Source organism: Lissotriton helveticus, chromosome 7, assembly GCF_964261635.1.
Source record: "Lissotriton helveticus chromosome 7, aLisHel1.1, whole genome shotgun sequence".
NCBI lineage: Eukaryota > Metazoa > Chordata > Amphibia > Caudata > Salamandridae > Lissotriton > Lissotriton helveticus.
The window spans coordinates 590,148,819-590,725,534 of NC_136068.1; the positions used below are offsets into that span (position 1 = coordinate 590,148,819).

At 45.9% G+C, this 576,716-nt stretch overlaps 1 protein-coding gene across 3 annotated transcripts; it reads left to right on the forward strand.

Moving 5' to 3' along the window:
- Positions 1-18,924: 18,924 nt before the first annotated feature.
- Positions 18,925-428,187, forward strand: RGS14 (regulator of G protein signaling 14). 3 transcript variants are annotated; one of them, XM_078652746.1, is made up of 16 exons: positions 18,925-19,643; positions 84,425-84,553; positions 203,642-203,663; positions 284,483-284,643; positions 286,391-286,483; positions 293,465-293,608; positions 295,220-295,384; positions 306,685-306,820; positions 311,257-311,369; positions 360,227-360,442; positions 382,995-383,071; positions 383,456-383,582; positions 384,406-384,487; positions 390,902-390,954; positions 393,929-394,091; positions 425,173-428,186. In XM_078652746.1, exons 1-16 carry the CDS (start codon positions 19,620-19,622, stop codon positions 425,889-425,891), a joined length of 2,424 nt encoding a protein of 807 aa, XP_078508872.1. In that variant the 5' UTR covers positions 18,925-19,619; the 3' UTR covers positions 425,892-428,186. The 3 variants fall into 3 exon arrangements, with proteins under 3 accessions (XP_078508872.1, XP_078508874.1, XP_078508875.1); XM_078652748.1 differs by lacking the exon at positions 18,925-19,643 and adding an exon at positions 79,635-79,731 and having other exon boundaries at positions 425,173-428,187; XM_078652749.1 differs by lacking the exons at positions 18,925-19,643; positions 84,425-84,553 and adding an exon at positions 134,174-134,979.
- Positions 428,188-576,716: the final 148,529 nt, after the last annotated feature.

Here is a 576,716-nt window from a genome sequence, read left to right on the forward strand (position 1 = left end):
GGGACACCTTACTCGTTGACAAATGTGTTGTGATCCATTAGCATTTAGTCTGCATATAACATTCCCACCTTGGTTACACCCTCCTCAGTCCATTTGTGTAATTGCTTAGAGGAAATTATCCCAGTCGGCGTAGGGATCCCCATCAGAGGGATGTTTGGTGCATATAGTCGTAGTCTTTGGTATCTTGGCTAGCCTTCCTCCAGTAGACCAAAGCTATCTTTAGTAGCGGGGGTGCAGTTCGAATGGGTCTACTTTTGGGCAACAACAATGTATGCAATGCTCCCTTTTCCCACGTTGCCTGTGACATGCCTATTTCCAACAGGTGACAGCCAGCTATCCAGTAGGACAGGTATTGCAGCTGACTAGCGTAATAGTATGCCTGAAAGTCAGGAACTCCGAGGCCTCCCCATTCAGTACCTAGCTGTAGTTTTGAAAGCCCTATTCGCTTTCGCTCGTTTCCCTATATTAATTCGATTAGTAGTGTATTAAGTGTTTTGAATATATGTGACGGGACTAAGAGATACCCATTTAATGGCTGAATTGCAAAGTGAGGAACTAGAAAATCTAGGACCAATCCCGGCTTCCCCGCTAGACCAAACTGTGTGATCCTGTACAAATGCTTTATTTCACTAACCTCCAGTTTGTTCATTATAAAACATCAGAGCACATTCAACTATGGCATGTTTAGCACCTTTTTGACTAGGACTGGTGAATATATCAAGCATTGGCAAAGCCAATAGATCTCCCCTATGCAAACGCTAATGTGTTTTAGCCATGTACTACACCAAAATGTTCAGCAGGGCAAAAACCTAGTGGCATAGAGGAGAATGCATGGAGTGTCATAAAATAGAGCGGGACAGGGTGTCCTGGAGGGTTGTGGAGTGGCGTTCAGTGGAGTGGATTGTCGTTAGGTGTCATAGAGTAGAGTGTCGTGTAGTGGAGTGGAGTATCATAGAGTGAAGGGTCATGGAGTATCGTAGAGTAAAGAGAAGTGTTGTGGAGTAGAGTGGTGTGAGTGGAGTAGTGTGGTGTAGAGTGGAGTAGATTTGAATGGTGTGGATTGGAGAAGTGTAGACTGGAGGGACTTAGAGTGGAGGGGTGTAAAGCAGAGGGGCGTAGAGTGGAGGGGCACAGAGTGGATGGGTGTAGAGTGGAGAAGCATAGGGTGGATGGAGGTAGAGTTTAGGAGCGTAGAGTGGAATAGAGTGGCAGGGAGTGGAGTGGAGTAGAATGCCATAGAGTAATGCAGAGTGGTGTGTCGTAGAGTGGAGAGTCATAGAGTTGAATGGTGAAGAGCAGAATGTTATCGAGTGGAACGTCAGAGAGCGAAGGGGTATGGAATGGAGCACCATAGAGTGGAGGGGTGTAGAGTGGAGTGCCATACATCGGAGTGGTGTAGAGTCAAGTGGGATAGCATGGAGTGTCATGGAGAGTCGTAGGAGTGGCATAGAGTGGAGTAGAGTGAAGTGGCATAGCATAGAGTGGAGTAAAGTGTGATAGAGTGGAGTAAAGTGTAATGGGGAGGAGACTAGAGGGGCATAGAGTGAAGTGGTGTGGAGGGGGTAGAGTAGAGAGGTGTAGATAAGAGTGGAGTGGCATACAGTGGAGTGGTGTACAGTGTAATGGCTTTGAGTATAGTAGAGTACAGTACAGTAGGTGTGGAGTGCAGTGGCATAGAGTGGAGTGGCATAGAGTAGAGTAGAGGGGGTAAGTAGAGGGATATAGAGTGGAGGGGTGTAGAGTGGCATAGAGTGCAATAGCGTGTCATAAAGTGGTGTTGTAGAGTGTTGGGGCATAGAGTGTCAGGGCGGAGGGTCAGAGGGGCGTAGAGCAGAGGGGCATAAAGCAGAGAGGCATAGAGTAGAGGGGCATAGAGTGGAGGAGTGTAGAGTGGAGGAAAATATTGTAGCATAGAGTGGAGTAGCGTAGTGTAGAGCGGAAGGGTCGTGGAGTAGAATAGAGTCATGTAGAGTGGCATAGAGTGGCATAGAGTGGGGTGTCATAGAGTGAAGTGTCGTAGAGTGGAATAGAGTGCTATAGTGTGGAGTAGAGTGGCATAGAGTGGTGTAAAGTGTGAGTATAGTAGAGTAAAGTGGCATAGAGTGGAGTAGAGTGGCATAGATTGGAGTAGAGCAGAGTGAAGTAGAGTGATATAAAGCGGGATAGAGTGTTATAGAGTGGAGTGGAGTAAAGTGACAGAGTAGAGTAGAGTAACACAGAGTGGTGTGGAGTAGGGGAGAGTGTCGTAGAGTGTCGTAGAGTGTAAGAGTGTAGTATAGTGGAGTATACTGTTGTAGCATGAAGTGACAGAGTGGAGTAGAGTAGCACAGAGTGGTGTGGAGTAGGGGAGAGTGTCGTAGAGTGTCGTAGAGTGTAAGAGTGTAGTATAGTGGAGTATACTGTTGTAGCATGAAGTGACAGAGTGGATTAGAGAGGCAAAGAGTGGCATAGAGGGGAGTGGGATAGAGTACAGTAGAGTGGAGTGGATTGGAGGGAAGTGGAGTGAAGTGGAGTGGCGTAGAGTGGAGTGGCAAAAAGTGGAGTAGAGTAGAGAAGAGGGGCATATAGTGGAGTGGCGTAGGGGGATTAGAGTGGAGTAGAGTGTTGAGAGTGGAGTGCCGTAGAGTGGGTGGGCATAGAGTGGAGTGTCATGGAGTAGAATGCTCCAGAATGGAGGGCCAAAGAGTGGAGTAGAGTGATGTAGAATGGAGTATGCTTGGTGTGGTAGTGCACTGCCATTACAGACAACACATTTTCAATTGAAATGACCATTACATTTACACAGACATACACGTTTACTGATAAAACTACACAGCGCACAAACCAGTGGTGTAACACAGGCCCCCGCAGCCCCCTCAATGCAGGGGGCCCCCCAGCACAGTACTCAAGCCTGAGAGCTTTGGATTAAATCTGGAGCGGGGGCCCCTCTATGTACCTTGCAGGGGAAGGGGGGGGATCAAGTTTCATTGTGCCACTGGCACAAACGATAATGTGTGGAAATGGCATCACCTAGTGTATGGATTTATTATGATCATGTTAATCATGCTAAAATGTTTGTTCCACCACACTTCAGAATTACAAAACAACTGCTTCATTTGTGCTTTCCTAATTCTGACATATTCTGAAATATTTGAATAGTTCATTTGCAGACATTTAAATTTTGTTGTGTGCTAAAAAACAGCTTTCCTTTCACACCCTAGATTGTCAGATAAATCCTTTCTCTTTGAAGTCAGAGAAAGAAAAGTAAACACTAAGCAAGCTCCTTTGGACCCCTGTCTTTGATTGTACAGCGAACCTGAAAAAATAAGAACAACATTTAAAGTCATGGTTGCAGACAGCGAGCACTTGAGCTAAAATACAGTAAACTGGCTATGCTTCTAAAGGAGGGAATAACTCAAGCTGGACAGCCTAAAACATATAAAGCCAGCAGATAGAAAGCAAGCAAGTAATAAAACACATAGCCAATTGTAAGCAATGGGTGGAATACATTCACAGGGAAGCTTTGAGAATGTCTCTTAGAAGTCTTTAGGCTGCCTATCTGGTAGGCTTTGACCTAAAAAGTGTCTTGGCCTGGCCTCATGACCTGAGCAATTAGTGTGAGGAAGAAGCCAGCAATGAGTCGACAATCACCACTGGCCTAGACACTACCCCTTGTGCCACTGGAATTATGCAATTGTGCGGTCACAGCGTTTTTGCATTAATATAATCTACCATATTTGCCACATAATTAATCTGCTGCATAATCTGCAGATTTTAACCCCAAGAAAATGTGTTTCGAGCTCAAACGGTTCAAAAGTTACTAAAACACAGCAACACGCGCTGCTGCGCACTGGATGGCCTGTTTCAAAGGTTAACTGGTCATTTTTCTGTTGCTTATTGATATATGTAGGTGTTAAACTGGTACTAATGAGGTGCAACCAATGTCTAGACAGCGTTAACAAGTGTAAAAATGACAAATATGACTATCACAGAATGTACAGCATTCTGCCGCATGATTGGCCTTTTCTTGCTGTTAATTTACCCAACCCTGGCCTTCCTCTGCCACATATTTCCAATGACCCTGCATATCACTTACTGACGGTGCTGCAGAGGAGCTAATAAAAATGTCTGGAAAGTGGCGTAATCTGACTTCTTCAATTAAAAAGGCAGTGCATCAACCAGGTTTCAGAGTCACATGAAGGACGCTAGACTCCATATTGAAGAAATTGCAGAAAGTAGAAAAATCCATTGAAGTGCTGGAGGCTAAATTCAGCTACGGTGAAAAGCCTGGAGTCTGCGACATCCTTGTTTAAGCGCAGTGTAGATGCCTTGGAATCCCGACTGGAGAGGGTAGATAAGCATGCAAAAGACTTTGAGTGCACAGTAAAGGAAGAGTTGTGCATCTTGGACAATTAACTAAAGGTCAGAAAGAACGACGGGAGCAGGGCACGAGCCGGGCGTCCCCTCACTTCTTTCACAGGGTGGATGCCGTCCACCCTGCCAAGAAGTTGGACCCCACTAAAAAAAGATGCTGAATTCGTCCCGGTGTTATTTCCAAACACCGGGACACTTTCAGCAGCACCTGCACGTTATTGTCTGCTTTCGATCACAACAACGTGCAGTCGGGCACGGGGCTCTCTTATTTTTTTTTTTTTAGTTCAAAATGATTTTATTGAAGTTTTGTTGAACAAAAGAATAAACAGGTACAATACAAAAAGAATAAATCTTACATGCGTAAATGATTAAGTGATGAGTATGAAATGCAATAATCCAAAAATGAAGAGGAAGGGAAAAGGGAGAAAAGGGAGGGGAGGGCGGAAGAGTGAACATATCATAGAATCATAAAATCATAAAATATAGAGTTACCAGTAAATTGAATACAAAAAAGATGGCAAATAAGGGGAAATTAATCACCAAGATACATAAAAGCATACTAAACATATCATTGCAGAACATACAAATCAATAGGAGACCAAAAGGATTGAAATGACTGTGAATTGTGAGTAACGCCTTTAAGGGACAGCTGAGATCCTCTTCTTGTAAAGGTAATCCAAGACCACCAAGCATGAACTGAAAGAGAAGAAGCGTCCTTCCAACAAAAAGTAATGGATTTTAAAGCAGCTGTAATTAAAAAATTAAATAACTTTGTCTCTGATTCATTAAAAGGATGAGAAAGGGCAACCGATTTGCATATTAACACAGCATAAGAAATATCATCATGTAAAGGCAAGATTTTCAGAATGACATTCCAAACATCCAACCAAAATTCCATAATAATTGGACATTCAAATAACATATGACGAAGTGATCCAGAACTTGAATTGCAGTGCCAACAAACATCAGATGGTATTAATTTTGCATGACTTAATCGAGATGGGGTCCATAGAGCGTTAAATAAAATATAAGCATCAGTCTGATAAAGGGACACCGGAAGCCAACCGGAGATACTGCTGAGCCATATTAAGGACCATGAGTCATCTGATAGGGAAATGGAAAGTTCATTATTCCAAAAAGATGAGATTGCACCAACATTGGAGCCCTGGAAAGTGTTTTTTTTAAATAAAAAACAGAGACAGCTTTGGAGGATGATGTAACAGCCTTATTGTAAATCAAAAGGTCATTAGTGGTGGAAGAGGGAATACCATCGGGAAAGGAATCCAAAATAGAGTTACATAAAGATTGGTATTTTGAAAAATCAGAAGCCGGGATATCAAACTAACTGTAGTTGCTCAAAAGGAATAAAGGCATTGCCATAAAATACATCTTTAAGATATAAAATTCCTTTAGAAATCCATGAGGACCAAAAGTTAATGTTTCTGTTTAGTTTAAGTAGAGCACTATGCCATAAAGACAAGTGGACTGTAGAGAGTAAGGGTAATTCAAAATTAGAGTCTAAATCATTAAGTATTAATCTAGAGGATTTAATTATAGATGACCTATGAACAACCTTGGAAGCAGAGGACATTGACATCCAAAGAGAGCAATGTAAAGGGACGTACAATTGAGGATTCAATATCTAACCAAATTGGAGGTTTGACCACATGTGAATTTGTAAACCACAAGGAGCTTTGTTTTAAGATATAAGCTTTATGGTAGAGGTAAAAGTCCGGAAGGGCAAATCCCGCCTGGGGCTTGGGGAGTTTTAATTTTCTGTAAGCAATACGAGGAACTTTGTTGGACCGAAGGAATTTAGATAGCAGTTTATCAATATCTTTATAGAATTTGAGGGGAAATTGAGTGGGAATCATAGCCAAAGAGTAAAAGATTTTTGGTGCAATATTCATTTTTACAGCCTCCATTCTCCCCCACCAGGTGAGATAAAGGGAAGACCATTTGGACGTTTTGTCTTTGATGTAATCAAGTATAAAATCCTTATTCAGTTTTAATGTAGCAGGCAATGAGGAGGCAAATAGGATACCCAAGTACTTAAGCTTAATGTTTTGCCAAAGAATATCTGTGCTTGGTAGCATATCCAGAGTACAAAAAGCATTTAAAGGTAAAAATTCAGTCTTACTTACATTTAATTTGTAACCTGAAACTAGAGAATAATTTGTAATAATGCCTAAGAGGGAGGGAACAGAGGAAAGAGGATTGCTAAGAAACAATAACACATCATCTGCGTAAGCTAAAGTTTTAACAGTGACATCATTTATCACAACACCTTCAATAGTATCACAGCAGCGGACATAATTAAGAAAAGGTTCAATTCCTAATAAAAATAACAGTGGGGAAAGGGGTCAACCCTGGCTAGTACCTCTAAAGAGTGGACATTGAGTAGAAATGTGACCATTAATAAACAAACGAGCAGTAGGGACAAAATATAAAGCAGAAATCATACGAATAAAATGGGTACCAAAATTAAAAGACAATAAAGTTTTAAATAAAAATTGCCAATGAATTTTGTCAAATGCTTTTTCTGCATCTAGAGCCATCACTCCCGCAGGAGAAGTAAGGTGAGAGCTCTGTTCAATAACGTGTAAAAGCGTTCTGGTATTATTTGCAGAGTATCTATTTTTCATGAAACCAGATTGATCTGGATGAATGATGGAGTGAAGGATAGGAGCCAATCTAGTGGCAAGGATTTTAGCATAAAGCTTACAGTCCTGTTTATTAGGGATATGGGACGATAAATAGAAACCAGGGTAGGGTCCTCATCAGGTTTGGGCAAAACAATGATTAAAGCATCCGTAAAGGAGCCCGAAATAGTACCAGAGGAACCAAAATGGGAAAAAAGTGCACTTAAATAAGGTAAAAGGTGAGAATTAAACTCTTTATAAAATTCAGCCGGGATACCATCCGGGCCTGGGGATTTATTCTTAGGAAGTGATTTAATAGCAAGTAAGATCTCATCACAAGTAATTGGGGAATCTAAAGCTAGTCTATCAGATGGAGAAACTTGAGGCAAATTACATTTATTTAAAAAGGAATCAATTAAAGAATCATCACAGGGATCAGGTTTATTATATAAGGTAGAGTAAAAAGTTAAAAATTCTTGGACAATATCATTATGGGAAATAGCAACTTGGCCATGAGCACCACGTATCGAGGTTATTTGAGTCTTATCCTTCTTAATCTGTAAATAGTTTGCAAGGAGTTTCCCAGACCTGTTGGCATTAAAGCGAAATTTAGCATTGGATTTTGCAAGTTGAATCCCAGCTCTAGTACTAAGTAGAGCATTAAATTCGTAACAAAGCTTTTGTAGTTTAAATTTGTGTTGAGGGTCATTAGAAGAAATAAATAAACGTTCATATTTAGCAATTTGTTTATTTAAGAGTTTAACCTTAGAGTTAAATTGCTTGTTTTCATGGGCCATAATAGAACTTGTGGTACCTCTAATGTAGGTCTTAAATGCATCCCATCTATTGACAATTGAAGTTGAACCTTCAGGGTTAAATAAAAAATAGTCCTGAATAGCTTGTAATAGTTTAGGTTTATGCGTATCATTAAGTACAATATTCGTGTTCATACGCCACCTATTTTGTTTGGTAAAAGTAGAGGAAATATTTAAAACAAAGGAAATTAAGGCATGGTCCGAGATGTCAATATTACCTACAACAGGATTGGCAGCTGATTGGAGTAAAGAAGGCGAAAGCAAAAAATAATCAATCCTTGAATGAGAATTATGGGAATTAGAGAAAAAGGAAAACCATTTATCAGTAGAAAAGTGTATTCTCCAAATATCAGCCAACTTGGTGGAGCGAAGAAAAGATTTAAAGGCATAAAAAACTTTAGGAGGTCGGAATTTTGTAGAGGAAAGCCTATCTAATAACGGATCAATAATCACATTGAAATCCCCCCCCAACAATCAAAGGAACTTGTCCCAACTTCAGAACTTCAGTAGTTATAGTAGACCAGAACGAAAGGTCATCAGCCGTAGGGCCATAAATATTAAGCAAATAGAAGGTTGAGTCATAAATGTTCACCTTAACCACAATATATCTACCTTCTGTGTCATTAAACTTACTAAGAATCTGACAGTGTAACCTTTTTGCAAAGAAAATTGCAACACCATTTTTCTTCCCCAACGCAGGCGAGGAAACAATATTATCAACCCACCTTTTCCTCATATATTGTAAAATTTTATCATCAACATGCGTTTCTTGAAGAAAACAAATGTCAGCTTTGCACGCACCCAGGTAGTCCAAGATTTTCGTGCGTTTCACTGGATGCCGCAGGCCCTTGACATTAAGTGAAACAAGTTTAACAGTATGAGTATTAGCCATTAAGAATTAGAAGGAAGAGGATAGAAAAAGATTCAAAGGAAGAGGAAATGAAAAACAGCCACGGAGAAAGAGTAACTCTTCGTAGAGAGCAAGAAAAGGAAGGACACAAAAGGGAGAAACACAAAAGGAAGGAAAAAGAACAAACAAGAAACATGAACATAAATAAGAACATATAGACTCACACACGTTCCTCAAGCATGGCCATAGAAACCGTTGGAGCCCGTGAAGAGAGAGAGATATAGATGTCAGGAGAAATCAGAGTAGACGCCTTCAAGTAACAGGATCATGAGTGTCCATTGACAGTGAAGCTTGTTGATCCAGAAAGAGTCTCAAATCTTCAGGACGATGAAAAGATTTAGAAAAGGTGTCTTTCCAGATTCTCATCGTAGAGGGATCAAATAGACCATACTTAAAACCAAGGCTTCGCAATTGTGGACGAAAAGAGGAAAATTCCTTGCGAATAGCAACCGTTTCCGTAGCAAAATCTTGATGGATAAAGATTTTACAACCATCTACTAAGAGTGAGGGAATGTCTCTTGCTGCTTTCCTGATAAGGACCAAATGATGGTGTCGCAGAACCTTAAAAATCATTTGCCTGGGTTTAGTGTGACGAGGATTCCTATGTGAGGGAATTCTGTGAGCCTTATCTACTTCAAATTTTTCAGGAAATTTGATATTTAGGAGGCCAGGAAGCAAGGACTCTAGATATAAGCGACAATCAGATCCCTCAACCTCTTCAGGAAGATTGAAAATACGTAGATTGTATTGTCTATTACGGTTTTCCAATTCCAGCAGTTGAGTATGCATTGGTACTATTTGATTCACCAAAGGAGTAAAAGCATCCAATTTATTTTTATTGTCCTGAATTTTGATAGAATTATCAGACACTTTCATGGAGATAGAAGCCATATCTTTGCGCACATTTTTCACTTCAGTGGCAATAGTATTGTATTCAGATGCAGCGCTTGAATTTCCTCCAAAATTAGAGCAAGGGAAGGTTCAGAAGATTCAACAACCTTAGACTTAGTTGGAGGAGGTGAAATCGGCTGTTTCCTTTTATTAGTAGGCAAATTTTTATTTTCCATCGTGAGGTGAAAAAACAACCTTTTGCGTCAGAAAAATGCAAAAAAAGAAAAACCACCTCAAAATGTAATAAATATGAGGGGAAAAGGATGTGAAATTCCCCAAAAGTTCTTCAAAAGGACTGGTGCAGCAGCTAAACTGGGTCGTGGGTGTGGCCAGGCCAAAGCCAGGCCCTTTCTTCGTGAGCTCTCCGCCCCCTAAGCAGAGCAAGCCGGCAGAAGCTGGAGCAGAGGCAGGGGAGAGGACCGAGGAGCCAGCAGGAGCACTTCCCCCCCAAGAAATCGCTCAGAAATCGAGCAGAAGGTAGGAGATATTGAAAAATAACAAGCGCTGCTTTAATATTGCGTTTCCTGACTGAAAAATCGTCGTTTTCCGGCTAATTGGGCCGGGAGACTTACGGAGCTCCGGCGGTGGCGGCCATCTTGGTCGACGGGCTCGCGCGACTCCGGGGCTCTCTTATTTCTGACTCCTGCTGGGATACTCGGCCATAACAAAGGCCGAATTTCAGGGGTCATCAGGCCTCCTTTTGTTGGAGTTTCCTGGCTGGCAGCAGTCAGGAGCCTCACACCTGATGCAAATGCAGCAGAGGGGAAACAAAGGCTCGCACCTTGTTAGCACTTCACACATACTTAAGAGAGGCAGCTTTTCACTTTGTTCAGGCTCTGTTTAGGAGATTTGCATGCACTGTTAGAATATCAGATGTGTTGATCTTTCCCAGTATTTGCCCAAAATAAATTGCATTGATATACACTTATTACCCTTGAGGGGGAGTTGCAATTATTTAAATATCACTATTTCTTTTAAAGCAGTATGGCTATAGAAAGCTTAACGCTGACATAAGGTAACATTGTTGTATATGTAGCGTACAAAAGTGTGAATCTTCTGTCTAAATCAAGAGGGTTTGCAAGTATACTCGAAATGTGCTCAAATGTACTCATGATACACCTACTAAACATATATGTGAGGGCTTAAGATCTGATATTACTTCTTGTGATGCCTGTTCCTGTGATGTTTGGCAACCTATTTAAATAAGAAGTCGCTGCTCTAGCGCAACTTATCCGTCACAAAAGAGCCTCTTATAACAGGGTTGGGTTGGAATGCAAAATACGCCCCGGGCACCCTAAAAAACAAGTGGCCCACGTTTGCGGATTGTGCCTTTTCGCAAAACACTGCTTCAGTGTTTAAAGTATTATGAAAAGAAGGGGGCGTGTTGTCTAATAGAGGCATGTTTCCTTAACTTTACTGCAAATGTTGTGTGGACTCTTTGTGCACAGATTAGTTCACAATGGTGAACCACACCTCAATATACGTGAGGCCGCTTCTGCTCAGGCCACGCTGCTCAATCTGCGCTCATTAATGGGCGGGCCCAGTGAGAGACAGAGAATAACACCTCTGCCCAGTTGGTAAAAGTGGTACAAAAGGGGTGGTGATGGACGGAGCATCTGAACCAATCAAACACTCACACCCAGTCAACAGATCTGGGTTTAATCCATCACCGTTCTTTAGCCCACTCTGCCACCCCACTTCAGACATGGCCATATGCAAATCAGTCTGACCCTGTGCCTCATCGGAACAGTCCAGCCCGAACTGCCAAGCCATGCCTTCCCTGGACCGGAAACAAGCTTTCGAATGCCGGTTTCTGGCATTTCAGCCGTCTTCAGCCCGGCTTGCTTGAATCCAGTGGCAAAGTGAGCAAGGGACTCAAGTCTGAGCATACCCTGCCAACTTATGGCGAACAAAGTGGTACAAAAGGGGGTGGTGGTGGACGGAGCATCTGAACCAATCAAACACTCACACCCAGTCAACAAATCTGGGTTTAATCCATCACTGTTCTTTAGGCCACTCTGCCACCCCAGTTCAGACATGGCCATATGCAAATCAGTCTGACCCTGTGCCTCATGGGAACAGTCCAGCCCGAACTGCCAAGCCATGCCTTCCCTGGACCGGAAACAAGCTTCCGAGGACCGGTTTCTGGCATTCCAGCCGTCTTCAGCCCGGCTTGCTTGAATCCAGTGGCAAAGTGAGCAAGGGACTCACGTCTGAGCATACCCTGCCAACTTATGGCGAACAAAGTGGTACAAAAGGGGGTGGTGATGGACGGAGCATCTGAACCAATCAAACACTCACACCCAGTCAACAGATCTGGGTTTAATCCATCACCGTTCTTTAGCCCACTCTGCCACCCCAGTTCAGACATGGCCATATGCAAATCAGTCTGATCCTGTGCCTCATGGGAACAGTCCAGCCCGAACTGCCAAGCCATGCCTTCCCTGGACCGGAAACAAGCTTCCGAGGACCGGTTTCTGGCCTTTCAGCCGATTGCCTTTTTGAATGGGTGGATGCTATATCTCATGCTGCAGGTTTAGAACAAAATGTTCCTCTATGAAACCAGTAGTTGCCATAAATGTAGTTTGGAAGAGGACTGGTTACACATATTTTGGTCCTGCAGCACTTTAAAGACACTGTGGGATGATGTGTTCCAGGCTGCGAGTACATTGATACAGAAAGTTATTTCGGCCCCGCGAAAGCCACCCTCCTTGTTCTGATAGATAAACTTAGTCCAGAAGCTCAAGATGTAAAACAATATATATTTATAGCTATGCCCATTCGCTAATCACTACTTAATGGAAATCCTGGCTAGTCTTAGATTAGAGGAATGGGCAACTAAAATGCAGAGACCTCAAGAACTACCGTCCCATCTCGCTCCTCCCTTTTCCTACCAAGGTCATCGAGAAGACCGTCAACAGTCAGCTGGCCGCCTTCCTCGAGACGAACGGATCCCTCGACCACTCGCATTCCGGCTTCCGTGTCAACCACAGCACCGAGTCCGCCCTCATCGCAGCCACAGACGACATCAGATCCCTGCTCAACAACGGGGAAACAGCGGCCCTCATCCTCCTGGACCTCTCCGCAGCATTCGACACGGTCTGCCACCGCACCCTAGTGCAGCGCCTCAACAACATCGGAATCCAAGAGATGGCACTGGAATGGATCATCCCCTTCCTCACCGGAAGAACCCAGAGGGTCCGTCTGCCCCCGTTCAGATCCGAGGCCACCAAAGTAATCTGCGGCGGACCACAAGGATCATCACTCAGCCCCACCCTCTTCAATGTCTACATGAGCCCCCTCGCAGCCATCGCACGCCAACACAACCTCAACATCATCTCCTACGCCGACGACACCCAGCTGATCCTCTCCCTCACAAACAACCCCGCCACCGCCAGAACCAACCTACACGAAGGGATGAAAGACGTCGCCGAATGGATGAAGAACAGCCGCCTGAAACTGAACTCAGACAAGACGGAAGTTCTCATCCTGGGATCATCGCCCTCCGCCTGGGACGACTCCTGGTGGCCGCCTGCCCTGGGCACCGCCCCCAAGCCAACGGACCACGCACGTAACCTGGGCTTCATCCTGGACTCCTCCCTCTCGATGACCAGACAAGTCAACGCTGTCTCGTCGTCATGCTTCAACACCCTGCGTATGCTCCGAAAGATCTTCAGGTGGATCCCCACCGAAACCAGGAAGACGGTCACCCAGGCACTCGTCACCAGCAGACTGGACTACGGGAACACCCTCTACGCCGGAACCACAGCCAAACTTCAGAAAAGACTCCAACGCATCCAGAATGCCTCCGCACGACTCATCCTGGACATCCCCCGACACAGCCACATCTCCGGACACCTGAGAGACCTGCACTGGCTCCCCGTCAGCAAGAGGTTCACATTCAGACTCCTCACCCACGCACACAAGGCTCTCCACGACCTGGGACCCAGGTACCTCAACAACCGCCTGACCTTCTACACTCCCACCCGCCAGCTACGTTCCACCAGCCTCGCCCTCGCCGCCGTTCCACGCATCCGCAGAGCCACTACCGGAGGAAGATCCTTCTCCTACCTGGCAGCCAAGACATGGAACTCCCTCCCCCTCCACCTCCGACTGACCCAGGACCATCTTTCCTTCAGGAAGCAACTCAAGACCTGGCTCTTCGAGCAGTAGCAGCCCCCCCCCAAGCGCCTTGATACCCCTCCGGGTGAGTAGCGCGCTATACAAATGCTATGATTGATTGATTGATTGAGTCAGCCAGGAGGGATCTTAGTATCTTGCTAGGCTGAATCAATTATCCATATATTTATAGAATTAGAGAGATTGGGCATGCTAGAAGTAGGCTTGGCTGATTTTTAGTAGAGGGACTTTGGGCCAGATGTAGGAGCCCAAATACCGGTCGGTAACGGCCGAATTCGGCCGTTACCGACCGGTATTTGGTGATTGAGATGTAGGGGCATCATTTTACAGATTCGGTAAATTTACCGAATCGGTAAATTTACCGAATCTGTAAAATACCGAATCGGTATTTTTACCGATTCGGTAATTTCCAGATGTAGGTGGGACTCTTCTGAGTCCCAAAGGCCTTTCAGAATCGGTATTTTACCACCCTAAAATACCGAATCCAGGTGTGCATGCACATGTGTGCATGCACACCTATGCCATGTGACAGACAGACATGCCCTTAGGGCATGTCTGTGTGCCACATGGCACACATGCCTGTATTTAGGGTGCTAGAGGGTGTCAAAGTGACACCCCCTGCACCCTTGCTGAAATCGGTATTTACCGATTCTGTAAATACCGATTCGGTAATGCCCATTGATTCCTATGGGCTTCAATGTCCATAGGAATCAATGGGCATTACCGATTTGGTATTTACAGAATCGGTAAATACCGAATCTTAACGATTCGGTATTTACCGAGTCTGTATTACCTACACCCCCCCCTCTATTTTACCACTTCTTAAATACAGAATCGGTATGATTCGGTATTTAAGAAGTGGTAAAATAGAATTACCTACATCTGGCCCGATCCGCCCTAATCAAGATGGTGGTTCTCTCACGCTGCCTATACTCAATGCAGGGGTTCTTTTATGAGTTGCCGCACTGGACTTTTCGGGAATTGGATTCCCTCTTAGCCCTGCTTTTATGGAACGGGAAAAGATGTAGGGTGAGTCTGGAGACCCTGAAGCGTCGATGGGGCTCGGGTGGACTAGAAGTCCCCGACCTAGAGCTGTACTACTTTGCGTCACAGCTCCAGCATGCCGTTGCATGGTTGGACACGGATCCCTCCTGGGAAAGGTCCCTGCTGGCAGGGGCCTATGGGATGGAACAACTGGGAACACTGCTTTGGCAGAAGAGGGGACGACGGGATCACGTTCCCCCGCTGGTTCGGTTGGGGGCCGCAATCTGGGGCCGAGTGACGCGACGCCACCTTGGCGGCACGCCGTTTGCCCCCGATATGGATCTTTGGTTGATGCCGCCCTTTGCCCGGATTGCGCAGGTCATGTCTGTAGACAAATGGATGGAGGGTGGTTGCCTGATGTTAGCCGACCTGTACCCAAATGATAAATTCATCACTTACCAAGAGGCGGTCGCTAACTTCGAGGTGGGTCCGGGACAGTTTCTTCATTACGCTAAACTAGCGGCGACTGCAAGGCAGTTATGGCCCTCGTTCCCGGAGGCTCCGGCACACACCCATACCTTAGTCACAATGTTAGCAATGGCGGGGTGCCGGAAGTTAGTGACCCACCTCTACAGGGCTTTGCGGGAGGATAAGAGACTACAGTCCTTGGTGATAGAAGACAAATGGCAGCAGGCGTGTCCGCAGGACATCACCCCCCGTGATTGGGAAAAGATACATGAAAGTGTGCGGAAGGTGTCGGTGAGCAATCGCTTTAAACAAATTCAATATAATATAATACACATGACCTATCTCTCCCCTAGACGACTCCAGGCTATTGATAACACCAGGGATTCCCAATGCCTGAGGTGCCGCAGTCCCATGGCGGACTTTGTCCACATGGTGTGGGCGTGCCCTAACCTCCAGCCCTACTGGAAATCAGTTTTGGAGATCTTGGTGAAGGTCTCAGGGTGGGTGATAGACCCGGACCTGCGCCCTTGCCTCCTGGGCTTAATCCCCAGAGACCCCAAACGGAAAGTGAGCAGGCGGTTCCTCATGCTGGGCCTGGTCACAGCCCGACGTCGTATAGCGATTCACTGGCTGTCCCCACAGGGCCCAATATTGCAGAAATGGAGGGCGGATCTACGGGAGTGGGCACTGGCGGAAGAAGCGCACATACGACACACAAGGAGAGACGGGAAGCTACCGGAGGTCCTGCAGGCTTGGGGTGTTCCAAGAGCTAGTGGGATTGGATGCCCCTCAGTCTCAAAGTAGCTCAGATTCCACGAACGTGAGACAGTGGGAGACCCAGACACCGGGTGTCACGTTACATGATGACCCACCATAGGGAAGGGATGGCATAGATCCGATTTTTTGTTTACACTTTCTCCTTCGTTTCCAGACCCGGCAGCGAGAGGGGGGGGGGAGTTGGGGGAGGGGTTGGGGGTAGGGAGGGGGGGAGGGACGGGTGAGTTCTTGGGTTGGCAAATATTGGTTTTCGCTTTCTTCTGAGCACAAGGTTATCGGGCGAGTGGTGGATAGAATGCACTTCATTATCCTCGCCTTGATTAGGAAGCTGGCCAAATCTCAGCCGTGACCGGCGGACTTTAATATATACCGTGATTGTGATACATGTTGTCGGACTCAATTGTGTGCATATCTAGGGCCCTTTGCATTGGTATCTGTATGTACTCTTGCTCTGCACTTTTGTTTAATAAAGGTTTTTGAAAACAAAAAAAAAAAAAGTATGGTTACAAGGATTTGCGTGCTTTCAGTTGTTACACTTAAGTAGCATGCAATCTTGAATACAGACATGTATATGCTGGGGCAGCTGGTTTAAACTCTGTATCTATAAGCATCAACATGATTTTTAATATTTGCCTAAGTGCGAAAAAGTGTTTGAAAATTGTAATGGTTGAATGGATAATTTTGAGCATCCTTGCATCAATTTTAGGGTTGTCACCTATCATAGTGATCAGAAGACATTTTTGAAATTTGGAATGTACTACACATACTGAATAGTTTGTGTCGTGTTTTAAGGTAAATTGATGTGGTTTTTTCTAGAATATATTTCTGTGTTCATTTCTATATGACGATATGGTGGTGACTAGTTTTATTGGATTGCAGTGAACTCTCTAACAAAAGTGGGATAATAATTGAAAGTGCTTCTTTGTGGATATCTGCACTATAAGGATTGATGCCTTACAGATTCTTGAAGGTATTTATGAATTGGTAGTCAGTTGTAATTGAAAAGGGCTGGTAATCTTTTGATACATGATACGGTCATATCATTGATATTTTATATGTCATTTTTTATGTCAGTATTGTGATATAATGATCCTGGGACCGCAGTGAGCAGTATAAAGATTTGTGCGTTGTGAAAGTTGGTGAGGATTTAATTCAGTTATATTTCTGAGGTTATAAGTGGCTGGCACTTCTTGGTGTTTTGTTCTCATATCAGTTTGTTGGCTTTAGAGCAGTAACTTTGGCATGATAATTATGGTTCTTTTTTATTTTAGGATTACATTGGTTTGATCATGACCAATTGTGGGTTTTATTGTTGGGCTTTCCTTTTCTTGAGTCTTTCAAGAACACACTGGGTGTTATTCTTACTTTACTGTTTTTCTTTTATCTGGGCTCTATCTTGGTTTCTATTATATGTAGAGACATGCTTTGTCTATAGGTATAATTATTGCACTATGAAACACTAATGAAAGTGTAACACTGAGAGATTCACTCTTATGTCTGTGTTTGTGCACTTTTGTTTATTGCGAGGGTTACAACAAAAATATGTGACTATATATTATATTGTGCTTGCAGCCCTGAGGAAGCCCCATCTGGGGCGAAACACGTTGGCTGTATTATTCCATCATTTTACGCCACGAGTGGTCCAAGAATTTATTAAAGGATCACCTCTGAAATCACTGAAGAGTCCGGATTGATTTATGTTCTGTGCATTTGTGCTCTAAAATATTCTTGTTGCCTCTTTGTGCATTTTGTACTGTTGTATAATTGTTGGGCCTTTTGGCAGTGGACTGAGGAGGTGGGCAACGTAAGTTAGGAGTGTATTTATGACTTGTGTATAGCGAGGTGGTCCGGCTCTAAAGTATCCCTTACTGCCGTTTCTCTTTTTTCCGGTTGCTTGTAGATGACAGGGAGCCCTCCTCCTAGCTTGCAAAGGCAGTTCTTTTGCGCGATCTTGTATCCCGCTGGCGTTGCCATTTCAATGTTGGGAGACCAAGAGGGATTGAGCCAGGTCTCTGTGAAGAAGAGGATGTTGGGTGCTTCGCTGCTCAGCAGGTCCCATATTTCGGTTGTGATAGTGTGTTAAGTAGCATGCATGCGTGTGGGTGTTGGTGTGTGGGTTTGCTATGGAGTGTGGCATAGGGTGGAGGTGTAGGTATTCTTAGTGCTTGTGGGGTGTGTATTTTGAGAGGGTTGTTATCATTTGTGTGGGAGATGTGAGTGGGTGGCTACTGGAGAACCGGAAGTGGGTGTAGGTGAAAGCTCCTATCGTGGTACACTGGCGTAATGAAAAGTGAGGGGCCTCCCTGCACGGTACTTAGAGGGGCCCCCTCCGGGCTCAATCAGGAGCTCTTCGGCCAGAGTGCAGTGCAGAGGGGGCCCCGTTGAGCTAGAGGCCCCCCGCACCGTAGGTGCTGCGGGGGCCTGTGTTACACCCCTGTCGTGGTGAATGCTCTTTTGAATGTCTGTATCACACATTTAACTTAAACTTTAATTTATCTAAAATTGTCTGATTCTTATCTTATGAACTCTTATGTAAATCCATAGATGACCAAGAAGAGTAGGTGTCAAAATCTTTTTTATTTCCATTATATCACAAATAAAAACACGGCCATTCGTTTTATTTACCCCTTCTATGAACACTTTCAGGACTGTAACAATATGAAAACATTAACTTACTTTAAAAGCCAACGTATACATATATACACGCACAAATCTACAATCTTAAAAAACACAAAAAGATTATACTACTCTTGGTTTCATCTTTATTTATGATAATAGATTTGCCACTGATATGCAACCAATAAATAGCTTGATCTATTCATTTACTAAGGGAAATCAATTGTATTACCTTACTATATGAATGTCGAGCATTTGCCCCTAAAAGTTTTATCAACAACCCAGATAATGACCCTCTGGCATGCATGGTCAATAACTTTACTCTACTTCTTATACTGAGGAGATGGCACGGTACTATTTGAATATTTTTACATTCACTTAGTATTGCTTACAGCTCTTTTTCAAGAAATCATGTTCTTGCATACACAATAATGAGTTACTTAATTAAACAATTGAGTCCCTGGATCTTGCTTTCCAACAATATCTCTCTCAAGTAAAATATTTCTGATCACTGAGTCTTAACTGAGCAAACACTTTTAGTGGTTCCACCTGCGCTTTAGTAATTATAAACTATCAAGCACTTCAAAGTTCTGAAATAGCCACATTTACATATAATCCAGTTTATATGGGCTATTCTGGACATGGGCCCTTGGAAGCGTTTCCTCCACAGGAACGGTTACCTAGTAACTGTACGCATGTGTGTTTACTGGTCCTCGTGCTCCCTGCCTCGCGCAGAGGCCTCCACGCTGGCCTCTCTCCCCATCATCTCTTCAGCGCAGACCGGAAGTCCAAGGCTCGGTTTCCCTGCACACCTGTTTGATCACAGCTTGTTTACTCTCCTCGTGAGGCAGATGGTGCCCCCGTTGGACTTCCGAACGTCGTGCATCGAGCCGTGCGCGCAGCCTGCGGGGGGTCAGCTCTCGAGACTCCGTGCTTCGTGAAGGTTCTGCTGTCCCCGCTGTGCGCACCTGCTGTAACTCTGCCCGCCTGCTCCACCTCTGCCCCTCAGACTCTGTCGCTGGGATGTTTTCAGAACCGGAGCGGAAGGTAAGATGTTACGAGCACTCGGAGGGCTGCGTGGGCGAACATTCTAGTTTCCAATGGCTAGGACTGAGTACCTCATTGAGCCCTGGCTTTTGCTGTGCATTCTGGAACTTTTAGTCCTACCATATCACGTTACAAAATCAGAATTACGAGTACCTGGAGTGCAAAGCAAAAACCTGCATTGAAATGATTTACTCACTCATTGACACTGGAAAATTGAGAAAGTGGGTTACTTAGCCAAATTCTCAAATAGTTCAAAAGTAGATATATAGCCATTGTTCTTTGCTGCTGCAATTGTGGCCAGTGGCTCTCAAAAGCTGGAAGTGGTCCAGTGCTCTCCGGACATCTGAAAATAATTTAAACTGACAGCGCCACATTAGGGCTCTTTAGCGTCTTAGGCACAATATATTTGTTCCACCCCTTAAGATAGATTTAACAACTCACAGTGGGAGGAAGTCTAAAGAGATACATGGCAATGGAAACACGATTCAGTGAGATGTATTTTTGCTAAGATGATAGATGTGTATATATTTTTTCTAAACTTTACTCCTAATAATGGTGTGGGCCCATTTGAATGATTCTACCTCAATTCAACCACCATCTTTTATAAGTTTTCGCTGAGTGCTGACTACAATCCATGAAATGCATTGTGGGCAATAACTCCAACCTCCTAGTGGACCCTCCCCTCCTGCGTGCTTTCTTCTGTAGGCTAGGGAGTTTGGCGGAAGCACATGAGGCGGTTAGACAGGCATACCATGAGTGCAGTCTGTGGATAGGATTTTAAGTTTTGCATACAACGGTTCACTGATAAAACTGGTAGGGTCATGTACATCATGAACAGTTTGTGCGCTGCACATCCACATACATGTTTGTATGTGTAATTTTACATATACATATATATATATATATATATTCACTGAAAAAACAAAAGGTTAAAGTTAGATAAATGTCAGTGACTACATTAATGTCTTAAAGTAAAAAAATACCCACCCAGAAGTTCACCAGATACGTTCCAAAAAGAGCATGAACACCACCTTCAGTGCCATGCATACAGGCCCATCCAAAGTGCTTCAGTGAAAAGTTCTTTATTCAAAGGCAAAATTCACAGCATAACGTATTTTGACTACCACATGTCTTAATCATATGCATTAGAAAAGAGCGGGTAAAGGTCATGAATTAATAAAATAGAAGGCATTGAAGGATTGGGACATTGGATGACAGCAAAAACAAAGCATTATGGTAGTTGTGGTAGTGATGATTGCAAATAATGTGCAAAGTGGACTCTGTGCTTGAAAACGGAGAATGTGAAGTGTGTATTTTCAGTGGAATGACCAGCGCATGAAATATAAAAGTGCACACTGTGTTCACGTAGTATTTTAACAGAACTGTGTAACAAGTGACCCACTGCCACTTTAAATATCACTGTAGAAAAACATTGGTCCTTCCTCACTGTTTGAAGCTACACTTACATACGATCAAATGACTGTCCGCCCTTTTCTATTGCATATGATTAAGACTTGAGGTAGTTGAAACGCGTTATGCTATGAACTGTGCCTTTGAAGGAAGTGAGAAAGGGCCCTAGAGCCCTTTTCAGGTCTCGCCTAGCGAACGCAGCACATGCACTGTTTCGCCTTGGCAAGACTATTGTTGTTGGTTTGGTGCGCGAAGGGAGACAAACCATGTGCGCGCACGGACAGGCGATGTGTACGCGCATGGCGTCTTCTCTGCCTCACACGCTCCGACCACGCGCTCACATGCTCCCACCGCGCACTTGTTTTTTCTTCTTTGGACATGGACAACTAGTCGTGTAACAGCGCTACCTACCGGCCGCATGTCATCCCACCACCCAAAAGACAACAGCCTTGCCCACAATGCCAGACGCCTCCCCATGGGACCCCCACATTGCCCACCATATGCCTGCTCTAACAACACTGTGCCCTGACCCCCCCCCGCATTCCGCCACCTCCAAAGTGCGCTCCAGCAGTCCAGAGTGTGCATGACTGTTTCCTCTCTGGTCAATACCCAGGGGAACACAGCGCGCACTCTTGAAGGTACATAGAGCCGAACTGCTTCTTTCAGAGCCATCCCCGGGGAGCAGTCACCTCGCCCGCTTTTTTGGCTCGGCTTGTTTATCAATGGCTGACAGTTAACTCCTAAGTGCCGGGTGGGGTGAATTTGAATGCAAATCAATGGCCTATTTAGCATAATCTGAGACTCCGATTTAAATTACAAGGATCCGTCCTTCTCCTGAAGTTTGTAACTGAAAGACCTGTGTGTTTTTTCGGCATGTGAAGGGGCGGCTGCTTTGCATAGCCGTCCACTTTAAAACTAGTGCTTTGAGATGCAGGGAAGTTAAAAAGAATCGTAATTAAGGAGAAGGGGAGTGCAAGTTTGAATAAAACAAAAAATGACTCGAGTTTGCAAGGTGGAAACCTGCTCCGGGGTCTATATTTTAGATTAAACCGGAGTAGTAATTAAGGCGGGCAATAACATCGACATTACCTGTTGCATGTGTCTGAAAAGTAAATCCGTCTACAGGGATCTGACATGTAAAACACCTTGGTACGTTTTTTTTGTGTACTGGTACTGTGGAAGACACAAAAAATAGAATACGCCATTTTAGAAGGAACAAATTTCAGGTCATTTTAGACACAAACACTTCAATACTCAACAATAAGGTTTAGGCAGTCTCCGCAGGGATTTAGATTGGAGTCCATCGATTTAAAAGGGTCCTTTCAGATGTTTTCTAATGCAATTGTGACAGTGTAGTAATACTAAACTCGTGTGTCTTGGAATGGAGTTGTCGCGAACCCGTGGTTGTGAGTTGTCCTAAATCAGGGTTTATTTGAACCTAAATGCTGTTTACGTGCTGTATGCTTAGGGCATGACCGATGTCTGCAGTGTACTTCATACATGTAAATACATGGGTTCATCTTAGTTTGTAATTGTTGCTTTTTTCTGCGCAGTGAAGCAATGTGGGTGTGTCTGTCTGAGGTAGTGAAAGGTGGCGGCTATCGGATGCGCATAACGGGTGTTTTTGACTGTGGCATACAAATAAGTGATAGAGTTCATTCGTAATGCAAACAATAAAGATCACAGGTTTAGTGTGTGTGTGGGGGGATTTATGCAGGCAGGGTAGATGCTGGCTCCAGTATTATTTTCCGCTGACATCACATGCTCACGGCCCAACAGTTCCCACGACTCTAGGGCCCAGTAGTAATGCCACCACGTTTGTTTCATTGTTGGACATTAGACCAGAAAGATGTAAGAAAGCTATATATATACCAATATGCTATCATGAAAGATCCCCGATTTAATATTCTGACATTTTGTTATGCTCCTAAAACTGTGACATCATAAACAGAGTGGGCGTGGCGTTCTAGAGATCAGCCATCCATTCACATTTTGGAAATCTATAGGCTTCTTGCTTTACTTTCTCCAAAATCAGAAGTATGGCCGGCTCTCTAGTGTTGTATGATATACTCTTTTATGCAACAGCCAATCATATGAACGCTTGTTAGGATTTCTGTGTTTATTCCTACTTCGCTGTAGATTTGTAGCATGTTCGACGACTTTAAACCAAGTTTCAGATGGAGAGGCACAGGAGCGGGCAAGGACTTCCGACTCGTTTGCTCTCCCAAGCGCGCCCACACGTCCCGGCCACTCGCTCCGCCCTCTCCGTCTCCTTTTTTTGCTCACGCTTCTCTCGCACATCTTGTTCTAAACATTCACCAGTTTTCCACCCTTGTTGGATATATTTTATGAATGAACAAGGAATCCTTTAATACTTTTAAGTCAAGCTCTCGACTATCTTTTTTGATGTCTCTTGCTCAAAGCGACCGTCACTCTGTTTAGCGCCTTTTTTTTTTTTTTTACGCTTCCTCCGTGGGCGCTACTTTATTTGCTCAACCACATCAGCACCCACTCAAGTATACCAGTCTTTCTCTATTTCCATTCTTGCTATGGGCCGAATATTTTATTATATATGTGCACTACCTTACCAGTGTGCTTGAGTACTTCTGAGCACTTTCTATTACGACAAAAAGGAGAAGTCTTTCCACACACAGCCTTTAACCCTCCATTAGTGATCTCCGGGGACGTTCATCTGGCCGGGACTGAGAAATTCTCCAAATGAAGTCCCTTCCATGGAAAAACAGATGTCGCCTTTGACCCTGCCATACAGCCAAACTCCTCAACGTCTTACTACTTTCTACCCATGATGGGCTGTCCTATTCACGTCCCAGGATGTGTACTTCAACAGCCGAGCCTTCCTCCTCCAGGCCAAGGTAAATACAGTTCCTCCCCTCTTTTCATCATCAGGGATCCCATTCCTTTAAAAAAAAAATAAGAACGTCAGCCTGTGAGCACTACAGTCAGTCTCTACTGTATAGAGTTTTGTCCACCCACCCCCCATTTCAAATCTCGTCACCCCTGCCTATTTTCTACCCTGCAGAAAGACTTGACCTAGTCAATTAAGAGATCTCAGAGACTTTGCATAAAGGTGTAAATAAAAGGCATTGTCATTTACAATGCCAATAGCTTAAACTCTCGTAAATACGGGGCCTATTGCATTGCAAATGCTTATTTTCAATGTTGTGGCAATAAATACTTATAAATCAATGCTCCTGGTGTGCACCTTGTTTATGGTTAAAGGAACGTAACTGCAAGTTTGACAAGTATACGTGCATTCTCCAGCATGGAAGGTTGCACCCGTGTCAAATGGTGCAGCAACTTTGGCGAAGACAGAAATGGATGTGTGTATGTATATATGTATGTATATATGTATGTATATATGTGTGTGTGTGTATATATGTATATATATATATATATATATATATATATATATATATATATATATATATATATATATATATATATATATATATAGTTAGGGCCATGTTTCCATAGGAAAAACCTTTTTTTGACTTGTCTATATCTTTGGCGCAGTTTGATGAATCTTCATGAAATTTGTTTTAAAAAAGTGCCACAGTGAATCTTGTGCATGGAAAGTGTCAGGGTGAACCGTCAAGTGGGAGCTGAAAAAATGGGGGGGGGTCAAAAAAGTGTGTTTCCTATGTTAATTCCCATAGAAGCTTTAGACACGACTACAGCCTGAACTGCTGGACGGAATTACACCGAATTCGGCAGAAAGGTAGATTTTGGTTCACAGGTCACTCTTTCAGGTATATGGTGTATATTTGTTCAGTAGTTGTTGAGAAATATAAGCAAATCCAAATTTGAATATCTGAAATCACAGCTAATTTGCGAATAATAACAAGCTTGTGCAGAGAACTGCAGAGCTCCTTTTGGCTGCTAACACTTCAACCAGGAAGTGCTGACAGTCATCTTGGGACTCTGCTTCAGCTGAGTCCCCTCAAACAAACGTGAATAAAAGAAAAGGCGCAAAGTAGGAATACCCTGACCCCCCCCTCCCCAAGCCTTAGTCTTGGGGTCCCAGAGGGAGCCCAGCAGGTCAAAAACGCGTTTAAAAAATAAAAAAATTGAAGCCAATTCATGCAATTCACGAATTCATGGCAAATATTTTTTTTTTAAACAAGTTTGTTTTTAAAAAAAGCCCCTGGATGGGCCAGATCCTGGGAGAATTTTGTAAAAAGAAAAAAAAAGGATGAGGGTGCATGGCCCCCCTCCTGAGATTCTTTAATCCCCGGAGACCACCACCTCTCTGGGGCTTTATTTTAATTAATGGAGGGGGCCTCGCGGACCCTGATCCAGGAGATCAAATGAGCCCTGGGGACCACCATCTCCCCGGGGCTACTTCAACACTTGCAAGGGCCACACAAACCCCTGTTCTCAACGACCACCACCACACCGGAGCCAAAATAAAATTGTAAAGTGGAAGGGGGGCTGCACGGCTCTCTTCCTTGGTCATATACTGCCTCATAGATCACAACCTCCCCGGGGCTGGCTGGTGCAGATCCTCCTGGTGCCATATATGGCCCTCTGGACTGCCACCCCCTGGGCCTGCTCCTACTATGTTCCAGGGTGCCCACACTTGAGACATAGCTGCTTGCTTTTGCTTGGTGGGAGCTGACATCTCCTTCCAAGCAAAAGCAAACACTCCACTTCCCGCAAGCGGAAGCTGCACACAGTTCCCGCTTGCTAGAAGCGGAGGTTTCATCTTTTTACCTGCCCACAGACATGTGGGCAGGGAGCTGCATTTCCATCAGCTCCCTTGATGTAAGAGCAATGCCGGCTCCTGCAGGAGGCGGGGAGCCAGCTGGGACCGCGGGCCTTGTGGTTCCCCCGCAGTTCCGGGGGGGGAAAGAGCAGCAAGAGGCAAAATAAAGGTGAGAAACCAGCAAAAAGAGGCATAATAAAGGTAATCAACGAGCAGAAAAGAGCAAGATAAAGATGATAAATGAGCAGAAAGAGGCAGAATAAAGGTAAGAAACAAGCAGAAAGAGGTAAAATAAAGGTCGGAAGGGAGCAGAAAGAGGGAGAATAAAGGTATGAAACGAGCAGGAAGAGGCTAAATAGAGGTCAGCAACCAGCAGCAAGAGGCAGAATAAAGGTCAGAAATTAGCAGAAAGAGGCAAAATAACGGGCAGGTTGAGCAGAAAGAAGCAACATAGAGGTGAGAAATGAGCAGCAAGAGGCAAAATGGAGGTCAGAAACAAGCAGAAAGAGGCTAAATAAAGGTCAAGATTGAGCAGAAAGAAGCAAAATAATGGTCAGAACGAGCAGAAAGAGGCAACATAGAAGACAGTAGCGAACAGAGAAGAGGCACAAAACCGAAGGCAGCAGACTGCAGGCAAGCTGGAGAGCAGGAGCGTCACAGGAGGAGCTGCTTCTGTGTGCTCTCTATATATTTGTGTGCACCCACTAACAGACCCACTCATATACTCATGTGCCCACTCACAGACCCACTCACCCACCCACTCACAGACACACTGAGAACTACGCACCCACTCACAGACACACGCAGGCACTCTTGCACCGACTCACAAATACACTGAAAGATGCACACAGACCCACTCAGACTCACATAAGTACTCACAGACCATCAAAGACCTCATGCACCCACTCACAGACCAACTTAGACACTTACGCATTCAGTCACAAACCCACTCAGACACTCATGCACCAACTCACAGAACCACACAGGTACTCTTACACCCACTTACACAGCCATGTACACACCCATACAGTCATTCACATAACCACTCTCACACACCCACTGAGACCCACTCTCACACACCCAGTCAGAGACCCATACAGCCACTCACATACCCACTCAACTACCTATACAGCCACTCACACACCCACTCACCTACCTATACAGCCACTCACACACCCCCTCTCAAAAGTTGCAGGAAACAAAATAAAAAAAAAAACTTTAACATTCACTGAAAAAAACAAAGGTCACAGGGACATTATAGTTAGGAAATAGAATTAAAAAAACCTTATAAATTCACAAAAAACAAAGTTTACAGGGACATTATAGTTAGACTCAGATTTCACTCGTACAAAACCATTGAAATTCAGCAGTTATAGTTACCTGAGCTAATGATGACTCGCGCCACCGCAATGCACTGCTTATGATCTCCCATATTACATCACTCATGACATGGTCAGTGACATGTAACCATGACATCATTGATAACATCTCAAATACATCACTGATAACATCACTGATTACATCATCCACAGAACCGCTCACACCCCCATACAACCTCTCATCACCCACTCGCATATCCACACAACCATTCACATAATCATACAGCTACGCACACACCAACTTACACTCATATAGCAACTCATACACACTCACACCCATACAACCACTCACATAACCATTCACATATCCACACAGCCACTCTCACAACCACTCACTCGTCCATTCAGCCACCTACTCACCATACAGCTACTAACAGAGCTACTCACTCACCCATTAAGCCACTCGCACATCCATTCACTCATCCACAAAATCACTTACATACTCATTCACACATCAATACAATCACCCATACGCCCACCCACACCTCTATACAGCTACTCACACAAATACTTGCTGTTCAAAATAGCCACTCACACACCCACTCAATTATCCATACACCCAGTCAAACAGCCACTCACTTACCCATACATCCACTTACACACCCAGTCACTCACCCATAGAGCCATACACACAGCCACTCTGTCACCCATACAGCCACTCACACACACAATCATCCACCCAGAGAGCAACTCCCACAGCCACCACAGTCACCAATACAGTCACTCACACACACACACTCACCCACCCACCCATAGAGCCACTTACAGTCACTCACTCACCCATACAGCTACTCACACACCCACTTATTCATTGATACAGCCACTCACAAACCCGCTCACACATCTATACTGCCACTCAGATGCCCAGTCCATCACTGATACAGTCACAGTGACACTCAGATGACATATATTAGAAAAATATTACTCATTAGTAGTACAAAAAGAATAGAAATGTAACGTATACAGTAGCTTAGTATATATCTTCAACTCTCAGAAACTTTTATGAAACATTTATACTCACTGGATGATGTCATCGGTGATGTAATTTGAGATGTCATCAGTGATGTCACTGACATTGTCATGAGTGATGTCATGAGTGATGTAATATGTGATGTCATAAGCAGTGCATTGCGGGGAATAAGTTATAGTTTGCTCAGGTAACTATATATAAATGCTGAATTTCAATGCTTTTGTGAAGTCTGAGCCAAACTATAACATTCCCCTATTCCTGTAACCTTTTATATTTTCAGTATATATGTATATATGTTTGTATGTGTGTATATATATATATATATATATATATATCTCAGAAACAAGAAGAAGCCACACTGCCGTCCCGGGTCCCCAGGAAAAACAGAAGACTCCACGATTCCAGTATCAGGCAAAGATTATTTATTAAGCAGCGCTTAACAAAAGCGTGAAAACTGACGCGTTTCGGGCGGATGCCCTTGATCACAGTCAATTATAAACCCCTCACACCTGAACTTTTAAACTGCTTGTGCATACCATGTGACACCTATAAACACTGAAAACATACTTTCATTACGTATAAAATGGCATGAGTTCGGGATAAGGGGAAAAAAAGACACATAATAATAACGTGACTTAAGCTTCCCTGACACAAATAAATAACTGAATAAATTCATGTAAATTTGTGGCAAAAATCTGTCCGCATAAATGCTTGGTGACACATATTTACAAATATTGCAAGGGCAAGAATGATAGTGATCTTCATCTGTACATATATTTGATAAATGAGTTGATTACGTGATATACAGACTGTGTTATCGTCACATACTGAGCATACTCTAAATAATGCATAAACACAAAATATAGTGATCACATATATATAAATATAATTATAAATATAAATGTCACTCATGTATATACATATTATTACTGTCTATTTGCTATGGACATATGTTCAAGAGATCATATATCATGTATAGATATGTTGGAGATACTATATTCAGTAGATACCAATTTCATACTCAATAAATACTATACAAATATACAAAAATACAAAAAATCAATTTTTACCCTGTTTGTATGTTGGTGGGGACATCTTTATATGGTGATGGCAACCCCACCTGGGTGCACTCAATATATATATATTACAGCTTCAAAGTTTCTCCCCATTACAAGGAAAAAGACAGCACTCGCAGGATACTTTGACAAAGCAGCGTTCTTTATTCCACTGACAAAAACAGACGCGTTTCGGTAATTCCCTTCTTCTGTGTCTACCCGTGCAATGCAACGGAGCGCCATTTGTAACTCAGATTGTGAAAACAAACAAAGGACTGTCAGCAACCCACAAAATTGCGGGCGCCATCTTGGAACGTTATTTTAGTTCATTCTTTATACATTGTTAACACATTTGTATGGCTTTAAATCGTCAATACATTGTAAATGCCATTACATCTGTCAAATGTGTTTCTATACCGCCATATAGGCAGATCTATATATATATCTATTTACATTTCATGTGGCTGAATCTTTTGACCGTGTAAATTGGTCATACTTACAAAAAGTTATTCAACATAACAACTTAGGCCAAACCTTCTCTAGGGCAGTGGTGAATATTTACTCTGCTCCAATGGGGAAAATACTCATTAACGGCAGTATATCAAATCGTTTTCAAATTAAGAGAGGCACCAGGCAGGGGTGTCCTCTCTCCCCCCATCTTTTTAACTTGTATATAGAGCCGTTAGCAAATGTGATTAGGGCCTCCAAAGAAATCACCCCATTTAGGTTCAATAGTTGGGAGCTAAAAGTGGCCCTATATGCCGATGATTTAATGATTTATTCAAGCAAGTTAAATGAAACTTTCAATAGCATAAACAGCTTACTAACAGATTTTGGGGGGATCTCAGGCTACCAAATAAATAAGCAAAAAACGGAGGTAATGCACTGGAATATATCTACTCCATGTCTTGAATCAAAAGAAATAATTAGATATCTCGGTATTCAAGTCTCAAGGAACATCGAGGACATCGCCCAGGTAAATTTGGAACTAAAAGCTAAGGAGACGAGGAAACTATTGAAGTCATGGAGTTGTCTATCGCTCACATTTATGGGGAGAGCAAATGTAATAAAAATGGTCATCCTACCAAAATTCACTTTTGTCTTTAATACAATCCCCTTGGAGTTTAAGTTACAGTATATTAAAAAGATACAGAGTGAACTGAATACTTTTATTTGGTCATCCAAAATGGCCAGGATAGCTGGGAAAAAACTTAGCCAGAAAAATCATCGAGGAGGGATAGCTAGTCTGGATCTCCTGCTGTATTATAAAGCCTTCCATTTCAAGAATATAAGGCATCTGTTTCTGGACTATGAGTAATACCCCGCCTATTGGAATGCAGTAACAAAACATAATCACTGCCTTTATAAGTTTGGCCACCAAAAGTGCTTCAAAAAAGTCAAACTAAAGGTGCCAAAATCTGCTTTTAAGCTATGGTCAGATATAAGGAAAATAAGGCAATTCCCATACTATAGCCCACAAGCACCGACCGATATGGAACTCTCCAGGAGCTCCCGAATGTTTGAAAGATTCACTAGCAGCACCTCTGAAAAGAGCTAGAATATCCAAGTGGGGAGATCTTTTGGAAAACGGCCACTTAAAAGCATGGGATGAGCTAACGGAAATAACAAAGAATGAAATATCAAGATTTAAATTTTGCCAGTTGCTTCGCTGGTCTAAAGAACAAGCAACTTGGCCGGACTTTGCCGTAAACTTGGAGAGTGAATTTCATAAAGTTGCTGGGAAGAAAGAAGTATTGGTATTTGGTGGAGAAGAAGGATGCTGACGATGACACCCCAGACCTTAAATGGAAGAAGATTTTCCCAGCTCAAGACTTGCAACAAGCTTGGCAAGTATCCTGTACTTACTTATGGCACATTATAATGTCTGCCCCTCTTAGGAAAAATCATTTGTTTACTTTGCACAGATCTTACTGGACCCCTGAAAGGCTGTCAAAAATGAGCTCCCAGGTGACGAGAAAATGCCCAAAATGCAGTGAGAAGGATGTAAATGATATTCACATGTTTTACTCGTATCATCACCTTGATTTATTTTGGAGCGGAATTGGTAAGATTATTGATGAGTCTAAATATGATTGTAAAGGTAAGAGCTTTTACTATTATTTTTGGTATTCTGGATCCTGAAGATTCCATTTATGTTTTAACGAAAAAACTGAAATACCTTTTGTTTACATTCATACTTCTTGCTAGAAGCGAGAATTTCATAAACTGGATTCTTCCTAGTTCTCCTATGGTTGATGATTGGGTCCGATCAATAGAAAAATTTAGAAATCTGGATAGAGCCCGAGGGGAATGTAAGCGCACAAAACACTGGGAATTATGGGATAATTATAGGTGGTAGGATAGGAAGGGATGTCCAATGATTTCAACAAGCGCAATCGCAACTTTAAGAGTTATAGTGGCTGGAACAGTGATATATAATTCATGGAAAGTGTTTGTTTTAAGATTTGGCTCTCACCTCAAATCTCGAGGGCGCACAAGATGAGGTGACCCTGTTGCTTAACCGCATGCGCGCTAGCGGTTTTCCCGCTGCGCGCTGCGATTCGCAAAAACCCTCGTTGCGTGACAAGGTCAGCTCGTCACACGCGCAGCGCAGGTAATGCCCATGACGAGCTGACCTTGTCACGCGCGTCGAAGGGGTTAAACAATAAAGATCACATAAATGAGGACAAAAAAAAAAGGACAGGAAAAGCATTGTTTGGTTTTCTTATTACTTTGGTGCAGTTTGACTAATCTCCATACAACTTTCCTCCAAAAATGTTTTCCTCCTCAGCTCCATCCTGGAAATATTCAGGGTGTTCTGTCAAACTGGGGCTGAGAGAAAGAGGGGTTCCAAAATGCATTTTCCTCATTCATTTTTCCATAGGAACTTTAGACACGGCTACAATCCAAGCGTCTGAATGGATTTACACTAAATTTGGCAGAAAGCCAGATCTTATTCCAGAAAGAGTGCTTTTTAGGTTTCGACCTGGCGAGGGGCACAGCCCCTCCCAGATCGAAAACTTTTGTTTTCAGTAGGGATGTTTGGACCGCCTCTGTTTCCAATTGGCTAGCTCCATAAATGGAGACTAGCCATTGGGAGACAGAGGCTGTCAATCGCGCTTTCTCTTGAAAACGCGATTCGGGGGCGTTTCTGGTGCTTTTTTTAAGCCCCGCCCCTTTGTCCCGGGCCGCGCTGCGATTGGCTGCAGGCCCGGGACACCCCAGTGACGTCATTTCCCGGGCCGCGCTGTGATTGGCTGCCGGCCCGGGACACCCCCGTGACGTCAGCCAATCACAGCGCGGCCCGGGACCTGACTTGTTCTTACTTTTAAACTACAAATAATTTACGGTCAGAATGTGTGTATCACTTCAAGCTTTTGGCTCGGCTTGTGCGTGCATGCACACCCTGCAGTCTTTCGTGCCTGACTGCTGCCGAGTTAATGCATTTAAAAAAAGAACATGCTGATATATCTGAAAAGAAATACCTCTTTGCGAGAACGCACGCTAATTGCCGGCTGTGGTAGAGAGCTGGCGCGTGTGACAAGACGAGCTCCCATTTGACTGGATGTCCTTAGTTTAAGAGGCTTGGATGGGAATGTTCACTTCATCAGATTTACCCCCCGACCCTCGTCTATTTTTGACCCAATTAAATCCCCAGGAGCGGAGTCTGAGCAGCGCGTGGTAGGAGCCATGCGCTGATCCGTCCCCGCGGGCCAGCTGCACACATCCAGCTCCTTCCCTGCTGGCGCTGGGGCAGCAAAGGTTTGTGCTGAAAGCCCTTCTCCGGAGTCAAGGTTTTTGGCAGAGCTGGGCGAGCGGGAATGTTTGTGGGGAGAGCCGAGCCGGGTGTCTGGCTTTGCTCAAAGCCAAAGCATGAGTTGAGCACCACCCCCTCTGAATTTGTTTTTCCACAATGTTTTTCCACAATGTAACGTCTAACCCTGCTTATCGTCTAATATTGACGTATTTCTGGCTTTTGCTCACACCGGTTATTCCAAGTTAGAAGACTCCTCCGGCGGAATCAAAACCTCCCCCAGGCCCCTGCAAAGGTAGCGGGTTACAGCGACCACTGGCGGCGGAAAGAAGTCAAACTGCAGAATCCCGGACCTTATGTGAGAGGTGAAATTTGGGCAGAGTTGTCGATGCGCCTCGCCCGGCCGGACTGCAGCTCTGGCTGCCCCTGCCCTGTGTTGGGTATTGATCACCAGCGCGTCCCGTGCCCTCTGTGCCCGTAGGCGGGGCAGTGGGGGCACAGACAGCCTGCAGTGGGGCGCAACCCTGGAGCTCACGTGCCCCGTCACTCAGGGGTGCCTCAGGGCGCTGTCTCTGAAGCTGGCTTGTATTTTAGACCGTGTCATGCGCTATGTTTATTTCTACCTGCTATTACACAAAGACTTCCTGTCCCTTTACACGTGAGTCAGTGTGACTCAGTCGCCACGAGCCAGCTCTGTGTCGCTGGTTATTCTTCCAATATCGCCGAGCTGCATAATTTGGACTGGGAAATAATTCAACTTTCACTCGTTGGCTGGGAAAAGGTGCAGTTGAATCTGTCTGAAAGCCCTGAGGCCCTGGTTGTGCTCGCCTGGGGCTCACAAGTAGTGAAATGTCCGTGCTTGCTTCTGCGCAGCATCTTCCGTGACGTCACTGTGGGTACAGCATCCTGTGTTCAGGCTGTCGTTGAATCGGTGAGCAAACTTCGAAAAGCGCAGGACTGCAAAGCCCATTCCTTCTAGGCGTCCGCATGATTTTTTTGGGCATTTAGTTACTTTTCTTCATTTTTCTTCCGTGTCTGCACTGTCCAGGGTGTGGGCACTCTCCACACCTTGGGCGTTCTAAAGTGATTGCTGCCTCTGTGGTCTCCTGTGCGAGCTGCGTCTCTTCCTGTGTTTGTACACACACTGAGCCTTAGTGTTCTACTCTATTTTTAGGAACATATGAGACACTTTTTAAGGTCGTAAAAATGTCACACGTGTAAGAATAGCACCGTCCCACCTATATCTGTACCCCCCTTACTTACAAAAATTCGACACCCCCATGTCCAATTCAACCCTGTAAGCTTAACAGCTGTGTAGGCAGCCTAGAGCCTTGACGACAGTGAATGTGTACCCTCGCAGTACAGCCCTTGCGATCGTTATGCAGTTGGCATGATTTTTTTTACTGTTGCTGCTCATGCACTGTGTGCTTGCACTTTAGCTGTTCATGAGGTGTGCGCCCCCTTCCTACCTGCGGGTGAAATTTCACAAACGATGTTTACATGCACACAGACAATGCAAACCCACAAAAGGCGAAACCATTGCATTTTAAATGCTTGTTTTGATTTGGTGTTAATCTGTTCAGTAGCTTTTGTGTAATTAAGGCTTGAAAATGTGTATATAATCCAGCAGATGGCTCTGTGGAACCAACAATTCTCATGGTAACATATGATTGGCTGCCCCACATTAACAAGGATGTAGTAACAGCCATCTTAGGACTCAGTCCTGAATCCTGCAAAAAAAAGGTTACAAAAAAAAGAGACATATAGAGCAGGGTAGGGATAGCCTCCAACCCTAAGGCCTGGTGGGAGGGCGGGTTCACAGAATGACCTCACCTGGGGCAAAAAATATGTTTAAAAAAAATATTGCTACGAATTTCCGGAGGATCCACACAACCACTGGCAAATTTAATTAAAAAAGCATTAGCTTCCGCACTACCATAAAACATGCCACTGGCAAGGGCTAGGCCCAGGGGGTGGGGCAAAGCAATATTTAGGGTAGGGGGTATGATGCCCCACCCCGAGGCTCTCAGAGACCTACCAGGGAATTGGGTGCCTGGAGCAGAGTTTTGTTTCCCTGTGCGCACTCTTGCGAGTAGGGAAACTCACATTGCTCCCATCCATCTGGTGCAAACAAAAAAATACAGATCCTCCTGCCAGGTGTGAGCAATCCCGGCTCATGCAGTCCCCAAGATGGGTACATCCGGGGAGCCGGCGGGGGCCCTGGGACTCCACCCACAACCCCCCTCTGTTAAAATTTTTAGATGCGTTGGGTGGGATTGGAGCACCCAATTTTTTAATTCCTCACAAAATGTGACTTCTTGCAGTTAGCCGGAGGGGCTGTGGGATCCTTGGGGTATCTCTTGCAGCCCCCAACAGATAAAAGCTGTAGGTTTCCCGGCTAGGAACAGAACACTCACCAAAAAACATAACAAAAAAAAAATAACAATGAGAATAAGAAATGAGCGGATCAAGACTAATAAATGAATAGCGTGAGCTGCTAGTTTATAATTCGGAGCTCCCGGGAAGGAGTGTCATATAATGCCCTTCATAAACTAACTTAGATTGATTTTGCTGAATGGTGGTGCCCCAATCTGGACAGGAGCACCACCAGCATATTTTTTTGTGTTATGGGGGCTACAAGGAGGGCACTACAGCTTTGGAATAATGGGACCCCTAGAAAGACTCTAACACTTGTTTAATGTTTTGATTACAAATATTTTATATAAATGCATTTTGACAGACATTGCAATGACCCCATGACAAATCAAATGGCTCTCTTATATACATTGACGGTGACTTCTATTTGAAATCACTGCAAAAACACACGCACATTTATAAATACACCTCCTCCAGGTCGTGTGGTGGTGTTTAGGTATTTATATAGTGGAAATATGACATCGGAAGCTGCGCGACCATAGGCAAAAAACAGTATAAAACCAGAAAGCATTTCCAGGGATGAGGGGCTCCTGAGTTCATTAAGGGGAAAGGCATGATGTATTGTGGGATGAAGTGTTCTTTGAAGAACTGTGTTTTGATATCTTTCCTGCACCATGGGTTTTGTGAACAATGATGTCCCAGAGAGTAAACAGAGGAGCAAATTCACAAAAGAATCTGAAATCCAGCAGAGTTGGGAACACGCCAGGATTTGCAAAGATTCAAAATTATTTTAAAATTCTCAAAAACCTGTCAGACCTACTTTCGGGCGTACCCCTGTTACCACCAACCCTCTGTTTATCTGTACGAGTGGCGCACATGATTTGCGCGTTTTTCTTTTTTATTAGAAGTTTCACATGGAAAGCAAATTTCCCTGTGAATAAATACTTCCACCAACTCAGAAACAAATGCCAGCGTGCGCAGCACTTTCTCATGCACTTGCTCAACTTTAAAGTGTACGATTAGCTGTGAAATTAGAGTTGAAAAATAATTGCATATGTTAGAGAACTCTCACAAAGTGATGTATTTTCAGTTTCCCCTGCTTGGACGAGGGCACCCCCTCCTTTCCTGATGATCAGTTAAGACAGCGGAAAAGTCCTCCAATTTGACAAATCTTCTGGAGACGTTCGTCGATCCTGATTCCGCCAACGGGGGTCTCGGAATTCCCGGGGCAAGAATTCGTTTTGCGAGATGCTTCCAGGGTGTGCACTGCAGTGCGTTGTTTTGATTCGCCCGCACGCGCTCTCTCAAAGCGCTAATCTATTTCTGTCCTGGCTGCCTCTGGTCCTCGTGGTGAGCGGATTTACACCGGACCGTCTCCGGGTGACGGGCAACATCTCGGGCATCACATCCTGAGAGGATTTCATCGCCATGGCAACCGAGCGCTGAGTAAATACTGGCAACCTAAGGATACAGGTGACGCGCAGGCACTAGAACAAGGATTCTAACTCTTGTACATAAGGGGAAATATTCACCCACGGATGCATTAGTATAGGGATCTAGTCACTGACGCACAAGACCTCCGACCAATCAAAACATTCACTGGCAGGGCTGCTATGGTACAGATGTACACACTAGTGAATTAGTTCCAAGCCTGGCCCATTAACCAAAAGTCTCGCTCACCCGCTAACTTGTGCGTATATTCCCTCGCCTTAGCACTAAAGTGAACCTTTACACATCGGTCTACTACTGGAAGGTTCACACTATAGCATTTCAAATGCGTTAATTTACGCCCACACATTAGTGCAATTATTCAAACAGTAGCATATTCATGACAGTATTTACACCCCAAACTTTTACACAAGGAATCACATACTAACAAACTAATTAAAAGTTTCAGAAAGCATCAGTCTGAACCAAGGCACCACCACACACCAGCATGCAAATACTGGTACATTAGTGCAAGGATTCACACATCAGTGTGTTGTGTTTTAGTGTCAGCGCTGTTACAGTGAGGTAATAGTCAGCCATTGTTAGATGCAGTTATGTATCTCATTATTATGCAGGTGTGTAAATTGAGCGCCAGTGTGCTGTTGTCTGAATCCTTTCACTACACTACAGTTTAAACTGGCGTCCTTGCCTGTGAAGCGTTGAACTATTTGTTATACCTTGATTTCTACAAGTGCTTCTCCTCCTTAGCTGCTCTGCCAGAATGAATGTGATGACTGTGTGGAATGTTAGTATGCCTGATGACAGAGAGAGTGGAATGTTAGTGTGACTGCTTGTGTGGTAAGAATGACAGTTGAAGAGACTTGGGCTGAGCAGCAACCACGTTCCTTCATACACCAAAAACTGTGATATTTCAGTGACTCTTTAATTATTATTTAAAGCAGGCCGTTCCACTCATCGGCATTTAAATATGTGCAATCCAACAACAAAAGAGTGATCAAAAGTGTGCTATATCAATTCTTTAGCAGTAGCGACTCCTCCATGGGCTGAGCACACAAATTGATACCAAAATGGGAGGGAAGGTGGAGAAAGGTTAGTGAAGGGGGGGGGGGAGGGGATATACCAGGTTAGTAAGAAGATCCCTCACTCACTGACCTGGTCGGTGACTTGCTTCATCATGGGGTTCCCACCGGGTAGACCGAATGTCTGCCCGGTGTGCGTCAACGCCTGTTGTTACAGCGGAGCTGGTTTATTGTGATTTTGAGCGGTGCAAAAAAGGGGGGAGTGGTTGTGTGATGTTAAAAGAAAACAGTCAGTGTCTCGAAAAACGTTAAATTTTAGACTAGACTGCGTTCGTTAAAAACAGTGTAGCGGACGCCAAATGGTTGTAAGTTTGAACCATTAGTGTCCTTGATGTGTGTAGAAAATGGTCGGCATGTTTCTGCTCATTATTGGCTTAGGTCAGCCGAGCTTTCATCAGGACCAGTGTGCACCCCTGGCGGTATACACACGCTAAGGTGTATCCTAACCTAGGGGTGTGTAAAATCAGTGTACCAAAACTCACGGTTACCATGGACTGTCCTGGAATTTCCCCGCGTCCAAACCCGTGTCAAAGCGTAAGTTCCCGCTTCCGTGGGCTCACAGCGGGGATATGTTTCTTCACGCCAAGTGAAGAGTTCTTACTTGGCGGCTCCCCTCGTATCAACCTAACTCCGGCTGCATCCGTGGGCCAAATTTAAATATGTGCTGCGAGCCTTGGTACTTTTTTTTTTTTTTAAATATATTTATTACGTTTTTCCAGAAAATTTTTCCACATATTCCAGCATATGTTTACAGCACATTCCAGTTTCACAGGTGATTATATACATTACAGTACAGTATGGCGTAAAGAATTCATCAAACAGACATACGTGTGGTACATGCTACCCATTTTAACACAACAACCAAAAATAACTATAAAGAAAGAGACATGCAGCTGCAGTGGTTTTATAACGATCTTTCTTACGCTATTCCGGGTTTATCCTACTGTTTTTCCACCTCATAATGGGTTGCCATATTCTTTTACCTAGTACCTTAGCCCTCCTACCTTTCCTCTCATATATTGCCTTTTCTAGATTGTATATAGAGAGAAGGCTTGCAATCCATTCTTGAAATGGGGGAGGAGCCTTGTTCAGCCAATTTCTTGCTATGCAAATGCGGTACACTGCGATTGAAACAAAAATAAACTCTACTGGCATAGCTTCTGCCGTGTCTGCCACCCCCAAAATAATTAATTCGTCTATAAGTTTAATCTTGATCCTAAGTGATTTATCAAAAAATTCTTCAATGGCAATTTTCAAAGTAAACAATTGTGGGCACTGCGAAAACATATGTACAATATCTGCCACGTTTGAGTTGCAGCGGGGGCATGTTATTCCCGCCGTACCGCCCCACTGGGCGATTCTGGCCGGGGTATGGTAAAGTGAGAACACTGTCTTAAAATGCTGTGATTGGAGGGTTGCAGAGCATAGCACTGTTCTGCCCAAATCCAAGGATAACTGAAAGGTTTCTAACCCTGACCCCAGTTTTTCTAGCCATTTTTGTGAATATTTCGCCCTCTCATCTACTTTGTTGTCTTTCAGTTCCGCATATAGTTGTCTTATCGTGCATTTATCGGTAATTTCTATATATTCCATAATTTTACATTGCCCCATCCCTGCCGGGCCGCCTTGTTTTTGTGCTAGGAAACTCCTGATTTGAAGATATTTATAGAAACTATTGCGCTCTAGCCCAAATTTCATTTTTAGCGACTCAAACTGTAACATGTTGCCCTGACTATCCAGCAAATTCCCTATTTTCACTATACCCTTATTATACCAATCTCTCATAGTGACATCCTTAAAAATCTCCCTTGGTAGTGAACAATTTGTGTACAGCCTCGTATAATTGTTAAATCTCCCCAGACCAAATTTTTTTGCCACTACTTTCCATACCCTATATGCTGCCTTTAAGGTCTTAAATCTTGTATGTTTAAAATAGGTAAATTCAGTTGTATTTAAAAACCCATTCTCAGCCTCCTCACCCAATAGTGTAGCATAGACATTAGGTAATCCTATCTCAGTTTCCATTATATGATCTGTACCTCCCCCACCTATTAACCCCCTACTATATTGCAATACAGCAGCCCAATAATAGAGCCTAAAATCCGGTGCCCCCCAGCCCCCTTTTCCTCTATCTACTGTTAGGTGTCTGTAGGCTCTCCTTGTCTTCCCTTTGACCCAAATAAATTTGTTCAAAATCGCTTCCAGTTTGTTAAACCATATGTTGTCAAAAAATAAAGGGATAGATCTAAATAAATACAAAACTTTTGGGAATGTTACCATCTTAATTACATTAATTCGACCCATCAAGGTCAGGTGTAGATTATTCATTCTTTCTGTATTTGTTTTTATTTTTGCCAGTAGGGGGCTCATATTAATTTCAACTAGCCTATCTAGATCAGCTGTGATCTTCACCCCTAAGTATGTAACTTCAGGTGCTACTCTTATGTCCTGAAAGTTCACCCAATTGTTTTGTATTATTTGTGTTTTTCCTTTATTCAGTGAGTAGCCTGCAATTGCACCAAAGAGTACAGCCTCATGTTCTATTTCTGAAATGGCCGACCCTGGTTCTGGGGTGACCACCGCCACATCATCCGCGTATGCAAGTGTCTTATACTCATGTGCATATAATCTAATCGGGAGAATATTTGGATTCCCTTCTAATCTTCGCAATAGAGGGTCAAGATATAAGGCAAATAGCAGTGGTGAAGCCGGGCAGCCCTGTCTTGTACCGCGTTTTATACGTATTCCCTCAGTATACCCTCTGTTTATCTTCACCTTAGCTATGGGTTTTAGGTATAATGCCTTTATAGCCTTTATATAGCCTGTGCCTATCCCAAACCACTCCAAAATCTTCCACAGGTAGCCCCAGGAGACCCTGTCAAAAGCCTTCTCTGCATCCAAGAAGATGGCCGAGGCAGGGTCTCCTGCAGCACCTGCAGCGTCCAATATGGTAACCATCCTCCTTGTATGCTGAGTGGTCCCCTTACCAGGTATAAATCCATGCTGTGTTGTATATACCAGCCCCTCAATTACCCTACTTAATCTTTGTGAGAGAGCTTTGGAATAGATTTTTGCATCTGCATTCATGAGCGTAATAGGCCTGTATGAGCCGGGATCCAAATGCGGTTTATTCTTCTTCAAGATCACAATAATATTTGCTCCGGCCCATGATTGTGGTATATTTTCCCCCCTCTGTGCATAACTTAAGATTTCCAGCATATCAATCCCCAAAGTGTCCCAAAAAGTCCTATAAAATTCCGCCGGAATTTGGTCAGGCCCCGCGGCCTTCCCCGAGGGGAGTTTCATTACTGCATTGTGTACTTCTCCCAATGTTAGTGGTAGTTCCAGTGCCTCTTTATCCTCCTCATTCAATTCCTTATGAGGAATGTCTGCTAAGTAGTCCTCTATCTCATCTTCCCCAGCTCTCAAGTCTTGATCATATAACTCTGAGTAGAACTCCCTAAACACCTCCCTCACATCTTCTACCTTCGTCACAACATTCCCCCCTTTATTCTTAATTTCTTTAATTTCTCCTGCTGCCAAGTCTTGTCTAATGCGGACTGCTAGCATATGACCTACCCGCTCATTAAATTCATAGCATTTTTCCTTTTTTGTTAAATAATTGCTCGCCGCTTTATTTGCCAATTTTTCACTGGTCTCTGCCCTTTTCAACTCTATCTCTAATAGGATCTCCTCGAGGGGTTCTTGGTTTATGACTGACTGTATAAGCTGTTGTTCTAGCTTCATTAGATCCTTTAGCCTATTGGTTAATTCCAGTTTTTCTTTCTTGCTCCTATGTAAGGTATAAGCCAATGTTTCCCCCCTTATCCCTGCCTTGAATGTATCCCAGACCACTCCTGTAGATGCCGTCCCTCTATTTACCTCCCAGAATTGTCTAATCCATGCCTTCATTCTATTGACATAGTCATCTTCTTTAAGTAGCCCTCTTTCAAATGTCCAATTATATTCTTTGTAAATAGAATTACAGTTCTGAGGAATAGTCAGTACCAGTGGATTGTGGTCTGAAAACACCCGCGGTAACTTTTCTATTTTCAAGTCTGGTACTAAAGGGCTAGAGACTAAGAAGTAATCCAGTCTGGCTATAGCTTTGTGGGGAGCAGAGTAAAAGGTACTGCCTGTTCCCATGGGATTATGTGCTGACCAAGCATCTACCAGCGCGTTGTTAGCCATTAAATTAGAAATAGCCCTTCGTGTTTTCCTCTTGCGGTCTCCCTTCATCCCCCCTCCCAACATACCCAACCCTGATAACCCATTGATATTAAGGTCCCCACATAGGATTACTGGTTCTGACCATAGTGCCAACTCGACATCTAGAAACTCAAATAGATCAGGTTCATCTTCATTAGAGCCGTATACAGAAACAATTGTGTATCGACCTCCAGCAATTTCCCCTTCCACCACCACCCATCTCCCTTCATCGTCTTCCCTCTTTCTCTTTACTGTCATAAATCCTTTTTTTGCAAATATGGCCACTCCTTTCGTTTTTACATCTTGCTGCGTATGTGCTAAGACTTCATACCCTAACTGATCCATAAGGTATTTATCTTTCCCTCTCACATGTGTCTCCTGAAGGCATATAATATCCAGTTTTAATAGTCTACACATAGCCGCAACTTTCTGCCTTTTCCCACCGTCATTCAGACCACAAATATTTATGGTAGCAAGTCTTATCGCCATCTGCCCTTTGAAAATGAGCCCGCAATCATTTTCCTCAAAATATTTACTGTCACCTGATTATTCCTAGACACCTTCATAACTTGTGCTGTGCATTCACTTAATTCTTCACCGTCCCCGTCTCCTTCCCGCCCCCCCCCTCCCCCAACCCCCCCTTGTCCCCCCCCTTGCTAACCCCCCCCTGTTACAGGCAAATAGGTCAATCTTGACCTATGTGTGGCTGCTCACTGCTGTAGTGTCGCCTCCTTCTCCCGCCCACCCATCCTACCCGTGTATTACCATACTCAATACTTCCTTAGCTTTTCAATATAGATCTTATGCTGGTACAGAATCCTTACTCCTTTTTGCCTTTTTGCATCTCTGTAATTTCTGTGAGATATTCACCTGCCTTTATCTCCGAGAAAAACATTCTGATGCGTCCCCCTGTAATAACTTTCAACTTTGATGGATACATCAAATAGGCTTCAGAGCCCTGGCGTTGGAACGGAGTAATTAGCTGCCTGAGTTTCCATCTCCTTTCCACAGTCGTGTGGCAGAAATCTGGCCTAGTAAAGAATGTAATCCCTTCAACTGACCTTTTTTTATCTGGTCTAGCAGTCTCCATAACTTCCTGCCTAGCCAGGAAATTTCCAAAGAAAACTAACATCGCCCTAGGTAAGACATTCTGATTAGCGCCTCTTGTTCTCTTCTGCGTCAGTGGGAATCTGTGCGCTCTCTGAATTTCATGCTCCCACTGCCACTGCGCCTCTGGGTATGCACCTTTCAGCAATTTAATCATAAAGCCCCTTGGGTCCTTCCCTTCCACTCCTTCCTCTAGGCCCAAAAATCGCAGGTTGTTCCGCCGCTGGCGATTCTCGAAATCCTCCAGCTTCCACTGTAAGTCCTCGATCACCTTTCCTTGTTCCATTTTAGAGGTCTGCCAGTCTGTAACCTCGTCCTCCAGTCTCCCAGTTCTCTCTTCGACCTGTTCCACCCTACCTTCCACCTCTTCATATTTTCTGTTCATTTTCCTAATGCTTGCTTGTATTTTTTTAGTGTCTTGTCTAGCTCTCCTGCTCTCTATGCGAGCCTCCAAATGCATTTGCCTTGGTACTTCAGTGAGAGCTGCGAATATACTCTTCCCTGGGAGTTCGTGAGCTGCAAGTGTAAGGTATTTCAGTGGATACAAATTGAGAACTTTGTGGAAACTTTATTTGAACACCAGCGTTCAACTGCATATCTCAACTAGTGGCATTTGTTACACTTGAAAGTGTGCCTGATAGACGCTTGAGAAAATCAGTCGGTGTGAGACTTCTATACCGCCATCTGCACAGTTTTATTGGGACTTTGAGTTTGTATGGATTTGCCGTTATCGTGTGCATTGTTTGAACAGAGAGGCCCAAGCTGCCACATTTGAATGTATGCCTCTAGCTCAGAACAAGCACCAGCGCGCACATCTTACAGAGCTCCTTGTGTCCAGTCCCATTGTCTCTGCTTTCTGCGAACTGCCTCACACTGTTGCCATGCTCAATGTCATTGAGGAGCGTGCATTTGCCGTGAGCCACCCAGCACGGTGTCATTAAACGTGCCGCCATATTGTGTTTCGATCAGAGTCATCCACTTCAGCCACTCAGTCTTCCGGTGTACACTCTGTGGTGCTGCTTCGATCAACCACGTTTGTTTTCTTTTGAATGACAATAAAGTAGTTTTTTTCCCCAACAACACCATGACATCGTATCCTGCTAATTCTTCAAGTGCCTGCCTGATCTGATGCTTTTTTGGAAATCAAGTGGCACATCTCAATAAACAGACATTTTGAACTGGAGCAAAAAACATTTGGGACTAACTGACAACAGTTGCTGAGAAGTATCCTTGAAATGGAACTACGGTGACAACTTTACTTATTTTAGTTTATTGTGTTGCAATGGACAGAATTTCTTGACATGTGTTTTGCACTGTGTTTACACTATCCTCTACTTTACTCATGTTGTAATTGGGTGTTTTGCTTACGTGGTATGCATTTAGTTTGATCTTTATTTGTTTTAGATTTGGCCAATCTAGACATTTTCAGGGCACTAAGTTTTATCTTTTTCTTTAGGGTAGTTGTGAATAGGAGCTGGTCTCCATACACTTGTTATATTCTTCAGTGCAGGTGCTGCGCACACCCTCTTCACTGTCTCTACCCTACACAGTTTTTTTTGTTGTGGCTAGCATCAGTGTTACACTTGCATCACTCTTTACTTATGTTCATCCAGCAGTGCGAGTGTTTTTTCTTCTTACTTTTGTAGTGTTTACACATCAGTTGTGCCTTTGTGAGATGGGTTATGTACCCTACACTTGTATGCCTTTGTGCGATGGGTTATTTACCTTATACTTTGTGCCTTTGTGCGATGGGTTATGTACCCTATACTTTTATGCCTTTGTGCGATGGGTTATTTACCCTATACCTTTGTGCCTTTCCCTTTGTGCGATGGTTTATTTACCCTCTACTTTTATGCCTTTGTGCGATGGGTTATATATCCTATACTTTTGTGCCTTTGTGCCATGGGTTATTTACCCTATACTTTTGTGCCTTTGTGCAGTGGGTTGCCTACCCTATACAGTTACTGAGGTGTGCAGAATAGAGTGAGTGCCTGGGTATCTCCATCTCCTTGTTGTCCTTCACTCTCTCAGCCCTGCACTATTTCCTCCTATACCTTTTGGGTGTTGTACCTTTTGGGTGTTGTACCTTTTGGGTGTTGTACCTTTTGGGTGTTGTACCTTTTGGGTGTTGTACCTTTTGGGTGTTGTACCTTTTGGGTGTTGTACCTTTTGGGTGTTGTACCTTTTGGGTGTTGTACCTTTTGGGTGTTGTACCTTTTGGGTGTTATATCCTTTGGGTGTATACCTTTTGGTGTCTCTTTTTCTCAGCCTTGAGTTACGCTACTGCCTTGCACCTTATTCTCACATTATATTTTCTGTTTCTATTCTGTTTCCCTTCTTCCTTCACTCTTATTATGCCATACTAGAATGTTTAACATGCAACGTTTCAATTATTGCTATTGTTTTTTTCCCAAGGAAAGGGGATGTGCTATCTTGTCTGTTTGCACTGTTTCACCCTCCCTTCACTCTAGTCACTTTCCACTACATCTTCATTTCTTTCTTCCCTGTCACTGTACTTTCATTCTTCCTCTGATATTTATTGTGTGTAATGTTGCAAGTATCATAATTTTTACGTTCTTTTTGCAATGTTGTAAATTATTGTGGTTTATTGTGTCCAAGGGAAGGGGATGTGTTATACCTTGATTCCTACAAGTGCATCTCCTCCTTAGCTGCCCAGCCAGAATGAATGTATTGACTGTGTGGAATGTTAGTATGCCTGATGACAGAGAGAGTGGAATGTTAGTGTGCCTGCTTGTGTGGTAAGAATGACAGTTGAAAAGAGTGGGCTGAGCAGCAACCATGCTGCTCCTGGTGAGACCTCTATGAAACCTGTAACATACCACTGAACCATCCAATAAACCTTCTACTTGAAATATACCTCTGGTCATCTTTGAAATTTACCTTACAACACTATTGCAGGGCACAAGTCCTAAAAAAAGAAGTTGGGGGACTGACCTAGTTTGGCAGTATGCAAGTGACATCACGGTGCTGGACATACGGCGCACGACATCACACATGGCATCACAAAAATTGACAACATTTGAAGTAGCATCACAAGCCACGACTTTACAGGAAGTGGCATCACAAAAAGTGACATCAGATCTAAAGCCCTCACATATATGTTTAGCAGGTCTATTGTGTGTACTTTTGAGTACATTGCGAGGACAATAGCACAGTGAGTTATGGAAGATGATATGTGGCTTCTACACCTTGCAATCCCCCAGTTTTATGTAGCACATCCTGTACATTAATTTACAAATGTATATAATTTATTGTACATGTAATATGCACGTGTTTATGTAAAGAGCTCTGACACCCTGCATTGGAATGAGTAGGGCTATACAAGAAACTATAGTAGTACTTACATTATTTCAACACCTCCTCAAGGAATGTAAGCTCTATATAAATGCAATTTGCTTTGTGTAAATACTGGGAAAGACCAACACATCTGATATTCTTACAATGCTAGCATATCTCCTAAACAGAGACTGAACAAAGTGAAACGCTGCATCTCTTAACTATGTGTGAAGTGCTAACAAAGTGTGAGCCTTTGTTTCCCCTCTGCTTCATTTGCATCAGGTGTGAGGCTCCTGACTGCTCCCAGCCAAGAGACTGAACAAAAGGAGGCCTGATGACCTCTCAAATTCGGCGTTTGTTATGGGCCCAGCAGGAGTCTAAAATAAGAAAGCCCATTCCCCACCTGCACGCTGTTGCTTATTGCAGATGGAAACCAGACAACGTGCAGGCGCTGCTGAAAGTGTCCCGGTGTTTGGAAATGACACCGGGACGAGTTCAGCACATTTTTCAATGGGGCCCAAATTCTTGGCAGGGAGGACGGTGTTCACCGCTGTCTACTCGTGTGTACCCCGACTCGTGCCCTGCACTATTGTGTGGATTTGTGAATTATTGCACTGTTCTTCACTGCAGCCTTATGAATCATTGCTGCTGTATAAATCCTTTCAATAGTCTGCCCAAATGTGAATTATATCCCTTGGACACTGTTAACTGAGTTCTTGCACACATGTGTCTGTGTGTAAATTCTTTCATTGTGTATATTAGCTTAAACCCTTGCACTAGGTCTTGTTTCAACGCTTGCAGTGGTGAGCCAGCATACCTTGGAACAATGGATTTAGTGGTAACCAAGTCACCATAGTTACAGGAAGTGCCAAGTCATGTCCCTCGCTTGAACCTAAGAGCCACAGCACGAGCCGAGCCAACAAACGACCCATTATGTCAGCCAGACATGTTTTCTCTTCATGTTTCTCATTTAAAACGCACTTCCATATTTTATTAATGTTTACACTGTATTACTGAAGCTCTCTTTCATTATGGTCTACTCTGCTCAGTGGCGTCTCTAGAAGCAAAAGTGAATTTTAGGGGATACAAACTTTGGAACAGAGTTAATACTGGTGGGGCCACCGACAAATTAATATATTCTCACTGCAAATAATCGAACGTTAAAGTGACATTATAGTTGGTTAACTATATCCATATATGTGTGTATATACATAAAGACATTTACTAACAGACATACAAAGCCCATTGGAAGGGAAGCGAACAACACTGCTTTGTAATGAAAGATGGTTGGGCAAATCGATGTGTGTGGCAGTGTGCAGTGCCTGTTGTATCTGTGCCACCTCCTGGCACATTTAATAGCTGTTGTGATGAGGCACAAGCGGGAGGGGAAAGACAGTATGGGTAGGTACTGCATGGCCCTGCCTACCCTTCTTACCCTGACTGATAATTAATGTAAACAAAGACAGAAAACGCATGGTAAGAATGAACACAGACAAGTCATATAAAGTTCTACTCATCCATGTTCTGGCCTTGGCAGAATCATAAAATGTGAACAGATGGCCAGCATTTTTCTCTGTGAAAGGTGGCAACCCTAACTTCAATTGCTTAATGTAATGAAGATGGCCTGGAAACGTGAAAAATAAACAAAGTTGCGCTTCCAGGCCTTCTTCATTTGCAAATGCTTACTGAGGCAATTGTGCCCCCCTGAGAATCATGCCACGGACCCCCCGTGGGTCACCTACCACATGTTGGAAGTCCTCTGACCTACCGCTACTGGGGGTAGTAACATCATTCTCTGTAGACTTATTTTATTTCATCTGACCATAAGAAGGAGCAGTACACCCGGTAGCGACTAAGGAGGGCGCGGGCAGGGAGGGGGGGGATGCAAAAAAATTACTAGGTGAACCTGACGTCCTCTGCTCTGGACCTCCACAAGAACTGAAAGCTGGAGCCTGCAACTCCCTTGACCAATCTGGGTGCTGCTCGCTCTCATGCTGTGAGAGCAGTGCCTTGATTGGAGGTAGCGGCCCTCGCTCAGCACTCCACAGCACCCTGGAGACCTGCACTGACTCTAACCCAGAAGTGTGCATGTGTGGCTCGCCGTCTCAAGGTGGGAGGCCAAAAAGAAATGCGCGCTTTAAACATAAGTCCATAGACCACCTACCCTCCTCCCTGCTGATGTCACTCAGCAGTGTCCCCGCCCGTCCTGACGCTTTGCTTGGGATGAAAAATAAAATGGTAGTAAATTACCATTTTATTTTTCATGGGGTTTCAGGGTGGTTTTAAGGGGGGTGGGGTGACGCTCATCCATTCCAATGGAGGAGCCGCCCCTGACTACACCATAAAGTGATGATCAGATTCAACCCCTGACCTCCTGAAAAAATAGCACTGACCACAACTGGCTGAGAATTTGAATGGCCCTAGTATCACCCCTAACATCTTTCCTGACAATTACTGTGCCCAAAAGGTCTGAATAGAAGACATCAAAGGTCTAATCCAGGCATTTACATCAATCTGATCTCAAAACATACAGGTATTAGAGACCTCACTCCAGTGGAACATCCTATCATACTCTTTACATCAATTTCTCCGTACTCATCATTAGCTCAGAGAATCCTGTTTTGTAGTAAGACAACTGAGGGTCCAACCTGGCAGGGGCGGCTCCTCCGTTAAAGTGGAGGAGCATAGCCCCACTGCTCTCAGAGCAGTGAAAAAAGGAAAAATAAAATGATAATAACATTGTTATCATTTTATTGTGTTTACTTGCCGCGGGGCTTGTGTCACTCTAAGTGCACATGACAGTTTGGCCGTCCGTCTTGGGCGGGCTAAACAGTCATGCTCACTTTGCATGTTCTCCACCGGGCTGTAATACACAGCCTGGGTAGAGACGATGCACAGACTCCCAGTCCCCATTGAGTGCCGAACCACATCACTCTGACTAATTACAACGCTGCATTGCAGTGTTGTGATTGGCTTAGGGGAGCCTGTGTGCTTCCTGCTTTAGGGACTCGCCAGGAAGAGAATCAACGACGGAGGAGAGACGGTCATGAAAAGCTAAGTGTTTTATTTATTTATTTAGTTTTTTCAAACCGCTCCACCCTGCCACCCCTGTTCCTTGCCTGCCACCACTGCAACTCGAGGGACTTTACTGTTAGCACAGTCTGAACTATGTAAAACCTTTAATCCAATTAGACGGAGGCTCCTCAATCTTAGATTTTTTTCACTTATAAGGACATTCCATACTATGTTTCTCCTTCTCTTCTCATCCACTGGTGTTTCCACAATGAGATCAAATATTTCAACAAATGCTCTCCAGATTTTTTTCTCTCAATTCCACTGACAAAAGAGACCCCCGTTGGTTTTTGGGGGTGCATGACAGAACTAGGTAGTTGGTCTGCCTGCTCAACTTTTTTGTACTACATAACTGTGTAGTTGGTCTGCCTGCTTACCTTTTTTGCACGATCAGTTTTACCATCATAGTTTTCTGTTTCAGGAGGGAGAGTGACTTGAGAAGGAGGGGAGACAATTGAACTGACCATGGAGACCTACCCCGGAAGCTTTGTTCATAACCCCCTGTGTTACCCGAAACTCAAATTGGAAGGTTCTGAGAAGCAAATTAGGCCCCAGTAATTTGTTGACCTACAGCACTGTTGGGAAGCTCACAATCACCAAGTAGCGCCAACATTTTTAACAACCTCTTCGCTTCACAGCGGTCTTAGTGAAATGGTTAACCATACCAGCCCTTGCCTTGAGCAAGAACACTGACCTCTTGGCTCTAACCAGACTATCCTCCGTGGAGTTGCTTTAAACAAGACCTGTACATACCGTGGAAGAGAGCCCTCACATCATAGTCAACCAAGGCAGCACGTTAGCTAGACTAGACACCTGAGAAGCCTAAACTGGCTGGGCACTCTCCAGCCATGCAGAGTCCCATAGTGAAACTGCTGAAATATCTAGGGCACTGTATCCCCTCACTATGAAGCCCCCTGTAGGAAATTCACCTTCTCAGCTTGGTCAACCCATATTTTTCACCTTTTGCTGGACCCTATATTTTTGCTGGCTTTAGCACTGTGTGCACTTTACCCCTGCAAACCAGTAGTAAAGTACCTGCGCTCCCCTTTAACCATGTTTAAATTGGCATATTCCCAATTGGCACATTTAACTTGCCTGTAAGTCCCTAGAATATGGTGTAAAAAGTGCAACATGGTTTTAAGCTTAACCTGTGTAGCCTGACAGTGCAGTGTAAACATAACAGTGCATCTCATAGAAATAACCCTTTTAAATATTCGTAAGTAATCAATGTGTGTACCTAGTAGCCCTCAAGGCAGGGTGCATAGTATTTAAACGTGGAACATGTCGAAAATTAATGTCACCATAACCCTACAGTGGCAAATCTCTAAAATGTATTTTCACTCTGTCAAGCCTAGCTGTCCTATGCAGAAAAAGTTATGTCATCACGGTGATTTACAGTCTCCTCCTCCTCCTCCCAAAACGTAGAGTAGAAGTACAAGCAGAAAAGGTGAAACGGAGGGTAGACGTACAAGTAGAAAAGGTGAAACGGAAGGTAGAAGTACAAGCAGAAAAGACAAAAACAGCAGAAGAAGGCAAAACAAGACAGAAAGAAAGCATAAAAGGCAAAATGGAGGGCAGAAAAATTAGCAGAAAAGTCAAAACAGCGCAAGAAAGAAGCAGAGGAGGCACAAACAGAGGGCAGCAGGTAGACCTGCAGGAGACTGTATCGGACAGCGGGGAAGCTGGACAGGAGAACTGTCACAGGGAGAGCTGGCACAAGATCTTTTGAGTTACATTTTTACCCAAAATTGTTACCGGGACAGAGTGTGAGATGCATTTCCAGTGTTTACACATAATTTTGCATAATTTCGCTACAGCGAATTATGTGATTTTCATATACTCCTACTCCTACTCTTGTGATAGATTGGGACTTAAAGGACTTAAGTCACAAAGTAACATTTTTGACCAGGATGAACCTGGTTGGTGTATCAGACTTGCACGCTATTGTGTCAAAATCAAATTTCTGCACCAGTGACCATCATTGGAGCTTTGTGTTTTTTGGTGTTATTTCTACTTAAAGGTTTACAAATTCATAACTCCAGTTTCCCTAATTAGATGTTTGTCATTTTGGTGTCCTCTTGTTTATTACCTTTTATCCTATTTTTCTAATTTTGTTCAGGATTTTTATTATTCTACATGTTAACATCATTACTGTCTTGGTATCGCATACATATTTTATACACTGCCCTAAATTAAGCCTGTCTGTTTTGTGCCATAGCTACCAGGGTGTTGAGCTTGGATTAATTTGGTAATTCTGAGCGTTTATAATGACAAGATGTTAGACCTGTCAGCCCTTGGGTGATCTTACCCTGTTTTTTTTGCCCTTTCGCCTTATTTTTGCCACCGTCTTTTGTTGGACCTAGGTCTCTGGGCGCCTTACCACTGCCAAACCGTGCTGAGGTGCAGGTGCTCTCTCCCAACAACATGGCTGCCACAGGCCCCTGCTACTGTGGACTGGCCATTGTATACACACACTAGTAGTTAGGAGCAGGCTGGGGCATCCTGATACTGTATCTTTGCCATCCCGCCTTTTTGTTCCATAGCCCAACATGTGGAAGCTCCTTGAACCTTTGAGCCCTGGGAGGGGTTATGCTTTGCCGCCTTTACAGGAGGGTCACCTGACCTAGGGGTATAAGAGGAAAGGAGGGAAACTGAACTAGTCAGATGGGCCACCACTGGACCAGGGGGAACCTCTGCTGGAGTGTAGGCTGTTGGGCCTAGGGGAGGAACTTACACTACTGGGACTGACTGAGCTTAGGCCCTGCTGTACCCAAGTTAGATGAGGGACTCTGCCAGCCTGCTGATCTTACCCAGCGAGGGGAAAACCCAGGGAACCATCTCCAGTGTGCTGTAGGGAACCATCCTGCCTCTGAAGCCTGTCAACTCAACCCCCTTCTTCCCCCCAAGAACCTGCACTGAGACCTGCTATGTAATCTTCCCCCCGAGACAAGCGCTGAACTGAAGTAGTGGACTGCCTGCTGTGAGCACTGCTGGGGGATCAACCAGGTAATCAGCGCTGTACCACCTAGACGCTTTATTGAGAGCGCTGTGCCCCTGAAGTGCTGTGCCCCTGAAGCGCTACTTTGCCAAGGACTTTTAAAGACTGCTGCTGCCAAAACTGTGCCCCCTGTGCTGTGCTACTTGAGCTCTGTGACCTTAAAGCGCTATCTGCCAATCACCGCTTCAGCCCGGGCGCCGTGGGACTTGAAGCGCTGCCTGCGCCTCCCGCGTGTGTGCTGGTGTCGGGCGCTGTGCGAATTGCGCCTTGGGGCCTGGAAGTCACTGCCGCGGCCCTGGCGCCTTTTGCCAAGAGGGATTAGCTTCTTTAGAAGTCACCGCCGCGGCCCCCAAGGCATGGAGATGGCCGCCACGGTGTTGGTGAGGCCCGCACTGGGCCGGAGAAACCAGCGCGTCCTGCGTCACGTGACAGGGCGCCGGCCGCGTCATGTGCCACGCCTGCGCTGTACAGCCATTGGTGGAGGCTGCAGCGCCCCCAGCGAGCCGCACTGGGATTGGCGGTTGCGGGCGCGCCTCCCGAGGACCGTGCCCTGATTGGTCCTGAGGCAAAGACAGGAAGCCCAAGGCCGGTCCAGGCCTCGGCGTGGAGGCTCCGAGAGGAGCTTGAGCCCCCTGCCTCGCCCAGATCGACCGCGTGTGTGGAGAGCACGAGGAGGACCTGCGCGGGCTCCCGCTTGAAGACAAAGTCCCGAATAAGGGCAGAGGCCGGCAGCATCAGGTAGACGCCCCCTGGGGGAGGGCAGAGAGTCTGAGGGGATAGCGGGGCTGCCGAGGAGCCTCAGAACATCAGAGAGGCAGCCCCGTGACCGCCCCTCCCCTCAGGAGACTGCAGCTGGGCCCTGTAGGCCCTAGTTAACCCTGCAATGGCCCTGTGGGCCCTGGAGGCCTAAAGTAAAAGGGAGAGTGTGTAGAGGCCTTCTGAAGTGGGCACAAGACTGCTCTGATGATGGATGTACTGTGCTTGCAATAACCCCTTGCCAGGGGTCTGTTCCTTTCAGCGTGCCCCTGTTTAGGCGATGCTGTATATGTTTCTGTTGTGCCATTCATGCATATGTTGGGTTATTTAAATGATCCCCATGTCACTGTGTTTGCTGCCGCCCGTGAACTACTGCACGCTGTGCAACCAAGCCCCCTCTCATCACCTGAGCCAGCGCGGACCCGCCCGCCCATCTCCCGCTGCCCGGCTGCTCTTTAACATCCTGAGCAGGGGCCGCCGAGCGGAGACCGGTGAGGGGCGGATTTCAATGTCCAGAGGCCCTTGCGGCGAACCGCGTCACTGGGGAGCGCCAGGAGGCGCTTAAAATCACCATCAGCCCCGTCTCGCGGGACGCCGGGCAAAGCCCGGGCCAAGGGCGGGCCCGTTTTAGCCCGTTCTAGACTGTTCCAGGCTGGGCTGGGCCATTTCCCGTGGTTCTTATACAAGGCTTTACTCGACCTAACGATCCAGGTATTCCTGTTTAGTCACTACTCGCTACAGTCACTAGATTAAACGTAACCTATCAAGCAGAGTCCCAGGTCTAATCATCATGACCAGGGAGACTAGAAGCAAGACGGCCATGACTAACGCTCTGCCCACCGGCCCTATTGACCGTTTCATTACGAGAACTAACGAAGTCATCAATCAAAGTATATCCCTTCTAGAGCGAAGGGTGTCACAAGACCTCGCAACAGCCAGAAGGTCATCACTGGGCCCTTTAGCCTTGGCCCGATCCCCGCCCAAATCTCCCCTAGACATACCAGTACTAATTCAATCATTGCAATCACAAACAAATGTTCTAGTAGAAATTCATTCAATTCCGAAATCTACTGATCTTTCTGTCTCGAATCTATCACTAGACTTAGACTCTTAGGTAATCTAGAAAATACACCAGACCTTCAGTTATTACAGTCTCAAGACCCAGACGCATGCTCTCAGCATATATCGGGCTGAAGGAGGGAGCGGTCCCCAAGCAGAAAAAAGATAAGAAAAAAGATAAGAAAAAAGATTCCAGAAATTCGAAAGCTGTCACAATTACCAAAGAAAGATCTGACCCCCAAATAGCACAGGGTGTCCTAAACGACCCTACCATACAATCTATCAACCTTACAGATCCTCCTGTAAATTTAATTATTCCAACCACAGCAAACGCGGGGGAGCCCTGCAGCCTATGCAGTACAAATACCCAGCTTTTGGCAGGTTTCAGGGAAATTCTAAAGCACCATCTTCAACCCCTAGAACGTAGTATAATGGCTATTGAAATACAACTCGCAAAACTGACCCAAAAACCGCCTTGCCACCATAGTGTGGGTCAATTGAATAAGAATATAGGGGACAGTAAGGGGACTCCCACAAGTTCTAGCGCTAAAGGCGGCCAAAAAACCAGTGAGCCCAAACCTCTAAAGACGACAATACCTCAAACTATTCAACTAAACGTCAAGAAGCCACTCACCCCGGTTCCCCCAACTCCAGGTAGTGGGACCGTAGATAAGTCCTCGAGTATTATTTCCACCCAGTTAGCCCCCCTGCAATCTGTTCCAACTCAGCCTACTCCTGACAAGGGTCTTGTTCAGCCACTAACCCAGAGACCAATCCCGCCCATAATACCCCGGTACCCCACGTTAAATGCACCAGGTGATGGGAAAAGGGGGATTAAGTCTAGGCGCCCGATCCATCTTCCACGTGAAGCATCCCCCTTTACTGTCATTCTTACCGGGGTCCCGGAGCTTCCGGAAAGTACAAAGGAACCATCCTGGTCCCTTCAAAATAAAGTTCTACAATGGCTCAACATCCATAGGCCAACTCAATCCGCACATACTAGTAGAATCTCTACTGTGCGTAGAGTATCGTGGATAGGCACTGAACCCAAAAGTATACAGGGAGATTGTATTGTAGTTAACTGTGAAGATTCGGCCACTGTCGACCATATCTGCTCATGGCCAGCTCTAGCTAAGAGCGGGGGGATTGATGCTTATCATCTTTTTTTTTTTTTTTTTTTTTTTTTTTTACCCTCCAAAATATAGCAACCAATACTCAATGGCTCCAAATTGGGTGTATCCCCTAGAGAGGCCTTGGGATTACGAGGCTCCTTGGTTTACTGAGAGAAATAGCAGCAGAGCCTGACAACCCCGACCTTGGCATCCCAGTAGTAAACAGGCCCCTTCGGTGGGATGGCAAGGATTTCCAACTAGAAATAGATACGTCTGTCTAGAAACGGTCGATTGACCGTCAGCCACTTCACACAGCAATAACCAGCTCCAGAGGACATTCAGTTCTCCACCAACTCCAAAGAGAGTTTCGGTGATTTTATTGTCAAATACCAACCTGTCACCATCGCCACCTACCCGTGGCCATCCCTCCTTATCCTCTCCACTTCTCTGTGTCCTCACAGGACACGTCGGGGACGATTCTGAATCTTTCCTCGGCCAAATGTCTCCAGTGATTGAGGGATCTAAACCTCCCTCCCCAACCGAGATTCGGATTAGCCCCCTTCTAACAACTATGACCAATAACGCAACCATAGCTACTCCACACAGCCAAATATGTGCCTCCCTTCCATCTAACGTGACGATTCTATCCGTCCTATTTTGGAACATTGCTGGTCTACGTTCCAAGATCAATTTGCAATCGTGGGCGGATATGATTAACGAGAACCACATCCTATGTCTCCAGGAGACTTGGCTAACTGTCCCCATCCATTTGGCGGGTTATAAAACCTTCTTTATACCAGCAACACAGGGTTTTTTCAGAAGACCTAAGGGTGGTCTAGTAGTCTACGTAACAAACACTCTCCCCCTTACAAAAATTACCAGCTTAAAAGAAGAGGTTTGCTATCAAATCCTAAGTATCCATGTTGAAAATAGATGCACCTACCTCCTGGTAAACCTATATAACAATCTTACCTTCCGAGTGTGTGCAGACAATAAATGAAGTCACCATCTTTTTAAGGTCACAGCTGAATAAGCCATCGTCTCTCCCTGCTTACATCATCTGGGGAGGCGATTTTAACATCCCCCTATGCTCTAATCATAGAAATGGGATCTGCGGACTGTCCGATGAGACTGACTGTCCTCTGGCCCATTTTGCACATAGTTCTAACGGAAATTCTATGAACGAGATCCTCTTTACGCTAGAGCTGGACTATGCAAATCAGTTAGTCCACCCACAAGTCGACTTCTCCCCAACATTTCAAGGTAGGGGTTTGTCAAGCACAATCGATTTTATCCTCTGCTCTCAGAACCGGGGCCAATTGACAACATTTTCGACAGGGTCAGACAGTTGTAGTGACCATTTCCCTAACAGAATCTTAATTCAATTAAAATCTGTATCACTACACTTAAATGCCAGAAGCCTGCTAACACAAGAGTCGTTAAAAATGGACAAACTGAATGGGTTCTCAGTGAAATGGGCAAAAATAGATCCTGACGTTGTAACAGAGAAAGTCCTCAAAAAAGCCATCCTTTCTGTCAACAACTGTCTAGATCCCTGCTCATCACCCCAAACAGTCTTGGCCAGCTTTGACAGGATTTTGGGTATCATAAAAGAGGAATTAACTCGCTCCATTGCACGAAAACCATCGGCCGAGGGCTGGTTCAACCCTGGGTGCCGGAAAGCACTTTCTAATCTCAAGGCAGCTCTACAGACTACCCCGAGAAACCCCCAGGTGATAGCAGAATTAAGAAAACTTTATAAGGCCGAAAGATTAAAACGAACTAAAGACATTAAAGCAAATTTATGGTTACAACTTCATGACAGCTGTCGATCTAGGGATAGTGGACACTTTTGGCGAGTTGTAAAATCCCCCTTCTTATCAAACCGGTCGTCATCTCAACATCTCGACGTCGCAGTAACTGCAGAAGAATGGGTCGCCCATTTTTCGAGAATCTTTGGTGGTCCCCAAATAAATCTGACAGAGGGAAGCCCTACCACTGTTTCAGCAGTGGCCCCAAATATTTTCCCATTAAATATCCGTTTTGAGCACGGGGAGGTGGTTAGGGCCCTAAAAATGTCAAAACCAGGTAAGGCCCCCGGTCCAGATGGGGTGCCGGTGGATATCTTCACACATAACATCGAGCTCTGGTCCCCACTTCTTACCCAGGTTCTGACTGCGGTAACAACTTCGGGCCTTATTGACTCTTGGTCCTCATCCATCCTTCTGCCTATTTTTAAAAAGGGCGACCGGAATGATCCGGTTTGCTACAGACCCATTTCCCTCCTGGACTCCCTGGGTAAGGTAGCGGGACGCTTGCTGTTGGAACGTCTCCGGGAGTGGGCAGCAACAAATTCCATCTTAACCGACCTTCAATACGGGTTCCAGGCGGGTCGTGGGACCGTAGAACAGGCCTTGAACCTCGCCCTTCTGATCGGGAAATACGTGAACGCAAAAAAGGGTCATCTATTTCTCGTATACGTCGACCTCAGTGCAGCGTTCGACTGTGTACAGCATGCAAAACTCTGGTCTTTGCTCTGGGAAATGGGCGTTGATCCTGCTCTTTTAGCATTCTTGCGCGAACTTTATTCAGACGCCACAGCAAGAGTAAGGTACGGGATCAGTGGAGAACTCGCCTCCCCCTTTCAAATAACAAAAGGAGTAAGACAGGGCTGTGTACTGGCTCCCTTCCTGTTCAACTTGTACACCAATGGACTTGAAGCAGCCATGCTAAAAGGGAGCCAGGACCTTCCGCAAATTAAACACCGCCCCATACCAACATTGTTATATGCGGACGACTCCGTCATCTTCGCCAGGACGTTGACCCAACTTCAAGTACAGCTCAACAAGTACTGCTCCTATATGGACTCTCTCGGCCTTAAGGTTAATATAAAAAAGACATTCGTAATGCACCTTGGCCCTAAAATAAAAAGACCTAAACCCATTTTTGTTGACAAGATCAAGCTTGAAAGAACTCGCACCTATCCCTATTTGGGCATCCTGGTGGATGATTCCTTGAGTTGGCGACAGTCAGTGGCAAGTAAAAAACTGCTCTTTTTAAGAGCCACTGCAGCCTTAACATTCTTTTCAAGGAAACTAGGGAAACCGGCTCCCCCGGAACTACTTACCATATATTATGCTAAGTGTCACAGTGTGGCAACGTATGGCGCAGGGGTCTGGGGCTACGGACCGATAAGTCCACTCCAAATGATCGAGAACGACTTTGCTAAATACTTATTGGCCCTACCACGCAGTGCCCCAACCTATGCCTCGCTAGCTGAACTAGGCATGGATTATATCACGGACACCATTCGATGCCAACCCATGCTATTGTGGCACCGTATATGGACCAACGAGGAGTGCCATTTAACACGCTCCTTAATCTTGGACTGTATAGCTCTTGACAATTGGGAAAATATACCCTGGCTAGTATACATAAAGAACTTCAGCCAGGACATGGTCCGTACTAACTTTTTCAACGACCCCCCGAGCATGACCGACATATCGAGGAAGGAAAGAACTTAAAAAACTATGTCTGTCGCATTTAAGAGACCTTCGATGCTCGGTGGAACTGGTAAAACCCACAAACTCTCAAATCATCGCTGTGCAGACCCATGTGGGCATCCAACCATATCTGACCTTCCTTTTGAACAATTTTGAAAAGTATCTTCTAACAAGGTTTCGTTTCAATTCTTTTTTCCGGCTCGTAACCTTTCCAAATGTACAAAACTGGTCCCCCATCATCATTTCCTGTCCCTGTGACAATGTTTCTTCCCAATCAACTATACACATTCTTTTTTTCTGTACATTTTATTCTTTTCCCAGGAAGGTTTGGATCTTGCCTTTGTTAAGATTAATAGGCCTAAGAACCTGTCGCCCAGCATACCTATCTTTGCAATGTCTGAACTCCAGTTTCACAGCGAAATATGTAGCAAATTTTTTAAAAGCCTGTATCAAATATCGACGTAATTATGAGTAAATTCTCATTTTTATTTTTTACACTTTTGTTTACAATACGATAGATTTGCTCCTAAAAACGTCTTTTTAACAATGCATAATTTTAATGTTTTTATTTGTACTTTTTATGGTTGCAATAATATGTGGCATTCGAATAAAAGTTTATGAAACTGAAACTGAAACAAGAGATGTTTTGATGCTGAAACCAGATCTATGAAATGTTACATTTAATGATCCTGCTGATAAGAAATGTGGTTGCCTAGAATGCCCCTAAATAACAGCGAGTTACTTGCATTAAGCTAGTATTTGAAAGATGTTGACCCCATTTGCCTGTTACAAGAACAGTTACTCACCTGCACTAAAGAGTCTAGATAAAGAGTCTTGATTCAAACAGCAACCTGGTGTGGTGTCATTTTATTGCGGGCGTATTATTAAGTCAGCGTGTGTGTGTGCTGCACTTCTGCTGTACACATTGCCTTTGGGTGCCTGCCTGCCTCGCGCCAAGCTACCATGTCGGAATTGGTGACCCCAGTTGTAACATTGGTGGCAGCGGCGGGATAAGGACCTGTGATTGTGTAGCACCCTCCAGTTATTCAGTGTGTGCCGCAATTGGACACCTATTGTATCGCAAGCCTAACCATTTGCCCTTCACTGTCCGATTGATTGTATAGGCTCCTGTGTTAGCCCTGTTACCTACGTCCTAGTGTGTTTTTCCCTTAAGTTGTCTGGGGCCCCACCTGTCAGGATGGAGTTCGAGCTGGCCAACCTAGAGGAGTATACGGTGGTGCAGCTGAAGGAGTTCTCTCAGGGGATGGGGGTGTCCGTCAAGCAAGGCGCCAAGAGAGAGGAGCTTTAGAAGGCCTTGAGGACATGGGTAGAGGCCCCTCCGGAGGGGAGAGTGGATGAGGGGCAGGGGGAGGCACGCACTTCCGGAGAGTTAGACCTACTGCAGATAGACGTTAGTGACAATGTGATGCCAGGAAGATGTTCCGGGGCAGGCAGTACTGTGTCAAGGAAGAGTGCATTGCCGGAGGAGTATGAGGACAGGAGGGAGGAGAGGCAGTTGAGATTAGAGCTTGATAAAATGGAGATGGAGAGAGAGGAAAAGAGGCTAGCCATGGAAGAGAAGAAGCTTGCGCATGAGCTTAGCCTAAAGGAATTGGAGCTACAAGCATTGCAAATATGGGCGCAAGGCAATAGGAATGGTGGCAGCTTATCCGCTGAGGTTCCACGAGAGCCTAGGGTTTATCTACCTAAGGAGATGGTAGCCAGTTTCAGTGTAGGGGATGACATTGATAAGTTGCTGGCAGCGTATGAGGTCTCTTTGGTAGCCCATGAGGTGCCCGAGAGTTACTCTGGTGTGGCCTGTATCGGTACATACCTCCAATAGTAAGGGACACCCTCTTGACTCTAGAAAAGGAAGATCAAACCAATTACCCTGTCATGTAGGAGTCGCTGCTTAGGAAGTTTGGCCTCACCCCAGAGAAGTATCGCCAGAGGTTCGGCAACAGCCATAAGCTTCACACACAGAACTGGGTGGATTTTTTTGACTATGAACGTAAGGCCTTAGAGGGTTGGGTGCGTGGCAGTGAAGTGAGTGACTATGAAGGGCTGAACAATTTGTTTTTGAGGGAGCACCTTCTCGATAAATGTTTTCCGGAGCTGCGCCAACACCTGGTGGGCCGCAAGCTGACTGACCCTTGGGAACTTGCGGAGGAGGCGGATACCTGGGTTAGCACCTTGGTGTCCCAAGAGGGAGCCGGGGGAGATACCCCAAAAGGTGGACGGGGTTTTCCCCAGAAGATAGAGGGGGGAGATAAAAAGAAGTTCTTTAGAGGCCCACAAAATAGACCGCTTGGAAAAGGGGTAGGTTCCCCACCCCAATCTGGATTCTAGAAACCCACTTACCCTGACAAGAGTCAGCAGACCAGAAATGTCTGGTGCTACGAGTGTGGGGTCGTTGGACACTACAAGGGGGATCCCCAGTGTCGCAAAAGGACCCCAGCCCCCACAGGAGGTAAGAGCCCCAGGGTGGCTAATGTAACGCTGGGGGAGGAGTTGTCCCTAGATGAGGAGGGCGAGTGGACAGGCTTGACCCGGTTTTCACTGGGGGATAGAGAGATGGTCTCAGTGACGCAGTTACCCTCGAACACGGCCAAGTACCGGCAGAGGGTACGGGTTAACGGGCAGGAGGTGGAGGCTCTGAGGGACACTGGTGCCAGCATGACGATGGTATTGAGACAGCTGGTGTCCCCGGAGCAAGTGATCCCAGATGAACTACACCCGGCTGCGTTGGCTGATGGCAAAGTGGGTCACTATCCTGTGGCTCAGGTTCCCTTTGAGTGGGGAGGGGTCTCGGGCCAGTTGAGAGTCGCCGTAAGCCCTTCCTTGCCAGTTGAGTGTCTGCTTGGAAACGATCTGGAGTATAATGCCTGGAAGGAGGTGGAGTTCCAAGTCCACACTGAAATGCTGGGGTTATCAGGATGGACCTGCATGGTCATGAGGTCCAAGGCTGCCCAGCAAGGATCTCGACCCGGGTTGGAGCCTGGAACAATGGCCCAGCCCAATGCTGAACAAGAAGACTTTGTGGAGGACACACCTCGCAGGATGGATGGGGAGCCCACGGAGGTGACCCCGGAGGTGGATGTTGTTTCCGTGGGGGACTTGCCGACCCCTGCAGAGTGGTACAAAAGGGGGTGGTGATGGACGGAGCATCTGAATCAATCAAACACTCGCACCCAGTCAAAAGATCTGGGTTTAATCCATCACCGTTCTTTAGCCCACTCTGCCACCCCAGTTCAGACATGGCTATATACAAATCAGTCTGACCCTGTGCCTCATGGGAACAGTCCAGCCCGAACTGCCAAGCCATGTCTTCCCTGGACCGGAAGCAAGCTTCCGAGGACCGGTTTCTGGCATTCCAACCGTCTTCAGCCCGGCTTGCTTGAATCCAGTGGCAAAGTGAGCAAGGGACTCACGTCTGAGCATACCCTGCCACACTTATGGCGGCCAAAAGTGGTACAAAAGGGGGTGGTGATGGACGGAGCATCTGAATCAATCAAACACTCACACCCAGTCAAAAGATCTGGTTTTAATCCATCACCGTTCTTTAGCCCACTCTGCCACCCCAGTTCAGACATGGCTATATGCAAAGCAGTCTGACCCTGTGCCTCATGGGAACAGTCCAGCCCAAACTGCCAAGCCATGTCTTCCCTGGACCAGAAGTAAGCTTCCGAGGACCGGTTTCTGGCATTCCAGCCGTCTTCAGCCCGGCTTGCTTGAGTCCAGTGGCAAAGTGAGCAAGGGACTCATGTCTGAGCATACCCTGCCACACTTATGGCGGCCAAAAGTGGTACAGAAGGGGGTGGTGATGGACGGAGCATCTGAATCAATCAAACACTCACACCCAGTCAAAAGATATGGGTTTAATCCATCACCGTTCTTTAGCCCACTCTGCCACCCCAGTTCAGACATGGCTATATGCAAATCAGTCTGACCCTGTGCCTCATGGGAACATTCCAGCCCGAACTGCCAAGCCATGTCTTCCCTGGACCGGAAGCAAGCTTCCGAGGACCGGTTTCTGGCATTCCAGCCGTCTTCAGCCCGGCCTGCTTGAATCCAGTGGCAAAGTGAGCAAGGGACTCACGTCTGAGCATACCCTGCCACACTTATGGCGGCCAAAAGTGGTACAAAAGGGGGTGGTGATGGACGGAGCATCTGAATCAATCAAACACTCACACCCAGTCAAAAGATCTGGGTTTAATCCATAACCGTTCTTTAGCCCACTCTGCCACCCCAGTTCAGACATGGCTATATGCAAATCAGTCTGACCCTGTGCCTCATGGGAACAGTCCAGCCTGAACTGCCAAGCCATGTCTTCCCTGGACCAGAAGCAAGCTTCCGAGGACCAGTTTCTGGCATTCCTTGCTCACTTTGCCACTGGATTCAAGCAAGTCGGGCTGAAGACGGCTGTAATGCCAGAAACCGGTCCTCGGAAGCTTGTTTCCGGTCCAGGGAAGGCATGGCTTGGCAGTTCGGGCTTTACTGTTCCCATGAGGCACAGGGTCAGACTGATTTGCATATAGCTATGTCTGAACTGGGGTGGCAGAGTGGGCTAAAGAACGGTGATGGATCAAACCTAGATCTTTTGACTGGGTGTGAGTGTTTGATTGGCTCAGATGCTCCGTCCATCACCACCCCTTTTGTACCGCTTTGACCCCTGCAGAGTGGCAGGTGGAAGGAGGGCCTACCCGGGAGGAATTCTGACGGGCGCAGAGAGAGTGTCCCACGCTTGAAGGCATGCGGTGGCAGGCCGAAGCCCAAGCAACTAACAAAGAGACCGGCAATTACCACATTTACTGGGAGGATGGCCTCCTCTACTGTAAGCCTAAGGCTCCATTGCATGGGTCATCAAGGGCCTTAGTGGTCCCCTAATGCTACCGAGCCTTCCTGCTGGAATTGGCACACGAGATACCACTAGCCGGACATCTGGGCCTGGACAAAACCTTTGCTCAGTTGGTTCCACATTTTTACTGGCCCAGAATTTGAGTGGCCTCTGACACCTTTTGCAAGACCTGTAAGACTTGTCAAGCGAGTGGCAAGATGGGGACTATGTTGAGGGTCCCTCTGGAACTGCTCCCGGTTGCCGGTACCCCTTTCGAGCGGGAAGGCATTGATATTGTCGGGCCAATGGACCCGCCGACTTCTTCGGGACACCGGTTCATCTTTCTGTTGGTGGACCACGCCACCCGGTACCCGGAGGCAATCACTCTGAGGACCATCACTGCACCTGCGGTGGCGCGGGCCTTGATGAGGATTTTTACCCGTGTGGGATTCCCCAAGGTCGTGGTGTCAGATAGGGACACAAATTTCATGTCGGCCTACATGCAGGCCATGTGGAAGGAGTTCGGAATGACTTACCGGTTCTTCACTCCTTACCACCCCCCAACTAACGGGCTCGTAGAGCGCTTCAATAAGACCCTGAAGGGAATGATCCGGAGCCTGCTAGAGGATTTGAGATGTAAGTGGGACGTCATCTTACCCTGTCTGCTATTTTCCTACCAAGAGGTGCCACAGAAGGGAGTCGGGTTCAGCCCCTTTGACCTGCTCTATGGCCACCCCGTTAGGGGGACCCTCAGCCTTGTGAAAGAGGGTGGGAGAAGACTTCTAAGAAGCTTCCCCGTGACGTGGTCAGCTACATGCTGGCATTCTGCAGCCAGATGGCCAAGCTGTGGAAGGAAGCCTCAGACAACCTGGAGGCTAGTCAAGGAGTGGTACGACCGCACCGCTCTGACGGTGGAGTTGGATGTTGGACAGAAGGTGTGGGTCATGTAGCCCGGAGAGCTTAGCGCCCTCCAGGACCGGTGGACTGGACCAAATGAGATTTTGGAGAAACGAGGCCAGACCACTTATGTAGTAGACCTCAAGAGCCCCCGACAACTCCATAGGGTGTTCCACATCAACTGCCTGAAGCTGCACCATGAGTGATCAGAGCTTGCTCTCCTTATGGTGATGGATGGGAGTGAAGAGGAAGAGAGCGAGCCTTTTCCGGACCTTCTGGCGGCCCAAGAGAAGGATGGACCAGTGGAGGGAGTGGTCCTCTCCCCATCCTTGACCCCTGAGCAACAGAGGGACTGCCGCCAGGTATTGGAGCAGTACTCCTCGTTGTTCTCCCTCACTCCTGGGATCACGCATCTGTGTACCCATGACGTGGACATAGGGGAAAGCCCACCCGTGAAAACCAAGTCTTACTGGCTGTCCGACAAGATCAAGACCAGCATCCAGAGTGAGGTGGCCAAGATGTTGGAGCTGGGCGTGATTGAGCCAACCAGCAGCCCTTGGGCTAGTCCGGTGGTGTTGGTGCCGAAAGCGGCCCCACCGGGCACAACGCCAGAACTTCGGTTCTGTGTGGACTACCGTGGCTTGAACTCCGTGACCAAGACGGATGCTCACCCGATCCCTAGGGCAGATGAGCTGATTGACCGACTGGGAGCAGCTAGGTATCTGAGTACCATCGACCTGACGTCAAGATATTGGCAGATTGCCATGGCGAACGGAGCAAAGGAGAAGACTGCATTCCCCACCCCCGAGGGCCATTTTCAATTCCGTGTGATGCCCTTTGGGCTAAAGAATGCTCCGGCCACTTTGCAGCGGTTGGTCAACCAGGTGCTTTCTGGCCTGGAGGCCTTCCCAGCTGCCTACCTGGACGACATAGCTGTCTTCAGCAGCAGCTGGGAGGACCATCTGGAGCATCTCCAGGAGGTGCTAAAGGCTCTACAGTGGGCTGGACTAGCCATCAAGGCTAGCAAGCGCCAGATTGGACAGGGATCTGTCGTCTACCTGGGACACCTTGTGGGCGGGGGTAAGGTGCAACCACTCCAGGCCAAAATTGAGACCATCCTGGCCTGGGAGCCCCCAAAAACCCAAATGGAGGTCTGGGCTTTCCTCGGCCTCACGGGTTATTACCGCCGGTTTGTCAAGGGGTATGGAGCCATCGTAGCCCCCCTGACTGAATTGACGTCTAATAAGCAGCCACGTAAAGTCGTCTGGACGGCTGCCTGTCAAGAGGCATTTGACACCCTTAAGCACGTGAAATGCACCACTCCGGTGCTTAGAACTCCAGACTTCACCAAGGAATTCATCATGCAGACAGACACCTCTGAACATGGCATGTGAGCCGTGCTCTCTTAGCTGAACGAGGAAGGCCAAAAGCAGCCCGTGGCCTTTATCTCCCGAAGGCTACTCCCCAGGCAACAACGGTGGAGTACTATAGAGCCTTCGCTGTGGTTTGTGCCCTGAAGAAGCTGAGTCCATACCTTTTTGGCTCTCACTTCCTCATTCAGACCGACCACCGACCCCTTCGCTGGCTCATGTAAATGAGAGGCGAATACCCCAAATTGTTGAGGTGGTCCATTTCCCTCCAGGTATGGACTTTCGGGTGGAACATCGGCCCAGAGTAGACCATGCCAACGTTGATGGTCTCTCCCAGCTTTTCCCTAGAGGTTGGGTAGCTCTCCCCACTTTTGGCTAAGGGGGACGCATGTTAGACCTGTCAGCCCTAGGGTGGTCTTACCCTGTTTTTTTGCCCTTTCGCCTTATTTTTGCCACTGCCTTTTGTTGGACCTAGGTCTCTGGGCACCTTACCACTGCCAAACAGTGCTGAGGTGCAGGTGCTCTCTCCCAACAACATGGCTGCCACAGGCCCCTGCTACTGCGGAGTGGCCATTGTATACACGCACTAGTAGTTAGGAGCAGGCTGGGACATCCTGATACTGTATCTTTGTCATCCCAACTTTTTGTTCCATAGCCCAATATGTGGAAGCTCCTGGAACCTTTCAGCCCTGGGTGGGGTTATGTTTTGCTGCCTTTACAGGAGGGTCACCTGTCCTAGGGGTATAAGAGGAAAGGAGGGAAACTGAACTAGTCGGTTGGAGCACCCCTGGACCTGGGGGATCCTTTGCCGGAGTGTAGTCCATGCTGTGAGCACTGCTGGGGGATCAACCAGGTAATCAGCGCTGTACCACCGGGGCGCTTTACTGAGAGCACTATGCCCCTGAAGCCCTACTTTGCCCAGGACTTTTAAAGACTGCTGCTGCCAGAACTGTGCCCCCTGCGCTGTGACCTTAAAGCGCTATCTGCCCATCACCGCCTGGTACCTGTGTGCTAGCGTTGTGACCTTAAAGTGCTTGTCTGCCAATCACTGCTGCAGCCAGGGCGCCGCGGGATCAGAAGCGCTGCCTGCATCTCCCGCGTGTGTGCTGGTGTCGCGCGCTGTGCGAATTGCGCCTTGGGGCCTGGAATTCACCGCCGCGGCCCCGGCGCCTGCTGCCAAGAGGGATAAGCTGCTTTAGAAGTCACTGCCGCTGCCCCTGAGGCCTGGAGAGGGCCGCTGCGGTGTTGGTGAGGCCTGCACTGGACCGGAGAAGCTAGTGCGTCCTGCGTCACGTGAAGGGGGTGCCGGCCGCGTCATCAGCCGCACCTCCATTAGCACCGCGCAGCCATTTGTGGAGGCTGCAGTTCCCCCCAGCATGCCGCGCTGGGATTGGCGGTTGCGGGTGCGCCTCCCGAGGATCGTGCCCTGATTGGTCCTGAGGCGAAGACGAAGCCGGGAAGCCCAAGGCCGGTCCAGGCCTCGGTGTCGGGGCCCGAGAGGAGCGGGAGCCCCCTGCCTCGCCCAGATCGACCGCCCGTGTGGAGAGCGCGTGGAGGAGCTGCGCCGGCTCCCGCTTGAAGATGAAGTCCCAAATAAGGGCTGAGGCCGGCAGCATCAGGTAAACCCCCCCCCCCCTGGGGGAGGGCGAAGAGTCTACGGGGATAGCGGGGCTGCTGAGGAGCCTCAGAACATCAGAGAGGCAGCCCCTTGACCGGACTCCCCTCAGGAGACTGCAGCTGGGCCCTGTAGGCCCTAGTTAACCCTGCAATGGCCCTATGGGCCCTGGGGCCTAAAGTAAAAGGGAGAGTGTGTAGAGGCCTTCTGAACTGGGCACAAGACTGCTCTGATGATGGATGTACTGTGCTTGCATTAACCCCTTGACAGGGGACTGTTCCTTTCAGCGTGCCCCTGTTTAGGAAATGCTGAATATGTTTCTGTTGTGCCATTCATGCATATGTTGGGTTATTTCAATGATCCCCTTGCACAAGAGATGTTTTGATGCTGAAACCAGAACTATGAAATGTTACAATTAATGATCCTGCTGATAAGAAATGTGGTTGCCTAGAATGCCCCTAAATAACAGCGAGTTACTTGCATTAAGTTAGTATTTGAAAGATGTTGACCCCATTTGCCTGATACAAGAAGAGTTACTCACCTGCACTAAAGAGTCTAGATAAAGAGTCTTGATTCAAACAGCAACCTGGTGTGGTGTCATTTTATTGCGGGCGTAATATTAAGTCAGCGTGAGTGTGTGCTGCACTTCTGCTTTACACATTGCCTTCGGGTGCCTTCCTGCCTTGCGCCAAGCTACCGTGTCGGAATTGGTGACCCCAGTTCTAACACAAGAGTTGTGAATGTTTCTTAAGGTGGGAAGCCGCCCATGTAATAATCCAATTTCATACACCCTCTGACTTGAGGGGGTGGGGTTGGCCATCCATTAATAGGGGTTGTCGCCCATGATGATGCAGGAGCTAGCGTTCCAAGTTGGTGAACCCTGGAAGGAACCATATTTACTGGTTGGAGATCTGTACCACTCGTTGAGGCCCCTCCAAAGGAAGGGGAGAAAGCTGAAACCTCTTGCCCTACTACCCCTAAACCCCCAGAATTTATGAAAGGACAAGCTCTCCTCCCGGGCCCAGCTTTTCTAATCTTCTTGGGTAAAGGGAAAATTGAAGAACAGTGAAAATGGCAACAGGATGCAAGCCCTTCACCTTCAGACCGAGATGCCTTTGACTGTCCCCTTAAAACCACAAGAAACCATGAAGCAACAAATAAAACACAAAGTCCCATACAAAGGAAAGAAAGTCCCTTTACACCTGCTTACCATAGCATGCTCCAAGGCATATCCGACTAGCGGACCCCCGCAGAAATCTCCCCAGGAGCACACAACCAGGGGTCAACGTGCCCGGCCAATACCTACACCCTCCCTTCGTGACACCCTCTACTGCCGAAGAGGGCAAGGAGGGGAGGGGTGCAAATAGAACAACCAACTAGGAGAATAAAGGGGGTGGTGGCCATACATGGCAACATTTTAGAAGAGCAAAGAGAGAGATTTATATTCTTGAGAATGTATTTCCCCCATTGGTTTCTATTGAAGTAGAGGCAAGTTCAGGCGGGGGTCAGCCAAAATAATGCAGTTTTGTTCTTAAAAAATCATGAGATTCCCACCTGAATTGGGCCTATTGGCAGACAATGAAGTGAGGAGGAGGCAGTCAGGGCTGCTTTTAGCAATTCCATTAACTTTGTTAGCAAGAGGGTGTTGATTAGTTCTTTCTGAATACTGCTATTTGGTAGGTAATGGGGATGAAGGGTGTGACTGTAATTTCTGTTGTTTATAGGGAGGAAGTGTCTTGGCCTGGCCTACCCTTTTACTGGCTTGGCAGTTCGGGCTGGACTGTTCCCATGAGGCACAGGGTCAAGACTGATTTGCATATAGCTGGTCTGAACTGGGGTGGTGAAGTGAGCTAAAGAACGATGATGGATCCAACCCAGATCTCTGACTGGGGGTGAGTGTCTGAAGAGTTTCAGCGCTCCGTCCATCATCTTTGTTTTTGCTGACGCTTTTACTGTCTTTACTTGCTGTTTGAGAAAGATTATTGACAACCAGGTGCAGAGATATCAGAATTCAATGTGCCCATTTCCCCCCCCAGAGTTTTATATAGCGTGAACTTGAGCCAAAGGTATCGGAGCTCTTTACATGAGGACCAGTTGCGTTACAGACGGACACATTCATTATTTTATTTGTATTTTGTTAGGCATGGGGAGATTAACTGATTTTCCCAGAATCGCAGCATGTTGAGCGTCTCTGCCGAGACTTGAACCTGGTTCCCCAGCGTCGATGTCGACCACTCTAGCCGTAAGGCCAATTCCTCTTCAATATTATGGGTACTCTTGCTTGGAGCAAGACCCAGTTCTATCTCCTGTGAGAAGCAGCACTTTACACAAAGGCAGGGTGCATAGGAAGGACATCTGAAAAAGGGGCAAGCCAGTTCTTTGTACATGTGGCATACCCTAACAAAGCACAAATGAATGAGCACATTTTTTAAGTTGAAGTAGCTGCTCCAAAGGGCATCCCAGCATTAGCCATATAACCCATGACATCTAGGGTGACCAGGCGTCCCAGATTTCCATGGACAGTCACGGTTTTCAGAGAACTGTCCCAGCCTTCTGCATTTTCCATACATGGCCCAGTTTTTGGGACAAAGGTCAAGTCATTCTGCAAAGAAGAATTTAAACTATGCCGCTAAATGCCCTGGTGTTTTTCTTCTCTAAATCTGGCCGCCCAAATTAAAAACATTTCACAGAGAAGCCTTTCAGACCTCTCCACCAATGTGCCTGTCTGGTTTCAGGCTCTGTGAGCAGCTGCTCCTGCTTTCGAACTGCAAGGCAAATAGATCAGGGTTCTTTTGTCAGAGCTCAATAACATCTGTAACACAGTCTGTCGGCTTATGAGGGCATGCTTCTAACAAAGGCAGACAGAACAATAGAGAGCTCCGACCTTGCTGGGCGAAAGGCCGAGAAAAGTCCAATACATGGCACACAGGCCTAAAAGATTACTGACTGTGAGCTAGCAGTAGTGTCCTTTAAGAGATCGTGCTCTCATCTGACTGACCCTACCCCCACCGACCCCCTTTCAGCAGGGATGTTTTGGGTCTTACACCCCCTAATAAATAGATTCCCTGTGTAAAGTAGACACACGGTATACTTGAAGGTGTTACTTTATTTGTTGTAAATACGACACACCGGGCAACGCTCCGGTCACCAGCTCAATCTCATTGACAGCTGCAACTGTCCTTATCAACTAGACTAACTGTCAGATAAGGCAACACGCCATCTGACGTAATGTATGCTAATAGGGTCGCACGGCAGGGACGGGAACATGCAAGGGACAATAGCCAAAGGGAAAGGTACCTACGTCACTCGCATGCAAATGCGGGGTCGCGCGGCAGGGACGGGGACAAGGAAGGATAAATGCGAGAGGGGAAAAGTGCCAACGTAACACATCTCCTTCCGTAGGAAGAGAAGGAAGAAAAATAGAAACACATATAACAGTTGTAACCTGAGGTTCTTGTACTACAAGAGTCTGTTCATAAAGCGTCCATGTCGTCACGGATAAATGGTTACATTCCACGTAGTCACAATGTGCGTTTAGTCCAAACACAAACGTATAGTTCTCACCAATTCCCAATTCACAAGTAGTTGTTACTGTAAACGGGGTTCGTTTGTTCCGTGTGGGCCAATACCAAGTTTAGTTCATTTACCAACGTGGATGAATGAACTTCACAAAAGGATGCGGTTGAGTCAACTGATAACCTGAACTTGTGCTCACGCGCAATTCCAAAATGCAACAAGTCACTCCCTAAGTATCCTTCATGGTGTGGGCATTGTATGGGTTTGGATGCCTTCTTATTCTCTTCCTCTAATCCCTCAGAGTGCCACTAGCCACTGCAATCCGTTTCACTATTGTGCTCTAGTCCACAATTACTTGTACCACTTCTCCACCCAGGTGTGTGGCAACAGCCTTAGGATCCTTTTTTCTTGGGAAATTTCCTGGACCATGTTATGCTGCGTCTACACCTACTCATACGACCGGTTCCCTTCTCATCATCATGATCAGCGTTGGGTCTAACATCAGTTCTCTTGTTGTACTCTGTACCAGAGCCACTTGTAAATCCTTCGGTACGTTCCTCATCAAGGACCAGTCTTTCTTCCGATTCCTTCAAGCGAGTTCTACTAGAGAATGTGGTTGAGTCTTCTGTGTCTCTGAACACATATTCTCTCCTGCCTTCTATAAGCAACCTGTTCCTTCCTAACAGAACTTTGAAATGCAAACATCGTACGTTATTGTGCGCCTCCTCACTTTCCATATCAGACACTTCGCTATATCACCAGTCCAAGTACTCTGCTTGCTTGTTACACTTTGATTTAACCCCTTCGACGCTCATGACGAGCTCAGCTCGTCATGGAGTTTCCATTGATTTCAATGGAAAATACATTGAGGAGCAGCATCAGCCTTAGCATCCAAGTGGTTAATCAGACTCTGACCATCTACTCCTACTAGGTCAATGTCATCAGCACATTTCTCCCTTGTCATAGGTTTGAACTCGGCCAGTGCAGTAGAGCGCCACGCTTCCTCATCTTTGAGGCGGGTAGACTTTCAAAGGTCCTCCTCTGCCCTCGTGGTTAGTGTTTCCACACATGTTCTCTTATAAACCAGTTCTTTTTTTTCCACAACATCATCCTCACTGATCTTTTCACCGAAACTTTTACTTATATTTTCTTCAACATCTTTTCCCAAGGATGTTTTTTGATTTCTTTTGAATTTGTCAACTGCTGCTTCTCTTATCCACTCATTCCTCCAAACAGCCCTTGTCCATCCGACATAGACCATAGATGGTGGTGTTCTCGCCCTTAACATCTCCAACTTTATAATTTGTCTACTGTTGTCTATTGTCAGCCTACTCATGGGGTCTGTACTTTTGGGATTTTGCGTTAATCTTAATTTCATTTGTTCGTCCCATCCTAGTACAGATAACTCTTCTTCTGAAATATAAACTTTACTCCATGTACTTCTCTTCATGTAACTCAATTTCATCTCTCTACATCCAATAAAGATAATATTTTCACCAGTGTATGTTTCCAGGGACGTGTCTGCTTCTTCTAATACTTCCCCTAGAGTTACTGCCAATTTACTCTTCCATATTCTTTTGCTTACTACTGTACAATGTGACCCTGAGTCAACGTTAATGTCAATATCTACTCCTACAATATTGATGGTATACTCATGTTTAGTTTCACTTTTGTTCACTACCATTTTGATATCTCCACCTTCTCTGTAAATTCTGTTCCTTTGTGCATCGCCATTCATTACTTGCTTATAATGTTCATCTAAAACATGCATGACATTCTCAAATACATTCCTGTAACTGTGTAACAATATTTCTACCTTTTCCTCTGGTTTTAATGGTTCTTCCTCCTCGTCAAAAATGGATATATAATTGTAAAAATATTGTTTCCACTCTTCCCATTCTGCAATATTAGCACCATCTCCTTTCATAAATGGCTCAGGTGGCGGTAAATCATGCATTATGTTTTTATCCATGTTAATCGCAAACAATCTCAACTAATATAATAAATTTTTTTTTTACTTTATTTAACAGTACAGTTATTTCTTGCTGTTTTATATATGTTCGACTTAAAGGATACAGTCTTTGTACTCTTCCTGTAGAATCTGCTCCAAAAAGAATTTTTTTTTTTCTGTGTGACACGCTATGGATGAAGCGCTTAGTTCAGTTGTCCCTTCTCAGGCTATGAAGCACAGTTCACATTCTTCTCACATAGCCCATTTAGTTTATTTTCCTAAAATTTTTTACTTAGAAGTGGGTGTCCACTGTCCAGACTTTTCACTAAACTTGGGTGTATTTTTCTTAAAGTCTCCTTCTATCTGCCAATTTTGTGTACAAAGTACTTTTCCCAAAACATTTTTTCCTTAAGTGCTGCTCGTAAATTCCACCAAAGGGGTACCTCTCTTATTCACTTTTTTATTTTCTCTAAATACGCTTTAAATGGAACTTCTTTGCTGTACCACTAGACTTAATTATTGCCAGGAATTCTTGTGTGAAGATGCATTTGCGGCATTCAACAGTAAGGTGGCGCCACTACGTGATGTGCGTCGCTCTCCCTTTCGCGCCACAACGCTGAGGGAAGTACTACGCTTGTTGTGCGCCGCCGGAAACTGCCAGCCGTATCTACCTCACGTTCCTGAACCTGCTGCCTCAAGGTAAGCTAATCATTTCTTTTGAATCATTCAGTAGAAGTGTTACAAGGACAGTAGACACTCGCTGATGCTGATTTACTACTATGGTGTAGTTAAGTTTCTTCGCTTCGCGCTGAGGAGAATCACACCTCTTTCATTCAGGCAGTTTATACAACCGAGGGATTCCGTCGCTCTAAATGCGCCTCACTTTAACTTAAAACACGGCTAAATTGTCATGCGCAGCTCCATTCTTAGAGATACATAAATTCAAGCATCGACGCTGTGGAGAATTTCACTTTACTCACTAATGTCCCAAAATCAGCACAACTGAGGTAACGCTGTTTCAAATATTCGTCAAATCACCACATTCATCTCGCCGATTTCTTTTCACTGCTCAATCTTTTTAGTTGCTCATTCTTTATTTTCCTCTTCACTTCAAAATGTATACAAATATTTGTTATCGCTGCCACGTTTTATTCCTCCGCTTGCTGTTCAATTTTAAATAAGTCTTTTATCTCTCCTTAACGGAGTATTTTCATGTGGGTTAGTGGTCAAAACGGCCGCAAGGCGGCAGTACGTTATCACGTTTGCTCTTGGGTTTGCGCTGTAGATATGAGGAGAATCACACTTCACAAGCTTTGCGCGCAGCTTAAATCAATATCAAACGCTGTCTCAGAGATTTTTTAACTTGTTCTCTGCTCCGCTCACATCTCCTCCACCCAGCCACCAAGGCTCACCTCATGAACTTACGCAGATTCCAGTGTCCACCTACTTCGGGTCTTACTTTTCTTTAATATTTCATTTACACGAGAACGCCCAAAGTTCAATCAGTATTCACCGGTCAAAATTAATCCGCTGATAGTCCAAGGCTCAATTTATCAATTTCACTCATAAATTAAACTTGCCGGTATACACGGATGCTGCTCAGTTTCCTTATCTCAATATTTCTTCGTGTATGAAGATACACGCTTCACGATGACATTACACTCCTTGTCTCATCGTCTTAAAATAGTCCTCAATTTGTGGGTTCTCCGGTGTGCCGTCCTCGTCGCCAAAATTGTAAAGTAGACACACGGTATACTTGAAGGTGTTACTTTATTTGTTGTAAATACGACACACCGGGCAGCGCTCCGGTCACCAGCTCAATCTCATTGACAGCTGCAACTGTCCTTATCAACTAGACTAACTGTCAGATAAGGCAACACGCCATCTGACGTAATGTATGCTAATAGGGTCGCGCGGCAGGGACGGGAACATGCAAGGGACAATAGCAAGAGGGAAGGGTACCTACGTCACTCGCATGCAAATGCGGGGACGCACGGCAGGGATGGGGACAAGGAAGGATAAATGCGAGAGGGGGAAAGTGCCAAAGTAACACTCTGGTAAATAGTTATGTACCAGTGTTTTAAGTTTGGTATGGTGAAGTGTTTGTCGACTTTCACTTGGGATTGTTACATACACACACACTCGTCTCTGTTTTAAAGGTCTTAAAAAATAGTTCTTTTGCAAAATATTGAGTTATAAGTATCCCTCACAATTCGCACTCCTCTCTCTTGCTACTACTCCTTAAGGCCCCTGTTGCAAAGTAGAGACGCACACTGTAATTATAGAAGTCTTCTTTATTGCATCTATACACCATCACAGGTTCCAGTCAGCTGGCGTCAGCTGTGGAATGTTCATGCATTCTTGCCTGGCGTGTACCAAGGGGAAGGAGGGCAGGGGGTGAAAGGCGGGGCGTACCAAGTGTGAATTACAACACATCTCCTTACATAGGGAAAGGAAAGGGGCAGGGGGTAGAAAGGTAACCAGTAGAAAACAAGGCTTCTTTAAGGGTATAACAGTGAAACAAGCATGAATGACAGTAAGTTCCAACCATGTTACATTGCAGTACCAACAATAGAAGAACTATGTGAAACAATAACTGGGCGCAGTTGTAGGTCTTACAGATCTCCTATGAACTACATTGGCATTACCCCCCATTGGAGCGTTGACCTGGGAGATTGGTGTCTCCCTGTGAGGGACAATTCTGTCCATGCGCCAAGTTTGCCCATTGGTAAGCATAACTACATTTCTTCCCACTTTGATTACTTTCATGGGTTCTGAGAATCTTGTGGCCTCCCGCATACGTTGTTTAGGAAGATCTATACGGACCCAATCCCCTTCTTTGACCGTGAGACTTCACGTGTTTAGTTGTGTCATATCTGACCTTGTACTTGGCTTGATGACTGGCAACATGTTCCCTGATCTCGTCACGATTCACGTCATAGGTGTGCTGAGTTTTTAGAGGAAGGGAGAGTCTGGTTTTGGGAACCCTACCCTTAAGTGAACTGAAGTGGGACACTCCTGTGACCAAGTTCGAGGTTGTACGATAGGCCCAAAATGTGTCTTGCAAGGGGACCTCTGCCGAGATGCCTAATTTTTCAGCACGCTGTAAGCATTCTTTTACCATGCAATTCATGCGTTCTACTAGTCCGTTGGCCCGGGGACAATAGAGGACCGTCTTGTGGTGGGTAATGCCCATTTCAGAGAGGAATTCAGACATGTTTTCTGAGGTAAACTGTACCCCATTATCAGTTACCAAAGTGTCTGGGATCCCCTCCTCAAAGAAAACGCCCCTCAGAAATGTTATCATTATTTTCATCTCAATCTGGTGCACGCACTTGTAGACAACCCACCTGGTGTGGTAGTCAAACATGACTAATAGGAAACGTTCCTTTCCTTCAAAGACTTAAGGTTGAGGGGACCAATAATGTCCAGTGCTAATTTGGACCACGGTTTATCTGGCACGGTGACAGGGGATAGGGGAGGTTTCCTTGTCTGTTGAATTTTGTCTGAACGGCTACATTCAAAGCAGTCCCTCACAGTTCTCTCCGCCATGGTATCCATCCCTGGCCACCAGTAGTACAATCTTATTTTTTTTTGTGAGACTGCGCCCCAGGTGACCAATATGGGCTTGGTCCACAATTTTCTGTCTCAGTGCTACGGGTGGAACAATTTTCTCTCCCCTGCATACCGTCCCCTCTTGGATGTTTAGTTCCAGTTTTACATCCCAGAACCCGCTCAATGAAGTGGCAACTTTACATTTCTCATTGGGCCACCCTTTGACGATATAGCCTTTAAGGATCTTCATTTCATCATCATTGCATACACACTCTTCCCATTCTTTTTTTAAGGCAAGATACCTTCAAGATTACCTCATCAGTTTCAACTTGAGATGGATTGTCATCAACATCCATAGGTGCGCGAGAGAGAAAATCCGCCACCACATTTTTTGAACCCGGCATATACTTAACATTGTAAGTGTACCCTTCCAGCCCCAAGATCCACCGTGCTATCCTCGATGTGGTCTTTTCAGATCCTTTAGTTGTGAATGCATACATGAGGGGTTTATGGTCTGTTTTCAGAGTGAAGGGAATGCCCCACAAAAAGAGGCGGAAGTGTTTGATGGCCCATGCACATGCAAGCGCATCTTTTTTTACTACAGAGTAATTTGCTTCTGCTCCTTTAAGGGCGCGAGAAGCAAACGCAACCACTTGTTCTTTACAGTTGACGATCTGGGTGAGACTGGCACCCAATCCTCTTTTGCTCGAATCAGTGTACAGGACCGTAGGCTTAGTGGGGTCAAATCTGCCCAACGATGGGGCGGTGGTAATACTCTCCTTCACTGTGAAGAACGCCGCTTGGCAGTCTTTGCTCCACACGAAAGGGGTCCTTGCTTTGAGTAAAGCTCTTAGTGGTTCTACAATACTTGCATAATTCCTGACAAACTTAGCATAGTATTCTGACAACCCCAAGAACGACTTCAAGTCCTCCTCACACCCTGGAGCAGCTGTCCCCTGAATGGCTTCTACTAGGTTAATCTTTGGTTTATTTCCATCTTGGGAAATGGTATGGCCTAGGTACTCAACAGAACCTACCCCAATGTGACACTTGTCTCTCTTTAAGGTTAAGCCAGCTGCTTCCAGTTTGGTCAGTACCACCCTCAAAATGGTATTGGGTTCCTCCAGGTCTTTACCGTAAATGAGGATGTCATCCTGGAAACACATGGTACACTGGATGTCCTTTAGTATGTGTTGCATGATCCTTTGCAAGGCAGCGGCTGCTGAGGCCAACCAAAAGGGCATGCACTTGTACTGGAACGCTCCTAGCGGGGTTATGAAGGAGGTTAAGTGGCTTGAGTCGGGGTATAGCTCTACCTGGTGGTAGGCGGAGGGGAGGTCTAGCAGACTGAAACAGCTCACGTCCTTAATTAAGGTTAGGACCTCATGAATGCGTGGCATGGGGTTCCTATCCACCCATATGTTACTGATAAGGTCCCTCAGGTCCACACATAGCCTGATCTCTTTGCTGGACGCTTTTGTTGGGGGACAACCACTGCGAGCTTTCTATGGGCTCAATGACCCCTTGTGACGGGACTTTGTCTAATTCTGCTCTGAGGGGTGCTTGCATCATATGTGGTATGGGCCTAACCTTGTGGGCTACCGGTCTTGTCTTTGCTTTAAGCTTGATAGAGTGTTGATAGTTCCTCAGTAGGCCCAGTTTGTCTGTGAAAACCTCAGGAAAGTCATTGCAAACCTCTATTCCCCCCACTGACGGGTCTACTAAGAGGACTTGGTCAGGGCTATTGGGGTCTTATTTGATGCCCTGATCCCTCTGGTTTTTCCACCCCAACAAGTTGGATCCCTTCTGTGTAATGTAGACTTTGCCCACCGTACTCCTCCCTTTGAACCCTATGTTCATTCTGCTCTGAGGGGTGCTTGCATCATATGTGGTATGGGCCTAACCTTGTGGGCTACCGGTCTTGTCTTTGCTTTAAGCTTGATAGAGTGTTGATAGTTCCTCAGTAGGCCCAGTTTGTCTGTGAAAACCTCAGGAAAGTCATTGCAAACCTCTATTCCCCCCACTGACGGGTCTACTAAGAGGACTTGGTCAGGGCTATTGGGGTCTTATTTGATGCCCTGATCCCTCTGGTTTTTCCACCCCAACAAGTTGGATCCCTTCTGTGTAATGTAGACTTTGCCCACCGTACTCCTCCCTTTGAACCCTATGTTCATGGTTGTCCTGCCTATCAAGGGTATTGTAACCCCCTGGATGTATGTCTGGAGGTTGCATACCTTGTTGCCATGAGGGGAACAACTTAGTAAATGCCTCGGCTTCCACTAGTGTATAGGGTGAGCAAGAATCAGCAAAGACCGTCACCTCTCTTTTGTCTAAGGTGATCGTGCAAGACAGAAAGTTATTTGTCTTTTAGTTGGAAAACAAGTTTATTATCTTGTGGAGATTCCTGCTCTACGGCCAAAACGGATTTGGGTTGGTGATCTTTACACATCCTGGCCAAGTTACCTCTTCTTCCGCACTTGTGACAGGTAACGGATCTGGCTTGACACCCTGTAAAATTGACTAGATGTGTAGGGCTACCGCACCTAGAACATTTGAGTTTGGTGCCTGTAGGGAAAAAACTGGGACTTTTATTCCTGTTACCTTAGTGTGAAAGGGCGCCATCCCCTACCTCCTTGAAACGGCATCCTCCGATAAGATCCCTGGCCTCGGGGCCCGACACTGAGAAACCTCTAACAGCCTGGCCTCCTCCCCTCTGTCCTTCCTTACAGGATCCAATCGGAAAGGATAGAAAACCGGAAGTGTTCTCCCGTGACCCCGGAAGGCCCGCTCACACGCCCTGGAGCCGGAACACGGAAAAGCAGGAAGTAAGGAGAGAAGAGCGTTCAATGCGGCGGACTCGTGGCAGGAGACAGCGTGCGGAGAACCTGAGAAGGCGTCCGAAGGAGTGGAAGAAGACGGAGAACCCGAGAAGGGGACCGAAGGAGAAGAAGAGGACGTTTGGAGTGAGGACTTGTGGAGTCCCCAGGAGGTGGCTGGAGAGCGGCCGCAACTCGCGGAAGAGTTGCGGCGGGGCATGTGAGTACCCTTTCTCCAATATCACCACAGGGGATAGTAAATAGTTGTGTAAATAGTCCTGTACATAGGCCCATAAAACCAAATCTCCCTCACTTCTGGGTTCGCTTCTCGCACTGTACATAATCATTGTACAGCAGAATTGGGTCACACGGTCACTGTTGTAATTATCCCTTCACCTACCCTCCCCAACACACCTGTACTTTTTCTTCGCCTCCCAACCATTACCCGATTCCCTTACTCCCTCACAGTCTCTTTAACCTCCCTCACACCCCTGGTGTTGGTAGAAGGACTCGATCAAGTCCCGGTCAGGTGGAATAACAGCCCTCTTTTCTCTCTCATTTCCTATACCTCCGTGGACCACACCGGGAACCACCCAAAGCGAGGACCCCACCGCCCGGCTCAAGTTGACCGAAGACCCGGAGGCCCTTCCCTTCCTGCATCCTCCTTGTTTTCAATGTTACCAATCATAAAAATACTGTGTAAAACAATAAAACAAGCGAAGTCATCGCCCAATATATACGGCCTCCCCGCCTGTTATTCCGGTCCGCCACCACCCCATGATCACACTTAGTGACTTCCTGTTTGCTTATGACATTCACTTCTGTATATTTATCTCCATCCCCTTTCATTGCTGCCATACAATCAGCAGTGTGCTCAATCCCACTGCTATGTCTATGCATTGTTTGAGGTCAGGATTAGCGACTAATAGCCTTTCTTGGATCTTGGTGTTGTTGGTGCACCTTACCAACTGATCTCCTATGAGTGAGTCTTGCTGGGTTTCGAATTTGCATGTGTTGGCTAGACCTTTAAGGGCAGCAATGTACGTTTAGACTTTCTCATTCTTCCCCTGTACCCTTGAAAAGAATTTATGCCTTTCCAACACCACATTTATAGTTTTACCAAAATGTTTTTCAAGTCTAACTGCCGCTAGATACACATTCTCATCATCATTACTGTCCTCCTCTGCTTCTGCTGAGATATTCAATTCCTAGGTTATGAAGTAGAGTATGTAACTTTCGTAAGGCTGAAAACGTTCCCCCTCCTATTGCTATCAAGTAGGATTCTAGCAGTCCAAACCATTGCTTCCACGGTAGCAGTGGTTCTCCCACTTCGTTTAGGAATGGGGCTGGTTGCGACATGTTAGTGCTTGCCATGTCACAAAAGGATGCTCAGTGAAACCCCCCACCACTCAGCTGCCAGCTAATGGTAGGTGCCCCCCCACCCTTGTTGGACTATACCCCCAGAAAGATAAGGCAACAGCTTGGGCAAAGGGCTAGGGTGATGTCAATGAGTAGGACTACCAGGTGTGCCTGTCAGCGTGACAAAATTGTGACAGGGGTATTGCGGTGCATCAACTTTCTAATCAGCTGTGCCTGTCAGCGTTGACACGTAGGACAGGCTGAGAGGCTCCAATCTCTAGTCCACTGAGTCTGTATACGTTGAAAAGGTAACGCGCATTAGCTGGTGACAGGCATGGTGAGATTGGTTGATTACTAGTCAGCTGTGCCTGTCAGCGTGGGAAAGTAAAGCAGGCTGAGAGAAAAGACACTTTAAGCGTGTGGAAACACAGTCTACTGGTTATGCAGAAGAAAGCAAATGGAACCGCATAACACTTGACTACTGACTGGGAAGGGGTGGGAGGGAAGAAAGGGTTAACTCTAACCTCCTCACCAGTGATCACTGTGACGCCTCCTAATAATTTCCACCTGCTGCTCCGCCTCACATAGGCAGGTCGCGGAAGCTGGAAGCTGAGGCTGACTGAAGAGAAATCCCTCCCTGAGGCTGATCACGAAGACGCTTGTGTTTCAAGCATCGGCTCACCGAAACCTTGCTGGATTGACAGAAGCTCGGCGTCTCCTCATGGTTTCTCTTAATTGGGCTTCCCCCTTTGATCCGCACTCGCAGCCAAAAAACGCCTGCACCACCTTCACTCGCGTCACTCTCTCCTTACGCCCTGTCAGGCAGCTCTAGCCGAAGGATGAACGCCTGGTCCGCCTCCTTCTTTTCTCGCTGTGGCGCTAAGACGTTGGCTTTGTCCCTGCACCCAGGTCCTTACTCCTCTGCTATTCCCAGCTCGGACCTCACACAGCGGTGTCCTTGTACCAGCCACGACAATGGTGGGTAGAAGGCAGCGCTGCACACCTGCGGAGATTGTTATTAACAGGGGGTAACCCAATTGGAGTCAAAGGACCTGGGTATCAAGTATTATAGACAAAAATGGTCCTAGACATTGATTCAACACATACAGTGTAAAAATATATCAAATATTCTTTTTACTTCTGATCACCATCCGATTGAATCCGTTATGGTTGATACAAGTCAAAACACAACAAATATATTAGCCTGAAATATTAATTGATGCAAGAAGAACACACTTAGAGCAAACAACTGTGTCTCACCAAGGTCCGAGAGACTCTCTTATTTAATATATGCTTAGAAAAATAACAGATCTACTTCCACAACGTAAAAAATACAGTTATTTACACATGTCAAGTGATGTGAACAGAAAAGAGTGATAGTAAGTGCTCGTGTAGGTAAAGTGACCAAGAAGGTCTGTTAGAGAATATAGGTTAATATATAGTAAGATTTTTTTTAAAGAAACTAAGGTTTAGTCCTTAGTGTGAAACATGCATGAGCCTGCCCTTGATGTTTAAGTCGCAAAAAATTTAACTCTTTCTTGCTGGCACGTGATTGAATAGTCCTCCGTATTCTAAATAGCACAAGGGAAAAGGGGGCGTTGGAAGAATACAGGTACAGGCTCAGGGGAGAAGAAAGTTATCGACGTTTCGACCCAACAGCAAACAGGGTGGCTGATTTCCTCAGGGACGGGTCTTCATCAGGACGGGAAGAGGGTGGGGACTCAATATGCACGGAAACAAAGCAACCCCAAAGTCAGTGGGCACCCTTCACTGGGGTGCCACTTGTGCGACATCAATCAGCACCCAAAAGCTATGGTATAACTCAAGCTGTTCCAATGTGCTTGTCAGCACCACGATTTGTTCCACGTGAAAAATCCAAAGAGTTGATTTAAGACGTAACTTAATTAGCATCAAAAGACCACGAATCGTCAGCCTGGCTCCGTCCGCACACGCTGCAACTGAAGCCGTGACTCCCACTTCCGCGTTCCTTCCGGGAGTCACGGCTTCAGTTGCAGCGTGTGCGGACGGAGCCAGGCTCATGATTCGTGGTCTCTTGGTACCAAGTGTGAATTACAACAGTCCCCATCTTGCCCTGCTTTCCATATAAAGTATTTTATACAGCGTGATTGTTGGGAAATCTGAAGCTCACACTCCCATCCTTACTGACCAAGCTACGCTCCTGCCTTTCAGAGGGAGTATGCCATGATATGGCGAACTCTTCTCCTGCCACTGTGCTCATATGCACCAGTAGAACATAAGACTCATTGTTCATCAGCCTTCCTGCTTTCCTCAGGCATTAACCTGAAATGTGGCTGACTCTAATCCATCCCTGCCTGCCAGCCCTGCATAGGCACCAGCCATGCCCACCAAATCCCCACTGTTCTTTCCAGTGGGGAGCCTGACATATGACATACGAGGGGGGGGATGCTTTCCCCAGTCTTCTTGAGTGTGAAAACCTACTCTTTGTGCCAGAAAGGGGATATATGAATGCTTGCACTACTTTGACGCTAGGTCGGTCTGTGCCTTGGATTTTTACATGCACACACAGACAAAAACACACACACACACACACACACTCCTCTCTGTTTTGAAGTTCTTAAAACTTTTGGTTATTTTACAAAACATTGTCTTTTAAGTAACCCTAACACTCCGCACTGCTGTTCCTTCCCACTGCCCCTTAAGTCCCCTCCTACTCTCAGTGCTTAATTTGAGCCTGTGATTTCCGATGCTCGGCACCGGCACTTAATAGTCAACACCGCACTTGTGACAGCTGCCAACTCTTTATGTAATTTAGAGATGAGTGAGACAACATTTGTTTAATAATTGCAAAGAATTAATGGATGTCACCAATACCATTCTTCGAGTTTTGGGGGACAACCCTAACTGTTCGAATTGCCTCAGGTGTAGCAGTGTGATGGTTAGTAGTTGTGTAGGTACTGTCATTGGCAGCATTAGCAGGTGCTGTGGGTGGTGGGAGCTGCAGAGACCTACTGACAAGGGCCTGGCATTTAATCTTTTTTTACAAATTAAGCACTTCCTGCTCTGCTTCTCAAATAATGTATTTTACCATGATATGCCAGTTTGATTGTTGGGAAGTGTGAAGATCAAACCCCCCCCCTCCACCACCCACACCTGCTCCCAATCTTACTTTAGGAGGGTGAATGTTTGCACTGATGCTGGGCTCAGGGCCGGACTATAAACCGAAACCGGCCCTGGCAAACTGCTCAACTGGCCCCCCTTGAAGGGGGGGGGGCTGAGCTGTTTGCTAGGGCCGGTTTTGGACGATTTTGTTACAGCGGGCCGATATTGCCGGTAACAAAAACGGCCCACTAGGGCCCCAAAACCGGCCCTATTCTGGCAGCCCACTGTGGTAAAGCCCTGTGCCCGCTACAGCCAGTCTGGCCCTGGCTGTGATGCGTGAAGCTTTTGTTAACGTGTCGGGGAAAGGGGAGTGAATGCTCTCACTAATTTGCTGGTGAGAGAAACATTTCACTACTAGTGTACGCATGCGCCAGAAAACAGTACTATCTGACACGGCTCCTTTCTCTTCCCAGGGCTCACTCCCGCTCATGGACTTCTCCTTCTGGGAGTTGTCTGGCACCAGGAGCCGGCTTCGCAGCCTGAAGAAGAAGCTGAGTCTCTCCGGAACCTTCTCGGTGACCCGCCCGCTGGAGGCCAGCCAGGTGAGGTGGCAGCAGGTGGCCCAGACTTTGCTGGCACCAACTGTTGTGCAATCTACCACCTACCATTGGCCATGCCCTGTGGCCAGCACAAATGTTGTACAGAAAACATGGGTACTCAGGGGAGCACAGCATGGTTGTGGATCTTGCTCCGTGCATAGCTGCCGGCCTTACCTCTCGAGGACTGGGAGCAGGGTGGGTACTGGGTGCAGCCCAGGCTGCGTACCCAGTGCCCATTCACCATAGCTGTGCCCAGACATTACTGTCAGTAGAGGTATTTAAGCTAAAGGGTCTGTCTGAAATGCACGAGCTCTGAATTGATTGGCGCTATAGTCCACATATGGTAGCTATCATTTTTTGTATCATGATTGTCCTTTCAGCAGTGGTTGCAAAACCCATGTGTCAAAGGACTAAGGTCATACAGCTGAAGTTGTTTTTTTAATCATTAGAAGCTACGACATCCACAGTGATTAACAGTTTACAACCAATAAGAAGGCTAGAAATTGGTAGTGTGGTATACAACAGAATACCTTACTATCAAGTAGTGCCGTTTTCAGTAGGTATGTTTACATGTCAAAAACATGCAATATAAAAATACATAGTATATAACATGTTATGGAGTCCTGGTGGCATAGAATAACCAATCTATCGCATGGCTTCTTTAATGTTACGATAATTCCACATTGACATCATAGAAGTAGGGGAGTGAAAATGATATACTTTGCCCAACGTGTGAGGGGAGTTACGCAGCTCACTACAGGCAATAAGCCAGCCAATTAAAGTGCATTTTGTTACACAACATACTGTACGCTTAGACTAATGAATGTACATTTACGAAAATTCATTTACACTCCCACAGTCCACAAAACATTACTATTACAGGATGGAAATTAACATGTATTTAGTGATTGCTCCTGGATGAAGCCTTATTCAATTGGAAAATATTACATTACGGACACGGGAAGACTACATATATAGCTGAACAATGGTGTGTTGTGCACTAAATACCGTTGCTTATTCTCTGTCATTTCCTTAAGGCATGTTTTCAACAGGAATTCTGATTACATTTATTGTATTTGTCTAGGATTGATAATCCCTCAAGAACGTTATTTTTTCTGAAGGATTCACTCTGTGTTATGCAGCTGATAGTGTTCATACATCCCATTGACCAGGGCCGGCTTTAGGGCTGGTGGCGCCCGGTGCGACAATGTTTGTTGGTGCCCCCCAATGACCACCTCCACCACGGATTCCCTCACCACCACCCGTTAACAGTGCCCAAGTCTCCATAACCACTCTCTCTCAGATGGATATATAGCACTCCCTGTGAGATGCAAATATAGTGCCACTCATAGCAGTGTAGGGTGTCAGAACACTTTGGATCGCACATACATTACACAGAGACAATCAATCATACATGTGTAACTCAGCATATAGGAAATGTTCCATAAGACAGAGGACTACAAGGTGTAGGTGTCATCAACAATGTTAGGCAGTATAGTTTAATAGTGTTTGGTCTAGAGAAGCACAAACTCAGAATTTAAAAAGGAACACCATAGTTGGGTGTTCTCTTTAATAATGAGCAAAATTAATCCTTTTTCCAACATTAATCTTTGCTCAAATTAATACTTTGCAGCGTGCATGCAGTTCTTTAATACATGTTAATATTTCAGTACAATTACAAAGTCCAAGAATGTAAATTGGTCAATGGGTTACTGCTCTTAAAAGGGACATCAATTTGTTACTTACAATTTATATGCTCAAATCCTATATTAGGATTTTACCTTATAAATTGCAAGTAACAAAATTATGTTTCTTTTAAAACTAGTAACCCACTGACCTATTTACATTCTTGGACTTTGTAATTGTACTGAAATATTAACATGTATTAAAGAACTGCATGCACGCTGCAAAGTATTAATTGCAGAGTGCAGTGAGGTAGGGACCGAGTGGCATTAAATCAACACGCACCACATTAACCAAGTAAGTGTGCTAAAAAGTGTGCAGCATATAAATGAGTAATGAGAGCAAGTGTGGAAGATAATCACAACATATGACATCTCTCCTTGTAGATAAACCTGTCCACGTCGGGAACCCTGGCCAGGTACCCCACTCTGACAAACAAGAGGTACGAAACAGAGGTTGTAGAATATTGGAATAGGCAGCTTCTCCCATTAATGATTCCTCACCTAAGAAAGTTTCCTTTCTTTCTTTACAGACAACGGTCCTGATGAGAACTCGCATATAACACGAGTTTGAAACGCGTAGACCTTTCAATAAGCCCAAATTACAAAAGTGGTTTCCAAAAGATTGTGGAACTTTTATCTCCTTTAGAGATTATTAATTATCTAGGGCTCTACTGTGAATATTCTGATTCCGGTATCTGTTTAAAAATAGATTGTTATTGTTGTTTGTGTTGGTATGTCTGATGAATGAATGGTGGTTCGATTGATTAATATTTTTCTTAAGTGTATATTGAAACTAATTTGTTGTTTTTGTAAATATGAATGTATTTTTTGTACATATAAGGTTGTAAAAATGTGAATTTGGCAAACTAAGAGACCAAAAACAAAGGTAACATATAAATACAATTGAAAATTTAATAAAAATGAAGTGATAAATCACACAAAACATGTTCTAGTTCATATGTTTTGAGGATAAATAATCCAGGTCAAGTCGAGTACGGCACGTGCATTTCTGTTGTTTATTACTATTTACATTCTGTGCACTTTGTAATCTACTCGGTATTTGTTTTCTGCAACAGGCGCATTAACCCTCTGCACTACTTTATAGTGATTCAAAACTCCAATTAAACAAAATTCCGATCTCTTTTCAAGAAGAACATTAATCACAGCAGCAGCAGATGCTTTAAAATAATCATAAACTTGCAAACACAGCGCCTCACGGAAGACCGCACCCGGTGCTGTGGCACCGGTCGCACCGCCCTAGAGCCGGCCCTGCCATAGACAAGCGGTCTCCAACCTGTTTTGTAATTAGAGCTACTTATGTTCAATGCAAATCATTCCAGGCTACTAATATTATTAGTGTTGTAATAGTGACCACACCATTCAAGAATATAATAATGGCCACCCCATGCAATATTATCAGTGATCACTACAGTGCATCAGACACAGTTGTGGGCAGTCCTATAAAGAATGCTTTATCAATTTGGAAAGCCATCTCTACATGGTTAATACATGACAGCCATAGCGGCAATGCCTCTGGCATTAAATAATATTGTTAGTAATAAGTTTCCACAGCACCTCATGATTTATCACTGAAATATCACATTTAAATGTATTTCAGAAATCCAACCATTTTTCTCCAAACATCAGTGTATGAGTTCTGAAAATAGACACACTTTAATCTTGAATACATGCTTTTCAATTTTGGGATACATATGCTAATTCAAACAAGAAAAACTTCTAAATTAGTAGGCTGGTATGCACACAGAAGAGCTACTTACATATAGCTGGAGAGTTACCAGTAGCTCGCGACTACTCGGTGGCAAAGCATGTTATAGATTATAGTGTTTTTTTTAAAGTTGTTCAGTTCTAAATTTGTGTTTTAAAAATAATATGCAAGATGAACTTTAACGTGAATATTTTGGGATTTTATTGTAATTTTTCACTTATATGAGTCAACTGATAATATCCAAATACGTCTGTTAAAGTGCTTCGAAAAAACCCTCCTAGTGGTGCTGTGTAAATCAATATTTAATTCTGGATGATGACCAGTACCCCATGACTTGAATCCTGCTTGATTCAGGAGCATTTAAGGTATTTGTAAAAAAATAAATTAAAGCCTCCTTAACTAACATACTGCAGTATCTTCAAGACTTTCTTCTTTGTATGTCAGGAATGGCACATTGGTAAGCACCACAGGCTATAAACCTTTGTCGGACATCAAGGCTCCGTTATCAGGATGGGTTCAGTTTCCTTCTCAATTATATTTCTTTCAAAAATGCAGTGGAAAAACGAGCATTCTCACAGCAGCAAGCCTGGTGTTTTTAAAGTTTGGTTTCTGGTAACAAAAGCTTTACAAGGTCTTGGGGAGAGCTTGAGATAGCCTAACAATCTCACAGGTTCTATCTATGTACTATCTTCGCCTAATTTCCTCCTAATTGAAGATTTTAATTATAATGCTAAACTAGCATCTGACCCGACGTCGATAACCTGCTGTCTAACCTTAAAATGCTCGACCTCCATTTGATAAAAAAACAGGCCCCACACACATTGCTGGCCATCCCTTGGACCGTTTATTTTCCAATTCCCAGTGTATACATACTGACAAACCTGAACCTCTCACTTGGACAGATCACTATTTAATTAAATTTAATATCTTTGTTGAACATTCCCCTTCAATATCTGGAATAGGAAAAAAGGTTAAAACTAGATGCTGGATACAGCTATCTGCATCTAGCTTTCAAGCGGTGTTTAAAACCCCAGACATGGCTAATACACCAAACATTAATGTTGCTTGGGAGAAGTTCTCAGGGTCTTTTGCCGAGGCTCTTGATACAGTCGTCCCCTATAAAACCTATACATCCAAATCGTCCAGATCCAACGCCCCTTGGTACACTTCAGAAATAAAAATTGTCAAATCAAACTGTAGGAAACTAGAACGTATATTGAGGTTTTCGAGAGATACCCTCCACAGACACCAATACAAAAAAGCATTGGGGTCTTCCCCCGCAAAAATCAAATCAGCCAGAAGACACTATACTATAGGCCGAATTGAACTAGCTGAGAACTCTGCAAAACAGCTGTTTTAAGTCGTAAAGGAGCACTCTAACCCCCTTGCCTGCAGTTCAGTTAATATAGCCTCCCAAAACTCTGTGATTCCCGGCTTCACTATTTGAAACAAAAATGGATAATATCTATCCCAACTTTCACAATGACTTGTTGGTGCCAACATATGTAGAATTTGATAATTCTTCAGCAAGCAACTCTGAGGCTATATTAGAAAGATTTGAATTGATCACACACGCTCAAGTATTGGATCTTCTGACAAAACAAAATCTGTTTCTCCAGCAGATCTTTGTCCCCGCACATCACAACCATGCAATCCAACTCTTTTGCACCAGTGGTTACTTCTTTATGTAACCTATCCTGGTACTCAGCAACACTGCAGAAGGATTGTAAAACTGCTTTCGTCACACCTATTTGTTTAAAAACCATCGGCCAATCCCATGGACGTATCAAGCTACCGTCGTATTTCCCAGTTGCCCTCGATGAGCAAGCTGTTAGAATCTCATGTCAACAGACAACTTTCCTCATATTTAGAAAAACACCATTTGCTTGATTACTCTCAATCGGGTTTTTGTCCGGCTCATAGCACAGAAACCACTCTTATAGTGGTAGTTGACTTGCTTAGCTTTTCCTTGTATGCAGGCACACCTGCGATGCTGGTCCTTCTCGACCTGTCAGCAGCATTCGAACTGTGTCTCATCCCATTACCCTATGCAGAGTTTTGTGTATCTTGCGCCAATATGTGGTGATGTGTTCACATTCCCAGATGATGTGCATAAAGGTACCTGTAAAACCACATTTCTGTCTACATAACCCCATATCTGACAGTCCCATGCGCACCAGTCGGGGTCCCGTGAAGTAGACCCTATGCAGAATCTTAAGTTGAACCAGTCTCAGACGAGCTGGGATGGCGAGCTCCCTTGGGGATGACACTGCTGTCTGCCAATCTTCGTCATCTAGCTCTATACCATCCTGCACCCATTTGTCTCTTAGCGCCTCAAGGGGATCAGCTCTATGATTGATTAGTTTTTTATATATCAAGGAGATCGTTTTTTCAGGAAGGTGACCGTCCGGAATTCTATCCTCCAGAGGTGAAGCCTCTGGGGGTTCCGCATGCCCGTGCAGGGCCAAGAGAAGCGAATGTCGGACCTGTGCATAGCGGAAATATTCTGCATTTGTTAGATCATATTCCGCCTGCATTTCCACAAACGATTTAATCCTCCCCTTCCCCCAGATATCCTTGACCGTGGAGATCCCTATAAGGTCCCACTTATCAAAACCTTCTGTTCTCCAGAGCTTACCTAGCTTTTCGGAGACTCAGAGCGAGGTGGCCATGGTCAGTTTATCTCTCCAACCCAAGGAACTCGTGGCGTCATGCCAGATCTGAACTGTATGTTTGGTTGGCCCTGTCAAAGTCAGTTTCTTTGGCCTGGAGTACAAGGCCCTGCTATACCTGCCCCCGAGAAGAAGCCATCTATCCATGGCATATCCAGGGTCGTCAACTTGACCATATGTGCCGTGGTTAATCGCAGCCAACTGGGAGGCCCAATAATATCTTTTGATATCCGGGAGGACGATGCCTCCGTCGTACCAGGGAAGTGTTAGTTTGTTCAGGGCGATGCGGGGCCTGCCCTCCCATAGTAGACTATGCTGCAGGCTCTCGATCTCACGGAAATTACCAGATGGCACAATATCCAAGGTATTCTGCAGGGCATAGAGAAAACGAGGCAGAGCCATCATTTTAAAGAGGGCTACCCTACACAACAATGAAAGAGGAAGCTTCCTCCAATTGGCAATATCACTCTTGAGCCTCTGCAAAAGGGGGAGGAGATTTCGGGCATATCTAACCGAGGGATCCAGGGAGATAGATTCCCAAATACTTGAAACCTTCTGTATTAACCTGTATGGGACAGTTTCGCGGAGGGACAGGGGGGGTCCCCCTCAATACAAACAACAAGGATTTCCCCCAGTTGATTGAGAGTCTTCAATTTCTCCTGAAGGAAGCCAGGACATCGAAGACCACAATAAGGGACTTACGGGGAGAGGTCAGGTAGAGCAGAATATCATCTGCATATAAAGATATGCGATCCTCCCATTCAGGGGACCACCGTATGCCCCTAATCGATGGTTCCCAACGTATCCAGGTGGCAAGAGGCTCCAAGGCCAGTGAGAAAAGAAGGGGGGACAGCGGGCAGCCCTGACAGGTGCCCCGAACGAACGAAAATGGTGCTGAAACTCTGTTATTTACCACTATTTGGGCAAGCCGTTTCGTATACAGCAGACGTACCCATCTGATGAATTCAGGGCTGAATCCAAATTTGACCAAGACCCCCCACAAATAGGGCCATTCAATCATGTTAAAGGCCATGGTTGCGTCAAGCGACGCAATTACAGCTGGCTCCCGTAGAGTGTGGACTCTGGCTATCACCCCGTGCAATCTGTGCAGGTTTAGGGCGGTATTCCGATGGGGCATGAAGCCTGACTGGTCAGGGTGAACCAGACCACTGATGACTTTTACTTGTCTATTTGCCAGGAGCTTGGTCAGGATCTTCGGTTCAGTGTTTAACTGAGAGATAGGCCTGTATGAGGCACAGTTCATTTTAATCTTGCCCTCCTTATGAATTACGACCACCGTAGCCACTCTCTGATCCCTAGGCAGAACCCCTTTGTCTCTAGATTCAACAAACATGTCTTTCAAATAAGGTGCCAGTTTATCCGGTTTGAGTTTATAGAGTTCGATAGGGAGCCAGTTGGGGCCCAGTGCCTTACCAGAGTTCAAGAACGGATGGCTTGGGCGATCTCGTCCGCTGCTACTCTTGGTCCTTTCCAATGCAAGACTCTGTCCCTAGGAAGGGGTGAGCCTCTGGGCTCAGCACTGAGCTTCACACTCTTTAATGTCCATGTTTCCCCTGTGGCTCAATTGGTGAAGCCTTTCGGCTTGGAAGTACTCTCATATGCTGATGACACACAACTGATGACTGCCCTTGGACCAGAGTTAGAGAATTTCGAAACCTGTTTCACTACATGTATGAAAAACATTGCCACGTGGATGTCCCTAAACTGCCTTCAATTGAACGTGGAGAAGACTGAGATTTTACTGTTTGGAAAGGCACAGTCCCTCTGGTCAACGACTGGTGGCCCACGGAACTCAGCCCTGCGCCCCTCCCTAAAAATACAGTAAGAAATCTAGGAATTTTGATAGATGACAAACTATTGATGAAAGAGCAAGGTATAGCCACTTGTGGCTCATGGCTTGGGGTGAAGCGCTTCCTTAAGAAAGTATATCAGTGGCTCCCGATGTCCTCCCGAAAGACCCTAGTTCAGGTACTTATAATCAGTCACCTGTACTATGGAAATGCACTACTCTCAGCATCCAATGAATCCCTTACATCAAAACTACAGGTAATGCAAAACACGGCCGCCCGGCTACTGAATAAACAGAGACCAGGCACTCTGTCTATTCCCCTGCTCAGGACCCTTCACTGGTTGCCTGTAAAGAAAAGAGAAATTTTTAAAGTACTCTGTCTGACCTTCAAAGCGAGGTCAGGTAAAGGACCAAGATATCTGCAGGATAAACTAGTCACTACCTTCCTCAAAGAAACCTCAGATCAAGCAACCAGCTTCTTCTTCAACCACAATGTATTCAAACTTTAAAATACAGTGACCACTCCTTTTCATACCTTACCCCCAACCCTGGAATCAGCTCCCCTTTCACATTAGGGCTGGCACCTCGTTTTCTGGCTTCAAAAGACATCTGAAGACCTGGCTCTTTTAACGGCATAGGGCCATCTGACCTGCTATGCAAGCGCTGAGATGCCCGTCCGAGGATTGTTGCGCTATATTAAATTAACATAACATGACAGGTAAACAAATCCTTCAGGTGTTTCAGGCATGTTAGACAAATTACTTCAATGGAGGCAAAACAAGACAACCACACCAGAATGCATTAGGCTATCAGACGAAAATCCATGACTGGAAATAGTGTCCATAATAACCTGGAGGAAGGGAGGCATTCTATGTAAATTTGAAAATATTTCTGCAAGAACACTCAAATTCCAGAGAGTTGGCAAAACAAGGGTGCAGATTCAGGAGGATGGAGCAGGCAACGTTCAACCTGTATTCTACCAGCACATGTGCATTCTTTCTAAAAACTCTGCAGATCATCCAATGTTTTCCAATCATATGCAGAAACAGCACCCTGAGACAGGTAATCTTAAATGTAATAGGAGAAGCAAAAGAAATTAAAACCAGATTAGCTATGTGGTGACCCTCAACCTCAAAAAAAATGGACAAATAAAAACTATTGAATAAAGCTGGTTTGGGCCTATTTTATTGGTCACAACAAACTTCGTTTTACACATTTTGCCCAATGTTCTACTTTCAGTGAAGCTGAATGCCCCAGTCTGCTGAAGTCAATATCTTTTTTGTGTCTGGTGTAAAATCATAAGGCATGTCTAACCTGAACACCAAATACCCCAAAAATGAATACAATGAGGCGCTGGGAAGCAACACATAACTGTTACTGTACTAGGCAGCAATCTGTACTAGGTGCTGTTTGCATTGCACATGTGTACATTATTCGTATTTACAATTTGAAGTGCACAGCAGTTTCCCTACAATCATGCGACATGTTGTCACATGCTGAAGCTGGGACAGGCACCCACGTTTGCACAGTTGAATGCCATAAGTACTTTATTTAAATGCTAACAACAAAAGCTGCTTCGTAAATTGGGAAGTGGGCCTTTTAATTCTGTAGGCATTAGGAGAATGCGCCTTTCAGCATTTTACAGGATGGGTTCTTAGACAAAAAATAAAACACACACTTTCTAATGTGTGTAATGTGGCCTAACCGCTAGAGCGGTCTACCTCGAAGCTTGGGAATGGGGTATGAGTCTCGGCAGGGACACTCAACATCCTGTGATTCTGGGCAAATAACTTAATTTCCCAGTGCCTAAAAAAATATGTCAGTCGGTGACTGTTGCAAAGCCATTCTGACCCCCCCCCCCCAACTTTTTGCTGACTGATGCTGGTGGTAACTGATTTTGACAGACCCTGGGCTCTGCCTAACCAGGCCCAGGGCCAGTGCTAAGCTGAAAGGAACACATTAGAATACAGTTGAACCACCCAACATACACTAGCGTACACTATGGTATGGTGGGGTACCTCTTGAATTAGCATGACCTACCCCATAGGCCCCTAGTATATAATAGGGCAGGGGATTGATACTACCTAGAAGTCCCCAGTACGCTGAGGCATGGCAGTTTAGACGCCAGCAGATTTTTCTGCACTAGCATGTGTGCACTGCGGAGGCCTGGGGTCAGTTTAAAAACCGCACTGGGTGCCACTACTGCTTTTAAACAGTAAATTGTGCCCAAACTCGACTTTGGTGGTAGGGGCACTTACAAATGGAAAACCTACAATGTTTTGGCATATTAGGGACCCCCAGGGTCTCCCCAAGGTATGTCAGGGGTGGGGGGTCAGTTATCTATAAGGTACACCCTTATAAAATGAGTTTGTATATGCCTGGGTAAAGTGAAATTTCACATTTCACTCCCCACATTGTGTTAAAGTGCCGCTCAAATTCGACTTTGATGCTAGGAGCACTGGGTAAAGAGGATCTGCAATATTCCTGCAGATTCAGAACCCCTAAAGTCTCCCCTAGTTGCGCAGGGGGTGGGGGTCCTGTAGAAAGTAGGGAAATACTTATAAAATATGTTTTTATAAGCCCTGGTGCTAGAAAACTGGCCCAAGTCATTTTCCCCTTTGCAAATCCCATGGCCTATAGGTTAACATGGTAGAGAGTTATTCATTAATAACTGTTGATAGGAGAGGACTAGCCGGACCATTCAGTGACTTCCCAGAATGGTAATAGTAAATCCAACAATATCATATTGTTGAATTTCTCCTAAAGTGTACATATACAAAGTTATAAGACTTTCTTGTTTGTAAGTCCAAATTCGGCCTTCCAGTGGTATGCCCTGATTAGTCAGAGTTAAGTGGATTAGCCAGGCTGCTTTGAAGAGGTGACGAAGAACCCCTAGGGTTAACAACTCTGCTGGGAGGGCAGTGTGCTGGTCTATAGGAATGCCAGGCCAAGGACTGGAGTCATAAACCATGCTCTTCAAAGGCAGAGGGGAGGCCTGGGTTTCAGTTTCAATTTTACACTCTTGACCCAGAGTCAGGGCTAGGCTTAAGGAAGGAATGTGCAGGTGGTAGGAGGAGAGTCATGGAACTAAGCCATCCCAGGGGGTGTGTTTAGCCAGCTCTTACCTCCTTGCTGGAAAATCAGCCATTGTGGATTTGAAAGATATGATGCACTCTGGGACAAAATAATGCCACACTCTACAGGATGTGGTCATAACAATGAGGAGTTACCCTGCTCTCATTGGTCAGAAGTGACCTGTTGCTTGACCCAGAGAATTTTGAAAAAGTATCTGAGAGGGGCAGAGCCCTCCAGATATGCTGCTTGAAACTTACTGAAGCAAGAATTGCCCTGCTGAGAAGTTTTGCTGTGCAAAGATTTACAAGGTCTGACCTCTGAAGACTGCACAAAGTGAAACTGCAGCCCGGTGGATCACCTTAATGCAAAAGGACTAAAGAGTGGACTCCCTGCAAGCTACAGGTTAACAGAGCACACCTGGACATCCCCACAAAGAATTCTCAGCCTGGAGTACCAGTGGGTTTGTCAGGGTTTTGTTCAAGTGGATTGCGGAATTAAAGTTTCACACTTTCAAGGACCCTCATGGAGATTCCAGAACCTTGGATTGTGTTTTGGACACTTTGGGACCCGCAAGCAGAACTTCAGGAAGGAGTTCTAACTGGACCCCGCCTGCTGGGGACGGTGGCACATTTGGTGAGATTCTCCTGAACCATTTTTAAGGGTGTCCCTGTCAGAGAAAAAGAAATGACTAAAAGGGGCACTGGTCGTTTCTAAGCACTAGAAAGTGACTAATCTTTAAAAATTCATATCTCTGGTTCCCTACAGTGGATTATTTTTGTTTTGGTGTAATTTAAAAGATAAAAATATTACCTATGTTTATAAATGGTGTTGGATTCTTATTTTGTGTTGTGTCTTAATTATTTACTGAAATTGTGTTTTTAAATGCTTTACATACCTGTCTTTGAAGTTAAGCTTGTCTGCTCGCAGTCACGTTACCAAGAGTTGAGCATAGGAAAATATTTCTAAGACCTATGCTGGGTCCTATCGTGCGTTAGTGGCCTTATTGCCAGTGGCAGACCTACGTTTGCTCCTACTAATATCCCACTTTCCAACAGTGACGCAACTGTTGCTTGCATAAAGCGCTCGGATACCTTTGGGTCAAGTACGCACTATGTAAATCTCAGACACTGGCAAACCCAACTCATTCTCCAGTTCTGCAGTGTTGTATGCCACAGTGAAGGCACATCACAGCAGTATGGAACAGTTCAACCCTTTATACAGAATGGAGTTCCATCGCACGAATAAGTGTCAGAGCCCGATGCCAACACCCCCCTCTTGACCCCGCAACACAAGCAGTCGCCAACAATATTATGCATACTGGCAGTGCTTTAAATGGGCTGGTACACACTGAGTTCCGGCACTGAAGAGGAGAGTTCCGGTACTCATGAAAAGGTAGGTTCATATGCTGTGAGTGCGGGTGAGCCAGAGTGGAACGTGTATCTGGCAGCCAAGGCGCCAGTTCTGGCGCCCTGATCTGAGCCCCTGCTGAGCTATTCATCAGGGCTCATTTGAATAAGGTCCGGGTGTTCACCAGCACACTGTGTTTGACAGAGCATGGTCCATTCAGGCCCTGTGCTGTCAATCACATTCACACTATCCTGTGCCTTTGTGCAAACACAGGAATCTTGGCAGTGGCAATTAAAAAAGCCATGATAGGTGAAGAGTATAAGTGGCTTTTATTATACTTGAGTCTTTTGTGTGTCTGCTTATGTTTGTGTGTTTGCCTGCATTTGTATGCCTGTTTTTTGTAAGAAAAAAGCAGAGAAAGAGAGAGCAAATCAAGACCCTCGCAGGAGGTATTTTAAAGAAAATGGATGGCACTTGTACATGTCTGCTCGTTGACAAAGGTTCTTACGTAACGTAAAAGGGAGGGTTGGTGGGTGAGTGAGTGAAAGGTTACATGGATGTGTTAGTGAAAGGGTGGATGCATAGATGGATGGATGAATGGATGAGTGAAAGAATGGATGGATGGGTGAAAGAGGGTGAATGATTGGATAAAAAGGAGGATGATGGGTGGATAAGTGAAAGATTGGATGGCTGAATGAAAGGGAGGGAGGATGGTTGAAAGGGTGAATGATGGATGAGTGAAAAAAAGGGATGGAGTGAAAGGGTGGATGGAATGAAGGAGTGAAAGGGTTGATGTATAGATGAGCGAAACAATTGATGGATGAGTGAAAGGTGGATAAAGAGATGGATGAGTGAAAAGATGGATAGGTTTGAAGATGGATGGATAGCTTTGGATATGGAAGGGTGGAAAGTCGGAATGGTGAAAAAGTGAATGATGTATGAAAGACTGAATAGCCAACAGAATGTAAAGGTTAAATGGTGGACATCAGCAGGTAAATGGTAAGATGAAAGGATGAATGGATAGACCGATGGAAGAGAGACAAGAGATATCTTCTGGGGAGGGTCCTGATGAGTTGCTACATTTGCTTGGTGCCATAAGAACTTTGGTGTGAAGTGGGACTATTTTCAGTTTCTTCCTACTCACAAGCTCAAACATATATAGTATTGTGCCAAACAGCAATTAACAGTATCTCATTAAGAAGGTGCAACTATCGCAAAAAAAGTAAATGTTAACATATTATTGCATTTGTTTTTCATTTTGTGTGTAATGCGTTAACCTGCTTTGTTTATATAAACACATTTCCCATGTGTTTTGGTATGTGCTACAACTATTGTAGAAGTTGTAAAGTATCATGTCTTGCCCTTAGCCCCACCCCTAGTCCCGCCCACTCACTACACCTCTAGCTTATTTTAATGAGTACCTGCAATTATTTTTCCCATTTAAAGCACTGTATACTGGGATTTTTGAACACATGGTTACGGTTCAAATCTTTTTTTATTATTATTTTGAGTAACACATACTCTCACCTACATCTAATTCCCGGTGAGGTGCAGCCGTGAAGGGTAAGGGACTGTCATTGTTCTGACGAGGCAGGAACGCGTTTGCAAAAGCACACAACCCTGATTCCCGTCCCATTCTCAAATTCATGAATGAATGATAGCAAGAATGAATGTAAGTAACCACAAGCCCTACAGACCACCATTCAGGTAGCGCACCAGTGCAGCGGAAGGGAGGAGCTTGTACTACAAAAGCCGCTCCCATTCCTCAAACCAGTGCTTGTCAATCTACTGTCCAGTCATGTTTGTACTTCCCTTTGGTTGTTCGTTCCTTAATGATGGTGAAGTATTCGAAGGGCAGCCTGGCGAACCAAATACTATTTTTGGTTTGTGCATTCAAGCCGTGTACAGAGCCTTGCAGCTGTTCAGCGGTGAAAATCATTGATGCGCAGCGTCTCCACATCTCTTGGAAAGCCAACGTAGTTTGGGAAGCGGTGAGTCGCCTTGAGGTGGTGACGGTCCGCTTATATAGTTCGGCTAGGCAGAACCACAAAGGAAGGTATCACGCATCGCCTGGTGTTTCCGTGACCTTCCCGCGGGCATCGTTGGTACACCCCCAGTTACTGTGAACAATGCCATTATTTCTTTTTTCTGCTCCTCCTCATGGTTGCAGTAGGGGCACAGTGAACGGAAGAAGAATGACCCATTTCCTGTGGGTGATTCAACTTGTGTGCCTGTAACAAGACATTCCTGGATGTATGAATGAATAGAGTGCTGTGAATAAACAGCACTATGTACTTGGTCCCACAATATAATTTCATGACTTTTCATTGTTTGTGCTCTGTTATAGCTTGGTGCCATATTAGTTGTGCTCCAACTGCTATCCCCTGTCCAGATTTGGGGGGTTCCTCCTCTAGTGGACACTTTTGGGAATTGCTATGCGCAGTGTTTCTGAAGAGATCAAATGTGAATAAGTACAGGGAAGGAGTGAACGCACTACTGTGGTTATTGCCTATATCCACATGTTTGCCTGAGTAATCGCCCTTTCTTGCTCCTATTTCTCACCACCACAGATCCCAGTGACAAGGCTTGCACACCAGAGTACTCTGGGAGGAGAGGTATTCTCTTTCATTTATTATTTTGTCCCATTTTCCCCTTTCCCCTTTGGGCGACCTAGCGGTGGGAGTTATATACTCTCTCTCTCTCTCTCTCTGCTGGTCTGCGCAGGAGGGATTGGAGAAACTAGTCATCGCCCCTGCTGGATTGTTCCAGAAGGTTAGTGGCTTACCTCATCTCCTAACCTAACAGGACAGGCAGTTGAAGAGGAAGGTGGTTGGGGGACAAGGTGTTTATGTCAACTTGGAAGGAGGAGAGGTGGGAACAGATCCATCCGTTGAAGCGTGATCTTTCATTAAGTGTTTAAAATGGCGGGATCGGTCAATAGGGTCAATCTAGGCACTAACAGTCAGGATCAGTGTAGTGGTGTAATTCAATCCTCTCCTCCTGCTACGCTGAGTACACGGGTATAGTGAGGACATGTAAGTTCCCGGAAGACCCCAATCACGATTCATATGCAGGGGCCCCATATTTTTCAGAAGTGGCAATGAGTGTTCTATGGAGACTTGGAGGTTCTTTATTGTGACAATAGCCCACAGTTTCTGTAGCCAGTCTAAATGGACAGGAATGACGTCTGAGCCCCACTTGGATGTGATGACTTGTTTGGCTACACAAACAGCCATTGTTGTTGCCTTTCATCTGACCGAGAAGAGTGGGCAGGCCAGTGGGTACGGGTGCTCCAGTAGGACATAGCTAGTGAAGCTGTGATCTCTGTAGCAAAATGCCATTGATATCTTTTAACACCACCTTCCAGTAGCATTTTGCTTTCGGGCATCACTTGCTGGCGAAACTGCTTGGCTGCAGTTTTGCCAGCTAGTGTCCTGGCTGTTGGATTACCGTTTTGCCAGTCTAGCTGGAGAGTAGTACCAGTAGTGGGTGATTTTAGGCAGAGATTCTGTTCATGAGGCACTGAACGAGGAGGTGCGGATTCTGTGAAGGATATCGGTTTATTCTTTGGGCTTGATCTTGTGTTCCAGTTCAGAATTCCTTTGTCTCTGGGCTGGAGATTTGCTGGACTCCTTGGGTTTGTTTAAGTAGTTGTATATGTCAGAAAGTGAGCTTCTATTATCTTTCTTGGTGATTAGACATTCTTCAAATTTCGTGAGTGGTCTACAAACAAGTGGGCGAATCACTGACTGAGTGACTCAATCTTTGATGGCTGTGTACCGCCTGTGTTCACTGGTGGGAATGCCGTAATTAAGTTGGATTTTCAGAAAGTCTTGTATACCTGTACGATCAACAAAGTCTCTAATTTGTTTGCAGTTAGCAATTTGCCATGTGTGTAACTCTGAGCCTGATCGAGAAGGTGGAAATGCAGGGTTGCCTACAAAAGGAATGAAAAGGGAGATAAATGTGGATAGGCCCTTTGCTATTAGGGTTCTATTCCAGGCCTGGATTGTCGCCCGTGTGACAGTGGAAATGTATACCCGGGGGGGGGGATGGGGGGGGGCGCGGGTTGTTTTTTTTATAGGGAGTTTTTTTTATAGGTATAAAATGTACCAGCGCCTTTAAGTTTAATGTCACTAGTGGACTGCAGCATCTGTGGTGCCATCCACTACTGTGACAGTGTAAAACATGGCTTTAGGTCTACCATTGTAGCATGACTGTGGCAGTTTAAACACTGCAGATTGACTTGTCGTAATAATCCTTTTGATGGGCCAAAATCTCCCATTTAAATATTAAAAAGTCACCCTTATTTAGCCCTTGTCACCCACAAGAAATGGTGCATAGTATTTAAAAATAGGATATGTAGAAATGTAATGTTAACATGTTGTTACAGTGACCAGCACCCACAAGCTATTATTGGCAGGGCTATGTTCCCTATGTAGAAAACCAAAGTATAGATTAAAAATCCTAATAATCTCAGGACTAGAACAATCTTGAAAAATAGTTAAACAGCTACTTTAATAGTTATCAGAATCCAATTGAATGGTACAATAAGATATTTTAATAAATATTAAGGAAGAGAAACTTTAAGAATGTTACCTTTTTCTTCTTAAAGGTCCTGGAAACTAAATTTGCATTTGCTCTCTCACTTCTGCCAGCTAGAAATTAGTATATGAATTGGTGTGAAAAAGTTGTGAAGTGCCTCCCAGGACCAACAATAGACCGACCTGAATGGGCAGAGATGACTCATCGGAACCTCCCAGAATGTGCAGGGCCGGGCTGTGAGCATCCTTTTTGACATTACATCATCAAACCCTGCTTGATAGGCCCACAAGTTTTTACATGCAACACTGGGGGCACAGAAGGGAAAAGCAACAGGATGGCAACAAATTCATAAGCACCAATTGTCTGGTTGCTGAAAGATTTGCTTGGTCCCACCAGACTTCTCGCTCCGTGTTTTTACATATACCAGTGGGGCTGGACTTCAAAGGAAGGGAAACAAGATGCCAAAACATTTTTGGGTGTGTTTACTGTCTGGTAGCTGAAAAAGCCTGCTTTGTTCTACCCTATCTCTGGATTTGTTTTTTGGAGGGGGGTTACTGTGACTGCTTCAAACTGGATTTTGGTGTTAAATGTGGGAAGACACTGGGATCACTCCCCACACACATATCCAGCCCTAGAGCCCCAGTTTAATGTGGCAGAAGACGTTCACCATCTTGAAAAAGCCCAAAGTGGGTAGGGTTGGCCCCAGAAACATTTGCCCTATTTGGTTAGGGAGTGTTCAGGAGTTATTTCTATCCATAGCTCATGCCAGGCATAACTGTGGCTACAGGCACCCACATTGCTAGAGGATTAAATCAGAAGGAAAAATCTTTGACCAAGGAGAAAATAGTTGATGTATCTGACTCACGGTCCATCATGTAGTAACACAAAGATCATGGCCAGACTTAAATAGTGCCTAGGTCCTGGTCCTCCATGACCATTGGCTATAATTGGTGCCTTTTGATGCTATTTATACTTACATTAAAAAAATATATATATTTCCTGATCCTCTTAATGGATTTTTATCATTTAGGTGTCATTTTGTTTATTAAATGTTACTCTATTATTCCAATTCAGGATCGGATGATTATTGTTTTGCATTTTGACTTTATTACGGTTTTGATACTGCCTAAATACTTTATACATTGCCCTAAATTAAGCCTGTCTGATCTGTGCCATAGCTCCCAGGGGGTTGACCTCAGGTTAATTTAGTGATTTTCAGGATCCACCTTGAGATGGGTTGTAAATATTTCTTGAGGTGGGTAGTCACCCACCCCAAATAATGCTCCAATTCTTTACATCAGTATCAGCGGTGGGATCCAGGGATTGTGTTTTGCAGTACCACTCAGTGATTTATGTTAAAATCAAAACCCTTTATATAATTAGACACCAAAAGCAATTTTTTATTTTATATAACAACTATGAATTAAATGCCACTAGTGGACTTTAGCCCTTATTGTGCCATGCACTACTGTGGCAGTATAAATCATGGTTCAGGCCTACCATTGCAGCACAATTCTGTCTGTTCAAATATTGCAAATAGACATGGTAAAATAAACACTTTTGACAGGTCAAAACCTCCCTTTTAATTATTAATGAGTAGCCCCTATGTAGGCCTAGACGCCAACAAGACAGAGTGCCTGGCATTTAAAAGTAAGACTCATAGAAATGTAATGTTAACATATCCTTACAGTGACTAGCACCCAAAAGCTATTTTTCATTGTGACCGGCCTTGCTGTGCTATGTAGAAATTCAAAGAACAGAAAAAAATACCGTATCATGCAAATAGGACTAGCTAGAAAAATAATTTAAATGTTTTAATATTTATTAAAAATCCAAATCAAATGGTGAAGTCAGATTTTTAATACATATTAAGGAAAAGTAACTTGTAGAATGTTCGCTAATCACTGCCTGAAGTTCCTGGAGGTTAAATTTGCACTTGATCTCTCACTTCTGACAGGCAGTAATTAGCATTTGAATACATGTGAAAAAGTTGTGAAGTACTTCCCAGGAGCAACCTGAACGGACAGAAATGACTCACTTGAATCTCCCGGAATGTGCAGACTTAGGCGGCTGCCAGCATCCCTCTTGACTAGGGGTGGGTGGAATTTGTGTAATCGCGTTACGCAAATCTCCGCGAAACAGTAAAAAAATCTCTGCGAACACGCAGCAATTCCGCGAACACGCGGAATTGCTTGTTCGCGATGCTTTTTTACTGTTTGCAGTCGCTGTTTGCGTGCTCGGGGGAAATATCTCGCGAACACGCATTTGAGAACGCGAACAAGCAAAAAATTTCACAGCAAAGGCGGAACGCAAAATTACCCAAATTACACAAATTTCGCAAACGGAACGGAATTTACCGCCAGGCCTACTCTTGACATTGTAGTGTCAAATCCTGCTTGACAGGTCTGGTGGGTTTTTGCATATAACATTTGGGCCGCATTTGAAAGGAAAGGAAACTGGATGACAGAACAATTCTTTTGTATCCACTGTCTGGTTGCGGATGGAACTGCTTTGTCGCATCAGACTTCTGTCTCTGGATTTTTGCATATAACGAATGTGTGTGTCTGCGCGGTGATAAATGCCCGTCTATGTGTTATCATAGTAGGCCACTGTAGGGTCATGGCACATGTGAGGAAGCATGCACATTTGTGTTTTTTTTGTCTGCAAAACACATTCTTTCCTTTTTATTGCCAATGCATGCTTCACAGCATTGGCAAATCCAATAGGTCTCCATTGGTAGCCAAAAGGTCTGAAGTATTGGCTATGCCAATGCTTGTTCTTAATGCAATCTGAAAATGCTTGGATCCCTTCTTCGTGAGGAGGCAGACATTGCTCTGCTCCCTCCTCTACTTCCCCACACTACTGCACCAGCATGCACATCTCTGAATGACATGAGGTACGAAGAGGGAGGATCTAAAGCAAATACCTCAGTGGAGAGGTGTGGCTCACTGGTTAGAGGCGGTAGACCTGTAAGCAGAGGACGGCCCGGGACCAGGGTTCAATTCCCGACGCGGCAGGGTCTTGGACCAGGGTCAATGGACTCGATAATTCTCGCCTCAGTGCCTACTCTAACCAGGGAACACACTCGGTAACTCTGGGCATTAAGCTTTCCTCATCTCTACAATGGCCCCCCACAGATGCCGGGGATGCCTGGTTTCACCCTGGAGATACCCAGAAAGGGACCATCTCACAAGGAAAACCAGGACGGGTTCCCCAGCGGTCTACAGCGCCAGGACACTCGGGTAGAGTAACAGTGCGCTTTACAAGTATCCCACATTTACATTTACAATGTACCAATCTACAGCTCCTGCTTACGTGTGCTAGGGGAAACTGTCCTACTTTATAACTCCATTCAGAAGGCCCAAGTGCAACAAACTTCCTACCTCCTTGGCCTACACTGGGCCTTTTTACTTTAGATCTGTTTGGTTTGCTCTTGGCTGCTGCCAGCTGTTTATGTGGCAGGCTCCAGGATATTAGGCATTTGGTTCAATAAAACCAGGGGTTCTGGTTCAATATGTGCACCCCTGGGTAGTACAAACCTGACGTGTACAGGACTTATGTTGCCCACATGGGCTCAGTACCTGTGTAGAGGAGTGAGGCTGTATAGTGCTACCGGTATGCTGTGTGCCAGTGGCGGCCGGTATGACTTGTGGGTGGTCAGGCGGGTACAGGGTGAGGGGGGCGCGGGGTAGCGCAATGGAAAAAGAAAACAAATTATACACTTACCTTGCCGCCGGGTCTCGCGTCCCTGCCCATTGCTCCTGCCCTTCTCATGGGACTCGAGGAACAGGAAGCCAGGAAGAAGAGCCAGGCACCACTGACCTATCACAATGCTGCAATGCAGCGTTGTCATTGGTAAGCACCCAGGCTCCCCTGACCAATCACAACGCTGCAATGCAGTGTTGTGATTGGTTTGGAGCGTCTTGGTTTGACGCTCATCGAGGGAATGGGGGCTGGGGCTTGTTCTCCACGCAGGCTGTAATGCAGCCTACATTGAAAACAGGGAAGGTGCGCATGACTGGTTTGGGCGGCCCGAAAGGGCCGACCAAAAAGTCATCGCGCACTTAGGAGTGGGCAAACCACTCTTCCCCTGCCCTGCTCCGAGAGCAGAGCAGCCTCGCCCACAAAGGAAACATAAAAAGATAATAACTCAAAGTTATTATCATTTTTGGTGGACGGATTGGAAAGCACGATGGTGGCGGCATAAGTCTTCGCGGCGGAGCCTCTACCCCGTCTTCCCACACGCACTGTTCGCTGCAGAGAAGAGATGCTTCTGAGGGGCTAATCTTACCTGCCTGATGCTGCTGACACTAGGGGAGACCATCTGGCCCCCCTGGGGCTGCAGAGTCCCCGAAAGCTCTTGCTGCTTGCGTGCACCTTCTAACTCCGCGAAGCGGAGTGGTTTACTGTGGTTTGCCGGAAGAGGGAGCATTGAGAAGCGGTGCGGCTGCGAAAGATTGTACGTCATACAGCTGGCGGGTGTGGGCTGAGCTTCTGGCAGCTGTGAGTGGCGGAATCGTTCGGAAGGCGCAGAGAGCCTCTACCAGCTGGATTTCTATTTTGGTATAATGCCATCCAAATCGGCGCGACAACAGCGGGAGCAAAAACAAATGGCTGGGACTAATTCTGCCTCACTGTCCCCCACAAATATGGAGGCACCAGCAGGTAAGCCCCAAGAGAGTCGAACTGTTACAAAACAACTAGATGCAGGGACTGTGAAGCGGAAAGCTCTCCTTGAAAAAAAACAAGCTGCAGGCAAAAAAGGTGGTATGCCAATAGCCATAGAAGAAGGAGGGGGTACAAGAGGGCAGCAATTTAAACACTACTCCAATACAACCCCAGCCGGCTATAACTGCATTTTTAAAACCTGGGATGGAGTGACAAGCGCAGACCTGAATTTGGATAATCCACAGCCCAAGTATGTGGACTCAATATTCCAGTTCCAACACAGCTATTTCTACACGCTGAGGCACAGGACTCGCATTCTTAATATAACAGGGTAGGCGGTCAGTCACAGGATGGTCCAGGCTATGGCATTGTTGCATACAAGACAATTGTAACTGATGCTATATCTGATGCTGCTTCAGGCGGTCCTGATAAATGTTATTCCCTGACGGAGGAGTAACAGTCACGGACTTCGGACTCGGATGTAGCATATAGTGATTCTGATCAGGTTGACACTACATCAGGGTCTAGTACCGTTGAAGCCCCTGGAACGATTCGTAAATGTCATAAAAATTCCCGGAGGACTTCAAAAGGGTCGACGGGCCTCAAGGAGACTCGTAAAAAAAAACTATGGTGTCTCTGGTTTGAAATGGGATTATTCAGATTCTCGGATTATTAGCTCTCTGGGTCAAGCCTCGGTCTTGGGTGGGACTTCCTCCTTCCCTGATCATCTTGGGGAGCCCGCAATAAATGGGAAATCGATGGCGAGCCACATTTTGGAGACTATTAAAGATCATCAAGCAGAGACTAGAGCTGATGGGAAAAAGTCAAGACAGGGCACAAAAAAACTGGAAGGAGCTATCCGGAAAGTAGAGTGCACGTGCGGCGAAATCTGCGAAAGACTGGATGCTATGTAACTAAGTACCGTCGCTGTCGAGAAAGACTTGATTGCTGCGAGAGAGCAAACAAAGACCCACGAAGCTCAATTGTCCGACGTAATGTGGAACTGGAGGATTTAGAAAACAGCTAGAGAAGAAACAATCTTTGAGTCCTTGGGATTAAGGAAGGCTTGGAGGGGGAGGACATTCGGGGCTTTATGCTAGACCTTTTCAAGGAGTCCTTTCCGGAGCTTATTGGGTGGGACTAGGATAGGGAGATCCAGAGGATACATAGGTTCCCCTTTATTCGCCATAACCTACCTAACAGAGTTTCTAGTCAGCCAAGGGCAATTCTGGTATTCTTCGGCTATTTTTCTTTGAGACGGCTATTTTTGAGAAAATCAATAATATTTAACCCAGCACACGTAAGTTTAAAAGATCTTTTCAGAAGTTATTAACACTCAAGACAATAGGTCAATCGGTCGATTTTTCTTCTTTTTAATCGGTCTTCATGTTGCCAGTAGCACAAATTTTCCCAAGCCAACACGTGTTTCGTCGCCTCAGTAAGTTTGTACATGCGACTTGTTCACGGCTGAACGTTTTCACAGTATTGCAGTTTTTAATGCGGCGATAATTCCAGGCCACATGTATTCCCATGGCGTGAGGCGAAATCCAAAAGTAAGAGTCGAATAGTCTGGCAAATGTAAATACGTTTTTTCCGCTTAAAAGTTTCCTGAATTTGAAACCGTGTAGTAAGCCGCCGTTCCGCGTACTCGTGCCCCACGCCGGTCCGCTCGGGTGCGTGTTAATAACTTTTGGAAAGATCTTTTAAACTTACGTGTGCTGGGGTACATTATTGATTTTATCTTGTTGGTTGTACCACAGAAACTTAGGGAGGCAGGTGGTTCTCCTTAACCCTTCAGCGCCGTCACTAATCTAAAACCCTTCCTAATAATACTGAGTGGAATTCTCCTAAGGCACCTATACCCTATCACTTATACCAACGGCCACGCTTGAGACTATTTTTGAGAAAGCCCGCCCGGAAGCTAGACGACAGTTTAAAGGGGCTTCCTTTTTTGGCCGCCCTGACTTCTGCCATATAACTGTGGAGCGTAGATGGTGTCTACGGCAGTTAATCAAGCCATATCAGGATGCTGGGTTTGAGGCCTTTTTGTTGGCTCCAGCAAGGTTAAAAACAATTGTAAAAGGGGCTGTTAGATTCTTCACTTCAGAGATTCAGACTAAAGAATATTTGGAACAAGCTCAGGGAGAGAAGAGAAAGGCATAGGATTTTTTTTTATATGCAGGCGGCTTTGAGCAGCACAGGTTTTTTTTTGCGTTTGGTTAAGTAAAAAAGAAGCGAAATCTTAAATAGTATACATAGTGTGGGGGAAGGTGGAGGTGGCGTGGCGCTTTGCGCTCACTCTCTCACTCAGACCTGGGAGGTCTGGCTGCTTTCACAGGGTGGGGGTGGGGGGAGGGGTGCAGGGGTCGAGGGAGGGGGGTAGGGGTGGTTGGGGCGGATTTGTTTTTTTTGATGATGAAAGCAAACCACAGATAAAAAATGCGATGAGTTATCATTGTATGGTTTGTGGTATCAGAAAGCAATGTGGAAAAAATGTGAAAAACACAAAAGAGAGAAACGGAAAAAAAAAGAGGTAAGGAAGGAAAAAAAAGAAAACGATGTATAATGTTAACGGCGAATTCATGCAGATACTTTTTGTTTGTGATTAAAAATGTGCATACAAACTGGTTGATAATATTGAGGAGAGGTGCAATAATGAATTCTGGCTAAATTAGGTATCGCAACTATAAATATCTGTGGTCTCAATGATGGGGTTAAGCGAAGAAGGATCCAAGAAGATCTTAGTCTTACACGCAGACTTGGTTTGTCTTCAAGAGACTCATATAGCCTGTTATAATTACAAGAGTCTGGATAACTTAGGTTTTAATTTAACGGCCTATGCAACGCAGGATGTTAAGACTAAAGTGGTGGCAGTTTTGATAAAAAGTAAAAATATTATGGGCGTCAGAAAAACTGTGGATAAACATGGCAGAGTGATAATTATGGAAGTCAGAGGAGGAACTGGCCTGTTTACTCTGTGTTCAATTTATGCCCCTGTCTTAGAGAATCCTTCTGTGCTGAACTTCTTAGCTATGGAGCTTCCTTCTTGGCCTGAGCCTTATATAATCTGTGGCGACTTCAATATTAACGGATCAAAGTCTATGACTGATAAACTTGTGGGTGTAAGTAAGAATCATAAATCCCAATCGTCCAAGGCACTTAAAAACCTGATTAAAGGTTTAGTTGACGTTTGGCCTAGTTTGAGAAGATCAGAGAAAGAATACACTTATTTTTCTGCGCCTAATCATAAATTTGCAAGATTAGGTTATTTTCTGGTATCCCCCTCTCTCTTGAAGGATGCTAGGATTGAGATATTTCTGATGGTAATGTCCGATCACAATCCTTTGGTTTTTGAATTTCCTGTGGCAGGAGTAAGAACTGTACAGAATAAGTAGACTTTTGAGAGACCATTACTCACTGACCAAGACTATGTGGGCTATATGAAAGGCTGGATTATCGAGTTTTTCAGTTTTAATAAAGATAGTGCACCCCCTGGAATGATTTGGGATGCATTTAAAGCTTCCGTGAGAGGGGAGACCCTGCAATATAGTTTGATTAAGCAAATAAAAAGCTCTGAACAAATTAAAAGCTACTATCAGAAAATTGCCCTCTTGGAGACTGAACTAATCGAGATGGTTAATAAAGGAGGGGACCTCTCTATGGTTACAGATTTAATAATGGTGACTAAAGCTGCTCTGAATGATTTTTACTTGGACAAGACTGCTGGGCAGTATCTCGCTAAAAAGCAACAGTGTTATGAATATAGGAGAGACAACAGGCAGCTTTAGGACACATTAAGCAAATTAGGAACCTCAATGGAGATTTAGTTACGGATCCTACAGAAATTAGGACAGCTTTTAAAGAGTACTATGTGGAATTATATACAGCGGTAGCTATGCCAGAAGAGATAGGGATGACGTATGAGCGCAATTTTCAACCTAAAATAAAACTATCTCAGGAGGAAGCTTTATCTTTGGGCACTGAAATCTCGCCGGAGGATCTCTAATTGTCTCTGCAAGATCTTTCATCAGGCAAGGCTACCGGTACAGATGGGTTACCATTAGAATTTTATAAGATCTTTATTAGAGAGGTGGGCTCGAGGTTTTGGAGTTATTTAAGAAGGTCAGAAATGGGGAAGTACCACCAACTTCATGGGGGACCGCCAATATTATTATTTTTGTAAAGAAGGGGAAGGACCCTCTGAACTTGGGCTCTTATAGACCTACCACACTGCTAAATAGTGATACAAAGATATACTCAAAGATATTTGCATCCCGTCTTAATAAGGTTTTGCCACATTTAGTGACAGGTTGGCAACATGGTTTTATTCAAGGGAGGGGGACGGATGATCATATTACGCGGCTCATTGCACTATTTGATGAGGCAGATGCTTTAAGGAAACCCATAGCTGCTGCTTTTCTAGATGCTGAGAAAGCTTTCGATCGCGTGTCATGGAAATTTCTTTGGAAGTGTTTGGAAGCTAATGGGTTGGGTTCAGGTTTTATTACAGCCATTCAGGTATTATATGCTGAACCTACAGCTCGTTTACAAATGATGGGAGGGGAGTCTGAACCCTTCTCTATTGAAAGAGGAACTAGGCAAGGCTGTGCTTCTTCCCCCTTGCTGTTTGCTCTATATATAGACCATTTTCTGCGTTGTCTTGAGTCTTCTCCCAATATCACTTCAGTTACGCTGCATGGCTGGGAGGTAAAAATGATGGTGTACACAGACGATGTAGCGATAATCACATCTGAACCCGATAGAGCTATGGCCGAAGTTGAACTACTGGCGGATCACTTTGGCTCTCTTTCAGGCTGTCGGCTGAACAGAGCTAAAACTCAGATTTTAGCAAACGGATACACCACCGTTGTAGACAGCAGGTTGGTTGATGAGGTCACATATTTAGGTGTACGGATAAAAGCTAAGGTCGGGGATATTATTGATATAAATCTCACCCCTATAATTGGTAAAATCAAAAATCATATGTGTCGATGGGACAATTTAAAGCTATCAATAATTGGCAGATGTAACTTGATTAAAATGATTATTCTGCCTAAACTATTATATATTTTTCGCACCATCCTGCTTGAAATTTTTAATGATTGGTTTAAACAGATCTAGAGGGAGGATTCCAGCTTTATATGGTCGTATAAGCGCACACGGAGATCAAATACTTTCTTATCCCTTCCCAGAGAAAGGGGGGGGGGGTCTTGGATTGCCTAATTTAACATATTACTAATTAGCAGCCTCTCTGCAATATTTTTGGCCTTTTTGTGGTGTAAAAAGGGAGGAAGTAACCGATTCTAACTATGTACCATTAATCTTTGAGTACTTAATTGGCTCACGCGCCAATGGTTGTCTTTTAAAAATATATGAACCTAGTTATTACAAAAAAGCCCATTTTAAGACCTTGATAGCGGCATTTCGAAATTGGTCTGGGATCAGGAAAAAAATAGGGATTGGTAGAAATAATAGGTACACGCCATTGATTGAAAATGAGCAGATTCCGGATGCATTATCAGATGGGATAAAGCAGGGGTTCATAGGATAGGTGATCTTTTATCAGGTGAACATATTGCCTCTTTTGAGGAATTTAGGATTACATTCAATATTGATCGCCAAGAATTTTTTAAGTTCTTACAAATAAGAGATTTTCTTTTTTAAAAAGCTGGTGGTGCAATGGGATTTTCAGTAATACCATTGTTGGAAGCTTTACGCCATAAATCCAAACTTTCAATCTCTTCTCGTTATAGCTTATTGCTGGAAGAAGCAACGGATGACCTTGATAAACATGCATTGAAATGGCAGGCCAGGGTTGATGTAACAGATTCATGCTTTCTGAAGTCTATAGAAATGGGCAATCTGGTACTATGCACTGCCAATTTGCGGGTACAACATTTTAAGACTCTGTTCAACTGGTATATCACGCCCACAAAAATTGTTAAATGGGGGTATAGAGGGAACTCAATGCTTTAGGTGTAAGGTTTACGATGCTGACTTAACCCATATCTTTGCAACATGCCCCATTTTGGATTTCTTAAGATAAGAAATGTATGCTTTTTTGCAAACTGTGTTGAAAAAAGAAACCCTTCTTTCTCCTCAGTTAATGTTACTTGGGTTAATGATACAAGACAGTCACAACAGTGAGTTCCTATTTATAGCCATGTATGTGCTTAGACTATGTATTGCTTCAGCATGGCTTGACCCCCCCCCCCCCCAATTTTTTTGCAATGGAAAGCACGGTTGGTTCATATATTTAATCTTGAAAGAGCACTTTATGCACAAAAAGGCAAAAAAGGTAGAGTATTAGGTATGAAGATTTGGAATCCATTAAACGATTGGGTTAACGGAGTAACCCAGGAGTGACTCAGGAGAGGCAATAACTTTATAATGGTGTATTCTATGTATTTTATTATTTGGCCTGTTTTATTTTTCTGTTTCTTTTTCGAAGATGTTTAATCTGTTTAGATTAGGATTGCAATGTCATGTGAATTTAACTTGTGCTTTGCTTTCAGCACATTTGTTTCTGTAAAAAGAAAAAGAAAACATTATTAATAAAAAAATTAGAAAAACAAATATTATCATTTTATATTTCCTTTACTTCACACTGCTCAAAAGCAGTGGGGCGACGCTCCTCAGCCTTAGCGGAGAGCCACCACTGCTGTGTCCACCCTCAGCAAGTAGAGCACCAAAATCTCCTTCAGCACCACAAAGAGCTCTAACCTTCAAATACCAAAATGTCTGAGCTCCTCTAGCTGCCACCCCCAGAGGCGGCTGCCATAAACAAAGGGTGGTGGAGCGGGTGTGGTCACGCGAGAGGCTAGGGGGGAACGGGATGGGTTGAAAAATTTACCTTTTGCCGCCACCGCCTCCAGCATCATAGCGCGGAGATTGGTCTGAGCAGGCAGGAATGACACCCTGCTCAGAACAGAGAGTCTATGGGGTTTCTCCAGCTCGGCTGCTCAATGCAGCCGGGCTGGAGAAAACCTATGTGTGCATGTGTGTTTTGGTCAGCCTGATCCAGCACTTAGGGAGTGAGGTGCGCTAGCACTTCTCCTCCCCCCTCCCATTCCTCAGCCCTCCCCCTCCAAACACCACTGGCTCAGAGCCAGCAAATGTAAAATGAAACGATTCTAGAACATAGTTTTATTTTACATTTGCTGGATCAGAGCCAGGCAGAGGGACGACGCTCCCCCGCCATTGTGGAGGAGCCGCCACTGCCCAATCCAGATCCCTTTTATACGTAACTGCACAATTATATTTTTTGATTAATTGCGGGCATTTTACATTTATATTTAAATGTGCTTGGGCACACTATTGTTTAATCTCTTTTTAAACTGGTTATTTGTATTTGCAGCTTATAGGAGGATTCAATCCTACCTATCTACTTGACAATAGTTGTCAGCTACCGTCTTCGCTTCCCCGGTCTGCCAAGGCAGAGCCGATTGAGCGGAGGGAAGCGAACACACCCTCTTTCTCTGTCTGACCTCCTGACTTCCGGCGGAACCGCATGGATTGAAGCACACATTTCGTCGGCCAGCTATAAAAACGTAACCTGGACCGGACAGACAGCAGACGCGCGCAGCGGGTGCACTGCCTGTGGCCTTTGCCGTGCCAAAAGCAAGCCTGTCTGCGCCCGTCTGCACTAAGATCACGCCGGAGATGCTGCCCGTTTCCCACAGACTACTGTAAATAAGAATAAAGTAGTCAGGTGGGTCTCTTCTATCTTTTAATAAATCCAATGGAGGCTCACCTTTAATGGATTTGACCCAGGATTACCCTAGCTTACTATGCTATAAGTGTGGTTTTAAGACCACTTATCTTGAATCTTTCTCCAATTGTCAAATGGGTGGCAGTAAAAATATTAAACATCCTCCCTCCTGTAAATATCATCTGGCCTTAATCAATGCACGGTCTTTGGTAAAGCATGCCTTTGAAGTAGCGGAGCTTATTGTGAATGAACATCTTGATGTTCTTTTTATTACTGAAACTTGGACTAACGAGCATTCCAGTCCCAATCTACTGATAGCTACTCCACAAGGGTATTCAATGATAAGAGGAGATAGAGGGGGAAATAGGGGTGGCAGTTTAGGTATAATTTAGACAAACAAGTTCAAAATTAAAATTTACCTCCTACCAAACGCAGATTGCGAACTGCTATCTTTTAAGATTGACATAACCAACAAGTATGCCCTGAATGGCCTGCTTATCTACCGCCCTCCAGGTACTAGATATAATTTTCTCCAATCTGTTCATTCACTAGTAGTGGGGGGAGCGTGTAAGAACGGCTATACAGTACTTGTAGATATTATTTCCACTTAGATTGTAATGAGGATAAAGATACAGAAACTATTTTGGAGATTATGAATTCTTTCAATTTCCCCCAACTTGTTCATCAGCCAACTCATAATGGAGGACACACGTTGGATGCGATTTTTTTCGAACAGTTATTCTATTTCGGTTAGCCCCTTGGCTGCGGGGCCGATTCCCCCCCCCACTGTGCTGGGGGAGGGGGCGCGCGCACAGCGCCCCGGTGCTCATGACGAGCTCAGCTCGTCATGAGCCACGTTTCTTGTGTGCTCATGACGAGCTGAGCTCGTCATGACCACACCCGTTCATTAGAACGCCCATAACAGGAGGGGAATTAGCCCCGCACCTGAGCGTTCTAAAGGTCCACGAGAACCGTGACTCATGACGAGCTGAGCTCGTCATGAGCATGGGAGGGGTTAAAGATATATTTCTTCTCACATGATCTGGCCCTAAAGTAGTATTATTCAAACTAGCAGTACCCCTTCCCTTTCAAAATAGGGAGCGTGACACTAGTCAGCTACCTTCCTATCAGTGGTCTAAAACCAACTTTGACACCTTAGAACACCATCTTGGACAAGCCACTCTGCGGCCCGACCCAAATTAAGCCACAGAGCCGTACACTAATTGGCTTAAATCGGCCATTTCAAAAGCGGTTCCAAAAAAAGGTACCAATAAAAATAAACTAAAAAAATCTGCACCTTGGCACTCGGATGCTCTCCGACTCCAAAAACAAAGTTCTAGGAAACTGGAAAGGACTTGGAGACTAAACTACAGTCTCATTGATAAAATAACATATACAAATGCCCTGGCCAATTACAAAGCAGCTATCATCCGAAATGAGTCATCTTTTTTCACTCAGCAAATAGAAGCATCAAAAAACTCGGCTAAAGAACTTTTTTGGTCATAAATAAATTGACTAAACTTCTCGAGACGAAAAGTAAGAACATCAGTCAATCTTTTTGTGAAGAAATTGCCTAACATTTTTGTCACAAAGTGGAACTAATATATAATACATTTTCTACCACCATTGACCTTCCAATTAGCAAAGGTTCCACAAGTGCTCTTGATGCAGATAATACTAGTTCTTTTACTAACCTTAAACAATTCACAGTCACCACCTCGAATGAAGTCTCAAAGTTAATCAATTCCACTAAGTTAGGATCCCCGTTTGACCCATGCCCTCCTTCTGTATTAAAACCGTTTCCAGTTTCAATCGTAACACCTTTAGCATACATCTTTAATGGGTTGTTCAGCACAGGTATCTTTCCTGTTATTTGGAAAAGGACTTCTATCTTACCACTCTTAAAGAAATCAAACTTAGACTTGGATAACCCAGCCAATTACCGCCCCATCTCCAGGTTACTTTTTCCAGCCAAATTTGTGGAAAAACTGATTAACACACTACTATCAAAGTTTATTCAGGATAATCATCTGTTGGATCCTTCTCAGTTCGGTTTTAGGGCCGAATATAGTACTGAGACGGCACTAATAAACAAGCATTTGCAATGCAATAGGTCTCGCATTAGGAAAGTTTGAGCTATTGATTTATGTGTTAGTTTTGAAAATAGCGAAATTAATTGCTTTGTCATTTACAATGCCAATAGTTTTAACTTTCGCAAATGTGACACCTATAGCATTTGTAATGCAATATGTGTTGTATTTACGTGACTTAGATGTATTGATATTAAAAATAACAATGGCTTTTATTTTTTTTTAAATAATTAATACTTAAATAAAAGTTCTTGTAATTTATAATAGCAATAGCTTAAACTTTTGTAAATCACTTTTGTGGAGATTATGTTTAGTGTATTTTATTGTGACGAAAAGCCAAGAACAGTAGTGAAATATTAACATATTTTTGTGACATCTATACTAATATTATAAAGAGAGAGCCCAAACCTTTGAGACGCGTAATCTCAGGAACCACAGCACCAATCACAACACCCAATACAGCATTGGAAAGGGCAGTTGCAGCAGAAGGACATAGGCTATACAGATGCCCACCATATACATTTGAAAGGTAAAAGAACCTTACCAGCAAAGTAGTCCCTTGTGGGCGTGGGCGTGGTCGGGGCGCGGCATGACGACAAAAAAAAAGCGGTCCTTGTGCTGGGGCGTGTGCTGGGGGCGTGAACAAGGCCAATGGGCGCGGCGCGACAACTGGCAACAATCGCGTGGCACATCCCAAAAAAAAAGTGTGCCTTGAGGGCGTGTGGAAAACAAACGTGTGCGTTGGGTGGGGGCGGGGCCAAGGCCAATGGGTGCGGCAATTGCCGGGGCTTAGGCAGGGGCAGACGCGACTGATCGTGCCTGCGGGGACAATAACTGCGCAGTATCCTGCGCGCTGTCAGCCACTCAACTCTCTGCGTAAAGGACCGTGCCTGTGGGGACACTAACTGCAGCGTCTCCTGCGTGCTGTCACACACTCAACTCTCTGCATAAACGAATTGACACCAGGCGCACAACATCAACCAGGGCTGGAGCCGGGCTCAGGCTGCGGATGACACACCTAAGCGCGCCTGCTAGGACACTAACCTTTGAACTGACTACCCTTTCCCACATGTGCAGCATCTCCAGCTCATGCTGTGACCCACTCAACTCTCTGCATCAACGACTTTACACCACAAGCACAATATCAAACAAATCTGGAGCCGGGCCTCAAGCGGGGGATGACGCGATTCAGCGTGCCTGCGGGGACACGAAATTTACAACTGAATGCACTTTCACACACGCTTACCTACAGAATTGGAGTACATACACACTTGAGACACCTGCTAATACTTCTTACTCCGAGGTACACACAGTATCTGCACACACACATGCCTAACTATTGTGACACTTCATGGTAAAAATGTTTTCTACCGCGAGATTTTAAAATAAATTTCCCTTGCCTATTACACTGTAAAGGGGGGTCAGGAATGGACTGGACACGAGGTCTTGGTAACGAGGGTTTTATTTTGACATAAAGTTTCTTTTTGCGTAAAGTGAGTCTTTCTCTTGCAAAACCGGCAGGATCCGTGGTGCTGACTGTGGAGGGGTGTTCTTTCCTCTATAGCGTCTCAGGTCAGGATAGCGCTTCTTCCCGAGGCACCTCTCGCGCCAGTGGTACCGGAAACAAAAACACAGAAAAGGACCAATTACTGCCACGTCCTATACTTTCTTATCTGGGGTACCGGGGAGTGAGGGACACCTTCCGGTGGTCTGGTTGTTAACTTCGGCTAAGTGACAGGCGTGAGGGAGGGTATTTTACCACGGGGAGGGTAGTGCAGGATACTAAAGGGTAGAGGTTCTTTTTACCGCGGGTGCATGTCCCCGCCTTCCCACCCAGTTCGAGAATCGATCCCGTACCTGTCGTAGCCACACTCCTCCCTCGGGAGTGCGGCACGGCGCTGCGCGGTCTCGTTGGCCTCCTGGCACGTCTTCTTCTGACAGAGCCTCTTCTCTCCCAGCCTCGTCTGCTTCTCGTCCTGGCGTCGCGTTCTCCTTCCCTCTCCGGCGTTCTTCCTCCTCGCGGTCACCTCCCGAGTCGGTGACGTCACACGCCGACCTCCATGTTTCCGGGGCTTTATCCAATGCCAAGAAGGACACGTCACGATGGGCAGTCCCGGCGTCCTGTTCCGTCGGCCAGTTAAAGGGGCCGTGTTGTATTTCTTGCGACGGTCTTCCCCAGGCGAAAGGATCGTCCTGTGAAGAAGGAGCAACCATATCCTCGTCATGTACAGACCACCAGGAAACTTCACTGCCGCCCTTACTGTGGGGAACTGTCCCGGTCACCTCGCTACATACACACATTCTATTTCATACCCGGACAACGTCGGGACGGGCTGCTAGTTTGTAATAAAGCTTGAAACATTGAGAGAACATAGTTGAACCAGTTGTTGTTGAATGGTTGCACAGATTGATGCTGTGGCGGCGCATAGTGATGTTGTGGTGCCCCTGAGTGATGCTGTGGTGATGCTGAGTGATGCTGTGGTGATGCTGAGTGATGCTGTGGTGGTGCTGAGTGATGCTGTGGTGATGCGATAGATAGAGTGAGTGCGATAGATAGATAGATAGAGTGAGGGCGATCGATAGAGGGAGGGCGATAGATAGATAGAGTGAGGGCGATCGATAGAGTGAGTGCGATAGATAGATAGATAGATAGATAGAGTGAGTGAGGGTGATAGATAGAGTGAGTGCTATAGATAGATAGAGTGAGGGTGATAGATAGATAAATAGATAGAGTGAGGGTGATAGATTTGAGTAGGTAAATTCCATATTTTCCATGGGAATAGGATCATGAAAAGGAGGGGTGGTTGTTCTACAATGTACACTGTTTGCATAGGAATTGTTGGCCTGCTTCATTTAATTAGTATTTTAGGGACGTTGGTTTAACAAAGATGCCAAGGCTTTTATAAGTAGATGCATTTCACTTTCTGCATTTGTTTTGGATCCTTTCAGAGTGGTTATTTCAATTTGGAACAGAGGTGTCGAAAGCAATGTTCTGGCGTTGAAAGGTTCGACGTGTCTCATGATTAAGCGGTATGTGAGAGAGGGAAAGAAGCAGGGTGGATTAACAACTCAGTCTAAGAACGGCTCAGTGCAAGATGTACTCCTTGGAAAAGGGCAAAAAGCAGTCACACACAGTGAAGTTAGCCAATTGCTGCTGAGGTCTGACATGACCCACTGCAACATGCCCCATGCTATAATGGGCAGAAGAGACATCTAACTGAAACAACAACAGGATTAGTAGTGAATCAGTAGAGGGAGATATGAAATTAATTTAAGCGGTGGAAATGTGAATCTGTGGGAGGGATAGAAGATAGAAGTTCTTGAAAGTGTTATTTTTGTATCGCAGCAGTAAAAGATGGTTTGGGGTGAGTAATGGGGATGTGGGGGGGTGTACCATATTAGGCTAAGTCACTGTACACTGTCAGAGAGCCTAGACACACCATCAGAGAGAGAGGTATTCAGAAATGAACTGAATTTGCTTTTACAGAGGAGTTTCACTGCAAAACCTATATAAAAAATAATAAAAAGACATGCTTGAAAAGTCAGTCAATACAGCGCCATCTCTGCACTGCCCCCACCCTCACCCCCTGTCAGCAGGACAAGATAGCCATCAGGAGCGAGATCAGAGAGGAGGGGTCATCATCCTCGCAGAGCTGAGTTTCTAAAAGAAAACAAAGGTCGAGATTCTTATCCTGAATAACGCCTCTAACCTGAAGGGAATGTCTGACAACAGAGTGCGTGGCTTAATTCAGAACAGGGCCCAGGGGAGGGAGGAGGGCTGTTTCACAAGCCTGATGAGATAAAGGAATAATATCTTTCCTCAGTTATCAAAGTGTGTTTTGTTGAGTACTGGTACTGTGAGAAGACACCTTGATGCCACGCAGGACGTTTTAATACAGTACTGATAGTTCCTGTTAGACTTCTAGACCTATAAAGAAGAGCCACGTGAATCAAGCAAGACAAGGTCTGTGTGGGCAGGATGGGGGCGAAATACATCTATTTGTGGATGCAAGCCATGGCAGGGGGTGTCTTTGTCCTGCTACAGCGAATTGATGACTATAAAAAAAAATAGCCCGGGCACGGAGTTGGCATTCCTTTGTGAAACAGCAATGGGACAGTTGGAATTGGAGCTCCAGTGCCCTGAGAGAAGTCGCCAGGCCCTGGGCAGGGCTCGCCCCAGGGAGTCCAGGAAAGGTGGGGGCCCGGTCCTGTGAAAATACCTGGTCTCTGTCCAACAACGTCTGTCATTAAGGGCCCTGGAGTCCGGGTAATTGGGGAAGTAAAGTGAGCTCTGAGGCGAAGTATTCGGCCTGAAAGAAAGTTATCTGAAAGCCAAGCGCATGCAAGGAGTGGGTCAGAAGCATGTTTACTTGGAATGCCCCTAATGGCACCTAGACGGGAGGCCTGCTGCCACAAACGCAGCAACCCTCGAGATGGCCGCGCGAGACACGATGATAGAGTGACTCCAAAATGTTCTTAAGACAAACACCGCTTCATGCTAGTGGCGATTACATCAGGGTCCCGAGCAGTGATTGGCGAAAGCTGTGAGGTGCCTTTCAACAGCAAAATCATGTGGCACGCTCACTTGTATGCAACCATAAAAACAAGTTGCGGGACTTGCAGACAAAATGTGAGATTTGTGGTGTGATGGTGGAATGAAGCATTGGCCGGGCCGCAGAGAACAAACGCGAGAAAAACAAGCTCTGGCATTGTGCTGAGGGGGGCGGGGAGCGGCTTCCTTTGAAGTCTGATTGGGGGGGTGGCTTCCTTTTGAAGTCTGATGCCCAGGCATGATGTGGGATGTGGCTGGCATTGTGCACGCGCCTGCCTCACATGAACTGTACCTAATCCGCAGTTTGGAGAGACCATGTCACTCTTGTCAACCGTCTCTGTAAATTGGGCTTTGCAGACAAAGCCTTGGCTCCACTCCAATCATTTCTGACAAACAGAAATCCTTCAGTTATGTTGGAGAACTTTTCTTCTGATTCCTATTCACTCCCATGTGGGTTCCCACAGGGATCTTCATTGAGTCCTCTGCTTTTTAATGTGTGTTTCAGAACTGGCCCTTCTGATTAGATCTTTTAGTTTTCCCCCTACGTCTTATGCAGACAACACCCAAATTGTGGTGGCAGCTTCGAAAAACACAGAAGTAACTACCTCTCAGTTTCAAAACTGTATGAGAGCAGTCAGTGGCTGGATGGTAAAGTATAGTCTCAAGCTAAATGCAGAGAAAACCGAGGTGATACTCTTTGGTAATAACTCTTCTTTTTGGAGCCCGGCATGCTGGCCAACAGAGATGGGAACTCTCCCCACTCCTGTACAAAAAGCAAGAAATTTGGGCATAATAATAGACGACAAACTAAGCTTTAATAAACACATTAGCTCTGTTGTCTCGGCCAGGTTCAATACCCTAAGGATTATCAGAAAGATTCTTTCTTTTATCCCTTTAACCACCAGAAAAACAGTTGTCTCTTTATTAATGTTATCGAAATTGGACTACTGTAATGATATTTTTGCCAAACTTCAAAAACAACATATGAAGAAACTTCAGAGTGTGCAGAATGCGGCAGCCAGGCTTCTCTTCAACCTGCCTAAATTCCACCCAGTTTCATCGGCCATCAAAGAATTGGTTGACGGTACCTAACCGTATAAATTCAAGGCATTATGCCTTATTTACAAAGTCTTGCACAAAGTAGGTCCCTGTTATTTAAAAAAATCTCTCTCATGGTATGTTCCAAATAGAGAACTTCGATCCAAAAATACCTTCACAGTGCCTTGTCCCAGGTTTAAGAGATTAAAATGGGGAGGCAGTTGTTTTACCACTGAAGCCCCTGTCCTGTGGAATGGTTTACCTATAAACATCAAGCCAGCTCCAACATTGCTGGGTTTCAGGAAGCTAATAAAAACTTGGCTTTTCTACTTTTAGGTGCCTAGTTATTTCTAAGCACCTAATACCCTCACCTGATTGATATTCAAATAGCGACAAGACACCCATGGGTATTCGAGCACTTTAGACACCTTTTAACCCCTTCCATGCTCATGACGAGCTCAGCTCGTCATGCAGCACAGTGCTCGTGTGCTTATGACGAGCTGAGCTTGTCATGACCACACCCGTTTTTATTGCTGTCCAGCACAGCAGGGGAAACTCTCTAGCATCGATGAGGTTAACATAACATGACATTATATATCTATATCTATACTAATATAATAAAGAGAGAGCCCAAACCTTTGAGGCGGGTAATCTCAGGAACCACAGCACCAATCACAACACCCAATACAGCGTTGGAAAGGGCAGTTGCAGCAGAAGGACATAGGCTATGCAGACGACCGCCATATACATTTAAAAGGTAAAAGAACCGTGCCAGCAAAGTAGGCCCTTGTGGGTGATCCAGCGCTCCTATTGGAAAACTGTCTCAAAAACGCTACCTATCATCTCCATACTCACCATTAATCATGAAACACATATAAAGGCCCATACTACCAATGAGACAATTTTTGAGCGTATGAATCAGGTGGTAAGATTAGCTAAACTACTCACATATTTTTTACATAATTATATACAACAGCTGTTTATCTTTTCTTACCATGGTTTTATCATTTATTAATCAGACCACCAAGGCGATTGAATCAACTGATGGTAACTAGATCATGAATAAACAAGACCAGCTTGTCTTTTCAAATCTAATTTTATTAACTTTATTTTTCATAAAGAAAAAGCATTTACGTTTTAGAATCTTTATTTTATAAGCAATCAAGAAAGCAGCATTTTATTAAGGAAATGAATTAATAAACTGACATTTTTAAAGCAAGCTTGGAAATATGAAATATTAGCAGAATAACAGTTTCCATTCCCTAAATCTATTTCCCTGTCTATTTCTTACTTCACCTAGAAAGGAAAAATCATTTAAAGTCTGCTGTCCTTACGTGCGCAAAAAGTCCAACAGCATGTCACGTCATTGAGGAATCGGAAAGAAGAGAGTTTTTTTCCCTGCTCCTGGTGTCAGGTTTTATACCTTTCTTTCTAGCTAAACTTTCTACATTTTACATTCTTTTGAGTAAATCCAAGCTTTTCATTGGCTGTCCTGTGTCAGTCCATGATAAAACATTAGGTCATCTCCGTTTCTTGACCAAGTTCAGGCTTCACATAAGCCCTATTGTCTCTTCATTTATACATCTCTCAGCTTCCTCAGGAAAGTTACTTTTCCTCGAGTTTCAAACATTTACTTCCTAGCCTTGGCAGACACTTTAAATTTCTGTCCTTGAGCCTTTTCTCCGTGAGCACGTTCAACTCAGTCAAAGAACTGCTTTTTCAATTAATGATGACTGTGCTGTAAAAATCTTCACAGCTACGCATGTGCAAGGCTTCACTCTGGACAAGCTTTCGTGTCTGCAGCTCTGTCAGCCATGTTTTCTGAACCACCTTAAGGCCTCACTTTGGAAACTATTATTAAACAAACACAAGACATCAATTAGTTAAAGAATTAAGACCCATTCTGTTACCCACCCCCTTTACTAATTAATCCTGTTAATTATGTTACCTAGCAGAAGCACAAACAAGCAGCATTATATTTACTTCTCCTTTGGGAACTGCACGAACTCCTTGAGTTTTTGTCACAGAAAGACATAACATAAGCACACAAATTAAGCACATGCCATTAGTTAAACAGCCGCATTAAATACTGACAAAGACAATAGACAAGGTTAACTTATTATTTTTCTCTTTGCGTTTGCAACATAAAGCACATTAGTTTATCCCACGTGTACTGATGAATGTTTCCTTAAACTAAGTTGATTAGTTATTTCACCACAAGCTTATTAATTCAGTTACTATTATGGGAGATTAACTTCACAAGTTTGAACAAAATGTTGTTCTTCACCTTGCTTCATCATGGGCGTGTCTGCGTTGTGCTGTGGGAGTGTGCTGGGGGCGTGTGGTGCATTCCGCCCTTCATGCCATGTCTCATATCGTGTGCTGGGGCGTGGGTGTGTGCGGGGCGCGGGATTACGGGGAAAAAATCCCAATATCTCATTGTTTTTTCTTCCCAGGTTCTGTACATTCCAGCTCCGGGTGTCCACCTGCTCCCTTTAAATATCCCTGCACCCCATAATCATAACCCACCCTTACTCCTTAAAATACCCCAACACCCTTAAACACTAACCCATCTTAACCCTATAAATATACCCTGTACCCCAAAACCCAAACCTATCCCTAAACCCTAAAAATACCCCTGTACCCCAAAACTCAAACCTAGCCCTGAATCCTATAAATACCCCTGTACCTCAAAACCCAAACCTAGCCCTGAACCCTAAAAATACCCCTGTACCCCAAAACCCAAACCTAGCCCTGAACCCTAAAAATACCCCTGTACCCCAAAACCCAAACCTACCCCTGAACCCTAAAATACCCATGTACCCCAAAACCCAACCTAGCCCTGAACCCTTAACATACCCCTGTACCCCAAAACCCAAACCTACCCCTGAACCCTATAAATACCCCTGTACCCAAACCTACCCCTGAACCCTAAAATACCCCTGTACGCCAAAACCCAAACCTACCCCTGAACCCTAAAATACCCATGTACCCCAAAACCCAACCTAGCCCTGAACCCTTAACATACCCCTGTACCCCAAAACCCAAACCTACCCCTGAACCATAAAAATAACCCTGTACCCCAAAACACAAACCTACCCCTGAACCCTAAAATACCCCTGTACGCCAAAACCCAAACCTAGCCCTGAACTCTTAAAATACCCCTATACCCCAAAACCCAAATCTAGCCCTGAACCCTAAAAATACCCCTGTACCCCAAAACCCATACTTATCACTAAATCCTAAAACTACCCCTGTACCCCATAACCCAAAACTATATCTGAACCCTTAAAATACCCAAACACCCCAAAACATGTACCTCAGTACCCCAAAACATATATCCATATACCCATACTTACCTTATCCAAACATTAAAAAAAAACATGCTTTTACCATTCATGCATTTACAACGAATTTCGTTGTAAATGTATGCGTGGTAAAAGCATATAAAATGTAATGCCATGCGTTATAATGGCATTGCGGAGTCATGGTACTTTCGTAATGAAAGTATGCGGAGTGATGGTATGCGGAAAGAAAGTTGCGGAATAATGGGTGTTTACCCTCCTCCGGTAAGTACATTGGTGGCACGGCGGCCCACATCTCCAGCAACATACTCATACTTTTTCACCACCGATTTGAAAAATGCACAGGTCTCTCTCATTGATGGCCAGCACCGACATACACTTTTAGACACACCTCCCGCCACAAGTTCTAGAATTGCGAACTTTAGAGCTGGGGAGCTACGTTCGAATCTCGGCATCAGCTCAACATCCTGTGATTCCAGGCAAATCGCGTTGTCTCCCCGTGCCTACCACAAATGAATGTGTTCTTCTGTAATGTAAATTGTGCTCATGCCATGTTGTCGAGTCTGCGCTATATAATATTGCAAGGAAAAATAAAGTAGGGAAACTCGAGTTCACACACTACTGAACGCGCACTCTTAAGTGCATCAGCAGTGCACTGTGAATTGGAGCGTTTCACAGGCCTGTCACAGATAAGAAATGCTATCAAAACAAAATCCTACAAAAAAATATACTACTGGCCGGCAGCAATTCATACCCGGACAACGTCGGGACGGGCTGCTAGTATTTAATAAATCTGCAGGTTTGGGGCAGGGTTCCTGGAACCGCCATTTTGACAGAACAGTACTAAAATAAACCTCCCACGCCCATTTACTGTGGTGGTAAGAGTGCAGCAGAGCTTATGGTTTCAGCTCCCACGATTGGAGGAACCGAAGAGAGAGCCCAGGGTAACTTGGTCACACTGTCCAGGCAATACTTTTTAAAGCTATTTTTTTCTTTCAGTTGCACCACTCCATACGAGTGCATGTGGTTGCAGTGCTGGTCATGTCATAGATCTGATTTTCTCTAACTTTTAGCTTGTCCTCTCTAACCCTCCCTTCCCTCTTAGTGATGCTGCTTGTTCCATCCCACCACCCCATCCCTCTCCATGGTGTTTCATGGCCCTGCATCCCAGTGCTTGATCCCGAATGACCTACGCTGTTTACTAATGGCACTGCAACACAACATGGCTAAAAGACATTGACAAAGTCAATAGTCCTCGTAGACGAGACCGTTTGACATTATCAATGCTTGTTTTCTCTGTCAACCCGGAGTTTCTTTTCGATTCTTTTAGTGGCATGAGGGTGACTATTATACATCAAATGCCCCTCGCCCATGAACCCTTCTTTCTTCCCCTCAGAGCTGCAAATCCACCTAAGAGTGGAAGTAACAGCAGTGCTTAATTTATGCCGGTGCTTCTGGTGTGCACCCATCGAAAGAGTGAAGAAGGTTGTAAAGGAAGAAAGGAGGAGGAGAAAGATAGGAAATCATTGACAAATGGAAAAAGACGATATGAAAAAGAACCTGCAAGAGTAAGGGGGAGAACGGAAGTGTAGGGTAGATGAAGAAAGAAGCAAGAGATGGGGTAAGTAGCTTTAGTATTCAGCAAGCCCGCCATTCAAAAGCACAGATGGCGGGCTCCTAAGAAAAAAACGGTAGCTACCACAATTATTCATTGCCCTGTGTATTCCTAGACTTTCATAGCTCGATGTGCCAGTGGGTATGAGACGAATAATACATGGTATTAAATATTACTGCTGAACTGATATTTTATACTAGATTTGAAGTCCTTTTTACCTGCATTGACCTGTGAAATTTAGTGTATGTCACATGAAAGCCTTTAAACAGACACTCGCCACATATCCCATATACTGTGGGGTCTTCCACGCATCGGCTTTGTTTCTTTGAGCGGAAAGCTAAGTTCCAGGAGATGCACGTACTAACACCAGCTCAGAATGGGAGCCCGCCGACGTAAAGTTACTTGAAGAAGTCATCGTACCAGAGGCTTTTTCCAATTCTGTTTTTTTCTTTTAACATCCCAATTATTTCTGGGTGTTGTAGTTTAAACTCAACCCGAGTTTTACACTAAAGTGACTTGCTCTTGGTAAAAACCGGGTTTACTATGGTGTCGCTGTTCGGCTGTTAACTTGGAGTCAGTGGAAGCTTTGCGGCCTGCTACGTTCGACGGATGCGGCCTCCTCCTCTCAGTGCTGCTGCGCACGTGCCACGAGGCGGCCTCAAGGGTCCCCGTCTCGTGCCGAAGTGAGGTCTGCAGGGAAGCCTGGCTGGTATGTGACGCTTGGTTAGCGTTGAAACCCACAGAGTCGGAAGTGACTTCAACGCATTTGCAAGCGCGATGTCACCGCAGATAGGGACGCCAGGGACTCTCTCTGCCCTGTCCATTTCCGCACTTCCCCTAACGGATCCTCATGGGTGTTACATAGCTGCCAAGGTTTCAGATTGCTATGTGTGACATTTTCATAATTTCTTTGTAATTATGAGTGACATTTCAACGACTATGAGTGACACTTTCTCGTGAGCAAAATCAAGCAATGGAGACCAGGTAAACATATCAATATAAGAAATGACAACCATTTGAGCAACGACAAACTCTCAGAAGATCTTGAAACTGCTGTAAACCACCAGAAATTAAAAGGTAATAACAATTGACACATAGTTTGTCCAGGCTGTGCCACATGTAAGACCTGACCAAGCAGGCTGAGAGGCCCCAGTGAGGATCTCAGCTGCTTATTATAATTAATGTATTCAGTCACTGTGTTACAGGGTTAGTCAAGCTGTAATAATATTTTAGACCTTTAGTACTAATAAATATTACAAATTAATTCATGGACTGCACTCACTGTGTCAGCTGCGTGGAGGGCTGGGGCAGTGCGTCCTGAGAGCAGTGAGCTACAGGCAGTCGGGCAGAGCAGTGACGCTGTAATTAAATAAAATATACTCTTTGTTCGAAAGTTGGACTTCACCTGACCAGAATTAAACAAACAGCAGGATTTGACTGATTCGTACGTATATATCAATCAAATGAGACAATATTAATTTCATTTAATGATCATTGAGATCTGGATTGTGTTCAGAGCACACTCGTCCCAGGGCGATGTGGCTCTTTCTCATCTTGGAAGGTGTTACACATTTACTCCCGACAAGGGCAGTAGTAAGTCATCTCCCAAAGTCGTAACTGGAATACAAGACCCTGAAAACAGTCGACTGTTGGGGTGTAGAAGAGAGCATTCCTCTTGTCCTAAAGTTGCTCTCTTTGGTGAAAACTAAAGAAGTTGGGAAGTGCAGTTCCGTTCATGAGAGACCCGCGCTGATTAGTCACTGCGTGTTCCCTGGCTTTGCATCAGTGGGACAGGGAAGTGTAAATGTTTTCCAAGAATACTCCTCCAAGTCTGAATCTGCGAATGTCACCGTTTTCCGAGTGCACTTTCAGAACTTTTGTGAGTTCCAGAATTTCGCAGGCTTACTCCAAACTTTGGAGGAAACAATGCAGGAGTAAATTGCATGTGTTACTTGCAGTACAGCTATGCCGGCCTCTATACAAACATTCACAGCCTGAGCTCTTGCAGTAATAATATCCTTTTAAAAACGAACCTTTATTGTGTAACAACAGATGAGGGGCTAAAACCCCAAAGTTTCTGTTCCAAAGACACATTGGACAGCTCTCTGTTCATGGCATCTCTTCCACGTCCCCCACTGAAAATATTCGAGCCAGCGCTGCGTGGGGGCTGAAACTTTACTTACTACTGTTGACCACCTGCTGCTGCCCAGCCACGATGTGCAGCAGTGACTGCCACTACTTCCAGGGCACTGCCTGTCTTCTGCTTGCTGCTGCCTCCACTCGTCGTCCTCCTGGTCAGACCAGCTGACTTTCGCCTGCTGCTGCAGCCTCAGGTTTGCGGGATGCAGGCGGCCGCCCCGCCCGGAATCGGTTTGCGGCCCCCTGCGGCCATCATGGCATGAGAGAGCAGGCTGTGGCAGGGCACTCTCAGATTTAAATCCCCCACCGCCGGCTTTACTGTCTTCCGGGCCGCCGGACGTGACGGCAGACTGTACCGCCGTACATCCGGATTAATTATTCCCGGCCCCCCTGGTGACACGGTCGTCGGTGATTGGCTGCAGTATCACCGGTCGGGCCGAGAGCAGGGCACTGGCAGCCCGGCCCCTGTGTCATGAGCCGCAGGCAGCCGCACCATTAAAATTCATGTGTCGCAGACGCATTTTGTTTCCACAGGGCAACATTGCAGCGCTCTCAGAGCTGAGAGCTGCAGGACAGTGTGTGAGTGTTTAGGAACACGACGGGCGGCGCACCTCTCTCGGAGGGAGCAGCAGAGAGAGCCCGGCCGGGCACAGTGACAGGCGCCGCTGGTATGCGTGACAATTTATTTCAGTGCGGTGATGCGGATCACCGCACTGAAATGCGTGAGCGTCACGCCTATTGCGTGACGCTTGGCAGGACTGGGGGCCGGGCTGCCAGTGCCCTGCTCTCGGCCCGACCGGTGATACTGCAGCCAATCACCGACGACCGTGTCACCAGGGGGGCCGGGAATAATTAATCCGGATGTACGGCGGTACAGTCTGCCGTCACGTCCGGCGGCCCGGAAGACAGTAAAGCCGGCGGTGGGGGATTTAAATCTGAGAGTGCCCTGCCACAGCCTGCTCTCTCATGCCATGATGGCCGCAGGGGGCCGCAAACCGATTCCGGGCGGGGCGGCCGCCTGCATCCCGCAAACCTGAGGCTGCAGCAGCAGGCGAAAGTCAGCTGGTCTGACCAGGAGGACGACGAGTGGAGGCAGCAGCAAGCAGAAGACAGGCAGTGCCCTGGCAGTAGTGGCAGTCACTGCTGCACATCGTGGCTGGGCAGCAGCAGGTGGTCAACAGTAGTAAGTAAAGTTTCAGCCCCCACGCAGCGCTGGCTCGAATATTTTCAGTGAGGGGACGTGGAAGAGATGCCATGAACAGAGAGCTGTCCAATGTGTCTTTGGAACAGAAACTTTGGGGTTTTAGCCCCTCATCTGTTGTTACACAATAAAGGTTCGTTTTTAAAAGGATATTATTACTGCAAGAGCTCAGGCTGTGAATGTTTGTATAGAGGCCGGCATAGCTGTACTGCAAGTAACACAGGCAATTTACTCCTGCATTGTTTCCTCCAAAGTTTGGAGTAAGCCTGCGAAATTCTGGAACTCACAAAAGTTCTGAAAGTGCACTCGGAAAACGGTGACATTCGCAGATTCAGACTTGGAGGAGTATTCTTGGAAAACATTTACACTTCCCTGTCCCACTGATGCAAAGCCAGGGAACACGCAGTGACTAATCAGCGCGGGTCTCTCATGAACGGAACTGCACTTCCCAACTTCTTTAGTTTTCACCAAAGAGAGCAACTTTAGGACAAGAGGAACGCTCTCTTCTACACCCCAACAGTCAACTGTTTTCAGGGTCTTGTATTCCAGTTACGACTTTGGGAGATGACTTACTACTGCCCTTGTCGGGAGTAAATGTGTAACACCTTCCAAGATGAGAAAGAGCCACATCACCCTGGGACGAGTGTGCTCTGAACACAATCCAGATCTCAATGATCATTAAATGAAATTAATATTGTCTCATTTGATTGATATATACGTACGAATCAGTCAAATCCTGCTGTTTGTTTAATTCTGGTCAGGTGAAGTCCAACTTTCGAACAAAGAGTATATTTTATTTAATTACAGCGTCACTGCTCTGCCCGACTGCCTGTAGCTCACTGCTCTCAGGACGCACTGCCCCAGCCCTCCACGCAGCTGACACAGTGAGTGCAGTCCATGAATTAATTTGTAATATTTATTAGTACTAAAGGTCTAAAATATTATTACAGCTTGACTAACCCTGTAACACAGTGACTGAATACATTAATTATAATAAGCAGCTGAGATCCTCACTGGGGCCTCTCAGCCTGCTTGGTCAGGTCTTACATGTGGCACAGCCTGGACAAACTATGTGTCAATTGTTATTACCTTTTAATTTCTGGTGGTTTACAGCAGTTTCAAGATCTTCTGAGAGTTTGTCGTTGCTCAAATGGTTGTCATTTCTTATATTGATATGTTTACCTGGTCTCCATTGCTTGATTTTGCTCACGAGAAAGTGTCACTCATAGTCGTTGAAATGTCACTCATAATCACAAAGAAATTATGAAAATGTCACACATAGCAATCTGAAACCTTGGCAGCTATGGGCCCCTGTGTCATGAGCCGCAGGCAGCCGCACCATTAAAATTCATGTGTCGCAGACGCATTTCGTTTCCACAGGGCAACATTGCAGCACTCTCAGAGCTGAGAGCTGCAGGACAGTGTGTGAGTGTTTAGGAACACGACGGGCGGCGCACCTCTCTCGGAGGGAGCAGCAGAGAGAGCCCGGCCGGGCACAGTGACAGGCGCCGCTGGTATGCGTGACAATTTATTTCAGTGCGGTGATGCGGATCACCGCACTGAAATGCGTGAGCGTCACGCCTATTGCGTGACGCTTGGCAGGACTGGTGTTATAATGCGACACCCTGTTCGTGTCTCTCTTACGTGTCTCCGCAGTCTTCCTGCAGAGCATGGCTCACTCAAGCCCCTGTCACTGCACTCTAAGGCAGTGCCGGATTAAACCCGGTGAAGGGTCCCTTCCTACGCAGTCTAAATTTCGCCTCCCCGCCCCCCGCAAATTATCTCCTAATCCGCAATGCAACAGATTTTTTTGTTACAAATTGACAGCTGTCAGAAGATGAGCTTTAAAGAGATAAACTGTTGTGTGAATCTGATGTCTCTGGTTTATGTACTTGTTAATGGGTACATTCTTTACATATACAGTATTTTCTTTATAGTCTTTAATATAAGGTTTTCGGTTTTTCTGATAGATTCATTTTTTTCTATCTTTTTGAAATAATATTTAAGAAAGACTGATTGTAATTTTCTTTCAAGATCAAATCAATATAATTTTGATCCATTGTCGCAGGGCCCCTAAAAGGAGGGGGGCCATAGGCCGGTGTCTACTTTGCCTATTTGATAATCTGGAACTGCTCTAAGGTGGCTGCAACTCGGGAACCTTACTGCTGTGGAGAGCGCCCTCTTTAAAAGCGGAGACTTCACAGTTCAAGAGTCCATGGAGTGAATTTCTTGGGGTTTAATCCAACATTATGATTCCTAATGGTGAGGCTTTATTTTCGCTCGCCATTTGGTTGAGACTGATCAAGAGACTGACAGTGCTCCATGATATGGAACCATCACCCAATGAATGAGACTGCGCTACAACAATAACACTGAAATACAATAAACAACGCTGGGCTCTGAGGGGCAAGACGTGCAGCCAGTGAGTGACATTATGCTTCTATGTTTGAGATTCGCAATTGATCTTCCAATTAAAGCACTAGGCTACCACCTCCGCCCCACAGTGAATGAATGTGACTGTCCTTCATGGAATCATGCTGAGACCAAATGAGAGACTGACTGTGTCCTTTATTTATTTTTATTTTATTTTATTTTATTTAAAAGGTTTTATATAGCGCTGGCTAGACCCGGAGGTATCAGAGCGCTTTACATGAGTATCAGATCATAGTTGCAGTGTACATCGTTATAAAGGTTACACAGTTGTTCGAGCATGGCAACATAGTTACATGTAAGGTCGAGATAGACAATAAGGACATATACGTAAGAGAAGAAACAGGCAAGGGGAGAGATTCAGGGGCGGGGGTAGGAGCAGGGAAAGTAGACCGAGAGTGAAGGAGGGAAAGAGGAGTGGAAGGTGAGAGAGACAGCATGGAAAGAGGGGCGGGTGACCGGGACTCAACCCGGTGGACGTGTCGAAGCTCCGTCCAAAGTCCAGTAAGTTGTGATCCCCGGGCAAATGGTATCATTTCAGCATCTCTGTTGCGAGAGGTTCCCTTTACGCAGTGGACTCTCTCAGAGGGGTCTCTGAGACTCCTAGGTCTACATATTGGATCCTTCCCCAAAAATGGGAGAGGGAGTGCTTTGGCAAGGGGTGCCATACAGAGCTAAAGGGAACTATCCCAGACCTCCGCTAAGTGAAGAATCCCTTAACACTGTGGACTCTCTCAGAAGGGTATCTGAGATTCCAGGACAGGAATGCTAGGATCCTTCCCCAACAAGGGGAGAGGGAGTGCTTTGGCAAGGGGCACATTCAAGGAGGCCAATTAAGGCCTATTTCCTGTATGTGTGAGATCCCGAATACAGTGGACTCTCTCAGAGGGAACTCTGAGACTCCGAGGCAATAATGCTGGAACCCTCCCCAACAAGGGGAGAGGGAGTGCTTTGGCAAGGGGTACAATCATGGAGGCCGATAAGGGACAGTTGGGCTGTGGGGGGCGGGGGGGGTGGGGAGGGGGCCTGTACAGCGCACAGGGGAGGAGTGCTATACATAAGGTTCAACATAAATAACAAAATTACATCAGTTACACAATTACATCAAATACTAGGAGAACATTTCAAGAGAATAGAAGATGAAGTAAAAGGATCTAAGAAAGGTAAGAGGATATAGATAAATATATGCGACACATTGAAGAACGAGAAGGGGAGAGACATAGAGCTGATAGGGGCAAAGGGGGATTGAGAAGGGAGAGGAAGAGGGGGTAGACGGTATGAAGAGAGGAAGGAAAATCTGATCAATGGTTGACTGGGTAGGTGACGGTCGAGGAGGGAATAACAGCCAGTCTCCCCTTTAGCTCACAGTGTAGCTCCATCAGGCATAATTCAGTTGGCTAGGTCTCTAGGTTAAATCAGGTACGGGTTACATTGGTTGTTCGAAACATTTAACTGGCATATAAGAGAAGATTAAAGGCGTGAGGGAGGTTAGGGAGAGTAAGGGTAAATGGGGAACGAGGAGTGAGATACGGCGGGTGGCAGAAGGAAATTGACTGTCAAATGTCCAGGGGGTAGGTGACGGTTGAGGGTGAGGTCCATAGTCCATCTCCTCTGCATCAATTGAGGTAGCTCCATCAGCCAAAGTGCTTGGTCTCCACTATCCGTGGCAAGTTCACAGATTAAATGGGGGCCAGAGCACAGACTTGGTGTCAGGGATTTTGATGAACAGTGCGCAGTAGGGACGGGCGCAGCGCTGAGAGGATTCGGGTCAAGAGGTCCAGATGTAGGATTATCGTCTCTGCGGTAGCGTCTCGATTGCCAAGTGTTCCAGAGTGGTTTCCCGGGGGCCCACTCCAGAGCTCGCCCGCTCAATCACCAGGCGCCATCTTGAGGCGTGATCACCTGGGGATAACAAAGCTGATAACACGGCAATGCAGCAGCCGGGTGCGACGGCGGCCACAGCGGCAGACACTCACAATCATCCGATGACTGGAATTGGCCCTTTCAGTTGGTTTTGTGGGGAATGAAGCACTGCGCTAGGTTGTTGAGCGCGAGGCTTCCAGGCAGCATAAGCTCCAAGCAGCCATGATGGAGCTGGCTCCTCCCCTCCATCTGTCCGAGGCTCGAGGGTTGGAAGTTGTGTTTCGGGACCCTCAGATGAATAATAAAGTCATGCTTGATGACACCATCTAGCCAAGGAAAACTAATAATCAAAATTTTGGTATTAAAATGTGGCCAACCTTAACGTGGATTTGGGGCCAACCTTAAAGTGGATTATATGGATTATATCAGCCTCTTGGCATTCAGAAAAAAAACACTTTTCAATCACTGTGTTAGTTTGCCTAATGCTATACTCCCAGAAGGACCTCAAAGCAATTAAGTAGTGCAGTGTGCACTTTATAAATCAGAAACTTATAAATCAGAAACACGGGTGTGAGGCTCACACTACATGAGTGAAGCGTTGGGAGCCTTCATAGTATATGTGCATTTCAGCATTGTTTTGTTAAAACCACAAGTGATGAGGAAGAGGCTTGGTGCTTTCCCCCTCCCTCAGCCCCTGCTTCCTGCCACAGTTTTCGTTCTTTGCTAACACTTCCTGTCATGGTGAGCGAAGTGTGCGATGACGACTGTAGTAATTGCACGACAGCTGAGCCGGATGGCACATCCAGTACTGCAGCATCAATCGCTCTCACACCACAGTATACGTTGCTGCTGAACAATTACTAACTGATCACAGTAGACACTGAGACTGGACAGTGAAAAGAGAACTGCTGAATTCTGGGCTTCATGGAGTTCCTGGAAATCCCGGTCTCTCGAAGGGTAAGTGATTGGTTGGTAAGAATCAAGCCGTGCTTTGAGTAATGGTGGGTGTCAACAGCTGATATGCTATGGCAGATTGTGTTCATGGGTGTCCCCTGCAGAGTGAATGTGTATTGGGGCAATAGATTCATTGCCTGGCAGGTTCATCTGCTTCAGCCTGTGATTATTTGGGTGTTAGTAGAAGTGTGTACATGATGCCTCTTGTCATGCTGTTATTCCTGCAGGACCGTAGCCACATGCAGACATTGCTGAATACCAAGGCTGCCTAGCTTTCATTCCACTTCATGCCTCTTTCTTCCACCACCCTGCACTTTCTATCTCTTTATCCCACTCTTTCAGAATCCTTTTCATCCTTGCTTTATCCCCTTTTCACTCTTTCTGTACCTTTCTCATTCTCCTCCTTTCTCTCTTTGATGGCTTTCACGCTCTTCTTCTGGGTCAAAGTCTGAAAATTAATAATACGTCTTGGTCCTCTTGATTGAGTGCCAGTGCACACCAGCTGCAGCCACTCACAGCACCAATTATGCACTCACTAAAGTGGCCTTCTGGATGAATGATCATTGGCTGGTGTTGAGACCAGAAGGCCAGATTGCTCGTTGAAGAGCTCTCACTTGCATGGTGAAACAGTTAAACCAGCACTGCTTTTCCCTTCACACTTTTGGATTTGCTTTCGTATCTCCACTGTAAATAGAGGACTACGGGTCCCAAAAAAAGAGACCTAGTTGAGCTACTCACACATGGCAATGGGGCAGATCAGTGGTTAACTTGTAAAAACTAAGTGTTGGGGCGCTCGTCGGGAGGCAGCTTGCACCGCCCCCTAAGACAGAACCAACTACTAACCATGAAAAGGGGGAGAGGATGTGGTGTTCTGGCCAGAACTGCCGACTTCGGAGCTGGGGAACCAGGATCGAGTCTTCGGCGGCTCCACATATTGTGATTCTAGGCAAATCACTTAATCTACAGTGAATAAACAAATATTAATAATATTAAGGACAAAGGATAAATATTATTAATAAATACATATAACTAACTGCTGCTTACTGGTGCTAATGAAAAGCACCAGTGTTGATGATTAAGTGCCAGTGCTGAGCACCGAAAACCACCAGCTCAAATTAAGCATGGGGCAGATGGAAATTGTGGAAGAGGGTTCTGATAGGTGCATGATAATATACTAAAGGAGATGGCAGGTGTTAGCTGTCACTGTTTAATGGCATGTCTCCAGTCTGTTATCCAGTCGGCACACTCGCTGTCCCCTTCAAACACAGCCTGGATATCCTGGCTCAAGCGATGCCACTTCTACAGTGGCGTTTTCCTATCTTTATTTTGTGACTTATTGAATGTGGTCAGAGTGTGTCAAGTAGCAGCAATTTGTTTACAAGGCTTAACCAAAAAGTCAAAACAGTAATAAGCTATATTATTTTATGTTATGGTTTGTATAGACCCTTTCATTACAATTACAGATGACTCCTGTTCCTAGGATTCATTCACACTGTTCCACCAAGAGCAGACCAAATGTGTTATATTCACTTTTTTTCAAATATGATTAATTTTTCCTATCGATTTGTAAATTTATATAATTGAATGTGGAGAAAAAATTATAACTATTTGATAAAATAGCATACACTGTCATATAGTGATGCATGTTTTCCCACACTATAACTATTGTTGTTTAGTAATTGTTTACAGTTGTATATGTGTATTTAAACACCTAAATGTCACCCGCCTAGCATAGTGGGAGAGGAAAGAGGATCAGTGTGTGTGATGATTCACATCCTGGTACTCTCTGTATAAGGACCAATGTCCAGAGCCCCATCAAATATAGTTACACATTTCCTTCTCTCTCAAAGCTTCCTTTGTTTTGCAGTGTTTTCCAGCTGAGGATCTCAGTCTGAGAGTCCAAAAAGGTGCCATTTCCCCAGTGGGACCAGGCAGTGGCACTCCATCTGGTTGAGGAGCACCAAGTGCTTTCACCCTGAGTAAGCAACGTTACTAAGAGCTACCTGGTTGGTGGAAGTTTAACTGAAAGTTGCCCCAATAGACTGTATTGACCCCATTGAGTAATATTGGATTGTTTGTTGTCACATCACCTCAGTAATATGAGATAGGGTCTTTGGATTTTCACCACAACACTTTGGACATCATTAGATTTGGCCTGGTTATGACATCTGTTGGGACAGACAGGTCCCCTGCATAGTGACAGAAGTGCACTGCTGCCCTGAGTGCCACAACTGAATGTATATCTGGACCCCTGGTACTGATTTCTGGTCATGAGCAAACACGGATCATGCTTGTTCTTCATGACCTAGGCCTGTCTCATGGTAATGTGGTCTTCTTAGACTGGGAGGAGTGCCCCAAGCCCTATACATGTAATCGTAGAGGGCTAAGCCCTTGCCAGGACTTGCGTGACAAGGGCACTGTGGCCGAAGCATTCTCGTTTTCTGTTTTATAATAACCAGGATGAACAGGCCTGTTAACTGTGTCATGGAAGTGCTGCCTACTGGCCCCCTCATGTATAGTTCTGCAGCTGTGAACTTAACTCACCCATGGCCTCCATGATGTCTGTGTAGCGCTGTACAGTGTGTGATGCTTGCATGTGCATGCTGGGATGTATGTGTGTTTGTGGATGGTGCCCGACATGAAGTCCAGTGGGTTTCATTCCGGAAGCCCAGAGCCTGGAAAGGCTAGTTGGAGGTGAGGGCGGCAACCCCCAGACAAAAAATGTACATTGCTAACTTTCTAAAGGGCTGGAACTACACAGACTGGAGGAAGGGGTACAGTGCTTTCATTGTGCACCTCAAAGGTCTCTTGATTCAAAGAAGAGTTACTGGTCAGTGGGGCCTGGGCTCATTATTAGGCAAGATGGTGGATCTGATAAGCTTGGAACAGTAGTACCAGTGTTTATTTATTTAAACTTTATTGTTCAGTTAATTAAAACCATAACCAATTTCCTTTGCACTTCTGAAACAATGTTTAGATATAAAATTAATTAAAAATATATATTTAAAATTTGCAACAGGGAAAAATCCAACTCAAGTGAAACTTAAAAGGGACAAAGGAAATAAAAATATCAGAATAATACAATGCGGTTTTAAGGTTTTAGTTTGCTTTCAGACGTTTTTCAAAAGCAAGCAGGAACTTTACAATCTTACAGTTAATTTGTGAGTCCATGGAGTCCAAGCAGCCAATAATCGCTGTCCTACAGTAGTACCAGTGAATCATGATAGAAGTGAGGGCTTAGGTCTTTGAACCTTTGTGAGGCTTATCTCAGTGGAGGCTGACAGCTAGGTGTGATGCCCAGTTACTCCTTAGCCTGTGTGGTGGGTCAGTTGGAACTGTAGACGCTTTTGTTGTGGCAGACTGTACATTTGAAAAAGGACAGGGACAACAGTGCTTCAAAGGAGTCAATACCCACAACACAATTTTCAAAGAACCAGACACTAAATCCATGCCTGGATATGGACTATAAAGATGGGAGTTCACAAAGGAATCAACAGCACTGTGCAGCAGTGTGGAAAGAAGATCACCAAGACTTCTAGCTGCTGCAACCAGGACTAGGGACTAACGCCTGCTAGTCTCCCTCTAGGTGAGGGGTCATCACCTAGAAAGTCAAGACCACTTGCCCTGAGCCTAGTGCACCAGTCTTCTGTCTGCCTCCCAAGACCTGCATACCCTGTGAGGAGGGCGAGGAGAGTGCATGGAGGGAGCAAGGACCAGCGGTGATCTGGTCAATTCGATCCCAATGAGAGAAGTGTCATTTGCTCAGCCCAGTCAGAGCCTTTACGAGAGTGAGGGCTGTCCAACCCATCGAGTTGAAGTTGTCAACCTCAGTATTTCAGGTGGGGGCCACCTTGAAGTTATGGCAGTCGCCCTAGCTGTGTAAAGTTTATGACCCTCGTATGCGGGGTTGGGTGGCCAGAATGAATTTAGGGCTGTCACCCTTACTGTGTAAAGTCGGCGAACTCCATCTGCCAGGTGGGTCGCCCTGGAATGTCATGCCTATAGGATCCATGCCAGTGGGTCAGCCACACGGGATCGGCCCTAGAAAACCACTGCCATGGTAACACTTACAGACAGCAGAGGGAGCTGTGGAGAAGATGTCTGACAGTGACATGGGCCATCCAGAGACTGTGGCAATCTGACACATCATTGTGAAAGGCCACAAGAGGGCCTCCAGCATGCATGGGAGGATCCCTCGAAGGTGCACCCTAGTCGTCCTGGACTCGCCGCCAAGTAGAATCTTAAGGCCAAACTCAGACTTTGTTGCAGTGTGACTTGCATAGGTCACATCTGAAATTTGCCTCTTTTATCGAATGGGGAATAACCAGCCCCACTTGAAGGGAAAGAAGGATTTGGGAATACCTCCCCGGATTATGCTAGAGTGCTGACATTAAGAGACTCTGGATATTATTTAGTGTTTTGTTTTTATGCTTTGTGTGTTCATATCAAACACTAATTTTATCACACAAGCCAGTATTTGACTGGGCAATCAGTTATTGTGATTACTGTGTGTATTTTGAGTCTTGTGCCTGTGTATGACTTACACCTACCTCCCCAAAGAGCCTTGGACTTCTCAACCCACGCTACCACTGTGAGTGACATGCTTAGGGGTAGTACTTGGCGGTACAAAAGGGGGTGGTGATGGACAGAGAATCTGAACCAATTAAACACTCACACCCAGTCAACGGATCTAGGTTTAATCCATCAATGTTCTTTAGCCCACTCTGCCACCCGAGTTCAGACATGGCCATATGCAATTCAGTCTGACCCTGTGCCTCATGGGAACAGTCCAGCCCGAACTGCCAAGCCATGCCTTCCCTGGACCGGAATCAAGCTACCTAGGACTGGTTTCTGGCATTACAGCCGTCTTCCGCCTGGCTTGCTTGAATCCAGTGGCAAAGTGAGCAAGGGACTCGCGTCTGAGCATACCCTGGATGGCTGGAATGCCAGAAACCGGTCCTAGGAAGCTTTATTCCGGTCTAGGGAAGGTATGGCTTGGCAGTTCCGGCTGGACTGTTCCCATGAGGCACAGGGTCAGACTGATTTGCATATGGCCATGTCTGAACTGGGGTGGCATTATGTTTGAGGTGTGTGGTGTTGCAAGTAAATTGTGTGTGCTTTGAACAAAGTATTGTCTGTATTTTTTATAATATGTGCGTTCATGTTTTAGGATGCTGCCTGCAGTGTGGTATTTCGACTGCACCTCGTGATTGCTGTGTGCAGTGAGTGCTGTATGTGTTGTGTATTACTCCGACAACGTTGTTTGCTGTATGTTGTATTCTATGTGGCATACTGTTTCATGAACAGGCTGTGTAGATGGTATTGTGGGTGCACACACAGCTGTTCATCAGTGTGGTACGAGCCTGCCTGTGTGTTAAAAAACTGATTGTACTGCGTTGTGTGCTGGGTTTTGTATCTTTTGTGTGATGCATGAACTTCACACACCTACTTTGCGCATTTTCCATGCAGCACACCATAGGACAGATGTGCAAAGCATTTTTCCCGTTGTTAACACTCAGATTAGCTGAATTGGGCCGTTTGCGCCCGGATAAAAAGCTTTTTAAATGTGCAAAATGGAAAATGTTATTTGGTAACTTGTTCCAGAGTCGCATTTTGCATTTGCTATTCAGTATTTGGAAGGGGCATGTTTAGGGCGTCCCTTTCAAATTCCGAATTGGTATGGTATGTGTTACAGTTTTGCAACTGAATTCCAGTCGTAAAACAGTAATACTGTACCACCAGAAAGGACCCTTACCCTTTGGGAATGTAAATACAAATATTTTTTAAGAGCAGGCAGTAGTCCCACAGACCACTTCCCACTCTTAAAAATGAAATTGCAATGTTTCATTTTTTATTTTTAAATGCATCCCCGTAAGAAAACGGAATGCATTTAAAAATAAAATAAAAAAATGTTTGATTTATCAAAAAGCAATCACAGACATGGTGGTCTGTTGACCTCACATCCCTGTGGTTGCTGCGATTCCTAATGGGTCACAAAATGCAACTTACCATATTAATATGCATGAGGTAGGTCTAGTTGCGACCCCCTAGGAATCGCTAACGAAACTCAAGAGTTTGATACATTAGGAATACCAATTTCCTAATTACGATTCGGAGAGAATCGCAATAAGGAAATCGGTATTCCTAATGTTAGTACATGTAGCTGTGCGTGTGTGTGTGTGTGTGTGTGTGTGTGTCTGTCTCAGTACGTGGTAATCCTCTGCGGCCTAGTGCTGACCCTGCAGCTCCAGGGGGTGGGGCCGGCCACAGGTGCATCTGTCCTTACCAGCCTAGCCTGAAATAATCCCAGGAGATCCCTGTCCCTGCGAGCGCAGGCCCAGCAGCGCTTCGGGTCACTGGAAGGTGGAGGGTTCCTTCTCAGTGAAAGGGACGCGGAAGGTAACGAGCTAGGACGCCAAATTCAGAGAGCATGTGTGGTATACATGACAGGGCTTTAGAGGACACTGCCTGTGTGTGAGGAAATCCGTGACACTGGGAGAAGCGGTCAGTGCGTCAGGACACGTGGACCCTGGGAGGACGGATTCTGCTGTGTGCTATGTGAAAGCCCTGGCCCTGTAAGAGGAAGTCTGCACCCCACTCCCCAGCCCTAAAAGACAGCCTCTGGCTCCTCCCATTTTTGAGACGCCGAGCCATAGCTACACCAAATAATTAACAAGTGTCTAATATGCGAATCTTTTTCTGCTTGAGACCTGGTCTAAATAGCCCACCTGCCCATCTTCTAGGGTGCCCCGTATCCAAGGGCTTCTCGACACTGAGGAAAAGTTCTGCGTAAGCGAGGGCTGAGGGACAAGGGCTCTGTGTGGGTCATCGCCTGCTCACTGGAGGTGTTCTGTGTGCAAAACTTCTGGTATACTTAGCAAGAGGTCTGTGGCCACTCCAGGCACAGAAGTGGTTTGTGTGTGTGAAGATTCTCGAACACTGGGAGGAGGGTGGGTCTGTGTATTAGGATGCCGGGCCACTGAAAGGAAGGGGTCTGTATTTCAGGGTCCATGGCTCTTGGTTACTGGATGAGGGAGTGTGTGTGTAAGGGCTCCTGGACATAGGACAAAGTGCGTGTGAGAAGGCCAGAAAAGGTATGAATGAAGAAAGTGCTAAATTGAAGAAGTGGGCGTCCTGAATAAGGTCATTTAAGGGGAAATGGATAATTCCCCTCCCCTGGGGTTCATGAGCACCCATCAAAGCCTTTGCTAGAGCCGCGTGTCCCAGGACAATGGTAGTGCTGCATATAGAAGCGTCCTTCCTGCAGTTGTATCTATTCTAGGCCTGCACACGGGGAGGCCACACCACCGCTCTGAGACTTTACCAGAACCTGGAGGGCACCCCCGCAATACCACATTACCATGGTGGACTCCGGTGAAGAGGGGGAGGTCACGCTGTGGATGGAAGATGGCTCGGAGGAGGATGAGGTGAGCCCTGCCATTTTGTTGGAGCTCTGAGGGGCAAGAAGGTGTAAGGTTCTTCTGGAGGCCTGGGGTGCTTGGCGTGGATTCTACCATTTTCATTTGAAGGTGTGAAATATAACGTTGTATGATATTGGGATGGTTAGGGGAAGTGTTCTGTGGTGTACTGTTGTGTGAAGTGATTGGGTGTTGAATTGGTTGTTATAAATGGTGGTGTAACTTTGTACTATTTGGGGCTAGTCTTGTGGGGCGATGTTCTAAGTTTTGTACATGGGATGTGCTGTAGTTTGGTGTGTGCTGTAGTGGGTGGTGTAATGTAATGTTTTATTGTGAGGTGATGTGGTATTGCTCAAAGCAGTATAATGTGAATTATAGTTCAGTGTGTTGTATGGTGTGAAGTTTATCAGTATTATTAACCCGTTGCGTGCTAATGACAAGCTCAGTTCATCATGAGGCACGGTTGAGCTGCACTCATGACGAGCTGAGCTCGTCACGGCCGTTGGAACGTTCGCACGTGGGGATAATTTCCCCGCTGTGCTAAACGTTCGAAAAACGGGTGTGGCCGTGACGAGCTGAGCTCGTCATGAGTGCAGCTCCGTTGTGCCTCATGACGAGCTGAGCTCGTGACCAGCACGGCGGCGCCGCGTGCGCCCCCCCCCCCTGCACAGGAGGTGAAAAACCCCCGCAGGGAAGAGGTTAAAAGTAGTACTGCATGGAGAGAAGCAGAGTGATGGATTCTGGGATGTGGTGAATTCTGATGTGATCTGATCTATTGGGACTGTAAGATATGTTGTAGAAAATTGATGTGGGATGCGGTGTGGAGTGAGGTGCAGTTATTTTAGGGCGTCATTTAGAGTACAGCAGAAGGGTACTCCTTCACAAACCTGACGGATATCCCCACCGTGTTACTACAAGGGCCGTAGGATAGAATATACTTGAGTTTGTGATGGAGTAACCAGTCTGCTGAATTCTACATCAGACCGTTCGTTTGGTGTGTTGTGATGGAGTGCATCTTAGGGTGCTTTTTGTGGAATTAATTGGTATGATTTTAGGCAGCTGGGTAAGGTGTGAGGATGTATTGGAATTCTGTCACGCTGTTACAGGTATCTGTTGGGCCTTGCAGCATTAGTAGGATGTCTGGATGTACACTGTCTTTTTCTGAGCTCTCTGGAGCGAATGTGCAATGTTGTGTGCTTGGGGGATGTTCAGTGGTGGGATGCTGCTGGCTTTGGAAGGCTTGTAAACCATTCTCATAACGTTTTCATGGCTCAGGTAGTGCTTTGGCAGTGAATATTTTTGTTGTTTTCTTTCCCCAGTTTTATATAGCTGATTTTAAAAAGCCAATCAAGAATAAAGTGCTTTCAGGCTTCAACATTTGTAAGTAACAGAGGGCTGGAGGGGCTTGAGTAAAATTCTGTACTTTAAAAAGGGGTTTTAAAAAAGACTTCCGTGATATCTCATAAAAGGGGCATACAAATAAAAAGTGTACCATGTCCTGCGGAGACACATTGTCGCAGCTGCAGAACGGTAATACTTGGCCCCTGTGACAGACACTTGGAACAGCTAGTAAAAGGTGGTAACAGTCTAGCCGAAACCTGGTTAACAGAAATCGCTCATAGCCCGATATTGACCATGTAAGGTAAGGCTCCAAACAGGGAGTGTTTTTCAACATGATATATTTGCGTACGCTAGGTTTAAGCAATTCAACCTCGTCACGGTTCGAGTGCTTTAGGGAGATAAAGGTTTTCTTCACAAAGTCCACATCAGTATGTGCAATCGAGTCTGGATTCATAAAGAGGTCCGGGCGCCCCAATGCAAAAAAGCAGTCTTTTAGATATTTTAGCCATGGGATTTTGAGCATAGGGTCCATGGTCAAAACATCTTTTAAAAACAAATGATTAAGGGCCAGATGTTTATTGAGCCAGCACTTAAGCCAGAAAACTAATGGCCGAAGTGCTATGGTGTCATTAATGTACGGGGTACCAGTTTCCTCATGGACTATTTGGTTAGGGGTTTCTGTTGGTACACACAGAAGCTGTTTTAGAAAGTTATTCTCTACAACACCTATACCACCAGCCACCACGTACCCCCACAGTTTGCTTCATAACTGCCTATTGCAACACTTTTTGCATTGTAGAGTTTTAAAAGGGCCTCAACCGGGCGCCTGCCCATTTTCTTGACAAAGTTGAAGATAGCAGCGTTTGCCCTTATGATTTCTCCCCTTTTCCTCTTTAACAGTGGTCCCCAGTTTAACAGGTCATCGAATAGGACTCCCAGTTAAGAAAATGTCTTGGTCCTAGGAACCTTCTCTCTGTTGAACGTGAATTGATACTGTTTCATGGTGTGTAGAAAGGTCACGGGCAGCCATGAAGCTATGAAAAGTAGTTAATAGGGACTGTAGACCTCTAGCAGTTCTGGCCAGGAGGACGGCATTGTCCGCGTATAGCAGAACTGGTAGGCCCCTTCCGCCGACATAAGGGTAATCAATTCCAGTGCTGATCAGGCACTCTTCTAAATCGTTGATGTATAGATTGAAAAGAAAGGGGGCCAAGATGCACCCCTGTCTTACACCTCTATGTACACCAAAGTCCCTGGATACTTTAAGATCTTTTGAGTATCTTACATTGCCCTTGTGTCCCGGTGTAGGTCTCTCAGGAAGTTAACCAGTGCCGGTTCGACGCCCATGGGCTCCCACAGCTTTGCCCGGTTGACACAGTCGAATGCAGATGAGAGATCCATGAACGCCATGTATACGGTGCCCTGCCTGGCTATGGTGTACTTCCCCAGGACTGTGTACAAGTTGATGCATTGAGCCATAGTAGAGTGTCCTGGCCGAAACCCATACTGTATGCTAGAGATTACCCTGTTTGCATCAGCCCATGATGTTAGTCTATTCAAGATTACTCCACCCACAACCTTGACAGTGGAGTCGATAAGGGATATCGGCCTGTAACAGGTTGTACTATTACGATCTCCTTTCTTGAATATTGGCACGATTGTTGAGGTGCCCCAGGACTTTGGACAGCCACATTCGGCAGCAGCGTTAAGCACTGCGGTCAGAACCGGCGTCCATAATGAGACTTTAGATTTAAAGAGATCCGGGGGCATACCATCGGGTTCGGGGGCTTTGTTGCTTGTCAGCCCTATGATACCTTTCTCTATCTCATTTGGTGAAAAGTGGAGTAGGGCTTGGACCTGGCCATCACTTTGACTTTCTGACTGTGGGGTGTTACTGCTAAACATAGAGGTAAAATGGGACACCCAGTCATCTTCGGTAATGTTAGTGTCTACTGCCAGCTCCCCTTCTCTAACAAATAATGGTCTATTGATGATTCCCCAGAAGCGCTCACTATTGCCCAATACATTTAGATCGAGAAGTTCTTGCCAGACTTTATTCTTTAGATCTATTTTTCGCTTCGCCAAAACCTTTTTATAGCTATGGCATAATGTCCGAATCAACTGCGGATCCCTAGGGCGAGTCTTCAAGGCCGCCTTTAAAGCTTGGGCAGCTTTTGAGCAGGTCTGGTCAAACCATTTAGTGTCACAAAACAAATTCCCCAACACCGGGATAGTTAGCATGAAGCCTACTTTGGTAGTAATCCCCTCAAAGGCTAGCAGAATTTCAGATGACCGGGATAAGGGAGACATACACAGTGTCAACTCGTGGTCACAGATTCTGTGTATCCCATCACATAATTGGACAGAGTTAACGTTCAACCATTTAAGACGGCGTCTTCCGTCTATGCTTTTCAGTGCTCCCCCGGTTACCAACTTCGTAAGTTTAAAAGAGTGCCTTCAAAGAGGATACAGACTGGTTTGTGATCGCTGTAGGAGCTGTCTTCAATTTTAAAACCTGATATAATAGACTGAAAACCATTGGAAAACAGAATATGGTCAATAAAGGACCTCCCGAAGCGCCCTTTAAAAGTTGGGGCATGCTGGGTACTGCGTGGGTCCACCACTGATAAAGCAGAGACCAGGTCAAATTCATTAAGTAGATGGTTCATCATATCACCCCTACATGAGTGCTCGAAATGGACCCCTCCATCCTATGGCAACCCAGAGCTCCCATGGCTGTAAGCATTGGATTCCCACATGGGTGCACATTAAAATCCCCCATGATCAAAAGCCGGTGGGAATCCCCAGCGAAATTTAATCTGATGAAATTACTCAATTCATTAATCCTGCAAACGTCTCTTGTGCTTACAGCACCATAAAAATTGATTAGGAGTACCTTTACATTACCTTTTTTTATGGTCACTGCTTGGATGTTAGTGTTGTCTGAAGTTATTAGTTTGACAGCACATTTCAGGGCCATATCAATGTATATCACCATACCCCCTTTAGCTCTGCCACTGCTAGAACGTTGTGCCAGAACAAAAAAAGTTTTATAACCTTCCAGGAATGAATCATTTTCCACCATCCAGGTCTCTTGGAGACAAATCACCGCTAAGGTTCTTATAAACTCTACCCATTTTGGGTCTTCAACCTTCCCTGCCAACCCAGCTATATTCCATGATATTATGTTCTCCAGTATTAGGGGTGTCTTTCATAGATTCACATGCTTGAATATTCCCCGTCGTCGAAGTGGGAGTCCCACGGTAAATAAAATAGCAATAATGCTAAATATATATAAACATAATACAAGATAAAGAAAGGAAATACAACTGCAAACCTCTAAAAACGATTCCTACATAGGAATGCAAGGTAAAGAGAAAAACTATTTGTAACACATTAGTGTCATTATGTTAGTCCAAATTACAGCCAATCAGGCGCCAGCACCCTCTAGAACCTTCTCCTCAGAAGCTCAAGCCCTCAGATTTTCTACCGCACGTCATGTGAAGGGAGTCTCCCTGAGCTCTGCTCAGTTTTCAACTCTACTCATCTAGTTTCCAGTGTTTATCTCAACATGTCAAGTAAGAAGTCTTTATTCAGACCTTGCTCTTCTTGTGGGAAGCTGCGCCTTTTTGAAAAGGACCCCCACCAGAAGTGTATCTACTGTTTATACCCTGATTATTAGGCTGCCAGCTGCAAGTTCTGTAGAACCTTTTCTACTAAGACTCTTAAAGACCGAGAAGGCCGTCTTCTCCTTTGGCTGCAACGTCTTAAGGACAAGGATTCTGCACTGTCTGATGCAGAAAGTTTACAATCTGGTCTTTCTACAGCAGCCTCTAAGCGTGGTAGTGTTCAGGAGTTTCCATCTCCTTTCCTCAAAAAGCCTAAATTGGCCTTGTCTCTGGCTCCTGTGGTGTCTTCTGCCACTCCTACCACTTCTACGCCCACGAGACCTGGCTCTCAGGCGTCTTCTGCTGCCTCTCGAGGTGTTTCCACGCCTCTCAAAGTTCCGCCGTCGACGGCAGCGTCGACGAGCGTTCCGGCGACGAGAACAGCATTGCCTGCATCTTCGGCGATGACGCTGACTACCACTTCAGCCTTCTCGTCGTCGTCGACGATATCGTCGACAGCCTACACGTCGACGAGGGTTTTGTTGCTGTCTAAACCTGTTCCGTCGATGATTCCCATCTCCTCGTCGGCGAAGAAGAGAGAATCCTCGTCGACGGCAGACCTGAAGAAATCGTCGTCGTCGTCGACCAAGGTCTCGTCGACGAAGACACCGTCGACCAAGGTCTCGTCGACGAAGACACCGTCGACCAAAGCCCCGTCGACGAAGACTCCGTCTACGGAGGCTCTACCAGCTTCGACGACGGCCCCGTCGTCGACGGCCCCGTCGACGACTTCGTCTACAGTGGATCGCCCGTCGACGACTCCGTCGACGACCGCACCGTCGACGAAGACTACTCCAAAATTACCTTTGTCGACAGCAAAGTCAGTCTCGTCGACGTTAACGACAACTGCACCGTCGACGGCGGCACCGATTTCGTTTGCCTCTTTGCCGTTAGTGCCGTTGAAGACTTCTGAATCTTCACATCGTCGCACTACAGTTCCCTGCCAACAGATCTCTGATCCGGAGCCACAACCACCTTCTCCGATGTTTGCAACTACATCTGAGCATGACACAGACTCGAAGCATGAAGGGGACACGTTTGGGGCGGCACTTAGTCCCTCTGATTTGATAATTGAATGTCAAGACTCTGTTTCTGACGACGATGGCGGAGACCAAGAGTCTCCGCAAGAGGAGCAGTTGGTACAAGTTCCTATGGCTACCATTCCATTGACCTTGATCTCTAATCTCCAACATATGCTGGATGATTACAACCGCTGTTTTCCTGCAACACCGCAGACCACACCTGTACAATCTCCTGCTCCTGTGGCTCTACCTCCACCTTCTTTGCCGCCTGTCTTACCACCTACAACTTCGTCTCAGGTTCAGACGTCAATTAGGATCCACACCACTGTTTACCCGCAGGATGCGGATGATGAGGCTGTCCCAGAACGTGAGGCCGGAGAGGTCCCTGAATGCTCCTAACTCCTTACCTGCTCAGATACCGCGCCTTGAGAAAAAGTACAAGGCCCCAACTGGTTCTCCAGCTTGCCTGATTTCTCACCCCAAGCCGGACTCTGTAGTAACTCAGGCCACACAGCGTAGAGCACGGAATCCAGCGTCCCAGATCACAGCCCCTCCGGATAGAGAGGGTTGACGCTTAGATGCTATTGGCCGCAAGTTCTCAACGATGGCTTCAACATCTGTCCGGGCAGCCAATGCCTTAGCCATCTTGGGACGTTATGATCGGCAGATGTGGTCAGACATTTCAGATTTCATGGCACTCATACCTGATGCTTTCAAGGCTGATGCTCAACATATTCTTCGCGAGGGTCAGAGGGCATCGGAAGAAATGATCGACTGTGCAGTCGATATTGCTAACACAGGTTTACGTCTTCTTGCAAGTGCGGCTGCACTCCGACGACAAGGCTGGCTGAAGTCCACCTCCTTCCGGCAGGAAGTACAATCCAAAATACTGGATATGCCATATGATGGGGAATCGCTATTCGGATCCCATATCGATGACGCCCTTGAGTCCATCAAGAAGGACACCGATACGGCAAAGTCTTTGGGCACGTTACAATTTCGGAAGCAGTCCTTTCGAGGTGTGCGCGGACGCGACACTTCTTCCAACGTTCGAGGTGGGAAACAATACTGCTCCTACAATCAGAGCGGCCAACGTTACATGCCCAATCAGCAATCTCGTCAACAGCCCTCCAGACCATACAGAGGAAAGTCTTCCTATCATGGATCCAATACAAAACGCCAATGACTTTTGTCACCCTCAAAGTGTTGGAGGACGAATCTCTCTGTTTTATTCTCAGTGGTCCTCGATCACCTCGGACCGCTGGGTTTTGGACATTGTCAAACGGGGTCATACCCTGGAGTTTGTAGAGATTCCTCCTTGCACGTCACCTCGTGGCCTGCCTCCTCCACATCTCGAGGAGCTTTACCATCGGGTCCGTCTTCTTGTTTTAAAAGGTGCAGTCGAAGTGGTCCCGAAACATCTAAGAGGGAAGGGTTTTTACTCTCGATTCTTCCTCATACTCAAGAAGACCGGAGCTTGGCGGCCCATTCTGGATTTGAGGGCTCTCAACTAGTTCCTAAAGTCACAATCGTTCCGCATGCTGACGTTACTGGAAATCCTGCGTCTTCTATCCAGCGAGAATTTCATGACCACCATAGACCTTCAAGACGCATACTTTCATGTCCCAATAATCCAACAACATCGCCAGTACCTGCGTTTCAAGGTGGGACCAATGCATTTTAAGTTCAAAGTTCTGCCCTTCGGACTGCGATCAGCTCCTCGTGTGTTCACGAAGGTACTGGCCCCTGTGGTGGCTCACCTGCGTCTACAAGGAGTGCAAATCTTTCCAAATCTAGACGATTGCCTGCTCAAATCTCAATGCCACCATCAGCTGGGTCAGGACACTCGCCTTTGCCAGCAAGTGTTTCAGTCTCTGGGGTTGACCATCAACGTCGAAAAGTCACAGTTTGCGCCTCTGCAAACCAGAACCTTCCTGGGAGCGATCCTAGACACGCAGCTCTCAAAAGCGTTCGTCTCGAACGAACGACGTCAGAAGATCCTTCGTCTGGTCTCCCTCATTCGAAGAAAACGATCCGTTTCTGTTCGGACGTTAAAGTCATTCTTGGGAATGGCTTCATCTTGTATCGCACTGATCCCAAATTGCAGGTTGCGCACCCTTCCCATTCAGGAGGAACTGGACTCAGGTCTCCGGGTCCTTCAACGACCTAGTTGCAGTCACAGCTCGCATGAGAGAGTCTGCTTTGGTGGGCGCAGCCCACAAATCTGGAAATGGGAATGTCCTTCCTCGTTCATGCTCCAGATCTTACGCTGACGACGGACCTCTCCCTGGAGGGGTGGGGTGCTCATCTCCAGGGCTTATCCATCAAAGGCAAGTGGACGCCGACGCAACGCACGTGGCATATTAACAGGCTAGAATTGATGGCGATCTTCCTAGCGCTCAAGTCCTTCCTCCCGGTTGTTCACGGGGAGTCAGTGCTGATTCAGACAGACAATACCACCAGTATGCACTACGTGAACAAACACATCTTGTGTTTTGCCAGTGGGGTCACCCAGATCTAGACCTCTTTGCGAAACCGGAGAATCAGAAATGCCCGTCTTATGCAAGTTGGCATCCCCACCCCGGCTCCTGCGGGAAATGCCCTTTTGATCGACTAGTGCGATCTATTCACTTACCCTTTTCCGCCGCTCCCATTAATACCGCGGGTACTGTGGAAAATGCGGAGGCAGCCCTGCCACATCCTGTTGATCGCACCTCGTTGGCCCAGGCAGGCATGGTTTTCAGAACTGCTTCTGCTGTCCCAGTGCGAGCCCATTCCTCTGCGTCCCCGTCCAGACCTCCTAACGATGGACAGGGGCCAAGTGTGCCATCCGGACCCCTCCACGCTACAATTGTGGGCATGGAACCTGAGCACCTTGAGTTCGCTGACTTGAACATATCCCAGGAATGCAGAGACATCCTAGCTCATGCCAGGGCTCCGTCTACCGTCAAAACTTACAAACTCAAGTGGAAGCGATTCTGTCATTGGTGCGCAACAGCCAATATCCATCCCATCCATTCCACTCCTGAGCAGCTTCTTCCATTCTTCTTGAGCCTCGCTCAGTCAGGGCTCTCTCATGCTACTCTGAGAGTTTTCTTAGCTGCAATATCTCGTTTCCGACATGATGGCTCTTCTTCCCTCTGTTCATCACGGATCATACGTCAATTCTTCAAAGGGCTCTTCCGCAAGTTCCCACCTGTTCGGCACCCTCCTCCATCTTGGCACCTCAATGTGGTACTATCTCAGCTTATGAAGTCACCATTTGAGCCTATCCATAAAGCGGACATCAAATTCCTCACCTGGAAGGCTGAGCGACCTTCACGCTTTCACTATCAGGCCGCCTTATCTTCAGTTCAAACTTAACGGGGTGGCGCTCCGCACTAACCCCTCCTTCCTACCTAAGTACCTACGGATTTTCATTTGAATGAACCTGTGTTCCTCAAGACTTTCTTTCCGGACCCAAAGTCTCCGGCGGAGCAGCGCTTGCATTCTTTGGACATCAAACGATGCCTTAAATTTTACATTGCCAGAACTGCCCCCTTCCGCAAGTCCGACCAACTGTTAATTGCCTACGGACGACTGCGCAAGGGACATCCAGTTTCAAAACCAACTATTGCCCGGTGGCTTTCTTCAGCCATTGCCTTCTGCCACCAACAAGCGGGCAAACCATTGCAGTCTTCAGTGAGGGCTCATTCTACGAGGGCGATGTCTTCATCCACCGCCTTGTTTGCTGGTGTGCCACTTCATCAGATCTGCAGTGCAGCGACATGGTCCAGCAGGCATACCTTCACCAAACATTACTGTTTGGATGACATCAATGAAGCGGATGCCGCAGTGCGACAGGCAGTGCTTCGCCATCTTTTTCAATAAGGTGAGCCTCTGTTCCCTCCTCCTTGTGTTTTCCTGTGATTGCTATGATGTGTTATATGACTGTATTATTATTAGTACTGTCTTGATTTCTTCTTTATATTCTTAGCAATCTCAGTTCTCGGAGGTTACTGCTTTCTATTCTATTCAAGCATGTGAATCTATGAAAGACACCCCTAATACTGGAGAAGAACAATTGTTACTTACCTGTAAACAGGTGGTTCTCCAGTATTGGTGTCTTTCATAGATTCACATGTGACCCACCCTCATCCCCTCAGAGGCTCTCTTCTCCTCATACACTCTTGGTTACTTTGTGCTACGAAAATCTGAGGGCTTGAGCTTCTGAGGAGAAGGTTCTAGAGGGTGCTGGCGCCTGATTGGCTGTAATTTGGACTAACATAATGACACTAATGTGTTACAAATAGTTTTTCTCTTTACCTTGCATTCCTATGTAGGAATCGTTTTTAGAGGTTTTCCGTTGTATTTCCTTTCTTTATCTTGTATTATGTTAATATATATTAATATATATTTAGCATTATTGCTATTTTATTTACCGTGGGACTCCCACTTCGACGACGGGGAATATTCAAGCATGTGAATCTATGAAAGACACCAATACTGGAGAACCACTTGTTTACAGGTAAGTAACAATTGTTCTTATGGGTCGTTGGACTAGCATTAGCCACAAGGCAGTTATCTACTGGTCCTTTGTTACAAGTGATCGTGTTACCTCTAACTATGGTCTGATCCATCAGTCCTGCCCCCATAGGGTTCTTTTCAGTAGGTGATGGCAAGTCATTAGGGTCTGTGATTGGCTTTAGTCAATCGCAGTCTTCTAGTGAGGACAGGGCTGAAAATCTATTGGTCGATGGCAAAATTGGTGGACCGTGTAAAGCCTCCCAGGTATTATCCGGTGTCATGTGGGCAGACCGATTGAAAAACATTTTTTTGAACCTTGGTCAGGTCTAAAGCCCTGCATACGCCTAGGAGCTTGTGGGCCAGAGCTGGAGTTGATCGAGGGAATAGGTTGGTAAAAAAAAAAACAAAGGGAGCATCTGTATCCCGGTTCTAGTGTTGGACTTTCTTGTATAATTTTCGCGAAATAGTTTCTCAATGATCAAATGGTCGTTGAAATTCACGATTATACAGTCGCCACCTCCTTGCTTCCTCGAATTTCCGACCCAACCCACACGTCGCACCACTATGATATTACGTCCCACTTCAGAGCCCATTGAGAAGTTACCAGATAGCCAATGCATTACCTTGTTCCTGAGTTGGTATAAGGCCTCTGTCGAGCCTTGCGGAAGTGGTGGCACGTTGCCTAAAATAACCACCAGAGGTGTAGTTTGGGGGGGGCAGATCGATTACCTCGGGATTTCGCACGCTATTAATAACCTCACCATGGACTTCACCACTAACACCCCGTGTGCCCTGTGAAAAATTAATTTCCCTTGTCTTTGTGGTCTGCCTTTGTTCTGTTATGCCCTCCGTGACACATCTTGGCACTCGCTCCTGTGGCCCAATACCAGTACACCTCCCCTGAAAGTTGTTATTACTTGTTTCTGGGGTAGTTTTGGGGTTATGAGGGTCTTGCACGGGACCTACTTCAGGGTTGAGTTGAGATGTTAGGGTTTGTGAGTTACTTGCACCAGCCAAGTTGCATAGAGGGGACTGTTTCATGGCCTCAAGCCTGGTACACCCCCTGCTACTGAAATGGGGGCCTGCTTTCGTTGAGTTTTATTTTTTTTGCTTGGCCGTTGATGCCTTGCATTTTCTTTTAAGGCCACCAACACGGCGGCCAGTCCCGTTAGCCAATGGGGATGGGGGCAAGCAGTGATCATTTGGGTCTTCAGGGGATAGTACAGGACTCTTCCCTCCTCTCCCCGGATTATCAGCTGATACAGGGCCCTCTTTACTAGCAATAATTATTGCAGGGTACAAAGAATGTGGTACCACCTCCCCCGTTGCTTTGGATAAAACTTCGGGTAGGTCAAGTCCCACTAGACCCCCGCTAGCCCCCCCATTATGTGAACCAATAGGTGGTGCGTTGAATTGCTCATCTAGGTTAGATTTTTCCCTGAGGTGTTGGAGACAGCCCACCGGAGATCTAGAGAGAAGCCTATTCACCAGCTCGATCTCCTTGTCAATAGCAGATGCTGCCCTGTTTAGATAGGCTTCCATAATTGTAACTGTTGACTTTATGACTGGAAGCACCCCTGGTGGAACAGTCTGTACCTTCTTGCGGACCATTATAGAAGAACTGAGTCAGTGCTAAAGGGACACACCTAATTATCACAATAACACCCTCGCTGCGGTAAATAAACAATTAAAACAAAGCTTTGGCAACTCAGTACAGGCTATAGGAGGGAAAACATACCTCAAAGTTAATGTAACCGTGAGCCAATACGAGGCAGAGGTATACATAAAGTGATCTGCCCCAGCCACCTCTAACCCCTGGCTTGGATTGAACAGATGACCAGGTGTATCAATGAATATTTCTATAACAGTACCTTTTTGTTAATGAGTCCACTAGGTTAAAAGTTGGGGGGGTGGCCCAGCCCGGCCTCTACCGGCCCCGGAAAACCACAGACAGCCCGCCCTTTGCCCGGGCTCAGCCCGCGCGCGGTCTCGCGTCGCGGGGGCTGTCCTTCGATTAAATGCGCCTCCGGGCACGGAAGTATCATCGGCGGCTTCCGTCGCAATGCAGCCTGGGATCGGTAGTCCCCACCTCCGCTCAGCGGCCGCGAGGACTGGGACTGCGGCAGCGGGAGAGGGGACCGAGAGCACCAGCGACCCCACCAGAAGAGCGTCCGCACCAAGGAGCAGGTAAGTTCAGTAACAAAAGCCCCCGAAGAATGTTCTTGACCACCAGTTAAATTAGACAAATTCCTATCCATTTTTATTTTTTGACACTGGGAGATTGTGATTGCCCAGAATCACAGAATTTTGAGCCGGCTCCGAGACTCGAACCTGGTTCCCCAGTTCTAAAACTGACAGCTCTGGCTGTAACGCCACACCTTCCCCTCTGAATAGTGTTGTTGAGTGACCTGTTGACAGCTGTACAGTAAAGTGGTATGTTGATTGCATGAGAATGCAAACAACATCCATGGATTTGATGTGTTTTTGTGAATGTATTTGCTATGAGGAGTAATATGGAGGTCATGTGTATGGCCTTTGTCACTGTGTTGGGTGCACCGGATGGTGGTATTAGTCTATCACATCTATTCTGATGCAGAATGGTGGGGTGTTCAAGTTCAGGTAGAGTTGAGCGCTGGGTCAGTTTGGTGCTGAGGTATATTTTTAGAACTGCATGCTCGCCCTTGTGTGTGTGTGCAGGAGACTTTCAGGATGTCTTTAGTACTGTTGAAAATTGCCACCTTACTCGTGGCCATGTGTTAGCTGCACACCAATGTGGTATTTGTTTGTTGTGTGCAGTGTGTGCTCTGCTGTCTTGGCGGCGAAGGGTCATGATATTTATGGTTTATTGTTCATATTCTGGATGAGTTATGTACTTGCGTGTCCATTGCTAGGTGATGTTTAAAGTGCTACATTCTTCTCTTCGGTCTGTGTTGCAACAGTCGAGGCTTTTCTGATGTGTGTTTTCTGATGTTAGTATTACCATTCCTATGATTCAGAGGCTTTGGAATTGGGGTTTTTGTCCAGAACTTATTTCTCAGAGGCAAGTCGAGTGACAAGTTATAGAGTTACCCAGTAACCCAAAAGGGAACTACTGCATTGTGAACACATAAACAAAACAAAGTTCCACTAAGAAAAAGGCTCATTAGATGAATAAATAATTCAAAATTCTATGATTAAGAGAAACTATCCAAGAGAAAGGCCAAAATACAAAAAAAATAGTACTTAATACCTTCTTACATTTCAACGAAGGTGGTGTCAATGTACAAAAAAGGATCTCAAATGTACAATGAACAAGAGCAGATAAGCAAAAAGTACGGGTGTACAAAATGTATTCAATTAAAAGCTCTGAATCATATTTATATTGAAGAGCCATATTGTTGTACATGAATGTATTGAGTCTAGACTTCAAACAATCTGTGAGCAACTTATTGATGTTTCAACCCCTAAGCCAAAACACATGGGATTTAATTCTGGGCAAAGAACTATTTATAGGAGTCACCTACACAGTTCAGTAAGGAAACCTCTTGACTAAAAGAGAACTGAAGTTCTAGTAAGTAATAGCAGTTAACCACAGCCTAAGGAATTGAAAGGAACAATCTGAGACTGGCAGATGGAAGTCAACAGATGACCTACACCCCCACTGCACGAAGATTGAGGAAAGCACGCAGAGTGTGCCTGGAATGAGTGACCGGGGGCATTTCATCAGGCACTGGAGAGCAGGGGTGCGTTGCAGAGAGGTTTTCCTCCAAGCCTGGAATGAGTCACTTTGAGGCCTTACTCCAGGTTCTGAGTGAGTAGCTGTAACACTTTCCCCCAGGCACTATGTGGCTGTGGGTTGGGTTACAGTGAGATTTGTCTGTTGGCACAGGAGCTCTGGGGTAGGTAACAGGATTTCTCATAGGCTCTGTGGTGAGTCACATGAGGCTTTTCAGCAGGCAGCAGTCCTCGAGTGAGTAGCGTTGGATGGCACGAGTCCCATATTTACTGGGAAAGTCGTGATTTTTCAAACGTCTGTCCAAGGGTGGCTGGTGTTAATGGGCAAAAGGGACGTTGCCCTGCCATTCTGAGGGGAGAAGCAAGAAAAGAATTTAAAAAGCCAAGCAACGGAAAATAAATTATTACTTGCTGGCTGCTCTATTACTTTCAATGCTGCAGCTGTAATAAACTGCAGACGTCCTGCTGCGCATGCGCCTGCCAGGGCGAGGTCATCTTTCGACCTGCAGGCACAAGCTACAGTAGTGACTTCATGACGGGGGTGTGGCGACTCGCGAGTGAGAATGCCGAGGAAAAATCTGCTTTTCGGGGCTTTACAAAATGGCCTAGGAAGGAGTTTTCAGAACTCCATATGTTTCAATGGCAGAGGGCAGGGCAGGCTGAGAGGCAGAATGAGTAGTGGGTGGCAACAATTAATTCTCCAGTATTACATCTTTCATAGATTCACATGCTTGTATCTTCCCCGTCGTCATGGTGGGAGTCTCACGGTAACAGAATGACCAAAGCAGGATCATAGAGAAGCAAACTGCATAGAAAAACCCATAGGGACTGTATTATTTGGTAACCAGACCTCCTCATTGTTTGGTCCAAAAGTCAGCCAATCAGCATTGCTGCCCTGCCCTCACACTCCCCAGCAGAACCTTCCTGCCTCAGATTTCCAATCGCCTTCGTGTGAGAAAGGAGTCTCCCTGAGCTCTGCTCAGTTTGCTGTTCCTGTGTGAACTATTGACCTTTGTTTTTCAACTGTCTTATCTTCTGGATTAAGGTATTGCGAGTACCTATTTCTTTTATGATGGCTGAAAGCTCTAAAAAGAGGCTTTTCAGGCCTTGCAGATCCCGTGGAAAGGCTAGGCTTTTCTCTGAAGACCCTCACAAGGACTGCTTATATTGTCTTCATCCAAAACATGTGGCCAAGGATTGTAAATATTGTAGAACCTTCTCTGCTAAAACTCTGAGGGACAGAGAGGCTAGGCTGCTGTTGTGGCTTCAAAAGAAAAAGGCCACATCTGACTCAGATTCTGGTGAGGAGTCTACTAGCTTAACACCTAAAAAGAGAAAGGCCTCACATTTTGAGGAAATGGTGGAGCCTAAGAAGGTTAAATCTAGGGGGAAGGAGGCCTCATCTCTCCCTCCTACTCCCATCAAGAAGCAGTCAGGTCAGAAGGGGGCAGGATCTGCTCCGTCGACCAGCTCCCTGGTTTCTACTGTAAAATCTGTGGCAAAGACTTCAGTTCCGTCGACGACTTCACCGTTGACGACGACTGTTTCGACGACGGCAGCTGCGTCGACGACGGGAACTAAGACAGTGTCGACGACGACTACGTCGATGAGCTTGATCATACCGTCGACGAGGAAACCGTCGACGACGACATAGTCGACGATGAGATCAGTGACGAAGTCGTTGACGACTCCGTCACCGGAGACCCCGTCGACGACGGTTCCGTCGACGATGGCTTTAGTGACGACGGCTCCGTCGACGATGACTATGTCGACGACGACTCCGTCGACGAAGAGTGTAATTTCAACGGCAAAGGCATTTAAATCACCACAATCGAAGACTTTGATCTCCATTCGCTCATTTCAGTCGTCGAGGGGTTCGGCGACTATAAGCAGATCTGCAGAATTCACGTTGTGGTCGCAGATTTCGCCTCTACCCCCATCTTCTTTGCTGGAGCAGGATTCAGAAGGGGAGGAGTCGTCTGGAGTGGTCTACAGTCCTTCACAACTTAGGATAAAGAGCCAGGACACAAATGATGAGGAGGTGTTTTCCTTTAAGGAGAGAGCTCAGTCTCAGTCTGCAAGACACGAATCTTTCCAGGAGACTTGCGACTATGATGAGGAAGATGAGCATCAAGAAGAGTCGCGAGAAGAGTCAGTCTCCATACCTGTAGATTTAGTATTGACCTGAGGTTCATGATTAACGACTATTATCGTTGTTTTCCAGAGGCGAATAAGCCTCCACCATCGATGCCAGCATCTGCAACACAGCCTCCGAGAACCCATTCTACTCCTCACACGCAGTCTGTGAGATCACCTCCAGTAATCACAATCAGGGACGATCTAACGAACACTGATGATGATGAGCAACCTGAGGAAGGTGAAATTATACAAGATTCTATGGGAGGTCAGGAATGGAATGAGTACATTTTGCCGTCGGCCCCTTCACCTACTCCGCCGCCAACCACTTCTCCTCCTCAGGATATTGGAGGTTTCCATGACATTATGGAAAAAGCAGCCAAAAGAGATTTGATCTGGAAATGGAGGTTAAAGAAACTGAATGTTTCTTATTTGATTTCAAGGATGACGCCAGAAAGTCTGCTCGCTCAATCCCGATTATTCCTCACCTTTGGGAGGAGGGACTAAAAATTTTGAAGACACCGGCCTCCATCGCGGTTTCGGTTCCTTGAATCGAAAAGAAATATAGAGCACCAGAGACTTCTCCAGCCTGTCTGATAGGACACCCGAGACCGGAGTCGGTGGTAACGCAAGCTGCTCAGAGGAATTCCAAGAATCCGGTTTCTACTTCGATGGTGCCGCCAGACAAAGATGGACGGAGGATGGATGGAGCCGGGAAGAGGTTTGCGGTCATGGCAGCCTCTACTATTAAAGCAGCCAATGTGATGGCCCTAATTAGCCGTTTTAACAGGCAAATGTGGTCGGATTTGGCACCCCTTATGGCTGCGCTCCCGGAGGATAAGAAAGAGGAGGCAGCTGCTATCATCCGTGATGGGGCAAAGTCGGCCTCGGAATCCATTGACGTTGCCATGGATGTCTCCTCTATGGCCTTCAGGCAGATGGCAGGAGCGGTTTCACTTCGGAGACAGGGTTGGCTGAAGGCTACATCCTTTCGTCCGGAGGTGCAGGTGAAGATTGTCGACATGGCATTCGATGGCGAAAATCTTTTTGGCAAACATATAGACGAGGTGCTGCAAGGCATCAAGTCAGATACGGACACGGCTAGGGCGCTAGGATCCCTTCAGCAAGGAAGGTTCCAGTCCTTTTGTAAAAGAGGTGCAAGGGGTCAATTTAATCGGAGATCTTCATATCCATCCAACAGATATCAGCCTTATAACCAGCAGGGATATAGGCAATACAATACAGGCAAACAATATAGGCGTTCCAATTCCTCTTTCCAGCAGCAATCCAGGGGCAAGTCCTCCAATAGAGGAAAGAATCAACAATCTAACAGACGACAATGATTTCATGCCGGCGCTCCCCACACAGCAGATCCCGGAAAACGATCACTATCTGTCTCTCTTCTTCGACAATTGGATGTCCATAACATCGGACAAATGGGTTTTGGACGTAATAAGCAGAGGCCATACCCTAGAGTTTGTACAAATGCCACAAGATCATCCCCCGGTGCTCAGACATCATCAACATCGTCAGGAGCTGCAAAAGGAAGTCCATTCACTCTTGCAGAAGGGGGCTATAGAGGAAGTATCTCGACAACACAGAGGGAAAGGCTTCTATTTGCATTTCTTCCTCATCAAGAAGAAGCAAACTACGAAGTGGAGACAGGTATTGGATTTGAGGGATCTAAATCCATACATAAAGAAAATTCCCTTTCGAATGCTCTCGTTACAAGAGATCCTCCTAATGCTAAAAAGGAAAGACTTCATGGCTTAGTTGGATCTCATGGATGCATACTTCCATATTCCAATCCATCGGAAGCACAGGAAATATTTGAGATTTGCCGTGGAGAGTCGCCATTTCCAATTCAAAGTGTTGCCATTTGGCCTCAAATCGGCCCGAGGGTGTTTACCAAATGCATGGCCCCGGTGGCAGCCCACTTAAGGTTAAAGGGGCATTGCATTTACCCATATCTCGACGATTGGCTGGTGACAGGACCATCGTTCACAAGAGCCAGGGACAATTCGAAATGCGATCAGTTTGCGTTCAGGTACCCTCAGCGGGATTCCAAAGGAAATGTGTTTCACATGGACTGGACGGGAATGGTCGCTTACGCGTTCCCACCAATTCCTTTAATACCGCGAGTGATTCGCAAGATGAGATCAGAACCATGTCATGTCATTCTGATAGCACCAGCTTGGCCGAGACAAGCATGGTTTTCAGATCTGCTACAGATGTCAAAAGGCAACAAAATACAATTCCCGACATTCCAGAGCCTCATATCGATGAGCAACGGCCAAATTCTGCATCCGGACTTAGCATCGCTAAAATTATCCGCATGGAACCTCATGAGCGGGAATTCCAAGCCATGAGCATTCCGCAGGACTGCAGACAAATACTATCGCAATCTAGGGCTATGTCGACAAGACATACAAAGCAAAATGGACACGCTCCTGTCACTGGTGTGCCAGTCGAAGTCTACATCCGTTGAGGGTACCCCCAGAAGGTATTCTGACTTACCTGTTGTCGTTATCAAAAGCAGGTCTGTCACATACCTCGTTCAAAGTGCATTTGGCGGCAATATCAAGATTCAGGAGAATGCCGGATGAGCCATCTCTCTGGTCTCACAGACTGATAAAGGAGTTTGTCAGAGGGCTCTTTAGAGCTTTTCCACCCATCCAACGGCCGCCAATACCCTGGCATCTCAATACAGTTTTGGCGCAACTTATGAGGCCACCATTCGAGCCTATACACAAGACAGACTTACAATTCCTTTCATGGAAGACAGCCCTGCTGTTAGCTCTCACCTCAGCGAGGAGAGTTAGCGAAATTCAAGCTTTTTCAGTGGAAGAGCCTTTTCTTCAATTTCGGAAAGACAGAGTTATACTACGGACAAATCCTACATTTATACCCAAAGTTCCTACTTCTTTTCACCTTAACGAACCAATTATTTTGCCTACTTTCTTCAGCAATCCCTCATCTGAAGCAGAAAGGGCTTTACATTCTTTGGACATCGATAGATGTTTGAAATTCTACATTGAGCAAACAAGAACATTCCGCAAATCTCTACAGTTATTTATTGCATTTGAAGGACAGAGGAAAGGCCTCCCTCTGTCAAGACTGAGTATTGCCAGATGGATATCATCAGCTATCATTAAATGTCATGAAAAAGCTGGAAAGCTGCTTCATTCCAGAGTGAATGCTCATTCCACAAGAAAGATGGCGACATCGATGGCCTTGTTTGCAGGAGTGTCTCTACCTGACTTCTGCAGAGCGGCGACGTGGAAGAATGTGCATTCTTTTACCAAGCACTACTTTCTGAACACTGCGTGGAAGGAGGACACGGCAGTGGAACAAGCTGTTCTGAGGTGTATTTTTCAATAAGGTATTCTTTTGTTCTCTGTTAATACTTTATACAGTATATATATATATATATATATATATATATATATATATATATATATATATATATATATATATATATATATATATATATATATATATATATATATATATATATATATATATATATATATATATATATATATATATATATATATATATATATATATATATATATATATATATATATATATATATATATATATATATATATATATATATATATATATATATATATATATATATATATATATATATATATATATATATATATATATATATATATATATATATATATATATATATATATATATATATATATATATATATATATATATATATATATATATATATATATATATATATATATATATATATATATATATATATATATATATATATATATATATATATATATATATATATATATATATATATATATATATATATATATATATATATATATATGTAGATCCCTGACTATGGTTGCCCCCAACTTTTTGCCTGGTGTTTTGCTGGTTTTCTGACTTAGTTGACCTGGGGCCCTGCTATTCAGGACCCCAGGCCTACTGCTCTCTCTGTAAAATGGATTCCATGTACCTTAGGTACATATCTAAATTGGATACTGAGTCACCTTATCAGTCCCTGTACAGTGTACCTTAGGTACCCAGGGCATAGGTGTACCCAGGGCCTACCAGGGGCTGCAGCATGTATTATGCCACCCCTGGCTGGCCATCCAAATCTGACACAACTGGCTGCTTGACAGCTGGGGCAAGGTGGTGTAATCACCCTTTGCTTTAGATATAGTATACCTATATCTAACCCTAAAAATGGACACACAGATCTCCTATCAGTCACTCCTATGGCAGGCCTTAACAATCCTGAAGGCAGAGTGCTTGGAATCGTGTGAGATGGTGCTCTGGCATGAGCTGAGCCTGTCTGCGGCTTTCGGGATCCATCCCTTAGCCGTTTCCATGATATCGCATACCATATACTCTTAAGTGCATTATAATCCTCGCGGTTATATGCCAACTCTGGTATCGCTTTATCAAAACATGTCGAGTAAGGTGTCATACGAATTGGAATACTAACCCCTCGCCAATTCTGGCGACGGGGTTAGCATTCCACCCCTCTAGAGGGACACGACATGTATGTAACCCCGGTTAAAGTCAGACAGAGCCTTAGCATCCACAAAATGGATGCTGCCACCGAGACACAAGTCTGCCCTCCTGCTGCCGGGAGTCCTCCCAGAGCAGGAGGCAAGGACAAAGGGTTTCCTGCCAGGGGCGGTGCCAGCACCGTCCCAGACAGGGTTTGTGTATTACAGGTAGGCAGGGCTACAGAGGAAGGTGACTGCAAGTGGCACCCCGGTGCTCACTGTGCATAGGCTGGCTTGAACCAGTTCCAGGGACACTCCAGACCCTGTGCTGGGGAAAAGCCCGCCAAGGAAGTGGGTGTAACCACCCCCCTCCTGGTCCCACCCCTAGGGCAGGACTTAGTCGCGTGCCAGCCCCCTTTTCCCAGATAAAGGTAGGGACTGGCCCCCTTCCAAATGAGATCATCTTTGAATCCTGAAACTACTTTCCACGAAAGGAACTCAAGACTTCTTCCTAAGATTTCTCCCTTGTGACTAAGGAGTAGTCACCCTGCATCCGCAGGCACCATCTTAAGAACACTGCGGTCTGCTGCAAGTCTCTCCTCCGGATCAAGACTGCCCAGCTCGACGAGAACCGGCTTCCCTGGCACCTCTGACCTCTACCTACATCATCAGTCACGCTGAGATTCGTGGGTGTGACGAGACCTCGAGGGACCGGCCATCTTCAAGACTGCACGACTTCTGCACAGCAAGCCCGCCGAGTAATTTCCTGGTGAGTGCTTTGGGGTCCGAGAAGCCCCGACCCTGAGCAGCTCCAGCACCGAAGTGCAGCCTCCCAGCATCTCCACGATCTGCGTGGGGCTCTTCTGCTTTTTGCTGCTCACCGCGTTGTTTGGCTACTAGCCCGCTGGCTTGTGGCCTTCTGAACGACGCCCGACGACATCACTGCTGCTAGTCTGGTTGCTCCAGACTGGCCCTTGCTTCCCTCCATCGGAGAAGTACCCTGGACCCTCCTGGTCCGGCTAAGACGCCATTTTAGGTCCACCGCGTGGGCCTTGCATTTGCCAAGACTTGTTGCCCAATCCTGGGTCCAGCGACGTCGACAGCAAGAACCTTCGTGGGACAGCTCGCACCTCCATCCTGGTCGCCGACAACGCCTCCTGGTCCGAGAGACTGCAGAGCCCAGCAGCGCCCACTCACCTGACTGCGGTGACTTCGCCCCGGTGCCATCCTGGTGCCCACTTAATCACTGGCTAGTGATTCAAGAACTTGGTCCCCTCTGCTTTCAGGTTTTCTTCTTCCTTGATCCAGGCTTGGATCCATCGAACTTTTCTTCACTGGTCGCCTGCCAGCAACTTCCTTCTTCCAGGCTCCTGGTCCGGCAACGAGATTCCCGACGTCTTTTCAGACCTATGCAGCTGCAGCCCCTGGGCTAGGTAACTTCGGCACTTTGGTGTCCCAGCATAGCCTCACTATCCTAGGGTCAGGATCCACTGTCGTTTTCTCCCTACCAGGTCGGGTTCGCCCGTGAACACTAACTTTGCCTTTACTAGCTTCCATAGACTTTGTCCCGCATCCCGCGTGAGAGTGCACACACTGCACCCGAGTCCCCTAGGCCTCCTAGAAGTAATCTAACGATTCTATAGTCAAGTCCTAGCGATTCCAAAGCCTATTAGTACTGTACTTACCTGCTAGTAATTTCGCATTCCACTTTTAGAGTATATGGTTTTTCGTGCCCCTCGGGCATTTGTGTATAACGTGCTAACTTAAGTATTTTCGTAAGAGTTTTGTTGTGTGCCTAGCACCCTGTCCTCATAAAGAGTACAGGGTTGTTGTGATTCTAATAAATACACTGTTTATTTTCATAACACTTGTGTGGTGTCCTTTCACTGGGTGTTCAAGGGGTAATGTGATGGTAAAGCAGCTGGCTTAACACGCCCTCTAGAGTCTTAGCCTTAGACTGCTCGTATCCATGCTACTAGGATAGCTGGTCTATAAGGTTGACTTACAACCAATCATCAATAAGGGTTGTTTGGACTGATATATAGTGATCACTAGAATAGTGAACACTGCACATCAGGCCAACTTCTCACATTGGTGGCAGCGGTGGGATTTGAGCTTGCTGTTGTTTTACCACACATGCCCTAAGAATATCTTGTGAGAGATCACATAAGTACTAAAGGTACATATAACTTAGCTTAGAATACTCTGAGTTCTACTGAACCAGCTGTTGTAGCTCCTAGGGCCTAGCACACCCTAAACTACAACTATAGCAAGGGATCAGTAGGCAAACATATAGTGTAGGTAAGTGCACCACTTACACCTCACTAGAAAAGCATGTCTACCCAGGGAGAATCTACTGAGACTCCCCTGGTCAGTGTTGACCCTCCACAGGTCACTTCAAGATATGCAGCTCTCAGTTTCCAGGAGATGAGACAAATCTGTGTCTCCAGAAAACTGAAGCAGGGGTCTAACCCCACCATTCCCTTTCTGATAGGTCTCTTAGAGACATATGATGCCAGAAAGCTTTCTCAGTTACATGAGAACATGCCAGCCTTAGAGGGAACCTCTGGGGATCCAGACCTCCCCAACACTGCTACTGCAGTTGAGGAGGAGGAGGATCAGGAGGAACTCTCTGGGGATGAGGTAGACAAAGGTCTTGAGGTAGTCAGAAGGCTAACCAGGGCCAACTTAGACTTACTTGGGCTAGGATCTGGGGGACCCCCAGTACTAACCCGAAGTGGGCCTAACCTTGGAGTTAGGAGAGATAGATCTCTTTCTAGGGACTCCAATAGATCTCTGCACTCTAATGCCTCTTCTCAGGGGAGAAGGAATCCTCCACAGAGGAGATGTACTTCCCCTCAGAGAAGGGAGCATGAAGCTAGGATGAGACAAGCTGAACTGAGGATTGAAAGGGAAGAAATTGCCCTGGCCAAAGAGAAGCTTGCCCTGGCAAGAGAGCAGCAGATGAGTGGGTTAGCTCCCACTGGTGGCAGCAATCTCCCAAGAGATAGAGAGAAGGGTTTAGATACTAAACACCTGACTAAGATAGTGCCCCCCTTTAAACAAGGGGATGACATCCAGAAATGGATGGCTGCTTTGGAGAGGGCCTGCACTGTGCAGTGCATTCCCCAGAGTCAGAGGGCAGCTATACTGTGGCTCTCCTTTGATGGCAAAGGTAGAGATAAGCTCCTCACTACTAGAGTTGAGGATGCTAACAATTACCAGGTCCTGAAGAATACACTGGTTGATGGGTTTGGTTTAACCACTGAACAGTACAGGTTGCTGTTCAGAGACACCCAGAAAACTCAGTCTCAGGACTGGTCTGACTTTGTTGATTGTGCCACTAAGGCTTTGGAAGGCTGGCTACTGGGTAGCAAGGTTACTGACTTCACAGGATTGTATAATCTTATTATGAGAGAGCAAGTCTTAAATAATTGTCAGAACCAGTTATTACACCAGCACCTGGTAGACTCTGATCTGACCTCTCCACAAGAATTGGGTAAGAGGGCAGACAAATGGGTCAGAACCAGGATTAGGCCCAAGAACCAAGGTGGTGACCAGAAAAAGGAATCAACCAACCCTCAAGAGAAGGGTGGGAATAAATCTCCAGATCAAACCACGTCAAGGCCCCAAAAATCCTCTGAGGGGGGTGGGTCCCAGAATCCTTCCAATAACCAGAAGAAGCCTTACTGTTATCCCTGTAAACAGGTGGGTCATTTGAAAACTGACAGCAGTTGCCCAAAGAATAACAATAAGGAGAACATACCCCCAAGTAACATTCCCAAACCTCCTGTTACTACTAGTAGTAATCCCCCAGGTGGTGGGAGTGCCCCCAAGAACTTGGGTGCATTTACTTTGGGTGTTCCTGGGGACTCTGGCCTAACCAGGTCCCCAAACTCAGATACTCTTGTCTGTGAGACTGGCATGGGGTTTGCCAACTTCACAACTTGTCCCAACACTTTGGACAAGTACAGACAGGAGCCCCTCATCAATGGAATGAAAGTTGAGGCCTATAGAGATACAGGGGCTAGCATCACCATGGTGACTGAGAGTCTAGTCCCCTCAAGGCAACTTTTACCTGGTGCCACATACCAGGTGGTAAACATTGATGGAGTGAAGAAAACTCATCCCATGGCAGTAGTAAATCTCAGCTGGGGAAGTGTCACTGGCCCCAAGAGAGTGGCAGTGTCATCCAACTTGCCTGTAGATTGCCTACTGGGGAATGATTTAGAGACCTCAGCCTGGGCTGAGGTAGAGCAAGAAACCCATTCTAGAATGGTAAACCCCCATGGTAAGGTTAGTGGGGCAGTGTTAGCCACAGCCCCAGTCCAAGATGTCCTCCCTGAACAGGTCAGGAGGGTTGTGCCAGTCACAACCCAATCTCAGACAACTTCCTTCCCAGAACAGGTTGTCAAGGCTGTGATGGTCACAGCCCATACCCAAACTGAGCCCCCTCCTGAAAAGGTTGGGAGAGTTGTGATGGCCACAGCTCAAACTCAGACAGATGATAGTGTTGTGAAGCCTGAAACTATGGATCACTCCACTCAGACAGAGAGCATTGAGGAGGAAGAGAAATCTCCCTCCCACCAGACTTTAGGAAAGGGTCAGCCTCCTCAGGGAACTGATCTGACCCCTTGTGAAGAAACTGCCACAGAGGTAGTCAGGCCTAGCCTGGCAGAACCCCTGATGTCAGTGGACCCTTCCAAGGTGGGACCCAGGCTGGAGCAGGTAACCTGCCCCTCTCTACCCTGCCTCAGTCAGCCCAGGGCTGTAGAGGTCAGGGAGGCCAGTGTTGGACCCCAAAGGGCCCCCTGTCCAAAAGAACCCCCCAATCAGCAGATTAAGGGCACTGAAGCTAGTAGTCCTAGCCAAGTGAAAATAAAACAAACTCCTGAGGGATCCCCCTTAAATTTTGTTAGGGACCTCCCACAGATGGACACTGTTGGACACAGCCAAACTTGGGACCTGAGGGCCCCAGACCTGACCTGTCCCTCCAGTAAGCCAAACAGAGGGACCCAACCTCCAGCTGTAGGTAGCCAGAGGTTGACCCTGAGAGCCCAAAACAACTCAGTCTTGGAAAGAAAGGCCTCTATGGTGGATAGTGATTGGAGGAAGCTGAGCCCAAAATTAGTGGAGCCTCACTTCAGTACTCCATTTCAGCACCAGCCTTTTACTTTGCCAAAACACACCACAGGTAGAGATTCCCTATGGTGGAGACCCTCAGACACCCTTAGGGTGAGGGATTGCTTAGTGGACCATGAGATAGGGGGTAACCATGCCAGTGCTGGTACTTCCTTATATGGCCACTCAGGCAATATAGGCTTACCTGGCAAGGCTAGCCTTATCTCCTTTCGTTTGGGGGGGGGGGGTTATGTAGGAAGGTAGATCCCTGACTATGGTTGCCCCCAACTTTTTGCCTGGTGTTTTGCTGGTTTTCTGACTTAGTTGACCTGGGGCCCTGCTATTCAGGACCCCAGGCCTACTGCTCTCTCTGTAAAATGGATTCCATGTACCTTAGGTACATATCTAAATTGGATACTGAGTCACCTTATCAGTCCCTGTACAGTGTACCTTAGGTACCCAGGGCATAGGTGTACCCAGGGCCTACCAGGGGCTGCAGCATGTATTATGCCACCCCTGGCTGGCCATCCAAATCTGACACAACTGGCTGCTTGACAGCTGGGGCAAGGTGGTGTAATCACCCTTTGCTTTAGATATAGTATACCTATATCTAACCCTAAAAATGGACACACAGATCTCCTATCAGTCACTCCTATGGCAGGCCTTAACAATCCTGAAGGCAGAGTGCTTGGAATCGTGTGAGATGGTGCTCTGGCATGAGCTGAGCCTGTCTGCGGCTTTCGGGATCCATCCTTTAGCCGTTTCCATGATATCGCATACCATATACTCTTAAGTGCATTATAATCCTCGCGGTTATATGCCAACTCTGGTATCGCTTTATCAAAACATGTCGAGTAAGGTGTCATACGAATTGGAATACTAACCCCTCGCCAATTCTGGCGACGGGGTTAGCATTCCACCCCTCTAGAGGGACACGACATGTATGTAACCCCTAACCCCGGTTAAAGTCAGACAGAGCCTTAGCATCCACAAAATGGATGCTGCCACCGAGACACAAGTCTGCCCTCCTGCTGCCGGGAGTCCTCCCAGAGCAGGAGGCAAGGACAAAGGGTTTCCTGCCAGGGGCGGTGCCAGCACCGTCCCAGACAGGGTTTGTGTATTCCAGGTAGGCAGGGCTACAGAGGAAGGTGACTGCAAGTGGCACCCCGGTGCTCACTGTGCATAGGCTGGCTTGAACCAGTTCCAGGGACACTCCAGACCCTGTGCTGGGGAAAAGCCCGCCAAGGAAGTGGGTGTAACCACCCCCCTCCTGGTCCCACCCCTAGGGCAGGACTTAGTCGCGTGCCAGCCCCCTTTTCCCAGATAAAGGTAGGGACTGGCCCCCTTCCAAATGAGATCATCTTTGAATCCTGAAACTACTTTCCACGAAAGGAACTCAAGACTTCTTCCTAAGATTTCTCCCTTGTGACTAAGGAGTAGTCACCCTGCATCCGCAGGCACCATCTTAAGAACACTGCGGTCTGCTGCAAGTCTCTCCTCCGGATCAAGACTGCCCAGCTCGACGAGAACCGGCTTCCCTGGCACCTCTGACCTCTACCTACATCATCAGTCACGCTGAGATTCGTGGGTGTGACGAGACCTCGAGGGACCGGCCATCTTCAAGACTGCACGACTTCTGCACAGCAAGCCCGCCGAGTAATTTCCTGGTGAGTGCTTTGGGGTCCGAGAAGCCCCGACCCTGAGCAGCTCCAGCACCGAAGTGCAGCCTCCCAGCATCTCCACGATCTGCGTGGGGCCCTTCTGCTTTTTGCTGCTCACCGCGTTGTTTGGCTACTAGCCCGCTGGCTTGTGGCCTTCTGAACGACGCCCGACGACATCACTGCTGCTAGTCTGGTTGCTCCAGACTGGCCCTTGCTTCCCTCCATCGGAGAAGTACCCTGGACCCTCCTGGTCCGGCTAAGACGCCATTTTAGGTCCACCGCGTGGGCCTTGCATTTGCCAAGACTTGTTGCCCAATCCTGGGTCCAGCAACGTCGACAGCAAGAACCTTCGTGGGACAGCTCGCACCTCCATCCTGGTCGCCGACAACGCCTCCTGGTCCGAGAGACTGCAGAGCCCAGCAGCGCCCACTCACCTGACTGCGGTGACTTCGCCCCGGTGCCATCCTGGTGCCCACTTAATCACTGGCTAGTGATTCAAGAACTTGGTCCCCTCTGCTTTCAGGTTTTCTTCTTCCTTGATCCAGGCTTGGATCCATCGAACTTTTCTTCACTGGTCGCCTGCCAGCAACTTCCTTCTTCCAGGCTCCTGGTCCGGCAACGAGATTCCCGACGTCTTTTCAGACCTATGCAGCTGCAGCTCCTGGGCTAGGTAACTTCGGCACTTCGGTGTCCCAGCATAGCCTCACTATCCTAGGGTCAGGATCCACTGTCGTTTTCTCCCTACCAGGTCGGGTTCGCCCGTGAACACTAACTTTGCCTTTACTAGCTTCCATAGACTTTGTCCCGCATCCCGCGTGAGAGTGCACACTCTGCACCCGAGTCCCCTAGGCCTCCTAGAAGTAATCTAACGATTCTATAGTCAAGTCCTAGCGATTCCAAAGCCTATTAGTACTGTACTTACCTGCTAGTAATTTCGCATTCCACTTTTAGAGTATATGGTTTTTCGTGCCCCTCGGGCATTTGTGTATAACGTGCTAACTTAAGTATTTTCGTAAGAGTTTTGTTGTGTGCCTAGCACCCTGTCCTCACAGGGTTGTTGTGATTCTAATAAATACACTGTTTATTTTCATAACACTTGTGTGGTGTCCTTTCACTGGGTGTTCAAGGGGTAATGTGATGGTAAAGCAGCTGGCTTAACACGCCCTCTAGAGTCTTAGCCTTAGACTGCTCGTATCCATGCTACTAGGATAGCTGGTCTATAAGGTTGACTTACAACCAATCATCAATAAGGGTTGTTTGGACTGATATATAGTGATCACTAGAATAGTGAACACTGCACATCAGGCCAACTTCTCACAATATATATATATATATATATATATATATATATATATATATATATATATATATATATATATACATACAGTCTGTTGTTGTTATAGATGGTTTAATAAGTTTCTTTCAAGAGTTGCACTGTATGCTATAAGGGGTATTTGGTTTCTTGTTACTATCTGCCCTGTGTATTTTCAGATCATGGACTAACGATATTTCAGCTGCAGAACTTCCTCTGGGTTCTAGCCTGGAAACGCTGCAGGCTTTGTGGGTACTACTTACTACTCTGATACAAGCATGTGAATCTATGAAAGATGTAATACTGGAGAAGGAATTAGTTACTTACTGTGACCGTGGGCGGTCGGCGGACTGGTAAGTCAGGCGAGGAGGCCGGATATAGTGGGCGATAGTGTTTTATTGAGTTATTATACAGCGGGTTACGGGGACAAGAGGAGAGTTCAGGTTCAACACTCAGTGAAAGGTGTTCTTCTTCTTTAGTCGTCCTGTTCTTTTGAAGGTCCGACGGGTGTCCGGGTCTTGGGTGTAGCTGCCTCGGTAGAGTCGGAGAACACCTCGGAGGGCAACAAGAGAGAGAGGGAGCCGTTAGTCGTACTTGGACTAAAGATCCGATCCCGTCACCGTTACCCGGTAGTGTGAGGAAAGGAAAGGGGAGTGCTGGGGTCGGGTACGGGCAGAGGAGGGTATGGGTAAGAGTCGAGGAAGGGGAAGTAAAGAAGACGTGCACAAGGTGGTGGGGAGAGGGGTGCTCTTTATACAGTGTCCAGTGTGTATTTACAAGATGCCTAGTGCCTACAGGTGACGTATTTACAAGATGCCTAATGCCTACAGGTGACGTGCCTAGGATAGCGGGAACAATTATACAAGGGGAGGGGTTTTTACTGCTATGTACACAGTGCACCTAATGTGCGCAAGAAGGGAACTGGTACTCACACGCTCCGCCGTAACTCTCCTCCGAGTTACGGCCGCTCTTCAGCCACCTCCGTGGGACTCCACCACTCTTCGGACCACTCCTCGCTGTCTCCGTTCCCGACCTCTCCGTCCGTCACCGCTCCAGCCGAATGCTCCTGCCACGATCCTTCGACTCCGAATGTCTCTTCTCCTCGGTCTTTTCTGTATCCGGCCGTCCGTAGGGAGGCGGGACTTCCGGGGTCGCGGGGTAGCCCTTCCGGTCCTTCGCTACACCCGATTGGACCCTGCAAAGGAGAGAGGGGCGGGATTCCGGTCGTCATGGACGCTGTTGTTGGGGATGCCTCGCGTCTACCCGGACATGCTGTGGGGCGATAGGGCAACAGAGGTGAGGGGGTGTCTCGGGGTCGGGTGTCCCGTGGGGCCGGATCACATTCCCTTCCCCTAGCTGTCTTTCTTGTACCCGGTGGGGACACAGGGTATCGAGACAGATAATCGGCATTCCCTTGTTCTAAGCCTTTCCTGTGGACTGTTGTGAAGTGGTAGGGTTGAAGGGCCAAGAACCAGCGGAGGACTCGATCGTTGTGTCCTTTGTTCCGAGCCATCCACTCCAAGGGGGCATGATCGGTGTAGATGGTGAATTGTCTCCCCTCTAGATAATAACGGAGGCTTTCCACCGCCCACTTGATGGCCAGGGCTTCCTTTTCCACCACGGCGTAGCTTTTTTCACGTGGGAACAATTTCCTGCTGAGGAAGAGAATAGGTTTCTCGTCTCCCTGGGGGGTTATTTGTGATAGGACAGCCCCGAGTCCCTGTTCCGAGGCGTCTGTCTGTAACACGAAGGGTTGAGAGTAATTAGGGCTGACTAACACAGGATGGGAGGTCAGAGCGGTCTTCAGACTGGAAAAAGCCTGTAACAACTCGGCCGTGGGGGTCCTAAGGAGGGTGTCCGTTTTCATGGATTTCTTCAAGAGGTCTGTAAGGGGGGCCGCTCTTTGGGAGAAGTTCGGTACGAAGCGTCGGTAGTACCCCAGGAGTCCCAGGAAAGCACGAAGGTCTCTTTTGGTTTGCGGGAAAGGGAGGGCCTGGATGGCTTCAATTTTACTTTCCTGTGGTCTTATCAACCCCTCACCCAGGAGGTAGCCTAGATATTTTACCGTCTGTGCTGCTAGGGTAGTTTTGGCGGGATTTATGGTAAAACCATAAGTCCCCAGGGAGGTGATCACCTTGTGTAGGTGTTCTAGGTGCTGTGTCCAGTTGTCACTATAAATAACGATATCGTCAAGATACGCGCCTGCATATAGTGAGTGAGGCCGTAGTATTTTATTCATGGCCCGCTGGAACGTGGCTGGGGCGCCATGAAGACCGAAAGGGAGGACTAGAAATTGATACAACCCATCAGGGGTGGAGAAGGCTGTCTTTTTCCTGTCTTCTTTTCTGAGTGGGATTTGCCAATACCCCTTACAGAGGTCTAGCGTTGAGATGTATTGGGCCTTCCCTATGCGTTCGACCATTTCGTCGACGCGGGGTAACGGATATGTGTCGAAGGAGGATATTTTGTTGACCTCCCTGAAATCAATACAAAACCGGACCGACCCGTCCGGTTTGGGCACAAGGACTATCGGGGAGTTCCATTCGCTTACCGATGGTTCGATGATACCCATCTTTAGCATCTGCTCTGTCTCGTTCCGTATCACCTCCCTGCGGGCCTCGGGGACTCTATAGGGCCTTTGTCGGATTACCTTCCCGGGAACCGTCTGTATTGTGTGCTCAGTGATAGTGGTGTGTCCCGGGGAAGAGGAAAAAACCCGTCGCAACGGAAAAAGGACGGTCTCGAGTTCCTGTCGCTGTTGGGGAGTGATATCGTGATCAATACAGGGGGTAAAGGAGAGGGGACCCGAGTTAAGCGATCCGGTTAAAACCGGACGAGGGCCTTCCCATTTTTTTAAATGATTGACATGATATATTTGGGTTACACCACGGATGGGATCCATGTCTAACTCGTACGTGACTGGGGTCACATGACGCAGGATGGAAAAAGGGCCCTGCCATTGACCCAGGAGTTTTTGATCGGAGGAGGGTAACATCAGTAACACGAGATCGCCTGCCAGGAAGGTTCTGGGTTTGGTGCCTTTATTATACTGTCCCTTTTGCTTGTTTTGGGCATTCTCAAGGTTCTGGCGCACTATGTCTCTTATGCTTGCCAGGTGGGTCTTCAGGTTCTCTATGTATTCGGGAAGGGGCCGAGTACGGTCTGGGTCTGCTTCCCATGCTTCTTGGGCCATGTCCAGCAGGGTGCGGGGGGGTCGCCCGTATAACAACTCATAGGGGGAGTACCCGGTGCTGCTCTGGCTGGCGCAGCGGATGGCAAACAGGGCAAGGGGTAGCATATCCTCCCACCGTTTGGCTTCCAAACCCAGCAGTTTCTTAAGGGTCTGTTTCAGGGTGGCATTGTACCTCTCGACGAGCCCGTCGGTCTGGGGGTGGTATGCTGAGGTCCGGATTTGTTTGATTCCTAGGCGGGAGCATACCTGTTTCATCAGTGCGGAGACAAACGGAGTGCCCTGATCGGTCAGGATTTCCCGGGGAAACCCCACCCGAGTGAATACTGAAATGAGGGCCTTAGCAATGTTCTGGGTGGTGGGCTGTTGTAAAGGAAGGGCTTCAGGGAAGCGGGTGGCATAGTCCACAATCACCAGGGCGTAGCGACACCCGCTGCGGGAAGGTAACAGGGGTCCTATTATATCCATCCCCACTCGGCTAAAAGGGACGTCGATGATGGGAAGGGGATGCAGCGGAGCCCTAGGGGGTCGGTATCTGCTGTGCAATTGGCATACCGAACACTCTTTACAATATTTCTTAATGTGCTGGTAGATCCCAGGCCAATAGAATTTGTCCAATACTGTTTGACTGGTCTTTTCTTCCCCAAAGTGGCCTCCCAGAAGGTGACTATGGGCTAGGAAGAGTACTTTCTCCTGAAAGGGACCGGGGATCAGGAGTTGGGGCTTCTGTTGGTTCCCACCCATGCGATACAATAGCCCGTTTTTCTTGAGGAAGTATGGACCTACGGTAAGGGGATCCTCTTGGTCCACAGCCCTTCCCCAGGCTTCCTGTAATAGAGGGTCTTCCTGTTGTGCTGCCCGGAATTCCCGGTCCGTTTCCCAGGGGTGTTCATCCGGGATCACTGGATATGCGCCTGTGTATTCTCTTTTCTCCTTCTTCTTCTGGGCTTTGGTTTTGGGTGGTTTGCGTGCCGGCATGGGAGAAGATAAACCTTTTGGGAAAGGCGCGTCTTCCCACCAGTGGGTCAGGGAGTCAGTGGTATCCCGTAACAATCCTGGTAATCCGGGGTAGTCGCTCCCTAGTATCGCCTGTTCCGGAAGGCGGGGTATCAGTCCCACAGTGAGAGCGGTTCCGGAATCCTTGGCATGTTGGACCTTTACCTGGGTGGTGGGATACCTCTTTGTATCCCCATGAACACACTGAATGGCCACCGTGTCGGAAGAGGGCTTCACAGGATGCGACAAGTCCTGAGGTCTGAGGACGCTCTGTCGACACCCGGTGTCCGTTAGGGCCATGAGGGTTTGTCCATCAAAAGTCACAGGACATCGAAAGGGTGGTGGTGGGGCCCCGGGGACTGAACACACATAGTTACGTGCCAGCCCCACTTCCATCGGCTCGTCTTTGTGCGGGCATATCCTGGCGATGTGGCCGAATCCGCCACAGCTGTAGCACTGTGGTCCGGGGTTCACAGGACGTTGTATCACCGGGGTGGGGAACAAAAGAGGAGGGTCAGGTCTTCGTGGAGCAGGGGGACGAGTACGTAGCCCGGCAGGGGGTTGAGGTTTGTGGGGGTGATCTTCTTTACCTCTCTGGGCCTCCTGGGCCCTGCTATAGGCACTCGCTATTTCTATTGCCGTGTCCAGGGTCAGGTGGGCATGCTGGCGCACCCATCTTTGCGTGCCTGGGAGCAAGGAGGATAGGAATTGTTCCAAGTAGATCTTTTCTAGGATATTATCTTTAGTAGAGACTTCGGGTTTCAGCCAACGGTTGGCCAGGTCCTTGATCCGGTAGGAGAGGGCCCTGGGGGTCTCCTGGGGTCCTTCCTTTACCTGACGTAGTCGTACTCGGTAGGTCTCCTCATCGATACCCAGCCTTTCAAGGATGCATCTTTTTACGTCTGCATATGGGGTGTCTCCCCGAACGTTCGCTTGCTGGTAGGCAGCCTGCAGGTCCCCCGTTAGCAGGGGGCCTAGATAATGAGCCCACCGGTCCACAGGCCAGGCGGTCGCCTGGGCTAGCCGCTCAAAATTAGTAAAAAAGAAGTCAGGGTCCTCTCCCGGCACATATTTCTGAAGAACCACTGAAGGGAGGGAGGACATCGGTCTCGGATGTCCCAGGACATCGGTCAGTTTCCCCATGGCCTGTTCATGGGAGGTACCCTGTCCTTTTAACACATCATGGAGCTGACCCCGGTCATCTTCTGCTGTCTTTAGGAACTGCTCCATTATCTTTCCCAGCTGCTCCTGGGAGTCTGCCATCCTCTTCATCACGGCCTCCATTCCTCCAGTTAATCCCACTTCTGACACCAGATGTGACCGTGGGCGGTCGGCGGACTGGTAAGTCAGGCGAGGAGGCCGGATATAGTGGGCGATAGTGTTTTATTGAGTTATTATACAGCGGGTTACGGGGACAAGAGGAGAGTTCAGGTTCAACACTCAGTGAAAGGTGTTCTTCTTCTTTAGTCGTCCTGTTCTTTTGAAGGTCCGACGGGTGTCCGGGTCTTGGGTGTAGCTGCCTCGGTAGAGTCGGAGAACACCTCGGAGGGCAACAAGAGAGAGAGGGAGCCGTTAGTCGTACTTGGACTAAAGATCCGATCCCGTCACCGTTACCCGGTAGTGTGAGGAAAGGAAAGGGGAGTGCTGGGGTCGGGTACGGGCAGAGGAGGGTATGGGTAAGAGTCGAGGAAGGGGAAGTAAAGAAGACGTGCACAAGGTGGTGGGGAGAGGGGTGCTCTTTATACAGTGTCCAGTGTGTATTTACAAGATGCCTAGTGCCTACAGGTGACGTATTTACAAGATGCCTAATGCCTACAGGTGACGTGCCTAGGATAGCGGGAACAATTATACAAGGGGAGGGGTTTTTACTGCTATGTACACAGTGCACCTAATGTGCGCAAGAAGGGAACTGGTACTCACACGCTCCGCCGTAACTCTCCTCCGAGTTACGGCCGCTCTTCAGCCACCTCCGTGGGACTCCACCACTCTTCGGACCACTCCTCGCTGTCTCCGTTCCCGACCTCTCCGTCCGTCACCGCTCCAGCCGAATGCTCCTGCCACGATCCTTCGACTCCGAATGTCTCTTCTCCTCGGTCTTTTCTGTATCCGGCCGTCCGTAGGGAGGCGGGACTTCCGGGGTCGCGGGGTAGCCCTTCCGGTCCTTCGCTACACCCGATTGGACCCTGCAAAGGAGAGAGGGGCGGGATTCCGGTCGTCATGGACGCTGTTGTTGGGGATGCCTCGCGTCTACCCGGACATGCTGTGGGGCGATAGGGCAACAGAGGTGAGGGGGTGTCTCGGGGTCGGGTGTCCCGTGGGGCCGGATCACATTTACCTGTACACTATAGTTCTCCAGTATTATCTTTCATAGATTCACATGCGCCCGCCCACCTCCCCGTTTCTGAGGCAGAACCTGTTTTCTCGATATTTATCCATGTCTCCCACTTGGGGCCGGAAATCTGAGGCAGGAAGGTTCTGCTGGGGAGTGTGAGGGCAGGGCAGCAATGCTGATTGGCTGACTTTTTGACCAAACAATGAGGAGGTCTGGTTACCAAATAATACAGTCCCTATGGGTTTTTGTATGCAGTTTTCTTCTCTATGATACTGCTTTGGTCATTCTGTTACCGTGAGACTCCCACCATGACGACGGGGAAGATACAAGCATGTGAATCTATGAAAGATAATACTGGAGAACTATAGTGTACAGGTAAGTAACTAATTCCTTACTAGTCATCATAAGAGGGGGCGGGCTGTAGGAGGTGTGCAGCTGTCTGCACTCTTCCTTTCTTTCCTCATGTGTGGTGTGCTTTCACTTTTGAAAGCGTTATGCAGACGAACGTGAGCAATGTTTCATTGGGATTGTTACAGCGCAGGCCAAAAGAATACAGGCTGGTAGGTGCCTATTTTCCCTTTAAGCTAAGCTGTAATTTATATACATAACTATTTATAGATTGATGAGTGAGTGATCAGCCATGTTCACGCAGCAGAGATTGTAGTTAGCAAACTGGACCCAAAGACAGTGGCGCACATTACATGAGCACCCGGGACCCGGGCTACATTATTCAAGGTAATATTTTTTTAAGGCACCAGTAGTGTGATTTGCCCAGAATCACTAGATCTACTCTACATAGCAGTGTCACGAAAGGAGCGCTCCTCATGTGCAATTAAGGTAGCTGGCCTCCCACTGGTCATGTTTCTTAAATGTGGCGTGCAGTCACAATGCTTTTCACCTTTTACCCTAATGCACAGCGCCAGTTACAGTACTGTGCATGAGGAGAGTGGAGAAGAGCTATCGCCGTCCTCTAAGTACGTGCTAATAGGCCTGAAGCGTGTTTGCGTCGATCCAGGCCTGTGCTCAGGACTCGGGGCCGGGCACCACTGCATTGTATTGAAACTGGCCTCCGTCACACCTCATGCTTCACAGTGAGTTAAAAGTAAAATGTATTGATAAATCGGTTGTTTTTATTTAGAAGAATTCCCTCCCTGCTAGTCTGCTTTAATGGTTTTGGTTTGTCATACTTGTATGAAAGTGACTCCGGAATCTCGAACTGTCTGTGAGTCAGGGTACAGAAATCATGTCATAAACTCATAGATAAGTATCTAACTGGCCCAACTGGACTAGGGATTTGAGCTCTTTCTAGTTGCTTGGCTTGTGTACTTGCTCCGCAGTGAAAGCGTTTAGCTACTGAAAACTCCATGCATTGACTTAGGTCGATTAAACAAATAGTTCCTTTCCCATAAAAAGGTCCCATTTTGTGAATGATGTAGGCCGGTTCTGATGGCTCATGAAACCTATTGTTGTAGTGCCCAGCCTTAAAGTACCAATGCAGGGGCATTAAATTAACTCATCTGCAGTTAAAAGGCATGGAAATTCAAGACCTGCTGAGATGCATTGACAGAAGGGCAGTGATAAAGTGGCAGACCTGGAATTGGTGAGCTAAACTGCAAAGGAGATGTGTGCTGCAGATGGATCGTATAGTGTTGCAGGAGGAAACTGGGTTGTGTTGAAGGAAGAAACTAGTGATTTGTTAAGTGAGGGAAATAGGATGGTATTACAGTTAGAGAGTGTGCTGAAATGTAATGCTTTGCTGAAGAGGGATGGAAGGCCAGGCATAGTAAAAGATACCAATCTACTTGCTGAATTGCACAGTGCCATCAATCCCAATACTAGTTCCCTGCTTGACTAAATCGTGTGATCCTAAGCAAATACATTATTTCACTGACCTCCTTTTTTGTTTATTATCACAAGTGCAGTTTCAAAGACTTGAGTTAAGGCTGTGCAGTGTGCTCAAAAGCTGTCTTGTGTTTTATTTAAAAGCCTATAACGTTGCTCCTTCTACAATACAAATCTAAGACACATAAACTGTATACATGACCGCCGACTTGCCTCTTATTTAACTAATATCTTTGTCATAAGGGGAGGGGCAGGACTCTTTCTCAGGTTTAAAATAATCTGCTGTGCTGAAGTGAAAGGCTACTACGTGTAGATAAAAATAAATTTCAGTGAATTCTGAAGCCAATTTATTTTACATCTATAAATGTTGGCCATATTTAATGCACTAAGATACGAGATGATATTTAATGTTTTTTAATATTTTGAGATCACACGTTTATAATTGCTTTCTAAACTTTCTTGCGTTTTCACAAAGTTCTTTGTTAAAATTAATTTTAAAAATGTGGTATTTCCTTCTCTTGTTTTTGCAGTTGAACTCCCCACTTCCGCCCAAACACACTTATAATAGTCAGGCTTGTTTACTTTGCTCGCTTGCTATGTCAAAGCCATGGCCAACTTTTACGCCTCGCCACTTAAAAATCTCACCAGCCACCACTGCGTCTGTCGTGGGAAATTTTAGTTAATTCCCCTGTGCCGTTTTTGAGAGACTGGACTTGTGTGTTTCAGTGCTGAATCAGTTAGCAGTCCTTAGCAGAAAACAATTAAACAGCATGGATAATGCCACGTATAAAGTTGCATGCCTACAGGTATAACCACCGAACTGAAATCCCTCGCTGTGCACTTTGGCTTTTTGACCGCGTTACATAGTGAAACTATCTTTGTTTCCTGGGAGTTCACAACCTTAATAATGCAGTCGATGCTCGACATTTCAGCTGAGTTGCAGCCTTGAACCTGGCCTAGTGCATATTTCACACCCGGATGGTTGTTTACAGGCGTCCAATCTCACCGGGGAATGTGATTATTGGTTAGTCACTGCAGGAGCCAGGGAGCCTGGCGGTGTTTCATTTGTAACAGTAATTGCAGAGGACTATGTGTGTTTTTTAGGAGTCCACCACCATGCTGCGAATACCAAGGCTGCCTAATGTTGTTTCCGTCACATACCCTTTTCTTCCACCACCCCATACTTCCTGCCTCTTTATCGCTTTGTAGGCTATTATTTATTTCTCCTTTGATCACGTTTTTTTTATATTTCACTCCTTTCGTCCTGCTGCCTTCTCCTGCCCGGGTAAAAGTCTGACATAAAAAAATAAACCCAGGCGCCCCAAAAAACGTGGAGGTGCCTGTAATGTCGGGTCGCACCCCAACCAAGAAGCCACGGACACAGTAGGGACTTTGTATGTTCCTTTATTCTTGGAAGGAGAGCGCAGGGCGTACGCCTTTTTCCGTGCTTTGTCTGCAATGGCCGCTGCCTTTCTCATAAGGCATTGCGCCCATCATGTGGTGGTTGGGCAGCTAGACCGCAACACCACATATCTTCCCCCTTTAACAACACCAAATAAGTTGCATAGCTATGTGTATACAAAAGTACAATATAAGTGGCGCCTAAACAATAGTTGCGCAAGAACAACAGATAACCATATTTTCACAGCGAAGGGGGAAATGGAAGGTGGGGGGGGGGGGGGGCAAGGGAAAAGGAGAGAATCAGATCATCGTAGTGTGAATGTCATTAGGTAAATAAGCTGTAACATATCAAATTCGCTATATCTCTTAGGAAATATAACCGCTCTACCCGTGTTGGTGCGTGTGAGGGGTACCCATGACTCATGAGCTTCTCTTGTGTGGAAACTGGCATCCCCAGTACTCCCTTCCAGGACCCCTGTCATGGGAGGTGGGAGTGCCCTGTGTGGTGCCTGGGTTGCAGCTGTTATTGGTATCTTGGGATGTAGTGTGTTATGTAACCCCAGAGTTACTCTTTTCCCCTGTGGTCCCAACGTCACTCCCCATCTCCCTGATCGTGCCAGTTCTTGGTGTGTTTGTGGCCAATCCATCTTCATCATTTTCAAGCTCCCATCCAATATGTCCAGTGCTTGTAGTGGAATCATCCGTGTTCCATCTGATCACTTTGTTGCACTTGGCCATCCTACTCTGTCACCATACTTTGCCGACACTGCACAGGGCGGAGCGTGAGTAAGTTTCCCTGACTTGTAAAGGCTTGCTAAACTTGCTGTCTCCCTTCTTGCCTGGGTGGCCTAACTTCACCCATCCCCCGTTGCTAAGGAGACTTCTCCCTCTCCATGCTTCTTGTTATTTTTACTTTGTAATACTTTATTCGATATAAATATCATAAAGTAACATACATACATTTTAATAGCAAATAGAAAGTTTAGAAGGGCAATTAATAACCAGTTCTTAATAAAATGAGATTTAAAAACAATAAAAAGATATCTATGTTCGCATTAAAAACAGATGTTTTGACAATCTCACATTCAATATCAGCAATACAAAAACAGCGATTCTGCTCCCACAGACTCTAAACATTGTCGCTATTTAACAACTTGGAGCGGGTAAGCCAGGAGCTTGATAAATATTTAGCAACTCCGCATACAACAACCAGAGATGTAGTGTCAGTTGACAGGATGCGCAGCGCGACCCTAAAATCTCTAATACCCAAAACCTTGCATACTGGTTTCAACCATCTTGCTCTCGCCTTCTTATAAGCCTTACATCCAAACAAAAAGTGCGATAGGGATTCAGTCATACAAGGACAGCTTGGGCAGGTACCATTTTGAGCCCGCCTTCCTTTCCATCCCTCCACGAATTTGTTCAGCGGGAGAATCCCATACCTCATTTTTTGAAAGAGTTCTATCTATTGGTTTTTGGATGAAGTCTCTAAGGAGTTCGAACCTCCCCAATGGCTTGTGCTCTAAGAATTGAGCAGTTAAGGCTCCCCATTTTGTGCTCCTGAGTTCCTCAGCCTGGACCCACTCCCAATAGATTTTCTTGATCATTTGCTTTGAAGGAGGGGACTGCGTTGTCCAGGAATCGGCCAGACCCAGCTTTATGACCATCTGGCTCAATTTGGTTAACCACTGGATCTTATTAGCACCATTCAATGTAATTAGTTCGTCCAACACCAGTGCATAATTTGTCAGTTCAGGGGTCCTCCTCAGGCGCACCCAGAACAGCAAGGGGCGGAGACGGACTATATCTGATATTGAGCGCTTACCCATATCATGGAAGAGAGGCTTCAATGGGGTTGAGACAGGGAGGGTAACTAGATCCCTTAAAAACTTGTTCTCAGCTCTTACCAGATCTGACACGTTTTCACTGCCCCATAATTCAGATCCGTAGACTGCAGAAGCCAGCGCCTTCCCTTCATATACTGCAAGCGCTGGAGCTATTGGCCTACTAGCAGACATGCGCTGGCTCCTCAGAATAGCGCCAGACACTCTCTTTAAATTTATCAGCATCTTAGCAATATGGGAATCCAATTTAATTTTACTATTAAGTCTAATTCCCAAATAATCAAATTTTTCCACCACTTCAGAGGGGTTCCGTCAAGGGTGATAAAACATTTCTTTGGCTTCTTTGGGGGTGGAAAGACCATGAGTTTAGTTTTAGATGTATTTATGGTAAGGCCATGGTTATTACAGAATAAACTGAAACTATTCAGCAGTTTCTGGAGACCGGTAGGTGTTTTAGACAGCAGAAGCGTATCATCTGCAAAGAGGAGTGTGGGGGGTTTTTCTCCCGCCAGGACCGGGGCATCGGCACCGTCCTCCCTCAAATGATCTACCACCCCATTAACAAAGAGGGAGAACAATGTCGGAGCCATCACGCAGCCCTGGCGTACTCCTCTGTTCACAGATACCTTCCCTGTTAGCTGGCCCTGCGTACCCCATCTGATCCTAGCGTCGTTGTCTTGATGAAGTTTGACTATAATCTCAAGTAGGTACCGTGGGAACCCCATATCCAACAGCACCCTCCAGAGTTTGTCACGAGGCACCAGGTCGAAAGTGCTTTTTAGATCAATGAAAGCCAGATATAGGGTCCCCTTCCTGATTGTTACAGTTTTCCAGTATGTGGCCCAAAACCTGAAAACCTGGTCCATTGTGCCCACGTTCTTTCTGAATCCCGCCTGGAAATGGGAAAGAATGTTCCCTCCCTCTAGCCACGTGTTTGTTCTGTTTATGATGACCTTGCCAACTATTTTTTTAATCACATCAATTAGGCTGATGGGCCTATAGTTTGCAGGGTCCTCTCTGTCACCTTTCTTATAGATTGTTATGACTTCAGCCCCCCTCCAAGAGTCAGGCACAGGGTGGCCACGCAAAATTGAGTTCATTAATGGGGCAATGTAATCAGACCACAATTTAGGGTCATGGAGATACAAGTCACCCGGTAGACCATCAGGGCCAGCAGCTTTGGAAGGGACAATAGTCTTCATTGCGTCAGAGACTTCCTGAGCTTGGAAAGGCTCCGTGAGTGCTATCTCCTCGATAGAGAGGTCTTCCATTGGTTCGCTCTGGTGTTGGCAACTCTCAACTTCAACGCAATATAAGCTTGAAAAGTGGGAATGCCATTTGGACTCAGTTATATGATTTGGTACAGGGTCGGCTCCTTTCCTGTCATATTTATTTATCAGGGACCAAAACTGATTGGAATTCTTTAAATGTGCAGCGTCCTTTAGCTGCTGCCAGTAGTCTTCCTCCCATTCCTTCTTAGCATTTAAAATGCACGCCTTATATTCCCTTCTGGCCGCCCTTAGCAATGGCCCTTCTCTTTGTTCTGCATCCAGCAGTGTACCATGGCGTACCTGTTTTTAATGGGTTCTTTTTATTGGCCACTCTAGTATCATCCAATGTGAAAAAGGAGCCAATTTTCTCCATTAGATTTATATAATTTTCCATAAAATAAGTGCTCTTTTCTACAGAGCATGGCAGGTCACAAGATGTAATGTCAATGGTTCCTGCTTCTACTAGTTCCTTGATGCGAGTAAGACTCTCTTCTTGACATCTCACCCTGTTCCATTTTAATCTGCGCTTACAGTTTGACAGGACAACGTTTTTTGTGATCATTAGGGGGCCAATTATTGCTGCCTTTTCATTACCCCATTTAAATTCCATACAAAGGGGGTTATGATCACTATCCTGTGTCTGCATAACCTCCATATCGACTAACCCGCTCCATGAACCTGTGTCGAGCATGATCTAGTCAATACGGGATGGGCAACTAAGTTTGTTGTATGTCATCGCGCCATTAGGATCTGAGATGGTTCTACCATTAAGGGCACGAAGATTATGTTCTAGAGTCATGGCGTTTAGTTGAATCACTCTAGGTGTCCATTTTTTATTTGGTGGTAAGGATAAAGGCGGAATTGCTTGCCTAGAGTCCTCTTCGTTGGATCCTGAGAGGTCTTCCTCGCTAAGGGGTTCGTATGTACAATTAAAATCTCCCCCGACGATAACTCCAGACATTGGGGGGATAGCTGCCAATTCCGCATCCAATAAGGCTATAGTAGATGACATCTGGCCTCCCGGGCACCCTCTGACATGCACATTAAATAATTCCATTGAGCCTCCCCTTAAAGGAGCCTCAACAGTAAGGTGAAGTAAGTCCTGAGATGGCAAGGTATGCATAATCACTTTCCAATTCAGGGCCACATTAACCCATACCAGCAATCTACCTGATGGCCGGCCCCTCCCCACGGTAGAAGCAGGGATAAAATAGGTAGAGTAACCGCTTTTATACAGAGGGGACATGCTCCAAGTTTCCTGGAACATGCAGATGTCAAACTTGTCTATAAAGGCATTCCGTTCTGGATTTATCAAATTCTTTTGGGGCCCCGCTATGTTCCAGGAAAATAATGTAATGGTGTTGGTTTTTATATTGGTTTTTATATTAGCAGCCCTCTCTGTGTTAGCCACTCTGAGTCCTGAACTTCCTGCTACTATTGGGTCATCACTCGGAGTTATGACCATTTCCACTGTGTTTTCTTCGGAAGAAGGGGCCACCTCATCATTGGGTATCCTAGCCACAATGTCAGAGGGGCTTATAGTAGCGATGGTCTTATGCTTGCATTTGTCATAAATATGTGTTTGCAGAGGATCAACCCGGTTAATATCAGTTGCCAGTCAATCTATATTATTAAGACCTGATGTTTCATCAGACCTGGGTTTAGACCAACAGGGTGTATATCTAATCTGAATATTAGAATACTTTAGGGGCGAAGTCCTAAACTCCAGGACTGCTAAGCTTTCAGCAATTTCCTTATTAACAAACTGCAATTCTATGTAGTCAGTAGTTGAGTTAAATAAGGAAAGTCTTTTAGCATTAATCAGGTCCTCTCTAATCACTGACCTGCATCCTCTAACGTTGCGAAGCCAGTGAATGGCCTTGTTGCGTATAGACTCTCTATTCTCATGAGGATTGTCTGCCCCAAGTTTTGGCACTCATGTCATATAGACAGTACCATGGGAGGATGTGTGTGATGTTTTTGTATGATACTCACTCCAGTTCGGTCTTCTAGCCAAGCCATTTACCCCTTCTGCGTCCCTGCGCTGTGGTGTTGGCCTACTCCCTTTAGCTATATCAGCATAAGAGCCTAAACTAGTTTGCCTTACAGGCAATTTGGGTGCAGTGTGATTGGCCATAGTTTTGGGTTGAGGTTCTCCAGTAGCTTTAGTTGCCCCCAGTGGGGTTAATAGGGTATTATGTTAAGGGACAGCCTCTCCTCCTAAATGTTTCCGTGCGAATATTTGCGTGGGGGGAGCTTTTGTCAGTGCTGGAGTGACATATGGAGATTTTGTTTTGGGCACTTCCTCCCGTTTTAAAAGATCCATTGTAGTTTTTTTTTATAAAAGCTATATCCCTTTCCAAACTTTCTAATTTTTTCATAAGAAGAACATTAAAATTCAAACAAGCAGGACAATTCTCTGAACTATTCATCCTAGCCTCTAGATCCTTCCCCAGACCTTGTGATGATAGGACCTCTGCTATTTCTCTTGTTTCCCCTTGTAACACAGAAAAGCGATTTGAGCAGGTAATGCCTGCTTCATGAACCGGCTCCTTGTGAGGCCGGTCAGCTTCCTCCATTGGTGTTGCCAACAGATCATTACTTACACATGTGTTAGCCCCCCTATGGACCTCTATAATTTTTACCTCAATGGGGTTTATCGGGATAGCAGGGTTGCTAATCTTTTCCTCTATACTGGACTGAAATTTTCATTTACTGGAGAAGATGGCGGGGATGACTTTAACCTTACTCTTCGGTGCACCGTCATCAGGAGGATCAAGGTGCTCTATGCCTCCTGGTGAAGGTGCAGACAATAAAATACTTTCACAATCAGCAACAATGTTTTCGATATTTGTCATCGTGCAATTAACAGCAGCATGCAATGGTTTTTTCGACTTCTTCCTCTTTTTGCTTATAATGGCGGGGACTCCCCCACCCTCCATTGCTTTCCTCTTGGCCATTGTACTCTTCAAGGGTTCGTTTGCAAATAGAGTGTAACAAGTTGATTGGAAAGGACCTTGCAAATCAATAAGCCAAGGATCGGTCAAACGACTATCTACACAGTACCTTATTTGTGACGATGTCAGTATAGTCCAGCGTTGGAGGGGTGGCCCAGCCCAGCCTCGGTCGGCCGCAGACGGCCGTAGACAGCCCGCCCTTTGCCCGGGCTTCGCCCGGCACGTCCCGCGCAGCGCTGATTGGTGATGTAATATAGGGCTTGTGGGCTTAGCACAGGTGATGCAATGCACGGACTCCTGGGCACTGGAGTCCCGTGCGGTGTGCTCGGCTTTCCCCCACAGCAGGCCCCTGATGTTCAGCCCCTCCTGGGGCGGCGAAGCTCCGGTGTCCGATGGCCCTGGGAAACGAAGCGGGACCCACGCCAGAGGGTTCCGCGAGAAGTTTTAACGGCTTGAGGGCTTGTGGGCCGGCCTTAGCACAGGTGATGTGATGCAATGCACGGACTCCTGGGCACTGGAGTCCCGTGCGGTGTACTCGGCTTTCCCCCACAGCAGGCCCCTGATGTTCAGCCCCTCCTGGGGCAGCGAAGCTCCGGTGTCCGATGGCCCCGGGAAACGAAGCGGGACCCGCGCCAGCGGGTTCCGCGAGAAGTTTTAACGGCTTGAGGGCTTGTGTGCCGGCCTTAGCACAGGTGATGCAGTGCACGGACTCCTGGGCACTGGAGTCCCGTGCGGTGTGCTCGGCTTTCCCCCACAGCAGGCCCCTGATGTTCAGCCCCTCCTGGGGCGGCGAAGCTCCGGTGTCCGATGGCCCTGGGAAACGAAGCGGGACTTCTTGTTATAGTTGTCTGTGTAGATTCTCTGTGCCTTCTCCAAGTTGCTTCTGACCACTGCTGGGGACCATTTGGTCTGTAGTTTGAGGTTCAGCCAAACAGTGTTGTCCCATGTGAATGGTTCCCGGCCTCGTAGGATCTTGAATGTGCTGTAGCCAGTCATGGTGGGTGTGATGCGGTATGCCCATACCGTGTTTCTGATTTCTGTCTCCCAGTTCTTACCCGCACTGATGGCTGCTTGAACGGAACCCATGAGCACTCAGTTGAACCGTTCTGCTACGCTGTTACCTGCAGGGTGGTACAATGGAGTGTGTTTGGTCGTGACTCTGTTTCTTTTGATGAAGGCGTTCCATTTCTCTGACATAAACTGGGTACCATTGTTACACGTAATGACTCTCGGAATCCCTTCTCTCAAAAAGGCTGTGGTGAGAAAGGCAATAACTGCGTCCGTGCCCACTTTCTCGCATACTTCTACCTCCGGCCACTTGGAGTATCTGTCGATAAGGACAATGGCGTATTTGGGTACCCCCCCATGAGTCCAGAAAGGGGCCCAAGATGTTGATAGACAACTCCTCCCAGGGGTTGTCCTGGGTGGTGAATTTCACCAGAGGTGGTCTTAGCAAGGTCATTGACTTGTCCTCATTGCTGCAATGCTCACATGCTCTCACATACTTCTCCACTTGGTTATCAATGGCAGGCCACCAGTAAGACTGTTTAATTTGTCTCTTAAACTTCACAAGTGGCCTTCATGCATGATGTTGAGTAGGCGATCTGTTAACTGTCGTGGAGGAATGAATTTATCTCCTCGTAGCAAAAATATGGCTTTATCGCTAATGGGGAGTTTGTCCCACACTTCCCTGAATTTCCTGAGGTCGTCGTTCACGTGCCTCTTCTCAGGCCATCCTTATGTGACTAACGTTTTGACGCAGGAAAGTTGGGGGTCTGTGTCGTATACCGTCTCCTAGTCTTGTGCACTAATCAAGTTCTCTTGGTCCATTGTAAATGCTTTAGTGTACTCATCCCATTCCGTGTGTATCTGTGCCCTCTCCATGGCAGCTGACCGGCTGAAATAATCCGCCACCTTGTTCTTTCTTTCTGGTAAGTACTCTACATCGTAGACAAAGTCCAGCAGTCTGAAGTTCATCTTCGTGATGCGCGGGGTGGCACTGGCATGGCCACTGGACATGGGGACTTTAACCAGTGGCTTGTGGTCTGTTCTGAGGGTAAACTGGGATCCACAGAGATACTGTTGAAATTTCTCCATGGCCCATATGACTGCCAGCATCTCCATCTCTATGACGCTGAACTTCTCTTCATTGGGGGCGAGGGAATGGTAGGCGAAACTAATGGTGGTTGCCGTGCCATCTGTGGCCATCAGCGACAGGACAGCTCCTAAGCCTTTTTCACTGGCATCCGTGGTCAATATGCTGGGCGCGGAGCTGTCGAATCCATGCAGGGGAACAGCGTTGCAGATATCCCGCTTGACCTGCTCGAATTCTTCATTAGACTCGGGCGACCAGCTGAAAGCATTCTTCTCCTTCAAGATTTGACATAGATGGTGCATCTTGGTGGCAAAGTTGCAGACAAATTTGCTGTAGAACTCAGCCAATCCTAGGACTGAGCGGACCTCTTCCTTGTTCTGAGTCGTGGGTGCGGATTGGATAGCTTCTATGTTGGCTTGCTTTGGAGAAATCCCACAGTCACTTATTTCATGCCCCAAGTATGTGACGGAGCGTAATCCAAACCTACAGTTCTCCAATTCTGCCGTGAGGCCTTTGGATGACAGTGTCCGTAGCACCACTGTCAGCTTTGTGTCATGGTCTGCTTTAGTTTCCCCCATGACGAGCATGTCATCTTGAAAATACAAGACTCCGCTGATGTCTATAAACAGTTTGTGCATCAATTTTTGAAAAAACAGCGTCTGCAGACGCCAGACCAAATGGCATCCGCTGAAATCTGTAGCATCTGAATAGAGTGATGAAGGAAGTTAATTTTCTGCAGGAGGGATGAAGCGATATCTGGTGGTACGCCGCTGTGAGGTCTATCGTGGAGAACCATTTTATCCCCTTGGTCTGAGCTAACATTTCACTGATTTTTGGTAACAGAAAATTTTCCACGATTACATTTTTGTTCAATTCCCTGAGGTCTATACAGAGAATCAGCTTCCCACTTGGTTTGCTCGCCACCACCAAGGGCGCCAGCCATTCTGCGCTGTGGATGGGGTCGATTATGCCGTTGTCTTCCAGGCGCTTCAGTTCCATCTGCACAGCTTCTCTGCAGTTGAACAGGATATTACGGACTTTGTAGCAGACCGGTGCGGCGCCGTCCATCAGGAGGATTCTGTGCGTGAATTTGGATAGTTTGCCAATGGTTCCGCCGAAGACTGAGAGGATATTTCTTTTTTAAGTTTGGCTTCCACCGATGCTGGTGGGTTGTTTGTCATGAGTACTTATGTCTCGCAGCCAGGGTTGAGCTGGATTCATAACGCCCCTTGATCGGCCCACCCCAGGACGGAGGGCCCCTTTTCAGCAAAGTACAGTTTACCTACGGAGTTCCTCCCTTTGAATTCAAATGTGAATTGACGGAAGCCTACCATGGGAGTTTTCTCTCCCGTGAAGGTGACTGGGTGTACATAGGTAGGGTGTAGGTGACTCCCTATGGTGGAACTAAAGCCTCTTTCTCAGATACTACGTTGAATTATGGTGTATGGGGACCCTGAGTCTGCTACCATGGATACCTGGACACCCCCTATGGTCAACATACAAGAGGGCTATTGCAATCGATCCCCATGATTTGGTCATCAATGCATAAAATACAGTCATCATCAGCATCGCCCTCCGCCCCCTCAGTTTCAGAATCGTACATAACACATTTGACCATAGCATTGCTGGGTTTCCGCCTGCAGACTTTACCAAAATGACCCATGACCCCACAAAAGGATACTTGACTCGAAAGGCAGGACACCACCTGTTATTGGCCATATGCATTTGACTCCCACATCTGTAGCAACTGCCTTTTTGGTCACTGGGGAATTTGTTGGGTCCAGTATATTTCTTCATCGGCTTCCTGCTGTTTCTGGTCCCAGAATGGGCGGAGGTTTGTCGTTAGTCACTTTTGTGTCGCTCACTCTGCACACTGTGAGTTTGCTCTCACCGTCTTTCTTTGCCGCTACTGTGCATCTTTTGGACAGTTCTGCCTTCTTTACAATCGCAGTAATCTCATTGACGGGGCATCCCCACTAACCCACAACTTCTCCTGTACATTCGTGTTGACTGTGCGCATTATTATCTGGTCTCGCACTAGATCATCATGAAGGTGGCCAAATTTGCAATTAACTGCCAGTCTTTTTAGCGCAGCCACATAGTCTTCCACCGTCTCCGTCTCATTTTGCTTCCTTTGAAAGAAATTGTAGCGGTCTATGGCAGTGCACACAACTGGTTGATAATGACAGTCCAAATCTTCCAACACGTGCTGGAATACATCAGTATCATTGGGACCCCTAGTCTTTTTTACCATACTCTCGTAGACTCGCAACCCTTCTGGCCCTAGATTATGTAACAGAATTTTCTTCCTGCGTTTACTCAAAAAGGCCTCCTCCCCTTCATCCTCCAGGGCAGACAGATAGTTTAGGAAGTAGGCCTTCCAATCAGCCCATTTCATGGCTGGTTCACCTGGCTTTGGCAGGAACAGGACGGGGTTGGTGAGCGAGAAGGTCTGTGCACACATATTGGCTGACCGGAGGAAGTCGGACTGAGGCTCCCCATAGATGGAAGGAGTAGCGGTGGTCGGATTGCCCTCTCGGACAGGGGTGGCACTGTGCGAGTGTGAGTAGTAGTGGTCCCAGCTTACCCCTTAACTTAGTGTAGCAGGGTAGGTACCTGCGTGTTCCAGGATGTCCCACACAGCAAACCGGGGCAACTTGGCATTGAGGGCCGTGGTGCTGCAGAGTGTGTGTATGACATGGTAAGTATTGCCAGGCCCGCTGCAATAAGCCAGTACATGACGCAGCCTCTCAGGGAAGCAAGGTGTGGGTGCTTGACCGTGTTTTGTGTCCTTGTGGGTGTTGGAGAGAGTTTTACTGCCTTGTGCTGGCGCAGGGACGCATTGCAGGCACTTACTGCTTAAACGCTGACACGTGGTGCTCTCTCTAAAGGGGCCTCGGAATTGGGTGTGCACGTGCACCGGAGCATGCGGCAGGCAGTGAGGCCTGTTTGTACATGCAGGAGGGATTTTGGAGACGCAACCCACTGCCTGGCGTCGCACTGTTGCACTCCCCCTCCGATGGCCGTGACACGAGTCTGTGGTGGTGCGTGGCAGCTCGGTGTACACGAGTAAGTTCAGAGCGTCGGTGGCTGCAGATCGAGATACGCCCGCCTCGTCGCCACTTTGTAATGTCGGGTCACACCCCAACCAAGAAGCCACAGACACAGTAGGTACTTTGTATGTTCCTTTATTCTTGGAGAGAGAGCTTGGGGGCGTTTGCCTTTCTCTGTGCCCTGTATGCAATGGCCACTGCCTAACCCATCAGGCATTGCGCCCATCACGTGGTGGTTGGGCAGCTAGACCGCAACACCACAGTGCCCTCCAACTTAATGCACCGGCACAAATTAAGCACCGAGCTGGTGCATCGACCAGGACACAGGGACGCCTTCTCGATGCTGTTCAGATTGAGCTTGGGTTGGCTCTTACACCAGCTTTCTCTGTATCACCTCGTGAGCTCTAGAAGCTGGAAATTAGTTTATTTTATCTGTATCATACAGCGCCAAGGAGCTTCAATGCGCTTTGTGGAAAAATTCTGTTTGCAAATACAAAGTCAAAGTCAAAGTCAAAAAGCTTTATTTCGATAAAAATTCATTATCATAAAAGCAAAACAATAATAATAATTTTTACAATTTACATTATTACATTTAAAAAAAAGAAAATTCTATATTCCTGGCCCGATTTAGAGAAAAGAGTTTGCTCAATAACACATAGCCAGTTGATAACAAGAGTTTAAGACATTAGCAGAATAAATATTCTTTAAAAAAGAATTAAACAGAGTGTTTTAGCTTTCTGGCTCGAATAGCCCAAGCCCAGAATAAAAATTTGGCTAGGGCACACACATAGGGTACATAGCTGTCCGAAACAAGTATCCTAATTGCCACATCATGTCTCCTAGTTCCCAGCTGACGGCATAGGTTCTTCAACCACACCCTTCTTGGATTAGCGTATTCCTTACAAACAAATAAGAAATGGGCTAGTGTCTCTGGATAAGCTAGGCATGATGGACATAAATCGGTTTGGCCTATACAAGATTTCCATGTTTTGGTAAAAGTATTCAGTGGCAAAGTACCTGTTCTAAATCTAAAATACAAAGACCGGGCAAAAGGTTTCCCGATTATATCCAAATAGGGTTCTCGCCTGGGACAGTCTTTAAACATCAAAAAGTCCTCTGTAAGCCTACCAAGGGACGTGCTAGAGTGTCTTTGGGAGCAAATCCAATCCCGATAGAGCTTTTTGAGTGTTTGTTTTGGGGGTGACGTTCTGCTTAGCCAAGAATCAAGTAGGCCCAATTTGGACAATAGATTTTTCATGTCTTTTAACCATTTGATTTTGGCCCAGCTAGGTGATGCCATTATTTCTTCGAGACCTCTGGCGTAGCCACTAAGTTCTTCTACCCGCCAAATACGGGCCCATAATAGGAGAGGGCGGAATTTCGCAAATTCGCCGATCTGGGTGCAGCCAAGGTCCATGAATAAAGGTAAAAGTGGGGTACTTTGAGGGAGGGACATTATTTGTCTGCAGAAATTATTCTCAGATCTTTGCAGAGCTTCAGTAGATGCAAAGCCCCAAAGTTCCGCCCCATAAAGGGCAGAGCTGACACCTTTGGCAGCGTAGATCTCAAGGACTGTTCCTATTGGTTTGAATGTACTGGAACGTTGCTCCCTTAAGAGGGCACCTGTAACCCTTTTGTGGCTCAGCAGCATCTTATCTAGATGGGGCGTCCAATCCATTTTGTCTGAAAGGCGTATCCCTAGGTAATCAAATACCTTTACCCTTTCCAGGGGCTCAGAGTTTAAAATAGGGGGACGCACCTGTTGTTTGGGGGGATTAAGGACCAGGTACTTTGTTTTATTAGTATTAATTACCAGGCCCCGATCAGTGCAAAAGAATTGGAAATTGTCCAAGAGTTTCTGTAGTCCCATAGGAGTTTTGGAGATTAAGAGCGTATCATCCGCGAAGAGGAGGGTCGGTATGCGTTCACCAGCCAGGGATGGTTCGTCAGATGGAAATTTAAGTAGGTGCTCAACCACCCCATTAATGTACAAAGAAAAAAGGGTGGGAGCCAGAACACATCCCTGGCGGACCCCTCTCTCGACCGGAATACAGCCCGTTTTCTCCCCTCCAGAACCCCACCTAATTTGGGCAAAGCTGTCCTGATGGAGCCTGACCAGTAAGGATAATAAATACTGTGGCAGCCCCATGTTAGCCAGAACCTTCCATAATGAGTCCCTAGGGACAAGGTCAAAGGCAGTCTTTAAATCGATGAATGCGAGATAAAGACTGCCCTTGCCTATCACTACCACCTTCCAATATATCATCATAAGCCTAAATGCTTGCTCTATCGTTCCAGTACCTACTCTGAAACCAGCCTGGAAATCGGTGAGAATTTTGTTTTCTTCCGCCCAGTTAAGTATCCTGAGTAAAAGAACTTTACCGACAACTTTTTGGCTGACATCTAGCAAGCTAATCGGCCTATAGTTGGATGGATCATCCCTTGGGCCTTTCTTGTGAATGGGGACCACCTCCGCCCCCTTCCATGATGAAGGGATGGGGGCGCCCCTACAGATAGCAACAAGGAGGGAGTGGATAAGTTTGCCCCATTTAACACTATCAGATTTTAGCAGGTCCCCGGGAATACCATCTGGTCCAGCAGCTTTTTGTGGAATGATAGAGTTTATGGCATATTCCACTTCCTTTAACGTAAAGTCAAGGTCGCTAGATAGAGGCATATGATTAATGTGAGGAGAGGATTGAACAGACCCTCTCTCATTGGGACCACTATGACAGGAATAAAGTTTGGAGAAATGGGCCTCCCATACCTGTCCCGAAATGCTGCAAGTTATAAGGTCACTGTCTGGTCTATTTCGTGCCCTTATAGTGTCCCAGAAACATTTGGAATCATTTTTCATACTTGCTTCCTTAAGGATTAGCCAGTAGGCATCATCCCACTCCCTTTTAGCTAGCTGCAGGGCCTTTTTATGTTCTCTCCTGGCAGTTTGAATTAGTATAGGGGACTTCCCTTTGACTGCCTCTATTAGGCGGGATTTGGCCTTCCTGCATGTAGCCGAATACCAGTCGTGCTTGCCTTTGGGTTTAGATGGAAGTTTCTGTTTCCCTAAAGACAATTGTACCCAAAAGAGGTCCCCTATGGTTTTTATGGCAGCTTCAAAAATAGTAGTGGCCTTAACTGCTGATTTAATTAAATCAATAGAGCCAATTTCGGCTTGAGTGCCTTTGACCACTTCCTCTATGGTGGATAATTTATCGGTATTACACATGATCTTGCTCCACTTTAGACGCCTGCCACAAGAGGAAACAGTAATCCCCTGTGGGCAACTTAATGGGACTGGCAACGTTTTGGTGGGCCAAAGGTTTTTTAAGGATAAGGAAAGTGAGTTATGGTCACTCTCTACGGTAGTGACAACAACCATGTCAATAACAAAGCTCCAGAGACCCCTGTCCAACAGGATGTAATCAATCCGTGTAGAGTGACCAACTCTGTTGAATGTGGGGACACCCAACAGATCAGATCGAGTACGGCCATTGGCTGCTCTTAAACCAAACTCTAGTGTGAGTGCGTTTAAATGGATTGCACTGCGAGTCCAGCGCTTGATGGATGGGATAGAGAGGGTAGGGATACCCCATCTACTATCCTCTTCTCCTAAATCAGGTATTCCTTCTAGGGGGAGTGGCTCGTATGTGCAGTTGAAGTCCCCTGCTACTAAAATATGACCAAGTCCACTCTGCTCCCCTAGTTGGGCCTCAAGCTCCATCATTGTAGGTGAAATACGCCCATTTGTTGTTCCTCTGATGTAAACATTATAGAGGTCAACAGTTATTCCTCCCTGTAAGCCCAGTAGGGAAATACCAAGGATATCAGGTGTTCCTGCCTTCTTGACAGTTAATCTGCAGTTAAGCAGGATGCTTATCCAAATAATAAGCCCCCCCGATGGCCGCCCCTTCCCTGCCTTGGGTTTCACTGCAGGTGTAAAAAAAGTAACAAACCCAACCCGGTGCAGTGGTTCAGTAGCCCATGTCTCTTGGAATATACAAATTTTATGAGCATCAACCAGGGCATTCCACTCTGGGGGACCTAATTTCCTAGAGATCCCGGCAAGATTCCAACTAAGGATTTTTAACTCGCCATATGATGGGACACCTTCTGGGATCACAGCAATTTGGGGGTTAGATGAATCTGCACTGTCCCTAATTGGTGTAGGTGGTAACACCTCTGGGTATGTGAGAAGAGATGTATCCAATACTGCATCCCTCGTAGTGTTATTACTGTGAGGGAAATTAGTATCTAGGGCTCCCTTAAGGGGAAGTCAATCAACCTCATCTAGTACACAGTACCTGTTTGGATGGGCAAACTGTGAGTAAGAGGGGTTAGAGGACGAAAACGGGTCCTGCCATGGCTGCTGCCATTGATTATTGGCTGAGAGTAATGGCTGAGGGAGTTGTTGCCACTGCTGGGCAGGTTGAAAAAAGGGTGGTAGGGGATGAAGAGGTTGTTGCCACTGGACGCCAGCATGGTGCGGAAACAAAGATGGAAGATTAGGCGGCTGCTGCCAGTGGTTAAGGGCATAATGTGGGGGATGTGCAGGCCCTTGATTGCTTGGAATAATTGGCCGATGGAAGTTGGATCTTGACGAGTTGGGGAGGAAGTAAGACATGGGGAGAGGTTTGATTTGGGTGGCAGGGCCACTGTTAGGTGAATTGCAAATGAAGCTCGCTGCCCCTACATCCCTAAAATTGACAGTAATTACATCCCCTGATATTGTTTTCTTACTCCTACCCACCCAATCCCCTCTGCGCACAGCAAGGATTTCCCCACTCATGTTATTGGGTAGGGGTTTGTGTAGTTGGAGCCACTGAGCACATTTGTTTCTTAACTCTACATAGGTTTCTTTGGCTCCTTCCTTCAGTGGGGGGACAGCAGTCAACACAACCACAAAAGGAGAGACTTCTGGTGGCAGGCTAATGGATTTGTAACGAGCCTGCCTAGGCTTAGGGGCTTCAGAGATATTTGTAGAGTGAGAAACTGGGGTGTTTGTGGATTTTCCTTTAGATTCCTTCGCTTGGGAGGTGGTAGATTTAGTACCAGCGGGTGGTTGTTGCAAGGACGAGGCATCGCTCACTGCCTTTGGGGTAGGGATAAGTGGGGGTTGAACAAAATTGTTTCCTGTATTGGGCAAGTGTAATGCAGGTGGTTCCTTGGTAGATGGGGGTGTTTTCGCCTTTTCAGTTGTATTCTTGGTGGCCTTAACTGGAGGTTGAGGATTGGGGGGTGGTTCTCTATACCCTTGCTGCTGGACAGACCCAGGCTCATTGATCTTGTTGGACCATTTTGTATTAATAAGCGACGTTAGTCTGTCAAGTTTAGAAATCAGGGGTTTTATTTGGGCTGCTATTGTGGCCTCAAGATCATGCTTGAGGCCTGTGACCATATTTTCGATCCAACAAGGAATACCAGACGCTAAGTGTGGTGTTGGTGATACCAAATTGTGGTTCATGGCTTTAGCTTTAGGCTTCTCCTTGGGTTTAGACTTAGGCACTGCATTTATAGGTATAGTAATAACCTTACCCCTGGAATCGCTAGGCACGAAAGGGGTCGACTTAGCAGTTAACCCATCCAGGCCCGGCTCCGTCTCTCTAGGTGTCTGGCAAGCTTCTAGATCTGGGGTCTCCTCCAGATCCACAAAGGACGGATCCGAGTCCGAACGAGTAACTGACAAGTCAACAGCGCTCGGTACTGTAGCAGTGCCTATGGTAGATGAGGGCAAGGACAAGGAGCGATTGTTCAAGGCTCGCTGAGACGGTGAGTTTGCATTTGCAATGGAGCCCAGAGAGGAGCGCTTGGCGTTCATAAGGTCCAAGGAAACTCTTTTCTCCAGCAGTACAATGCTCTTGTCAATTGTCTCGTTTACCCGTGAGATGAAAAGGTCAATGGGACCAGTCACTTGTGCTACCTCTGTAGCTTTTTTAGTACAGCTTCTGGTTTTGTGTCGCATAATTGACTTGGTAAGACGGTATCAGATGTTAAATAGATATAGCCTAAACAAAGGAGTAAGCGACAAAACGGCCTACCAGAATGGTGGTTTCAGGGCGATGTAACAGGGGTTCAGGGCCTGGCCGTCCTCTGCCGTCCTTGAACGGCCTTAAACGGCCCGCTCTTTGCCCGGTCTTCGCCCCGGCCGTTGCCCCGCGCGCGTCCCGCGTGCGCGTTACTGCCACAGCTTATCTAGAAAAGGATCTGGTAAAGGGGGCGGGAAGAGGACCAGCTGCGGCCATTCCACGCCGCTAGGCACGCTGGTCCTCGCAGTCCCGCCTCTGCCCTTGGTGGTCAGCTGCTAGGTCCTGGTAACGCGTTGGTGCTCACTGCACGTTGGTGGACAAAAGGCTGAGTCCACAAGTATCAGAGTCTGTGCCTACGAGCGGCTCCCGCGGAGCGGGGGCCGCGAGGCGTGGCGAAGTGGCCGGATAGGAAGCAAAGCAGGACGAACAACACTCCAGCAGGAAAGGACCCAGGGCGCGCTCACTCCGTTCTGATTTTAAAGGGAGGAGGGGGCGGGAAGAGGACCAGCTGCGGCCAATCCACGCCGCTAGGCACGCTGGTCCTCGCAGTCCCGCCTCTGCCCTTGGTGGTCAGCTGCTAGGTCCTGGTAACGCGTTGGTGCTCACTGCACGTTGGTGGACAAAAGGCTGAGTCCACAAGTATCAGAGTCTGTGCCTACGAGCGGCTCCCGCGGAGCGGGGGCCGCGAGGCGTGGCGAAGTGGCCGGATAGGAAGCAAAGCAGGACGAACAACACTCCAGCAGGAAAGGACCCAGGGCGCGCTCACTCCGTTCTGATTTTAAAGGGAGGAGGGGGCGGGAAGAGGACCAGCTGCGGCCAATCCACGCCGCTAGGCACGCTGGTCCTCGCAGTCCCGCCTCTGCCCTTGGTGGTCAGCTGCTAGGTCCTGGTAACGCGTTGGTGCTCACTGCACGTTGGTGGACAAAAGGCTGGGTCCACAAGTATCAGAGTCTGTGCCTACGAGCGGCTCCCGCGGAGCGGGGGCCGCGAGGCGTGGCGAAGTGGCCGGATAGGAAGCAAAGCAGGACGAACAACACTCCAGCAGGAAAATACAGTTTTTCCTTAGTGGCACACTCAACTGTGCATTTTAAATCTAATGGGAACAACGGGGCATTAGACCCCCATCATTGGTGTCTCGGAGGCTGACACCTAGAGTGGGTGTTATCTGATGTTAATCCATGACTGCTCTGTACTCTACTTAATGGTGATGTGCCTGTGCACGCACCCCTGGCATTTCTTAGTGGGGAGTTGTGTACTTCTGTTGTGCTCGTGTATGGCATAGTGTTTGCTTTACACTTTTGTCGAGACAGTGTGCCTCTGCTGTGGCTGTGTTGCTGCTGTGCACAACTGCAGTCGTTGCAGATGGAGCTGGTCGAAATGTTTTTTTTATTCTGCACTATGTAGATGTGAGTTCAGCTAAAATACAATATACCTGGAGAGGTGTGGTGCAGCGGCCAGGGCAGCTGGCATTGTAGCGCTGGGTTCACGGTTCGATCCCTGGCCATGGCGGCAGCTCAGCTCAGCACCATGTGACTCTGGGCAATAGCTCACTTAATTTACACGACGGCCCTCAGGGCCTTGAGACCCGTAAGGGTGAGTAGTTTGCTCTTTAAAAAGATAGATTTATTATTTTCCGTTTTCACTTAAGACAGAAGAAAACACTGCCCACCCACAAACTGAGAACTGTCATGGTTGGGCAGTATGTGTGGTTTTGTGGAGGTCATGGAGAAATTTCTACTCCGTTGGCGTTATCGTGCTAAATTTTGTGAATTTCTTAGCTTTAGGGGTTTTTTGGGGGTGCTACACCCACCCCCCAATAAATGTATTGTCTAGTAAACATTTATGTAAAGGTGCTTTCAGCCAGATATAGTGAGGTGTCTGATTGCACCTGGGATATTGACATACACACATACAAATAAAAAACAACACATTCTCTCTTGTCTTTGTTTTGAAGGTTGAAAAATGTTTGAGTATTTAACAAAATATTAGTTTTAAAGTACCTCTAACAATCCACACTCCTCTTCCTTTCTGTGCCCCTTATATTCCCCTCCTGGCCAGCTTGGCACATATTGTATTTTAACATGATATTCCAGCGTGATGGATGGAAAATCTGAAGCCCCCCCCTCCAATCTTACTAGCCAAGCTATGTCCCTTGCAGGAGGCCAGAAACAATGCGAATGACACAAAACTGAGTGCCTATTGTCCCACGCCTGTGATTTTCTGTTCTTTGGGTTTATTTTTTTACAGTGAAATGTGTCCTTATGTCCAAAAGGGACACAATGATGCATTCCGGCTAAAAATATTGTGCTTAGTGTTGCTTTTGCATTTCGTAAAATATCACATCATTTTTGCAGAATTTCATGTATCCTCGCAAACGCAAATTATGCATATTTCGCACACTCCAAGTGTTCTCTAAAAAAACCAGGTCCAGTGAGCGACACACACACCACATGGCTTTGGGGATGTTCCTATGGTCCTCCCTGGACTTCTCTGTGCTAAGGCGAAGCACGCTAGGGCCACAATCTGCCAAACCACCCTTTTCTCAGCTTCATCTGCGAAGCGATTTTGGATGAATTTGGTACCACAATTTCACTCCACTTTATGTGCTGAGGATGGTGTTTGTATACCTCTCCGTAACTTTTTTGAGTTTAGCAATTCCATCTTGGCCGTGTGTCCAAAATATTGGGTTCTTAGAGAAGATGGATGCCAGGGCAAGCCCTTTTCGGAACCAAAGGCAAAAGAAAGTACATGCAATGCGCATTTGCGCCTAGTGGTGGTTGCCAGCCCCGCCATTGTTTAAAAAAACACACAGGGATGGATATTCATGGCCCACTTACAAGTTTTTAAATTAAATCAAGTGACATTTTTGGCCGTGGTTCGAAAATGAGCCGCATTCCAAAAGGAGGGGATATGCTGTCTCTCTCTGGAGTCACAATTGAATGAAACTCTGAAGTGCACTGCGTTTTAAGGTAACAACCACTAAGGCTCCTAGGTCCTCATACCTCCCCGGGTGCGATTGCTGGTCTTTTTTTTTTTTAATTTTCAAAACTTTAACTCTGATTATATCTAATACTGATCCCAACCTGTAAATTGATGAAAACAGATTAATTGGAAATTTGTGTTAAGGTGAACTATATTTTAATTATTTTTCATGCTGGCATGTACTTATTGAATTTGCGAGGTGTGAATTGTTGTGGATTAAGTATGATTTTTTTTAAAGTTATACAAATTGAAAAAAAATTGTTAAAAGAACCAAACAAACAATAGTTTTGAATTTAAATGACATGACTCACTCATAGATGTATCCTGGAAGTTGATGCAATTATCTCAGGTCTGGTAACTGCAAAGCCCACCTCTTTAGACACAATTCTAGGGCACCGGAGCATCTGTATGTGCTTGTTTGATGACTTAAAAGTTGGTGGTCTCCCCAAGGCTGGTTTAGGGTCTACTATAGATGAAGAGACTGGGGATGTGGCAAAGGCTTCTACTGTGTGTAATGTCATCTGCCGGGGTATGTATTGTCTGCTGCAAAGAAGGGGATCCTATGTCCCATCTTGGGGTCGGCTGCAGAAAGGACTCTTCTGGGGCTCGTTCTTGAGTCTGTTGCACAAGACAATCTAATCCCTACTTTGAATCTAATAGAATCAATATGATAAGTCTACTTCAGTCTATGAAGTCAATTTGCTAATACTGGCAAACGCAAAGGCTGTTAACCAGTGCTTACAACTATAAACTGACAAATTAACTGAAAATCAACCTAAACAAAACAGAAGTCATTGTATTTGAAAAGTCTAACAAAATCTTAATTTGGATTATTGATAATTCCAGTATATAGCAGGCTAACGTCAAAACAACACCGCAAAACAACAGTAATCCACCTGCATATTGACTACAAAATATTGTGGAGCCAAAAAATCGAGGACCAAAATATCATGGTGGTAGGTGTTTATAGGTAAGTATATGTTTACTATAATTAACTTCACATATATGTACCAATATCTCTATCTTCAAGGTACCTAGACGTGGGGTTAAGAATAATAAACCTTCATAGTATGTTGGTCCTTGATATTTAGGCCTCGGTATTTTGGCCCCATAACGTTTTTGCCATTGACATTGTGACTTAAACCTGAAAAATATCTCGAGGACCTTTCCCAAAGAACGCAGAAAACTGATCATCTGCTACAAATGCAGTCAGAAGACTGCCACACCCGTATAATGTCACACTACAAAATCAAATCGTCTAGAGCTGGGGTTGATTAGCCAAGTGGCTTTAACTGACCATGATTAATTTGTTATATGAGGCACTATGCATTGGCAAATTGGAATACCTTAAACACATAATGCGGATAGCCTTAGATAATGCAACATTTTATCAATTTAATAGTCTTTTTGGAGCATTTCTTGGAAACTCTTATGCTTACCAAGAATTACCAGAATGAGGGGGCTAATTAAAAGTCTCTCCCCCCACATTTAAAGGAATAATTACATAAAATATTAAAAAGAAAGCATAAGCAACAGACATAATAAACATGGAATCAAAGCTTGATATAGGGTTCTTGATAGCATCATATCATGTTAGGTAACACAGTTATATAGTCTCAAACCTTACTGCTAGAGTTAAGATCTGCTTCCTATAGTTCCTTCACGTTGCATCTATTGGTATTTGTAGAGCCTGAGCCTATAGCTCGATAGCAGGGGTTTTTGTACTCCTCGCTGCTACAGTTTACTTGAACATGGACATTCATTAGAATAATAACTTGAAATGCCTTTTTTATGGTTAATTTCAAGAAACAATTGATCATATTCTTCCTGTACGCCTTGCACTCCTAAGAGAAAGAAACTGTTAAAGCCAGCCTTTAAAGAGGCCAGGAGCCACACTTTTGATTACAGAGGCTGTAAATTGACCAAGGTCCTACTCATACACCAATCAGTCGACTGGCCAAATTCATGTCTCTTGGGGGAAAAGAAAAAAGCCACTTAGCAAATTAACTGGCTGATTTTACCACATATTCTATTTCTTCTGGAGGTACTTGCAGTTTACTTTTTAAAAGGCATAATATATCGTGACTAAGTAAATTTTAATTTCTATATTAACATGGTCGATTTGGTGCCCCAATCTTATTCTTAGTTTATAACATTTTAAAAATATTTGAATGCACTGATAAATGTATCAATATTCCTATGTAGATATTTTAGATAAACACATTTATTACCACTAATATTGGTAACCAAAAGACTCACTGGTATTGTATTTTCTCTTTCAGAAATTGGCTGCATCCGATGGAGGTAAGTCAAGGCCTGGTATGATCCAGACACTCGTACCCTCTTGGAGGGAATGTGTGTGCATGTGTGGTATACTGTGGAAAAGCATGTGGTAGATCGTAGATGGGTGTGCGCAATGGAAATAGTGAACTTCACAAACCCATGCAACCGCCAATAGTTCTTTTTGACTTTGTGCCCAATTTGCCTTTGGCAAGTCCTCTCCTAAAATTCACCATGGGCCTGCCCTTTTGTGGGCTATACATCTTCGGGACTCTCCATCTGACCAGAGAAGCTGCACTTGAGCGTCAAAGCAATCCATTGATTGATTCCTAAAATAACTCCACCAGCCAGAGAAAATACAGAGTAGCAGAGAGGATGATAGGCAACCAAATTGCAGAGCGTCAGATTCTGTTCAATAAATTTACATGGACGACACACAGATACATTTTCTGAGCACCACATCAGCAACAAAAAGAAACACATTAGCACCCCTGTCAGACAGTTAGAGGATCAGCACCAGGAAAATGACACTGCAACTTCAAAAAGCCATTAGGTCTATGGCTCAGTAAGTTTCCTAATGATAAGTACATTGGGTAAAAAGTTATCATATGACAATTCATCATTGCCACAAAACGGATTACCACAATATTGTGAGTGAAAACAAACGACAGACAAACTCCTAAGGTGGCAAATGATAGGGCCTGCTGAAGTCCTACACATTCCCTCTAACCCCATAACAGGAGAACTGTAAACTCAAAACCTAAAGCGCAGCTATGAGAGGCTATGTTGAAAGGTCTTACCTTAGGGTCCCTCTAAAGCTGCCCCCTGCTAATCTCAAGGCAGTCTCCAGCCCATGCCAGACAACAGCAACCCCGGAGCCTTTGTCCAGCGCACAACAGTTGCGTCAAGAAGCCCCCACAAACGTGCTCTCCATACCACTTATCACTGGAGCCATTCGTTCCTCCTAGACAAGATTCCTTTAGAGACCCTGACAGGCCCACCCACGTAACCTCTAAATTCAGTCTGCCCCACCCGCTCTTTATGGGCCAACACTCAAACGGCCTCCAAATAATCACACACACACTTAACCTAGAAGGCCAGTCTAGATCACTCCCTCGCTCACACTTACCTAGAGGCCCTTACTAAGTAGGATGACCGGGTGGCTCCATGTCAGCAAGACGAAACATTTTCTAGAGATTTCTGCAGGGCGCTCTTAATCTGTTAACCTCAGAGCCCCCCCCCCCCGCCACATCTGTTACACTGGCTCGACTGATCCAAGATACCTTTTACAGTCGCCTCTCCTCCTTTCATTGCAGTAACTGTTTTCAGACCCGCTCCACCCACCCACTCCAGAGACCCTTTTCAGGTCCAAGCCAAGATGACTACCTCCCAATTCCTGCAAACCCACAGACCCAGGTGCTCTCAGTAGCCATCCACATGCCTGCTGACCTTGACATACCTTACCTTGTCCAGTTGACCCTTTCAACGTCAACGCACCTGCTGATCCCAATAGAAGACATGTGTCTTCCAGCCACAAGAGGTTCTCCTCAACTTCTCTTGAGCGCAAAGGCTTTTACCAGAAGCCTCTCTGCCTCACCTTGTGGGCAGTGGTGGCTGGCATGTACAGAGGGTGGGGTGGGCAGTGGTCACAACAACAAAAATATTAATCTAATAAACTTACCTTGTTCCTTTCTTCTCAGCGGTATGTCCTCCTCCCTCTGGCGTTTTCTGGAAGCCCCAGAAGCAGGAAACTGCACTACCCAATCCTGGCGCTGCTTTCACAGCATGAAAGCAGCACCAGGATTGGATAGAGTGGCCTCTCTCAGCGCTCCTAAGAGCACTGGAAGCCTGCGCTTTCTTTAACACAGATGTCCAAGACAGCTGGGTTAGAGAATTTTAGAATGTGCATGTCTGGCCGGTCAGAGAGACATGTGCATTTTAAAGCGCATAGCTCGCTGCTGCTGCCACTCGGCAGGCTGGCCCCACCCGTCCAGACACTTCGTTCAGGACAGATTGCGGAAAAATAAAACGGTAATAAATTAACTATCTTACAGTTTTATTTTTCAGCTCCAGGGCTTGTAGGGCGATGCTCCTTCGCTCAAGTGGAGGAGCTGCCCTTGCTTGTAGGTAGAAGAGAAACTCATCCTCTGTACTCAACCCACTGCCAATTGAGGTCATTCAAGACATCCATTCCTTGTGTGTAATGCTGCTCATCTTCAGTACAAATAATTTTTAGATTAGCAAATTCCCCACATCAGTAAAAAAGAAAAAAGTAAGCAATAATTATGTCCCCAGTAGACCGCTCACATTGAATCCTGCAAACTCACTTGCTTTTGAATCCTTTGACCATATTCAACGGAGTGGACGTTCAGAAGTTAGTTTTGCTGGTTATAACGGTTGAAGTATATTTGAGTCTCCTGGGGGGTATTCATTTTCCAAGCTTCCTTTGGAAATCACCTCAGGCCACCTCACCCCCATGGGCACTTGGCGCTGAAATAAAAATTGAGGTAGGGATATATCAAAGCCAGAATATTGACAGATCAAAATATCATGAACAGAATATTGAGGGACAAAATTTGGAAGAGCTAAGTGCACAGAGGGAGGTATGGATTTACTATTCTCAAATCCAAATGTACGTACATTGAATATCTAGATCACCAAGGTACGTATATATGGAGTTGGATAAAGAAAATCTCAACAAATTTATCTTTAGATATTTTGCCCCTCAATTTTCTGGTCACGCTATTGTGACCTGTCGATATTCTGACTTCAGTACTCCTAACCCACACCTGAAATAACAGCTGCTTATTGTTGCCCAACTCGATGGTACACTCTTCATCAACCTGAGAAGCATGAAAGGCTTAGTGGACCCGTGAGGTTTCAAACCTATGACCTTGAGGTCAAACACAGATTACTAGAGTGAATGCATTAGTTAACTCAACCACCGAACTGGCAAGTGCTCTGAACTATTATGTTCAGCTAGACCAAAGGTTTCTTCCACATTTAAAAGTGGAAGTTAGTATTCCACTACTCAACTAGAAGGAACCAGAGGCCCTTGGCACATATCATTTGCCTTCCAACACTACCTAACCTCTTCTATAAGTCTTGGACAGAGGTAGTCTATTCTCTTCTCCATTTTACAGTCTCTGTGTCTTGCTTCATTACACTTTCCCCAGATGGTTTCTATCACTAAAGCCAGTATTATATCAGCTTTGTTTTCTATGTCATATACATCTCCCTTCCAGGCATTTCTTTTACTCACTCCTCAGAAAAGTCTCCTCACTGAAGAAACGCAGAAGATCCGACAGCACATTGAGAACACCAAGCCTGCTTCATCTCTCATGCTTATCTCTTTGTGTATAATCTGGCAATGGTCACCCTTCAAAACCCTCTCTAGTGCAAATTTTTCCAACTTACTCTACTCCCTCAAGGCCACCACTTATGAAGATGATGATGCCTTACCCTCATCCTAAATCAATACGGTCACTTTTACCCATACTCACCATTGTCAATGCCTGCCTCACCCTCAGGCCTGATCCCGCCACTCCTAAAGAAACCTATACTAGACCCTGATGACCTTACCAACTAAGGATGCACCACTCACTTACATTTGTTGACAAGATCATTGGAAAAGCAGTTTATGTTTAACAGCAAAATCACATTAATACTCCCCATCTCCTGCACGACTGTCAGTTTGGCTTCAGATCGCACTGCAGCATGGAGACCTCTCCCATACACACTGTAGATGATTTCCTTGTGACCACAGATTAAGATGCTCCCCTAACACCAGTTTGTTCACATCGGTTCCTCCAGGTCCAAAAATATCTTTGTCCTCTGTGAAGTCCCTCAGGGTTCTAGACTGCCCCTAGTCATCTTCAGCCTCTACATGGACCCGCTTCGTGCTCTACTCAAAGATATCAGTATCCATCAATGCATGATGATACACAACTCCACTTGAAAGTCTCTGCTTCACACATCGAACCCCTCAAAAACGACCTGCAAATCATCCAGACCTGGATGCCCAGTGCCGAACTGGAGCTCAACCCAAAACAGAATTCCTGTTATTTGCCAAGAACAACAAACAATAAACTGCACAAACCAGGCTCAATGGCCTGAACTTTGACTGCCTCAAACCCCAACTTGCCCCAATGAAAGTCACTGGGATTCACCCTGGACACCGATGGCACCCTCAAGGAACACATTGCTGAAAAAAAACAAAGACCATCTGGTACCAGCTTTCCCTGCTAAAGAAAGTGAAACAGTCTCTTCCAGAACTTTTTGAAACCCTTTTAAATTTGCTGCTGGATGGCGACAATGCCCCGCTGCAAGACCTCCCAGACTCCACGCTGACACACCTTTATTAGTATCCAGTATGCCAGAGCATATCTCATCCTGGGCCTGAAATATGACCTTTTCAACCCCATTCTGGTGGAAATACATTGGCTCCCCTTTCCGGCTCGCACCAGCCTCCATATCAGCTGTATCATGTATAAAGTCAACATGAACAGCATCAGTGCTTACCTTGTAGACAAGCTCACCATCTCTTGTGGCTCTCAGCACAACCGCAGCCAGGACAGCATCAGACTGGAGGTTAGGAAGTATAAAAAAAGAAAAACCATGGCAGCATCTATGCAGCATGAATCGGGAACGAAATCTCCATATCCATCATAGCTGCCCCAACACTGCTCCAGTTTAGGAAGGAGCTGACAAGACACCTACATCACAATGTCCTAACTGTCCACAAACCAGCTACCTCTCTTATCTCTCTTTTAATGTATGCTTGTCTTCGACACTGCACAGAGCTCCCCTGCCTTTTTTCTAGTTTGGTGCAAAATAAACATCTGATATATACCTATTTCATTCCTGTCAGTACCACAGGCTGAACCATCTTGACTGTGCTGATTCTTTATGGAAGCTGCCCCGATGCTCTCTTATTCACTTACAAAAGTTAGCCTGATCTGCTAGTTCAGGAGAAGCCACCATTAAAAATGAACATGGAGGCCTCCATGATTCATCGAACATAAAAAACAGGGTACTGTTTATTTCATCAAGATGCTGTGAGAAGAACAATGAGTTTCCAAGTCAATGCAGTCCCACGATGTCTCCTGACATGGGAGGTCCATTTCTCTTCTGGTGACTTCCTATTCATGTATCCAACTATGCTGTAATATACTTAGAAAGACACAATACCACCTGGAGTGTCATGCTAATAAAAAACTGTAATTAGAAACCTCCATTCTGAAACATCCCATATGACCTTCCACACAAGCTTAAAAACCATCTCTTTGGCATTGTCGTGCTTCATGAGGGATGTCACAAGCACAAGTACCAAGACTAGGTCCAGTCCAAGATTAAATGGACCATATCAAATAGTCAAACTCACTTCCTTACTGCTTTGTTTCTGATTCATGCCCAGGCACACCCCATATCTGTTGACCATAGAGGCTAGCCTTAACCCCTCGCACCTCCTGATCAAGAGGACAATCCGGGGACTGCACTTCTTCTAGCCACAGATGTAGGGACACCTCATGACCATATTTGAATGAGACAATTCAGGTTTACTGTGATTTGTTCTCAGATGAGAAGGAACACATGTATTAGAGGGACCAATGTTGTGTTTTAGTCTCGATAAATATTTGTTTGAGTCAGAATGATCGTTTGTTTGTTTGAGCCTAGAGACTTGTAATGCCTGGTGGAAGGTTGTCTGGATAAGCAAAAGGTGGCAACCCTCTCAAGGCCCTCTCAAGGTCATCCATTACCAGTTAACTAGGGCGGTCTGCGCATGTACCCACCTCACACCACTGACCACAGAAGGTTTGGTTACCAGGTGACACTATGTTACGAGCACTTCCCATTTCCATTACTGTTTTTAGGTCTCACCTGCAAGCAGATCGCTTGCAAGGGGTATTGTTTACTATAAAGGGCATAAAACCTATTATTGCTTACCATTCGCTGGCATCATTGGCGCTCCTCTTTGATGCCTCTTAATTGGCCAGCGCTTGCCAGGCTTCACTTCCTTTTGTTTGTGTGGAGCATGGCTCGAGCACAGATTGACTTATCGTGTCCGTCTGCTCAGGCCCGGACTGGCCGTTGCGGGCACCGGGCAATCCCCCGGTGCGCCGCAAGGGTGGGGGCCGCTTTTGGGCCCAGGGGGCCGTTTTTGTTACAGGGCCGTTTTTGCAGCTTAGCTGCAAAAGCGGCCCTGTAACAAAATTGGCCGAAAACCGGCCCCGGCAAAGAGCTCAGTCGCAGCCCCAGGGGGCCAGCCGAGCACTTTGCCAGGGTCGGTTTTGGTTCTCAGTCCGGCCTGCGTCTGCTGCTCGCGCTGTGATTGAGGTACTATTTCTTTCACTGTCACCACTTCATCTCCTTCATTCCCAATCAGCATGATATATGTTGCTCCCTTACCCTCTAGCCCCTCCCGGTGTAAAATTCATTTATTTGTAAACTGCAACTCCACACCAGGAGACCTGGATCTTACCACCATTTTCACTATTGTGCTTGATCTTTAAAAAAAAAAAAACAAGCTCCTGCTTTGGATCAAAGATATCAGCTGTTTAGTTAGATTGTAGGTTGAGATTATTGGTAACATATTGGATTACAGTTGCATTTATATCGCACTAGGCATTTTAGCACTAAAGGGCAATTCAATGGCAACTCGACCAACTTTTCATACTACACAATACCAGTCCACACCACACAATTCAACTCCACTTCACTCTATGCCATACAATTCCATTCCACTCAATCATGCCACACAATTCCACTCCATGCAATACCACACCACATAACTCCATGCCACACAATTCCACTCCACACCATACTACACAATTCGATGCCACACAATTTCACTTAATGCCGCACAACCCCACTCAACACAATTCTAGCCCCTGCCGCACAATTCCACTCAACACCACACAATTCCATGCCACACAATTCCACTCCACAGAATTCCACACTCCACACAGCTCCACTCAGTTCCACTTTACTCCACGCCACACAATTTCACTTAATTCCACACAGTTCCACTGCATGAAACACAATTTCCCTCCACTCAATTCCACTTCATGCCACTCCACTCAGTTCCACTGTGCTCCACAGAGTTCCACTTCACAACACACAATTCCACTCTACTCCACGCCACACAATCCCACTCCCTTGCATACACTTCAACGCCACACAGTTTTGCACAATCCAAACTGCGCAATTCCACTACCCTCCATGCCATACACTTCCACTCTACACAATTTCATGCCAAGTACGCCATTCATGCCACACATCCCCTCCATGTTACACAATTTCACTCTCAACACCACACAATTTCACTCCAAACAATTCCATTCCAAACACAATTCCACTCCACACCACACAGTTCCATTTCACTCCACACAAATTATACTTTGCACAATTCCTTTCCACATCGCACAATTCCACTCCATACCACGTAATCCCACTTCAATCCACGTCACAAACTTCCATTCCATTCAGTTCCACTCCACAAAATTCCAGCCCATGCCACACAATTCAACTCCAATCAGTTCCGTTCCATGCCCCAACATGCCTCACAATTCCACTCTTCGCTACACAATCTCACTGCACACGATTGCACTCCATTCCACACAATTCCATTTCTCTTTATTTCACACAATTCCATTCCATGCCTCTCCATCTGACACAATTCCACTCCATGCCACACAGTTCCACTTCATGCCACAATATTCCACTCAATGCTACACAATGCACAAAATACGCCCCAGCCCACAGAATTCCAGTCTATGCCACACAATTCCATGCCACTGGACTCCAAGCCACATAATTCCACTATATGCCATACAATTCCCTCCATGCCACACAATTCCACTCTGCTCCACATAATTCTGATCCAAGCCACTCCACACAATTCCACTCAAAGCTACACAATGCCATTCCAGGCTACAAAATTTCACTCCAAGCCACGCAATTCGACTCCCTGCAATTCAACTCCAATCAATTCCAAGCCACTCCACGGCACTTCAGGCCACATAATTCTACTACATGCCACACAATTCCACGCCACACAGTTCCACTCAACACAGTCACGCCACACAATCCACAGCTCTCCACACAATTCCATGCCAATTAACTCCACTCCATGGCACACAATTATGTGCCACACAATTGCACTCTTCACTACACAGTTCAACATCACACTATTCTGATCAGCACCTCACATCGCCACTCCACACAATTTCACTCCGCACCATTCCCCTCTGCACCACGTAATTTGACTCCACACCATGCATTTCCACTCCACACAATTCCACTCAATGCCCCACACTTCCATGCCACACAATTCAATGCCATACCTCACAATTCCATTCCACACAATTCCACTCCAGACCACACAATTGTACTCAACTACACACAATTCCACTTCACGCCACACGATTCCAAACCACTCTCTACAATTCCACTTCCTGCAACTCCACTCAATTCCACCACACTTGATATAGTTCCACTCCACTCCACAACACACTATTCGACTCAACTCCAAGCCACAAAGTTTCTCTCCACACAATTCCTCCCCACTCTACGCCGCACAATGCCACTCCACTCATTTCTACTTCAAACACTTCCATGCCGCACTATTCCACGCCACGCATTTCCACTCCACTTCATGACATGCCACTCAATTCCACACCACACAATTCCACTCTACGCCACATAGTTCTACTCCACTCCACACAATCCCATTCTATGCCATTACAATCCACACCACACATTTCTATTCAACAGAATGGCACACAGTTCCACACCTCATAATTGTACCATAAGCCACATAGTTCAATTCCATGCAATTCCACACAGTTCCACTCCATGCCATTCAATTCCACACCACACAATTCCACTCCACTCAGCTCCACACACACTCCATTACACTCCACTCACACAATTCAACTCTACACCACACAATTCCACTTCATTCCACATCACACAATTCCACTCAATGCAGTTCCATCCCACGCCAAACACTTCCACTCTACACAAGTCCATATCACACAATTCCACTTCACACCTCTCAATTCCACTCCATTGCACTCCAAGCCACATAATTATACTACACTGCACACAATTCCACTCCACACTACACAATTCCACTCCATGCCACATAATTCCACTCCACAGCACATAATCCCACTCCATGCATTTCCACACCACTCAATTCCACTACATTCCACATTACACAATTCCACTCCACATCACATAGTTCCACTCCATGCCACCCAGTGTCACTCCACACCACACAGAGCCATTCCACACCACACAGTGCCACTGTACTCTACACAATGCAACTCAGCACAATGCCACTCCCCTCTACTCCACTCCACACAATGGCACTTCACTCCACGCTACACAATGCCACGCCACTTCATGCTTCTCCACTCTGTGTCACTCCACTCAGTGCCACTCCAACCCACACAATGCAACTCCACTCCATTCCACATAATGCCACTCCACCATCCTCACTACATTCAGTGCCACTTCACTCTACTCCACACCACTCTACTCCATTTTAAGTGCATTTATTTAGTGCTTACTACGCCTGATGAGACGTTAAAGTGCTTTCCTGCATGCCACTCCACTCAATACCACTCCACTTTACGCTGCACAATGACACTCCACACCACGCGTCACTGCACGCCTCAGAGTGATACTCTACTCCACACAATGCCACTCCACATAAAGTTACTCCACGTCACACAAAGCCACTCCAGGCCACGCAATACCTCTCCACGCCCACAAAGCCACTTCACACCACACAATGCCACTTCACACCACACAATGCCACTTCACTCCAGCAAAGCCTAGAGATCTCGCATAGGTGATACCTGTTGGCTTTACCAATGATTGTTTTCTAGAGAATTGTTGCTAGATGATTTTCCCAATTGGGGACACTAAACACGTTCATTCCAATATGCATTAGATACAAAAATCCCTGGACTTCAAATATGGCGTCGCGATGAAATGGATTAATCGAGTCACTGTGCCAGTAAGTTCCCACAGTGCACCCCTACCGGCAATTCGGTTCATCCTTAAAGACCCCTAAACACCCACCACTGAGTTTCTTTCTCCTTAAGCCACTTGCTTTTTCTGACCACTCTCTCCAAGTCAGACCTGAGCAGTCCATCAACCTGCTACGTGCTCTCAGAACCGAACGCCCCGGAGGGCGCAGCCCGGCAGGCTGTTCTCAGAGACCTACACAGAAACGTATCCAACCCAAACACAGAATTGGTCACCAAGGGAGGTTTGTTTCCTCTGGTCAGATACCCCGAGCCTGAAATGGCAACAGAGGCTCTCCCCTGAGAGCCCGCTGGGCCTGGACAGAGGAATCCGCCCCGACCAGCCTGCTGTCTGACACCTATTGTGTGCTCCTGCGCTGTTTTGGAGATGGGTGAAGATACTGCACCCCCTCCACCACCTCCTACCTCGCTGCCGTCCTTTCTGTCCAGCTTCTCGGAGGCTGAGGCCGCCTCTTCTACGGCTCCATCAAATCTTTCTCTGCCACTATTCGTCCCCCCTCTTTTCTTCATCTCTTATTTTAATCTCTGTTATTCTCTCACAATCTGTTTACATCACGTGTTCCTTTTTTCCTCGCCTTCTCGCTTACTGTATCCCTCCTTGGCCTTCATCCTTTCCCTGTCTCTACCTTCCGCACTCATCCTCTTTCCATCTCCCTTTCTTCCCTTCTCAGCTTTTCTGCCTCTAACTCTGTCGTTCTCTTCGCCTCTGCCTCTCTTTTTCTCTCCCAGTCCTCGCCCTCAATCCAGGGCCGCCATTGGACTGCCCTGTGCTCCGACTATGAGGGGTCCCTGCCCCAGAGGCCAGTCCCAGAAGATGCCCCCCTCTTCCCTGCTCCACCTCTCCAGCCTCATGTGCTTCGGGTTCCCGAAGCCTCGACGGAGCACCGAGGGTGAGTACCGAAGGGCAGAGAGGATGGGCAAAGTGAGCTCTGGCCCATGGCCCCAGCCTTTCAGGGGGCCCCTGATATAGCCCACTGTGCTCTGCAGAGAGTCTGGCCCTGATGACCTTGAATAATTCTTAAGCAGATTGTTTTCAATACCGTTTTCTTTTCATTGTAATGTGGGTGATGTTTAACAGTCTATTACATACATTTTGTAGAGAAATGTGTTTGTTTCATGCAGCATCCAAAAAAAAGTCTCTTTTAGGTGAAAACATGACCTAAGGTACTATAAAAGGGAGGGTATCACAGAGATTATGTGCAGTATTATTAGTGAATTGGTGTTTGATAAAATATTGAAAACGCTGATTACTAACCCTGAATATTAGATGTAAACACAACTAGAGTTTGGACTAGTCTACCTCTGCACATTCAGTAACCTAACCAGAGAGGGCATCTAACAGCTGAAATTGGATCATAAATTCTAAATCGTTCCAAACATGGGGCCCTAAAATCCGTTTGGCCCAGGGCCTCTGAAATCCTTAATGTCCCTGCCAAAGGGGCCTCCGCCTCGTGGGGTGAATGCAGAAAGGACAGTTGGGTGTAAAAGTCGGAGCGTGTACCTTCCTACTTCCCTTGGTGGGGGCAGGGAGGGCCCTGCCTTTCTCTGGGAGCCCAGGAAATGAATGCTGCCTCCTTTGAGGCTCTACCTCAGTGGTTGGGGTTGGCTTTACTATTAAGAATATATTTCTACCCTTTTTAGCAGCATTTGGATAATGAAAAACTGGGGAAAAATAATGTTCCCAACCTATAGCATGCAGTTTTCCTGCAGCTCTTTGATGACAGTTTATTGATTGTTGCGCTATATTACGATTGTAATTTAGGAACTGCTGGTTACAAAAACATCTCTGTGGCAAAATCAGTAACCCACTGAGCTATGCACATAAAATACAGTTATGTGATTTGCTTGGTACATGCTGTTTGCAGCAGACATATTAACCCTTTGTGCTACTTTATGAAGAATCAAAACTGTCACTAGCCCAAACTCTGATCTCTACAGCAGGAATATTAACCACCAGAGTTAACTTGGCATTTTTATTGTTGCCTGAAAACTGCTGGACACACTACACAGAAGGTACTTTGCAGCAGGTGCTATTAAACCCATAAGTTATTTCTTTACACAGTGCCCCCAGGTCAGCATCAGGTGCGGCTGCCCCATCAGTCCTCCCCAAAGAGGTTGGTACCTACCTGATTGTCTGGTAATTGCACTTACCAGCAGAAAGGGAAAGCAAATGAATCCCCAGATGATGAGCATAGCCGGTCGCACTCCTATATTTAATGCGGCATAACGACGCAATTGATGTGAACTATAGGTTCCTGCGGTGCACATCAATTGCATCGCTATGCTGCATTAAATATGCGGGTACGAGGACAACAATCTGATGCCTGGTATGTGAGGGATGATTTGACATCTTTAACACTTCGGATCGTAATATCGGATTCGGTCAGTTATATGTGTACGGGTAAATATTTTCAATTTCTAAAGTTTTGTAAAGTGAAGGAGTTATTCATTATCCTGTTTGAGAGAGATACAGCGCGCAAAGCTTTTTAGGGATAGTTTCACATTGAAAAGATACCAGGATGTGATATTTCCCTGCCGGGTGTGATTATTTAAAGTTTGCTTATCAGTTGTAACAGTTCTGTCAACTGTCACCCAATTACGCTTGCTCCTTTGGGTCTCTTTCCGGCAGCGGTATGAAGTGTTATAGATATTTTGTTAAAAAAAGGGTAATACCAGCCATTTCAGCCCAACTGAACATAAAATTGTATGTATTTGCAGTGGTTTGCCTGTATCATTGTGCCCCCTTGATCATCACAGGGTCTCTCTGGTGACATGACTCACCGATCGGGCCTGGTCGGGTCAGTGGGTCACGAGTTGTTGTTGTGGCCAGGTGGTGCCGAAAGTTAAAGTGCCGGCCTGCCCTGCCCAGTAATTTAATAGTGCGTGCGCAGGCAACAGGGACTCCAAGGAGGGTGACTGTGGCCGCACCCTTGGGAGGGGGATGATGATGATGGGGGGAGAAGAGGGGTGTGCCAGTGGCCAGGACAGTGTAACAAAACTTCTGTTCGGCCCCCCTGCAAAGCGCTCCTCAGGCTCTCGCATTCACTAACTGGCCTGGAGTGGCACTGGCAATCATGGTCGCAGAACCGGGCCCAAAGCCTGTATTAATTTTCAAATTACCGTCTAGGCCCTAGAAGGTAATTAGTAAATTAAAACAGGCCCCGGCCGGTTCTGCGTTGCTCAGAGCACAGAACAGCACAGTGTGCTCTGCGCAACAGTGGAGAGTAGACAACAGTCTTCAACCGGCCCCGGACGGGGCGGCAGCCAGCCTCATCAGGCCTGCCCAATGCATCATGCATAGTCACTTCAGGGCCACAGGACCCCCGCCCCAACATATACAACATCCCGCAAATAACACACAGACACAAGTGTTAAGATTGGGAAAATTTGCTGCAGGTTTATTATTACATACAACATTATGTAATCACGGTGGGTTATCTTACGGACGATCCAAGGGCAGGCCGCATTCTCGCCACCTGCCCGCCTGTTGAGCCAATCAGCACAGTGGCGAACCACCCAACTGCTGCACCATTATGGTAATATAACTACACACGCCCCTTGCGGGGCATATCTAGGCAAACCCCCGGTTGCACAGGCCCACAACCTCCCGAAGGACTACTGGGGCGCCGACACGAGTTCCTGGACCTCCCACGAGGTTCCAGGTTAGGCTCTGGCACCCCTATGTGCCCGCTGAAGTACATTGTTGCACCTCTCTGCTTCCGGATCGCCCTGTAACTCCGCCTGCAACGAAAAAGGAACACATTAAAACTCCCTTGTGAGCGCCTCCCCCAAGCTGACACTCTGGGTTAGAGGTAGGGAGGGAAAAGAGTGTCCCCGACGTGGAGCGCACGACGTCCGGAGCGGCAAAGAGGCCTGAGCAATGGCGAGGGGGAGAGATATACCCCCTTCTCCCTGCCTGCCGCCCCGGACGCGCGTCACCTGACCCGCCCACATCCCACAGGGCAACGCCTGCCCTGGGGAGGAGTGGCTGACCACATTACTGGACGGGGGCAGCCCTCCGCGACTAAGGGCCTGTCCTCCTGATGGCCACAGGGTGGCCTCGGGCAGGCGCATAGTCACTTCAGGGCCACAGGACCCCCCGCCCCAACATATACAACATCCCGCAAATAACACACAGACACAAGTGTTAAGATTGGGAAAATTTGCTGCAGGTTTATTATTACATACAACATTATGTAATCACGGTGGGTTATCTTACGGACGATCCAAGGGCAGGCCGCATTCTCGCCACCTGCCCGCCTGTTGAGCCAATCAGCACAGTCGCGAACCACCCAACTGCTGCACCATTATGGTAATATAACTACACACGCCCCTTGTGGGGCGTATCTAGGCAACCCCCGGTTGCACAGGCCCACAACCGCCCAAAGGACTACTGGGGCGCCGACACGAGTTCCTGGACCTCCCATGAGGTTCCAGGTTAGGCTCTGGCACCCCTATGTGCCCGCTGAAGTACATTGTTGCACCTCTCTGCTTCCGGATCGCCCTGTAACTCCGCCACAGCCCGGCCGGCGGCCACCGTCGCCGTCCGGGCCCCCCACCACTTCGCTTTTTAGGGAAACCTGCAACCCTTGCTCTGCAGAGCATTTTGTCGGTCCAAGGAACAAGACCAAAACGACAGGTGAGCGGTGGACCCTTTCCACCTCGAAGAGACCTGATCCTGACATGAACCCTACATGCCTGAAGAAACCCAGGCCCCTCTGCCCCTAATCTGCAGATTCCCCGGGTCTTTTTATTGCTTTACAACCATAGTGTAACCATACCCGGTTACATGAAGTCATACTTCCAGGTAAAAGACAAAGTGATGAGGAGGGGCCCCTACTGCTGAAGGTGCTTCGTATCGAACAATAGGCGTTCCAGCACATGCCCTGAAACTCAACCACACCCTTCACAACAAGCGTCAGCAGGCTATACCCACCTAAGTTACAACACCTGCTGTAACGCCGTTCTCCGCATAACATGGAGAAAGTGTGCTTACAATGAACGCTTGTGCAGCTATACTCAAAAGAGCACAGGGGCATTGAAGGGATAAATACATATTATACTATATAACTTGGGCGATGACTTTGCATATGCCAATACAGGATTGCACAGGTATTACCAGCAGACATCACCTGCCCTCTCGGGTTTAGTCTGGAAACAGCTTAGGCCATTCTACCTATAGATGGCTTGTCTGTAAGGGGGACTTACGACTACCACCAAGGGATTGCTGGGACTGAAACCAAGTGCCCCCTTAAGATCCCGACCTGCATCCTGACACACCCGCTGAAACCAAAAGCCCCTCTGAAACTAGTCAGCATATACCCCCGGGAAAAAATCCCTCTACAGCAATAGTGTAGACTATCCCAGGTTCGCGAGGTCATACCCCTGGAAAGAGCCAAGAGATGAGGGGGCCTCCCTGCTGATATCGCTCCCTAATAAAACAATAGGAGAACCAGCGCATGACACTGAGACCCACCACACCTGCACACAAAGCAACAGCAGACTACACCCAGTAATGCATAACTTCTGCCGGAGTGTAGTTCTAAAATCCAACTGTAAACTGAGCTTATGTGAACGCTTGTGCAACTGTACTTAAGCAAAGTACAGAGGGATAATTCAGTGCACAATGCATAATTAGTAAAACTTGCGGGTGGACTTACATTTTATATACAGGATTGCAAAGGTAAACCGCTGGTATCACATGCCCCCTAGTAGCCTGGAGGCTGCTAGACCATGCTATCAGAATAGCTTGTCTAAAAGTTGACTTACGACCCCCGCCATAAGGAATTAATAAGCTGAACCCAGGTACTCCCAACACAAAGCTGTTTAAACACAAGCCAGGGGAGCCCAACCACACTAACCCTAAAAGAAAGCCGTGCGTCAAATCCTGAAAGGAGCCCATCGTGCAAAGCCACCACCCATAGTGAAAACGGACAAAAGGGTGTTAGAGTGCCAGATAGACATTCTGAGTTTCCATAACAACTGTTACTTCACTTCTTGAGCAATTCTATAATGAGAGTCTTCTAAGGGGCCACTCATTTAAGTATTATTGGCAGTCCAGGCTCAGGCAGTGGTTGCACAGTTGCCCCACTAGTACGTGAAATGAGTGTAACACTACAGGCTGAAAAACCCTACCAACTACTGAAAGGCAGCAGGAGCTCCCGATCTGATGGCTCAGCGGATAGGCTGTCTTCCAGGAACCAGAGCCTTGGAAGCACAGGCAGCCAACAACAGTATTATGGAAGAGGAAATTGACTATTGTCATGTGACCTTATCTACTCATGGTTGAGCTACAAACAGTGCAGGTCCCAGGAAAGTTCACGAACAAGACTAACTATGCCTCTAGGAAAGGCCCCAGGGGATCGATATGCGTAAGGGATATATGGACCAATTAGCCTCGGGCTAGACCTAGAATTAGCTAAATATCCTAAATTTAGCACATCCTGGACGGACTACCTTACAGTCATACCTTGTCATGACAGTACAGTAAAATAATACCCAAAAGTGAGGACCCCTCCCAATAGAGCGACACAGGAGTAAGCACCGCAGCAAATCTGCCATATGTATGATATTAAGGTGCCAATATAAATTTCACACAGCCATTAAAGAGTCACAACCCGGCTCGGGGCTCCCCCTAGCACACTTAGATGTATCATTCTACGGAGTGCCTGCTCTACTCTATTAGAACAAACCCAAAAGACGCCAAATACATGAAAAAGTGACTTGGAATTAACACCTTTGGCACACTGATTCCGCACTGTTGTGGTCCACGTACATCTGTTCTGACAGTCGCACTATCTTGTTTTGAGTTAATGATGGATGGAGTCCAGTAAACGCTCAAAATGGCCTTACAAATGCGCAAGAGCAGGCGTCCATTCACATACATGTACACTGAGCGCACAACTACGCGCCTCTCCTGGGCCGAGCAGTCATTCCTAAGTCTGCTGTGCACACATGACCCCTAGCTCGGCACCACTCCTGCGGGTGACAGGCGCTCATTCACAAGTACACTGTGCGCACCACACACCGTGTCTGTTCCATGCCACTACACTGCATGAGATGTGCACCCGCAATAGGTTGTGTGTACATAATGTCCACACTATGCAGTAGCATTTGCTTGGCTGGTGTAACGCATATGTCCTAGCACTGGATACTCTGACACCTGTACATGCTGATCACCTCGTGCCTAGTAGGCTTACTGTGTGTCTGGAATAACACAAATCTCTAACATGGGCACACAGATACACGTACACATGAGTCACCTGATACAGTTCTAGCTTGCTGCATGCCTGATGTAACACCTCTTGCACAGGGGCACCCGGTCACACGTACACATTAGCGGCCCTCATGCAGAGTGCACTAGCTGATGGCCTGGTGTACCGCACACCCCACATGGAGCGCACAACGTCCGGAGCGGCAAAGAGGCCTGAGCAATGGCGAGGGGGAGAGATATACCCCCTTCTCCCTGCCTGCCGCCCCGGCCGCGCGTCACCTGACCCGCCCACATCCCACAGGGCAACGCCTGCCCTGGGGAGGAGTGGCTGACCACATTACGGGACGGGGGCAGACCTCCGCGACTAAGGGCCCGCCCTCCTGATGGCCACAGGGTGGCCTCGGGCAGGCGCAGTTCCGGGCTGGGGGCGGCTGACTGTAACTGTTGCGCTGCTCGCACCGTCGGGGTCGCGTGGCTGCAATAAATCCAAACTTTTAATCATGATGATTGTCACGGTGACAATGATCAAGATTAAAATATTTGATTTATCATACACCACGCCGGCCCGCGCAGTGCGCAAGCCACCTCGCTCCGCTGCACTGAGGACGCTCATATGTGGGAACAGCCTCTCACAAACTGGAGGAGCAAATACATGTATGTAATCTCATCCAGGCAGAACGGGGCCGGGGCCTATTATGGTTAAATTAGCTTTTAATCCAATTCCCGGCCGCCGGTCGCCTGCCCCCTCCTGACTGTGCCCAGCCCAGGATTACTGCCCACCCCGAGTGGACCTGTGAGTGACGGACGGCACGAGGCACCTGAGTGACCACACACTCACCTGCGGGCTTTAGACAGACGCAGAACTGCCTGGACGAGGTGGGTAATTCGCAAGCTAAACGCTAACTATTCATTTTGCGAGGCTCGCCCTCGATGCGCATGACAGGGTCACCAGGCAGCCCCAGCCCCACCCTAAAGACCGCGTGCGCAGATGCTGATGCAGAGACATTTGTGCGCTGCGCAATGGCATGGCAGTGGGTAGGGCACGCACATTAATATATCACTGAGGGACCTGACCTGGCCTGCCATATATTAATGCCATGATCCCAGGCCTGATCAATGAGCAGGCCTGACCAGTGCTTTAAATGGAAAAAAATAAGTGCAGGTACTCCCCAAAAGGAGCAGTGGGTGGTGTTAAGGGCGGTGTTAAGGTGGGACAAGGGGCGGAGCTAGCTTTTTGACTTTGCCAAGGTTGTATGCACAAAATCTGCATGCATTGTTAGAATGTCGGTAAACAAAAGTCACAACCCCAACAACTGTGACTTTTGTTTACATGTTCAAAATTGTGCATTTTTTAATAATGATAATTTTTAACCAGAATTGTATTTGTAATTTGGTACTATAATTATGCTATCGCACATTGTTTTTATTGATTTATAATAAATTAAACCGGTTTTTAATACACCCAACACATTGTTCTGTTATTCATAATTTGTATACTATATGTTTTTATTGTTTAACACTGTACATTTCTGTATTTCGTTGATATCTTGAGTTATAGGGAAAATACACCAAAGGGTTTCTCAATAGTTGAGTGTTGTGGGACTCTTCTAGGTCTTTACTTTAATTGTATGTGTGCATGTTGTATGTGTGTGTCTACCGATGGAATGTGTGTGCTGTGTGTCCGTGCTTGTGGTTTTCGCAAGTGTTTGCATGTGTGTGCTTGGGCATGAATCTTTGGTGCATGTACATCTGTGCAGTATGTACTCATCCGTGTCTGTGCATTATGGTTTGTGTGCATGTATCCGTTAATGTGTTGTGTGCGTTTGCCTACGGTGCTTGTCTATTTGTGGAGTGTGTGTTTTATTTGGGCAACAGTGAAATCAAGCATTTCATGAACATTTGTTTAAAAAAAAAAATGTTAGTAAAATTGAAGGCTATCGAAGAGTGTTTTCTTCCGAATGAGCTGCGTTCATTCCTGCGACTCATTCTGAAACAGCAGCCAGAGTTCGGTGCCTTCCTCCAGCTTGTTTTCTCAACCACGTACATAAACACTTGGCACTTATCCATTATAAAGAAACACGTTTCAAAACAAGATAGAGCTTTACGAAATATAGACCAAGTTGTATTGGCAGCCAAAGTGCTTAATAAGTGCTGAAGAACGGTGCCCCCCCCACCATACACCCAGGGCAGGCCAGTAAGTGAGGCATGTAGTCGGAAGGGGTCCGAGGCCGACAGGGGCAGGCCAGCTGGCGCCTGTCCCCAGGTGCGCTTAATGTGCCACCGTTAGTTAACACTCAGTGGACATCACTCTCAGAGCCATAAACCCACTTTTAAATCTGTTCTGTTCAGTGCGTCCCGCCGCCACCCATTAGATTTTGCAGCCCCCTCTCGGCCCCACTGTGAAAGAACAATGGATCCGATGAGCACTATGCAGACCCCCTCCCTCCCCGCTCTGAAGAATTCCAAACTTGTCCAGTATTGGAGTGTCTTTCATAGATTCACATGCTTGAATATTCCCCGTCATCGGAGTGGGAGTCCCACGGTAAATAAAATAGCAATAATATGCTAAATATATATATAAACATATATACATATATATATAATCAGAAGAAAAAACCTGAAATATGTATTAGAAAAGGCATAAACTGCCTACCCAAAATTCTACATAGGAATGCATGGGGAAGGAAAAGACCATATGCAGCCTATCCTTGTCATTATGTTAGTCCAAACTGCAGCCAATCAGGCGACAGCAGCCCTCTAGAACCTTCTCCTCAGAGCTCAGCACCTCAGATTTTCTACCACACGTCGTGTGTAAGGGAGACTCCCTGAGCTCTGCTCAGTTTTCTCTACTCTTCTGCTTTTTGCCTGGTGTTTCATCATGTCTTCAAGTAAGAAGTCCCTCTTCAGAGCTTGTTCTTCATGTGGAAAGCTTAGACTTTATTCAGAGGATCCACACAGTAAGTGTATTTACTGTTTATACCCGGACCATGAAGTGGGAAGTTGTAAGTTCTGTAGAACTTTCTCCACTAAGACTTTGAAAGATAGGGAAGGCCGTTTACTCCTCTGGCTTCAGAGACGTAAAGATAAAGAGCATGTTCTTTCTGATGCTGAAAGCCTCAAGTCTGGCCATTCCCACGCAGCCTCAAAAAGTAGTGTGCAGGAGTTGCCTTCTCCATTCTTAAAAAAGAAGAAAATGACTCTTTCTATGGCCCCTGCGGTGTCTTCACCTCTTCCTCCTACTTGTGGGCCCACAAGACCTGGCTCTCAGGCTTCTGCTGTAATTTCCACAGGTTTTTCTGTGAAGAAAACTGTTGCTCCGTCGACGACAGTGTCGACGACTGTCCCGTCGACGAGATTGGCTGTCTCTAGTACCTTGACGACGACGGTCACGACGACGCTGGCTTCTGTGTCCTCTACAGCTTTTCCGTCGACGTCGTCGACGATGAAGGTGATCCTCAGTTCTAAGACTGTGTCGTCAGTCATTCCTATTTCGTCGTCGTCGACGAAGAAAATTCCGTCGACGGGTAAATCATCGTCGACGAAGAGTGTGAAGATGATAGCTTCGTCGACGCCCTCGACGACGAGTTTTCCGTCGACGAGTGTTCCGTCGACTGCGGCCCCGTCGACGAAGAAGAAGCCTTTACCGTCGACAAAGGTCCAGTCGACGGCTACGTCAACGAAGGTCCCGTCGACGGCTACGTCGACGAAAGTTCCGTCGACAACTCCATTAACGTTGACGACGTCACCGTCGACGGCCGCATTGTCGACGAATTCACCGTCGACGACGTTTTCGACGACGACCAAATCCAAGAAGTCTTCCTCGTCATCGATGCTGACTACGGCGGGATCAATGCCGTCGACGATGGAGTCTCCAGCTGTGCAAACAGTGACTTCGATGCCATCTGCATTTGCCTCTCTTCCCTTGCTACCACTGTCTTCCACCGCAATAGAGAGTCTTAAGGTTCTAAGTGCACAACTCGCACTTCCTGGTGATACACTGCCTCCCTCACCTTTGTTTGCTACAGACTCAGACCAGGAGTCTGAAGTGGATGTGCATGAGTCTTTCACTGACGCTCAAAGTCCATCGGATTTAATTATTAAATGCGAAGAATTCAGCAATGATGAGGAGGAACAATATGGCCAAGACGAACAGATGCCTGTTCAAATTCCTACTGCGACGTTGCCTTTGTCGCTAATCTCTAACCTACAGAACATGTTAGACGACTATAACAGACGTTTCCCTCCATCGCCACAAGTATCTGCTGTTCCTTCCGTCTTAACGCCTACGGCGGAACCGTCAGCTGCTCCATTCGTGTCTCAGTCACCTGAAGTTACTCAGAGGCATACATCCATTCAAATACACACTACTTTGTATTAGGATGAGGAGGAGGAGAAACCCACCTGATCGAGAAGATGGGGAGGTAACGGATGTGGATGCTGATGATAATATGGCGGACTGGGATGACTATTGGGCTCAGACACCGTCCCCATCTCAAGTGCCGCAAGGGGATTCTCCTCCAGTTGATATTGCAAGTTTCCATCAGCTCATGGACAGAGCGGCTCAACGTTTTAAACTGCCACGAGTCCAAAGAGAGGAGGATTGTTTCCTCTATGATTTTAAAAGTGAGCCATTCATGCAGATTCATCCTGTGCCTATTATTGATTTCATCTGGGCTGAAGGTGAAAAATTGATGAAAACACCACATTCCTTGCCTGTCCAATTGCCAAGATTGGAAAAGAAATATAAGGCGCCTGTAGGAACACCAGCTTGCCTCATTGGGCAACCGAAACCGGATTCGGTTGTTACACAGGCAGCCCAGCGAGGATCCCGGAATCCTGCATCCACGATCACAGCGCCAGACCGTGAAGGCCGTCGCCTTGATGCGATAGGCCGCAAGTTCTCCACGATGTCATCCACCACAGTGAGGGCGGCTAATGCCATGCCATTTTGGGTAGTTACGACCGCCAGATATGGGCAGACATAGCACCTTATGTGGCTATGCTTCCGGATGCTTCCAAGACGGAGGCGTTGCAACTTCTCCAGGAAGGCGAAAGAACATCCGAAGAACTGATTGATTGTGCAGTTGATGTGGCCTGCACTGGGTTCCGACAGCTTGCGGGAGCTGCTGTCTTACAAAGACCAGGCTGGTTGCGCTCCACCTCCTTCCGTCAGGAAGTTCAAGCAAAGATTCTTGATATGCCGTATGATGGTGAATCACTTTTTGGGGCACACATTGATGAGGCACTGCAGTCCATTAAAAAGGACACGGAAACAGCACGTGCCTTGGGAACTCTGCAATTTAAGAAGCAGCCCTTTCGGGGTGCTCGAGGACGAGGCACCAACTCTAATTTTCGTGGAGGAAGCAATCAGTATCGCCCCCTATAATCAAAACACCCAACGTTACTCCTATAATCGACAACAGTCGTCTCGCCAACAACCAACCAAGAACTACAGAGGGAAGTCCGCCTATAGAGGATCTTCCAATAAGAGACAATGACTTGCCTTTGACCCTACCAATTGGAGGTTGAATCTCTCTGTTTGGTTCTCAATGGTCCTCCATCACCACGGACCGTTGGGTTCTCGACATTGTAAAAAACGGCCATGCCTTAGAATTCGTCGAAATCCCTCCTCCGACTCCACCTTCCGGACCACCTCCTCCGCACCTCACGGAACTTTTCCATGAGGTTCGCCTTCTGATTCAAAAGGGTGCAGTAGAGGTAGTGCCAAAGTCTCAAAGGGGGAAGGGGTTTTATTCCCGTTTTTTCCTCATCGTCAAGAAGAACGTAGAATGGTGACCAATTTTGGACTTGAGAGAGCTCAATCAATATCTCAAGAATCAATCCTTCCGCATGCTAACGCTTACAGACATCTTGCGTTTGCTCTCAGTCGGAGATTTCATGGCTACGGTCGACCTCAGGGACGCCTACTTTCATGTCCCAATACTTCCAAGTCATCGGAGGTTCCTACGATTCCAGGTGGGGCAACAACATTTACAGTTCAAAGTACTGCCATTTGGCCTCCGCTTCGCCCCTCGAGTCTTTACCAAAATATTGGCTCCGATCATGGCTTTTCTTTGCCTCCAAGGCGTCCAGATATTCCCATATCTCGACGATTGCCTTCTGAAGTCGCAGTCCCGCTCACAACTGCTGCGCCATACCTCCCTGTGTCAGAGGGTGTTTCGCTCCTTGGGTCTGTCTCTCAACCTGGAAAAATCCCAATTGCGCCCTGCCACTTGCAAGGGTTTCCTAGGGGCCACGTTAGACACCACGCTAGCGAAGGCATTTGTATCCCTGGAACGTCAACAAAGGATCCTTCGTCTAGTGTTTCTTTTACTGTCAAAACAGTGGGTTTCAGTTCGACTGCTGAAGTCATTTCTAGGGATGGCATCATCGTGCATCGCACTCATCCCACATTGCAGACTACGGACACGTCCTATTCAAGAGGAATTAGACAGGCAGTGGCGTCAAGTCACCGGATCCTTCAACGATCTGATTTCTATCACGACCCGCATGAGAGCAGCGCTCCAATGGTGGACACAGCCATTGCATCTTGCAGCAGGGATGTCGTTCCTTTCAGACACTCCAGATCTTACGCTCACAACAGATGCATCTCTGGAGGGATGGGGTGCGCACCTCCAGGACCTGTCCATAAAGGGAAAGTAGTCGGTACATCAGAAAACCTGGCACATCAACAAATTGGAGCTCATGGCCATTTTCCTAGCGCTTAAGTCTTTTCACCCCGTGCTGCAAGGAGAGTCTGTCCTTATACAAACAGACAACACAACCTGCATGCACTACATAAACAAGCAGGGCGGAACGAAATCTCCAGCACTGTCTCGCCTGGCACAGGCAATTTGGGACTGGTCGCTCAAGCACCAAATCACGATCACCGCAGTTCATCTCCCAGGGTTGTCCAACCTCCTGGCGGATTCCCTGAGCAGATCCCGATCATCAACCCACGAGTGGGAATTATATCAACCAACTATCGACATGATGTTTCGCCGCTGGGGTCGCCCAACACTAGATCTCTTTGCAACACCGGAGAACCGGAAATGCCCAGCTTACGCAAGTTGGCATCCCCACAAAGGGTCACAAGGCAATGCCCTTTTGATGAACTGGTCAAATCTGTTCGCTTACGCCTTTCCTCCAATCCCTCTAGTGCCTCGGGTGCTTTGGAAGATACGGAGAGAACCCTGCCACATCCTTCTCATTGCTCCCAGGTGGCCACGACAGGCATGGTTCTCCGAGTTGCTCCTTCTGTCTCAGTGCGAACCCATCCTTCTACATCCTCGGACCGATCTTCTTACCATGGACAGGGGTCTAGTTTACCATCCGGACCCCTCTTCTCTGAGCTTATCAGCCTGGAACCTGAACACAGTGAATTTGCGCATCTGACCATTCCTCAAGAATGTCGAGACATCCTTGCTCAAGCCAGAGCTCCGTCAACTATAAAAACGTACAAGTTGAAATGGAAGCGCTTCTGCCATTGGTGTGCTGCTGCCGGTGTTCATCCATTGCGTGCGATGCCTGCTCAGCTCCTCCCTTTCTTCTACCAATTGGCTCAGTCAGGATTGTCTCATGCGACTTTAAGAGTTTTTCTGGCGGCGATTTCACGCTTTCGCCACGATGGCTCCACCTCTCTCTGTTCATCTAGGATCATACGCCAATTTTTCAAAGGACTATTTCGTAAATTTCCACCAATTAGGTGCCCTCCTCCTGCATGGCGCCTTAACAATGTGTTGGCACTAAAAATGACTGCACCGTTTGAACCAATACATAGAGCTGACCTCAAGTACGTCACCTGGAAGGTGGCTCTTCTTGCTTTGACGTCGTCGCGTCGAGTAATATATATATATATATATATATATATATATATATATATATATATATATATATATATATATATATGCCCCATACACATACATTTTCAGTCTTTTTGTTATGCATTATGATTATGGAAACTTTCCTTGGTACTGACTGCTATCTATTCTATATTCAAGCATGTGAATCTATGAAAGACACCCCAATACTGGAGAAGAACAATTGTTACTTACCTGTAAACAGGTGGTTCTCCAGTATTGGTGTCTTTCATAGATTCACATGCGACCCTCCCTCCTCCCCTCAGAGGCTCTCTTCTCCTCATAGACTCTTTGGTTACTCTTGTGCTACGAAAATCTGAGGTGCTGAGCTCTGAGGAGAAGGTTCTAGAGGGCTGCTGTCGCCTGATTGGCTGCAGTTTGGACTAACATAATGACAAGCATAGGCTGCATATGGTCTTTTCCTTCCCCATGCATTTGTATGTAGAATTTTGGGTAGGCAGTTTATGCCTTTTCTAATACATATTTCAGGTTTTTCCTTCTGATTATATATATATATATATATATATGTATATATGTTTATATATATATTTAGCATATTATTGCTATTTTATTTACCGTGGGACTCCTACTCCGACGACAGGGAATATTCAAGCATGTGAATCTATGAAAGACACCAATACTGGAGAACCACCTCTTTACAGGTAAGTAACAATTGTTCTTCTAAAGGTGACAAGCACTCCGGTGGTTAATTCCCTGCAGTGCTTGTCAAAGGAGCTGCAGAGATAGTGGAGCTGATAAAGGAAGCGCTGCCTGGGCTGAAGTCAGGTCAGAACAGAGGCAAGAAAACGGCACAGACAAGAGCACAGACAGCATTGGGGGAGGGGGAAAAGAGCAAAGAGGGGGGTATACCTGTAGCAACGAAGGAGGGGCACAACTGGCCGCCCAGGGCCCTTGCATAGAGCAAAAGATGGCGAACGGGGGGGGGGGGCGAGGGGGGTGCATCGCCTGTAGCGGGGGGGAAATGACGTCACGGGGGTCTCCCGGGCCGGCAGATTCGGGGGCGTGTTTTTCGTGCTCTCCCCTTCCCATTGGCTGGAAGGCAAAATTCCAGCCAATGGGAAGAGGAGAGGGCGGGACTTAAAAAAAGACACGGAAACGCCCCCGAATCGCGTTTTCACGGGGAAAGCGTGATTGACAGCCAATCTCTTCCAATGGCTAGCCTCCATTTATGGAGCTAGCCAATGGAAGACAGAGGCGGAACCAAAGCCCCATATCTAGGACATAAGATTTCGCCCTGGGCGGAGCAACTGCTACGCAGTTGCTACGGCCAGGGCGAAACCTAAAAAGGCACACAGTGTCCCATAGTGACCACAGTAATGGAAGTTGAAGTGCAGCAGCTGTGACGCGAGATCCACGCTGATCAAATCGGACACCGGGCAATCCCCCGGTATGCCGGATGGTGAGGGGGGCCGGTTTCATCAGAGGGGGCCAGTTTTGCTCGGGCCGGGCCCTGACTCCGTGAGTCAGTGACCTTACTGCGGGGCAAAAAAGCAAAACTGGCAGTATTTCTTTGACCAGGGTCAGGCCCAGTGCTTTAAATGGGCCGGTACGGAGTACCGGCACTTTTTCCTTTTCTCCCCTTGAGTACCGGCACTTTTCCTAGAACGAAGAGAGTACTCTCTTCGTTCTAGGAAAAGTGCCGGTACTCAAGGGGAGAAAAGGAAAAAGTGCCGGTACTCCGTACCGGCCCATTTAAAGCACTGGGCCTGACCCTGGTCAAAGAAATACTGCCAGTTTTGCTTTTTTGCCCCGCAGTAAGGTCACTGACTCACGGAGTCAGGGCCCGGCCCGAGCAAAACTGGCCCCCTCTGATGAAACCGCCCCCCCTCACCATCCGGCATACCGGGGGATTGCCCGGTGTCCGATTTGATCAGCGTGGATCTCGCGTCACAGCTGCTGCACTTCAACTTCCATTACTGTGGTCACTATGGGACACTGTGTGCCTTTTTAGGTTTCGCCCTGGCCGTAGCAACTGCGTAGCAGTTGCTCCGCCCAGGGCGAAATCTTATGTCCTAGATATGGGGCTTTGGTTCCGCCTCTGTCTTCCATTGGCTAGCTCCATAAATGGAGGCTAGCCATTGGAAGAGATTGGCTGTCAATCACGCTTTCCCCGTGAAAACGCGATTCGGGGGCGTTTCCGTGTCTTTTTTTAAGTCCCGCCCTCTCCTCTTCCCATTGGCTGGAATTTTGCCTTCCAGCCAATGGGAAGGGGAGAGCACGAAAAACACGCCCCCGAATCTGCCGGCCCGGGAGACCCCCGTGACGTCATTTCCCCCCCGCTACAGGCGATGCACCCCCCTCGCCCCCCCCCCCCGTTCGCCATCTTTTGCTCTATGCAAGGGCCCTGGGCGGCCAGTTGTGCCCCTCCTTCGTTGCTACAGGTATACCCCCCTCTTTGCTCTTTTCCCCCTCCCCCAATGCTGTCTGTGCTCTTGTCTGTGCCGTTTTCTTGCCTCTGTTCCGTGATTGCTTTTCTGCCCTCCCTTCCCTCATTGTGCATGCTTTTCTGCCCCCCTTCCCTCGTTGTGCATGCATTTCTGCCCCCCCTTCCCTCGTTTTGCACGCTGTTCCCTGCTTGTGACCCTGGTGCTTTGTTGGGTGGGGCTAGGGGGAGGGTGGTGGGAGGAGTCCGCTGGTGGGCAGGTGTGTGTGTGTGTGTGTGTGTGTGAGGGTGCCTATGGTCTGGAGAGCACACACCAACCACGGGGCAAGAACTTGGAGCAAGAAGAAACCACAGTGACGCCCACCCTCAGCACCACTGCTCTCACCCCAGCACCCGCGCATTTCCACTTGCTGTTTCCCAAGTTTAACCAGTGCGTTTGCCAGAAGGGCTCTATTCTGAGCCCCGTGTCCATCTGCTCCACCCCCTACTGTGCCCTCAGCTCTGACCGGTGCCCGGCTCCGACATAGCGCTCTTACCCCTTGGTCATCAACTCTTGCCCTGTACTGCCCTCTGACCTCAAGCAGGGCATTCGTCCCTTGCCGCGTTGCTCTCTGCCCTCGCAGGTGCCCTCAGCTCTGAATCCTCTGCCATCTGATCTCACCCCGGGCCCTCACTCACTTCTTACCCCTGTACTCTCAGCTCTTACCCCTCTGCCCTCAGCTCTTCCTAGGCCCTCACTTCTGGCACCTGTGCCCTCTGACCTCAACCCAGGCCTCCGGCCCTCACCACGCTGCCCTCACCTGTGCCCTCACTGACTTCTGTGCCCTCAGCTCTTCCCCCTGTGCCCTCAGCTCTTCCCCCTGTGCCCTCAGCTCTTCCCCTGTGCCCGCAACTCTTACCTGTGCCCGCAGCTCTTACCCCTGTGCCCGCAACTCTTACCCCTGTGCCCTCAGCTCTTACCCCTGTGCCCTCAGCTCTTACCCCTGTGCCCTCAGCTCTTACCCCTGTGCCCTCAGCTCTTACCCCTGTGCCCTCAGCTCTTACCCCTGTGCCCTCAGCTCTTACCCCTGTGCCCTCAGCTCTTACCCCTGTGCCCTCAGCTCTCACCCCTCTGCCCTCAGCTCTTACCTGTGCCCTCAGCTCTCACCCCTCTGCCCTCAGCTCTCACCCCTCTGCCCTCAGCTCTTACCCCTGTGCCCTCTGCCCTCACCCGTGCCCTCAGCTCTGACACCTGTGCCCTGTGACCCTCGCCGGGGACCATGGCCAGCATGGCGGGGGAGATCGTGGCCTTCCTGCTGGCCCTGTCTGGCTGGGTGCTGGTCTGCTCCACGCTGCCCACCGACTACTGGAAGTGTGTGGCTCTGTGTGTGTGTGTGTGGCTCTGCGTGTGGCTCTGTAGGTATGTATGTGTGTGGGACTCTGTGTGGGTCTGTGTGTTTGTGTGTGGTATTTGTGAGAGATTAAGCTATTGGCATTGTAAATGACAGTGCCATGTATTTATCTATTTTCAAAACCAACACAAATAAAAATGTTGTCATTTACAATGCCAATAGCTCTAACTTTTTCAAAGGGCGAGACCGTTGCATTGTAAATGCTTGTTCAATTTAATTCTGCATGTTGGCAACAATAGACGCCCACAAACGTGTATGTGACAAGCAAAAACCACTTCACAAATGAAGACACACGATTTCGACTGTGAAAAATAAGAGGAATTTTCTAGGTGTTAATGCTCATGTGGCCTGCATAGGTTTTTTTTAACACGTTTGGGATCTTCAGCAACAAAAAAAACAGTGCAGAGGTTGAGTTGAGGTCAGAAGACAAAATGTACAACTTTCTTTTTAAACAAAAGCTGCGCACTTTATTGAAAACAATGCTTTTTTTTGCATCACAATCTGAATGAACATATTACACTCAGTGCGATACATGCTGTTCACGGCTGCTCAAAAACAACCTAGATTTCGGTCCTAAATCCTAAATCTCACATTTCTAAAGTCCACAACGTCCACTTGATCAGAGCATAGAATGTAGAATGTCTCTCTCTCGCTCTCTTTCTCTCTCTCTCTTCAATTCTCAGATGAATACGCGTTTTCTATTTTACATAGTACCTTTGCCCTAATTTATGTGGCATGCATAGGTTACACATTTTTTGCTTTTAAACCATTTATGCAGAAGAAATTCAATACAGAGATGCTGTTGCAGCCGCCATAAGGATCCACCTTTTTTCCCCTTACAAACTACAGTTTGAGGATTGTTAGCGGAATGCAACAGTATTTTACTGACTCACACTAGACTGCTAAATTTAAAAATCTCAGCTTTACTGACTCTACTCCTCAAAATTGTAAGCGCCCCACATGCTTCACTGAACATGCACTTCATGTTGAATGAGTTATTTATCCTCTTCATTATGTCTGCTTTGGGAGGAAGTGTGCCTTTTTTAATCTTGTTTTTGTTGTTGTCTCTAAGTATTACAGACTACAAATCATTAGAGGATATGTTATGTGACGTCGCACAAGGTAATTAAGTTTATGGCTTCATGCCTTACAAAAACCCAAATGCAGCTCGTAACTGCGATAGCAATCTTTCCTGGCATGCTAATGTTTTGCTTAGTATATTCATGCAGGTCCGTTGCAAAACAAAAATGCATGTACTCTTCTTTCTTCGGCCATCTCTGGCTTCCATCCTGGTGCTGCTTCAGACAAAAGGTTTGCGTCAGTGACAAGCTTTCACTTTGCTTAAAAGTTGTCCAAAGGCTACATTCACACTATAGTGTTCTACAAATACTTGTACCAAATCTTTAACCACTTTTTTACTTCAGACTGGTCTAGTCGGTAATTCCATATTCTTACTCCTCTAGACTGTGCTGCTAGCTGCTTCTATGGTTCCGTTGGTAACTCCTCCATTCTAAATCCTCTAGGCAGTGCTGCATCTGTGTCATTGTTCCCAGTGGTAGTTCCAAAGTCAAAGTCAAAAAGCTTTATTTCGATAAAAGTAATTATCATAAAAGCAGCTCAGTATCTAAAAATTTACAGTTAAAAACAACAACAATAAATTAAAAAAGTTTTGTGTCTGTGTACAAAACATTTAGAAAAGACAATAATTTCAATAAAAAAATGCTTGTACAATCTTAAACTAGCCAATTAATTGATTGAGTTTTTACAGATCAAGCAAGTATGGCAGTATTTTCAGTTAAAGCATTTCTCTAAAAGTAGAATTAAACAGATTGTTTAAGCTTTTTGGCTCGAATAGCCCAAGCCCAGGATAGAAATTTGGCTAGGGCACAAGCATAGGGTACGCTACTGTCCGAAATGAGTATCCTGATTGCCACGTCATGGCTCCTAGTCCCCAGCTGACGGCAAAGGTTTTTAAGCCAAACCCTCCTTGGAGTCGCGTACTCGCCGCACACGAACAAAAAATGTGCCAGTGTTTCCGGTTTAGAGAGACATGCTGGGCATAGCTCAGGCATTTCCATACAGGATTTCCATCTTTTAGTAAAAGTGTTAAGTGGGAGGGTTCCCACTCTGAACCTGAAGTACAAGGCCCTATCAAAGGGTTTTCCAATTGCATCCAGGTACAATTCACGTCTAGGGCAGTCTTTAAACCTCAAAAAGTCCTCTGTAAGCCTGCCCAAGGAGGTACTAGAGTTTCTTTGTGAACTAACCCAGTCCCAGTAGAGTTTTTTGAGTGTTTGCTTTGGGGGTGAAGTTCTGTTCAGCCATGATTCAAGTTGACCCAACTCAGTTAATAGACTCTTCATGTCTTTTAGCCATTTGATTTTATGCCAGCTTGGCGATGACATGATTTCCTTAAGGCCTCTGGCATATCCGCTTAGTTCTTCCACCCGCCAGATGCGTGCCCATAGTAATAATGGGCGGAATTTTGCAATTTCACCAATCTGGGTGCAGCCAAGGTCCATAAATAAAGGAAGTGTGGGTGTACCTTGTGGGAGGGACATTATTGCTCTGCAGAATTTGTTTTCAGATCTCTGCAGCGCATCGGTAGTCGAAGAGCCCCAAAGTTCGGCCCCGTAGAGGGCTTTGCTAACACCTTTAGCTGAATAGATCTCAAGGACTGTACCTATGGGCCTTATTGTACTGGAACGTTGCTCTCTCAAAAGGGCACCTGTAATCCTTTTGTGGGTCAACAGCATTTTATCTAGGTGTGGCGTCCAGTCCATTTTATCCGATAGGCGTATCCCAAGGTAATCGAAGACTTTTACCCTTTCCAGAAGCTCAGCATTTAGGGTGGGAGAACGCACATGTTGCTTCGGTGGATTGAGGACAAGGTACTTAGTTTTGTTTGTATTTATTACCAGGCCTCGTTTGGTACAAAAGGATTGGAAATTGTCCAAAAGTCTCTGGAGTCCCATTGGGGTTTTGGAGATTAAAAGCGTATCATCCGCGAAGAGGAGGGTCGGTATGCGTTCGCCAGCCAGGGATGGCTCGTCAGAGGGATGTTTGAGGAGATGCTCAACCACCCCATTGATGTAAAGAGAGAAAAGGGTGGGAGCCAGAACACATCCCTGGCGGACTCCTCTCTCAACCGGAATACTACCCGTTTTCTCCCCTCCAGGGCCCCACCTGACTTGGGCAAAGCTGTCCTGATGTAATCTAACTAATAAAGACAGCAAATAATGGGGCAGCCCCATGTCAGCAAGTACTTCCCATAATGAGTCCCTAGGTACAAGGTCAAAGGCAGTCTTTAAGTCGATAAACGCGAGATAAAGACTGCCCTTGCCTATAACCACTACCTTCCAGTATACCATCATGAGCCTGAATGTTTGCTCAATCGTTCCAGTACCCACTCTAAAGCCCGCCTGGAAGTCAGAAAGAATTTTATTTTCTTCTACCCAATTCAGAATTCTAACTAACAGGACTTTGCCGACAACTTTTTGGCTAATATCTAACAAGCTGATCGGCCTGTAATTAGATGGGTCGTCCCTCGAACCTTTCTTGTGAATAGGGACCACCTCGGCCCCTTTCCACGATAAGGGAATGGGGGCACCTTTACAAATGGCAACAAGGAGGGAGTAAATCAATTTACCCCAGTTAGCACTGTCGGATTTTAGCAGGTCTCCGGGAATCCCATCAGGACTGGCCGCTTTTTGTGGAATGATAGTGCTTATTGCGTATTCCACTTCCTTTATCGTAAAATCAGGGTCAATGGGGCAATTTGCATAATTTATGGTGGGCAAAGGTGTAGCAAGCCCTCCCTCATCATGACAGGTATACAGTTTGGAAAAGTGATCCGCCCACGCCTGGCTTGGGATATTGCAGGTTAACAAATCGCTGTCTGGTCTATTGTGTGCCCTTATAGTGTCCCAAAACCATTTTGAGTCTTTTTTCAAGCTGGCTTCTCTGAGGGTTGACCAGTAGGCGTCTTCCCACTCCCTTTTCGCTAGCCGTAATACTCTTTTGTGTTCCATCCTAGCTATTTGTATTGATAATTGGGACTTCCCTTTGACTGCCTCAATTAGGTGTGTCTTGGCTTTCCTGCATGATGCAGAGTACCAATCGTGTCTACCTTTGGATTTGGTTAGAGGCATAGTTTTCCCTGCAGTCCCTTTTACCCAAAAAAGGTCCCCTATTGTTTTTAAGGCTACTTCATAGATAGGTGTTACCTTATCTGCTGCCATAAGTAGGTCTATGGAGCTGATTTCTTTTTGTGAGCCTTTAATCACCTCTTCAATAGTGGACAGTTTATTGGCATTGGATGAGATTTTATTCCACTTAAGGCGTCTCCCACAAGAGGAGACAGTAATCTCCTGAGGACAATTCGATGGTACTATCGGCACTCCGGGGGACCAGGAATTCATTAGGGTTAGAGAAAGTGAATTGTGGTCACTCTCTATGGTAGGAATAACAACCATATCGATGACCGAGCTCCAAAGCCCCCGGTCCAACAGAATATAGTCTATCCTCGTGGAGTGACCAACTCTGTTGAACGTTGGGGCACCCATCTGATCAGAAGGTGTGCGGCCATTGGCTGCTCTTAGTCCGAACTCTAAAGTAAGTGCATTAAGCTGTATTGCACTACGAGTCCAGCGCTTAATGGGGGTAATAGAAAGCATGGGAATACCCCACCTGGTATCCTCTTCTCCTAGGTCAGGTATTCCTTCTAGGGGGAGTGGCTCATATGTGCAGTTAAAATCTCCTGCTATTATAATGTGGCCAGGTTCGCTATGGTCCCCTAGTTGGGCCTCAAGCTCAGATATTGTTGGTGAGATACACCCATTTTTGGAGCCTCTAGCGTAGATATCGTAAAGATCTAGAGGTAGTCCCCCACGTTGGCCCGAAAGAGAGATACCAAGGATATCTGGATTACCTGTCTGCTTTATAGATATTCGGCAGTTAAGCGAAATGCTTACCCAAATGATAAGCCCCCCTGATGGCCGCCCCTTCCCTGTCTTAGATCTTACAGCTGGTGTAAAGAAGGTGACAAACCCAACACGATACAGTGGCTCGGTGCTCCAGGTCTCCTGGAATGCACAGATCTTGTGGGCGTCAATCAGGACATTCCACTCCGGCAGGGCTAGTTTCCTAAAGATCCCCGCAAGGTTCCAGCTAAGAATTTTTATCTTGCCATGTTTCGGATCGCCATCAAGAATGGTGGTAGTTTTGGGGTTAGATGGATCTACACTATCCCTAGTTGGTACATGGGAGAGTGGTATAGCAAGTGCCAATGTTGGAGTTTCGGGACAAATAAGAAAAGGGGTAGCTAGGGGAACATCCTCCATATCATTATTAGTAATAGTAAGATTTGGATCTGGAGCTTCCATACGGTTGAGTCAATCTACCTCATCTAGCACACAAAATCTATTGGGGTGAGTGAACTGTGAGTGCAAAGTGTCAAAGGGAGGGGGCAAGTCTTGCCATGGCTGTTGCCACTGATGGTTAGCGGGTTGTGAGGACTGATGAGGTTGCTGCCACTACTGAGCAGGCTGGTAAAGAGGTGGTAAGGGTTGGAAAGGTTGTTGCCACTGGAAACTGGTATGGTGTGGGAGTAGAGATGGGAAATGTGATGATTGCTGCCAGGGTTTGGTAGTATGTTGCGGGGGATACACAAACCCTCTGTTATTTGAAAAAGTGGGCCGATGAGGATTTAGTCTTGGCAGCGTGGGAAGAAAGTAAGACAAAGGGAGTGGATTAATTTGGGTAGCAGGTCCACTATTGGGTGTACTGCATATGTAACTTGCTGCCCCTATGTCCCTGAAGTTAACTGTAATTACATCCCCTGCTATTGTTTTCTTATTCCTGCCCACCCAGTCCCCTCTACGCACAGTAAGAATTTCACCACTCATATGGCTGGGCAAAGGTTTGTGTAACTGGAGCCACTGAGCACATTTATTTCTTAGCTCTACAAAGGTTTCTTTTACTCCCTCCTTCAGCGGTGGAACAGCTGTTAGCACGACCACGAAAGGAGAAACTTCCGGTGGCAGGCTGATTGTCTTAAAACGTACATATTTTGTCTTGGAACCTTCGGGCTTGTTTGTGGAGAGAGGAACTGTTGGGTTTGTGGACTTCCCATTTAGATCTTTTGCTTGTAGGATGGTGGTTTTATTCCCACCAGCAGGTGATTGCAATGCCTGAATAGGATCCACCACCTTCGAGGTAGATAAAGATAAGGGTTGAGCAAAGTTGTTCCCTGTTTGGGACAGATGTAGTGTAGCTGAATCCTTGGTAGCTAATAGTATTTTAGCCTTGTTGGATGTGTCTTTAGGAAACTTAGCGCAAGGTGCAGACTTGGGAAGTGTTTCTTCAATCCCTTGCGGCTGAGTAGGCCCAGACCCACTCATCTTATTAGGCCATTTCGAGTTCAACAGTGACGTAAGTCTGTCGAGTTTGGAAATTAAGGGCTTGATTTGCGCTGCTATTGTGGCCTCAAGGTCCAGTTTGAGATCTATTACCATATTTTCTACCCAGCAGGGTATGCCAGATGCAGAATGCGGGGTAGGCGATATCAGGTTGTGGTTCCTGGCTTTAACTTTGGGTTTTTCCTTAGGCTTGGACTTGGGCGCAACCTTTATAGGAGCAGTGACTCTTCCCCCTGAGTCGATAGATACAGGAGCTGTTCCTTTATCAAGTAGCCCATCTGCACTCAGATCTGTCCTGTCAGATAGCTGGCAGGCTTCTAGGTCTGGGGTAGCCTCAAGATCGACATAAGACGGATCAGAGTCAGATTGGGTAACTGACAAGTCTACAGCATTCGGTACTGTGCATACGCCAGCGGAGGTTAAGGGTAGGGATAGGGAACAATTGTTCAAAGCTTGCTGGGGAGGGGACTTTACAGTTGCAAGAGAACCCAAGGACGAGCGCTTGGCGTTCATGAGATCCAAGGAGACTCTTTTTTCCAGCAATATAATACTTTTATCGATGGTTTCATTCACCCTTGAAATAAAAAGATCTATAGGTCCAGTCACCTGTGCTACGGCCATGGCTTTTTTAGTGCAGCTTCTGGTTCTATTGCGCATGGTTGACATCTATAGAGACAACCTCATAGAACGGTAAGTGTTGAGACTATGAGGCGGCCACAAGGTATTTGAAGAAAGGATGGAAATCACAATGCCGCCTACCTTGCCAATGGATTGTGGGCGAAGAAGCAGGGGTTCAGGGCCAGGGCCGCCCTCTGCCGTCCTTGAACGGCCTTAAACGGCCCGCTTTTTGCCCGGTCTTCGCCCCGGCCGTTGCCCCGCGCGCGTCCCGCGTGCGCGTTACTGGCACAGCTTATCTAAGGAGAGAGCAAGTGAAGGGGGCGGGAAGAGGACCAGCTGCGGCCGATCCGCGCCGCTGGGCACGCTGGTCCTCGCAGTCCCGCCTCTAACCTTGGTGATCAGCTGTTGGAATCCAGGAGGCGCGTTGGTGCTCAAATGCACGTGGAGGAAACAAGAGGCAGAATCCACAGCAAAAGTTTTTGCCTGCGAGCGGCACCCGCGAAGCAGGGGCCGCGAGGCGTGGCGAAGTGGCCGGAGAACAACGGAGAGCAGGAACAGCACTCCAAACAGTAAGGAACCCAAGGCACACTCACTCCGCGCAGGTTTTAATGGGAGGAGGGGGCGGGAAGAGGACCAGCTGCGGCCGATCCGCGCCGCTGGGCACGCTGGTCCTCGCAGTCCCGCCTCTAACCTTGGTGATCAGCTGTTGGAATCCAGGAGGCGCGTTGGTGCTCAAATGCACGTGGAGGAAACAAGAGGCAGAAACCACAGCAAAAGTCTTTGCCTGCGAGCGGCACCCGCGAAGCGGGGGCCGTGAGGCGTGGCGAAGTGGCCGGAGAACAACGGAGAGCAGGAACAGCACTCCAAACAGTAAGGAACCCCAGTGGTAGTTCCTCATTCCTTGGCCTAGAGGCAGTGCTACTAGCTGTGTCTCTGGTCACAATGGTAATTCCCCATTCTAAATCCTCTAAGCAGTGCTGCAACTGTATTTCTGTTCTCAGTTGTAATTCCTCATTCCTAGTCCTAGAGGCAGTGCTGCTAGCTGCTTCTCTGGTCCAGTTGGTAACCTCTCCATTCTAAGTCATCTAGGCAGTACTGCGATTTGCTTCTCTGGTAGAGTAACTCCTCCATTCTAATTCCTCTAGGCAGTGTTGCAGCTGTGTCTCTGTTCCCAGTAGTAATTCCACATTCTTACTCCTCTAGCCAGTGCTGCAGCTGTGTTTCTGCTCCTAGTGGTAATTGCTCATTCTTAGACCTCGAGATAGTGCTGCTAGCTGCTTCTCTGGCCCTGTCTTTAATTCTTCATTGTAAGTCCTCTAGACAGCTGTTAGCTGCTTCTCTCGTCCAGTCTGTAATTCTTTATTCTAAGTCCTCTAGACAGTGCTGCTAGCTGCTTCTCTGGTCCCATGGGTAATTCCCACATTTTTAGTCCTCTAGGCAGTGTTGCAGCTGTGTCTGTTTCCAGTGGTAATTCCCCATTCTTACTCCTCTAGACAGTGTGGCAGCTGCATTCTCTTTTCCCAGTGGTACTTACATATTCTAAGTCTTCTAGACAGTGCATTTTTGCAAATTGGGAGGAAACAGAGATTAAGACTCCGACCCCGGTGCCATGGTCTGATCATTACCTGGTTCAATTCTCTATACCAGGACGGTCTAAAAACCCCATGATAGGTAGACCGAGAGCGCAGAAACGGAGGTAATGGGGGAAATTCAATCAGGCGGAGCTAGAGCGTGCACTAAGGTTAGGATGCCCCCCGTTGAGAGATAATCTTGATGAGGCATGGAGAGAATATGAGAAATAGCTGAATGGAGCTCTTGATAGGGCCGCGCCGTGGACTAATAAGGCCCCAGCAAGGTGCACTAAGACGGCACTATGGTTTAATGCCAAGTTAAGAGCTGCAAAATCTGCTTGTAAGGGCCTAGAACGCATGTGACGCAAGAAATATGATGAGTCAGCCAAACAGGAGTATAAGAGTAGTATAAAACAATACCATCGTCTGATAAGGAAAACTAAAAGAGAATTTTTAAAAGAGAGAATTGAGCTGGCGGAAAATTCTTCCAAGGAGCTCTTCGCCATCTACAGGGATCTTACATCACCTAATAGGACTTTGGCACCAGACACTTATTCTCGGGAGATCTGTGAGGCTCTCGCCGACTTTTTTGTTCAAAAGGTCGAAACCATATATAGGTCGTTCCCTATGGGAGCAGAGTAGGGACTCCTGGCACAAATTAGAGAGGTTAAACCTAGGGGGCACAATCGCCTTGCTCAATTCGTTGTCCCTGATAACGGCGAACTGTTGAAGATAGTCCGTAGTATCCAGTCAGGTTCCCCAACTGATGCAGCTCAACCTAAGATCCTCAAGAACTCACTGGAAATTGTTAATAACCATATAAGACGTCTGGCTGAGCTGTCCTTTCAAGTAAGCTACGTTCCCCAGGACTGGAAAACCGCTCAGGTTATCCCTATTAAAAAGAAGGACAATCTTGGCCTGGCCCATTTGGATAATTTTCTCCCCATCTCATTATTACCCTTCTGTGCTAAAGTGGTAGAGAAAATGGCCAATACCCAGTTGGTTAAATACATAGAAGAGTGTCCGCTTCTTCACCCTACTTAGTCGGGGTTTCGGGCTAACCACTCTAAGGAGTCGGCGCTGCTTTTCTCCACGGAACTGCTGCGTGGGAAAGTGGATGAGGGGCGGACGGCCGCTCTGCTGTTACTTGATTTAAGTGCAGCGTTCGATACCGTCTCCCATCCCCTTCTACTTTCCTGCCTTACGGAGGCAGGTGTGGTAGGGCCGGCTCATGAGTGGATAGGCTCTTTCCTCGCAGACCGTAGGTTTCAGGTCCACTGCCCCCCCTTTAAATCGGAGGCACGAGCATTAAGGCAGGGGGTTCCACAGGGCTCAATTTTGAGCCCTACTTTATTTAATCTGTATATGGAACCCCTGGCTAAACTGGTGGAAGCCTATGGGGTAGATATAGTGTCCTACGCGGATGATACACAATTAATAGTGACACTATCCCAGGCCCCGGAAGAGGCGGCCGTGAACTTCTCTGCCTGTCTGGGGGACCTAGCGAATTGGATGAATAACAACTGTCTGCGCCTTAACGCGAGTAAAACCGAGCTTTTAGTAGTGGGGAAGGCACCATCTATATGGTCTTCAGCATGGGGGCCTCCCGCATTGGGACCTACCCCCACCCTTGCGGAGCAGGTGAAAAACTTGGGAGTTCATCTGGACGTCAATCTATCCTTTGAATACCACTCTAGAGGGGTAGCAGGTAAATGCTATGTCATTTTAAAAAGTCTGCGCAAAACCTTAGACTTAAACCCCGCTGCTGGTAGGAAAACGCTGATTCATACGTTGGTTACTCCCCACCTAGACTATGGGAATGTACTGTATGTTGGTCTGAGTAAAAAAGGCCTGCATTGGCTGCAAAGTGTGCAGAATGCAGTGGCTAGACTGGCTCTAAACCTCCCCCGGAAGTCATCCGAAAGTCGTGCCCTAGCTACTCTGCACTGGCTCCCTGTCCGTGAGCGTATTATGTTCAAAACTATGTGTTTGGCCCAGCGTATCGCTCAGGGGAAGGGTCCCATCTTTCTCCAAAAATAATTGATGGTGTTTCAGCCCAGGCGGTCTTTGAGATCGCTAGGGACTATGCTCTTTCAAGTGCCACGAATCAACAGGGCATGGAGGGGGGGTCAATCCTTTAGATACCTGGCCAGCAAGCATTGGAATACTCTACCGATTGGGCTTCTCATGGAACCATTGGTGATGAGGTTCCGCCAGAAACTGAAGACTTACCTGTTCCCCAAAAAGTAGGGCTCGGTTCTGCCGGTTGCCCCGGAGCTTTCTGCTTGATTAGCTGGTGCAACCTGTTTTTGGTTCTTCGTCTTCACAGCGCGGGGACTCACTGTTCCTAGTGAAACCAGGCGCTTTATAAAATGTATTATTATTATTAGACAGTGCTGCTAGCTGCTTCTCTAGTATCATTGATAATTCCTCATTCTAAGTCCTCTAGACAGTACTGCTGCTGCTTCTCTGGTCCCTTCAGTAATTCCCACGTTTTAAGTCCTCTAGGGAAGTTCTGCAGCTGCTTCTTTGGTCCTGTCAGTAATTCTTAATTCTAAATCCTCTAAATAGTGCTGCTAACTGCTTCTCTGATCCCATCGGTAATTCTTCCTTTTAAGTCATCTTGACACTGCTTTTACCTGCTTCATTGGTCTCATCGGTAATTCCTTATTTTAAGTCCTTTAAACAGTGCTGCAGCTGCTTCTCTGGTGGTAATTCCTCATTCTAAGCCTCTAGGCAGTGCTGTTAGCTCCTTCTCTGTTCTCCGTGGTAATTCCTCATTCTAAGTCCTCTAGACAGTGCTGCTAGCAGCTTCTCTAGTCCCCGTGGTTTTTCCTCATTCTAAGTCCTCTAGACAGTGCTGCTAGCTGGATCACTGAATTAATATCGAGGGACAGAATATCGACCAACAAAAATATCGTTGACAAAATATCGAGAGACAAAATATCGAGTTTCTATCTACAAACAGGTAAGTACAAAAATATCGAGTTAAAAATATCGTTTACAAAAATATAGTTGTAAAAAATATCGACTTTAATAAAAACAATGTTTAATTACATTAATATAAAAAATTAATTACTAAAATATACTTAACAATACTTAAAATAACTTTTAATAATTAAATAATTAATGAAAGTAAAAAAATAATATTTTTTAATCATATTTCTTAAAACATATATATATATATATATATATATATATATATATATATATAGTAACAAAATTTAATTAAATAATAGCCAATATTATTAACGTACAAATACAAAAGAGTAAAAATTACTATTCCCACTCCAGTGGGTGCAACAGTAGGGAAAGCGTTGGATAGCGTAGGGGTTAAAATTACTATTCCCACTCCAAGGAGTGCAACAGTGGATATATGACGTTACAACGCAACTTTCACAACGCACTACCATTACAACGTAAGTATTGGTAAGTATATAATAATTTTTATAATTTAAATTATTTAAAATTAATTTAATATAATTTAATTTAATTTAATTTCATGAAATTAAATTAATGTAAATTTAATTTTACTTTATTTTTACACTGTACCCCCTGTACCCCAAAAACCCCAAACTGACCCTGAACCCTAAAAAAACCCTTTACCAAAAACCCCAAAACTGACCCTGAACCCTAAAAATACCCCTTTACCCAAAAACTAAAAACTGACCCTGAACCCTAAAAATACCCCTTTACCCAAAAACTAAAAACTGACCCTGAACCCTAAAAATACCCCTTTACCCAAAAACTAAAAACTGACCCTGAACCATAAAAATACCCCTTTACCCAAAAACTAAAAACTGACCCTGAACCCTAAAAATACCCCTTTACCCAAAAACACAAAACTGACCCTGAACCCTAAAAATACCCCTTTACCCAAAAACTAAAAACTGACCCTGAACCCAAAAAATACCCCTTTACCCAAAAACTAAAAACTGACCCTGAACCCTAAAAATACCCCTTTACCCAAAAACTGACCCTGAACCCTAAAAATACCCCTTTAATTTAACATAATTAGCAATTAATCAATTAAATTAAATTAATTACCAATTACATTTTAATTAATTAACAAATATTTTTTAATTAACAATTAATTAAATATTTATACCAATTATTAAATTTACATATGTAATTAATTATAATTAAATGACTTCCCACCCTATTCCCCTATAAACCCACAACCCGCTACAGGAAATAAATTATTTTAATTTACATAATTAGCAATTAATCAATTAAATTAAAATAATTACCAATTAAATTTTAAATTAACAAATATTATTTAATTACCAATTAATTAATTACTACCAATTAAAAAATTTACATATTTAATTAATTATAATTAAATTACTTCCCACCCTATTCCCCTATAAACCCACAACCCGCTACAGAATAAAATTACACAATAATTTAAAAAAAATCATTAATTAAAAATAATTATAACATAAAATGACACTTTTCACACATATTATAACATAAAAACACTATAAATAATTAAATATTATTTAAAAAACGATATTTTTTACTATCTAGATTATATACTTGTATATTTTCACTTTCTATATTATTTACAGTCGATATTACTTCACTTACCTTAAAAACGATATTTTGACTGTCGATATTCTGTCCTGTCGATATTTTGTCCAAACGATATTTAAAACTCGATATTCTGTCCAAACGATATTTTGGAGTCAATATTATGTCTGTGCACCCTGCTAGCTGCTACTCTTGTCCTGTCGGTAATTCCTCAATTTAAAAATTCCAGATCATTCTGCTAGCTGCTACTCTGGTCCCTTCGGTAATTCCTCAGTCTAAGTCTTCTAGACAGTGCTTCTACTCTGGTCCCAGCAGTAATTCCCCATTCTAAGTCTTTTAGACAGTGCTCCTACTCTGGTCTTGTTGGTAATTATTCATTCAAAGTCCTCAAGACTGCTAGCTGCTTCTCTGATCTCATTAGTAATTCCTCATTCTAAGTACTCTACACAGTGCTGCTAACTGCTTATCTGGTCCCGTCGGTAATTCCTCATTCTGAGTAATTTAGATAGTGCTCCTACCTGCTTCTCTGGTCGGTAATTGCTTATTCTAAGTCCTCTAAACAGTGCTGCAGCTGCTTCTCTGGTCCCAGTGGTAATTCCTCATTCTGAGTCCCAGTCGCGGCCCGTGGAGGGAGTTCTGTGGGGTGGTGGGGAGGGGCAGGGTGGGGGGTAGTAAACACCAGAATATGAATGAACGGAGGTAAGTAAACATTTAAATAAATTTTAAAAAATTCAGCTGCATCGCAAAATGCGATGCAGCGCGCGCAACGAAATTCGTTTTATTTATTTAAATGTTTACTTACCTCCATTCATCCATATTTCGGTGTTCACTAACCCCCATCCTGCCTCTCCCCCACCCCGCCTCACCGCCACTCGGAACTCCCTCCACGGGCCTCTACTGCTAAGTCCACTAGGCAGTGCTGCTAGCTGCTTCTCTGGTCCCAGTGGTAATTTCTCATTCTAAAAATTACAGACCGTGCTGCTAGCTGCTACCCTGGTCCCGTCGGTAATCCCTCATTTCAAGTCTTCTAGACAGTGCTCCTACTCCGTTCTTGTAAGTAATTCCTCATTCTAAGTCCTCAAGACAGTGCTGCTATCTGCTTCTCTGGTCTCATTAGTAATTCTTCATTCTAAGTCCTCAAGACAGTGCTGCTATCTGCTTCTCTGGTCTCATTAGTAATTCCTCATTCTAAGTCCTCTACACAGTGCTGCTAACTACTTCTTTGGTCCCATCAGTAAATCCCCATTCTAAGTCATTTAGACAGTGCTTCTACCTTCTTCTCCGGTCCGTATTTCCTTATTCTAAGTCCTCTAAATAGTGCTGCAGCTGCTTCTCTCGTCCCAGTGGTAATTTCTCATTCCAAGTATACAAGACAGTGCTGCTAGCTGCTTCTCTGGTCCCAGTCGTAATACCTCATTCTATGTCCTCCAGACAGTGCTGCTACTCTGGTTCTGTCGGTAATTCCTTATTCTAAAAAATTCAGACCATGCTGCTAGCTCCTACTCTGGTCCCGTCAGTAATTCGTCATTCTAAGTCTTCTAGACAGTTCTTCTACTCTGGTCTTATGGGAAATTCCTCGTTCTAAGTCCTCAAGACAGTGCTTTGGCTGTTTCTCTGGTCTAATTGGTAATTCCTCATTCTAAGTCCTCTAGCCAATGCTGCAGCGGTGTCTCTGGTCCCAGTGGTTATTCCTCATTCTAAGTCCTCTAGGCAGTGCTGCTAGCCGTTTCTCTGGTCCCGTCGGTAATTACTCATTCTAAATCCTCTAGGCAGTACTGCTAGCTGCGTCTCTGGTCCTAGTAGTAATTCCTCATTCTAAGCCCTCCAGACTGTGCAGCAGGTGTGTCTCTGGTTCCAGTGGTAATTACTCATTCTAAGTCCTCTAAACAGTCCTGCTAGCTACTTTGCTTGTCCCGTCATTAACTCCCCCATTTTAAGTCCGAGGCAGTGCTGCGGCTGTGTCTCTGGTGACGGTGGTGATTCGTCATTCTATGTCCTCTAGACAGTACTGCTGCTGCTTCTCTGGTCTTGTCATTAACTCCCTTGGTCTTGTTGGTAACTCCCCCATTCTAAGTCCTCTAGAAAGTGCTGCAGCTGTGTCTCTGGTCACAGTGGTAATTCCTCATTGTAAGTCCTCTAGTCAATGCAGCAGCTGCTTCTCTGGTCCCCGTGGTAATTCCTCATTGTAAGTCCTCTAGACAGTGCTGCAGCTGCATCTCTGTTCATAAATCCACTATACTCCAAACCAAAACACTTAGGTAAAATACATTGTCATTTACAATGCCAATAGCAGGAACTCTAAAAAATGCAAGACCTATTGCATTGCAAATGCATGTTTACCTGTCTGATTCGCTAATAGGACTACTTTTATTTCAGTGTTATGGCCTATTTTGTGCGCCAGTCCTACCTCAACAGTCACTGAGATGTGGAGGGAGCTGAGGTGGCAGGTAGTTGGCCACAGAGGCGGGGAATGAGGCTGCAGGTTAAGAAGTCGTTCAGTGAAAGTGGCAGTGATGGGTTAACTGAACTTGTAGGTGCAGAAGCAAAGTAGGGTCTGAGACCTCTCTGTCCTTTATATGCATGAAGGTGTTGGACATGGCCCTTCTTTGAGGGGTTTCCCTAAAACGTTTTGCTTTTTGTCTGCCTGGTGTTTGGCAACTCTCTTTTCCTGAACTTCGGACTCTGGGCACTTCCTCACTGTGTTGCAGCGGGGAAGTGTGCCCCCTCCCTTTCTGCATGGCACGTCAGGATAGGGTGTCTACTTGATTGGGTTAAGTGTCCTACCTGGGAGTGCCCTGTAAAAAGGTACACCACGTACCCAGGGCGGGTGCTGCACTGACTACTAGGGGAAGCCGAACTGATTGAGCCACCACCTTTCAAAAATGTCTCATCCTAAGGGCGGCTAGTCCCACTCTGTTGCAGACCCTGAGGGGGCCGTTCACTACCATCAAACTGGGGTAGGTTAGTGGGCGTGTAGGTACATTTGTGTGTGCACTGCCCAGGTAGGGATGAACCCCCGTATACATGCCCGGCCTGCCATTGCAGGCTGGTATACTCTGTGTACTGATGGGGCTCTTAAAGACATGTCCAGCATGCTATTGCAGGCTGGTGCGTGCTTTGCACTGATGGTGTTCTTAAAGACGTGTCCAGCCTTCCTTTGCAAGCTGATGCACAAAGTTGCATGTTTACTCGGTCTGGCCTATGTAAGTCACTAGCCATCCTGAGAGGACCTTTCACCTCCACCCGAGTTCCCCGAGGGTACGTCTTAAGAAGTGAAGCAAGTGGAAAGTGAAAGGCAGGGCACGTACACATACACATATGTGTCCCCTGCCCAGGTAGGGAATACCCATGCATGTTTTCATTGCCTATGAGGTTTGCTCTCCCCATAGGCTAACATGGGGAAAGGGTTGCACTCACTTCAGACTGCAATGGCGGACTACAGTGGAGCAGCCTCATGATGTTTCATATCATTGGATTCGCAGCAACAACCCCTTGCCAGTTGCAAAGGTGGCTTTTGTCGTAAGTTGCGCAGAAATTACACTACTAGAAAGTGGGCATTTCTGTGCTCTAAACTCTGTGTAGCTTGGTGCCTGCCTGGAAGTTGGGGGAGCACATCTGGGCATTCCCCAGTGACAGCTATAAACCACTGGGTATGCAACTGGAACAATAGACCTCTGCCATTTGTGGGCTGGCTAGAGAGATTGGACGAAGCAGTTATGACACTGCGTCTCTGGAGCCAGATCATGGCCCCACTAAGGAGAAAGATCTACATTCCACAGTCTCATGGCAGACAGGACTGAAATCTAGGGGAGACATCCGTGTTTCAAAGGGAGACCCTTTGAACCACCCCAAACTTCAAAGGCACACTTCAGTATAACGACTGGTGCCATACTTCAACACGGGTTAAGATATGCTTATTGAGATTAAGAACCAGAGGACCTGGACTACGTGGTGCACATTGCCAGAAGACTCTGTTGTGCACAAGGAGGATTACTGCTATTGAAAGGGACCCAATGCCCTTCCTGAATAGTGGCTGGCCTGCTGCTGTGTGGCACCCTGAAGTGTACTCTCCAAGGGCTAGTTGAGCTTGCCTCCTGTTCTTTCAGTGGTCTCCAGGACATCAAAGATCTCCTAAGAGGGACCTATACTGTCTACCTGTGACACCTGAAGCGTGGTGCCCTCTCAAGTGCACATATCGTCTGCTGGATTCCACCTGGTAGCACGGTGCGGGCGTAGAACTAAGACATTTGTTCTTTCAGTGGTCTCCAGGACATCAAAGATCTCCTAAGAGGGACCTATACTGTCTACCTGTGACACCTGAAGCGTGGTGCCCTCTCAAGTGCACATATCGTCTGCTGAATTCCACCTGGTAGCAGGGTGCGGGCGTAGAACTAAGACATTTGCCTGGAGACCGGATTGCTTTGTGTGGAGCCCAAAGTCTGGCCTGCATCTAAGCAGTGTGACCCTTTGATTATGGGGACCTTGGCACGCATAAATGTAAATGCCAGCATTTGTATAGCGCACAGCTACCTCCAGAGAGGTGTCCCGGCACTGAGGGCCATTGTGAAGATTAAGCAAGCTACTGACCAGAGTCACATGGTGCTGGGCTAACCTCATGCCGGAGCTGGAGGTTGAACCGTGAACCCTGTGGTCCGGAGTCAGGCACCCTGGCCGCTGCACCACACCTCTTCCACTGCATAAGCATCTAGTGGGTGGTGAATGGATTCACCAGTTGCGGGACCCAAGTGGCCTGCTTCGTCGATCAGGCCTCATCTCTCTTGTGCGCCATGCAGATTGCAGATCATTGTGTGCGGTGTCCAATTCACAGGTTGCGGCCCTCAGAGGTGGGGTCGTAACCGTGGTAGAGCCTCATTCTACCTTGTAAAGCATTGCTGAACTTGCGTCTGTGCGTGAGACCAGAACTGTCTGGTGTGACCAATATTGATGTGCACTGGACGTTGTGCCTCATTTCCAGGGTGGCACAGAATTTAAAACTCTTCTTTATGTGTGTGACCGGAGCTGTCTGGTGCGGCCAACACGCATGCGCCGAACATTATGTCTCATTTCCAAGGATGTACGGAATTTGCAACTCTTTGTTGTGTGTGACCAGAATGGACTGGTGTGACCCGTATCATCGCACATCCGACAGTGTTTCCGGATTGCCTGGGTGTGACTCTGATCAACGTGTACCTGATGGGTGACCTCCTCCTTCCGAGACGTTCCCCTGACTTTATTCTCCATTCATCTACTGTTCCCTTACTTGACCCTCAGCACGGCAGGCCATCTGCTCTCTCTTCACCTGGCCTTCCCCGGCGACATCGTGTTGCCAGGTAGTAATTACCGGCTCAGGCCTGGGTGGTGAGAGTGACTGATTGGGCTGGAGGAGTACTTTTGAGCACGATCAGAAGTGGGTCAAGTGACCGCGTGACTGGTGTCGGAAGGCCCTTGGGAATTCCTTTCACGTGACAGTCTATTGTCCTCGGTCCATGTCTGCTCCGCATCCTGTGGGTGAACTACTCGAGGGGTTGCCAAACCCCTTTTGCCGACTGCCTTCTAATTGACCTTGCTGCCAACCCCCGTTTCCTGGGACCCTGACTAAGAGTGACTACAGCCGCGTGCAGTTTAGGGCAGAGGGAGGCTTGGAGCCACAGGGTCTGTAGTGTGTAACCAGCTTACCTGCTGGGTATCAGTGCACCGCTTTAGGGTGCTGAGTGTGTATGTGTGCGAGCACCTCTGTAAGGACTTGTCTGATATGCGTGGCATCGTAAAGTGGAGTAGTGAGTGTGTGTGTGGGAGGGACAGTGGGGAACCACTGGTGCTTCACAACACTGGACGGTGGTTTGCTCGATACGTTGATTCCTTTCCAGAGTAGTATTACGTGTGACAATGGTTTAAACCACATGGCCTCGGCCTGCTGTGCTGCTAAAAAGTGTTATCATTTGTGGTATGCTCATTTTTTTTTAAAAACAGATTTTATTTTATTTTATTTGATGGATTGCACACATAGTGCAGCGCCCCTTACTCCGGAGTTCACTGCCAATAATATACATGCTTTCAGTGAATTAGCAATCTTTACATCATTTTTTGCCGGCAATAGTATCAAATTTGAACAATGCTGGTCCCCCCCACCCCTCCCAAACCTCCCAACTCCCCCCCCGATCCCACCCCACCCGGTCACACGACTGTCTCCTCTATTCTACAAATCAGTGCTAAATCTAGAGTAACTATACCTTTCATTATAGCTCTTTATACAGTCTCCAGAGTAGCCTCCTGCCCCAACGGAGGTTCTAGCCATAGGCCCCGATAATCGGCCCATCTCTTCCATATCCTATAATGCTTACGCGGACAGCCGCGGGCCTCGAAGATTGGCTGCTCCAGCCCCATACATAAATCTAGTCCCTTCTTCCACACCGAGACTGAAGGAGCTCTGGGGTCTTTCTATGCTTTAGCTACATCTCTCTTGGCAGTGGTCAGGCCCAGTAGCAATAGATGTCTCCTATATCTGTTCCCCCCGCCACCCCATCCATCACGTGTAACAGACCTAAGCGCGATGTGCGTGGGAGTTGGTATGCTCATATTTCTGATATCTATATGTGATATGTGAATGCATCCTATAACTGTGTGGTATTGAAATATAAGGTTTGATAAGGTGGGCCTGGTGTGGACAAAATATTGCACCCATAAGGGTGCTGGGTGGGGTGTAGATTAGAATTGTTACCTAATGTGCATATTACTGATGTTTGAACATGCTGGTCCTAGTACAGCCAGTAATAATTCCCAATGTGATTTATGCTCGGAAATACATGATTCTTATATTGGGTGGATTATTGTGTGGGTTGAATACAGATGTTATTTACATACATCCCATGTGAAGTCTCCTTTGTGATGCTGAAGGTATTTATTGCGTGTGCCTGCTGTGGCTTTGCTTTACACATTGCTCTGTGGTAAGCCTGACAGCTCAGTGCCAAGCTACCCAAGGGTGAGCGCAGGTTATGCCAGGTTCTGCCTGGCTGTGAAACTGCCTCAGCCAACCAGAAAGTGCCAGTTTCAACAGAAGGTATACATGATGAGCCTATCTTCAACGTCCGGTATTTAAGCCGTTGACCAAGTGGTCAAAAACATATTTCAAAAGTGATTGCAGTTGCCAAATAGTTGTGCCTGTTGTGTGAAATCAGCAGTACTGGTGATGAGAGGCATGCAGACATTTCTATGAAAAGATTATTTATTATTATTATTTTTAGTTTTTAACTAGACCCAAAGGTATCAGAGCGCATTGCATGTTATGTGATAACGTTTACAATAGGTACATGAGGGGATTCATAAGAATCATAGTTGAACAATACAGCATTAAAGACTGGCTCTGCTACCGTGGCTTGAGGTCTCTCCCAGGTCCTGCTGCACCTCGAAGCAGGGAGAACCTCTGGCCTACCTCCCATGGGCATCTTTGAACCAGGTCAGGTCAGGCCAGTGCTCTCATCACTTCCTGCTGAATCACTGTGGGATCTGGGACCATTTGACTGGTCTGGCATGTACGTACCCAAATTTAGATTTCCGCAAATAGAAATAGGAGCCTTGATGTGACCCGTGGAATGGAGGTAACATTTACACATATATGTTTCCTTCAAATGAATTCTGGTACTGGTAGAATGTTGAATATTAAATGCAAATAGCAGAATGCAAAGGGAAAATTTGGATGAGAGATACCCCATTGTGCACCATGCGTTAGAATGTGTGAAACATAAACAATTGTCATTCAAATTTAATGGTCTGGAAACTGTACCCACTGACTGTAGGGGAGGTAATCGGGAATTGAAAGTATGTCAGGCTGAATCACGTTGGATTCTCAAGCTACATGCTTGACTTGACATTACTGTTGATATTGTTGTCTTTTGGTCCATGTACTAACAGATGTCCATATGCCTACAAGTTATATATGACATTTACTGTGGGGTCTTTGACGTGTCTTAGATTATCCCTGTCATGCTGTTATATTGTGCCTGTATACCGAATTTATGTAAATAGGAGAAGCTGTTAACCTTAATGGAACATTTCAGCTGTTGTCTTGAAAATGTTTTGCAGATTTAAATGTTGTAGTCGATCAAATTAGTGGTTATGATTTGGGACAAAAATGTAGCTTTCTGTTCTCTCTTCGCCTTGCAATAACACTAATTTTCCCCTATTACATTAATGCTTTATAATTTTTAATCTGGGTGATGGTTATTTCCGCTATCAACTTAGTGCTGATATATGTATGTGATGGATATTATGATACTTAGAACCGCCCTTTCTTTCTTTCCTGTTTTTATCGTATTTGTCAGATGACATCTGTCATGCTGACAATTGTGCCCTCCCATCTGGGTTCCGGGTATTGTGTGGGTAGGAGTCCCCTTTTTTTTTCTTACATATTATACTAATTCTTTTTGTTCACGCGTATATCTTCAATGCTAATGCACTTGATAATATTGAGATCGCCTTATACCATAAGTAGACCATTTGATTGCTAATATTTTGCAACCCTTTTTAGGTTTCGCCCTGCGAATCGCTCGCGAAGCGATCGTCGCTGCGAAACTCTATTGCAATCGTTTCTGCTTTCAAGGAGTCATGGGAGACAGGAGACAAGTGATGTGCACGCGCAACCTTGCGAACTGGGATCAGGTCGCGCGCGCTTCCTGTCTCCCATGGCTCCTTGGAAGCACACACACACACACACGCACACACGCACATACAGCCCCCCCCCCCGCCGCGCATACACACACTCACACACACACACACATAGAGAAGGGGTCAGTTGAGCCACTAAATTATATACACGTAACCGTTTTATTTGATTTACAGTATCTTTAGTTTCTTAAAACAAACTAAAGAAGCGACACTCTTACAGGGACCTTTTGTGAAAACAAAAGTTCATAAATAACATATTGCTTGCCAGACACCGTTTTGCTAGTTGTATTACAATGAAAACTGTACTTGTCAAGATTTCTGTCACAAACGAATTAGGCCCCTTAACTGTAATATTATGGGGCTGCATTTTCCTCTTCTTAATTATACCGTGTAGCCTTTTAAAGTGGCCGCCATGTTCAGTGACGGCTCTAATAATTCAGAAGTAAGTCCTTTCTTTAATGTTTTTCAAGGAGTGTGCGAATTTGAAACGTCACATCAGGGTAAGGGTACAGAAGAGGCGATGTTGCTCATTTATGGAGTGTTTCCCAAATATGATTGCCGGGTTGCATTGTGCCAAGTTAAAAAATATATATATTGTTACTGTTTTCTCTAGCGCGCACTCAACCCGAAAGCATTGGGGTGTTTCAGGTGAACGCCAGCATTACACAAGGTCACATTTTTTAATGCATGTGGAAATTCAGTGATTTTTCCGAGAATCACAGGATGTTAAGAAGACGTCGAGACTCGAATATGGTTCAGTAGTTGCCAAGTCAGAAGTTCTAGCCGCGCCGCCACATGCTATTTGTATAAGAACTCGAACGTTGGTGGCAAAAAAGGGGTCGAGGTTATGATCTAATTATATAAAGCTGCATCAAGATGAGGAAGAAACCAGCCTTTATCGTGTTTAATTTGCAGCATTTGTAACAATTTTTATTGCCTTTTCTTTTTTTCTTCTTTCTTTGTTTCTTTCATTCTCTTTCCTTTTTTTCTTTCAATCATTCTTTTAGTCCTTTACATTTTTTACATACGTCAGTCCGTGTCGTTTTCTTAACTTTTTTCTTTTATGCTTTCTTTCCTTTCTTGCTTTCTTTTTTCTTCCATTCAGTCTTTTTTCTTTCAATTCTTTTGTTCCTGCTTTCTTTCTCTTGCCTAATTTCTTTCCTTCTTTCTTTCTCTTTTCTTTCTTGGTTCCCTTCTTTCTTTCTTAGTTTCTTTCTTATCTTCTTCCATTTTCTCTACTTTCTTTTTTCCTTCTTTCTTGCCCTGTCTGTTCCTTTCTTTCTTTCTTCCTCGCTCGTTTTCTTCTTTTGCTTTCCATTTGCTCTTTCTTTCTTCCTTCCTCTTTTTCTTTCTTCTGCTTTCCATTTTTAGGTTTCGCACTGCGAACCGATCGCAAAGCGATCGTCGCTGCAAAACTCTATTGTAATCGTTACTGCTTTCAAGGAGTCAAGGGAGACAGGAGACAAGTGATGTGCACGCGCAACCTTGCGAACTGGGATCATGTCGCACGCGCTTCCTGTCTCCCATGGCTCCTTGGAAGCACACACACACACACACGCACGCACACGTACAGACCCCCCCCCCCGCATACACACACATACACATATAGAGAACCCCCGCGCATGTCTAGGTGGGGGGGTCGGTCGGTCGGGCGAGCTGAGAGCTCCGTGCCGACCCCCATGAATACTCCTGCAACATTGAGCCAAAAATACTGCTGGAGCCCAGGGAACGGGCAAACTAGCCTGGAGAGTGGCTGGAGCAGACGCGGGCCAAACTTGGAGCTCGTCAGACAACAAGGGGCCGAGCGGCGCGACAAACCCGAGCTGGAAGGTATCCAAGATGGCAACCAGGGGCTTCTGAGGACTCTGGTGATCGAGTCGGAGCACCGGAAACCTGGATGGTGCCGTGAAGTGGGAACAGCCGTGATCGCCCGGTACCGCGACTGGAGTGGCAGCAGTGGGAGGCTCCAGGACAGGATCAGCGGCAGCCGGTGACCTTGAAGACCTGCCTGACAATCGCGGAAATTAGCAGCGAGGCTGAAAGTGGAAGCCCGCCGCTGTAGGGAGAGGAGGTGAGCGGCAGCCAAGACCGACCCGATTAAGAGGGAGGGGAGCCCTACCAGGCTGGAGGGGCCCCCCTCCCCCCCTGCAGGGGTGTTAGAAGCGGAGCTGTGCAGCGGTCACTGGGGTGCAGACCAGCCTGGAAGGGAGTGTCTGATTCTAGTGTTGGGGTCGCGGCGCCCACAGACAAACGTAAACGGATTATTTGTCTTTCACAATAACCTGCGCTAACTATGTGCACGTTTATTTATTTCTTCCTGTGATCCGTTCCATTACCTTTACAGCCTTTTTCTCGACTTGACAGAGGCTCCAGTGAATAGCTGGCGTGCAACATTCACTACTACATGTTTTGGGGGAGATTTACAAACTCCTTGCGCCACTTTTGCGTCACTTTCAACATGGGAAAAGTGACGCAAAAGTGGTGCAAGGGCCTTGTAAATCTCCCCCTTTATGCCTACTTCTCCTCGTTTATTAATGTAATGTAGATACAGAGACAAACCCCAGAATCTGGTCACCTCCTAAAACAGGGCGGGAACGGGTAATTTGTCTGACAATCGGAGCACTTGAGCACCGGGAGCAGAGCTGGAGAGGAGAGGCTGCCTGCCACAACCCGTTGTCTGCCTGTACAGGTTAGCCCAGAACCTTCTCCAGTGCTTACAGAGAGGACAGCCCGAGGGGGGATGGGAAGCCTTCGTTTTAATACAAGAAGCAAACAGGTTTATGATAAAAATTACAGACACATGGCATTAATGCAATTAAAGGGACTGAGTGGAGGTTATGTCTAGAGATGGGGTGGAGCTGGGGGTGATTCCTGGGATAGCCTTCTTTTGTCACGCTCTATGTTGCATGCAAACTTTGTCTGGACGAGGGCGGAAAACGGGTGCATCTCTCACACCAAAGCCACATGTGCATACACCGACCAGGCAACACATTTTTGGCGACTTCCTTCACAAGTCAAGGAGGCAACGAAACAACAACCCGTAAAATAGGGTGTTCCTTTAGTGGCACCAACTAGGCCCCATTTTTGTGTCTCAGGCAGCCTTCTTTACCTGTAATTATAGCACGCTGCTTAGATGACAGTGTTCACTTAACCCCCAAAACTTAAACTCTCTTCCTCATCTCTGTTCATCTAAATTTCTTTCTCTCTCGCTCTCTCCCTCTCTTCCTACTTACTGTCTCTTGCCCTCCCTCAGGGTGTTCCCCCTCTAACAAAAACAAAATAGCCATGAAATTCACAAGCTAAAGGACTACTTTGACTATTTCGCCAACCTCGCACGACTCCCCTATCCACAACTTCCATAATATAGTATATAGCGAGTGACGGTCAGACTAGTTTGGTTTTAGAGTGTGAGAGGCCGTGTTTACCAAGAGGTGGAGCCTCTCAAGGGATGGCCATGGGACGGTCAAGGCATGCTGACGTCTGTGTGAATTGTGAAACTGTTTCTCGGAAGCACAAGGGGTTAAGCCTGTATGGAGAGACCAGACCTCATTATTAGATAGCCCTTGTTATCGTGGGATCCCTCAAGATCCTTTGTCCGTTGGTTGTAACATGGAATCTAGAAGCAGCCATTTTCAAGTTAGTTATTCTTTGCTATGGAAAGAACTCGGGCTTGCTGCTCCCAATTCCACATCACTGCACTGTAAATATCTGGCTACAAGAAGTACGGCCTTTTCCAGGGGTATAAATAGTTTTTGGCACAGATTTGAGTGTTGGGAGTCGCAGCGCACTGTGTGGACAATTGGTTAGAATTCTTCTCTTCATAATGTGAAGTTTCTGTTAAGAAACTCTCTTAGACTCCTATTTATTATTAAATTTCAGATTGAAATGTTTTACTTACTGTGGTTTAATGATCTACATTAGTAATTGAATGTTTCAAAATGATTGTGCATATAAAATTGTCAATGGAAAAATCATATTTCATAAAGCATCAATATTCACCTAACACATGCTACCTCCTACCTTCCTATACCTTCTCAGGCTGTGCACTGCTCCACCTCTCCATCCTCCACTCCCTTCATGTCCCCCTCAACTTCTCCAGCTATATCTCTCTCTGTTGTACTCTGTCTCATCCATCTCTCTCTCTCTCTCATGCACTATTCCTGCCTCACTAATATAATTAACTTCAGGTCTTCACCCACAGTTTCTTTTACGTACCATTTCAAAGTTTACTTCCCTCAAACACATGTTATCATCCTCTTCTTAAGGATGTCAAACGCATACACAAAAGCTCTGTTTTTATGCGTCTGTGGCCTGCTCACCCATTCTTTCTCTCATTCTCAGAATCAATAATCACTACCTGCACAAGCTACCTATCCTTGTAATTCTTCCTTTCTGCCTATTCTCTACAGCTCTCAGCACTACCTATTTACCCTGCCACATAATTCTACTACACAAATACACTAAAGAACACACATTTCCACACCACACAAAAGAACAACTAACAATTCCAATACAACATACATAATACACTACACACTACATGCATTCACTACACTACAAAATAAAACACATAAGTAAAAAACATTATCATTTACAACACCATTAACTCTAAATCTCACAAATGCGAAACCTATTGCATTGCAAATGCTTGTTTTATATGTTATGTTATGCTAAGCTGATTTATAAAGCGCACGGTTGCCTCAGCAAAGGGGCGTTCCGGCGCTGAAACCAGATTAGCGCAGCTAGTAGCAACTGAACAGCTTATAGCAGAAGGAACAAAAATGTTTTGATAGCTTTACGGAAGGGCAGATAAAGCTTTATGCTGCGGAGGGAAATAGGAAGGGAATTCCAAAGTCTAGAAGCCAACACCCGAAAGGAGCGGCCACCAGCACGAGCCCTCCTCACCCTAGGGACAACCACAAAATTCTGTCCCATAGAGCGGAGTTGGCAGGAGGGAGTTTAGAAAAAGAGCAGGTTGGACAGAATACTTGGCGATGAAGAGTTGAGGATTTTAAAGGTAATGCAGAGGGCCTTAAATTCCACACGCCTGGCAACAGGCAGCCAATGAAGGTGGCGTATTGCATTTGAGATAGAACACCGCCTTGGCAAGACAAGGAGTGCTCGGGCTGCTGCATTCTGGACCCTTTGTAGTCTGACAATCTCAGCCTGATTAGCCTCGATGTAAAGGGAGCTGGCATAGTCCATTCTGGACAGAATCAAGGCCTAGACGACAACCTGCCTGACTGAGGGGTCAAAGAAGCCCAGCAGGGGTTTAAGCCCTCGCAGTAGGCCAAAGCACGTGCCTGCCACCTTCTTAGTTTGAGTTCTGAAGTTGAGGGCAGAGCCAAACCAGACCCCTGGGTTTTTTACCACCTATTTATGAGCGGGTGCTGACCCCAGTGCGGCGGGCCACCATTACTCACACCACAACTCTGAATCCCTACTATTAACAGAACCTCAGACTTACTAGCATTGAGGTGTAAGGAGTTGACAGTCAGCCACCCGGAGACAGCCTCGAGATCGCTGCGAAACTTACATACATACCGACTAGTGTCATCGGTGAGAGTGAGTATCAACTGGGTATCATCTGCATACGACAACACTGTGAGTACTTTTTTTTTTTGCCACCGTAGTCAGTGGTTGCACATACAGTTTGAACAGGGTAGGGTTCAGAGCCGAGCCCTGAGGAACCCCCTGCTTGATGGCATAGACTCTGGACAAAAAAGGAGGAGGGGTCCACTGGAAGGTCCTCCTAGAAAGAAAGGAGGCAAACCAATCCAGGGCGGCATCCGCTATGCCGCCTCCTCCAAGCGCCTGAGAAAAATCTGGTGGGAGACCGCCTCGAACGCGGCACTGAGATTGAGCAAAATCAGTGCCGACGTACGACCGGCGTCTAAGGCCCATCTCAGATGTACGTAACAGCAAGAAGAGCAGATTCCGTGCTGTGTCCAGGAGGGAATCCATTCTGAGATGGGTCTAGAAGATTGTTTGCCTCCAAATACTCTGTCAAGATAGTATTGCCGTAAACCTCAGACATTTTCGAGGCCCTAGGCCGGAGAGAGATTGGGCGGAAACTCTCCAGCTTAGTAACATCCAGGTTAGGTTTCTTAAGTAAGGGAACCACTTTAGCATGCTTCCAAGTGCATGGCACAGTCGCCGTAGAAAGGGAAAGATTGATCATACGGCACAAAGGGGGGATGAGCACAGGTAGAATTCTCATAGCATAGGCCGACTTCAGTGGGTGAGACGGAGAGCCGAACTTGACCTTCCTGTATCTCACCGGTAATTTCTCCTGAGAGTAGTCAGCGTGTACGAAGTTGGGAACTGGGCCATGGGGGCGGAAACGGATGCAACCTGGGGGAAGGATTGATAGATCTTCTCCACCTTCTCCACAAAGAAGGAGGCCAGGTCATCACATTGATCATCAGATAACAACGGGGTGGCAGCCAGGACTGTAGAAGATTGCAGCACTTTCAGTATCGAGAAGATGCTTTTAGATGGATTGGTGCTGCTCTTAATCTCCTCCGCATAAGTAGTGGCACGTTCCTTCTGGACAGACCCATGGTATTGCTTAATAGCTACACCATAAGGCTTTTTCAAGTTAGGGTCATAGTTCCTTCTCCATGCTCTCTCCAGCCTCTTACACTCTTTGCGCATGGAAGCAAGCTTGGTGTTATACCAGGGACTAGACCTAGTGCTACGGCCATTCGACCATTTAGCTGGGACAAGGGAATCAAGCACATCAGAAATCCAGACAGACACAGATTTATCAGCCAAGTCACAGTCTGCTGGAAGACTAGGTAGAGTAGAGGAGAGAAGTTCTTGAAGATGCGCCACATCAAGTTTGTACCAGGGGCGCCTAAGTACAGGCTTATGAAGCAACCTACCCGTTGATAACACCCAAGAGTGTCATCATTATAAGATAATGATCCGACCAATACAACGGGGAGGGGGGGTGGACCGTCAGAAGGGCCAGGTTGGTAAAGACAGGATCCAGCAGATGGCCTGCAGAATGTGTGGGCCCCTGCACCAGTTGGAATAGCTGGTAGGCCTCAGGATCAGCCAGAAAGTTGCCTATGTCAACATCATGAGGATTATCGAGATGCAAATTCAGATCCCCCAGAACGCTGAAGTTGGCAGCCCTCATGGCTAAAGGCCATATAGCGTTATAAGTATTGGCACTCTAGTTACTGCTGGGGTGACCTTATGGCTTTATTTGATTTTATAGATCTAAGATGGCTCCAGTTTATCGAAAATGGAAGAAGACTTGCTCCGGACCTGTGAGTTTTACGTTAGACCGTATTTAGTTTCTACATGTTTAGAATATATAAATAGGCACTTAAAGATGGCGCTTGAGCTACACGCCGCGAAGGACACGAGGAATACTTTCCGATAGTTGCTAAACTGAATTCAGGTATTCAGCCCATAATAGATATTTTCAGAGATGGACCGAGTTTTCTAGGCTAGTAGTTGTGTGATTTGTTTGGGTTAATACAGTTACTTTGATTGATACTATTGAAGCTTTTGTGTTTTTTTGTGTGTATATATATATATATATATATATATGTGTATATATATATAATATATATTGTTATCGGTGATGACTAGAAACGACGTAGTGCTAATATTAGACCTCGTCCTTTTGTTCCTCTATTAGGATGTATGTTCTACTGTGACCTTCTTTTTAACTCATGTTTCCATTACTGACAAAACTCTACAATTGGATTAATATTCCGAAATGCTCTAGGATTTTAAGGTACGACTTGCCCTTATATATTTTGTGATTAAAAGTTGAAACTTCGCAGATGTGCACGAAGGTCCTTTCTTGTTCATTGTTATGTGTTACTCTCATTACCCTACAATATCAGAACTATAACGAAGGGACTTCTACTTCCTGCCGTTTTTTAGGTCGAGCTAGACGTAAGCAATGCGAAGCATTGCTGACGTCAGCGAAGACATCTATTGTCACCCGTTTCTGGGAATGTGGACACAAGAGGGTGCACGAGCGCAGATTTGCTCAGATTTGACCTCGTGAGCGCGCACGGCGCCGTGCCCCTCTTGTGCCACATTCCCTTGAGCAAACACACTCCACACTCACGCATGCGCACATACACAGGCATACACAGGCACACACACACTGCATACACACACGCAGACCCACGCGCACACAGACACACTGCATACACACACGCAGACCCACGCGCGCGCACACACTGCATACACACACCCACGCCCCCCCCCCCTTACCTCACCAGGCTCTTTTCTTGCGGGCTCCTTCTGCCTGGCTCCCAGTGGATGGGCGGGTGCGATGCGGCCAGGGGCTCCAGTGCTGCTACGGCGGGCGGGGACGACGCGGCAAGGAACGGCCAGGGACTCCAGTCACCTCTTGTACGCCATTAGCAGGCGGCGCCGGAGACGCGGCCAAGAAAACTCTGTGCCTACGCAGAAGTGCGTGCGCCCGCCTGACGTCACTTGTCGGAGCCGGAGACGCGGCCAAGAACACTCTGCGCTTGCGCAGAAGTGCGTGCGCCCGCCTGCCGTCACTTGTTAAGTTTTGTAATGCGTCGGCGTTGCAAGCCGCCTTTGGGACACTTCAGCGCGATGACGCTAGCAGGCAGTTAGAAATGTGAAAATGAAGACAAGGGCTGGCACGGGTGCAAACATGCGCGGCACTTGCAGTGCAAAGGCAGCCGAGTGAACTCAGTATCGTACGTGCCCGTAACTCCACCAGTTGGCATCACGGCAGCTTTCCTTCCAAAGCCCAAGTCCAGGAAGGGTTGTGCAAGCGCTAAGAGTATGGGCAGGTGGTACCTTTAGTGTAGTAGTCTGGATAGGTGCTGCTACGAATGAAGAAAAGGCCAGGTCGGCGCCAGATGAGAGATTCGTGATAAATGTTATAGTAAGCAGCGATAATGCTCCCCTCGGAGCAGTAGGACACAGAGACGAGGGAAGAGCGCCCACTGGAAGAGACCCATTCCCTCTGAGAAGAAACGCTCGGGGGCGCTGAGAAGTGGAATACCTGTGGGGTAGGTGTCCGGAGTCCAGGCGGAAAAACGAACCGTATTCAAACAGCTTGTGTTGTTGCGAGCTGGGGTGGGTGGAGGAGGTGGGGGCTGGAGTGCATTGAATGAGTTTCAAGGCACTATGTCAGGTAATATTAGTTTAATGTAATAATGTTCATCGTAGGTGTACTCTACTTGCGTCACATTGTATCATTAGGCGTACACACTCCACTCACCCCCTCACGTCCCCATCCAAACCCCTTCACTGCTCGCTCCGGGGATTCAGCCCCGTAACTTTCCAGAAGCACAATGGGTTAAAGTTCAGGAACTACTCTTGGCTGAAAGTTAAGCGCGACGGTTCTGGTTACGGTTTTGTGGCTGAGACAAACTTAGCATAGCCATGGGAAGTGTTCCTGTGCCTGAGTGTCTAGCACTTATTGCAGTATTATACCTCAAATTATACTCTGTTTTCTCTTGTAACTGCACACTTGTCACTTTCATTTCCTCTTGTGCACTTTTCACTACCTCATGTATTTTGGTTGCTCACATTTTTTACTCAAGTATTTTGTTTGCTCACGATTGTCACTATTACCTTTACTACCTCATGTATTTTTGGTTGCTCACAGTTTTTACTACCTCATGTATTTTCTTTGCTCACAATTGTCACTATTACCTTATGTAAGTAACGTATGTTTTTGCAATCTGTTCTTTTGTAATGTTTCTCATTATGTTTCATTTCTGTTCCTAATGTGAAGCGCTCTGACGCCTTCGGGTAAAGTCCGCGCTATATAAAAATGCATAAATAAATAAATAAAAAGTGACCACTGCGGAGGGGTCGATCACATGACCCTTCACTGACCTGTCCCTTCAGCCGCGAGGTGGGGGGCGAATCTGGTACCCCGGCAAACGTCCCTCTGGGGCGCGAGGGAGGCTCCATAGCGATGCATCCCTGGGGGAGAGAGGGGGGGGCCACACGAAGCCCCTATCATGGTGGGCGCGTGTCATAGGCAGTGGAGCTGAGAGAGCGCCAGTGCCCAGGGTGTCGCTGTGGGGGGTCTGCATGGAGGTCCGAGTGGGAGAACAGCTACGAAGCGCTTTATTAACTTCCAAGCGCATCAGTCTGCCGTTTCAAAGCCCGGCTGCTTATGTCTCCCAGTTTTAATGGTGATCGCTTTACTGGTCCCGGAAGGATAAAAGGGTGAGTCAGCCTTGCACGGACCGTGAGATCAACGGTTGTGTTCTAGGCACTGAGCGCTTGTGTTTTTTGCGGGCACCTTGCCGCGCGGGTTGTGTCCTATGCGTGCATGTCCTGGGGCTCAGGGGCGTAACACAGGCCCCTGCTGCCCCCGCGGTGCAGGGGTCCCTCACCCTCCAGGGGGCCCCATGTCACTGTCGCTTCAGAGCTGCGCCCAGAGGCCGGCACTTTCGAGGCATGGAGCCCTTGCAGTGCTGGCGTGTTCCCTGGCACTTCGAAGCCCCGCTTCTGTCCGCTATCTGCTGCTATCGACGGATTCCAGTCGCCACAGAGGCGGCCGCCATATCTCTCGCCTTGATACAGAAATATGAATTTATCAGGTGCAACAAATAGCGCCAAATACTTTTGTAACCCAAAATGAGTCCTAACACGCATAGTAGGGTTCTTTCCACACCAAAAACCGCAGGGCTTACATTTGCAGGTTAGTTCTTCCCTGCTAAGGTTCCTAAGGCCTGGCCTGCCGATGTTTACTGGGGTAACTGCGGGAAGTTCTTACTGCACACATTGTCGTTATTCGATGTGTAGTGTACCATAACTGGAGTTATTGCACGTGTCATGGAAATAACACAGCCTTCCATAACCAGGGCCTACACGCCTTAAACTTCTATAAATGAATCGACCTCAGTCCAGCACTCCTTTGTTTTCCTATAACAAGAACCTCTTGTTTTACTTTATAGTGCACTTAACTCGTCTTCAGCCCACACAGCCCCTGGCGGCTCTCAAGCCCTCCTTCCCACCCCCACATAGCCTTCAGTGCGCTATGACAGCCCAAGCACAGACTGCTGCCATGCGCCCACCTTCAACTTGGGGCTTCCAAGGAATAGACCTACGTTCTTTGCAAATTCACAAGCAGTCTCGCGGTGTTATGCTTCGTTACTTTAGCATTTGTGAAGCGCAGTGTTTGGCTTCTTGACGCTTTCCTTGGCTTTTGGTCGGAAGTGAATATGGGCTACATTGTAGTGCTTCTACTGGCTTTGCTAGTCTGGCGGTGGTGAGGAGCTGCAGCTAGGCAATGGTCAGGTCTTCTAATGTCTTTATTTGTTTCGCAGCTATTTCCAAGTATATCACCCTGTCAGCCAAAACTGGCAGAATCTCACTTATTTTACAATAACAAGCAATGTATTCTTGAAAATTCTAGTGTAAAATAATATATCTGCGACTGGCCCTGTTTGGAATGTCACAGCGTGAACCAGTAGCAAGTGTTTTCTCTTGCAGAGTTGGCACACCACGCACACTTGGGGATTGCTTGGCCACAACCCAGCATATTGTTCCATGTTGTGCTGTCTTGCAACCCTTGCCAAGTGCCAGGGACTGGCATCTGTGCCCTGCAGCCAGGGTGTGGCTGTTAGCTAGGCTTGTGAGAATCATACAGTGCCCAATGCAGTGACCGCTGGGTGCATACGGTGCCCAATGCAGTGACCGCTGGGTGCATACGGTGCCCAATGCAGTGTTCCGCTGGGTGCATACAGTGCCAAATGCAGTGACCGCTGGGTGCATGCTGTACCCAATGCAGTGACCGCTGGGTGCATACGGTGCCCAATGCAGTGACCGCTGGGTGCATACGGTGCCCAATGCAGTGACCGCTGGGTGCATGCTGTACCCAATGCAGTGACCGTTGGGTGCATACGGTGCCCAATGCAGTGACCGCTGGGTGCATACGGTGCCCAATGCAGTGACCGCTGGGTGCATACGGTGCCCAATGCAGTGACCGCTCGGTGCATGCTGTACCCAATGCAGTGACCGCTGGGTGCATGCTGTACCCAATGCAGTGACCGCTGGGTGCATGCTGTACCCAATGCAGTGACCGCTGGGTGCATGCTGTACCCAATGCAGTGACCGCTGGGTGCATGCTGTACCCAATGCAGTGACCGCTGGGTGCATACGGTGCCCAATGCAGTGACCGCTGGGTGCATACGGTGCCCAATGCAGTGACCGCTGGGTGCATACGGTGCCCAATGCAGTGACCGCTGGGTGCATACGGTGCCCAATGCAGTGACCGCTGGGTGCATACGGTGCCCAATGCAGTGACCGCTGGGTGCATACGGTGCCCAATGCAGTGACCGCTGGGTGCATACAGTGCCAAATGCAGTGACCGCTGGGTGCATGCTGTACCCAATGCAGTGACCGCTGGGTGCATACGGTGACCAATGCAGTGACCGCTGGGTGCATACGGTGCCCAATGCAGTGACCGCTGGGTGCATGCTGTACCCAATGCAGTGACCGCTGGGTGCATGCTGTACCCAATGCAGTGACCGTTGGGTGCATACGGTGCCCAATGCAGTGACCGCTGGGTGCATACGGTGCCCAATGCAGTGACCGCTGGGTGCATACGGTGCCCAATGCAGTGACCGCTGGGTGCATACGGTGCCCAATGCAGTGACCGCTGGGTGCATACGGTGCCCAATGCAGTGACCGCTGGGTGCATACGGTGCCCAATGCAGTGACCGCTGGGTGCATGCTGTACCCAATGCAGTGACCGCTGGGTGCATGCTGTACCCAATGCAGTGACCGCTGGGTGCATGCTGTACCCAATGCAGTGACCGCTGGGTGCATGCTGTACCCAATGCAGTGACCACTGGGTGCATGCTGTACCCAATGCAGTGACCGCTGGGTGCATACGGTGCCCAATGCAGTGACCGCTGGGTGCATACGGTGCCCAATGAAGTGACCGCTGGGTGCATACGGTGCTCAATGCAGTGACTGCTGGGTGCATACGGTGCCCAATGCAGTGACCGCTAGGTGCATATGGTGCTCTGGACATTTTTGCTCACTTTGTAAAACAGGTGCAGCATAGCCCGCCATCTATCGCCCTCACTCTATCTATCGCCCTCACTCTATCTATCGCCCTCACTCTATCTATCGCTGTCTATCGCTGTCTATCTACAGCCCTCACTTTATCGCACTCACTCACTCTATCTATCACACTCACTCTATCTATCACACTCACTCTATCTATCACACTCACTCTATCGCCCTCACTCTATCTATCGCACTCACTCTATCTATCGCCCTCACTTTATCGCACTCACTCACTCTATCTATCACACTCACTCTATCTATCACACTCACTCTATCTATCACACTCACTCTATCTATCACACTCACTCACTCTATCTATCACACTCACTCTATCTATCACACTCACTCTATCTATCACACTCACTCTATCTATCACACTCACTCTATCTATCACGCTCACTCTATCTATCACACTCACTCTATCTATCACACTCACTCTATCGCCCTCACTCTATCTATCGCACTCACTCACTCTATCTATCGCATCACCACAGCATCAGTCAGGGTCACCACAGTATCAATCTGTGCAAACATTCAACAACAACTGGTTCAAATATATTCTCTCAATGTTTCAAGCTTTATTACAAATGTAACAAAAAGATGTTAATGTTTCACTTCTATTCTTGGATTTTCGTCACAATAAAATACACTGAACATAATCTTCACAAAAGTTATTTACAAAAGTTTAAGCTATTGCCATTATAAATTACAATCACTTTTATTTAAGTATTAATTATTTAAAAAAAATTCAAAACCATTGTTATTTGTAATATCAATACATCTAAGTCACGTAAATCCAACATATTGCATTACAAATGCTATAGGTGTCACATTTGAGAAAGTTAAAACTATTGGCATTGTAATTGACAAAGCTATACATTTTGCTATTTTCAAAACCAACACATAAATAAAAAATCTGTCATTTACAAGACCAATAGCTCAAACTTTCCTAATGCGAGACCTATTGCATTGCAAATGCTTGTTAACATAGGTTAGCTAGCGGCTCTAGTTTTACATGCTGGTTTGATACAGTGGCATTGGTTGTATTATAATAGTTGGCCATATTAATACTCATGCTAAATCTTGCTTGTCAATACTTACTTTTGACACTAGATTTTGTTTTTACAAGTAGATTAGGCGGACTTGACTAGATTGTGCGCTATATGTTCCTTGTTGCTATGAATTGTCTCCTGTCAACTGTTCTAAGACGTGAAGAATTTGTGTTTTTTTGCTTCCTCAGGACATTTCTGGATACTAGTAAATCTACTGTTTACGAGTATGACGATTTTTTTCTTTTAGTAAGTGTATGTAGCACTTGTTACGAGCACAATGTTGTGTGGGGATTCTGGACTCTATCCATTTGTTATGGATTAACATTTTTATAACTACTCTAAATGTTTCAAGTTTATATGAGCATGTGTTCACTGAAGTGGTGAATCTCTTTAGACTCTTTATTTTCCTTTTTCCTCATTTAATGAGTCATACAGAATTAGTAAGTTGCCTCTTTTTTTGATTTGACTCATTACATCTCTTAGGTTTGGTTATCATTGGCAGAGACACTATGGATGAAGGATGTAATTTACTCTTAATGCAAGAGATGGATTGCCTATATGTAACCTGGTTACTTTGCTCTTGTTCTAGCCCTGATGAAGTCTGTGGTTTACAGCCGTATAGACAAAACACGTGTTGGCATGGTTTGTGGCTTGGACAATAAGTGTTAAGAAGATGGAAAACATGAATGTACACCTCAAAAGCTTGGACAAAAGCAAGAAGAAAATACTAAGGATTGACATTTGGACTTTATTTGTTGCTTCTACTTTTGTGTTTTTTGCTCATGTTGCCAACTGTTATTCATTTTAGGATATGTGGACTTGTGTCTGCATCTCTACGACGTGGGGTGGTCGTTGTATGGTGACCTTGAGGCATTAGCACTGATTGAGATATTTGAATTGGAAATACTCTATACACTACCCTGCGCAGATTTCCCCCACTACCTTTCTTGTTAAAGCTTAGCAGTAGATCACACTGGCATCTTTGATGAGGACACTGCAGTTGGGTATAAAGGGTTGCATTTATTTACAAAACCAAACAGCAGTACGTTTGGCTACTATAATGATTCTGATGGGGAAAGTACTTATTAAATGCTAATTGTGATAAAAACACTAATGGGCATAGCAGTAACAGACCATCCTCGGCAACTGCCTAGCTCAGAAGCAACCCACACAAGCTTAGCTCAGCTCAGAGCAAGAAACTAGGAATACCAACACACACCGGCCGAGCAACCGATGCAAACATTGAGAGGTAAAAACCCAAGTGCGTTAGGGTCATGCCGTTTGTGGTGATTTTGAGCATCAGGTGTTTATCCCGGGCTGTAAAATCATTGCGAACTACACTATGTGCAGCACAAGAGGGTGCAGCCTGCTTTCTGCTGCTCGACTAGATTTTTTACCCGAGTGGCAGCTTTCTCAACGTGAACAGGTTTCTCAATGTGAGTGATCACAACCTGCCGCGACAACTCGCAAAGAGAAATCTCGCCAGGAAGTTCTTTTTCCTCACTCGCGCTTGCCAAATAGACCTTGGCGAGCGGGAGGAAGGAAAAATCTTGCCAGGTGGTGGATTTTCCTTGCTTGCGCTTGTCAACTTGATATGTGCGAGTGCAGAAACAAACTCTTCTCTGCTTTGTGGAGCGGAGTATTTGGAAACTCTGTGTGCTCCTCGGAGTGCGGAAAACTCTGCAAACTCCGCAAACAGAGCGAAATTCACCACCCAGGGTTAGTGAACTCCAGAATGCCAACCCATGGATGTCATTTAGGGGTCACAGCTGCAACCCCTGTCTTGCCCTTTGCTACCCCTAGCACTGCCTTTGCGACCCTTTTCCTCAGAGGTAGAAAATTCAGTACCAAGAACACAGGGGCTCCAATCTTTATTTTCTGTCATTTTTTTATTACACCGATAGTAAATAAATAAAATGTATTCACTGATAGTGTAATAAAAATGGTGTAAAGTAAGCTGGAATATGCCCTCCCATGGCAGCTGAAGTAAGTAAATAGTGCTTTTAAATGGCAAACAACCCTAACCACGAAACCGCCACCCCGCATGTTGTTACAACGCGGTCGTTACAACGACCGCGTTGTAGCAACGCATACCATTACCCCGCAAGTCGTAACAAGGACCTACTGTCCGCACAGACTGAAGTTGGAATCGTAAATTTTACTGTTCCAACATCCAGCACCCTCCTCCGCAAGTCGTTGTAACGACTTGCGGGGTAATGGTATGCGTTGTTACAACGCGGCCGTTGTAACGACCATGTTGGAACAACATGCGGGGTAATTGGCAGTGGAAATAAGCGGCATATTCCTTTTAAATGTATGTTGTGTGCGTGCTTGTGGGGTAGTGTGTTTGTGTGGGAGAGGGTATATGAGTAAATTTGTGTGAATGTGTGAGTGAAAGTGGAGGTCAAAGGGCGTGTGATGTCACTTCTGCTACTCTTGGGATTTCGGTGAATTCACAACCATGTGTCAACCCTGCGCTGCTCTGACCAATCTCCTCTCACGTAACCATGGGCAAAATAACCATTCTGGTCAAAGGCGTAGCTAGCCCTTGTGCCGCCCGTGGTGGCCACTGCTTTTGCCACTGGCGGTAGGCGCATGAAAGGAGGTGGGGGGCCTGCTGCAGGTTTCTGCTTTGGAGGCCGCATGAAAGAGGGGAGAGGAGGTGGTTGTCGCCATCCCCAAAACTCGTGACACCCGGGCCTACGCCACTTATTCTGGTAACACAAATAAAGCGGAAGAATTCATATTGAAAGCACTCTGCACGCAGGCAAAACTCAGCTCAGCATCTGAATGCACACCACAGCTTTACAAATTCACTGGTCCATCACACATATCATACACAGTCGGTGGGTGGGTCAAAGAGTATCTAAGGGCAGTAGAGGATACCTAAATCCTATGCCCTAGGCTCCCGCCATACCATACCATCTAGAATGAAGGACACCCGGGCACTCCTCCCTCAGAGGGCATTCCCAGTGCCCGCTAGAACTGACCACAAAGAGGTTGGGGTGGTGGGAGTTGTGGCTTGAAAGGAAGGTTTTCACCATCGAACATTGTTATAGATAAACCCTCAGTCAAGTAGTAGAAGTAAGTCATGGGTTTATTACTACAGCCCCACACCTCCGGCGGTGCGTAGGTCAGTTAGCCGGATCAATCAACTCACAGTTGGGCGGTTGGAGAGGGGACAGGGGTAGGGTGGAATGTTGGGGAACCAATCGGGATGGAGGGAAACAATGGGTGCTCTCGCGCAGGAGAGTTGGTAGATACTACTTGCCCAAGCCTAAGGGGGAATACAAACTAGGTTACAACACATCTTCCTCTCATGCGAGTTTTAACAGATGAGCTACAGGTTGTGGCAAAAAGAAACAGTGGAGCTGAATTAACAAATCAGCTTTTTAGTCACACACAAAGTCTTCATAACGTTTAGGTTTGTGTATTGTTCGCCCGAATTTTCCCTTGGCAACAAGGGCGTCAGGAACACTTTCTGTGTCAGAGTGAGACTCATTACAGGTTCTACCAAACCTACCGCTGAAGCTGTGACCGCCAGACATGGCTTCAGAATCAGAGTGGGAATCACCATAACAACTCCGATTGGAGATCGGAGAGTGGGGATTGAACCCCTCAGACTGGTCTGATGACTGACGGTCAGCTGAGTCAGTGGCAGGTGGGAGACTATGTGAACTAACATTTCTGAGATTGGAACCCTGTCCTACACCAGATCTATCAACATCAATCCACAAGTCTTTGCAATGTGTAGCATGTTGCAGTTGGTTGGAAACATTGGCTCCCTGATGGTATCTGGCCAATCTATTCATGTGCCAGACCTTCCCATCACTGAGTCTGGCCGCGTTGTTGAACAGTTCATTTATTTGCAATGGAGCAGTGAATCTGCTTTCTCCTTTCCTCACTTTTTTCTCCAAACGAACTTTAACAAAATCACCAACTTTTAATGAATGTTCTTTTGCACCATGTTTGGAATCATACCATTCTTTGTAATATTTTTTAGCTTTAATTATGTTATTCCTGATTACATCAGGTGACCATGCAACTTGTTTTGAATTAGGCATCCAACCAAGGTCAATACTCAGGGGCTGTCTGCTTCTCATGAGCACAAAGGGTGCCTCATGTGTGCTGGCACAGGGAGATATTCTGAAAGCCCAAATTAGTTTGAACACTTCTTCCTCCCAGTTCAGATTTGCGTTTCTTGACAGCTGTATGTGTCCTTTCAGGACACGGTTGAAACGTTCGGTGAGGCCATTACCTTCAGGATGGTACAGCGAAGTGGTATGATGAGTGATGCAGTTCCTCTTTAGAAATGCTTTGAACGCTTCAGAACAAAATTGTGGACCATTGTCAGTGAGCACAAATTTTGGTAGACCTTCACTAATGAACAGTTTGTCCAAGAACGATATAATTGTGGAGCTATCTATTTCCGTAACAATCCTTATTTCTGGCCACTTAGAGAAGTGATCTACAGCCACTAGAATATACTTGATCTCTCCGTCATGTCCTTCGATGGGCCCCGCGATGTCAACACCAATTTTCTCCCAGGCCATCAGGGGGGGTTGAAGTGGAGAGAGAGTGACTTTAGATGTCTTGAGGGTTTTGTCTGAATCACTGCACTCCACACAATTCCTTATGAGTATTTCGATTTGCTTGTCAATGCCTGGCCACCAGTAACTGGCTCTGACTCTTTGCTTAGTTTTGGAGATGCCCAGATGACCAATGTGGCAGAGTTTAAGTATTCTGTCTCTGAGTGTGATGGGGGCTATTGCTTTGCCAATTCTGTATAACACTCCCTTTTCCAAACTGAGTTCATTTCTTCTTTCCCAGTACGTTTTCACATTGTCACTAAGATGGCGTTTCTCAGGCCACTTAGTGTTCACACATTTGCAGACATCCTGGAGGGTAGAATCGCGAGTCATGTGTTGTTCCCATTCCCCCCCAGATATCCCATCCAATTCTGTATTGAAGAGTAGAGCTACTTTTTCGTCTTCCACTGTAGTATCAGAGCTCTCATTACTAAGTGGGAGTGGTAGTCTACTGAGGAAGTCAGCAATTTTATTCTTGACTCCTGGCCAATATTCAGCAGAATAGCAATAGTCCAGTAATTTGATTGACATTTTGCTAAGTCGTGGGGAAGCATTCTGCAAACCGGAGGCAGACAGTATTTTGATTAGGGGTTTGTGGTCAGTACGAAGATGAATGTTGTAACCCCATATATATGCTCTGAAGTAATTGAGCGCCCATGAACAGGCTAACATTTCGCGCTCGATTACTGAGTATTTCTCCTCAGCAGGGGTGAGTGACCTTGAGGCAAATGCAACAACCCATTCTTGTTTTGATGAATCCTTCTGTGCTAACACTGCACCAATACCTTTGTTGCTTGCATCGGTGGTCACAAAGATTTCAGCTTCTGGATCAAATCCTTTGAGAAAAGGAGCATTGCTTATTTCTTTCTTAATGGTTTCAAAGGTGTTTTGGCAATCCGTGGACCATTCAAATTTTGTCTTATTTTTTAACAATTGTCTAATGCTGTATGTTTTCTCAGAAAAGTTTTTAATGAATTTCGAGTAATACTCGGTAAGACCAAGAAAAGCTCTGACATCATCTTTGCTCGATGGGCAAGGAGCGTTGAGAATGGCGTCCACTAATCCTTGTTTAGGTTTGATGCCCTCTTGGCTAATGGTGTGCCCTAGGTACACCACTTTGTCTTGAGAAATTTTACACTTGTCCAATTCAACAGTCAGACCATGCATTTTAAGTCTATTAAAAACTTGCCTAAGATGTGTGTCATGTTCAGATTGGTTGCTACCCATGACCAGGATATCATCTTGGAAAAACCTGATACCGTTGACGCCTTCAAAAATGGTAGTCATGACCCTTTGAAAAAGCGCCCCGGCCGAGGCTAAACCGAAAGGCACCCTGGTGAATCGATAACAACCAAATGGAGTAATAAATGTGGTGTCTTTTTTACTGTCCGCATGTAGGGGAATCTGGTGGTATGCGGATTTTAAATCAATTATGGAAAATATACACATACCATTGGTGGCATTAAACATTTCACATATGCGTGGCAGGGGATATTGATCAACAATAATATTCTTATTCAGGTCCCTGAGATCGATGCAGAGTCTAATTTTACCGTTGGGACGCTTGACCACCACCAAGGGAGAAACCCACTCCGCGGACTCAACTTCTTCAATTATTCCATCTTTGATATGTCTATTCAGTTCGACTTGAACATCACTTCTCACTGACACTGGTAAATGTCTTACCTTGTGGATGCATGGGATGGCAGAGTCTTTAAGTTCAATTTTATGTTGGAAACTGTTGAGAAGACCAACCTTGCCAGAGAATACTTCAGGAAAGTCATTTTGGATGGTGCGTTTGCTGGACTCATCGACAGACATAACTGGTTCATCGCTGTTCGGGTTGAGGATAATGCCCAGATCAGCTTGGTCGCTCCAACCAAGGACCGAAGGACCCTTCTTAGCCACAAAAAGCTTGCAAATTGCCTTTCTGTTTTTGAATTCGAATTCAAGATCTCGGGTCCCTAAGAATTCTATGTTGTTTCCAGTGTAACTTCTAGCAATCACTTTTGATTTCTCCAAAGAAGAGCCGATTTTGTCATTAAATTGTTTCCACACATTCTCATTAATGATTGTGAACGGAGACCCTGAATCAGCCATGAGATTCACTGTGACACCACCTAATTTCACATCACACATGGGTTTCTTTTTTCTTGTGGGTGTGAGTTCCAGTACATCATATTCAATTGAGAATACATAGCTGATGCTGTCAGAATCTGAATACTCTGAGTTTACTTCATCTGAGTCACTGTCCTCTTGAATTTGTTTGACATGTTTACCTTGTTTTGACGATCTCCTATTACAAGCTTTGGAAATGTGTCCTGTCAAACCACAAGATGTGCATTTTTGATATCTCGCAGGACATTTTTTTGAATCAGCTAGGTGGGAGGGAGAACCACATCGATAGCATTTAAGTTCAGTGAAATCGTTCTTTCTTGTACTGCAACGTTTATCTTTGCTATATTTGAATCCTTGTTGTTCACTTTTCTTATGATGGTCATGTTCAACATCTCTCATGTTCGCATTAAGTCTCAGCTTGCCAGCATTTGAGGATTTAATTGCTTTGACTACAACTGGTTCTTCTAGAACGGCCTTGGCACATCTGCCTGTAAGTTCAGCTTTTTTAACCAAAGCAACAACTTCCTTCAAAGAAGCTTCACCATTAACCCAGAGTTTGTCCTGGATATTAGGGTTGCTGGCATGCATAATAATTTGATCACGCACCAACTCTTCTTGTAGTTGACTAAATCTGCAAGTCAATGCCAAATTATTCAAGGCAGCAACATAGTCATCAATGCTCTCCTCTTTACCTTGCTTTCTTCTTGAAAATTTGTAACGGTCAACAGCTACACAAACTATAGGTGAGAAGTGGGCATCAAGATCATCCAACGCATTCTGATAAACATCACCACCTTCTCTCGTTTTTTTTTCAATGTTGTTGTAAGTCTTTACACCCCCAGGACCTAAACAGTATAGCAGCACTTTCTTCTTCTTCTCTGCTGTGAAGTCCTCATCTTCTACTGTTTCGATATAATTAGTAAAGTACTCTTTCCATTCCTTCCAAGGCATGCAAGGAGCACCTTTTATAGGCAAGAACGCTTGGGGTTGCGTAAGATTCAGTGAGCTAAGAGCACACATTACGAAAAATGAATGAAGTAGATTTATATAAGGATGAGCTGTGCTTGCTGAGGTGCAGAACTACGTAGCTTTAATGGTTTAATACAGTGAAAGTAAACACCATAAATTACTTTACTTTTTTATGTGCCAAAATTGGTTGTACACGACCTTCTGGAGCAAGCAAGGCTGTTTACAAATTACAAATATTAACCTGTATAAACTCCCAATGATAACCTGAGAATGCTGTGGGAAGCTGAATGGTTCAAATTTTCTTTCTTTTGATTGCCTTTATTTTTCTGTGTAGAAAAATGCTTCTTAGCAATGTCTTTTATTATTTCCTTGCTTTTTTTTTTAGTCAAATTCGAGTCATGAAATTTATATGTACATCACGGTGAGAATGCCTACAGGCGATTCGAACTTCTAACACCGATCCTTTATCCCCGCACTGAATGTCCAAGATGGCGCCTAACGCTGCGTTTCACTGACGTAGCTGCGTTCCACAGACATGCGCAGACAGTGAGGGGTCGATGGCGCGAAAATCCCCTGACAGGATTTCCCTTGCCGGATCAGCGCTGGGTTTCGCACGTTCAGAAGAAGAAATGGAACGCCGCCGCAGATCAGTACCTTAAGGCAAGCTGCAGACACCACACGCAGCCTCGCCGAGAAGGTCAATAGAATTAGTCCGCGTCGGGCTCACGTTTTCACGCTGAACAGCATACACGCAGAAGGATGCTGAAGCAGAAGAATCGGCAGGAATCGGCAAAAGCGCCCCAGGAAGGATCAAGGTGAGAAGCCAGTCCTTCCTCGGCTCAGCTACAGCACCGAGATATTTTTAAGTTACTTCCTTATTTTTGCTGGAAAGCGGTGGGTCCGCGGTGAGGGGCTGAGGTCCTCGTCACCACTTGTTATAGATAAACCCTCAGTCAAGTAGTAGAAGTAAGTCATGGGTTTATTACTACAGCCCCACACCTCCGGCGGTGCGTAGGTCAGTTAGCCGGATCAATCAACTCACAGTTGGGCGGTTGGAGAGGGGACAGGGGTAGGGTGGAATGTTGGGGAACCAATCGGGATGGAGGGAAACAATGGGTGCTCTCGCGCAGGAGAGTTGGTAGATACTACTTGCCCAAGGCTAAGGGGGAATACAAACTAGGTTACAACAAACATGAAACTTGGCCAGTGGTTTTGTGAAATTTGTGAAAGTGATTTTATCCAAGCTGCTAGTTAGTATTCGATCCAACTTAAAATAGCGAAATACCACTGACTCCAGGAACAAATTAATCAATACATTCTTAACCTGCTCGTTTGATAAAATCATTTATTTTACTTTTGTAACGCTTTTTATTAACAATGCTATAAAGATATTGGTTGATTGAGCACTGAGTGAGAATCTGGGGATTGGTCAATTGGATGTGTACCCCACGAGCCTGCATGGTACATTCCATCCTTCGTACAGAACTATAACAAGCATTTGACATGCAATAGGTCTCTTATTTGCGAGAGTTAGAGCTATTGGCGTTGTAAATGGCAATGTCTTATTTATACCCATGTGTTTTTGTTTGGAGTGTAGTGGACGCATAAAAATGATGAAGACTGTTCCCCAACCTGAGCCTGGTAATAAGAGTCAGCCTTGTCCATGACTTTAGGATCTTTAAGAATAGACTAGTAGGCCGAGTACAACACCAGGCAAAGCCATATTTACATCTTTATAGTTGTGACTAGCTGGTGGAGTGGCATGCACACAAGTGAATGTGAGTCACAGAGCCATAAAGAGCATTTTGGCATAACAGCTAGTCGAGCAGATGCTTTTAGGGTGCTAAATGATGAGCCATTAGAACACTTGTGGCTCAGGGGATCCCACTTTCACGCAGTAGAGCATACCTCTCAATTTGTTGGCTCGCGAATGAGCATGCAGCCGATATTTAAAGTGGTGGTTCCATGTAAGTAAATGAAGGAACATTTTAATAGGGCGATATGGGATGGAAGAGGGTGACCCTCCCAAAGCCTAAGGAAGCACATTGCTATAAGATGAGCCAATTTTATTGAAAAGACGTACACCCTTCAAGCGAATGTGTGATGACAGGTATGAAAAGTTACACCTGGTCATGATGAGATAACTCTCTGCATGTTCTCTTTACTGTCCCTAGGTGGCAGGGTCCTGTGTATATACAGAGGAGCTTCAAAATAGCATGACCTGAGGACTCTCTGTAGTGAATTCTGGCCAAATCATTTAATCTCCCCATGCCTAAAAAATTAATGAATGAATGAGAGAGTGAAAAACTTTGTGTAATGTAACTGGCAGCTGCTCATGTAAAGTGCTATAGTACCTACTGTAATATTGGAAAGTGTTAATGCAGTATATGGTGGAATGACTCCTCTAATTTTTTTTACAGTAGGGCCTACGCACAAGTGACTGCCCCGAGTCCCTCCCCAGCACTGGGGCACTGTGTTTAATTGACTGAAAATCCAGCACAGCTGTCCTGTTTGAGGACTTCACTATTACTTTGGGTCCAATTCATCTCCAGGCCACGCTGCATATATACCTTTTTCGAAATGCAAGTCTATAAGTAAAGTATACAGTACTGTCAGACACCTGTTGCGGCCATGCATATTAATACTGGACTGACCTAATACTCAACCCGGTTGGGCAGAGACCAGGCCTGTGGCAGAAACTGGTATGGCATGCAAAAACAAACGCGTCATATGCCCAATCCTGGTGTCATTGCTGCGTCCTTCGCTTACAGTCACTGCTATTAGTATGTTTGTGTTTCCCTGCAATGTTGCCAGTCCAGACACATTTGCTTTTAGCACCTGTTTAACCACACCAGCCACACACATTAATGTTAGCATGGCTTCGATCAGGGCCTTGATAAAATCACAGAAACATGACAACTTGTATAAATTAACTTAACCCACGCCATAAATATAAAGTGTTAAACTGAGTTAAGCAGGCCATGCTCTGGCTTGCGCCGCCCCATCTATTAGAACTAACACAGTGTACTCAATTGCGTGTAGATTTGAAGATTTAACAAACTGTATGAAAGTAAAGGCACAACTAAATAACATCACAGTTATAAAATTGACCTGCATGGAACTATACTACCACAAACTAAATTTGAAGGTGAACATAAAGACTAAAGAAGTGTAAATTACCCTACAACTTCTAGTAACGTGACAAATCCAGTGGGTAGTCAAGAATTCAGTAACCCGTTTTTCCATAAAGGGCAAAAGAAAATATATTTGTGAAAAAGGGTATTGTGTTACAGCAGTTACTGTGTCCACTTGAAAAAGATACTTAAATGACACACATATTAGTGAATCGTGACCCTTCATATGTATTAACATAACCTTGAATCAAGAACGCCTAGGAAACATGCAGACTGAGTACAAAGTCCTCAGGCGAGAGCATTTAAAAGTCATAAGTTACCTCAGAGACGAGCACCAACACATTCCATAAGGCGCCATTGTCGCCGAGCCACGTGGCCCTTGATCAAAATGCAAACCACTCCGCCACACAAACTCTCAAAAAGGTTCTGCATTTATGTCCTCTTTTAAAATTCACATGATGCTAAATTTAAAGAAAAAGCAAACCTAGTTGCTACTGCTTTGTATCCTCTAGCACTGAAATGCCTCACCTTCCAAGAGGCAGCGGCTGCGTTGGTGCTGGAACCTGGCATCTCGCTATCCTGAGGTGCGGCCTTGCTGGGCTCAAAGCGAGCATAACGTCGAAGCTTGGGAGACCAAGATGACTTCAAAATTCTGTGGTTTCTTTAAGGGGCACATGAGCTAATGCCCCTTCTCCGCACGACATCCCCAGGAGACAAACAGAGAGCGGGACATAGAAGTGCGAGAGACGCACAGGGAAAGTTCTTATGTACGCACGCTCTCATAAGGCGGAGAACCTCACACCACAGAAACTATGCACAAATACGCGTGTGCCAGCGAGGTAGCCAGATGAACCGCTTACAGGGGGCCACTCTGCTTGAGGACATCCCGAGCTGAGCCTGCGTACACATTAACAAAGTGAAACTGCATAAGGCTTGCGACGACATCGGGCAAACTTGCCTGGGACGTGGGCGGGGCATGGAGTGCGCTGCCGGAAGTGTCCGGGGCTCCTGTGAGCTGAGGTAGCCCGGCGTGTTGCAGCCCGCTTGTAGGAGAAGCGAGGCGGGAGCCCACCCCGCAGAGGGAAGTCCGGCGGGAACCCACCCCGCCTTCGTGAATGCCGCATGGTGTGGCCGGAGCAGGATTTCAGGGGGGGCTCCTGTGAGCAAGACGGAGCCCTATGTGTTGCTGCACCATGCGCCGCAAAGAGTGACCGGGTGAAGAGGCGAGTCCCCCCTGCCATTGAGGAGACCAGCCGGGGAGCAGCGCAGAGTCCCCACAAGAGCCGGTGAGTGGGGTTGAGCGGGAGCCTGCAGGTGGTTGAAGAGACATGCTGTACATGGCCATTGGCTGGCTGATGATGCATGCAGCTGACAAAGCGCGCCGCACCTGGACAGGAGATGTGCGCACGTATGGTGCGAGCAGGAGTTGTGATAACGCCGCGAGCCATACACGTGCACATCTCCTGTTTGTTAAGCTTCGGCACAGACTGTCAATGTGCACGCGTACGGATTCCGGCGTTATTACAACTTTCACTCCCATCATATGCGTGCACATCTCCTATCCAGGCCTTGCCGTACGCGTGCACATGTCCTGTCCCCCTTCACAAAGCAAGTCAGCAACAATAGATCTCGCATAGGCGATCAGCGCATGGCGCTGCATCGCTAGGTGAGAACTGTAGGAAGGTGGATACCTGACTATGGTTACCCCAGATTTTTGGCCTTGTGTTTAGCTGGTTTTTTACTTAGTTGGCCTGGGATCCTGCTAATCAGGGCCCCAGGCTATCTGCAATCTCTATAAAATGGACTCCATGTACCTTAGGTACATAACTAATTGGATATTGGGTCACCTTATGAGCCCCTGTATAGTGTCTATAGGTACCCAGGGCATAGGTGCATCCAAGGCCTACCAGGGGCTGCAGCATATCTTTTGCCACCCCTGGCTGGCCATCCAAACTGACACAACTGGCTGATCACTCAGCTGGGGCAAGGTTGTGTAATCACCACTTGCTTAGATATAGTATACCTATGTCTAAACTTATATCTAGACACATATACACATACACATACACTAGACTAGACACATATACACATATAAGTCACTCCTATGGTAGGCCTTAACAATCCTGAAGGCAGAGTGCTTGGTTTTATGTGAGATGGTGCTCTAGCATGAGCTGAGCCTGTCTGCAGCTTTCGGAACCATGTCCTTATAGCTGTTCTAGGATATTGCCATACCATATACTCTTAAGTGCATTATGTACCTCGCGGTCAGATGCTAACTTTGGTTTGGCTTTATCAAAACATACGCATTGGAATACTACCCCCTCGGCAGTCCTGGTGACGGGGGTAGCATTCCACCCTTCTAGAGGGAGAAGACATGTTAATTCCATTAATCCCGGTTAAAGTTAACCAGAGCCTCAGCATCACAAAATGGATGCTGCTGCCACAGACACAAGTCTGACCTCCTGCTGCTGGGAGTCCTTACAGCGAGGGAGGCTTGGACAATAGGTTTCCTGTCACAGGGAGGTGCTAGCACCACCCCAGAAAGGCTATAGTGTATTGGGGCAGGGAGGGCTGAATGAAATGAGACACTGCCTGGGCCACACAAGGTGTCCCATGCATAGTCCAGTTCAAACCGGTGCTGGGGCACCCCAGCCCCAGCTCTGGCGTGAAACTGGACAAAGGGAAAGGGGTGTAACCACCCCCTTCCTGGGTCCCACCCATAGGAGGGACATAGCAGGTAATCCAGCCCCTAGATTTGGTATATAGGTAGGAGTTGAGTCCCAAGACTTTAGATTTATCCTGACTGAAACTCTGATACGAAACTCTGGACCTTCGACATCCTACTCGACGTAGAAGACTGAAGAATCTCCCTTGTGGTCAAGGAGTGACCACCCTGCACAAGCAGGCACCATCAAGCGCTCAACGGTTTGCTTTGTCGTTGCTCCCGCCGGAGCCCGAACACAGAGCCTGACAAGACCCGGACTTCCAGACATCCAACAGCCCGATCCACAGCTACAGCAAAGCTGAGACCCATGGAGGCGACGAGAGACGTGGGACTGGCTATCTTGGAAAGCCAGCGAATTGCTTTCCGTGCAACTTTTGAGGCACCCTCAAAGTTGTGCATTGGGGATTGAGAAGCCCCAGCCCCGAGCACCAACTGCACCGAAGATCAGCCCTCCACACTCCACGAGTTCTGCGTGGGGCCCTTCTGCATTTTCCTGCTCAATGCGTCTGTCCGGTCACTTGCCCGTTGGCTAGTGGCCTCTGTGATGACGAAATCCAAAATCTACACTGCTGGTCTGGTTGCTCCAGACTGGCCCTTGCTTCCCTACGAAGGAGAAGCCCCTCAGTCCTTACTGGCCTGAGTAAGAAGCCCTCTTTGAATTCTGCGTGGGTTGCCTTTGCCAAGGCTTGTTGACTCCAATCCGGAAGCCAACACCGCCGACAGCGAGAGCCTTCGTGGTACAGTCTGTGCCCAGCTCCTGGTCGTCGTCGACACCTCCTGGTCCTCGTGGCAGCAGAGACAAGCTTCACGACATCGCCTGATTGCTTCCCGACATCGCCTGGTTCCTTCCTGGTTCCATCCTGGTCACTGGCTAGTGACCCAGACTCTGTCCCCTCTGCTTGCAGGTACTCCTCTTCCTCGATGCGCCCTTGGATCCAACCGGACTCTTCTCTCCTGGTTGCCTGCAGCATCTTTTCTCCAAGGCTCCATACAACTCCACGACGAAACCCGACACACTTTGGGACCTATGCACCCGCTTCCTGTGGGTGAGGTAACGCGAGTACTGCTGTGCTCCTGTGAAGATTAACTCTCCTAGTGTCCTAGTTTCAAGTGGTTCGCTTCTAGTCCAGTCGGAAGACTCCTAAATCTTTAACTTTCTAACTTTACGCACCCATTGACTTCTATGTGTGCACGCGTGTGCATTTAGACTCTGCACCCGCATCCCGTGGGCCTCCTGCTTCCTAACTACTGTTAGTCCAGTATAGCCCCAGCGATTCCCTAGGCCCTAGGCCTTTCAACTGTTTGTGACGTGGTTCTTATGCCACTATTTTAGTATATGGTTTAGCGGGCGACCAGGGCCTTTCCATATTTGTGCAACTTATGGTATGTTATATTGAGTTAATTGTTATGCGCTTGTGCCTCTGCCCTCATAAAGAGTTCAGAGGATTGATTTAGAAATAAATACATATATTTTGAATACATAACCTGTGTGAGGTCCTTTCATTTGGTATTAAAGGGATTGCATATGGTAAAACAGCTGGCTTCACATGCCCTCTTGAGTTTAGCCTAAGACTGCTTTTGTCCATGCTACCACTAGGATAGCTGGTCTAGAAGGTTGACTTTACAACCATAATCATAAGGGTTGTTTGGACTGATACAGGGTGCTCACTAGAATAGTGGACATCACATATCAGCCCAACTTCTCACAAGAACTAAAAAGGGTCACACAATACCAGGCAATGGGTGTGTGGGTCGAAGCCTCTGAAGATAGGCCTGTCCTTCATCCCTCATAAAGGACAGGGAGCTGACAGACTACTTTGCTTCTGCACCCACAAGCACAGTTAACCCATCACTGGCCCTTTCACTTCCCTCTGTGGCCAGGTACCTGCCACCTCAGCCCTTCCACATCTCAGTAACAGTCATCGAGGTCGGACTGCGACGGAATCCGGGCACCAAACTACAAGTGGACCCATTAGCGAATCAGCACCTGAATAGTGTCCCTAATTTGCAAATTGCTGCAGTTTTGAACTTAAGACACGCTGTGTAGGTGTTTTGCACGGTATGGAAGACTGCGTGGATGTGAGCTTCTGCTGGCAATGTTTGAGGTAATGTCAGAAAAATCAACAGTAAAAACTGGCCCAGTGAACCACACAGGCATTCATTCTTCAGAGGTCGATACATTCGGTCACGTTGAGTTTCGTAACACCAAGCATTTCATATTCAGCTCCAATTTGTGGTGAACGTGCGCAGTACAAATACCACATTAGATTATGTTAGGAATGGAAGCACCACAATTATTTCTGATGTGCTCTTAATTGACCTCCGATGACGAGCCCCAGCAAACACCTGCTCAAATGATGTACTCATATTCTGGCTGTGTATTCGAACACCCTGACCTACCCTCTCTTTTTGACTGGGCTCAGTTGGGTGCAGTGTGCCTCCCTTAGTAACGTCCCCTCTCTCCCTTCAGAGTTAAGCAGCCCCGACTTCGAGGGACGGGGGAGCAACCAAAGCCTGACCAGCCTGCCGAGCGACCGGCGCGAGGGATCCTCCAGTGCGCGCGCAGTGGCCAGCTGGGCCGTGTCCTTTGAGCGCCTCCTGCAGGACCAGCTGGGGGTGGCATACTTCACGGTAAGTGGAGCGGGAGACCAGGGGCTTCTCTGTGAGGTGTAGGGCGGCTGGCTTGGATGGCATATTGGGAATATCCCCTGGTGACTGGGTGCCCCGTTCTGATAGTTCGCCCTCTACTGGTCGGGTCTGCACTACTGACCTTACCACAGCTGTCAATTGCACCCCTTTTGTACTTTCTTCTACCCCTTCTTCCCTTTGTATACAGTTCACACATCTTTCCAACAGTGCTGATATCGCATTTTGCCAATCGTGCCCCTCTAAATGGGTCTGTCATGCAAACTGCACCCCTTTCTGGGTCTGCCGTCCCATATGTCGCCATTCTCGAATAGCTGGGCTCCCCCAACTGCCTGTGACGCTACATTTGCTGTCCAGGTCGACACAGCATCCTCCCTCTTGATTTTGGCGCCTTCTCTTTTCGCCCCTTGATGGTCATGCAGCCTACCCTCTCATGCTTACTGTGGTCCATCACCTGTCCTCTACCTGTATCCAAAGCTTTTCACATGTCTCTCATGCAGCTTCACCCAGTCGGTCACGATCACATTGTTTGTTCTCCTTGGAATTTGCGCTTTTGCTGTTTATTAATTGCCACTGATCATTGGTTTGTGCTGTAAATGGGGGAAAACATATCATTTAATCAATTGAGCCTTTTGTACATGTTCTCTTTTACCTTTGATTCATAATCCCATCTTTTCATTGCACATTATCCGGACATCCGCCTGCAGATTTTCTCATTTTGCTTAATTGATTTGGGAATATTTTCTGCTGTTTCCATATTTTCTTTTATTCTCTACTTCCCCATTTCCCTCTGCTTGTTTTCCTAGTATATTTCTGTGCTGACTTACTGATGCTATTACTTGTACACTTGATATGTTGCCTTAGGGCTCGTCCAAGTTATGTCACCACAGGTACCGCCTGTATGACTCCGGGGCTGGTGACCCAACAGTACAAGAGCACAGCTTTATCACTGTCTGCAGTTTAAACTGATAAAGTATAGAATTCAATGTATGTGCATTCTCTTATGTGAGTATTAATGTGCCTCTGCTATTCATATACTCAGTACTTATCAAATCCTGGCTCTGAACGGATATAATGTTAGAAACCTGCATGGAAGCATCTTAAAAAGGCTTGAAAATAAATGTGCTGATGAAGCCTTTGACGCTATAGAGTAGTGGCAAAACAAGTTGACATCTCAACTTTTTGCAAAAAATGCTTTAACTCAGAAAATCTACAAGCTATTCAGTGTTTGCGGTGTTAAGAATCCGGATAATGATTTTTTAAAATTTATTGCGAATAAAGCTTACCATTTTTCCATTACAAAAGTACACTGTTTAGTAAAGCAGTTCTTAAATCAACTGATATTGTGATGTGTTACTGTGATCTGGATATAAACGTGATTATTATTTGCATTTTTGGGTTATATAATATAGTATGTTTTAAATTTAATCTGAAAAGACACATTAATCTTTCTTCCTTCCTTTTTTGTTTTATTGGCCACCCCCGTACATTATCTCATCATTCCTGTTCCTCCTGCCCTTCTCCCTCATTCCTACCTCTGTCCTCCTGACTATTTTTTTTCTCCGCGTTATCCCCCATTGCTTACTTCCCCTCATTCCTGCTTCACATTCTTCCTTTTCTCCAATTTCCCTATTCACCAACCAATTTTCTTTCCTTTCTTCTTTTTCCCTTTTCATCCTTCCTTTATTCCTCCTGCTCTCCTTTACGCTCTCTTGGCCCCTACCGTCTGTAGGAGTTCCTTAAGAAGGAGTTCAGTGCTGAGAATATTTTCTTCTGGGAGGCATGTGAGAAGTTTCAACACATTCCCGCTGAGGACAGTGCACAGGTAAGAGGCAAGGTTGGGAGTGAGAAAGAGGGGAACATGTTTACAACTTGACTTCTAAATTCACACAAAAGTGACATCTGCAAGGCATGACCATGTCTCCACCAGTGCAGCTCCCTTTCTTCTTGGTAGTAAGGAGCAGAAGCCTTGAGCATTCTGTCCTCATCCTGGAAATGGATTCCTACATTGATGATGGCTTACACAGGTCAAAGGAACCAGGACCTTAAGGTCACTGTTAGTGTTTGAGCATCACTTTCATTGGACTGGAAACTGTGTCAAACCACAGACTGTGATTATTATGTAGGAAAAACAGATATGTGAGAGGCCATGGTTGAGAGCGCCACATTACCATCCTTGGCGCTTCTGCTTGCAGACCTAATTCTAGCCAGCTTTCCATTTATTCTTTAAACTACTCACAACTCCCACCCTAAATACAGTCCATCCTTGTGGTGCACCGGCTCTCCCATCATTTCTTCTCATGTCTTCACTTCTTTCAGTCGGAGTCCCTAAGGTATTCTTGACCTCCCAGTTGTCAGAGTTGCTTGGCCCTATTATATTCTCACCTCCTGGTTGGGGTCTCAGTTCTAAACTCCCTTATCTCCCCTATAGCTAGGCTTGTCAGTCTTCTTTTAATATCACTTTACATTTATTTGACAAAGTTTATAAATTGAGCGACTTTTTATCAGCTTTCCTACTTAGTCTGATCCTTAACGGCAAAGTTACCAAATTTACACGATACTTCCACAATAACACTATTCACCAACCTATCTCCAAAATGGACCATTAATAGGACATTTCCCAATCATACCCGCTGTCATGGGACATAGGTCGGTATGGGAGGCAGCTGGTGCAAAGCAGAACCCAGATCACAACGCAGCCTACACTTCAAGCCATGAAAACCAAATTATTCTTGTGCCAATCCAGGTCCTATGAACAACTACACCAAGTCCAGCTGTCATGCAAGGCTGATGAGATAGCCTGTCTCATGGTCCTGCATTCAGTGGAAAAGATCCTCCACAGACACCTAAACCATGCATAAACAACCCAATCATTTATTCTTTTTGGCCAGTTCGAACCAATCTACGTCATACTCCAAAGCTGCCCTCTCTTCAACCCCAACAGTCATTTGCAATGCAAAAGGTCTCACATTTCTCAAACTTAGAGCTATTGGACTTGTGAATGACAATGGTTTGCTCTTATCTATTTTTGTTCGTGGGGTTAGGGGGAACGAAATAAGTTGAGCCAGCCGCACAAAAGAAAAGAAAGGCGCGGCCGCCATAGTTGGCGATCAGGAGTGGCGTGCCGCGCTGCTTAAAATAAATTAGAATGATTAAAAAATTGAGTTGGGTGAGCTGTGCGGCCTCTGTTGTTGAAGATTAAGGGCAGCGTGCCACGCTACTTAAAAATAAAGTTGTGCGAGCCTCACAGAAGTAAAGAAAGGCGCGGCTGCCATTGTTAATAATGAAGCGTGGCATGCCCGTTAAAATAAACCACTTTCTACCATCGGCACATGTCAATTAAAACACCACACACACACTTTTACGATACTAAGCACCTGTGAATGACAAAAAAAAGTTTTTCCAACAGTCACCTGCAGTTCAAGAGTTAACAGACATAACTCATGGCATGCATGTTCAATGTATAATGCTTACGAGTCAGCAAAAATATTTTACTTTCCAACCAGAGTGCCCAAATCAATGCATAAATGCATTTGCTTCCATTACCCTCAACATACCTATTCGGGTGTGCCTCCAGGATCCTGCTGTAGCTGCTGAAGAAGTTCTAGATGTTCTTCTCCCGGGCCTGGTATCTTAACTGCCAATGTACCCTTGTTGCCTGGCATGCGGAGGCGGGAGAAAAGGAAGTTGGGCGAGCTGCGCAGAAGAAAAGAAAGGCGTGACCGCCATTGTGGGAAATTAGGAGCAGAGTGCCATGCTACCTAAAAAAAAGTAAAATGATGAAAAAAAGAGTTGGCCAACCGCACGGCCGCCATTGTTGAAGATTAAGGGTGCCGTGCCGCGATCATTAAAGAAATGGAATATTAAAAAATAGAGTTTGGCGAACCGCGCAGAAGAAAAGAAAGGCGCGCCCGCCATTGTTAAGATAATGTTTTGTGTGCAGCGTCACCGTGCAGTTAAACTGCAGGGAGGGCTGCGGGAGAGCGTGTTCTACCTGCAACAGCAGCTAGGAGAAAAGTCATTAATAAAATAATGCTCAGAAACTGTAATTGCAACATACAGAGAAACAAAACATCTAACAGGGAAAGTCTTCATGGGAGGTTACAACAGAAGAAAGGCGGTACTAATGAGGGACTAATAAGCCTATTAGCAAATCAAAAGCTAACATTTATGAAGACAGTAACAGGATCCAAATGAAAAGACGGGCAGAAAATGGGTGGAACTTAAAGTCCATACCTGAATACAGCATGTCTCGAAGAGACAGCGCAACCGCTGCCTAGGGGAGACCTAAAAATGGAACAAGCCCTAGATAACTGTTGGAGTTCTAACGATCATGTGAAATGAAATTACATTATCACAAGAAATGATGTACCAACTCTATCCTACCCTTCCGTTTAAAGGGAGTGGGTCTATTTTCCAGTCAAAGCTGAGGTACACATTATGCTATATAAATATAGATGTACATAAGTCTATGTTTAGTACACAATTAAATGTATGTATTTGTTTATTCATATGACTGGGCAATCTAGTATTGCTGCACCCAGAAAGTATTGGGGCATTTTACATTTAATGACATATACATCTAATAGCAACAATAGATCGCTAAGATAAGAAAATATTTGTGATTAGGGAAAGACTGGCAGGAATACAATATCTGAGGGATAGCTGATATAAGTGCTTTTTTAGGGACCAACTGAATAATGTAAGAGAAGCTTTGGTTCTTACATTTGTGGAAGAGAGTACCACAAAGTGGTTGCCACGCCCAAAAAAGTGTTGTTGGCCTTGGAAATTATGAGTTTAGGCACTTCTAAGTACAGTGTCACTGCTTCTTTGACCTCATTGTCCGCCCAGTAGATTGACCAAATATGATGCTGAATCGGGGGCAGGGCTTTGTAGGTTTGGGTCTCATTTTAAATTTGACTGTTGTTTCAATTGACAGCAATGGTGAGGGTTAGGGCGATCAGGGGCGTAACAGGCCCCCGCAGCCCCGCGGGCTGCCTCGGCACAGTACTCAGGCCTGATAGCGTGGGATTAAATCCGGAGCAGAGGCCCCTCTGTGTATCTTGCAGGGGGACCCCTCCAACTTTCACTACGCCACTGAGGGCAATATGGTCTAACTTACTTTTTGTTTAAAGAGCAGAGTCAGGCCGTTGACTATAAGACATCTTAAGTGGTCTGAGTGAGGATTGGAGGACTTAAAAATAGTTCTCCCTTTACACTGGTCCCCCCTCATGCCCTGCTTCTCATATAATGCATTTTATCAAGATATGCCAGCGTGATGGTTGGAAAACCTGCACATGCAAAAACAACATTTTGTAACAGTGGGCAAAACAGATGTTGATTCTGGTGTAAAATTACCCTGCACCAGTGCAAGACTCCCTGACAATAGTGCAATAAATGTGATCTGGCCCATGTTGTGAATTGTTTTCACACCAGACCGCGAGTGATTAGGTTTGAATGTCAGGGCAGTGGTCTATGATGACAGAAGCGTACTGTCAACAATCCTAGAATCATGAGGCTGAGGCAAACACACACTCAACAGGAATTTCCTCATACAGACTATGTGTTTTACCCACACACTTTTTTCCAACTCCTCCATATCTGCCTTTACATCGGGATCAACATCAGAACCCCTCCACTGAGTGCCCACTGCTGCCACTGGATAAGACATGCACCTCTGTCCCCCAGCTCAGGCAATGTGTAAGGGCAAAGCCTGATGCCAACAACCCTGAACATTCAGATCAAGTAAAAGTTGACTGTGATGATGGTAGAAAACTATACAGCTCGATAGTTAAGTCAAAAAACTTTCAAAAACTCTCTTTGCAATTTTGTTCAGGTCTCTTAAGTTATGGGACAGGACTCTCTGAAGGACTGGACCAGGAGACGCGGAGTGGGCTAGTCAGAAAGGTAAACTTACACATGAGTAAATCTACATGTGTAAGTTTACTCCTGCACCTCGTAGGAAATGTACTACTTTAGACTACAGACCATTTAAGAGTGTACATTTACTACAAAGCGTTGGCTTGCCTGATGGGTGGAGCCTAATTTACAAGTGTGAGGTTGCTACTTGTAACTTTTCATATGTAGGTAGAGACCTGAAGTATAACATTTATATTTATTTATTATGTAGTGCAAATGATTAAGTTGTGTATAGAATTCATTTAAATACATTTACGTTTTAAAAATGTCTTTTTACATTAAAAAGGTAATTACTGTAGTTTATATTAAACTAATAATTGTATTACTTACATATAATTTTTAACATTACATTAAATGCATTTATATTTTTAGAAAGTTAAAATAAATTTAATTTAATTTGGTTCCTATGGGCTTTTATTTTAAGTCCCTGCCTTCATTATTTTCCATGGGAGGGTGTTTCAGTACCAGTAGTTGGCCTTTTGTGGTGTTGGACTTTCTCCAGCTCTGAGCTGGAGTACATGTACCACTGTTGTGGGTCCCTTTTTGCTTCAGTAACTATAGAAATGAAGTGCAGTTTCTGAACAGCAGTGGGCTTACTCCTCCATTGGTAGGTGCGTGTCCCTCCGTTAACCATTCCATAACCCTCCCCAAACCCCTCCTTAATCCTCCATTAACCACTCCTAGTGAGTTGAAGGTATTAAATCTAGTATTGCTGCTCAAACTTTACCTGCTCACTCCCCAACCTCTGAGCCCTCTAAATACTCCAACTCTCTCACTCTTACTGCTATTCCCCCTATCGTGATGGCTACTTTTCTTTCACTCCTGCACAAAATTTCTTCTGGCTCTCCTCGTGACTGCTGTCCTCCCTCGGTTCTTCGAGCAGCTTTCATCTCCTGTCCTGAGCCCCCCCTGGCCCTCATAAATAGCTCTTTGGTCACCGGGGCTGTCCCCTGCTCTTTCAAACAAGCCGAGGTGGTTGCCATTTTAAAAAAACCTTCAGCAGACCCCTCCATTCTGAGCAACTACCGCCCTATATCCCTTCTCCCTTTCCTTAGCAAAGTTTTGGAATCGCACGTGACCCACACACTTAGTTCCTTCATTGAGGACTCGTGTGTCTTAGATTCTAAGCAGGCAGGGTTTAGACCTGCGCATTCAACGGAGGCTGTCATTCTCTCCGTGATGGATGAATTGCGCAGAGGGGCTGATGTTAACACCCGACAAGCCCTGGTCCTTCTGGACTTATCGGCCGCCTTCGACACGGTCGACCATGGGATCCTGGTCGACCGTGTCGAGGAGGCCGGCATCCGAGGGACCGCCCTTGACTGGGTTCAGTCTTTTTTGACGGGACGACAACTAGCTGTCAGGCTGTCTCAGTTCTCTGCCACTCAGGTTGAGCTGTCCTGTGGTGTTCCTCAGGGCTCTTCATTATCCCCTCTTCTTTTTAATTTGTATTTGGCCCCGTTACTCCGTGCTCTCCGCGGGTTGAACGTTATCGCGTTCAACTACGCGGATGATATCCAATTGATTTTTGATATTGATTCTTCTGAGGATTCCATCTCTATTTTTCAAAATACACTCTGCTTCATCAGTGACTGGATGAGCTTAAATCACCTGAAGCTCAACCCCGACAAGACTGAACTAATTCTTGTCGGGGGAGCTTCCAACCCATGGCAACCTTCCATCTGGCCTGCCAGTCTTGGAAGCCCTCCCTCTCCAGTCCATTCTGCCAAAAGTCTGGGTGTCATTATCAGCAATGATCTTTCAATGACTCCCCAGATCAGTGCAGTGGTGTCCGCCAGCCACTTTCAACTCAGGAAACTCCGGAAAATATCTCGCCTTCTTACCACCGAAGCGCTCACGTTAGCACTCCTGGCGTTAGTGATCAGTCGACTCGACTATGCCAACGCGCTATACGTCGGTATTCCTGAGTACCAACAGAGAAGACTCCAGCTGATACAAAATCAGGCTGCTCGCCTGATTTTTCACCAGCCTAGAGATCAGCATGTTCGTCCACTCTTAAAGAGTCTCCATTGGCTGCCGGTTTCCGCCCGCTGCCAAGTTAGGTTGCACCATTTATAAGTCTCTCTCTGGTTTAGGTCCCTCTTTTATCTCCTCTCTTCTTCACTCTTACACTCCGTCCCGTACCTTACGCTCATCCCAAATGGCCCTGCTATCCGTCCCTAGGTTCAAGAGGAAAAAACACGGGGGCCTGAGGTTTTCTCTTTTGGCCCCATCCTTCTGGAACTCCCTTCCCCTCTCCCTCAGACTGGCACCTTCATATTCTGGCTTTAGATCACTTCTTAAAACCTTCCTTTTCACTATCTCGTATCCTTAGAATCTGTTTCCTTTTTATTTTCACCACGCCCCAGCACAGCGCCAAGAAACCTAATGGTGTTAGCCGCGCTCAATAAATTTTTTTCAAATCAAATCAAAATCAAATTCCCAATTTTGCAACCACTCCCCCTGTCCCTCCCACATTTACTATTAAAACGTATGCCTACATATGCCGAGACCTCTGCAGTCAGGGTGGAGCTCTGCACACTTAAGATAGGAGAGGCGTAGGAAAAGACCTCTGCAAGTAGGTTAGTCAATAGCATTTTGCAGTACGTTTGTAGTACAATTGTAGTGCTACTAAACATACAACAACCTGCAGTTTGTGAGTAGGCCACTGACTATCCAATCAAGGACTACAAGAGTCCTTGTCCAGGACTCCCTGGGGTTCAGGTGCGGCGCAAGTAGGCTTTTTGTTCAACCATCACCACTGCATGCTGTTCAGTTTGTGCATGTCTCTGATAACATTTCTGAATTTGTCTCCTCCTATAACACTCCCCACCTCCATCCCTGTCCCTCCTCCATCCATCTATCCCACCACACGCCATGTCCTCAGCTTTCACAGGAGTCCAGGCGGATATATGACGAATACCTATCGAGCAGCTCCCTCAACCCCGTCAACATCGATCACCAGGCCTGGCTTGGAGAAGAAATGCTGGAAAAGCCCAAGCCCGACATGTTCCAAGTGCAGCAGATGCAGGTGACAAAGAGCTTTCACCTTACCTATAATGTAAAAACAAAACAACATTGTGTTTTCCTTGCGAGATATACATGTACATGTGTAACCTCCCACTAAAGAGGTACAATGGGAGTCGTTACACAATCCTAAAGGGTCCCTGGGGTATGATTGTAGATAGATGTCCCTCCAGGGAGTTTCACAGACCATAACCTGCATCCTTTTCTCTTGAGTCCCGTGAATTCTCTTGTGGCCTTGTCCTGCTTTGAGAGCCCCTGTGTGTAATCTTGTCCTGCTGTCAGGGCCACTTCTGACCTCCGTGAGTGTCTGTGTGACGTTGCCTTTCCCCCGGGGTCCATGTGTGTCTCATCCTATGTTATTTTATGGTATTTGACATTTGTATAGGTCCCAGCTTCCACTAGTTTGGGATTGTGGTACTGTGACTGCCCGTAGTATCTTTGGTTGGAGAGGTGTGTGGTCGTAGTATGACTAATCTGGGAAGATTTGTATGAGGTACTGGAGATCCTTACATGTAGCCTGGTTGTGACATAGCAAACGTGCTCTAGTTTGAATGCAATGCTCACTGAGGTGCGGGAGAGAAAATAGGGAGCGCTTCATGCAACATTTAATCCACATTCCTGATCAAAGGGCAATAGCCTGTTCGATGTGCTGTTCCGTTTGCGTTGCTCATCCCACAGAGAGTAAATCAATGCAATAAAATATCTGTCTGTGTGAGTTTAGCCAAAAGTGGTAAAGGAAACCACCAGCATTACCCACCCCAAACTCAACAGACATCCACAGACATTAAGGTAATAGGGCCATGGGGTTCACCCAGACCCTCTGAAGACGCAGCCAATATCTGTGGGTAAGATTTTGGAGCCTAGAGTGCACGTGACCTGTGGAAATAATTTAGGTAGACAATGGAAAAGGATGGTGTGGAGGTGCAGAGGTTCCACGCAGGGCTAATGTGGGAGAAGGGCATGGGTTCTAACACAAAGCTCTTTCTAGGCTCTCTAAGGCCCAAACAGGAAGACACTTTAAACCTTTGTGCCCCTAACCTAGATGAGCTGGAGATGGAAGATGGAGAATAGTGGGTGATGGGGGTGGGGGAGTAGCGAGAGGGAGAAACAGTCAGCACAAGATGTCGTTTTGCGGGTTGAAAGCAGGGCATTGGGTAGAAGTTATGAGATGGGGAAGGGCTGTGTGAAGCAGAAAGCCAGTGGGCTCCGTGATTGGTGGAGTGGAGGCGAAAAGCCTGATGTACCTTTCAGGGCAAAAGGGAAACAAAACAAAAAAAAAACGAGGGATGTCCTAAAAATGGAAATGTATTTGTCAATGACAGCAATGCAGTACAACAATTGCAAGTGCCCTCAAATGGAGGAGGAGGTCTGTTCCAAATAATCACTTTAAGGCAGACGCATTCCAAATCAGTATTGTGCATATACCAGAGCATGGGCTGTAAAAATACCATTTATGTCCCAGAAAATCAAATCCCCCCACTAGTTCATGTTTACAATGAAAAACACCATGATCCCTTTGAAAATCCAAGCTTACCTCACCATCTTCTGGTATCTCCTGGATGACCTTGGCGTGTTGACAGGCCTCGTCTCAAACTGATACTCTCTTGTGCCACAGATTTTCAACTTGATGAAGTTTGACAGCTATGCACGGTTCGTGAGGTCCCCCATGTACCAGGAGTGCATGCTTGCTGAAGTGGAAGGACGCTCCCTCCCGGACCTGGGTTCTACATCGCAGAACCTCATGTCCAGCAACAGCACCACTTCCTTGGATCTCCAGAAGGTATGTACCTTGGCTTTTGATGGGCTCGTGGTGGGTTGAAGGGAGAGACCATTCCTAGAGCCTACATCTGTGACAATAGGCACTAGTTGACCTCTTCTCTCTAAAGTGTCACATGTTTCAGTTGTCTCTTTGGGATGTTTTTATCGAGTTAAGGGAGTAGTCTTAGAGAATCGAATCATAGTCATCCTGATTGGACCGTACAGATTTCAATATATTAATATCCACGGGTGGCCTTTGTTATTGATCAGGATAGCAGTACCCCGACGTATATTAGCGCTGGTTCTGCTCAAGGATAAGCGCAATATACCTTGTATCCCTGTAATTGAATCGAACTGTCAAAGCCATAGGTCCTGTGTCTTGAAACCCCGCATAATTCTTGTATCACACATTGCGATAACACACACCATTATGTATTCACCAGGTTGCCTAAAGTGCAAAAAAGAGCTTTTCCCCTCCTCAGACAAGCTACTTTCTCAAGTTAGAGGGGGTTATTTTGGTAGGATAGGCTATATTTGGTGCCCTAGTGGGTACTGGGGCACGAAAAGGTGCTGATCCTCTGTTCACTGCTGTTGATGATTAACTTAGAGAGCTTTAGAGGATGTGAATGCTCTCAGTGGTAGCCGAAACCATTCCAGTGGATTTTTGTGGGTGGTTTCCTATCCCATATACTGAGCTAGTTTAATGTGCCTCACCTCGATGTTCGGAAATCCTGAAGTGAATGGGCAGCTGTGGTTGTATATCGCGCTATTATTTTCAAAAATATTGTCCAGCCTAAATATGGTGTCTTCAATATAATTTACAACAATATTGTCCCATTGTGTGTAGATGTTATGTTAGTACCTCAAATTGGTTGATATTTTTTAGATATTTAGGATGCAATATTTATGTTAGAAGATATGCTGACAACAGTAGTCTGGTACCATGCCATCATGTAGTACACCTGGAGGTATGGTAAACAAATTCAGACACTCGTGCAAATTAAAAACAATGTCGGTGTTGGCACTGCTACAATGAACATCCTGTAGAGAAAGTGTTAGCAAACAGATTTTTATTGATTAGACCTGCAATACAAATGGCAACCAAGACAACAACAGAACTCACAAATGAATCACCAGCCACTAAAGCATAAACATAGCTCAAAAAATACAAGCCAAGCAAAGAATTAAGCTATACATGGACGCCAGGTGTGGCACAAAAGACACTTTGGAACAAGACTAGGTGTTAGTGGAACAAAAGCAAGAAAGAAGACTGACACCTAAATGGAGGACAATTTAAGTCATTACTAGCAAGGGAAGCGGAAGAGCATGTAGCCTAACGGTTAGAACGGTCGACCTCGAAGCTGGGGAACCAGCTACAAGTCTCGGCAGGAGACGCTCAACATCCTGTGAGCCTGGGCAAATCACTTAATCTACCTGTGCCTAGGAAAATGAATGTGTCCATCTGTATTGCAACTGGTGCTAATGTAAAGCGCTCTTATACCTTCAGGTCAAGTTCTCGCTATATAAAACTCAGGCAAAAAAGAAAAAAGCATATTAACAGGCTCCAACATGGAAAGCATAATCATCATCAATCAATCTTTATTCAGCCACTTTTTGGTCCTAAAAGACACAAAGCAATCTGACATTGGACAACATTTGTATAAAGTGCAAGGCTTCAAATAAAATAGGTAAAACGTGTTAATACCATGATAAAAAGCGTAAAATACAGAATTTTAAAAAGTGACAAACCGATAAATATTGTTCCAAGAGAGCAGGCCCTCAATGGGTTTCCTAGTTCTAAATGCAGCTTTTAGAAAAGAACATACCCCGAAGCAAATAGCTAGTGTGTTCAATAGTTGCAATTGGAACAAAGCCTTTATATTTAAGTATAATCTCTAGAAATTAGTCACACTTCAAATGTACTCACGAGTAATGTGGAATTACGTTGATAATAATGGTCTTGAGTCACTGGAAGTTCAATACGGCTTGGGAGAACTAGTGGTGGGCGACCCGATATGCTTAAACCCTCAAGATTTACTGAGTATCGTCGGTAACTTACTGAAGAAATGTGGATCGCCTGCTTCCAAAAGAGACATGACGCACAGCTAAGGTCTGGTTGGTGTTCTAATGTAAAAACATACAAGGTGTCCTGTAGCAAGAGGACAAGAGGATTCTGAAGGTCATTGAGGCAGTAGAGTGGTCACTTCCTGGGAGACCGCATTGGCAGAAAGTGGTTGTTGTAGGTTGGGCCTAAGCAGGGTACGCATGATGAGAGGTATGATGCTAGAAAGAGAAAACATGTGTACTGAGAGGTCAAAGTGCGAGATCATCTATCACCATTGCCTGTTATGTACCAGGATATCCTGACTAGTCGAACACCAGGTGTCTGTTAGCACCATTATGGAAATGCAACAGACGGACATTGCACCAATCCGTGGAGCATGAGAACAAAACTATTTTAGTGAGCGTGGAATGTGTAGAATTCTAGATGGGTAGTTATCAATAACTAAGTTATTAGCTATCAACAACTAAGGGCTCCAATTGGCAGCCCACGCAATGGCACCAGGTAGGTACATGAGATGAAAAACTTCTGGTGTTGATAATTGCCCATCGATAAACAAAAAGGTATGTTGTACATGTCATCTGACGCCCACCCACTGTTGGCTGATCCTGTGAATTGCTGCGCATAAGGAGAGGGCAATGAGCGTGCTATACACAAAAACCTTCCTCGTCTTCTATCTCCCTCAGTGTCTTTCCCCTTCTCATGTACCTCGCATTTTAACCTACCTTCCCCCAGTTATGAAATAAAAATATCCAGCACCCTACTATATTCAGCCACTGCCATATGGTTGTTCCTTCCCACCCGTGACTGCTGGTCTGTGCTGAACCGCAAGAGGCAAAGGCCATGGTAGTAGCAGGGGGAAACCTATGTACAATGTGCATTTATATAGAAGGAACCGTGGTACTTTCACAATGAGCAGTTACTTAACCAGCCTCCTGTGCTTTCGCAATATCTTTATGCTGATGCAGATAGAACTGACAAAGCATTTGACAGCCCTGGAGTCTTTCAAAATGTTAAAGAAAAATGTTGGCTGGCTTCTGCAAAAGGCAGTGCAGTTTCCCCTCAGCAGGGAAGCTTATCTGACCGGACTACTATCATTTTGTGTTTTTACCGCACAAAGTTATTGCCTGGGCAACTTGCACAGTCAATTTCAGAAGTATATTGGGGAACTTCACAGAGGCACGCTGTGGCTTTTCAGAAAAGTACCGGAACCCCTGAACTCCCTATATGAAAGGCACTGCCAGACAAGGAGCGGAAGAGGAAGTAGATACTCTGGCCAGGCTTCCTCAGCACTGCAGATCAAGCTGCTTAGAGGCAAGGTTGGCCAAAAGGCTTCTTTGGTGCCTTTTGGTTGGAATTTTAGGTAGTTGGGCGAGCTCAAGAAATGGGACAGATGTGCTGGGGGCGAGTACAAGAACCAGCAGACACAATGTGACACAGTTGAGCTAGCAGGCCAGAGGATGGAAGGCGTTTGCTGTTGCAAGGCCGGTGTGCTCAAAAGTGTAGGTTTTCAGAGTACAAAAATCACAATCATTGCTTTGCGACTGGCAATTTTCACCCTGCGAGTACTTGAGAATCATTAGGGGGTGAGAAAGAGGTGTCCCCCTGACTTTGTGCCGTGCCAGGTGGATATGTATGAGTGCTTTCTATGGTCACAAACCACTGGTGGAATAGCATATTTTGAAAGCAGGTGGTATCCATTTGCAAAGAACCTGTGAGAGACAGAGTCCTGCTTCCACCTTTCTCCGGCATCCTCTTACGATTGTGCATGTGAGTATGAGGGCTGCCGTTGCACGCAAGCCTACATCCTCGCGCAAGGATGTGCAGAAGGAATGTACGCGAGACTAAGAGGAGTGGCCATTTTGCACTATACTGAATAGCTGCATAGAATGCAGCGCAACGAAGGATTAAGACACATTACACTACCCTGCAAAAACAGATCTGTGACCTGATCCTTCATACATATGGCCAAAATAGTTTTATGACAAGACTTAGGAAGCTAGAAGAGTAGTCAAAAAGTGTTAGCCAAATTAATTAGAAAGTTAAAGTGAGTGAAATCAAAATACAAAAGAAAGTCTTGTAATGAAATTAGTGGAAATAAATACACCTAAAAAATATTAATATATATCGAATAAATCAATAATAAGCATAAAGCATTAAAGTAAGCAGGCAAAAGGGCAAGGAGAAAAACTAATGAGAAAACCGAAGTCTGCACGGCAGGTTGTCACTGAGAGTGAGTCCTCACACGGATCAGTGTGGCTGAGAGAGCTGGACTGGAAGTACAAACCTGTACCTACCCTTCAGAAGGCAGCCACTAGAATGTGGTCATGTGGACCTTCATGGCTTCGTCATGTCTCCACATCCTTCTTTGAAAGCAGTCCGGTCCTGGGTGCTGGGCGGTCTCTGCTAAGCAGACAGGTTGGTGGGACTGAATCTAAGTCAGCCTTAGCATGGGCGTTAACGGATAAAGACCGGTCCTTCTGTGCCGATGGAACCACAAAATTACTTTTTTTTATGCTTGTGTCCCTTGCTGCCAACATGGGTTGGTGATTCCTAAGGTACACCAGGGACTACTCCAGCAGACGCCTGCAGGCAGAGCTTAGTCACATCCTACAGCACTTATTCCATTTTCAGGCCTCCATGTAGATCTGGCATGACTCTTTGCAGGGTTCCCTCACACTGCTCCCGAGGCTTGTCAACAATCTGCGTTGGAGGGAGGCTGCCTTCAAAGCAGGAATACAGCTCCTCAAGAGAAGCCCTGGCCATTATACAAAACAGTCCAGCTTCAAGGGCTCTCGACAGGACCCACAGACTTGGAGATCTGTAGCTGCGCCCAGTATGGCTCCTCAATCCAAGGCTTGGAAAGATTTCAGCAGAACGACTTCCCGGCTTCAAACAAATATTCCATTCCCTCAGTTCTGAAAGGCCCTTACAATTCTGGAGCCTTTCCAGTTCTTTTAAACATCTGCCGCATTATGCCGCATAATATGCCTTTTGTTGCTGCATAATTTAGTCAATTTTGTTACATAACTCAGGTGTCCCTGCCTTCAGCTAACCCAGCACATGGTACGCACCCCTTGTTCTACAGTGTGGACATCAATAAATTGCACAGGTTTTCTTTTCTGGCCCATTAGTTTCATACTTTCCATGTTATGACTGCAAGATGGTTTATTGAGAGAATGGCTTCTATTCATTTCAACCCCCATATAGATTACTTCAAAATAACTGATATATGAAAGCCATGGAATAGACATAAGGTTCACTGTTTTGTCGGGCCTGCAAAGTCAATGCAGCAGTTTGCCAGTCACACAATCAATCGTCTCAACTCATTCTACCCACTAAAAAATGCACTTCCCCCCTGAGTGAATACTATGTGTGGCCTCAAGGAGGAATTTAAGATGTTAAAAAGGCGGCATTCCATTATATTTCTTCTGGATTGCACTGAGTCCCATACCTCATTAGTTCTGAAAAGTGTTACATGATGCTGCTACACTGAACTTTATTTTATAAACAAAAGTTTATAAAAAGCTCAGAATACATTTTGGCTTGCTAAAATTCTATTTGCCTGAATTCCAAGAAAGATTCAGGCAGAGACTGTCAGAAAGTTGTTACAAAAACACAAGACTTGTTTCAAAAGCATGGCCTCACTTATAGTTTCAGAGTTGCTAACTGTATGGAGACAACCCCCCTGAAGTGAAAACTCATGATGGTTGCGTGACCGTACATGTGAAGTAATTGGTCGAATATGGCCTAAACGACCTCATGCAATAATCGTGTGCGAGAACACATAACGCAAGGACCCATTGTGGAACTGGTGCCTCTACTGGCACATGCACTGATACTGGCACAAACCCGTACACTACCACACACTGCCACCTTCCCTCTTTCCATTCACATTGATACCACATTGACACCTGCACTCTGTGGTATTTGAACTTCTCACGCAGTGAATGACACTAGTACTAGCACCAGCACCAGAACCCTCAGTTTCCTGCACTCTCAGCTGCACCTGAATTAGCACCTTAACAATGCCTCATTGTAATGGAAATTATTCCATGATAAACCCTCACAGATATGAAATCACTGTTATGGCATCCAATCTTGAGGATGTAAAATTGGTTTACTGTAAGTAGAGTGCTTTTGTTAGGGCCTTTGTGTTGCAAGGTCAAAATCAAGAGGCTTGTTAAGACCCTTCATGTCCTTTGTCGTTGACATGTCTCTGCCAATTGGTAGCCACGAGGGTCTGTGGCATTCTCTGAATCCCCAAGATTGGGTGTTATTAATGTGGACAGTGAGGTCCTGATCTTTACCACGGCTTACGTGTTCAGACTGTTGGAAGGATGGAACTTTATGATGAAACAGGCTACCTGGGGGGTGGGAGTGACCGCACAACATTGTTTTTACTCAAACTCTTTAATGATTAAGACACAACCACCGGGTATCAGGCCTTGCACTCATTGTGTTGCGTGGTGTGTTTAGGGAGGATGCATTGATACCCTTAGATTGCTTTTCTTCTCCCTCCTCCTTTATTGTATTGAGGGCATGAAGACACTAGGGCAGGGAGGCATGATCTCTGGAAAAACACTGGATCATTAACACACTGACAAATTAAATGCACTGATACCGATATGGAAAGTACATGTCACAGGGAATGCACTGATAGGGAGAGAGATGACACACAGACTCTGAGATGAAAGAATACACTGACTCATTGATAGGTAGGCATTGCCTTTGAGATAATGAATGCATTTACATTGGGGCAGGGACGACACTGACATTGCACCTACACAGGGGATTTGGAGAAATTCACACCAGGAAAAGATGACATTCTCACTTTCACCAAATATCAAGTCACTTTGATTCACCTTTGCTGCCCTCAAGGGACACATTGCCAAAAAAACACAACCTTAGCCTGGTACCAGCTCTGTCTTCCAAAGAAACTGACATAATTTCTTCCAGAAAGCAACTTCAGAATTGCTTCTCAAGCCCTCATACTCTTGCATGTGGATGGTGATAACACCCTGCTCCATTGCCTCCAATACTCCACTCTGGCACCCTTTAAGGGTATCCCCAATGCAGTAGCATGTCTCATGACGGGCTAGACAGAATATGAAATCACCTTGGCATCCATGGCTAAGTAGCTTAGATATCAGCCTGGATTCCTGCGTTGGGGACCACAACATGTCAGGTTTGTAGACCAACAGCTATTTCAACCATAAAAAGATGGAAAGCCCAGCTCAAGGACAGGATGTCCAGGGATGCATTCTCATGCGGTGAAAAGCCCATCCATGGCTGAGTTAGATGGAGCAGTACGTGCATTTGGAGGGGGAGGCCCACCTTTTGTTTGGGTGGCTGGTTGTGTGGGTTGGAAGTGTTTGGTCAATTGATGGCCAGCTCAGGTTGTAATATAGTTTGTCTAAAGATGGGTTGAATGTAGTTCCAGTCAAGGCTATGGTGGAGCAAAGCACCATTTAAAGGGAGAAGGCACTTCCATAGGGACCATTGCTGTTGGGAAGTGTGAGGCCGGGAGGTGGAAGGCCTATCTAGGATAGTTGGGTGGGTGCAATATTAAATGAATAAATGATGCAACCTGATTTATTACAATACATTTCAAACAAATAGTAGATTGTTCCTCTGGTTATTCTTCAGTCAGAATCCAACAGGCAGAACATTTTTACACACGGATATGAAGTTTACGAGTTTTTGGATGCTACTGTTCCTTTCTTCAAGAAGGTGTATTTATTATAAAGTGTAAGAATCAACAAATGTACTAATCACAACTGAAACATAAAATTCAGGGTAATGTTCTTGATAAATGACCCAAGCAAAAAATAGTAAATCCTACCGCAAGGCTCCACTGTATAGATTTATATCAGCTGCTATCCAGCAATGGTTTGAATCGTGAGTTGGACCACGTCTTTCGTAGGATTTTTTAATTTCTAAAGAAATGCGCTCTAAATTAACCAACCCACTCCGCTCTGTGCTCTTGTTGTAACACAACCCCATCCAGAGAGACCTACCATGCTGGGTCCTCAGTTTCTCAGAGTTGCCCCCTAAAACCTACCCACACTGGTGTGGTCTCTGACTGGCTGTAGGCTGCCAGCCACCACCAGACATGTTTCTGGTTCCCTGGGTAGAGAGCCTCTGCTCTTTGGGACCAGAAACAATGCACATCCTAGGAGATGTCACACCTCCTCCCCCAGGATGGGGCAGTGCTCGAAGGGGAAGTTTCAAAGAACTGCCGCCTTTGTAATGCAACCCCCAGCCTCTTCTGCTAGCGACAGATGGCAGCCCCCGGTTTACACCCCCACTTTTTGTGGGAAAACCAACTGCAAAACTTAGGGAACTAAGAAGTGTGCCCACCTCTGGCAACTCCACCCCTAAGGTGAGTGAAGCAAGGTGAAGCACATCTTTCAGTCCCATGAACTTGAAGATGGCGGGGACCCCTCCGATCAGGGCTAGGTCCATGGGCCCTCCCACAGGAGGGCGTGGTAACCCCAGGTAAGGTGCAGATGGCCCTATCTGCCACTTCTGAAAAACACCCCTGAATCTAGTATTTAGGTGGCCCTCCCCAGACCTAGGACCTAGATCTGCGAAGACCTAAGAAGGAAGAAGACATCCCTGCAGAGAAGAATGAAGATGAAGACTGTCTTGGCCCCAGCTCGACCGGTCTGTCTCCAGCTTCTGAGAACTGGTGACCTGTCTTGCAACCAGTGACCTCTGAAAACCCTGAAAGGACTGCTGCCTTCGAAAAAGACTCCAGTCTCCAATGGACAGCAGGCCTGTCAGGAAGAAACCAACTCCAAGCACTTTGGATCCAGGCAGATCCGCGTCTCCTGCCCACTCTACACCCAATGCCCCTGACCTGAGTGGCTCACCTGAGCAGCAACGTCTCCCCAGCATTCCTAACCTCCTGTCCAGCGTTGGCTGACATCTCCTGATTTCAATGACGGTGCCTGCAGTGTGAATCCAGAGGCTCACCCTGACTGCGACCGGCTCTGGTAAGAAGACTTCGACGTTGAAAGGCACCCCTGCACCCGAAACCCCTGGGCCTTGGTGAGCTGATCTGATGGTGCCACTACAACCCCCTACATCGCAACTTACCTCTGCTTTCTTTGGTCTCTTCAACCTCCGGTGCCATGCCTGCAGCCTATTTGACAAAAGATGAAACCCCCTTGAAAAGCATTGGGCTCGCAATGCCAATTTTGCATCCAGCACCCGGCTGTCCCTGTGCCACTGGTGGTGCATGCTCGGTGCTGCTTTGTGGCCCCCCTGTGCTTGTGCTAACCCCCAAAACCTGGCCCCTGCAGCCGATCTACTTCCAAGCAGTGTGCCTCTAGGCACCCCCAGTCTCCATTGAAAAGCATTGGGCTGAAATCTGATTTTGACCTCTGCACCTGGCTGCCTCTGGCCTGCTGGTGTTGCAGTCTTGGTACTCAACCTGACTCTTGCCCCTTGCTGACTTTTGGTCCTGAAGACTGCCCTCCCCAGTCCTGAAGACTAGGGAGGAGCACCTAAATACTAGATTCAGGGGTGTTTTTTTTCCGGAAGTGGCAGATAGGGCCAATCTGCACCTTACCTGGGGTTACCATGCCCTCCTGTGGGAGGGGCCATAGACCTAGCCCTGATCGGAGGGATCGTCTCCATCTTCAAGTTCATGGGACTGAAAGATGTGCTTCACCTTGCTTCACTCACCTTAGGGGTGGAGTTGGCAGAGGTGGGCACACTTCTTAGTTCCCTAAGTTTTGCTGTTGGTTTTCCCGCAAAAAGTGGGGGTGTAAACCGGGGGCTGCCACCTGTCGCTAGCAGAAGAGGCTGGGAGTTGCATTACAAAGGCAGCAGGTCTTGGAAACTTCCCCTTTGAGCACTGGCCCATCCTGGGGGATGAGGTGTGACATCTCCTAGGATGTGCATTGTTTCTGGTCCCAAAGAGCAGAGGCTCTCTACCCAGGGAACCAGAAACATGTCTGGTGGTGGCTGGCAGCCTACAGCCAGTCAGAGACCACACCAGTGTGGGTAGGTTTCAGGGGGCAACTCTGAGAAACTGAGGACCCAGCATGGTAGGTCTCTCGGGATGGAGTTGTGTTACAACAAGAGCACAGAGCTGAGTGGGTTGGTTGATTTAGAGCGCATGTCTTTAGAAATTAAAATAAAAATACTACGAAAGACGTGGTCCAACACACGATTCAAACCATTGCTGGATAGCAGCCAATATAAATCTATACAGTGGAGCCTTGCAGTAGGATTTACTATTTTTTGCTTGGGTCATTTATCAAGAACATTACCCTAAATTTTATGTTTCAGTTGTGATTAGTACATTTGTTGATTCTTACACTTTACAATAAATACACCTTCTTGAAGAAAGGAACAGTAGCATCCAAAAACACGTAGACTTCATCTCCATGTGTAAAAATGTTCTGCCTGTTGGATTTTGACTGAAGAATAACCAGAGGAACAATCTACAATTTGTTTGAAATTTATTGTATTAAATCTGTTTAACCGCATTATTGTTTCCCCCACAAGATAACATTGAACTGTTCTGAAAAGTTTCTATTTTTCAAAGTGAAAAGTATTTTCATTTAAAAACATACTTACAGTATTGCAAATTTTTCTGTCTTAAAATAAAATACATGCAAAGTATATTTTTCGAAAATTGGTCTGGATCTCCTTGAGTTGTGTGTCCATTATTGGGCAATGTTGTGCAAAAAATGTCTAACACTCCTCTGTGTTAGGCCTAAGGCTGCTCGCCCACACTAGATCACTTAGGTTTTACATTGAGCTCTGAACACTTTTGGGGAATCCCTGGACTCTGTGTATGGTGTACCCAGCTAGTAGCAATGCCATATACAGAGCCAGCTTCCTACATACAGGCTCATGGAAAACCCAGAAACTAGTGGCCATCTGTTTGAAGGGGAACATCCTTTTCGACGCGAATTTTACACCGCAGTACTTTTAGAACGCGTCCTTTACAACGCAAGTCGTAACCACGACTTGCGCTGGAGGGCGCTAGAGGATAAAGAATAATAAATTTACTATTCCAACACCTTCCCTAGTATCCAAGGGGACTGGTGTTGGAATAGTAAATTATATTATTTACTATCCGCGCCCCCAACGCAAGTCGTGGTTACGACTTGCGTTGTAAAAGACGCGTTGTAAAAGCACGCATTGTGACAGTACGCGTCGTACCGTCATACATCCCTTCAGGCCTGGCCTGTTCAAAGATGTCTGTCTCACCATGAGGATGTTTGTTTCATTCCCAGAAGAAGAGGCTGAAGTCTGGGAAGTCACTGCCCCTGGGTGTGGAAGTGGCAGGTGCTGAGATCCCGAGCCGTTCTTTCTCTGAAAGATGCACAAGGAGGTCATTCAAGAAGAAGGACCAGAAAGAGATTTGGGGAGGTGAGACTGCTTGGATGGTAAATGATAGATCATCCCTTGGATGGGAGTTTCAAGAGCAGAGAAGTCACTTGGCAATACAAGTGGCACTGGGAGGTGAAGACATCAATTAGGAGGGGAAATGATATTTAGAGAGATTTCCCAGAGTTGGAGCAAATTGCTGGATAATTGAAGGCACAATTACATTCATTGCCTGTGGTACACACCATCCCCACATTGTAAAACACTACTTCCCTTCTGTAGCAAACCACCTCCATCTGCAGCATTCTACCCCTGCTATGCTACTCCATCTCCTGCGTACCACTCCACCTTCTTCTGTACCACTCCACCTTCTTCTGTACCACTCCACCTTCTTCAGTACCACTCCACCTTCTTCTGTACCACTCCACCTTCTTCTGTACCACTCCACCTTCTTCTGTACCACTCCACCTTCTGCTGTACCACTCCACCTTCTTCTGTACTACTCCATCTTCTTCTGTACCACTCCACTTTCTTCTGTACCACTCCACTTTCTCCTGTACCACTCCACTTTCTCCTGTACCACTCCACTTTCTCCTGTACCACTCCACTTTCTCCTGTACCACTGCACTTTCTCCTGTACCACTCCACCTTCTGCTGTACCACCCCACCTTCTTCTGTACCACTCCACTTTCTCCTGTACCACTCCACTTTCTCCTGTACCACTCCACTTTCTCCTGTACCACTCCACCTTCTCCTGTACCACTCCACCTTCTTCTGTACCACTCCACCTTCTGCTGTAGCACTCCACCTTCTTTTGTACCACTCCACCTTCTTTTGTACCACTCCACCTTCTTCTGTACCACTCCACTTTCTGCTTTACCACTCCACTTTCTGCTTTACCACTCCACCCTCTGCTGTACCACTCCACCCTCTGCTGTACCACTCCACCCTCTGCTGTACCACTCCACCCTCTGCTGTACCACTCCACCCTCTGCTGTACCACTCCACCTTCTGCTGTGCCACTTCACCTTCTGCTGTACCACTCCATCTTCTGCTGTACCACTCCACTTTCTGCTCTACTACCTTCACCTTCTGCTGTACCACTCCACCTTCTGCTGTACCACTCCACCTTCTTTTGTACCACTCCACCTTCTTTTGTACCACTCCACGTTCTTCTGTACTGCTTCACCTTCTTCTGTACCACTCCACATTTTGCTGTACCACTCCACTTTTTGCTGTACCACTTCACTTTCTGCTGAACCACTCCACTTTCTGCTTTACCACTCCACTTTCTGCTTTACCACTCCACCTTCTGCTGTACCACTCCACCTTCTGCTGTACCACTCCACCTTCTGCTGTACCACTCCACCTCCTGCTGTACCACTCCACCTTCTGCTGTACCACTCCACCTCCTGCTGTACCACTCCACCTTCTGCTGTACCACTCCACCTTCTGCTGTACCACTCCACCTTCTGCTGTACCACTCCCCCTTCTGCTGTACCGCTCCCCCTTCTGCTGTACCGCTCCACCTTCTTCTGTACCGCTCCACCTTCTTCTGTACCGCTCCACCTTCTTCTGTACCGCTCCACTTTCTTCTGTACCGCTCCACCTTCTTCTGTACCGCTCCACCTTCTGCTCTACCACTCCACCTTCTGCTCTACCACTCCACCTTCTGCTCTACCACTCCACCGTCTGCTCTACCGCTCCACCTTCTTCTGTACCGCTCCACCTTCTGCTCTACCACTCCACCTTCTGCTCTACCACTCCACCTTCTAATCTACCACTCCACTTTCTTCTCTACCACTCCACCTTCTTCTGTACCACTTCACCTTCTTCTGTACCACTCCACTGTTTGTGGTACCAATCCACTTTCTGCTGTACCACTCCGCCTTCTGCTGTACCACTCCACCTTCTGCTGTACCACTCCACCTTCTGCTGTACCACTCCACCTTCTGCTGTACCTCTCCACCTTCTGCTGTACCTCTCCGACTTCTGCTGTACCACTCCACCTTCTGCTGTACCACTCCACCTTCTGCTGTACCACTCCACCTTCTTCTCTACCACTCCACCTTCTGCTGTACCACTCCACCTTCTGCTGTACCACTCCACCTTCTGCTGTACCACTCCACCTTCTGCTGTACCACTCCACCTTCTTTTGCACCATTCCACCTTCTTTTATACCACTCCCCCTTCTTTTATACCACTCCCCCTTCTGCTGTACCACTCCACCTTCTTCTGTACCGCTCCACCTTCTTCTGTACCACTTCACCTTCTGCTGTACCACTCCACTTTTTGCGGTACCACTCCACTTTTTGCGGTACCACTCCACTTTCTTCTGTACCACTCCACTTTCTTCTGTACCACTCCACCTTCTTCTGTACCACTCCACCTTCTTCTGTACCACTCCACCATCTTCTCTACCACTCCACCTTCTGCTCTACCACTTCACCTTCTGCTCTACCACTCCACCTTCTGCTCTACCACTCCACCTTCTGCTGTACCACTCCACTTTCTTCTCTACCACTCCACCTTCTTCTCTACCACTCCACCTTCTTCTCTACCACTCCACCTTCTTCTCAACCACTTCACCTTCTGCTGTACCGCTCCACCTTCTGCTGTACCACTCCACCTTCTTCTCTACCACTCCACCTTGTTCTGTACCACTTCACCTTCTTCTGTACCACTACACCTTCTTCTGTACCACTCCACCATCTGCTGACCACTCCACCGTCTGCTGTACCACTCCACCTTCTTCTGTACCACTCCACCTTCTTCTGTACCACTCCACCTTCTTCTGTACCACTCCACCTTCTGCTGTACCGCTCCACCTTCTGCTGTACCGCTCCACCTTCTGCTGTACCGCTCCACCTTCTGCTGTACCGCTCCACCTTCTGCTGTACCGCTCCACCTTCTGCTGTACCGCTCCACCTTCTGCTGTACCGCTCCACCTTCTGCTGTACCGCTCCACCTTCTGCTGTACCGCTCCACCTTCTGCTGTACCGCTCCACCTTCTGCTGTACCGCTCCACCTTCTGCTGTACCGCTCCACCTTCTGCTGTACCGCTCCACCTTCTTCTGTACCGCTCCACCTTCTTCTGTACCACTCCACCTTCTTCTGTACCACTCCACGTTCTTCTGTACCACTCCACCGTCTGCTGTACCACTCCACCGTCTGCTGTACCACTCCACCTTCTTCTGTACCACTCCACCTTCTTCTGTACCACTCCACCATCTGATGTACCACTCTACCTTCTGATGTACCGCTCCACCTTCTGCTGTACCGCTCCACCTTCTGCTGTACCATTCCACTTTCTTCTGTACAACTCCACCTTCTGCTGTACCAGTTCACCTTCTTCTGTACCACTCCACCTTCTTCTGTACCACTCCACTTTCTTCTGTACCACTCCACCATCTGCTGACCGCTCCACCGTCTGCTGTACCACTCCACCGTCTGCTGTACCACTCCACCGTCTGCTGTACCACTCCACCGTCTGCTGTACCACTCCACCTTCTGCTGTACATCTCCACTTTCCTCTGTACCACTCCACTTTCCTCTGTACCACTCCACTTTCCTCTGTACCACTCCACCTTCTGCTGTACCACTCCACCTTCTTCTGTACAATTCCACTTTCTGCTGTACCACTCCACTTTCTGCTCTACCACTCCACCTTCTGCTAAGTAACACACAGCCTGAGTGCCACAACACTCTGTAACTATAACTGGGTTTTTGCTGAACAATACTATGTCCTGCACCTTCTTTTGCTGCACCATGTCACCACCTGCTCAACAACACTACCTCTCACTGTACCACTTAATCTTCGCTGTACAGCATATCCCCCTGTGACAGCGCCACACAGATTCTTACAGCACATCATCACCTGCTCCCCCACTTCACCTCCCACTGTAACTCACTTTCTCGTACTGTACCCTTATGATGTCTTGCTGCACTCTATCTCTCGCTGCTGTGGCACCCCTGCTCATGCTATCCCACATGCCCTCCTGAGTCTCACTATTGAACAAACTGCCTTTTGCTGTACATCGAAACCTCTTATTGCCCAAATCCCGCCAGACTATTCAAGCAATGCTTCTGTGGCACTCTTCCGCCTTGGCGTAACCTCCAAGATCTTTGTCTTAATCCACTAGAGAGTTCTACCTCTGGTCTCCATCTGCCAATGATAGCTGTTGAACTGACTGCTAGGCTCAGTCTGTGATACGTCTGAAGCTGTACGCTAGGCACTAGTCTCTAGCTCTGATTTCTTGGTAGTTTGGCATTGCACTTTATCACCTAGATCTTTTAGCCCTCACTTGGCACCTGATATTTCTGTATCTGGGCACTGTTCCTGATTTCTATGTACCTAGTCACTGGGACATGCTCCTGAACGCTCTACCTGGATTCCTTCCTGATCTATTTAGGGCTGGACTCAATCAGAAGAAGTATGGCTGGTTTCTGATACTTCTCTCTGTATCTGCCTCTTGCAGACCTTTCAGATTCTGACATCGCCTCTTCACTGCGTCGGCGCTCCCAAGGTTCTCTCAATTCCACCGGCAGCCTGGACTTAGGTTTCCTCTCGTCTCCCAAACCGAAATCTGAGGTGAGTATGGAGAATTTCTGATGCTGTATAGAAAATAGTCATCCTTGCGCTAGCCCAGCAGTACCAGACTCCCTGTGACAACCCTGTAGGTAACATGCCAACAGTGCCAACTCTCTGTTACCACCCCACTAATGTCAGCTCTCCAGTCGCAAACCACCAGTGCCTACCAGTACTAGCCAAAGGTCTCAGCCAACCAGTACCAGTCCACTGATCCACATCAATCAGTGCCAATCTTGTGGCACCAAGCCATCTGTATAGATCACCATCATTAGCTCACCAGAGTTAGTCTACTACTATCAAGACACCATTGCCGGTCTGCTAATGCCATCCTGTCATTAATAATTTTAAACCAGCCACTTGTCCAAGCCTTCTAGTACTAGCCCACCAGTGCCACTATAAACCAGATAGACCTACCAGCTGGTACCAGCTCACACGAGCTGATACCAGGTTGCACAAGTTGATTCTAGGTTGCACGAGTTGAGACCAGCTCACAAGAGCTCACCTTCTAAGGCAGGCATTTTATGTACTAGTTCACTCCTGAAAACCCAGCCTTAGTGCTGTTCCACGTCAGCTCTAACAGCTACTACTCATAGTGTCAGCCCCCATTGCTTGTCCACCAGTCCCTCACCCCCCAGTGCTGGTCTTATGTAGCATCCCATTTCTATTGGTTCACCAGCAGTAGCATAGTGGGACAACGCTGGAGGCCAGCCAACCAGTAAAAGACCTGCAACACCATTTGATGAAGTAATTGGTAATTTCACCTGCAATGTCGTCAGTTAAGTAATTTGAGATGTTATAAGTGATGTCATTGATCATATCATTTCAGATGTCATTAGTCATGTGATGGGTGAGGTCATAAGTCATGTGATGTGGGAGCCCACACAATTCTTATGAAAAGAAATCAGACTATATTAAATAATGTCTTGCTGAGGGCAAAGAGTATGTTGCTGAATAAGTGAAATAGTCTGGGTGGGAATATCATCTTCAGGACAGCGAAATGTCCCACTAGTGCGATCTGGAGTGTAGTCCAGCGCTCTGCTTGAAGTTTTATTGTTTTTGAACTCAAGGGTCATAGTTTGCCTGGATCCCTAAAATTATTATAAAAACGAATTATTAAATTCATTACAATACCAAACAATTTATTGTTATATGCAGTTGATTTGCAAAATAAGGATACAACCAAAATAATAATTTTAGAAGAAATAGTTTATCTCAATACATTTTATGCAGCATACAAGGCAACAAGTAAAGTATATACAATAACTGCTCAGTGTATCAAGTGAACACGCACACAACAAGTATTACAATTGCACACAGGTGATCAAGAGCAAAGAAATCGGGGGAAAAAGGAAAAACAATTTATTTTTAGAACACAGATGTTTTCCAATGAGAAAAGTTAATGGATGTTTGGAAATTGATATTCTGTATAGAATCAATCACTATTTGACTTTTCTAATGAATGACTGTCGACAGCGTTGCAAGCCTCATCAATTTAACAGTTCATCATCAGGACGCAATATTGAATGATTAAACACAAGCGATGTAAAAGCTGTTTATTCAATTAATAGGAACTGATTAAATCAAGGTGAACGAAAAATGATGAAGTGCTGTTCCAGGACGACTGGTGCAAAATGTAGAATGTTGGTCCAAGACAAACCGAAAGTGCAGTAGAAAACCAACATTCGCTGTAGATAGCGTAGACTCACGTAGAAGTAACAAACAACCGCTGTACGGATCTGTCAAGGTCCTCGAGGGCATAAAGGGGAGCCCAAAGTGCTCACAATCATGTGGTTAAGAAATGGTTTTCCACATGGGAGGGTAATCAAGGCCCAGTTGATTTAAATGCTGGCATGGCTTCTGCAAGAATCTAGAGCCGCTGGATTACTTGAGTTCAAATTTGTTGTGTCCTGATAATGACTTGTTAAATTGAGAAGGTTCAATATTCCATACAATAATACATTGTTAGGTATTGTACTGAATTTAATTATTTGCTTTTATAATGATCCCTATATGAACCTTGTCCCTTTGAAACATTAGGTACCCCGTCCATGTGGGTCTACGGGTTGCTCCTGTAGTATTTATACAGATATCTTGTTCGAGTATCGCACCATAATAAGGGAAATCCAGCAGTGGGTTTATGTGTTCCTGGTGTCATCTGGAATTTATTCCAGATCATTTGGAGCCAACAGTATCTACCAAATCTTATTGTTTTTCTCATAATGGGGCAGATATTGTGGGCAGGTTCCTTGAGGTAGTGTACAAAATCATCGGCATACAGGGAAATGAGATATCTCTTCCCTGCAATATATGAGCCATAATGAGGGTGTTTTTCTTTTAGTTTGCTAATGGGTTCTTCATAATTGCAAATAGCAACAGTAAAAGGGTGCCTCCTGCCACGTACCACATGCCACTGGAATAGGAGAGAAAATGCAGGCATTGATACGGAGCCTAGCCGTAGGTTGAGTGTACAGCCCTTGTATCCACTCTGAGCCCTTCACCTATCTCCACGTGATTAGGTGTTCCAAACATGTATGCCCAGGATAAAGAGTGAAGTGCTTCCGGGGCCCCAGAAGTCCTCATGTCATGGGAAGCCCAGGGTCTATCTGTTGAGAAAGTGCAGAAGATTTGCTGATATTATCTAACCTCAATCTGCCAGGTATGATGCTCTCATATAAAGATGGATTATTTTAGCTATAATTTTGCCTACATTTTTAGTCTCGAGATTAATTCCCCCTTAAATTTACCCTTAAACTCCGTGTCTTGGAGCAAGCACTCCACTTCTGCAAAGCTTTCCAGACCTGGCTGTTCAGGGAGTAACTACACCCCAGAGCTGTTCTTCAGTGGCTATGAAATGGCTGGGAGGGCCATGGGTAGCCATGAGCTACACAAATAGTGCAGAATAGAATAGAATTTTAAAAAATGGACAGTAAGATGAGCAATCATCAGCCGGGTTTTCCTGCTTCAATATTATTATATAAAACTGCCCGTCCTAGGAATGGGGAAAGCCTATCCAACTCATGGTCTTCACCATAAACATCTAGGAGCTTGGGCACTAAATGGATAAATATTCTTCATAAAATTCAGTGATCAGTCCATACGAACATGATGCCACCCCTCCAGAAACTGATTTATTTGCTTCACTCACTTCTACGACTGTGATAGGCATATTAAGAGGTTCCCTCTCATGTGCTACACACCAAGCAAGGGTGGCATCAGGAAGTACTGTGCTTGGTAAAGAGGTGCATTGTATGAAGAAGAGGTGGCCATAATATCTTCTGTCAACGTTTGCCTCATCCATCAGCACTTTGCACATTCAAGGTATCGCAAGGGCTCTGTAACCAAGCAAGGATACGGTCAGTGCATTCACCCTCCTCATTGCATCTGGCAATAGCAAACATACCCAGTAATGTCACTTCTTGTTCTGGCTCATCCCTGAACTTGAGAAGTGTAGCTTGAATTTGAAAAATGATATGTGTAGACTTCTTCTAGCCCTTTCATTTCCCACTCAAGAATGTGACGTGTATTATGAACTGCATGCATTAAACCGGATTGTTTAGAGATGCAAAGGCCTCTAATATAAACCCTCAAAGCCGCCCAGAGTGTAGCAGTGCTGTCAACGAAGCCCTCTTTGAGCACAAAGTAGTACAATATACCCTGCTGGATCTCCTCCTTAAAGACATGTCTGATAGTGCATTAGAAGAATACACAGGGATGATAAGTGCCCAAGGAGGGATTTATGTTCAAGGTGAGTCAAACCAGATAATAGTCCTTGGAAGGATAAGTGTCTCAGTACAACTCCTGCAAAAATCCGTAGTCACTAGCTAAAAGTCAATACGCGTGTGCACCTTATATACTGTAGAATAATATGAGTAGTCTCCGTTGAAGGGATGCTTATGGCACCAAACATCAAAAAGGCAGTGGTTGCGCATTAATTCTTGTATTGTTTGGGAAGTGCCTTTGGAGGAAGCTGGAGGTGGCGGGTGATCTGTCTATGTGATTATCTAGGATGGTGTTGACATCTCCACATCCCAATATAGTAGAATTGAGCAAAGTGAGACGCTGTGGGTACCAGTGTTAAGTCCATACGTGTTAACAAGTGTAACTTGCCTATGTCCAGTACTCTGTGCCCTGAGCATGCAAATTATGTCCCTACACATCTGGAATGGTAATCTCATGCCTAAAGGGAAGTGAGGACCAAGTAGTATGGCCGCCCCCTGGGAATGTATACTAAGAGACAAAGGATTTATCGGTACTTCATTCACTGGCAAAGTGAGTTTCCATCTCCTGAGTAGAGGAGTTTCTTACAGAGACCCTTTGTGCATCAAAACATATGCCAGTATCTGCCTGGCTTTTTTAGGATCATTGAATCCTCTAACATTCTATGTAATTAATTTCATCCCTGGGAAGAAAGATGCATAGGTCGTTGGGGAGAATTGCAGGCACTTCTCCGGTGTATCCCCTTCATGGCATAGTCCCATCTCAATTCATATTGTGAAATGTCACATGCCTGCCTGCCATTTGATCCTTTGAAGCCTAAATTGCTGAGGGGTAGGTTTAGAAAGCAATGTCAAAGTAACCTCATCCAATCCACACTGTAAACCCCAGTGAACAGTGTAGTCATCTCAACATAACAGTATTTAAACCAACACATAACTTCAAAGAAAAATTCTAACACCCTCAATGCAGAATCCGTTTAGGGATTCTAAAGGTCAACCAATGAATGTGGCTGCAGCAAGAGACTCTCCTATATGGAACAGTGCGTTCTATCTATTGTACTAGTTAACATCAGATTGAATGAAAATTGATCCGCATAGTGAGTGACCTAACCTTCGACACGAGTAACTGGAAACCGCATCAAATCATCTATGTTTAGACAATAATATAATCATTTCTGGTTTCAGTATTAGGAGACAACCTTACTCCATGTCTGAACCTCATACACCAAAAGGAAAATATTTTGCTCAATTGTAATGTCTGGTGATGGAGCCCAAGTTAGTTGTTGTGACTGTGTTTTCGGAGACTTCTCTTTTTGTCGGTCATTGTATTTGCTTGGGAGCATCAGGGGCATTCATTTTTCAAGTAGGATAATTTAGCTTTAGGATCTGTGAAAAAGATTTTCGCTATTACGTTTGATGTGTAACTTGGCAGGGTAAGGAATAGCCTATTTAATTCCTAGTTTCTGCATACATTTCTTGGCAGGAATAGAGGCCCACCATACCTCATGGATGGTTTTGTGTGTCTGGAAAAAAGGAAATGTTGGGTCCTTCATAAGCTAGATCACTAATCTCACAGGCCAGTCTAAGGACAGTGTCCCGATGTCTGTAATTCAGTATTATTGCTATGACAGGTTTAAGAGGAGCCCTCAGAGGTGGACATCCACCCAGTGACCTGTGTGCTCACTCCAACAGAAACATAGGGCAGAGGGCTTCTTCCCCACACAGACTTGTGAGCACACAGTTCCAGCCTGCCCACATTAGTGGTCTTGGCTATTCCTAGGATGCACAGATTGTTGCAATGAGAGAACACCTCCAAGTCTTCATTTTTGAGACAAGTTATATCAACCAATTTTTCTAGCTGTCGCAGTGCCTTAGAAAGTATAACTGACCCTTCTTCTATCTCAGAGGTGCACTGTTCAGCGTCATCTATATGCTCCACGAATTGGTCCAGGTGGTGTTGCATCAAGTCTATCCTAGAATGTTAGTGATTCTATTTTTATGTCAATTGTTTGAAGGTTTCCTTTGCATTTCCAGTAGCAAAGTTCTGATATCTGGCGAATTGAGAGTTACCCCATCTGTAGATTCTGGAAGTTCCACTCCTTCTTCTTCTCACGCACATCCTTTTGTTGTTTTTGGTCTCGAAGGTGATCTTGGCTTTTTTATTTTCAGTTTTCTTCATTTTGTCACCTTGAGATCTGCTGTACATTTCTGAAGATTGCCATTTCATTCGAAGTGCAATCTAGCAGGAGATCAGAATAGTTGCAGTTGAAGTGAATACACAAAAAAGGTCTTTACAAGGTGTTGTTGCAGTGTCCCCATAGTGTCAGTATTGCTTAATTCACTTGGTGCTGGATAGTACAGGCTCAATTTAACAGTTTCATGTTTAATGATGATATGTAAGCTGGGGCCTTCACATGTAATTTGTCCACTTTGCTGGCGAAGGTGATGGGATAATGTGTCCCCAGTGGTGTCGACCGAAGTCGCCAGTCTCCCACTCCTACCCCCCAGGAGGGTCATGCCGATTTCCCGCCCCACTTTTGTTAGCAGGTTTACCTGGCTCTCACCTAGAGTCACGATGGTCAGGATGCGGAGGTTCCGCCCTCATGTGGGTACGCTGGTAGCATTCCAACCAGTACGCTTGGCGGCACTTGTAGCAGAGGCCCCAGCTTGACTCAGGGTCAGCCATTTTGACATCTCACTGTCACAAGCCGCCCGATCTTGAAATATTTCTTGCCGCAAACAAAACCCTGGCTTTTAATCTGAACTTTAGCTATTGAAGCTCAAATAATGGAGATCTCAAAGGCAATTGAGTCATAACTACAGCGAGGAAATAAAAAATAACTTCCCTCACAGCCTTTAACACTTCTAATCTTCAGACTTCACAGCACTAATCACAACAAAATAACTCTTTAAAATGCTAAAACAAATGTCAGCACCTTTAGCACAACTTATCCAAGTTGAGCCCTCACAAGAACTTTGCAACAAACAAGCAAAGTTTTTCACACTCAGAAGTGAACAAATTCAAACCCAGATTGTTGCTGATAAAGTCTTTATTTACTACTATGTATCCTACCACCCTCCAGGGCTGCCTCAAAAATGATGAATCCACTTTTCAGAAATAGCTCCTCTTAAATGTGTGCGGATTTTATCCACCTTTGAAATTATCAGGCTCACCTCCTGATGTACGACCAGCACACACAATGAAACAGTTGGGCACCCAATAAACTCTGATACTGTCTTTTTATTCAACCTTCATTAAATCGGGACACTACCGCTTTAGTAGAAAACTGCCTCAGTGAAACCCTTACTAAACAAACCCTCCCTCTCATGCTGTGATCATAATAACTACCAGTCCCTTACATTTCTGTGCTACCTGGCAAAAACACGAAAGAGTATTGTTTTCAAGCAACAACACACCTTTTTTCCACACAAGCAACTTTTTACACCCACTGAAAACTGGTTTTCACTCAGAACAAAGTACAGAGTTGGAGATCACATTGGTCCTTGATGATCGATGAATATTAATTTCTCTAGGGTGACATTGGCACCCTCGTTCTGTTGGATCTTTTGGTAGCATTCAACACCATCAACAATGCTCTGTTGGTGGACCGACTGAAGAACATTTGCGCAGATGAGCTTGCTTTGAATTGTGTCAACTCTTTTCTGTCTGACCGCTCTCAGATAGCTTTTCTAACCCCATTGAAATCACATCCAGTAGAGTCGCCTTTGGGATCTCTAAAGGATCCACTCTTTTACCCTTACTTTTTAATGTCCTCATGCTTCCTCCGACCTTATTGCTAAGTTACAAGGGCATTAAATGTGACATCAGCACTAATGATACACAGATCTTGTTCACTCTAACTAATCTTCTCATTTCCACTGGATCACCTGTGCAAATTCCTGAAGTACTGGCCAAGAGCCTAACTGTCTTCTGCCACTGAATGGCATCTTCAACTAAATACAACCAAAACTGTGCTCTGCATCACCACATGCTCTTCTGTTACCTACAGTCTTACCATTTAGCCTGAAATTATGTGTCCACCTCCTATTATTGATTTGGCTGTCCGAAATCTTGGAATCTGTCAATTCCAAACTTTCTCTTGAGCCTCTAATTTCAAAACTCATTAGCTCTTGCTTCTGACAAATGAAGCATCTGAGAAAAATCTTTTCATCGCCCCTGAACTCCATGTTATAGTAGTCATAGCCTTGAGTCAATCCCACCTTAATTATGGAAACTCTATTTACTTAGGTCTCCCGGACTGCCACATGTCTTTAGCTGATACAAAATGTGGCAAACTGCCTTTTGACTCGAGTCAATCGAATGGATCGTGTTACCACTGTTCTCAGAAGTCTTCCAGCGAAGAAATGAATGATCTTTAAATCTTTAGTACTACAGAAATTATTACATACCATAATATAGCCATTAAGAAAGTCTAAATTCAGTGTAAAAAACATCAGTTGAGTTGATATTGGACAACTGTGGCTTCATGACAAAACGTAAAAATAAATTACACTCACTGATAGTAAGGTAGTAGGCGCTGATCCGCAAATACTAAAGTTAGGGGAGTGGAGACAGGGCTTTTTTTTAGTTAATCCAAGGTACTGTTGTTAGCAAGGAGCTCAAGACTGTTGTGAAAGGTGAAGAACCATTTAGGTGTGGCCTGCCTTTTCATCTTTCCCTAATTACTCCTTCAGTTGGACTCATGGCAGGCAGGTTCAAAAACCTCACACCTCTGTACCTCTATGATCCTACAATTAGAAACATCACTCTACACAAAGACGGTGTCTGGAGATCAGCCTTCAAAGGACATTTGAAAGAAGGATCACTTAAGACCGATTGCACAGTTTCAGACATTAAATCCTCATCTCCTGTCTGTCAGCTGTCTATAAAAGTGGGATACCAATTACCATATTTCACTCCAATTTTAAGTCCTCTATGACCATAGAACGGAGTGTTCCATACAGTTCTTGGAAGGCTACTGTACAGCCAAGGCTGGTGTCTGACAGCCTAGATCCTATTGGTGAGGGTACAGCATCTGGGTTGCTTGTTGGAGGAGCCGTGTACCTGTCCTGAAGCATCTAAATGCCAGTTTGCAAGCTGGAGGAGGAAAGGAACTGGCCTACCCTGCAGGAGGAGAGGCTGTCTAGGAAGGAACAAGCCCAGTGCATCATTAGTGTCTGTGAGGCGACCAGAAGAAGCAGATGACTGAAGACCAATCTGGGTGGACCTGGTTGACAAGGCCTCCCCGCCCCCCCCCCCCCCAATTCGACTCTTCTAATGCTTCCAGGTGATAACCGTAACTCTGAATCAATGAAATTGCTGAGACTCCAGTTGTCGCTGTGATTGAGTGTTTGCTGTTCGACTTGAGCGAGGCTGCACCTACAGAATTCCTGATTAGTGCATGTGGGTCTACATCTGCCGAATCCATGATTGGCCAATGTTGGGCTGTATTTACTCAAGTGTCAAAGGCCCTTCTGTGGGTTGCACCTGTGGTGTGCTGCATCTGCCAACTGTGTGGACCCTGAGGGACTACATTTACCAACTGTCTGGCCTGAGATGCAATATTGCAGGATGGACGATCTTCAGATTATCAGGAAGAAAAATCTCAGTGGGCCCAATGTCGAGTGCAGCTCTGTGTCTAGGTCCAAGAAATACCACAAGAGCCTGCTGATGCAGCGTTGCTTTCTCAAGTGTGTGGGCATACCTTCTGAGCAGTGGGCAGAGTGAAATCTACCCTTAGAGGTCTGAATCATCACATGAAGTGGTAAGTGGATTGAGAAAGGGCACACATATTTATCGGGGTGAAGGGACTGCATCTGTGTTAAATTAAACACTACTGTTTATCCATTGATAGAAAGAGAAGGGAACCCAAAACAGGGGAGAGCACTGGGGACTGAAGGACAGAGTGGGATGGGATGGGCGCAGGACCTGCAAACATTGCACCCAGAGGCACTAAAATGTTTTGATTATTGGGGAGTGCATTATTGAATAGAACTCTGTGATTAAAGTACTTTCTTTCTTGCAAAGGTAAGCACTGGGCTGGACATTCATTGTATTGGGTCTGTAGAGTTCTGAACTTGAGCACCCACACACTACCTTCCTGGAAATCCTGTGATTATTTACCCTCACTACCTTGAGAGTCAATTGCCGAAATGGTTGTACTTGGCTCAGTAGGTCAGGCAACGGTACATCAGAGGGAAGTGATCTGAACCCCACCCCCTGCTTGCCCCGTGGCTCCCTGAATGGGATCTAATTTATATTTTTGTGAATTCCTGTAAATGGCTATCTTTTACTGATTTGTTCTATAATTCAAATGTATGTAAATGGAGTTCATTATCGGAGTGAAATGAGATATCATAAATTAAATATGTCAAGTTGGTGTGCAGTTCCTTGGTGAGAGTGAGAGTGTTCAGGTCTGAGAAAAGTGCCCTCACACACCCTGAAGGATGTCATGCTTCATCATATGGGCCTGCTCCTCTTTGGGCCGGCGCTGAAATGCCCGACGGGTCCCCGCAAAGGGGCTCTTTGGAAGAGATCTTTTTGGTGAAGCTGTTTGGTGCGCGGGGGTGTGTGGAATGAGTAGTGTAGTGGGTACAGAATGGTGCATTAAAATAGGTTCAGGGAGGCCCTACTGCATAAATATTTTATTCCTGGGACTCGCTAAGCTAACTAATAACAGTGTAGCCCTAACCGGATACAATGGTCCTATAGGGCGTGTGTGGTGCTAAAGGTTGACATGTTTTTTGTCTTTCTTAGCCCCTAACAGGTCTCGTGGCAATTTATCAGGACCGATAGATTTAGGGAAAAACATTTTTTAATAGTCTTACACTACTGTAAGGCTAGTGCTTAGGGTATAAGGAATGCATTATTTACCAGCTTTGCGACTCCATACCTAGCCCAATTGACGTAGTATTGTGCGACCTGAAAGAGAGAGCAATAACAAGCAACCAATTTAAAATTCAGCGTGACAAAAAGACTCGGAGGAGCATGATTATATATCATAATGTGGTCCCAATCATTGTTGAAGTAGCAGTGCAGCATTCATTATCCTGAGGGGATCCCGGTTAGTATCTCACTTGTAATGCAACAATGTGCCCCAGTGGGATATCAGGAGTTCATTGTCAAGAACAGGACTATCCCCAAAGTTCGAGTAGGGTCTCGGTAATTGTAGCATTAACAGCAGATGCTGAATTAGATCTACTTAGAGTTACAAAAAACACACGAGCACATAGGTAAGTGCGGCACATCGTGCTCTCATACGTGTCTGAGGTGCAGGTGGTGTCTCAATCATCATCCCATTAAAAACGGAGGCTGGGTTATTTAAAACTCACAGATAAAGATAACAAAGCAAACGAACACATAGTAGAGTGCTGCACATCATGCTGTCATATGTGCCTAGCTCATACATGCCAACATTTCAACTTCGATAAGAGGGAGAAATATGCGTGGGTGCAAAGACCTGAATAGCGCGTAACACGAAGCGGGTCAGGCGTAACACAAAATGGATCGCAGGAGTAACTGGGAGAGATGTTTTTTTACCATCTTCAAGAAATAACTTCTGTTTTATAGAAATAGGTCATACATACACCTGTAAGTAGAATGTAGCATGCTCTCTTCCAGGAAGAGAGTCATATGTATTAATTTCATCAATGCATGAAAAGTCTGCTGAAAGTACACTACCATCCATTACACAGGAGACAGGCACTGCAGAATGTGTGTGATCACACGTTATACAGAAGACATGCACTGCCAGAAGTGCATTACAACACATTATGCAGCAGGCAGACATTGCCAAAGGTGCACTACCACACATTATGCAGCAGACAGACATTGCCAAAAGTGCACTACTACCACACATTATGCAGCAGTCAGTAATGAGGGTAGCATCAGTTCTTTGCATTGGGTTGCTGAAGAGAACCACTACGTCTCCTGGATACTCGGCATTATCTGAGGGGCCCCAGACTGATCTTGTCGGTAGGGATCAACCCACGGACTCTTCTACAAGATGGTCGGAACAGTACCAGTGTTGCGCTGAAACACCCCCAATAAAACCACCTATCCCAGCACAGTAGCATTTCTGTAGTTGATGCCCTTCCGAGCAGGTAGAGTACGCTAGCAGAAGGAAAAACAGTAAAGTCCCGAAGAACTGTTATTTTCTGTAATCAGGGCCAATGTCTGTAGTAACTTTTCTTTTACCGTGTTTTCCGTGATTGAAAGTTTCACCTGCATGCCCCAATGATTGTTTGAGAGGGAATGTTGCGACAGACTGCTTTGGGGCATGGGAAGGAAACAAATGTAGCTGCATCCTTTGTGCATAAGGAGCCCTATTTTTGTAAGGTACAAATGCGCCATTCCCAGTTTATCGCACAATCTGCATATTTAAGAAAAATCTACTCCTCGCTACTACTTTGTTTGTTTGTGCGCAGGTGTGTTCTTTTTGTGCGTTACCCAGGCTGGGGCAAAAAGCACCCACCTGAAGTGCTGTGACTCATCTCTCCGGTGTAATATTCGGAGGTGGTAGACTGGAAGAGCTACCAATGAGTCAACACAATGTTCACACGATCGTTCATTGACGTCAGAGTGACAACCACTGGTAAAATCCTACAAAAAACAGAAACAATACTAGGGCTGTGAACGTGCTACTTGTAATATTTTTCTGTTGGAAACATGGTATTTGTAATATTGTTTATAAGTTTTTTTTATTTCTCTGTTATTACTTAGCTCACATCTTATAATGTATCATTGGCACTTTATGTTAATATAAAGGTTTTTGATTGGTTATCATTATTAGTTTAACTTTGAAAGATGTAAAAAAGAGTTACAATTGTCAGGTTTGTTAACGATGCACCCTCATTTGTGAAGGAGGCCGCAGCCTGCAAGGGGTTAACCAGAGCCGGTACACAGCGGCCTGCCCTCGCCTCCCGTGCAACATCGGAAAACACAGAAACCTCCGCCGTAGCCTTCACACACTTCTCAATTAACAACATGAAGCAGGGGACGCCGCCGAGCCTTTTAGGACTCGGAGGCTGCAGGAAAATACATTTGTTTCTGGAGTTCTGAACCCTGGGCCCGCCCAAGCTCACTTCTATACCAATAGCTTTTGGCCTGGCTCAGGCAAGAATATATTCACAACTACGGGATGTGGGGAGGAAAACAAATGTGGAGAGCCAACGTAACTTTGAGCTCTCCGTTTAGCTCAACTTTGAGTTATATTAAGCACCAGAAGCAGTTCATTGTGTAATTCCTGTGGAATCGGGTTTCTGGATGCTTAAATCGGGAGGCGGGAGACTAGCCTTGAAATCGGTAGTCTCCCTCTTGAATCGGGAGGGTTGGCATGTCTGGGCCCTAGCTACAACCAGGAGTGGGTAAAATAGTGGGTAAATTAGACGCTACAGAGTGGAGCAAAACACCGTGCATATTGTCCGATCAGGGACATGTGACAAACACTCACCCGCGTTGTTGAGGTCTGAGCTGACGGGAGCGTTTAACAGAGCGCATGTTAATCACGACCTGTATGTGGGGAGACAGTACAAGACAAGAGAGGCATTTATGTCTTTAACAGGCTTCATCTTACCCGGAGTGGCAGGCATTCTTCAAGGTAACATACTCATAGAGAGGCGGCGTGGCAACTAGCCCTTCTTCTCCTACCCTGGCTCTGGTACCCGTAATGGAACGCGCTGGAGGCCAGGTTTAAGTACGTGTTTCCTGTTACTGGGGAAAACCACAAGAGTGAAAAAGCGGGCGGCCATCTTAGGAGGGTTGCTTGACTGCGGTGGTATACAGTGTGAGTGCAGAGGTCAGGAATTCTTACTTCTTACGGCAAGTGTGAATAAACATTTCTAATGTCTGTACTGGACTGATAGTATTGCCAAATAAATGCTCCTATAATTATGTGTTGTGAAATGCAGTCCGAGACTTGGATTGCTAATAGCAACAACTGGCAGTCCTTCGGGTTAACGTCACTGTGGAGCTTGTTCAGCTTAAGTAGTGTCCAGTCTCTTAGGGGTGTGAGAAGTAATCCCAGCCCTCAAGTAAATGAGCGGCCATGTGACATGAGCGTACAATTGTTAGAAATGCTACCACAGAAATGCTCGCTGTCTATAGATTGTGACAGTCATTCTTGTGCTTGTGGTGGTTATTATATGTACCCAGAGTTGAGCTCTTGTAACCTAATGTAGTGATGTTATGTCCAGGGCTTGTAAGGGAGTACGTGGAGGTGCCTTGCCGACAGATGAGGTAGTATGGATTTTTCTAGAAAAGCCTGGTTACGTGATGATCTAGAACCAATGACATATGTGTGACCCCTGAAGAAGCCGTGTAGTTAGGTTAGTAGGACACATGTGGACTACAAATGCTGATATGGGGCTTAAATATCCTGTTTGGTCTAGCTCTCCCCAAGGAATGTCGTCATTAACTCCTATAATATGAGAAGAGAGCCTGAAAACCCAGTTTTGCTCTGTCCTAAAGAGGGCTTCTTTGCATATTTGAGGGTGGGATTCCAGGATGCTCCAGTGTAGGTCATTGACTGTGTGGTTCATTGATGTAAAATGGGCACACTTATTAATATTTGTTTTTTTTGCATCTAATGTTACTCTGGTGTTCCGTTATCCTGGTTTTTAGAGGACGAGTTGTCATACCCACATATTTGAGTTGGCATGGGCAGGTGATGAGATAGATGCAAATGACTGTATTGCAGTTGGTATGCTTAGTCTGTCTCTATGCAAAAGTATCAGTTAGTGTCACCATTTTGGTTGTAATGGTCTTAAACTAACCTATTCCTGATTATCCAGTTTGGTAGTTTAAACATTGTAGATTGTTTGGGTATTAATTGTTCGAAAAAAAACGTTTATTTTTAAATGTATGCCAAACTAAAATCCAGAATATAAGTGTATTATAAAATTCCTTAAAAATGACTCCATATGGGGGCGTGGCTTGGACGGTGATGAGGACGGGTGCCTGAGTCCATTACCTCCGCCACCCCGAGAGATATAACGGCGAGCAAAGCATCCTGCAGGCAGAGGAAGCGGGGCAGAACAGACGGAGCGGATGTGCGAAGACATAGAGCACAGTTTGGACGTAGCGGGCTCAAAGCAAAGAACCAGCTAAAGGAGAAATCAGTAGATATCGGAACGCAGAGAGGAGCGGGGAGGAAAAGCCCAAGATGGCGGCACACGAGTGAATCGCAACGAAACGAGACCCCCAGAACGCACGCACAGAAAGTAAGGAGAGAGGGAGCGGGCAGCTGGCAGCGCACAACAATAAGCGGTGCATACCTCAGCCAAAATAGCGGCGGCAGAATAAAGGAACCAAATAACTGAAATAAATCGTACTAAACCGAAACCAACACATGCAGACTGCGATAGCGGCCATCTTGCGCCCAGCCCCTCCCCATCTCCCATCCACAACACAAGCACTGCCGAACACAACCAAGCGCGCGATCGGCCTTAACGAAAAGGGACAGGAACGCGCCCAAGACCAACAAAAAGCAGCGCAAGAGGAGGAACGGTCCCGGGTCGAAGACCTGGAAAACGGAAAGCGAGAGGCCACTCGCACGGCTAAACGAGCGCGCATGAACGAAACCGAAACCGCACCACAAGCGGGCGGCCATCTTGCGCTCCTCAGGTACTGCGCACACAGCAACGACGCAGAAAGGAAGAAGACCCCAAGCAAGACAGACACAAGTCGAGGCGGCATAGCGAGGGCCAGCCACCAAGCAATCGGCCCCACAACGCCCCACTACGCCCACTACGCCCACAGCCTCAACACTTCACCTGTCCCATGGGGGAAGGGGAAAGGCACCAGACAGCGGCGGCACATCCAATGGAGCGAGAGGGGAAGAGTATAACAGCAGAAAGACGCTGTCCCGCTTTAAACAAGGCCAGGCGCTGGAGCAACACCGCAGCCAATAAGCGGCCCTCAAGGTCAACAGCTGTATTAAGTGTACTACAAGTGTGGATCGCGCCCAAGTACGCAGCCACCCGGGTCTGAACACAAGACCACCGGAAGGCCAGAGGAAAAGGCCAACAGACTGACCGTAAGGGCCCAGATCACTGCAATACTTACGAACAATCACCCACAAGTGGCGCTGGCGGGAGCCAAGACAAGAACAAGGACAATCAGAGAGCCCTGCAGGTTCCGACTTTAAGGACAAGGCGTTAAACAACAAAGGGTCGACAGGCTCCATACATACCTAGCCAGAAGGGGGGTCACAGAGATGGCAGGACAAGATGGCAAACCCTCCAACGACACCAAAAAGGTGCGGAAAGATACACTGGAATCCCCGTCAAAGCTCAAGATCAATCAGAACAGCGAAACTACGCTAGACACACTCCTTAAAAAAATAACCGAAGGAAATGAGCTCGCTAAAGCCACGAAGAAGACAATAGACAATATGCAGCTGGAATTAGCGGCCATAAGAGCAGATCAAAGTAAAGCTAACGATAGGCTGACAGCAGCAGAAGAAAGGGTCAGCAAACTGGAGGATAACAACGGGCAAACACGCAGAGAGCTGACACAGGTAGCAAAGACCACAGACCACCTCTAAAAAATGATGGCGGAGCAGGACGACAGTAGCAGGAGGGGAAACATACGCCTTTTGGGCATCCCGGAAGGAGAGGAGGACCGGACCGGATCCTGCGTGGCACTACTAGAGACACAACTCCCACAACTAACAGGAGTTAAGTTTGACAGGCAGTTTGAAGTCGATAAGGCTTACAGAATACCAGCCCACAAACCCCAGCATGGCCGAGGACCGTGCCCAATCATCTGTAAACCGCTACGAAGCCACCACACAGAAGCAATTTTCGCCATCGCAAGGAAGAACCAAAATCTGACATGGAATGGTAATAAAATCATAATTACACAGGACTTCTCCAAACTAACAGTGGAAACCAGGAAGGACTTTCTGGCCCTAAGAGACAAGATGAGAAGAGAAGGCATAACCTTCAGCTTCGCAGGCCCGTCGAGAATGAAAATCATCGACAGGAAGGGCACCACGCTGTTCGACGACCCGGGGGAACTCAGGAGATATCTGCAAGGCCCCACTACGGAGAAAATGGAGGCCCAAAGCCAAAGCCCTGGCACAGGAAGGAGACGGGCCCCATCGGACAACGGCAAAGAAGACAACAACGCCATATGACCACGAACAACTCCACTAGCTAAAACTCAAGCCGAAACTACCTCGAGGCCTTGCACCACACTCTAAAATAAGACATTCTCAGGAAGATGCATCTACCTCAAGACTGTTTCAGCTCCTCACTGAGCGAACAAGGAAGCCACACGCGCACACAGCCAAAATACCTACCTCTGCACTGAAAATGAACAGACCTACCTCAAGATTGCTCCATACCAGGGACAGTCCCAAGGGGGAAAAAAAGACTAGGATCCCCTGCCCCCGGACGAGGGATGCAGGGACATATATCCTTTTTTTTATATGCTAAGCAATCACCGCAGCTGCTCATTATCGGAACAATCAAGGGGTAGAGGCTCCGAACAAATGTACAATTTGCCGAGCGGGACCATCGCTCAAGCCTAACTCTCGGGGGAGGTGGGAGGGGGGGGATCATCACTGTCGCACGCCTACAGTACGAAGCACGGGGGCGGGGGGAGGGTGAGGGTGGGGGGGCGGCAGGGGAGGGGGGTTCTACGAGTACGGTGGTATGCCACTACCAATTTCTATGCCTATTTTCTCTTTTTCTTCCTTTCTCCTACCCAAGACTTTCTATCCTTACACCACTCATCTCAGAGACAGAATTAATAACGCAGCGACGTGGCCCAAGAACAGGGGGCACAGACCTAGAACGCTGAAACCAGGGACAAATAAATTGAGGGGACACAAGCACGACTGACAAACAGGATACACACAACCAGACCGCGATAAACACTCAATTACATGGCAACAATGACACAAACACCTAGCAAGCTGACCTCAGCCATCAAGGTAGTGTCCCTAAATGTCAAAGGCCCTAACCATCCCGTCAAGCGTAGGAAAACACTAGAATACCTGGCAAAGCTCAAAGCGGACGTGTACGTCCTCCAGGAGACTAAACTCTCAGAAGAAGATGCGCCGCGCCTCAGGGCGAGCTGGATAAGCGGCACCTTCTGCTCACCAGCAGTACGAAAAAAAAGGAGTTATCACACTGATTCATAAGAAAAGTAACTTAGCCATACACAAATGCCACAATGATGCAGACGGCAGGCTGCTGATAACGAGCCTTAAAAAAGGGGATGAGACCATACATATAGCCAATGTCTACGGCCTAACGCTGAAAACAAGGAGTTCTGGACTGACATAGAGAGCAGATTAGACAAACTACCCCACGATGACCTGATATTACTGGCCGGAGACATGAATGAGATACTAGACCAAGCCATAGACAGACACCCAACCAGGCAAAGCCACAGAACTCAAGAGCAGAGCACCCTGCAAAACCTATGCGCAAAGCTCCACCTTAGAGATCCCTGGAGGTTACAACACCCGGGCGCGAGAGAATACACCTTCTACTCACACCCCCACAACTCATACAGCAGAATAGACTACATATTCATGTCAGCTACACACACGCACCTCATTGACCACACAGACATAGCACCCATAACAATCTCAACCACGCACACATCAGTCTCTTCCCTCAGTGGCAAGCACAACGAACGCCCAAGCCGCAGATGGAGACTAAACAATGACATACTGCTGAACCCCACACATGCCACAGAGATTAAGGAAGCGATTAAGGAGTACATGTCCTTCAATGACAATGCAGAGGTGGATAAAGGTGTCATGTGGGACGCCCTCAAAGCCACCCTTAGAGGGAAGTTCCTAAATATAAAGGCCAAGATGAATAGAGAAAGGAACAAAAAGATCAAAGACCTCGAGAGCGAAATCAGGGTCCTAGAGACAGACCATTGCGCAAACCTCGCAGACGCAAACACGTTGACTGCCCTCACGAAAAAGAAATACGAACTAAACAGAATCCTGAGTGAGAGGGCAGGCACGTGGATAAATAAATACAAAGCAATTAACTTATGTACGGCCAACAAAGCAGGGAAAGCACTGGCGTCTTATCTAAAAGCAAAACAGAGGCAGCACTCCATAGTCGCAATCACAGACAGGGCGAAAAAGACCCACACGGCCATCAAAGACATTTTGGAGGCATTCAAAGACTTCTATGGCAACCTGTACAAGGCAGACAATAACCTAACAGCAGACGGGGGGCAGACCTACTAAGTATGCTAGACCTACCCATGCTAACACATCACGAAAGGTCGCTACTAGGCCAAAACAGAACGGGCTGAGATTGAAAAAGCAGTAGAGTCCCTCAAAGTCAACAGGGCACCAGGGCCAGATGGATACACACAGAGCTTCTACAAGCTCTACCTCCAACAGCTGAAACCCACCCTGGTAGAAGTATTCACACACTGTGTGCAGAAGGGACAAATGACAGACACCATGGCGGAGGCCAATATTATAGTTATAGCAAAGGATGGCAAAGACCCACAAAACTATAGACCAATCTCGCTGATTAATCTAGACTGCAATATCTACGCTAAAATTCTAGCAAGCCGACTGAATAACTATCTCCCCCACCTCATACACAACTCCCAAGTAGGCTACATCAAAAATAGACTCTCCCAGGACAACACAAGACTTCTCTGCCATCTGATCAACCGCACGGCCACCAGTACAGACCCAGCGGTCATGATAGCACTGGACGCTGAAAAGGCCTTTGACAGAGTGTCGTGGCCATTCCTAGAACAATGCATGAAGAAATTTGGACTAGGGGAGGCCTACAGAGGGATGGTGATGGCCCTATACAACAAACCCAACGCAAGAGTGGTAGTCAATGGGGGAACATCGGAGCAATTAGTACTAGAGAGGGGAACGAGGCAAGGCTACCCTCTATCACCAGCCCTCTTCTTACTGGCAATAGAACCACTCCTCAGCATGATCAGGAACAACCCTGACATTGCAGGGATAGAGGCACACGGAATGACAGTAAAACTGGCTGCATACGCTGACGACGTCTTGATAATAACTAAGAAGCCAACTGAATCTATTGCAGCACTAATGGGAACCATTGAGACTTACGCAAAAGTCTCGGGGTATAGACTCAATAGGGACAAGTCTCAATGTAAACCTATGAACATCCATACAACGAGGGAGGTCCTGGGAGACTCGGGTCTAGCATGGCAAAGGAAGCTCCTTAAATATCTAGGTCTACACTTGGGGAGGGACCTCAGAGACACCTTAGAAAACAATGAGAGCACCACCCTAAAAAAGGTCAAAGATAAGCTTACCGCCTGGTCCCCCAAATACATTAGCTGGTGGGGAAGAGTAGAATCCATCAAGATGATGATAACACCACTAATAAACTACCTGGTAGGAATGCTTCCACTTATGCTCACAATAGACTTCCACAAACAGCTAGACGCCATGATCAACAAACTCCTATGGAAGGATAAAAAGCCCAGGATTAGCCTGCACAAACTAAGGCTGAGCAAAAACTTAGGTGGACTCAACATAACCAACTTCAGGACATACCAAGCCGCATGCTTAGCCAGACAAGGGACCCAGTGGCTAGCCCCTGATGAGAATTACACGCCAGTATGGTTAGAGCTAGAGAGAGCCATGCTAGGGGGCCTGGACCCCATAGCATTGCTTACGGCGAAAAAGCACCCAGAGGCCGACAACACTATCCTTAAAAACACTAAAAGAGCCATACTAGAGGGGGCGTGGCTAGCAGCCAACGATGGCGGCCGCAACTTAGGGAGGCTCCTGGGCAGAGGCGGCTTTCCGCGATAATCCGCAACACAATCCTGTTCTTTGCTGGCGGAAAGGGGCGGACCGGACCCGTTGTCCGTACGGCGAGCAGCGCTGAAATTTCTGGGAACGGCGGCGGCCGGAACGGGCATGTTCTCACTGTCGTGAGGCGGAGGAGGAGTTGGGCCCGACTGCAGCCGTGACGCCACGGAGTGACGGTGCGACTGAATCCGGCCGGAAGTGGCCTAGAGGCGGGGGTGAGTGGCAGGAAGCGTCGGTCTTCCGAGAGCATCACCCCGAAAAAGCCGCGAAACTCCCCTCGCCTCAACCCAAGCACCCGGGCAAACAACGAAACGACACGGCCAGGCAGCGCTCCCCGGTCCAGCACGCATCCACCAATAGCGCGACGGGAGCTGCGCAAGTGCATCCCCGTGCCGCCATTACCCGGCCACACTGACGGAATACGCCAGGCCCCAGCAGCGGCCAACAAAGCCACACAGCGGCCGGCGGCGCCACTCGGCGACCTCTGCGGTCGACGGGTAGTAGGCATTGCGGGCTTCCCACCTGGAGCACCGGGAGCCTTGCGCAAGGGGAGCCGCCAGAGGGGCAGACACCTGGGCAGCGCCTATTGCAGGGGGACACTGAAGAGGACAACCGCGACAGCCCCTCCCGGTGTGGGTCGCAACTTACAACGCACCGCCGGACTCCCCTTTGAGCCCCTTGCTGGGGGGCGACTCGGCGCCTGGCCTGCACGCTATCGCTAGGGGAGTGTTACACCACTGCATGCCTAAGGGGAGACGCCACCCCCTACTGTAGTGGCCACGTACGCAGAGAGGCAGCCCTGCGCAACCCACAGACGACCGTTCTGACCATCTGGCACTCGAATTCACGGCGGCACCATGTCCCAAAGGGGCCCCAAACACAACACAACCCAGGCCAAGTTGGACAAATTTGCATATGAGCGGCACTCGCCGCCCCAAGACCAACGCAAGGCCACCGGAAAGACGGCTGAACCCGAGGGGGCGAGGAAGGCCACGCTTGATGATGTCCTAGCAGCACTGGCCCAAGTACAAACGACGGTGGGCGCCACGGCAACGGAAGTCACCTTGATAAGGGCGGATCTCCAAAAAATGAACGAGAGGGTCAAGCAGGTCGAGGTGGTCACTAAATCACTGGTCGAAGACGTGTCCGAATTGCAAACCGCAGTGGAACGTCTGCAAACCGATAACAAACTGCTTAGGGACAAACTGGATGACCAGGAAGGGCGCTCCCGACGCAATAATATCCGAATTTTGGGTGTGCCGGAATCAGAAGACACGGGGGCGTTGGACCTTTACGTGGAGGACTTGGTCAAAACGCGGCTCCAGCCCAAGGGACTCTCAAACTTCTTCTCCGTCGAAAGGGCGCACCGCGTTCCTGGAGGTAAACCCAAGTCGGGGGCCACGCCGCGACCGATACTGGCTAGAATGTTCAATTTCCGAGATCGGGACGCCATTCTACAGGCCGCTAGAGTGGCACCGGCCATCCAAGCCCAGAACTCGAGGATTGCTTTCTTCCCGGACTATACGGCGGAGGTGTCTAGGAGAAGAAGAACGTTCCTGGAAGTAAAAAAGACCTTGCGAGAAAAAGAACTGCCGTACTCAATGCTCTTCCCGGCTAAACTGCGGGTGGTAGCGGACAGGAAAGTGTGGATCTTCGACTCTCCTGGTGCAGCCCGGGACTGGCTGGAGGGTTGGCAAACCGTTGGGAGACAGCGCAAAACACACAGACCGGATCGAGACCGTGGAGAAGGCAGTAGAACTGGCTCACAAACATCAGGTCGAGTGGAGGGCGCGGGTCACTCACCCTCACACGGATTTGACGGGGGAGGCGGGGAGGAGTGATTCCGACCGCGGACTCTACACACTAAGCATTCGCCGACCGCCGAACTGCCTTATCCTTTTCACCGCTGCACGTAGATGATGGCATGGCTGCCCCGAACGCCTTCTGGGAAGCCGCCTGCCTGGAGACACACTCTCCCCCCCCTACAAGCAAGTACTCTGGTTTTGGGATGGGTAAAGCACTCTGCTCAGTTGGGGTGGCGGGCAGTTCGAGGTCCGTTAAGCAGGGGTGCAGGGAGGGGGGTTTGTTTTAAACTGTTTATGTTAGGAATGTGCATGAAGGGTCGAGGACAATGTTTCAGTGCTTATGGGCATCAGGATACCTTGCTGGGTACGGACAGTGACATTATGCCCCCATGATGCCTCTGAACGCTTTGCTGTACGACGACGCGGCCGATGAACCGGTTGCATTATTGAGGCAATGCATCATGTACCTACTACCCCCCGATGGCTAACAGTCCCGTACCGACGGAGGGGGTGAATCACTCTGACACACAATGCCCACCTATGACCTTGCTGTCCTGGAATGTGAGAGGTTTGGGGGATAAGGTTAAACGGGGATTGGTACTAACTGCTATTAAGCGCCTGCGGCCTACGGTAGCCCTGTTGCAAGAGACACACCTGGTGGGGGGAGCTACGAAGGCCTTGGATAGGCGAGGCTACAAAATGTGGGCCCACTCTGCTTTCACGTCAGGCTCCAGGGGGTCCGGTGTTCTAGTACAGAAGAACTCACGTTTCATGCCCCTATCTATAAAAACTGATGATCAGGGCTGCTTCGCGGCCGTGCAGGGACAGTGGGAGGGGAAACTCTTTAACTTGGTATCAGTGTATATTCCACCGGCTTTGCATTCGGTCCACCTCCCAAGACTGGGGGACTTCCTTTTGACACTCCCCGAAGGTGAAACCATTCTAGGGGGGGACTTTAACGCGGTCATAGACCCGCAACTAGATAGATACCCCTCCCCCACCCAGACAGGGGGGGAAACATACTTTCGACGATTTATCACGGCCATGGGCATGACAGACATCTGGAGACACTTGCACCCGGGCATGCAACAGTACACATTTCACTCCACGGTGCATGGCAGCCTGTCTCGCATCGATTATTTCCTGTCGCTGGGGGGGCCCTCTGTCAGGTGGATACCCTGGTGATTCACCCTCGTGGTATTTCGGACCACTCACCGCTCACATTGACGCTTTCACTACAGACGAGAGCACGTAAGCGCATTTACCCCATGCACGCATCATATTTTAAAATTCCACGGGTTCGCAAAGACCTCAAACTTGCCACGAAACACTACTTTCTTGAAAATACCCATTCAGTGCGTTCCCCAGCAATGCTCTGGGAGGCCTATAAAACGGTTCTGCAGGGCCAAGCCATTAACACCATAACCGGACATAAGAAACAACAATCACAGGAACTGGCCGATCTAGAGATTACGTTGAGGGAGCGGACCGCGGCACATGAGTCTCACCCTTCTCCCACTGCCCTGCACGCACTCACTCTCCAGCAACAGCTGTACAATGATCACCTACGGTTGGTAGTCAAGGGTCTCATAACCGATACGCAGAACAGGATTTATGAGGTGGGGGACAAAGCAGGGAAAATGCTAGCATGGCTCGATAGACGTGAGGGTGGCTCCAGGGGGGTCCAACGTCTAAAGGATGAGCAAGGAGTGCAACACACTGATCCGAGGCGCATAACTGAACTGCTTGCGACCCATTTTGAACAAGTATACACTCCGGCTCGCAATATTACACCTGAGAGTGCCAGGGCGCTCTTGGCACCAATCGAAGTTCGGACCCTCACGACGGAGGCGTCGAGCGAGCTGGAGGCTGACATCACTGCCGATGAAATTCAGCTGGCCATTAAGGCACTAAACCCGGGTAAGGCATTGGGACCTAATGGGATACCCGTGGAATGGTATCAAGTGATGCCGGACACCCTCAGCACGCATCTGCTGGGGATGTTCAAGGACTGTTTGGAGAGGGGTTCCCTTCCCCCGGACCAGCGTGCGGCTACTATAATACCAATCCCCAAGCCGGGTAAACCCCCAGAGGATTGCTCCTCCTATCGACCCATTTCCTTATTAAACGCAGAAGTAAAGATCTTGGCCAAGCTTCTGGCACAGAGAATCCTACCCCATCTGTCTGCAATTATACACCCGGATCAGTCCGGGTTTATGCCGCACAGGAACACAGCGCTAAATTTGCGGCGACTGCATGATATCCTGGCCAGAGCTGACACCATCACCACGCCGGCAGTAATCCTGGCACTTGATGCCAAAATGGCATTTGACCTGGTGGAGTGGGAGTACCTTTTCGAAACGATGTCGCGTATGGGGTTCGGGCCTCGGTTTTTAGCATGGGTCAAACTGCTGTACACAGCCCCTGTGGCCCATGTGGTGGCGAACGGCCACATTTCCCGCACTTTCCCGCTGGGACGGGGCACGCGACAGGGATGCCCTCTGTCACCCCTGTTGTTTGCCATCTCATTGGAGCCCCTTGCGACTCTCCTACGAGCCACCCCCCTCCTCAAGGGTATACCGGGGACCGGGGGTTGGGAAGACCGTCTGTCCTTGTACGCAGACGACATGCTGCTGTATCTAACAGACCCCGAGGAGGGAATACCGGCCTTGTTGCGTATTTGTGACACGTACGGCAGGATCTCCGGCTACACGCTAAATTGGTCCAAGTCTGAGATATATGTCTTACGAGGCCCGGCTCCGGATCTCGGAGATACTTGCCCGCTGCGACTGGCGGGATCCTCTTTTAAATATCTAGGCATGCACGTTACTAAGGACCCGACTGAATTCATAGATAAGAATCTGAAGCCGCCCTTAGATAGACTCAAGCGGGATGTGGAGTTCTGGTCCGGCCTGCCGTTAACGCTCCTCGGCAGAGCAGCGCTTTACAAGATGATGGCGTTACCACGCTTCTTGTATGTCCTTGACAATTCCCCCTATCCTGTGCCACCCAGGTTCTTCCAGAAAGTAGCGGCTCTGGTATCCAACCTACTTTGGGGAAACCTCCCGGCGCGAGTGGCGCAGTCCAAGTTACACAGAGACTGGTATAGCGGAGGCATTGCGCTACCGAATTAAAAACTGTACTATTGGGCTGCGCAGCTCAAGCCCATCAATCAGTGGATACACGCACCACATACCGAGCCAGCGTTTCGCTCGGATAGGGTGCAGTTGGGCGCTGATTGTCTATTGGGTCCACTGTATGATCATCGCAAGGTGCGCACTCTGGTCGGCCCCACTAAATTAACAGTGCAGATATGGCACGCAGCTACGGCAGCTCTGGGCTGGAAGGGGAGGGTCACGGGGATGACTCCGCTGTGGGACTCACGCACACTGGGCAACCTGAGGAACACCAAGGGGTTCGCACAATGGGACACGATAGGCATCTCTGCGGTGGGTGACCTGTGGGAGAGGAATGAAGTGGTCCCCTTCGCCCGACTGAAGGAACTCTATGAGCTCAATGACAGGGAACTCTACAGATACATTCAGGTCCGTCACGCGCTGCTGGCAGTCATTCCGGCAGGCACACCGCTCCCTGAGTCCTCACCTTTGGAAGATCGCCTCCTCACCGATTACATGTTAGAACGGGCGACATCCCTCACTTACCGTAAGCTACTCAATAACAGCCCTGACCCCACGTCGCACCTGAAAGAGAAATGGGAGGGTGAGATTGGCGACATGGATGAACCTGAATGGCACGAAGCACTTGGGTCCCCTAGAGAGGTAGGCATCTCGGCACGCATGCGGCTAGTGCAATTTAAGATTTTACACAGGGTTTACTATACCAGGACGATGCTGCATCACATACACAGGGCGCCTCATCCCTACTGTCTGCGGGGGTGTGGGGAGGAAGGCACGTTCTTCCATACTATATGGGACTGCTCCAAGATCCAGGATTACTGGAAACAAGTGCTCCGCACACTTTCGCAGACATTGGATCACTCCATACTGCCTGACCCGAGGAGGTGCTTGCTAAATATATGGGAGCCTACCGACTTAACCAGATACGAACGACTTTGGGTCATGGCGGGACTAATGGTAGCGAAACGAGACATAGCACAGCGCTGGGGGGCTGCAGAACTGCCAACCAAGTCCATGTGGTGCTTGAACATGGATCGAGTAATGTTGACCGAGCGAGCAGTGTACATCAACCGAGCCTGTCCCGGGAAATGGAATAAGATATGGCTGAAATGGAATGAATACAGGGGGGACATCTGCGAACCTTTGCGCGAAGATGATCAGGATGAGTCAGACGAGGAGGGAGAGGAGGGCTAAACCTAGGCGGGTGGAGGGGACGGGGTGGAGGCCCAGGCTGCTGCAGGGGATTTCCTCTTAGAGCTTAGGCAGGTGAGCCGAGGGGTCGGGGGCGGGTGAGGTGCGTGGAGGCATGCGCGCATGGTGTAGGGCTGTTAGGTTCCCATACTCCCAAGAGACACTAGAAACTTGAAATTCTTTGATTTGTGTTGGACCACACTGTCATTCCTAACTGTTGTTGTTATGTGTTTGTTATTTTTCGAGCATCGATCGAAAACCAAAAAAGTGAAAAATCCATCAAAACCTCAATTTCTGCCTTGAATAATTGCTCAACCGGCGCTTTTATTTTTTCAGTATACTCCATCTCGAATTTATTGTAACTGTAATTTTGTTATCCTTTTTGCTGAAAATCACTGTATACAACGTTCCTCTGATAGCGGCCAGCCCACAGGGTTGTGGACATTCCGCTGTGTACTATGCAAAGTGCAATAAAGGTTTTGAGAAAAAAAAAAAAAAGAGCCATACTAACGGTAGACAAAAAAATGGATCAGAGCATACGCTACACAAAATGTGAGTCCATATGGCACAACCCTAAAATTACCAACAAGGGGAAACCCCTAGACAACACCACCTGGGCTGGGAAGGGCATATCCACCCCTCAACAGCTGGAAAAGAATGACACTCCCCTGACCTTTGAGGCCCTTAAAAACATCTACAACCTAAGGGAGATAGACTTCTATGAGTTCCTCAAAATAAAAGCTGCCATCACGAAAGCCAAGCTGAACAAGAATACACCCTCAATCATACAATACATGAAGAACCTGAATAAGCTAGGACACCACACCTCCCACCTTTACAAACTACTTAGCCCTACAACGTCAAAACTCAACAACAAGACAATAGGATTCTGGGAAGAGCTCCTCGGGAGACAACTAAACGAGAGAGAAAAGAAGCGCCTGTGTCTGTCCACATCCCAAAACGAAATATCACCCAAACTCGCACAGACAAAGTACTGGCTGATACACAAAGCCTACTGGATGCCAGCCAGACTCGCAGAGGTAGGAGTCAGGGAAACGGACACCTTCTGGAACTGCAAGAGAGAGAAGGGAGACCTTTCACAACTAATCTTCCACTGCACCCGTGTCAGAACCTTTTGGGCCAGAATCACCGATTTCATTACAGAAGTGGTAGGAAGGGACATACAGCCAGGCTTCGTAGGACTAGCTACGGCCTTCATGGCCCCAGACATCCAATCAAAGGAGGACGGTGACCTGATAGACCTCCTCCTCACGACAGCAGTCAAAACTATACTGGCTAATTGGAAGAACACAGGGAAAGCCACTTTCAAGGGTTGGGTCAACTGGATTACCTTCCTGAGGGGGGCAGACAACATAGCGGCAGCACACGCCCACAACCACACAGCGAGAGACGAAATGTGGGCACCCCTTGACAGACACCTGGGAACTTACGAACCCCCGTAAAGAGGGCCAGATCCCACCGCCGACCACCTATGTTTGTGGCACAGCAAAACCAAGCGACAAACTGTCTCTACCTCCACCCCTTTCCTTTCCTTTCACCCTATTCTTTTCATCTCTTCATCTCCATGTACAAGGGTGCAACGTCTCACAGCGTGCATATACATTTGAGCCCGCCAAGCCCGTTGCAACCCCTACGGAGCCCGCGAGGCAACGTTACCACTGTACTGTATGTATATATGAAAATTTGCTAATAAAATCTGTTGAAATAAAAAAAAAAAAAAAAAAATGACTCCATATACTTAGTTCTTTATTCTAAAATTTGAAGCTGTTCTAATTTCATCTATAAGGAAATGTGACCACAGTGGAACTGACCTGTGATTTAACACTACGAATGAACACTGTGTAAGAATTCCGTCATCGCTGTATTCCACTGGTACAGTTTTTTTTAACTTTTTTTCCAAAGACAAAACAAACCCTAATACCTCAAATTGAGTATCTGTCTCACTTTTCAATTAGCAGTGGTGGACTCTCTCTGACCTTACAAATGTTGTTACACTTCAAAAATACTCATCTGTAGTGATTTTTGCATTTTATGAAGTATAGAGGTATTATTAGTCTTGGGGTGATCTGCAGATAACGCAAAAGATATGATGGTCCGAACAGCACTCCTTAGACTTTGGGCAAGGTTGGAAGGGATAAATGGAGTAGAGGGTATCTGGAACAACAACCATCCATGGCCAACAGGCAACCGCAGGGTGGATTATTGTACTGCACCTAATCTTGCAAGTAGAATGGATTAAACACAAGCCATTTTTGAAAAAAATCTGAATGAAATGCGAAATTGCCATTTTCAATTCACAATACTTTAACCAATGTGAAATAACCTGCAAGACTCTGTCATCTGTTCAGCGTTTTGGAGTGCTGTGTATGAAGACCATAGAATTTAACTGCTTCTTCCTGGACATCGATTCACCGAAATGCCAAAGGTAGCAGAAATGACATCCTACACCTTTTGACCACAATGACATCATATGAAATAGCGTTTTAGGACCTTTGACACTGAATCCCAGGAAGGGGTTCAATATGCCTCTATCTTGATGCGATCACAATACTGAAGCCTAGTGTATAACTCCAAGAGAAAATAAATTGCTAAATCACAGAGACATTTAAAAAGGAGATTAAAAAAAATAGTGGTCCAGGGCCACCGTTAATAATCCATATGGGACATATATTGAATATGGACTATGGCTTGAGTTACTCCATACCATTGTTAACACGTTTTGATTTCTGGTAACTTGTAAGGAACTATCACACTAGCGAAGTATAGATGTGACTGTTTTGTTCATATATCTTTAGATGTGGCCTCGAGACAGTTTTAGCTATTTGCCACCCTCACATAAAAAAAATCTCACACACACACATATATATGAATTTAGCAAAAACGCTCTTGCGCTTCGAGAGGGCACACCACGAGGTTTCAGCTATCCAGCTTGTTTGGCCTCATTACAGCTTTCCTGCCCCCTCTCCATCAATTTGATGCCATTTCCGATGCGTTTTGAGGCCTCTATGCCTCTTCATCATGGAATTTGTAACAGCGAGGCATCCACAACTTTCCTTCGAATTCAAGCATAATTTAATGAATTCTCCGCCCTGAGTGGGCGTTTCTCACCAATGTAATCAGGAGTACCTAACACAGGAGCAGAACACAAGGAAGTACGTAAATCAGTGAAACTTTTCTGACATTCCGCTGTCCAAGGGAGAGGGCGGGGTGTATCTTTGAGAGTGAGTGCCCACAAAGGTTTTGCTAGCAGAGAAAAATTTGGGATCCACTGTCTACAAAAAGAGGTAATGCCCAAAAAGGTAAGCACCTCCCTTTGTGTACATGGTATAGACATTTGAGCAATTGCTTGGATACGTTCTGGGGTCAATCACCGTCCATCCTTCGACAAGAGATGACCTAAATAGGTAACCTCCTGGCGACAATATTGCAATTTAGAGGGTGAAACCTTGTGATGAAGGTCAGACAAGTGACGTAACAGTGAAATAGTAACCTGTTTACAAATGTCCTCAGAATCAGCAGCAACCAACAGGTCATCTACGTATTGAATGAGGGTGGCACCTGGGGGCAAGGAGAGAGTATCGAGCTGCGTTTTCAAAGCTTGACTGTAAATGGAAGGACTCCCGCAATAGCCTTGAGGAGCACGCTTGAACCGGAAGCTTCGGCCTCCTAAAGAGAAGCCGAAAATATCCCTACTTTCCTCAGCAATGGGAATGCTGAAGAAAGCGTTCTTAAGGTCGATAACAGAAAACCATGCGGCCGAAGCAGGTATCATTGTCAATAGGGCAGTGATATCTGGGACGACAGGGAATTGGGGTACAACAATCTTGTTGACTTCCCGGAGGTCAATCACAAAGCGATAAACAGGTGGCTGGGAAGAGTCAGTACGTTTAAGAACAGATAAAACAGGACTATTTAATACATTTCTCCTTGTCTCTTCAACCACGCCTTTCTGAACCAAATCATAAATAATAGCCAAGAGAGCTCTTTCACCATCACTGGAGATCTTATACTGGGGAATGCGGGGTAACTTAACATTGGATTTGAGGGTGACGATGTAGGGCGGGATCTGCAGGAGGCCAACATCATTAGGGCCTGTAGCCCAGAGGGTGGCAGGAAGGGAGCGCAATTCAGGGGGGGGTTTGGTCTTTAGACAAATACGCCGGGGAAATCAATTTCTTACCGAAAGTGAGGTGTACACCAGAAGGGGAACAATGCAGCGTTGCGTACAGTCTTTTTAATAAATCCAAACCTAACAAATTTTCACCATAACCAGTTGTTAAAATAAGTGGAGCCTCCAAATCATAAGGACCTATTGAAATGGGCAGGGGGCAAGAAACTGGGTTATGAACTGGGGCGCCAGAAAATCCTATGGAAACATTTGTTAAGCCAGACAAAGGTGCCCCAGGGAGTTTAGAGTGGATGATAGAACTCTTCGCTGCACCAGTGTCCAATAGAAATGGCTCTGAAACACCTAGTGCAACTACTTCAACATAAGGCCCTTTCTGGTCCACTGGAACTCATATGACTCCCTCACTTTGACTATGGCTGTCCTAGCTAGTATGAAAACCTTGACTCTCATCCTTGGTATAATAATCATCATTGTAATAATGGGCAGACTGGGCATTTTGCTGGTCGAAATAGTTCATGGAGGTTTGAGGGGGAAAAGAGTGCTGGTCATGAGATGATTTACCTCGCCCCCTACCCCTGGGTGTTGACTGGTAGCCACCTCGGCCTCCCGGCCCAGGCATATCACCAGCACGCTGCAACAAAACCGGGCAATTATTCTCGAAGTGACCTTCCTCCTTACAATAATCGCATTGATTTGGACCTAGTGGAGGCCGTGGAACAAAGGGCTCAGGTTTCTGCAACAGCTTCTGGAATTGGGGAAGCGGCTGAAACTGGCGCCGAGCAGGGCAAGGGGGATAAGACTGTTGCAAAAGAACTTTCGTTTTTAAGTCCTTAGTCTTTTTATCAAGTTTGTCCTTTTCCTCTTTATCCCTATTTTCATAATACTGAGCAGTAGCCAATATCTGGGCAGAAGAGGAAACGGCCCACGAACTTTCGGAATCCTTCAATTTATTGCAAAGTTCAGGGAGCAAATTAAACACAAATTTATCTACAAACAATCGTTGCCCTCCTTCCGTGCTCATATCCTGACCACTGTGTTCAAGATTCAGAAAAGGGGGTGGTGATGAACAGAGTGCCTGAATTAAGCAGACCACTCTTACCCAGTCCAAAGATCAGGGCTTGATCCATCACCGTTTTTTAGCTCACTGCACCATCCCAGCTCAGAACTTGGCTATATGCAAATTAGTGTGTTCCTGTCCCAGTGCATGATGGGAACAGGGCAAACCAAACTACCAAGCCAATTCTTGTACTGGGAAGGAAACAAGCTTCCGGGGACCGGTTTCTGCCATTTCAGGCGTCGTCGGCCCGGCTTGCTTGAATCCTGATGGTGCAATGAGCAAGGGACTCACATCTGAGTATACCCTTCCCCGCTTATGGTGGACAAAATGATTCAGAAAAGGGGGTGGTGATGAACAGAGTGCCTGAATTAAGCAGACCACTCTTACCCAGTCCAAAGATCAGGGCTTGATCCATCACCGTTTTTTAGCTCACTGCACCATCCCAGCTCAGAACTTGGCTATATGCAAATTAGTGTGTTCCTGTCCCAGTGCATGATGGGAACAGGGCAAACCAAACTACCAAGCCAATTCTTGTACTGGGAAGGAAACAAGCTTCCGGGGACCGGTTTCTGCCATTTCAGGCGTCGTCGGCCCGGCTTGCTTGAATCCTGATGGTGCAATGAGCAAGGGACTCGCATCTGATTATACCCTTCCACGCTTATGGTGGACAAAATGATTCAGAAAAGGGGGTGGTGATGAACAGAGTGCCTGAATTAAGCAGACCACTCTTAGCGTGGAAGGGTATACTCAGACATGAGTCCCTTGCCCACTGCTCCATCAGGATTCAAGCAAGCCGGGCCGACGACGCCTGAAATGGCAGAAACCGGTCCCCGGAAGCTTGTCTCCTTTCTGGTGAAGAATTGGCTTGGTAGTTTGGTCTGCCCTGTTCCCATGATGCACTGGGCCAGGGACAGACTAATTTGCATATAGCCAGGTTCTGAGCTGGGATGGGGCAGTGAGCTAAATAACGGTGATGGATCAAGCCCTGATCTTTGGACTGGGTAAGAGTGGTCTGCTTAATTCAGACACTCTGTTCATCACCACCCCCTTTTCTGAATCATTTTGTCCACCATAAGCGTGGAAGGGTATACTCAGACATGAGTCCCTTGCTCACTGCTCCATCAGGATTCAAGCAAGCCGGGCCGACGACGCCTGAAATGGCAGAAACCGGTCCCCGGAAGCTTGTCTCCTTTCTGGTGAAGAATTGGCTTGGTAGTTTGGTCTGCCCAGTTCCCATGATGCACTGGGCCAGGGACAGACTAATTTGCATATAGCCAGGTTCTGAGCTGGGATGGGGCAGTGAGCTAAATAACGGTGATGGATCAAGCCCTGATCTTTGGACTGGGTAAGAGTGGTCTGCTTAATTCAGACACTCTGTTCATCACCACCCCCTTTTCTGAATCATTTTGTCCACCATAAGCGTGGAAGGGTATACTCAGACATGAGTCCCTTGCTCACTGCTCCATCAGGATTCAAGCAAGCCGGGCCGACGACGCCTGAAATGGCAGAAACCGGTCCCCGGAAGCTTGTCTCCTTTCTGGTGAAGAATTGGCTTGGTAGTTTGGTCTGCCCTGTTCCCATGATGCACTGGGCCAGGGACAGACTAATTTGCATATAGCCAGGTTCTGAGCTGGGATGGGGCAGTGAGCTAAATAACGGTGATGGATCAAGCCCTGATCTTTGGACTGGGTAAGAGTGGTCTGCTTAATTCAGACACTCTGTTCATCACCACCCCCTTTTCTGAATCATTTTGTCCACCATAAGCGTGGAAGGGTATACTCAGACATGAGTCCCTTGCTCACTGCTCCATCAGGATTCAAGCAAGCCGGGCCGACGACGCCTGAAATGGCAGAAACCGGTCCCCGGAAGCTTGTCCCCTTTCTGGTGAAGAATTGGCTTGGTAGTTTGGTCTGCCCTGTTCCCATGATGCACTGGGCCAGGGACAGACTAATTTGCATATAGCCAGGTTCTGAGCTGGGATGGGGCAGTGAGCTAAATAACGGTGATGGATCAAGCCCTGATCTTTGAACTGGGTAAGAGTGGTCTGCTTAATTCAGACACTCTGTTCATCACCACCCCCTTTTCTGAATCATTTTGTCCACCATAAGCGTGGAAGGGTATACTCAGACATGAGTCCCTTGCTCACTGCTCCATCAGGATTCAAGCAAGCCGGGCCGACGACGCCTGAAATGGCAGAAACCGGTCCCCGGAAGCTTGTCTCCTTTCTGGTGAAGAATTGGCTTGGTAGTTTGGTCTGCCCTGTTCCCATGATGCACTGGGCCAGGGACAGACTAATTTGCATATAGCCAGGTTCTGAGCTGGGATGGGGCAGTGAGCTAAATAACGGTGATGGATCAAGCCCTGATCTTTGGACTGGGTAAGAGTGGTCTGCTTAATTCAGACACTCTGTTCATCACCACCCCCTTTTCTGAATCATTTTGTCCACCATAAGCGTGGAAGGGTATACTCAGACATGAGTCCCTTGCTCACTGCTCCATCAGGATTCAAGCAAGCCGGGCCGACGACGCCTGAAATGGCAGAAACCGGTCCCCGGAAGCTTGTCTCCTTTCTGGTGAAGAATTGGCTTGGTAGTTTGGTCTGCCCTGTTCCCATGATGCACTTGGCCAGGGACAGACTAATTTGCATATAGCCAGGTTCTGAGCTGGGATGGGGCAGTGAGCTAAATAACGGTGATGGATCAAGCCCTGATCTTTGGACTGGGTAAGAGTGGTCTGCTTAATTCAGACACTCTGTTCATCACCACCCCCTTTTCTGAATCATTTTGTCCACCATAAGCGTGGAAGGGTATACTCAGACATGAGTCCCTTGCTCACTGCTCCATCAGGATTCAAGCAAGCCGGGCCGACGACGCCTGAAATGGCAGAAACCGGTCCCCGGAAGCTTGTCTCCTTTCTGGTGAAGAATTGGCTTGGTAGTTTGGTCTGCCCTGTTCCCATGATGCACTGGGCCAGGGACAGACTAATTTGCATATAGCCAGGTTCTGAGCTGGGATGGGGCAGTGAGCTAAATAACGGTGATGGATCAAGCCCTGATCTTTGGACTGGGTAAGAGTGGTCTGCTTAATTCAGACACTCTGTTCATCACCACCCCCTTTTCTGAATCATTTTGTCCACCATAAGCGTGGAAGGGTATACTCAGACATGAGTCCCTTGCTCACTGCTCCATCAGGATTCAAGCAAGCCGGGCCGACGACGCCTGAAATGGCAGAAACCGGTCCCCGGAAGCTTGTCTCCTTTCTGGTGAAGAATTGGCTTGGTAGTTTGGTCTGCCCTGTTCCCATGATGCACTGGGCCAGGGACAGACTAATTTGCATATAGCCAGGTTCTGAGCTGGGATGGGGCAGTGAGCTAAATAACGGTGATGGATCAAGCCCTGATCTTTGGACTGGGTAAGAGTGGTCTGCTTAATTCAGACACTCTGTTCATCACCATCCCCTTTTCTGAATCATTTTGTCCACCATAAGCGTGGAAGGGTATACTCAGACATGAGTCCCTTGCTCACTGCTCCATCAGGATTCAAGCAAGCCGGGCCGACGACGCCTGAAATGGCAGAAACCGGTCCCCGGAAGCTTGTCTCCTTTCTGGTGAAGAATTGGCTTGGTAGTTTGGTCTGCCCTGTTCCCATGATGCACTGGGCCAGGGACAGACTAATTTGCATATAGCCAGGTTCTGAGCTGGGATGGGGCAGTGAGCTAAATAACGGTGATGGATCAAGCCCTGATCTTTGGACTGGGTAAGAGTGGTCTGCTTAATTCAGACACTCTGTTCATCACCACCCCCTTTTCTGAATCATTTTGTCCACCATAAGCGTGGAAGGGTATACTCAGACATGAGTCCCTTGCTCACTGCTCCATCAGGATTCAAGGAAGCCGGGCCGACGACGCCTGAAATGGCAGAAACCGGTCCCCGGAAGCTTGTCTCCTTTCTGGTGAAGAATTGGCTTGGTAGTTTGGTCTGCCCTGTTCCCATGATGCACTGGGCCAGGGACAGACTAATTTGCATATAGCCAGGTTCTGAGCTGGGATGGGGCAGTGAGCTAAATAACGGTGATGGATCAAGCCCTGATCTTTGGACTGGGTAAGAGTGGTCTGCTTAATTCAGACACTCTGTTCATCACCACCCCCTTTTCTGAATCATTTTGTCCACCATAAGCGTGGAAGGGTATACTCAGACATGAGTCCCTTGCTCACTGCTCCATCAGGATTCAAGCAAGCCGGGCCGACGACGCCTGAAATGGCAGAAACCGGTCCCCGGAAGCTTGTCTCCTTTCTGGTGAAGAATTGGCTTGGTAGTTTGGTCTGCCCTGTTCCCATGATGCACTGGGCCAGGGACAGACTAATTTGCATATAGCCAGGTTCTGAGCTGGGATGGGGCAGTGAGCTAAATAACGGTGATGGATCAAGCCCTGATCTTTGGACTGGGTAAGAGTGGTCTGCTTAATTCAGACACTCTGTTCATCACCACCCCCTTTTCTGAATCATTTTGTCCACCATAAGCGTGGAAGGGTATACTCAGACATGAGTCCCTTGCTCACTGCTCCATCAGGATTCAAGCAAGCCGGGCCGACGACACCTGAAATGGCAGAAACCGGTCCCCGGAAGCTTGTCTCCTTTCTGGTGAAGAATTGGCTTGGTAGTTTGGTCTGCCCTGTTCCCATGATGCACTGGGCCAGGGACAGACTAATTTGCATATAGCCAGGTTCTGAGCTGGGATGGGGCAGTGAGCTAAATAACGGTGATGGATCAAGCCCTGATCTTTGGACTGGGTAAGAGTGGTCTGCTTAATTCAGACACTCTGTTCATCACCACCCCCTTTTCTGGATCATTTTGTCCACCATAAGCGTGGAAGGGTATACTCAGACTGAGTCCCTTGCTCACTGCTCCATCAGGATTCAAGCAAGCCGGGCCGACGACGCCTGAAATGGCAGAAACCGGTCCCCGGAAGCTTGTCTCCTTTCTGGTGAAGAATTGGCTTGGTAGTTTGGTCTGCCCTGTTCCCATGATGCACTGGGCCAGGGACAGACTAATTTGCATATAGCCAGGTTCTGAGCTGGGATGGGGCAGTGAGCTAAATAACGGTGATGGATCAAGCCCTGATCTTTGGACTGGGTAAGAGTGGTCTGCTTAATTCAGACACTCTGTTCATCACCACCCCCTTTTCTGAATCATTTTGTCCACCATAAGCGTGGAAGGGTATACTCAGACATGAGTCCCTTGCTCACTGCTCCATCAGGATTCAAGCAAGCCGGGCCGACGACGCCTGAAATGGCAGAAACCGGTCCCCGGAAGCTTGTCTCCTTTCTGGTGAAGAATTGGCTTGGTAGTTTGGTCTGCCCTGTTCCCATGATGCACTGGGCCAGGGACAGACTAATTTGCATATAGCCAGGTTCTGAGCTGGGATGGGGCAGTGAGCTAAATAACGGTGATGGATCAAGCCCTGATCTTTGGACTGGGTAAGAGTGGTCTGCTTAATTCAGACACTCTGTTCATCACCACCCCCTTTTCTGAATCACTGTGTTCAAGAAACGTCTCCTCAAATCGAGTAAAAAAGTCGGAGACGCTTTCATCTTTCTTTTGCTTACAGGCAGCTTGCTTATCCCAGTTAACTCGCAGAGGGGGCATCATAGTTTTCATGAAAGCAATGATCCTAACGGGAAGGTCTGCAATTAAAGCATCAGGTTTAGCACCACCCACTTGGAGTCCATCTGCGGCAAGTATAGCAGCCCAATCACCTCCCAATTCTTGGGCATGGTCCTCTTTCCGAATCTTAGCCCACAAGGGTTGTGCGACCACATTTCCCATTAGCATGTCTCTATCAGCCAAATTCATAATACATGCATCAACAGTCTGGGACAGCTCTTTGTAATAACCAGCAGGATTTTTACGGGGGTCTGGTAAGGATTGTTTGAGGGCCAGAACCTCAGATCTTTTCCAAGGAACATGTACCCATACACGTTTAAAGTGAGCGGGTATAGGGGGATTAGCGCCCTGGGCTGCAACCGCATCTCTCTACACCGGGGGAACCTCTCTCATAGGATAGTGTTTGAGTTTCCTTCGAACAGAAGGATTGTGTTCAGGCAGGGATCGGCAGGTGAACATCGTTCTAAAGGTGACAAGCGTCCTTACAGCATCCTCAACCTCAGCGCCCACAATTATCCTGTTAAAAGGTATAGAAATCTCCAGAGACCAAGATAGGAGTAACAGGTCTGTTTATTAATCATCCACTCTCCTCACTGGAGAGCTTCTCAACATTTCATGGCAAGCTCTAAGGCCGGCCATACCAACAGGGTCAGTGGGGTAGGGGTGATGGAATAAACCAACAAGGAGAATAAATTACAACACATCTCCCTTCGATGGGGTGACACAGAATAAAACTGGGCCCACCGCGGTGGGATAGCATATATCATAAGATTATAAAGAGAACGAAAAGTTACAGGGCATGCTATACACTTTTACAAATCTTGTCAAAGCTCCACCTTTGACCATTCTCAAGTTGAACAACATTCTTGAGCACTTTGGCAATTTTGCATGGCAAGTGGTATTTACTTTGGGTGGCTCCCACTTTGGTGTTCTTCCTGACTTGAACCCTGTCACCTACTTCCCACTTAGGATCCTTCACCCCATGCTTAGTGTCATACCACAACTTGTACTTGTCTTGGTGAAGTCGAACCTTCTCTGCCCTTGCCTCTTGATCCACTACTCTGGGCTCACCCCCACTCAGCCAACTAGGATTAAACTTGGTGCATGGTTCGCGACCACGCAATGCCACAAAAGGTGAGATGCCTGTGACATTATTAGGAGAGGTGTGGTAAGCCCATAGACACTTCCTAATAGACTCTTCTACATCATGTCCATTGGTTGCAGCTAATTGGATGTGTTCCTTGATGATTCTGTTAGCTCGCTCCACCAGCCCATTGGCCTTAGGACAGTTTAAAGCGGTGGTTTCATGCTTGATGTTCAAACCCTTTAGGAAAGTACGCATTTCATCTGAGCAAAACTGCACCCCATTGTCAGTGACCAGAGTCACTGGTATGCCTTCCTCAACGAATACACCATTTAAGAACTCTATCACTGTCTTCGTCGTGACAGAATGGACAATTTTTTGCTTGATCCAATGGGTCGTGTAATCAATTAAAACCAGCATGAATTTCCTCCTTTCTCCTAATTCAAGCATGGGGCCGATAATGTCCATAGCCAGCTTGCTCCACGGCTTGTTTGGCACTTCTACAGGAGATAATGGAGCTTTCTGAATTGTCTTAATTTATCACTTTTTGCGCATGCCCCGCAATCCTTAACAGCTTGTTCGGCCATGGCATCCATCCTGGGGAACCAGTAGCTGGATCTGACTCTGGCTTTGGTAAGGCTACGCCCTAGATGGCCTTCATGCGCCAATTCGATGACTTTCTTCCTGAGGCCCTTCGGTGGAACTGCTCTCTGGTAGCGATAGATTCTTCCGTTGATGAGGCTTAGTTCATTCCTCACTTCCCAAAATTCTTCTATAATGGGTTCAAGTTCGCTCTTCCTGCTCGGCCATCCTTTCTCCATGTATTCCTTCAGGGCATTTATTTCCTTGTCTTCCTTAGTCTCCGTTTCCCACTCTTCTTCTGTGATGGCAGACGTCTCCATCATAAGTACCGGACTGTCTAGAGCTTCTTCTTTTTCTCCCACCTCCGGTAACGGTGATCTTGAAAGGAAATCAGCAATCTTATTCTCCTTACCTGGCACGTACTCCACGTTGAAATTATAATGCTCCAGGCCCAAAATCCATCTGCTGATGCGAGGAGTACAATTCTCTAATCCCTTCACAGAAAATATGAATGTGAGGGGTTTGTGATCTGTCCGGATGGTGAACCTTAAACCCCATAAGAAAAACTTGAAATGTCTTACAGCCCAGAAACAGGCCAGGGCCTCCCTTTCGATTACGGAGTAGTTCTTTTCCGGATTAGTGAGACTCCTGGAAGCAAACGCAATGATTTTCTCCTCTTTACCATCCTTTTGTATTAAAGTTGCTCCCAGGCCTTTGTTGGAAGCATCAGTGGCAAGTATGGTTTTCTTTGAAGCATCAAAAGTTCCTAATGCTGGGGAGGTTAACAATTCCTCTTTCAACGATTTTACCGCAGCATCATGCTCCTTGTTCCACAGGAAATCCTTGTCCTTCATCAACTCTCTCATAGGCTCCCACTTGGCTGAAAAGTTGTTTACGTACTTTGACATATACTCTAAAAGCCCTTGTGGCCGTTTGGGTGGGAATAGGCAAGAGGCGAGTCTTGGTAGGGTTCGAACAAGGTTTTAATGAAAGAAACAGTCTGTCCGTACAAGTGGGGCGCACACGTAATGGCTGAGGGGACCGGCTTCTTTCCTTTCTTGTTTTGATGTTTCCTTCCTGCTCCCGGCGTCGGGTCGGGCTCCGCCTCCCAGGCACGTCGGGCTCCGTCTTGCCCCAGGCTCCACCGAGGGGGGAACAAGAAAAACAGAGGAGGTATAAGTAACCGGTAAGATCCTACAGATAGTAAAGGGAAAGGGGGTGAGGGACAACTCTGTGATGCAATCCTGTTTCGATCAGTGAGGGGAGTGCAGGGGGTCTCGTTATACTACGGGACAGCCGGTCTTCCTTTCCCAAATCTCAACCACCCTGTGACCCGACCCCGTACCTCTGTTAGCCACGCCCCTCCGGGGGAGTGGCTGGGCGAAGCGTGTGTCCGGTGCCCTCCTGGGTTCGTCGCTGCCGCTGGTCTCCTCAGCACGTCTTGCAGTCGGCTCCTCGGGTCTTCCTCCTCTCCGCAGGCTGCTCCTCCTCTGGCCGCGCCGCCGCCCTCTCGCTCTCCTGAGCCCTCCGGTGAAGTCTTGGTCCCGGCTCGGTTCAAAGTCCCAGCTGATCCACTGAACAGCTCTGCTCCCGCTCTCCAAGGAAATCCTCGGTTCCGGTCTTCTCCTCCGCTCCCTGTCTCTTCCTCTCTCCGCTCCGCTCTCCGCTCGATTCCGCTGCTCCCCGCCTCTCCTCCACTCTGTTCCTCTCTGACCACTCCTCCGGTGTATAGACACACCTGGTCTGGGTTTTGGGCGTCTTTTAAAGGAAAGAGCAGCCCCTCCTCCTCTTCACCTGCGCTGGGCCAGTTAAAGGGGTCGTGCTCCAGGTCATCCTCATCGCAGCTATACTGGACCGCCCCAGGGGCCCAATGCGGGGTCTCCGCCACCTGTTGAGAGAAGAGGGGGGGGTCACAGATTAAAGGCGCACTCCGGGGTGTAGGGGGGGTTGCCCCCCTTCCCGGTTACAGCCCTAAAAAGGATTTCAGTTCTTCCTTGTTCTTGGGGCTAGGTGCTTCCTTCACCGCTCGGATTAAACTGCTCTTCGGCCTGAAACCTTCTTCAGTGATCTTGTGGCCTAGATACTCAACCTCCTTCACTTTTATTTTACATTTTTCCTTTTTTAGAGTCAGGCCTGCTTCCATAAGTCTGCTGAACACTTGTTTCACGACTCCATCATGTTCTTCCTCAGTCTGGCCATATACTAGGATGTCGTCTTGGAAACACATGGTGTTCTCCACTCCTTCCAGTATTTTCTGCATTGCCTTCTGGAAAATAGCTGCTGCAGACGCCAGGCCAAATGGCATTCGTTTGAACATGAATGCTCCCATTGGGGTGATGAACGCCGTGAGGGGCCTAGATTCCGGATGGAGTTCTATTTGGTGATATGCCATGGACAGGTCGATCACACTGAAGTACTTAGCTGGTCCCATGGTACTCAGCATTTCATTGATTATGGGTAATGGATGTCTTTCCACCCATATACTGTCATTTAGGCTGCGCAAATCCACACAGAGACGAATACCCTCTCCATTGGCCTTGGCCGCGATGACAATAGGAGCCAACCACTCTGTGCAGGTTACAGGTTGTATTATCTCTAATTCACACAGCTTGCGCAATTCTTCTTCTAGAGGTGCCTTCAACTTGAGGGGTACAGGGCGAAGTTTATGTACAACTGGTTTTGCATTATACTTCAATTTAATTCTGTGCTGGAACATGTGCAAGCACCCAAGCTCATTTCTAAATAGTTGCCCAAATTCCTCACAAATGTTTCCAGATCCCTGGTACTTGTCAGTGAGTAACACCTGTTCTGCACTATTAGGATCTAGAATGATTCCCAGCTCTTTTTGGTGAACCCAACCTAACAAATTGGATCCTGATTCTACAACATACACTGGACCAAAAGTTTCTCTGTCCTTAAAGCATATTTGAACATTTTTCATGCCCACCAAAGGTATTTTCCCCTTGTTATACCCTGTGGGAGAAATATCAGGCATCTTTAATTGTTTAACATTGCAATTTTCCATGCAGACAAAATCATCTCTGTTAAGTAAAGTATAAGGAGAGCAAGAATCTGCATACATTTCTACAAGTTGGCCATCAAGAAAAACATCACATTTAGGATAAATAGCATTTACTGTTCCTTCAATATCCTTTACCTGCAAAATAATTTTCTCTAATCTTTGTCCTATGCACTTTACCTCTCTGGCTGTATTTTTCTCAGTACTCTTACCCTCACTTCTGGAATATTGTTCACCATCCCTACATACTCTCGCAAAATGCCCTCTCCTATTACATTTTTGCATGTGACAAACCTGGCAGGGCACTGGTAAAAAGTAGCAAAATGATTATTACTTCCACACCTATAGCATTTAGGTCCTCTCTCTTTGGTTTCTCCTCTGATATGACTGTCTTTAGATCTTATCTTACATATTTCACTGACCTCCTCCTCATCTTTTATAGAAGCTACCTCCTCCCCATTAGTTTTCATCTCCTTAATGCATCTGGCTGTGTGTTCGACAGATTTAGCAATTTCAATAGCTTCCTTCAACCCTGGGTTCTTCGCTAGTAACTTCTCCTGGATACGGGGGTTATTGGTACATCTCACGAGTTGATCCCTAATAAGTGAATCTGTGAGACTACCAAACTCACATAACTGCGTTAAACCCCACAAAGCAGCAATAAAATTCTGTACAGACTCTTGCTTCCCCTGATTCCTTTTGAAAAACTTATGGCGTTCCAACACCACATTGACCTTATCTCCAAAGTGTTTCTCTAGCTTTTCCATGGTTTGCTCATACTCATCCGCTACTGTCTCATCCTGTCCTTCCTGATCTATCGCAGGTAAAGAATCATATACCTTGCGCCCATGCCTACCTAAATTGTGTAGTAAAATATGTTTTTTCCTTTCTGCCCTATATTTTTCTCCTTCTACTGCTATCAAATACGACTCAAATAATTTCACCCACTCCTTCCAACTTATTTCAGGTTCCCCTAACTCATTCAGGAAAGGCGGGGGTTGACTCATACTTGCCGCTGCCATAATGAATCTTATGCACAGTACACTTTGAGAACGTAAAAGAAAATAAACAGGGAAAATGTACAGTAATGAATTCCACTGTGAGCACTCTTAGGAAGAAAAAAAAACACTCTAACATTACATTAGCTTCAACATTTTGTAGAATACCGTAAATGGCAATTTCCTAGATTTCAGGGTCAGTGTAATATCCCTCAATCGCCACGCAAAGGCAGTCAGGTGGCACGGCGATTTTTAAACAGAGGAAACCCTCGGAGATGTGGTCATTTAGCAGTCACGAAACTGTGGCAGCAAGGAGTTAACTTTCCAAGCAGAATAGCCGGCCCTTAGTTACTGGCGCGCCGGGAACGTCCCTGCTATCCGGTTACTAAGAATCCTGACGTGACTGAAGTCTCCGGCTCCACAACTCTTCCGCACCCGATGGCTCTGGAGAACAGCTGCCCACGTCCGCGAAACACACCAGGAACAGCAGACAGGGGGTGTCTGCACTGACAAGATGACGGAAAGCCTTCCACAGCTCCGCACACGCACACCAGTCGAACGCCTCAGAACCACAAAATCGAACGACAGCAGCAGCGGGAAGCTTTGTCCAGGCGACACCTCAAGTCAACAACGCAGGCACAGGACAGGCTCACCACACAACGGTAAGATTTCTCCCTTATGCTTTTACTTCCTTAAGGTTGCTAGGCATAATAGACATAGCCCGATTTCATCACGAATATAAGAATGGCAGCCAATAGGATGGTGGCAGCAGCCCAAAAGTTAAACTCTTGTGGATAGGCGCTTGGCTCCAATATTTTTCTCTGAAGCTGCTAACACCCAGAGTCACACGTATGCATTCTCTCACCTCCTCAGAATGGAGAACTCGAATCGATAGCAGTAGCCAGTAGCATGAAAACAAGATGAGGATCAACCGCTTACATCCCTTTCAGCTGAATAAATTCCCAACACGAATCCTCTAGGACGATTCTTCTTTTACTTCTTCCAATTGTGTGGAGAGAGCACACAAAGGGGAAATGATTAATTACTGCCCCCTGCGCAGTTCCGTCGCCAGTGTTAAAAGGTATAGAAATCTCCAGAGACCAAGATAGGAGTAACAGGTCTGTTTATTAATCATCCACTCTCCTCACTGGAGAGCTTCTCAACATTCCATGGCAAGCTCTAAGGCCGGCCATACCAACAGGGTCAGTGGGGTAGGGGTGATGGAATAAACCAACAAGGAGAATAAATTACAACATATCCTTTGCCGAATTCAACCTGAACATCTAGCAGACCCTGGGGGGCTGGTCCTAATCCCGTATCCTCCCACTCTTGAACAAGAATAACACACGTGGCATTAAAAACATGTCATTGCGTTGGCGCATACCACTGCTGAAAAGTGTCCATGATGTCTTGTACACCATACTGGGGGCATTCGTAATCGCGCTGCGGACAAGGAGGTCTAGCTTGTCTTGTTCTTCGGGACCTGGAAGCGGACTACGGGTCTGCCTATGAGGAAGAACAGGAGTCCTGTTTAACGACCCAAAGAAAGGGGACAAAAAGCCAGAGACAGTGTCAACCATCCACTTACGAAATGAGGGGGAATCTGTCATAAGGACAGGGGACACAGTATTAGGCGGGGCAGAAGAGGGGGTGACCGGTATAAAGGGAGTCTGAGGCAAAGGAGGTGGCGGGATTGGCATTATCGAAAGGGGCTGTGGCGAAGGTGCAGGGACCGGTTGTGGAACAACAGGTGGCTGAGCGGGTGGCAATAGTAGGGGTGCATTGGCACCCGGTGCATAGGGCGGGGGTAATCGCAAAAGGTGGGAAATTAAAGGATCCTTTTCGGGGTCATCATCCTTGTATGCAGGGCTTTAGTTGACAGCGCTGGATAACACTTATCCACCGCCATACGATGTTGTCTATCCAAAGCCTCAATCGCATGATCGGTCTCATTGTCTTTGAACTGCTGGGCAGCCTGTATAACAGACATGCCCTTTTCCTTCCTATCCCTTTTTGCTTGTTTAATTTCTTTCTGTTTGGCTTCCTTGCGCCAAAGGCGAAAGGAGTCAAACATAGCCGGCCGGGCTTTTCTCTTAAACAATATAGCTTCCAAATTATCTAATATATCAGGCTCGAAACTACCATTCTGTGGCCACTGCAAAACACCATATTTTTTCGTGTAGCGGACCCATGCCTCATTAAAGGCGATGGGGCCGACACCATGTTTAGAATAGAGTTCATAGGTGGGAGTTCCGGCCGGAGGAATTGGACAAGAATCCTCCAGTCGGGAATCCCTATCACAACAACACCACCACCATCTTTTGAACTTACTGAAACCAGGCATCGTTATTTCACTGGCCTCCTTACAAACATCAAGGGGTTAATCAATCAACACAGCACAAAATGTACTCACCCCTCGGCTTTGGCTTTTGCAAAAGCCGAATCAAAGAAAAATCAAAAACAACAAAAAAGAGTGGGAGCTACCCACTATTACTTAACCAAATGTTCTCTCACGCCAACAGAGGTCCGTCTAACGTCTCGCAATGCCAGTCATTACCAAAGGGGACCAAGGCAGGGCGGCAGTCAGGGCAGCAGTCACTAGCAGCAGTTGGAAAGGAGAAGCCGCGCTGCAAAGACCTTTGGTCCACTTTCGACATGCAGGGGTCGATCGCGTGGTGCGCTTCCTCCGGAATTTCCTCGCGGGGCTCCTCACGACCCTCGGGCTTGACCGCGACCTCTGAAGTCGCCCCACGTTGGGCGTCAGTTGAAGAACCGGGCCTTTATGGGCCTGGCGGGGCAGGGCACGCCTGAGATCTCCGAGTTCACCTGCCTTGTTGTACAGAGACACGGAACACTCTGTTAGCGTAGAAAACTGAATTTATTAGCTGCAGCTATGCACAGTTATCCTAGAAGTACATTAATGGTAGGTTCTCAGGAGACTGCCACTTCACTCCGTGGCTCACAGTCTTTTATAACCATATACACCCACATAAGAACACTCCCAATGCACAAAATATAAGCCAATAGAAAAATATTCTTTTGGTCAAAACAAGGCACCACGTAATCAAATCGTCCTTCCCTTGTGTCATGTTCTTGCCCAACCCCACAAGTCAATCAATAATAGCACCCCTAAGTCAATCAATAATGGCAGGACGTGTTTGTGTACTACAAAGGACAACTTGCAAAATAGGACGAGGCGGGAAAAGAACAATGAAGGCCAACAGATAGTTAGGACAAGGATTAGTCAGTCGGGGAAAGAATACTGAAAGCCAACAGATAGTTGGAACACGGATTAGTCAATCAGACTGGTTCCTGGTATCGACTTCACCACAAGGATAAGGGGGGGGGTTATTTGACACGTAGCAGTACAAATGGCAACGAAATACAAAATGGAGTCGCAACTGAATTTCCTCAGGACTACGTTAACCAGCATGCTGGCTGACGAACTTGGTGAGCCACGCCCACTCAGGGCAGAGAATTCATTAAATGGTGCTTGAATTCGAAGGAAAGTTGTGGATGCCTCTCTGTTACAAATTCCATGATGAAGAGGTGTAGAGGCCTTGAAACGCGTCGGAAATGGCATCAAATTGATGGAGAGGGGGCAGGAAAGCTGTAATAAGGCCAAACAAGCTGGATAGCTGAATCGTGGTGTGCCCTCTCGAAGCGCAAGAGCGTTTTTGCTAAATACACACATATATAGATATATATATTTTTAAATGAAAAAAGCAACAGTTAAAGTTTAGTCGTAGTTAGGAAAACTTTATTGATTCTTTCTAAACAAACCAAACTTAAACTACACAAACATTAGCAATTCTCAAGTTATAGTTATTTCCTAAATTTATGATTTATGCACCACCTTTAAATTGCTATACCTTTATTCTTTATTTCTATACAAACCAAACTTAAATTACAAAAAGATTATAATTTCTAAAGTTACAGTTATACCTTAAATTTAGAATGTATGCACCAGCTTCTCAATATTATAAGTAGTGCATCTCCATACACACTGCTTGCAGCTGGCAGAACACACAGCCATAACTAAAACTAGCCACTCTACCATACACAGTGTTCTAACAAAAGATGTGATTTGAGATGTGGTAAGTGTTGTTATTAGTGTTATGATTTCATATTGTATAACTGATGCATCATAAAAGGGTATAAGTAAGATCACTTCTTCTGTTGGTCTTTCAACAGGTATATATTGGCTGTATGTGTTGTGAGTGGCAGTATTTTGTCAGATCACATATGCACATCTGTATAATAGAAGTGCACATCCATTCCAGTGATGGTGGAAAATACTTTACCCTTCTGATGCTCCCTTATGTCAATTATTATTACTTTTTTTTAATTTTTGTTATTTATATCTGGTTAAGCTATGCCTTCAGGTTACAGTAATTCAGGTCAAAAAACACATGCCAGTCACCACATTTTTAAATATTTACATCACCATACAAAGGAAATTGTAAACGGTGCAAAAAAGATTCAAAAATATATTTTTGTTTAAATTGTGGTGACATCCATGTGTAAAAACGGTTTTAGCTTTAAGTAAAGGCAAAAAAAGGGTTGGTGACTACCTCATTATGGAAAAAAAAGAGGAGTATATGGCATTTACAAGTTATGAATCCTTACCTCCGTTTGAAATTGTTTGGCCTAAAAAGAGGTGCCTTGTAAACCAGGTCTTTATGTTTTTTGGTCGATTGTCGAGTGGAGGGCGACCTGGTTTTTCTTCCCTCTAAGTATGCATACAGTAATTCAGGGCCAATGGTACCTTTGTTTTGCACCGATAATAATCGTATTTGCCTGTGATGTGCATTGAAACCAAAATAGGTTTCTATACCTGTTCTAGGTATGCTTGCCTCCTATGAAGCACCCATACGGTGCTTTTAAAATTGCGATTGCTATTTATTTTTTTGATTTACAATTGTTATTGCAGGTATCTGGTTCCACGTTTAAGCAGCCTGTTTTTGTTGTTATTATTTTTGTGACATATCCTTGAAATAATAAAAATATCTCCCAGATTTTCCAAAGCCAGACCTATTGGCTTTGCCAGTACTTGTTTTTCATGTATTTAAAATAATGAAGCATCATTCACAACAAGTTTAGAAATGGAAATTTTAACATTTGCCTCATTTTATGATGTATTCTAGTGAGTTCTGCGGAATGCATTTATTTTAATGGATGTAAAGTGGGCTTTCCCCGTGGGAGCTGCAGAAAGTAAATAGTTCTTACCGGGCACTGTTTACCTTGTGTTCTTGCCACTGTTTCTATCATCTCTATGTTAGGGGTTGCAAGAGGCAAACTCAAGGGGTTGAAGCTGTGACCCCTGGTGAGTCCTTAAAGACATCCATGAATGTGTAGAAGGAATTTTTCTAGCAATACATTTAGATTCGGGGTGATTGAGATACTTCACTGGGAGTCCTCAGCACTTTACATTAAACCCTTCCTGAAGGCATGGTCACATACTGCTCCCTTCCTGAAGGCATGGTCACATACTGCTCCCTTCCTGAAGGCATGGTCACATACTGCTCCCTTCCTGAAGGCATGGTCACATACTGCTCCCTTCCTGAAGGCATGCTCACATACTGCTCCCTTCCTTAAGGCATGGTCACATACTGCTCCCTTCCTTAAGGCATGGTCACATACTGCTGTTCTTCTTTCAGAACCATGGCGGAAATGTCAGCAGCACCGAAGCCAATCCCGAGGCCAAGCCAGACTCGGGCCCAGTGAAGTACTGCTGCGTGTACCTCCCGGACGGCACGGCCTCACTCACCGCCGTGCGGCAGGGCCTCTCTATCCGCGAGATGCTCTCTGGCATCTGCCAGAAGCGTGGCCTCTGTCTGTCTGATGTGAAGCTCTACCTCCCGGGAAGCAAGCAGGTATGTGATAGGGTGAATGAACGTGTTCATAAACATGGAATCTACCGCTAGGAATGCTGGGTATGTGGCTAGCTGGGGCCATAGGCACTGCAGGTAGCCAGAGGACTTAAGACAGCTGGGTCAGAGCAAGTGCAGGGCTCCAGTATCCCTGGGAACGGTGAGTATGGACGCTCCCTCCAATCAGGGCACTGCTCTCACAACATGAGAGCAGCGGCAGGATTGGAGCCTGCACTGCAGCATCCGGTTGCAGCTGAGAGACGGTCCTGAGCTGAGGTCGGAAGATGTCAGTTCAGTCCTGAGTCAGTTAAGGTAAGTTATTTGTATTTTATTTCAAAAGTTTGCGCGCTCTCCCGCCCACTCCCCGTAGATGCCAGCCACTACTGCAAGCAAGGTGCTTTTTTCATGAAAATACTGCATTATGTAGTAATGCTGCTTAGCAATAAATCGATGACCCAGATGTGTGGTATTACGCTTCTTTATTTATACAATCGTGCTTATCTGAAGAGCGCCGAGCCGGCGCTGTACCTATGTCGGATGTCGCGCCCTTCACTCCAGTTGCGCGCGCATCATCTAAAATGGCCGCCGCACGTCACGTCATGACGTGACGTGCATAAACTAGTAAGCGCCACTACATATCTCCCCTTTTTTCCACACAACAACAAAGTCACTTACAGTTCACTGTTCATCTCGTAGTCTCGAAACCTGGAGGGCCTCACCACAGACCTACCACTCCTGGTCACCCTGGTGGGGTTCTCCGGGGGGCCTTGGCTCTGCGCCTCGTCACTTCTTTCCTCTCTCGGCCCAGCTGCGGTCTCTTCTGGGCTCCTCCTTTGTAAGTCCGCATCGGTTTCTTGGTGATCATTCACTCTCCTCTCCTCTACCAGTTCATCTCTGGCACTACCTCCTCCTTGCTGCTCACCAGCGTCTTGTTCCATCTCAGCGTTCAGTTCATCCCTGTCTTCCCAGTCAGTTCCAATTTGCTTCCAATGCAGAATCTTGTTACACCTGGCCATGCGGTCTTGGGACCACACATTCCCATCACTCAGCAGGGCCGCCCGGTCATATACTTCCTTGACTTGCATGGGCCTGCTGTATTTACTGTCTCCTTTCTTCTGTAACGTCGCCAACTTTACTCTTACCCACTCGCCCTTTTCCAACCTTGCTCCTTTCACATTCTTCCGTTTGTTGTAGTGGTTGGTATAAATGGACTGTGCCTTTTCCAGGTTGGCACGCACCACCGCGGGAGACCACTCACTGGTGATGACCTTCTCCTTCCAAACCTGGTTGTCATGGGTGAAGGGTTCACGCCCTCTCAATATCTGGAATGGGCTGTATCCAGTTCCAGTTGGAGTTATCCTGTAGGCCCATACCATGTTCTCTATGGCTTTCTCCCAATCCTTGTTTCCGGAAATCGCAGCTTGTACGGCACCCATCACCACCCTGTTAAAACGTTCCACCATGCCATTCCCAGCTGGGTGGTAGATAGCTGTGTGTCTGACCGTGATGCCGTTCCTCTGCATGAATTGGTTCCACCTTTCGGACGTGAATTGGGGGCCATTGTCACTGAGGATGGCCTTGGGGATACCCTCCCTCACAAACGTGTCCGACAAAAATCTTAGAATGTTCTCGGTGTCCATGGTCTCATCCACCTTCACCTCCGGCCACTTAGAGTATCGATCCATGAGGACACATACATATTTCTGAGTGCCCTGGTCATCAAGAATGGGTCCCAGTATGTCTATGGATAATTCCTCCCACGGGTTCTGCGGAATTTCGAACTGTCCTAGTGCAGGACGCAGGGGTTTGAGCGTCTTGTCAGCTCCTTGGCACTGTGGACACTCTCTGACATGCCTCTCTGCTCTTATGTCCATGCCGGGCCACCAGTAGTTTTGTTTTGCCGTTAACTTCAATTTCCCGATGCCAAGGTGGCCCTCGTGTAACATGTCCAGTAACTTGGTGATGAGGTTCCTTGGAGGGATCACTTTGTCTCCTCTATATATAAACACTCCTCTGTCCCCTACCGACAATTCTTCTCTCACTTCATAGTATGGCTTGATCTGTTCACTCGCGTGTCTCTTATCTGGCCAGCCCTTGACAATGTACATTTTTACTTCTTTCATGACGCTGTCCTCCTCGTATTCCTCTGTCCACTCCTGGTAGCTGATGATCTTCTCCTGATCCTCCACTAGGGCTACCAATTCCCTTTGGTCTGTAGGGTCTTCTTCACCTGGCTCCATGGCCGCCGCCCTGCTCAGGTAGTCTGCTACTCGGTTCCGATTTCCTGGAATGTACTCCACATCATACCTGAATTCGAGTAGTTTCAATGTCATTTTTGATATTCTGGGAGTAGCGTTGGCGTGTCCACTAGATGTTAGCACCTTCACCAAGGGCTTATGGTCTGTCCTAAGCAGGAATCGGGTTCCCCATAGGAACTGCCGAAATCTCGATGTGGCCCACACCACGGCCAACATCTCCTTCTCTATTACACTGTATTTGCTTTCAGTGGTCGTTAGTGCCCGGGATGCAAAACTGATCGTCTCCATCTGTCCCTGTCCACGATCTTGCATGAGCACTGCACCCAAGCCCTTGTCGCTGGCGTCGGTTGTGAGCACCGTGGCGCCCTGTGGATCATATCCTTTCAGCGGCACTGCTCCAGTGACGTCCTTCTTGATTGTGTCGAACTCACTTTGTGCCTCCGGCGTCCATTGGAAACTGGTGCTCTCCCTGGTCAGCATCCTCATATGGTGTGTCTTTGAAGCAAAGTGTACCACAAATTTACTGTAGTACTCCGCCATACCCAAAAATGATCTAACCTCCTCCTTGTTGGTGGGGGGCGGAGCTTCAGCGATTGCCTTTACATTTTCTGCTTTTGGAGTGATGCCTTGTACCCCAATTTCATGGCCTAGATAAGTCACTGACTCCAGGCCCAGTCGGCATTTTGTCCACTCGGCTGTGAGGCCTTTGATTTCCAGGGTTTTTAGCACTTTTCCCAGTTTCTGATCATGGTCCATTTTGTCTCGCCCCATCACCAGAATGTCATCCTGGAAATATTGGATGCCTGTCATGTCCCTAAACAGCTGGTGCATTAGCTTCTGGAACACGGCTGCTGCCGAGGCCAGTCCAAATGGCATGCGGCGGAACTGGTAGCAGCCGAATGGGGTGATGAATGATGTGAGTTTCCTGCTATCCGGGTGCAATTCTATTTGGTGGTAAGCGGAGGTCAAATCGATGGTGGAGTACCATTTGACCCCCTGGTTTTCGCCAACATTTCATCTATTCTTGGGAGGGGGAATTTCTCCACGACAATGTTCTTATTCAGCTCGCTCAAGTCCACACAAAGCCTGACCTTCCCGTTGGGCTTCATGACTACCACCAACGGTGCGAGCCATTCCGCACAGGTAATGGGTTCAATTATCCCTTTATTTTCCAAGTCTTGAAGCTCTGTTTGAACTGCCTCTCTTACCGCTATCGGTACGTTCCTTACTTTGTGGGCGACGGGACTGGCGTCATTCTTGAGTACGATCTTGTGTTGGAATCTCTCCAGTTTTCCCACTGTGCCTCCAAACACCTTTGGGTAGTCCTCTTTCCACTTAGTCAGATTGGGCCACGTTTCCGGTTCCGTGAGCAGGATCTGTTCTTTTCCTCCTGGGTCTAATTTTATTCCCAGGTCGCCCTGATCCAGCCATCCCAGTACAGACGGTCCCCTCTCTGAGACGTACAGTTTACATAGCGCTGATCGGCCTCTAAACTCGAATTTTAGGAGCCGGAAACCCACCATAGGGATGCGGTCGCCATTATATGTGACTGGTCGGATGTCCAGTTTCTCCAACTCTGGTCCTAGCTTAGGTCTGAAGGTGTCGTCCCACACCGCTCTTTGAACAATAGTGTAGGGGGAGCCTGTATCCGCCACTACACTGATGGTTATTCCGCCCATCTTCATTTCTAGTACTGGTTTGGTTGTCCTTGTTCCATCCACGCTCAATACCTGGTCATATATGCATAAGACCGTGACTACTTCTTCTTCTTTGGACCCGTCCTGGTTCTCCTCTTCTTGGTCGATGTATTTCACCACGTTTTTTGACATTTTCTTCCGGCACACCTTCTCGTAATGGCCGATGATGCCGCAGTGCATGCACTTGGCCCTGAATGCGGGACATCTTCTATCGTGTGCTTCGTGGGACCAACTTCCACACCTGTAGCACGTTTTCTTGGTGTCGTTGCCAGCTTGTTTTCCTTGCTGCCCCATGCTGCCTTGCCATTTGTTGTGTCCCTTTTGTGCGGGGCTCTTGTACTTCTGGTCCCTGCGAGATTCCTCTTCATATACTTTGTTTACCATGGCACTGGCTGCTGTGTCTTTCTTGGTAGCGTCGGCGCACCTGCGTGCGAGTTCTGCCCTCTTGACGATGACCATCACATCTTTGAGTGTGGTGTCCCCACTCGCCCACAGCTTGTCCTGAACGTTCGTGCTGGAGGTGTGCATCACTATCTGGTCTTTGATAAACTCCTCCTCCCACTCTCTGTACCTGCACGTGGCCGCTAGTTTCTTCAGGGCCGCTACGTATTCCTCAATCGACTCTCCAACTCGTTGTTTCCTCTGCTGAAAATTGAATCTGTCGACTGATACGCATACAGTGGGTCGATAATGTTCGTTTAGGTCGTCGATGGCGTGGGCATATACATCATCGTCCGTGCTATCTCTTTGTTTGGGCACCAGGCTCTTGTATATCCTGAGTCCTTCTGGCCCCAAGTTTAGTAGTAGAATGCGTTTCTTCCTTTTGGAGTTGAAGTTCTCTTCATTTTCATCTTCCAGGACCCCTATAAAGTTGTCTATATATTCTCGCCAGTCCTCCCACTTCATCAGTGGTTCCCCTGGTTTCGGTAGGAACTGGACCGGCGCTATGGCGTATCCCGCTGATGTACTCATCTCCTCTTCCTTGACTGTGGGTGCCCTGTCTCCTTTGCTGGTGGGGCTGCCGGGGGTGCTGTCCGCTTCTTCTTTGCAGGGTTGCGCCTGGGGACTCTTGGTGTCAGCCCTCTCCCCCTGCTTAGTGGCTGCCAGCTCGCTGTCTCTAGTGTACGTGGGCGGTTTGGATTTGGCGCGCTTTTCTAGTCTGCACGCAGTCTCTGCGCCGCCTCCCTGCTGGCTTCTCTGTTCGGGCAGTTATGGGCTCTGCCACGCTCTTCAGTTTCTTTTTTTTCTATAAGTGAACTTATCTTTTGCATAAGTCCTGGTTGTGGTCCGTTGGCGCTGCTAGTATCCTGTGGTCTCTCCGATTCTTACTGCAGCAGGGTCTGTGTAGGCTGGAGCTCTCGTGACTCTCCCTGCGTTCCCTCGTTGATTCTGGTCCTGTCCCGACCTCGTCGCCACTGTAGTAATGCTGCTTAGCAATAAATCGATGACCCAGATGTGTGGTATTACGCTTCTTTATTTATACAATCGTGCTTATCTGAAGAGCGCCGAGCCGGCGCTGTACCTATGTCGGATGTCGCGCCCTTCACTCCGGTTGCGCGCGCATCATCTAAAATGGCCACCGCACGTCACGTCATGACGTGACGTGCATAAACTAGTAAGCGCCACTACACATTATTCTAGAAATCAAACCCAGAATGTAATGGTTCCAACCAGTGATGTGTAGTACTGTGATGCTTTATAGGGCAGCAGGGCTTCACTGTTCATGAATACTCGTGCAGGTGGAGAATGTACAACACAACCATTTGTATACATTGACTCTCATGTAGGAACAGCACATCAATACCATCTAGGTGGAAGTGTGGGGTACTGTTAACAGCTCTAAACCTAATTTAGTTTTTATTACAGAAACGTGGCTTAACAGCTATTCTATGCCTGAGCTAGCATTGGTGGTGCCTGTTGGGTATAAGGTGCTAATAAGCATTCGGGAAGGTAGACAGGGGGTGGCGTTGAAATCCTTTTTAGAGATATTTACGAGTGCAGGGAGGTGAGCAAACCCACAGTGGGGGACTGCAAGATTATATGTTATTAGCTCTCCCTCAATTCTACAATTATCTTGGACGGAGCTATTCTTTATAGACCCCTGGCTATAATTCACAGCTGGCAGCCAAGCTCTCTGCACTACTGTCTTCATTTACGGTATGAGCAGTTTTTGATGATTGGAGATTTCAGTCTTCATTTTTACTTGTGTTAAAATGTTTTATTAGCCTTTTATAAATACAATACAGAAGCGCCTTAGAACAATAAATAACTGAAATAATATATTAGTAAATGTATAGAGCATAGATACATTACTTAATTAGACCAAAAATAACATTATATTTGATAATGTGATTGATGAATCAAACAAATTTTGAGGTGAAACGAATTCCTTGAGTAGGAATCTAGAGAACGAGAAGCAAATATTACAATTGAACCAATGGATTATGGATGCGAAGCATTAAGCAGGACATACTCTTGCCTTGGTGATTTCTAATTTGTGCACCTTTACAATACAATCCACTGATTCCATCCTGTGTTCGGATCATTTTGTGATCAAATTCTCCTTCCCTGCACTAAGTAGACCCCCTGTTAATTATGAAGCCACTTCGTTTATTATAAGACCATGGAGGAGAGTTAATCTTGAGCCTTTTACAAAAAAAAACCTTTGTTGAATGGGGACCAAACTCTAAAAACAAATGTTAGCGTACTCGAAAAAGGTTTGGTTAAGGCACTAGATGTCTGTGCACCCCAGAAATTAAGGACTTCGACCAGATTTTCACCATCTGAGAAGTGGTATTCTAATGATTTGAGGAAAGGGAAAAGATGCTGTAAAGCCCTAGAGCGCCGTTGGCGGCGCTCTAAAGGACCAGAGAAGCGAATGGCCTTCAGAACCACATTAAATACCTATGACAAACCGCTAAGGCAAGCAAAGAAACAGCATTTTGCGAGGAGACTGGAGTAGAATAATGGCTATTCAAAATAGTTAAGGAACTGTCCCTCGCTGTTTCTTTAAATCAAACAGCCATAGCCTCAGTTTAGCATTGTGAGGAGCTGGCCACATTATTTAACAAGAAAATCAATATGATTTATTTAACCTTTGTGATTCATTTCCTGGTGGAAGAGATAATCCTCAGAGATGCCAGTCTGCACCCTGGGGTTTCAGTACATTGGGGCGGGTTTTTGGATCTCACCGCAGAGATGGTGGAAAAAACTATGATGAAGGTGAATCTGTTTAATCTCTGGACCCCCTGCCCCCATTTTATCTTCTCATGGCTGGCCCCCATATTAAGTCCATATTTTACATGATTTTCCAATTATTAGCTGACAAATGCAAAATTTCCATCCATCCAGAAGCATGCCCTGGTGTTGCCACTGGCGAAGAAAGCCGGAGTGGATACGACTATTATATCTAATTATCGCCCTATTTTGCTTTTACTGTATATGGCTAAAGTGCTGGAAAGTCGAGTTAACAATCAACTATCTCACTTTCTTTTGGTTGCCACCCAAAGAGGATTTAGAGCCAATAACAGCACAGAATCCACCTTGTCAGATCAGAAGCAGATCAAGATAAGGCAGTAGCCTTAATCTCACTAGATCTGTCCACGGCTTTCGATATGGCGTTGAATTCCCTATTAATACAGAGGCTGGCCGGCTGCATGAGGCCGATGTGCATTCTGCTACTTTGCAGTGGTTTGGATTTTTTTGGGAGCAAAAGGCCCCATTCCAGAAAACTGTCCCCTTTCATTTTCACCCCTGCCTGCCCAACTGCAGGGTCCATTAATGGCCATCTCTTAGCCCTTCCTTGTTTAACATTTATATCTCTTCTCTGGTGGGCATTGTTAAGACCTGGGGCCTTAATATCCTCTCGTACGCTGATGACACCCAGCTTATTATTTCTATCGACAAGAGACACAGAAAGACACAAGGTAACTGATTAGGCTCCATATCTGATGTGGCCAAAGGATGAAAATGCAGTGTCTGAAACTCAATGCAGACAAAACCAAAATATTGCTCTTTGGAGGGGTAAACAAAGTGTGGAATGACAAATTGTAGCCTTTTACTTTTGGTCCTGCCCGTAAGACGAAAAGAGTAGCTAAGAACTTGGGATTTCTGATAGATGATTCACTCTCTATGCAGGATCAAGTGAATGCAGTGTGTTGGAGATGTTTTGGATTCCTAAGTATGCGGAGGAAGCTTTTTCGATGGATCCCGGTAGTTTGGTGCAGGAATGTTGTTCAGGCGCTAATCATGAGCAGGCTAGACTGTGGCAATGCTTTGTATCTAGTATCGAATATTTCTTTAATTGCTTTCAACTAATCCAAAGTAAGGCAGCCAGATACTTACTTTGGATTGTCTCAACTCGCTTCACTGGCTTCTGGTGTGCAAGGGAGCCAAGTTCAAGCTATTATGTTTTGTACAGAAGGCACTCCAGGACACCACACCAACAATTCTGCATAACCGAGTGTCTTTTGACAAAGCAGTACGAGCGCTTCGATCTATAAATCAAGCTCTGGTGTGCAGCAGACGAATTTGGAAGTCTAGAATGGGTGGCAGCTCTTTTAGTCATCTAGCAGCACTCTACTGGAATTCTCTCCCTCTGGGAATTCGACTAATTGGAGATTTCTTCACTTTATGGAAGTGGTTGAAGACTTGGCTATTTCCCGTGTAGTGGTGGCTAATATATTTAGTGTGGTGTTATTGGCTCAATACCACTATATCCCTTAGGGGATAATGGAACGCTTTATAAATACTTTTAATAATAATAGTCCCAGAAGTTTAAATGGTCTGATAGTCATATGCGCTATTAAACCTTTGATTCTAGCATTGAATCTGGTGGTTCTGTTTTTCTTGTCCGTCACTTATGTCATTACACATGTTGCGAGCCACTGTTTTTAGTAAGTGTTTGGATTGCAACTATACAGCCATCATTCTTTCTGTGTTCGAGTACTGACAATCATTTTTGATTTTCTTGTGTTATTTAAGGACATCGTGCACCTTCCTCTTTTTATTTTGAATTGTGAAATAGAGCACATATAACTGATCAAATCACAGCTGCAAGTAAACAAATACCCTTTTCCCAGTACATCAGGAACAGTGCATAAAGATAACATAGCAGATTTAGTCATCTAGAAGTGCGTGTTTGATATTACCCCAAAGGGAATTCTATTGTACCTCTCACAAAGGAAGTACTAATAAGGGTACACGTTTCAGTAGAGTAATGGAAGTTATTAGGTGATGGTAAAATATTCTGGGCAGACTTGGTGTTTTCCTCATGTTGTATCTGTACTAATACCTTTGGAGATTGTGGGCATTATATTTCTCAAGTATGTCAAAAAGCATCTACATTTCTGCAAAAATATTGGCAATTCTATTTTCTGCGATTCTCGATTTACTTTAAAACGAGTGATGTTTCTCTACTAATTAAGAATGTATAGAACTGAAAATCATTTTAGTTAAACGATTAGTAGGGTTTGCACTTTGTCAGCTTTCTACTGAAGATGGAAAGTCTGGGTACATCTAGTTATTCCTGTGTTAGTAGGTAACCGGTCAGATGAAAGTACAAATCTGCACTGTGCTGTTTTTGTTTTAAGTTTGAGCATATCAGACAGAGCAAGGTTGCAAAATACCTATTGTGCACTTATCAAGAGCTTACAGGGGCTTACAGCCCGCCCATTGCTACCATTATTTTGGTTTTATTGTCACATTCATTTGCTTGCTAGTTATTGAATGGCTTTTCTTGTCCATCGTGTTTGTCCCTCCCCTGGACATAGCCTCTTTACCATCCTTCTGAATGGCTGGCGTATGTCCTTCAAACGCACAAAATGAGGAATGCTAGTAATTTGTCTAACCACTGACTATCATTTGGGGTAGCATTCCAACCCATCGTTCTTTTGCCCTCCATGCCACCTAATATTGGACCCAGCCATATGAAAATCAACCTTGACCCGGCTCCAGTAAGAACAGTCCAGCCCGAATGGCCCGGTCAGGTACCCACTAAACTGGAACACAAGCAACCTAAGACCATTTTTGCCCTGATTTGGGCTTGTGAGTTGGGTGCAGCATGGTTCAGGTGGCACAGTGAGCAAGCTACCCATGTCTGGGCATACTCTTGGCCACGTAGGGTGTTACATCAAACACACAAAAGGTGATGGGAAGAATGTTTGCAGTTTGTCTAATGTCAAAGTCAAAGTCAAAGTCAAAAAGGCTTTATTTCGACATATAACAATATCTTAAAAAGCATACATACAGTAAGAAAAAATACTTTTCAGTACATTTAAAATAAACCGTAACTTTCTGCTATCAGAAAATGGTTCTGTAGGTTTTAAAATAAGCATTTTAGTTTAAAACAGACCATAGTAAAAAGTGTAATTAAACAATTTGCCTAAGTCTTTTTGACCGGATTCGCCATGCCCACCCAAGGTACTTCGAGGTGGCACATGCGTAAAAAGTGCGGGTGTCCGAATAGAGAATCCTTAAGGCCACGTTGCAATGCCTAGTGCCCAGAGTACGACACATAGGCTTAAGCCATTTTGACCGTGGAACTATATATGCAGGACACTCAAATAAAAAGTGGGGGACAGATTCTCTGCGCTGTGGGCAGAAGGGACACCACGGAGCAGTCTGGTATGGGATTTTCCAATGACAAGTAAATTCCATTACAGGGAGAAGACCAGTTCTAAATTTAAAATACAAGGACCTTTCCCAAGGGGCTGAGATGGTGTCCAGATACAGTTCTCTATAGGGGGTATCTTTGGACTCCATGAAGTTTCTAGTCGACTTGCATATCGAGGTGGAGGAATTCCTTCTGTTTGTTACCCAATTCCAATAAAGTTGTTTAATTGTGGATTTGGGAGGGGCAGACTGTTGATGCCATGCTTCTTCCAGCCCCAAATTGGTAAGTAAGGCTTTAATGTCCGTTAGCCACTTTATTTTCGCCCACCCTGTCGATCTTAGTATCTCCCGTAGACCATCCGCATAACTTGAGAGTTCAGGAACTCTCCAGATGCGAGCCCACAGAAGCAAAGGGCGTAACTTCGCTAGGTCTTCTATGGCCCGACAGCCCATGTCCAATTGCAGAGGCAAGATGGGGACAGACGGGCCAAGGGACATCAGGCTTCTCAAGAAGGAATTCTCAGCTCGAGTAAGGTCTTTCAAGTTCGACATTCCCCATAATTCCGCCCCATACAAGGCAGCACTTACTCCTCTGGCCGCGTAGATGTCCAATACTGCAGCTATGGGTTTAGTTGAGGCTGCTCTCTGCTCTTTTAGCAGGGTCCCGGTTATTCTTTTTAGATTTAACAACATTTTAAGCAGATGCTGGTCCCATTTCATGGAATCCACCAACCTGATGCCCAGATAATCGAAGGTTTTTGTCCTGTCCAATGCCACAGAGCCCAATGTTGGCGGGGGGCCCAGTTTTTGCGGAGGGTTCAAAATAAGGTACTTTGTTTTGTCTGTATTTATACAGAGACCTCTTTGTTTACAAAAATCGTCAAAGCCTGAGAGAAGCTTTTGTAGGCCCATTGGCGATTTTGACAGGAGCAAAGTATCGTCCGCAAAAAGCAGGGTGGGAATAAAGCGACCTGCCAGACGAGGGGCATCTGCTGGAATCCTTAACAAGTGGTCCACCACCCCATTAACATAGAGCGAAAAGAGTGTTGGGGCAAGGACACACCCTTGCCGCACTCCTCTGTTCACATCTATTCTTCGGGTTTTTTGGCCATTGGGACCCCAGCGAATTTGGGCGTAGTTGCTTTCATGAAACTTCATGACCAGGTGGAGCAGGTAAGGTGGCAGGCCAAGATCATTAAGAACCTTCCATAGATTATTTCTGGGGACCACATCGAAGGCCGTCCGGAGGTCGATGAAGGCCAAGTATAATGTACCCTTCCCAATTGTGACGACCTTCCAGTGGATCATAAGAAGCCTTAGTGATTGTTCAATTGTTCCAGTGCCAGCACGGAACCCTGCCTGAAAATCCGAGAGGATCCTGTTCTCATCTGCCCATTGTTGTATTCTTGTTAAAAGAACCTTGCCTGCGACTTTTTGTGAACAGTCGATCAGGCTGATTGGCCTGTAGTTCCCTGGGTCATCTCTCGAACCTTTTTTGTGCAGGGGAACCACTTCAGCGGCCATCCAAGAGGCAGGCAGAGGTGCGCTTTCCAAAGCAGCATTCAAAACCGAGGAGATCAGTGTGCTCCAATCATCTATATCCGCTCGGAGCAAGTCACCCGGAAGACCATCGGGGCCAGCCGCCTTGCGTGGAGCCAGAGATTTTATTGCACTTTCCGCTTCTATCTTAGTGAACAGTCTTTCCTCGAATCTTTCCATCACTCTGAGGGGCTGAGGTAAAACGAAATCCAACGCTTCAACTGCGGTTGCCGTATACAATTTCGAAAAATGTGTAAACCATAAGTCCTCGGTTATATTACAGGTGATAACTGTATCAAGGGGTCTGTTCTTCTTGTGAACTAAGTCCCAGAAAGCTTTTGCGTTTTTTCCGCCACTGGCAGTTCGGAGATCCTGCCAGAACTTGTCTTCCCAGTCTCTCTTTGCTGTTTTAAGCTCCGATTTATAGCCCTTCCGTTCAGTGGATATTAGGATAGCATTTCCACTTTTCACCGCCAATATCAGGGCTCTCTTCTTGGCACGACACTCCTTCGTGTACCATCCTGACTTGCCTTTTTGGTTATTACGATTAGGGTTCCCATTTTTTACTTTGGCCTTAAAAAGGTCCCCAATTGAGAGTGCGACCTCACAGAACAATGCTGTAATCTGATTAGGGCAAATAGGTTGACTTTTTAAAATGGCACTGGCTGTGGAAGTAACAGTTCTGATACATGCCATTTTCTCCTCATCTATTGCCACTTTGTCCCATTTCAAGCGTCTTAAGCAGTTTGTTGGGACCACTCCTCCCAGTGGCCCTGTTGCAAAAGCATCATGGTTTCCACTTCCAAGGAAGTTCTCTTTCCACCAGATTGATAAGGTCAAAGAAAGGGCGTTATGATCGCTGTCCAGGGAGGGAAGAACTACCATATCCTTCATATGAGCCCACAAAGAAAAATTTAGAAGGATATAATCGATCCGGGAAGAATGACCGACCCTGTTATATGTATGAGCCCCCACTAGGTCTGATGGTGTCCTCCCATTGGCTGCCCTTAGGCCATGCTCTAAAGTGAGGGAATTTAGTTGGATGATTCTGGGAGTCCAGCTATTTATGATGGGCAAGTCAAGTGACGGGACACCTCTCCTAGAATCTTCATCATTTAGATCCAAGGATTCATCGGGTAACAAAGGCTCAAATGTACAATTGAAATCCCCCATGACCAAAATTAGGGAATCGCTACAGCACTCACCCAGGGCTGCCTCCAGGTCCAAGAGCGTTGGTGACAAAGCTCTCCCGGAGGCCCCTCGTGTATAAATATTGATAATCTCCAGTTTTTCTGCTCTCCTCGGGCAAGTTACAGTGAGGTGCATCAAATCTGGAGTTTTTTGGGGGTGATGGTGTACCCTCCATCCCAAAGTAATGTCTATCCAAACCAAGAGACCTCCGAAGGGGCGACCTCTTCCCGAAGCTGGAATTTCCGCCGGGACAAAAAAGGTGGCATTTCCTACTCGGTGCCTTGGTTCTACGCACCATGTCTCTTGAAATGCGCAAACTGAGTGGGGTTCAATGAGCGCCACCCAGTCTGGGACATCTAGCTTACTGCTTAAGCCTGCCACATTCCAACTAATGATTTTCAAAGGGGCATGATGCTGGGGCTCATTATAACCGCTATTCCCACCCTGAGGACCCAAAATTTGAGGTCCAGCCACTAGTTCAAGATTATCTGTCCCATCGCCTGAAGGAATGGGTAAGATTGGGATAGGCGAGGGATGGGGCACAACAATATTGGTCAGCGCAACCTCCCCTGCCAGAGAAGTTGTGTTAGCCCTTTGGGGGGAGACATTTATTACCTCTAAGGTGTTAAGTCACCAGCCCCAACCCTGTGGAGTGGTTGGTTGGGAAGGGGTCCATACACTTGCTCTAGGATCCAAGGTTGGATAATGAGGGAACCATACACCTCTACCCCCATCTTGGAAAAAATTATTATTATTATTATTGTTATTTATATTGAGCCCCATTAAGGGGGGGGGGTGATAAAAATACCCCAAATCCCTAGTTTGTATGTCGCAAAAGTTGTGCTGCGACTGTTGGCTACAAATCATGCCAGCAGCTCTGGGATCATTAAAATTAATCAACACACAATCCCCGGTAATAGCCTTGCGTCTGTTACCGATCCAACCCACCCGTCGGACAAAGGCTACTCTGCCATCAATGTGCCCTGGGAGGGGTCTATTAGCTTTTAGCCAAGAGAGCGTCTTGTGTTTGAGTTCGGAATAGGACTCACGAGAGCCCTCTTCAAGCTCGGGTACCCCTGTTAAGATAACCACATAGGGCTTACAGCCAGGCGGAAGACTAGCATTTGGCATACGCCGTTTTATCCTGTCTTTGGCTAGGAATTTTGTTGTGGTTTTTACTGGGGGTTTGGGCGCTACATGCGAAGCAGAAGTAGGAGGGGATGCGATTATGATTGCCGCGCCATTACTTACAGTCACTGTATCTCCAGTTGCCTTAGTTTTGGAAGTGGCAGGCTTGGGATTTGCAGCAAATTTGACCTTGGGTGCCTTTGGTACATGGGTGCTAGATTTATTCATTGGGCGTGCCAAACTAGACTCAGGGGTTGGGGTCGATGAGAGGGGTATGGTTCCAGTGATAGGTTTGGGAGCCTTAGCCAAGGCAGGCGTTTTTAAACTAGGTGAGGGATCGGGGAGGGCTGTCGGGATAAACGGAACTGTTGGGGCAGGACCACTCCTTAGCCCACCATTCTCTTCAGCCTGGGTTTTAGCGTGAAATTTAACTAACGATTTCACAGCATAAAAGTTGTCCAGCATTGACTGCTCAAGCGAGGCTAGTTTGCGTGTGAGGCCATCGATCTTATCTACAAGTGGCATCACCACAGACTTAATAATGCTCTCGACTTGGGGGAAAATGCTAGCATCTATAGGGGCCAATTGCCCAGGAGTGCCCTCGACAGCAGCGTCTCCAATGTGGGACGCTTGGGGTTTTGAGTGGGGAACCTGATTCGGGGTAATACCCCCTTTTGGTATGATGTTCCTAATAACCTTACTGTGAGGTTTTAGAGAGCCTCCCCTACGGGGACTAATGGGACGCTTTCTCTTCTTTTGAGGGACGGAGCCTAGGATTAGATTCCCTACAGGTACAGTTTCAGGGACTACCACTCTAGGAGTGTTAATATCAGAGTGACCTGCAGTGGATGGGGAGTTCACAGCTATATTTACAAGCACATGGGGGCTCGAATCATCAGGGGTATTGGGAGTACCATCTGGAATCTGCCTCTCTGGTGATGGAGTACTGAAAAGAGAGGAAGTGGAGTGTGTCGGGTCGAGCACAATACTTGGAGCTGTGGTGGTTACCCTTTCAAGGCTAGCCCTAATCCGACTCACTCTCTCGTCAATGGTGGGGGAATCAACTATTACTAAAGGAGTTGGTGGGATATAACCAGGGCTATCAGCTAGGGCAATGGCGCCCAAAGAAGAGCGCTTATTAGACGTGCTAAAGGAGTCCCGGGACAACCTTCGCTCAGCCAAGATTATCTCCTTCTCAACTATGGAGACAGCACGGGTTATGAACTGGTCCATAGTGCCTAAAACAACGTCTCCAGCAGATTTCTTTGTCTTGCAAGAACGGGTTCCTGAAGCCATAGTCCTGGTGGCTGGATGTCGGCTTTAAGGGGCCAAGGGATGTGGCCCATCCCGGCCTCCTCCGGCCCCTGACGGCCACAGACGGTCCCGCCCTTGTCCCGGGCTTCTCCCGGCGTGCTCCCGCTCGCTCCCGCGTAGCGGTGGAGCAAGCGTTTGTATATAGATGGTGTGATTGGTGAAGGGGCGGGGCTTGCAGGGAGAGCGGCCCAGGTGATTGCAGGCGGGCTATCAGGGACTCCTGGGATATGGAGTCCCTGACCACGCTGCTCGCAGCCCTGCAAGGCTTACCGGCACCCTTGGCGTCTGCACGCACTCCCGAAGCTCCTCTGCTCCCAGACACAAAGCGGGACCCGCGGAGCGGGTCCGGCGAGAAGTAGCCTGGGTCCACAAGAAGGAAGCTGTTCCACCAGCAAACAGGCAGCAGGTACGCACAAAGAGAGTCCCAAAGAGGTAGTGGGAGCGGTGGCTTTTAGCTCCGTAGGTGAAGGGGCGGGGCTTGCAGGGAGAGCGGCCCAGGTGATTGCAGGCGGGCTATCAGGGACTCCTGGGATATGGAGTCCCTGACCACGCTGCTCGCAGCCCTGCAAGGCTTACCGGCACCCTTGGCGTCTGCACGCACTCCCGAAGCTCCTCTGCTCCCAGACACGAAGCGGGACCCGCGGAGCGGGTCCGGCGAGGAGTAGCCTGGGTCCACAAGAAGGAAGCTGTTCCACCAGCAAACAGGCAGCAGGTACGCACAAAGAGAGTGCCTAATGACTGCCTATATCTCGGGTAGCATTTCAACACATCATTCTTTTGCCCATGTCACCTCAAATTTTACACACTCGTATGCAAATCAGTCTTGACCCAGCTCTAATAGGAACGGTCTAGGCTGAACTAACTTGTGTCCTTCCACTACTCACTTTTAGGAAAGAAAATTACATCTGCCTCATTCTATGGGCACATCTTTTTTTGTCAGTACTAAACAACACTGGCAAAAACATTGCTTTTTTACCGCTGTCGTTCAGTATTGTCTACGAAGTGTTGGCAAAGGCAGGTGGTCGGGTCCTAAAGACGAGACCCATTGACTTTGTTAATGCTTGTAAATATATATATATTTATTTATCGCGATTTTATATAGCGCAAACTGTATCCGAAGGTGTCAGAGCGCTTTACAAAAGGACCACTTACATTACATAAAGACTTCAGAGTACATGAGCTACATAAAAGATGCAAACAGAAAAACTCTAAATTCACATAGAATCGTAGTTAGTACAAAAGTCTACTACAGATACCAGTAGTTAGAGTTACATATATTCAAGATGCAAAATCACTCAAGATTACATTTTAATAAGCGATTAGGGTTGTACAATTATATATTCCATATTTACAGGGCATGCACTACCAAACAGTGAAGTGTGTGCATATTTTCCTTGCTAGCACTGGGACCTATAGAAACCTTGCTGAGCCGCTGCTGTCGCCATCATGGCAGGTGAACTCCTTCCTCGTCAGGGGTAGCGCGCGATAAAAATACTAATACAACACAATTCATTCTAACACAAAGTGACTCTTTGGAAGCTCATCCCTCTCTATCGAGGGTGAGTGAAGAAAGAGGATAGGGTTTCCTTAGAGTACACGCTATTACCCAGTAGATGGCACTCTTTCCTCACAGATTGTGTCCTGTTGCACTTCTGCAACACTGGGTACTGGCTCTAGGGCTTGTAAATAATCAGTCAAGTTTATTGATTGATGACTGTTTATGAAAAGAAAGACATCGATTTGTATGTGTATAGGGAAAACGAGGTATTACTCTGTGATGAACAAGGGAGTAGGTAGAAGAATAAAATTCCTCCCATTTTAAACCATATGGCTCCAACTGCGCGGTGAGCAAAGCGTGTGATCCTGCCTGTTTTTAAAAAGTTTTTCATTACTTCTTTTCATTTTACTTTTCTATTTAATTACATTTTCTTCTTTTCATTTTACTCTACTTTATTCCAATTTTGTTTCCATCCTTGCAACATTCTTTCCCTTCGCCTGTCTGACCTATCTTTCTTTCTTTGCTTTCTTCTTTCGCTCTCTCACTTCAATTGCCGCTCATATTTTGTTGTGATTTTTATTTCTCTTTCTCCTTGTATCCTTCTTTGGTTCTTTTCCCACTCCTTGGCCCCAACCCTTAAATTACGTCTTCCTATTATTTATTAGTTTCTGCTTCTGTTTTGTGACAGAGGAGTAACAGTTCACAATTAATAGTAGTCATAAAAACTAATGTCATCCCTCCACTGACACCCCTGTTCCAGCTGGGACAGCGGGTGCTTTCCTACGCCCTGGGCGACGAACATAGCTCTTAGGCTCCCGTACAATTGCTTAGTACAATTGAGTTCTTTGTTTTCGTTTCAGGCGCCGCCATCTTATGAAATTTTATTACCGTTTGATTCGCATGCACTCGTTTTAACGTCCTAGTTTGGATGGGATTTATAATGTTATTGTTTTTGGAAACTGTAATATTGTACCTAATTATAATTACGTCGAATATTAAGCCAACTGACCTGAATTATACGAGGAAACCTATATGTTGATAATTTTGCATTTGTTGGCCTATTTGTGAGAATTAAAAAAAAAAAATCACCCAGCATATCAAGGGCTTTTCCTCAACTGCTGGGGACGTTCGACAGTTTTGGAACTGCGGCAGTACTGGGGCAGGGTGGCGTCCCTGGGAAAGAGACGTCCCCTAAATGAAAAACAAGGGCCCTGCGCGCACACATTCAGATTGAGCCGTACATAGCCCCAACCTTTACGAACGTATCCTCTCAACCTGTGCCTAATTTGTAAAAATAAAAAAAATAAAAAAGTGAGAGGGCCCTCGTCAGGGGGCCATTACAGCTTGCACCACCCATTACCACTGCCAATGACATTAGCTATACAACTACTAACCATCACACTGCTACAAGTGCGACAATTCTGACCATCCCAGGTCCCCAAACCTATGAGAATGGCTTGTGCGGCTGGTATTAGTCATTGTTTAATGTATATTGAATTAATAAACTGTTGTTCTGTTAATCTTTTGATAGCACAAACCGCGCCACCATGAGGCAGCTGTTACAAGTGCCTGTGCCAAGTACTGGAAACGACTGGTTCAAATTAAGCACTGCTTTTCAGCACAGATAATGAAGAGTAGAGCCACAGCTAGTCATCCTGTGCCCTGGCACAGACACAAATAGCTCCCTGGCCAGAGCAGGACAGTTCGGCATATTGATGTCGGTTCCCTCTGCGAATCAGCTTTGTTATCACTTCCAAGGCTAGACCCGAACCTAGATGTTAACAAACTCACCTCCCAATGCCTCACAGTCCTTGCAGTCAAAATCAATAACATCGCTCCTCTCCAAAGCAAAAAGATAAGGCCCACTCCCTCAGCACCTTGGTTCAACAAATCCCTCTATGAAGAAAGGAAGCAGCTAAGATTCCTGGAGAAACAATGGAGGCAAGCGCCCTCGACCGATAATTTAGCCACGCTTCGTTCAGCAAGATCCAAGTACCACAAGCACATCTTCCTTGGGAAAGCGTCGCACTTCAGAACCCTCCTTGATTCAGCCAAAAATAGACCCAAAAAACTAGTCGATCTCATCAAGATTCCTAAGTGCTCTCCCCCAACCTCCAAGTTGAAGGATTCTACAAAGAAAGCAGCGGATTTCGCTATATTCTTTGACGAAAAAGTGAAATCCCTTGTGGATCAGGTCGCTCATCCTACCCCTCCAGAGGAGCACACATCCTTAGCCATTTGGCAGAACTTTGGCCCCATCTCTGAAGATGCCCTTCTCAATTGCATCCTTGAAATAAAGCCCTCCAACCATTCTCTGGACCCCATCCCCAGTGCCATTGCCAATGACTTCTATACCCATTCTCTTATTGGACCACTCTGGTCAACCTCTCCCTCTGTCAAGGCTCCCTTCCTGTCTCCTTCAAAACTGGGCAAGTCAACGCTCTGCTTAAAAAACCCACTGCTGATGCGAATGACCTCAACAACTTCCACCCCATCACTAATCTACCCTTTCTTGCGAAGATCACAGAAAGATGTGTAGCGAACCAACTCGCTCGTCATATCAAGGACCATGATCTTCTTAACAATTGTCAGTCCAGCTTCATCCAAAACTGCAGCACTGAAACAGCCCTACTGCAAGTGGTTGATGACGCGCTGAGGATACTCGATTCGGGGGGTCCTGTCTTCTAATTCTCCTTGACCTTTCTGCAGCCTTTGACACTGTCAATCACAACACTCTCCTCAACACTCTGCAACAGAGAATGGGCATGGAGGGCACTGTGCTTAAATGGCTTGCTCCCTTCCTCACTGATAGATCCCAAATGATCAAAATAGCGAACAGTCTTTCATCTCCTTTGGCGGTAAGTCAAGGTGTTCCTCAAGGCTCTATACTTGCACCCATATTGTTCAATCTCTATTTAGAACCACTGGGAAATCTCCTAAGTAAATCCGGGATCCACTATCATCTCTAGGCAGATGACACTCAAATCTACCTCAAGGTTGCCTCCACTCACCATCCTAAGCTCTACTCTTGACTCCATTCAAAACTGGATGTCAACTCATCAACTGATTCTGAATCCCTCCAAAACTGAATTCCTCCTCCTCTCCTCCTCACTCTCTCCTCCCCCGGTTCAATCATGGATGGATCAGATGAATCTACTTAACAATAAACCCATCATTGTCGACAGCGCAAAATCCCTTGGTGTCTTACTCGACAAAAAACTCAATCTAATCTCCCAAATCAGTTCCATTGCAAAGTCTGCTTGATACCAACTGCGCCTTCTTTGGGGAATTCGCCGCTTTTTCCCGGAGCAAGACCTTAAAACCCTGGTGCAATTGCTGCTCCTCTCCAGACTGGACTAGTGCAATTCTCTTCTTACTGGCCTCCCCAAATCCCACCTGTCCCCCCTTAAGTATGTTCTCCATTCAGCGGCTCGTTTCATTTATGGGGCCAAAAGAAGCGACCACATCACACCAATGTTATCCACCCTCCACTGGCTTCCCATCGAGGCTAGAGCTATCTACAAGACTGTCTGTATCACCCACAAAGCCTTGCACTCCTCCTCTCCTCACTACCTGGCAAATAAACTGAAACTCTCTGGAGGCTCTAGACCATCTCGTAATGCGGAAAATGTACTGCTTGAACCTCCCACTTTCAAGAAGGAAAGATCGATGGCCCAATCCTTTTCAGGCAACGCAGTGTGAATCTGGAACTCACTTCTGCCTCGGCTCCGTACCACCACCTCCTCCCAGGCCTTCAAAAAGGACCTCAAAGTTCTCCTACTCCAAAGACACCTCCAAATTTAATTCACACCCTCTCTATTATCTGAAGGAAGACCTCCCATTATTGAAAATTCTATTCTCCATGACTATGGAAGTGCCTTCCCAGTGTGCTCTTGTGGTTGGAGTGTTTGCCATTCATTGCAGTATTATCCTTGTACCTGTGTTTGGTACTCTTTTGTAACATGCACTCGCCACTTTTCTCTTGTAACACACTGGTTGCTACCTCTCACATTTTGTTAGCTTTAGATACTTGCACAAGTGCCACCATTGCCTACGTAACGTTTGTTCTTGTGCTTGAGTGTCTGCCATATATTGCAGTATTATACCTCTAATTGTACTTTTTCTCTTGTAAACATGTCACTTTTTCCTCCTGTATTGCACAGTTTGATACCTCATGTATTTTGTTTGCTCACAATTGTCCCTTTTGCATCATGTAACTTAACGTTTGCTTTTGTAACTTGCTCACTTGTCATTTTCTCCTCATGTATCATTACTGTTCCTATTGTGAAGCGCTTTGACGCCTTCCGGTAAAGTCCGTGCTATATAAAAACGCATAAATAAATAAATAAATAAAAATCACATGCATTCATGCTGCCATCGGCTGTTGGCCAGTTTTATCGACTGGAACCTACTTACATAAACACACATCTTCAAAACATTTTAAATGTTGACTGCTCTACCTTCAACAAGGACGATGCTCTCACCAATAGTCAAAACAAATCTGACAAAATAGATATAAAAAAAAGTAATCTTGGCAGCTCGGAGGGAGATGGGGTTCACTTACTCTGCCTTCTTCGAACTCCTCAATTATACTCGATGCCCACCTTTCTTTTCTCTCCTGACATCTTTTACTCCCTGGAGCACATGTCTCACGGAGTCATACTCCATCTGTCACTTTCCTCACCTCCTCTCTTTTCTTTCTCTTTTCTCACTCTATTCCCCGTGCCTTCACCCCATCTCGCCATCATCCGCTATTTCCCTCCCTCTCTTCCGTATGTGCCCTTTCTCTCTACCCAGCTCCCCTTCAATGCCGCTCCTCCTTCTGGCTCTGCCGGTCTCCTTGCCCTCTAGAGATGTTTTGACATAGTTGCCCCGCCCATCTCTCTCTCTCTCTCTCTCTCTCTCTCTCTCTCTCTCTCTCTCTCTCTCTCGCTCTCTCTCGCTCTCTCTCTCTCTCTCTCTCTCGCTCTCTCGCTCTCTCTCTCTCTCTCTCACTCCACCTCACGCCATTGTACCTTCCTGATCTCACACCCCTTCCCTTTCTTTCCAATTTCCTTCCCTTCCCTTCCTCCACTACAATTCTGTGCTGCTTGCTGACCCTGGTTCCTACCTTAATTGTACATTTGAGCGCCTCACCTCCACGACATTAGATGTGACTGAGGAGTGGGACAACTTTTGGAAAATCCCACAGCCAGAACTCCCAACTGTTAGATGGACAAAGAGAGGAGGACATGTGTTAGCCCTTGCGCTACAGCATGGCCTGAGGGCCACAAATGGCATCTCCGTGTCTCAGAATTTTTTTTTTTCTTTTCTTCTAGAAGACTCTGGTTCTGGACCAGGACAGCATGGTTCTCAGTGACCAGGAAGTGATGCTGGAGAACAGGATCAGCTTTGAGTGAGTCATTGTGCCTCTTCCAACACAGAGACAGATGAGAGGGGCTGCGCTGAGAAGGATGGTGGCAAACTTGAAGGCTGGTCATGCAGTGAGCCATGCACATGGTTGAATTTCAGTTACCGTGGTAGGGCAACACCACGTTGGTTCAGTGATGGGTCGGTCCCGTGCACGTTTGGGTCTGCTCTGGGTTTGGAAGCCTGCCTCCAGAAATGGTTCGGTCTGCACTAATGAGACCTAAATCAGCTGGCTCTCTTCCAGGTTGTTCGGAAGGGCTGGGTTAGGTCTAGACCTCTCAGCGCTTTTCTCATTTGAGGGCTGAACACACAGGATCTACTGCACTGAGCAATGTTGGCTATGAATTTGTCTTTCTGGATTTTTCATTAGGCTTGAAATTCCCATCATCAAGAAAACAGTTCGAATCTCTGCTAAATCTGCCAAGACGGTTAGTGAAGCCCTGCAGCCAATAGCCGAGAAGTACGGAGTGAGCCTTCAGCAGGTGGTGCTGCGCCTGGTAAGACCCTCCTCTGGGGCACCTAGCAGGTGCTAGCATGAATAGTAAGACACTTTCCTGCCCTCACCAGCAGGTGCTGCTGCACCCGTTATGATGCTTTTTATGTGCCTGTGGTACGGTAGAACTGTGACTGACTAGATCGCGCCTCTAGTAGGTGCTCCTCAGGCCTAGTAATGCTACCCCATGCGCCTCCAGCATACCGCTCTGCACCTTCCTCAACCCGGTCCCGGCGACTCCAGCAGTTGTTGCTGTGATTGGTTAGAGGCACTTCTCACACCACCAGAAGGTTGCCTGAGGTGCCCCCTTGGCTGCTGTGACCGTTCCTGGGACAATATCTACATCATCATAGACTCAGACCTTCCCCCCTTTTCCCCAACTGTTCCCTTCAAGTGTCTGCCTTCTTTCTCCATAACCAGCCCCTTCAGCATGTATCCTCTGCTCTTAATTCCTTACTTCCTGTGGTTCCTCTGTCAGACCTACAGACCTAGGAGTATCTGGTGGGTGTCAGGCTGTGTTTCATCCCTACAGCACCTTCTCCCTTCCCCTTCCTCTTCTTATCACGTCATGCCATGTTTTAATATTAGTATTTATGTTGGTGCTCTTATGCCATATTTCTGGCCCCTTAGCACTTTGACGGTCTGGACTCCCTTTTCATATGATACTGGTACTGTTATGGCTTGTTGTGTTTAGTTAGCGGAGATTGGTTTGTCCAATGCATTGTTTAACAATAATATCTGAGGCGTCCCAATGTTCTCATTCCACTCCCGTCTCCTGCGCCACCTTCTCTCCGAGGTCAACCATTGAAGCTTTTATTTTTTCCTAGAGCGGGGAATCGGAGGTGCTTGATCTGAACAGGCCAGTGACCGCTGTAGCTGGACAAAGGCTGGTGTTAGCAATGGTCTCAGGTGAGCCTAAATGCTTTAATAATGATTGTATCAGTCCGCTTTGACTGTGAGTGCACCAGGAGCCCTGCTGCCATTTTTCTATAAGGGCACAGTGGTTCTTACCTGAAGCCCCCTGCAGTACTGTGACCTCTACCCCACTCCATGAGACTCCTTCTGACACTTGTAGGTGATGTTGCCAGATCTGCAGTATGTCACCAGGAAGCAATGTTTGCAGTCCTCAGCTTTCCGTTGAGAACCTAATCCTTTCTGAGCCTTGCTGTTCACTTCAGGTGAACCAATTGCTCTAAAACACCTCAAGCCTGATTATTAGTGCAAAGGCCAACACATGGAAAAATAAATTCGGCTAACATGAACTTATTTGACAATCCTACCTAAAGAAGGAATGTGACCTCCTAATAGTCTTGCAGGGCAACCAGCTACCCTGTGATTGGCTCTTAAACCAATTCAGGTCCTCTGCTTCCCCATAAAACCCCAGAGCAGATGGCAGTCTTGTGGGACCCCGAGACATGTGTCTATCGACAAACCCCTTACTAACCTTGATCAACTGCACACCACACGTTTTAATGCCACTAAAACTATTTTATGAACCCACACAAAGTTGTTAAAGTGAAAGCAGAAAGTGCAGTTAAAGGACTGAAACACCTACATCATAAAATCAAAACACTACAACATGCTGCGGTTACCTTGTATTTGCCCTCATCAAGATGAATGGGGGGGGGGGGGTTTGAGAATCAATTGCCATGTCTCATTGCTCCACCATTTACAAGATAGCTGCCTCCTCTCTGACTGGTTATGGAATGGAACACTGACAGAGATTTCAAGTCACCTCCTTCGGGGTATAATTTGTTCAGTTCTGCATTTTTTGTTGGGCACTCTAGTACAGATACCACACCTGTCAGAAGAGCAATTGGGGGTTTCTCCCACCAATTTTTGGGAGATTTCCTGCCATTCCTGGGCAATCAGTAATTTTGAAGAACATTGGGCCGCAACATTTGTCACAAGTGAAGTGGATGAAAGCATCATCACAGCAGCCCTCCTCCAGAGGCTATTTGGCTTCCTCTTTCGAGCACATCTTCCACCTTATAACAGAGAGCAACACCCTCTGCTACAAACACAAAGTCCAACAATCTGAAGAATATGAAGGTAGTCTGCACTGAATAAAACGGCCTGTGTTTCTCTACTGATTGCACATCTAAATTAAATGTATTTTGTCCATGTTATGCTTTTATACTAGCTGAAATTATGGTCGAAGGTCTAGGCCTCCTTTCATCACAGCGTCTCCGCTTCACACTGATGTGATTCCTTACTAATAATGAAAGTGGAAGCTGTGTGGAGAATATTCTAGAAAAGGACTAATTCTCCTCTGGTAAAACTAAAAAGAGCTATGATCTCGGGGATTAATAAAAAGTTTGTCTTGCATGGAGGGATAAAGATAGAAGGGTAACTCCTGAATGGCCGATTTGTTCTAATGCTGTCAGTTCAGAAACTGGCCAAGCTCTTCGTCTCTCATCCTGGCATGTCAGGACCCAATCCGACTAGGGTCTAAACCTTGGAACTGACTGGGAGTCACCCACCTTTGAGAGCCTTCGGGGGCTTGAAAGGAGCTTGGGGCTGAAATATGGACCTTTAAAGATTGCTTTGTTTCATCCCCGGTTGCCAAGCTTGATTTCACTTCCTCGTCTTTCCTTGTTCAAGAGGTGTATTTGTACAGGAGTAAGCAGTATTCCTGATTCTAAAAAAGATGCAGCCCCTAAAGTCATGATAAGAAAACCGCTTTGATAACTCACACATAAGATTAGCATATTCCCACTAGGGATTATAACCAATACAACACAGCAAAGTACTCACTCTCCTATGGTGTAGCATGCTAACCATCTAAAACTGATGTGGCGCCCTATATAGTGGTTTTGCATCATTCTATAAATCCTACAGTACAATATACCCAATAATATTTGCACATTATTCAGGTACAAAAGAGAACAGGTCAAAAAGTATAGTATGTTTTCCCACACACGGAGAAGTACAGCAATCTCTGCAGTAGTGCTAGCATCTTTTATACACATGCGGTGCTCGACACAGTGAAAGCTTTCCTACTAAACTTAGAACAGTTACATTATAGCGGTGGCAACTAATGCTTTAGTCGTGCTCTGGATACAACAAGCCAACATATCCATGTGTGCTTTCCCGTTTGCATGCTGCCATGCACTGGGGGGATGCCACCTGAATTTTTCAAAGCTGACTCAGCCTGTGCATATGCAGTTGCCCCAACACGGTGTACTCCAGCAGTACTATTGGACTCTCAACAGTAGTGCTGGTGTGCTGGCGTGGACAACAGCTAGTCTGCAGGGGCTACAGTGTTGGGAACCACAGGCACAGAAGGAGGTTTGCAGACAACTAACTTGAGCCTCACACGCTCACCCACTAGCGGTTGTGCAAGACCCCACAACCTCAGAGTCAAGGTCAAAACTCTCTTTATTCGAATGTCAAAGACAATCATAAAAGATAAACATAAAATAATTCATAAATACATATAACAATCTTTAGCAGCAATGTGAAAATACATTAACGAGTTCAGGACTTTTCCGGTAAAACACATCTGCCTTAAGAAAACTGCTCACTGTAAAACAGTCATCAGTACTTGGCAATGACTGTAGAAACCTGAGGGCGACTCTACATTGTTTACAATGGTGAGATTTAAAAAGAGGTAATAAATAACGTATCCAAAAGGTTTATACAATGTACAAAGTATCATAAAATGCAATAAAGATTGGATGGAGACTCTGTCGCAGGCACATTTCTTATCAGTTAAACTGCCATAATGACCCTGCGGAAAACACAACATATGACACCACTACCTATTCTCAGGGCAACCAGGGAGCTGTTCATTTCCCACGAGTGACCACAGAGACGTCACAACTTGATTGTGATCCCTGACCCTAACACATCACCTCACGACTCCAAGAGCTCATTGTCATGCTGCCCATTGCTGCTTCAGCAATTCCGCCTTTTGAAATGCTCCCCTCCACTGCTGCTTATTGGCAGTCTTGGGTCGCAAGATTTGAAACTTAACTTGCTTCAATGAAAGAAACTGATGCTACAATGAAACGCACCCTCCTCTACTTCACCCGAGATGAAGTCCACAAGATGTTTCTCAGCCTGCCTGACCGGCAGAAATAATGACTGTGATGCAACTCTTTAAACAATTAACAGTCCGTTCTGTTCCCAAATGGATACACATTATGAATGCTTCATATTGTGCCATGCCAAACAAGGCCCAAAAAAGCCATTGACATTTCTACACCCACCTCTGTGTGATTGTCAGCATGTGTGGGTTCAAGGACTCAGAAGAAGAGATCAGGGTAAACATCATTTAGAGGCGCTACTCGGATCAACTCTAAAGAAACATCTTAAGGTAAAACAAAATGGCACTGACATAGTGTTAGCACTTGCTAGATCGTATGAACTATCTGAAGTACGAACGGTTTACATCAAAGCATTGCTGCCCACCAAGTCCATCAAAGCCAAACCCCCTAACACACCTACCGAACCTAGTGGGGCATTGAAAAAGATCTCTGCAAGAAAAGTCAGTAAAACCTCCAGTGACTGTGGCAACTCTACCACCAAGACAGTCCTTGCCCTGCCAAAGGAAATTCCTGTGCAACCTGTGCCAAATCTAAATATTTTGCCAAGGCCTGCCACACCAGCAAAAACCCCAAGCACCAGCTAAATCAAATGCAGAAAAAAGCTGTGGATGACATTGTGGCCAAAGCAAATTAATCCAAGTGGTTCTCCAAAATTGATCTTGGGTCCATCTGCCACCGCTGAATATCCACAGAGTATCACACTATATCACAACCTTCTCCATGAATGTGGGACTTAGACATTACTGACGCCTCAACTTTGGGATATTCAGTGCAACTAAAGTCTTCCAATACTGCATTTGGGAGGTTTTAGCTGGACTGCCGGTGGTGCTCATCGTGAGCGATTACATTCTCCTGCAGGCCACACGTATAGAAGAACACAACCGTCGCCTGAGGGCCCTTTTGACCAGAATCGAAGACAGTGGTTTGACCTTGCACTGAGACAAGTGTGAGTTCCAGAAACAGAGCACCGAATTCTTTGGCTACTGCTTGGCAGCTGAGGGAATAGCCTCTGACCCGAAGAAAGTGCAAGATGTCAAAGCAGCAACTGCCCCTCAAGATCGTCACGGAGATACAGAACTTCCTAGCCATGGTGAGGTACTGTGGACAGATAATTCCCAACCTTACCACCCTCGCCAAGCCATTACAAGACTTCCAGAATGCAGAAACACCTTGGGCCTGGATACCTGAATAAGAAGAGGCCTTCCCTAACACAAAGGAAGCTTTGTCTGCGAGTACCACAATGAGGTGCAATGAACCCAAACATCTCCACTGAGCTTCTCGTTGATGCCAGTCCTACTATGCTTGGTGTTCTATTGATACAGTGAGCCGAGGGCATGGTAGCTTATAACAGCCAGGTTCTAACCAATGGAAATTATGCCACCCAGCATGGACCTCAGAACCCTAGTGTCAAGGGGAGAAGGAAACAAATAGATCATTGGGTCAGCCGTCAAAGAAAGTCCAAGAACAGAGACATAAAGGTTGGTGACCATGAGTTTCTGAGAGACGTAAAATGGGTATCAGGTTCAAGCCTCCTAGAGCACAAAACTTAGCATTATTCTAGGTTGCCACCACAGGGCTCTGTATTTAGGGCTTGAAGTAGTGGGATGTCTTTCCGTACCCTTCACCACCACACTGATTTGAGGAGCAGAGCTGAGATCTGCACCGAAGTCCTTTACGTACTGAGATCTTGTTTGCGGCACTCCCGACTATGAAGGCCATTTGATTAGATTATATCCAGGTGTAGTGACAATCATCACCGTTCTCGGCTGTTAGTTGCAGTGTCACCTTAATAACTCATGTAGCATTTGATAGAGATGGTTAAGGCATCCGGTTATGTTTGTCTGACTACCAGGGTGCTTCTCCAGGTGTGTGTTATTCTAGGTATCATTTACATGCATAGACGATGTACACTGACGGGAATGGAAAGATGCACTGTGGTACTTTAAAAATTGCAGTACAAGAGGATGAAAACGGAGATCTAATCTAATCTGTTGGCTAATGTCAGTAAGGCAAGAATGGAACCTATTTAAAGTAGTTTCTCTGCCTCGCTCCGATATTTCACCATTTCAAGGAGAATGGTTTGATCTAAGGTGATGTAGGCCCCTGAGAGACCCACAAGTATAAGAGTCACCTGCTTGCCTTTATGACACTTGGAGAGGAGTTCCTCACTAATATCTGCTAACATGGCTTCAGTTCCACTTCTGAGTCAATTGTGACTGTTAACATTAAGACTGGGTTTTTCTTTCAAGTATTTTTGAAAGTGCCCTCATCCCAAAATGCACAATATTTCTTTTATAGTTCTTTCTGAGATTAGCTGGTATTTTATCAAGATTTGAGTGTCTGTAATGTGTTTCTTCAAAACGTATATGACGATTGCATGTTTGAGTAGGGTGGGAACAACACCAGGTAAGCATTCACTGTCAATCTTCTCCAGGGGCACTTAGGAAATAATGTGAATAATGTAATAAGGTGATTGCTTCTCCCCCACCCGAGTTACCTCAGGTGTGCTCTCCAGGTCCTCCAAGGGCACCAAGAAGAGAATGACTAGGCATGGCAAGTCATAAAATGTCAGAGTACAGGCAGTACTCCACTACTGAGGGCACATCTTTGCATGCAGAGGAATACAAATCATAGTCTTCGAGCACATCTGAGCTTCCTCTATGCCCACAGAACACTTATTATGTTAGGAAACCATGCTGATGATCAAAGGACAAGCTGTCCAGGTACCGCCGCATGCAGTCAGTTTACCGCCTAACCTGGTATCCTAGCCCCCGCCTGCTAAGCTCACTCTCTGCCCTGCCGATGCAAGCAGCTGACATACCACCCCACTTCTTGGATGCCTTCAGAGGAGTAGCAATCTCTCACATATCTCTCGAGCATTTTGGCATTAACTGACAGTTAGGGTGGAAACCACAAAAAAACAAAAAGAAAAACTGCCTTTAGAGAACTCAAACCAAAGTATAGCAAAGTAAACAAAAAAACGATGGGGACGAATATCGAATCACCTGCAAGTGCACGGTGAACCCACCCCCACATCTTCATATGCATCATGATGTGGGTCTGGCCAATTCAAGGTTCACAGTAGGACGAGACCAACCTTTGTAAGAGCCCCAATTAATACTTGCAACTTGAGCCCATTGTCACCAGATTGGGACACCAGCCCTTTAGAGGCGCACACCCACTTTGGCACAAGTGGAAACCAAAAAGTGCTGGTGCCCCGGTCCATGGTGATGCTCTGTCATTAATTTTGTTTCTTTTTATTTTCTTACAGAAGCGGATGTAAGGGCTCTCGGGGAGGCAGTTGACGCCCAAGCACAGCCGAAGGTGAGATAAAAAACAACCTTCTTTTTTCATTGGTCCATCATTCTGATTTGCTGGATAGGTGTTTACTCAGGTGATCCTGATGTTTTCGATAGCCTCCCTAGTCTATGCTTGTGATCAGTATAGATGATGCCCTTGTCTGTGCCGAAGTTCGTGATAGCATCATTATCGATCTGTGCTGAAGTTCCACATAAAATCTTCCTTGGTCTCTCCTTATATGCTTAGTAAAAGCTTTACCAGTCTGTGTAGATGCGGTGGATAAGAAGCTCCCTTAGCCTGTGTTTATACACGGAATAATGGTCTGCTCTTGCTTGGATGGCCTATTTTCAAGGCAATGCAATCCCTTGATTGTTATATTGTGCCATGTGTTGTACCCATTAAGTTTTGGTGATGGGCCTTTTGTTAGACTGCAGATGCATTATGAGGTGTAAAGTACGCCTTTTTCATTTGTGTTTTATGCTTTTTGTTTTAGGAAGTGCATTCTATTTGGATGCTTTAGCCTGCCATAAAGATGCAGTGCTGCTCACTATTTCCTCTTGCATGTACATTTGTTTGACTTTCATATTATAATAGCATATTGTTGATTTTCTAGACAGCTTTTTGGTTCATAATGTACTTTCTTAATGATGTGTCAAAAATACAGTCCCTTTTTCAAAAGTATCTACTATGCAGTATTTTCTGTGTAAGCTTTTAAGTTCCACTTACATTGCACACTTCTTATCGTAACACATCTTCGAGTGTTCAGTTTAACTCTGTCTTGTAATCTGTTCTGTAGAGGTCCGTACTCCCACCTTCCAAACTATTGTAGCCCAAAATATTGCTTCCTTATGAGATTTTCTTTTTAGGACAGCTAGGGGTATCTTACAAAAAGTCACCCAACTATTACTAAACACATACTCATGCAAAAAGCCAATGCTTGTTATTTACCCGAGAATAGGGCGAGGTATACCTGTCCACAGCTCAAGGACAGATAGAAGTCCTACAGCCTGCGATATTAATGCCTTAGAATTGTCATTATAATTGCACATTTATAACCAGGTACAAGAACTGTGTAACCCTTTCACTGACTAGCCTGCCCTTCTCAATGACCCCTAAAACAAACCAGATCTTCGTTCTAAAATTTCTAGACTTTGTCTATCAGCCAATATATCAGCGTGGAGCAGTACTGAAACCCTTTACAGCAAAGGAAACTAGCATTTGAGGTCATATTTGTTGAGGTTCCTGCACTTTTTATCACAGTGTTTTTGGTCGGTAATGTGAGTTAGGATTGCTGTTGCAATATATATATATATATATATATATATATATATATATATATATATATATATATATATATATATATATATATATATATATATTTATATATATATATTTATATCTGTCGATAGATAAACCCAAGTCTAATACAAACACACCTAGCATGCAATACACAAAGTAATGGGGCAAAAGGCCATTATATAATCTATTTGGCACATTTCATTTCCATATTAGCATATTTATGCTGTTTGATTGACTTGTAGTCATTTTATTTACTAATTTCTAGTAGCAATAGGTGATTTGTTACGGTTGTTTAGAACTCCTGCAGTGAAAGGCTAGCTTAAATTGGCAACTGCTACCATATTATGCCTGACTGATTAATCTAGTGTATGCCTTGATGCATGTGTTTGAACTGCGTCAAGTAGGTTTAATTCAGATACCTAACAGGTCTCTTGTCACATTTGTCCAGACACAAGTTGATGTTGCCGGTTATAAGCAGATTTTTACATTTATGGAGTGCAAATACAAGTCTGGCCTTTGGAGATTTTCCAGAATTTTGGATTCCTAGCTTGGCGGACTACAGTTACAGTACCACTGTTTGAGCTATGCGTAGATCTTGTGATCAGACAGTCGAAGGGAAAGGAGCATTTAACTGGCTTTTCCTCCTAGGCCAGATGCGCAATGCTGGGCCCGACTGGCTACCGGGCGTTTTGGCATGCTGCCAAGCTGGGGGCTGATGTCACTGCGGTGGGGGCTAATTTCGTTGATGGAGACCTGCGTGTGCTTCGAAATAAACAAAGCAAAACGAATTTGGTTCTGCACACTCAGGTCCCCATCAACAAAATCAGCCCTCCGCTCGGCAGCATGCCAAAACACCCGGTAGCCAGTCCGGCGCTGGTGCCATGTGGCTCAAAGCCTTTCCACTAACATTCGGTCTTCTTTATTTTTGTAGAATCTTATAAATTGAGATTGTGCAGAAAGAAAAAGCATTTCCCTGATTGGCATAGGGCCACTTTTAGTTTCTCTGTGATATCACTGTCGTGGGCAGGGAGTGCTGATAGTACCAATGTCAGTGACAGCTCTATTTCCTGTAATGCCCCTTTGCCAGAGTGATGTTACTCACAACCTTCTCAGACTGCTCACTGATGTCTTGCGCCGTTTCCAAGACACAGGTTGACAAAGACATCATCAGCAGAGGTGGGGCACTTGCTTCACAAATGATTAGTTCCTGGCAATTTTGAGAAAGAAGCACTTTTCTGATTTGTTAGGTTGTGGGGGCAGACGTGCCAGACACATCAGTAGTCACTTGCAGTGGACCAGCCTCTCCTATGGTGGATACTTTGCAGGCCATCATTTTTGAGACACATAGCTCCCCTTCCACATAGTAAAGACTATGTTTCTTCCTGTGGCGAAGCTTGTGCACCTTTGTGTGTTGGAGCCAGTGAACCATTCCCCTGCACATCTTCCTATAGTGAAACCTTTGCACCTTCCTATGGTGACCCAGTGAATCCCATTCTTGCTGTGGATTGCACATCTTCAATAGTGGGGACTCAGGACCCTTCCCATGGTGATTCGTTTGTACTGTTGCCCTGATTAGGTATTTTAAACCCCTCTAGTTGAGTTATGCGTCTGCCTCACCTAGTCTAGTTTCTTACCTTCTGCAAAGATGACCTATCCTATATTTAAAGCTGAACAATATCTATCTTGTCTCTGGAAACAGGGCACCTCTTCTCCTATGACTGTTGGCTCGAAGCATCAATGTTCATCGGCACCAGTGAAAGAGAGGACGGGGAATGCCTCACCTTTTGTATCACCTGTTACCCGGCATCGAGATTCTCCTGCTGCAAAGAATCCTTTAAATCGGCGCACATATGATATTGAAGGTCAGTATTATCTTTGCACCTTATTCAGGGGACTCACAATATGAGGTATCTGTGCCCCATCCAAACCACAATTTTAGCTGTGTAATACCGAGACCATCATCACTTGAGTTATTTTCAGCAGAGCCCTGTCCACATCTTTGTTTGAAGCTGCCCCATATATATCCCAGATCCTTGAAGTTCTGGCTTAGCAGGGTCAGACTCATACCCAAATCAAATGGAGGGCAGTGCTTAGCAGTATCCCATACATACTTTAAACACTCATTGGGGATCCACAGTGCCCATTCCATATGTCGTGGGATGGAAGTGTTAAATCAATATCCGATCCATACCTTTATTAGTGTTAGGAGTCAGAGGTGTCCCGTTCATATCTCAGCCCTTGAGGGTCAAGTGTCAGCAGTTCTCCGATCATACCTTATCAGCCAAGAGCCTTCCTAATCTTTTGGGTCAGATGAACCCTTCCCAAACCCCTCTACCTCGGAATTGAGGATAAATGATACCCATACATATCAGGGTTTAGCAGTGACCGTCCACGCTTTACCCTCTTGTGGTTGAGGGTGAACAGTGACCATTTAGTTCCTTATAGGCCCAGCAGTTTCCTAGCCTTAGTTCATTCTTTTTGGCATCTGAGGTTAGTACTGTCACATCAAGTCATGATCCCCTTGAGTTTAGAGTTCAGCCGTGTCCCATTCATGCCTCACACTTTTGTTGCTCAGGATTCCCCAGTGATGGCGCATTTTGGGGAGTTCAGCCCGTCCGACACACACCTCAGATTCTTAGAGTGAGGGTTCTACATGCCCCACCTGTCCCTTGGTCCCAATGATCATCAGCGTCCCAGATTTCATGGTATCTGAAGAGCCACTTGTGCAATGTGGAGGGGAGAAAGAAGACATGCAAGATGTATTTAAAAATATCTTGAAGGAAATATCTTCTCCATTATTGCTGGTCTGCACAGGATATTGGTCACCACTTGTCTCTTCTGGGTAGATGGATATGTGATGTGTCTCTTTATTTCTCTCTTCTGATCCACTCTAAGCCGTTGGCTCCATCCTGAAGTCTGTGGGAAGGACATCAGAGCCCTTAAGAAGCTGTTGGGAGGGCAGGTTGGGTCACTGTACCATGGTCGAAATACCTTCCTACCGCACTATCAAGTCCACATATCCATTACCACTTTATTGTCAATTCAATTCAATCAAGCTCTATTCGGTAGATAATGTTCAACCATAGAAGCATTTTAAAAAATAACATCGGTATTAGTCACAAAAATATTTCTAAAACTGTTTATTACATATTGACACTCAGTTTTTAATTTGCCATATAGATTACTACTCCAATTTCAATCACAGTTAATAAGTAATTATAAAGTACACTTATTAGAAAACAAAACAGATTGCTGCTCCAATGTTAATCACAATGAATATATAGGCATTAGTATACTAATAATTGAATTAAAAGTATAAACCCATCATTACACTAAAAAGCATAATTTATAAAATCTTTGACTCACAATCCGGGAACAGTGCATAATAATTAATGTATCTAGGTTCATGTCTATAATGCTTAGGTAAACAAAAGTGCTAAAGTGATAAGGTGCATAAGTGTAGGACAATGGCTAATTTCAGTCTGAAGTTTATAAAGCCTTAAGCTATTTCAGTGGTTTACTAGTTTTTCATACGTTAAGGCTTCCAAATATGAGTTATCCTTTCTTCTCCTGATTGCCATTTGTATAAAAACAATGACTGTGTTGCAAATGTTGTTAAAAGCATATTTGTAAGAATACAGTTTATTGGCTAAAAATAAAGGTTTTAGAACAGATTTCCTATTGTCCTGATAGAAACTGCAAAAAATGCTTACAGCGTAGTCTGTAGAGACTTTCCGTCACCGGGGCAGTTTGGGAGATTATGACTCCACTTTTCTATTCTGTGGAAGGCTATTTGATAGAGTGAGGAACCCATCCTTAACCTTGGTAAATAGAATCTAGGCTGGATGTTTCTTACCGAGATAAGGTACTGTTGGATGCAAATCAGAAGTGGGCCTTCACAGTAAGATTTAACACGCTGTTTTAAACCAGCTACCGCATCTCTTGAAGATTCCCTAGAAGTTGCTAGCCTTATTTTTAAATCCTTTTTTGCTATAATCCTGGATGGACAATGGATCAAAAGGATCAAAGTCCACCTTACAGTCTTTTAGGACATTAAACATATGCTCTAACCAGGGGATTTTTTTTTCTATGTTCGAGGGCAAGGCAATCCCTTATTATATCCTTAGTGAACTTGGTCTCATCTGTAGTCCAAATTCCATGCCTGAGTGTATGGGATGCCATGCTAATAAAATCGCTAATATAAGGTACGCACAGCTTTTTGTGAACTATATATGAGGCAGTAGAATTTGGAACGGCTAAGACCCTTTTAAAAAATGTATTTTCCTGGGTTTGTAAAAGGGATGTATTAGCCCTCCCCTATACGGCTGCTCCATAGCATGAGCCTGTAATACACTTACTCCTATACAGTGTAAGGATTTCCATCTCTGTTTATTACCTATGTTTGAAGAAAATCTAAAGATGCCCTCACTTGATCACAGGAATTTCAGCTTGCTTAGATTATTATGTGTGCCCCAAGTAACTTTCCTATTGAAAAGAATACCCAATTAAGTAAAAGATGATATTATTTCAATTCGGACACTTCTTGCATGATGTTGCCTGTTCTTCAATCTACTTTTCCCACAAATCATGACAAAAGTTTTACTAAAGTTCAACTGTAAATCATTTTCGGTCATGAATTGCCTGAATTTTTCTATTAGGACTTGTAAGCCATTAACAGTCCTTGACAATAGGACTGCGTCATCTGCATATAGGAGTACTGGGGTTACGCGTGTACCAACTCTGGGGACATCAGCACTCCGGTTTTGTAAGAACAGGTCAACATTATTAATATATAGGGAGAATAAAAGGGGGGCTAAAACACATCCTTGTCGTATCCCCCGGGTGTCTCTAAAATCGGGCGTACATTCACCTTTTGTGCCAAACCGCACTCTCGAAGTTAAAGTGTATATTTGTGATAAATAATAATGTCATTTGGAGTGCCCAGCCCTTTCAATGTTTGCCATAATTTAGCGTGGTTGACCAGGTTGAAAGCACTGGTAAGTTTGACAAAACAAAGGTGAACTGACCTTCCTTAGCTAGGGTATATTTGCCTATTAATAGCTGGAGGTTTACGCATTGTTCTACCGTCCCAATTCCCCATCTAAATCCATACTGGGCCTCAATTAGGATATTATTCTCGTTTACCCAAATTTTCAATCTTCCCAGCATAATTCTGCTCATCAATTTAGATGTGGAATCGAGGAGAGATATGGGCGGTAGCACTTTACATTCGCTCTGCCACCTTTTTTAAAGATAGGTACTATTATGCTTTCTACCCACGTTGCAGGTAACACTCCTCCTATAGTAGCATTAAAAACACTTAGTAAAATCGGTGACCAAAAGACTATATTAGATTTAAAAACGTTAGTGGGTACCCCACTTGGTCCTGCTGCTTTGCCATTTGCACTTTTGTTTAAGGCATTTTTAATTTCATCCAGGGTAATAGATGCTATCTTAACGGTGTCCACTAATATAAAATTACTATTACCCTCTCTCATAGCGATCTCATCAACCGGATTAAAAATATGCTCAAAGTGCATCATCCATTCATCAGGTGTTACCAGGGTTTCTATTTTTGTCACTGATGTGCCCTTGAAAAAGGGATGGTCTAAAGTTTTTCAAAATAAAATGGAGTCAGGTGTCTCAGCAGCTTGGATCAATGTTTCCTATGCCCTCTCAAATTTCTGTTTTTCTTGTATGTAGGGTATATTTGTAGTTTTCCCGTAATATACAGATCTTTTTGCTATCCCTAGGTCTAACTTTTTGGGCTGCTTTCAGTTCCTTATTTATCTTTGAGCACTGCTGATCGAACCATCTAGGGTTATGGACACTCTTTTTTTTTATTTTTAAGTCACTGGAGATTTCAGCTGTGATGTTATGAAAGGCACTTACAATATCTGTGTTTAGGGAAGATCTATCCAGGCAAGTGTTAATGTCTTTTTGATTTTTCCCTATTACATTTTCCATAAATGTCGTAGGGTTAACACCCGACCATTTAATAGAAACATTGTTTCCTCCTTGTGTTTTAATGTCAACATTAGCTACCCACCCACTTTCATTTTGGGGAAGACTTAGCTTCAGAATCAGGAATGGTTCGCTGAAAGAGCTTGCCTGAATAAACAAAATCTTCCACTAAACCCTTACAGTTCCACAATACTATGGCATGATCAATATTCAAATAGAATCTCGCTCCTTCATATGTTTGAGTAATAGTCTCTCCATCATGTTCACCCAGCTCCATGATTTCTAGATTATATTTATATATTACAGAATTTATAGCTTCACCATATGTGTTTTGTGGAAAATGAAGGATTGGGTCATTGTATTGATCACTATGACCCCACTATTCACTCGTTAAAATGTTACACTGTTCACAATTGAAATCACCGTCCAAATAAGTAAATAATCTCCCCATACTCCCTTTAAAAAGTCATCTAACTCTTCTAATGTCACAATTACCCTGCGTCTTGTGCTATCAAAGACATTGTTATAAAAGTTTATTACTATGATATACTGTTTCCCCTTGTAGCGAAAACATAGAAAAACTGAAAAAACTGTGTTGTGGTATGGACTTTCCCTAAGGTTAGTGGTGAGGTTACTGAGATTAAGGCAGCTAAGCCGCCTTTAGCTCTCCCCGCCTTTGAAGGGATTGCTAGTGTGTAGAGATAGTTTAAAACCCATTGTTATAAAAGGGTTCTGTATGCCAGGTTTCTTGTAACAAAATTAAGGCACAGTCCTGTATCGTTTTTAGCCATTCCCTGTCATTTAACTTGTTTTTTAAGCCTGCGACATTCCATGACATGATAGTTAGAAACCCAAGTGATGGTAGACTACTACTAATATTTTTTGAGGTGCTACTGAAATATGATCATCGTTACCATCTAATGGTCACACTGCATTCTCCCTCTGTATTCGAGTGGGACAGCAGTTAGGGTCTCGTCCAGATAGTTGGGAAGCTCAATATATTTATTTAAAAGTTCATCAATCAAGGACCCCACCATCTCCCTACTTCCGAAATTCACAACCACGCAATCTCCCTGTCATGATTTCCTAGTACTACCCACCCAGCAAACTCTTCTTAACATTTTAATGTTCTGATATAGTACATTGGTGCCAAAATTAGTGTTTGAACCAAACCAGTGGACAACCTGATTTTTTAAAGTCCCCATGGCTCTATGTTATTGTCTCCGATTTTCGGGACATTATTCAGGACAATGACATAGAGAGTTGCCTGAGGTGGTAGATGGATTAAAGCCTCACCGAGCTTCGTAGGACGTAAGTTCCCATTCATTTTGTTCACTTGATTAGCGCCCTAAGGCCTTAAGTGGTAATATTACTAGCCTTATAGTCCCTTGATTCCGCCACAGGTTGTATGCTAAGGCGTTCCTTTATTGGTAGTGTCAACTTCGGATAGATGTTACCAGTTGTGTCTGGGGGGCTTTCCCTTACTTTTGGCCTCTCATCTGGTTGTCTTGTGGATGTTACCTTATGCGTGGATTTTAGGAGTAATAATTCAGTAACCAAGTCAGTTAAATGGGTGACATCTTTTTACACTGATTTGATTTCTGACATCAAGCGACGCTCAATGTTATTTATTTTATCGTGCAGTTTTTAAAAAAGCGTTTTGAAAGTTTTGCACATGATTCATTGTTTCGCAGGTCCCTGATCCATTTGCCACTTCTGTTTTTTTCCCTTTCTTTGGCTTGGCATTCACATTTTCTAACTGTTTTGAAAGTAGTACAATAGATTTCAGTAGTGGTGGTTTCATCTTTTTAGCTGGTGGAGAGACCAAGTCAGACTTATTGATAGAACAGATATCTCCAGTGGGGACGTTGATATACAAGGGTTAGCCATTTTCAAAACATTATCCTCCTTGCTCACACAAATTCCATGCACCTCTGAAGCGGATTCCATTTCGAGCCCTGTTTCTGCCAATACTGGTAAATCTGACCCAGTCTCCACCCCATATTCTTTTAAGGCAGTGTCCAGTGCCCTTTTACTGGCCGCTAGTCGTTCCTATACTTGGATAATTTCATTGTTTATCAGCCCCATAGCACTTTTCAAATAGTAATGGGTACGTTTTTCGCGATCTGCTTCCCAGTAATAGTTGGTAATGTCCTTTTACCCATTATCCCACGTTATGCTTGATTAATAAGACGGGTAAGAGAAGGGTGTTTTCTTACTGGTTCTTTACCACTCCCGTAAAATCAAGGGGGGGCCCTGCCCAGTCTTGTCCTGCTGCAGACGCGCGCAGACAGACCTGCCCTTGGCCCGGGCGCGGCCCGAGGAGCCCGCACGGGTCTTTGAAGCACCTCCCTGCGCTAGCGATGGCATGGGCTGCGGCAGGCTGCTTGCATGTCTGGATCTTGTGGTCCCATGCTATGTTGCAGAAAAGTGGTGTAGCAAACAAAAACGGGCTTCCAGCGCTGCTGGGGCCCTCACTGGTCTTTGAAGCACCTCCTGGTGCTAGCGATGACGTGGGCGGCGGCAGGCCACTTGCAGGTCTGGATCTTGTGGTCCCATGCTGTGGCAGCAAAGTGGTGCCGGAAACAAAAACGGGCTTGACTATATTGTCAAGGTTAGAAGATGTAGAGTTGAGAAAAGTACATGTATACTTCTCTCAAAATACTTAATTTATGTTCTCCAGTATTAGGGGTGTCTTTCATAGATTCACATGCTTGAATATTCCCCGTCGTCGAAGTGGGAGTCCCACGGTACATAAAATAGCAATAAATGCTAAAAAATATATGTATGTGAGAACATAACAGAAGAAGAAATAGAAGTAAATACATAACTGAAAACCTCTAAAACAATTCCTCCATAGAAAGGCATGATAGAGAGAGAAAACACTTGTAACATATCACTGTCATTATGTTAGTCCAAACTACAGCCAATCAGGCGCCATCACCCTCTAGAACCTTCTCAGAAGCTCAAGCCCTCAGATTTTCTACCGCACGTCGTGTGAAGGGAGTCTCCCTGAGCTCTGTTCAGTTTTTGCCTCAACAACTTCTTTTTTTTATCCTGGACTTTCATCATGTCAAGTAAGAAGTCTTTATTCCGACCTTGCTCTTCTTGTGGGAAGTTGCATCTTTTTAAAGAGGACCCCCACAAGAAATGCATTTATTGTCTCTACCTTGACCATGAAGATGGCAGCTGTAAGTTTTGTAGAACCTTTTCTAACAAGACTCTAAAGGACAGGGAAGGCCGTCTCCTCCTTTGGCTCCAACGTGTTAAAGACAAGGATTCAGCTCTGTCTGATGCTGAGAGTTTTCACTCTGGACCCTCCTCTGCAGCCTCTAAGCGTGGTAGTGTGCAGGATATGCCTTCTCCTTTTCTAAAAAGGAAGAAACTGGCCCTGCCTTTGGCCTCTGAGGTGTCCCCACCAGCTCCTACTACTGCTGCGCCCACGAGACCTGGCTCTAAGGCGTCTTCTGCTGCCTCTCAGCATGTCTCCACACCTAAACATGCTTCATCATCGACGGGAGCGTCTACGAGCGTTCCGACGACGAAATCTGCAGTGTCTACATCGTCGTCAACGACGACACTGACGACGACGTCAGCTTCCACCTCGTCGACGACGGTCTCGTCGTCGGCTTTTACATCGACAAGAGTTAAATTGGCCTTGCAGACTGTCTCTTCGACGATTCCTATCACCTCGTCGACAAACCAGCAACGTCGCCGAAAACCATCAAGAAGTCTTCGTCGTCGACAAAGACTCCGTCGACTAAAGCCTCGTCGACGAGGGCTCCGTCGACAGGGGTGTCTCCTGCGTCGACGACTTCGTCGGCGGCTTTGCCATCTACAATACTTCCGTCGACGACGACTCCGTCGACGATGGATTCAACGAAGTCATCTTCGTCGGTGGCCATTTCAGCACCGTCAACGATATCGTCGACGGCACCGTCGACGGTGGCACCATCTTCCTTTGCCTCGTTGCCTCTGGTGCCTTTACCTTCTTCAGGTTCTGCATTTGTTGCCCCCAATCTTTCACACCATCCCCAACAAAAGCCTTACCACCAGCTGTCCGCTCCAGATCCGCAGCCTCCTTCACCTATGTTTGCCACTAACTCTGAGCACGACTCGGACTCTGGTGATGATGTGGATGACACTTTCGGGGCGGCCCACAGTCCGTCTGATCTAATCATCAAATACCAAGATTCCGGCAGTGACGACAACGGCGGCGACCAGGAGTCTCAAGCTGCGGAACAGTGTATCCAAGTTCCAATGGCTACTTTGCCTTTGTCTTTGATTTCAAATCTCCAGCATATGCTGGACGACTACAACCGATGTTTTCCACCAACGCCACAAGGTACTCCTCGACCATTACCTGATGCGACAGCTCCGCCTTCTGTTCCGCCAACTTTGCCACCGACGCCTTTTGCCCAGGTTCAAACGTCGGTCAAGATTCACACAACTGTGTATCCACAGGATGCGGATGATGAGGTGATTCCAGAACGAGAGGACGGAGAGGTCTATGATGATACGGATAATGATGATACCGCAACCGGCATGGCAGAGTGGGATGACTACCAAATGCAGACGCCCTCCCCTCCGCCAGGAGAATCTGGGGATTCCCTTCCAGTAGATATTGCCAGTTTTCATCTGTTGATGGATAGAGCGGCTCAGCGCTTTAAATTACCAAGGACACAGACAGAGGAGGACTGTTTCCTCTACGATTTCAAGAACCAGCCTTTCAAACAAGTCCACACAATTCCAATAATCGATTTTATTTGGAAGGAGGGAATTAAGCTCATGCAGGCTCCGAATTCTTTACCTGCCCAATGCCACGCCTTGAAAAGAAATATAAGGCCCCAACTGGTTCACCAGCATGCCTTGTCTCTCACCCTAAGCCAGATTCGGTTGTCACTCAGGCAGCACAGCGTCGGGCCTGTAATCCAGCGTCTCCAATCACCGCACCTCCAGATAGAGAAGGTCGGCGCCTAGACGCCATTGGAAGGAAATTCTCCAGCATGGCTTCCACTACAGTACGGGTGGCAAATGCCTTAGCCATCTTGGGCCGTTACGACCGGCAGATGTGGTTGAACATATCGGCCCTAGTCAACCTCATCCCTGACGCTTCCAAAGGGGACGCTTTGCAAATCCTCCAAGACTGACAGAGCATCTGAAGAGATGATTGACTGCGCAGTCGATATTGCGGGTACTGGCTTCCGCCAGCTTGCTAGTGCGGCTGCCTTACGACGCCAGGGTTGGTTGAAGGCCACCTCCTTCCGGCAGGAAGTTCAATCCAAGATCCTTGATATGCCATATGATGGTGAATCGCTGTTTGGGTCACACATTGACGAAGCTCTAGAGTCTATTAAAAAGGACACTGATACGGCTAAATCACTTGGCACTTTGCAATTGCGGAAGCAGCCATTTCGAGGTGCACGTGGATGCGGCACTTCTTCCACTTTTCGAGGAGGACAATCTCAATATCGCTCCTACAATCAGAGCGGCCAACGTTACTCTTCCAACCAGCAGCAGCCACATCGACAACAGTCCTCAAGGCCCTACAGGGGAAAGTCATCCTAATGGGGATCCACTCCCAAACGCCAATGACTTTTGTCTTCCCCAAAGTGTTGGAGGTCGAATCTCTCTGTTTTATTCTCAGTGGTCTTCCATCACCTCGGACCGCTGGGTGTTGGACATTGTGCTGAAAGGTCACACCTTAGAGTTCATCCAGATTCCTCCTCATACTCCACCGTCTGGCCCGCCTCCTCCCCATCTCAAGGAGCTTTACCATCAAGTCTGTCTTCTTGTTCAAAAAGGTGCAATCGAAGTGGTTCCAGTGTCTCAGAGAGGAGAGGGGTTTTACTCTCGTTTCTTCCTCATACTCAAGAAGACGGGAGATTGGCAACTGTGAGAAGTTGGCCTGATGTGCAGTGCTCACTATTCTAGTGATCACTATATATCAGTCCAAACAACCCTTATTGATGATTGGTTGTAAGTCAACCTTATAGACCAGCTATCCTAGTAGCATGGATACGAGCAGTCTAAGGCTAAGACTCTAGAGGGCGTGTTAAGCCAGCTGTTTTACCATCACATTACCCCTTGAACACCCAGTGAAAGGACACCACACAAGTGTTATGAAAATAAACAGTGTATTTATTAGAATCACAACAACCCTGTACTCTTTATGAGGACAGGGTGCTAGGCACACAACAAAACTCTTACGAAAATACTTAAGTTAGCACGTTATACACAAATGCCCGAGGGGCACGAAAAACCATATACTTTAAAAGTGGAATGCGAATTACTAGCAGGTAAGTAACAGTTCTAATAGGCTTTGGAATCGCTAGGACTGGACTAGGGAATCGTTAGATTACTACTAGGAGACCCAGGGGACTCGGGTGCAGAGTGTGCACTCTCACGCGGGATGCGGGACAAAGTCTATGGAGGCTAGTAAAGGCAAAGTTAGTGTTCACGGGCGAACCCGACCTGTTAGGAAGAAAACGACAGTGGATCCTGACCCTAGGATAGTGAGGCTATGCTGGGACACCGAAGTGCCGAAGTTACCTAGCCCAGGGGCTGCAGCTGCATAGGTCTGAAAAGACGTCGGGGATCTCGTTGCCGGACCAGGAGCCTGGAAGGAAGAAGTTGCTGGCAGGCGACCAGTGAAGAAAAGTTCGATGGATCCAAGCCTGGATCAAGGAAGAAGAAAACCTGAAAGCAGAGGGGACCAAGTTCTTGAATCACTAGCCAGTGATTAAGTGGGCACCAGGATGGCACCGGGCGAAGTCACCGCAGTCAGGTGAGTGGGCGCTGCTGGGCTCTGCAGTCTCTCGGACCAGGAGGCGTTGTCGGCGACCAGGATGGAGGTGCGAGCTGTCCCACGAAGGTTCTTGCTGTCGACGTCGCTGGACCCAGGATTGGGCAACAAGTCTTGGCAAATGCAAGGCCCACGCGGTGGACCTAAAATGGCGTCTTGAGTGGACCAGGAGGGTCCAGGGTACTTCTCCGCTGGAGGGAAGCAAGGGCCAGTCTGGAGCAACCAGACTAGCAGCAGAAATGTCGTCGGGCGTCGTCAGGAAGGCCACAAGCCAGCGGGCTAGTAGCCAAACAACGCGGTGAGCAGTAAAAAGCAGAAGGGCCCCACGCAGATCGTGGAGATGCTGGGGGGCTGCTCTTCGGTGCTGGAGCTGCTCAGGGTGGGGGCTTCTCGGACCCCAAAGCACTCACCAGGAATTCACTCGGCGGGCTTGCTGGAAAGAAGTCGTGCAGTCTTGCAGATGGCCGGTCCCTTGAGGTCTCGTCGCACCCACGGTTCTCAGCTGGGCTGTAGAGGTGGGTAGAGGTCAGAGGTGCCAGGGAAGCCGGTTCTCGTCGAGCTGGGCAGTCGGATTCCGGAGGAAGGACTTGCAGCAGACCGCAGTGTTCTTAGATGGTGCCTGCGGATGCAGGGTGACTACTCCTTAGTCACAAGGGAGAAATCTTAGGAAGAAGTCTTGAGTTCCTTTCGCAGAAAGTAGTTTCAGGATTCAAAGATGATCTGATTTGGAAGGGGGCCAGTCTCTACCTTTATCCTGTAAAAGGGGGCTGGCACGCGACTAAGTCCTGCCCTATGGGTGGGACTAGGAGGGGGGTGGTTACACCCACTTCCTTGGCGGGCTTTTCCCCAGCACAGGGTCTGGAGTGACCCTGGAACTGGTTCCAGCCAGCCTATGCACAGTGAGCACCGGGGTGCCACGTGCAGTCACCTTCCTCTAAAGCCCTGCCTACCTACAATACACAAAACCCTGTCTGGGACGGTGCTGGCACCGCCCCTGGCAGGAAACCCTTTGTCCTTATCTCCTGCTCTGGGAGGACTCCCAGCAGCAGGAGGGCAGACTTGTGTCTCGGTGGCAGCATCCATTTTGTGGATGCTAAGGCTCTGTCTGACTTTTAACCGGGTTATAGGTTACATGCATGTCGTGTCCCTCTAGAAGGGTGGAATGCTAACCCCGTCGCCAGAATTGGCGAGGGGTTAGTATTCCAATTCGTATGACACCTTACTCGACATGTTTTGATAAAGCGATACCAGAGTTGGCACATAACCGCGAGGATTATAATGCACTTAAGAGTATATGGTATGCGATATCATGGAAACGGCTAAGGGATGGATCCCGAAAGCCGCAGACAGGCTCAGCTCATGCCAGAGCACTATCTCACACGATTCCAAGCACTCTGCCTTCAGGATTGTTAAGGCCTGCCATAGGAGTGACTGATAGGAGATCTGTGTGTCCATTTTAGGGTTAGATATAGGTATACCATATCTAAAGCAAAGGGTGAGTACACCACCTTGCCCCAGCTGTCGTGCAGCCAGTTGTGTCAGTTTTAGTTAGTCAATCCAGGGGTGGCACAATACATGTTTCAGCCCCTGGGAGACTTCTGGGTGCACCTCAGCCCTGGGTACAGGGACTTGGAGAGGGCCCAGTGCCAATTCAGTACCTAAGTACAATTTGGATAGAGAGAACAGCTAGGCTGTGGGTCTGATTAGCAGGCCCACAGCCAGGGAAAGTCGTAAACCAGTGCAGCAAAAAGCAAAAATCTGGGTGATCATAGGATTGCAGACCCTACTCTCCTACATGACCCCCCCCCCAAACTTTGGGACAATAAACTAACCTTGACCAGGTGAGTCTTCTTGCTCTAAGTGGAAATACCTGGAGAGCCCATCAGCATTGCTGTGATCAGTACCAGGTCTATGCTCCACTGTAAAATCCATCCCCTGTAGGGAAATGGACCACCTAAGCAGTTTGGGGTTTTCACCCTTCATCTGATTTAGCCACAAGAGGGGCTTATGGTCTGTCTGAATGGTGAAGTGAGTGCCAAACAAGTAGGCCCTCAGCTTCTTCAGGGCCCAGACCACAGCAAAGGCCTCCCTCTCAATAGCTGACCAATTTTTCTCTCTGGGTGTCAACCTCCTACTAATGAAAGCAATAGGCTGATCATTACCATCAAAATTCAGTTGAGACAGAACAGCCCCCACACCCAACTCAGAAGCATCTGTTTGGACAATGAATGGCTTGGAGTAATCTGGACTCTTGAGGATAGGTGCTGTGCACATGGCCTGCTTTGGGTCATTGAATGCTTTCTGACAGCTTGCTGTCCACTGAACTTTCTTTGGCATCTTCTTGCTTGTCAGGTCATTAAGGGGTGTCACTATGGACCCATAATTTCTGACAAACTTCCTATAGTACCCAGTCAGGCCCAAGAAAGCTCGAACCTGAGTCTGGGTGATTGGAGGAGTCCAGTCCTTGATGGCCTGTATCTTACTCTCCAGTGGCTGAACCTGGCCTCCACCTACAAGGTGGCCCAGGTATACAACCTGTGACTGCCCTATCTGGCACTTTGTGGCCTTGATAGTGAGGCCTGCCTTTTGCAGGGCCTCTAACACTTTCCTCAGGTGGACCAGGTGATCCTCCCAGGTGGAGCTAAAGACAGCAATATCGTCAAGATAAGCTGCACAGAAGTCATCCAGCCCAGTGAGGACTTGATTCACCAACCTTTGGAAGGTGGCAGGTGCATTTTTCAGTCCAAAGGGCATTACCACAAATTGATAATGCCCTCCAGGGGTAGAAAATGCTGTCTTAGGTTTGGCTTCCTCAGCTAACCTGATTTGCCAATACCCAGCTGTCAAATCAAATGTGCTTAAGAAGTTGGCAGAAGCCAATCTATCTATAAGCTCATCTGCTCTTGGTATTGGGTGGGCATCAGTCTTAGTGACTGCATTGAGGCCTCTGTAGTCTACGCAAAACCTCATCTCTCTCTTACCACCCTGGGTGTGAGGCTTTGGCACTAGAACTACTGGGCTAGCCCAAGGGCTATCTGAGGGCTCAATGACTCCCAGCTCCAACATTTTCTGCACTTCAGTTTTGATGCAGTCTCTAACATGATCAGGCTGTCTGTAGATTTTACTCTTGACAGGCAGACTGTCTCCAGTGTCAACATCATGGGTACACCAATCAGTTTGGCTGGGTGTCAGAGAGAACATATGTCTGAAGGATTGCAAGACTTGCCTGCAATCCTGTTGCTGATGTTCAGTGAGGCTGCCACAAAAGACAACACCATCAACTGATCCATCATCAGGATTCTGAGTGAGCAGGTCTGGGAGAGGGTCACTCTCTTCCTCCTGTCCCTCATCTGTGGCCATGAGCAAGCTCATGTCCTTCCTGTCAACATATGCCTTGAGCCTGTTAACATGGAGCACTCTGAGAGGGCTCCTGGGAGTTCCAAGGTCCACCAAGTAGGTAACCTCTCCCTTTTGCTCAATGATGGTGTGGGGCCCAGACCATTTGTCTTTCAGAGCTGCTGGGGCCACTGGCTCCAGCACCCACACCTTCTGCCCTGGCTGGTACACAGTCAGTACAGCCTTTTGGTCATGCCAAGCTTTTTGAAGTTCCTGGCTGGCCTCAAGGTTTTTAGATGCCTTCTCCATATACTCAGCCATCCTGGAGCGGAGACCAAGTACATAGTCCACTATGTTGGTTGCAGGCTTTTTGAGAGGTCTCTCCCATCCTTCCTTCACCAAACACAGGGGTCCTCTTACAGGATGCCCATACAGAAGCTCAAAAGGGCTGTAGCCAACCCCCTTCTGTGGGACCTCTCTGTAAGCAAACAAAAGGCAGGGGATCAGGACATCCCATCTTCTCCTAAGAGGTTCAGGTAGTCCATGAATCATCCCTTTCAGGGTCCTGTTGAATCTCTCAACAAGCCCATTGCATTGTGGATGATAGGGTGTGGTGAACTTGTAGTTCACACCACACTCTTTCCACATAGCAGTCAGATATCCTGACATGAAGTTTGTACCTCTGTCAGAAACGACCTCCTTAGGGAAACCCACTCTGGAGAACACTCCAACTAGGGCTCTTGCCACTACAGGGGCTGTAGTGGTCCTAAGGGGAATAGCCTCAGGATACCTGGTGGCATGGTCCACCACCACCAGTATAAACTTGTGTCCTGATGCTGTCTGGGGTTCCATTGGACCAACAATGTCAATCCCCACTCTTTCAAAGGGAACCCCCACCACAGGTAGTGGTATGAGGGGGGCCTTTGTTGTGCCACCTGACTTACCACTGGCTTGGCAAGTGACACATGAGCGACAAAACTCCTTGGTATTCTCATTCATATGGGGCCAGTGAAAGTGTGAGACAAGCCTGTCCCAAGTCTTTGTCTGACCTAAATGACCTGCAAGGGGAATCTCATGGGCCAAGGTGAGAAGGAAACCTCTCAGAGACAAGGGGATGACCAGCCTCCTGGTTGCACCAGGCTTGGGGTCTCTTGACTCAGAGTACAGGAGTCCATCTTCCCAGTATACCCTGTGGGCACCTGTGGCATTCCCTGCAGCCTCAGCAGCAGCCTGCTGTCTGAGGGGTTCAAGGGAAGGGCAGCTCAACTGTTCCTTCCCCAGGTCTGCTCTGGAGGGTCCCCCTGAGCCCAGAAACTCAACTTGATCAAGTTCAAGCCCTTTAGGCTCAGTTTCCCTCAGCTCTTCTAGATCAGCCTCCTCAGAGACTTGATCCTCAACCTGGGGCAAGGGGGAAGGCAAAGCCTTACCCTTACTGCTCTTCTTCTTGGGAGGTGTCTGGTCCATAATTTCAGGATCCAGCACCTGTTCAGTGGGGCATCTTCTGGCCTGTGACCTAGTCACAGCAAGCACATGTGCTGGCAAGCCTAACATCTCCATGTGAGTCCTCTGCTCCACTTCTGACCATTGTGATGACTCCAAATCATTGCCCAACAAACAATCAACTGGGAGGTCTGAACTGACTACAACTTTCTTTTTTCCCTTCACTCCACCCCAGGAGAAAGCCACAATTGCCACACTATGACTAGTAGTGACATTGCTGGCATTGGTCACCAGGAAATCAGTACCTGGCATGATCTGTCCAGGGTCCACAAAGTTAGGTGTCACCATGGTGACACTGGCACAAGTGTCCCTATAGGCCTGAGCCATTTTGCCATTAATCAAAGGTGTCTGCCTGTATTTGCCCAAAGTATTGGGACTTATTTCAGGGGACATATCCATATCCCCTGTACAGACAAGGACAGCCTGAGTGAGTGTGCCAACTAAGTTGTCAGACCCCTCAGTACCCAAGGTTAACCCAACTAATGCCTTGGGAGTGACACTACCACTACTGACTGTACTAGGGGGTGCAGTTGCTTTAGGAGCTGTAGTGGCAGGAGTTTGTCCTCCTCTTTTGGTGCACTCACTAAACCAGTGAGATTTACTTTTGCAGTACTGGCACCACCTTTTTGACTGGCCTTCTTGAGTCTTCTTCTTCTGGGAAGCCTGACCCCCACCCTCTTTGGCTTGTTGGGGACCTGGTGAAGACTTCTGGTCATTTTGCTCATTCTTAACATTACCCTTCTGGTCTGCTTTCTTCTGACCACCCTGGTTCTGGTTCTGGTTCTGCTTGATCCTTGTCCTGACCCATTTGTCTGCCTTCTTTCCCAATTCTTGGGGAGAGGTCAGATCTGAATCAACAAGGTGCTGGTGCAGCAACTGGTTCTGACAATTGTTCAAAATGTGTTCTCTCATCATTAGATTATACAATCCTGTGTAATCTGTAACCTTGCTACCCAGCAACCAGCCCTCCAAAGCCTTAGTGGCACAATCCACAAAATCAGACCAGTCCTGAGACTGAGTTTTCTGGGTGTCTCTGAACAGCAACCTGTACTGCTCAGTGGTTAAACCAAACCCATCAACCAGTGTATTCTTCAGGACCTGGTAATTGTTAGCATCCTCTACTCTTGTAGTGAGGAGCTTATCTCTACCTTTACCATCAAAGGAGAGCCACAGTATAGCTGCCCACTGACTCTGGGGAATGCCCTGCACAGTGCAGGCCCTCTCCAGAGCAGCCATCCATTTCTGGATATCATCCCCTTGCTTAAAGGGGGGCACTATTTTAGTCAGGTGTTTAGTATCTAAACCCTTCTCTCTATCTCTTGGGAGATTGCTGCCACCAGTGGGAGCTAGCCCACTCATCTGCTGCTCTCTAGCAAAGGCAAGCTTTTCTTTGGCCAGGACAAGTTCTTCCCTTTCAATCCTCAGTTCAGCTTGTCTCATTCTAGCTTCATGCTCTTTTCTCTGAGGGGAAGTAAATCTCCTCTGTGGAGGATTCCTTCTCCCCTGAGAAGAGGCATTAGAGTGCAGAGATCTATTGGAGTCCCTAGAAAGAGATCTATCTCTCCTAACTCCAAGGTTAGGCCCACTTCGGGTTAGTACTGGGGGTCCCCCAGATCCTAGCCCAAGTAAGTCTAAGTTGGTCCTAGTTAGCCTTCTGACTACCTCAAGACCCTTGTCTACCTCATCCCCAGAGAGTACCTCCTGATCCTCCTCCTCAACTGCTGAATCAGTGTTGGGGAGGTCTGGATCCCCAGAGGTTCCCTCTAAGGCTGGCATGCTCTCATGTAACTGAGAGAGCTTTCTGGCATCATATGTCTCTAAGAGACCTATCAGAAAGGGAATGGTGGGGTTAGACCCCTGCTTCAGTTTCCTGGAGACACAGATTTGTCTCATCTCCTGAAAACTGAGAGCTGCATATCTTGAAGTGACCTGTGGAGGGTCAACACTGACCAGGGGAGTCTCAGTAGAGTCCCCCTGAGTCGACATGCTTCTCTAGTGAGGTGTAAGTGGTGCACTTACCTACACTATATGTTTGCCTACTGATCCCTTGCTAGAGTTGTAGTTTAGGGTGTGCTAGGCCCTAGGAGCTACAACAGCTGGTTCAGTAGAACTCAGAGTATTTTAAGCTAAGTTATATGTACCTTTAGTACTTATGTGATCTTTCACAAGATATTCTTAGGGCATGTGTGGTAAAACAACAGCAAGCTCAAATCCCACCGCTGCCACCAATGTGAGAAGTTGGCCTGATGTGCAGTGCTCACTATTCTAGTGATCACTATATATCAGTCCAAACAACCCTTATTGATGATTGGTTGTAAGTCAACCTTATAGACCAGCTATCCTAGTAGCATGGATACGAGCAGTCTAAGGCTAAGACTCTAGAGGGCGTGTTAAGCCAGCTGTTTTACCATCACATTACCCCTTGAACACCCAGTGAAAGGACACCACACAAGTGTTATGAAAATAAACAGTGTATTTATTAGAATCACAACAACCCTGTACTCTTTATGAGGACAGGGTGCTAGGCACACAACAAAACTCTTACGAAAATACTTAAGTTAGCACGTTATACACAAATGCCCGAGGGGCACGAAAAACCATATACTTTAAAAGTGGAATGCGAATTACTAGCAGGTAAGTAACAGTTCTAATAGGCTTTGGAATCGCTAGGACTGGACTAGGGAATCGTTAGATTACTACTAGGAGACCCAGGGGACTCGGGTGCAGAGTGTGCACTCTCACGCGGGATGCGGGACAAAGTCTATGGAGGCTAGTAAAGGCAAAGTTAGTGTTCACGGGCGAACCCGACCTGGTAGGAAGAAAACGACAGTGGATCCTGACCCTAGGATAGTGAGGCTATGCTGGGACACCGAAGTGCCGAAGTTACCTAGCCCAGGGGCTGCAGCTGCATAGGTCTGAAAAGACGTCGGGGATCTCGTTGCCGGACCAGGAGCCTGGAAGGAAGAAGTTGCTGGCAGGCGACCAGTGAAGAAAAGTTCGATGGATCCAAGCCTGGATCAAGGAAGAAGAAAACCTGAAAGCAGAGGGGACCAAGTTCTTGAATCACTAGCCAGTGATTAAGTGGGCACCAGGATGGCACCGGGCGAAGTCACCGCAGTCAGGTGAGTGGGCGCTGCTGGGCTCTGCAGTCTCTCGGACCAGGAGGCGTTGTCGGCGACCAGGATGGAGGTGCGAGCTGTCCCACGAAGGTTCTTGCTGTCGACGTCGCTGGACCCAGGATTGGGCAACAAGTCTTGGCAAATGCAAGGCCCACGCGGTGGACCTAAAATGGCGTCTTGAGTGGACCAGGAGGGTCCAGGGTACTTCTCCGCTGGAGGGAAGCAAGGGCCAGTCTGGAGCAACCAGACTAGCAGCAGAAATGTCGTCGGGCGTCGTCAGGAAGGCCACAAGCCAGCGGGCTAGTAGCCAAACAACGCGGTGAGCAGTAAAAAGCAGAAGGGCCCCACGCAGATCGTGGAGATGCTGGGGGGCTGCTCTTCGGTGCTGGAGCTGCTCAGGGTGGGGGCTTCTCGGACCCAAAGCACTCACCAGGAATTCACTCGGCGGGCTTGCTGGAAAGAAGTCGTGCAGTCTTGCAGATGGCCGGTCCCTTGAGGTCTCGTCGCACCCACGGTTCTCAGCTGGGCTGTAGAGGTGGGTAGAGGTCAGAGGTGCCAGGGAAGCCGGTTCTCGTCGAGCTGGGCAGTCGGATTCCGGAGGAAGGACTTGCAGCAGACCGCAGTGTTCTTAGATGGTGCCTGCGGATGCAGGGTGACTACTCCTTAGTCACAAGGGAGAAATCTTAGGAAGAAGTCTTGAGTTCCTTTCGCAGAAAGTAGTTTCAGGATTCAAAGATGATCTGATTTGGAAGGGGGCCAGTCTCTACCTTTATCCTGTAAAAGGGGGCTGGCACGCGACTAAGTCCTGCCCTATGGGTGGGACTAGGAGGGGGGTGGTTACACCCACTTCCTTGGCGGGCTTTTCCCCAGCACAGGGTCTGGAGTGACCCTGGAACTGGTTCCAGCCAGCCTATGCACAGTGAGCACCGGGGTGCCACGTGCAGTCACCTTCCTCTAAAGCCCTGCCTACCTACAATACACAAAACCCTGTCTGGGACGGTGCTGGCACCGCCCCTGGCAGGAAACCCTTTGTCCTTATCTCCTGCTCTGGGAGGACTCCCAGCAGCAGGAGGGCAGACTTGTGTCTCGGTGGCAGCATCCATTTTGTGGATGCTAAGGCTCTGTCTGACTTTTAACCGGGTTATAGGTTACATGCATGTCGTGTCCCTCTAGAAGGGTGGAATGCTAACCCCGTCGCCAGAATTGGCGAGGGGTTAGTATTCCAATTCGTATGACACCTTACTCGACATGTTTTGATAAAGCGATACCAGAGTTGGCACATAACCGCGAGGATTATAATGCACTTAAGAGTATATGGTATGCGATATCATGGAAACGGCTAAGGGATGGATCCCGAAAGCCGCAGACAGGCTCAGCTCATGCCAGAGCACTATCTCACACGATTCCAAGCACTCTGCCTTCAGGATTGTTAAGGCCTGCCATAGGAGTGACTGATAGGAGATCTGTGTGTCCATTTTAGGGTTAGATATAGGTATACCATATCTAAAGCAAAGGGTGAGTACACCACCTTGCCCCAGCTGTCGTGCAGCCAGTTGTGTCAGTTTTAGTTAGTCAATCCAGGGGTGGCACAATACATGCTTCAGCCCCTGGGAGACTTCTGGGTGCACCTCAGCCCTGGGTACAGGGACTTGGAGAGGGCCCAGTGCCAATTCAGTACCTAAGTACAATTTGGATAGAGAGAACAGCTAGGCTGTGGGTCTGATTAGCAGGCCCACAGCCAGGGAAAGTCGTAAACCAGTGCAGCAAAAAGCAAAAATCTGGGTGATCATAGGATTGCAGACCCTACTCTCCTACAGCAACCAATTCTGGATTTGAGGGCTCTCAACAGATACCTAAAGAGACAATCTTTCTGAATGCTGACACTGCTGAAGATACTGCGTCTTCTGGCCAGTGACCACCATAGACCATCAAGATGCATACTTTCATGTCCCAATTCTCCAACAGCATCGAAAGTACCTGCGCTTCAGGGTGGGGCAGACACATTATCAGTTCAAGGTGTGGCCTTTCGGGCTCCGATCCGCCCCCACGAAGGTGTTGGCTCCTGTGGTGGCTCACCTACGCCTCCGAGGCGTCCACATTTTTCCATATTTGGACGATTGCCTCCTCAAGTCTCAATCACGCCATCAACTGAGCCACGACACTCGTCTTTGTCAAAATGTGTTTCAATCCCTCGGCTTGGCCATTAATGTCGACAAGTCACAGTTTGCACCAGCGCAAACCAGGAATTTCTTGGGAGCGTTCTTAGACACAATGCTTTCAAAGGCGTTCGTTTCACACGAACGACAACAGAAAATCCTCCGCCTGGTGTCTCTCATTCGATCAAGGCAGTCCGTTTCTGTACGGACATTAAAGTCATTTCTGGGGATGGCATCATCTTGTATTGCACTGATCCCACATTGCAGACTGCGGATCCGTCCCATTCAAGAGGAACTGGACGTACAGTGGCGTCAGCGCTCCGGATCTTTCAACGACCTGGTGGCCGTTACAGCTCGTATGAGAATGGGTCTGTGCTGGTGGGCACAGCCGACCAACCTGGCGACTGGAACATCCTTCCTCGTCAACGCGCCAGATCTCACGCTCACAACGGACGCCTCTCTGGACGGCTGGGGTGCTCATCTTCAAGGCCTCTCCATCAAGGGCAAATGGTCTCCACCCCAACGCTCTTGGCATATCAACAGGCTAGAGTTGATGGCGATCTTCTGGCACTAAAGTCGTTCCTTCCTGTAGTTCAAGGGGAGTCAGTGCTTATTCAAACGGACAATACCACCAGCATGCATTATGTGAACAAACAGGGAGGGACCAAGTCTCAACGCTTGTCTCGACTGGCTCAGTCGATTTGGGATTGGGCTCTCCGTCATCAGATAACCTTGACGGCGGTGCACCTGCCGGACGTTTCAAACATCCTGGCAGACTCCCTCAGCAGGTCCACATCGTCGACACATGAATGGGAGCTGCATCAACTGACTCTGGATCTTGTGTTTCTCCGATGGGGTCGCCCCTTTCTCTAGACCTCTTTGCGACATCAGAGAATCGGAAATGCCCGTCCTACGCAAGTTGGCATCCCCACCCCGGATCGTGCGGGAATGCCCTTTTGATCGATTAGTGCGATCTATTCGCTTACGCCTTTCCGCCGAACCCGTTAGTGCCACGGGTGCTGTGGAAGATGCGGAGGTAGCCCTGCCACATCCTATTGATCGCTCCTCGATGGCCCAGACAGGCGTGGTTCTCGGAGTTGCTCCTTCTGTCCCAGTGCGAGCCCATTCCTCTTCATCCTCGTCCAGACCTTCTAACGATGGACGGGGGCCAGGTTTACCACCCGGATCCATCCACTCTACAATTGTCGGCATGGAACCTGAGTACCTTGAGTTCGCAAACTTAAATATCTCGCAAGACTGCAGAGAGATCCTCGCTCATGCTAGGGCTCTGTCTACCATCAAAACTTACAAACTCAAGTAGAAGAGATTTTGTCATTGGTGCATGGCAGCAAATGTCCATCCAATCCATTCTACTCCGGAGCAGCTACTTCCGTTCTTTTTGAGTCTAGCTCAATCTGGACTCTCGCATGCTACCTTGAGAGTTTTCCTAGCTGCAATCTCTCGCTTCTGTCAAGATGGCTCTTCCTCCCTCTCCTCGTCCAGAATTATCCGCCAGTTTTTCAAAGGGCTTTTCCGGAAGTTCCCACCTATTCGGCGCCCTCCTCCACCGTGGCATCTCAATGTTGTCTTGTCGCAACTTATGAAATCACCATTTGAGCCCATCCACAGGGCGGACATTAAGTTCCTCACCTGGAAGGCGGTTCTTCTTCTTGCTCTGACCTCATCTCGTCGTGTGAGTGACCTCCACGCCTTTACTATCAAACCACCTTATCTTCAATTCAGACCTGACGGCGTGGTGCTTCGCACCAACCCATCTTTCCTACCTAAGGTGCCTACTGACTTCCATCTAAATGAACCTGTGTTCTTGAAAACTTTCTTTGCTGAGCCACAGTCTCCGGCTGAGCAGCGATTGCATTCTTTGGACATCAAACGATGCCTTAAATTTTACATTAGCAGAACTGCCTCCTACCGCAGGTCCGACCAACTGTTGATTGCTTATGGACGACTGCGTAAGGGGCATCCAGTTACCAAACCAACGATTGCCCGTTGGATCTCTTGGGCCATTGGCTTCTGGCCATCTACAGGCAGGCAAGCCTTTGCAGTCTTCGGTAAGGGCTCATTCTACGAGGGCTATGTCTTCATCCACCGCCCTGTTTGTTGGTGTGCCACTTCATCAGATCTGCCGTACAGCGACATGGTCCAGCAGGCACACCTTCACCAAGCATTACTGCTTGGACGCCATAAATGAGGCGGATACCGCAGTGGGACAGGCAGTGCTTCGTCATCTTTTCAAATAAGGTGAGCCTCTGTTCCCTCCTCCTTTATGTTTTTCTGTGATTGCTATCAATGCTTCCATGCCTGTATTATTACTATCGTTGAGCTTTTCCATGCTGTGCTTAGCAATCTCAGCTATTCGGAGGTTGCTGCTCTCTACTCTATTCAAGCAGGTGAATCTATGAAAGACACCCCTAATACTGGAGAAGAACAATTTTTATCCAGTATTGGGGTATCTTTCATAGATTCACATGCCTGAATCATTCCCCGTCGTCGAGGCGGGAGTACCACGGTAAAAATATATACAATAGCAGTGCCTAAAAAATTCTTGTAGTAGGCTGGAAAAGCCTAAAGGCCTAACTAGGCCTCAAAACTTAGCAGCCTATCTACATCATTATGTAAAAAGACCTGAAATAGTAGCCTCAGCCAATCAGCTGTCCTCACCCTCTAGAACCTTCCCAGCCCAGGCAGTTCTCCTCAGATTTTCACCGCACTTCGTGTGTAAGGGAGTTTCCCTGAGTGCCTACTCAGTTCTTTGGCTTTTTTGGCTTTTTTCCTCAGGAAAATGTCTGAAAAGAAGGCTCTTTTCAAGGCTTGTAGAACCTGCTTTAAAAAGAGGGTCCATGTGGATGACCAGCACTCTGACTGCATTTATTGTCTGCACCCATCACATGTTGTGAAGGACTGTAGAATTTGCCGTACCTTCCCTTCAAAAACAATCAGGGATAGGGAAGCAAGGGTTCTTTTGTGGTTGAAGTCTTCTTCCACTGATGATGAGGACAAGGCCTCTACCTCCAGCAAGAGAGCCAGATCCAAGGAAAGCTCTTCTCCTGAGAGAAAGAAGAAACTTACATCCTCTCAGAGAGCCTCAGAACCCTCAAAGAGTGCATCTTCCCCTCGGACGACAACTGTGAGTACAGCCCAGGCTAAAACTGTTTCTCTGGTGTCTGCTCATACTACTACTTTGACTTCTACTTCTACAACTACTTCTACGTTCACCACTTCAGCTATTACCTCACCTCTGATGTCTACTAAAATTTTGTCATCATCTGTGAAGTCTTCGACGATGAAAACTAAGTTTCCAACTGTCCCGTCGTCGACGTCTCCGTCGACGACGGCCCCGTCTACCAAGACTTCCGGTCCATCGACGACAATCCCGTCGACGAAACCATCATCGTCGTGGATGAAGATCTCGTCGACGAAGTCACCAACGACGCTCTCGTCGACGAAGGACCCATCCACGAAGATGCCATCGACGGCCTCGTCGACGAAGGGCCCGTCGACGAAGACACCATCGACGGCCTCGTCGACGAAAGACCCGTCGACGAAGACACCATCGACGGCCTCGTCGACGAAGGACTCGTCGACGAAGACACCATCGACGGCCTCGTCGACGAAGGACTCGTCGACGAAGACACCATCGACGGCCTCGTCGACGAAGGACTCGTCGACAAAGACACCGTCGACGAAGACACCATCGACGGCCTCGTTGACGAAGGGTTCGTTGACGAAGGGTTCGTCGACGAAGACACCATTAACTACGGACAAGCCATCGACGGTTCCGTCGACGGACAATCCGATTACAATGGCTTCATCGTCATCGACGACAGCAGTGGCATCTGCTCATCCGTTGCCCAGTTCTACCCCTAAAAAAGTCCAGTATACACATTTTCAAATGAAAACGTATCAGTGAGATTATTACCACATTTCTCCGCTTTTACCATCACATATTTTGGAGACATATATGGAGGTAGATTCAGATGACGGTGAGGAGGATGAGGGTCCTTTTGGGGTTGCCCGTCACCCGTCTCAATTAAATATCAAATATCAGGAGGACGATGAAGATGATGACCATGGTCATTATGAGCATGAGGATTTCTCGACGCCATATCAGTCACCCCATGCCAGACCTCACCAATTGGAGACCACTACTCAATTGCCATCTACTTTAATTCAGGATTTACAAGCAATGTTGGCCGACTATCGCCAGAGATTTCCTCCAACTCCGGTTGCACCTGTAGTGCCGGCTACCCCAGTTAACTTGCCAAGGCCTTCGTCACCGCGGACATCATTGTCTCCAAGACAAGATACTGGTCCAGCACCTCAACATGACACGGATACTTCTTCTCATGATGACGATGATGACAGGGAAGAGGGCAAATTGCAAGATAATACACCTATAGATCCATGTGAGGATTATGTCATTCCTATGCCTTCACCGCCTGTGCCCCGCCCTTCAGATTCTCCACCTGAGGATATCGGCGGTTTTCATAATATTATGTAACGTGCGGCAAGTAGATTTGAGTTGACCGTCACAGTGGAGCAGTCTGACTGCTTTTTGCATGACTTTAAAGAGGGATATCGCAGAGTTACCAGAGCTATCCCCATTATTGAATATATATGGAAGGAAGGCCTCAACATCATGAAAACGCCTGCTTCCATTCCTGCCATCCTTCCACGAATAGAGAAAAAGTATCGAGCACCATCGGATACTCCATCTTGTTTAATAGGTCACCCTCGACCAGACTCTGTCATATCCCAGGCTGCACAGCAGAAGTCCAAGAATCCTTCTGTTCCCATTTCCACACCACCTGACAAGGAAGGCAGGAGACTGGATGCCATTGGAAAGAAGTTCTCTGCAAATGCAGCAGCCTCCAATAAAGCTGCTAATTCGTTAGCTATCTTGGCCCGTTACGATAGGCAGATGTGGTCCGATCTGTCTGAATACCTTGAGTTGATCCCTGAGGATCAGCAACAAGAGGTGCGCAGGATCGTACTGGAGGGAGAAAGGGCAGCTTCGGAAATCATTGATTGCGCCCTTGATATTTCTAACACCAACTTCAGACAATTGGCAGGTGCAGCAGTACTTAGGCGTCAAGGTTGGCTCCGGGCTACCACCTTCAGGCCTGAGGTCCAAACAAAAATCTTGGACATGGCATATGATGGAGATTCACTTTTTGGTAAACACATCGATGACGCTTTGCTGGCAATAAAGACAGAAACAGCTAAATCCCTTGGTACCCTACAATACAAGAGGGGATCCTTTAGAGGAGCAAGAGGCCGTGGTTACTCCTCCAGGGGGAACTATTCCAACCAGCAAAATCGCCAATACCAATCTCACTACAAACAACCTTACTATCAAAGCTCTTACAGACAGCCTGCCTCTGGATCTTTCTCTCGTCAGGGAGGGAAACGACGCTCAAACAATCAAGGGCGTGATTCCAACAAGCGTCAATGAGCTTTGCCGGACGTCAGCCATTCATCCTTCCCGTGGGCGCCAAAATTTCCGCCTTTTACCAACAATGGCGGACAATAACTTCGGATCAGTGGGTCCTGGATCTTGTCAGGAACGGACACACTCTGGAGTTTTTACAGAAGCCACCAACAACGCCGCCCAGGGGTCCCCCTCCCCCTCGTCTTCACTTACTCTTCAAAGAAGCCTTAAAGATGCTACACAAGAATGCGATAGAACGAGTTCCTCCTTCTCAGAGAGGGAAAGGATTTTATTCTCGCTTCTTCCTCGTGGAGAAAACTTCAGAAGAGTGGCGTCCAATACTAGATCTGCGCAAACTCAACAAATATCTAAAGAAACAGAGTTTTCGCATGGTAACGCTGACGGACATTCTGAATTGTCTCAACAAAGGGGACTTTATGGCTTCTCTGGATCTGCAAGACACCGACTTCCACATCCCTATTCACCCAAAACACCACAAATACCTAAGGTTTCAGGTGGCTGGCGTCCACTTCCAGTTCAAAGTACTTCCATTTGGCCTCAAATCGGCCCCCAGGATCTTCACCAAATGTTTAGCCCCAGTGGCAGCAATGTTGAGGTCACAGGGAATACAAGTCTTCCCATACCTCGACGACTGGCTGTTGAAAGGACCATCGAGAAACTCCACAATGGAAGCGGTCAGGAGTTCCCTCTCCCTCTTTTCGAATCTGGGTCTGACTCTCAATTCGAGCAAATCTCAGCTTCAACCTCGTCAGGAGTTGACTTTTCTGGGAGCGGTCTTGAATACACGCCAGTGCAAGTTATTCTTGACTCAGGAGCGGCAGAACAAACTGTTGAAACTAGCAAAACAAATCTTTGCAAGAAGGTCACTTTCAGTTCGGACATTTGCTTCCCTTCTAGGGATGTGCTCCTCTGCAATCAGCCTCATCCCTATGGCGAGACTCAGAATGAGACCATTACAGGAGGAGTTACTTCGTCAGTGGAGGCAAGTCGACGGATCGTTCGACGACCGCATCAAAGTAACTACCAAAATGAAGCACGCCCTTCTTTGGTGGTCGAAGGCGCCCAATTTGTCACCAGGCCTCACCTTTCTACAAGACATTCCAGAGTTCACCCTGACTACGGACGCTTCTATGGAAGGTTGGGGAGGTCACCTTCAGGACCTTCAGATCCAGGGACGATGGCCTCGTCGGTACCGACGGAAACACATCAACAGCCTAGAGCTGAGGGCCATTTTTCTGTCCCTGCAAGCCTTCCTTCCCAGGATTGCGAATTCGTCCGTGCTGGTGCGTACGGACAATACCACCAGCATGTACTATATCAACAAACAGGGAGGAACAAAATCTCTCACCCTGTCGCTAGAGGCTCAGGAGATGTGGGAATGGGCCATACGCCACGGCATATCCCTCAGAGCAGAACATGTGCAAGGCGTCCAGAACTCTCTAGCCGACAACCTCAGCAGAGCTTTCACGGGCTGTCACGAATGGGAGCTCGAACAACATCAAGTAGAAAGGATCTTTCAAACTTGGGGAACACCAATGCTGGATTTGTTCGCCACGCAGCAGAACAGCAAATGCCTGTTTTATGCCAGCAGGTTTCCTCAACCGAGGTCCAGGGGAAATGCCCTTTTGATGAGATGGTCCGGAATCTTTGCGTACGCTTATCCTCCGATTCCGCTCATTCCGAAGGTACTGCAAAAGATGAAGAGGGAACATTGCACTCTCATCCTCATTGCTCCCCATTGGCCACGGCAGTTTTGGTTTCAGGAGCTCCTTCTACTATCTCAGCAGCCTCCACTTCGTCTCAAACCGACAGTGTCGATGTTAACAAGGGAGGGAGGCCAGATCCAACATCCGGATCCTCAATCACTGCACTTGCACGCTTGGCTCCTGACTTCCTAGAGTTCAAGGATCTTAACATCTCCTCAGACTGCAGGGCGATCTTATCGCAAGCCCGTGCTCAAAGTACCATCAAGACCTATCGTTTTAAGTGGAAACGATTCTGCTCATGGTGTGAAGAGAATAATGTTCATCCACTTCAAGCTCCTCCGGAAGCCATCCTTCCATATCTGCTCTCTTTAGCTAGGGCTGGCCTGGTTTTTTCGTCCATTAAGGTGCATCTGGCGGCTATATCCAGGTTCAGGAGGAGTTCCAACAAACCATCCTTATGTTCCTCATCTTTGATCAAACAATTCCTTAAGGGGCTATTCCGAGCTTTTCCACCAGTTCGTCCTCCTCCTCCTGAGTGGGATCTTAATATTGTTCTTACTCAACTTCTAAAAAGACCTTTTGAACCTATTCATAAGGCGGATCTGAAGTTTCTAACTTGGAAAGTGGCTATCTTACTGGCTCTCACTTCAGCCCGCAGAGTCAGTGAGATACAGGCCTTCACTGTTACACAGCCTTTCTTACAATTCTCTAAAGACTTTGTGACACTTCGGACTAACCCAAGATTCATTCCAAAAGTACCAACTCAATTTCACATCAATCAACCGGTCAAACTCAAAACTTTTTTCCCGGATCCTAAGACTTCAGCGGAGAAAGTTTTACATTCTCTGGATGTGAAACGGTGCCTGAAGTTTTATCTACAAAAAACAAAGGACATCCGCAAATCTACTCAACTTTTTGTTGCTTGTGGCCAAGCCACCTTGGGTCAAGCTGTGACGAAGGCAACTATAGCTAGATGGTTGTCTTCCACGATTGTCTTCTGTCATGACAAAGCCAACAAACCTTTAACAAGAAAGGTCAAAGCGCATTCTACCAGAACAATGTCAGCGTCAACGGCCCTTTTCGCTGGAGTGACGCTGGAGAACATTTGCCGAGCTGCTACGTGGAAAAGTGTGCACACTTTTACCAAACATTACTGTTTGCAGTCGGCCGTTCATGATGATGCAGCGGTTGGAGAAGCGGTGCTGCAGCATCTTCTTCACTAAGGTTAGACTTTTTTACAGTCTTTTCTTCTTCATTTGCCTATTTTAAGCATAGGTTTCATTATGATGTTTTAGCGTTTTTAAAATGCTGTAATGTATATAATGTACTTATGAAGGTTTTGATGCATATGTTATGTCAACAAGTTTGTGCTCTATTACCTTCCTGGTTGTGTGGGGATGTATATGGTTTCTTTTGTCTCCCACCTTCCTCTAACGACAGACATGATGTCACTGCTTGCTACTCTGATTCAGGCATGTGAATCTATGAAAGATACCCCAATACTGGATAAGAAAACAAGTTACTTACCTGTAACTACGGTTATCCAGTATTGGTATCTTTCATAGATTCACATGCACCCACCCTCCTCCCCGGCACGGCAGTTCTGTTTTATGGATACTCATTCTCACTTGTGCTGGGAAAATCTGAGGAGAACTGCCTGGGCTGGGAAGGTTCTAGAGGGTGAGGACAGCTGATTGGCTGAGGCTACTATTTCAGGTCTTTTTACATAATGATGTAGATAGGCTACTAAGTTTTGAGGCCTAGTTAGGCCTTTAGGCTTTTCCAGCCTACTACAAGAATTTTTTAGGCACTGCTATTGTATATATTTTTACCGTGGGACTCCCGCCTCGACGACGGGGAATGATTCAGGCATGTGAATCTATGAAAGATACCAATACTGGATAACCGTAGTTACAGGTAAGTAACTTGTTTTCTTACTTACCTGTAAACAGGTGGTTCTCCAGTATTGGTGTCTTTCATTGATTCACATGCGACCCACCCTCCTCCCCTCAGAGGCTCTCTTCTCCTCATGCTCACTTTGGTGCTATGAAAATCTGAGGGCTTGAGCTTCTGAGGAGAAGGTTCTAGAGGGTGCTGGCGCCTGATTGGCTGTAGTTTGGACTAACATAATGACAGTGATATGTTACAAGTGTTTTCTCTCTCTATCATGCATTCCTATGGAGGAATTGTTTTAGAGGTTTTCAGTTATGTATTTACTTCTATTTCTTCTGTTATGTTCTCACATACATATGTTTTAGCATTTATTGCTATTTTATGTACCGTGGGACTCCCACTTCGACGACGGGGAATATTCAAGCATGTGAATCTATGAAAGACACCAATACTGGAGAACCACCTGTTTACAGGTAAGTAACAATTGTTCATATAGTGGTGCATCACAATCTCACAATAAGATGTTAAACTAAGACTTGCAACCTCATGTTAACCAAACACGAGTGACTTACAGGAGAGGAATGACCTTGCAAAATTATTGATGTTAGTAGTTTGTTTTTGCATTTAGAGCTGGTGGCAGTGACCTAATGGGGGTATTTGATCTTGTGTTGGAACAACTTTATTGGGATGTCACTGTACTTGGATTAATGTATTTTGTTATGTTGAGCAGCAAACAGACAGTATGACATGAAGGCATTTGGAATGTGTGCTTATCAGTGGAATAGGAATGCCGCAATGGGTCTTTATCGGTGGGGGTTCCCAACTGTGTTTACTCAGATTTATTACAAGAAAGGATATTTGTGTGTTCTCTAAATAAAAATGTTTAAATGTCCTGATGTGTAGTTATTGCAGGCAGAGTGTGGCCTCACAATGTTGCAGTTGCCAAACCTGTCTTGGGAGTATTAATGCTGTTGTCCCTCTTCACTTCACATAGGGTTGGTGGAGCTGCTGAACCGAGTGCAGGGCTGTCGAGCTGATGACCAGCGAGGCCTGCTCTGTAAGAAGGACCTGGTTCTCCCAGACTTTCTGCAGCTTCCTCCAAAGGACGAGGGGGATCCCCAGGGCCACAGCCCAGGGGCTATTGACACAGACTGCATTTCTGAGGGCTCGGGAGTAAGGACATCCAATTTACAAAGCAGACCTGAAGATTCCTCGCCAAGGTTAACTGATCTGGACTGTAATCCTAACAGCCCAAACCCAAGGACAACCAATTCAGACTGTGATCTTGCTGATCCTGGGTCAATGACAACAAATTTGGACTGCAGTCCAGATCTGAATGCACCACATTGCACCTCGGTGTGTGTGGATCCAGAAGGCCCTGGGATACTGTCTGCTAGCCCAGACCATGAACACAAGAGCTTGGACCGTAAGATCTCAGATACGAAGCATGAATCTGAGAGTTCAGGGTCTAATGCACTTGGGTCTGAAAGCAGGCAAGCACTTGTAAATCAGGAATTGCTCCCGGTGAATGCGCTCTGCCATGGTGATGCCCTGCCTGATGTAAACCATGAATGCACAGCCCAAAGAACATGTGACATGAGCTCTTCCTTGCAGACATTGCCTGAAGATGGACCTCTGCCTGGCTTGGAGGGGAATTCTCTAAGCAAAGCCTCCCAATCTCAGGAGCCCGATCCTGATCAGCGTGCATCCTGAAGACACCAAAGAAATGTTAATTTTTAAATGTGGCTTTTGAGAACCACCTTAGTTTGGGTACATTCAACAGACAGAGGAACTAAGACACAGATACTGGGATACCCCCTGCAGATCGGGAGAGACAGAAAAGACCTGCTAGATCCCATAGGCGTGCATCATCTGCCATGTACCGTTCTCTGATATTCTTGCTCCTTGTTGTGAGAGTGGTGGTAACGCCTGGTAGAGCACAAGGATTGCTCTTCATTGACTAGTGTGGGTTCCTTTTGGGGTAGTGTTTACCCTCTTATTTTGATATCTCTGATAGTTAACATGGATACATTTCTACACTCTGGACAAGTTGAAGAACAGATACTTATAAGCCTGTCTTCTCTGGTTTTGTTGATTTAATGAAAGCCCTGATGTTGGTTGTGTTCTTACCCCATCAAGCCAGTGTGACAATGGGGATGCCTAAAAAAATACACAAGCTGTGTTTTTGTGACCTGTATTTGTCCAGTGATGGGCTCCAGCTGCTACCTAGACCAGATCAAGCCTTTTAAGCGAATGGGCAACGAGGGCGGTAGATAATTGCACGGTAATTATACCCCTCAGCCATCAGCAGCCACAGGGAAATTGATGCATGTCTCTTGAGAATCTGCATGACAATTCCACCGCTGAGCTGCTGGTCTCCTATATATTTATGTTTGTGTAGGTAATCCTATTTATTTTAACAGACTTTAGTAGTGTTCAGTCAATTGTGCATTTAATTTGTGTTACTTTAAATTTAGAGGCTAGTTCGTTGTCACAAAGCTTGGAGTACGTGGTAAAGCCCCTCTTTATACTCACCTGACAGGGTGACTTCACTGCCAGCTCTGGAAGTATGGAGGGTACTCGCATCTAACTAATCTCTTATCGATGAGACTGGGCCAAAACTCACCAATAAGAAGCTGGGAATATATTGCACTTGAACTACTCGTAGTAAATAGAGAGGAAGTTGCTCGTGGTGAGAAGGCAGTGTCTTCAAAATGTTCAGTTTGGCCTATAAGAAAAGTACAGCACACCTTAAAGATTTCTTGGTACCGGTATGTGCCATAAAAATATCTTCACACACGTGTATGTTTGAGGTGTTTCAGGAAGTGAGCTCTGCTGAGAGTTTAAAATAAAACAACTTTTCCAAACCCTTTGATGATGGAAGAGATCACTTAGCTGGCCCAGAGGTCTGCTGAAAAGACGGTATGTTGTATCCTGGGTCTTGTTGTCCGACATGGACACATGCCGCAGGGCGTCAAAATGGACCATTCAAAAATGTTAAATCGCATAAAATTTGTAATATGATTTAATTGATTTCTAAATAGCTATATGTTCAATAAAGTGTTTTATGTGACTACTTTCTTAACTTTTAAAGTGAATAGAAAAGTGTATCTGTCTTGTTAGTTCTTGCACTTCCGAAGTGAGATGGATTTTACACCATGTACAGTTTATAGTGAATGCCTATGAATAAGATATTTTTTCCCTGGAACCTTTTTCTAAATAAATTCTACTGGATCCCAATCTCCTGCAAAGGTGTCCAACTATTGTTATACAATGTGCGTGAGGCACAACGCTGCAGGAGTAGAAAATGGAGGCTCAGCTGGAAGTTCAGTAGAAGACTTTAGATGGAATATAATTGAAAAGGTGACTCCAAGTGTCAGGTCATCAGGGACATTCCACCTATTTTCAAGTTTCAAAGCAGCTCCCCTTCAAAAAAGGCGCTGTGGATGCTCCAGGTGATCATGCCACAGCCAAAGGACCTTGGACTCCAAGAAGGTTGATTGCTCCAATATACATGCCCTGGACCAGCCGGTAAAGATAAAGAACACACCTGTAAGAGTACTTGGGCAATATTTGATGCGTGGCTACAGGAGCTTCTACTGATATCAGGTTCACATAATAAGTTAGCGGCTGGTATGAATAAGGATGAAAAGAGAACTTGTTGATGGTCAATTAGGAAAAGTTTGATCCAGGTTAGAGCTATTCCTTCAATTTAAATTTCTAATATTCTGGTTAGAAGGATGTTGTGATCAATGGTGTCAAGGGCAGCAGAGAGTTCCAAGAGTACATGGACTTCTGAGCCTCTGGCATCCATCAGTCTGCACAGATAATCAAGAAGTGAGACCACCACAAGTTCAGTACTGCGGCTGAGTGAAAAAACTGCATTTTGTGGAGCTAGTAAAAATTTGGCGTCTATATGTCCTTGCAATTATTAAAAACGGACGGAAGGGTTATGGAAATATTGGGCAAGAACTGTTAGTATCCATACAGTCAAGATGAATTTATTTTAGTGGGAGCTCAAGTACAGCTTTTTTACACAAACTTGGCCACAATCCTGTTTTTAGAGAACAATTAAAACTTGTTAAAATGTCTTTGCTAAGAAAAAGAGCTTCATTTTGCTTTTATTTTGGTAGACAAATATCCCTGGGTGATACACAGGTGTGTTTGTGATTTGTCAACTGACGGAAAAGTGATTCAAAAACTGAATAGTATTTATTAAAAGAAGTGCTAGTACTCTTCCTTGGTGTAAAAGTAGTGGTGTAGGAGGGTTGTAGAACTGTTTAAGCCTCTATATTCTCTCTAATTTTAAACATTTCCTCAGAGTCAAATGTGGCTAGACTTTCACGCAACATGGATGAAGGAATAGTTTTAGTCTGGTTTGCCTTGGGCTCTTGCTACTCTTACACAATTTTGAAGAGTCCTTTTGACATATAAGGAGCTTTCACAAAAAGCTTTGAAAAGTTTAGCCAGCTTAATCTATTGATGACATTGTCTAGAACTGACAGAGGATTTTACTTTGAAATATTTGGCATACGAGCTGTATCACTGTTGTTCCAAGTGGCGTAATTCTAGTTTGCTAGAGGCAAGACTGGCAGTAAACCGAGGATTATTTTTCTTGTGGGTAGTTTTTATTTTATGTTGCAAAGGTAAAACGTTGTAAAGGGACTGAATAACAGAGTTATTTATTGTTGTAAGAGCAGGCCACATGCTTCTCCCACCAGCCCACGAAAAGGTTCGCGTAGCTGGGGGCGAAGCACGCGCCCATGGTGGTCCCACGCAATTGACGGTACAATTGTCCTGCAAATGTAAAGATGTTATTATTAAGGCAGAAGGTGATCCTGTGTAAAAGCATTTCCTTGTGTTTCAAAATTTCAACGGCCTTTTGTTTAGAAACCATTTAGCAGCTGTCATCCCATCATGATGGTTTATACAAGTATAAAGACTGGTAATGTCCAGGGTGATGAGCATATCTTGTTCCCAGATGACACCCTCAATTAGTCTCAGAAAGTCCTGGGTATCCCTGGTGTATGAAGCCAAGTCCCTGACCAGAGGTGCTAAAAAGGAATCAATGTATGTAGATGTATTCTCAAGGAGGCTATTGAAGGATGCCACAATGGGTCTGCCTGGGGGGTTGACCAAGTCTTTGTGTACCTTCGGAAGGTGATAAAACGTCGGTATTTCACAGTCCAAAATTAAAAATTCGTCTTGGTTCAATAGGCCACCGTTTTTCCAAAGCTGTAATAGATCATGGTACACAATGATACATTCCAGGTAGTCCCTTCTTTGTATTGGTACATAGCACTCCCTTTCATTCAGTTGCCGCATTGCTTCTTTTTTGAAGATGACCATATTACCCCCTTTGTCAGAGGGTTTGATCTCGATGGTCTGGTCTTTTTCCAAGGATTTCATTGCCTCCCATATTGTTTTCTAGGGATATTATATTGGTGATTATTGAAGTCCTTACAATTGGCCAGTTTTTTAAGATCGAGAAAAAAAATAATTATATATATATATATATATATATATATCTCCATCCATCCATCCTTCCTTCCTACCGGCGGTTGCCAGTAGGTAGTTCTAGTTAGCACCTAGTTTTCATAGGAAGAGCTGTTTTTAATTTGCCAATAACTTTGACGTTGTTTCAAAACTTGGATGACGCTTACTTCAGCTGCTGTCTTGAAAGTTACATGGTGATCTGTCTAGAAAGGGGGGTCCCAAAACACGTTTTTCCCATGTTAATTCCCATAGGAACTTTAGACAATGCTACAGCCTGAACTGTTGAACGTAATTACTAGGCCTGGGCAAAGCACTACCCTACACTCGCGTAGTTTGCGCAACTTCGCACTATGCAAACTGCACGTAGCACACTGCCAACAAGTTGGCGACCGCAAGCAAGCTAAATGACATCCTGGCGAGACTTTTTCCTCATTCGCGCTCAGCAACATCAAGTTGCCGATCGCGAGCATGGAAAATAAACCTCCCTGCGAGATTCTCAACGCGGGGAGGTCTGGTTTCTCATTGCGAGTGGTCGTGTATGCTCGCGATCGCGCGCGATGAGAAACTACTAGTCCGCGTTCAGAAAGCTGCCGCTCGAGTAAAAATCTCCTCGAGTGGCAGAAAACAGCTTGCACTGTACAAGATGCCACTTTCAATGATTGCACAGTGCCGGATGCTTGTCCGCACTGTGCAATCATTGAAAACGGCATCTTGCACAGTGCGAACATGCTACTACGCAGTTCGCGTAGTTCTACGCGTAGCTCGCGTAGTGCGAAGTGCACTTCGTGTAGCTTGGCAAAGCGCTACTTCGCAAACTAAGCCCAGCCCTAGTAATTACACCAAATTTGGAAAAAAATGTAGATATTGGTCCAGGGATGTGCCTTCTTCCTATTTGGTGTAAATCCGTTCAGGAGTTGCGGGGTGATTAAAATAAATTCGAATTTGTATATATAGGGACGCAGATCCTCAGAGGACGCGACAGTCCCTGTGCTCAAATCTGATTGGCTGCCAACACTTCATACCAAGAAGTGTTGGAAGCCATCTTGGGACGTGGCTTCAGCCAAGTCCCAAAACAAAATGTAAAAAAAGAGATGTGGGAGGGTAGGAATACCCTGATCCCCTATGCCTCTCGGGTGGGTCCAGGAGGGACCGCGCCAGGGCAAAAAACATTTTTGGAAAACTATTTCACAGCTCCAACAGAAAAAAAAGAAGTGCTGGCTCTCTTTATTTTTTATATTATTAAGCCCCTGGGTGGGCCAGGTCCCGCGGGCATGCAGTGATAATTGTAGAAAACAAATGGGAGTTCTCGCCGATACCCCCGTATCCTGGGGACCACCACCTCCCTAGGGCTATTGCAATATAAATCGGCGGGCCTCTATGACCCCCCCCCCCATTACCCAAGGACCACCACCTCCCCAAGGCTATTTAATGTGTAATGGGGGGTCTCACAAATCCCCCAGGGACCCCCACCTCCCCGGGGCCAAATTCTATTTTTAAAATTGGGTGAGGGGGCCCCACAGCCGGTTCTCAGCCCCAGAGACCACCACCTCCTCTGGGGTACGCCCTACTACAAACGAGGAGAGGGCCCATGCGGCCCCCCACCTGGAGTCGTATATGTCCCTGGGGCCCCTAAACCCCAGGGCTGGCTCCTGCTATCTCCCGGAGTGCCCACCCACAGGACATAGCTGTTTTCTGTGGCTTGGAGGGAGTTTTAACCGCTCCTGCCAAGTCACAGCAAACACTCGGCTTCCGGCAAGCGAGAGCAGTGAAAATGCTCTAGTTTGCTGGAAGCGGAGCATTCGTCTGTTTCCCTCTCCGCTGTCAAACAAGCAGAGAAACGGACAAATTGCTTTCAGGCACAGGGAGCTGCAAATTTAGCAACTCCCTAGGCCTGATAACAATGCCGGCTATCGCAGGAGGCGGGGAGCTGGCAGGGACTGCTGGCTTACTACTGGTTGGGGATAAAGTCCCTTTAGATTCTGAGGGGCCTGGGGGCCAAGAACCCCTCATGTCACCTCCAGTAAGTTCCACACAGCGGGATTGCTGAGAGATCATCTGAGGCCCTGCCCCTTTCTCCACCACTCTGCAAATGCGCATCCTGGTGCACTACTAGTTGGGGGAAGAAGTACCCTTGGATGCTGACAATCCTTTTGGGGTCAAGAACTCGTCTGGTCATCTCCAGTAAGTCTCCCACAGTGGAATTGCTGAGAGCTTGTGGGTGGCCCTATCCCCCTTTCTCCACCACATCTCAAACACACCTCCTGGCATGCTACTGGTTGGGGGATTAAGTCCCATTGGCTGCTGAGGAACCTTGGGGGCCAAGAACTCCTCATGTTACCTCCAGCAAGTCCCACACAATGGGATTGCTGAGAGATCATCAGAGGCCCACCCCCTTTATCCACCGTTCTGCAAATGCACCTCCTGGTGCACTACTGTTGAGGGATGAAGTCCCTTTGGATGCTGAGGGTCCTTTGGGACAAGAAGTCCTCTTGTTATCAGCAGTAAGTCCCACACAGCGGGATTGGTGAGAGCTGGTTGGAGGCACCATCCCCTTTCTCCATCACTCTGTAAACGTGCCTAGTCGTTAAAAAAACGTTAAAAAAAACTTAAAAAAATAAATGTTACAGGGATTTTATAATTAAATAGAATTTAAGAAACCTTAGAAATTCACTGAAACAAATAAAGGTTACAGGGGTGTTATAGTTAGGAAACCGAATTTAAATAAACCTAGAAATTCACTGAAGAAAACCAAAGGTTACAGGGGCCTTAGAGTTAGGCTCAGATTTCACTCGTACAAAACCATTGAAATTCTGGAGCTATAGCTACCTGAGCAACTATAACTTAAGCCCCCACAATGCACTGCTTATGACCTATCATCTTTCCTACTATAGATGGCAGCCCCGCCATTGTTACGAGTGCCAGATCACTAGGCATCACTCTTGATAATCGTCTCAATCTTCACAGCCACATACCAGCACTGACCAACGCCGTGACCAACACCGCACAACACAAACTTAGGCAACTTTGAGGCATCAGACAATTGATTCCGAACAAAACCTCAAAACAGTGGTGGTGTCTCTCGTTCTCTCTAGACTAAACTATTGAATTGCCCTTCTCTCAGGCATTCCCAAAGTTCACCTTGGCCCACTGAGAGCAACACTGCATGCTGCAGCATGCTTCGTCTTCGGTCTCAAGCAAATTTGAACATATTTCCCCTGCCCTGCCAACCCTTCAATGGCTCCCCATTGAAGTGCGGGCCCAATTCAAAATCACTTCCATTACCCACAGAGCACTGAAGTCCTCCTCACACTCCTATTTAAATGAAAAACTAAAAATCCCTGGAACTAATAGGGATTCCAGAGATGCCCAATCCCTGCTTCTGGAGACCCCCACCTTCAGTCTTTTTCTGAATGCGCCACCAGAATCTGGAACACTCTTGCCTCTCTCACTCTGTCTAACCATCTGCCTAGCAACCTTAAAAAAGGACCTCAAGCTCCTCCTGTATGACAGACATATTGGATACTTCACTCTCTACCAGATTTAAGTACTCTCTCCACTGCACCCTGATATGCCTTCCTTTAACTGTCTATGTTCTCTGCCCAATTGTTGTAACTGTCTTCTTGTGGTAACTCCTGTACACATTCACCGATGTAACTGTCAGAGTTTAACTATTACTGTAACCCTGTATCCTGTGTTTTGCCTTCGGGCAATGTCTGCACAATATAAATTTAAATAAATAAATAAATACCAATGCAGCCCATACCTTCCGGCTACATTATGGTAAGTCTTCACTTCGAGGACTAAGCTTTAAAAGAATGACAGAAAATGTGCTAACACCTGTCAATGCAATTAGTTGATCTCATGTTGAAATGCTTGTATCACATAAACATCTACATTTACCATAATGCAGCAGGAAGGTATTGGCTGCAATGGTATAAACGTAGTAACAAGTGAAGGATGACCAGCCGTGATCAAGACTGAATAGGCAAAATGTGTTGAGTTAGTAGACTGTTAAAAAACCTCTTTGTAGTGCTGCATTTCCTTGTTTATAAAGATTATAGAGGTGGTCTGACCCCACAGAGAAGTGGAGAAGTGTGGCTCAGGGGTTAGAGGCAGCAGACCCGGAAGCTGAGATCGGTCCTGGACCAGGGTTCAATTCCCCGCCTCGGCGGGTCTTGCGCTAAAAATTCCACGGACTCGATAATTCTCGCCCCGGTGCCTCCTCGACTCACGGGTTCACACTCTGCGACTCAGGGCAATAGCTTGCTTAATCTCCACAACGGCCCCTCGCGGCGGGATGCCTGACTTTCACCTTGTGGATACCCTGCTATCTCACAGGGGAATACCAGGAAGGGTTCCCTAAGCAAGCGCCGGGAAACCCACTGCGGGTAGCTGTGCGCTATATAAGCTCAACTACATTTACATTTACATTTACATTTACAATGCACTGCTTATGACCTCACATATTACATCTAGGCATTTTAAAAATAACTCTATCCGCCATGGACAGTTGGAAAGGAGCCTAGGTTTGCCGTCCCCCTGGATCCAAGGCTGCCCTCAGTCAACGACTGGTGGAAGAAATTGCCCCCCATGTCTTAGCTGCCAAAACATATCTTCTCCTGGGTGACTTTAATTACCATGGGGAAGATCATACCAACACAGACACGGCGAAGTTAACAGCAGACCTGAAAATGCTTGGTCTGTCTCAACAAATTTGTGGCCCTACTCATATAGCAGGTCTCTTGCTGAATCTACTATTTACTAATTCTGAACATATTATATGTGAGGTTCCTATGCCTCTAACCTCGACCGACAATTTTTTAATTCCCTTCTATGCTCAGTCATCTCAATCACTCAACACGAACTAAAACAGTAATAAGGCCAAAAACGCAAGCAGACCTTGGCACTTGGTCTCTCCCGAAGTCTTTAATGACTCATTTCACTTCAGCTTGCCTGACAAGTACTCGGAGGTCAGTAACGCTCTGTGTATGTTTTACTCTACCTTATCGCAGGCCCTGGACTCAACAGTACCCCACAAAAAATGTTGTTCCACCAAACGACGTCCTTCAGCGCCTAGGTTTATCACTGAGCTAAAACGGGAAAAATCGGAGAGTTAGAATTTAAAGAGGCGGTGGCGCAGAACTAAAAATCCTTATGATAAGGATCTCCAGTGGCGGATCCTCCATGGGGGCGTTTGGGCGCCGCCCCACTGCTTTCTCGCCGTGCGGAAAGGCAGAAACAAATAGTAGAGAACTACCATTTGTTTCCGCCTTCTCGCACGGCGAGAAAGCAGAAGTTCCTGCTTGAGAGAGTGGGAGGGGTTACTCGAGGGTAGGGGGGAGTGGCTTTCCCCACTGTTGTTAATGCTGTCTGTTTGGGCAGCCTGAGAGGCTGTCCAAACAGACAGTATTAACTGCATTAAGAACAGTGGGCAAGCCGCTCCCCCCTGCCCTCAAGTAACCCCTCCCACTCTCCCTGCTCTCTGTATGCTGCAGCATACAGAGAGAAATGATGTGGTTGGGGCAGCCGGCCGAACCAATCACAGCGCTGTGCTGTGGTGGAGGGGAGGGAGGCTGCCTGCAGCCTTCCTGCACTGGTGACGACGAGCACGGAATTCAAAAGAAAAGGACGGCGCCGGCGGGAGTCGGAGGTCTGGTGGAGTCTTGGACTCGGAACTTGAAGGCGGGAAGAAGGTAAGTTTGACTTTTATTTTATTTATACCTGCTTCTATATTTCTTCCACAACTTGATCCTTAAATTCTATCCCTTTATATCCCTTTCTAGTTCTGTCCCCTTTTACCTTTTTTTTTTCCTCATCAGTCCTATTTGACTTGTCACTCCTACGGGGCCAGAATGATTTTCTGTGTGCCGTTAGTTCTAAGCTCATAAGAAGATCTTTGTACAGTGAGTGCTGGTCCAGAGCAGTGCACGAGGCCAGTGCAAGCAAAGGGCTGCGGACCTGAAGGGTAGGACAGGTCACAAGGCTGGTCACCATTAATATTTATCCACATTGTCCAGTGACTAATCCGTTTAAATTCCACATTTAAGAGGAGTCTTGATGCTCAAATATTTCCAGTTGTAAGCCATAGTCCCCCCCCCCCTCCCCCGAGGCGTGTTCTAGATCATTCTCAGAGCCGAGATCAGACATTTTGGACCGTCTTGAGTCGTGTTTCCAGGTAGGGCGAACGAATAGCATAATAATGAAAAAAAGCGATAAATGCACTTATGGTTATGATACATTGAGTTTCCCTCATGAATAATACACGTGCCATTCATGGAAAATCAATGTAGTTTAGGATAGACTGAGGGCTTGGAAGGCTTCGCTAAAATATTATGCGGGAAGGAGAGGCACAAATGTTATATAGCAAGGAAGGACTCAAGTCCTGAGGGTTTGGGTGCTCTCAGCTCTCTTAATCGCGCAAAATAGTTTTATGGTGTTGTGACAAGGCTCTGCACATGTTCAGGAGGAGAGGGACCCTTGTATTTCTGGAGGGGCTGCCTGGTTTGTGGCGGATCCTCCATGGGGGGGTTTCGGGCATGCGCGCTATCCAACCACTTTCAAATGTCACCAGCCGCCACTGAGGATCTCTATAAACAAGCACTATCTTGATATCATTTAAATATCAAAAGTTCAAGACAAACTTTTATCATTAACCAAATAGAACAGGCAGACTATTCCCTGCAAATGCTTTTTAAAATTGTGCAAGACTTTGCTTCTCCTCGGGCATGTGCTCAACTCTCCATAGGGTCCCAGGAACTCCGTGATTCACTATCCAATTTCTTTCAGGAGAATATTTCTAATATTTATTTCAAATTTAACACTTCATTCTCCATTAAAGCTAGCAATACCAGCAGCAAAGCTGATTTGATAACAGATAAGACCTACGCTTTAGATAGGTTTGAACCCTTTATCTTACAAGAAATTAGTAGAGCCCTGCCCCAGGACATCTGCCCTCCTAAAGTTCTGGTATCGCTATCCAACTGTCTTGCCCTGGCTATCTTAGATATATTTAATTCCGTAGTGGAAACATGCACTATCCCTTTTGAATGGAAGGCTGCTTGTGTACTACCTATTTTGGAAACACCCACACCGGACCAAAAGGCATTGGCAAACTACTGCCCTATAACCCTACTACCTCTCTTGCTTAAACTGCTTTAACACTTAATTAATAAACAATTAACAGCCTACCAAGAAACAAATCAAATTCTGGACTCTTCGCAATCCGGCTTTTGATCACGCCATAGCACAGAAACTGCACTACTGGCAATGACTGACTCTCTGCGACTTGACGCAGGCAGTCTTACCATGCCGTGCTATTAGAACTCTCAGCGGCATTCAACACGATCTCCCATGTTAGGATGATGGAGAGGCTGCGCGAGATAGGGATACGAGGCCTTGCGCTTAAACAAACTGATTGTTATTCATTGGCATAAACTCAGTTGACACTGCATACATCGTCAATACTTGCAACATAAAAAATGTCTCCATTGACAGTCTGCATTTTCTGTTCCTCCCCCCTCCCCTTTTAATCGGATATCTCATCTGTCTGCGACCTAGGTGGTTCACAAATGTAACATCTGAATTTATTCCACGCTCCCCATACCCTCCCCCATTTTTGGGGACATCCTCGGTTTACATATGCCACTTTCTCTGCCACCATAGCTTCATCCTCGTCTTTACACCAATCCTTGAGTGTAGATGACTCACCTGAACCCCACTTTCTGGCAATATGCCGCTTAGCAAACATTATCCCAGCGTTGCCCATTCCTGCGCGGGTTGGCTAAGATCATTTGGTTTTCACATGTTTAGCAGGCACTTTCTTGGCTCTGGTACCAATGATATCGCCACAGTTTGTGATATGGTTCTCATTATCTTAACCCAATATGTTACAATCTTCGGGCATTGCCATATGGTGTGATAGAATGTGCACTCCTCCCCACACTCCCTCAGGCAGAACTGATGTGTAGCTGTCCCTATTTTGTAGAGGGTCAATCTGGTGTAATACGTGCAATGAAGTATCTTAAATTGCACTAATCTTAACCTTGAAGGTATTGCAACTTCGCGTGGGGACGGCCATGCCTCCTGCCAATCTGCATCATCAAGTTCCCCCAGATCCAAGGACCATTGTTGTCTTAGGGCTACCATTGGGTCAGGTAAGTTGTTAACTAATTTACGATAGGTGAGGGAAGTGGCCTTTTTGTGCATGTACTCAATTAACAACCTATCCTCTAGGGGAGTAGCCTCCGGTACAGAGGTGCCGGGTGTTAGGTTTATTCCCCCATAACAGACTGGAGACTTCTGCCGCTATTGCTTTAAAATAGCTCGGTGGTACAGGAAACGGGGCGTTTTCGAAGGCATATAAAAATTGGGGGAGTGCCATCATTTTAAAAAGCGCTGCTTTTACCAGCAGTGTCAGTGGCAAAGTGTGCCAATATGTCGTATCCTTTCTCAACCACTCAAGGGGGGCATCAGATTTTTTTTTTTTAATTGTCGGGATTCGGTGTACGTAAATACCTAAGTATTTAAAGGTACCTTCAGCGATCTGTAGTGGACAATCTTTAGGAAACTGGGATAGCGGGCCATAAAGTATGAATATGATCGATTTGGACCAGGTAATGGTATAACCAGACACCCAACCAAAAATGTCGCAAATATTTAGGAGCACCAAAATGGATCGTTTAGAGGATGTCAGATATAACAATACATCATCTGCATATAAGGAAATGCGGTCCTCCCAACTCGGCGTCCACTTGAGCCCTCGGATCATCAGCTTCCATCTAATCCACACTGCCAGCGGTTCCAGCACAAGGGCGAACAGCAACGGGGATAATGGACACCCCTGCCGTGTTCCGGTTTCAGTGGGAAGTCTCTTGATATATGACCGTTGGCCGTAACATGCGCTAGGGTTTTTTTGAGTGCAACAGGTGTATCCATGCACAGAATTTAGGACCAAAGCCTAAATGTTTAAGTACCGTGAAAAGAAAGGACCACTCCACCATGTCGAACGCCATTCGGGCATCTAACGAGAGGATAACAGCCAGTTCTTGGATGTATGGCATACGGGTCAACATTCCATGCAGCCACCTCAGGTTAAGAGGCGTGTTCCTGCCTGGCATAAACCCCGACTGATCTGGTTGTATTAGGGTCAGGAGGTGTGGGGTTAATCTTGTTGCAAGGAGTTTAGCAAGGACTTTGGCTTCAGCATTGATTAATTATATTGGGCGATATGAGGTGCATTCCTCAGGGGTTTTTCCGGGTTTCTGGATCGTTACTATGTTGGCCATCTGATGATCTCGTGGCAGCTCCCCCGCCTCCAGACTCTCAGGATAAATATGTAAAAGATGCGGGGCAATCATACCAGCAGTTTTTTGCTCCACCATTTTTTGAAAGGCAGATACCAAACTGTCATCCTAGGCCCATATATGTCTCTCAAAATGTGATTAGACAGGGGTGTCCCACAGGGCTATTGTTTGAGCCCCACTCTGTTTAATATCTATTTTTCCCCCCTTGCTAAGATCATAGAGCCTTTTGTCTTTGAGATAATCTCTTATGCGGATGATACCCAGCTGATGTTTACTTTTGAGTCAGATTTGGCCACTACTAAAAAGCATTTTGCTTTGGGTATGCTAGCCATCTCCAATTGGATAAATGATAATTATCTCCAACTAAATGTAGACAAGACGGAGATCATGCTATTGGGCAAGGGCTGCTTTGTATGTCACATGAGTAGTAGCCTTCCCAGCTGGGGCCTATCCCTATCCCAAACAATCTATTAAGAACCTTTGGATGAAAATTCACTAGTCTCTTACAATGAAAGATCACATTCTTCCCACGTCCGGACTATGCTACCAAAACATGCGTCTTCTGCACAAGATATTTCTGTACCTTCCTACATCTGCCAGAAGAACGTTAGTTAAACCCCTAGTAGTAAGCAGATTAGACTAAGGCAATGCTCTTTTTGCATCAGCAAAAGAGACACTGGTAGCCAAATTGCAGGCAGGCCAAAACACGACAGCCAGGCTGACCTTCAATCTCCCTGATGTTAAAGGAGCTGCACTGGCTGACAGTGAAAAAAGGTGCATTTTCAAGCTTTCCTCTCTTACTTATAATGTACTAAGAGGCAAAGGACCCAGATATCTCCAACAAAAAATCATACCATACATACCTAGCAGTAGCTTACGATTACGTGATAAGGCTCTATTGTGTGTTCCCTGCATGCACTTAACAAGTTGTGGGGATAGAGCTTTTTCTTACCATGCCCCCTTTTATTGGAAAAAGCTTCCGCTACACGTTCACACATGTGCAAACTATTGTAAATTCAGGCAATTGTTGAAAGCCTACCTATTCTAATTCCTTTTAACAACTTCCTACTGATACTTGTTAAATTGGCTACTGCGCAGAGATGCCCATGGGTGAGTCACCCTCTATATTAATTTTAGATAACATAACATTAAATAATATAACTCATGACACGGTCAGTGACATCACTGATGACATCTCAAATTACATCACTCATGACAATACTGATGACAACATCATCCAGTGAGTGTTTTTGAACACTTACTGAGTGTTAAAGAAATATACTAAGGTAAGTGACTGTGGGAGTACCTGTATGGGTGAGTAGGTGTGTAAGTGGTGTATATAAGGGTGAGTGGGTATGTGAGAGACTGCATGCATGAGTGGGTGGATGTGTGAGTTTTTGTATGGGTGAGCGAGTGGGTGTGTCAGTGGGTATATGAGTAACTGTGTGGCTGTGTGAGTATCTGTATGGGTGAGTGTGTGTAAGTATCTGTAATGGTGAATGAGAGGGTGAATGAGTGGCTGTATGAGTGAGAATGTGGGTGTGCCAGTGTCTGTAAATGGTAAATGAGAGGTGCGTGAGTGGCTGAATGGGTGATGTGCAGGTACATAAATGTCTGTATGTGTGAGTGACAGAGTACCTGAGTGGATGTATTGGTAAATGAATGGGTGCATAGGTGGGTGTATGGGTGAGTGAGTGAGTGGGTGGGTGTGTCAGTGGTTGTATGGGTGAGTGAATGCATTTGTGAGTGGCTGTATGGGTGAGTTATTGAGTGTGAGTGAGGTTGTAGGTCAGTATATGCTTTTCTCAGAGACTGTATAGGTGAGTGCATGTGTTATATATCTATGAGAAAGTGGGTGGGTGTATAACTGTATTAGTGAGTAAGTGGCTCTGTGAGTGACTGTATGGGTGAGTGAGTAGGTGTGTGAGTACCTGTATGGGTGAGTGGTTGAGTGGCTGTATGGGTATAATGAGTGGGTATGTACTATGTAAGTGTCTATATGTCCGTATAATTGGATATGTGAGTGGCTGCATTGGTCAGTGAGTAGGTGCATGCGTGACTCTATCTGAGTTAGTGATTACATAAGTGGCTGTGTAAGTGAGTTGATATGTGAGTGGCTCTATGGATCAGTGAGGTGTGAGACTCTTTGTATGGGCTGCAAATGGACATTTCAGTTGTGTGAGAGTGGGTGTATGAGATGTTGTATGAGGATGTAATTGGGTGTGAGAGTGGTTCTCTGGATGATGTAATCAGTGATGTCATATTTGACGTGTAATCAGTGTTCTCACTGACCATGTCATGTGATGTAATATGTGAGGTCTTTAAAAAAACAAACACATTTTGGCTTCACGTCTTCTTGATTTCTACGGAGATGAAGCGAAAACGGCGTGGTTAGACACAGTATAAAATGCATATATACACACATTTTACAGTATGTTCGACAATAGGGGTTTACTAGTATAATGTTTAAACTTTTGTTTTTGTAGTTATTTTATATAAAATACCATCATTGGGCGTGTATTTTCTGTTTTCGCAGTGACATTGGATATTATGATGACATTGGTAATCGTGATGCCAGCGCCTTTTTCAAAAAGTGTAAAGTACAGTACATGTATACACACATTCTACATTATGATCAACAGTAGGGATTTACTAGTATAATATTTAAACTTGTGTTTTTGTACTTATTTTTATATAAAAACCATCTTTGCAGTGTATTTTCCGTTTTCGAGGCGATGCTTGACGTCGCGATGTTGTCGGAAATCGCGACAACCACGTCTTTTTCAAAAAATATAAAACAAATAAATATACACACATCCTACAGTGTTTTGACAATAGGGGTTCACTACTATAATAATTACACTTGTGTTTTTCTACTTATTTTATATAAAACTAATTTTGCATTTTATTTTACGATTTTGTGGTGGTGCCAGTCCTTGTGATGACATTGGTAATCGCGATGGCCGTGTCTTTTTTAAAAAGTGCAAAAAACATATATACAGATATTGTATAGTATGCTTGACAGTAGGTGCTTATTCACATGATGCTTAAACTTATCTTTGTGTATTTACTTTAACTAAAACTACTTTTATATTCTATTTCCGGTGTTTGCGATGATGTTCATGTTCACTTAGATCGTGTGATCTGGAAAGAAAGTGATATGATTGGATAAGACACTTTTCAAGTATCTTAATAGGAAGTCCCCACCCATTTTTTTATTCTGAATGTTCCATTCATTGTAGGATCATTCTGACCAGGTGCGTCTGCAGTGCTGTAGTCTGCTTAGAGTTTAGCTGTTTTGGTTTTTTGGGAGAAAAATGGCAAGAGGCGGTGCACATGACGATCAGGTGCAACAGGAGGCAGAGCAGGACATTCAGGAGGTGGAATATGAAGATGAAGAACCTCAACAAAAAAGCAAGTATTGCTTGGGAATTCTTCAGCATACTGTCTGGAGAGTGAAAGACTTTTCCAAAATTAGTTAAGTGCTCTCTTTGAGGAAACACTCTATCAAGAGGTATCAAGAGGGTCCAACAAAAAGTACTCTTGCGGTACAACTTCTATGTTGTACCATCTCGAAACTTATCACTCCAATGACTCGAAGAGAGCAAATAAGGACAAAGAAGGACTATTGTCTTCCTCGGCTGCACCACCTGTACCAGGGCAAAGAGTTCCCTCACAAGTTGAGATCCGTCATGTACTGCATGGAATGCACAACTATAGTTACTGCTGGAGAACAGTCAGTGCAGCTATCCGAGATGCACCAAAGCAGCACAAATGTTAATTTGGATTTTCAAAACCTAGTTTTTGCAGCTTGTTTATGGTGCTTGTTTTAATTTTTCCTTCCATTCTTCCCATTTTCTCCAGAAATATATATTTTTAAACACACAAAAAAAGTTATTAACAAAAATTAAAAAAGATTCTTGTTAGAACCGTCTTTTAGGGTTAAAAAAAGATCAAGTATGCTGTGTGGGTAAATGACTATTTTATTTATTTATTTATTTTTTACATTTATATGGCGCACAGCTACCCAAAAAGGGTTTCCCGGCACCGATGACTCGTCGATGGACAGTAGCAAGCGGTGAAGGGCACTCTACTTATTTCTGGAAGAGCCAGGTCTTTATGTTCTTTCTGAATTTGGCGTAATTTTCTTCCTTGCGAATATGGGGAGGGAGTTTGTTCCACAGGGAAGGCCCTAGGACAGAGAAGGATCTACCTCCCATTCTTGTTAATTTGAATCTCGGGGTCGAGAAGTTTGCTGCAGTCTGAGAGCACCGTTCTCTACCCGGGATGTAAGGGGTCGCTAGAGATTGTAGATACTTTGGTGCGGTACCGGATTTTATCCTAAACATGTAGCTCAGGGCTTTGAATCTAATGCGGTTTTCTACCCTGAGCCAATGTAGGTCATGCAGATGTTTTGTTACACTGGCCGTTTTTGGAATTTGGCACAGTAGTCTTGCCGCTGAGTTTTGGACCAGTTGTAAACGTTTGATGACTGCTTGATTTGAGCCCAAATAGAGAATGTTGCCGTAGTCAAGCCGGGATGTAATGAGTGCGTTGACTACGGTCTTTTGCGTTACAAGGGGCAGCATCCATAGGCTTTTTTTCAGCCATTTCAAGATGGTGAAAAAAAGGCCTGCCACTTTATTTGCTTGTTGTTTCATCGAGAGGGCATTGTCGATGATAACCCCCAGATTTCTTACATGGGTAGCAGGGGTGGGAATACTGCCAAGCTCAGAGGGCCAATGAGCGGTGGTCCATAGATCTTTATTTTTTCCCAGAACGAGGATTTCGGTTTTGTCACCGTTTAACTTCAGTTGGTTTTTGGACATCCAGCTGAAGATATTTTTGAGCCCTTGTTTGAGAATGGACGGGGCCATGGGATTAGACTCTGGCAGTGAGAAAATGATTTGAGAATCATCTGCGTAAGTCATGAGGGTAAGTCCCGACCTATCAGCTAAATCAGCCAAAGGTCTGAGGTAGAGATTAAAAAACAAAGGGCTCAAAATGGAGCCCTGTGGTACACCGTGTGGAGTTCTAATTGTGTCAGAACAGGCAATAGATGATGTAATCTGGAATGTTCTTTGGGACAAAAAAGACTCGATCCATTTAAGTGCTTTTCCTCGTATACCATTTCTCCCAAGTGTGGCCACTCCCAGAAGAGCTGTTTCGGTGGAGAAACCTGCTCTGAAACCAGACTGTGACGGTGGAGGAGGGAATTTGCTTCAGTGAAAAGAGTGAGAGCGGAGTGGATGTGTCTTTCCAGTACTTTTGAAAAGAGCGGAAGAAGAGATATAGGACGATAATTTGCAGGGAGTTCGGGGTTGGCTGTAGGTTTTTTCAAGAGCGGACATACCATGGCGTGTTTCCAGAGTGATGGGACTGTGGAAAGCCGAAGTGAGGAGTTGAGAGTTTCAGCCATGATGGTCAGGGAGGGGTCGTCAATCTGTCTGAAGACGGTAGCTGGTAATGGGTCGCATGGGGAGCCAGATTTGATTGTCTTAAGGGTGGATTTAAGTGATTCCAGGGTAATGGGAGGCCAGTGTTCAAGGATGTTAATGTCGTTTGACCACGGGTTACTACCTCTCCAAGGTCAGGTGCAGGGGTGTTACTAGTGATATCTGAGATGATTTTTTCAATTTTGTCATTAAAGAAGGACGCTAGGTCTTGGCTTTTTTTCCTATCCAAAGGGCGAGCTGTGGCAGTCGTGTTTGCGCCTGCCAGGTCTTTAACTATGTTGAAAAGTGTTTTTGCCTTGTTTAGCGCCATGTCAATTGTATTAGCCACATAAAAGGCACAAGCTTTGGTGCAGGCAGAGTGGTATGCATTTCTGGCTTTGTGGTAGGTCACTTTATTTTCGTGGGTATAGTCCTTGCGCCATTTTCTTTCTAGAGATTTGCATTTAGCTTTTTCGATCTTCAGGGTCTCAGTAAACCAAGGGGCAGGGGGGCGATGGGTGTTACTTTTTTGCCGGGATAGGGGGAGGCAGTCATCAACAGCATTTTCAAGCCATGCATGTGTGGCCATGGCAATACTCTCTATATCCGAGCCAGGGGCTGGGGGGTTCATGGCTAGAGTTTTATTGAGTTTTTCAACATCAAGTAATTTCCAATTTCTCATGGAGGATATGGGCCAAGTGTTGTTTGATTTAGAAGGTGTTGGCAGTTTTAGACAAAATTGAATGAGATGGTGGTCGGACCAACATGTGGGGGTCGTGTTGAGCCATTTCATTTCAGGAATGTTAGAGAAAATGGGATCTAGCAGGTGTCCTGCCCGATGGGTAGGGCCGGAGTTAAGTAGCATTAAGTTCATTGCAGCTAAATCATCTAGTAAGTTAGTGCTTGCCGCATTAGTGGGGTCGTCGAAATGCATATTCAAGTCTCCTAAAAGAGAAACGTTTTTAGAGGAGAGATGAAAGGGTGTAATGTAGTTATCCAAATTTGCGGCCCAAATGTTGCCGTTCCCAGGAGGCCTGTATATTAGAATGCCAGAGGCAGTAAAATTGGGGTTAAGAGTGATTTAAAAAAATGCTGCTTCACAGTCAGGGATGCTGACGGGTTCAAGAATGCATGTGAGCTCTCTATTATAAATAATAGCGATTCCCCCGCCCATTTGACCCTTGCGATCTCTTCTAACTATAGCATAGTTAGAGGGAAGAGCCATGGCTATATCAGGACCCGCGCTTTCGTGCAGCCAGGTTTCAGTTAAGAATAATGCGCTGGGATTGTTGTCAAGTAGAAGATTAAAGATGTCTAATTTATGCTGGGGTAGAGATCTACAGTTAATGCTATAAAATGAGAAATAGTGGGCCACATGTTTTGGTTGTTGTTTTGACGTTAGATTACGGAGTATGGACTCAGGGTAGGGCTGATAGTTTGAGAGGGTAAAATGACAGTTACAGCAGGTGTTGGTAACAATCTGTGAAGGAGATAGTATAGTGCAATTTTTGTGTTTTTCGGGCGTAAGTTCATTAAAAAGCCGGTGCTCATACCTGGTTTTTCCAGAATAGAAGAGGCAGAGCCCCGTGCCCCATGCCCCGTACTGTCCCGGACGGGCACAGACGGGCAGGTCTTAGGCTTGTCTTTGGCACGGCTCTGGCGCGGTCGCAGCGCGTATTCGCTGCGCGTCATAGAGGGCGTCGGGCTTATGTAGATGACGGGCTGTTAATCAGCTCCGCCTCTACGTGCTGGGCCAATCCGTGCCTGCCTCGGCCATGAAGCCGGAAGAAGGTGCCTCCCTGCGCCCTCCACACAAACAAGCCTAGCGCTTGCGGTGGACCGGGGCAGCAGGAGTGAATAATGTCACAGGTGAGTCAGAATAAAAGTAACAACAACAAAGTACACAGTGCAGATTATAATCAATCGGCGCAGTGCGTTTTAAAAATTACTCGTGCTACCTAAACATAAATCGTTTAGTGCGCGTAGGTTTTAAAAGCTGGCAGTGACATCAAATATTAAGCAGTGTAAATCGAAAACTCATTCACACGGCCAAAGTTTGTATAACTCCGTACAGCTTCATCATTTGCATTCAATACATGCGCTTGTCATGACTTGTTATCTGAATAACTGTATAGGTGACTAAGTGGTGCGTGAGTAGTTGTGTGAATGAGGGAATGGCTGTGTGCTTAACTGTATAGGTGAATGGTGCATGGATGTTCGAATGAGTGCAGCATGGATGTTTGAATGAGTGCATCACAGGTGTATGGATGTTTGAATGAGTGCATCAGTGGTGTATGGATGAATGAATGGTTGCATTAGAGGTACATGCATAATTCAATGACTACATGAGTTGTACATGGGTGATTGAATGAGTGCATGCAATGTGAATGGATGTAAGAATGAGTGCATGAGTGGTGCATGGATGTTAGAATGAGTGCATGAATAGTGTATGGATGATTCAATGTGTTCATGAATGGAGCATGGATGATTGAATGAGTGAGAGGCGCATGGGTGCTAGAATGAGTGAATGAGGGATGTATGGATGTTCAAATGAGTAGTGTATGGAGGATTGAATGAGTGAATGAGAGGTGCACGGATGTTAGAATGAGTGTATGAGTGGTACATGGATGATTGATTAAGTGCATGAGAGGTGAATAGATGTTTGAATGAGTGCATCAGTGGTGCATGGATGATTGAGTGAGTGCATGAGAGTTGCATGTATGTTAGAATTAGTGCATGAGTAGTTTATGGATGATTAAATGAGTACATGCCTGGTGCATGGAAGATTGAATGAGGGTGTGAGAGGTGCATGGATGTTATAGTGAGTGCATGAGAGGTGCATGAATGTTAGAATGAGTACACGAGCAGTGCATGGATGATTCAAAGAGTGCATGAGTGGTGTATGGATCCTAGAATGAGTGAATGCATAGTGTATGGATAATTGAATGTCTGCATAACTGGTGCATGGATGATTGAATGAGTGCATGAGAGGATCATGGTTGTTAGAATGAGTGCATGAGTGGTGCATGGATGGTTGATTGAATGTATAAGTGGTGCATGGATGATGGAATGAGTGAATGAGAGGTGAATGGATGTTACAACGAGTGCATGAGTGGTGCATGGGGGTTTGAATGAGTGCATGATTAGTGTATAGATGATTGAATGAGTGCATGAGAGATGTTAGACTGAGTGCATGACTGGTACATGGATAGTTGAATGAGTGCATCAGCCGTGCATGGATGATTAAATGAGTGCATGAGAGGTCCATGCATAATTGAATGACTACAAGAGTGGTACATGGGTGATTGAATGAGTGCATGGATGGTGCACGGATGTTAGAATGAGTGCATTACTGGTGCATGGATAATTGAATGAGTGCATCCGTGGTGCGTGGATGATTGAATGAGTGCATAACAGGTGTATGCATACTTCAATGACTACATGAGTGCTGCATGGGTGATTGAATGAGTGCTGCTCGAGAGAGACTCGTCAGCTGGGAATTGTGCAGCACGCTACAGGAGTAGCTTTTCCAGTTCCTACCTTGCCAGGAGCCTTGGGCGGAGTGACAGTGTCCCCGGAGGTTGGCCGCAGTGGAGGTGAGAGGCAAGGCGAGCAGGACTGCGAGGACCAGCATTCTTGCTGAACATCGTCAGCTGGTTCCTCTTCCCGCCCGCGCCGCGCCCCCTCCCAGTGCCACGCCCCCCGCCTGAGCGTACTTCACCTCTCGCGGCCCCCGCTTCGCGGGTGCCGCTCGAGAGAGACTCGTCAGCTGGGAATTGTGCAGCACGCTACAGGAGTAGCTTTTCCAGTTCCTACCTTGCCAGGAGCCTTGGGCGGAGTGACAGTGTCCCCGGAGGTTGGCCGCAGTGGAGGTGAGAGGCACGGCGAGCAGGACTGCGAGGACCAGCATTCTTGCTGAACATCGTCAGCTGGTTCCTCTTCCCGCCCGCGCCGCGCCCCCTCCCAGTGCCACGCCCCCCGCCTGAGCGTACTTCACCTCTCGCGGCCCCCGCTTCGCGGGGGCCGCTCGAGAGAGACTCGTCAGCTGGGAATTGTGCAGCACGCTACAGGAGTAGCTTTTCCAGTTCCTACCTTGCCAGGAGCCTTGGGCGGAGTGACAGTGTCCCCGGAGGTTGGCCGCAGTGGAGGTGAGAGGCACGGCGAGCAGGACTGCGAGGACCAGCATTCTTGCTGAACATCGTCAGCTGGTTCCTCTTCCCGCCCGCGCCGCGCCCCCTCCCAGTGCCACGCCCCCCTGCTATTCATAAGAGCCCCTGGTCACGCGCATCGCGGGACGCGCGCGGGGCGGTCCCCGGGGCGAAGACCGGGCAAAGAGCGGGCCGTTTTAGGCCGTTAGAGGCCGGCAGAGACCGGACCGGGCCTCCCCTTCAACGTTGTGCCTGTCCCAAGTCTCTACCCCTGTCATCATTAGCCTGCTGTTCCCGACTGTTCTCTCGCCATGACTACCAGAGCATCCAGGAGCAAGGCTGCTCAACAGTGCTCTAGTACACTGGAAAAATTCTTTCCCAAGGCCAGTGCTGCGGTCAACAAAGGTCACACAGTGCCAGACACTCTCTCTGAGGTGATCATTGAAAATGTGTCTGTGGGCCCCTCGGATTCCTCTTCAATTGACACTAGTACTCCAATACCCCTTGACGCTACCCATCTATCACTTCTGGATAGTATTGACCAGACAATCGAGTCAGTCCTCCAACAACTTAGGACCCCGTCAAACTTACCAAGGGATAGTGAGTCCTTGCGTCTCTCTGGGGTGGTGGAGACCACTCCCTATGTGAATTGTGCGGAAATGACCAAGTCGCAGGATGGGGGCCAAGCTGTAGTGCTAACAGAACCCGTTGGCAACAGAGTGGACCATCCTCCGAAAAGGAAAAGGTCAAGGGAGCTAACAGGGGCAAAAAGGGCTAAAGTGGACATAACCAATCCAATACTGGATGACAGCACGGATATTTCGGCCTCTCCCGAGTTCATTTCCCCGGGTATTGGGTCTGGTCAATCAGGCTCGCCATTTGTCACAGTTGTACCAGGGTGTTCTGGACCATTTATATTTGGTGGAACTCCACCTAATATCACAGATGCTCTAATTAGTTCACTTACGGACATCCTTAAGAACCTATTGGAACCCTTATCTGTAAAACTGGACTCTATAGATGCTAGACTCATAGTTATAGAAAACGCATACAATAGAAATAGTCCTAGTGGGGGGTTGGGCCTAAGCGCACAGACAGCTCCTCGGGAACCTGTGGGGAATAGACCTCCTACTGCTGGAACATGCACACAGGCCAACACTGGGGCACAACACAGTATTACAGGTAGTCATGTCCCCCACTGGTTGCCCCTTATATTTGCAACTGGCTGGTAAGGCCGGATAAGTCCAACATAGATTTAGTATCCCTCTCACACTTCTACCCAAATGTCTCTAATCTAGTTGTGGGGAGGGAACAGAGCTGGACTAGAGTGGGCTTCGCAATAGATGGTTCACGGTATAGACCCAAGCATAACACACTTCTCGCTCAGGGCAATTTCATTCACCAGAACAGATTTTCCTGCCTGGACCAAGTAGACTGACCACAAAGGGGAGATATACTACAACACTCAGAAAAATCTGCCCTGGGGGTCCCAGACAAGGGGGAGGGTATACCTCATCCCGCAACTGACAAAAAGATCCAGGTCTCTCTCAAAGAGGGGGGGACCTCCTTGCGAAGTATCCCAGTACAAGTTGAGGAATCATCAAGCACACGCATTCCTTCTACATTGCAATCAGCGGAGCTTGTTGTATTACCCACCCCGTCGCCCACCATATCCGCTTTGGGTGATCCGGGCAAGCCTGCACACGACATCTCGCCCGTATTAAGTGAAGCAGGTTCGCAACCTCAAGGTTCAGGGCTGAGTATCCTCTCCTGGAATGTGGCAGGCATCACAAATAAGGTGGGCACCCCGGAGTGGGAAACCCTGGTTAACAAAAGTGATATCCTTCTTTTCCAGGAGACGTGGGCAAGGGGACCACAGTCTAGGAGGGGGTATGATATTTCTGAAATCCCGGCAAAGTGGAATGGGAGGGGGAGACCCTCGGGTGGTCTAGCAATCTGGGTGGCGAGCTACATCGGGTGCCAGGTGGAAAGGATGGATACATTCTCACAGGACATTCAGTGTGTGCTCCTCAAATGGCCCGGTAAAAGAACATGGGCCATTGTTAACGTTTACTCACGACCAGTCGCTGTGGGCAATGAATCCCCCACCCTAGTCGAACTCTCATCTTTTCTAGGACAACTGCCAGGTGACCTGAAAATATTGATGGGAGGGGACTTCAACTGCCACTTCGAACCCCTGGAGGGTCTAATGGAGGGTGCCTTCACTGCCGAGGATGATCACTGGGGAGTTCCACCTTCCTCTTCACCTCACCCCAAAGCCTGGTCTCCGTTGGTAATACAACTTACTTCCCTCACTCTGAACTTTGCACAGAGGGCGTGCAATGGACGCACCCCTTCTGACACTCCTTCGGTGTGCACATTCAATAGAAAAGGCCATGAGTCAAGGCTGGACTACATATTCATAGACATCTCCCTGTGGTCTAAAGTTCAAGATTTTAGAGTGGTTCCGAGGACAGATAGTGACCACAATTCTCTTCTGTTGGAGATCCAGCATCCAGCCCCTGCAGCAGGGCTGACAACTATTGACACCGGAGTCGACCAGGGGGATATACTCCTTACTACAAGTAGGCGTCGGGTGAAATGGGGGAAGTTGGTTGATAAAGAAGATGCTTTTAACAAGTTATATGGCATAGCACTCCCCAGGTTCCAGGAGGTGGATGCTCTCATTAACCAACTAAGACCCTCTGATTATAATGAGAGACTATTTGGCATCCACCAGGCCCTAGTGAGGGACCTTGCAGATGTTTTCAACCCGGTGGTGCCCTCAAGAAGGAAAAAGACTCGCACCTCGACCCTACACACTACTTGCAGGAAAAACAAATCTGAGTTACTTTCCGCCATTAAAGAAGGTAGTGACAAGGCGAGGGTTGTAGCCCTTAGGAGGGAGTATAAGTTAGCACTGGCTAATGCAAGGGCAGAGTGGGATTGGAACCACTGGCACGAACTGATTGAAGCCCTTAAATCCAAAGATTCTAGTAAATTCTGGGCCCTGGTAAATAATGGAACAGGGGATCTTATATCCGCAGCTGAACCTAATATTGCCCCCTCTATTTGGGAGGCCCACTTCGGAGCATTATATCAAGAAACCACTCTATGGCCCGAAGGGACGGCGGCGGAGTTCCCCTGTCCTCCAGATATGGCCCTAGAATTTTCCTTAGGTGAGGTGAAGATAGCACTGGAGCGCTTGGCGCAGGGGAAGGCACCGGGGCTGGACAAGCTACCCGGTGATCTTTTTGGACACCATCCCGACATCTGGGGCCCGTACCTTCTTATCCTTTTTAATGCTATATTAGGAGGTATGGCCGTCCCTTCCTCCTGGTTAGGGGCTGAAATAGTGCCGATCCATAAGAAAGGGTCCCCCTTGAGTCCGGCAAACTATAGGCCAATTAGCCTTAAAGATGTCCCCCAAAAGCTTTTTGCGCGTCTTATTCTGAACCATCTATTAGACTGGGTAGAGGATAACGACATCATGAGTCCCTTGCAGGCTGGCTTCAGGAAAAACACGTCGACCATGGACCAGATCTTCCGCCTCGTCCTCCTCTACTGGAAGACGGTGAGGATCGAGGGGGGAAGATTGTACATGGTCTTCGTGGATCTGAGGTCAGCCTTTGACCTAGTCCCGCGCAGGAAACTGTGGGAGGTGCTGGAAAAGCTAGGAGTTCCCCCCCAGCTACTTAACATCTTAGCCAGGCTGCATGAGAACAACTATGCGCAGGTCAGGTGTGGGAGAGATGGCAATTTATCATCCAGGTTCCCCGTCCGTCGAGGGGTGAGGCAGGGTTGCGTCTTGGCACCGACCCTGTTTTGCTTATTCATCAATAATGTTATCTCACACCTGGAAAATGTCAAGAACAACGACACCCCATGTTTGGCAGGTAGGAGGGTACCGGCAATTATGTTTGCCGATGACACCCTCCTCCTTTCCAAAACCCCTATGGGGATCCAGAGGATCCTGGATGGATTTGGTCTTTTCTGTCGTCAGCACGGGTTGGAGGTGAACACAGAGAAGACCAAGTTTATGATCTTTAATCCACCTACCAAAACTAGGCCCAATCCCACCCTGGGGTCTGCCAGCCTTGAGAGGGTGTCTACTTTCATATATCTGGGGGTAACATTGCAGGAAAATTTATCATGGGACCGCCAGATAGTACGATCTAGGGTCAAACTGTCCCAACTGTCGGGCGCAATTCTGAAGGTGGCCAATACTTCTTCCTTCAAGCCCATAAGTCCGGCCCTTGAAACTTACAGGACCCAGGCCAAGGCAGCGGCCATGTATGGCAGTGAGCTATGGGGGCATAAAGCGGTGAAGGACTTATCAACAGTTGAAAATAGCTTCTTAAGGCGCCTATTAGCTCTCCCACGTGCCACGCCACTTCAGCCTCTGAGAATGGACATGGGTCTCCCCCCTATTGCAGAGGAGCTTGTGTCAAAGCCAGTGAAGTTCTGGCACAGGCTCTGGTCTACGAATGAACTTCATCACTATAGGGAGGATCTTACCCACGTCATGAGCTTGAACTGTAATGGCAAAATCCCCTGGCTTGCCTTTGTGAAAAACGAACTGGCTGCCATGAATCTCCGCGACCTCTGGGAGGACCCTGCGCGAGGCTGTCAAACAATCTCGCGCAAAGCTCTGTCACAAATCTATAAAGATAGGTCCCTTGCACACTTGATGGACGCTCAAAACAGCGGCACCCTTACTTTGCGATTTTTAGAATCCAAAAATTCTTATGTTTTTGAACCTTTTATGGATTTTATCTTCCCCATCCTGGTGAGGAAACTGTTTGTTCAATGGAGGCTTGGCACACTCCCTATTAATTCATACACCTGCAAGTGGACCAACGGGGTCGATAAAACATGTCCCTGCTGTAATAGCCATTTGGAAGACGACCTCCACATTTTGTTTGTGTGCCCCGCATATCAAAGGCCCAGGAAACATTGGATAGCGCCGTTATGCAAGAACCTAGGGTTCAGAGAGTATGCACAGGCATGCAGGATCCTGAAAACCAGTACCCTGGGCCACATTGTGTTCGCTGTTTCCAAATTTCTTATGGCTACATGGTTGATTAGAAAGAAAAAATCCTCTGAAGCCCCCTGAACTTTCTAGTGTTTTAATTCTTTCCTCGCTGGGAGAGTGAACTTTATTTCATGTATTTTTTTTTAAAAAAATGAATTTTATTGTATGTAATGTCTTGCATTGCATCTTTTATGGTCTATATGGCCGAAATAAAGAATTTTTGGATTGGATTGGATTGGATTGGATTAATTATTTGACTGCGAGGTGCATGGATGTTTGAATGAGTGCATCAGTGGTGTATGGATTGTTTGAATGAGTGCATGAGTGCTGCATGGCTGTTGGAATGAGTGCATGAGCAGTGCATGGATGATTGAATGACTCATGAGTGGTGCATGGATGATTTAATGAGTGCAAGAGAGTTGCACAGTTGTTAGAAGTAGTGCATATCTGTGGTACATGGGTGACTGGATGAATGCATGGGAGGTGCATGGATGTTAGAATGAGTGGATGAGTGATGTATAGATCTTAGAATGAGACCATGCGTAGTGCATGCATGGTAAAAAGAGTGCATTAGAGGTATATGGATGACTGAATTAGTGCATAAGTGATGCATGGACGATTGAATGAGTGCATGAGTGGTATATGGATGATTCAATAGGTGCATGACTCGTGTATCAATGTTAAAATGAGTGTAAGAGTGGTGAATGGATATTAGATTGAGTGCATCCTTGGTGCATGGATGATCTTTCGCGGAACGAGGTTGGATTACAACGCCTGTTGGATGTTTTTAAGAATTTTATGGGCTCCTTGGACCTTAAAATCAACGCTAAGAAGTCCCAGATCATGATCATGAGAAAGTGTTCTAGGAAGAAGTACTCCAAAACATTCACCTGTGGAAAAGAAGAACTCTGCAGAGTTACTACATTCCCCTATTTGGGGATAACGTTTGATGAAAGAGGGAACTGGGGACCGCAGTTAAAAAATAGAAACATCTCCCTCGCAAGAACTACTTCTGCTCTCCAGGGTTTTTCTAAACGATTGGGGGCAAGGCCCATAGTAGCTCTAATGAAAATTTATAAAGCTAAATGCCTTGCAGTGGCCACTTATGGCAGTTCAATCTGGGGATATCGTTCCCCGGACTGTCTGCAGGCTACTGAAAATAAATGTTTAAGATCTGTCCTCTCAGTGCCACAGTCTGCTCCCTCATATACTATTCATTCCGAACTTGGGGAAGGTTTTATTTAAGACAGGATAAAAATGGCCCCTCTAATATCTTGGATGAAGACCTGGTTAAATCAGGAGATTCCCCTGAATCACATTATCCTGAAAGACTGTCTACTCTTAGACAATAATATTAAGATTCAGTGGTTCTTATATTAAAAACAGTTTTGTCAAACTAGGGAGACCAGAGCTCTTTTTTTCTCCGGAGACAATAACATCAAAGGACATTGCACTAATTAAGGGTGCAATGGGACACATGTTAATTTTGGAAAGGGAAGAACTGGAAATGAAAAAACCTACTGTGAGGGCTAATCTCATCATTTCTGGTCGACCAGGACCTGAAACCTATCTTAAAATAGTGAATCGCCAATATCATAAGTTTCTTTTAACCCGATTCCGTTTCAATATGATCCATTTGAACCTTGGACATTTCCCTAACTGGAGTCCCCCAGAAAATGCAATTCCGTGTTCCTGTAACGATTTTTCTACCCAGAACACAATTCATTTCCTGATGTTCTGTGGTCATTATACGGAACTAAGGTTAACATTTTTGGTCCCTATTTTAAAGGAGGCAGGGTTTCTGCAGGTTAAGTCTGCCCTTTTGTATTTGCAATTACTACAAACCCCCAGGATTATTTTCCATGTTGCTAGTTTTTTAATGGGGGTAGTCAGGATTAGAAACAAGAACAAAAACGAAAACCCGTAAACGTATGGAAATGAACTGAGCTGAAATCTGGGTTTACTATTCACAATATGACATAGCATTTAAGGATAACTATTATGAAAGATCCATTTTAAATAATTGAAAGAGTCTTTTAAATTTTTCACATTATGATCTCATTGTAGGAAATTTTATGAAACTTTTTATGAATTTTACGGAGATTTTAAATGGTTGATATTCTTTTGTGTAAAATCAATTTTGTATAAATTAATTCTGTTTTTAGCATGCACAATTATTGTAACTGTGTTTTATGTTAATTCTGTATAGTACCATTGTCTTTTTATGATATTAATTTATCGAAATAAAGTATTCTGACTGACTGACTGACTGACTGATTGAATGAGTGCATAAGTGGTATATGGATGATTCAATAAGTGCATGACTCGTGTATCAATGTTAAAATGAGTGTATGAGTGGTGAATGGATATTAGATTGAGTGCATCCTTGGTGCATGGATGATTGAATAAGCCCATAAGGGATCCATGGAGGATTGAATGAGTAGTGCATGGGTGTTAAAATGAGTGCATGACTGGTGAATGGATGATTGAATGAGTGCATACGAGATGCATGGATGTTAGAATTAGTGCATGAGTGGTATATAAATGATTGAATGAGTGTATTTTCAGATAGATCTCAATAAACACCAGTAAGATTGTCACACAAGCCCTTGTAACCAGCTGCTTCGGCTATGGCAACGTGCTCTCCACTGGTATCCCAACCATGCTCGTCAGAAGAAAATACAGACCATGACAGCCGGGCTTATCCTGGGCCTCCCCAAGCGTACCCATATCTCTCCCCACCTCAGAAACCTCCGGTGGCTCCCTGTCCAGAAAAGATGCCAGTTCAAGATGCTCACACATGCCTACAAATCCCTCCACAAACAAAGACCTTCCTACATCAACCACTGGCTGAACTTCCACCTTCCCTCGAGATACCTGTGCTCCACTTCACTTGCTCTCGAACATGTCCCCCACATCCTTCGCAGCACACAGCAGGGGCCGCACATTCTCCTACATCACTGCAAAAGCCTGGACTGACCTTCCCCTATACCTCTGAACAGCACCCTCCCTAGCAGTCTCCAGAAAGCAACTCAAGACCTTGCATTTAGATACAGACGCAGCAACCTCAATGCCCAGATACCCCTGGCGGGGGGATATTGGTGCACTTTAGAGTGATGTATGGATGATTGAATGAGCATATCAGTGGTGCATGTATGATTGAATGAGTGTATGAGTGGTGCCTGGATGAATGAGTAAATGCAAGAGTTGAGTATGCATTATTCAATGAGTGCATGAGTGGCATATGGATGATTGAATAAGTGTATCAATGTTACATGGGTTACTCAATCACTGTGCATGGGTGATTGAGTGGGTATATGAGGATCCATACAAAAAAGTGACTGCTTGTTTGAGAGGTAGTATGGGTGAGTCAATGGTTATATAAGTGACTGTTTGAGAGACTCAGTGACCGTGTGACTGGCTGTATGAGCAAATAAATCCTAGTGTAAGTGGCTGTATGAGTGAATGAGAGCGAGAGAAAGTGGCTTTAGCGCTGTGTTAGTGGCTGTGTAAATGGCTGTATGGCTGAGAGAGTGGCTGCGTCAGTGTGTCACTGGCTGTTTTAGTGAATGAGTGGAGATGTGATCTAGTCTATAAGTGAAATAGCAGGTATATCAGTGCCTGTATCTCTGGGTCACTGGTTCTGTCACACACTGTATAGGTAAGTGATTGGATGTTTTAATGCGTGCATAAATAAATGCTTGAATAATTCAGCAAGTTGTTGCGTGACTACCTAGAAATGTGCTGCATTGATTGCACTGTAACTTTTAAATAGGAAACTGGGACATAAAACTAATAGGAAAGTATAGCAAATACATTTTGTTTAACCCCTTAACTGCGGGGGTAATTCCCCTCCTGTGCGGCGCCGCGGTGCTCATGACGAGCCCAGCTCGTCATGAGGCACAGTGGAGCTGTGCTCATGCCGAGCTGGGCTCGTCATGACTCCCCCCACTACCCTAGAACGCCCACACAGGTGTGGAATTCACCGTGCGGGGGAGTGGCGCAGCTGTTATGACGAGCCCAGCTCGTCATGAGCACAGCTCCACTGTGCCTGATGGCGAGCTGGGCTCGTCATCAGCAGGCACGGGGTTAAATACATTCTCTGTATATATGAGGGCACAATATGTGTGTGCTAGAAGAACTTTTTTGAGACATCTAACGTCGTTCAACTGCAGTCACTATTGAAAAAGAAGATTAAGATATGCTAGTATTTAATCTTCAAAATTACACAAACATAACAATACACATTGTTTATACTGTAAGACTACATTACAATTTAGTAAAAATATAATTTTCCCTTTTTTACGGTCCTCAGCTTTCATACTTCTTCACCCTAAACAATGATTTGTATGAAGCATAATCCTCAAACAGTGGGGAAAAAACAATCAATGGATTGTAGAAAAACACAAAGCTGCACAGCAGATCACTACAATTATGTGATACTCTGCATTTCACTCACTACAAATTATTAATTAGTGGCTTTGTCTACAGTTAGTACAGCAATCTGAGTAAATGTATGTTAAAAATATTTCACATATTATTGTTTCTGGTACAATATAACAAATAAATGTGAAATACTCTTCAATTGTGGAGATCCTTTTAAAAACATCACCCCTGGTAGGCTAAATGATGTGCAAACTACTGATGATCCAAGCAGACAAAGTAGTTTTTTGCCAGAAATGGGACATACACGTTTGGTTGCAGGAACAAAAGAGGATAATGATTTACTTTTTAAGGCTGTTTTGGTTTCATCTTAAGGCTGTAGTAACTGGAGTATGTCCATCCTCTTTCCTGCTTTATAGTGTTGTTTAGTTGTTATATTTACTTCTTTTGCCACTATAAAAAGACTCTTGATTTGCAAAGATCTTTTTGAAAACATTACCCTCAGTACGCTGAACAATCCCACACGGTAGTATGAGGAAGTTGTTGTTGGAGAAACACAGGGTGTCTTTTTTTTTTTTTTTTTTTTTAAACAATTTTTTGTTCAAACTTAATGCTGGAGAATATCCATTCAGTTTTTAACTGTACTTACAGAATGTAGTGTTTAGATGTTATATAAACTCCTTTGTTGACGGTAAAAGGAATCTTGCATTTTGAACAACTTTTTGAAAACATTACCCCCAATTGGCCGAATATTGTCTAATAAACAGATAAACCACGTAATAAAAAATGCACCATATACCACTTTTTTATCCACAAATTGTCCTCAGAACTTTGGTTGAAGTAAGACGAGATATGAGTTTGGCAATTTCTTAGGTAGTCTTGCTTTGGATTTTAGATTATAGTCATTGCATTCTGTCCATCCAGATTGGCATCTTAAATAGACAGTGTAGTGTCCAGATGTTGTATTAACTCCTTCATGAAAGGTGATAGGTAAAGTAGTAGAAGTCCTTCCTGAAATTGGTCTTTGTCCACCTATGAAGTTTGTAATTTCAATTTCCAATTTTGAACCATCTGCTCTGCATAGATGTAGCATCAGTATAAGGTATTTCCCAGTTGTTTGTAGAAACATAACATTTTTTTTATTTATTTTATTTTGAGAGGTTTTTAGCTTACAACAATGCATGCTGCAGGTCTTACGCATGATATTGCGTAATACATAACTTAGATCTAGGCATACAATAACAGTGAACCTTCCCTCCCCCTCTCCCCCTCCCCTCCCAACCTTCTGAGGATCATCCACCATCTACTACAAAGAACAGCCCAGAAGAGTGTAAGACCAATCGAAGAGTCCATAGTTGAGTCCAGTTTGCATAGTCCAAAATCGTGTTCACCATGAAAAGCATTGTCTCTGGATCAGGTGTAAAGAGCCAATATTGAACCTTAAAGCTAGATCCACCCCCCCTCCGCCCGCTCGCCCCCCCTCTTCCCTTTAAACCGCATAGGTTCGTCTCAACCACAACCGCACTTCAAATTCACACCCCTTCCGCAACTTCATCCCCATTGTTGACCGTGTCACCATCCGCTTGCTGACTCAGCAGGTAGGCTATGAGGGGTCCCCATATGTCCCTGGGCCGGGATTTCAGTGGCAATTGTTCTGCATACGTTTGGAGATGTTCCTGCCAGATTGACATATCATGTATCCATGTCTTAAATGTGGGCGCCCTGCCCCTCCCCCATCTGCACACTACCTGTCGCCGGGCCAGGAGTATAGCCATTACTAGAAATTTGCGGTGCGGCGTAACTACATCAGTGACCAACTCCAGGAAGGCCCTGACAGGGGTCAGCTCAATGGGGACACTCAGCATCGCAGGCAATCCTTCAAAGACCTCTCCCCAGTACCTGGCCACCTGGGGGCAACCCCCATGCCAGGTGCAGAAAGTCAGCCGGCCCCTGGCCACAGCGGGAGCATCTCTCATCGTCTCTGTGGTGGAGTCTGTGTAACCTCGCTGGTGAGTGATATAGCCGATGCAGGAACTTAAAATGGAGCAAGCGCAACCTGCTACTGCCAGTAACCGCTTCTGTCTGAAGGTATGCCAATTCCCACTGGTCATCAGTAAGTCGTTCGTAAAGGTCTGCGTCCCACTCCCTCCTAGCCCTCACTAGTGATCGTGGAGGAGCTGTGCGAACTCTCGCATCCAACCGGGATATTACGTGCGTGGGGGTTTCTGTCTGTAGCATTAAGTGGGGGGACACAAATGTGTCCGGTTCTTTCGGAAAGTCCGGTGTCTTAGCGCAGATACTTTGTTTAAGCCTAGTGTACAGAAAGAGGTCCGTAAATGAGTACAAACCATTCCCAAAGAATTGTTCTTCTGTCCGAAACTCGCCCCCTATGTACAAGTCACCCCAGGTCGTGTAGTTCAGTCTGTCTAACAGATTGTGGCATATCCTTTCAGTCGTGACAGGTAGTAAAGGGTAGCTGCGCAATGATATTTTAGGTGAGTACATCTGGGTCACCCCTTAGAAACATGACATTTGATCTGACGTTTGGGCAGGTCATATTTTGGTTGGCCTTTTTCAACAATTTCTCAAAAGGCATGGTTTTAATATCTGGTAATGTCAAGTAGAGGAATCATTCACAATTAATTACAGTCCTGAAGGTGAATCCACATTCTTCGCAATCATGAATCCATTTGTAACTCAATCCAAATAACTCATTAATATTTACTTCTTTCTGCCTAACACTCCTAGCATTACTATAATAAATTCTTGTGCATCTTGTTGAATATTTAGAGAAAACAATACTGATGCGGTAGATATATCTATAAGATCTCCGATTCCTGAAACCGAATGTATTGCACTTCTGTCACTCAGTAAACAGGAAGCGTACAAATTCTCCATCATTTAGCAGTTTTCTCTTCTTTAATCCTTCAGGATTCTCCTTGTGCGCTTTCTTTTCTTGAGCATCCATCCACTGTTTTGTAATCTTCCGCTTTGGACAGATTAACCGTTTTTCATAAACAGGGTATTGGGTATTGGCATAAATGAGGAGCAGATAGACGTCTTAACTGATTGTATTCCCGTGCACAGCTAGCATCAACACTAACTTTCTACTCCTCAACGTCAATCAAAAACAAACCGGCCAATGGTCTAGTTTGTGACAATGCTACATATGATGTTCCTTCGTTGATTACATTAGTTCCAAAATGAACAAAAGCTGCATCTACACTTAAACCTTGCTATTTGTGAAGGGATACAGCATACACTAGAGACCGTGGGAACTGCTTTCGCTGGATGTATAAGTCTTTGACTTGAAAACAACTTGCAACGCATCGACTAATCAGCTTGCACCATCAACCTCATCAAATTTTATGATCAAGTATTTAACCTCATCTCTGTTTGGGTAATTAATTAAATTGATAATTTTACCCATTGCACCATTTACTAACCATGCTTCAACATTTAAATTCCGATGCAAAATTATACGTTTTTGCAGACACTTAACTGCTTCTCTTACTCTTAGTTTTCGATACAGACTTTTCCAGATGAATACAATTTTGTTTGTAGTGTATCTGTGAATATTATTGTCAATCCCTAATGTTCCATTTTATCAGGAGCTGTAATTTCCTAAATATTCTTTTTCCAGTTGCAGTAATTCTTCGTTGAATTTGAAACACTCTTGATATGTTGGCAATAAGCACACTGTAGACTTCTCTTCTTTAATGAAATTATACATTAGTTCTGCTGCTGTATTATTAGATGGAAGTAGTTTTTTGATAAGGCGAGTTTCCAAAGCATGTTTCCCTATTTTTGTGAGGATTCTTGCTCAAATGTCCTTCCTTATACCTCCATATTCCACATTGGATGCTTGATGCATATTTCTCACTAATTCTTTGTATTCAAAGTTTTGCCAAATATTCACCTTCCCAATACTTCCTAGAGAATGTCTTGTTTCAATATGTGTCTCTCCATGTTACACCTCAAAGTGTAAGTTCTTTAGCAGGTATCTGAATGTGTGTCTCAGTTCCTATCTGGGGCTGTGATTGCATGTGACGAAATCAGGACAGTACTAGACCAAAGTGGTGCTGCTGTTGTAGTGCTGCTAGATCTATCAGCAGCCTTTGACACTGTTGATCAGGCTACACTCATCAACCATGTCTCAACCACCAGCATCAAACATAGGGCTAAAGATCTACTGGCCTCTTTTCTTTCTAAACGTAATACAACTAGTGAGTCTCAGTGACTTTAAGTCCTCCCCATTTGCCCTCCTGTGGGGTGTGCCGCAAGGATCATCTTTGAGCCCAACCTTATTTAACATATATGTGTCGGACTTGGCCTGGGTCATCAAAACCACAGGATGAGTCTTACATCTTACGCCGATGACACACAATTGGTGCTTGCAATCCTCAATGACGGAGGAGCAATTGCAGCCAGCTTCCAAGACGGAATGTTGGCCATTAGCACCTGGATGGCCAACAACTGCCTAAAGTTAAACTCTGATGAAACAGAGGTATTGCTTTTGGTAATCTCTTTCCTGTATGGTCCCCTACGTGGTGGCCAGCCAATTTGGGACCACCACCGCCCCCTCTATCGAAAGTTAGAAATGTAGGTGTCTTGTTCGACAACAAGCTATCTTTCACATTTCATGTCAACGCAGTTGTCTCCTCATCTTTCTATACCCTTAGGATGATAAAAAAACTTTTACCATTCCTTCCATCCAGTGCCGGAAAAAACCTCATTAGCACCCTAGTAATGTCAAAAATTGACTATTGTAATGGCCTCTTCCTCAATGCCCAGCAAAAGGTAATCAATAGACTACAGATGGTGCAGAACTTGGCCGCTAGAATGCTAACAGGCACCCCCAAGTATCAACCAATTTCAAAGGTAGATTGAAAACTCCACTGGCTACCTAAAGGAAACCGAATCAAATTCAAAGAAATTTGCATCACATTCAAAGCCATCCACAATATAGGACCTGAGTTCTTGAAGAAGGCTTTATGTGTCTACATGCCCAACAGACCCTTGCGTTCATCAGTAGCCAACCTCCTGAAGGTCCCTCAAACTAAAAAAGTCTCATGGGGTGACAGAAGATTCACTGTCGCCACTGCCAAATTCTGGAACACCCTCCCTCTTCATATTAAAACCTGCCCGACTCTGCTTGACTTTAGGAAACTGGTAAAGACATGACTTTTTAACCAATAACCACCTGTTCCTGGTTTGGTCTTCTATACAGTCCGCAGTGCCGAGACACCCTAGGGTATTTGCGCGCTCTACAAATTGCTTAAATGAATAAATAAATAAATATGTAAATAAGTTTGTTACTGAATCACTGCCTCTCTTTGTGACATGTATGCTTCACTAGATGTGTCTATAAGGGGCTGCATGGATTGCCTCCTGGATATGTTAGTGAGTATTAAGTTATTTAAGTGTTTGTCCAACTGTCTCCCTTAGCACCAGATACAAGTCAATTCTGCTTGTCTGCGTGATTGAATGTGTAGGTGCTTCTGTCACAGTCTTCATGGGTGTTTTAGTGTCTTTTCTACTTAAGTATGTCAGATTAGAGGCTGTGTGACAGAATGGATTTATAATTGGGCAAATGGGTCTCTAGGAGTGCATATAGCTCACTGAAACTTCAGAGTACGTGTTACCTTTTAAGCACATAGCACCCTGCCCTATGGCCTAGCTGCAGCCTACCTCATTGGTGAATTATATGTGGTAAAATAGAGCAGGTTATGCCCTCTAAAGGACTTTTAAATGTGAAAGTTAGCCTAGTAGTACAACTGCATGCATGGGCTCAAGTATGGCAGGCCCCAGACATAATCGAAGGACTACTTCTGTCCAAGGTATAGCTATAAGTGTCAGCTCTTTAGCAGATATCTGAATGAGTGTCTCGGTTTCCTATGTGGGGCTGTGATTGCATGTGTATGTAAGTTTCTCTTTTTTCACATTCTCACTCTCTCCACAGCGCGGGGACACGCCGGGAGGCGTCACCAGGCGCTTTACAAGCTCCTTTAAACTAAACTAAACTAAGTTTGTTAGTAAATCACAGCCTCTCTTTGTGCCATGTATGCTTCTCTAAATGAGTCTGTAAAGGGCTGCATGGATTGCCTCCTGGGTGTATTAGTGAGTACTGGATTATTTAAGTGTGCGTGCAACTGCCCCGATTAGCTCTAGATACATATCAGTTCTGCCTGTCTGTGTGAGTGAATGTTTAACGTGCTTCTCTTACTATCTCACTGGGTGTTTTTGTGTCTGTCTGCTTTTCTACTTAGGTATGTCAGATTGAAGTTTGGGTGGCAGGGTGGATATTTAATTGGTCTCGTGGCTCTCTACAGGTGCATATAGCTCACTTAATCTTCAGAGTATGTGTTACTTTTTAACCATATCGCACCCTGCCTTATAGTCTAGCTGCAGGACTACCTTAGTGGTGACTTATACATGGTAGAAGAACCGTTTAAACCTTGACTAGGACTTTTAAATGATAAGAGAGCAGAAGCACTAAAACTACATACATAGGCTCACGTGTAGCAGGCCCGAAACATGATGCAAGGGCTAGTTCTCTGTATGGTAGAATTGAAAGGGTCAGTTCTTCAGCAGATATCTAAATCAGTGTCTCAGTCCCAATTTGGGAGTGTGTTTCCATATGTATGTAACTTTGTTGGTATATGACTGCCTCTCTTTGAGACATCTATGATTCTCTAAATGTGTCTAAGGAAATTCACGGATAGCCTCCTGGCTGTGTTAGTCAGTATTGTTTTTTTTTAAGTCTGTGTGCAACTGCCTCCATTAACGGCATATAGGTATATATATATATATATCTATATATCACTTGTGCTTCTCTGTGTGAGTGAATGTTTAAGTTCTCCTGTCAGTATTTCACTGTTTTAGTGTCTATCTGCTTTTCTACCTAGATATGTGAGATAGAAGGGTAGGTGACAGATGGATCTCTAGGAGTGGATATAGCACAGTGAATCTTCAGAGTACAGGTGTTGCCTTTTAAACACATAAAACATTTCCCTATGGCCTAAGTAGCACTCTCATGATATGCTTAAGTAAATGTTGCCAGTATTGTTTTGAAAGCTCTATAACTCTCTAAAGTTGTATATATAAATATATATATATATATATATATATATATATATATATATATATATATATATATAATTATCTCACTATCTGTATTAGCAAGTAAAAAGGTATATATGTGTCTCTAGAACTGCCTTGCAGACTGCTGGATATATAACTAGTTTGTGCGCAAGGTAGTGAATGTATAACTGCATCTGTTGGCCTGTCAGTGCTGAGAGAGAGCATGTATGCTTTGTAGACATCTATTTTTTCTGCATTATAGGTGCTAAAGTGTATTTAGTGCTTGCAATAAACCTGACCCATGTTTAAACAGTGCAAGGTTAACCATGCCTAGCAGCCTCATACTACACATGTGACCTAGTATAAGCTTATAGACCGTGCTTAATTTGTCAAATATTAAGTGCCAGGGCTCTGACCAGGAGGCCACTGCAGCTTGCACCAGCCATTGCCCTTGTCATCGCTACCAAAACCACAACTAACCATTTGTCTTGCATGTAAATGCGACAGCTCAGATTATTCCATGTCCCCAAAGCTAAAGGAATGGCTGGGGAGGCAGGTATTAGCAATGATTTAATGTATATTTTACTCATAAACAACTGTTGTTCTGCTCATCTCTAAATTAGATGAGCAGCACCACCATTTGGGCGACTGTTCTAAGCATGGTGTTGACAATTAGGTGCCCGTGCCAAGCTCCGGAAACCAATTAAGTGCCGGTGCTGAGCACCGGAAAGCACCGGCTCAAATTAAGCACTGCTTATAGAACAAATGTCGCCATGTAAGCTTATACAAACCTGCCCTATAATTTAGAAAGACCTACGCTACAGTCAGATTTCGGTGATTTGCAGAAAAATTGAGAATTTAGCCCTTTTCCATAAATGCCATGCTTTTTACAAAAGTGCCCAACAATTCTGGGCCTGCCGCATCCCCGTACTGTTGTTAATGCACTTTGGCCACTGCTTGGGACACGGAGCATGGAGTGAAGCAAGCACCACCTACATAATTGTCAGAACACATTCACTCTCTGTAGGTATAGAGCTTGTTTTGCTCTAAAACCAAAAATGGAGGCGAGTCTGAAAGCTGAGAAAATGAAAATAATAACCTCAGCCACAATGGACGTCTTAGCACACCAAGAACTCAGACGCTGAGCTAGAGATGCTCCTTGATTGGAAGAAGAACAGCGCGCAATAACAGAGCTGCGCTTGTGTATGGCAGCCCCAGCTGGACACACACTACGCTAAAAAGCTTTGTGCCGCCTGGGGAAAAAGCCTCCTGAAAGGTCACACAAAACAAATGTGATGACAATTACGAAGCGTGCTATCACACAGGATAGCAAAATAATGACTTCTGAGCAAAATAGTAACATGCCAGTAAAGTAAGTAAGGAATTGAGAAGTTACTTAACTGCATGCCAGCAGCAAGAAAGAGGAAATGGTGGGCTTTGGGTGGCAGCGGGGGTCTATTTATAGTGCTATAATGCCGCACCTGTGTAGCATACTTTGTAGTCCAGCACCAGGGTCTGCTGGGTATTGTAGTTTTAAAAAAAATGTATTATTATGTTACTATCACTATCTGGCTGCTATACACATGCATGGGCGTAGGAAGCGTGGAGTACGCGGGGGATATATCCCCCCCAGATTTTGGAGTGGGGGGGACACGGGGGACAAGGGTGGGGGAACGAGGCGACAAAAGACTTTCCCCTCTGCCTTCTGTTATTCACAGGGCCATTAGCACGTGTAAGTGCTACCTAATGGCCCTGCACTTGACCTGCCTGGAGTCAAAGTCTTCAAAGAGGCCACCCGCCCTCTGCCCTTTGTTATGCTGCATGAAGGCTCTACGGTCTGGGAAGGGCAGAGAAGGAAAAAAAAACTCTGTCTCTTTTCCGTCATGCCCAGGGAAGGCAAGGACAGTGCCCACTCCGGATCTGCCTCTGGCAGCTTCCCTCCGCCCCCCTCCCTCTCTTTATTCCTCCATCTCTTTCTGTCTCGGTCTCCCTCCTCCTTCAGTTCGGATTTCTAGAGACCGCTCTTAAGTACTCTCTCTTGCTTCACCTTTTCCTTATTTGTTTCCCTGTGAAATGGATCCAAAAATGAGCAGACCACTTTGGCTGGAAATGTCCGCATTTGCTGACTGTTGTATAATTCCTAAGAAAAACCTCAGACAGAGAGAAAAAAATTATTAAATATCTAAAGAAAGCGTCAGAGAGTGGTCAGTAGACAGGCCAGATTGTTATTTACACCAACACACATTATCGTCACTTTACAGAGTTTGCCAGTGAAAGCGCTACTTTCTTTTTTCTTTCTTCTTTCTTTGAGCAACATTGTTTTTTCAGGGTGGGTAAGTGCACCATTCCTAAAGGGACTGCAATACCCGGTTGATGGGTGGAGTGGAAATGTTTAATATGATCGTTTTCAACTATTTTAATTATTTTAGCTTATAAAATGTGTACTGCGGCTCTGTGTCCGAGGATGTGGTCCTTTTTAAACCAAACTGCTTACATTTTGAAAGGATTTAAGCAATGGACATTGAAATGGGTCCCTTCCAAATCCTGTAGTCCTGTCCTGAATTTTTCAAGCAAAATCACTTACTGATTTCTGAATAATGAGTTTAAAACTGTTAAGGTAACCATGTTGTTCCTGAATACATTTCACATGCTTTGCTTCTTCTAGCATTCCTTATGAGTGTTTACTTTTTCCAGGGTGATTCATTTTTTTCAGGCAGCATTTTACTGTTGTCTAGTGCATAATTTGGATTTAGTCGCAGCACAATTGAGTTGTAGCTGAAGGCAGTGCAAATTTCTCTCAGTGGGGCAATATGGTGTTCAGTGTGGGAGAGGATGTGGCACTCTGGCCAGAGCTGCTGAATTTGGAACTGGCGCACCATTTTCAGCCTTCATGACTAGTCCACCAGACCGCACTCCTGACAGAACTGATTCTGATGCTACACCTTAGAAGGCCCAATAGACCTTAGAAGCCCTGGTGTCTTAGCAGCCGCAGGTGGACCCTAACGGTGGCAAGTGTGAGTTAACCTTGAAGGCCTGTCTACCACATTCCATACTGCAGTTCACCTCCAGTCTTGTGAGCAGGTATACGAAGAAGCACACCCTAGAACGACAGTGACACTGAGGTCACAAGATCCTTGAGGCCAGTCCACCGCACCCATTGGTACCTCCATTAGCCTTTTTCAGCAGTAGTAGTGCAACTCACCAGGAAACGACAATGAAGGATTTACATGCACACCAAACTTAGGGGGTGATTATAATGGAGGTGGGACCGCCATGTCACCCCGTCAGTGGTGTCCCCACCGCCATCGGTGACTGCATCACCACCAGCCATTTTACAATGGTGGGTGGTTCCCTGGCGGTCGAAAAGACCAACCGCCACGCACCAGACTGGCTCCTTGGGCCCTCCAGTGCGGCGGAGGGGTTCGTGGTTCCTTCAATGCTAGTGGTGCCTACCAGGCACCGCACTAGGGATTACGATACCTCTTACCCGCAAGCCTATCCATGGCGGTTCACCCGCCATGGAAAAGTTGGCGGAAAGGGACGTTGGGAGCTCATAGCAGGCCCCTTTCCCCAGGCATAGGACCATGGGGAACTAAGATGCCCCCCCTACATATCACTGAACCATGTGGCAGGCACCGCATTGTGCCTGTCACGTAGTGCAGTGATATATGTAAAATGTCAGTTTTTACATTGCAGCGGATGATGCAGCCAGCAGCACCTGCTGCAATGTAAAAGATAGGCACTGCAAACGCCATGATGGCGGTCGCATTGTAATTACTATCGTGGGGCCGCCACCTTGAAGGCCAGCGGTTCCATTCCCCGATTTGATGGCGGACGGACTGAAGTCAGCCCCTAATTTTGCAAACTTCATGCATGGCCTCTGCTTCATTCACAAACATTTTAACATGTGCAGTCTGCTTTCGCGCCACTGGAGTTATGCAGTAATGGAGGCCAAAAATATGTCGCAGTGTTGACTACATTATGCAACAATAAAAAGGCTGCAGCGTAATGTGGTGCATTTTATGATACTTTATTATTTTGATATATTTATACATACTAACAGCCTCTGCAAAGCTTTTGCATCATTAGTACCTGTGTAACATACATAGGACCCGGATCCCCCCAGCATGGCCCCGCCCCCCCCTAGTTGACATACTAACCCACAATTGAATCCTTCAAAGCATTGAGTGGGTTATAAAAAGGCCATGTTTAATTTCAACATATCATAAACATGACAAAAGCAAAGTAACATGCATAATCATCATCATCACAGACACTTTTAATATTCATCTTCATAACTGCAAAAATCATAAATGCAAATTCTCTCATCGCCCCCCAGCACCAAGGGGCCTTCTGGCTCGCATCTCGCACTGAGCCTACCACGCCAGGTGCACCGCGCCTGCGTCAAAGAGAAGTGGGCCCCACCCTCTGATCCTTGTCCGCCAATTCCAGGGCCCACTCCCCGACCACCGGACTGCCCAGGGACCCAGGAGGCTCGTGATCTGTCGCCCTAGCCTCCCCAGCCGGTGGTCACATCTTCCCAGCGAAGAGCTTACCGTCTCCCCCCTCAGTGCTGGCCTATGGAGTCCGTAAGGCAGTCCCTTGTGTTAGTCAATGTCACTGATCGCAGGTCTCTCTTCCGCCAAAAAAAAAAAACCACCCCCTCCAACTCTTAAGCAACAGGGATGGTGGGTGGGAATTTAAATTACAAGTAAAAAGGTAGGGGGTGGAAAAAGGAGTCGCCCGGCGAGGTCGTCAGCTGGGGTGGCAGAGGGCAAAGAGAGACAGAAGCCAGGGTTCCTGACCCTAAATAGGGCAAAGGTCTCCGCCCCCTGCCCCCCCAGCCGGACATACGTGTGCCTGACCCGGAAGTACTTGGGCGACCGAGTGCCGATTGGGCGACCGGTCGCCCCAGATCACGTGACCGGGGGCGTGGCCCGGGGTGCCCGGGTCCTAAGGGCGCGCTTCATGATATTCGCGCTTGGCATAGGACCCGGATCCCCCCAGCATGGCCCCGCCCCCCCCTAGTTGACATACTAACCCACAATTGAATCCTTCAAAGCATTGAGTGGGTTATAAAAAGGCCATGTTTAATTTCAACATATCATAAACATGACAAAAGCAAAGTAACATGCATAATCATCATCATCACAGACACTTTTAATATTCATCTTCATAACTGCAAAAATCATAAATGCAAATTCTCTCATCGCCCCCCAGCACCAAGGGGCCTTCTGGCTCGCATCTCGCACTGAGCCTACCACGCCAGGTGCACCGCGCCTGCGTCAAAGAGAAGTGGGCCCCACCCTCTGATCCTTGTCCGCCAATTCCAGGGCCCACTCCCCGACCACCGGACTGCCCAGGGACCCAGGAGGCTCGTGATCTGTCGCCCTAGCCTCCCCAGCCGGTGGTCACATCTTCCCAGCGAAGAGCTTACCGTCTCCCCCCTCAGTGCTGGCCTATGGAGTCCGTAAGGCAGTCCCTTGTGTTAGTCAATGTCACTGATCGCAGGTCTCTCTTCCGCCACAAGGGTGGCCAAGGCCCTCAGGTCTGCCACCCTCCCCACCTGCGCTCTGTATAAATGACCAAAGTCCTTTTATCCATGTGTCTGTGCCCAAGTCCGACAAATGCACCCCGTCGTTGTGGTACATAGCCTCTCCCGAGATCATCCGGTGCGGAATGTGACACAAGCGGCCCTTGACTGAGCACAACCTTGCCATCTCCCCGTTGAGTCGCCTTACTGACACGTTCAAGGACCTTGCGCGGACTCCTGGGCCCCATGTCCTGCGCGTTATCATTGCTGACCAAGCAATCCTGGCCAATGGGAAGATCTTTCCTAACCACGCAAACTCTGTCAGCAACGCCTCTTTGACTGCCAATCGACCACGATCAACCATATCATTCCCCCCCAAGTGAAGGATAATCCAGTCTGGGGACTTGTGCCCTTCTTGATCTCTTAACTCCTCCACGAGCCGCCTCAGGTGACGAATTCGCATGCCCCCGATGCCTCGCCACAGGAATTCGGTCCCGCCCAAGTCTGCCGGTTTCACCACTCGCCGTTGATGTAAACGCACCGTAGCGCGACGCACGAACGAGTGCCCCAACACCCACACCAGTTTTGCGGGCATACTAATTCAGAGAAGAGAAATGGAAAAGTCAGGCACAAGTCACAGTCAATCATTGATCAATCATCACAACAGTTCAGGCCTCACATATCTGCGATAGCAATCGGACGACCAGCGCCCCACCCTTTTAATCGCATCGCTCTGCAGGCCCGCCCCTGCGGCCAAGGTAGCTGCGCCAATCCTAAATGAATGAGAAGAGTATCCTGCATCTCCCAGACCCAGTCGCGCTAGCACCAATCCCAGGACCGCCTTAAACTGAAACTGGGACAAACAGTCCCCGTTCTCATGAACAAACAAGGCCTGCCCGCTCCCTACTGGGCGCAGGGCCAGATACGCTCTCATCCGGGTTACCGGACAGGCCGAGACCCCTGGCGCAGGACCCAGACGAATGGTGACCCCTTTTCCCAATTGGTCGGTCTTAGATCTCCTTAAAGTCACCGCCAAACTACTCGGTGATAGGCAAATGTCCCTGTGTTGAAGGCCCCCTTCCTGGTCTACTCTAGAGGACCCTACCGCTTCACCCAGACGGAATGCCCCATAAAAGGTTAAAGTGAAGGCCGCCCCCAACAGGGTGCCTTCGAAGGGGGAATCACAGACCAAGGGCAAAAGGTCCACCATAGCACATAAGGTCGGGATGGTCAAGGGCCTACGAGAATCCCGCCTAGGTCCCTCAAGTCTAGCCCAGCCCGCCACAGCTTTTCTGACTAAAAAAGAGCCACCCGGGTCTCGAACTCCTGCCAGTTTAGCAAAGAAGCCTATTGCTGACAAGTTAGCTTTAACGAAAGAGACAGCCCTGCCCTGATCCCTTAATGTCTGTAGGTACCCATGAATAGCATCTGGGGCAAACAATTGAGGCAACCCAGCCTCCTCCACAAAAGACCTGTAGGAATTAAAATGCCTTTGGTAAGATTTTTTGGTGCGATCGTTCATGGAAGCACCTACCAGCCCCGCTAATGCGGGGCACCAATTGTCCACAGTGATGGTGGGAACTCCGTCATTCGCTCCTCTGCCTGCGGGTGAAACCTCCGGAATTCCTGCAACTTGGAACGAGACAAAGCATCAGCAGCATTGTTGTCAACTCCCGGTATATGTGCCGCCTTGAAAGTCAAGTTCAGCCTCAAGCATACCAACACCAGTTGTTTCAGCAGTCTCAGCACATGCACACAGGAGGCCCCCTGCCTGTTGATAGCTTCCACCACAGCCATGTTGTCCGACCAGAATACTACTGCCCTGTCCCTAAAGCGGTCGGCCCAAATTGTCACAGCTACAACAATAGGAAAGAGTTCTAGGAATGCTATGTTTTTAGTCAGTCCTGTCCTGTGCCACTCTGCTGGCCACTCTGCTCCACACCAGGCAGGGCCTAAAATGGCCCCGAAACCGATGCTGCCGGCCGAATCAGTAAACAGGCCGAGTTCCGAGCTGGACACAGGAGGGGCAGGCCACACCACCCTGCCATTGAACTCGCTGAGAAAGCTGCGCCAAACCTTAAGATCTTCTTTCACCTCTGCCCTCAGCCGAACACGGTGGTGTTTGTGCGTTAACCCACCCATTGACCTGGCTATGGATCTAGAGAAAGGGCGCCCCATGGGAATGATTCTTAGGGCAAAATTGAGCTGGCCAACAAGTACCTGGAGCTGGTGAAGAGTAACCTTAGGTCCCGCCAGAGTGGCGTCAATCGCTCGGGAAAAGGCCTGAACTTTGTCCACAGGCAGCCTGCACTCCCCCGCTACCGTGTCAATTTCTATCCCCAGAAAGGACATGCACGTGGCCGGGCCCACTGTTTTTTCGGGGGCCAGGGGGACCCCGAACTCCCGGAACATCAACACCAGTTCATTGAGTGCTCTAGCGCACTCCCCTGACTCCGCCGGACCCATCACCATGAAATCATCTAGATAGTGCACCACATTGACACAACCTGTCCTGTGCGAAAAAACCCATTGCAGCATGGAACTAAAGGTCTCAAAATACTTGCAAGACACAGCACAACCCATGGGCATGCACTTATCAAAGTAGAATTGCTGCTGAAACTGGAAACCCAACAGTTTGTAATCCTCGGGATGCACCGGCAACAGACGGAAGGCAGACTCGATATCAGTTTTTGCTAACATAGCCCCCGGCCCCAGTTCCCTCACCAGCTGCACAGCAGCATCAAAGGATGAGTATGTCACAGAACACAAGGCTGGGTCAATGCAGTCATTCACAGAGAAACCTTTTGGAGCTGAGAGGTTGTGTATCATCCTAAACTGCCCAGGATCCTTTTTAGGTACTACTCCTAGGGGGGAGCAAACATAACCTGCCATTGGAGGAGCGGGGAAAGGGCCAGCCACCCTACCCAAGGCCACTTCCTTCTCTACCTTTGCTGCTACTATTGTTGGGTGCATTCTAGCTGACATGAGATTGTTGCATCGGTCAACAGGAGGAACGCCTAGGGCGGGAATGCGGAAACCTACAGAAAAACCATTGAACAAAACCTTGGCTGCTGCCCTATCTGGGTACTGATTGAGCCAATAAATCAATTTCCCTATGTCTACAGGAGAAGGAAGCCTATTGCTGGGGAGGCTTGCGTTCCTTGTTCCCAGCCCCCCCGCGTTCTTTGAACTTTTTATTACATTTAGACTCTGGATGCGAGGAGTGACCACAATAGGAGCAGACATGTCTGAATTTACACTGGCCTGTGGGATAATTGCATGACTTCCTATTGAATGCCCAGCAAGCCCCCTTCTTCTCCCCTGGGCCACCCTGTGAAGTCCGAAAAGGCTGCTTGGTGTGGTGCCCCCCACCATTAACGTTCTCAAGCCAGGCATTAATTTCCACCTGGTCCCAGCCAATACTCGGGTTCTCCTCTTTAGCCCACCGGAATTCCCTATCATAATCCAACCATGCTGTTCCCCCATGAGTCGCATGCGCTTTCACAATCTTATTTGTGTAGAAAACCAATGGAATCGCCAACTCCGGCCTTTTCTCCAACAAGACCGTCGTGTACACATGAAAGCCAAAGAGCCAATTAGTAAGAGACTCCTCAACCCTCGGCCTCCTGTCTTTGGAGGAGCCCTCTTTTCCTTCCCTCTCCCTGAACTCCAGGTCCCTCCTAGTAGGTCTGATGAGCGCAAATATATCCACATACGCCCCTTTCCAGATTTTTTCTTTCATTTCCGTGGACACATGCGTGGCTAACATTCCAGGTTGAGATAACACATTCCCGTGACACACCCCCGCCACTAACCCTGCTTCCCCGGCCTTGGCCGCCACCTCGCATGCCTTACCTCCAATAGGCATTGTCGCTATAGCTGGTGTCGCTCCTGTAGTCGCACTGGGCTTCGCACTCCGCGCCTCAACTACAAGTGCCAATTGCCTCTGGATTTCTAACAGCGCCCCCTGTTCCACTGTCTGCCCTGGTGCCCACGGGGCTGCTGCCACTGTGCTGGGAGTCTGCCCCGCCGCCGGGGGTGCTAGATGTCCCACTAGACTAGCTACAGATGCTAAGAGCCCCGCCATCGGGTCCTGCGCGCCTGCTGCCGCTACCACTGGCTGAGGGGGTGGTACTCCCATCACAGCCTGGTGCGGATTCACCGGGGCCAATGCTTTTAGTGCGTCCTTAATCTCTGCCAATGCTGAACTCACTGGGTCAGCTGGCGTTACTGCAGGTATTGGAGTTCCCCCCGTAGGTCCCGCTCCTAGCGGTAGGTCCCCACCTGGTAAGACTGGTATGAGGGGGGTAGGAATCAAATCTTCCAATGCAGTAGCAGGTATCTCCTCAAACGGAAGAGGGGCGGGACCGACTGGTCTCTCGCCCCCAGCTACCCTGCCATGAGACTTCTTACGTGATGCACTCCCCTTACGCTTCTGCTGAGCCCTGGGCTTCTTCACTAAGGGGGGGAAAGCAGCCCTTGGTGGCACCCCCTCCCTACGCGGTCGCTCGCTAATGACCTCCTGCTCAGGCTCCTCCTGGGAGACATCGCTATCGCTTGCGCTCTCCTGATCCTCACCTAGCTTCGCCAGCATTAGCTTCAATAGTTGTGCAATTTCGGGGTCCTTCCCCTTTCGTTTATGGCTGACCTTCTTGGGAGGCATCGCTCTCTGCTTATCACAATGCGGGATTGCGCGGGAAACTGTGCTTCCGAGATGCCTTAGATAACTAATTTCCCCACACAGCCGCTTTCAAAACAACGCAAATTGCGCGGGAAACTGACTCCTTGAAGTGGGCGCTCCAATTAAGTCCCCCACTGCTGCCCTGCGCACCTGACCCAGCTCCCGTGCAAATACCAACCCCCGCTCCCCAGCCGAGCCGCCCACGTTGCCACAAGGTACCCGGACCCCAGGAGCCCCACCGGCAGCCACCAACCACCGGAAGTAAGCCCACCAAAAAACCCGCGAACCCCCTCCCGCAATCAGCGGCTGCAAGCAGGCCCCCCAGAACTCCCGGCCCCTTACCTGGCAATAATGGGCGTCTCTCCGTCGCAGCGCGCCGATCTCCCGCCGACTTTCTCCACAGCCGCCGAGCCTCGCCGCCGGGCTCCGGAACACCAGCGCCGCCTCCAAGCCGCTCCTCGCACTCCCTCGACAATCCAACGGGGGGTGCGAGCGCCGAAGGGACGAAGGGACAATTTAAATTTAAATTACAAGTAAAAAGGTAGGGGGTGGAAAAAGGAGTCGCCCGGCGAGGTCGTCAGCTGGGGTGGCAGAGGGCAAAGAGAGACAGAAGCCAGGGTTCCTGACCCTAAATAGGGCAAAGGTCTCCGCCCCCTGCCCCCCCAGCCGGACATACGTGTGCCTGACCCGGAAGTACTTGGGCGACCGAGTGCCGATTGGGCGACCGGTCGCCCCAGATCACGTGACCGGGGGCGTGGCCCGGGGTGCCCGGGTCCTAAGGGCGCGCTTCATGATATTCGCGCTTGGCAAATGCAGCAGTGGGAAAGGTGACCAGTCAACCTTTGCAAAGGGCCCTACACTTCACAGCAACATAAGTCACATTTCTTTTAGTAGTTTTTGATCCGTTTGAGCTACAAAATTGTTTTGGGTAAAATCGTTAGATTATGCAGCAGATTATGTATTATGTGGCAAATATGATACAGCCATAGTTAAGTGGAAAACATTTTTCCACTTAACTGCATTTTGTTCCAGCATTGTAGTTGATCAATTTGTAAGTACGCCAAACCCAAAAGTCGAGTTTGGACACAATTTGCATTTTAAAAGCAGTCCTACAACACAGGGCTACTTTTAAACTGACCTCTAGCTTCAGCAGTGCACACATGCAAACGCAGAAAGGGCTGCTGGCCTCTAAACTGCCATGCCCTATTATATTCTAGGGACTTAAAGGTAGTTCTAATCCCCCTGCCCTATTATGTACTAAGGCCATATAGGAGAGGTCATAGGGGTACCCTAACCCATAGTGCACCCTAGTGTATGTAGGTGTTTTCACTGTATCTTTAAGTGTCTCTTTCAGAATAGCACTGGCCCTGTGCCTGTTCAGGCAGATGCCAGGGTCAGTCAGTCAGGTACCACCAGTACCAGTCAGCAAACTTTGGGGAGTGTACAGGGCACAGGATGACTTTGCAACACTAAAGAAGCATAAACTCAGAATTTAAAACATAACACTATGGTTGGGGGGTTCTATTTATTAACCAGAATTGATTTCTATCCTAATTAATCAATTTTCCAACATTAGGATGAGGAAAGACTGGGGAAAAATCAAAACGTTCTAATCTATACCTTGAAGTTTTCATGCAGTTCTTTGATGACGGTTAATAGCTCACTGTTCAATGTTAGGATTTTAACTTATAAACTGCAAATACCAAAAGAATCTCTATTGTGTTATGTTACATAAATTTATAGCGCACACAGCTACTCATGAGTATCCCGGCGCGGAGCCTGGCGGGGGAGAAGATGGAGTACTAGGAGGAGAATAGATGAGTTTTCAGTTTCCTCCTGAAAACAGCAGGGTCCTGGATAGTGCGTAAAGCAAGAGGAAGGGCGTTCCAGGCAGCCGCCGCCTTCACCGTAAAAGAACTGCCCCCTATTCTCTGAAGCTTAAAGCGAGGGGTCAGAGCATAGCAAAGGGACGAGGACCACAAAGGACGTGCAGGAACATAAAAAGAAAAGCGGCTCTGTAAATAGAGAGGACCACGATCATGCAGGGCACGGTGGGCCAAAATCAAGGATTTAAATTTGACTCGCTCCAATATGTGGAGCTAGTGAAGAGAGCATAGCTGTTGTCGGATACTGTTTCTAGCAGGAATGCCCAGCAAAAGTCTGACTGCTGTATTTTGAACCACCTCTAGTTTTTTCAGCAGGTACCCAGGAACACCAGCATAGAGGGCATTCGCATAGTCCAACCTAGACAGGATCAGAGCACAGGCAACAGCTTTCCTCGCTGCTAGAGGGAGGAGTGGGCAAAATCTTCTGAGGGTTTTAAGCAGGCCGAAAACAACATCCAGCCAGCTTGTTGATGTGTGTCTAGAAGGAAAGATATTCATTAAACCAAACCCCCAGGTTTTTTGCTGCATTCCCTGATGAGGTGGGTGAAGGAAACTCAGGAGGCCAGAGCTGCTCTCTGTAATTAAGGGGAAATTTGCCAAAGAGCAGAACCTCCGTTTTTTTCTACATTACATTTAAGCTGCGCCTCAGCCAGCCATTTAAAAATCGAGGACAGACAGTGTTGAACCGGTAATACCGTGTCCGCCTCTCTGTCCCAGGTAAAAAGCAGCTGGATATCATCTGCATATGCCATCACCTTAGCCCCCAACTCCTCTGCCAAATAGACCAGCGGGGTCACATAGATGTTAAAAAGAAGGGGGCTAAGTGAGGAACCCTGTGGAACACCGGTTGTTACCGGTTGAGGGGAGGAGGAGGATGGTGGGATCCAGATCTGCTCGGCACGCCCATCCAGAAATGACCTAAACCAGTCCCACATGACGCCTGACAGACCGATCTTAGCCAGACATGAGAGAAAAGAACGTGTGGGACCGTGTCGAAAGCCGCCGAGAGGTCAAGCAAAATTAATCCTGCTCTCCCGCCGGCAACAAAGCACTCCCGGATGGCTTCAGCCACCTCCACCAGCACAGTTTCTGTGCTGTAGGATGCCCTGAACCCTGATTGAGCAGGGTGCAGAAGCAACTCCTTTCCCCCAAAGCCTGTCAACAGCTTCTTGACCACCTTCTCACACACCTTCGCCACAGCAAGGAGGAGGGAGATAGGTCGGTAATTTCCTAGGCAGAGGGTGTCCAGCAACGGCTTTTTTTTTTAGAAAAGGAAGGATCTTGGCCTCCTTCCAAGCCCGCAGGACCACCCTTTTCTGAAGAGACAGATTGATAATGGTATTAACCTCAGTGTTGATACCTCGACAACTGCTGCCAGTGTCCTTGCTGGGCAGGGGCCGGAAGGTAAGCCTGATTTCAGAACCTTCAAAATTTTATGGCACACCAATGGGTTCACTGTGCTCAATACGGACCAGGTGGGGACTAGACCAGCAGATGACATTCTAAAGGTATCTCCATAGTGCTATTGCGAGGAATAAATGCTGCTTGGATAGCCTGAATCTTATACCTAAAACAGCAGGAAAGGGTGTTGCACCAAGAAGGTGAAGATAGCGACACACTTGCTTGAGCCATCGGGGACGTGAAGCTCTGAACAACAGCAGTAACTCACTGACCTATTTACATGATATGCATTTTGTGATCTGCGTGGTACACGTTCTTTGCGCAGGCATATTACCCCACTGTGGCTACCTTACCAAGAATCAAAACGTCCACTAGACAAACCTCTGATCTCTCTCAATAAAGAACATTAATCACCGAAGTTATCTTCACATTTTTATTGTTGCCTGAAAATTGCTGGAGACCAGGAATGCAGCAGCAGGTATTTTTCAAACCATAATGCGCTTGCAAACACGACGCCCCCACCCTAAGTCAGCGACCTTTGTTTGCTTGGTGCATGAAGATGCAAGATTCATATACATGTTTTTTTAACATTTGGTCTGATTACTATATGACTGTAAATAACAATAAAGCATACATGCAAACTGTAACATGCCTGCTTTTCTCAATATTTCACTTTGAAAGTATGCAATTGTATTTGTTTAACGGGCGGTGATTTGTATAGGGTCACTAGGAAGTCCACAAGGTTGTCCCTCCCAGAATTTTAGTGTCTCCTACGCCCCTGTACACATGGGTGTTGATTCACTAAAATGGCTGGGGTAGCGGAAGTGGCATCACATATCCTCCGACCTAATTGACATCACAGGAAGTGACATATGACCTAGGGCCCTGCTTATTCCCAGATCTGGCCTGTCTATTTATTTATTTATTTATTTATTTAGAGTTTTATATAGCACGGACAAGACCCGTAGGTATCAGAGCGCTTAACATAAAAAGATTACAAATTACCGATTGACATTATAATAGCCATTGTAACAACGAACATATATGAGGTAGTAGGCGATATGTTAACAGTGGTGCTTAGATAGGTAACTTCTTAAAAGTCTGTAACGTGAGCCTTAAGAGGTGCAAAGATACGGCTGGAGTCATAGTCATATCCTCAGGCTCGGTGAGGTAGGTTACATAGTGTTATCAGTGCAATTCCATGGTTAAATAGCATTAAGAGTTGAATAGGTTTGGCTTGTGGTCAGGATTAAATAGATAGCCAAGTAGGGTAGGGAATTATATCATTAAAGGTGTGAAATGTAGTGTAGAGATCACATATAATTGAGGTAGTCTTGGAGTGTATAGCCGCTGTTTGAACGGGACTCGGTCATTGTCTGGTTGATCTTCCAATTATTCAAGATGGGTCCGACCTTCTTTGTCTTGAGTGTTCTTACTAGTGGTCGGTGGGGATCTCTATGTATATTATTTACTCATCAAGTGGTTCTTCAGTTCCCGTTTGAATTTTACAACATTTTGAATCATCCTGATGTTAGGGGGGAGGGAATTCCAGACTCTGGGGGCGGCTCCAGAGAATGCACGGTCATAGGTCTTTTTCTTGCGGAAGAAGGCCGGTCGTAGTAGCAGCTCCCTCGCGCTTCTCGTTGGTCTGTTGCCTCCTGATAGCTTAATTTTCTTGGCTAGATATATTGGCGTGTTGAGGTGAACCGCTTTGTGGGTAATGCATGCCATCTTCATTTTAATTCTCGCTTCGTAAGATAGCCAGTTTAGTGCCTTTAAGTGGGGAGATATGTGATCGAATTTTCTCGTTCCCGTGATGAGTCTTGCCGCAGCGTTGAGACAGGCTTTTAGTGGTGCAGTGGATGTCTTCGGTAGGCCAGCTAATGTGGTGCATCCGTATTCAATTCTCGAGATCACTAGTGATTGGATAGCCAGTTTTAGATCTGCTTCTGAGATGAAGGGTTTCAATTTTCTTAGATAGTTCAGGTGGAAACGGGCGCTCTTGGCCATTGTGTTGATGTGGTCTTTCATGTCGAGGTTCTTTTTTTTTTTTTTTTTTTTTTTTTTTTGGTAATCCTCATATATCACATATGGAACTCTTGACGGGACACTGGCTCCTCCATGCACTGCTGGCCGTTCTGCACCGACCCTCATTCGTTTTGGCCTAATGCAAGTTGGATTGCCCGTACCCTCAAGCGGCCACTACCTTCCCCTCCAAACTCCTTTATTTCGCCGATCTTAGGTGCGCCCTTTGCTACTTAGGAGTACGGGGAACCAGCAGGGCTCCAGACAAATCATAGGAAAACCAGTCATCGGGATTGCCATGCCACCAAGGCTGCCCAAACATTCGTCTCACTTCTGGGATCACATGCCACATCTGATTTACAAGTTAACATAATCTGCCTCAAGCAATTAGCAAAGGTAGGGGGAGTTGGATCTTTCCATGCCCTACAGATCTCACGCCTCGCTAAGAGGATGATAAAGAATACGAATTTAGTGGTGAGGTCATTCACCTGATAGTTCGTTACCAGCCCAAACATAACTGTAAGCCTTGGAAGTGCTATAGACATTAACAGTACTTCTTCCAAAAATTCCTTTATCTTCCCCCAATAATCCGCCAGTTCGGAGCAGTCTAAAAACATATGAATATCGTCTGCTCTCAAGAGGCCGCACCTTGGACAGTTATAGTCGATATTTGAGAATTTTGACAATTTCTTCGGTGTTATGTAAACCCTATACATGGTGTAAATGTGATTCCTTTTCAGCGCAGCCGGCTTGATTACAGCCTTTAACACCCTGAAAGAATCGTGCCAGAAATCTAAAAAGGACCCATCAGCTGGGGTAAGAGCGTTACTCCACAATTTACAAATTTCAGTCTCTGTAACATCCTCCCCTTCCAACATTGCCGAATACCAAAATGATATTTGCGATTTCCACTTACCCCTTCTAGCTACCTCTTCAAATTTGGGGTTGGGGGGGTTGTTATCATTGGATAAATCGGGTCTCGTTGTCCACCAGCCTGACAATTGATAATATTTAAACCGTGTCAAGGCTCCCCTAGTTAGATTAAACAGAGTGTCCCAACTTAAAAGTTGGCCATCTCCCTGCAGGTCTCCCCACCTCTCCAACCCTGCTTGCTTCAAAGGTAGAGATAGTTGATCATTAAGGCAAGCAGGGAGGCCTGGTGAGTCCCATATAGGAGCTTGTGGCGCATAATACAAGATGTTTAGTTTAGTCCTTACAAATACCCAATTTTTCAGAGCTGACCTTAAAATCTTCAACCTTACTTTCTTGAAGAATTTTGGGTCCCCAAACTTGTAAAGAAAGAAACTAGATCCCTGAGGGACGTCCTTTAATAAGATAGAAAATAGCAACCCCATTGATGATTGATCCATATTACCCGCCATAATTCTGAAATGCTTAAAATGAAAGGCGTGGCAATACAACATTAGGTCTGGAAATGCAAGCCCTCCTGACTTGAGACCCCTTCTTAATTTCTTCCATGCTATACGGGGGCCTTTAGCATTCCAAATGAATGAGCCCAATTTTCCTTGTAGCTTTTTAATTAAAGGTGCTGGAAAAGATAATGGAATTGCATTAAATAAAAAGGTAACCTTAGGAAGCACTATCATTTTCAGGAGATTCACTCTCCCATATATATTTAAAGGCAGTGAGGACCAACGTTGCAATAAAACAATTGTGTCTCTAATGACCCTTTCTAAATTAATTTTGGGGATTTCCTCTATCTCAGTGACCAGATGGATTCCCAGATACCTCATTTTATTCTTCTTCCCCGTCAAACTAGACTGCTGATTCCATTCCATTATTTCCGTCTTTTCTGCATTGATTGAGTACCCCGAAATGTTACCAAACCCCTTTGCAACCTCTAGTAATCTGGGGATCGCTATATCCGGATTTATAGTGTACATTAACAGGTCATCTGCGTACAATGCCAGCTTAAGCTCCATATCCGCTATCTTGAAGGGTTTAATTATTGGATCAGCTCTTAATAAACAAACGAAAGGCTCTATATACAAGTCAAACAATAGGGGGGATAAAGGGCATCCCTGTCGAGTACCTCTGGAAATATGGACCTGTTCAGTCAATGAACCATTTATTAAGACCTTTGCTGTCGGAGCTGAGTATAAGTGCTTGATGGCTGTTATGTAGTTCATCGGAAAGCCAAATTTTTCCATCGCCAACCACATATAGTTCCAGTCAACCTGGTCAAATGCCTTGGCGGCATCCACTGCTACTATAGTCAGAGGCAGCTTCTTTTCTTGAGCCAGATCAATCGCTGCTACCACTTGAAAAGTCAACTCGTTGAGCTGCCTATCCGGAATGAAGCCCCTTTGGTCACTGTGAACTACTGATTTTACTACCTTTGCTAGTCTCGTGGCCAGTACCCCCGCAAATATTTTATAGTCCACATTTAAAAGTGAAATGGACCTGTAGGACTCTATCCTACTTGGATCCTTGTTTGGCTTCAACAATAATGTGACCGTTGCCTCCGCCCATGACCTGGGGACTTGTCCTCCCCTGAGTAGAACTTCGTTGAATAATGGGGTCAAAACCCCTATGATCTGCTCTATAACAATTTTAAACATCTCCACTGGAAGCCCATCTGGGCCTGCGGCCTTGCCCTTAGCCATTTTCGCCAGCTGAGCCCTTACTTCCCCTTCTTGGATTTCTGAACTAAGATGAGAGCAGTCTGACTCAGAAAGCTTGGGGAGCAAGACATTTGCAAACCATGATTCCAACTGATGCTTACCCACAGAAGAACTAGGTCCGTAAAGGGCTTGCATATATCTCTTTGCTTCTTCTCTTATGCAGTCATCTTCGTTGGTTTTTTCCCCTGAACTTGATAAAACCAAACTATCTATCTGATTCCTTGTTCTATCTGCTCGAGCCTTCCAGGCCAAGAGACGCCCACACTTCTCCCCGTAAGCAAACTGCTGTAGATTACTAATGTCCCACTTTTCCTTCAGTTCCTTGTCCAAACCTGCTTGGAATTCAGAACGCAAACTGTCGAGTTCTCTCTGAAGGATTAGCCTGTTATCCGACTCCTCTGCTGATACCCTCTGTAACTCCTGCTCCTTAAGCTTGATTCTTGAAATCCGTGCTTCTCTTTCCTCTTTCCTCAGTCTATTCCTCCTGATCATCAGGGTTGTTAAAAAACCTCGGGAAAAAGCTTTATATGATTCCCAGACAGTTTGTTTGTTTGCTGACCCTATGTTGACTGTAAAAAATTCTTCAGACTTGGACACCAACTCCTGTCTGACCCCTTCATCCAGCAACAACGTCCGATCTAATGTCCATCTCCTGAAATGTTTTTTCTGTTTCATATTGACTACCATTTCCACCACTGAGTGATCTGAAAGGATTGCAGGGACATATACTATAGAGTTGACTGCCGAAGTGAGGTTTTTATCTACCAGGAAGAAATCTATTCTAGAGTGATGTCCATATCTTCTACTATAAAAAGAAAAATCTCTTCCCCCTGGGTTTTTAAATCTCCAGATGTCCATCAAGTTGAAATCCCTCATTATATTCTTAAGTTCTAAACGGGTTTTTTTTGGTGGAGAAAATCTCACTCTTGATGTTCTATCCAGATCACTATCAAAAATGAGATTAAAGTCTCCCCCAATAATTATTGGGCCTGTTGTCTCTATTAAATTAGTTTTAAGTTTCATCAGGGCACTCGGGGCGTCTAGATTCGGGCCATAGTAGACTGCGCATACAAGAGGGGCGCTTCCTACCATCAAAGAAGCTATCAACCATCTGCCTGAAATGTCTGTTTCATATTTTAACAACCTAATCCCTGCGCCTGCTCTAATAATCACGGCCACCCCCCTTGAACTACCGCTTTGTTCCGAGGATATAACTTCCTGGATCCATCTACATCTCCTAAATATTTGACTGCATTCTTCCCTCTCCACATGAGTCTCCTCTAATAGACAGATATGCGCCCCTGATCTAAACAAAAAATCTATGATCCTTTTTGCTTTGGTCCTATCTCTTAACCCATTAACATTCCAGCTTATAAGTTTTATGCTACATGTCGTGTCGGCCATAATTCTCTAACATCGCCTTAAGCATTTTGAGCCAGCTCCCTACTTGAGCAAGAATTAATTTCACGCTAATATGAGGATTAATTTTACTTTTTCCCCCTACTCCCCTCCCTCCTCCCCCCCTCCCCTGAGGAACCCCCCCCTCTACTCCTATGGCGATCATGTCACCCGTCGGGAACTCTCCAAACCCCCCGGGAGGCAACCCTCGTGGTTCATTATGCTATATATGTGCGACAAGAACTAGTTAAATCAATTCTTCCCCTTTCCCTACTTTTTCCAAATAAACACCCTTTATATAGTTGAAAGAAGATTATTATTATTTTTTTTTTTTTTCTTAACTTTCCCCCTTTTTTTTTTTATTTATTTATTTATTTTTTTTATTTTATTTTTTTTATTTTTTTTTATATATATATATATATATTTTTTTTTTTTTCCCCCCTCCTGATTTTCTTTGCCAATTCTTTCTCTACCCTGGAAAGACTACAGGCACCCCGAGGCCCCCACACACACACCGTTAAATGCGTGTTGCATAAATTCTAAACTAATTATCTAACTAAATTTTGCTCTCAAACCCCCCCCAGGGCTTTCCAGAGTCCTATTTATCTTACTCCGGCGTTTTCTCACGCATCAAAATAAGAAAGGAGTCAACATCCTGAACTGAATTAAAGTTATGCGTTTTGTTCTTCCAGACCACTCTCAGAAAGGCAGGGAACTTCATCTGGACCTGTGCCCCTAAGCTCCTCAGCTCAGGCATACGAGTCCCTAACTCCCACTGTCTTTGTGCTGTTATTTTCCCTACATCAGAACGGATCATATAATTTGCTGCACCTAATTGTAGGGATTTTTCCTTCAGAGCATTGCTCAAAATCAATTCTTTTACTGAAAAGGATAAAAAATTCACCAGGATCTTTCGTGGCTCAGATCTTCCAGAGCGCTGCCTGAAAGGATCTCTGTGGGCCCTTTGAATCTCCCTCTCGAGATCTATTTCTGGACTGTTTTTTAGGACGCCTTCTCGGAGGATTTTGCAGATAAAGGCCTTAACATCCCCATTTTCCAGACCCTCAGGTATTTTCAAGAACTTCAGATTATTCCTTCTGGAGTGGATCTCTAATCTTTCCACGTCCATCTGAAGGTCCCTGTTTTGCGCTCTTAGCGTCTCAATATCCCTTTCATGTCTTTGTGAGGCTCCCTTTAGGAAACTAACATCTTCCTCAAGCTCCTCTGTGCGCTTGCTGACATCCACCAATTTTTGCTCCAAACTGGCGCACTGATCATGAATAATCTTTTGGTTGGCCTCGGATGTATCAAACTTCTGATCAAGTTTCGTCAGCAAGTCCTCTCTAAGACTTAAAAGAAGAGCACCCACCTGTGACAGACCTGCGTCCGAAGCTGACGCCACTAATCTTACAGGAGGTGAGGGGCTAGCCAAAACGGTCTGTGCCGGCCGCTGACCTAAAGGTCTTCCCTCTATCCTAGTTCTAGTTCCAGTTTCATCATCTTGCACCGGCTCTGGCTCTTCCTCTGCTCTCTCTTGACTCTCTTGAATTGCTGCATCCTCCAACTGTCCCAACACAGAGTAACTATTTTTTAAAGTCACAGCGAAGGATGTACCTGGTATATCAGCAGAAGTAAGGTCTGATAAGCTTCTGGTGCTTAATGGGTCCTTTGACACAGGATAACTAGATGAACCCGGGGATCCTGGAGAAATATGGCAGGGAATACTTCCTCCTCCTCCTGTCGGGGAATCGACAACCTTCTCCATTATTTTAAAGTAAGCCTTTAGGGAAGGGGTGGGCTTCGGGACTGTCGCGCAGGATTTCAGCACCTTCTGCTTTAAATTTTGCTTTTGCTTTTGCCTTTGCTTTTGCTTAATCGCTTCCCCCACTCCCCCCACGATGTTGCTCTTACCCCTCCTTCTTCCTATCGGGGAGATCGGGATAACACCTGCTGTTACGGTGGCGGGAACCTCAACACCTGAATTCTGTAAGGCGAATCTTGACCTCAACTGGTATCTATTCCTGACCAAAGGTTTGGAGGTAAGGGGTGGTGGGGGGGAGGATGCGTTAGAAGGAATATTGGAGGCTATATTACAAGATCGGTTTAAGGGTACCTTAATCTTATCTTTAGTAGCAGTCTTAATCTTGTACCCCTCACCTACCAGGCTCCCTGTGAAGACAACTGTCTCCTCCTCTTGTCTGGAGTGTACAGGCAAATTCTCAGGTATTAAACTTGCTCCTATGTCCATGCCCTTGTCCTGTGACAAACGCTGCAGCTCACATAATACCTCACCAGTGCTCAGTCCCACACCAATTGAGCCTCTCTGGAGCCTGAATGATAGAACCCCCTTCACAGCTCCTTCCTGTGATGAGGCACGATACACAAAATTACTAGTTAGTGGGGAGTTGAGGCTTACTCTTGCCAACAGCCTCCTCGCTTGCCCCCACGCATAAACCCAATCCCTCGACCCCCACACTCTTCTCCCAAGATACCTCCTCTCCTCGCGTGCTGTGAAAGGGGCGCAGACTCCTTTGGCTCCTTTAATTTCACTCTCCGTGGGACCAGAATTAAATTCTGGAAAAAGATGCCTGCTCGAACACATAACACTCCGAGCACGTCTGCTGCCTCGCTGCCTCGCTCCCCCGCTGACCGCCGGCCGTTTTCACTTTCCTGCCTCTAACTCCGTCTCCGTCTCCCAGTGCTTTCGTCGGTCTCCCCGCCTCTCCGCTCCTCCAGGGTCCTTGCGCCGGGAGCATTCCACGCCAGGAAGGACGCCGCCTTGCCTAGCTCAAATTTCCCGTTTTATGTGAATAAACAGAGAAAAGGCATCAGGGTGCCGCTCGTATTATACGAAAAAAGTCGCCCGCTCCGCTCTCACCGTTTCTGCGCCTCTGTCGCTGCCTTCATTCGGAAGAAATCACCTCCCGGACCGGAGCTCCCTCGGCAGACGTCAGCCTGCCGCCATGTTCCTTCATGTCGAGGTTCTCATCTAACGTAATTCCTAGTGATTTAGCTGAATTGATTAGGGTCGGAGTACAATTTAGAGCAGTCACCAATTTAGTCCATTCTTTTACCTCCGGTTGACTCCTTGCAGGTGATATTAATAGGAATTCTGTTTTGTCGGCATTCAGTTTTAGATGATTGGCTGTTAGCCATTGTAGTGCTCGCTTTAGTGTTTCATTCATTAGGACAATGTCATCCCGACTGGTGATCTTCATATATATTTGCGTGTCGTCTGCGTACATGTGATAGGAGATCTGTGATTTTCCAAGAATCTCCGTGAGGGGTTCTACATACAAGTTGAATAGATCTGGGGATAACGTCGAGCCTTGTGGGACTCCTAATGTGTTAGGGCACGGGGATGAGCTTACTTGGTTGACCAGGAATAGTTGTGTCCTGTTCTGAAGGAAGGAGTTAAACCATTTCAATACGTTTCCGGATAGACCCATCCTGTCTCGTAGCCTGGTCAGCAATATTTCGTGATTTACAGTGTCAAATGCTGATGACAAGTCTAGTAGGATCAACAGGCACGCATGATTTTGGTCTAGGGCTTGTAAGGCATCATCGACAATATGCAGGATCGCCGTTTCAGTACTATGTCCAGTTCTGAACCCAGATTGGCAGTCATCTAGTAGTGAGTACTTAGCGATGTGCTGACTCAGTTGGCCCTGCACGCATTTCTCAATAAGTTTGGCAAGTAGCGGGATGTTGGTCACAGGTCGATAGTTCTTCGGGTCTGTTGTATCCGCAGTCGGTTTTTTGATGATGGGAACTACTTGTCCAGTTTTTAGGCAGTCAGGAAGAGTTCCTTGTGTAAGTGAAGCATTTATTATCTCAGTCCAGATAGGAGTTAGGGTGTGGCTGATTTCTCTTACACACTTTGCCGGTAGAGGATCTTGATAGTGGTTGTTCGGTCTGAGTTCTGCTAGCGTTTTGGCGATCTTTCCCTGGTCCAATAGTTCAAATGTGTCCCAATTTGCCTTATTTTTTGTTTGAAGACCTTCAGATGCCGTCTTTGCCTCGTTTAGGGTCGCGATGTTAGCTGCTGCACTTGTGAGCTCAACTTCTAGTAGTTTGTTTTTTTCTATGAAAAATGTGGAGAACTCCTCGCAGCTTATGGGAGTTTTCGAGCTCTCTTGAGTCGTTTTGGTTAGTTTATTCGACTGTTGTTTTAAGATCTCGAAGAGTTTTCTTGGTCTGTTTGTGGCGTTGTCGAGTTCAGCCCTTATAAATTCTTTTTTGGTGTTGATTATCTTTTTGTTATACTCTTTCCTAGTTTTTCTGAGGTCTTTCAGCTCAGGAGAGGCGGGATGTTGTCTCCATTTCCTTTCTGCCATTCTCAGTTTCCGCCTGTCTTCGTTCAATGCCTCGTTAAACCAAGGATTTTTTGGCTTTTCAGAGACGTTTTTCAGTTTTTGAGGCAGGGTGTCATTGACTATATTACCGATCGAGGCTAAGTAGTGACCCGTCAGCTCATTGACATTGACATTCTGCCTGTTGTTACGAGGCTTCAAGTCTTTCTCACATCTTTCTACCAGTAATTCGATATTGGCTTCTTTTGAATCACGAATCAATTTTTTGCACTTGCGGGGTTGCACGGTCCTACCCTTTTTCATTGTGGGTATCGCGAATGTTATGGCGTGATGGTCAGACCAGTCACACGGTTCTATAGCAAGGATTGAGATCTCTTTGTTTCTTGAAATAATCCAGTCTAGAGTCGCTCCTTGTGAGTGAGTGGGCTGGGTGCATGCTTGCGTGAGGTTTAGCTCATTTAGGAAGTCTTTAATCGCGTTAACCATTTTGTCATTGTCGTCATCCCAGTGGAGGTTAAAGTCCCCTAGGAATATGTTGTTGGCATCTGAGTTAGAGTTGGCCGTTATTATCTCTATTAGTTGCTCTGTGAACTTTGTGTTCTCTCCTGGTGGGTGGTAGAACGCGTGTAGGTTATAGCTTTGATTATTTATTGATCTTATGTTAAGACCAAGATATTCACAGGATTCTAAGGGGTCAGATTGGAATTGGTTGACCTTAATCTCGGCACGGTGTATGCAAGCTATACCTCCTCCCACTTTCCTTGGTCGGTCTAACCTGACAATGTTATAATGAGGTGGTACTAGGAGATCAATGGTAGGAGAAGATGATTCACTGAGCCATGTTTCCGTGAGGATGGCCAGGTCAATTCCCTTGTTGATGATGAGGGCAGCTATATCTGACGCATGTTTAGTAGCCGAACGACAGTTAAGAAGTAGGCATTTCAGGGCTTTCTTATCAGTGTCGGTTGTGTTCACCTGAATATGTTGTAAGTTGTGGAGAATTGCTTTCCTGTCATTCTTTCTGGACGTTCTATTAGAGTCAATAGGTACAATTTCGATATACCCCTCCTTTCCCTGATCCGGTTTTTCATAAGATCGGAGTAAGGCCAGGGCTTCTTCATTTGTTAAGGGATTAGTCCTGTTTGGTCTGTTGGGTCGGAGTACCAGATTCTGGATTTGTGCAACCTTTGTGTGCGTATTTAGCGTCGTCTCCCAAATTTCCTCCATTGTCTTTGCGATATTCATCGATACTTGTGCCAGGTTGCCAATTTGTTTCTTGAGCTTATTGACTTCTTTCAATGTTCGGGTTGATTTCTTGTGTGAGATAGGCTTGGTTGTCTGCGTTCTACGTATTCCCTCTCTTCGTGCAAGGACTGTTCTCATTCCCACCGATCTTGCCGTTGTATCCTTAGTTTTGTTATGATTCTCACTTTTATTCGAGGTGTCTCCATTGCTTCTTATGTTATTAGGTGCAGAGGGTGTTTTTGCGGATACAGATCTATAGGACTCCGGGCTCGCAGTAGGGGGAGATTGAGGAGGGTCGATACCCTCTACCCTGTTCTTTTTGTGGTTATCTTCGTCGGCGGTCTCATTCGGAGCTGAGCCACCCTCTCCAGGCGTGGTGGCGTCATGTAGTATCGGCAACGGCATTTCTTTTGGTGCCTGGTTCTTCTCCTTGTTTCGAGGGTTCGGCGATACAGTTATCCTTTTAATCACCTTCTCTGGTATGGCAATCACAGTTTCAAGTAGATCTCCGGCGTTGGGGATAAGATCGTTCCGGCCGCTCGTTTGGTTAGCTTCTCTGGTGACAGAGTTGGTTGTGTCAATTGTGATGTCTGGTAGGGTCATGTTTTGTTGATGATTAGGTCTTTCTCTTTGGCGTGTTGGTTAAGGTGGATCTTGCAGATTTATGTTTGGTATGCCATCAGAATTGGAAGAACTGTTCTGGACTATATTGGCTACTTGTTGTGTTCGAGGTGTCTGGTGTCTTGAGTTTTCTACTTCTACTTTTAAGGATGAGAATACTTTGTCAAATTTTACTAGCTCTCTGTCAGCTGCTTGGATGAGTACAATTCCATTTTTGTATATAGTTTTGTTTAGGACAGCACTGCACCATGCTGAAGGTTTGCTCCTAATTTTTGTGCCGTGTGGGATGTTGGTCATATTTTCGATATTTAGCCTTTTAGTCACGACATTACGCCAGGTCGCCGTCCTTCTGGTGAAGAATATCAGGTCATTTATGATGATGCCCCTATCTGTGTTAAATGAGGGGTCCGAGAACAGATGTTCCGGATTGTTCTTCAATAAGTTGTGTTTGGCCTTTATTGCCGCGTTCTTAGAGATCTTGGGTGGGTATGTTATGGCTTGCGCGTTCATGTCTTCCCGCTCTGTGTACCTGATCGCCATAATGGTTCTTAGTTCGTGTAGGTCTGTCGATTCTGTCCTATCAAGTTTCACAAGTTTCTTTCTTACATTATAGCTGTCCTTACTTTCCTCTTTCCAGTGTCTTGCCTGACCTCATTCCTTTCACTTTGTAAATTGCTACTCTCGTAGCCCTTTTTCCTTTTCCCACACTTTGTCCTCTTTTTCTTTCCTTATTTACAAATGAGTGTTGAGTGAGGGTGTTTTGTTGTTAATGAAAGTTGTTCCCCGTTCCAAGATGGCCGTTTGTTTCTCTGTCTAAGTGAGAGCTCAAAGTCCCTTCTCACTTTCACTTGCTTGAGGTCCTTTCTCCATTTCCTTTCTTTGTTGTAGTTGCAGTCAGAGTCCTTCTTCGCTTTCACCTCTGTGCCCTCGTCTGTTTTCCATTATGTCTGCTATGTTTATTTAGATGCAGTCATTGTTCCATGCCTGAGGAAGTCGTAAACGGCCGCCATTTTAAGGTCAGGCAAGCCGGATTTATGTTTCCCCTCGTTTATCTAACCGAATCCTTTCCAACACATCCCTTTATGCGTTGCTAGGCTGGGGTTATCCGCTTCTGGTCCCTCGCGCTAGCTCCGTGAGTGCGGTCACTGTGCAGTTTAAAAGGTTATTCGGCCGTTTTCGCCGCCATTGCTGAATCAGGCGGGACGGATCAGCCCAGACTATTCTCGGTCCCGGTCGGTGGGGCTGTCCCATAACCTAACAGCACAGTAATTGAGGATTCGCGTTGGATACAATCCCAAAGTAACGCAAAGGTGTGGAATGCGGCCCTTTGCAATATTTTGTATCAAGGGGGTGTTCCATTGATGGTGCACGGGGGTCCCATGCAACCACCCATGGGTTTTGACGTAAATCCCTATCTGAAAAACATAGGTAGACCGGAATTTGGTCCAAAATCTTATGTACCTTTTAAGCAGGCATAACGAGGAGAATGCTTTTCATTTCAAGCAACAGAGCTGTAGAAGTAAGATCCCCCAGACAAGCAATACTCTGAAAGCCTTAACCTCTTCGGTGCTCAGAACGGCCCCTGGCCGTCCGACGTCACAGTGGGCTTGTGCTAAGGCCGGCCGGGTGCTGTCCGAATCCTGCCCAATTATTAATTCTCCCACACAGCGGGAGAATTTGCGCAGCGCCGAAGGGGTTAAAGCCGTCAGGGCTTCGTAGCCGTAAAAAGCTGGAGGCAGAGCAGTGTCAGTTTTCCCCCGCACTCGGTGCACACATTGTTTAATTGTTTAATCTTATCTACTTTGGTATGTATTTTGTGTGACAATTTAGGCACAATTCGCATGCAGACTCCTCTTTCCATCCAAATTGGGATTACTAACAGGGCCGGACTGGCCATAGCGGGCACTGGGCGGTTCCCTAGAAGGCCGCTAGAGTGGAGGCCGGTTTTGTTACTGGGGGTCGGCAATATCGGCCCCCTGTAACAAATTCGGCCGAAAACGGCCCTCGAAAACTGCTCAGCTGCACTCCCCCTCAACCCAGGTGGGGGGGGGGGGCGGCTGAGCAGAGAGCCCTGATTATGAAGGCCTTCGTGTTGCTGCTTTGACACTCCGTAATGGTACATTTCCGCATGCTATAAGTCCTTAACCAAATATATTTTGACATGAGCATGTGATTAAACAAATCTGTACTAAACCAATATTTTACTTTCAACATTGCAAAGGAAATCATAACAAAAAAAGAAATGAACAAACATGATTTCATGATAGGTGCTGACACATTGTTTAGACATACAAACGTAAATGCTAGTTTTAATTCCTTGGAGCAGAAATCATGACTGTGTGTGCCAATAAAAACCATCTGCCTGTTTTTAAACTGAAGAAACTGCGGGATATCTGTATTTGGGAAAATATGACAACCTGTTAGCATGGAATGCTGCGGCAAGAAACGTATTATTCGCTCAGCCTAGAGCAGGTAGGAGTAAAAAGCACCCACCACTGAGGCGCGGCACTGCCCTACCAATAGGAAAAAGAGACAGCATAATTGCAAAAGGTCTCTATGAGCAACTTGCTCTTTATTAAGCCTCAACGAACCACCTCTGATTGCAAAGTAATGGGCAGCAAACACTGACAAGTACAGTACGGGTAGAGTTAACTACATCAATAACACAATCCATTTACACAGACCATAGATCATCCAAAGGAAACTAAACCTGTTTATAACCATACACCTGCCTTGCTCACATCAAGGTCAGATTGTTTTCCCCTGGGGTTTCAGCCAGATCTACACCAGACCTCCCCAAGGGGCACAGCGAGTGGATTTCTATAAACCATCAATATCAAATGCTATTTTCTAAAGCAGATAACACAACAAAAAACTCAAATGCATGCTACAAATCCTTAGTTTGAAAGAGGGATTTTAATAAGTGACCATCCCTTTATCAGAGAACTGCAGGATATATCTGTAGCAGAACAGGCATGTTCAAATAGAGCAAACTGAGGGCTGAAGGCTGTAAACACGTCATATACTGAAATACGACTGCTAGATATAAAAACACTTAGAACAAGTCACAACTGTAGAACACAGTTAATACAATTTTATAAAAAGAAAACAAATTTGCTCTATGAATCATGTCCCCGAGCCAGGTTCCCCAACATTAGCTAGGCCTTCGTAAGATAAAATATTACAAGAGGCAGGGGTTATTTTTCACTATGCTAACCAACAGAGAAACACTTCACCTCCCCTCCCACTTTACTAGTTAATCGGGGTGTTTCTCCTGAGCAGAAAGGGTACACCCTTTAGCGAACTAGGGAGCTAAAAAAGTGTCCTTCTTGATGCCTGATTTGACTGCACACAACACCAGATAAAACATTCCGGAAACTTTGACCTGAGCCCTGTCTTTCCAGACGTTAATTAAACCTTTGCATCTCCTGCCTGGCTTTGTTTCTACCTCCTGGTAGATACAGGCCATCAGAATGAGGGCCTGTTAATTGCAAACCGCAGAAGGAACTACACATTCACATTCAATTGTAACTTTTTAAACAATCTGGGACCAGAAATCTGCTCTGTGATAAGTTATACAGTGTCAATACCAAATGTGAACATAACAAACACCCTCAGACACTTTAAACATGCCTATTTCAAAGTGGAATACTCTGCTAAAGCAGTTTCCATTGATTTAAGGCTGAAAAATAATGATTGCGAGTAAAATCAAGGGCCTCAATAATGCTGCAAAATTTCAAATTTTTGCAGCAAAATTTGCAAATCTATGCCGCAATATCCTGGGGGGGGAGGGGTCTGTCCAGTATATCTAATTGATAGCTGGCAAGTTTCACAAGTTCTTGTCCTCTTTTGCAATGGAATAAATAGGACTACAAGTCCCAGAATTCAAAGAAAAACACATCATGTATACACTTATAAACCTTTCACATCTTCAAATACACTAATACATATAACCTTAACTATTAGAGCACAATGTTTTTTTTCTACCATTCAGAGAATGGAGTAAACCAGGACAAGTGACTATGGAGCTCCATGGCAACATATTGTGAACTAACTTCATAGACACCTACCCTGCACCTGACACAAACTCTCCTATTAATAAATATATAAAAGCCATCATACTATCAGCCATAAACCATCTCATCTACTTTAAATACTTTTTTATGAATTTCAGGCTCTTTTTTTATAATAATATAATAATTCACATTTGTAAAGCGCACAATCACCCGTAAGGGTCTCTAGGCGCTGGGGGCCTTCGGGAAGATTAAGCAAGCTATTGCCCAGAGTCACATGGTGCTGGGCTAATCTGCCGCCGGTGCCGGGGATCGAACCGTGATCCCCAGATTCCGGAATCAGTCGCCCTAGCCGCGGCGCCACACCTCTTTTTTTACAATCTCACATCCACAAATACCTTTTTAACCAATTTTTTTTGCTTAATAAGAAATGCAATTCACATACGGGATTATTGAGCTTGTTGATCAAATGTTTTTTTTTGCTCTCATTAGATAAATACAATAGTCTTGGCGTTTGTAAAAACTAAGCATAACAATGGCGCGCCAGTGTCAGACAAAGCAACCACAAATGGCAACCTTTTCAACTTTGCATTGTCTCTTACTGCAGAAGACAGCACATGAAAACATTCCTTTAATCCCTTCGATGCTCATGACGGAACGGTTCCGTCATGAGCATCGGTCGAGCTGTGCTTATGACGGAACCCTTCCGTCATGACCACGCCCGTTTTCATTAGGGCTCAGCACTGGGGGGGAATCGGGGCCGCACGGAAGAGGTTAATATTTTATTGTTGTAAGTGCACTTTTCAATGGTTAGTATATGTTAACGCCTTCACTCACTTGTACCAAGACCACCAAAATGGATGCCTATTTATGTATATTTGCGACTTCATAGCAATTAACTCGCGAAACAAAAGTTCAAAAACATATTTACCTTTATAGTTTTATGACTTTAAGTGTACACTACACTTTATTAGCAAGCGCTCAGTAGGAAAAGAAACCCATTTTATAGTAAAAGTACTCTAAACACCTCAAATTTATACAAAAAATAGTGTCCTGTTCTTTAGCACCTTTTCACCAATACGTTCTTAGCACAGTCTACATACCAACCCACTACAACCAGTAGATCACAAGTTCACACCACATTCTAGAAGGACCATACTTGTTACAAAATCAACTGCAGCAGGTGTGGTTTAGTGCACACATTAAAAAGCATATCATGTCTAAATAACATTTATTTTTTACCAAAGCCAATCACAGATCTAGTTACTAATCCTCTCAAAACACTACCTAATTGTATTCACCTACATTTTCAGAATATCCAATTAAATATGTGTTTTTTTTAAACAGCTTAATTTTAACTGCCTTTCATTTGGAAAACTCCCTCATTCAGCTCCAGCCTTCTCCTGTCTGCTACTACTGCTTTACTTCAAAATGGTCAGAGTGTGGCTTGTGGGCAAAAGTGATGCTAGGAAGACTGCTAGAAAGAGTGATACGGACAGAGACTTGGGTTTATCTAATGTGGACATTAAATGGATTGGCCAGAGAGGGTTAAAATGTCATCGATTGCTGCCTTTGGTTAAAAGCAGGGTGGATTTTCCAACCCCCTAACCTCATGATTGTGCACTGTGGTGGCATTGACCTTGGCACACTGACTGGGGTAGAACTGGAAAACCTAATGAAGGATACCTTTGCAGAATTATGACTCTTTTCTGTCACACTGTCTTGGTATACTCCAACATATGCCAAAGACAGAAATAGAAGGGGTCCACAGATTGACAACGCCAAACATGTTAATAAAACGGTTTCTGCATTCCTCAGAGACCATAACATGGGCTCTATCTACAACAACAACCTGCATTTTGATATTCATAGAATCTATAGAAGTGATGGAATTCACTTTACAGATGAAGGCAAAAGGTTTTTTTTAAGCAACCTAAAACTCTGCATCCGGACTTATGTGTAGCTGTCATATACACACAATCAACACAAAGGCTATTGTCTAAGCCACCCTAGTGCTCAAACTTTTGTTCATGTTCTTTATAAATACATTTTATATTTTCAATAGCCAACAGTACATTCAAAATTTAGAACTAAAAAAAATGATTCCAACCACCACACTACATACATTAATATCTAAATCATTCTAAAAACATGTATAACTCTCTGAATGTGTCTCTCACAGAGTGTATGACTGTTTAAGTGGTAAGTGTGACTGGATGCATGACTGTGTGAGTGGGTCTGTGACTGGATGCATGAGTGTCTCCATGCATCTATAAGTGGGGGTCTCGCTTTCTGAATGGATCTATGAGTGTGTTTGCCACTGTCTGAGAGGGTATCTGAGTGGATGTCTGAGTCTCTCACTGGCTCTGTGAGTGGGTGCATCACTTTCTGCATGCATCTGAGATAAAACCATTATTATGGACAGACCATTCGCTTATATCATTCTCACCGGGTCTACCAGCTAAATTAACAAAACTCTGTAAGCCCCAGCAGACAACCAATAGAGCCTGGAGACTAGTCACTGAAACATCGTTTCAATCACACTTCCCCCCCTCCCATAACACTCGGACCCTGAGTGATCTCCCAGTGAATACGGGAGCAGTTAACTTTAAGACGGAAATCAGAACGACATTGGACCAACTCGCACCTAAGTTAAACTCCAAGCAATCGCAAAGACCCTCCACTGAGAAGTGGTACACACCCCAACTCAAGGTACTCAAAAGAAAGTGACAAAATATCAAACACCAATGGAGACTGTCCAAACAGTAAACAGACAGATTACGGTACATGTCTGAACTTAAAACCTACAATCACGTTATGAGAAATGCAAAGAAGACTTACTTTGCACAACAAATCAACGAAAATTGTAACTCCGCAAAGGAGCTATATAAAATAGTTAAAGAACTCAGTAAACCAGCCAGCCTGTCCCAAATTCTACCCCCTTCAGCAGAAGCTTGCGAAAAAATCAGCAACTTCTTCTCTGAAAAAATAAGCTAAATATACTGTACTTTCAGTCCTATCACGAAAACAGATACAACTAATCGGAAACTCCAGACCCCACACCCAGAAGCTTCATCAGAGATGAGCAACTTCTCTCCCCTCATAGAGACCAAGGTCCTAAAAGCAATGGGCGAAGTGAAGTCAGGATTCCCCCTAGACCCCTCTCCCCATTTTATTTTTACTCAGATTGCCTCAATCATTTTCCCCATGTCACTCAGCTCTTTAATAACTCTCTTAACACTGCCACCTTTCCTGATATTTGGAAACAGGCAGTAGTAATCCCTGTGCTGAAAAAGGCAGGAACAGATGTTCTCAACCCTGAAAATTATCATCCAATCTCCCAACTTCCATACCTCTCTAAAGTTTTGGAAAGGTTGGTAAATAAACAATTATCAAATTACCTAGAAACTAACAATCTATTTGACCCCTCACAGACTGGTTTCAGGGCCACTAACAGCACGGAGGCAACGCTACTGGCAGTACTGGATAACATCTGATCGCGTACTGACCAGGGAGGTGCTGTAGCTCTGATACTGTTAGACCTGTCGGCAGCGTTCGACACGGTCTCACATAACAGAATGCTGGAAACCCTTCATGAGAAGGGAATCCATTCCAAAGCTCTGAAATGGCTCCGTTTGTTTTAAGTAACCGAACACAAACGGTTCAACTAGGTCATTTCCGATCTAAATCTAGCACCATCAGCTGTGGTGTCCTGCAGGGGACATCGCTAAGCCCCACTCTATTCAACGCCTATGTATCATCTTTGGCGAGAATCAATAGAAAATGGGGAATCGGTGTCTGCTCCTATGCAGACGACACAGCTGATGGTATCCCTTGAGGAAAGACCTGAAGTCACAAAAAGATAAAACTGCAAAACTGCCTTTCAGAGATGGGACAATGGATGTCTGAGCATTGTTACAAATTAAATTAAATGCAGGAAAGTCAGAAATCCTGCTCTTTGGAGGTGCCAATTTAATTTGGGATGCCACATGGTGGCCACAAACTCTTGGTGTTGCCCCAATCACCAAGCAATGTGCAAGAAACCTGGGCATCCTTATTGATAACACCCTATCCATGAAGGACCATGTGCGGGCCCTCTGTGGAAAGGGTTTTGCGGCCTTGAAATTGTTACCTAGACTCTTCCCCTGGATCCCGTTGGACTGCAGAAGAACACTCATGCAGGCCCTGCTCATAAGTCAGCTTGATTATGGAAACGCCCCATTTGTGGGAATGACCGAGCTCCTCTTCACGCGGCTACAAGTGCTTCAAAACGCCGCAGCCAAACTAGTGTGCAACAAAAGCAAACTAAGTTCAGCATCGATGTGCATGAACAACCTGCATTGGTTACTGTAGTATTCTGGTACCCCATTAATGCATTACATGTTAAATCCATTTCTACCCCAGCTTGTGGAATGTTGCAGCTATGATGCATTGTGGAATGTTGGGGCTCTGTGGACTGAAGATTTCAGTTGGCATTGGGCTGAGCATCATGTTAGATGTTCCTGGTGGGGCGTTATTACCATCTTGTCTACTTTATTATAAATAAACATCTTTACATCTTCACCTGTTTGGACATCATCACTACATTATTTATGGCGACGAGGACAACGAACCTACCACAGCGAATTTCAAGCAACCAAGCAAAAGAAACCTCTCAAGAAGGAAACCTACAAAAAAAAAAAGAAAAAGCGTAATCTGACAAGCAAGAGACAAGACACGCCTGTTGCCCCACCAGAGTCCACTTCACCGGACAGCTCAAGAACAGGTGTGCTACATCATCTAGCAGTTAGTCAACAAGCGCAAGCCTTCAATGTCACAGTCAACAAGCGGAAGCCTTCAATGTCACAAGAAACCCTATGCTTCAAAATGAAACGTGTCTAAACTAAAAGTAAAGAAGGTAAACAGGAGTGGTGTGTGTGATTGTTACCACCTGTTAAAGAGTTAAAAAAAACCGTTCTTGGGCGGAAGGCTTTCCACTGTGCAAAATTATGACTGAATCTGAGCTTAACTGAAGGCAAATATTTTAACTTGGCAGAAATAGAGGAAAATAGACTATGAGTAAACTTATATTTAAAGTTATACCATAACGGAACTCGTGACTAAACTACGAAGTTGTTGTCTCTTTTAAAAACACAGTGACGATGTTAATGGCTGTTTCTAAGTTTACCATTCTCCACTCCTTAAAGGATAATGTCATTTGGATAGACTGGGGCAGCAGTTTGAACTATGTGCCAATTTAAGAAGTTCCTGCTTAATTATTCATGTGTCAACCTCTACTTCTTAGCGCTTCAATTATTAAGCTATGTTTTGTGTTAAAATAAAAAAAATTTAACAGCCTCCTTCACTGGCCTTTCTTTCTATTGCTCGTCAGCAGAAAAGCACTTTATCTTGTGTAAAGAGATGCTTTATTTATCGAGTAATATGGATCTACCTGTCTTAGTCACGAGACTAACTGTTTTCCTGGAGGCAGTACTTCCGTTGGTGAGGAGCTCCTTTCCTCTCCTTTGCCTGCTTGTTATGATGAAGGAATAGAACCTTGCTAGAGGGTTCGGTGAAGGGGACGCGTCATCAATTGTCAGCACGTTAGCTTGCATCCACAGTTCTAATGCATCGTGAGACGCCCAGATCTACGTAATGTGCGTGCCGCCATTGTGGGTTTTCTGTCAAATCTGGTGTCAATGCTGCTTTGAGAGTATGGGGAGGATAAGCCTTGAAAAGATCGTTGGGGCTGCTTTCAAGGAACGAAGGTTGAATAAAGGCAGTTATACAACACAGTTCAGCACCGTGAACGGACATCATATTTCCGAAAGGTATTTGAACAATGAATGACACATTTTATGGCACACAAGCAACGAGATCCGTCATTTGCATTCCGATGGGCATGTGAACTATGATCTACCTAAAAAAAAAAAGAAGAAAAGAAAAGAACAGCACGCAGCAATCGACTGATATATGAAAAGTATATTTAAAATGTGTCGTAGTTATACAATCTTTTTCTTTAAGCATTCATTTTTTCATGATTTTGTGTTACACTGCCATCTACTGTCCTTTAGTAGTACAGGACTCTGATCAGAGTTTTTTCAAGTATGTGGAAAGATATTTCTTTTCTTTGTTCTTCACACGGAGAGCTGTTTATGAGAAATATTTATATTGGCGCTAGTACCTTATTTTTGTTTTTTAGGGAATTTATTGTTTAGGAGCTGGTTTCTTTACATTTGTTATTCAGTTGAGGTAGTATACACCTTTTCACTGATTACTTTCCCCTCAAGTTTGTAGGTCTAGCAGCTTTTATAATTCTTATGTCTCACTCTCACTTTTCCTTTTACATTTGCTTAGATTACAGTATAACTTCTTTTTATCTAATGTGTGTATCTAATGGGCTACAGTCCCATTGTCCTTAGGAGTGGGTTTTAAGTCCCATATCCTATTTATTATTATTTTTTTTTAAGTTTTGTGCTGACGCTATATGTTTTTGTCTGTAGGAATGGGTTGCAGTCCCATAGTCCTTAGGTATGGGTTTTAAGTCCCATATCCTATTTTTAAAGTTTGTGGTTTTTCTAGACTTCAGGCTCATATTTTTTATAGGGGGTTTGAGTCCCACCTATACAAAAAATTGGATTATAACCTAATTATCCAATTTTTAGGGGGTGTCAGTCCCACCTGTTTAGGGGGTGTTAGTCCCACCTAGGTTTAGGGGGTGTCAATCCCACCTGGCAAGGAAGTATTACTTCCACCTATGTTTCTAATTTGTGTCTTAGTCTCATTTTCTCAGTGCTGGCGACTTACCAATGTTTAGGGGGTGTTAGTCCCACCTAGGTTTCTAATTTTAGGTCTAAGTCCCATTTTATTAGTACTAAGGGACTTTGTTGGGTTTTATTCCCGTAAATGCTTGAAATGCTAAATCTCTCATGTGGGAGAGTTTTTCTTCATTGTGATAGTTTTTCTACATGCTTATGTTTAACTTTTTGGTGAGAGGATGGGTAATTTTGACTTCTTTTGATGCTGCAATTTTATCTGTTTTCTCTTGTTTTTATATTGTTCTCACTCTCGTAATGTGGTTCTTTACTATATTTATATTTGAGAGTTGGACTTTTTACGCTATCTTGGTTCTTATACTTTTGTCTATCCGTCTTGCATTCCTGTCTGGCCAGTAGGTGTGCATGTCGTTTAGCCGTTGGTATTTTCAATTTTCGTCTTCCTTTCTGCTGTTTTCTTATCTTTCTTCTGTTGTTGAAGGGAGAGTGGATAGGTTATTGTATATTTGCCTGTCTTATTCATGTTTCTATTTTAAAGGAGGATGGGTTTTATTCTTCTGTTTGTTCTATCTTCTTTGGTTCTTTCTTAACGAAGTTCTTTTTGATCTTTGTTCTTTCTCTGTTTGTTTTCTATTCGGACGAAAGGGGAAATGTAGTATTCTGGTACCCCATTAATGCATTACATGTTAAATCCATTTCTACCCCAGCTTGTGGAATGTTGCAGCTATGATGCATTGTGGAATGTTGGGGCTCTGTGGACTGAAGATTTCAGTTGGCATTGGGCTGAGCATCATGTTAGATGTTCCTGGTGGGGCGTTATTACCATCTTGTCTACTTTATTATAAATAAACATCTTTACATCTTCATCTGTTTGGACATCATCACTACAGTTACCTTTGCGTCAAAGTTTTCAAACTGCTCAGCCATGCACATAAAGCACTGCATCAAAGTGGCCCCAGAATACTTCAGGGGAAAATTGAGTTCTATGTTCCCACAAGGAGCCTACGGTCACTCCATTAAGCATTGGCCAGAACAAAGCGCATCAAGAAAGTGAGGACTGGAGGGCGCTCCTTCTCATATCTGGCAGCTAAGAAATGGAATGAATTCCCCTTGGATCTACATCTCACACCTAACTACTTGGCGTTCCGAAAAAAAACCTCGTCTGCTCCCCAAAGACTAACATCCACCTGTCTTTCCCCCCACCAGCAGCCAAGCCTTTTTCGCTATTAGCGCCATGATATCCCCTGGGATGAATGTTGCGCTCTATAAATAAATAAATAAATAAATAAATCTGTCAGTGGGTGTCTCAGTATCGGAATGCATCTGTGAGTGTGTGCATCAATCTCTGAGTGGGTCTGTGAATGGTTATCCGAGTCTCTGAATGGCTCTGTCAGTGGATGCACCAGTGTCTGATTTGGTCTGTCAGTAGGTGTCAGAGTCTCTGCATGGGTCTGCAAGTAGGTGCCTCAGTGTCTGCGTGGGTCTGTCAGTGGGTGTCTGAGTCTCTGAGTGAGTTTGTCAGTGGGTGCATCATTGTTTGAGTGGGTCTGTGAGTGGGTGTCTGAGTCTCTGAGTGGATCTATCACTGGATGCGTCAGTATCTGAGTGGGTTTGTGAGTTGGTGTGTTTGTGTCAGACTGGGACTGTGGGTATGTTTATGAGCCTGTGAATGTGTCTGTCACTGGCTGCGTGTCTGTGAGTGAGTGAGCGTCAAAGTAAAACTGAGGGTGGGTGTGTTTATATTGATTTTTTTTTCATCAATATTTGTGAAGACGCGATATTCGTGGAAACCCCGTGATGTTATGTGGGGGACCCTGCTGGCTGTAACGTGTTTAAAAAAACAAAACAATTTTCGACACATAACTTGTGTCATTAACACCCCCTGGTAGTCAAGAATGTGGTTAGAGTGCCTCTACTCCGACCTCTTATATCACCTTTATCACAAATTTTTAGCCCCGGGAACTATTCCCCGATCCATAAAATGGCGGCCGCAACTTTCTGTACACGATACAACCAGCCAATCGCAGTATTCCTGTTAGCGCACGCATTAGAAATTAATCGTGAAATCATTGCAAAATATCCACTGCCACAGATATCAATAGCTTGATTTTCTTATATTTCTCAACAACTACTGATCGGAGTCACACCAAATAACTGAAAACATGATCTGCGTAACCATATCTTCCATTCCTGCTAAATTTGGTGTAATTTTGTCCAATGCTTCAGGCTGCAGCTTTGACTGAAGGTCCTAAGGGAATTATCATGGGAAACGCACCTATTTTTTTACCCCCCTTTTTCTCTGCCCCTGCTTTACGGATCACTCCAAAACTTTCCATGCACAACAAGAATGCATGGCACACTTTTCTTGAAAAACTTAATGACGATTCGTCAAACGGCCCCAAAGATAAAGGCATGTCAAAAAACTCTATTCTTATGGAAGCATGGTCCTAACTATAACTACCTACTGGCGACTGCCAGGAGGTTATCTATCTATCTATCTATCTATCTATCTATCTATCTATCTATCTATCAATCTATCTATCTATCTATCTATCTATCTATCTATCTATCTATCTATCTATCTATCTATCTATCTATCTATCTATCTATCTAGCTATATATATATATATATATATATATATATATTTCCTTCTGGATACTCAGATTCCATGACAATCTGATTTTTTAATTGTTTATTGGTAATTATTATTTTTTGTCGAAACTTAGGTGTACGGTGGGTGTACTATAAGCTTAAATAACGATAAACCAAGGTATCTTTGGAAATTTTACAATGCTAACACTAAATGAGGCACGATGATGTCGTCTATCAGTATTATATATATTTGTGTGTATATTGAATCTAATCACCACTCTCTCCCTTTCACCTTTCTAGAAACTGTGCTGTTGCGGAAGAAATTAAACAAACCACAGATAGAAGATAGTGTTACGAGCACGACCAACCCCACGAGAACTTACAACTTACTTTTAAGAGCACAGGGTAGTATTTTATGAACTGAATAATGGATTAGAGGGTGGCTTTATAGGATCTTTTGATTTTATATTGGCACTCGCCTATATTGACTGTATGACGACTCAGCAATAATGGGAATCGATATATGGATATGGGGGAGGATTTATAAGTATGATTGGATCAGGAAGGATTCAATCCAACCAGAGATTTGACTTACCTAATTTAGGGTACTATACCCGAATTGACTCAGTCACTTTCTCTCTTACTCTCTCCCCTCCTATGTCTTACTCTTATCTTCACTGCCTCAATTTTTCTCCCTCATTTCCCCTTACATATTCTTCTTTTGCCTTGCAAAGTTGGGTACTATACCGTTATGCAAACTTTCGTTTGATTTTGTTCCAATTTTTGTGACACCAAACAATGAACTGCACCTAACATTAGGAAGAAGTGCACTTTTATTTAATTTAATTTAAGTTGAAATCATATTTTGCACATGTAAAAGGCCTTTGTGAATAATGTTAAACACTGAGTCTTTCTTCCTTTTCATTATGTCTTTTGCTATATCACACGATGAACTAATGTGGTGGTCATGTGACCAAGAGCCCGTGAGCTCGAAACGCGTCTGTAATTGCCCAATTAAATTTTCGGAACGTACCTGGCTGGTGTGGCTTGTCATCCTTTTTGCAAAAGAGAAGAGGATTCTATGGATATATATATATATATATATATATATATATATATATATATATATATATATATATATATATATATATATGTAAACCAAATGCCCAAAATCAACGAGAGGTCACGCCACGGCGCTCTCTTCAACTGGTTTTTGAAGCCTCGCTGCTGCTCGTCTTTCTGCTCCCATAATTATTACAAGCTGCCTCTGCCGACGCGTTTCGAGGCCATTCCGCCTCTTCATCATGGGCTGACAAGAATGCACTGATCAGTCACCTCCATTTTCAAAAGCTTTTATTTAGTATAATTACCCTCAGTGGGTTTTGGCAAAGTTTGTTAGCACAATGGTGTGCTGGAAGATGTAGTCCTTTGGAGGTGCGTTATCAGTTAATTACCTATAGTAGGTTCAGTGCATGAAGGTCTCTTTTTAAAGTCAATTAAAATACCTTTAGTAGGAAAGGGAACAATAACAAATGAGCTAATTTTGCAGTAGAGCGCTGTGCTGTACGGTCTGGAATTGTTCCTTTCCACAGCCTTTCACATATCCAAAGCGTTGCTCCTCTCCACGGCGTGGGCTGCCGTGTAAATCCATGTAAACCAAATGCCCAAAAGCAACAAGCGGTTACGCCACGGCGCTCTCACCAACTGGTTTTTGAAGCCTCATTGCTGCTCGTCTTTCTGCTCCCATAATTATTACAAGCTGCCTCTGCCGACGCGTTTCGAGGCCATTCCGCCTCTTCATCATGGGCTGACAAGAATGCACTGATCAGTCACCTCCATTTTCAAAAGCTTTTATTTAGTATAATTACCCTCAGTGGGTGTGGCAAAGTTTGTTAGCACAATGGTGTGCTGGAAGATGTAGTACTTTGGAGGTGCGTTATTAGTTAATTACCTATAGTAGGTTCAGTGCATGAATGTCTCTTTTTAAAGTCAATTAAAATACCTTTAGTAGGAAAGGGAACAATAAAAAATGAGCTAATTTTGCAGTAGAGCGCTGTGCTGTATGGTCTAAAATTGTTCCTTTCCACAGCCTTTCACATATCCAAAGCGTTGCTCCTCTCCACGGCGTGGGCTGCCGTGTAAATCCATGTAAACCAAATGCCCAAAAGCAACGAGAGGTTACGCCACGGCGCTCTCGCCAACTGGTTTTTGAAGCCTCATTGCTGCTCGTCTTTCTGCTCCCATAATTATTACAAGCTGCCTCTGCCGACGCGTTTCGAGGCCATTCCGCCTCTTCATCATGGGCTGACAAGAATGCACTGATCAGTCACCTCCATTTTCAAAAGCTTTTATTTAGTATAATTACCCTCAGTGGGTGTGGCAAAGTTTGTTAGCACAATGGTGTGCTGGAAGATGTAGTCCTTTGGAGGTGTGTTATCAGTTAATTACCTAGAGTAGGTTCAGTGCATGAATGTCTCTTTTTAAAGTCAATTAAAATACCTTTAGTAGGAAAGGGAACAATAAAAAACGAGCTAATTTTGCAGTAGAGCGCTGTGCTACATGTACCTGCTTGCAGCATTAATTCATCTGCAGCCCATTGAAAGGCGGAGCAAGCAACATGCAAATAAATAAGGTGCCTCCATGCCTGCACTTGCAATCGAATGCCTGTGAACAAGGAGCTGCTATACTCTGAAACGCGTCAGAGAGGTTAAAGGTCCGAGCAAAGAGGAGCCGCAGGCCGTCAATATCCCGTGTCTGTGTGCATCTTCAAAGCGTGGGCTTTTGGAGAAAAAAATAAATAAAATATATATATATATATATATATATATATATATATATATATATATATATATATATATATATATATATATATATATATATATCTCAGCAAAAATCGTTTCAATAAAGAAACACGCCGCACACTACTCCATAGGTTTAAATTCTTAGGTTTATTTTCTGTAGGATCCCCACCTACGCGTTTCGGACAACAATCTGTCCCTGGTCACGGTACAAACATTAGTCCATCATCACTTTCCACCTTTTATACCTGTAGTCACCACTTGGCAATTAAGGTGCATTGTGGGCACAGTAGTTTTATGGATTGGTTTCATTCCAAATCATGCACCATAAAGGCCGGATCCCAACATTTTCACGACACAAGTAATACTCAATTAATTGAATTAAATGATGAAAGACCATGACGCTGAGTGCAGTCCTTACGGACTGTTAATGATGTGGCAGAGTATGCTCACATCTTAAAGCGCCAATTTCATCTGTATTTTATAATAATAGTAGTGGACTGAGTGTCCTTATTATCAATGAGGGCTAAGTGCCTGTGAGTATACATTGAGTCGCTCCATGCTGTGGATCAACAGTAATTACGATGCTTGAATAATTAAAATCAATTTACTACTTGTCACACACATTGAATACAAGTTACTGGGCTTGATAAACACAGAAACTTCTTTGTCACTACAGAATTTCATTTCTTCATATACTACGAGAATTGTGGACTATAGTGCTTATTTTGTTAAGCAAAGTATTGATGATGGTATCAAACTTATAAATGTACATAGAGTTCCTCATCGGCGTTGAGACCCCAAGGGCTTCTTGTTTTAAATCTGATTATTAGCTTTGACTCAAGCCTTCTCAAATTGGTTACTCTATCACCACCTCTCTCATTCTCGCCAACCAACGCTATTCCTGAATACTTCATGTCTTTCCAGGTTTTCCCTGGATGTGAGTTCAGGTGTTTAGCTGTTGCGTAGGTTTGGTCATTGTTCTGGATTGCTCTTGTATGTTCAAGAATTCTCTTCTTTAAAGGGCAAATTGTCGAGCCAATGTACTTTTTTCCACAGAAACATTCAATTAGATATACTACAAATTGTGAGTCACAAGTGATTTTGTTCCGGATGTCAAAAGTCCTGCCCCTGGGATCAATGAGTGATTTCAAATTTCGGCCAATCTTACAGGCTTTGCATGTCATGCATTTGCTAAAACCCAATTGTCTCTTTTCCAACCAACTTTGAGTTCTTGTTTGTTTGAAGTGGCTGTTGACTAGAGTATCACGGATTGATGGAGCTTTGCGATATGTTACAAGTGGATTATCGCCGATCAGGCTGCCTATATCATTGTCTTTTTTTAACACATTCCAGTATTTTTGCAGTACTCGCTTGATGTTGTAGCTTTCCTTGGAGTATGTTAGTACTAATCGCGGTTGATCATTTCCTTCATTCTGTTCAATTGGACTCTGTTTTGTTATTAGAGTTTCTGCTCTGGTCTTGGCTCTTGCTTTTTGTTCTCCTTTGATTATGTCTGCATGTTTATATCCACGCTTGGAGAATCGATCTTTTGTCTCTTTAAATTTGTTCTCCATTTCGGTTTCTTCCGAGCAATTCCTTTTCATTCTAATAAATTCCCCATAAGGGATGCTCTTTTTTAGTGAGGTGGGATGGAAGCTGCTTCCATGTAACACACTATTTGTAGAGGTTGCTTTTCTGAATACAGTTGTTTCCAGTCTATTATTTCTGACATAGACTTTGGTATCGAGAAATTCTATTTCTTCTTTCTGTATGTTTGACGTAAACTGTAGTCCAACTTCATTCTCATTGAGGATTGCAATGTATTCCACCAGTTTCTGTTTGGTCCCCTTCCAAAGGAGGAACAAATCGTCTATAAATCTTAGCCATATAACCACGTCCGTGGTATATGGCTCATTTCCTTCTCCCCAAGCTATGTGTTTTTCCCACCAACCCATCGTAAGGTTCGCATAGCTTGGAGAGAAGGAAACACCCATGGCACATCCGCAGGTTTGTCTATATACTTTTTTGTCAAAGGTGAAAACGTTATTGTCTAGGCAAAAGGTCATCATATCAATTACCATGTTGGTATGCCGTAATTCTGATATTGTTTTTTGACCCAGGAAGTATTTGATTGCTGTCAGTCCGATGTCCCGCTGGATAGAAGTATATAACGAGACAACGTCTATTGTTGCTAGCCAGTAATCAGGTTGCCAGTTCACTCCCATGATGATTCTCAGGAAATCACCAGTGTCTTTAATGTAGGAGCTTAGAGTTGGAACAAGGGGTGCCAGAAAGTAGTCTACATATGAAGATAGACTACTTTCTGGCACCCCTTGTTCCAACTCTAAGCTCCTACATTAAAGACACTGGTGATTTCCTGAGAATCATCATGGGAGTGAACTGGCAACCTGATTACTGGCTAGCAACAATAGACGTTGTCTCGTTATATACTTCTATCCAGCGGGACATCGGACTGACAGCAATCAAATACTTCCTGGGTCAAAAACCAATATCAGAATTACGGCATACCAACATGGTAATTGATATGATGACCTTTTGCCTAGACAATAACGTTTTCACCTTTGACAAAAAAGTATATAGACAAACCTGCGGATGTGCCATGGGTGTTTCCTTCTCTCCAAGCTATGCGAACCTTACGATGGGTTGGTGGGAAAAACACATAGCTTGGGGAGAAGGAAATGAGCCATATACCACGGACGTGGTTATATGGCTAAGATTTATAGACGATTTGTTCCTCCTTTGGAAGGGGACCAAACAGAAACTGGTGGAATACATTGCAATCCTCAATGAGAATGAAGTTGGACTACAGTTTACGTCAAACATACAGAAAGAAGAAATAGAATTTCTCGATACCAAAGTCTATGTCAGAAATAATAGACTGGAAACAACTGTATTCAGAAAAGCAACCTCTACAAATAGTGTGTTACATGGAAGCAGCTTCCATCCCACCTCACTAAAAAAGAGCATCCCTTATGGGGAATTTATTAGAATGAAAAGGAATTGCTCGGAAGAAACCGAAATGGAGAACAAATTTAAAGAGACAAAAGATCGATTCTCCAAGCGTGGATATAAACATGCAGACATAATCAAAGGAGAACAAAAAGCAAGAGCCAAGACCAGAGCAGAAACTCTAATAACAAAACAGAGTCCAATTGAACAGAATGAAGGAAATGATCAACCGCGATTAGTACTAACATACTCCAAGGAAAGCTACAACATCAAGCGAGTACTGCAAAAATACTGGAATGTGTTAAAAAAAGACAATGATATAGGCAGCCTGATCGGCGATAATCCACTTGTAACATATCGCAAAGCTCCATCAATCCGTGATACTCTAGTCAACAGCCACTTCAAACAAACAAGAACTCAAAGTTGGTTGGAAAAGAGACAATTGGGTTTTAGCAAATGCATGACATGCAAAGCCTGTAAGATTGGCCGAAATTTGAAATCACTCATTGATCCCAGGGGCAGGACTTTTGACATCCGGAACAAAATCACTTGTGACTCACAATTTGTAGTATATCTAATTGAATGTTTCTGTGGAAAAAAGTACATTGGCTCGACAATTTGCCCTTTAAAGAAGAGAATTCTTGAACATACAAGAGCAATCCAGAACAATGACCAAACCTACGCAACAGCTAAACACCTGAACTCACATCCAGGGAAAACCTGGAAAGACATGAAGTATTCAGGAATAGCGTTGGTTGGCGAGAATGAGAGAGGTGGTGATAGAGTAACCAATTTGAGAAGGCTTGAGTCAAAGCTAATAATCAGATTTAAAACAAGAAGCCCTTGGGGTCTCAACGCCGATGAGGAACTCTATGTACATTTATAAGTTTGATACCATCATCAATACTTTGCTTGACAAAATAAGCACTATAGTCCACAATTCTCGTAGTATATGAAGAAATGAAATTCTGTAGTGACAAAGAAGTTTCTGTGTTTATCAAGCCCAGTAACTTGTATTCAATGTGTGTGACAAGTAGTAAATTGATTTTAATTATTCAAGCATCGTAATTACTGTTGATCCACAGCATGGAGCGACTCAATGTATACTCACAGGCACTTAGCCCTCATTGATAATAAGGACACTCAGTCCACTACTATTATTATAAAATACAGATGAAATTGGCGCTTTAAGATGTGAGCATACTCTGCCACATCATTAACAGTCCGTAAGGACTGCACTCAGCGTCATGGTCTTTCATCATTTAATTCAATTAATTGAGTATTACTTGTGTCGTGAAAATGTTGGGATCCGGCCTTTATGGTGCATGATTTGGAATGAAACCAATCCATAAAACTACTGTGCCCACAATGCACCTTAATTGCCAAGTGGTGACTACAGGTATAAAAGGTGGAAAGTGATGATGGACTAATGTTTGTACCGTGACCAGGGACAGATTGTTGTCCGAAACGCGTAGGTGGGGATCCTACAGAAAATAAACCTAAGAATTTAAACCTATGGAGTAGTGTGCGGCGTGTTTCTTTATTGAAACGATTTTTGCTGAGAGGTATTTTGCGAGGGCGTCCTGAACCTCGCCGCCGGCACCAGCTACAGAGCTCCTCTCACTATTGGGACATTTGCTTATACATATATATATATATATATATATATATATATATATATATATTTATTTATAGATAGATAGATATGCACCTCAAAATGTATCTCTTTGTTCAGAGATGATGTGAGCTCCATTCTCCTTGGCAATGTCACTGGGGAATAACACTACTGTTATGTCTGCCACTGTAGTGAACTAGGAAATCACCTTCTCCTTTGCGTGTTTTTGAAATGGTCATCCAGAACCAAAACATTCTTAAAGGTGTGCCAAATTAAAAGTAGCACATTGTAAAATCTGGCAAATGTGAAAAAATAGGCAACGTTTTGAAGTGTTTGCCTTCGCAACTTCTCATAGCCCTAACATGAATAAACCTCCCTTCCCCACTGGCAGGATCTATTATGTCTAGAACAACTCTGACCTACGATGTTCTCTCATGCTCCACCAATACCATTGGAGGTGTGCATTTTCTTTGAACTTGCCCTTTGCTACCACAGTTACCAAACTGTCTACAACTTCTCTCCACAAATATATCTACTAGGGGCACCCAATCTGTTCTCCATCTCTTTTTATTATGATTACCCTAAGTGTCCCGATTCCAGACTTACCACTCCTTTCCTTCCAGGGTTTTCAGTAGCACTAACATACTGCCGTTTAGCCAGCAAACCCCTCTAAAAACGGAATAGTCCTTAACTCCCCAATACCCCTTCTGTTCCTCTTTGTTTCATTCTGTCTGGCTACCATCACCACCAAGATATTAACCGCCCTTTGCAGTAGCGGGTCTCCACTGCAACCCTTTTCTGCTCATCTTTATCTTTAGGCAGCCACTGCTGTTTCCACCCAAACTCTCTTCCACCTTCTCCTGCACCACTCCCACAATCTTAAACAGCAGTAAGCTTCCCTGTTCCTCAGTCCTGGCACTGAGCCAGCACTGAAAGTGTGCCTTTTAACCGTGTTATCCATTTACAGAGGCAACTGGACACATTATCCAAAGCCTGCCTGGCTTCAATAAGTAAGTACTACCTTTAATACACCAGAAGCTGTTTTGCAAAACTGCTTACCCAGGTCCAACTCCCCAGTTCGGATGGTCTCCCGTTCTCCTTTGACTCTCAGAAACTCTCCTTCATGTTCTGCACTCTAGGGATATACCACCTCTTCTTTAGGTATTTAAGCATTTCCAAAATGTAGCCAGCAAGTCCTCCAACAAATTTGCCTTAAAAAAGAGAGCACATGTTTCTTAATTCACGGCTAATGTGTTTACTAAGTTGTCCTTACTGACTCATAATTTACTACATCTCAGCTGATTTCATGCACCAAATATTCAATAGCCATTCTTCAAAATTCACACTTCCATCCTTCAACATTAACCCATTAAAATTCCTTTATGGAATGATTATCATGCTCATCCATATTACTTCGATCAACTTCTAAATTGCTCAGGAAGAACTGTACTCCAGGCAGCCCCACTAGAGGATTGTGCCCAGTGCTTAGTTGTTCTTGAAAATAAGTGCAGCAGCCCAAAGTTTTCATAAAAGCCTGTTGCCAGTGCTGCTTAGAATCAGGGTTCCAGAACACCAAGTATGTCTAGTGTTGATTCCACCTCATGCCTCTTTATTTACCACTCTATATTTCTTGTTTCTTCAAATTACAGCATGGGTACTCACAAACATTTTCCCAAGGGCCACCAAGTATGGTCTGTGGTATGACTGAAGGCCGCACTGATGCCAGCAAGGTGACGGTCGGGCGATTTGTGGTTTGTAAGGTGGCTATAGTGGAAGTGAAGCATTATACATGTAGTGGCTGATTTGCACAATGCGAAACCAGAAAATCTGGGATCTATACCGGCTTCCCCACTTGACCAAATTGTGTGATCCTAGGCAATTCTTTTTTCACTTTGCTTCCTTTTCCTTCTCTTGTGTTTGATTTATTAAACTATGATGTTGTCCATTTATAATAGCAACGCAAGACAACAGACTTACCTCTTAGTTCACTATTGGTATTGTTGTCGGGGTCGGTTGAGGCACGGATGTTTCTAAATTCATGTTTGAAACCTATCAATTAAAGAAACACGTCTCAAAGCAGTGATTTCATCGGATGTACTAAGGTGAAAAAGTTCTGCATGTTAACTAAATACACGTTTTTGGATTTCGGAGAGACTTTTTTACACATTAGTTGTAAGATGTTTATAAAAAATGTATTTAGGAAAGTGGTGCAGGACGCCTTACTTACTTCAATCAATCAATCCGGGGATTGTAAGCGCGCTACTCACCCGTGAGGGTCTCAAGGCACTGGGGGGGAGGGGGTCCGCTGGTCAATTTTAGCTGAGGGTCGTTCTGAAGGTGTTCAGGGAGGGTGCACGTCTGATGTCTGCCGGTAGCTTGTTCCATATCTTGGCTGCAATGTGAGAGAAGGATCTTCCGCCCGCTCTTGCTCTATGGATGCGCGGGGTTTCGGTCAGTACGAGGTTTGAGGATCGGAGGTTTCTTTTAGGTATATGGAAGTTGCTTCTGTCGTTGAGGTATTCGGGTCCATTGTTGCGTAGGCATTTGTAGGCGTGGGTGAGGATTTTGAAGTTGATTCTTTTCTCTATGGGGAGCCAGTGGAGTATTCGTAGGCGTTGGCTGATGTGTTCTTTTCGGGGGCAGGGGCAGCTGGTGGAATTTTAAACTGGTGGGGCTTAAGCAGAACAAATCAACATATGCGTGCGAGCCCGACGGCAATAAAGGGAAGTTCAGGGGAGTTCTCCCCCGTGAAGATATTTTTTTTAATTTGCATCGTTTTGGCGCGATTTTCAGCACTATTTCTGTGACATTTGGACAAAAAATTCAGTTCTTCTAGACATTCATAGAAGAAAACGCATACATTATTTCATAGAATTTCTGGGTTGTCTAGCAAGTCTGACTTCTGAAGAAGGCTAGGGTACTAAGCAAGACTGCTTTGGCTCTACCCTTTCCAATAGAAAACACTAGTGAGCGATGTGAAGAAGTTCAATGGACAAATCTGGGGTCCAGGTAGAGTCCCTATCCTAAGAAAGAAATTTAAAAAAGATTGGCAAACTCTGCGCCGGATCGTCTACTTCACCTCGTGGTGCACGGCCTCACGGTTCTGAAGAGCATTTTGAACCACATCTTGGACTTGGCGTGCCCCAGCAGATCAGCTTCACCTGCTGTCATGGCTGCAGCTGTGCATTCAGGCTTGCATACTCCAAGGAGATCTGCTACAAACGTGAGCCAGAAAGAACAAGATGCAAGGTGCCCAGGGAGGAGTCTGCAAGGGGTAAGGTAGCAGGATGTGAGAGGTTATTTACATCATGGGTGGGTTTGGGGATGTGAAAGTTAACTGAGGGGAAGTGAGGGGTGAGACTTTGCCACCATATGGCTTTGCTTGCATGATATTTAGCTATGACTTAGGATACTTGAAGTATTTGCAATAGGTGTGAAGCCAGCAAGGGTGAAAGCCGCTGTTTTCCCAACCCCCCACAAGAAAGTAGGGACCCTGCAATACACCGGTGCAACAAAAGACACAGAATGCAAGCTCCCATCACAAAGTGCTTGAGAGACAATAATAATATGACAGAAAAAAATCAATTACAAATGGATGGATCCACCCTTTCCATGAAATGGTCAATAAAATTGATATAAAATTATAAGATGTATGTTGGTGGTTAATTTTCACCAGTTTAAAATTCCACCAACCGCCCCAGGATTATAACATCTTAGTTTTCGACTCTGATAATCCAAGTACGTGTAAATGAAAGGCAGCCGATCCAGCGCAGTGCACGCAAAATATTGAAAGGGCTCCACAAAACCCGATAACTACCCTTTAAAGGAAATTGATCTTCTAATTAAGGAGGTCAAGCCCGTAATCGGCACTGACACACCTCCTCAAGTGGAACCAAGGGAGGACAAAAATTACACTCACCCTATCACCCAGCATGCTGAAACAGGAGCAATACCTAAACGGAAACACCACCAGGATCCAAAAAGGTATAAATGTTCAGCCCCTAAGAACAAACATGAGGCCCCCAATATAGCGAGCTATTTCAATGGTCCCACAAAAGAAACACATTCAAAAGAAACTCATATTTCCCAAGACACACTAGACTCTGAGCTAATCAATGGGTCTGGCATTCACAAATTGGCTATACACTACTGGTACCCTTGATCCTGTGCATTAATCGTTTCCTTCCTCTTGCCGAACAGGTACAGATGCCCCCATCACAATTGTTACACGCAGGGCCCCAGGCAGGAAAATATTTCCCCTCGATCCCCACAGATGATTCTGCCTCCTTAGTACAGCAAATCATTGAACTCACGAAAGAGGCAGGGGGCCTTAAGATTATGTTCACAGGAATAGCTTCCAACCTTAAAGTACATACAGTTGTCGCTGATAATGAAATTTTATATTTTCGCCAGACACAACTTAAAAAGGCACATTACATGATCAATGTGGGTGTTTATCAAGCTCAAAAGATGATCAGGGTTAGGAAATCGAAAAGTGCAAAAAATTGTGAAAGAACGCCATGGCCTGCCGTATTAGTAATTAACATAAAACTTTATTTCACACGGATCAAACTGCTGATTTTTTAAAGTATTAATGAGAAATACGACAAACAACTTTCTTGATGTCAAAATGCCATTTGATTTAGTAAACCTGCAGTGTATGAACATGAATTTGGGCCACACGCATTTCCAAAATATTTCATTAGCTTGAAGTCTGAAATGTATATACAAACAATACTTCCTCTGCAGCAAAAGTTAAAATGATTGGTTTAATACTGTCTACGTCTAGACAATACTGTCCCTTTTGGTATTCTGCAAAATAAAATAGATAGTCAATCCCACAGGCCCAGCACTCATGCTGCACGTATCATTCACATATTGTGCAGTAAACTCTGCAGCTTTAGCATTTGGTCCGCCCACCCCAAATCCAATCAGCGGGCGTAGCAATAGTGTATTTCTTGACGCTGTAGGCATGCAACACATTTCTTTCAACTTCCTTCAAATTCCAAAATTCCTAACTAGCGCAAATTGGACAGGTTGAGCCAGTATGAGTATCAGCAAGTAAAGGTGACGTCAAAATGTTATCTGAAGGCACAACAACCGGTATAGCTTCAAGGGAGTAGGTAAACGACTGGTAGCTGCCTACGTCTGCGAAGCATGCAACAAGCATTTTGTGAACAATTTTGTTTTGCGTATCAGGAAGGGTTGTGAGCCTGTAGGGCATTAGTTCATGCTCCCCATTGTGAACAAGGGAAAAAATATTCTTCCCTAACAAGAAGCGATCACAATCTCTAATATAATTCCTAGGAATCATCAGTGGCTTTATCGTTCCATGGCTGTAGCTGTTCTCCAGTGCAGGAGGTGCAGTGACACCAAGGTTCGAGGATGTGAGGACCCTACTGCACCCCAATTGACCACCACATCTTGAATAATTAAAAAAGTTGAGTGATAAATGACGTAAACCCGAAAAACATTTTGCCACTATTCGCATGGCTTCCCCGGCCTGCTGCACGAAGCGAGGCTGCGGCTACCACCCTCTCCTAGGCTGCGTCAGCGGTAACCAGCCTCTCCTGTGGTGTTGTGCCCCCACCGTGTCTGAGAATAATGCCCTGTGGCACCCGGCAGCCACGTGCTCAGAGCGGTAAGGTGAACAGGCCCCCAGGTGAAAGGGGAGGCGAGGAGGATGAAGATGAGAAGAAGACGGGCCTTCAGGCAAAGATGGCGACAAAAATGAGGGAGCATTCTGGGAAGGAGACCACTCCTTACAAAGCAGATGTACAAAAGTGTGGGGGAGGGGGTGTTGTAAAAGCAGTGATAGAGTGGCTGTACCTTGGGCATGCCAAGGGGCAGTGGTATAGTGAAGAGCACCCCGCCGTGCCAGTGCTCAAAATGTGAAACCACCCTGTTGAGTAGGGTGTCCCTCCCTGCGGGGAGGGCGTGAGTGGAGGCATAAAGTGCTATGGTAGTGATGGAGGCTGTGGCTGGGGATATGGAAGTAGTGGCAGAGACAGAAAGCTTGACCCCCTGGGTAGCAGGAGTGACTGCTAGGAAAACAGACACAAGGCTTAATCTGGCAATGCGGGGGAATGAGAACTGAGCATGTGGCTTGAGTGGGTGTGAGGCGTCTATGGGGCAGTCAGTTTGGAGATGCTAAGACCAGCCCTTTCATTGAAGTGATGGACACGTGCTCGGGGAGCATTCCATTCCATTTTTTTACACTGTGCACTCTAGACAGAGACCACCCATGTGGCAGTATTAGCTTGGCACCTGCAGGAACCGTCGAGCCCGAACATCCAGACTGGTCACTTTTGATTGCGTCTCTCAAAAATGGCACATTGGGCAAAAATAGACTGAAATGCGTCAATAAGTGATTGCTAGTGGCAGAGAATAATTCAAGCCGCAAAAGTAGTTGCAGAGGACACGGTAAGTGTGCCGGCCATGTCCAGAACCTCATTGCACTACAGAACTCAAGCTTTGCTTCACACAGCCTGAGCAGGCCAACAAATGGCCTAGGGCATGGGTACTCACAAACTTTCTCTCGGGGGCCAAATTTACAGTGTGGTTTGTGGCCGAGGGCCGCACCGGTGGGGGCGGGGTCAGAGGGGGAGGGGGCGGGGCTAAAACAAAAAGAAAACTTGTGACCATGAGGTTGCACACAGGTCCCTGCAGCAGATGCCTTCATCCACTGAGCCACCAGACCCAGCATACATACATCTCTCTCTCCCTCCTGCCCTCCCTCTCCCTCCTGCCCTCCCTCTCCCTCTCCCTCCTGCCCTCCCTCCTGCCCTCTCTCTCCCTCCTGCCCTCCCTCTCCCTCCTGCCCTCCCTGTCCCTCCTGCCCTCTCTCTCCCTCCTGCCCTCTCTCTCCCTCCTGCCCTCCCTCTCCCTCCCTCCCCCTCCTGCCCTCCCTCTCCCTCCTGCCCTCCCTCTCCCGCCCTCCTGCTCTCTCTCCCTCTCTCTCTCCCTCCTGCCCTCCATCCTGCCCTCTCTCTCCCTCCTGCCCTCCCTCCTGCCCTATCTCTCCCTTCCTCTCCCTCCTGCCCTCCCTCTCCCTCCTGCCCTCCCTCTCCCTCCTGCCCTCCCTCTCCATCTCTCTCTCTCCCTTCTGTCCTCCCTCTCCCTCCTGCCCTCCCTCTCCCTCCTGCCCTCCCTCCTGCCCTCTCTCTCTCCCTCCTGCCCTCCCTCTCCCTCCTGCCCTCCCTGTCCCTCCTGCCCTCTCTCTCCCTCCTGCCCTCTCTCCCTCCTGCCCTCTCCCTCCTGCCCTCCATCTCCCTCCTGCCCTCCCTCTCCCTCCTGCCCTCCCTCCCGCCCTCCCTCCTGCCCTCCCTCTCCCTCTTGCCCTCCCTCTCCCTCCTGTCCTCTCTCTCCCTCCTGCCCTCTCTCGCCCTCCCTCTCCCTCCTGCCCTCCCTCCTGCCCTCTCTCTCCCTCTCGCTCTCCCTCCTGCCCTCCATCCTGCCCTCTCTCTCCCTCCTGCCCTCCCTCTCCCGCCCTCCCTCCCTCATGCCCTCTCTCTCCCTCTCTCTCCCTCCTGCCCTCCCTCCTGCCCTCCCTCTCTCTCTCCCTCCTGCCCTCTCTCTCCCTCCTGTCCTCCCTCTCTCTCTCCTGCCCTCCATCTCCCTCCCTCCTGCCCTCCCTCTCCATCTCTCTTTCCATCCAGCTCTCCCTCTCCCTCCCCCTCTGTCATCTCACTGTGTGTGTCTGTCTGTGTCAGCCTTCAGCCCGGGCTGATACAGCTTCCTCAGCGCACACAGAAAGATCCCTATCTGGCAAGAAGTTTCTCAGACTAAAATGCAGTTTGCGCGCGCCCTTCTGATAATTACAGGAGTGTCCAAACGACTGTGAGTGAATGGACACCGCATCAGGGTGATTAAGGGGGGGTGGGGGGCCAAAGAGACAGCCGTCCATCAGTCGCACCAAAGTACTTAGCAGGTCGTTAAAAGACCATTTATATATTATTGAGGCTTTGGTGTAACGCCCCTGCATCTCCACTCTGACAAACATCTCGCCCGGCTCCACAGAGCAGAGGCGCTAAGGGGTGAAATACAACAAAGCCTCTGCTCTGTGGGGGCCGGGAGCGGTGATTATCAAGGTCTCCGAGCCCAGCACTGCTGCGGCGGTGTTTGCCAACACTAATAAATTATTTTTTTAAGCACAGGCACGATTGTCTCGAAGGTCCGTGGGCCGCCAAGGAAGGCTTGCCGGGCCGCATCCGGCCCGCGGGCCGTACTATGAGTACCCCTGGCCTAGGGTGTCTTGTGTTTCCGTATGGAAGTTACCTGGCTGTCATGTTTCTTTAAATAAGTTTCTTGTTTGGTTATAGAATGTTTTCTTTTAATCTCCATTCTATTGTATCTTGGAATTCTGTTCAGGCCCAGCAGGACAGTTGCTGGGAATGAAGTCCAGTGTAGGCTGCGTCCTACCTTGCTCCTGTGCTTTTTATTAATAAACAACTACTTCTATTATTATTCTCAAGATTCATACTTTACAATTGGCGACGATGTGGAAGGAAAAGCACTAGGAAATCCCTGGACCCATTTTTAATTTTCCTTCATATTTTATTCCTGGATTGGATTTCTTTCTTTACATTCCCTCAAGCTTGTTCAAGACTTCGGTGATTTCTGATTAATAGGAATTACGTGAGTACTTTTCTGGGAATTTTAAACTTAAGCGTGAGTACCCTTCCGGGAATTCTGAAAGTGATTATCTACTTTTTAAGTTGCCACGCTATTCAACTATCCTGCGCTGACTATTGAGCTGCATGTTTATTAATATGAAGCTTATTTCGTGAGTGTCCGCTTGGATTAATTAAGCTGCGTGTTTTTTTGGGCTTTCTGGGAGCATCGTTTCCTTGTTTCTTCAAGTACATTCAAGTGCATCTTTTAAAAATCGATGTTGCATCGTTGTGAAGCATAGCGTGAGGCAACTGCTTGCTGATTTCATTCCATTTTCTTTTTCAACGTTGGTGTTTGGCATTCTTCTTCTGACGCTTCGACGCTGGAGCTCAGCTTCCTTCTTCTGACGCTGACATCCTGTGTGTTTTACAGCATGAGTATTCATCGCGCAGATCACGTGTGATCCATGACGCTTATGTGGTGATGTAAGACGTCGGCAGCCATTTTAAGTTTCCTTGACAACTAAATACAACACTTGGAAACGGAGATCTTTGATATTTTGTTGCTTGACAGTTAAATTTAAACATTTTAAAAAGGAGCTCTACAATACTTCGTATGCTTTTCTTCAACAACTAAATATAAACATTTAAAAAAAAGGAGATCTACAATATTTCGTCTGCTTTTCTTCACATTTTTTTTTGCCAGGATTCTCGTATGGTGAACATTTAGTAAGACGTTTTTTTTTCTTTCTCTAATTTATATTATCTATTGTTTTGACTACCTCATTTTAGTTTGTCAACTATGGCTTCACAGAATTTTACTATTTAATCGCCACAGGCTTTTTGGCCTACAGGTTCTGAACCATGCATGAAGTGGTTGCAATGGAAAGCTTACTTCCTTAATTTCATTGAGACTATCGACGAAGATGGAAAAATGAAACCTGAAAGAAAAAAGAAATTATTTTTACATTCTGTTGGTGCTTGTGGTCTAAAAATTTATGATAAAATGAGTAAAACTGTTGGGGGTGGTGATACGAATTTATTTACTGATATTCTAAAAGATTTTGATAATCATTTTTCCCCCAAGGTTTGTATAGGTATTACCAGATATAAGTTTTTTCATAGAAAACAGCTTCCTGGTGAGACTATTGATGTTTATGTTTCTGAACTTAAGAAGATGGCTGAAGATTGTAAATTTGATCACCTTCAAGTGCAGTTTATTAGGGATCAAGTTGTTATGCATGCTTTGGATCCAGCTATTCAAGATAGATTATGGATCAATGGGGATTCTGACCTCAAAGATGTTTTAGCGATTGTCAGGAAGGCTGAATTATCTGGTAGAAGCGCTAGAGCTATTAAAATTAACGATAAAACTGTTACTGATAAAACTGTGACTGATCAGACTATTTCTAAAGTTCAAAGCAAACCTAGTTTTAAACAGAAATTTCAAGGTAAAGGTAAACCTCTTGAGGCCAAAAAGAGTGAGCAACTAAGATGTTTTCGCTGTGGCAGTGACTCACATTTAGCTAATAACAAGCTATGCCCAGCTCTAAAAAAAATGTTCTAACTGTGGTTTAATAGGACACTATTCTAGAGCTTGCAATAGAACAAAAAATAAAAAGGTGAAAGTTATTTGTGACTCTTCTTCAGATGATGAAGAGTGTATTGTAAAGAAAGTCATGCACTGTTCGGTGGAGGAGAAATGTGATCATAAACCTTTAGAAAAAGTTTTTATTTTTAACATCAATGACTCTTTTAATAAAGAGATTAGGAAAAAAAAACAATTTGTAACATGTTGATAGGTGGAGTTCCAATTAATATCTATGCAGATTCTGGTTCTCCATATACTATTGTTAATAAGAAGGTGTGGAATTCAGACTTTGCTCGTTATTTAGGGAACACTCTTTATGAGTCTGATATTTCTCCTGAAGGATATTCAGGAGGAAAAATTGACATGGTGGGGTTTAGACCGTTGAAATTTAGATTCAAAGGAAGAGAGTCTCTTGGCAAATTTGTGTTGCTAAACGTGGACCGTCTGTCCTTGGTTGGCATGACCAAGGGGATTTAGACACCATGTTGGACCCCAACAGTCCTGACCCTGTTCTCATTGTTAATGAGGGTGTGGAAATTGGAAATCACATGTTAAATACATTTCCTAATGTTTTTAGTGGTAAAATTGGTACTTTTAAAGGTTTTTCCCTCCGCATTGTTTTGAAAAGTGATGCCAATCCCAAAACATTTAAGGCAAGAAACATACCTATTTTAGTTCGTGATGAAGTGGGAAAAGAGTTAGAAAGGCTAGTCAACGAGGATATAATAGAACCTATTGAATCCTCGGAATGGATTTCGCCAGTCGTTGTTGCCAAACGTGCCAATGGCAAAATTCGTCTTTGCATCGACCTTCGTCATTTAAATAGCAATATTATTGTTGACAAATTCCCTTTACCTAAGATTTCAGAAATGTTGTCTTCAGTAAATGGTGCTTCTATATTTTCTACAGTCGATTTATCCTCGGCGTATCACCAAATTTTACTCAATGAGGATAGTAAACAGTTTACTGCTTATATTACACCCATGGGGTGTTATCAATTTAAGAGAATGCTATTTGGTTTGGCTTCGGCCGCCGCCATCTTTCAACGTATTATGCATCAATTATTTAGTAAGCATCATAACGTTAGATTTTTCCAGGATGATATCCTTATTTTTGGTACGGATAAAGCTGAGCATAATACTGTTTTGGAAGAGGTTTTAACTATTCTTGAGAATAAAGGTTTGACCATTGAATATTCCAAATGTAAATTTGGTGTTAAATCTGTTACGTACTTAGTCCATGTGTTATGCTCTGATGGTGTTTCTACCAAACCTAAATTAGTGGATGCCATAAAAGAAGCACCACCTCCCGCAAATAAGGATGAGGTTCGTTCATTTTTAGGTGTGGTGGAGTTTTATGCAAAGTTCATTAAAGGATTCTCTAGTAAAGTTTTTAACATCAGACAATTACTTAAAAGCAATGTGAAATTTGTATGGTCTGCAATTTGTGAGAACGAATTCAACAACATCAAGATGGAAATCATTCATGCACCTGTTTTGAGTCCTTTTTCCCCAGATTTGAAGTCTGTGATTACAGTTGATGCTGGTAATAAAGGTTTAGGGGGGTACTTTCTTAACTTGATACTAGTGGTAAAGAATGCATTGTTGCATTTGCCTCCAGAGCACTATCCACGCCTGAGAGTAAATTTTTCTATGATTGAGAAGGACACTTTGGCTGTGGTTTGGGCTGAAGTCCTGTGTAGGCTGCGTCCTACCTTGCTCCTGTGCTTTTTATTAATAAACAACTACTTCTATTATTCTTCTCAAGATTCATACTTTACAATTGGCGACGAGAGTGGGATGTGAATGAATGGGATTCCCTACAGGTAGCGTTAGTACATGATGAGGATTCATTTTGTATAGATAAGAAAAAATGGAGTGAAGAATATTTAAAGGAAAATGTTTTAGTTTCTGTTATTTCCTATATTTGTCATGGTTGGCCTAATAAAAGCAGTTTAGCCATTGAACTTAAACTCTTTTGGGAAGTTAGGAATTAATTAACTGTAGTGGATGGCACGATTTTTCGTGGTGATAGGACAGTTCCTCCCACTTCTTTGAGAAATTCAATTCTTCAATTATGTCATAAAGATCATTGTGGCATAGTTAAAACCAAACAAAATGTTAAGAGATGGTACTGGTGGCCAGGTGCGGATTTAGCTGCTGAAATAATTGTTCGTGATTGTATTACTTGTGCTAATTCTGACAAAGTACTTAATACTCTAAGACCTGATATGTGTGAACCCATCATTCCAGATGGTCCGTGGCATACTGTTGCCATTGATATTATGGGGCCTTTAGGGGATTTCCATAATATCTATTATTGATGTTTTTTCAAGGTGGCCTAACATTGCTATTGTGGATAAAGTAGATTCTGATAAGGTTTTGGAATTTTTGGACAGAGTTTTCATTGAAGAGGGTCTTCCTGTTCAAATCATAAGTGACAATGGGGTACAATTTATGTCTAAATTGGCAAAATCGTATTTTGAAAGAACTGGTATAATTCATAGAACTACATCTTTGTACAATCCGAGTGGAAATGGTCTTTGCGAGAGATTTAATAAAGTACTCAAAAATGCTATTCAAATTGCTGGTGTTAAAAGTGAGGATTGGGAAACACATGTGTTTAAGGCAGTTTGGTCCTATAGGACTAATATTCATGATGCGTTGCAGATGTCTCCTTTTGAGATAATGAGAGGTCGTATTGCTAGGACCAAGAGTAATCCTGATTGGTTGTATAAGCAATCATGTGTGGACATCTGTATGAATGAAGTTAAAAATAATGTTCTTGAGAAGCATCTTCAATACAAACGGAATTTTGATAAAAAATTTGGTGATGGGTTGGTTCACATCAAGGCAGGCATGTGGGTTAAGGTTAAAAAACCTTGGAAGGTAAAAAAAGGTGAATCACAATTTTCTGAACCTTTGTTAGTTAAGAAGGTTTTACGTAATGCAGTACTTTTGAGTGATGGTAAGGTGTGGAACCTCCGAAGAATAGCTATTTTCAGAGGTAAGAATGAAGTAAGGAATGTTTTTGTCATGCCTTCCTCTTCTTGTTCTTCAGAAGTTGGAGAGTTTCATACTCCTCAAAAGGAAGATCATGGTGGTATCGTTGTTTCAGAGTGTGCATGTTCTTCTGATGGAGTTTCTGAGGTTGTTCAACCTTCTGGAGACGCTACCATTGGGGTTGGTGTTTCTGGCGGTGAGGTTTTACAAGATCCTGTTTGTGATGCTTCTACTTCTAGCAATGATATTTTGTCAAATTCTGATTTTGTAAATAGGAATGTTTTAAACAGTAATGTAGATAATTTTAAGAAACTTATTCCAGTTAAACCTAAATGGTTAGACGACTTTGGGCCATATGTAGGTGGCCAAATAGCGGTCGGTAACACCGAAAAAGGCCAGTTTTCGTAGTTACCGACCGGTAATTAGCCATGTGAGATGTACGTAATACCGAATTGATTCGTTAATAACGAATCGATAATAAATTACCGATTACTTATTTTCCGAATCAAAATTACCGAAACAAAGAATAACGAATCGGAAATAACGAATCGGAATAATCCCCAAAAATGCGATGTAGCAAACCTCGGTATTACCGAATATGACCAGATTCGGTAATAACGATTCGGTATTTACCACTTATCTGGAGCATGTGGTAATCAGGTGCAGTGCATAAAAACAGGCCCAAAATGCATCAGTGGGAACACAATGGCGGGCCTCTACCTCATTGCAAGGCGGCTACGCTTGAGAGCAGCAGGAGTAAGGATCTGGAGACGGGAGGAGCAGGTGTACAGATTGCGCAGCACATTGTTCCAATTGACAGAAGCAGAAATTCATGAAAGATACAGACTGCACCCTGAGACCATCCTGGACCTAATACGGGACCTAAAACCCTATCTGGAGCATCAGACACCAAGGGCCCACGCTGTCCCCACCCATGTCCAGGTACTCTGCTGCCTGCACCTCCTTGCATCAGGAAGTTTCCAGGGTGTGATAGCTGCAGTGGGTGGAGTGTCACAGAGCTGTTTATCCCGTTTCTTCACCACCTTCCTAGATGCCATGATGGACAGAATGGAACACTACATTTCCTTCCCCAGTACACAGGCGGAGCTGCAGAGGACCAAGCTGGAGTTCTACCAAATGGCACACTTTCCACACATCATCGGCTGCATCGATGGGACCCATATACCCATCTGCCCACCTACAGCTAGTGAATACATATACAGGAACCGCAAATCCACCCACTCCATCAATGTACAGGTGAAATGTAATGCCAAGTTCATAATTACTGACATCGTGGCCAAATTCCCCGGGAGTAGCCACGACGCGTACATCTTCCGGAACAGTGGCATCCATACACGTCTGCTTGCAGGTGAATTTGGAGACGGATACATACTAGGTAAGTAAATGTGACACACCCTGATGTACACCCTGGCTAAAGCAAATGATCACACAAATTAATGCCACTTACATCTGTACATAGGTGACAGCGCATATGCCCTCCGGCCGTATCTACTCACACCATATCTCAACCCAGCAACCCCAAGGGAGAGGAGATACAATGTGGCACATAGGAGCACACGCAACGTGGTGGAGCGCACATTTGGATTGCTCAAAAGCAGATTCCGTTGCCTCCACAAAACTGGAGGTGCACGTCTGTACAGCCCCATCAAATGTTGCAAGATAATTGCTACATGTGCAATGCTACACAACCTGGCCATCAAAAAAGGAACAGCAGTGGAACTGACTGACTCAGATGACGAGGACGAGGACAACCCTCAGCCAGAGCCCGGCGCAGCAGGCGTTGCTATTGAACATGATGGGAGACAGAGACGAGCAGAGATAACGGCAAACTACTTCTGAGTGAGTAACGACACCGAGCCAATTAAAGTTACATTTTAAGGTGTTTATTAGGCACACCCCCAGTAATGTGAGCAATGTCCAATTGGACATGGGTTACATCACCCATCTCATGCATGGTAACAGCCATAGGTCCTTACTTCTTGCGGCCACGCGCTGCCCGTGACCGTTCCCTATCAACACTGTCTGGTGTGTCGGACTGTTCATGTGAAGGTACGTTACGTTCACTACGCCTTCTGAACTCGGTGGGTGAGGGCGTGATGCTACCACGGCTGGTGGCCTCCTCACTGTCCCCCCCCCTTCCATTGTGGCGGCCTTAGCATTCTGCATTTGCTCTAGCACTGAGGTCATGGACACCATCCCCCTGGCCACATCCCTGCTGCAATGCGCCATCTCCTCCTGCATGGCGATGGACCTGCGACACATCAGTGATGTTGAAGTGGCCAGCCGGTTCACCAACTTGGTATAGGCCTGGAGCCTCTGTCTCTCCCTGCGCCTGGCTAGACGGTCCTGCTCAAGCTGGCTGCAGAGGTTGTCCACCGAAGTAGCTACTCTTTCCATTCCTGCACTCATGTTCTCCACCATAGCACTGATGCCCTTCTCCATCCTGTGCATATGCTTGTTTATGTGTGCCACCTCCCTGTGCATTGACTTCATCTCTCTCCATGTTGCCTTCCAGTCCAGCAAACACACTGTCACCCTGCTCGGCTGCCTCTGGACTGTCCGGCCTTGCCCTGCGGCGTCTGGATGAGATGTGGGCACCCTCGGATGCAGAACCAGACCTCTCCCTGTTGGATCTTTCCCCTATGGGACTTTGTTCGCCCCCTCTGCCCTCCTCATCTGACTCCTCCATCTGCTGGAGGGTGGCCACGGCATGCCTCCTGCCTGACTGTGGGGGTGGGGGTGTTGGTGATCTTCGCAGTGGGGACTGTGTGAGAGGGGATTGCGGACTTCCCTGGCGCTGTGGTGATGGCTGTAGTGGTGGAATAGATGGCTGTGATGTCGCCGAGCTTGTGGTCCCTGCAGGCCTGCTGACGTCTTCATTGTGCCTCCCCTCTGGCCTGGCTGACTTAGCTCGGCTGCTCTCTGCTGCACTGCGAGATGACTCGCCTGTAATGACACAAATGTAGATATACTCACTGCTCTGTCTGCCATGAAATTACATTAAACAACATGCCTACAGAGCACAGTGGTTGTCCTGACGTTGCCAATTACTTTACCATGCTATTGTGTTTGCTAGCCTGACTGTCCTATTCATGTGTTCCCTCTGACTACATCACCCATAATGCATTGCAGGTATCCAGTAAGACACGGGGTGGAGTGGGAGCCCCTTTGCCACTATGGGGATTGGGGTTGGGGAAGGGGGTAGCACAGCATGCTGGGCATGCTTCTTACCTTGTTTTCTAGCTGCTCTGGCGGAGCTGTCGGCGTCTCCCATGCCAATAACACTCTCCTGCTGGATGGTGGATTCAACCATCAGTTCAAGTGGTGTTGGTACTGGGGCTCTGTTTTTCCCTCCTCCTGTTTTTCCAGCCTGCCTCTGTCTCTCTGCCATTCTCAGTTTGGCTGTCTTCCTGAGGTCGTACCACCTCTTCCTGATGTCCTCTATGGTGCGCTGGGTCACACCTATGGCATTGATTTTGTCACTGATGCCACTCCAGATTTGCCTCTCCTGTGACTCTGGCACTTGGTGGGACTGGGCTCCAAAGAGCTTGTGGTGCTCTTGGCTGACATCCTGGATCAGGACCTCCAGCTCCTTGTCACTGAACTTGAGTTTTATCTTTCTGTCGCCTCCCTCCTTCTCCCTGTCCTGGCTTGCCATTTCAATGCTTGTTGTAGCTTTTCAGTCCTGCTTGTGGCTCTGTGGCAGTTTTGCTGCTGGCTCCTCAGCTCACCTGCCTGCCTGCCTGCCTCACTGTGAGCTCCAGGTCCTGTGCACCTGGCTGGGTGTGGCCACTTCCTGTTTGGGAGGTAATTGGGTGATTCAGGATTGGCTGATTCACCAAATTACGATTTTTTGAATTACCGAATCGGTATTTCCGATTCCGTAATGGATTCTGTAACACCGATTCGGTATTTGCTTCTAATTTTTTACCGATTTGTCCGGATTCGGTATTTAATACCGAATCATAACGAATCGGTAAACTTTAACGAAATTTTATCTACATCGCGTTTACCGAATCCTTAATACCGATTCGGTAAAATTCGGTATTAAGGATTCGGTATTCTCCGTTTACCTACATATGGCCCCGAGTGTGATAATTTGTATTGTTTTGTTTTGTTTTGTTTACAGATGAAGATGTGTCATGTTTCTTTAAATAAGTTTCTTGTTTGGTTATAGAATGTTTTCTTTTAATCTCCATTCTATTGTATCTTGGAATCCTGTTCAGGCCCAGCAGGACAGTTGCTGGGAATTAAGTCCTGTGTAGGCTGCGTCCTGTGCTCATGACGAGCTGAGCTTGTCACAGGTGCACCGGCTCCTGTGGAACGCTCAGCACAGCAGGGGAATTCTCCACGCACCTGAGCGTTCCACGGGCCATGACGAGCTAAGCGTGTCATGAGCACCGGAGCGCCGTGGCTCATGACGAGCATGGGAGGGGTTAAGGCCATGCTGTGTCAAAACCCTGCACCTGCTTGAAGCAGGCGTAAGGATTGACACAGCATTGTAAGGATAGAGCACCCCCGAGCCTTGCTGGAGGTGCGTCGCTCTTGTGACGCAACTCCAGCAGTGCGCCGCCTTTACGGCAGCAGATTCGTCATGCATCTGTCCATTTTTGCCCCATGATGCGCCGCATTGTAAATGTGGCGCATCCATGGTGACGGAGCCGTGACGCACAATAACTGGCGCTTCCCTGCTGATATGCAGGGATGCGCCAGTTATTGTAAATCTGCCCCAAAGTCTTTTGAAAAGCTACCATTGTATATGCCTAAGGGTTTCAAAACTAAGCGCCAACCGGAGAGGATTGCTCACTGGATTCACTAGATCTTTGTGGATCATATGACGGGTATATAGGACAGGGATACGTGGAGATTTGACACTGAGATACATCTATTCCCGACTGCTAAGGAAGCCCTCTTCTTTTGCTTCAACTTCCTTAATTTTTTTCTGTAAATCAGTCTCTATCACTAATGTCACTGATTGATTTTTGTTTGAGCTACTCCTTGTTACATCATCTGGATTGATATGTTGAATTCAGTGAAAACCACTATTTACTTTTTAAAGACTTTGGGTCCAGCCTGCTCTAAGTGGACATAAAATCCAGCAAGGTGACTAGCCTAGCAAGACTGCAACCATCACTCCTCTGCTGGAAATACGTAGGATGCCAAATGTCAATAGTTTATTGTAACATTGTAGGTCTATGCCATGTCTTATCTCATCCTTTGTCCTTGGTGTCCATTCCACTAGGGCCCCATTGGTTCAATCAGCACCCTCCTGGCAATCTCTAACTCATGGTAACTGATTCCCTCTGTGCCATGGGCACCTCCCTCTTTATGCACACATTCTTCCAAACCTCAGCTTCTACTGGAATATCTTGAAAAATATGTATCTGTCCCTCTACCCCTCTGACAGCACAATACATGACAGAAACTGAGATTCTGTATAATATCCATCGGTAATTTTTGCCTATCCTTGTGTATCCACCGGTAACTTTTGCTAAAACCTTTTTGCAAACTTATGAGCCTTAATTTTGCGGCATTGTTTGTCGTTTTCCAATGGCAATGCCGACATTTCGGACTGTGGTGTTTCTGCCCCTATGTAGGCTTAGGGATTGGAATATGCCCCCACTTTGTTGAGGTTGTTTCCATATAGTTACCTCCCTGCTACCCCTTTAAACCTTAAGTTTGCAGTGGGTGTTGGCCCACGGCCCCAACAGTAATTAATAGGTATTACATGGAACACCCCGCAAGGCATTAGATCCCTCGTTGTTGTTACCTTCTAAGAAAATGTTATTGGTGGGACTGTTTTTGGACTTGATGTCCTTGTGTGCCCGATTTATTTATTCTGCTCATATGCATCCCATAGGCTATTGATATTTCTGGTGTTACAGCCCGCCAGATACCATTGAGGCGTGGCATTATAGCGGGAGCTAATGTTTAATTATGAGCAATGTTCTCCTTGTTAGGTTGTGGCAATGTTATCACGAAATTATCTTCAACTATAATTATAAAATTGATAAGGATGATTATTTTTTTTTTTTATAGAAGGGGTTCCATGTTACCATGGGGAGAGAGATATTGACTGTAGCGGTATGCTGTACATTACAAATATGTTGAAAATACTTTTTTTTCCTTTTACAGTATTTCCTCGACGCACTTGGGTATTTCCCTTCCAGCAATACCTTAGCGGTATTGGTAGGTTAATCACTACTATCACGGTGTGTCGGTAGTATTCACATATAAATAATTGGTCCTGATGAATTGCCACAGACCCTGTAGGGCTACAAAGATGAGAAACATGTTGACCCAATCAAGTAGAGCGCTACTTTTTTCTGACACATTATGTCAGACAAAGCCGCCTCTTTTTTTTCTTTTAATCAGGTAGGAACCAGAGTTAATAAAATTAAATTGGTCCACCTAACCTGTTTTAACTTGCACCTTTTCACGTACACCTACACTTTAATGGCCCCTCACCCGCACCACAACTAATGGCAAGAAACAAAAGATCTCTGCCGAAGATCCCCTCAATGGGTGCCCGTCGGGTATTGCAGCACCAACCCGACGAGGAGCAGGCCCAATGATGAAGCATGACACCTAGCTGGCTGGGTGTGTGAGGGCCCTAGTTCCAAAGGGAGGAATTCCCCCGGACCCATATTACTGATTCTGGATGTCAAGGAAAAGTATCCACTAGACACTCAATCATATGTCTCCCTCTTCTCTTATCATGTTAACACTTGAGGAACAGAATATCTTTTTTTGGTTTCATTTATTCTACAATTGCAGCCTGTCCTTGTCAGTGTAGGAGGGCAGATCTGTGTCCCAATGTTGTCTCAGTGGCAGGAGTGATACCACTGTGTGGAGACATAATGAGGCCTCAAACCATTTTGTGAGGCGTCTCCCTGGCCCCATGGCATGTAGGGATATTTAGAGTTAGGTGTATCTGTCGTTCCACTGACATCTCTCCCCACTTGCTGCCCAGTGCTGCTATAAGGGTAACATGAAGTAGGAATTGACCCGGGGTAGGCCCTCCTCGTCTATCAGTGCATCATACGTTAGTAAAGCACCATTTCGGTGGAGGTCACCTAGTGTTAGTATCCCTGCTGTCTGCCAAGAGTGGTGGTGACCTGAACTCTTGCATGCCCAGCAGTGGCAATGCTGGCAGATAAGGGACTGTGGTGTGTGTAATGTATGGGCTTCTAGGGTAGCAACTGTGTGCGACTTCCAGAAGCAGAGGATCCAGTGGCCTCTTGTGAGCACAGGGGTGGAAAGTCGGAGCAAGGCTGGGAGCACCCAGGATGGTGAAAACGTGGCAGTGTTCGTTAGTTGCATCCCCACCATCCATCTGGCTACCCTCTGAATCTGAGAGGTGAGATAATATTGTTCCATGTTGGGGACTGCCAGCCCGCCTTAGTTGATGGGTAAGTACACCTTAGTGAGAGCCATGCGGCAACTGGCATTATTACAGATGAATTCTCTCATGACACACTCAAATTAATGAAATATAGGGGGCACAAGTTATAGGGGCAGGTTGGTGAAATAGTACAATAGGCGAGGTAAGACTACCATCTTAAGAAGTGCAAACTCGTCCCATGACTTACAGGGGAAGCAAGCGCCATCTGAGACCTAACTGCTGTTATAGCTCTTCCAAGATCACCTTCCAACAGATAGGCTGGCTGATGATAGATTCTAATCTCCAGATACCTAAACATGGGTGGTTGCCACACGACGGTAACTCCCTACCAGTGCGTAAGTGGGGTTGGGGCAGTCCTCATTCAAGGGGAATTGGCATGCCTTGGCACAGTTGGCTCTGTCAATTTCTGCTGGATCAGGGAGTTATTAGTTTGAATCTAATGTTTGTACATCAAGTGCTACCCCTCGTCAAAGTATTTAGAGCAGAGGGCGCCAAGTCTGATATATTGTTCTACAACCTGTCTACTAGTAATTTATTAAATAGATCTGTAATCAAGTTTAACAGGGATTTAGGATAATGGCTGTGGCGTAACGGAAGTTGAAGGGCCTCCATGCAGGGTACACAGAGGGGCCCGCTCTGTATTTAATCTGGAGCTCTCTGGCGTGAGTACAGTGCAGAGGGGCCCCCCTGCAGCTCGGGGCCTCCACCACACTACGGGGAATGTGGGGGCCTGTGTTACGCCCATGGATAATAGATGCACATATTTTCAGGTAATTCACTGGCTTTTGGCAGAACGGATATGGATGTAAATTGCCCATGTACTAGTTGCTCCATATCTCTATCACAGAGTGTGCCATGAGGCTTACTCTTGCCATGCCATTTGTTTGTAAAATGTCCCCGCCCCCACAGCAACCATTCACCTCCACCGTACTGCCGCCCTAACTAGGGAATACAGCCCCCAAGTGCACTTGTGCCAGGAGGCACAGATGCGGAACATCAGTGCCCGAGGGCCCATAAAGTCACTGCCGGGCGTGCTCCTGCAGCGCGGGAGCCCCAACAGCAACCACTCACCTTCACCGTACTGCCATCCTAACCTGTGACTACAGCCCTGAAATGCACTCGCGCCAGGAGACGCCGACGCGGCACATCAGTGCGCCCTAGGCACATAAAGTCACTGCCAGGTTCTCGCAGTGCGGGAGCCCCTACAGTAAGCACTCCCCTCCACCGAATATATAATACAACGCTAACGTTTTCCACGCATGGCATTACCACGCGAATTTTACTTCGCATGCGTCTTTACCACGCAGCATTTTCCAACGCACGATTATACACCGCAAAATTTACGTTACTTAACCTCTTACGTCCTGTACATAATGATACTGATAGGCTAAAAAAAATAATTTCAAAACTGCCGAACAAAGCAAAACATCGATGTTTATTACATACCAATACTACAGATTACGTTTACAATTTTTTTTTTATTTACAATGCGCTTTAATTATATCTTTTTATGTATAAACATTGGATCCTTATCTCACCTCTCCACGCCTTTCACCAGCTGCCCTTCACAGAAACGAGCGTCAAAACATGTTTTGAAAAATAGAGATAGGACTACTATAATGACGTACACGCCACGTCGCTGGGGAGGCTCTTTTCTTGATCGTCAGAGGCACTTAATATCTTTTTTTTTTCTCAGTTTTATTCTTTTTTTTATTCAATCCGCTTGTTATTTTTTTTGGGGGGAGACCCCCCCAGCCCCCCCAAGCTCCCTTTTTTTTATAGTTCCTTTTTATTAATTATGAACTCGCAGGACGAAAGATCGAAGACCGGAAGGCAACAACGTTGCGTGGTAAAGACGGTCGTGGAATGCACCCGCGTTGAAAAGACGTTTGCGTGGTAAGTGAACCGTAGTAAACGTCATTCGTGGTAAAGACTTCGTAGTAAATGATGTTTCCCCCCTCGAATATATGATAATACAACGCTAACGTTTTCCACACATGGCATTACCACGCGAATTTTACTTCGCATGCGTCTTTACCACGCAGCATTTTTCAACGCACGATTATACACCGCAAAATTTACGTTACTTAACCTCTTACGTCCTGTCGATAATGATACTGATAGGCTAAAAAAAATTATTTCAAAACTGCCGAACAAAGCAAAACATCGATGTTTATTACATACCAATACTACAGATTACTTTTAAACACATTTTTTTTAATTTACAATGCGCTTTAATTATATCTTTTTATGTATAAACATTGGATCCTTATCTCACCTCTCCACGCCTTTCACCAGCTGCCCTTCACGGAAACGAGCGTCAAAACATGTTTTGAGAAATAGAGATAGGACTACTATAATGACGTACACGCCACGTCGCTGGGGAGGCTCTTTTCTTGATCGTCAGAGGCACTTAATATCTTTTTTTTTCTAAGTTTTATTCTTTTTTTTTTCAATCCGCTTGTTATTTTTTGGGGGGGAGACCCCCCTGGCCCCCCCAAGCCCCCTCAGCCCCCCTAAGCCCCCTTTTTTTTATAGTTCCTTTTTATTAATTATGAACACGCAGGACGAAAGAACGAAGACTGGAAGGAAAGAACGTTGCGTGGTAAAGACGGTCGTGGAATGCACCCGCGTTGAAAAGACGTTTGCGTGGTAAGTGAACCGTAGTAAACGTCATTCGTGGTAAAGACTTCATAGGAAATGATGTTTCCCCCCTCCACCGTACTGCCACCTTAACCGGGTACTACAGCCCCTAAGTGGACTCGCGCCAGGAGGTGGCCCACGCTGAACATTAGTGCTCGGTGGCACATAAAGTCATGCCGGGCCGCACCCGGAATGTACGTCTGCACCCGCCCAAGGCCAGATGAGGCTGGGCTAGGCCAGGTACCTTGGCTCCATTTCCTAGTGAGGGACGGCCATTGGAACATTGGAACATTAATACCTGCACCTGTGGTCTGAGAACAGCAAAGAGGCACCACGAAAGGAGCGAGTGGAGAGAGGAGAAAGCCTGTTTACTTTTCCATTTCTCTTTTGATTTGGCTTGTGTGTCTGACGGGTCTCTATTTCCCCACATAAGATCCAATAATAACATTATAAGCGCAATGGGCGAATGGAAGGCGGGGGTGCGAAGCCATTGACTGAGCAGCCCGCCAAACGAACTACCATAGACACCTTTTTAGCACGAGTAGTTGGGGCTCTGAACAAAGAGATTTGGCAGAACGGCGTATGTCGCTCACTAGAACAGGCCAAACCGGAGATTCACAATTGGTAACATCTACAGAGGGGACAACAGAGGGGACAACCAATATAGGCAGCATTCATGATTTCCAGAGTGCTGGACGCTCAAGCGAAGCTGTGGGCGAAATATTGACACTAACTGTACCAGATCGGGGCCCACTCCTGATGCCTCAGGACTTTTATTCTTGCAAGCCACAAACACTTCTAATACTGCGAGTAAGCCTGCAGCCAAACATAAAAGGAAGATGCAAGTTGATATATCTGTTGTCTCAAAAAGCCCAGAGGAAATGATCCTGTTTGGGGAGGGGTACACAAGGGATTGGCTCGAACAATATAGGTCAGAGGAATATAGAGAATCACATATGGGCACCTTTCTGGGATGAATTAACAATGGTTGTTAGTAGTTTATTAAACCCACTTAGAGAAAGGCTGTCCAAAGTAGAGGAGGGCCTGTAAAAGGTTGCAGATCAGAGCCAAATGTATTTGAATCAGGTGTCACAAACAACAAGTACTGGTATGAGTCGTAATATAGGCCGCACGTCCACCCATGTTGAAACCCTAAATCACCTGAGACAAGAGGGGTTGACGAATATGGATACACAAGAGCCTCCAAGTAAACCTACCAGTATTTGTGACCCAAACATAAACCAGTCAACTATAAATAAAGGAACCTATAATACCAATGTGCCCGCCCAAGAGACACTCACCGTTAACCTGCCACCTGTTAGCTGCCCATATGTGGCAGTGTTAGTTAATGTACCCCCCCCCCTTGAAGTCTGGTGCTATTGAAGCAACGGAATGTTTGAAAAATAAGGTAGTTCACTGGTTAAAGTCTAGCCACTCATTCACTCCAAATAGAGCACAGAAAATTCTGTTTACCAGAAGAGTGGGATGGATTGGACCATTGCAAATAGATTTTTCTGGTGATTGTGTAATAATTAATTTTAGTAGTTCAAGAACAGCTGGCAGTATCCATAAAGCGACAGGGGTGCCAAATATAGATAGACAGACAATGGGTATACTCCCTCTAGGGTATTTTTACCGCCATTTGAAGGGACGAGAGCAGTGTCAAAGGGGTGTACCCAATATTCAGAGATGGAGGAACACTACAAGTTCATTTCCACAACATGTACAGGATTTTGCTGCCCCCAATAGATACAAAATGCTGAGTAGACTAAATGATAATGATTGACTCAACCAAGCCCATGCTGAGGACCCCAAGAGCTATCAGAAAGTGTCGTCCATTTTGTCTCATATAGAAAGTCAGCTAAGTAAACCCGGGGCTGGCCCACAAACAATAGAGGCCTCCTCTATGGGTTGGTGGGTTGAAACTATAGCATCCAAGGCAGTGGAGACATGCGAGGCACCTGATAAAGATCCCCCTAGAGTCAGTGCAATAGATACTGGGCCGTTAGGACAACTCCCTAGGGAAGGGCCGGAATTCGCAACTTGGAATGTGAATGGACTGACAAATAAGGTTGAGAATATTGACTGGGTCAATTTTATATCCAGTTATGATATTATATGCCTACAGGAAACCTGGTGCATAAATCCCGCACATATTGACGGATATTCCTCCTATTGTTTACCAGCTGTTGGTTCACAAGCAGGTCGAGCAAAATGGGGTCTACAGACACTTATCTCTCATCAAATTTTTGTAAGTGTTAAAAAGTTAAATTGGTGGTACCTCATGCACAGATCCTATGGCTAAGTAAAAAGGGAGGGAAAGATCTTATCTTAGTATATTTTTATTATAACATTTTTGATTCGACACCTATTAACATGGTAACAGCCCTTGACCGGGCACTGGAAATATTTTTAGCTTTAATTAGCATTGATTTTGTTATGCTGTGGGCAGGAGACTTTAATATACAGACATGTGATATGCCCAATATTCAGGCATGCAGCCCTATACATGGTGATGGGGAGGGAATCGATCAGTTTCGCCATAATGAGTATGGAAGAGCTCTAAACCGGAATATATCAATATATGATCTCCACCTACTTAGAGGGGGCTGTTGACACAAAGGGTCATATTTCCAACTTTTATAGGGAGAAATATGTACTCTATAATTGATCATATATTAGTGTCTACCTCGGATATATTAAGGTGTGGCAACCCTATCGTGGTTCCCTCTATTTTAAGTGACCACAATTTACTTGCCCCATCTTTTTTGGGGGGGCTCCAGGAGTGAAGTATTTGATTTAGCTGACCATATCACTGCTTTTAGGTCAATTGGTATCAAAATAAAGTGGCTAGGTGTGTAGGATACTACAGCAAATAATAACACAAAATCAGTGAGAAATAGCTTACTGTCTTCAGGATGAAATCTCCCCAAATACAGTAATCAGACATTTTAATTGTATTACCACACTTATTAAATCACTTTTAACTAGGCAGATCGATAAAATACCCACAAATAAAAAGGGGTGGTTTGACGGTACCTGCACCAAAGCATTACAGGTGCTAAGGTATGGAGTGTTCAAAACACCGGGAGACATTGGTGATTAAATCCCTACAACAAGAGTATAAAATAGCCTTAGCAGCCCGGAAAAATGAATTACAGGAAGATGCATGGGAAAATGTGATAATTTCCTCAGAAACCAGAAACAATAAACTTTTCTGGGATACAGTAAATGCCCCAATTCTAAAGAATGATGAAATCCCAGAGTTTTGCTCCTTTATTTAGGCAGATAAATGTGTGACACATTTTACTGGAATTTTTAGCAATAATTAGGAGATGCCGGGGGACCAAATCAGGAGCCCCATGAAGGGTGGCCTTACATCCTGGACATTACCTGTGAAGAAGTTCTCCAGGCAATCCAGGAGAGTGCTGGGGGACGGGCACCAGGTCCTGATGGAGTCCCAGTTGATGTTTTTAAATCTAAACCTAAATTATGGTTACCTATTCTAACAAGAGTGTTTAACTCAGCTGTAATTGACACAACACCACAAACATGGGGCAAGTCTATTATTGTCCCGATATATAAGAAAGGGGACAAAACCGATCCTAAAAATTACCACCCGATTTCCCTGCTAGGTAACTCTCTAAAAGTTATGAGGAGGGTCTTACTAAAAAGGCTGGAGGAATGGGTTGAGGAGCACTCTATTTTGACGCCTGTGCAGTATGGGTTTAGAAAACGTCTGGGGACAATTGAACAATGCCTTAATTTGTAGCTACTCATCAGTACACACACTAGGGCAAAGACAGGTACCTTATATTTATGCCTTGCTGATTTGAGTAGTGTTTTTGATTTAGTTGACCACAATTTACTTTGGCAAACTCTGACCTTCCTGGGAGCCCCTAGGGCGATTATCGGCTTCCTTTCTCGCCTATATGAAAAACTAACCAGTCAGGTCCGTTTTGGTCCCCAGGCCGAATGCTCACCCAAATTTAAAGTAGGACGGGGTATACGACAAAGATGCGTGCTAGCACCAATTTTATTCTCCCTTTTTTATTAATGAGGTTGACAATTATTTACAAAAAATACAGGCTGATGCTCCAAGGGTGGCCAGTCGTCCGATATCCGTATGGGTATATGCGGGTGACGCAGTACTATTGCCATGGACTCCAGTAAGCCTCCAAAGATTGATGGATGGTTTTTCAGATTTCATGAAACAAAGGAGGATGGTAATTAATAAACTGAAACTATTCAGCATGATTTGTGGGGCCAAACAGAAATCCTGTAAAACCTTTTTTTTTATACAGCCCCAATATATCCAGCAAACTCCTTCTGCTACTTTGGTATCCTATTCTCAGGAAATGGTACATGGAACCAACACATTCTGAATACAAGAGCAAAAATGAGTAGGGCCAACCAAGGGATTTTTTTAATTTGCTGCTAAATTAGCTAATTTACCAATTAAGGACATAGTAACTATTTATAAAGCTAAAGGAGTAAGTACTGCCATATATAGGTCGGGTCTTTGGGGCTACACCAATAGTATGGCCCTGCTAACAGAAGAAAATTGCTTCTTAAATTGCCTGCTGTTTTTACCACCATCTGTATAGAATACCATTGCATACCATGAGGTGGGGTTGCAATATTTAGGGGATACCCTGATGGTAGGGCCACTGTTATTATGGGAATCAATCTGGAGGTGGGAAGAGACTGATTTTACTAGGTCAATTATTTTAGACTGTTTAAATTTGGATGATGCTCCGAAAATTCCTTGGGTATTTTTACATTTGGGAACTTGTTCAATATGTCTGTATGGTCAGATCCTGAAAAAATATTGAGCATCACAAAGAAAGAGATCAAAGTTTCCTTCCTGTTACAAAGACAGAATTTCGAAGCAAAATCAGATTCAAATAAACCAACGTGGTTTTGTATAAATCTTTTATGTTAGAAGAGGGAGTTAACAGCTATTTTCCACACGTGACTTATGCACATCATTTTGTTTTACTGAGATTGAGATGTGGTATTGCACATTATTCTGTCGCATTTCCTAAAACGAAATCACGTCCCCCAGATTCAATACCATCTCCATGTGACAATAAGAGCAAACAAAGCACGCTGCACTTTATATTATTTAGTCAAATTTAATGTAATTTTAGATGTTTTTATCTTAAGCCTGTTTGTTGCCCATAACATTAGGTCCCACATAATTGCACTGACTTTTCTTGTTACTCTAGAGGATCTACTAAAATGCTATATTGTTGCTCTCTTCATTTTGAAATAGATTAATGCAAGAAAAAGCATTGTGCTATAAATTAGAAATGAATTTTAACTATTTTTTTTAATGTACTGTATTGTGTGTACTTTTATGGTTGTTTTATTTTTAAAAGCTGAATAAAGATTTTTAATTGAATTGATTGACAATCTGACTTAATCAAAAGTTTTTTGGGCATCCACTACTATCACAAAAGTGCACTGCTTCGTCTTCATGGGCTCTGTCAATTTCTTCAGGATCATGGGATGATGAGTTTGATTCTAATGTTTCCGCATCAGGTGCTACCTCTCCTCAAAGTATTTTGAGCAGAGTGTGCCAAGTCTGATATATTGTTCTACAATCTGTCTACTAGTAATTTATTCAATAGATCTGTATTCAAGTTTAACAGGGATTTAGGATAATGGATGCACATATTTTCAGGAAATTCACTAGCTTTTGGCAGAACAGATATGGATGAGATTTGCCCATGCACTAGTTACTCCATATCTCTCAGACAGTGTGTGTCAAGAGGCTTACTCTTGGCATGCCATTTGCTTGTAAATTGTTTGCATGTGCCTATTTGGCCCGGGTGGTGTCCTCTCATCTGGTGTTGATTACAACCTCTGAGGTACGTTTTGACTCCAACTCCTGTCTCTGCTGTCTCTGGAATCTTGAGTGTCTTTAGTGTGAGGGGTTGTACACCTTATCTTTGTTTTCTTTGGGCGTCCTCAGGCCCTTACCGATGAAAAGCATGTGCTCAAGTTTATGAACAAGAAAACCATGTACCTAATGCAATGTCTGTTGTTGGGTATACATGTTCAATTATGGTTGATGTGTTCTGATATGCTGAGACACAAAAAGCGTTATTCCCATGTTATAATATATTTTTGCAATTCATACACACTACATTTATTTCATGAACATAACTATTTCCTCTTTGGCTTTTTGCTCCTAATTCCAGACTGTCTGTCAGTGAAGTGTTGCATACAGGTTGTCACCGCCTGGCATGATTAGCAATCTTGGCTTGTAAAATGGCTGCCGATGTCCGTTCCCAATTATAATATCACAAAGAGCTGACTATAAAAGGAATAGGCTTGCGAACGGCATGTGCGATGGCTGTGATTTTTTTCGCCGTTCTTCTAGCAGACTCTGATCCAGTATAATGGTATTTAAATATTTTGACGCGTCCAGCACTTTATTTGAAAATGAATGAGTTCAGGGGCCCAGTGTCGGAAGAAACTTGAGGGGGCCCCCCTGCAGGGTGCGTGGAGGGGCCCCCTGGAAGTTGGCGTCCCCCCGCATCCGCAGGGGCTGCGGCAGCCTGTGTTCCTTCCCTGCTCGCTGACTGCCACTGCAGACTGGAAAGATAGTTATCTCACAGCAAGTTCAACTTTACCAGTACAACTAATGGCAAAGCCACCAGTATGTGTAAGTCTACTCCATGGAAGGCCTATAGAGCCCTAGGGCCGGGAACTTTAAATTGTTAAGCAAGACACATAGGTTTATATATGGCTTAGCTGCAAAACCTCTAAAAGTTGTTGTTTTGCTGAGGAAAGTTAGTAGTCCCATTAGCAACACAGGGTTACCTGCTGGCATACCAGCCTGGTTAACTTCTGAATGGGACTACTGCTGGAACCAGCACCTTCTGGTTGGCTGAAGGGGTACCCCCAGCCAGGCAGAATCCACCGATCCTGTCAAGGGCAGGTTTTTACACAAACTGTACTACCCACGCTCACCCTCGGGTAGCTTGGCACTGAGCAGTCAGGATTATTACAGAGGCAATGTGTAAAGCAAAGGCATAGCACGCCACCACGGTAAATATACAGCACGTCACAAAAGAGAGACATCACACCAAATATTGTTTTTAGTCAGCGCACACATTAATCAATGCAACATGAATATCGTATTTATGGGCATAAATCACACTTGCCAATATTATTAGCAGTACCCAATCGTGTTGCTAGGATTTCAGTATATGCACACATGAGAAAAAGTTGTATTCTAAATCCCACACAGCACCCGTATCTGGTGCAACATGTTGTCAGTCTCAAGCCCACCCCCTCAATCCTATTACTGCAATATCACACAGTTTAAGGGTGCACCTTAGGCTACAACGGCATCAGTAATATGTACATACAAAAAATGATAACACTTTTTAGCAGCACCGCAGGCCGGGGCCACACAGGTAAAACCAGTGTAAACTGCACGTTCTTTTGGCAGGAAATCAACATATAAACCATCACTGCCGTTTAGTATCGTTAATCACAGGTGGTTCACAGACTGTCACTCCCACACACTCACTCCCTCTGCACCGTTACACGATGCAACAGGTACCAGCCCAGTCTGTACAGGACACTCTCGTACACATACACACCAACACCCTAATGTGGTGTCACTAATACCCTGCATGTCAAAGGATAACACACTGAAGACCCCAAGGCTCCAAGTCTCACACCACCCTCCTATTTAAACCCACTGTCCCCGACACCCTGGATGGAAGATCACCAGCCCCTCCCTCCAGATACTAGGCCACACGCGGTCAAGGTCACACTAAGGGCCTCATTATGATGGAGGATTTTCCGCCTCCTCCGGGCCGGCGGAAGCCACCTCCGGCCCGGAGGAGGCGGAAAATCCTCTGCAGAGTCACCAAAGACCCACCGCCGCATTACGATGGCTGGTGGGTCTTGGTTTCTGTCCGCTGCTTTTCCGCCGCGGTCGGCTTACAACCGCGGCGGAAAAGCTCTCATTTGGCTGGCAGTGTCTATCAGACACCGCCAGCCAAATTAGGAAGCATTTGTAAACATGCTTTTCCACGGCGGTTTTTCCGCCGTGGAAAAGCATGTGTACTTTTGATTGTGGGGGCCCGTTGCGGGCCCCCAGGGTGTAGGCGGGTGGGGGGTGCACATGGGGGGTACCTATGGTACCCCCGAGTATTTACATGCACAAAGCGGCAGGCACCGCGCGGTGCCTGCCGCTTTGTGCATGTAAATGTTAAACATGCACTTTTAACATTGCGGCGGGTGCTGCTTGAAGCAGCACCCGCCGCAATGTTAAATATCCAGGATGTGACCGCCAGGGTGGCGGTCACATCCTAATTTGCACGGAGCGACCGCCGCTGCCCCTGCGGACGGTCCCTCCACCTCTGGGGTGGCGGACGGACGCAAGTCCGTCCGCCATCCTAATCGGCCCCTTAGTCTGGGTCCCTGGAAAGCAGGTGTGGATAAGTAGTCTAAATAAACAAGAGGTAGACGCAAACAAAGGGGTCTTGGCGACACACAGGAAGTTCACCAATAGGTTGTAATGCAGAAGCAGGTTTGGGGCAATAACTGGCTAGAAACAGGGCTCCACCAGGGCCTTCTGACACCTGCCCAGTTCTGAGAAGCACAATGGGGTCACTCAGTGTCTTGACCTGCTTCCGAACCTTCTCAGAAGTGTTCCTTTAGCCTAGTCACTTACTCTCCCACCTACCAGGCACCAAGACATCTCTGGGAGGGCCAGGTGGGAAGAGGGCAATTGGTCCACTGTGATGAGGCCTGTGATGGTGCCAGGAAGGTACAAGCAATGAATGGGAAATAACACAGGGAAATCATGGGGTCTGAAGAGCACCCCTTCTGGTACACGTTGATCAGGGTCATGCCTAGGCAATCCAACCACAAGATCTGGTGTGCGATACGATGAGATGCACAGACCCTTCAGGTCACGCAACGAAGATTTGCAAATTCTGTACCTCCCTGGAAATAAAGCACTCTGTCCGGCACACGTTGATGTAGGTTGCACCTACTATAGACTAAATAGTTCTATATCATATGTCCAGCCGGACAGTTTAATTTCCAATGAAGAGAATACATATAAAAATCAGTGTGATACAAGTGTTACACCAGCCGGTGCCGAACTAACACACTCAAGGGAAAAAGGACAGGGGAATTTCTAGGCAAATTTTCGACGGTCTGAATATCATAAATCATATACAGACAATGCAAACTATACACATATGCAACTATTAAATCACATGATGGTTATGCATTTAGTGTATTTAAGGTCGACGACGTTTCGAACCCAATTAAAATACAAGGTTCATCCTCAGGACAACAATAAATTGCCTAATGAACACAATTATACATAGTGCCTACACTGTGGGGTTATTTTGCCAATATGAACAATTAAGGGAAAAATAGGAAAGGGGAAGGGAAATAAAAAACAGATTAAAAACAATTGTAGGCATGTCAACCTTTCACTGCTTGTAAACAAATAAAGCCATGTTGAAGCACTCTCATGCAAAGTCATGCAAAAATGTGCACGTGACCTTAAAAATATGAGCGGCATACTAGAATGATAATTGTAGCCCTCAAGTGATACTAACCATCTAGTGACTGTACATGCAGAAAATGTGATGGGGAAGTGAATAAGGAGTGACAGATGATGGCAGTGCAATAACCAAACAGACGCGCAGATGTCAGGTTGCATCCAAGGGTGAAGCGATAAGAGTACTGCGCAAGGAATGATTAATCCAGTAAGAATTCTAATTTAGGATCGGGAAGGCCAGAGGACAGGAATGAGCAAATGGCAAGTACGGAGGGGTGCAAGGGACATGCAATTGTTCGCATTGAACACAGCTTACCAGGGGAAGCCGTATTAGGCTTAGTAGTTACAATAATAGATTATGGCGAATTGCCAAACCTATGGAAAAACATAAAGCGGGATTAAAGATTGAGCAGGGGAAACTTTACACTGCTAACATGGATGAGACGAGACAGGATGAACTCGAAGGGTGCCATGGGGCTCTGGACATTTGAGGCTTCAAATTGTGAAAGAATCTACTGGCTTTGAGGGGGGTGGAGGGGGGGGGGTGGAATTGGAAGTGTAACTGCTGCTATTTTCGTGACTGTATTGTTTAAGTTAATTTCTTTGCCTATTGTTTGGTTGGTTTGCTGGGGGGAGAGAAGGGATAAACAAGAAAAAGCAGATACTCGAAACGCTCATTGGATGCTCACACTTGTTTATGAGTTTGAATTTCCAGCGCCCTAACGATATTTGCCGCCCGACCTTCGGAGTGTGGGCTAAATGGCCGTGTGTTGCTCTACCGACTATGCGGTGCACTATTACTGGTGAATAGCTGGAATACTGATTGATTACTGGTATCTTTCTGTGTGTCTGCAATAAAAACATTTTCAAAAAAAAAAAAAAAAAAGATTGAGCAGGGGATACACAAAAACCATGCGGGCTCAAGGAATTATTTGCTTACCCGGGAACCGCTATTGCGGTATCACAATATCGGGCAGTTCTACAAGGAAGTAAAAAACGAAGAAATAATTAATGATAAGCCCAGTGGGCACTGAAGGGGTATAGCGATATGGAACCAGAAACCGGGCGCAATAGGCTTACCGTATCCAATAGGGGCACATGTCCTCAATGGGGGTCCTTGTCAGTCGTGGGAAACACCTCGCGATCAGAGAGAAATCATGGTGATGCCGGAAATGGGGTTATTCCGGATCACGTGGTAACGGTAGGGCCAATAGAATTACGGGTTGAAATGGCGGCCATATTGGCACGGTTAGAGAAGTGAAAACGAACAGCCAATGCTGAATAGTGCAGGTAATGAGTGGAAATACGAAAAAGGACCTAGAAGTGACTGTATGACTTATGACCATTGTTTCGAGGCAAGCCAGAATTGGGGCCATTACATGTCAATTGTATCAGTTAAACCAATAGAGTTACAGATGGAAATTAGCGGCCATATTAGCATGGTTAGTCAAGTGAGAAAATCGGCCATGACTGAGTGGTGTAAGTGATAAGTAGGGATGTGAAAGAAGGACATAGAAGTGACAAATAGTCAGTCACAATATGACATATGGCCATTATTACAAAGCAAGACCCTAGTACATGAGGACACACCATTATTTTAGTACATCATAGCAACACAAAATAAAATTTCTAGAAATCAAATCAATGAAGTCCAGTCCTCCATCCTGTTAAGGCCACTGTGAAGGCTTTTAGTCTTCAGTATCCAAAGGAGTTCTTCCTTATTAAGGAGACGTTGTAGGTCCGCCCCACGAGGCGGCAACCTGATCAGGGAGATGATTGTCCACTTGAAATCCAACTCAGTATGTGAAAGTTCAGTGAAATGGTCAACCAAAGGAGCATTTGGAGTCTTGCAACGTATCCTGCTCCTATGTTGACACATTCTCAATCTCACCTTCTGGGTTGTCTGCCCTATGTAAATCTTTGAACAAGGACAGATGATGGCATATATGGCAATTACACTATTACAATTGGAAAACTGTTTCCGTACATGCTTAACATCATTGAGAACAAAATCTTTGCCCTCAACAGTAGTGTCACACATTGAGCAATTACCACACTTGACATGCCCAGACAGAGGGGGAAGACCCCATATGTTATCCAATGCACCACTCCGGTGTGGAGTAGGCAGTGCTGCACGAACCAGATGGTCCTTAATGTTTTTGGACTTTTTGAAGGCAAAGAGGGGTTTCTCAAGTTGGAGGCGCCCTGCGTTAACCACCGACCAATGTTTCCTGATACTCTTGGTTATAGAATTAGATGCATGAGAAAAGGTGGTAACACAGACCAGCCGGTTCTGTGTCCTCTTGGTTTTTGGTTCAAGTAATACGTCCCTAGGGCAATACCAGGCCCGTTTAAGAGAGAAACGGATTAACTTCCGTGGGTAGCCTCTTGCCCTTAACTTGGCGCTCAGAATTTTGCCTCCTTAAAGTAGTCCTCCTTCAGATAACAATTTCTGCGTAATCTGAGGAACTGAGAGTATGGCAATGAATCTCGAAGGGCACGTGGATGGTGACTTTGGTAACTTAAAAGAGTGTTCCGTTCGGTGGGCTTTCTGTATAAACTCGTGATAAGATGACCATCCTTCTCCTGTATATTGAGATCTAAAAATGGAATTTCGGAGTGACTGGTGGATAGCGTGTAAGTTAGACCACTACAATTACTATTCAACCAATGTAGGAATGAAGGTAGTAACTCTTCAGAGTTGGTCAAGATCATAAAAATATCGTTGATGTATCGCTTCCATAGTGTAATACCACTATGGATGGGATTAGTAGACGTCAGAATACGTCTGCATTCCAGACTGTCCATGTACAGAATGGCCAAGTTGGGGGCAAAAATTGCCCCCATGGAAGTTCCTTTGATCTAGCCAAAATATTGGCCATTAAACAGGAAGTAATTTTGAGTCAAACATATCTCGAGTAATTGTAAGATAAACAAAGTAGGCATTTGATGGGGCCTAGGGCGTTTGTTAAGGACATCCTGAATGACAAGGATAGAGTCATTTTGAGGGATATTGGTATACAATGACTCCACATCCAGAGTACAAAGTACACTGGACGTGGGGTCAAAAGGATACTCCTCTATTATATTAATCATATGCATACTGTCAAGTATGTAACATTCTGTTGTCGGTACACAGTCTTTAATGAAATGATTAACAAATAAGCCTAAGGGTTCTAACACCGAACCACAACCGGACACTATGGGCCATCCCGGTGGATGCTCAGCATTTTTATGAACCTTCGGGAGTGTGTATAACACCGGTATCCTTGGTGATTTAGCGTTCACCATCTGTACATGGACAGTCTGGAATGCGGACATATTCTGACGTCTACTAATCCCTTCCATAGAGGTATTACACTATGGAAGCGATACATCGACGATATTTTTATGATCTGGACCAACTCTGAAGAGTTACTCCCTTCATTCCCACATTGGTTGAATAGTAATTGTAGTGGTCTAACTTACACGCTATCCACCAGTCACTCCAGAATTCCATTTTTAGATCTCAATATACAGGGGAAGGATGGTCATCTTATCACGAGTTTATACAGAAAGCCCACCGAACTGAACACTCTTTTAAGTTACCAAAGTCACCATCCACGTGCCCTTCGAGATTCATTGCCATACTCTCAGTTCCTCAGATTACGCAGAAATTGTTATCTGAAGGAGGAATACTTTAAAGAGGCAAAAATTCTGAGCGCCAAGTTAAGGGCAAGAGGCTACCCACGGAAGTTAATCCGTTCCTCTCTTAAACGGGCCTGGTATTGACCTAGGGACGTGTTACTTGAACCAAAAACCAAGAGGACACAGAACCGGCTGGTCTGTGTTACCACCTTTTCTCCTGCATCTAATTCTATAACCAAGAGTATCCGGAAACATTGGTCGGTGGTTAACGCAGGGCACCTCCAACTTGAGAAACCCCTCTTTACCTTCAAAAAGTCCAAAAACATTAAGGACCATCTGGTTCGTGCAGCACTGTCTACTCCACACCAGAGTGGTACATTGGATAACATATGGGGTCTTCCCCCTCTGACTGGGCATGTCAAGTGTGGTAATTGCTCAATGTGTGACACTACTGTTGAGGGCAAAGATTTTGTTTTCAATTATGTTAAGCATGTACGGAAACAGTTTTCCAATTGTAATAGTGTAAATGCCATATATGTCATCATCTGTCCTTGTTCAAAGATTTACATAGGGCAGACAACCCAGAAGGTGAGATTGAGAATGTGTCAACATAGGAGCAGGATACGTTGCAAGACTCCAAATGCTCCTTTGGTTGACCATTTCACTGAACTTTCACATACTGAGTTGGATTTCAAGTGGACAATCATCTCCCTGATCAGGTTGCCGCCTCGTGGGGCAGACCTACAACGTCTCCTTAACCGCATGCGTGCGGGCGGAATTCCGCCCGTACGCTGGGTTTTGCGGAAACGCATGTTACGTGACGAGCTGGGCTCGTCATGAGCGTGCGAGGAGGCTACGCCATGACGAGCCCAGCTCGTCATGAGCGTCGAAGGGGTTAATAAGGAAGAACTCCTTTGGATTCTGAAGACTAAATGCCTTCACAGTAGCCTTAACAGGATGGAGGACTGGACTTCATTGATTTGATTTCTAGAAATTTTATTTTGTGTTGCTATGATGTACTAAAATAATGGTGTGTCCTCATGTACTAGGGTCTTGCTTTGTAATAATGGCCATATGTCATATTGTCACTGACTATTTGTCACTTCCATGTCCTTCTTTCACATCCCTACTTATCACTTGCACCACTCAGTCATGGCCGATTTTCTCACTTGACTAACCATGCTAATATGGCTGCTAATTTCCATCTGTAACTCTATTGGTTTAACTGATACGATTGACATGTAATGGCCCCAATTCTGGCTTGCCTCGAAACAATGGTCATAAGTCATACAGTCACTTCTAGGTCCTTTTTCGTATTTCCACTCATTACCTGCACTATTCAGCATTGGCTGTTCGTTTTCACTTCTCTAACCGTGCCAATATGGCCGCCATTTCCAACCCGTAATTCTATTGGCCCTACCGTTACCACGTGACCCGGAATAATCCCATTTCCGGCATCACCATGATTTCTCTCTGATCGCGAGGTGTTTCTCACGACTGACAAGGACCCCCATTGAGGACCTGTGCCCCTATTGGATACGGTAAGCCTATTGCGCCCGGTTTCTGGTTCCATATCGCTATACCCCTTCAGTGCCCACTAGGCTTATCAATAATTATTTCTTCGTTTTTTACTTCCTTGTAGAACTGCCCGATATTGTGAAACCACAATAGCGGTTCCCGGGTAAGCAAATAATTCCTTGAGCCCGCATGGTTTTTGTGTATCCCCTGCTCAATCTTTAATCCCGCGTTATGTTTTTCCATAGGTTTGGCAATTCGCCATAATCTATTATTGTAACTACTAAGCCTAATACGGCATCCCCTGGTAAGCTGTGTTCAATGCGAACAATTGCATGTCCCTTGTACCCCTCCGTACTTGCCATTTGCTCATTCCTGTCCTCCGGCCTTCCCGATCCTAAATTAGAATTCTTACTGGATTAATCATTCCTTGCGCAGTACTGTTATCGCTTCACCCTTGGATGCAACCTGACGTCTGCACGTCTGTTTGGTTATTGCACTGCCATCATCTGTCACTCCTTATTCACTTCCCCATCACTTTTTCTGCACGTACAGTCACTAGATGGTTAGTATCACTTGAGGGCTACAATTATCATTCTAGTATGCCGCTCATATTTTTAAGGTCACATGCACATTTTTGCATGACTTTGCATGACAGTGCTTCAACATGGCTTTATTTGTTTACAAGCAGTGAAAGGTTGACATGCCTATAATTGTTTTTAATCTGTTTTTTGTTTCTCTTCCCCTTTCCTATTTTGCCCTTAATTGTTCATATTGGCAAAATAACCCCACAGTGTGGGCACTATGTATAATTGTGTTCATTAGGCAATTTATTTTTGTCCTGAGGATAAACCTTGTATTTTAATTGGGTTTGAAACGTCGTCGACCTTAAATACACTAAATGCATAACCATCATGTGATTTAATAGTTGCATATGTGTATAGTTTGCATTGTCTGTATATGATTTATGATATTCAGACCGTCGAAAATTTGCCTAGAAATTCCCCGGTCCTTTTTCCCTTGAGTGTGTTAGTTCGGCACCGGCTGGTGTCCCACTTGTATCACACTGATTTTTATATGTATTCTCTTCATTGGAAATTAAACTGTCCGGCTGGACATATGCTATAGAACTATTTAGTCTATATTTATTCAGATTCATTGTCTCTTGCTTAGGGACCATTGTCTCTGTTGATACGTAAAATACCCAAGGTCCCTAGCTTATTGCACCTTTGGGTTCCCTTGTGTTATATATATAATATAGTAGGTTTCACCTACAGCGCATCCTCCATGCACGCCAGCCCACTTCTGCACATTGCGTCCTCCATGCATGCCAGCATACTGCTGCACAATGCATCCACCATGCATGCCAGCACTCTACTGCACAGAGCGTCCTCCATGCACAGCATGAATCCAGACAGCACCAGCATGCCATGATAACCACCAGCCTTTCCTTCACTGAAAGCCTCTCAGTGTAAAAAAAAACCCACACAAAATGGCGCCATGATTGAGAAGTCTTCTGCCTCCATGACACTAATTGGGGTGGCATAGACTAAATGTAGGCGGAGCCCCCCCTCCCCTGTGTCCCTGAACTGTTGTTGTACAGATCAAGATGCCCACTAGCGTGACTTCTGGTGGACACACATATGGTGTATTTGCATATGTGCTAATTCTGTACAGTTTTACTGCACTCAGTATCACTGCATGGAATTAGTGCACATATAAGTACCACCACCGGGCAAAATTGTGGGTGTGGTGTACATACTTAGAGTATGGAAGTGGTGTTTGCAGATGCTTATATACCAAAGGGGATGAAAAGGTCTGGAAAGTGTGGTAACACAAAGAAACTACAAAAGAAGTGGAAACCAGAGTGGCAGTTGGCCGAGATATTCCCATCAAACCACCCTAACTTGGCGGAGTTTCATCATATGGGATATTTGTAGGAGCACCCGACTCTACCGCCCAAACCATCAGCTGATGGTGCGGGAGTGGATGAAGATCTTACACTCGTGCCAAACTTACACTCGTGGAGTGGTGATGGAAGTGTATGTGCAGTGCTGTGGTGAGAAAATGTTAAAATTAACGACTCAGACAAGAGCACATTTAATAAAGAAAGTCCGAGTGTTAAAGTTAAAAACACGCCAGGTAGTTGGAGCTAATGACTACACTGTGGCGCTGTGCAGGTGGTCAACATGTTTCAGCCCTCTAGACGTTTCGTCAGGCTTTCGTCAGGACCAAAGATTTAAAGCTACTGCCACTAAAAGTGAATTATAATAAAGTGAAGTGGGAACATAAATAAAATGCAATCAGCTACCATGAACTTGGAGCCCCAATGTCCATATGTAGAGGGTATTTTCCTTTCACAATCCTGAAAAAATATAAACAAGATTATGTGCATTACTAATATAATATATACCACAAATTCATAGCAAAACATATGTGTACCACACCATGAACGGGATCAAGAGATATCCCGCCCAACAGTAGAATCAACTTTACTCATTCACAGAACACACCTCTTATGTCTGTGACATAGACATAAGAGGGCTCCAAGTTCATGGTAGCTGATTGCATTTTATTTATGTTCCCACTTCACTTTATTATAATTCACTTTTAGTGGCAGTAGCTTTAAATCTTTGGTCCTGACGAAAGCCTGACGAAACGTCTAGAGGGCTGAAACATGTTGACCACCTGCACAGCGCCACAGTGTAGTCATTAGCTCCAACTACCTGGCGTGTTTTTAACTTTAACACTCGGACTTTCTTTATTAAATGTGCTCTTGTCTGAGTCGTTAATTTTAACATTTTCTCACCACAGCACTGCACATACACTTCCATCACCACTCCACGAGTGTAAGTTTGGCACGAGTGTAAGATCTTCATCCACTCCCGCACCATCAGCTGATGGTTTGGGCGGTAGAGTCGGGTGCTCCTACAAATATCCCATATGATGAAACTCCGCCAAGTTAGGTTGGTTTGATGGGAATATCTCGGCCAACTGCCACTCTGGTTTCCACTTCTTTTGTAGTTTCTTTGTGTTACCACACTTTCCAGACCTTTTCATCCCCTTTGGTATATAAGTGATTGTTGTTGGAGATGGGATGATAGGTCTTTAAATATATCTCCTTTGACGCTTCTCAAAAAATGTTTAGTTCTTGTTTGCAGATGCTGCCAGTCTCACTCTCTAACAACAAAGAACTTGTAAGAAGGCTGTAACAGATTTCTGTGTATTATATCATCTTCAGAGCCATTATACTGAAACTTCAGTGGCAGATTTTCTTATGCATTTATTTATCCATGAATTTATTTATGTAACCCATACGGTAAACATGTGAGGCCGGCATTTTATTTCAGGGCACCCACCAACACTATGTGATATCGAGTGGTCGAAGTGGGGAAATAAAGTAGGGGAACTGTGAGAGGAGAATCAGAGGGCAGGATTAACCAATAGATTGGATCAGTGGGCAGAGTCAGAGGTGTGGCAGGAAGAGCAAAATATCCCAATTTTTTGTAGTTGTTTCCCATTTCACTGACCAGTTGCAGCTTATTACGTTACTTATTTTAACCAATGGATACACATGTTTACCTAAGGTTTAATATGAATTATTGACATTAAAATACATTCACAAAGTGGGATACGTTTCCAATCACAGAATGTCCCAAATATCCTTAAAAGTGGAATCGCAAGCCATTTGTCTCTCAGACATCGAGTTTCCGTTATCAGCACTTCTACCTTTTTCCACAAGAGCAGTTAAAACATGAATGGCAAAATATCCTAGTTTGCAATTGTTTTCCACATAATTATTGCTCTGCCATATTTGCCACATAATACATCATCTGCACAATGTGATGATTTTAAACTAGTAAATTGTTTGTAGCTCAAAAGGATCAAAATGTCCTAAAAAATGTGTTTGTGCTGCTGTGAAGTGAAGGGCCCTTTGCAAAGGTTGACTGGTCACTTTTCTCAATGCTGCAGTTGTATGTTCCACTGGTACTAATAAGGAAAAATCTTTTCGGAGACTGTTAGCATGTGTAAAAATCAGAAAATAATAAAGTATCAGAAAATTGACAGCACCACTAATATCACTGTAGGGTGTCAGAGCATTTTACATCACACATATTACACAGCGACAACCAATCTTATGGGTGTAAATCACTGTATAGGAAATGTTACATAAGACAAAGGACTACAAGGTAGAGGAGTCATATGACAACCATACTAGTAGGCAGCATAGTATAATAGTAATTGGTCTGGAGAAACACAAACTCAGAATTTAAAATGTAATGCCATGGTTGGTGGTTCTCTTTAATAATCAGAATTGATTTCTACCCAAATCAACCCTTTTTCTGCAACATTAGGATAATCAAAGACTGGGGAAAAAACCATAACGCTCTAATTTATACCTTGCAGTTTGCATGCAGCTCTTACACAACGAGCTCACTGTTCTATGTTAGGATTTTAACTTATTAACTGCAAGTAACAATAGGTTCTCTCTGACAAAAGCAGTAACCCACTAACCTATTTACATTATGTGCACTTTGTGATCTGCATGGTACATGTTCTTAGCAGTAGGCACATTAACCCTCTGCACTTTATTTCCATGAGTCAAAACGTCCACTAGACAAAACACCATCTCTCTAATAAGAACATTAACCACTGGAGTTATCAATACATTTTTATTGTTGCCGAAAATTGTTGGAGGCCAAGAAGGAGGCAGCAAGTGTTTTTAAAACCATTTTATACTTGCAAAGACGAAGCCCCAACCTAAAGCCAGCGCCAGTCGCGGTCCATGCAGGTAACAGCGGTGGGCCCGGGTGAGCGGGATTTGGAGGGACGATGCAGAGGGAAAATTAATTATTTATTTAATTTTCCCTTTGCATCATCCTTCGAAATCCCCCCTTACCTGGCCCCTCTGCCCCACCGCTGTTACCTGCACGGACCCCGGCTAGTCAGTGCCTGGTGCAGTCACACTGCCCTAGAGCCACCCTGCTCAAGGGTCCTGTGAGTTCAGTGACAGAGTCACTGTCACTCTATCTTGTGCTGCTTCATAAGCCTGCCTGAAAGACTGGAGGTGAACTTCAGAATGAATTGTGGCGGACAGGCCTTCAAGTTTAACCTACACTTGCCACTGCTAGGGTCCACCTGCTGGTGCTAAGACACCTGGGGTTTTAAGATTTTGTGGGGCCTTCTAAGGTTTAGCATGGGAATGTGCTCCCTCACGGGGAGTGGTTTGGTGAACTGGTCATGAAGGCTGAACCTGGTTCCCCAGTTCCAAATTCAGCAGCTCTGACCATAGTGCCACATCCTCTCCTCCACTGAACACCATACTGCCCCATTGAGAGAAACCAAACTTACACTGCACTGACCCACTATAAACACCTGGATGCGACTCAATTCAAATTACACACTAAATAGGAACAATATGCTCCCTAAAAAAATTAACAACATCCTACAAAAAGCAAACACTCATAGCGAATGCAAGATTAAGTAAAGCATGTGAAATGTAACTAGGAACAACATGGTTATCTTTTTCTTTTTACACTCATTTTTCAGAAATTAGTGAGTGCTTTTGCCTGAAAAGTTAAGTCCATGACTACAGGGTCCAGAAGGGGCCAGTTTCAATGCCCATTGTTTATATCCTTACAAAACGTAAGCAGTGTGGTTTAAAAAGACCACGTTTGTGAATACAGAGCCACAGTACGCATTTTTTTTCCAATTCACCCATCAAGCAGGTATTTCAGTACGTCCAGGAATAGTGCACTTTCCCACCCAGGGAAAACAATTTCGTTCAAAGAGCTAGGAGAAAACAAAAGTAGCGCTTCACTGGCAAACACTGTAAAGTGGCACTAATGTGTTGAGGGGTGAATAACTCAATCTGACCACCTTTCAACCACTCTGTCTTGCTTTAGTTAGTTAGTTATTTTTCATATTTTTAATGTTTTTTTATCTCCAACCAGAGGCTGCTCTTAGAAATTGAAAAATTTCTGAAAAAGCTGGTATCCAGCAAGTGTTTTTTTTCTTTTTTGGATCAATTTCACAGGGGAGCAAATAAACGAAAGGAGGAAAGAGAAGGCGATACGAGTTTCTTGAAGTCTCGGTTTTACTAAATGAGGAGGAGCAAGACAGTAAGAGAGGGAAGAGAGAGGGGGAACAAAAAGGGGCGGGGAAGCTGCCAGCGGCAGGGGAACTAGACAATACCTTTGTCTTCTTTGAGCACGAAGGAAAAGACAGAGGGGCAGATCTACAAGCCCCTTGCACCACAATTACGTCACTTTTCCCTGTTAAAAATGACGCAAAAGTGGCGCAAGGGGCATGTAAATATGCCCCAGAGTCATTTTCCTTCTCTACCCATTTCGCCCGAACTGATATCGCTTAGCAGGTTAATGTGTGTAGGTATTCGTCCTGTTGGCTGGGAATGAAGAGGCTTGCTTGCAGCCGGGCTCCGCTGAGTGAGGGGGCCCCAGGAGTACCCCCCCCCCGCACTGCGGAGGCTGCAGGGGCCTGTGTTATGCCCCTGCGGGGCCCAAAGCTCTACTCAGAAGCTTGCGGGCGGTGCAATTAAATGTTGATAAGCAAAAACCATGCCTACTCAGTCCTAAATCCACTACAAGCATGTTTCATTCACTTCCAGATACTCCCTATCCGTTTTCTCCATCTTCCTGCTTTCTACATTAGTGACGGTTTTCCGTCTTTATCCTCCTCCGTTTTACAATTTTGTGTGTTTTCCCTCTCTTGGTTTCCAAAATGTCTGATGCAGAAAGATAAGTGCTTCCCCAAAAATGGGTATGAATGCACCGCACCAGGCAGCCACCGCCTCAAATTAAGCACTGGACACCTCCTTTACCCATATTCTGTATCCCACAATTCCATTTCTCGTTACTCTAGAAACTATGTTTGAGCCCCATCCCCAAGCGGCCCAATCTTCTTCCCCATAAGTTTGGTATGTTTACATTAAATAGTGCACTTTGGGGTCAGCAATCAAGCTTCGCTCCTCAAAGAGTAATCTTATTCGTCTGTACCAGAAGATAGTGAGTCTTTTAATGTTTGACTCTTCACCTCCATGGAATATCAAATGTATGCCCAACTCTTTCCATTTTTTGCTTCTCTTTGAAAAGTGAGTTTATTGTGGGTCAGCACTCTTTTTTTCAAGCACCGCTGTAGTCCTCGTCAGCCTCACTTTATTATGTGCCTCGTTAATGTTTAGTCTTAAGCATGCATGTGTCATCCATTTACTTGGTGTTTTTCTCACTTCACTTGAAAGTCTCATGTGTGACCCTTTGCAGCAGGCTCTGGTACTTGATGGCACTGTTCTCTTCTTCACCCATAGTCATCATGGCTGTTGGTGTCACACCTCTGTCTGAGTGCTTTACTTTAATTGGTGGAATGTTACTGGATATTTTGAAAATCGCAAATTGCGAATGCAAAATAATGGGTGCCAGGGTGCCAAAAGTACACCCTGTTGCACCCCTGAAATGTACATGTGTGCGCATGTGGCACACATACATGCCCTAAGGGTATGTATGTGTGCAACACAGCACTTTGAAAAATGCAAAAAAGAGAATTTTTCAAAGAAGTTGGTGGTAATTTGCTCTTCCTAATGGCCAAATTGCACATTTTCTGTGCCTCTTACATTACATTTAAGGAATCGAAATTTGCGATTCCTTAAATGCAATCGCAAAATAGGGAATTGCTATTTTGCGATTCCTTATTTTGCAAGGCTGTTACATCCCACTTACTTGAATTGCGATTGCGAACGAAATTTTGTTTCATACATATGGCCCTTAGTGTTAAGGACCAGAATAGTCTGCACTCACACCCAGAAATATTAACCCCCTGCCTACAGCGGGTGAGAAGCAATGAGCCGTACTGTCCAATCTGACCTTAAATATGTCAGAGTCCTAGGGATGCGCTCAGGGGTTGAACAATGGCTGTTACTTGGTAGAATACATCTGAGGTTTCCCGCCTGGAAGCGGTGCAGTGCCCTAACTGCACTATGCTAAAGTCTTACACTTTCTGACTCCTAACTGTGAGTATATTTTTGTTTTTTTTCCTACTCAAACATGTACACTGAGAAAAGCTCCCTCGAGGCCTATCTTTCCTTTATCATAAGTATTAAATCCCTCGCTGGACTCAATAAGCAATTATATCAATTCAATGACACTAACATTTATAGTTTTATTATCATTGTTTATTTCATTTCTTTATACATTTGATAAAATTTCATTTTTTTCTTTTTTCATCTTTAAAACTTCTTTCATAAGGTGTGTATACATCACAAAAAAGTCCATCCTGTTATTACAATAAATACAAACAACACATATATTATATAATTCAACAAAGAAAACCCCTGGATAAAACACAAAAATAAAACAATTTCCCACAACTCTTTCAAACACATACAGACTCATACCCCAATCATCCAAACTGCATCTGAGAAAGAAGGAGACAATAGATAGTAAAATCTTCGCGACCAGATTAAATAAATATGTTAAAAAAAAGGGTCTGAACATAGGGTTGACGCGTGTTTCGGCAGTGTGTGGAGAGTAGTCAAACCACCTTCATCAGGAACTTTCCAGACACCCACATGAATCTCTTGAAACCCAGGGGACAAAGAAACATTATAATTGGGCCAACAAACAACCACTTATGGGATCAGACAGCGGCATATTTGAAAAAAGTCAGCATTCAGTCTAAAGATCTCTTCTTGTCATAGCCTAATCATCAAACCGCTATATTCTTTCACAAGGATGCCATCCCATTTGGGACACACAATTCGTCAGATGTTAATTCTTTCGACCCATTCATTCACATCCAACGCTTCAGTCCATGCTGCTGGTGCGATCCTTCCCGCTGTCCACTACTTAAATATGTCCCAAAAATGAGTTACACTGAATTTGCATGTGTGCCTGGACAGATGTGTTTTGAAGTCTTCCCTGCCCATCCTCCTGTGGCCTAGTCATGGCATGTCCAAAGATAACCAAGCAGGCATGTGTGCTCATCTTTAATGGTTGCCGCCATTTTGTAAACATGCTCCAACAAGGGTAACTTGCCCATATGCGTCTCTGCCCACAGACAGGTTCTCAGCGTACCTGTACAACAACTGCACGCTACCCAGGTCTTGTTGAGAGTGGCATGGGCCAAAGGCACGTACTATAGGCACACATGGCTCTCTTGCTGCCACAGCTGCTTGGCAGATCAGTTCTTCTCACACAGGGCACTTCACACTCACATGCTCTGTGCAGGGATGTGCCTAATCCACCTGTAACTCTCCTCCGCGTGGGTGTCCAAGGTGACCTTTGTGCCTTCATTCCTCGTCTAGCGGTCACTGACTGGCAGACCATGACAGCGGGCACGTCGGCCAAGAGGGAGGAGGTTGACACACTTCCCAGCACTTGATCAAACGTGAGCACAGATGTTTCTGAGGTCTTGTGCTGGGCACTAACGTCTGCCAAGAAAAACAAGGGCAGACTCTCTGCTGAGGGCACCGGGTTCAGACAGCACGGGGAGGGCAGGAGACCGAGAGGACTGGTTCAGCTTCTGAATACTATAAAAGGATTAATCATTTGTGGTATGACATCTACTAAATCGCGCTGCCACTGGAGGATAAGCCAAGTAGGTTGATGTGCGAGCAGGCGGACGGTGAAGGACTGGGCTGCTGCTGTCACCTGATGGTCCATTCCAAAAAGGCGGCAGTGGCGGCAGTGCACATATGCACACATTGTTATCCCGATCTCACATGCGGGCCTCCATATACAGTATTCTCAGTTGAGTAATAGAGCACAGATCACACAAAGGAGCCTTTTTGAGTTGTCCATGAAGATCTGCTGGCCATTGCTTCAGGGAGGGTTGAAAGTGACTTGGACTATTTGCCCTGGACACGGGTTACTGGGCAGCTGGTTAAGAAGAGTAACGCTTGTAAAGACAAAATAAATTTGACACAGGGTAGGGTGCCCTTGCCATGGACACTGATTATGATCCCAAAGTTCTGAAATCCATAGTACTTGTTTTGACCGTGTAGATTGCAATATCTGCCAACCAAAACAAGCTCGGTGTTTAAGAACTTCGATGAAGCAGATTAGTGGTTTACCTCAGGGAACCTGCCTCTAGGAGCATGAAAAGGCTTCCAATTTGTGGTTTCTGGTCACTCAGGGGGGGTTTACCACACCTATGTTTCTCTGCGAGTTATTTTGGCGTGAGTGTGTTTGTCCATGACAGATTCTTAAGGCACGTGCTAACAATGGCTCGGGTTTGGTGGGCATGTTTGGGAGAATGTAGGACACGTAAACTTAGCAGAGCAGTGGGTGTTGATTGCGGGCAGCTAACATTGGGTACTGTTAGAGCTTAACTTGTGTTTGTAGTGTTTTTAATCAAGACCAATTGCAGTAGTGGTTGACCCTTTTAGTTCCTGGACAGGGGGTCGCACATTGTTGGTGACCACCTAGCTATTCAGTACTCTGATTACACCTTGTGACATAAACATCCATCAAGAGGGCAGTTACCAATGTTGGCCTTAGGTGCATAAGGGTAAGAGTGATGGCTTAGCAAATTTATTTGGACGGGTAGTACAACTCTAGGCGGTGATTTTAACTAGCAGACATGACCACACTCCTCGTAATGTTAATGAAATATTTTTTAAAGTAATACCACTATTTAATGGAGTCCTATACCCAAGTCTAGTTTTCAAACCTTCTTTGGTGCAATATTCTTGTTTTAGTTATGGGGGTAATGGGCGAAGACCAACTTGGTACAAGTTAGCCTAGTAACATTACAAGGGTTGTTATGCAAGTACTCCGCCTTTAAAACAGTCCTTGAGTAGATTTGTGCCAAGTTGATAAACCCTGAGCTTTTTCATATTGTCACTAAGAATGTCTTCAGGACTCGAACTCTGACTCGAGAAGGCCCCGGTATCCACAGCAATATGGCCAGCCAATTCCTCTCCAGTGTGAGTGGGTCATACTCAGAGTTTTGCATCCATTCAAAAGTCCTGCAGAGTGAGGTCTCCCTATTTAGTCCCTACTGCTGTTCAGCACACCTTCCTACCGAACCTTGGCAATTTGGACATTTTTGGTCTGGGAAGTGGGGGGTGTAATTCTCCTTTCCATGCAGATCCCCTGCTCAGCTTCCTCTAAACCCGCCAGAGCAAACTAGGTCCAGGACTTGCGAAGTAACAGTCTAACTTTACTAATGTCTGACAACTGAAAGTAAGAAGAGGTTCAACCAGATCCTAAGCGCCCTTAGATTTTGTAGGCAAGAAAACTGAAGCACAGCCTTTGCTCCCTAGATTATCAGCTAGGGAGCAACCTGTGATGGACCAAGCCCTATCAACCATTGTACACTTCAGGGTTCATCTCAAATCCCCACCTGTTCATTGCCTGCCTGGCATGCTAGTGCACAGAAATGACCACAAGGAGACAAACAGCTTTTAACAAAACAACAAAAGTAAATAAATACTTATTGGCCAATTCACATAAACATTTATGAGCATGGGAAGCTGTACTACAGGAGTACTCTTTTACTTTCTCATACTTGCATTTGTGAATCTGCCCCATTCTATATAACGAATGCGTACGCAGACAAATGAGTGTAGATTAATTCTAGCAGTGGCATAACATAAGCCACCACAGCCCCAGTTGGGTGGGCGGGCCCAGAGCTCCAGAGGTCCAAGTAAATGTAAAACTCCAGCAGCCATTTCATTAAACACAAGTTGATAAAAACTACATATCCCATTAAAAGTAGGGAAAAACAAGACAAAGAAAGTTCATTCAATCATGTCTCGGTCTGCCGTATAACGTCCTGTTCAGCCTTTCTAGCCTCCTCTTTCTTCGCTGCTCCAGCAGCAACACAGATAGTCTTGGTTCCTTTCAAAGGTTTTGTGTGTTTATTAGTAGCGAAAGTTGTTATTTGCAGGCACCGCAGGAGCTCTAAACCGCTCCTACACGGTTGCTGCTCATCGTGCTTCAGTTATTTTGATTTATTGTTGCCGTGTGGGAGCTCCTCACTCCCTCATGGCCGCCGTTGATTAGGCTCGCTAAAGCGTGGTGCGGGTTTCCGACAGAAGGCCCGTGCTTTGTCAACTATGCGCGCACGCGCCTCTACCCCCGGCAGCTGGAATACGTCAGTTTCTCCGATTGTCACTGCGGAGTGTTCTGGGTGTGGCAACAGACACGGGGGAAGCCTTGTAAATTACCGCTAGAGGTGAGCGGGCTATTTATAGCCCTACACACGAGTCGGCTGTTACATTTACCACTCATGCTCCATAATGGGGAAATAACTTAATTAGCAAGCCGGCGCCTGAAGGGACAACACTCTACGGGGTAAGACTTTAGATACACAGCGACACCCCATTTTGGTGAATTGGTACTTACCAGGCAATCTCCCTCAGTTTGTGAGTGGGATGTCTGCTCCCTTGTGCAAATGGAGTCAATGGATTACGATGAAAATGAAGAATATATGGAGGAGGAAGAGGTTACTTACCTCCCCATAGACGACAAGTTCTGTGAGATGATGGAGGCCTCCATCCTCAGGGCTGTGTTGCAGGTGGTAGCCCCCCTGGAGAAGAGACTGGCCGTACTCCAGGCACAGTGCCAGCAACCCCTCAAACTCAGGGAAGATACTAACGGGCCTCCGGCCCCCTACCTCCAGGTCAGGTGATGACACCACCGGTTATTTCACCCCAGAACTTAGACAAATGCAAACGCGCAGACGACCATGTAGTCAATCTTGACGCTTTTGCATGCATCAAGAGGGCTTTTCTGGATGCTCAACTGATCCTAGAACCCCAGACACCAGGTCCCTCAGGAACAGACCCACTCACACCACCACATGCGGACCAAGGGGAGGGAGATGATTCCTCCAACACATCAGACGGGGGTGGGGAAGGTTCTAGACCGGGCGCCCTACGACCACCCCCCTGGGAGGGTCAGACTTTTCCGCAGACACAGGACTTGCTGTGCAGGGGGATTTACTGGATCCAGATGATCGTCTACATCAGAGATCAGCAGACTGGTGCCCTGAGTCCAAGGTGGCGGTCTACATGGCCAGCTGTCTAAGGAAGACCCTAGACAAAGAAGTGAGAGGTTGTCTGAAGGCAGAATGCCCCCGGCCTTCCTTGGAGGGGAAAGTGGCTACTACACCAGAAATAGATCCCAAAATGGCCACTTTCCTTGAAAGGTTTGTCCTTGACCCCAAAAAAGGTAATCAACCGGTCCTGGTGTTCATGTCAGGATAAATTCCTGGACGTCACCAGTCCATTGGCGAAAATTATGGCAAAGCCTCTGGTTCCCTCATATGTCCGGAAATGCTATCCAACTGGGCGCAAAGGACCATCATCTTCCCGGGGAACACAAACTGCGCGATCTCCACGGAGAGGAGTAGGTCACTTCTCATTAAAATCAATACCAAATTGGGAGAACTCTCTACATCAGAGGCAGGGACGATAGCCCAGGGAAACCTGTTTGGGGACCTGTTTATTAAGGAATTAGGGTAATTCGTAAACACGTTTAATTCCCTTGATAAAGCACAATCCTCCATTAAACAGATATTTACACCCCGTGCTTTTGCTGCAGCCGGTCGAGGTAGGTGACGCTCGTCCGGCCTTCCTTTTCAAACAGTCTCCAAAGGTGTTGAATCCAGATGCTGCCATTGGCAGGTCCTCGGCATGTTTGGCAACTACTACCAGACAAAATCCTATCCCGGTAGCCGAGTAGGCAGGGGCGACCAAAGAGGCAACTTCAACAATAAACAATAACCAAGGTGAGAGTACAAGACCCAACAGTTATTTCAATTGGGGGACGATTGGTAATCTAAACGGTGGGAGGCTTCCATATCGAGTTTTATGACACTCTGACCCAACCCCGCCTACATGCTCCTTTGACCTTTCCACCTGAACAAAGAGCACTGGTGAGTCAGGAAGTGGACAGGCTTTTGCACAAAGGGGCAATAGTGAGATTGGTGATTTACGCACATGGGTTTATCAGCAATCTCTTTTTGGTGGAGAAGAGGGATGGCGGACAATGTCCAGTCATCAACCTCAGCGAATTCAACACTTGGTTACTCTACCCTCATTTCAAGATGGAGGGTACCCATCTCCTGTAGGATCTTCCCCAGATATCCGATAGGCTGGTCTGCCTGGACCTGAAAGATGCCTATCTGGCAGTACCAATCTTGCCTCCACACAGACGTTTCCTGCAGAGGTGGGTCATGCAAGAAGCAGGGATTGACACCTCCAGATTTGGAGCCCACACGGTAAGAGGGGCTATGGCATCTATAGCCTTCTGCCTGGGAGCTCGCCATGAGGTTATCCTCAATGCAACAGACTGGTCGAGTGACTCCACCTTTAAGACTTTTTATTTTAAACCGGTTCCCTCTCTGGCAAGCGTAGTGGTGGATAAGCTTTGAACTAGTCTAATCATCGCCTCCGTATCCTCACATATAATGAAACATTTCCTCCCTTTACTTCTACTAAGGACACGGAGGCAAGGATTAGCCCCCCCCTATGACATTTTTTCCACAAATGTTTCCCTTCCCATTACAGAGAGTACATTATTTTAACAATGTTACTAGTCAACAGGTTATGAACAATCGAATAATTTATGCTGTGATAGACATTGTAATGTTGACTTGTATTTTGTTTATGCTGCAGATATAGACATTATAATGTTGACTTGCATTTTGTTATGCTGCATGTAGTCCTGTTACAGTGGCAAATGATATGCAATTCTTGTCTTTAGCAGCGGAATCTAATAAACAGGAATAACAAAAGAAGCAGGTTACAGCCGTCGCAGGAAGAAAGAAGAGGCTAGAAATGCTGCACAGGACGCTATACGACAGACCAAGACATGATTGGATGGTCTTTCTTTGTGTTGTTTTTCTCTACTGTTCATGGGAAATGTAGTTTTTATTAACTTGTATTTAATGAAATGGCTGCTGGTTTTTTACATTTATTATTAAAGCGAAGGAAGTACAAGCCTAATCCTCGCCTCAGTGTCCTTAATACAGTTGAAACTTTCCTTTACGATAGCTAGGACATTTTTCATTCTAGTGAACATACATCTGCCAAAAGTACATTTGGAATTAAGAATCTAAAATGAGTATTCTCTGCCCCAACATTAGATTTTATTAAGAACAGAACTTTTGAGTTACTTCTTTTGCTTCTTTTGTTTTTTACTACTGACTTCAGTATAATTACACAGAATAACAAAACTGCAAATTCCATGATCCTAAGCGTGCAGGTTAAATCAAAACATATGATCATTTTCAACCAATCAGCTATCCATATAAACAAAATGGGCAAACTCCTGTCATGCCTGTTCCTATTTCCTTGGCGTCTCAAGCCTCTCCAGCCAAAATCAACTCAACATGTCAAAAAATCACATTCAGTATCGTTTTCGGAATTGTGCTCTTCCTCCACTTTTCCGGTCTTGGTCGGGCTTACGTTTATCCCAACCTTGTCTCATCTCATAGAGAAAACAATCAGAAGATTTCCTAGAACTTTCTGGAAGGGTAAGAGAATGATGAATCATAATTATCAAACCTTGTTCATTACCTATTGAAGTCACACATTTATACCCTTTGAAACAACAGACTCGAAAGTCCATGCCGTGTAGGTAACATGGGTCCATGCAAAAAGGTGTGACAATGTTGTGCCATCCTGCATCCATCCCCAGGTTGGGGTGACTTGTTTGTTTCAATACTGCCAGCCTTTTCATGGAGGAAAGACCTCAATGAAACAGCTGGCTGTCCTGGACCTTGAAATATGTATGGCGGTGCCGCAGCCAATGGTCCAATTATGGTCCAACTGCCCAAGTCGTGATTGGGAGGTCGGATAGCTATTGCGGGGGGTGCTGGACCGCTAGCGCCACGCACCACTGATCTGGCAGTCCTCAGACCGCCAGACTTGTAGTTTGTCCTAGACTATTTCTAGCTCTGAAAAATATTTTGGTTGCCACACTTCTGTTTCCTTTTTAGGTCAGCTAGTCTGGTGACCTAACATCATTGATTCATCAAAAAAGTACAATACCCCAGACATTAATCTGAAGTGAGTCAGTGATTCAATACTTCACAAAAAATATAGGCAAGTAGTGAGTTACGGGAGGTCATTTCTACTAGGACATACAAAAGCAGTGCAAACACTTTTACAGGAATCGGCATCCACCCACATTGGTAATACTTGCCTATATTTTTTTGTGAAGTATTGAATCACGGATTCACTTGAGATTAATATCCCGGCACTATAAGATCCAGAGGGCCATGGGATTGGCCACGCCCACAGAGGCGGGGACTTCAATGATTTAAAGTGGGCAGGGAAAACCGCTTCACTTCGACAAATGACACTGAAGAAAGGAGTGAATTCCTGAAATGAGTCTGGCCGTTTTTTTTACACAGATGCCTGTACCCTCGCTGAGTGCCTCCTTGAAGTTTGTCATCGCAATAAATGAAGTATTCATCTACCTGTTGGCGTCTTCCATGGGGGTTACTCTTTTGATGGATGTTGGCGGCTGAGCCCAGCCGCGGAAGACAGCCCACCGCGTGCTGCGGACCCGTGATGGCGCCATGTGGTGCAGTTTGAGTTACCGGAGGTGGTTTCTACGAGGACATACCAAAGCAGTGTAGACACTTTTACAGGACTCGGCATCCACCCACATGGGTAATACCTGCCTATATTTTTTGTGAAATATTGAATCACGGACTCACTTGAGATTAATATCCCGGCACTATAAGATCCAGAAGGCCATGGGAATGGCCACGCCCACAGAGGCGGGGACTTCAATGATTTAAAGTGTGCAGGGAAAACCGCTTCACTTCAACAAATGCCACTGAAGAAAGGAGTTCTATCCTGAAACGCGTCTGGCTGGCTGTTTACACAGATGCCTGGACCCTCGCTGAGTGCCTGCTTAAAGTTTGTCATTGCATAAATGAAGTATTCATCTACCTGTTGGCGTTTTACATGGGGGGGTTACTCTTCTGATGGATATATATATATATAATGTTGTTTACAATAATCGTTGTTTTAAAGCATGTCAAGCTCCTGGACTTAAGCACAAGCCAATGACTGTGTGATATAGCACTCAGCTATCACCCCACACTAAGTACACAATTGTACACAACCCTGCAAGAGAGTTGATATACTCAGCTTGCCTTAGAGTAAATTAATTCCTCTAAGTTATAAAGGCACTAAGCCTAAAAGTGAGACTATTACACCATCACCAAACATATGGCTTGTTACCTGAGAAAAGAAACTTGACATTGGTTTTACAACCTAAAACTACCCCTCCCACAATGCATCCTAATTGTTAAGTGGGTAGTAGGGTATAAATACTGAAAAGTAAAAACGGACTTGTTACTACCGTGATCAAGAACAGTCTTTTGTTCGAAACGCGTAGGTGAGGAAGTTTTTCCAAGATGGAATAAAGAAGCTTGAAAAATCCGAGAAGAGTGCGGTGTCTTTTTGAAATTGCTCGAAATCTACAACGAGTCTTGTCCTTGACTCGTCACCGGCACCAGCTGAGCAGTCGCTCCTCCTCCAGTAAGGGACATTTGCTTTAAAAAATTCGATACGTGAGGAGAGAGCCCAGCACTTCATCACTCCGCATATTTGCATTGTTGACATCGTGGAGCGTGAGGAAATAAGTGAAAAAAACCATCCGAAGGGTGCACAGACCAACTGAAATAAAGACGCCCTGAACAAACACGGATCAAACCTCAATTCGAGCGCCAACCACAAGCGGAGCTAAAACAACACATTTACCGGCAGAACGGAGGACACACCCACCCATTACTCGGTCGAGCACTGACGTGAAAGTGCCGGAGGGCATTCAGCGTACCAGGAGACTCCCGGGTAAGTGAACGACAAAGTGTGTGTCTGTAAGCCCGTAACTGAGAGTGCTGCAGCGAATGTAGTATGCCAAGTGCCAGACTACGTGTCACTTCGCATGGAAGAAAATAAATAAGTCATTTTCTCGGATAAGCTTCCATCTGGCAAAGGCAGCCAGCCTTGCGATCACAATTTAAAGAACTTCCCACTTTCAGTTAACAAGTTGTTCGTCAACGACAGTAAACAAACAAACAGTTAAATAAACAACACGGACACAAACAATAGTGTTCTTTTGCTTGCTGACCCAAGTTATTCTAGACAAGATGGAAAAAAGAGCTGCTAAGCGCCTGGAAAAAGCGGTGAGTTTATTCTCGGTTTCCCAACAAACAGTGAGAAATCCAGCTTCAGACCCTAAAGCAACGACCTCCACAACTACGCCAATAACATTAAAACAACTCTTCCAACAGCTAGAAAAATTACTGCGCAAAGAAATATCACGGTCCTGGGAAATAATAACATTGGAAAAATACTTGGAATTGGGACTTGTTCCCAGGGGCCTACGTATATTTACTTTACCTAACCATCCGGATACCAGCGCAGCGATGTTGGAAGAATGGGGGCATAATAATATGGACTGTTCGAAAAGAATGATAATGATAATCATTAAACATGCCAAAATTGGGGTAGCTGATCTACACACTAAAATAGAAGAAATAGAACAACAAATAAAAGCCTCACAAGAAGGGGAAGAGGAAATGAAAAAACTCAGAACCATAATGGAAAACAATTTGGACAAACGCGAAAATGAAATAGAAGAACGCAAACAGCGCAAATTCAGAAGGGATCAATATGACTATGCAAATGGCGCAATATTTACATTTGCTAAGCGATTCGATGTTCTGAAACAACAAGGAACCAATAAACCCAAACCAAAATCTGGGGCAAGTGAAACTGAATCTGACGCCAGTGAAGGAGAACAAAGAGGGAGAGAAAGAGCACCTACTTATAAACAGGTTTCTTTTTTAGAGGAGATGGAAATGCTATATCACGACCAACAAACCCCGAAAACACCAGGGAGAGGACGTGGAAGGGGAAGACAGAGAGGGCGAGGGAGAGGTCAATCTTCAAATTCAAACCCAAGCGCAAAACCAGAAGAGCAAAGCGCTCCAAGATATCCGTTACGCAATCGCACTCTGTCAAAGAAGTAACATCTAAGAACACAAAGAAAAATGACCCTGGTCCATTATAAATTTATCGGACTATACCCTAACAATCAATTAAAGAAAACTATTGAACAAAGGCTTAACATTCAGCCCAGAAAAACATCAGGACGATGTGGAGACCAAGATTGATATGTACAAGTATATCAGAAAACTAAAATTGAAAACGTTTTTTGCAAAATCAAACAAGAAAAGTGTGAATGAGTCTAATGTGAATAACAGCCGAGAGGAAGAAGGATATACGATCTCAGATATCCCTGCACTAAAAGTAGCTCATGATCTGGCTAATGATGAAAATGACATATCTGTATCGGAAACACAAATATTGAAGGAAATGGAAATTCCACATAGCACGCATCCAAAAACAACCTTCAAAAATCCATCGAAATTCTGCCCAATGTTACATCCTGGCAACAGAATAGATGCGTTCCAAGACCTGATTACTACAGAACTAGAAAAAATGAAAAACAATAACAATAGAAAAAAGGAAAATCTATCCTGGGAAGAACACCAAGCATTGAACTCTCTAAAGGCAAACTCGAAAATCGAAATAAAGCCAGCCGACAAAGGTGGTAACATCGTGATATTGAATAAAACCGACTACATAGAAGAGGCATATCGACAATTGCAAGATGTCAACAATTACACAAAATTGAAAGACAATCCGATAGCGACGATGACAATAACAATACATCAACAAATAAAACGATGGCAGGAAAACGGCTTGTTGAATCAAAAAGAAACTAACTTTCTAACAGTCGAAAATCCGATTACACCAACAATTTACTTTCTGCCGAAAGTTCATAAAACATTGCACAAACCCCCAGCCCGACCAATAATTTCAAGCTGTGGTTCGCTATACGAAAACATTGCCTCATATGTGGATCATTTTCTAGCTCCCATAGTGCCAACACTAAACTCCTTCATTAAGGACACTGGAGACTTTCTACGAATCATAATGGACATAGAATGGCAACCAACATATCTTCTAGCTACAATAGATGTACTATCACTTTATACATCGATCAACCACCAACTAGGACTAGAAGCAATTGCTTATTTTCTCAGGCAGAAACCAATAGGGGAACTTAAACATTCGGCTATGTTGTTAGACATGATACACATATGCCTTACGAACAATGTGTTTCTCTTTAATAATGGAATTTATTCCCAGAACCGTGGAACTGCCATGGGCGTTTCTTTCTCTCCAAGCTATGCTAATCTCACCATGGGATGGTGGGACAAACACATAGCTTGGAGAGAGGAGAATGAACCATACACTGCCAAGATAATTCTCTGGCTGAGATTTATCGACGATCTCTTCCTATTGTGGAAAGGAACAAGGGAAGAGTTGCTGGAATACATAATGATCTTGAACACGAATGATGTTGGTCTACAATTTACATTTAACATCCAAGAAAAAGAAATCGATTTCCTGGACACAAAGGTATACATAAAAGAGAACAAAATACATACGACCCTTTGCCGGAAAAAAACCTCAACAAATAGTATCCTCCACGGAACTAGTTTTCATCCGATATCTTTGAAACAGAATGTACCTTATGGAGAGTTTCTAAGGATGAAACGAAATTGCTCTGAACCCTTGGAAATGGAACAAAAATTTGCAGAGACTGCACATCGATTCTCCCAAAGAGGATACAGTATGAAAACAATCAAATTGGGAGAAACAAGAGCACGGCAAAAAACAAGAACTGAAACATTGATTGAGAAAAAGACAGTTGCCAACAAAACAACAACCGAGGAGAAGCCACGTTTAATCTTGACATATTCAAAGGAAAGTGTGAAAATCAGAAAAGTGGTCACAAAATACTGGAGTGTATTGAAAAAAGATCCAGACATTGGAAACTTGATAGGAGATGCACCACTGATCTCCTTCAGAAAGGCACCATCACTTGGTGACACTCTAGTCAACAGCCATTTCATAGACAAGAGAGAAGAAACATGGCTGGAAAAAAGACAGAAAGGCTTCACCAAATGTATATCATGTAAGGCATGTAAGATTGGAAAAAACTTAAAATTCATAATGGATCCGAAAGGCCAACCATTTGAAATTCGGAACAAGATCACATGTGAGTCCCATTATGTTGTTTATCTTCTTGAATGTGATTGTGGAAAAAGATATATTGGATCGACAATATGTGCCCTCAAAAAGAGAATGTTAGAACACATAAGGGCAATTCAAAACAAAGACCAAACGTATGCGATGGCCAAACACCTCATGACTCACAAAAACAAAACCTGGCTAAATGTAAGATACTCGGGGATAGCCATGATATCTGAAAATGAAAGAGGAGGAAATCGCTTACAAAGACTCAGACGTTTGGAATCAAAACTAATAATCAAATTTAAGACAAAGATTCCCCAGGGATTGAATGGGGACGAGGAATTATATGTACATTTATGAAAAACTGAGATAAATAATCCAGAGACAATCACACAAAAGTAAAATGAAAGTCTTCATTTATCATGATATCTATTTCATAAGACATGTGTTTGATAGAAATATCGAAAGATACGCGATATATTACTTTGCTGCTGAAACCAGACACACTAGTAGTTTCTTTGAGTACACATTGTTTAGATATTCGAAATGCAAAAGGGGTCAATTTAAAACATAAGGAGAAATTTAAGTTTGTTGTTTACAATAATCGTTGTTTTAAAGCATGTCAAGCTCCTGGACTTAAGCACAAGCCAATGACTGTGTGATATAGCACTCAGCTATCACCCCACACTAAGTACACAATTGTACACAACCCTGCAAGAGAGTTGATATACTCAGCTTGCCTTAGAGTAAATTAATTCCTCTAAGTTACAAAGACACTAAGCCTAAAAGTGAGACTATTACACCATCACCAAACATATGGCTTGTTACCTGAGAAAAGAAACTTGACATTGGTTTTACAACCTAAAACTACCCCTCCCACAATGCATCCTAATTGTTAAGTGGGTAGTAGGGTATAAATACTGAAAAGTAAAAACGGACTTGTTACTACCGTGATCAAGAACAGTCTTTTGTTCGAAACGCGTAGGTGAGGAAGTTTTTCCAAGATGGAATAAAGAAGCTTGAAAAATCCGAGAAGAGTGCGGTGTCTTTTTGAAATTGCTCGAAATCTACAACGAGTCTTGTCCTTGACTCGTCACCGGCACCAGCTGAGCAGTCGCTCCTCCTCCAGTAAGGGACATTTGCTTTAAAAAAAAAAATATATATATATATATACATATATATATATTACCTACTGGCGGTCGCCAGTAGGTAGTTATAGTTAGGACCTACTTTCCATAGGAAATTCGCAACATTCTATTGGGAATAACTCTGGCGCCGGTGGAGGAATTTGTGTGTAATTTTCCAAAATTTTGGCCAGCTCCGCTCCGCTCCTTCCCTGAAAGTTTTGGGGGATTCGTGAAGCGGGGGCGGAGAAAAAAGGGGGGTCCCAAATTGTGTTTTCCCCATGTTATTTTCCATAGGACCTTTAGACACGGCTGCAGCCTGAACGGTTGAACGGAATTACACCAAACTTGGCAAAATGGTAGAGTCTGGTACGCAGATCGCGCTTTTGGTTAAATAGTGTAAATCCCTCCAGTAGTGCCTGAGAAAATTAAAGTTAAAATCAATTATATATCTATAAGCGCGCACGGGGGCGTGGCTTGGACGCCGACGGGAATGGTGGCGTGAGCTTGGAGCTCCCCGCCTGCTCCCAGCCAAAATCCTGATTTTGCCCTCCTCTCCACGCATAATTGCCTGGCACTAAATCCCCAAGCAGCCTGCAGCATATTGGTAGCGGACAGTGGCGCTGGGGGACTCTCCTGGGTGCTCAGGAGCGGGGTGTCCGGTGTGGCCGTACGTGGCTGTGATGGAGCAAGATTTTGCACGTTACGCGACTTGCTCGTACTCATGAACCTCGAATAACTATAATAAATTAACTCAACCTGTTCGTCTTACTAATTTTCCCTTTATTCTGACATTTTGGGTGTCCCAGAGACGCTTGCCTATGTGTACTAAACAGTAATAACGCTTGCTATTAAAATGGCCGCTGCTTAGCGGGAAATTAGTCTGCGCATGCGTCGGTCATAGTCATGTGACGTGACGTACTCGCAGTTCTGGTGGGAAATATTTGCTCATGCGCAGTACAGCTAATATGGCCGCTTTGTCTTCTCATATGCTCCGTGCTTGCCAAGCTGCTTTTGCAAAATTGTTTGTTATGCATTTACCCTAACGCTATAGATGTTATAAAGTAAGGGGTATAGAGTAGATATTCATGGTATACAGGGTATTCATTTTTGCTGTATTTCTAAATTGTTTTTGCTTACTTTTCATGTATCGTATTATTTGGGGCCCGAGGAACACTCGAGATTCCATATTGAACAGCCTTTCTGCGCATGACAGTCTTCTGCCGGTGACATTGAAAACTTGCCAACCCGAAGTCCCAGCCAAGATGTGCCTGGGAAGATGCACCTTCGCCTAGCAGAAGAAGCTGAATTGCTTTCAATGTATCATAATTCATAGATGTACTATTGTAATAAGAATGTTAGGTCATGGGAACCCCAAATTCAATAGGCGGTCCCAGATCATGTAAATGCAGGCTTGTAGAAATGAAATATGATTGGTGTGCTGACCTATCCTACTTGGGGACCAATCGAAACTGGGGATTCTTACACTTGCAACATTTGGGGGTGGTACACTGACCTGAAAACAGTATAACTAGCCTAGGTTTAGCTAGAGAAATTGTCCGACTTGTCCGAATAGCTGACCTGTCACTGACCCAACGCACTCAATAGGTGACTTGATACAGAGGGCTGCGGAGCACTCTGTCCGAACTTTCCATAGACTCGAGAGGGTTTCAACCTTAAGTGCTGGCGGAGCACTTTGCTGGGGAATTCGAAAACCCAATCGGGGTTCTGACTGATAGCTGCAGAGAGGGTGGAGCGCAGGCGTTGCTTCCGAACTGCGGGTGCTGGTCGTGCCTTGGTGGTCCTGTCCTGATCCTAATCTGGTTTTCCTGTCCTGTCCTGGAGTGTCCCTTCTGCACTTGCTGTCCTACTGGCGACTGTCCATCCTTGGGGTTCCTCCCGTCCTTAACTGACCCGTGGCCAGGGTTGGTCTTCACACCACTTAGGTAAATATAGTGCTGAAAAGTCTACTCTGCACCTTCTATTTTTCCTTTCTTTTGCTTCAATAAAGTCATACTCGTGCATATTTTGATTTCCATGCTTTCCGCAAAACTGTTAAATGAAAAGGTCATACATTATTTTTGTCTCTTAGCATGTTCCTATTTTTTCCCTTCCTTTAATTTCAATTCACTATACCGATTCATGAAATATAGATGTGTTTTATCTTTATTGTTTTAGCTGACTAAATGATGGTCTTGAAGCTCTAATATGTTCCATAATTTTCCCGTCTTTAGTTATTCCCCTTTTAAAGTGTAAAATCTGAAAAACTCTGATTAGCATGTTCCCTGTTCTTATCCTCCTGTAGACTCATAAATGGTTGACTTGATCTATTTCCTATATGGATATGTGCTCTTTGTAATTCTGGTTATTGATAGTTTAATTGCTGTAAACCTAATGCTTTCAGAACTTGATTAACCTTAGATAAAGGTTTTTAAAACTTTTCGGGAGTCTGTGGTCATTACATGAGTGTAAAGAAAATTACAATAGTTGGTATTTTGTGTCTGCCTTTCTTTTACAGCTAGCTCCCTGATCCATTGGGATCTTAGATACCCGTAACAGTGGGATGGTAAGTCGGGTGCACTGGAAATAAATAGGAAAGAACAAGGGTTACTGGTAGTAGTGTGTATGGTCGCCCGATTAATAATATGGAAAATTGAAGTTTATAGGCACGATAAGTATGTGGTAAAATTGTTGGTCGGGTGACCTGCGCGCTCTATCAGTATTTTTCTGGTAGCAGAGCTATGGTTAGGGACTAGTTAAAGTTAGGTAGGACTAGTTAAGATAGGTAAGTTGGATGCTGCTAAAAGATTATTTGCTGCTAAACTGTGAACATTTTATTGCTGCTAGATTGATCAATCACGTGAAATGTTTTTGCTTTTATAAAAATTATGAAATGTTTTAAATTGTTTTTCTTGCTGCTATATTGATATATGTTTTAACAAAACTCGTTAGTGATTGTTATATGTTTGTCTGGAATCCCCGGGGAATTGAATAAGCGAATGGTGAGGAGAATCCACTTCGCTCTGAGGTCATTGGCTCAAGGAAAATTGGTTCAAATTAGAGAGAGACCCCCTTACAACCAGGGGAATAGGGTACTTCAACAGTATAGAAAATGTCTTCCCTTGGTGAATTGTGAACCAGAAGGGTACCCCAGACTAGGTACCTGAGCCCACCCAATTCTAAATGAGTTGGATTAACTCACTAACTCATACACTTAAGCAGCTATATAATTCATTATTTATTATATAAAAAAATATATTTGCACAAATACAATCAATTAAAAACAATTAATATCAAATCAAATTTCTTTAAAATCTCACAAAATGAAAACATACATTCTGTGATACACATCAATACAATATAATCAAATCGAATTTTAACAATAATAGGCTAAAAGATAAGAAAAAGGAAAAGAGAGACATACAGAAGACATGAAACTTTTCAATAGATCTTGCACCGTTTTGGAGTTTTAAATAAACATAATCCTGAGAGACTATGATTGTTTATCTACAGGATAGGTCTTTTACTCCCTTGTTCGTGCAGTAGGGCGTCGACGCGTTTCGATGGTTTCTATTATTCTATTACCATCTTTATCAAGACTATAATGATACGTCTCTCTTATTTATTGGCACTGGTTGGTTGCCCGTAGTCTATATTTTCCTGTGGATAAACATAGCAATAGTGCGCACTAGCAATAGGAACTGTACCAAACTGTATGATAAATTGTAGAATGTACTATATGTAAGATTCTGATGGCAATATGTTTATCCACAGGAAAATATAGACTACGGGCAACCAACCAGTGCCAATAAATAAGAGAGACGTATCATTATAGTCTTGATAAAGATGGTAATAGAATAATAGAAACCATCGAAACGCGTTGACGCCCTACTGCACGAACAAGGGAGTAAAAGACCTATCCTGTAGATAAACAATCATAGTCTCTCAGGATTATGTTTATTTAAAACTCCAAAACGGTGCAAGATCTATTGAAAAGTTTCATGTCTTCTGTATGTCTCTCTTTTCCTTTTTCTTATCTTTTAGCCTATTATTGTTAAAATTCGATTTGATTATATTGTATTGATGTGTATCACAGAATGTATGTTTTCATTTTGTGAGATTTTAAAGAAATTTGATTTGATATTAATTGTTTTTAATTGATTGTATTTGTACAAATATATATATTTTATATAATAAATAATGAATTATACCATAGCTGCTTAAGTGTATGAGTTAGTGAGTTAATCCAAGAATTGGGTGGGCTCAGGTACCTAGTCTGGGGTACCCTTCTGGTTCACAATTCACCAAGGGAAGACATTTTCTATACTCAAGGAAAATTGGTGCAGGTTAGGCAGAACTGGAAGCACTGATTAGGATTTTCTGAATGTATGTTTGAATAAATGATAGCAAAGAGTTCGCTGGCAAAACTTCTATTGTGATATAACGTAGTAAGGGTCACACGGAAGGAGTAGCAGGTTCGTCTAAGCTCGATTGTTAGCAAAGGAGTTCACTAGTGAAACTTCAGACTTAGTATATATCCCGGAAAGAAGTGGATGAGTCGAAGAAGTAGCAGGTTTTCTGATGCTGGGGTGAAGGGTAGGCAGAAGAGATCTACTCGTAGTATTTGAAAAGTAAATGGAAGTAGTTTACTTGCAGTGAAAGAATCTTTCCTTTCTAGACACTCGAGTACAGTGGCGAATGTTTTTACGTTGTAAAATTAGATAGCGCACTTGCACTTTAAGAAAGAAATAAAGTTTCTGTTACCTTGTGAAGGAGGGAGTCAGTTGCGGAGATGCTCTGACGTCACTCTGTGCCGCGCTGGGATTGGTAGAGACAGCGGGTGTGTAGCGGAGCTAGTATTGTAAAGGAGGGGTGAGCGCCGAAGCGTGGGAACTTGTCTCACGAAAAGGCCGCGCACCCATTGGTCAGAAAATTTTGCAACCACCTTGTTGATTGGCTGTATAAAAATAAAAGACG

Bases quoted from the DNA above. Each gene is read 5' to 3' on its own strand.
- RGS14 (XM_078652746.1), top strand. From the start codon at position 19,620: ATGTTTTCAGAACCGGAGCGGAAG. The intron at 286,484-293,464 runs GTAAGAGGCAAG...CCATGTCCTCAG, and splicing joins CCGCTGAGGACAGTGCACAG to CTTTCACAGGAGTCCAGGCG. The intron at 360,443-382,994 runs GTATGTGATAGG...CTTTTCTTCTAG, and splicing joins ACCTCCCGGGAAGCAAGCAG to AAGACTCTGGTTCTGGACCA.